A 531,080-nucleotide genomic window follows, 5' to 3' on the forward strand; every position below is an offset into this window, starting at 1 on the left:
GTAATGACAGGACGCCCCAGGTCCCAGGGCTGAGCCGGGGGACCCATCCCTGTGTCCCCCACATTCCAGTAAAAGTGCGCATCTAACCCCTTTGGAAAGAGCCTCCCCCAGGAGCTGCAGGGGACCCCGGCTCACTGTCTTCCTCTGCCAGACCCTGGCTGCTGCCCCATCCACGGTCCCCGCCTGCTGACCCAGCCCTGTTACCACACCCAGGAGTCCACGTCCTCAGCCACAGCCTTGCCTCCCCACCTCCGCTGGCTCACACACGCACACACACTCACTCACACACACTCACACATTTTCTCACACACAGTCACACACTCACACACATACGCTTTCTCACACACACGTACACACACACTCTCTCACACACACACACACTCTCACACTCACACACACGCATGCACACACACACACACACCCCTGAATGAGAGCATAACTCAGCAGGTTACCAGAGGCCGTTGGGTTCCTGCCTGCTTGGAGAGGTTTCCATGGAAGAGAAATCAGATCTCATTTGCTGATGACAGAGATTTTCAACAAGCTGGACTGCTGCCTTCAGAGACGGCATCCGTTGCCCAAAGTTCTAGGAATGGTCAGAAGCGGGTACCGGTGCCAGCTGGCCTGGCGGACCACTGGGCCCTGGGTCATCACATCGTTTACAGAGCACGGCCATGTCTACACTGGCCTTCCTCCCTGCAGGCACAGGCTCCACATCTCTCCCCTCAGAGCAGCTGGGTAAGCACTGATCTGCAAACCTCAGCCAAGTGAACCCCAGGACCAGACCCCGACAGAATACTAGCAGGAGACAAAACCCTTACACAGTCCTGATGCAGATCTCAGTAAACACAGATTTACCTCCTGCAGAGAGAGCCAATAACTTAGGGGAAACTCCTCTGGCCCCAAAGGAGCCAGGTGCCCCCCCACTGTCCCTCCAGCTCCGTGCGAGCTCCTACAGGCTGGAGCTGCGGAGCAGAGCTTGGGACGTTTTCCAGGAAGAGAAGCAAACTGATGGCTGTTCTCCACCGACATCTATGTGCCATCACACAGGTGATTTTATCTGAAACAGCCAGGACGACCCTTTCCACCTTACTGCCCAGCCTCGGCAGAGAGGGCCCTGTGACACAGGTGCAAGCTCCCACGTGAGCGGCCCTGATCTGTCCTCATTTACCCAGATGGTCACACGCAGGAGAGAAGTGGACACAGTGTCTGAGTTTCTGTTGGTGTCCAGGGAGGGACGTGGAGAGTCATCGTGGCCCCACATTAGAGAGGAGATGTGGAAGTCGTATGGAAAAATGGGGTCCAAGCCCAGACCTGGATTAGGGGGTGTCCACCAGGCCCACCCACTGGTCGTGCCCCAGGCCCCAGGCCCTAGTGAATGAAGGGGCTAACATACTTTAGCAGGTGCAATGGCCTCCTGGGGTCCTTGGTCCATGGGTAAGTGTGATCCTAATGAGGAAAGCCAAGTAGAAACCTCTGAAGTTTCCTCATCCCCTGGATAAGGCAGGACATTCAAATCCGGACCTTCTCATGGCAAACGGTTGGACATTATCATCACCCACAAGCATCTGAGGCATCACAGGGCTCGTCTGAGGAACGGACAGGGCACCAGTGTCAAGGGAGGGGGCGTCCTTGGAGGAGAGATGACAAGATGTGCAGGTGGGAGTTCCAGGGGGTCGGGGCGCCCTGGGCTCAGCACAGCCCCCAAACCACCGTCCAGTCAGAGAGGCCCTCTGGGAGTCTGGGGGCTCAGGGACCCTCCCCTCCTCTTTTCGTCTGCTGCTGCTGCTGCTAAGTCGCTTCAGTCGTGTCCGACTCTGTGCGACCCCATAGACGGCAGCCCACCAGGCTCCCCCATCCCTGGGATTCTCCAGGCCAGAACACTGGAGTGGGTTGCCATTTCCTTCTCCAGTGCCTGAAAGTGAAAAGTGAAAGTGAAGTCGCTCAGTCGTGTCCGACTCTTCGAGATGGACCCTTCTCCCACGGACTGCAGCCTACCAGGCTCCTCTGTCCATGGGATTTTCCAGGCAAGAGTACTGGAGTGGGTAGCCATTGCCTTCTTTTCGTCCGAGGGCCTGGCAACTTCCTTCTCTGGTAGTCTACAGACATCATTGTTGCAGCCACATATTCTATTATGAATATGGATTAAAAATAAAGATCAACACAGTTGCTTTTTTAAATGAGCTCATGTGTTTGAAGCGCGCTGTGCGCTCTGAGGGTTGTATGACGTTCACGTCTCCTCACCTCTACTGGTCTTTGGCTTTCTCATTGGAACGTCATTTGAAGGAAATAGCAGAGCGTTTTGATTTAAGACCGGCACTGAGATACCTGTAGACAGTTTCCCTAAACACCCCTAAGACCCCCTCAAGGGGGCTCCTAACAGGAACTTCTCTGAGTCGGGTGTTGCGGAAAAGTGGGTGCACGCACCACCACTGCGCCCCTGCGTCCCGTCACCTGCTCTGAGCACGCAGCGGCCGGGTCTCGGGCTCTCTGCGTCTCCGTCTCTCTCTACGTCTACGTCTCTACGTCACCGTCTCTCTACGTCACCGTCTGTCTCTGCGTCTCCGTCTCTCTATGTCTTTCTCTATATCTCCGTCTCTCTACGTCTCCGTCTCTCTGCGTCTCCGTCTCTCTATGTCTGTGTTTCTCTATATCTCCGTCTCTCTACGTCTCCGTCTCTCTACGTCACCGTCTGTCTCTACGTCTCCATCTCTCTACGTCACCGTCTCTCTCTGCGTCTCCGTCTCTCTATGTCTTTCTCTATATCTCCGTCTCTCTACGTCTCCGTCTCTCTACGTCTCCGTCTCTCTACGTCACCGTCTGTCTCTACGTCTCCATCTCTCTACGTCACCGTCTCTCTCTGCGTCTCCGTCTCTCTGCGTCTCCGTCTCTCTGCGTCTCCGTCTCTCTGCGTCTCCGTCTCTACGTCACCGTCTCTCTCTGCGTCTCCGTCTGTCTCTGTGTCTCTCTGTATCTCCGTCTCTCTATGTCGCTGTCAGTGTCTCTGTCTCTCTGTGTGTCTCTGTTGCTCAATGACTCTGTCTCTGTCCCCCTCCGCCTTTCTCTCCGACCCCATTATGTTTTTCCTAATAAGAACTTTGTGATTACATTGGACCATCCTGGATAATCCAGGATAATCTCCTTATAAATTGTTTCTTGGGCGGAGGGCGGAGAATCTGATGCTTTTATTGGGGTAATTATGTGACAATGTTTTCCTTTTTTTTTCCATGTTAATATAGACTGTCTACTTCTCAAGTCAGTGTCAGTAATTTTGATTTTGAAATTTGTCTATTTCCTTGGGAACTTTATATCTTTCAACACAACATTATGAGTAGTAGTTTTCAGCTTTATGAGGTATAGTTAACATGTGACACTGTGTAAGTGTAAGGTGTACAGCGTAATGGAGGTGTACGATGCAGGTTATGAAATGACTGGGCTTCCCCAGTGGCTCAGCGGTAAAGAATCCGCCTGCAATTCTGGAGACACAGGAGATGTGGGTCTCCTGTGGGTCCAGTCCCTGGGTCCAGAAGATGCCCTGGAGGAGGGCATGGGAACATACTCCAGTATTCTCACCTGGAGAGTCCCAGGGACAGAGGAGCCTGGTGGGCTACAGTCCATGGGTTCGCCCAGAGTCGGACACGCCTGAAAGTGACTTAGCACGCACACATGAAGTAATTACCACACTGAGGCCGGGAGACACACCCAGCACCCACCGTGATCACTCTGTGACAAGAAGGTTTAAGAATCTTTCTGTTACAGTCTTGCTGACTACAATTGCCGCACTGTCCGTTAGGTCCCCAGAACTTACTCCTCTCAGAGCTGGGACTTTGCACCCTTGGCCCCACTTCTGCACCGCTCTACAGCCCTGGCACCCACCACCCTACTCTCTGTCTCTACAAGTGTGACTTTCTAAGATTCCACACGTGCGAGATCTCACAGTGTTTGTCATTCTGTCTGACTGACTTCTCTCAGCATAACGACCTCAAGGCCCACTCATGTGAAACAAATGGCAGGGTTTTCTTCAGCTTCGTGACTGAGCAGCGTCTTCTGTCCTTCCCTTTCCCAGCTTCTAGAGTGCCTGGTCCCTCAGCGCCTGACCCTTCTCATCCCCAAGGCAGTGAGTCCTCACCCGCATCCCTGAGCTCTGCCTCCAACTCTGCCTCCCACTTGTAAGGGCCCTTGTCGCCACCCTGGGCACTGGGATGAGCCGAACCAGCGTCCCACCTGCTGGGCGTCCTCACTCCATTTGTTGTTCTTCAGTTGCTCAGTCATGTCTGACTCTTTGTGACCCCATGGACTGCAGCACGCCAGGCTTCACTGTTCTTCACTATCTCTCGGAGTTTACTCAGACTGATGTCCACTGAGTCAGTGATGCCATCCAACCATCTCATCCTCTGTCATCCCCTTCTCCTCCTGCCCTCACTCTTTCCCAACATCAGGGTCTTTTCCAGTCAGTCAGCTCTTCACAGAAGGTGGCCAAAGTACTTGGGCTTCAGCTTCAGCATCAGTCCTTCCAGTGACTATTCAGGGTTGATTTCCTCTAGGATTGACTGGTTGGATCTCCTAGCAGTCCAAGAGACTCTCAAGAGTCTTCTCCAGCACGACAGCTGGAAAGCATCAGCTCTTCAATCCATCTGTGTCTTCCGTTCCCCTCTGCTGCAAAACCTGACACATTCAGAGACTCCGGGACATGGACGTGTCATCTTCCTGCGACAACAAGCTCAGAGTTACTTCACATTGGAAGGATGTCAGAGAGGAGATGTGACCCTGCAGATCTCTGTGCTCGAGCTAGAGCTGGTGGTACTGCGAAGAAAACCACACCCAGAAGGGAGAAGCACCATCTTCCCGAGGACACGCTGGGCCGTCACCTCGCCACCTGTGTGCAGCATCGCATCATAAACCATGAGGAGGAGGAGGCAGCCGTGCGGCACCTGGACGGGGCTGGTGTCCACCGAGTGGCCCTCACATGCCCACTGCCGCCCCTGTAACTGGCCTGCCAGGTCCCGCCCCCAAGTGTGCCCCTAAAGATGCATAGTCTCCACACCGCCTCGCCCCCACCAGGGGCCCCCAGCATCTGCCCTCATCAGTAGGTGTTCTTAATTTTCCCACCATTGACTTTAATGAGTCTCCATGAATGTAGACACTCACAGCCTCTGATCTGAGATTTTCTCCTAATGAAATTGTCCTTGACCATGGGGTTAATGGGCTTCCCAGGTGCCATTAGTGGTAAAGAACCTGCCTGCCAACATAGAAGACATGAGTCGTGGGTGCGATCCTTGGGTCAGGAAGATTCCCTGGAGGAGAGCATGGCAACCCACTCCAGTATTCTTGCCAGGAGAATCCCATGGAGAGAGGAGCCTGGTGGACTGCAGTTCATAGGGGCACAAAGAGTCAGACACGACTGACCACGCACACAGGGTTGATGAGGACTTCACTCAGGAGATGGGCTTTCCCCACCTGAATGGGTCTGCATCTCCCCCTTTGCAGACAGTCTGTGTGATGAAGGGGCAGTCGCCACAGAGCAGAGGTCATTTCTTGTCCCCTGTCACACAAAATGGAAAAGTTGGAGAGCACCATGAGGAAGTTTCCAAGAGTTTTATGAATTATTTCCAGGAGGAGTCATAAGCATCTTTCACTGTTGTCATTTTGGGCTCGGTGGAGCGGTGAGCAGGCTGAGAGCTCCCTGGTTTTATGATTAAAGGGGCAGGTTCCGTGGCCCCAGCACACGGACTTGGGTGCAGAGCCAACCATGTCCTCGGGCCTAAATCAATCCAGTTAGGAAATAGGAGAGTGGAACACAAGGAGAACCAGGGGCCCGAGATGAATTGTCTCCAGAACTGAGGCTGGGGCAGAGCCGCCGCCCTCATGCGGCAGAGTAGGTGCGGCCCACACACCTGAGATGTGCTGTGCGTTCGAGCGGCCAGCCTCGGAGGCAGAACCGCCCCTGTCCTGTGTTCCCCTGGGCCTGGCTCATACAGGACTGCCCACCAGCCCTCCCCGGACCCGGGGAGCTCCATGAACCTGGGCACCCACCCTCCACCTGCAAAGCCATGTCCCACGGAACTCACCAGGGCCCGTCCTAACAGGAAATGGGTGGATATGAAGTGCTAGGGACACTCTGTCCCCACCTCCAGGGACCCCGAGGACAGTAAACGCCCATCCCTTCTCAGCAGTCGTTCCTGTGTCTATACTCTGTCACTCCTGCTCCAAGCAGGGGCAGGCACACCTGCTGAACGGGGGTGAGCTTGGCACCAGCAGACTGTCTCGCCGATTACAGCATGACCCCTGCACGGCTGGGCTCTGCATCACTCCAGCAGCCCCATGAACGCACGTGCAGCCCCTTCTCGTCTTCCTGCCATCACAGGTACCACCATGAGCAGAAGACCCTGCTCTCCATTCTTGGGGTGAATCCTGACCTAGGGGTCATGCACTCTGGACTGCAATCATCCCCCCAGGAGGGTCCCAGCACATGGAGTCCATATCCTCCTCAACCTCGGGCAGTGATGCCCACCTTCTCCCCGCCATCTGACTGTGAACGCTAACACACGGTCAGCCTGGTCCACAGGGACCCCTCAGGACTCTAACCTGTCTCCCTCTCTCCCTGAAGGAGCCTCCTTTCTCCCCTCCTTCCAAGATTCATCCCCTGCTCCTCTGGAAGCTGCCACCTCCCTAGAGGCGAAGGAGGGCAGGCCAGTGCCAAGGGCCACCCTCTCCCCCTCCTGCTGGCCATGGTGCCAGTGGGCAGCATCCATCACAGGGCATCTTCCATCCCCGACCTCCTACCAGTGTCCCCTCTTGAGTCTGGGCCAGCCTGGTGGTGTGTTTGACCAACAGAATGCTGGGGAAGCAGAGCTCGGGGACTTCTGTCCAGGGTAAGTTTCCAAGAGGCTCTGAGGCATCCACCCTCCCTCCTAGGACCACAGTTCCGGGGTGAAAGGACAGCACTAACTCCCAGAGGTGGGAGCAGGGCCTTCTGGGACCAGCTGGCTGCGGGGGCGCTGCTGGGTGATTACAGCTGCAAAGTGACCTCCAGCAAGATCAGCTGAAGAACTGTCCAGCTGAGCCCTGCCCCAGGCACTGGCCACGGAATTCCCAGAAAACAAAATGGCGTTTGTTTTACCTGTGAAATCCGTGTTGGGCTGACGAGTTACACAGGAGGTAGTGGGTACGGAGGACGACACACGCAGACAAGAACACGGGTATGAACTCGTGCAAGTCTGTGCGTGCACAAGAATGGACATGTATGGGCACAGACACGTACAGTGTGTACACTCACAGGTACGCACACACTGGGTATTCATGTACCTGCATGGACACGGACAAGTCTACACGTGGACAGGTATGTGCACGCCCAGGTGTAAAATGCACTTGTGCAAACACATCCAGGTCTGTATAGGAACAGGGATCAACATGATTCACTAAGAGGACCTCCGTGTCTCAGAAAGTGGCCTGTTTCTGTCCCCAGTTTCTAGGGAAACAATGGACTTGCGGGCGGTGGGACTTGAGGAAGGAAAACAACAAGCCACAGTGTGGACCCTCAGAAGGGGCGGGCACCCACTTGTTGCTCTGCCCAAGGCCCTGATGGGGCGGCCCCCTGCCCCGTGACCAGCTTGTGCCGTGGAATTCAAGCCTCTCCCACTGATGGCCCCGTCACCCCTCTGCTGTCCAGAAGAGAGTAGAGAAGCCCGAGGCCCAGAGGCCCCCTTGCCCGGACGTTTGGCAGGGAGGACTCCACGCACTGCAGGCTCCTGCGAGGCGCCCTTTGTGGCCAGTGGCTCTGGAACAAACTCTTGTGTTTGGCCTCAATGCCAGGACAAAGCCAGGAAGACCAGCAGACATGGGGCACCTCTGGGGTCAGCCAGACAGCTCACCTCCTTCCCCAGAGAAGGGGCAACGGCAGAGCCCAGGGGCAGCTGAACCTGAATGGGACTCAGGTCTACACGGGGATACAGCTGGTGAGGAGGTGGGACAGCCCCGGGCTTCTTCCCCAGAGGATTGGCTGAGGGGGTCACGGAGAGGGTGGGGGTCTGTGCACGGGACAGGCACAGGGTGGGGGCAGACAACACCTGGAGGTCTGGGGGTGCAGGGGAGCCAGCAGAAAGCCAGAGATGGAAGACCAGAGCTGGGGGCCTGCAAACCAGCCCTGGGCCCAAGGGGTCCCCCAGCTGTGGACCTGGAGCTCCGCTGGCAGCATCCCAGCCTCTGTCTGCTCTCTGGAGCCGTCTGTGCATCTCGGGCCTCCCAAGCAGGGAGGATGAGCGCGAGGGGCTGTATGTAGCTGTGGGCAAGCGGAACCAGGGCCTCCACATCACCGCCCGAAAAGCATGTGGATGAGAAAACAAAGGCATCTTCGTTTGGTTTCCACGGGCACCTGGCGGGCTCGTCATCCCGCACAGCTGCTCTGACATCAGGGCAGCCGGCGCCTCCTGGGGGCCACGGGGAAGCGTCTCAGAGTCGGGGCTGCCCCCCAACCTCCAAGCAGAGCGGCACGCGTGGCGGGCACCAGCCCTGTGACAAGCCCTGGATCAGAGCGTGACGCCTCCCATTAACACAGCAGTCTCCCTCCTGCAGTTGGACTGCTTTGGGGGCCGAACACCTGTGGGAACGAGGCCTGGACTCTAGAGACCACACATGTGCCCCGGAGACCGGCATCACTGCTCGCCGGGCCACTCACCGCCGAGGGGCGCAGGCACGCGACTGTCGGGCTGGAAACTGTTTCTGAAAAGGCACACCTGACGCAGTCCAAATGGGAACGCGTGCCCCACCCCCACAGTCTTGCCGCCCGCTCCAGAAACCGCATTTACGCTTCTCCCGGGCGCGGGGCTCCGGAAAGCTCCCTCAGGCCCAGGTCCGCCCCCGGGGGCCTGGGCTCCAGAGCCTCCTTCCCAGGCGGGTCAAGGCGCTGCGGGCTGCCCGCGCGGGACCTGAGCTCAGAGAGCCCACTCTGCTCAGGGCCTGCCTCGCCCTCCCGCAGGAATCCTCTCGCAGCCACACGCACCTCCACCCGGCTGACGGGTCCGTCCCACTCAAGGTACAGTCTGCAACGGAGCAGCCACCAGCTCAGAGTGCAGGAGTGTGCACACACTCCACACACACCCCACAGTACACACACACGGACCAGCCACAGACTCACACACACCCCACAGTACACACACACAGACAAGCCACAGACTCACACACACCCCACAGTACACACACACGGACCACGCACCGACCAGCCACAGACTCACACACACCCCACAGTACACACACACGGACCACACACAGACCAGCCACAGACTCACACACACCCCACAGTACACACACACAGACAAGCCACAGACTTACACACACCCCACAGTACACACACACGGACCACACACGGACCAGCCACAGACTCACACCCCCACGGCACACACACAGTGTTGCAGCCCACATATTTTCGTCTCTTCGCTTCTGCGTCTTGTTGGCAGCGTCCTCTAGAGTGCTCCCTTTGACCCAGGGAGCACTGGGAGGACCGTGTGCTCACTTCCTCACGTCCTGTCCTTTTTCTCTGACTGGCTCACAGTTCGGTGCTGTTACAGCCAGACGCCACGCCTGACCTCCTGGAAGAGACCCGGAGGGAGGGCCGGCTGCCCCAACACCCAGGCACCGGCCACAGCTCCAGGGAGGCCGTCGGGAGGCCAGACTCTGGCCCTGGGCTCCAGAGAGCAGGGTGGCCTGCCCCCAGCCCTGTGCCCGCTGACACCCTGGCCTCAGAGCACAGACTCAGGGACCAGGAGCCTGGTCTCCCGGCTGAGGCCAGGGCCTCTCCCCTTGCCCAGTGGCCTCTGCATGGGCCAAGGATCCCCAGTCCACTCTGAGTCCCACAAGCTCACGAAGGCCCTGCCGTGTGCAGGAAGACATGCCAGGTGGGGGCCAGCGGATGACAAGGATGACATGAATCACCGACCCTCCAGAGCCTGCCCCTCCGTGGAAAATGGGGCATTTGCACCTCGTGAGTCCCCACAAGGGGCCTGCGGGACAAACCCCCTAGAGACAGCGTTTCACCCCAGGGCTGCGGGCAGCCCCACGGGCTCAGTGCCTCCCCTCCCCTTGCCAGCCCCTCCAGTGCCCAGATCACGCCCAGCCCCCAGCTTGGCAGCATCCCAGGCCAGGCAGTGGGCACCATGGCCATGCTGACTCCCAGGAGAGAGAAGAGGGGGCTGTCCCGGGTCGCCAACACTGCCCCTCCGCAGTGAGACAGGGCGGAGCAGTTACCTCCACCCGGAGGGACCCAGGAAAGGGCTCTCTGCCCCCCTCCCTTGCCCTCCTGTCTCCTGCCTGTGCCCCCGGAACAGGCCCTGTGGAACCAGGGGGCCTGGGGCCCACAGTGGACCCCGGACAGGCAGGCAGGTGGGCCTGGGGTGGAGGAGACCCTGACCACACTCCCACTCTGGAACTCTCCACGGTCTCTGGAGCTCAGAAGTCTCTCTTCTGTCCCCAAGTAACATTTAATTAGCGACCGGCGGCCTGTAGCTTCACAGCCCCCCTGCTCAGTCACAGGACAGAGGCTGTGGAGGCACCATGGCTGCGTCTCACCCTAACTGGAGGCCCGGAGGCCGAGGGCAGGAGTGGGGGGTGCCCAGCTCTAAGCCACCAGGGTCTCCGAGGGCAGGAGTGGGGGCGCCCGGCTCTGAGCCGCCAGGGTCTCTGAGGTTTCTAGACAGGGGAGTGGGGCCCCGCACGGCATGTTCCTGCCCTCCTGGTGGGCCCCCGCTGGGAGTCACGGCTCTCCCAGCCACCCTGTCATTCTGCCGCTCTGGACAGCAGGCAGCCAGGCACCTGGGCACCCAGTTCCCCTTCCAGAGCCCCCAGCAACCGTCCTGGGATGGAGGACTCCAGCCGGTGAGAAAATCTACTCTACAGGGAACACTCCCACACATCAGGTGGGACACACAGAAGAGCACACAATGCCACACCCACACACTCATATACACACACACCACATGGACACACACTCACGTCTTCCTGCACATCACACACACAGGAGCACACAATGCCACACACCACACATTCACATACACACACCACACCACACACTCACATACACACACCACACCACACACTCACATACACACACCACACCACACACTCACATCTGGCTGCGCATCACACACACAGGAGCGCACAATGCCACACACCACACACTCACATACACACACACACCCCCCACATGGACACACCCCCACCACACTGATTCACATGGGCCTGCACATCTCTCACACACACACATGCACACACACGCACACATGTGCCTGAGCGCCCCAGGTGGACACTGCGTGACACCCACACCCTGAAAGTCTCTCGGTGACCCCGTCTTAGTCTCGCTGTCTGATCCTGCTCAGACAAGTGCAACGTGAAGTTGTATTTACATACAAAACACAAAAACAGAAGATGTGGGTGTTTCTGGCGTGTCCCAGGCCCGCAAAGTGCAGGGTCATTAGCGCACCGCCTCAATTACCGAGGCTGCACCGGTGGGTCTGACATGACAAATCGCGGTTATTACAGCCACTATGGATTGTCAGCGATTAGCAGAGAAACTGGTATATTACCCTAATTTAATTATCCCACCATCTGATGTTTATGATGATCACTAACAGTACTTATTTCTGAAATGCAATGTGCTGTTCTCTAATTGTTCACAGTTCGAAAGAAACAGCTAGAGAACACTTCCGACCATTAAGGAAATGATATTTTAAATGATGAACATACTGTATGTGTTTGTACTTTAAGAAATCAGACTCCAGTAATGTTTAGGGAAATCAGTGCGAATTTACTGATTCCCAGAAGAAAAATAGTTGTCTGGCGCTGCCAGGGTGAGCCCGCGGGACCCCCAGGGAGAGAGGGCTCGGCTCCGAGCAGCTCCGAACAGCCTGGGGTCACAGACCCGGCTGGACCCCTCCCCACCATCTGGGCACACCTTCTGTGCCCCGCTCCTCCCATTTTGCCAGCTTGGTCCTGAGCGTGGGTGTGGGACCAAGGGAAGCCTTGGGTGAGTTCATGGCGCAGGGCTGCCTCCCCACCAGAGGTGCCCACTCCCTGGTCAGCCCCCCAGCATGCACGTGGCTTGCCGGAGTCTTCAGGAGCCTGCTGGCCTCCAGAAAAGCAGGGGACCTCTGACCGGCCGAGAGCCAGGGCCTGCTGGCCAAGGACAGCGCAGAGCCCCAGGCCCGACCCTGCCTCTCGGGGCCGGGTAAGCACGCAGCCTCGGAGCTCGTGCCTTGGGGCCACTGGTGCACCTGACCAGGATGGAGGGAGCTGGACCCTGAGCATCTGGCACCAGCGTGGAGCCAGAGCCGGCGCCACTCAGGGGAAAGCCGGACCGGGAAGGCCCGAGAAGGCCCAGCAACCGGCCTGACCCCTCCCGGCGGCTCCGGACCCTACAGCACGGGAGAACTGGGGCCCAGAGGCTGCGGTCTCCCATCCCAGGTCAGTGGTTGTCCTGGACTAAGGACACAGACTTGAGGTGCTGGTCACAGGACCTCCAGGGGCCACGAGGGTGAGAGAGTGTCGAGCAGAGCCCGGAGGAGACTGGACCTCCTGGAGACAGGACGTCGCTGAGCTGTGGCTCCAGGAGCCACAGGTGGAGTGAGACAGCAGCACGGGCCTCGGTGGTCCCCCTGACGGAGGCATAGGCAGGAGACAGGGATGAAGCGTGACCCGGTGGTCCCCCAGCCCAGGCTGACAGCCCTGCTGTGTGGGCTCCCGTGATGCACCCCTCATCTGCCGTCTGACGCTGAAGCTAGGAGATGATTACAGATGGACCATGTGTGGCCAGGCTGGGCACTGGGGTCCGAGTCTCTCCTGAAAGACCGAGGGCAGAAGGGAGTGGGTCCCTGGCATCATGGACCCAGGATCGTCTTCTCTTCTGCCCCGCCGCCCCGGGAGCTCAACCCCACCACACTACCCACGGTCTCTGAGCCAGGGTCTCTAAACCACCTGTGATCTTCCCGGAGCTTCTAGCTGCCTCCCTGCCCCTCTGTCACCCCCGGCACCAGCTCTCCCCGCCTCCGCAGCTGCACCCCCACCTCCTCTGGGGCTGCTTGCTTGGACAGGGGGAGCTGGGGTTGGCGGACAGCCTGGCCGCTTCCAGGCCACAGCAGGCCACCCACCCTCCTGGCTCCTGGGGGGCTTGTCTCTCTCCCCGTCCCTTCCCTTCACCCTCTGGCTTCCTCCTCACCTGGAGAAAGTCCCTGACAACCTCAGGATGGAGGCACAGGGGAGGGGCATTTCTAGAGTCCTCTGTGTAACGGAAAACATCTTCGCTTTGGCAAGCGCTCCTGATGAAGCGATTGCATAATTTTGCTCAGACCTGGAAGGCACCTGTCTGGTTTTTAGCCCCAGGTAGAGGTCTGACGCCAGAGAAGGCAATGGCAGCCCACTCCAATACTCTTTCCTGGAAAATCCCAGGGACGGTGGAGTCTGGTGGGCTGCCATCTATGGGGTCACACAGAGTCAGACACGACTGAAGCGAGTTAGCAGCAGCAGCAGCAGTCTGTCGCAGCCTGACTCCAGTCCCTCTGAGGATAATCGGTCTCTCTCCCTGTCTCTCTCTGTGTCTCTCTCTCTCTGTGTCTCTCTCTGTCTCTGTCTCTCTCTATCTCTTTCTCTGTCTCTCTGTGTTTCTCTCTGTCTCTGTGTTTCTCTCTCTCTCTCTCTGTGTGTCTCTGTGTCTCTCCCTGTCTCTCTCTGTCTCTCTCTCTTTCTCTGTGTCTCTCTGTGTCTGTGTCTCTCCCTGTCTCTCTCTGTGTCTCTGTCTCTCTCTCTCTCTCTATCTCTGTCTGTCTCTCATACTCTATGGGTTCAGGGTCCGGCTGGGACCCCGCAGGGCTCCGTGAGCCTCCCTTCAGCTCCGACAACGATGCCCCCATTATTCCCATCCACTCTGCTCTTGTTTCCTTCTGTTCATCCATCCTCTGAAATCCCTGAAGGCTGTGTCTCTCTCTGTGTCGCAGGAGAGGCCTTCCTGGGCCTTGCAGTCCCCTCACTGAATGGTGAGCGCTCCTGATGACGTGCATGTGGCTGAGTCACCCTGGGCAAGAGCGGAGGGAAAGAGGCCCTTCCAGCGCCTGGGGAGGGGCTGGGGCTGCAGGAAGGCAGCCCTGCAAACAGAGGACGGCGAGCAGACCCGGGTATGTGTTGACAGAATCAACAGTGCTTGCAGGTGGATGATCTGGGAGGAGGGAAGAAGAAGGAAGAATCAAAAAATACTCCAAGCTCAATACTTGGCCATTCAATGAATAATTTGCTGTTCCCCAGCTGAGAAAGATTGGGGGGGGGGGATTAGGATTGGGGTGGGGGGCGGGGTGGGGAGGAACATCGAGACACCCTTCAGGGGCACATTATGTTTGAGATCCGGGTCTGCCTTCGAGGTGCAGGCTGGCCAGGCGGACAGAACTGGAAAGTGAGGGGAGGCCTGGGGCAGGACATGTGGGGGACAGCAGTTCAGAGAGTGGCTCAGGTCCAACCATGCCTGCCGCTCTGATGCCCAGGGGAGACCAGGAGGGCCCAGCCCCAAGTCCTGTCCCCACACACTTCTGGGAGCGAGCCCCCAAGCCCTCCTCACCCAGGGCAGCGCCAGGCGCCGGTTTATCCCCGAGCCGTGAGCTGCAGCCTCCTCTGGCCGGTAGGGCGGGCCATGCCCTCCTCCCACGGGGCAGGGGCCACCCGCCCTGGACACTGGAGGCCTCCGGCCGCCCCTCTGTCCCCAGTGCACGGCCCTCCCTGCAGAGACGCACCTGCATGGCCTCAGCGTCCGGGGCCCTGTGGGCAGTGTCCCCGGCGAGGTCCCGGGAGCAGAGGCCACGGGGGCCAGCTCCTCTGTCCCGGGCCGCCTCCCCCCGCTGCACCCCGAGCCTGCCCACCGGCCATCCGGGAGCCTCTCTGATCACACTGATGCCCACGACGTCTGTTTCCAGAAACACGTCTCTCCCCACAGCGGACGAGGGTCTTTCTGCTGGGGAGCCATCAGGTCTGTGTCCAGGGTGGATTGGCCGGCACCCAGGGAGGACGGGCCGGCATCCAGGGTGGACGGGCCGTCAGGTCTGTGTCCAGGGAAGACGGACCGGCACCCAGGGCGGGGAGGGCCAGGAGCCCCCGCCCCCGAGCCACAGCCGCCCCTCACGGGGCCCTGTCCCTGCCCCGCAACCCCGTGCTGTCTCCTCCGCTGCAGTTACCGCTGCCGTCTCTCGGGTTTACCGCGTCCACTCCAGTGCCCCCAAGGGCCTCAAGCTCCAAGCCTGCGTCCTGGGCCTTCCCGAGTGCCGGCGTGAGCGGCTGGGGGTCACTTGCCAGGTAGGCTCTCTGCTTTGTGTCGAGGTATGATGTAAATAGAAGCATCTCCTGGCCAAAGAAAAACGTGTTCATTTTCTCAAATACTTTTTGCTTCCTTGGGATGCGCCCTTTTTCTATGTAAGAAAAAAGCAAATAAATTATTTATCCTCATCCCCAGATGTCCTGACAATGTCTAATTAAACTGCCACTTACAGGAGAAAAAGCTTTGAACACTTTTCCTTGTGACTTAGGGAGTGGTCGACCATATAAATGAGTTAGGGAATACAGTGATGACTGTAATTTAAACAAGTCACGTGAGAGCAAAGCCAGCTTCTCGTCGTAGGAGCAGCGTGGTCCCAGGGGCAGATGGACAAAGGTGGGTCAAAGACGGGGTCTCGGGGAGAGTTACAGGTGGGGGTGCAGGCAGCCCCCTGAGCCAGTGCAGTCACTGTCTTCCAACAGCCAAGGGGTCCCCTCAGGAGGAACCAGAGCATTGCGGGGCCAATAGAGACCCCACCGCCCACGGCCCACCATCCCCTGATCCCAGTCAGAATCCAAGCTCAGGAAAGTCTCAGATCTTCTGGGTTTGAACTTCGTTGGTGGATTCTGCTGTCAGCAGCTTCAGAAAACCAGCTATTGAAGGTGGGTCCTTTTCCGAAGGACCAGACACAAGTATTTTCGGCTCAGCGGGCCCCAGCCTCTCATGAGCGTCCCAGTGAGACTAGTGAGAAGCAGGCAGCGGCCCCTGAGCTCAGCACACCAACCCCTCTCCTGGGACGGCGCTTCGAGACACAGACGAGGGAGGAGCTGGCAGAAGGCAAAAGACGCGGACGCTCCGTCCTCAGCATGACATCAGCGGTCTTCCTATGAAGCTACAATCCTGTCTTCATGCAGGCAGAGAGCCAGCAACACGACCTTGAAAACAAAGCACATTTATCAGTGAAACATACACCAGAGACAACGGTGACTCTGGTCAATTCAAATTAAAATTCAAATTAAAAACGTCATCGACTGGAGCAGACGAAGCTATTCTCCTGACATTTCACGGCCACGTGGGAACCCAGTTCCTCTGCTTCCTTCCTGCCACCCTTCTCCGTGCGGAGGCCTCAGCCCACACACGGTTTCCACTCAGCAAGCACGTCATGGGCACGTGGAGCCTGTGCGTGTTCCAGGCACACGGGCTCTCGGTCACGAGAGGAGAGCAGAGCTCAGGCACCTCGCCACCCTGGAGTAGATCGCAGCGGGTGTGCATGGGTGTTGTGTTTGTGTGTGTGTTTGCACGTGCAACGTATGCATGTTGTGGTGTGTGCATGTGTGTTGTACGTGTGAGCTGTGTGTGGTGCGTGCGTGTCTATCACGTGCATATTGTTTGTGTGTGTGTACACAGATATTTGCTGTGTATGTGTATGTTTGCATGTGAAGCACATGTATGTTGTGTGTGCATGCGTGCTGTGTGTGAATTGTGTGTGGTGCGTGCGTGTATATTGTGTTTTTGCGTGTGCACAGATATTTTCACCATCATCCACAGGAAAACAAACATGCTTCACTCTCCACAGAGAAGGGCGCCCCCTCTGACCGCAGTCCGGGCTGGTGTGGGGACTGCTGCAGAAAGTCACTCCTGGGGCCCGTCCTGGTCAGCCTGGCAACGCCTCCCTCGGATGTGGGCCTGGCAAGCTCATGGGGAGGGGACGTCTGGAAGGCCAGGGCGCGGGTGACAGTCAGGGCCCCGGTCGGGGTGACGGGCGCTGGCTGGAAGGACCTGCGTGGCCTCGGGGCCCGGACACAGCAGCGCCTCCTCCCGGGCGGGCGGACCCCCAGCGCCCTCCTCATTCATTTCTGCCTCAGCTCCCTTCCGCAGCTCTGGGGGCAAAGCCAGCTAAGACTCAAAAACCAGGACCTGGGACAGACCACGTGCAGAGCGAGACTGGCGGCCCTCCTCACTTCTGGGACCCCAGTTTCCCACTTCAGGGCCGTCAGCCCCCGAACTGGCGGCCGAGCTGGACAAGGGTGCCCCCTTCTCCCCGGGAGCCTGGCCCTGAGGTCACAGCCAGGCCACCAACCTTGCAGCTGCTCCCATGGCCTCGGGCCGACGTTATAACCCCTGCTTCTCTTCTTCAAAGTGGGGACGGCACCCAGGCGGGTCACCCCCCGCCCTGGGCCACCCTGTGCCCTGAGCGCCCCCACACGGGTGGTCAGCTCCAGGCTGGGCTGCGTGGGGCTGAGACGGGGTCTGAAGCTCTGCTGCCCCCCGACCCTCTCGGCTCCACAACTACGGGTCCCTAGAGCAAGGGACACTCCTGTCCCCTCCACTGAAACGCGCTCCCAGCAGCGCTCGGAACATATGGCGATGAAAGAGGGAAGGATTCCCCAAGAACCAGGATCTCCCGCATTGGCTCAAGAGGCACGCCTGTGCAGAGTGCCAGGCTGCACTCGGCCCACACACACGCCAGTCCAGCCAAGGGGGACGCTGGGTGGGATATCAGAGAGGGGAGCACAGGGCGGGAGCCCCGAGGTACAAGGGGCAGAGAAGAGTAGTGTCTGTGGACTGTGCAGCCCTTTGTTGCCGTGACGGGCACAGCCCCCTGCCCCTCCCCCTAGGCCCACCAGAGTGTCTGAGCTGCACTCGGGGCCACCCAGGGCACTGGCTGCTAGGACACCAGGGGCACCAGATCAGGCCCAGCAGCCGGACCTCCAGCAGAGGTGGTGCCCCTGGGAAGGAAGGGGCTGGGAGGGGGCTGTGGGCGGACTGGGCGGAGGAGGGCCCTCCGGCCGGATGGCCTCTCGGAGCAGCCTCCTCCCTGCCTCGGTCCCCTCTGCATCATGCCCAGCAGTAAGGGGAGAGGAGTCCTGGAACACAGGACAAAGGGCGGAAGGCTCAGTTCAGCATCCGAGCTCTGAAGGGGCTGCAGGGAGCAGCGGCTCACCCCGTGTGATGTCCCCAAGAAGGGAGTCCTCTCATAAATAAAAGAGCGGGCACCGTCTCCAGACGGCTTTTATTATTGGCTTAATTTGTCTTCCCTGACATTGATGTAAATATTTGATGCCCGTCGCCTGGAGACTCAGTTATGACCATCACCCCCGGCTCCGCTGGCTGCCGACAGAAGCACCTGGCAGGGGGCACTGCCCTCCCCTCCCCCTGGGCCGGGGGCCCCCCTGCAGGACAAGGGGCAGTCCCATCAAATGAGAGCTGAGAGACCACCGGGGAGCAGTTCGCCTGTTCCCGACCTCAGGGGACTCAGTCTCAGAGTTGGACTCCCTTGGGATGAGAATTGAGAGGGAGGCCGTCACGCAGACCTGGTCCTGACCCCCAACCCCCAGCTCGTTGCCCACTTAGGCATCATCCGAGGAGGTGACTCTTGCAAAGAAAGTTAAAATCGCAGCAGTTAAAACCCAAAAGCAAACTGCAGACGCCCCATCACCATTGTAGTAGAAGAGCCAGCGGGGCCGTAAAGTTTCCTAGATGTGGAGCCTCTGATTATTGCGGAGGAGGAGCTAAAGTTGTCATGATTTGTCGATGCAATGATGGTGTGCCAAGAAGAATCAAGAAAGTCAGAGGAAAACCTATGAAAGTTCATAAAAGAGTTCTATAAAGTTGTTGAAAACACGACCATTTAAATAAATCAATAGTTTTTCTATGTCATAGAAATAATCAGGCAGGAGGAAAAGATCCCAATACCTTCATTATAGTGGCAGAAAATAAGCATTTTTGATAGGGTTGTTTCTATAAAAACAACCTTATCTTTATTTGAGAGATTTGTTTGTCAGAAAATCATAGAAGCTTGCTGAGACATCTGAAAGAAAAATCATAGAGGCACGCCACGGGTGGTCGAATAATGCCCCCCAAATATGCACCCCTGATCCCCAGAACCTGAGAGTCCATGACCTTCGGTGACAAAGGGACTCGGCAAGTGTGATGAAGTGAAGGACCTGGAGATGGGAGGTTATCCTGGATCATCACAGGGTCACCTGGGTGGGCAGACGTCATCACAGGGTCACCTGGGTGGGCCCAGGTCATCACAGGGTCACCTGGGTGGGCCTAGGTCATCACAGTATTACCTGGGTGGGCAGAGGTCATCACAGGATCACGTGGGTGGGCAGAGGTCATCACAGGGTCACCTGGGTGGGCCGAGGTCATCACAGGGTCACCTGGGTGGGCCCAGGTCATTACAGGGTCACCTGGGTGGGCAGAGGTCATCACAGTGTTACCTGGGTGGGCAGAGGTCATCACAGGGTCACATGGGTGGGCCGAGGTCGTCACAGGGTCACCTGGGTGGGCAGAGGTCATCACAGGGTCACGTGGGTGGGCAGAGGTCATCACAGGGTCACCTGGGTGGGCAAAGGTCATCACAGTGTTACCTGGGTGGGCAGAGGTCATCACAGGGTCACCTGGGTGGGCCCAGGTCATCACAGGGTCACCTGGGTGGGCCCAGGTCATCACAGCGTCACCTGGGTGGGCCCAGGTCATCACAGAGTCCTCACAAGAGGGAGGCAGGAGGCTACAGTCATCAGAAGGAGCTGAGATGACAGAAGAGGGGTTGGAGGGACAGAGCACTCAGACAGTGTGGGCTCGGGGGCTTTGAAGTGGAAGGAGGGGCCACGGGCCAAGGGATGCAGGGTCTCCAGGTGCTGGAAACCAGAGGGATCCAATTCCTGCCAGAGCCTCCTGGAGGAGCCAGCCCTGCCCACCCTCTTCCTGAGCTGTGAAATAATAAACATGTGTTCTTTCAAGGCACCGAGTTTGTGGTAACATATTACAGTAGAAACAGGAAAAATGCACATCACTTTTAAGGAAAGGAAAGCCTGGCATGCTGCAGTCCACGGGGTCGCGAGGAATCGACACGACTTAAGTGACTGAACAACAGAAAGGAGAAAGAAAGGAAAGGAGAGGAAAGGAAAAAAGTACAAAACCGAATTCGTCCCAAAATTGTTTCCAGGTTTACTTTATTTGAATTAAAAGTCCAATCAAGTTATTGTTTAGTATGACGATTATAACATAATCTTGAATGAATAGGTAGACAGTTGAGAGGACTTTGAAGAGAGAAAAACCGATAGCAGGGCAGGACAGCAGGCAGAGGCTTGCAAAGCATCTTCGGAAACCGGGCGCTGGAAGTGGGGCTGCAAGGGGAGGCGGGGAAGAAGGGGCGCCCAGCGAGCCTCCGTCTGGGGGCTGCACAGCCAGAAGCAAGGGCACCTTTGTCAGCGTTCTCGAAACAAAATGCCATTTTTCCTGCCACATGTGGAAAAAGAGGGAAAGAACAAGTGTGGCTTTGCTGTTGTGAGCGGGTCCACCAGGAATCACGTGTCTGCGGTGCCTGGGGGGGCGGTGCGGGGGGAGCACAGATCCAGATGTGTCCAGGGAGCCCTCTGGCTGCTGAAGCAGACCCGGGAGAAAGACCCTGGGGGCGGGGCTGGGGTCACAGTGGTCTGGTGGTCTGGGCCTTCAGAACCCAGCTCAGGGTCTGCCAAGGCCTCAGAGGAGGGTGTGGTCACCCACGCGGAGATGTCCAGGGGGCAGTGCGCTCCACCAGAGGAGAGGCAGCGGGTGTAGGGGAGACACGTGGTCAGAGGGGACCAAGGCCTGACCTTCTACGGCGGGTGAGGACGCGGCTCGCAGCATCCAGGACGGGGAGTGGGCACCGCTGGCCCCCCAGAGGGAAGCCACTTCCCTCGGGGGCGTTTGGGGAGGAAGCGGGAACCTCTGCTCCTGCCACTCAGTCTTTAAGCAGAAATCAAAGAAGCTTAATTACCTTTTAAAAATTCAGTTGATCTTCTATATTTAAATGTTAACCAGGAAGGAAGCCAGATCATTGATATTAAAATGAGCTCTGTCCCCCAGGTAGGGAGAAGTCCAAGGTCACCGGGCCTGAAGGGCTCCGCATCATCAGGGCCCCGCCCCCTCCTCCCGGCTTCTGTCTCCACTGGGTTTCACGGTTTCAGGGCGACAGATCAAAACTGGAAAGACCCTCGGGGAACCCTGGAGTTCTGGGGTTTCGTTTCAGATCACAGGTCGGCTAAGGCTGAGGGGCGGCTGCAGTCCCCGAAAAGAGGGTGGGCCCCGCAGGGCCCCAGCGGCGAGGCCAGTGCAGAAGGCAGGGACACTCTCACGTGCGGAGGCCGCGCTGCAGGCCGGGCCCTGCGGTCAGGGCGGGACAGCGGCCCTCCGCCCTCCCGCATCTCCCGGAGGCAGGACAGGTGCGGTCCCAGCCCGAAGGGGCTTCTGCAGCCCCCGTGCAGGTGTGGACCCGGCAGGGCAACGCCGGGACCTCAGCCGCCGCCACTCCAGGTCTGAGAACCGTCGGGGCCTGCGTGCCCGCTGGACCAGTAGGTGCCCCTTCTCAGGCCTCAGGGGCACGAACACTGGGTGGGACCCGGGGTGGCCTGCGGAGCTGGGGGGTTTCCAGGCTCCTGTGTGAGGAGGAGGGCGCAGAGAAGCCTCTGCTTTGTGAAGGAGGAGAGGACTCCCAGGCAGCCCACGCTCAGGGACGCACCCGGCGGGCGTCAGGTCTCACCTGTCACGTGGGTGGGGGCGCCCGGGCAGAGGAGGGGGCAGGAGGCAGAGCCACCGGGGGATCGGGCCAGGTGACAGGTCACAGCCGGGTGAGATCACGGGAGTGCAGAGGGAACACGCCACGAACAAACAGAGCCAGTGAGTGTCATCTTGCTCCTCTGGTGCTGGGTGGGCTCCAACCAGAGTGCCGAGGGGCAGGGCCATCCCTGGACTTTGACGGCCTGGAACCCCCAGTCCAGGGCGGGCGGGAGCCTCTGAGGGGGCGGGGCTGCGACGGCAGCCCCGAGGGTGCAGGCCCGTGCGCATGCGTCCATCCCGGAGTTCGCTGCCCTCCTCCCACGGGCTGTGCACGCAGCCTTGACCAGGACACGGTCCCTCCCCGAGGAGCTAGCAGGTCAGGAGCCCTGACCTCAGCCTTCCCTTCCCCAGGGCACCAAGGAAGGCCTTTAGTCGCCCTAAGGAACCCGGGAAGACACCCCATAGGAGGCAACCTTGAGCAAAGCCTGTGTCATCGTTCCCTTGTGTCTGACTCTTTGCGACCCCATGGACTGTAGCCCGCCAGGCTCTTCTGTCCAAGGGATTTTCCAGGCAAGAATACTGGAGTGGGAGTGGATCCCTTTGCCAGGGGATCTTCCCAACCCAGGGATCGAACCCGAGTATCCCACATTGCAGGCAGATTCTTCTACTGTCTGAACCACCAGGGAAGCCAGGCTGAAGTAAAGTTTAAAGGGCCTCCTGCTTCCCATTCCCCGCCCCCTCCCCGTACAAGCACACTTCCCACCCCCCAGGCACACTTCTGGCCCAGACATGGGACTCCTGGGCGCTCCAGGGACCCTGCCCACTGCCTTCATGCGCTGTTTCCTCTGCCAGGAGAGGCCGCTTGCCCTCCAGTGCCCATCAGATGGGACAGGTCATGGGGCAACACTTATTTTTACTTCTTTTTAAGACTCATTTGGAATGTAATGTCTGTTTATCACAAGTGAGCAGCTCAATGAATTCTCACAAAGCAAAGACTCCCATGTAACAAGCACCCAGGTTAAGAGAAGGATGTACCACCACCCACACTTGTCTCCAAGCTTCTTCCAGCCACCATCCACCCCTCCAAGATAACCAGCATCCTCATATCTGACATCAGAGTTTGGCTTGTTTTGGTTTCTTTTGGGGTCACAAATTGTCAGACACAACTGAGCGACTGAACTGAACTGAAAACAACTTTATTGAGATAATTAACATACTATAAAATTCATTTTTAAGTGTACACAGGGGAGTTAAATATACTGACAGAGTTGTACATTAATCAAGACTATCTAATTTTACAACATTTTATCACCCAAAAAAGAAACCACACACTTATCAGTCACCCCCATTCCATTCTCACCAAGCTCCAGGCTCTGTGGATAATCCACTTTCCCTCTGCATTGGCCTGTTCAGGACATTCCCTGTAGAGAGCACCACTTTTCTCTTACTCCCGACTTTAAAGGTAAGTTACTGACTCTTTCACCATTAGGAATGATACATTAGCTCTAGGTTTTTCAAAAAGGTCCTTTATCAGTTGAAACCTTCTTTTCCACTTATAATTTGTTGACTACTTTCATTATTAAAGGGTATGGCATTTTGCCAAATGATTTTTCTGCCTTATTGAGATAATCATATGGTTTTTGCCCTTTCTTGTAAAACACCCTGTGTTACACTGACTGATTTTCAGATGTTAAGCAAGCCTTGCAATTCTGAGATAAATCTTACTTGGTCATGGAGTACAACACTTTTTATATGTTTCTGTATTCCACTTGCTACTGTTCTGTTGATGGGCTTGGTCTCTAAATTCATAAGGAATACAGGTCTTTAGTTTTCTCTTTATTTACTTTTCAGTTCCGTTCCGTCGCTCAGTCATGTCCGACTCTTTGCAACCCCATGGACCGCACCACAACAGGCTTCCCTGTCCATCACCAACTCGTGGAGCTTGCTCAAATTCCTGTCCATTGACTTGGTGATCCCATCCAAACATCTCATCCACTGTCGATCCCGTCTGCTCCCGCCTTCAATCTTTCCCAGCACCCGGGTCTTTTCAAATGAGTCGGTTCTTCACATCAGGTGGCCAAAGTACTGGAGTTTCAGCTTCAGCATCAGTCCTTCCAATGAATATTCAGGACTGATATCCTTTAGGGTGAACCAGTTTGACCTCCTTGCAGATCAAGGGACTCTCAAGAGTCTTCTCCAACACCACAGTTTAAAAGCATCAGTTCTTCAGCGCTCAGCTTTCTTTATAGCCCAACTCTCACATCCATACATGACTATTGGAAAAACCATAGCCTTGTTGGCAAAGTAATGTCTCTACTTTTTATTTACTTTTTACTTACATTTAGTTCTCTTTTACTGAAGTGTCCTTGTCTAGTTTCAGGGTCTTGGTAATACTAGCATCAGAATGAGCTGGGATGAGTTTCCTCTACTGTATTTTTGGAGGAGTTTGTAGAGAATTTATATTAATACCTCTTTAAATATTTTGTAGAATTTTTCAGTAAGTACAGCTTTTCATTTGGGGAAGTATTTTAACTACCCAGTCAATATCTTTACTTGTTCTATTAATAGATCTTTGTTATAAGTCTTTTTTTCATCTTCTATTTCTTCTTGAGTCAGTTTTGGTAATTTGTGTCTTTCCGGGAATTTGTCCGTTTCATCCATTTGTGTGATTAACTGGCACACAAGTGTTTGTAATATTCTCTTATAATTCTTTTTTTCCTGCAACACTAAGAGTAATGTCTTTCCTTCATCCCTGAGTTAGTACTTGGGGTCTTCTTTCTCTTTTTTCTTTGGTTAGTCTTACTAAAGGTTTGTTAACTTTGTTTATTTTTTCAAAGAACTGATCCTTGGTTTTGTCGACGTTCTCTGTTCTGCATTTTATTGTTTCCACTCTAACCATTAGTCTAACCACTCCTTTCTGCTGCCACCGGCTCGTTGGCTCCCCTGACTGCACCGTTCTTAAGGTGGAAGCTTAGGCTGTTTTTGAAATCTTTCTTTTTTTCTGATATATGTGTTTACAGCTATAAATTAACCTCTAAGACTGTTTTACCTGCATCCAATAAGTTTTTGTATGTTTTGTTTTCATTTTCATTCATCTCAAAGCATTTTCTAATTTTCCTCTGATCTCTTCTTTGACCCAGGGGTTACTTAAGAGTGTTTTGTTTAATTTGAATGTATTTGTGAATTTCCCAAATTTCCTTGTCTTACTGATTTCCAGTTTTATTCCATTATGATCAGAGACATTTTTTGTGTGATTTCAATCTTTCAAATGTTATTGAGGTTCTGTGGCCTAACATATGATCTATTCTGGAAAATATTCCATGTGCACTTGAAAAGATGTGTGTTCTACTGTTGCTGGTCGGGGCAGGAGGGAGTGTCCTGTAGACATCTATGAGAACTAGTTTATTTATAAAATTGCTTATATCTTCTATGCCCTTATTTATCTTCTGTCTGGTTTTGTATCCAGTATTGAAAGTGGGGTATTCAAGGCTCCAGTTGTTATTGTTGAATTGTCTATTTCTCCCTTCGATTATAAATCCAGGATGATCTTGTCTCAAAATCCTTGATTACATCTGCAAAGATCTGAAGAGGTCACATTCACAGTGCCAGGTGCTTCTGTGGGGGTCCACCGTTCTGCCCACCCCAGGAGGGCCCCGAGCTAACGCACAAACAAGAAGGATCCTGCCAGTCGCAGAGCCGTGAGAGGGCACGGCAGCCCCGCTCCTGGCCCTCGGTGCCTCTCTTGGCTCCACCCACCAGAGCCTTGGGAACGGGCGGCCCAGAGCCCTCTCTCCCACGTCCTGCATGTGGGCCCTGGCTCTCACCTGCAGAGAGGCGTGGCCTCAGGGTGGTCCCCTCAGTAGTCCCACCTGCGGAGCAGTGACCCCAGGTGAGGCCTGTGCCCCTCCACCTCCACCATCCCCTGTGGGTGGAGGCAGAGGCAGGGTCTCTATGTGGGGGGATACATCAGGCCTTGACAGATGCTTCTCTGAACACCTAAGGGTCAGTTCCGAGGGTAAAAGCCCACTTCTCTGAGCATCTAGGGATCAGCTCCGAGGGCACTTCAGGGTAAAAGCCTCTTAGAAAATGTTTCCTCCCCCTTCCTGGTCTCACTTTCCAAAGGCTTTAGCTATCATAACTCCAAGCAGAAGAGTCATCAAAGAGGGGGGGCTTGCTTTCCTCCCAGTATGATGGAAATCACATCTTCCCAGGAGCCCAGTCTGAAGGTGGGCCCCTCAGCTCCGGCAGGTGAGTTTGGGTCCCCCCCACTGCCCTGGGCCTTCCTGCCCACCCGCCTTTGCTCCCGGAGACAACCGTGGGAAACAGCCAAATTTGATTTCCTCTCCTACTGGCAGTTTTTATTCCAGTTTCCATGGAAACGGCTATTTCAATGTGAGCAAGGAAGGAGGAGCAAGATTCTTTAAAAAGATGATAGTTGAAAAACTTTCATGGGCCTGTGTTTCCTGCAATGGGGGTTTCCATGGAAACTCAAGCCAAAGACAGACTAAAATGAGAGGCGCTGGGTGTCCCCAACCGTGGTAACTGCTGCCGGGGGGCAGGCAGCCTCCACCACAGCCCCATGCCCAAAAGGGATGACCACCACTCCCTCACACAGGGGCAGGGGCATCCCCTCAGGTCACTGATGGGGCCACGTTCCCCCAAGGCTCACAGGGGATGGACGTGCTCCAAGGGAGGGAGGGAGGCAGGGCGGGACAGCTGCTGCCCGTGCTGAAAGGGCACCCAGGGCACCATGGCCGTCTGCCCAGGACCGCGGGGCCTGTGCCCACACTGCACGCAGCAGGGAGGGGAGGAGCTCTGTGGGATGGGAGCGCTCCCCCTGGTCTGCATCTCACACACGGACACACGAACGCCACATGCATGCACATGATCACACGCACCCCGGCTTCCACCTGCTTGCAGGCTGGCCCACTGAGGGGTCCACTTCACCTTCTCTGGCAGTCAGAGGTGCTCCTGGAGGGCTCTGGTCGAGGGACAGATAGAGCCAGGACATGCCCATGTCACAGTCTCACTTTAAGATGGATGCCTGCGGCCTGATGGCAGGGGTTCCCCGTGGAGAGCGGTCACTGCCGGGTGCCCCACGCCCTCTCAGCACCCTGCCACAGGATCCTGTGGAGTGAACGCAGCCTGGGCCCAACAGCCCTGCCTCGGCCTAAAAGCAAAACGTTCAAGCTTCCCCCTGTGATGCTTCTTGTCTCTGCTCCCATTAAACACAACACCCACGAGGTCTTTCTCCTTCTAACAGGCCCCCAGTCAGTAAAGCAGCTCCTTGACCTGAAAGCAGTTGAGTGAGTAGTTAGGCTCGTCTCCATCTCCCACCTTGACAGCCACATTTGGAGGCAGGAGGTTGCTGCAATCAGGAGCAGTGATTCCGGGGTCACTCACCGGGGCCCCTCTCAGACCCTCAGAATCCACAGGCCTCCTGCTGCATCCCCTCAGGACAGAGGAGGACACAGGGGTCTGCGCCTGTCCTGCCCACCATGGGGGAGCCACGCCACAGACCCCGTGCTTTGCAGCAGAGCCGCCGGACAGGCAGAGCACCAGCGCTTTTCCTACAGAAAACGTGCCCCGGACGTCCCCTCTTTCGTTAACATTTGAGGCAGACATCGTGCTTGCCTCATCAAGCATCATCTCAGAGGCTTCACCTTGAGAGTTCCAGGAACATGCATTTCCAGGGCCGCTGGGGGACGTCTGCTGCCCGTCACTGAGAATCTCGGGCTGGTGGCAGCTGTTTGACAAACACACTGAGGCCACTGCAGCTGAGCCTGAAGAGGGTCCCCACGTTCTGTGCGGAGACATCGCCCGGCTCCACTCAGCTCCTGAGAGGGGGAGACCACAGGCTTCCTCGTTCCCAGACATGAAGTGTTCATGGGAACCTGAAAAAACCTTCACAATTATCTTAAAGGGCAGACAAATGTCAACAAGCAGCAAAGTTTACGACTAACTGCAGCACAAAGAAGATGCTCAACCAGACGGCACGGAGGCGCTCCGCACCCACTCGTGTGCGCACGCCTGGCCCAGGTACTGGTGGCACAGGTGCTTCCTGAGGGTGAAGAGGCAGAAGGGGGAGGCCCCGTGCCCGCGGCCTGGACGGACGGGGGTGGGGGACGGGGAAGGGGAGGGGTGGGGACCTGGGGGAATGGGGAGGGAGGGGGAGGGACGGGCAGAACCGCTCAGATGGTCACTCTGCAGCGGGATGGTTGCCAAAGCCCAGGTCTGAAGAGGCCAAAGGGAAGGATGGGTAACTCAGACCAGAGGTCCGAGAAGAAACCCTGGAAGAGGGGCCAGCAAAGGTGAGGCTGAGCAACGGCGGGCTAAGCCCGTGAGAAGTGGTGGTGCTGCAGGCAGGCCAGTGTGGAGTGGGGCAGGGCCTGGACACAGCCTCACGGGACCACCGAGGGGTCCTCAAAAGGCCTCATGGTGCAGGGCGATCCTCTGGGTGAGGACACCCCTGGACCCTGCTCTGATGTCACTCCAGGTGCCGTCTGAAGGGTCCTGGAGGACAGGGAGCCATGCAGCTGGGCTTTGGGGGCCCCTGAACCCACACGGGGCTCCATATAGAGAACTTGGCTCCCCAACAAGAACCCCTCAGCCCTCCCTTCCCCCAGAGCAGCTGCAGGGCAGAGACCAGCAGACCAGCCAGTCCTGGACCCCCTGGGACAGTCCTGGAAAGTCCCTCATCCCGGGAACCCCTCACCTGGGGAGGGCAGTGGCTGAGCCGAGATGATGGAAGGCAAAGCCGTTCCCGTCTAAGGAGACCCTCAGGAGCCTGGCCCATGCAGAGTAACAAAGGATTCTGGCCACAAACAGCGAACACAGCAAATTGGGTGGAATCGATGGACGTGAGTCTGAGTGAACTCCGGGAGCTGGTGATGGACAGGGGGCCTGGCGTGCTGCGATTCATGGGGTCACAAGGAGTCGGACACGACTGAGCGACTGATCTGATCTGATCTGAAGGGACTGTGATGATTGGCCGCGTTCTCACTTATTCATAAACTTCCTCACTGCTCTCTGTCACTTGTGTGTTTGTCTGATTAATTCTCCTTAACCAAGTGTAGTAATGTGTTGGTTTCCTCACTGGTTAATTAGTTAAAAAAATATATTTTTACATGTGTTTTTTAAAAATATTTTTATGATAATAAAAAACTTACCTTTATAAAAATTTTATCTTCCAAAATATTTAAGTGAGAATGACGGCGTGTACATGTGTGATGTGTCACACTCCTGAAAGCACTGTTCACTTCTCCAACAGTCACCTGTCAGTGCGGCCGGTCCCGCCCTCTGCCCCACTTCCTCTGGACTCTCTCATCACCGTCGTTGTGACGGCCCATCACGTGTGTCAGTCTGCTGGGCTGCGCGTCCACAGCTGCTCGGGTATCACTGCTGGGTGTGTCTGCGCAGGTGTTTCCGGAAGCGGTGAACTTGTGACTCAGATGAAGAGCAGGTGGTCCTGCCCGTCGTAGGTGGGCGTCGGCAGCCCGCCGAGGCCCCCGTGGAGCAGGAAGGTGGGAGCTCACTGCGGTTTCCTGAGCTGGATCTTCTGCCCTCGGACACTGGAGCCCCTGGTCCTCAGGGTCTGGACTCAGACTGACTCACACCCCAGCTGTCCGGGCTGCCCGGCCAGCTGACGGCGGAGAACAGGACTCCCTGGCCTCCTCAACGGTGTGGACCGGTTCCCTCCACACATCTCCCCCTGCACGTGTCTCCGTGCGTCCTGCCGGTCTTTCCCCTGGGGAGCCTCGGCTTGCACAGACAGCCGTCTGCAGCATGTGATTCCTAAAGGATGGCGGCAAATAACACGAAAGACGGGAGAAAGAAGCGGAAGAGCCAAGCCCTCCTCCAGCTTCACTGCAGGAGTTTCGCTGGCGCCGCGGGGAGACAGGTGCCCCTGCTTCAGTATGACGCCTATTTCCTCCCTCCTCCCTCTCCGTGGTGCACTGGAAGGATGAGGTTGAATCATTCCTCGGTGTCTTGTCGGATCTCTGGGAGCAGGGCTGATGGTCCAGGGCTCTGGGCCTAGAAGCAGAGAGGGCAAGGCTGCTCCTGCTTCAACTGCCCCCAGGGAAAGCGGACAGAGCCCGGCGCTCGGCCTGGAGGGCCCCCGCCCTACTGGGGAGCCGGCTGCCTCCACATGGGGTTTCAGCATTGAGAAACCCACAGGCCAGGGTGGCCCAAAACACCATGACATCAGCACTGAGCCAGGACAGCTGCCGACCACGGCTTGTGGTGAGGATCTCAGGGCCACGGCGGCAACCGCACACCAGACAGAACAAAGAAAGCACCCCCCACCTCTGCAAACTCGCCCCCTGGACAATGAGCCTGTGAAAGTCAGATTCCTAATCAAAGGAAGAAATTCGATGTCAGGCAGCACAGAGCAGAAGAGTTCTGTTTCAGCAGATAAACTGGTGCTCCCACATGAGTGCTGGATAAAACAGCTGTCAGTTCAGTTCAGTTCAGTCGCTCAGTTGTGTCCAACTCTCTGCGACCCCATGAATCGCAGCACACCAGGCCTCCCTGTCCATCACCAACTCCCAGAGTTCACCCAAACTCATGTCCATCAAGTCGGTGATGCCATCCAGCCATCTCATCCTCTGTCGTCCCCTTCTCCTCCTGCCCCCAATCCCTCCCAGCATCAGAGTCTTTTCCAATGAGTCAACTCTTCGCATGAGGTGGCCAAAGTATTGGAGTTTCAGCTTTAGCATCAGTCCTTCCAAAGAACACCCAGGACTGATCTCTTTCAGAATGGACTGGTTGGATCTCCTTGTCTTCTCCAGCACCACAGTTCAAAAGCATCAATTCTTCGGTGCTCAGCTTTCTTTATAGTTCAACTCTCACATCCATACATGACTACTGGAAAAACCATAGCCTTGACTAGACAGACCTTTGTTGGCAAAGTAATGTCTCTGCTTTTGAATATGCTATCTAGATTAGTCATAACTTTTCTTCCAAGGAGTAAGCATCTTTTAATTTCATGGCTGCAGTCACCATCTGCAGTGATTTTGGAGCCCAAAAAAATAAAGTCTGACACTGTTTCCACTGTTTCCCCATCTATTTCCCATGAAGTGATGGGACCAGATGCCATGATCTTAGTTTTAGCCAACTTTTTCACTCTCCTCTTTCACTTTCATCAAGAGGATCTTTAGTTCCTCTTCACTTTCTGCCATAAGGGTGGTGTCATCTGCATATCTGAGGTGATTGATATTTCTCCTGGCAATCTTGACTTCAGCTTGTGCTTCTTCTAGCTGTAATCTCAGCTAAATGCTCGGCTGGTAAGGGGTCAAGATGGGACAGGGGCAGAAGAGGAAAGACAGGCCACCCTCAGAAGACCTGCGTGGCCACTGCCGCCTCCCAGCAGAGCTCCCCACATGCCCGGGGCCTCACCCTACCCACACCGAGGGGAGGATGCAGACTGATGGGCCATCCACAGGCCCTCACCAAGAGGGCCACGTGAGGATGCAGTCCAGCAGGAAGAGATGGCAGCCACGAGGAGAGCAGCTTACGTTCTTGGACTAAGAAGTAAAAGCAAAGCTCTCCTCTGAAGACAACCTAGAGAAGGAAACCGCAATCCACTCCAGGATTCTTGCCTGGGAAAGCCCATGGACAGAGGAGTCCATGGGGTCACAAAGAGTCAGACACGACTCAAAAACTAAACAAAGGCAACAATCAGACAGTGTGGGAGAGGGAGCATCTTTTTGTGGTCCGGGGTGTCAGCCCAGGGTAACCAGAGCCTCGTCAGGGTCATGTTCGTGGTCACTGGAGGAGCCCATTTTCCAGATCCACCTTCTCACGGGCCTTGGACAGCCCCCACCAGCCGAGGGCGGGCTTTACCCTCCCTGCTGGAGGAGGAGGGGCTGAGAGTCAAGTGGTAAAGCCTCAGTTAGGGATTCTCACCCATGCGTGCGCACATGCTAAGTCACTCAGTCGAGTCCAACTCTGTGGGACCCCATGGACTACAGTCCACCAGGCTCCTCTGTCCATGGGGTTCTCCAGGCAGGAATATTGGAGTGGGTTGCCATTCTCTTCTCCAGATCTTCCCAACCCAGGGATCAAACCTGCATCCCCTGAAGCTCCTGCACTGGCCGGCAGATTCTTTACCACTGAGCCACCTGGGCAGTCCCATCATCCATGATTCTAATCTAAATTAGATAATTATATATCTATATATTAGATAATTAGCTTATCTAAATTATGCGGTGACCATTGACACAATACTGTGGCTTTGTGCGTACCCTTCCAGTGGTAGCAGCAGGGGACACGCAGGGCCCTTGGCCGCCGCATGGGAGCCTGGTGTTGTGACAGAGACCTTGTTTCCTCCCCCAGCTCTGCCGCTCACTGACTGTGTGACCTTGGGCCAGTTACTTCCCCTGTCTGCACCTGCTTGTTAATCCAGCCACAATGGTCCACCGTCCGTGACCCACGGGCCGGTGGTGAGGCCAGGCTAAGTCATGGGGAGTCCCCATAAGGGGCCTGCAGCGCGCAGGAAGCGTGCGCCCTATTTACATCATCAGTACTGGTAACCGTGTGACCAGCAGTGTATCCTGAACAAGGTAGGGTTTCCCACGACTGGTAGAGCTAGAAATGGAGCTTCCACCCGCTCCCATCTAGACCTTTGTCCCCCTGGCCAGGCCCCAAACATGCTCTTGGCTGACAATTCTTGAAATCACAAGTGGGTAAAAGTAACTCAGACTGCCATCTCTCTGGCTTGCTTCTGCCGGTCAAATACGCGGTCCTCGCCCTCCGTTAGGGTGAGCGGGCCGTGGCCAGCCCTCCCACTGCTCTGGAACTCACCTCCCCACCTGCCTGCCCCAAATGCAGTGCTTTTGACACCAGAGCCGGATATCCACCCTGGGGCCACCCTACTGATCTTATCATCCCAAACTCTGCTTCCCTGTGTCAGGCCTATGCAACAATAATATATTGTCTTTAAGAGCTCAAACCCCCATGTCATGAAGTGGTCATCTGCAAACTGTAGTCACTTCATCGTCTGATTCCAGTCCCACGCAGGCCTCAGTCCCCGGGGCTTCAGTCCTCAGCCCCCGGGGCCAACACCAGCCCTCAGCACTCCATGTTGATGGAAATGAGATCACCCCAAGAACTGTGGGCCTTCCTCCACCAGCCTTGCCTCTTCTCTGCCCACGGCTTTCCTTCCAAAGAAACTACCAACTGCTTTGTGGGCAAAGAAAAGTAAAACAAATGCTCACACGTGCACTGGCCCTTTCACACGCCAAGTGTTAGATGACGATTGAGAGCCGCTCTGCCCTGGGGCCCAGGGTGGACATCTTCTCTCCAAGACGGTGAGGAGAACCTTCTCTCTCCCACCACCAGTCAGAGAGGGCACCCGAAATTGAGCTGGACTCTGTCCTAACCTCAGAGTGCTGCTTACTTTCAGGTAAACAAGAGACGTCCTAGGCCCAAGGCAGAGGACTTCAAAGACAACGCTCGATATTGAAACTACCCTTGTTTTTTTTTAACTGTATTTAGTTTTTTCCCCAGAAAAGCTTTGCAGTGGATCAACGCTGCACCCGGGCCAGTCAGTGCCCGCAGCGCCTCCCACCCACCTTCCATCGACCTGCCGACCACTTGTGGCGGGCACTGCCCCTGTGGAGGCCCAGGCCGAGGCTGGCTCTCCAGACCCCCCAGTGGCTGAGCGGGTCCCTTCCTGCTGAGTGGCAGTGGTTTCCAGCCCCTTGATCATCCTTGGAAACTCGTCCTAGTCCTGGGATGAGGCTTCCTTGGAGGTTACTCCATTTGACGTGCACTCATAGGTGACTCCTGTGTCTCCCCGACACGATCGCAGCGGGAAGGGCGAGGGGCAAGCAGGAGGCACATCGGGCCAGGGAGGCCCCCCAGGGTAATAATACTGAGGAGGTGAGCGTCTGCCAATGGCTACTTCCTGCTTAGTGACTGGCTACCCCCTGCCCCAGGGCCAAGCTTTGCATGGGACCTCTGCAAATGTCACAATCTGTGCGCATGTAGTGAGCCCATGCACGAGACGAGATGTGCATGCATAAACAGCTGTGTGTATATAATATGCGGCTGTGCATATGAGATAATGTCTGCACGTGCAATGAGCAGGCTGTCCATGTGATGAGGTCTGCATACATAGTGACCTGTGTGTGTGTAACAGGTGAGTTGGGTGCATGTGATGAGCTGTGCATTGGTAAACAGACTGCACAGCAGACAGGAATGAGCTCCCCCACCCGCACCCTGCACAGAGGCCGTCCTCAGGGCCTCAGTCCACAGTCTGTCTGTGGAAACTCATATTCTGGAGTTGGCCTCCACATTGTAAATGTGAAGACACTTAGAGGGTGTTTCATGGTGTTTACCACCTTCCACGCGGGGGTCTATCAGACGCGCTTCAGTTCTCTAACCTGAAAACAAATCAGCAGCTCTCTGGCTCTGGGAAAAGAGCAGGGAAGCCCGGCAAGCCAGCCGGGCCGCAGCTCTGCGCTGGTCTCCACAGGACATGCATCTTCCTGCAGGCCAGCCAGCGGCTGGAGGGGATGCTGGCCCAGAATCTCCGCACACTGGCTCATTTCCATGCTCAGAAAAGAGAGAGGAGAGGAGAGGTGCTATAAGATTGATGAAACTGCTGCTGTAAAATCAGCAGTTCAGTTTATTTGCTCGGTTGCATCCAACTCTTGCAACCCTATGCACTGCAGCACGCTGGGCTTCCCTGTCTGTCACCAACTCCCAGAGTTTACTCAAACTCATGTCCATTGAGTCAGTGATGCCATCCAACCATCTCATCCTCTGCCATCCCCTTCTCCTCCTGCCTTCAATCTTTCCCAGCATCAGGGAGTCAGTTCCATTGAGTCAGTTCTTCACATCAGGTGGTCAAAATATTGGAGCTTCAGCTTCAACATCAGTCCTCCCAATGAACACTCAGGACCGATCTCCTTTAGGATGGACTGATTCGATCTCCTTGCAGTCCAAGGGACTCTTAAGAGTCTTCTCCAACACCACAGTTCAAAAGCATCAATTCTTCAGTGCTCAGCTTTCTTTATAGTCCAACTCTCGCATCCATACATGACTACTGTAAAAACCATAGCTTTGACCAAATGGATCTTTGTTAGCCAAGTAATGTTTCTGCTTTTTAATATGTTGTCTAGGTTGGTCATAGCTTTTCTTCCAAGGAGCAAGTGTCTTTTAATTTCAAAGCTGCAATCACCATCTGCAGTGATTTTGGAGCCCCAAAAAACAAACTCTCTCACTGTTTCCACTGTTTCCCCATCTATTTGCCACAAAGATGGGACCAAATGCCATGATCTTAGTTTTATGAATGTTGAGCTTTAAGCCAACTTTTTCACTCTCCTCTTTTACTTTCACCAATAGGCTCTTTAGTTCCTCTTCACTTTCTGCCATAAGGGTGGTATCATCTGCATATCTGAGATTACTGATATTTCTCCTGGCAATCTTGATTCCAGCTTGTGCTTCATCCAGCCCAGCATTTCACATGATGTACTCTGTATATAAGTTAAATAAGTAGGGTGACAATATATAGCTTTGACATACTCCTTTCACAATTTGGAACCAGTCTGTTGTTCTATGTTCAATTCTAACTGTTACTTCTTGACCTGCATACAGATTTCTCAGGAGGCAAGTCAGGTGGTCTGGTATTCCCATCTCTTTCAGAATTTTCCACAGTTTGTTGCAATCCACACAGTCAAAGGCTTTGGCATAGTCAATAAAGCAGAAATAGATGTTTTTTTGGAAATCTCTTGCTTTTTTTGATGATCCATCAGACGTTGGCAATTTGATCTCTGGTTTCTCTGCCTTTTCTAAATCCAGTTTGAACATCTGGAAGTTCACGGTTCACTTATTGCTGAAGCCTGGCTTGGAGAATTTTGAGCATTACTTTACCAGTGTGTGAGATAAGTGCAATTGTGCAGTAGTTTGAGCATTCTTTGGCATTGCCTTCCTTCAGGATCAGAATGAAAACTGACCTTTTCCAGTCCTGTGGCCACTGCTGAGTTTTCCAGATTTGCTGGCATATTGAGAGCAGCACTTTCACAGCATCATCTTTTAGGATTTGAAATAGCTCAACTGGAATTCCATCACCTCCACTAGCTTTGTTCATAGTGATGCTTCCTAAGGCCCACTTGACTTCACATTCCAGGATGTCGGGCTCTAGGTGAGTGATCACACCATTGTGATTATCCGGGTCATGAAGATTTTTTTTGTATAGTTCTTCTGTGTATTCTTGCCACCTCTTCTTAATAGCTTCTGCTTCTGTTGCTGCTGCTGCTGCTAAGTCACTTCAGTTGTGTCCGACTCTGTGTGACCCCATAGACGGCAGCCCACCAGGCTCCCCCGTCCCTGGGATTCTCCAGGCAAGAACACTGGAGTGGGTTGCCATTTCCTTCTCCAATGCATGAAAGTCAAAAGTGAAAGTGAAGTCACTCAGTCGTGTCTGACTCTTAGCGACCCCATGGACTGCAGCGCAACAGGCTCCTCCGCCCATGGGATTTTCCAGGCAAGAGTACTGGAGTGGAGTGCCATTGCCTTCTCTGCTGCTTCTGTTAGGTCCATACTATTTCTGTCCTTTATCGAGCCCATCTTTGCATGAAATGTTCCCTTGGTATCTCTAATTTTCTTGAAGAGATCTCTAGTCTTTCCCATTCTGTTGTTTTCCTCTACTTCTTTGCACTGATCACTGAGGAAGGCTTTCTTATCTCTCCTTGCTATTCTTTGGAACTCTGCATTCAAATGGGTATATCTTTCCTTTTCTCCTATGCTTTTCCCTTCTCTTCTTTTCACAGCTATTTGTAAGGCCTCTTCAGACAGCCATTTTGCTTTTTTGCATTTCTTTTTCTTGGGGATGGTCTTGATCACTGCCTCCTGTACAATGTCATGAACCTCTGTCCATTCATCCATTCCTCCATGCCATTCTTCAGGCACTCTATCAGATCTAATCCCCTGAATCTATTTCTCACTTCCACTGTGTAATTGTAAGGGATTTGACTTAGGTCTACCTGAATGGTGCAGTGGTTTTCCCTACTTTCTTCAATATAAATCTGAATTTGGCAATAAGGAGTTCATGGTCTGAGCCACAGTCAGCTCCTGGTCTTCTTTTTGCTGACTGTGTAGAGCTTCTCCATCTTTGGCTGCAAAGAATATAATCAATCTGATTTTGGTGTTGACCATGTGGTGATGTCCATGTGTAGAGTCTTCTCTTGTGTTTTTGGAAGGGGGTGTTTGCTATGACCAGTGCATTCTCTTGGCAAAACTCTATTAGCTTTTTCCCTGCTTCATTTTGTATTCCAAGGCCAAATTTGCCTGTTACTTCAGGTAGCTCTTGATTTCCTACTTTTGCATTCCAGTCCCCTATAATGAAAAGGACATCTTTTTTGCGTGTTAGTTCTAGAAGGTCTTGTAGATCTTCATAGAACCGTTCAGGTTCAGTTTCTTCAGCATTACTGGTTGGGGCATAGACTTGGATTACTGTGATATTGAATGGTTTGCCTTGGAAACAGATAGAGAGATCATTCTGTCATTTTTGAGATTGCATCCAAGTACTGCATTTTGGACTCTTTTGTTGACCATGATGGCTACTCCATTTCTTCTGAGGGATTCTTGTCCACAGCAGTAGATATAATGGTCATCTGAGTTAAATTCACCCACTCCAGTCCATTTCAGTTCGCTGATTCCTAAAATGTCGACATTCACTGTTGCCATCTCCTGTTTGACCACTTCCAATTTGCCTTGATTCATGGACCTGACATTCCAGGCTCTTGTGCAATATTGCTCGTTACAGCATTAGACTTACTTCCATCACCCATCACAATCCCCAGCTGGGTGTTGGTTTTGCTTTGGCTCCATCCCTTCATTCTTTCTGGAGTTACTTCTCCACTGATCTCCAGTAGCATATTGGGCACCTACCGACCTGGGGAGTTCATCTTTCAGTGTCCTATCTTTTTGCCTTTTCATACTCTTCATGGGGTTCTCAAGGCGAGAATACTGAAGTGGTTTGGCATTCCCTTCTCCAGTGGACTGTGTTTTGTCAAAACTCTGTGCCAAGTCCTGTCCATCTTGGTGGCCCTACATGGCATGGCTCATAGCTTCATTGAGCTAGACAAGGCTCTGGTCTATGTGACTGCTAAGAGTGTCGTGATTAAACTCGACTTCGCTTAGGGCAGACTGAGAGCTGCTCTGGGTGTTGACCGAGGTGCTGCAGGCAAAGCCTCCTGCGGCCTCCTGTCCAGCACCGCGGGCTGGCCAGCACCCGGCCCCCACCTGCTCCCTGAACCGCCAGCCCGCACCTGTGTCCGGCTACCACCTGCTCCCTGAGTCGACCTGTCCGCACCTGTGGGCTGCAGCCTGCCTCTCCTCTGTGAACACATGCATTTGCTGAAATGAATGATTTCTGGCTCTAAAACTCAAATTACCATTTCACTCAAAGAAACTCAATTTTTGTCTCCCTGATCCAGTTAACATCATCCTCAGTAGCCCCTCGGGGGCCAAGCCTGCGGGGAGGCGGGGACAGCCTGTCTGCTGGCGGCCTGAGGTGGAAGCTCAGGACGCGCAGGAAGGAGGCTACAGGCTCAGCACAGGTGTCTGTGCTCCCCGAGGTGCCTGACTCACCCTCCTCTGCAGCGCTCTTGCTTGGTACCTCTTTGAAATGAACCATCCCTCCACACATGCTTGGGCTCTGCATTGCTTTGGGTCCTAATGTTGGAGATTGCTTTGTGCAAACACTTTGGCTCTTTCCTTTCTTTATATAGTTTGCACAGGACTGGCTGTGGTAGAGACTGGGCTGAGGAACTGGAGGCCCCGTCCCTGGCCCTGGAGCTTACTGAGGTGGGGGGAGTGAGCTCACCAAGACGGGGGGGTTGTTGGGGGACATGACCAGAGCCTGGAGGAGGCTCAATGTGCAGAGCTGGGGGAGCCCTAGAAGAGGCTGGGGAGCAGGAGATAAGGAGCTGGCTGGGCTGATGGACAAGGCACAGCAGGAGGAAAGCGAAGTTTTCCAGAAAGCAGGAAATACCCAAATACTCCATGAGGGGTGGGGGTGGAAGGGGGCAGGCAGGCAGCAGGGGAAAGTCTGGCTGGAAAGATGCTCAGGCCACTAGGGGCCCTGGGCCTGCACCCAATCCCTGCCCTGCAGAGGAGGGGAGCCACCAGGGCCCAGGGAGGGTGAGGTGCTGGTGGGCCATCGGGGCAGCATGCTGGCCAGGGCTGGATGGTGGATGTGCAGCTGAGACGGGGGCAGGGCCTCAGGACAGGTACCCTGGACACCCCGACCCCCACATGCAGAGTTGCCCGAGGCAGCGCCCAGAGTGGCCAGTGTGGGGCCATGGGAGGGCAGGAGGCTGGGCTGTGTCAGTTCCGAGACCACTGGCCATGCCTGAGGCCCGGCAGAAGGGCTGGAGGGCTGGGGGAGCCCTCACAGGTAGCAGAGTTAACCTCAGGCTGGGCAGGCAGCCCGGCGGCCCCCCAGAGCCTGTGTGGGGCTTTTGGAAGCTGCAATTCCCCTCCAGTTGCCCTGCAAACCAGGCGTTGTCTACAGGTAAGTATTGGGAGCCACCTCCACCACTTGCAGGAGTCAGGCAAAGCTCACCAGTCCTGGTGACCAGATCATGGAAATTCTACTGGAAGCAGCACAGGGAGCCAGGGAGCTAAGGGATGGAGAGCCCTGCTCTCCCCGCTCCTCCTCCTGGGCTGAGAACTGCCACCTCTTCCTTCTCTCTAGAGACACAACACACTTGCCTCACTGTTGAATGAAAAGTGTTTTGCTTAGCCCTGAAGCACGTCTTCTATCACACACACACTGGCACACTCGGACTTTAGTGTCAGTACAGACATCACTCACGCCCACATCCTAACCACCCGCCATGTTTTGTCCCTGAACCTGCCGGGCAGGAGGGTCCCTTCCCTGGGTTCACCACATCCATCCTCTGGGCTTCACCCGAGCAGCACTTCCTGGGAGGTGTCAGTTTCGTGTACAGCCTCCCCCAACCCAGGAGGAGTAGGGATCCCAATTGTTGCCTCTGAGACAGTATTTGAAAAGGATTCAGCCAGAAGGAAAGACAACCACCCAAGCTGCCTTGGGCTCCCATCGGGAAGCACCACCCTCCTGGACTCTGGGGAGTGAACACATGTGTGTGACCCAGACGCTCAACTCCATTTGTTCTCGGATTTAAAACTCAAAAATCCACTGGGACTTTGAGATCACTTCCAGAAGAGCATCCAAAACAAAGCAGCTTGTGCTCTGGAAGAGCAAAGTGATGGAGCAGGTACGGGACAGCATAATTGAATTAGCCCAGCTGCAGATGAAATGTCAATATTTTAATAACTTTCCTTGAGAAAACACTTCTGTCTTCCCTTTTGTTCACTGTCAGCCCTGGTTCTGTCCCTCTGGGCGGCTGGGCTTCAGCCCTGGTTCTGTCCCTCTGGACAGCTGGGCTGGAGGAGCTTGGTGGTAGCCATGGATTTCCCTCCCCCTCCCACCTCTCCCACCCCCGCCCACCCCTGGGTCAGATTGGATATAAGGTTAACTGGGGTCAGACATGAAGGTGCTTCAAAGGGCATTTGGAGCTCTGGGTTTATATTTTCATCTGAGTGACAAGACAATGAGACCACTTTTGCAGTTCGATTTGCTTCAAAATAGCTGTGCCAGCAAAAGCACTCTTTCCTCCCACAGGGGAACGGGCATAAGCACACACACACACATGCACACACATGTACGTGTGTGTACATGTACACGCGTGTGTGTAGACATGCACGTGTGCAGGTGCACATGTGTACAGGTGTATGTATGTACATGTACAGGTGCATACGTGTGTTTGTACACGTGTGCATGCAGATGCACACTCATATGCATGCACACACACACACACACACATATGCATCATCCAGCCCCACAGTGAACCTGCCTCCCCAAAGGGAAGCCATGACCACCACAGCCAGATGCTGCTGCAAGGCCAATGGCCTGGTCATCAGCTGCAGCTCAGACATGGAAGGGCTGATGGAGGAGCGGAGAGGGCCTGGTGGAGATGGGAAGCTTTCCTCCAGGAAGCGCAGACACAGGCACAGCCCACCTTCCCGGCCCCACTCCCTAAGGCAGGGGCTGTGGGAAGGTGGGGCCTGAGGGGACAGAAAGTGATTCTCAGGTGCTGCTTTTTGTACCCATGAGGGCCATACGTCTCCGTGCCAACACTGCCCAGGAGCAGAAGGGGCCAAGGGCTTTGGAAGCCAAGCTTCAGACATCAGAGGCAGCAGAGTGAACCCGGCAGGCACTCCCCAGCCGTCAGCGCTCACAGCCCAGAACCAGGCAGCATCTCCAGCGCCACCACAGCCCCTCCCAGGGCCACGCAGGGTGGGACACAGGCACAGAAAAGATGAGCTCGGCCACCAGAGGAGGGGAAGGGGTCACCCACTGCCCCCGACCCCAGGCCAGGAGCTCAGGGCCTCGGCAATGCTCACTCACGGGACGAACTCTGTGCTGTTCCACATCACCCCCAACTAGATGTTCCAGAAACCCCTGCCCCCCAGCCAACACACGTCATACTCTGGGGTCTGCCTGTGGGGGGCAAGTCTGTGATATCCCAGGACGGGCACCCGGCCAGAGAGAACTGACCACATCATCAGCAGCTTGAGGACAGTGCACCCGTGGTCTGGCTTCCGCCTCTGAGGTGCCTGACCTCAGCTCAGATTCCAAAAGCAAGATCCCTCAGAGCCCGGGTGAGCAGAGAGCGGCTAGCCATGCTTAGTCCCCAGAAAGACAAATACTGCGTGATGCCACTCACAGGATGGATTTTAAACTGCCACATTCGCAGAATCAAACACTGGAGTGGCGGCAGCTGGGGCCGGGGTGAGCGGCCAGGGAACAAAGTGTCAGTGGAGGAGATCTACTGCAGGACTCCGTGCTGGCACTCAGAGGCATCAGGGTAGATCTGCGTCTCAATGTAACAAAATGCTTTAAAAAAAAGAAAATCAAGGAATAGAAACAGTAAGACTCCTTCAAAATGGGTAAGAAAGAAGGAAAGGGCGTGTGCCACCTTCCGGATTACCTCGTGTGGGGCAGGACATCACCCACAGACAGGGGTGCAGGGCTGGACTGGCTCAGAAACAAACAGGATACCAGCCTCTGCCTGTAGTTCAGAGTTATGGTCAGGGAGTGAGCTCTCTGGTCCTGGGCATGGGGCCCAGGTAAGGGTGAGGGTTTGATAAAATGAGATGGGGGTGGCAGGCAGGTGGAGAGAGCACCCCCAGAGGGAGGCCGGTGGGCCACCCACAGTCCCCAGGCAGAATGAAGCCAGGACCCCAAGAGCAGAGGGGGGACCCTCCTCCAAGCACCCCCTTGCCCATCTTCTCACACACGGTCGGGTGGGCTCCTGGGGGACCTCTGGTGCCTGACTCGGGGGTCCCGGGCTGCCCCTCTGCTTCACAATTGAGGGGAGCCTCCACCGCAGCATCTCTTTAAGAATGACGCTCTAGAGGAGGCGTCCTCCACAGGAAGGCTTTATTGAGATTTCCGTTCTCTGATTTCCTTCAGGACCATCAGATCCAATATCTCAGAATTATCATTTTGGTTCCGTCATTCAGAGCCATTTGGATTTTTCCATAACAATAATGGCGGGGGGGGGGGGGGGGGGGAAGGAAATTCATAACAGGACGGGCCGGGGACTAAAAATAACTGGGAACATGCACCAACTCTGTCTGAGGCAGAGATAACAGCTCCGCTGATAATATTTCCCCCACATTTTGTGTATTGATTTGTCTCAAAAACGAAGTCATAAACATAGAGAATACCTGACATTATTCCCTCGGAGGGGGAAGTAGAATCACAGCCAGAACAAGGAGGTAATGATCGCAGACCCGCAGGTCTCTGTCCAGCTCCTGACGTCACACCTGCCCCGCGGGGCTGGGAGGGCGTGGGCCGGCCCCCTGGTTCTGGGGGCTCCCTTCCTGGAGCCGCCTCTCTGCTTCGGTGCGTATCAGCCCTGACACCCTGCAGGTCCCGGACAGCCGCTCAGCAACCAAACTCCGCGGACAAGACTCCTCGGGAGGGGCCTGGACACGCGGGGGAGGGGACCGCACAGGCCCTGGGGCTTTCGGCCTCCATAATGCGGGACCCATCCCTGCCGATAAACCCACACTGCCTGAAACAGACCCCAAGGAAGCGCTGGGCAGTCAAAGTCCTCGAGAAGCTGACGTCCACCCTCTGAGAACACCTCTGTCCCTCCTGTCAGGCTCCCGCCCACCCAGACCTTCCATGTCTGAGGGCCTTTCCTCTGATTTCAGGCTCGGGAGGAGGACAAGGAAACGACGTAGTGATGCTTGGAGGACGGGGGTTGGAGTTAAAGTTTTCCTCTAGGGTGGTCTCACATTGGGCGTGGCTTGGGTCTGGGCGTGGCCTTGCTTTGGGTCTGCCTTGGTCTGGGCGTGGCTTTGATCTGAGCGTGGAGAAGGCGATGGCACCCCACTGCAGTACTCTTGCCTGGAAAAATCCCATGGACGGAGGAACCTGGTAGGCTACAGTCCATGGGGTCGCAAAGAGTCGGACACGACTGAGTGAGTTCACTTTCACTTTCTTGGCCTGAGCATGGCTTTGGTCTGGGCGTGGCCTTGATCTGGGTGCGGCCCCTGCTCCTAAGGGCTGGACACTCGCCATCACTCCTGGCTCTCCGGTGGCCAGCACTCAGATACCTGGCCTGCTCCAGTTTGCTGGGTGAGATCTCCAGGCTGCCAGGCTCCACGTGGGCTCCACTTGATCCTTTGTTATATTCTTACAAAGTCTGGAGGATACACTCTCCATGTGAGTCCTAGAGTCCACATCACACGCGAGTTGCCTGAGCCTGGCCTGGTGCCTGCCAGCCCCTCCTCCTCCTCTGCTGGGACGTCCGCGCGGCTCTCCTGACTGCACTGTAGGTGCTGGGCTGAGCCAGCCTCTGGAAATGTCTCTCTGGCTGCTGCTTCAGTGGGACCTTTTGGCCCATTGAATTAAGCAGAAATCATGCCCAAGATTTTCAACAGAAAACTGATGTCATCAGCTTCTGTGAAAGTGAAAGTGTTAGTCACTTAGTCGTGTCCCACTCTTTGTGACCCCATGGACTATATAGCCCACCAGGCTCCTCTGTCCATAGGATTTCCCAGGCAGGCATACTGGAGTGGGTAGCCCTTCCTACTCTAGGGGATCTTCCCGACCCAGGGATCAAACCTGAGTCTCCTGCATTGCAGGCAGATTCTTTACCATCTAAGCCACCAAGGGGCTTCTATGGCTACTATTCAAAACAAACTAAACAACTCTACAACTTAATGTTCACTGATGACTTATCTTGTTTAATCCCCACAACAGCCCATGAGGCTGATACTGTTATTATACCCATGGAACAGATGAAAAAAGCAAGACATGGAAGTGACCTGCCTGAAGTTACCCCGCTAACCAGCGTCAGAACCTGCTCTCCACCCAGTGGGTGCACCTTCAGGGTACATTGTCCTAACTCCCAAAGGGCTGCCTGGCCATGTTAGTGAGTACAGGAGAAGTCGGGGAGCGTGTCAGTCCCTGTGTGAGCCACGGAGACAGAGGTGCTGTCTCTGCTCCGCACACCAGGCAGGACCCCAGCCACAGGGCACCTTCACCCACTACCTGTCACGTGCACAGCCCACGGCTCTGCCTTCACTTTTCCTGTTGAGTCCCCGCTTCCCAAAGCTCACTGCTAACCTCCTTCCCTTTCCCCTAAGGTCTCCTGTTTAAGGGTAAATTCTGGCCAGGAGGCACTTGTTAAGGAGGAATTGTGTGGGTCCAGGGTTCCAAACATCCTGACCTTAGCATCCAGCACGTGACGCAGCGGAAGCAGGCCCCGCCCCGCACCAGGCCCGCTCTGCCACCCGGAGGGCTTCTGTGCTTCTCTTGATAATTCACTCGCAAGTCTTTGTCAGGCTCTTTCTGCCACTTAGTCGCAGGTAGGAACGAATAAAGAACAAGTTTGTGTACTTGACAAGGAAACATACGTCTACAAGTGGCTGTAAAGGCCAGCGTTTCAATGCTTAAGAACAATATCAAGTGTGTTTTTCAAAAGAACATGATTTTTTTCCCAACAGAAAACATTCAGACTTGTGTAAGTCTGAATGTCTTAGATAACTATCACAAAGGAGCTGGCTCACTGTAAGGTGAGCTTATAGCCTGCTGTCAAAGAACCACAGACCTTGCTCTGTTCTGAGGGTCTTGGTGGCCCTGAGGTGAGCCCCCATCTGCAGAGAAGCTGGTCAGTTGGGAACAGCGGTGTGTCCCTGGCTGCCGGGGGATCAGAGCTTTAACTTGTCCTGGGTCTCGCGCAGCAGCTCTGACCAAGGCAGTGTGAAAGGAAACAGCCAGGCCCACAGCTGACAAGTGGCACCCATCACCGGCACTGTACCGCCCACAGTTCACAGACACCATTCTGTTCCCTCACATCTGTTCACTACTCAAAGACCAAAGTGAAAGTGAGCGTGTCAGTCGCTCAGACGTGTCTGACTCTGTGCAACCCCGTAGACTGTAGCCCACCAGGCTCCTCTGTCATGGAATTCTCCAGGCAAGAATACTGGAATGGGTAGCCATTCCCTTCTCCAGGGGATCTTCCTGACCCAGAGATTGAACCCGAGTCTCCTGCATTGCTGACAGATTCTTTGCCATCTGAGCCACCAAGGAAGATCAAAAGACCAAATTGGCCATTAAATGTTCTGCCACCAGCGGTCAAGCGTTCCAAAAATCAAGTTTGCACCATCGACCATTACTGGGAGAATCAGTGAACTCACTCTTCCCCTTTATTTGGAAAATAGCATTATAAAATGTATGACTTTATTCAGTGTTAGTTCTTTAGGGAATAAATATAATCTAATGGGTTATGGGTCATGGATACTTTGAAGAATTCAATAAAATTCAGGAGTTTCTCCCCAGGGAACTGTACACTCATGCACCTTCAAAAGTTTCTCATGAAGCTTCAAAGGAACAAGAAGCAGGATGAAAAATATTTGTTTTGATAAACATTCTAGAAACTGACCTTATCAGATGACTGCAAATTAAAAGGCCCTGATAACCATGAAAAAAGAACTAGTAGCCATGATCCCCTGAGTTTTCTAAGTCACACCAAATGCCTCTTTGTCCTAGTTTCTTCTTAATAGGTAAAAAAAAAAAAAATATATATATATATATATGTATATAGGATATAGAGAGAATAAACACATAAATATTTATGGTATGTGTATTTATCCATATGAAAACATATTTATGTAATTATTGAACACAAACTTAATTCCATGCAATAGTTACTGATCACATGGTGGGCCGGTCCCTGGGCCAGGTGTGGGCTGCTTGGAGAACTGAGCTCCAGTTTCTGTCCACAAGAGTCACACAGCCTGGCGAGGAAAATGTACTTAGAGGTACTGACTGTGATAGAGCTGTGGGAGCAGAGGGCACACCCAGAGGGCACACCCACTGTTTCAGTCTGGCTTGAGGAGGCAGGAATGAGGGGAAGGTAGAGAGGAGAGTCTCCGCCACAGCTGGGGGCAGAGCAGGCAGGGACGGCATCTGGGGTGAGAGGCCGCTGTTCTGGGCGGCGGGGCCGTGCCAGGGAAGCTCAGCGGCACTGTGCCCTGCTGCACAGACGGAACAGCGGCCCCTGGTGTGCACTGCGCGTGCTCTGAGCCACTTATCTAACCATCTATCACCATTAGACCCTTAGGATCATTCCACTTTTTTATTTTTCAAATGCTGTGATTGATACCACTTTTTAAAATTTTCCCGAAAAGTCTTTGTGAGGAGAGGATTTGCAAAGTAGAAGCATGAACATGCCTCGCCCTGAAACTATTCACCCAAGCACAGTTGCGATCATATTGCCCACAGAGCTGTTCGCAGACCAGAATTAAATCCTGTAAAATTACACTGGGCAGTTGTAGAAGAGGAAAAAACGCCCTGGAAATAGCTCAGAAGTATTCAGATTAGAATAATTTTCATAATTAAATAAAATTTAATTTTTCATTCCTATTATAAAAGATTATATCAGGTTTCTCATTTCTTGGAAAATCAGAGAGAACTTAATAACAAATACCATAATTATCTGCGAAGACTGAACCGTGATTAAATTATCAGGTGGCAGCTCCTCCTAAAACTACTTCTTCAATTAGCTAAAGCTGGCAGTATGTATGAATATTTCCAAAGATATTTGCATACACTCACAACAAGCTAACCAGATATTAGAAATATAATCTTTCTGTTATATTAGAAACACGTTTAAGATTAAGTTATATCATTATGTTTTTTCTATTATTAAAGTACACACTCTTAATGTATCACCATAAACTCTCTAATTTAGAAACTGTAAATGCTTCTCCTGGTCCTTGATGAGATTTTCCAACTCCATGTATAAACAGAGGGAGGTTCTTTTCTCCTGGCAGCCAAGATCTGCTTGGGAGAATATGATGCTGACCAAACCTCGGGCGGAGCTGCTCACAGCCCATCGGGGAGGAAAGTCCACACAGGTGTGCAGCCGGCCGACCGGTCTGGGCAGGAGCAGGAAGGGCACCCTGAGCATGCTGGGCCGGTGACACCAGGTTCCCGTCTGGGGGAGGGGCCCCGCCCACAAGAATGGAGCCACAGTTAACCCAAGCCCTCCCTCCCCGCCGGTGTGCAGCTGCCCAGAGCAGAGGGCACACACAGATTAGAACAACTCAGCCTTACAAGGCATCTTCACCAGGCCGGGGAGCCTCTCCCGCAAGCCACATGGGGCCCGGCACCACTGCCAGAGGGGGCCGCCGAGCACGGAGGCGGTCCTCGCCAGAGGGCCCGCGGGGGTCAGGATGGACCCTGCCCTCGCTGCCCTCCCCTCCCGCTTCCTGCCTGGGTCCCCCAGCCAGACCCGGTGGAAGCCAGAGGCCCGCAGGTGTGCCCCACACTGGCCCCCAAGGCCGGCATGCCAGCCTGAGAAGGGAGCGACCTGCGAGGCCCAGGGAGACGCTGGATGGGCAGGAACTGCATCACTGCATGGACTCGCTGCGTGGAGACGGGGGACTCCACGTGGGAGACCCCACAGCAGGGGCCTGAGGCCTGCGTGTCTCTGCAGAGGCACCTGCCGCCTGCACACAGCAGGACTTTCCTCTTTGGGCCGGGGGAGGCTGGGGGCGGTGACGGCAGGAAGACCTTGGTGGGGGTGGGGTTCCATGGAGCTGCCCCGACTCCCGGAGGCCGCTGCTCTGGCCCGTCCTTAGCTCCAGGCTCGCTCCAGCCAGACGCTGGGTCCGGTTCTGTTTCCCTGTTGGACTCCCAGGACCAAGCAGGGCGGTTAGAGGAAGGCGGGGATGAAGCGCGGCCCCTCACTCCGGGTCTTTACTGTAACCTCCTCGTCTGATGGCTGCCTTTATGGCCTTTGGATGACATCTGTGCGCCAGTGGCCCCTGACTCGGGCAGAAGTGGCTGCTGGGCGAGGGCCCCGCTCAGACCCTCACCGCAGAGCCCAGGAGAGGCCTGACCCTGGACGGAGGGTGGGACACAGCGTCCGGAGGTGTCCCCTGCCCTGGACAGTGACAAGGCTCAGTCTCCAAACCCGTCCTGTTCCCGTCTCCTCTTCCAGACAAACCAGATGGGAAAGGGTTGGCCTGTGATGCCTGTTGCAAAAAAACTATGTCTGTGACCCTTCTGAAAACATCACAGAGCGCCTGCAGATGCTCAACACCCTGTGGAGGCCCAAGCTTGAGGCCAGGACTGTGTCCAGCTCAGAGGCTGACCGTCCAGCGCATCCGTTTCCTGTGGGAGGACGAGGCTGAGCCCAGGGCCCAGCAGAGAGGAGGCCTGGCTGCCCTCAGGAGTAGGGGCCCCCAGCCACGCAGTCCTCTGTTGCCTCTTTGAGGCAGGCACGTCCACAGACAAAAGTCTCTCTGCTCAAAACAAAAATGTTATCCCTGAAAAGATGCTTTTCCCTTCCCAAAGACTGAAAAAGTATTTTAGGAATAAAATGCAGTAAATTCAAATTAAAGTCTATTCAAATCATGATACTAAAAAGGAAATGTAATATTCATACTCAACTTGACATCTTAATTAATTTGTCTGTATTATTCCAGGAGTCCTTAAAAAAAAAAAAAAAACACGGTTGTCATCAAGAGGAAACAGCAGTATAAATAAAGCCATTCAATTAATTCACTATCCATCTTAGCAGATTCATGGGAGGAAAACCTTTCCACGGAAAAGTGGGCTAGACAAAACACTCCCAGAAAAAAGATGTTTGAGAACAATTGCTTTAAAATGTGTGACTTTTTAAAGCTATATACAATATTATCCAATCTGAAATTTCAGCATGTTTTTTTCCCCTGGGATTTTTTTTAAATGCACTTTATTTTTTCAAGAGCAGTTTTCACAGCAAAATAGAGTGGAAGATTCCGAAATTTCCTATATAACCCCTACCCGTGCACACACTGAACACAAAAACAGCAATCAGGTGGCGTGCGGGTACCCGGGACCCACCTAAGAGCCCACTTAGGGCAGTGGAGATGCTCAGTGCTAATGTCTTGTCTGCCCTCTGCTCAGTCACTCAATCGTGTCCAACTCTCTGCTACCCCGTGGACTGTAGCCCACCAGGCTCCTCTGTCCATGGGATTCTCCAGGCAAGAATACTGGAACGGTTGCCATTCCTTCCTTCAGGGGATCTTCTGTCTCCTGCATCGGCAGGCGGGTTCTTTACCACTGGCACCACCTACGATTATCTTGAAAGTGAAAGGTGCTCAGTCGTGTCCGACTGTTTGTGATCCCATGGACTATACAGTCCATGGAATTCTCCAGGCCCAGAATACCAGAGTAGGTAGCCTTTCCCCTCTTCAGGGGATCTTTCCAACCCAGGGATTGAACCCAGGTCTCCCACATTGCAGGCGGATTCTTTACCAGCTGAGTCACAAGGGAAGCCCAAGAACACTGGAGTGGGGAGCCTATCCCTTCTCCAGCGGATCTTCCCAGCCCAGGAATCAAATTCAGGTCTCCTGCATTGCAGGCAGATTCTTTATCAACTGAGCTATCAGGGAAGCGTCTTGAGGGAAACACAAATTAAAACTACAATGAGATACTACTGCTCACCCACTAAAATTGTTCAGATTGAAAAGACTGACATTACCAAATGCTGATGAGAATGGGTAGCAACTACTGGTAAAAATGCAAAATGATACAGCCACTTTGAAAAATAATCTGCCAGTTATGATGTTAAATATGCACTCACCATGTAACAGGGCAATTCCATTCCTACTATGAACCTAAAAGAAATGAAAAGTATGCTCTCGTGAAAATGTGCTTGCCCATGTTCATAAAAGCTTTATTTGTAATAGCCCCAAACTGGAATCAACTCACATTCTCATCAATCGACGAATGGCTAAGTACATTGTGATGCAGTCACACAGTGGGACGATTCCCAGCAGCTAAACAGGAAAGACTCCTGAGAGGCAACAACACGGATTAATCTCAGAAACATTACACCAAGTGGAAGAAGCCAGACACAAAAAAAACACAGGCTGTGTGAGACTATTTATAAGAAAGTCTAGAAGAGGCAGAGATTCCTGGGCTGGCAGGGAGAGAAGCCACTGCCTGCAGAACACAGGATCTCTGTGGGGTGATGGAGCTGGTCCATGGCGTGATCGTGGTCGTGGCCACATGACTATAAACAGTCATTGGAACTCGCTGAACTGTACGCTTTAATTCTGTGAATTGTATTCATGTAAGTTTTACCGTAATGAGGCTGACTTAAGATACTTGTCCTAACCACTCCCGTCTGATAACCCCATATCAGTCCTCTGTTACCCACAACACAAAGTCGTATGACCTTGTTCCTGACTCTCCAGCCTCACCGCCAGCGGCCAGCTCCTCCCTCCTCCCCTCCCCTCTCCCACACCCTCCACTGGAGCTTCAACAAATACTTTCAGATCCTTGGATCAGTGCTGCTTCCCTCTGTGCCCTCCGTCTACCATTTCCTTTGCCTGGAACACCCATCTCTTCGCTCTTCTTTCATCTACTGCAAAGTATCCTGTTCTCGAAGACCCAGCCAGAAGCATTTTCAAAGACCACTAAGCAGGGTTTACCCAGGAAAGGAGACACAAATATCTGAGGGCCCCCCTGCCAGTCAGCATTGGACCAGAGTTCCTGCCACAGTGATATGTTCATCTTTTAAAACAACTCATACAGATTGTTTAAAAATAAGATAATTATTAGCAGATCTTTGTAACTGCTTACAAAAAAAAAAGATAAAAGAAAATTTACAATTAGGACTCATAAGAAAGTCCGGCAAGGCCACTGCTTCCAAGCTCAATACACAAAGATGAAAGCATTGTCACACATCAGCAATGACTAATTAGGAAATATGATTTACAAAAGACACCATTCACAATAGCAAAAAGAAAAGAAGAAAAAATAACTAAGCTCTCTAAAATTAAACCTAAAGATGGCCCAGATGTTTATGGAGAAAGTAATGATAAAACATCACTCAAGGACATTAAGAAAAATGAATAAGTAGAGAGACATCCAACGTTGATGAATGGGAAGACCCAATTTCCTAAAGATGTCAGTTCTCTTCAAATTAGTCTATAAACTCAAAGCAATTCCAGTCAAAATCCCAAAGCCTTTTTTTTTTTTTTTTTTTTTTGTGGAACTCATTAAATGTATTCTAAAATGTATATGAAAGCATAAAGATCCAAGAATAGTCAGGACGATTGTAGACAGAAGACGGTGGAGGAAGGACTTTCCTTAGGAGGCTGTTAAGGTTGATCATAAAGCTGCAGTAGTTGTGATGAGTGTTAGAAAGCCCAGGAGTGACCGCTCGGTCAACGGAGCAGAAGAGCCGGCTCGGGAATGAAGCGACAGACCCGCCCACCCACTCACGGAAGCGCTGCAAGTCAAAGGGAAGACGAGGACGGTTCAGTGTTCAACAAATAATTCCAGGATGCTTGCCTTTCCACGTTGGAAAAATCGCTGATCCCTACTTCTCAGCAAGGACAATTATGAATTCCAAATGTATCAAAGGCCTAATGGTAGGAGCCAGGAAAAAAGGAAACATTTTCCTAATCAGGAAAAAAGATACAAGATGATTCTAATGAATCACCAGGAAAGAAAGGAGAAGAACATCAATCATGAAGGGAAAGACTCATAAATACGAAAATGAAAAAGTTTAGTATAACAGAAGACACCCCAAACAAACCAAACAACCCAGGCACGGAATAGAAGGAAAGAAAAGGAGTGAAGTCGCTCAGTCGTGTCCACCTCTTTGCGACCCTGTGGACTGTAGCCCGCCAGGCTCCTCGTCCATGGGATTCTCCAGGTAAGAATACTGGAGTAGTTTGCCATTTCCTTCTCCAGGGGATCTTCCCAACCCAGGGATCCAACCCGGGTCTCCCGCACTGCCAGCGGACACTTTACTGCCTGAGCCACCAGGAAAGTATCTGTAGTTTATGCAATCTATAAATTCTGAGTATCTAGGAAGGGAGCAACAGTCAGAACTGGACATGGAACAACAGACTGGTTCCAAATAGGAAAAGGAGTACGTCAAGGCTGTATATTGTCACCCTGCTTATTTAACTTCTATGCAGAGTACATCATGGGAAACGCTGGGATGGAAGAAACACAACCTGGAGTCAAGATTGCCGGGAGAAATATCAATAACTTCAGATATGCAGATGACACCACCCTTATGGCAGAAAGTGAAGAGGAACTAAAAAGCCTCTTGATGAAAGTGAAAGAGGAGAGTGAAAAAGTTGGCTTAAAGCTCAACATTCAGAAAACGAAGATCATGGCATCCGGTCCCATCACTTTGTGGGAAATAGATGGGAAACAGTGGAAACACTGTTAGACTTTATTTTGGGGGGCTCCAAAATCACTGCAGATGGTGACTGCAGCCATGAAATTAAAAGACGCTTACTCCTTGGAAGGAAAGTTATGACCAACCTAGACAGCATATTCAAAAGCAGAGACATTACTTTGCCAACAAAGGTCCATCTAGTCAAGGCTATGGTTTTTCCTGTGGTCATGTATGGATGTGAGAGTTGGACTGTGAAGAAAGCTGAGCGCTGAAGAATTGATGCTTTTGAACTGTGGTGTTGGAGAAGACTCTTGAGAGTCCCTTGGACTGCAAGGAGATCCAACCAGTCCATTCTGAAGGAGATCAGCCCTGGGATTTCTTTGGAAGGAATGATGCTAAAGCTGAAACTCCAGTCCTTTGGCCACCTCATGCGCAGAGTTGACTCATTGGAAAAGACTGATGCTGGGAGGGATTGGGGGCAGGAGGAGAAGGGGACGACAGAGGAGGAGATGGCTGGATGGCATCACTTACTCAATGGACGTGAGTCTGAGTGAACTCCAGGAGTTGGTGATGGACAGGGAGGCCTGGCATGCTGCGATTCATGGGGTCGCAAAGAATTGGACACGACTGAGCGACTGATATGATATGATATGAGGAAGGTACTGACTTTCCTACAAATCAGCAAGCAGAAGAGCCCATTGGGCCAAACACACAAAGGCTCTGAAGACAAGGCCACCTGTGGGGAAGGGAGCTGACCATCATGAGGAAACGTCTACTGACACAGAGAGACACCCCTGCACAGCCTCCCACTGCAGAGACTACAGCAGGTGTCGGGTCCACAAAGTGAGGACAAGGGGGCCTGGTGGGGAGTGTAAGCGGAAGCCCACCCTGGGGGTTACATAATATAAATTCATTACTGTAAAGTATCTATTTACACTTGTATAATATTTTATACTTCAGCTGTGCTGCATGGCATGTGGGATTTTAATTCCCTGACCAGCGATTGAACCTGCACCCCTGCAGTGCAAACAGGAAATCCAAACCACTGGACCGCCAGGGAAGGCCAACATACACGTACATTTTAAGACACACAAGCTGCACTCTGTTATTTATCTGTGCAGAGCAAGGAGGCTCTGCTCATGGGCTGAAAGTGCGTCCCTCTCAGGGCTGGGGAACGCCCATGGGAGAGAAGGATGGGAGGGTCTCAGGCAGAGCTTCAGTATTATCTAAAACGCTCTATATCTAAGGAAAACATGGAGATCGGGAATAAATAGCGCAAAATGTCAACATGGGGAACAGTAGATACATTGCTATTTCCTAATTTTTCATCTGTAATTTTCCGTATGTTTTTTTAAAGTGCCCAAAATGATACTGAATTATCTACAAATGAAATGACATGATATCTCGAGTTTGGTTTAAAATACGGCAGGAAAAAAATGGAGTGGAACTAGCTGAAACGTCGTGGGCAGAATCTGAGTTCTCTATCTCGGCAGAACTACTTACCCCCAAGTTTAGTGGCTAAAAGCAGCAAGCATTTGTTACCTGGGTATTTCTGTGTGTCAGGAACGCAGGGGTAGCTTAGCTGGTGTCTCCGCTTGGGGTCTGCTGGCCGGGCAGCCTCCTCTGCAGGCTGGCGGCCTCAGCCCCTCACCGGGGGCCTCCACAGGGGCCTCCCACGGCCCTCAAGGTGTGGCAGCTGGTGCCCCCAGCCCCCAGGATCCAAGATGGAAGAAAAGAAGAGAGCCCCAGGGATTCCGCCCCCCAGCCCCAAAAGGGAGAAGACAGGAAGAGGCCCCACCTCCAGCCAGACTCCAGGGCCCCAGTCCAGAGGCTGAAAGCCCTCCTATGGAAAGCCAGCACTTGGCTTCCTAGGCCCTACATGAACCAAGCCCTGAACTCCGAGCCATCTCTTTATCCTGGGAGGACTTCATCGTTTATTTCAATCGGCTGGTTTGAGAGCAAAAAAAAGTCACATTGCAAAATAACTATTCTTGCAAAATGGGAGCTGATACAAGTTCTACAAAGTTGGAAATTAAATGACTGCTCTTTTTCTGAGACATATGTTAAGCTAGTAGCTCATTAATCTTCTTTCTGCTCTAAGCCTGTAACAACCTGGCTACTAAATCTTTAAGTCACTGAATCATTACTCTTTTATAATCCCCAGTGCGGGGCTCGGAGAGAAGTTCATCTTTCTTACAGCATTTCAACAGAAGCCGGCTCAGACGGAGCAGAGCAGGGTACCGCTGGATCAGGTGGTCCTGTCAGGGAAATGGGTACATCGCTGGGGCCAGAGTCGGACTGCTGACCAGCAGGAGTGCTGACCGGGTGAACAGAAACAGGGAAAGAGAAAAACACACAGGGGAGGGTTGCTGCAATATTTACACGTTCGTTCAGGGGCTACCAAAGCAGTAAAGGTTCATTGCAGGAGACCCCAAAGACTCGGAAGCGCCCAGAGAAGAAGGCAAGAGCCTGCCCCAGTCACAGCTTCTAGAGAGCGAGCTGGTTACTCCGTTCCGGGCGCTGACCTCTGGCCCTGGGGCCACAGCCGGGCCCACCTGTCTCCTTCTGCTTTTCCTGAAATATCCGAGTGCATTTTCGCGTCGGACACCCTGGCTCCCGCTCTCACTCACGGCCTCCTCTGACACGGTCCTCTGTCCCCTCGGCCCCTGGGGGTTCCCTTAGGGGCCTCCTGTGGTTGCTCTCCTCTCTCCACCCCCTACAGACGCCTTCTACGCGTCCCATCCCTACCCACCAGCCGCTGGATGCCACACACCTCGTCTCTGTGCCCAGTGGTCCTGCAGACGTCCCCACGTGCCTTTCCCACCTACATGGACAGTCAGCTGACCTATGGATCTGCCACAGTGCCGCTCGCCAGTTTCCTGGTATTGACCACTGACATGACTTCTAATCTTCCATTATTACAGCCTTTTAATTATTATCCTATGCAAAAATCACATCTAGTAATTTCTCCAGGACCAACCCCTGGATCGGAGCCTTCTGGATGGAGGGTTTGCCCTTTTTAAAGCTCTTACCGTCAACAGACAGCCCTCCGGGGGCTCGGGCCCCCCGCCAGCCTTCGCCTGCAGCCCACCCACCCTGGGCTGCATCTGCGGTTGTCGTCACGGTTACAGGTGAGACGTGGTGGCACTTCACTCTCATTTTGCTTGCTTGACCACTAACGAAGCCGCCGTTTCCTCAGGTATGTGGGATGGTTTCTTTGACTCGGACTGTCAGGAGCTGGGGAGATTTGACCATCCGTGGGCCGATTCTCGGTTTGTCTTCCTCTTACCTGCCCCACAGTCCTCCAGAACCTCACCTGCCCTCCGCGACAATCCGCACACAGCCGTCAGCAAGGTCGCGGTGTAGGGGACGCTCCCGCTCCATCCTCTGAGCCACAGGCGGGCGCCAGGGGCGAGGTGGGGACCCAGTCTCCAGGGCTGCTCCCCTTCACCCCACACAGCTTCGTTGGTGCTGTTACTGTTGTTAACAAGGGGCAACCTCCTGGAAAATTATGCTGGCCAACCTACCTAACATTTAGTGAGGTGAGAATACCAGGTACCTTGAGACGTAACTAGAATTCCCAGGGTATTCGTTCCTCCGGCAAAAAAACCGTTTTCCAACTTTGTCTCTACGACCCAGGACACAGAAAGCCAAGTGTGGAGGCTATTGATAGCAGCTTGAGTATCTCAGAGAGAAATGAAAGTTGATACAATTGCTGTGCAATCTTTATTTATATTCTTGGAACCAGCTTCAAATGGAAATACAGATAATGAGAAGACACTGATTAAATTGCCCATATGAATATTCATCAAATCACCTGGACTTTCCTGTTTCTGAATAACAACGCTTCCTACCTTCTCCAAGGAAAGGAGTTCAGCGCTGATTAGAAAACAAAGGGAAAACTGAGTTTGAATTTCTGGTAGAAAAACAGCAGAAGTCTTTAGTAAACAGTGTCATCTGTTTCAGGGTCGAATTCGATCTTTTAAGTTCCACCTTGAAAATCTAAGCTGATGTAGTTTCTTCACACAATAGATATGAGAAATAAGAACTACGGTCAGCCCTCCATACCCCCAGGTTCTGCATCCTCAGGATCACTTGTTAAGGATCAGAAATATTCAGAAAAACTACCAGAAAGTTCCAAAAAGCAAAACTTGAATTTGCCGCTGGAAGTCAACTCCTTTCATGACATTTCCATTGTATTTACAACTATTTACATGGATTTACATTGTGTGAGGTATTAATCTAGAGATGATTTAAAGTATAGAAAGGGTGTTGGAGGGGGTTATATGCACACACTTGGCCATTTTCTATAACAGATTTGAGCATCCTCAGATTTTTATATCCTTACGGGTCCTGGAACCAACTTCCCACAGACACGGAGGGATGACCGTATTTCATATGAATGGATGTATGTTTTGTGAGTGCTGTGAGAACACTGTATTTTAAAGGCTTGCCCTGTTCTGCTATAGCGCTGGAGTTTCCTTTGACAGATGTCAAACCAATGTCTCTGTCTGGCCAAACATCTAACAGGGAAAGAGTCCTGAAAAAATTTTAAGCTGAATATTTGAATACACCTGGATTTTGGTGGAATTTTCATGTACAAGCAAATACCCAATCTAATCCACACTTCTGCTTTGGGGGCGGTGGTTCTCATCTGTCGCTGACGAGGGGGGAGCAGTCACCAGGTACACTTTGAACTCTCATTCCCCCCGTGAACTTGTGTTCAAAACAGTCTCCAATCCCCGCCCCCAACTCTGTTCTCCAGACTCACCTGGGATTGGCCCTAGTTCACTCGTCCTGAATTGCGATTCCTCAGCTATTCCCCAATAAACTCGATTTTGCGGGCTGAATCGAGTACCTTTTTCTTTTAAAAGGCTGACGGGGGTAAAGAGGAGAAAAGTCCAGGTGAGACCAGCACATCACATCTGAGCCCCGGGGCGTGTCCACTGGGGTGTGCCGTCCAGGGGACACAGAACAACAGAGCCCATAGCGACGTCATCACGGGGCTGGTCAGGGGCTCCTGAGCCAGGGCCCCGGGGTCAGGAGGGGGCCGCCCAGCACACCGCTCTGCAGTCTGGTGGCCGAGGGCCCTGCAGGTGAGCAGCCCTGGATAAGATGCTCCTGACCAGGTCACCCCCCGGGGCGCCATTACACAGGCGTCCACATGGGTCTGCTTGGCTGGCTTCCTCCTTAACAGTCAGAGGCAGGACCGGTAGCAGGGGGCACTCGGATTGTCGGAAGGAGGCAGATGGGTCCAGAGGCCCTGCATCCAGTCACTGCCGTGGCCAGCGGCCAACCCAAGGGGCTCTCAGGAAAGTGCCAAATTCTGCCAGATGTCGCCTGGGAGGTGGCCAGCCCACCCTCTGGGCCTGTGGCCTCGAGAGCTCACACCCCTCCCTGCAGTGCTGTGTGCTCAGCCAACCCCAGGACGGAAGAGAAGCGAAGGTCTGGTCATCACAGGAAGTCCACATGGGAGTCAAACGCCACCACTCAGAGTGAGGCACAGCTGGTCCTGTGGACACGTAACCCGAGGTCACACCATGAGTGTCACACCGTCACACTTGCTTTTTATATCGGACTATTTGTTTTCTATTTCTATGTAGTGGTAATTATCAGTCTTCACTATGAGTAGTTGCTTCCAACTTGAGACCCATACAAAACAATAATTTATTAAAATTTTGGATGAAATTATTGCCTTGAGTTAAATTTCCAAACAGTTAGGAAAGGTGACCTCCTGTCTTGGAACCTGTGAGTCCCTGGGGCAGCCCTGTCTGCACCCCAGGCCACCCCAGGTCCAGCTGCCCCATGACTCCCTACTCTGCCCACAGAGAGTGTGTGCCAGGCAGCCAGTGCCCAAGCTGACACTGGAGCAGTCCTCAGCCAGTGATGACGCAGGGGTGAGGGTCCCCAGCCCATCACTCCCGGGGAGGAGCGGTCACTGAGGCGCAGGGTCCATGGTGACTCAGAATCCCCTCCCCCCGGGCCCAGGTGTCCACTCAGCCCCGCCCGGCCCTGGACCCTCGTCCAGGTTCCCCCCCAGCTCATGTCCCCACACCCGGCTCCGGCTTCCTGGCGTCCGCTCCCCCAGATGGACTCATGCCCCCACCCTTGAGGCAGATGCTGCTGCTATTTATTTCAATAAAGTGCAGCTGTGCCCTGCTGCGTCGGCCACTCAGCCTGCATTTGGAAGCAGACGAACCCGTCCGTGTAGCCGAGAGATGGTGACTTTTTTAAAGGTGACCTTGAAACAGAGAAGGATGAAGAAAGCACAAATGGCTCTCAATCCTTCCCGCTCCAGAGGATCCCCTGCACCCCACCAGGCGAGAGGGCAAGGCACGTGGGCCACCCCAGAGCCGTGGCAGGGACGATGGTCAGAACAGGGGCGGGGGTGGCTGGCGGTCCTGCTCTCCTGCTTCTGGGATCGGTTCACAGAGCGGGCCCGGGAGTCCTGATGGCAGACTGGCTGGGGCGGGTCAGCAGGGGTGTCCACTGAGGTCATGGCGTGGAGGGGCCCCAGGGGCGAGGGGCGAGGAGGGCAGCTGTGCCAGTCGGGGTGGACAGGGAATCCCTGGAATGCGGGAGATGTCGCTCACCAGTTCCTGAAAGCAGGGTCCTTGGAGTCAGGACCCTCTCTGCTCCCCCCACGGCCCATGCGCAGTGGTGCCAGCCCTGAACCCGTTTTTCATCAAAATACAGAACTGCAGCATTTCCCCAGGTTGGTGCCATTAATGGATTAAAGGGGACCCAGCACGGTGGCTGTAGAGTTGCCATCACAGCATGGGTCCCATCTGTGGTCAGCATCACCCCAGCAGGCTGAGATGGTGTCCCGAGGGCAGGGTGTCTGGGGAGCCCCCGGGAAGGGGGGAGGGACAGGGTTAGCAGAGGAGCTGGAGCTGAGACGCAGCACGCCCCCGTGAGCTCTGGAGTCACCTGGCCCTGAGAGTCATCCTGGGCAGGGTCCCCCTGCCAGGCCCCTCACCCACGTATACCTGGGAAGGATGTGATCTTGGAGATCCCTGCGGCCCTGCCCTCCCGGTTGGCCGCCTCCAGGCCCCCCACCCTGTTTGCGGGAAACCCCAGACTCCATGAAGCTTCGGGGATCAAGACACACATCTTAATAAACTCCCAGGCATCCTCTGGCCCTAATGACTGCAGAAAAGGTGGAGCACCTGGAAGCCCAGGGAGGGGCCCCCTGGAGTGAAATAAGCTTTTGTTGGATGAGAAGTGTCTGGAAACACAAAATGCAGCGAGAGAACGCACCAGAGGCATCACTCGGGGCCACAGCCTGGCAGAGACGGATGGGTGCGATCAGTAAGATGGATTGAAGGTGTGATTAGGAACAAAATGAGACAGGAGACAGACGCAGGCCTGGCACACCTGAGTCACAGCTGCAGCCACACCCTGCCCCCCCAACCCCCGGTGCCCGCTGGGCAACCGCAGGAGGCTCAGCTCCGACGCTCCAGAAACTGCAGCCCCTGTGGGTCCACACATGCGTGCCTGGTGGTGGCCAGGGGCTCTCCCTTGTTTTTCAGAAAGGCATCTTCAAAGAGCTCCTGAAGAACACAGCCAACGAGCCACACATCCACCATCTCGCCCAGGTGGGGTCTGATCTCTTCTCCTTCCACAAGAACCAGTCCTGGGTGTGCATGGGGCGGAGAGAGGGGGAGGGCTGCAGGCAGTCTGCTCAGAGGTGCGGGGGGTGGGCGGAGGTCCTCAGGGTGAGGCTGGTGGGCGGCAATAAGCTTGGATCCCCGAATCTCAGGGGCTCATTAAAAGGGAAGCAGAGAGAGTGCACATGAGTGTGTGTTTATGTGTGACCAAGGGGGTCAGCGGGGGCTGCAGGGGAGGCCCAGCTTGGGCAGAGGCAGATGCCCCCTCTCTTCTTCCCCTGGGCCTTTAGCGGGTTGCCCACACTGGACCACCTTCTCTGCTGGTCACTGGCCGAAAGCCAGTCACCCTCAGAAACACTGCAGAGGGGTTCCCTGGCGGCTCAGTGGTGAGGAATCCGCCCTCCAGTGCAGAGGACACAGGCTCTATCCCTGGTCTGGGAGGATCCCACGTGCCTCGGAGCAACTAAGCCCATGCACCCCAAGGACGGAGCCCACGCTCCAGAGCCCGGGAGCTGCATGTGCTGAAGCCCCCACACCCTGGAGCCCCTGCTCCCCAGCAAGAGAGGCCCACGCACCACCCTGGCAACTAGGGGAGAGCCCAAGCAGCAGCAAAGACCCAGCACAGCCAAAGTAAGCAAACACAATTATGTTAAATAAAAATAAAAGAAGCGCTGCACAGACCCACCCAGGGAAGGCTGACCAGCCACCCAGGCAGCCAGCGCCCGAGCAGGCTGACACACGAAATGAACCGTCACATGAACACCTGAAATGACGCGAGTGACGTCGGGATGAGGGTCCTCGCAGGAGGGGAGCTGTGGGGACAGAGCAGATGGAAATGACCTTGGAGTCGCCCAGCTGCTGGCTTGAAAGTAGAGGAAAAGCAGGAACAGGGGGGCCTCTGGACCGAAGGAGGCCGGGATCACACCCTCCCCAGGGAGCCCAGGAGCACCCGCCCTGCCCACACGGTAGCCGGAGCCCATGGACACACTTCAGGCCTCTGACCCCACTGCCAGAGGACGATCGATGCGTCTTGTTTTAAGCTACTGAGTTCCTAATACTTTGTTACCAAGTAAAAAGCACTGCACTGTCCCTACACCGCTATTTCAGAGACCCCTCTCTATTAGCCATCAGAGAGATGGGAATGATCAGAGGACATTTTGCTTGCAGTTCACCAGACTTTTTTTTTTTTTCTAACTAAAATTATGTCCTTGCTTCATCTGAAAGAATGTTCTCCCAGGCTGATCTAAATTCTAAGGAGGTGGATTAATCTTAGTAAACTTCACGGTAACAGGCAGGTCTCAGTGATGAAAGTCGTTTAAATTAAATTATTTATGCAGATTTATGAAACCAAATGGAATTCCATGACCACGATATTAGAAGCCAGAGATGTGGGCAGTGTGGGCCCTCGGACAGCAGGGGAGCTCAGCTGTCACCCGCTCCAGGGGACCCCAGGCTCCAGGTGGGGAGGGGACAGAGAGGGGGCGGAATTCAGCTTTCCTGACTCTACCAGAGCAGTGAGCCCTAATTTTACATGTCACCCCTCAGAGTCCCCCTCCCTCCTTCCCAAGACCATCTTCCCACAAACACCATGCGAAGACCCAAGTTCAACTTTTCTGTTCCTATTGCCAGTTGAGGAAACAGTCCGTTAGCTCTATTTGGCTACTTTAAAGCAAATCTTGGCTTCCCAGGTGGCACTAATGGTAAAGAATCCGCCTACCAACGCAACAGACCCAAGAGACACAGTTTTGCTCCCTGGGTAGGGAAGATCCCCTGGAGTAGGAAATGGCAACCCACTCCAGTACTCTTGCCTGGAGAATCCTGTGGACAGAGGAGCCTGGGGGCTACAGTCCACTGAGCTGCAAAGAGCTGGACAGGACTGAGCGACTGAGCACAGAGCACCTCTAACCCGTGGCTCTTCCTTGAGACGGTCAGCTTCGCACACCTTCTCAGAGGGTGAGGACGATGGAATAGTCACGACTACCAGAAATCAGAAGCAAGCACTGGATGTCTCTATGCTTCAAAGTCCAACTGTTTCTCAAATACTAGAAAGTACTTACTTCTTATCCTGTGCTCATCTAGCATCACAGGTCAGATTACTGCCATGCCCAGGCTCTGGGTAGCTTGCTTTCGTGCAAAGCTGCGACTGCCATGTTTGGGCAAACAAGCCCTTCTGGTCCAGTTACAGGACAGCCCCCAAGCATCCAGGGGGCCCTCAACCACATCACTGTGCCCCCCGGGGGTGACGAGGGGACGTATTCTCGCAACTCTGGAGGCGGAGACCCCTTGTCCCAGGACCTGGAGATAACTTTCCACAAATTCACTGGACCATGACTCTCTTGGGTTTTTTGATCATTTGAGGTTCACATCTTCTCAAATGTCTGAATGTGTAAATGTGTTTCCTGAAAGAAGAAGTCCTGCTCTCCAAATAATGGAGAATAATCACAAAAACCATGTGCAGTAAATAACTAAACGACGCATTCCACAACCAAGTCCTGGACTTCAGTGCTTTTCTGGTTCCACTTCAAAAGCAGGAAGGGTACTTTTCAAAAATCAGCAGAAACTCCTGAACTGCATGGCAGAGCCTGCTGGCTCTCTGGCCATCTCAGCTCAACATTTCAATCCTCTCCCTGGGTGACTGGCCCCTTAAATAAAAAAAACCCCAAAGCCATACCCACCACCTCCTCTGTGGGCACCGGCCCTCTGAGCTTCTCCCCAGTCAGAAGAGTCCCTCAGAGGGGGCCAGTAAGGCTCCCCGTGTCCCCACTGGGCAAGACAGGGCATCACCACTGAGGGCCAGCATCTCTGGGGGACCATGGAGGTGCCCCCAGGGACCAACCTGCCCCTGCCAGACACACTGCCCAGAATCTGAAGCCCCCTCAGCACCCCTCAACTCCCTCCCATGCCAGCACTTGGCCACAGCATCTCTCTGGAGGGGCAGAGGCCCCTGCTCAACCCCACTGACGGGCGGAGGCCTGAGGTCAGCGTTACAAATAGCACTGACCATGTGTTTACAGAGGTGGGGGTGTTTCTGCAGACACCACGCCTGTCAGAGAAGCTGCAGCCTCTGGAAATATTGGAATTGCTCTTGGAAACTGGAGTCATGTTCCTCCTGATGTTGCACTGTCAGAATCTGTGGTGGACAGTAGCCGCCGGGGACAAGCAGTGCGCTCCCCTCTGGACAAAACAGACCACTGCAGCACACGGGAGGAGGCACAGACCCGAGTGTGAGCCTCGGAACAGACACAGCAGGAGAGCAGGACGCGGAGGGACGAGTGTCCCGGACATCACTGTAGAGAAACCTCGGGAAAATCAGTCCATCAACACAGCCACATCGCTCATCAATACATACACACAGCTCAGCAATACATAAACACAGCTCATCAATACATCCACACCGCTCATCAGTACATCCACACAGCTCATCAATAAATAAACACAGCTCATCTATACATACACACCATTCATCAATACATACTCACCGCTCATCAATACATACACACAGCTCATCACTACATCCACACAGCTCATCAATACATACACAGCTCATCAATACATACACATAGCTCATAAATACATACAGAGTAATCATCAATACATACGCACAGCTCATCAATACATACACACAGCTCATCAATACATACACACAGCTCATCAATACATACACATCGCTCATCAATGCATACACACAGCTCATCAACACATACACACAGCTCATCAATACATACACACAGCTCATCAATACATACACATCGCTCATCAATACATACACACAGCTCATCAACACATACACACAGCTCATCAATACATACACACAGCTCATCAATACATACACATCGCTCATCAATACATACACACAGCTCATCAACACATACACACAGCTCATCAATACATACACAGCTCATCAATACATACACACCATTCATCAGTACATACGAACAGCTCATCAATACATACACACCATTCATCAATACATACACACAGCTCATCAATACATACACACAGCTCATCAATACATACGAACAGCTCATCAATACATACACATTGCTCATCAATACATACACACAGCTCATCAGTACATACGCACAGCTCATCAATACATACACACCATTCATCAGTACATACGAACAGCTCATCAATACATACACACCATTCATCAATACATACACACAGCTCATCAATACATACACACAGCTCAGCAATACATACACACAGCTCATCAGTACATACGCACAGCTCATCAATACATACACACCATTCATCAATACATACGAACAGCTCATCAATACATACACACAGCTCATCAATACATACACACAGCTCATCAGTACATACACACAGCTCATCAATACATACAAACAGCTCATCAATACATACACACCACTCATCAATACATACACACAGCTCATCACTACATCCACACAGCTCATCAATATATCCACACAGTTCATCAATACATACACACAGCTCATCAATACATTACACACTGTTCATCAATATATACACACAGCTCATCAACACATACACACCGCTTATCAATACGTAGACACTGTTCATCAATACATACACACCATTCATCAATACCTACACACCGCTCAATACATACACACTGGTCATCAATACATACACACAGCTCATCAATACGTACACACCGCTCGTCAATACGTGCACACCATTCATCAATACATACACACCGCTCATCAACACAAACACACCGCTCATCAATACATCCACACAGGCCATCAATACATACACAGTTTATCAATACAAATACACTGTATATCAATACATTCACACTGTTTATCAATATATATACACCATTAAAAGTATTTTGTAAGTGTTTATGAGAATAATAAACACCAAATTCAGAGCCTGGGTGCCCTCCGTGGGGTTGGGGGTGAGGTGTGGAAGGTCCCCAGGATGTGCTTGTCATGTTTTATTCTTTAAGCTGAGTTGTGGAGAGTGGCGTTGGTGTCTTATTCCCTATTTTTTATACACTTTAATATTTCATTAGTAAAAAAGCCAAGTACATTTTTACTTTTAGCCTTCCCTGGTGGCTCAGATGGTGAAGAATCTGCCTGCAAAGCTGACCCGGGTTCAGTCCCTGGAGGAGGAAATGGCAACCCACTCCAGTATTCTTGTCTGCAGAATCCCATGGAGAGGAGCCTGGTGAGCTGCAGCCTGTGGGGTCGCAGAGAGTCAGACACAACTGAGCAACTAAAAGTTTAAATATTTCATTAATGAAAAAGCAAAGTACAGAACAGATAACACACTGTCGTTTACCAACTTCACAAAGTGGATGTGGATTTGCAGGCGTCGTGCAGACAATTCCAGGGGGGCCATAAAGACAGGATGGGGAGGGGCGGGGCGGGGTCCGGGGCGGGGAGGGGGCGGGGAGGGGGCGGGGCGGGGCCGGGAGGACGGGGCAGGATGGGGCGGAGCCGGTGGGACGAGAGGCTAGTAAAGCTCACTCCTGCCTCCTGCTGCCGGGGTCTGTGTACGGCTGTTTTCAGGTGCACACGGTATATTTTCAACTTATAACAAAAGATTTAAGTGTTTAAAAGGAGCATTTTTAAGGGAACGAATGACCTCCCCCACGGCCCCACCTCCCCACCTCCTCTCCTCACTCCCATCTCAGCCCCCACCTGGGGGTCCAGACAGGTGTCTCCCTGAGAGCGTGGCTGAGGACCCCAGACCTGCCGACCCCACCCCCTGCCCCTGCAGCCACAAGCACCCCAAAGACAGCAGTCAAGCCGCTGCCCGCGCCGGCCCAGGCTGCCGACCCCCACCACCTGCACCCGGACCACGAACCCCGCAGATATTAACCAAGCAGAGCGGGCTACTCACTTCCATCCTGAAGATTGACGAGCTTACCTTCAGAAAGATTTGAATTATGTATGGTTTGGGAATGACCATATTTCTTACATAAAATATTGATTTGATTCTTTTAAAACAAATAAAATGTAGGCAAGTGATCCCCAGAAAGGTGAGCTGGGCTGCAGACAGAAGCTCCCAGGACCCTGGTGAGAAGGCCCTGCCATTAACAACCAGCGGCATGGACTTCATTTACCAGAAACCGTCTTTTCATTTACTTGCCTAAGCTTCACGTTCTCAAAGGTGGCAGAAGCCATTGCCTGAGATCTTCCTACAGAATACACAGGAGCCATCAGAGATGCCATCACGATGACTGGACATGGTCCCTCCACGGGAGCAGGGACTCAGACTCCAGCCCCAGTCTGCCCCGGAAGAAAGGATGCGGCCAGCGGCCCAGGTACAGCTCCCGTGTCCTGGTCGCCTGCAGCAGGCCGTCATGATGACCAGGAGATGGTCCCTGCACGGGAGCAGGGCCGCCTGTCATGCCGTCGTGCCCCCTGATACTGACCAGGGTCTTCAGCCTTCCCCACCAATAGAAAGTGACGGTCAAGAGGGAGGGGACATATGTACACCTGTGGCTGATTCATGCTGAGGTATGGCAGAGGCCAACACAATATTATAAAACAATTATCTTTCAATTAAAAATCAATAAATTAAAAGGAAAAATACTGATAGAAGCTGGACAAGGAATTTAGGCAAGGCTTTCTCAGGCCCCTGCTTCAGCACTGGGGAGGGAGAGAAACAACAGGTTCCCTTGCTCCTCACTCTCCCAGGGGCGGGGCTGGGTCCTTATACGGGGGGGGGATTGGGGCCTGAGGAGGGGCGGCTTAGGTGGGCTGTGCGCCCTCTGCTGTGTCGTGTGCAAGAGGCATGTGCACTGCCCTGCTTTTTTATTTTTGCATCTGCGTGCTCAGTCGTGACTGACTCTTTGCGACCCCATGGACTTGTAGCCCACCAGGCTCCTCTGTCTATGAGATTCTCCAGGCAAGAATACTGGAGTAGGTTGCCATTCCCTTCTCCAGGGGATCTTCCCAACCTGGGGATAGGACCCGCGTCTCCTGCATTGCAGGCAGATTCTTTACCATCTGAGCCACGGGGGAAGATCCTCTTTTGCATCTGGATATCCAGTTATTCAGCAAGATTTACGGACATACTCCTTTCTCTGTTTAGTAACTTCGCACTTACGCGGACTGTTAGGGTCCCATGACACAGTGTGTGGACATGTTTGGCGCGTGGGAAAACTTAAAGTGCTGAATCAACAGGAACTTAAAATCCCCACCTTCTCTGTGCCCAGAAGTTTTCATGACACATGGGGTACAGTGCATCTCAGAAGAGCTCCAGATGCATCCCATGCTCCATGGCGGCGGGGAGGGGGTGAGGACTCAGAGCTGTGAGGCTCAGTCCCTGGTGGGGCCTTGGGTGCAGATAGCAGTTCTGAAAGGCTTCCTGCCAGCTCACGAAGCAGAGGCAGGTACAGTGCCTAAGCCCCCGAATATTTATGTGATAGCAGTGCTTCCTGAGCCTGAGATCTCACTGTTAGTACCCGGACAGCCATATTTAGAGATGCTTTCCTTAGAAAGTATTTATTAATAATTGATTGGGCGATTACTTCTCACTTTGCCCACTGAGGACATTATTTGCTTTGTGTACAGCACAATTGATTTTGTAAACAGAGTGTATTTAAACATAACTTGACAACAGTGATGATTTATTTGATGTTATCCTTTGAAATTATATTTATAAAGCCATGTATCTTTGGCATTTCTAATAGCTTCAGCCGAACAAAATCACCAGGAGTCAGGCCAGCCTCCCAGCAGGCATTTAACTCAAAGGATCATACAAGAGAAGCACCACCTCCCCACAAGGTGGCCCCAGCTCTCGCCTGGGGTCGGGGGTCTTGTGCACCAATGTGCCCCGGACAGCGCGTCCACCCAGGTCACCCTCCCAGCACCCTAGGAGCAGGAGTTAAGACCCACGTTCCAGAGAAAACTGTGTCCCAGAGCTCAGCCTGCCCCTGAGGTCCGGGGGCAACCCCAAACCACTATCTGTTCCCCATCCTCCACAGCGGCTCCCTGGAAAGAGCCAGGCTCTGAGGACAGCGGCTCTCGGCCCAGCGTCACTCAGTGTCACCCCCAGGAGGAGGGGCCCGGTGCCGGGAGCCAGCGTGAGGAGCTCCACCCGTGGCAAAGGTCATGAGGAAGGAGGTTCGGCATACGCAAAGGCGGGATCGAGCCTCAGGCGTCCCCCTGGAAATTCTTGAGCATCTACCCCCAAAACCAGAGCCTGCCTACTTTCTGCTCTGCACTCTCACCTACACCTCTGACTTTACAGGGGGCTGTCCCCCACTACCTCTCTCTGAAAAAAGAGTTAACTTACAGCTCCAGTTAATAATTCCTGGGTGTGACAGTGTTTCAACCTACAAACTCCTTTGGAAGTCCTCTAGCCTGCCTGAATAGGTTCTTCCGGCCACATGTGATTGTTCAGAGCCTCCCAACTGTGAGAGGCATAAGATGTTCTAAACTGTCTAAACACAGATTCTTTTGAGTAGTTAAAAGATTGATTAGAAATTGTGTTGGAGAAGGGTTTTTCACTTTTTGGGCCAATGTTTGCTGCTAAGTCTCCATACCCCTTACCTACTGTGTCCCTGGCAGTGTATTGATTAATGTAATTGGCGTATAGGAATGTAAGTAGTAGCTTTAATGTTTGTAACCTTGGACCCTTGAGTTAATTCTTTTTCTTGTTATAGCCCACCACACCTTTGCCCTATAGGAATGCAACTTTATCTAATGCTTTTGGAGGGTGGCACCTGACTAATCACCTTTAGAGAAAAATAAGTTTTCTAAAGAAAGGGTCTTAAAATGTTAACAGGCCTCCGGGCCAGAAGATGATGCAAATCACCTAAACTTTTGCATATAATAAGTTTTCAGGAAGAAAGCCTGGCTTAGTGCATGACTCTACCCCTTCCCCCATTATCCTCTATGCATAACTTGAGGTATAAAAACTACTTTGGAAAATAAAGTGCAGGCCTTGTTCACCGAAACTTGGTCTCCCCATGTCGTTCTTTCTCTCACCTTCTGGCTGAATTATTCAGCCTCTTTTCTCCACTGAATTTCCTCACTGAGCTATCCTTATTTAACCACTCTATATCCTTAATTAATGTTTAATTAAGCAATTGTTTCCTGATCCTCGCTGACGCCATCCCTGCTTCGAATTCCCTGGATCCAGCCCGGGCCCCTGGTGCCCCTGAGCCAGGCCAGTGATGCCCTGCTGGCTGAGGGTCCCCCGCTCTCCAGGGGACGTTTCTGCCAGGTTTTCAGGGAAGGGCCTTCCTCAAACACACACCCAAGGAACCCCTTCTTCAGCAAACACACGCAAAGCCAGGCCAGGAGAGGAGTCTGTGCAGAAGCTGCGTCTCCCTGAGCACCTCTGTCCTGGGGAGTGTGAGCCCAGGGCTGCCTGCGCGTTCCCCCACCAACTGCCGTTTGTAACCCGTGGCAGCCCGGGGTCAGGTCCTCGGTCTTCCCAAATCACATGAAGGTGGGCACTCCCAGCCACCCAGGAGTCGCAGGGTCCCTGCTGTGTCTCCGGATTCCTGGTGGGGGTCCCCGTCCTCTCTTTCTGATGCCCCCTCGCTGGCTAAGCCCCAGCTCACTGCGCTCATCCGGGTGTGTTTGGCACTCGCCCAGCACCAGTGAGGGGTTCATCCTTTGTCCTGCACCCGAGCCTGTCTGTCTGGGGTTGGGAGGGACCCGCAGCAGGACTGGGGCCCAGTTCCTTGGCGTGTGGACTCTTTCGGTTATGAAATGCACCTTCATCTCTTAACAACTAGGAAGAAAACCAGAAAGTCATGCCAACAAGAACCGTAGCCCCGACAGCCCAAGACCCAGGGCTTCTGGGGGCAGGACTTGGTGCCACCACTAGGAATTTCCAGGACTAGTGGGGATGGCTGGGACCCCTCCTGCAGCCCTGCCTGAGGGCATTACACCGCCGGGGACAGGGACAGTACACCTAGGAACCTGCGGTGACCCCTACCCTGGCTTACACTGAATCATTTCCAAGGTCCCCTTCAGGCTGCCAGGGAGCAGGCTCGGGCGGACTAAGCCTGGCCCATCCTCACTCATACCTGGGACCCAGGCCCAGCTGTGGGGCCGTCACAAGCTTTGCCATGAGCTCAACCCAGGTCAGGCCACCCGGGTTCAGACACAGACTCTGTCACATGCTTCACAGTGACCTTTACCCCTTGGTGCCAGAGATGGGACACATTGCCCCAGGAGGGCTGGAGGATATTGGCGAGGTTGTGCAGGCCCGCTGTGCCATCAGCCACTGAGAGCAGAGCGGGTCATCATTGCTAACCTCCTGGAGGCCCAAGTCAACTTCATCGCTGTAGATTTAATAACCTACATGTTTGAGGACAATGATTTTGGAGGGGGGAGAGTCACACCTCATGGCTTGTGGGGCCTCAGTTCCCTGACCCGGGACTGCACCCCAGCCCCGACAGTGAAAGCACCCAGTCCTAATCACTGGACCACCAGCGAACTCCCGATAGTCTACATTTTTTGACAGAAACAGATTTCAAGCCAACAACTGTGATCACTCTAACCAAGTCTGTGAGGAAGCCAAGCTGGTTTAAAAAGAAGACAACCACAAGCATAGTATTATGACCCAAGCACGAGGGAAAACGAAGCACTTAGGCCACTTCAATCACCAGCATATTTCAATGATGGGACGATCCCAGAGCATGCGAGGACAAGGACATCCCCCGTCGTGAGGTGGGGTGAGCGGGAAGGCGGCCAGTGCTGGGACACAGACCGTGCCTGGGGAAGGTCAGGCAACAACTGGACAGAAGACACGCTGACTGCAAAGCCAGAGGGGCTGTTGGGGAGCACCACCACAACCGCTGGGAGCAAACCGAGGAGCTGAGAGCTTCCAGGGACCCCTCTGCCCTGGACACACACCCTCGTCTGTTCAAGCTCCTTCTCTCCTGCCCTGTGTCTGTCCTTGTTGTTGCTGTTCAGCTGCTCAGTCGTGTCCGACTCTTTCCAATTGCACAGACTGCAGCACGCCAGGCTCCCCTGGCCTTCACTATCTCCCACAGTTTGCTCAAACTCATGTCCATTGAGATGGTGATGCTATCTAATCATCTCATCCTCTGTTGTCCCCTTCTCCTCCCGCCTTCAGTCTTTCCCATATCTCTCACAGTTTGCTCAAACTCATGTCCATTGAGATGGTGATGCTATCTAATCATCGCATCCTCTGTCGTCACCTTCTCCTCTCACCTTCAGTCTTTCCCAGCATCAGGGTCTTTTCAAATGAGTCAGCTCTTCACATCATGTGGCCAAAGTATTGGAGTTTCAGCTTCAGCATCTGTCCTTCCAATGAGTATTCAGGACTGATTTCCTTTAGGATGGACTGGTTTGACCTCCTTGCAGTCCAAGGGACTCTCAAGAGTCTTCTCTAGCACCACAATTTGAAACCATCAACTCTTCAGCGCTCAACCTTCTTTATGGTCTGTCTACCGGACTCCTGTGCAACCCCCATGGCCCTCTCAGACCAGCCCCCTGGGTTGAGCTTCCTCATGAGATTTCCTTAGGAACCTACTGCCTTCTCATCATCTCAGCATCTCCCGAGCCCTTTGCTTTAAATATCCTGGGCTCTGCTCCCAACGTGAGCTTACACCACAGTGGCCTGTTCCCCTTCTGGAGGTCACGTCCCTCTCCTCCAGACTAAAAGTTCCTGACAGCAGGAGTTGTGTCTGAACAGTGTTTTCAACTCAGTAGATTATGTGGTACAAATAGACAGCATCGGTTGGCTGGGCACTACCAGGAAAAGCCCTTTAGGTACATCCCCTTCCATCCCCTTCAGCGTGAGGCTTGGCGCCCGCTCTCCCTGCAGAGCCGGGAGCTGGGCCCACAGCCCGGGATGCCTCACACACCATCTGGGCCTCCCAGGCCCTGGAGCCGGCTCTCCCATGCCGGAGCCCTGCCCTAGGGCCATCGCATGACACCGCCCCCCCCACACACACAAAACCCGAGCCTGCCCTTCAACAGTGCTGACCCAGCAGCCTGAATGAGGTCAGGAAGCTTGACCTCTGAAGTGGCTTCAACAGCAGCAGTACAATGAAAAGAAACATGCCTGCCCTTTGGGGCCAAGCGAAAATCGGGGCTCTGAGAGCCCCACCAGCCCCACGCCACCTCTTCAGCATGTCCATCCCGGGAGCCACACGGAGCCCACCTCTGCGAGCAGGCGCAGCTCCAGGGGCGGCTGGTGAACTGTATGCTATTGGATAGAGATTTTCCAACTGCAGACAGACCTCGGGGAGCTCCTTACACATGCCGTCAGACAAAGACTGAAGTGCCAAAGCTGGCCAGTGACTATTACGGGAAATCGATTCCAACATTAGCCAAAGAAATCCACCTAATAGTAGGTATTATGAAAAACTTATTATTAAGTGGGTTCAAGAAATAATGACTGCCCTCTGCTTTCAGAAGTACTAATCCATAGTGAGAAAATATAGACACACTGTATTTATTCTTCCTTCCAAGGTCTAGGTGTTAACCAGCCCTTCCTGGCTGACGTGGCCATCAGTCAAAACGTGGGCTTAACAGAAGCCACACACAGCAATTACTCCCTGAACATAAAACCCTGCGGCCCCATGTTGACAGACGGACAGACTGCAGCAGGGACAGTCATGGCCAAAGGTCAGGGGGTGGCCCCTGGGTGAGGGGACAGAGGGCTGTGGAACTGCCTGGAGATCGACCACCGACCCACACGGGGGCCCTTGCCCTGGGCCTGCACCCCCCCGTGGGGGCTAAATTTGCAGGCAATACCCAGGTGGCGCTAGTGGTAAAGAACCCGCCTGCCACTGCAGGAGACACAAGAGATGCGGGTTCAGTCCCAGGGTCGGGAAGATCCCCTGGAGCAGCACATGGCAACCCACTCCAGTATTCTCGCCTGGAGAATCCCATGGACAGAGGAGTCTATTGGGCTACACTCTGTAGGGTCCCAATGAGTCAGACACGACTGAAGTGACTTAGCACACACCCACACCCAGGGCGCAAGAGAGTGTGGGCCTCAGTTTACACACTCGCCTGTTTCCCCTCTAGAAAGGGTGGGGAGGGAGGCAGCGGAGAGGGGGGACAGTGGGGGAGGAGGACAGCGGGGGAGGGGGAGAGTTGGGGAGGGGGCAGTGGGGGAGGGGACAGCGGGGGAGGGGGCATTGGGGGAGGGGCAGTGGGGGAGGGGGAGGAGTGGGGGAGGGGTACAGTGAGAGAGGGGCAGTGGGGGAGGGGCAGCTCTCCCCACCCACCTGGGCTCTGGCCCCGTCCTGAGGGCCCTGAGTCCTCAAACCCAGACTCAGGCTCCCGGGAGAAGCCCAGGGCCGTGTGCAGGCACTGATGCCTGCCCCCACCACAGGCAGGTAGCCTCTTCCTGGGGATGGTGGCCAGGACCCTGTCCCTCTGGAATCGGCAGCTCCTAAGGGGGACTCTGGTCAGGCTGCCCAGGCCAACAGCTCAGCAGAGGGTCCGTCCTGTCCCCTTGCAGGCTCTGCCCAAGGCCCAGGCCTGAGAGCTTCCGGCACTCACACTTTAACACAGAAGCTGCAGAGGGCTGCCCCGACCTGCCTTTCAAGGGGTGCCTACCCCCAGCTGTGCCTGCACTGCAGGCCTCCCAGGGGTCCCCACAGGGCAGCTGCTCAGGACAGCCAGGGGTCTGTCCCCGAGTCAGGAAGCTGAACACCCAGGGGGCTTAGAGTGAGGGGTGAGGGTGGCCTTCTGCCTCAGAGACCACCTGGAGGGCTTGGGGTGCAGGGCGTGGAGTCGGGGAGGCCCCTGGCAAGATAATAGGGAGGGGGGCTGAGTGTGAGCCTGAGGGCCACCCCGGGGAGTGCACAGTATCTCCGGACGCTGAAAATGCCAGCCCTGTGGCCTCACATCCCCCTGCCTGTCTGGGGGGCGGGGGGCAGGGAGCAGGAACCCACATGCGCCACTCCCCACAGTGACGCTGGTTCTGACACAGTGAAGGGGGAAACAGAACAGGCTCCGTCTTGAAAGCAGGACTCCGTCCTGGGCTGGACTGTGGACTTGGAGCTCTGTGCCCAGTACCTATAGAGACGACAAACCAACTGGAAAACCAGACCCCGCCCAGCCCATGGAAGAGCCCCAGGGCTCATACCTAGACTCTCCGTTGCCTAAAAGAATACCCTAATTATCTGCGGAACCGAATAGAATCATACATTCTATTATGCTTATTGGGGTGTGACCACAGGCCTATTGATAATTGTCCAGCGTTAACTACCTAGGCTTAAGGCATATGATCACAGTTAACTTTGATTGTATCTTTCTTTTCCTTTGTTCAGACTAGTTTCAAGGAATTTGTGGAGGTGGATTTGGGCACGTATGCTTAGGGTATATAAGGTTTTCACAAAAACTGGTCGGGGTCCTTAGCTAAAAGGAGACTCTGCCCTGGGCCCGCTGGTGTCGTAAACTGCACTCCGCTATCTGCATCGTCCTTCTGCATGAGTTTGTTTCCCGGAACGCGTGGCTACAACAACAGCCAGACCATCTTCTCAGGCCCTAGATGGTGCTTCTGTCAGGAAGCACCGTAACAGAAGGGCAGCTTCGGGAGAAAGCCGGGTGCAGAGCCCATCGGCCACGAGCCGAGTGACGGCTGGCCGCTCCCAAGATCACCCAGGACACGCAGCTGCAGTAAGTGACCCAGAGTCACTTAAGGCTCCCTAACCCTCACAGCTGGCCTCAGGCCTGGTCCTGGGACTCTGAGGGAGGAGAGGAAAGGGGGCCAGCCAGCCTGGAGATGGACCCTCACGGCACGTCTGGCCTCACTGCCACTCGAGGCCCACCTTCCTGGCCCAAACCCTGGGTCCCACGCTGCATCGGCCAGTCCGTGGAGGAGTCCTCATCCCCAGCTCTGCCTGCAGGGCTCCCAGGCAGCTTGCCTGGGGACTCAGATCTCCCTAATGAGAGGATCGGCCTTTGCAGGCAGATGGCAGCTGAGAGAGAATTTACAATGACACTTGGTAATTGAACCCCCAGGGGTTGATTCCACTCCTGTTAGAAGCCCGGGGAGCCTCCTCTGTTGGTAACAAGGCCAGGCACCCATGTCTCTGGAGCTCATCCATCGTGCAGAAGAGGCTGTTAGCACGGCACTCTGAGCTGCTCAACAGTGTTAGAAAAAGGAAGCCAACAGGAACAGGGTCAGGGGGCCAGGCGTGCCAGAAACCATGATGACAGCAAGAAGTCAGGCCACAAACGTGTGCTGAGCCTCAAAGCCTGTCTCGGGCAACCATAGCATCCCCAGTGCAAAGGACAGCCTCGTCCAAGGCCCTCTGACCCCAAGTGGGGCTGGGTGAGGGTGCCCCAGGAAGGCACCCCTGCTTCTGACTGCTAGTTCAGGGAAAGCTGGAGGCAGGGGGGCCCAGGCGATGACATTGAGTAGAGATGCTCACACTTTTCCACAGTGTTTGGTCAAAAGCAATTTTTTTTTTAAAATTTGGTCAATGCATTTGAGTTAAAACAAAATCGGTAAATGAGGCAATTTTAAAAACTGATGAAAAATGAGAAGCTTCTAATTCTGGTTAAGATGAAGTTAACACACTACACCCATCTCGCCCCCTGACTACAAGTAAAAACACCCGGCAGAAAGCATAGGCAGCTGTCTGGGGACACTGAAAATCAAGAAACAGCGAAGACTGGAGCCAGAAATCGAAAGTCAAAGGGAAGTAACCCGCAGCCAACCTCCTGGCTTGTTTCTTCCTGTTCTGGGCTGGACTCCCCGCAGTTTGGATTCAGCAATCCCTTAAAAGAGTAACACGTCACAGTCAACCAGGGTTTGTTCTGAGAATGCAAGGTCGGTGCACTTTTGTGAGTTAGTCAATGGAATCCACCAGCTTAATAGACTGAGACAAAAAACACATGATCGTGCAGGCTGAAGCAAGAAAAACATTTAACAAAATTTGACAATCTTCTTTCTCAAGAGGGAGGGAAAAAAACCTTCTTATCCTGATAAAGAGCACTGACAAAAAACAAAAACAAAACTTTTTTCTAAAAGCATCACATTCAATATGAATAGCATCACACTTAATGGCCAAAGGCTGACTGCTTTTCTGATAATACTGGGGACAAGGCAAGAGCATCTTCCCTTTCTTTCACCATTCCTGTTCCACACCCTTCTGAGTCACAGTCGGTGCATTAAGAAAACAAAATGAAGTAAAAAGCCATAGAATACAAATGAAGAAAAACATTGTCCCTGTGCACAGATAACATTATCGTCTATGCAGAAAACCCCAAAGAATCTACAGAAGTTCTGGAATCAATACATGAGTTATGAAACACCTCACAGAATAAAGGTCAACATATAAAAATCAACTATTTTTCTATATACTAGTAATGAATATTTAGAAAAGAAAAAAAAATTTAATAATGTCATTTACTATAGCTTTGAACCATGAAACATGTAGGCGTAAGTGTAACAAAAGTGAAAGATATAAGAAGTCCTAAATAAATGGAAAGGCATACCACGTTCATGGATTGGAACACTCGACTTGGATAAGATGTTAATTCTCCCCCAAACTCATTTGTAAAGTTAACACAATCCCAAGCAAATTCACAGCAGGATTTTTTAAAATACACGCAGATGCTTTTTCTAAAGTTTATATGGAAAGGCAAAGGAAGCATAATAGACAAAGCATTTTTGAAGAAGAATAAAATTGGCAGACTCATACTGCTGGATTTTACTTACCCTAAACTGCAACGATTAAGAAAGTGTAATACTGGTGAGAGGTCACACACATAGCTCAACGGAACGAAAAGAGAGACCAGAAAAGACTCACAACAATATGACCAGCTGATCTTTGACAAAAGTGCAAAGACATCTCAATGGGGGAAAGATTATTGTTTCAAGAAATGTTTCTAAAACAAGGACATCTTAATGCAGGAAAAAAAAATGCTTACTCCTTGGAAGAAAAGCTATGACAAACCTAGACAGTGTATTAAAAAGCAGAGACATCACTTTGCTGACGAAAGTCCATATAGTCAAAGCTATGGTTTTCCCAGTAGGTCATGTATGGATGTGAGATTTGGACCATAAAGAAGGCTGAGGACAGAATTGATGCTTTTGAACTGTGGTGTTGGAGAAAACTCTTGAGAGTCCCTTGGACTGCAAGGAGATCCAACCAGTCCATCCCAAAGGAGATCAGTCCTGAATATTCATCGGAAGGACTGATGCTGAAGCTGAAGCTCCAATACTGTGGCCCCTGATGTGAAGAGCTGACTCATTGGGAAAGACTCTGATGTTGGGAAAGATTGAGGACAGGAGGAGAAGGGGATGACAGAGGATGAGATGGTTGGATGGCATCATCGTCTCAATGGACATGAGTTTGAGCAACTGCAGGAGATAGTGAAGGACAGGGGAGCCTAATGTGCTGCAGCCACAGGGTGGCAATGAGCCAGACACAACTGAGCGACTGAACACCAGCAACACAGAAAACAATGGACCTCGAGCTGTGCCTCACACACTACACAAAACTCAATTCAGAACAGTCCTTCAGCTTAAATGGAATGTGAAAAACTATAATACACTTAAACATATGGGGAAAAAGTCTAACTCTGGGTTAAGCAAAAAGTCCTTGAACGGGACACCTAAAGCTTGATGCCTAAGAAAAACTTGGTGAATTAAACTTCATCAAAATTAAGAATTTCTAGCCAGGTGGTTCAGTGGTAAAGAATCTACCTGCCAATGCAGGAGATGCAGGACGCCTGGGTTCAATCACTGGGTTGGGAAGATTCCCTGAAGGAGGAAATGGCAATCCACTCCAGCGCTCCTGCCTGGAAAACATCATGGACAGACGAGCCTGGTGGGCTACAGTCCATGAGGCTGTAAAGAGTCAGACATGACCAAGCGACTGAGCATCTCTGCAGGCACTCTTTGAAAGACATTGTTCAGGGAACAAAAGGACAAGTCACAGAGCAACAGGAAATATTTAAAACCATATATTTGACAAAGGACTTATATCCAGAATATAGAAATAATTGTCTAAATCATAAGAAACCTAACAACTCAGTTTTTTTTTTTAATGGAAAGATTTGAACATATACTTTGCTTAAAAAGCAATATGGATGGCAAATGAGCACGTGGAATGTGGTGGTTTTTCTTGCTCTTTTGCTGGAAACTGCTCTCCCAAGGCCCCAGTGCCTGTCCCAGGGCAGCCCCTGGTCCCCCGGGGCCGTCAAGCCCAGCCCTGCAGACTGGCGCACGCAGGAAGCCCCAGGCAGCAGTCGTTAAGAGGGAGATTTACAGCGAGTCAAGTGCATGGCACACGTGCAGACAGACAAATGACCGAGATGGCATTTTCCTCCTTGGCCTTTTCTCTGATGAGCAGGATTTACGAGCTTTGGTAATGGGCAGCAGCGAGAAGGCCAAGTTTGTAAAACACAGCTCCTTTGTCGAAGGACACCGGCTGTCCCAACTCCCAACTCCGCAGATGTCACACTCCTGCTCCCCGCCCCGGAGCAAGCTGCAGGGCTCACAGGCACCCTGGGCGACCGCTGATTAAGGCCTCCCTCTGTCCAGGTGCCCCTGCCGCCCCAGCGCAGGCCTCCACTTCCTGCCCACTGAGGGCACAGGACGGCCTACAGTGGCGTGCTGACCTAAATCACATGTGGCTTTGGCTCAAGCTCCTGGACCCCCATGAAGCCAGCAGGCAGCAGGACACCAGGTCCTGGCCAGCCTCTCCCACAACCCAGCCAGCAAGCTGCAGTTCTGCCCAGGCCACCAGGCATCAGCAAATGTTTTCAGCGCTCCTGGGGCTTGTGAACACACACGCACACAGAGTCTGGGTGCCCACAGGTGTGTGAGGCCATCCCTGGCAGGCAAAGGGGCTTGACCTTCTCAGAGGATCAGTCGGGTCTCCCTCAGGTGGTCAGCACAGAGTCCCTGCGCGGCACTCCTCAGCCTGGCCGACCCCGAGGCCAGTCCTCAAGGGCAGAACCATCCTTTGGTGCCAGGCCATACCTCCAGTCACAGTCCTGGCCCCCGCAAAGTGCTGATGGGCTGCCCAGGGGGCTGGGCGGGGGTGGCTGCGGGCAGGGAGGGCAGAGTCCTCACTTAGGCCAGCTCGAGCTTAGCCCCGCCACCCCCACCATGGCCTTCGTGAGCCCCACCTTCCTGGCTGTTGAGCTGACATCGAGCCAGGACACACTCCCCCTACGTTTGTTTGACAGCCCGGCAGCCCCTGCAGGGTCAGCGCCATCATGAGACTTGTCCTTAGCTCTGTCCACGTTTCCTCCAGTCACGCTCCAGACTGCACTCCCCCTCGTGAGCCTGGGTGGGAAGAGCCCCGCTTGTGATGGGGACCCAGTCTGCCCTGTTTCCTGTGTCCACTGAACACACCGTCCACGTGCTCATCCTCGCATGGAAGTCTCAGCCTGCGCACCCCGATTCCTGGCTTCTGACACTGGGGTCCACTTCTGTGAACCACCCGATGCTGCACTGCCCTTGTGAAGCGCCCCCAGGCTCAGAGGAGAAAACATTTAAGCCTCTCAAGCCTCGGGGACTTGAGACAGGCCCCCGGGGGTGGTAGCATCTACGGGCTGGCATTGCATGTACCAGGGCCCCTCCCTGGGTGCCCCCCGCTTGGGGTGGGCCACAGGCAAAGCACATGAGGTCACCAAAGGCAGAGGCTGGTCACAGGAGACACGGTCGCCTCTGCCAGCACTGTGCCCGTGCGTGACCCCAGGCTGTGAGGAGCCAGGCCACCCAGGCCACCCCACCTGCAGTCCCAGGCTTCCGGTCACCCAGACACGGGAGTGCCCAAGCCTCTGGATGATCCCAGAACCCAGCTGTGCCATCATCCCTGCCCTCCAGTCTTCCCAGCTGAGGTCCAGACACTGTGGGCCAGAGACGAGCCATCCCCCATTCCCTGGCCAGAGCCCCCACCTCTGAATCTGGAAGCCCAACGAAATGACTGCTAAGTCCTGGAGCAACTTGTCACACAGCAGGAGTGACCGAGACGCCATCTGTTTCAGCCACAGCTCGACTTGACATTTGTACCCAAGAGATGAAAAGCGTTGGGCAAGAGAGACTGTCCCAGGGACATGATCCCATGAAACACCTTCTGTTTTCTCATGCTAACAAGAAAGTACTGTGCTGGCCCGAGGCTCACCTCCACCCTGTTACAGGTGAGGCGTGTTGGCATCACTCACCAGGCTCAGGGGCTTGCCATCCTCTGCGCAGCCTGGCTGAGCCCGGCAGGTGGGTGGCCCTGGTTAGCCACCTCAGTTGATGCTGCTCTGGCCCCTGATTAATCACAGGCTGCTGGGTGACAGCAAAGCCTCTTCGTGGGTTTTCTCGGGTTCCTGAGCTGTTTCGCCCTCCTGACCTTCCGGTGCCTCAGGCAGCTCTGCGTGGACGAGCCCAGTCTGCCTCTGAACCTGACACCACATTCAGTGCAGGGAAGGAGGGAGTGTGCAGAGCGGAGCTGCAGCTGGTGTTCAATTTAGAGAATGTTCGTTGCAATAAACACACCCAGATACGATTCTTCCAGGGTGTTTGACAGACAATCTCTGGAGGCCAACTTCCCACATCATTTTTTCTAGCAAAAACACAGCCCTTACATCTTTATTCTGGAAGAAGGAGATTTACTTCCTTAATAATGGGAGTCCTGATATCACGGGTGTGTGGCGTGCTGGAGTTTGCAGTGCCATTCCGTCCTAAGAGCGGTTTAATTGACAACTTGAGATTTAACATAGTGAAGCTATGAAACATCTGGGGAACTCGAGGAACGCATGTTTTTATAGCCTGAAGGCTACCAGCAATTTGATAAACATAAGATGCGGATAACTTAAATGTTTAAGCATTTAATTACTAGTGAATGGGGACATTTTGTTTTATGTTGTGTAGCTTATTATTTCATAAGTTTTCATTTAAGCATCGGGAACAGGAGCCAACTATCTGTCTCCAAGAGTCTCTCTTCCTGGTTGTTCTTCTCCTGAAGGCAGCGCCCGGGGGAGCCCGCGTGGCTGCAGAGCAGACGCTGACTCTGCCACCAGCGCGTTGACGAGACTCGCACCTCTCCGGCAAGACCTATGTCCTCCTGCCCCCCACCCGCCGAGCATCCATGCCCACGTAGCCCAAGACCACGACCTGCCGGAGCTCCCTGGCTACTGCCAACAGCCCAGAGACGCCATGCTGAGACCCAGAAGAAGAGAAGGACCCGTCCCAACCCCCTTTGTCAATTCAGACAGAAAATCTGCCAGCAACGTGGGCTGTTAAACGTCTTTATACGGGTATCCACAGGTGTACACTTTAATAAAATTGCACGTGCATGCAGCATGGCGCCACACAAACTCAATTCTAAAGCCACTTTCCTCTGCTTTCACATGTGTCTCCCTCCCCACCTGCTGACCGCTCCTCCCCCGGAAACCAGGAGGAAAATATCACATGGGTGCGTCTGCACTCTGCTCTTCAGTCACACACACGTAAAGGTACCGCTATTCCGGCGAACACACATCCAGAGGGTTTGCCTTGTCCGCGCTCCACAAGTAAGAATGGGACACGCACGTTCTCCTGAGTCTAGCTCTTCTCCTGAGGAACTCCGGACACCCTGCTGAGCCCTGCTGCGCTCTCAGTCTTCCTTGCCTAGTCCTCGGTGTCCGCCCCCTCTGCCGGCTCTCGAGGGTTCCCAAGGCTTTGACTCCACGAGCCGATGTCAGACAGCGTCCTGCAATGGGAGACGTGCTGGGCTCACGCGTCTTCCTTGCAGGAGATGGACACTCAGTGTCATCCCTGGGTCACAGGACAAGGGGATGTTTGATGGTAACAGTTGATGCAGAATAAGCTGTCACGGGAGCACGTGTGGCCGCAGGGGCCCACGCGAAGACGCTGTGACCGTGGCGAGCGCAGAGCAGAGGGGTGGGAAGGGCCCCCAGCTCACCCCTTTGCAGCCCCCGCTCTCAATTCTCATTCACTGGCTGTGGACGCGACAGTCTCCAAGTGGGAAGGAGGGTGAGACATGAACGTTAGGGGCTATATCGCTGCTGTGATTCCAAAGTCTGAATGGACTTACAAGGCTCAGCCCAGCTGCCAGCCGATCACCGCCTCAGCACGCTGCACACGAGAACCCAGCCCCGGGGCCGCCCCCCAGCAGCAGAATCACCGTGCCAGCACCCAGGACCTCGGTCCCTGCTGGACAAGCCCCCTGGGCCACCGTGCACCTGTCCCTGCCCACAATGGCAGCCTGGTGTCTTCCAGGGCAGGGCCCAGAGCCAGCCACCGTCCCCCAGAGCAGGCCCCCCCACTGCACCCACCCCTGCTGGTTGGGTGATAGATACTCTGCAGCAGACGCTCAGCTGGGATGCGGGGAGAGGGGTCGTGTGAGAGGCCTGGGAAGGTGATGGAGGGGACCCACCCTTCACGGGGGGGGTGACAGAGGGACAGGGGACAGGCTGTGGCAGGCCTGCTGAGGCAGGGGAAGTGGGGGTAACAGACCACCTCGGCCAGCGCACGCTGCACCAGAAGCGGGGAGCCAGGGAGGAGGCTGGGCTTAGGGGGGCTGGGCTGTCCTGCAGGGCAGGGCCCCAGCGGACTGTGGGTATTCCATCAGGGTGGCAGGTTCCCCCAGGAACCCTGGACCTTGAGTGAGTGGAAAGGCCCGGCCTGGTCAGTTCCCCGCACCGGGGGAGTGGGGTGCCATCCCAGCATCATGCATCCTCCAAACCCACCCCAAGTCAGGCTGGACACGCACCGTCCCCGAGGTCACGCAACTTTTAAATCTGCTCACCTACACGAAATGACAGTCGACAAGGAGATGGCACAGGGGCCAAAAGCAGGTCAAGCGCCTTCTGGCTCTCGCCCCCGACTGTCTACATGTTCATATTGAAGAGCAGTTTCCGGTTATTGACAGCAACTCTTAATCCTCCACAATCCCCAGAGAAGCAGCTAAGAGCCAACGGCAGAGTCCACGTGTCACGACAGAGGCCTCTGGGCGGGGTTGGGGGCAGCTACTTGGTGCAGAACACTGGGGAGAAGCCAGCTCACAGCACTAATAACAGGGCTGGAAAAGAGGCTCATTAGGAGCCTGAATGGAAAATGGAAAGGCCCGCAGTTGCTGCTTAAATTCTTTTAAACTTGCACAATCCTGGGGGCATCTGAAGTGCAGAAGGGCCAGGCAAAAGTGCAGGGAGACGGATGCGCTGTGTCCGGCCTACACCTCCCAGCCTGGCCACGGCCCAGCCCCTCCCATGTCCATCCCAGGTAAATAAGCCAAGATGGCCAAGGCCTAGGGCCGCAGACGGGCTCCTCTGAGCCCCTGCACCGTCCCCTGACGGAGGAGGCTGCAGCAGACGCCTCCCTGCAGGGAGTCCGCACTCAGAGACCTTCCTAACGTGCAACAGGCACGCTCCCTCCTTCCCACACCCACCCCCAGGGGGCCCCACCACCCACCAGCCCCCTAAAACAAGTCGTTCTAATTCAGTCTCATTCTAAAATTAAGAAACATGCTGTCTGGTTCTCAAAGATTTGGCACTGCTACCTGATATGAAGAACTGACTCATTTGAAAAGGCCCTGACGCTGGGAAAGATTGAAGGCAGGAGGAGAAGGGGACGACAGAGGGTGAGATGGTTGGATGGCGTCACCGACTCAGTGGACATGAGTTTGAGCAAGCTCCAGGAGATAGTGGTGGACAGGGAAGACTAGCATGCTGCAGTCCATGGAGTCTCACAGTTGGACACGACTGACTGAACTGAACTGACTGATTGGTCACCTGATCCTCTTGGAGGACGTTGCGTTTTGTTCTGTGGGCATCACTTGATGCCCACACTTGATGCCAATTACACACAGAGCTGCTGTGAGCTCTGTAAATATTGGGTTCAGTTCAGTTCAGTTCAGTCACTCAGACGTGTCTGACTCTTTGCGACCCCATGAATCGCAGCACACTAGGCCTCCCTGTCCATCACCAACTCCCAGAGTTCACCCAAACTCATGTCCATCAAGTCGGTGATGCCATCCAGCCATCTCATCCTCTGTCATCCCCTTCTCCTCCTGCCCCCAATCCCTCCCAGCATCAGAGTCTTTTCCAATGAGTCACCTCTTCGCATAAGGTGGCCAAAGTACTGGAGTTTCAGCTTTAGCATCAGTCCTTCCAATGAACACCCAGGACCGACCTCCTTCAGAATGGACTGGTTGGATCTCCTTGCAGTCCAAGGGACTCTCAAGAGTCTTCTCCAATACTGCAGTTCAAAAGCATCAATTCTTTGGCGCTCAGCTTTCTTCACAGTCCAACTCTCACATCCATCATGACTACTGGAAAAACCATAGCCTTGACTAGACGTTCCTTTGTTGGCAAAGTAATGTCTCCGCTTTTGAATTATGCTGTCTAGGTTGGCCATAACTTCCTTCCAAGGAGTAAGGGTCTTTTAATTTCATGGCTGCAGTCACCATCTGCAGTGATTTTGGAGCCCCAAAACATAAAGTCTCACACTGTTTCCACTGTTTCCCCATCTATTTGCCATGAAGTGATGGGACCAGATGCCATGATCTTAGTTTTCTGAATGTAGTGTCCTGGAAACAGACTGATTCCAATATTTAATATGGCAACCCACGCAGTCCTATTGTATAGCACAGGGAAGTCTGCTCAGTGTCATGTGGCAGCCAGGACCAGAGGGGAGTGTCGGGGAGAATGGACACATGTACATATGTGGCTGAGTTCCCTCACCGTCCACCTGAAGCCATCACAGCACTGTTCATCAGCTGGACTACTCCGTCAAACAAAAAGTTCTAAAAAAAGGAGCAATTCCAGGGTCTTCCCAGGTCGTGCAGTGGATAGGAATCCGCCAGCCAGTGCAGGAGACACAGGCTCCACTCCCGGTCTGAGAAGATCCCCCAGTTGGAGCAACTAAGCCCATGCACCACATCCACTGAGCCTGCGCACTAGAGGCGGGACCCGCGGCCACTGAGCTTGCGCGCTGGAGCCGGGAGCCGCAGCCGCTGAGCCTGCGCACTAGAGGCAGGACCCGCAGCCACTGAGCCTGCGCGCTGCAGCCGGGAGCCGCAGCCGCTGAGCCTGCGCGCTGCAGCCGGGAGCCGCAGCCGCTGAGTCCACGTGCTTCGCCTCAACTAGAGAAAGCCCACGCACAGCATGAAGACCCAGAACAGCCATCAAGAAATAGTAATTTTTAAAAAAATAAAATTGATTCTTTTGTTTTTTAAAGGCAATTCCAGATTGAAAATAATGTGAAGGCAGGAGAATCTATGTGCCACATTTATTCCCTTCAGGACACAGGTTCCTGTAAAGCAGAAGAACACCAGAAGTGGTCTTTGGTTTGATTTTCAGATCATCAGAGTCAATAAATGGCTTTTCTGCACTTAATAGCTCACTTTATGCCCACTGTAACGAACGCTTTGTGAGGTGAAATGGGTGCCAGATAATAATGCCCACACTTGATGCCAAAGCTGCCCACGAAGGCGTCCCCTCTTTGGGTGCCAGAGGAGGACGTCAGCCCAGCTGTAACTCAGCAGCTGGAAGAAGCTTGGCCACAGGGCCGCCGGACACGTCCAAGCCCACCAGCCCACTGCAGCACTGACCACTCCCCGCGAGGCACACCTGCCCTCTGCGTGGAGACAGGGGACAGGAGGGGCTCCCCTTCCCCGCAACCTGCCAGACCACCGCAATTCCGTCAAGCACCCACAGACCCCACCCCTGGGGCGGGAAGGGAGCCCCCACACCTGCCCGCCTGCACCCGGCCCATCTCTCGCCCCTGAAACACCCGTAAAATCAGGGACTCAGCACTGACCCAGAGCCGCTCCACGCCTACCTGCCCCTTGAGACCTCAGAGGCCTGTGTCTCTCCCTCCCCGAGAACAAAAGGATGGAAGGCATTCGCTTCCAAAACGCATATTCTCCAAAGTCCCGTGGGGCAGCCGGTGGCTCTGGCGGCCCCTCGCCCTCTGTTAGGGGCGGGGTAGCTGATGTCCAGCATCAGAGCTGGTGCCGACCGTGCACACTGGGGCCGAGCAGGATGCGGGGGGCAGGGGCCTCCCCAGGAGCACGAGGACCCCGCTGACTCAGTGGCAGCCATGAGGCCCACTCGGTCAGCTCCTGCTGGGGAGGACCCTGGACTCAGGCCCTGAGCTGGTGGGTTGCAGACAGCAGGCCTGGGCCTCCCCTCCCCACACGTCCCCCGAGAGCCCCCAGCGGTCCTTCTGTCTCTGCTCCACCAGCTCAAGCCCTCGGTCTCGCTTCGACCCCCAGGGTCACTCTGAGTGACAAGTGCTTTCTGTCTCACTTAAACCAAGGCCATGAGATTAGACAATCTGAGCAGCTAGACTTCTACACTGAAGCCGAAGTCAGAGGTCACGGCCCCGCCTGGTGCCCTTGATGCCCATCACGGCCGCTATGCCCAGGAGAAGCTGCAGGAAGGGCGGCTTCCCCAGGAGTGAGAGCTCGGGCAACCCCACGCTGTAATACAGGGAAAAGGAGTGAAAAGCAATTGGGAGTCCTGCTCCCAAGTCTCAGTCTCATGGGACACTCGCTCTGCCTGGTGGAGCCTTGACCCCCACGTGCCACCCAGGGGTCACCCGTCCAGGGAGGCGAGCCTCCCTCTCCCCCTCTCTTGCTCGGGAGCCACCCCTGATGACCCCCGGGGTGGCCAGCCAGCGTCCCATGGCCCCACCACTGCCGCCAGTGCTCCGTGCCCCAGGGAGGGGGTCAGACCCTCTGAGCAGCTCGGAGCCGCTCCCGGTTAGTGACCTGAGAGCCCCGTGGGTCTGAGATGGTTCAGAGAGGCCAGACCACAGAGGAAAGCAAATGCCTGATGCTGCCGTGTGGTCTCTGTGAAGGGGCGGCTGCTTTCCTCGCGGGCATTAGCACCGTCTAACCCCATGGCACACAAGCAAACAGCCCTCGGGACAGGCGTCCCGCTGGCAGCGCCCTGCTCACGAGGCCTCTGCTGCAGGAGAAACCACTTCTTTCATCCCATGGAGATGCCTTGGCACGTGAAACCCCTGCCCCCGACACAGCGCTCCAGTGAGAGAGGGCTGACGTTTGCAGAACGTCCCTGGCCTGCAGGCCCGCGTGGCAGAGGCATGGTCCCAGGCCCGAGAGCCACTGGCTCTCGCCCGGCCCCACTCAGGAGGACCAGAGGCCCAGCTGCAACCTGGTCTGCTCAGGGCCGAGACCGCCTCCTAAGGGAGGTTCCCGTTCCCACCATCCCCGGGCAGAGGCCTGAAGGCTCACACACGCCCCCTGCCCCTCGAGCAGCACAGGCTCCGCCCTCCTCTCGGGGTCCCACCGGGAACCCCATGTGTCCTGCTGGGACCTTTCTGCCACAGATGCCATGACCGTACCTTGGCTGGAGTACACAGCCCGTCCCCGACCAGCTGCATAGAACAGGAAAGTGGAAGTGAAGCCAGTCAGTTGTGTCCGACACTTTGCCACCCCCTGGACTGTAGCCCGCCAGGCTCCTCCATCCATGGGATTTTCCAGGCAAGAATACTGGAGTGGGGACTTCCCCGGTGGTCCAGTGGTTAGGATTCCGAGCTCCCAATGGAGGGGACATGGGTTCGACCCCTGGTTGGGGAACTGAGATCCCACATGCTGCATGTTCAATAAAAATAAAATAAAAAAGAGTACTGGAGTGGGTTGCCATATTTCCTTCTCCAGGGGATCTTCCTGACCCAGGGATCAAACCCGGCTCTCTCCTGCATTGCAGGCGGATTCTTCACCATCTGAGCCACAAGGGAAGCTCCACACAGAATAGGACCCTCACCCGAAGCACACGGACCCGGAGGAGAACCGGGGCGGGGGGCAGGGGGGGTTGGCCAGGGGTGCTGCTGGGAAAACCTGGAAAACGTTCTTGCTTTTCACCAAAACAGCCCCACTTCTGAGATTTTATCTTGAATGCCTGAGGGGGTTTTTCTTCAGACAAAGGCGTCATGGCCACTCCGTCCAAGGAGCCCACCAAAAGGACAGAAGAAAGTTGTTGCAAACCCACAAGCACAGGAGTCACCCGAGAGAGAGAGGGCAGAGGAGTCGGGAGAGCGGCGGGCGGGTGGCCAGGCAGAGTAGGGGGCCAAGTGTGAGCTCACTCTCCGCTTGAGGCTGGGGGGCCGTCAAGGCCACCCTGAGCAGACCCACCGATGGAGGACCTGGAGCCCAGCCCCCCGGTGGCTCAGCTGGTAAAGACTCCGCCTGCAATGTGGGAGACCTGGGTTCAGTCCCTGGGTGGGGAAGGTCCCCTGGAGAAGGGAATGGCTACCATTATTCTAGCCTGGAGAATTCCATGGACTGTATAGTCCATGGGGTCACAGAGAGTCGGACACGACTGAGCGACTTTCACTTTCCCCTGAAAGTGAACCTTCTGTCCAGCCACAGACCCCCAACTGGCCCACACAGCAGAGGACGGGCTATCTTTCTGGAGTGCACAGGTCATGGACGGCCTGGCCTCCCCGAACATGGCTGGGGGCAAGTGATGGCCTGACCTGACATGAGGGGTTCAGCGAAGTTCTCATCGTGAACAGACACGGCTCCCAGAACACTGCCCAAGGCCGAGGAGACACACCAGACCACCCCCTTAGAAAGGGCCCCCGGTCCTGGTTTGCGGTGGAGGGTGGGGTCCTTCCATCAGGGACCAGCCCATCACCTCCTCCGTCCAGGGGGCCCACCCCTCAGCAGCCTCCTCAGGGACCCCTATCCTTTCACTTGCCTCACTCTTTGGCTGCCACAGGCTGGAAGATACATAAGGAAACACCTGTTAAGTTAGAAGAAGTATGGCGTGGGAACAGAGAGAATACAGGGTACTGAAGGGAACATTTTAAAACCATAATCACTCCTGATGTTGATAAGAAACGATATTGTGCCTGTGAAAAACCGGGAGGGTGCCCTCTGGGAGAAGCGGGAGGCAGGGATGGGGTGTCTGCTGGCCCGTGGAACCGCCACAATCAAAACCCGAGGCACTGCAGCTGGGTGTGGCCACGAACGTTACGGCCAGCGGGCTGCAAACAGAGTCGACGTGTGCAGCTTCCAGAGGGCCCCCAATTCTGCATCCTGCTTCGTGGACCGCGGACCAAGCAACGGGTCACCTGCAGGCCAAACGAAGGTCATTCACTGGAGGGAGGCAGAACGAGAGAGAAGGAACCTGTGTCCTTGGAGGGCCACATGGAGCAGAGACATCATCGTAGCCTGGGACCCCTTGTCTTTCGACTACAACATAAAAGAGATGGAGATTTTTGTGTCTGCCATGGTCACTAAGGTATCTCTGTTACATCCAGCCAAACCAACTTTCTCAATAATACTATATATGAAAGAATCGATGAGTGATATTAAAGACTTAGCCTGGAAAAAAATACGGGGCACTTTCATTGCCCTCAAATCCCCTTCTGCTGGCTGTTTAATCAACCCTCTCCCACCCTCAACCCCCCGAGGCCACTTCTCTGCTTTCCGCTCCTCTTGCATTACCTTCTGCTGAGTGTCATGCAGACGGAATCACTGCGTCTCCAGTCTGGCTTCTTTCGCATCACGTGGCCGCTCGGGGTCTGCCCATGGTGCTGTGTGGCTTTGCTCGGCCCCCCTTTTCCGCCGTGCGCCCTTCGCATTGACCGGTCACTCTCTGCTCATCCACTTGCCAGCTGAAGGGCATTTGGGTTGTTCCTCGTTTAGGGCAGTGAGGAATAAACCCACTCTAAATGCTCATGGACATTTAGGGAAGGACATTTAGGACATTTAGGGACCTTAAGGGAAGGTAGCTTTTTATTTCTGGTGGGCATTTCTCGAGGAGTTGAATGTCCATTATAAACCCGGATTAAGCATCCCGAAGGAGCCACCACACTGTCTTCCAAGGCGACTGTGCAGCTCTGACTCCCACCTGCAGTGAACCAGGACTCCTGTTTCTCCACGTCCTCACCAGCACTGGGTATTGGCAGTATTTTTCGCTTGTTTTGATTTTTAGCCTTTCCAGTCGTCTCCTATGGTTTTAATTGGCGTCTCCCTGATTCACTAGTGAAGTTGAGTGTCTTCATGTACTTACTTGTCATTCATGTATACTCTTTAGAGAAGCATTTATTCAAATCTTCTGCCCATTTTTAGATCCTTTCCCTACTTATTACTGAATTTTGAGATTTAGCTACATATTCTGAATGTGCGAGGCTTTTTCAGAATACGATTTGCAAAGATTTCCAGCTTGTGGCTTGCCTTTTCCTTTTCTTAACAGCATCTTTCCTACAGGAGTTTTTAATTTCAATGAAGTTCAGCTAAATGGGTGGTTTTTTCTTTTTTGGTCTGTGACTTTGATATCACACATAAGTGTTCACCAAATCCGAGGTCATAAAGACATACGCCTCTATGCTTTCACTTGGGAAGCTTTCTGTTATTCCTGTGTGTGTGCTCAGTCACTCAGTTGTATCTGACTCTGTGACCCCATGGACTACAGCCCACCAGACTCCTTTGTCCATGGAACTTTCCAGGCAAGAATTGCAGAGAAGGTTTGCCATTTCCTCCTCCAGGGGATCTTCCCAACCCAGGGATAAAAGCTGTGTCTTCTGCATTGCAGGCAGATTCTTTACCTGGTGAGCTATCTGGGAAGCCCTCTGTTATTCCTACAGGTATTTAAAGTTAATTTTAAGAGCTTGTTGAGACAAAGGAAGCAATGAAGGAAATAAAATGGGAGGGGGAACAAATGAGCCATTATCAAATAGAGAAGAATTGGAAAGCCACACAAATTTCCTGGATGGCTTAGCTTGTGGGAGTGCGAGCCGTAATGCTAGGAAGATGCAATTAAAGCCGAATTCATAAAATCGTTTCTATTGGGCAAACATAGTCAGAAAATCAGAAAGCAAATCAGTAAAATTATGAAATTTCTTTAAGCCACTGAAAACAAGGGGCAGATATGGGAATACATTGAAAAGCAGCCTTGTCTTGACGCCTACTGGTCACTCTATTGGTACCTTGTTGGTCTGGGTGCGTCACTGGCAGGGAAAGGTGTGATTAGACCCTTTACGGTACTTTCCACACAGATGCTTCCAGAGCAGAGATGGGAAACCTCCTTATTTCATCACAGGAAACTCTCTCTCGGGGAAAGCCAGCCATGATTGACGCGCACACATGCAGACAGTGACTTGGTGCTTTTTTAAAAAGTTCTGAGTTGGAGGCTGAAAAATAAGACACATAAATGCTTTTAAAGTTTAAACCACAAAAGTGGGGGGTGGGAATTTCATTTGCTTACCACTTCCTAGAGAAAAGAAACCTGTTCCATGGCGTAACAAAGGCAGAGATTGACAACGCGGGACAGAGGGAGGAGAGAGAGATGTGGGAGGAAAAGTCCAACACAAAGATGAGGGAAGAGGGCCGAGCAGGATTGGGAAGAGGGAGGGAAGGGGAAACCGAGCCCAGGGGAGGCAGGCGCAGGGACAGCGTTCACATCAGACCCGGGGACACGAGGCCCTCCCAGCGGCGCTTTTCTCGGCAGTTTGTTATGGATTATCCACCTGCAAGCCCCAGTGAAAGTGTTAGCTGCTCAGTCGTGTCTGACTCTGTGACCCCATGGACTGTAGCCTGCCAGGCTCCTCTGTCCAGGGGATTCTCCAGGCAGGAATACTGGAGTGGGTTGCCATTCCCTTCTCCAGGGCATCGTCCCAACCCAGAGATCGAACCCGAGTCTCCCGCGTGGCGGGCAATTTCTTTACTGCCTGAGCCACCAGGGAAGCCCATAAAGTACTTACTTTCTATAAATGCTAAGATTTGGGATGTGGATAAGGGGACGATTTAGTTCTAGAGATTTATTTTGCGAAGTGCACGTGTCATCCAGGCCTGGATCGATGTCCCTGGGTGATCGGCACTCACCCCACCGCATAATGTCTGCTTTCAGGGGTCCTCATAGCATCATCGACTCAACGGACATGAATGAGACGGTGGAGGACAGCGGAGCCTGGCGTGCTGCAGTCCACGTGGACGCCAAGAGTCAGAGACAACTTTAGCAACCAACGGAGAACATTCCAAAGGGACAGCTTCATTCCGTAAGGTCTGAAGGTGGGACTGGAGACCTACCCCCATGTCAGGTAGGAAACACTTTTTCCACTTCACATCAAGCTTTGGTTTCACTAAGGGGTGTTCAGGGAACAGCGCACGGAGAGCCCTGATCCTGCACAGCTAACAGCGAAGCCCCGCCTGGCAGCAGGAGCTCCCGCCGTTTGCGTCAGGACACTGCCCTCTGCTGCCCGCGGGGCGAATGGCAGGCCATCCCCACAGCCCAGGAAAGGCAGGACCCCTAGGGCCCCATGTCCACCGCCCAGGAGGCAGGTCCACCTTCCCAGCACACCAAACCCCCCAGAAGGGAGGGTGGACCCAGCTTCACACCACCTCCAGGCTGTTCCCCTGCAATGGCCTCCCCGAAGGCAGGAGCCAAAGATGTGTCCCTGTGAGGCGGCCGTGGGTGTAGAATGAATGAGTGGGTGAAGGAATGCATGAGCAAGTTAACACAAGGATGTGACGCAAAGCCCCTGGCGCCCCCTCCCCTGGTGGTGGTGGTTTAGTCGCTAAATGGTGTCCAGTTCCTTCAACCGTAGCCCTCCAGGCTCCTCCGTCCATGGATTCTCCAAGCAAGAATACTGCAGTGGGTTGCCATTTCCTCCTCCAGAGGATCTTCCCAACCCAGGAATCAAACCCTTGTCTCCTGCACTGCGGGCGGATTCTTTACCATTGAGCCTCTAGCAAAGCCCCGGCACTACAGGAGAGAGGAGTTTCCAATTCAACCAAGATTTAAAAACTGATAACAACATCCATTGACCTATCTCTTGCACTTCCGAGAATGAAATCTAAAGAACCAATACTAAATATCCACAAGATATTTGCATTAAAATATTCCTATACTGACAAGCAGGGGTCCAGGGAACACCAGGGGGCCCACTCAAGTGCCCTACCGTGGGGTGGGGGCAGAACAGTAGGCTGTTGTTAAACATGATGATCAAAAAGACTTTTAAAATATGGGGGAAGGCAGGATTCAAAGTTGTATCTATAATTTAATGAAAATATATTAAAATTACATGTGACAATTAGCTAAGCTGACTACTTAGGAGGGAGAAGAGAAACCGTACTCCTTTCCTCGGCCTCCCAGCTCCTGCAGTAACTCGTCTGTGTGGACGGGCAACTGGGGGACTAGTAAGTAAGTGTCTTTAAGACGCGTGGCCCCAGGAAGCTCACAGCCTGGACCAGGCCCTCGGCTACAAGGTCAGGGGAGCCCCATTCCAGGGGAGGAACGGGGCAGGGGGACAAGTTACGAGAGGCTGAGCGAGTCACTGAAGGAAGTTGTCGCTGTCACACGCACGCAGGACCCCTTGTGATCCTCGCGTCCAAGGGCCACGCCCCAGCTCTGTCCTGATGTGGGTCAGGAAGACACCACTGTTGGGTCTGTGCTGCTGGGAGGCCGCGGGGGGCGGCAGGGGCAGGGGGGGCTCGAAGCCCAGGGCCAGGCATCCCGCCAGCCACCAGAACCACCACCCCAGGGACTCACTTGCCAGGTTCGGGGGCCCACGGAGAGGGGCAGCGTCCCCAGCACAGAAGGAAGCCTGACTTCTACGGGGAGGGTGGCTCAAGTCTGGACACAGGTCGATAAGGGCAGAGAGCAGTCACTCTCTGAGCTGGCTTCTCTCCAAATCCATCAAAATGGGTTTCCATTCTTGCTCAAGAGTCACCAAAAGACCGCAATAAGGTTCAGTCGTTTCAAAAAAACCCTCCCCACCCAAAATAACCTCCCCAGCACCACTCCCCAGGTCCACGTACCAAGCACCCACCCCCAGATGGGAGGGTGGACCGAGCTTCACACCACCTCCAGGCTGTCCCCCTGCAATGGCCTCCCCGAAGGCAGGAGCCAAAGAGGTTCCCTGTGAGGCGGCCGTGGGTGTAGAATGAATGAGTGAATGAATGCATGAGCAAGTTAACACAGGATGTGACACAAAGCCCCTGGCGCCCCCTCCCCTGGTGGTGGTGGTTTAGTTGCTAAATAGTGTCCAGTTCTTGCGCCCCCTGGACTATTTCCTGACTGAAGCGGCTCTATGGGAGGTGTCTGTGAAGTCTGGGCCCCCATGATCCCCCATCGAGGGCCACGCCCAGCAGCCTGGCTGAACGGCCACTGCCTGACCAAGACCCTAAGCGGGGGCTCCCTGCTTCCTGCATCTTGGGGAAAAGGCTCATGGGAGGCATGGCGGGTGGAGGGTGGCTCCAGGCTGGGTCTCGTGTGGGTACTCAGTCGGGGGCCGCGCTGCGGCCACAGGGGAGGGGCGAGCCGGCCGGACCCAGGAGGGGGTCACATAAGGCCCCCTCAGCCACCTGACCAAAAGGAGGGCCGGGCTGCCTCTGCCTCCCTGCCACCTGAAAGGCCCTTCCCAGCCTCAGAGTCGCTGCAGAGCCAAGAGAGAGGGTCTCCCACAAGAAGCCCACCGACCAGCAGCACCTCCACATAGGAAGACCAGCGGAGGGCAGAAAGGGAAAGCAGGCTGGTGGAGGCCACAGGGACGCTCCAGGGCCCATCTGCCGAGCGAGGGTTCCTTCAGGGCGCCTGGGGGCAAGCCTCCCACACCCCAACATGCACGCAGCACCCCCAGGTTTACAAAGGTGGCTGTGAGGAGAAAGCAAAGGAATGGATCTGAAATGTCTGCAGACAGGGATCGCAGCCTGGGGGTGCAGATCCTACATCTTTCCCCCAGGGGAGAGCGAGGGAAGAACCAAGGTGAATAAGAAAGATACATATGGTGTTTGAAGTGATGATTAATCAGGAGAAAGGGACAGGGTGGGGGACGGAACAGGAGGCTGGTTGCAACTTTACCAAGGTGAACGGGACAGTGTCTCTGGGAAAATGAGATCTGGGCAAAACTAACGAAATGAGGGAGAGGTCACCCAGAAACCTGGAGAACGTTCCAGGCAGAGAGGAAAGCAGGTGCAAGGCCCTGGGGCTCCAGGAGCCGCTAGGGGGTCAGGAAGGTGAGGGAGAGGGTGGTCTGGAGGGTGAGGAGGGAGACGGGAGGGATGCAGGGAGAGGCAGGGGGCAAGGCCTGGTGGCCACGGGGGGCTCAGGTTTCAGGCCAAGTGTGAGATGGGGGCCTTGGGTGGGTTTTGAGCAGAAAAGTGGCCCAAGTGTGTTGAGACACGTAGGACTGGGGTGCGGGGAGGGCGTTGTATGTTGGCCAGCCACAGACCCCCCAAGTGCCCATCCCAGCCCAGGCTGAGAGCCAGAACAGGAAGGTGGTGGCCCCAGAAGAACCAGCTCCAAGCAGGGGAGGCCAGAGGTAAGGTTCAGTTCCCAGAGCAAAGCCGGTCGGGGCCGGGAGGACACCGAGCGGAGACGGTCGGGTCTGAGCGGAGACGGTCAGGGCCAGGCAGACGCTGAGCGGAGACGGTCGGGTCTGAGCGGAGACGGTCGGGGCCGGGAGGACACCGAGCGGAGACGGTCGGGTCTGAGCGGAGACGGTCGGGGCCAGGCAGACGCTGAGCGGAGACGGTCGGGTGGGAGGCACCAAAACAGAACTGGGTCAGAACCCGGGGACCGCAGAGCCCAGGGCAGGTCCAGCCAGAGGAGACGGGCTGTGAGCTCAGAATCAGGGCCTAGGGAACTGGGTCAGAACCCGGGGACCGCAGAGCCCAGGGCAGGTCCAGCCAGAGGAGACGGGCTGTGAGCTCAGAATCAGGGCCTAGGGAACTGGGTCAGAACCCAGGGACCGCAGAGCCCAGGGCAGGTCCAGCCAGAGGAGAGGGGCTGTGAGCTCAGAATCAGGGCCTAGGGAACTGGGTCAGAACCCAGGGACCGCAGAGCCCAGGGCAGGTCCAGCCAGAGGAGAGGGGCTGTGAGCTCAGAATCAGGGCCTAGGGAACTGGGTCAGAACCCAGGGACCGCAGAGCCCAGGGCAGGTCCAGCCAGAGGAGAGGGGCTGTGAGCTCAGAATCAGGGCCTAGGGGCCCGGAGGGACGGGCGGCTGGCCGGATGCTGGGGGAAAACTGGAAGACACCCCCAGCCCGACAGAAGGGAGACTGCCATTCTCTCTGGGGTCCTCGGGGCACAGGCAAGCCCCCGGGCTTGTCTGACGTGCCTGGGGAGCTGTAACGAATCAGCTCACACTCAGCAGCTCACAGCGGCACACACTTGTTATCTCAGATCTCTGGAGGCCAGAGTCCCACCTGGTCCATTTGAGCTGGAATCCAGGTCTCCACAGGCCTGGCCCCCCCCGGAGGCTCCAGAGAGAACCGGCTCCCTCCCCCTTCCAGCTTGAGAGGCACCCCCTCCCCTGGGTCATGCCCACCCCTCCATCCTCAAAGCCCACGATGCCCAGCCAGTCTTGGCTCTCAGGCTCTGCTGGCCCCCGGGATGAGGCTGCGCCCACCTGGATGGTCCAGGAAAGGCCAGCTGCTCATCAGCCTCTGTCCCCAACATACGCACGGGTTCAGCGGACCTGGGCGCAGAGGTCTCTGGGGCCTGCGCCCTGCCAGCCCTGCTGGGCTGCTCTCCAGGCGGGTCTGAGATGCGGAGAGAAAGAGACGAAGCCCACGGCAGGTGCATTTGCGGGCAGGGTGTGGCCCCAGCGCAGCTGGAAGCAGCCCCTCTAGCGGGGTGCGGCCAGGGGTGGGGGCACTAAGGAGGCAGCGGCAGGTCTGTCCTGGGAGCTGGTGCAGGCGGGTGAACCAGATGCCCGTCCGGGGTCGGTTGTGGAGAACCACTCGGAGCACACCTAGGAGGGAGGCAGCCAGGTGGGAACCCAGGGAGAGGACCCGCCCCGGCCCCGAGAAGGACACAGGGGGCTTGCGGGCAGCAGGCGGGGAGGGCTGTGGGTGCCATGGGCCCCTGGGGCACCCCGAGCACGGGCACCACAGTCCACCACCAGCGAGGAACGGGGGCCGCCCTGTCCGCCGCCTGCAAACAGGAACAAGGACCAGCGCACCCAGCTTCGGTCCACCCAGACAAAGGATGAGGTGTTTACAGAGATGGAGCAAGCAGAGGGCGGAGAGAGACACATCTGCTACGAAGCCCGTCTCTGTGTTCCGAGCCAGGTACACGGTCCGACTAGACGCTGAGCCCGGCCCTCTCCCACTCCCCCCAGGACTGAGCTGACCTCAGACAGCCAGAGGCATGGCTGCAGGGGGCGCGGGACACTCCACAGACAGAGGCTGTCATCGTGGCCATTCAAGTCCAAGAAATAATGACCAATAGCCACAGGGGGCAAATTTTTCAAAAACTGTTTCTTAAATGTGTCGACTTTGTGCAACGAACAGTGATCCCTGGAGGGGTGCAGACTCCAGAAACACAGGAACATCTCAGTGGGTTTGCAGGGCCCCACCCTGGGTGGCGGGGACAGAGCAGGGATGAGCGAGAAGTCCAGGCTGCGGCCCAAGGACCTGAGGGTGGGACTCTGGCCCTGTGAACGCTGAACCATCTGCAGCTTCCAGCTTTAGGACGGGGATCTGCCAGTCAGGATTCTCCAGAGAAGCAGAGCCAGCAGGACAAAGATGTGTGTACGTATGGAAAATCCCAGGGTCGGGGGAACCTGGTGGGCTGCCGTCTATGGGGTCGCACAGAGTCGGACACGATTGAAGCAACTTAGCAGCAGCAGAGATGGAAGACTGACAGATAAATAGACAAGCAGGCAGGTGGAAGGAGGGGGAGGGAGGGAGAAAAAAGGAGACACAGTTTAAGGGCTCAGCTCACACAATACGGGAGGCTGGCAGGTCCAGAATCTGCCGAGCAGACTGGCAGCCTGGCAGCCTGGAGCCCCCGCGGGAAGGCATCTGTGGGCAGGAGCTCCTCCCTCGGAGATGGGCCTCTCCTTAATGCCTTCATCTGATTGGGGGAGCAGGACCCCCGACACACACACACACACACACACACACAGAGCGTAATCTACCTACATCCACTGACACAGATCTTCCTCTCATCCAAGGCACACCTTCACGCAACACCTAGAGTAACATCCGCCCAAACGCCCGGGTACCGAGGCCCAGCCAGGCCGACTCATGACGGCACCGTCACAGGGCCCGTGGGCGACCGCACCCCTAACGGGAGGGCCCGGAGAGCCAGCATCTCTCTCCAAAGCCTGAGAGGGCATGTGGAGCTAGCGCAGCTCCCAGGAACGGGATGAGGCCGGCCGCAGGCGGTGCGTCCACGTGGAGGGCAGCGCCCGATGCGCAGATGAGTTCGTCTTGTTAAAAATCTTCCACACGAGTGGGTGAGTGCAATGCTGCTTGAGTCAGAATCCTAAAGTGATCTTGCCTCTTTTCTTTGCTTAAGGAAACAAAACAGTGTGTAAAATCACACGGAAGAAAGATGTCTGGAGATAGCTGAGAACGTTTTTTTTTTTTTAATCATGAGACGGGAATCGACCTTTCCAGCTATGAAAACTTCCAGCATCGCCAGGGAATCCCAACCACAGGCCTGAACCCAGGAACCCGCGGGAGGAGCAAGGGCCCAGAAGAGTGGCCGAGGCTGGTCCAGATCCCAACGGGAAGGAAGGCTGGGGCGGGAACAGCAGCTGGACGTGAGACGCCGGCATCACTGGAATGAAGGGAAGAAATGCAGACCCTGTGCCCACCAGGAGTAAAACCCACTCCACGTGGATGGAGACATGCGTGGACAGGCTGAGAATAGGAAGAGATGACTGAAGACAACATTTCATCCTTCAAAGAGGAGAGACCTTCCCCCGTAAGACAGCTAACCTGGAAACCGTAAAGGAAATTATGATGGTTTAACAAGTGCATAGCAGTTTTTCTTTTAAAGTATTTTTATATATCTTATCACATCATTATTTTCACCTTTTTTTCTTGTGCAATTTACATACAGATAAAATGCATACGTTTATATGTACAGTGTAATCGATAATTATAAAGAAAATTCATACACCGATCACCCAGATAAATAAACTACTCCTAAACAATAAAAGCAGATGCTAAAAACAAAAAAAATAATAACTGCCAGCTCAAAATAACAGTAGCAAGAGTGTGTGGGGTGATCACAGCGCGTGGAGAGGTGAAGACAGGCATGGTCAGCGGCTGGGAACAGGGAGCTGGGGACACCCTGCCAGGAGGCGCTGGACTACAGGTAAAGAGGTAAGGTGCTATTTGAAGGCAAACTCCGATCTGTTAAAAATGTATATTAAGAACCCTGGGGCAGCCACTAAGAAATTTCTTAAAAGAAGGAAGATTGATACCCTAAGAGAGGAGATAAAACAGAATCATACGAAATGCTCAGTGAAAAACAGAGCAGGCAGGAAAAGTGTGGAGTCGCTCAGTCGTGTCCGACTCTTCCCAACCTCATGGACTATAGCCCGCCAGGCTCCTCTGTCCATGGAATTTTCCAGGCAAGAATACTGGAGTGGGTTCCCATTTTCTTCTCCAGGGGATCTTCTTCCCAGGCCGGGGATCAAACCTAGGTCTTCCACACTGCAGGCAAACTCTTTACCATCTGAGCCAAGGGGGAGGAAAAAAAAAGAATAAAGGCAAGAAAAAGAAACAAGTTTAAAATGGTAGGTATTAGTATTAGTTCAATAATATCAAACCAATTTAAATGTGAATGGTCTAAACACATCAATGAAAAGCAGAGATGGTCAGAGTGACTTTTTGTAAGATGAGGCCTGAGTAGCTGTTGACCACAGTAAAGCCACTTTACATAGAAAGACAAGGACAGGTTAGAAGTGAAGAGGTGGAGAAAGATGTGCCACGGATCACTAGTCAGAAGAAAGCTGGATTGTCTCTATTTATTCAGATTTCATTCTCTGGTGGCTCAGATGATAAAGAATCTGCAGGCAATGCAGGAGAGCCAGGTTTGATCCCTGGGTCGGGAACGTCCCCTGGAGAAAGGCACGGCAACCCACTCCAATATTCCTGCCTGGAGGATCCCCTGAACAGAGGAGCCTGCTGGGCTACAGGCCACAGGGCCACACATTTCAGAACAGGGACAATGATCAGGGACAAGGAGAGGCGTCACATAATGACAAAGAGTCAGTTCTCCAGGACACACGACAAACCTAAGAATGAAGCATCAGAGCACGAGACCAGCTCCGGCAGAACGAGAAACGAGGGGCTCCAGTGCGATAGATGGAGACTTCATCACCACACCTCGTCCCTGACGGGCCCAGCAGGCTGGGCCCAGCCAGGCCGCAGCTGACCCCAACAGCACCTTCAGTCACCGGGAACAGCTGACCCCTGGGGGCTGTCTCACCCAACGGCGGCATCACGCACGCTTCTCACACCAACAGGATGACGAACGGCATTCTTTCCCTACCTACCAGCAATGCACAAATAGAAACTGAAATTTTAAAAACAGCTCCAAAAACCTGAAATACTTAGGTGCATATTTGAACAAGAAAGAACTACAGGATCTGTCTGCTGAAAACTGCAAACACTAATGAGAGAAATGAAAGATTTAAAGGAGCAGAGGGTTGTTTGTGCTCACAATCAGAAGACTCGGTAATATTTAAGGTGCCAAGTCTTCCCAACTTGATCAAGACCTTCAACGCGATTCCAAAGTCACTTGGTAGATATTGACAAACTGGTTATAAAGTTTTCATGGAGAGGCAAAAGACCCAAAATTGGCCACTCTTAAAAGGAGGACAAGTGTGAAAGTCTCACTCTACCCAATTTGAGGAACTACTGTAAAATTACAGTGATCAACACAGCATGCTTTTGGCAAAAGAAGAGACACATAGACCAATGGACTGAATAGCTGCTGCTGCTAAGTCGCTTCAGTCGTGTCCGACTCTGTGCGACCCCATAGACAGCAGCCCACCAGGCTCCCCCGTCCCGGGGATTCTCCAGGCAAGAACACTGGAGTGGGCTGCCATTTCCTTCTCCAATGCATGAAAGTGAAAAGTGAAAGTGAAGTTGCTCAGTCGTGTCCGACTCTTAGTGACCCCATGGACTGCAGCCTAACAGGCTCCTCTGTCCATGGGATTTTCCAGGCAAGAGTACTGGAGTGGGGTGCCATTGCCTTCTCCATGGACTGAATAGAGGCCCACATAAACATGGCTGGTTGATTTTTTAACAAAAGTGAAAAGGCAATTCAAAGGAGAAAATAGAGTCTTTTTAAGAATGGAATGATGGTGCCTACATGCAAAAAAAATAAAAAACTTACACACAGCCTGCCTTCTAACGGGAACTGGATTTCTCTCTGGCGTGGTGAGCCTTTTCTAGAAGTAGAGAGCTTTGGTTTCCTCATCTGTACAATACAGGATTTATCTCCTAGGAGAATGACAAGGATTAACAAGCACCCATGCTGAGCACTGAGCATATTCTCTTACACAGAACAGCTCAGGTCAGCCAATCAGCCATGTCCCGCTCCCTGCGACCCCGTGGCCTGCAGCACGCCAGCCCTTCCTGTCCATCACCCACTCCCGGAGTTCACTCAAACTCATGTACATTGAGTCAGTGATGCCATCCAGCCATCTCATCCTCTGTCGTCCCCTTCTCCTCCCGCCTTCAGTCTTTCGCAGCATCAGGGGCTTTTCCAGTGAGTCAGTTCTTCACTTCAGGTGACCAGAGTATTGGAGTTTCAGCTTCAGCATCAGTCCTTCCAGTGAATATTCAGGACTGATCTCCTTTAGGATGGACTGGTTGGATCTCCTTGCAATCCAAGGGACTCTCAAGAGTCTTCTCCAACGCCACAGTTCAAAAGCATCAATTCTTCGGTGCTTACACAGAACACCCCTCAGTAAATCAGCTGCCATCACGGTTACTGTCTCATCCTTCATATATGTCGGCAGAGAAGCCTCTTTTGAGGAGACAAGGGAAAACGTAATTGTCCTAACGGGATTTTTTAAATTATCTGTTGATAGACACAGTCTCCCTTATTGTGATACCCATGTATTTTCAGTGAAGAGCAAGGACCAGAAACTAGTCAACAAAGAAATGAAACAATCGCAGACACTTCATCCTACCTGGAAGTTAAGGCCCCGTCATGAAATGAAATGAGGAACAGAAGACGGGGCCACTTCGTGGCAAAGGCCTCCTCCAGATGCCAAATACCAGATACCCTGACCCCCGGGGGATTGCTCTAGGCCAGAAGCAGGCAGGACCTGGCAGAAGGCCCTAGGACGCGGGCAGCCAGAGCAAGGATGCTCTTCCAGGGTCACTGCCGCCTGCCTGAGCTTCCGGGCACCCACCGGCTGCTGCGGGACCTTCCAGGCTGGCCTCTGCCGGCAAACAGGGAGTGTGGGCCTTCTTTATGAGCAACCCCTGCTGGCCGACACTCGGGGCTGGGCCTGGGACGGAGTGGCGTCTGGTGCTCAGGATGGAGCACGAGGTCCACCTGCTGGCAGTTCCGCAGAGGCTGAGGGCTCTGCAGGAGAGCTGCCCCCCAACCTGAGGGGACTGAGCCTGCCATCGCCCCCGCCCGTCACCAGATTCTGCCATACCTGAAAGGGACACGGAGATGCTGCCGGCTGACCCACCGTCACCCACGGGTCCCCAGGGGGCACAGCACAGGGAGGCCCGAGAGGAGGCCGGGGCTGGGGCGCCCTGCAGCTAAATCACGTCTCCTCACCTGCCCGTCACACTGGGTCAGGGCAAGGCCCGCCGCTCTGGGGAGTGAGTGCTGAGAGGGGGTCGTGGCCCGACCCCCGGCCCATCCTGGGCAGACCCTACGGGGCCAGGCTGGCCACGACACCCATCCCTGGGGGTCAGAGAGCCCCACATGGGCTTTGTCAATCGCCAAGAGCTAAACGCACGTCAGGGCAGTTAGTATCCCTGCTCCTCATCAGACTAACCAGCCATACTCCATGTGAAGAGCAGGTCGGGACACGAGTGTTCATTAAGAATTCCAAGTGTCTTTACACGGTTCTGCTGACCTTTGCATGAATTCTTGCTTTTTCTCCCCTCATTAAATCCTATTCCTGGAGCCCTTATTAGCTCCCCAGGCTCTCCCCTGATTAAATAATGACCCAAGATCACTCAGGCCAGTGTTTCCCGTTCTCCTCACGCAGCAGCCCGCGGCACCCCCTCTTCAGACGCAGCCGGCTTTGCCGTGGGTGCTGGCCGGTTGGCAGGCTCCTCGCCATCACCCCGTTTGTGGGCACAGACCATGCCTCTCACACCAGTTATGAAAAGCTTGCAACTTTCAGGGGGAGAAATTCACTTTTACCAATAATTAGGTTAGGGTTTGATGTTCCCCGCAGGAAAAGAGCACTAATGACTCGCACTCCATCAGCCAAATTCTTACCCTGAAGCTTGGGACACCGCGGGGAGGTATTCTCTCTGACAGCACAGAGGAGGCCCTTCCAGTTTCTTCTTCTGAACTGAGCTGAGGCCACTCCACTAGGCTGCGGGTGAGCACCCACGCACACTGCGACAGAGTGTCTGTCCTCCAGCAGCTCCGGCCCTTTACATCGAGTGTTTATCAACTTAGATTAGAAATACTTCCCTGATTCCTTACTGGTGCAAGCACTACGGTGTAGGTTTCCAGTGGGTTTAAAGTTTAAGGTGGGTCAACAACAACAACAAAAAACCAAGAGAAGACGCTTGAGAGTCCCTTGGACAGCAAGGAGATCCAACCAGTCCATCGTAAAGGACATCAGCCCTGAACACTCATAGGGAGGACTGATGCTGAAGCTGAAGCTCAAGTACTTTGGCCACCTGATGCAAAGAACTGACTCATTGGAAAAGACCCTGATGCTGGGAAAGACTGAAAGCGGGAGGAGAAGGGAATGACACAGGATGAAATGGTTGGATGGCATCACCGACTCGATGGACATGAGTTTGAGCAAGCTCTGGGAGTTGGCCTGCTGCAGTCCATGGGGTCACAAAGAGTCAGACACGACTAAGCGACTGAACTGAACTGAACTGAACACAAACCAATTCAAAAGTATGCAAGAGTCTCAAATAGACATTTCTCAAAAAAAAAAAAAAGACCAATAGCAAATAAGTACATGAAAGGATGCCCAGCATTACTTATTATTCAGTTCAGTTCAGTTCAGTCGCTCAGTCGTGTCTGACTCTTTGCGACCCCATGAATCGCAGCACGCCAGGCCTCCCTGTCCATCACCAACTCCCGGAGTTCACTCAGACTCACATCCATCGAGTCAGTGATGCCATCCAGCCATCTCATACTCTGTCGTCCCCTTCTCCTCCTGCCCCCAGTCCCTCCCAGCATCAGAGTCTTTTCCAATGAGTCAACTCTGCGCATGAGGTGGCCAAAGGACTGGAGTTTCAGCTTTAGCATCATTCCTTCCAAAGAAATCCCAGGGCTGATCTCCTTCAGAATGGACTGGTTGGATCTCCTTGCAGTCCAAGGGACTCTCAAGAGTCTTCTCCAACACCACAGTTCAAAAGCATCAATTCTTTGGTGCTCAGTTTTCTTCACAATCCAACTCTCACATCCATACATGACCACTGGAAAAACCATAGCCTTGACTAGATGGACCTTTGTTGGCAAAGTAATGTCTCTGCTTTTGAATATGCTATCTAGGTTGGTCATAACTTTCCTTCCAAGCAGTAAGCGTCTTTTAATTTCATGGCTGCAGTCACCATGTGCAGTGATTTTGGAGCCCCCAAAAATAAAGTCTGACACTGTTTCCACTGTTTCCCCATCTATTTCCCATGAAGTGATGGGACCAGATGCCATGATCTTCGTTTTCTGAATGTTGAGCTTTAAGCCAACTTTTTCACTCTCCACTTTCACTTTCATCAAGAGGCTTTTCAGTTCCTCTTCACTTTCTGCCATAAGGGTGGTATCATCTGCATATCTGAGGTTATTGATATTTCTCCCGGCAATCTTGATTCCAGCTTGTGCTTCTTCCAGCCCAGCGTGTCTCATGATGTACTCTGCATATAAGTTAAATAAGCAGGGTGACAATATAGAGCCTTGACGTACTCCTTTTCCTATTTGGAACCAGTCTGTTGTTCCATGTCCAGTTCTAACTGTTGCTTCCTGACCTGCATGCAGATTTCTCAAGAGGCAGGTCAAAGTACAATGAGATACTCATTAGAATGGCTATCATGGGGGTGGGGGATGCAAAATAGAAAACAGCAAGTATAGGCAAGTGTGGTGAAACTGGAAACTTGGTGCATTATCAGCAAGAATGTAAAACAGTGCAGCCTCTGGAGAAAACAATAAGGCAATTATTCCAAAAAAATCAAAAACGGAATTACCACATCAACTAGCAACTCCACTTCTGAGTATAGCCCTAAAAGCATTGAAAGCAAGGACTCAAACAGGCATCTGTAGACGGGTTCACAGCAGCCTGATTCACACCCAGGGAGAGGCGGAAAGAATCCCAGCGCCCGTCAGGGGACGAGCGGTCCATCCACATCACAGGACGCCGTCCAGCCTCCGAGGGAAGGAGGTTCTGACACGAGCTGCGGCCCAGGTGAACCCTGAGGACCTCAGGCTACACGCACTCCGCCAGGGACCCTGTGTGATCCCACCTCACCAGGTGCGTGGACGAGCCTGACTCTAGAGACAGAGAGTAGAGTAGAAGCTACCAGCGCTGGGGAAAGGGAAGAAGGTGGCGCTTGATGAGGCAGAGTTTCTGTTTGGGACAATGAGACGCTTCCTGAGACGGAACTCGAGATGGTTGCACAACATTATGCATAGACTTTAATGCCACTGAACTGTACGCTCGAGATACGCTTTATATTACAGGTATTCACCATGCTTTTTAAAAAGGAAAAATAAAATACACTTTTTTTAAAGCTCAAGGCCCATCCCTTGACTACCCGTAGACCAGCCTGGGCAGACTAAGACAAGATGAGACCTGGGACCTTGAGCTGCAGTCCTTGTACCTGGACAAATGTCTCCTTGAACAACAAATATGAAGAAACTGTAGAGGGCAAAAAAATAACGTCTTGCATGAGCAGTTGGGACAAATTCTGGACAAAAAAAACCAAAGGACCAAAAAACTCAACCGCCGCTTCTGAAGAGCGTGGGAGCGAAAGGAGGGCTCAGCACGCCCCCCCGCTCACAACTCTACCGCCGCTTCTGAAGAGCGTGGGAGCGAAAGGAGGGGACTCAGCACGCCCCCTGCTCACAACTCTACTGAAGGGCAGGCAAGCCACCTGAGCCTGCACGACCCCTGGACACCCCTACCCCACCCCACAGACGGAACCCGCTCCCTGCCCCGGGGGAGTGAGGAGCAAGCGGACCTGCCGTTACCCCCACCCCCCGACGCTGCAGGGCCTCCAGTAAAGTGTTGCCTGAACCTCTGTCTGGCCTCTAGTCGATTTCTGTTGACTGGGAGACCAAGGAGCCTTTCCGTATCAGGACAACAGCCCAAGTAGTCTGACGAGACAAACAGTCCTGCCCAGAGGCTGTGAGCCACGCCGTCAGCCCTGGGAAGAGGGGAAGGCTGCAGGTGGGTCTGCACCATCTTCCCAGAGCCCCCAAGTCCTGAGAAGGCACCCTTCAAGCCAACCTCGGGAAAGAGGGAGCATCACTAATGTTCTAACAAGAATAAACTGAAAGTTTAACTCGATTCTGTTGAAACTGTCCCATATTTATAACCCACCACATGTTGAGATTGCGGCAAAACAGGCTCAGAGAGTTCCTGCTGTGACTTCTCAGATTCTGTCCTTTCAGCCCACAGAGCAGACTTGGAGACCCAAGGCTGCCCTTCACATGAGGGGACAGCAGGGTGCTCTGTGCTCTGGAAAAGCCTCTGTCTGAGATGTGGAAAAGGTTCTGTGCCCAGCCTGAAGACCTAAGCACGAGACTCATTTGGACCCTTTAAGGGTCTTTAACATAAGAAACATGAAAATAGATGCAGCAAAAAGCCTCCCAAGCAGGCCTTTGGCCCCTAAGGCCTGGCAGAGAGGTTCCTCCACACAGAGCAATGCTGCTGCTACCCTGGGGCTTCGGGAAGAAATGACTTGAGGTTTCTTGAGAAGCTGAGGACAAGTGGGAAATAAGTTACCAGTGGCTTCCTGATAAGAACCATTGTGAATTCTATGCTAAACCTACATTCATGAGTGTGAGAAGATTTACAAGAGGAGAAAGGAAAAAGGAGATAGGAGAAAGTCTGTCTTTCTCAGTAGGAGAAAGATGGACTTGCCGAGCGGAGGCAGCACTCATACGGTGCCCCCTCATCCTCAAAAGTCCTTCAAGATAGTCGGATTCTCCCAGCATGCACAGGGTGGCTAATACCCGCCCCCCAATCCTGGGATTCTCCCAGCATGCACACGGTGGCTAATACTTTCCTGATCCTGGGATTCTCCCAGCATGCACATGGTGGCTAATACTCTCCTGATCCTGGGATTCTCCCAGCATGCACAGCAGTGGCTGGACCGTCACTGGAGGTGGAAATGCAGACCAGCTGCCCCAAAGGCTCGTTTGTTGTTGTCGTTCAGCCGCTTAGTTGTGTTCAACTCTTTGTGACCCCGTGGACTGCAGCACGCCAGGCTCCCCTGTCCTTCACCATCTCCCGGAGTTTGCTCACATTCTGTCCACTGAGTCAGTGATGAAGACGGGGATGAGCTCTAGGCCTCCTACTAGAGTTTATCACCCAACATGGTAACCAGTAGTCACATAAGCTATTTCAGTTAAGTTTAAATGAATTAAGCTTAAATAAAACTTGACACTCAGCTCTCCAGCCACACTAGCTGTTCCCACAGCACCCTGTGGAACTCGTGCCACACTAGTGGCGACTGTCGTGCACTTGCCAGGTGGCTCAGTGGTAAAGAGCCCAGCAGGAGACCTGAGTTCCGTCCCTGGGTTGGGAAGATCCCCAGAGGAGGAAGTGGCAACCCACTCCAGTATTCTCGTCTGGGAAGTTCCATGGATGGCGGGGTCTGGTGGGCTATAGTCCATGGGGTCGCAAAGAGTCGGACACAACTGAGCAACTAAACAGGAGCAGCAGCAGCAGTAGGGCACAGTGCAGATCTAGAGCAGTCCACCTTGGCGTGAGGCGCTATTTGCTGAGCTCTCCTATGGGTGAAACTCTTATTCCCACCTCCTGGCCACATCCTCCCAGTCTGGGTATGGAGGTCACCTCAAGGCTCAATTACGCCACATCTCCTCAGCGGCCCCCAAGCACTGAGCAACTCCAGAAGCAAGAGGGGAAACTCCAGAGAGCTCCGCCTCCTGCCCACGTGCTCGGTGGCTGTTTCTGGAATATTCCCTGGTGTGTAAGCAATGGATGAGACCACAGCCATGTTGGTGTTCCAGGAAAACAGAGAGCAGCTTGAGAAGCCTGGTTCCAGAGAATGGCACTGCCACCCCTGCTGGGGCATCCTCTTGGGTGACAAAATTTCTTTTTTTGCATCCTACTGTAAATGTTAATAAGCTGTATTTAAGACCTCACCTTGCAATTATGTTGAGCAGACTAAATAAATCAACACTGGCTCTTCATCCATTTAAGGGAAAAACCTCAACTGCCGCTAATTTAATAAACATTTGAAAAGTCAGAGCTGCTGCTGCCAAGTCGCTTCAGTCGTGTCCAACTCCGAGCAACCCCATAGACAGCAGCCCACCAGGCTCCCCCATCCCTGGGATTCTCCAGGCAAGAACACTGGAGTGGGTTGCCATTTCCTTCTCCAATGCATGAAAGTGAAAAGTGAAAGTGAAGTCACTCAGTTGTGTCCCACCCCCCGCGACCCCATGGACTGCGGCCCACCAGGCTCCTCCATCCATGGGACTTTCCAGGCAAGAGTGCTGGAGTGGGGTGCCATTGAACCCTTTAATGCTGTCCAAAGCAAGGAGATTTGATCTATGGTGATAAACACGGGGGTGCATTACCTGCAGAGCCCTGTGTTGGGGGGCAGGGGAGGTGAGTGGATGGGCCTTGTTCTGGACCCCAGGTGGGAGAGAAAGACGGGGTCACAGGAAAGGAAAATGGAACGGGGTGCCCTTGGCAGGACCCAGCATTCGGGGTTCAGAGACTTGCGTGCCTGTGCATCTCCTTCCTGTTTATGAGCCCATGGGCTCGTCAGAGAGCAGGCTTTTTACAGAGCTGCCCTTCTGCCCTTGAATCAGCAGTGTCCCCGAGAGGTCTGTGCGGGGGGCCCTGAAGGGCCCTTGGGTCTCCAGGGTGCCACTTTCGGGGCACGTCCCACAGCTCTGATCATTCCCAGGAAGAAGGCTTCTGTCTCCCCTGGCTATGACAGTCTGAGTGCTGCCGTGGAGGAGGGCACGGCAACCCACTCCAGTGCTCTCGCCTGGAGAAGCCCTTCGACAGGGGATCCTGGCAGGCTACAGTCCGTGGGGCCGCAAAGGGTCGGCCACGACTGAGCGCGCACGCACGAGCACTGTTAAGCGGAAAAATAAGCCCGAAGACTGAAATCCAAATCAACTCCCACACAAAAGGTTTCAACACATTCAGACGGCCACGTGTCCAAATGCCACCACCAAAGGCCTGAGCCGCTGAACCCGGGGACTCCCTCCTGGCTGGTGGGCAGGAAGGAGAGGGGCTGGGGAGGCCTGCCAGGCACCAGGCCACATCCCCTCGCCTGCAGGAGGCGAGGCCATCAGACGCTGAACTGCTCCCCCAGCGTCATCCAGGGAGAAGCCACGGGGCCTGCCAACCATGCCAGGTGGGATGACACCTAACCCGAGGCTGCTTGAACTTTCTCCAAACTCAGAGGCAGGGAAGCTCACCACACCAGCAGTCTTGGGTGTGACCTGGGGCTGCCTGCCGTACGCAGAAAATATGCAAGTTTTATTCACTATTTTGCAATTCCAATATTTCACCCTATCTGGATACACTTTTGCAAAAGGCCAGCAAAAATTCAGGACCCTGAACAGAAGCGGAGGACTCCCCACCCTTTAAATGAGGTGCAAGGGCGCCCCCTGGTGGCGCTCCGCTCCCATCTGTGGGATTCGGTTCTCCAACCCAGGCTGAACCCAGGCCAGGCAGCGGGAAAGCCCCAGGGAATTCCCAGCATCTTCCTCCTAATTTTATTTGGGTGCCCGGGACGCCCTCACACCCCACCCAGCCTGCACATCCGGCCAGAAGTGTCCAGGGGAGTCAGGCGGTCAGCGGACACCCCCCAGCTGCTCCCTGCCTTCCTTCTGCCCAAGGAGCCCAGACCCTGCCCCCTACCCTGGCCGAGGGGGCATCCCCCCAGAGCGTGTCTCTGGCTGGCTCTCCCCATGGGGCCCGCCCAGAGCTCCCGCCACAGAGCCTGGAGGGTGGACTCGGAAGGGAGCTGTCAGGGAACTAAGCCCCCACAAGGCACAGTGCCTGCTGCCTGCTGAGTCCCTTCAGCCGTGTCCGACTCTGCAACCTCAGGCCCATCAGGCTCCTCTGTCCATGGAATTCTCCAGACAAGAATACTGGAGTGGGTTGCCAGTTCCTTCTCCAGGGGAGCTTCACAAACCACACAACACAGCCAAAGACAACAACAGCAAAAAGATAGAAAGAAAATATCTTCAGAAAGAACGTTAGACACACGTGGCCCCAGGCATTTGTATGAGTCTATGATGATCCAGACTGTGTTCCAGTTGGGTTTCTTATTGAATGTACGCTGACATCACACGGTCCCTCCGGATCACAGCAAGGCTAACTTCCATCACTTCTGTGGCTGACCTGTACATGTATCCTCCTCACTACACGAACTGACCGTCCTGCTTACCCTTGACCCAGGCCGGGGCAGGCCCCCCCAGGCCACTGAGCCGCCCTCACAGGCGCTGGCACGGGGCCCCATTTCCGCTGAGGAGGTCTGGCGGCTTCCTCCCGGCGGCCTGCCTTCCTGGACCGCCCTGGATTGGACCTGTAGGTCCACGCCCTGCGGGGCTAGGAGTGCCTTGAAGCGGGGACCCCTCCCCACCCGTGCTCTCCAGCTGTAGAGCCGGTCTCAGAGCAGAGCAGGGGCCGAGCTGATATGCGACAGTGGGACCCCAATCCTCGCATCTCTTGCTTTAGAAGGAGGTCCCAGAGGCAAGCCAGGAGGGACCAGCCCCTGCTGGGCCCCCTGGGCCCCTGGGACGGAGGAGGAGCCCAGCTCGGTAGGAGGGTGGGGCTGGCAGGCCCTACACGAGGGAGCGGAGAGAGGCCGCTGCACAGAGAGGAGGCCGAGTGGGGCGGAGGCCGGGACAGGATCTTGGCTCGGGGCCCTGCCGGCCTCTCGCTTTGGTCCCAGAGGTCCTGATTCTGGAGCTGGGCCTCCCGGGCTGCGAATGAACAAATTCCTCTTTTTCCAGCAGCAGGTCTGCGGCGCTTTGTCACACAGCCTCAGGGCACTCGCTCGCCCCCCTGTCCCATTTCTCTGGACTCCTTCGTACATTTTGGATACAAGTCCTTCATCAAATGTTTTTTTTGCAAATACATTCTCCCAGTCGGTGACATCTTTTTATTCTCTTAATAGCGGTTTTCACAGAGCAGAAGTCTTCTTTTATTCTAATGAAGTCTACTTTATCCATTTTTCTCCCATCTGCTCTGTAGATGCCCCTTCCATTCCCCCTCTGCTCCGGGACCCTTCCTCACCCCAATCAGACCCACCAGCTCCCGCCCATGAGTCCCCCGCCCCACCGCCCACCCCTGACCACTGGGCCATTGCTCTCAGCACCTCCTCCGTCTCTCCAGGGCCCTCGGCCACCTGAGTCTTTCCTTTAATCTGGAGAAGTTGCAGGCCACTGGAGAAGCACAGTGGATTTAATCAAATCACTCTTTTCTTTTTCTAAAGGAAACATTTCGTTTCTAAAGTAGACTTTAAAATTACACACTATATGCTGGGCACTGTAATACCTTCATAGGCTTGTGCATCTGTGGACACCTTCTAGGTACAACCAGGGGCCTGCATTTGGCCAGGACTCAGGACACCCTCGCCCAGAGCAAGCTCCTGGGGTCTCAGGAGGCAGTGGAAGGTGGGCCTGGATGGGTCCCCCAGGACACCCCCGCCCTAAATTCCCCCAGCCCGCCTCCCTCTGGGACTGACACCCTTGTGGGGGTGGCAGAGGCCCACAGGGAGATGGCAGGAGGCACTGGCCTCCACTGTTGGCAGGAGAGCCACCTCCCGGGGTCTCAGAGACCCTGATCTCCTTCTTCCTGGTCTCACGGGCTCCCCTTGTGCTTCCCCTGCCCCACATCCGGGGAGCAGAGCCCCCCTTAGCGGGAGCTGATGCTAGAGACCAAGAGCAGACACAGGGGGCTCCGGGCCATTTCTGTGGACGGCACCAGGAAGCGTCTGGGGTGTGTGTCTGTGTGTCTGTGTCTGTGTAGGGTGTGTGCATATGTGTGTGTGTGTGTGTGTGTCTGTGTCAAGACCACATTCATAGGGCTTCCCTGGTGGTCCAGTTGTTAAGAATCCACCTTGAAATGGAGACACTAGTTCAATCCCAGGTCCAGGAAGATCCCACATGCCACGGGGCACCTAAGCCTGTGCGTGCAGCAAGTACTGAATGCTCGCTCTGGGGCCTGGGAACCGCAGCTACTGAGCCCGGGCACCCTGGAGCCTGTCTGTGCTCCCCAGCAAGAGAGACCCCTGCAAAGAGAGTCCATGCCCTGCAACTGGAGAGCAGCCCCACTCTCCACAGCCAGAGAAAAGCCCGCACAGCAACGAAGACCCAGCACAGACAAAGATAAATATTTTTAAATTCTCCTTAGATGACCACATTCATAAAGACGCAACTTGACTCTCAGGTTTGCATTTAACGTCTTCAGTTAAAATTTGCATCTCACCTTGGCTCTTACCTGCACAGCCCAATGGCTCATCTGCTTCGTCCCACGAGGAGGGGCCGTGGTGACCGCTGGTGACAGCTCCGCTCCCCAGCGGGACAACTGGTGGGGGTGGGAGTGGCGTCCAGGAAGATGGGCAGCCAGCAACTGGTGGGGGTGGGAGTGGCGTCCAGGAAGATGGGCAGCCAGCACCCCCGCACCCCCCAGCCTGTGCGCTCCTGCTCCACCCCCTACCACCCCCATCACACTCCCCACCCCTCACCACCACCACCCCCGAGCCCTGCGGGCCTGGAACCCTCCCCATGAGCCTTGAGAAGACGATCCAGGCCGCGTTTGGCCGCAGCCCTGGGGCAGCGCAGGTAGCACAGAAAGGATGGGGGCTTGGCTCCGCTCAGCCCCTCTCAGCCTGAGCCCTGAGCCTCCTGCAGAGCAGGGCAACTCACACCTCCTCCTGGGGTGCGGACTTGATTTTTAAAATTTAAATAAAAGTAACTGAAAAGATGTGTTTCCTCCCAGGATGGCTCACATTCATCAAAACATCAGACTCACACTCTGCAAGACACTGGCCGTGGGGCAGCCTCAGCTGTCCAAGCAGAGGCTGTATTTCAACCGGTGATCGAAAGACCAGGGCGGCCTCCCACAGCCCCGAGCTCGGAGACCCCTGATGGGGGAGGGCTCTGCCTCTGCTTTGCTGGATACTTCGGCACCGGTCGGGTGAACCGTCCGCCCCAGGCAGGCCTGGTCCTCAGCACCGCTGGGCAAGGCCACCCTCAGCAGGCAGCCCGACGGCCTCTCCCTCCCTTGCGGACGCGGACACAGAGCTATCTGAACCCGCTGCTGCTCGATCACGGTGCTCACCAGCCCAGCAAGCCGAGCGCCCCGTGTGGGCCCCGCCCCTAGGGTCCCCGCCCCGCCCCCTCCACCGCCGCCGTTTCCAAGATGCTTCTGGGGCCACAGTGCCCAGCTGTTCCAAGAGCAGCCCTGGGCTTGCTCCCGCAGCGGCCTCGCGCTTCCCCGCGTGGCCAGCAGAGGGCAGCCCAGGAAAGGCCCGGGTCTATCCGGGACAGCCACCCGCGAGCGTCCAGGGACCCTCGCCGCACCCTCCAGCTGACCCCACCTTGCAGTAAGGGATCGGAGCGGGAACATGGTCACCAGCTCTCTAAAGCTCAGTAACAAAAACCACCCACAAGTAGACACAGCGACCGTTTCCAGAGCTTTCATCTGTCTTTCCTGTGACCTCCGTGGCCGCGTGGGGTGACTGCGCCTGTCTGCCAAGAGGCGGAGACAGACTCGGACTGGGGACCGAGCGCCTGCGGCCGGAGTTGCAGGGCAGGCTTTGGGAACTCGTGACGCAGAGTCCGAGTGCCTCGGCCCCGTGTCCCCGGGGAGGGACGGGTGAACACCAGCACCCACCCCGGGGCTGAGCACCCAGTCACCAGGCTCCCAATGCCGGGGCCGCCTGGGGCGCGCGTTCACACCAGCTGCGCGCACAGCGCTTTGGAGTCATTCCCGGAGTTGCTGTATATCGGGGGTCCATGCCCCAAGTTCCCCACCACATAGTGGGACTTGTTCTCAGAGCTCAGACTGGGTTCCAGGGAACGAGCACTGTCCAGGGCGGGTCCTGGGAGGGATGCCCTCGCACTGTGCATTTCCAGTTGGTGCTGGAACGCAGCCTGAACTCCTGGGCGTCAGGCTCAGCTGTGTGCCCGCGAGTGAACCCCTCCGTGTAATCGGTGGTCTGCACCCCGCACCCTGCGCGCCAGGCCAGCGTCTGAAGCTCACGTCGCCACAGCAGAAAGAAAGCGGCCAGGAAGAGGGGGTCCATCAGGAGGCAGATGGGAGCTGACCCAGGAGACAGAGGAAGAGGTGTGGGGTCTGGGCGTGGGGTCTGGGTGTGGGTCTGGATGTGGGTGTGGGGTCTGGGGTGTGGGGTCTGGGTGTGGGTCTGGGTGTGGGGTCTGGATGTGGGTGTGGGGTCTGGGGTATGGGGTCTGGGTGTGGGGTCTGGATGTGGGTGTGGGGTCTGGGGTGTGGGGTCTTGGGTGTGGGTGTAGGTGTGGGGTCTGGGTGTGGGGTCTGGGTGTGGGTCTGGGTGTGGGGTCTGGGCACGGGGTCTGGGTGTGGGTGTGGGGTGTGGGTGTGGGGTCTGGGTGTGGGCTCTGTGTGTGGGGTCTGGGCACGGGGTCTGGGTGTGGGGTCTGGGGTGTGGGGTCTGGGTGTGGGTCTGGGTGTGGGGTCTGGGTGTGGGTGTGGGGTGTGGGTGTGGGGTCTGGGTGTGGGCTCTGTGTGTGGGGTCTGGGCACGGGGTCTGGGTGTGGGGTCTGGGTGTGGGTGTGGGTGTGGGGTCTGGGGTGTGGGGTCTGGGTGTGGGTCTGGGTGTGGGGTCTGGGCGTGGGGTCTTGGTGTGGGTGTGGGGTCTGGGGTGTGGGGTCTGGGTGTGGGATTTGGGTGTGGGTCTGGGTGTGTGTGTGGGATCTGGGGTGCAGGGTCTGGGCGCAGGGTCTGGGGTGCGGGGTCTGGGCACTGGGTCTGGGGTGCGGGGTCTGGGCACGGGGTCTGGGTGCAGGGTCTGGTGTGCCAGGGGAGGCGACCCTCCTCTGGGGCCTCCTGCATGCTCCAGCCACCCCATCAATCAGGCAGACTGGCTCCCACAGGAGACCAGGAGACTCAGATTGTCAAGGAGCCTTTGAAGAACAAAGATCTTTCTCAATATACAGAATTCCTAAGTTACTGAGATAAATGGGGGGAGATTTGACATTTACTGCGCATAATTTAAAATTCAAAACGGCTCCCAGCAAAGGAAAATCACCAGATATCCTCAACTGCGTGCTTTGGAGTCTGATCTTTCTGCTGACAGGAGGGCTCCATGTTGCTTTAGATCTGCCTTAATTTTTATAATCTAGAGAACAAAAACCATGTTGCAGAATATCATGATGTTCATGTTTTTGTTTTGAAAGGAAGTTATCCCCATTGTGAATTATTTCTTTAAAAGAAAAAACATTTAAAATGAGCAAGTGTTTTCTCAATTTTAAAAATCTGATTCAGAGATAACACCACATGACTGACGGTGTTCCAGAACACCGAGAAACACACAGGTGCAGGTGGGTGTCTAATTTACAGAGAGATTTTTTTTTTTCCTCCAAGAAAACGTATAAAGTTTGTCCCAGACCCCGCTGCTCAGGGACACTCGGAGATAGAGGGTCCAATCACCTCACACCCATGACCTTGGTCTGTTGCTCCAAAACCACAAAGGGCAGAGAAGCCCCTATTTCTGGACAGGACCACAGTGGGAAATCCCCAGCCACCTCCAGGTCTGGGGGTCTGGCCATGCCGGGTCCCTCTGCGGAGGCGCCACTGGGCTCTGGCTTCTCCCTTGGCCTGAGCTCATCCCCTCAGGGGAACTCACAGGGCTGGGGGCTCCCAGGCAGGTTAAGCTACAAGCGAGTGTTTCCTCCTGTGAGCCTTTGTCATGGGCGTCCTGAAAAAGTTAAAGAACCAGAGGAAGAGAGCAATTGATTCCGGCTGTGAGCAGGATGCTGTGGGTTAGGCGGGGTGGGGGGGTGGGGGAGACGGATGTAAGCCCCTGGCCCAGAGGAAGGGCTTGGTGACCTCTGACCCGCCAGTGACATGCATGTCTCCCCAAATGTCACATTTTCTGTGACCTGCCTGCGGTGTTGCCGAGATGCTGTGACACTTGCCCTGTCTTATTGCTGCAGGAAGTAGCTGTGCTGACCCGGGACTCGCTCATGTTTGGGACACGTCTAAACTCCGCAGAGTCAGGATCAATTATGGCTCTGTCTCCCATCAGTCTGAACACGAAACACATCACCTGCTAAACACAAACACGTCCCTGAGGGCACTGCCGGGGAGGGCCGGGGAGGGCCGCCCGAGGAGGAGTCCAGCCCCAGACCCGGGAACTGCGAGTGTGACCTTGTTTGGGAAAAGGGTCTTTGCAGAAGGGATTACATCGCAGATCCAAGATGAGGTCATCCTGGCTTCCGAGTGGCCCTAAATCCAGTGACAAGAGTCCTTACCAAAGAGAGACAGAGGGACATCAGACAGAATGGTTGAGGGGAGGGGGGACGAGGCATGTGATGATGGGGCAGAGGCTGGGAGGATGCCCCACAACCCAGGGATGCCGAGGCCGCCAGAGCCAGGGAGGCAGGAAGGACCCTCCCCTGGAGCCTTTGCAGGCAACATGGCCCTGCTCACACCAACCTCAGGCCGTGAGCACAAGGATCAGTCGTGTGGACCCGTCGGGCTGTGGTCATTCCATACAGCCGCCAAGGAAGTCCTGCAGTTGCCTCCTCTGGGCTTCGTCCTCACAGAATCTTTCAGCCACATCCCAGATCTGCTCCTCCAGGTTCAGCCATTTAGCAACCTTCCCTCTATCTCCACTCTTCCTAAGTTAGGTGACAACGACCCTGCTTGCCTGGGGCTTTCCTGGTTCTAGCACTGAGTCCTGCCTCCCAGGAAAAGTAAGACAGCAGGTCACAGTATCGGTGAGGCTATCAGATAGCGAGGCTATCAGATGATAGATAGATAGATAAAGACAGACAGACAGATGAGAAGAAGACGCTTGAGAGTGCCTTGGACTGCAAGGAGATCCAACCAGTCCATCCTAAAGGAGATCAGTCCTGAGTGTTCATTGGAAGGACTGATGTTGAAGCTGAAACTCCAATACTTTGGCCACCTGATGCGAAGAGCTGACTCATCTGAAAAGACCCTGATGCTGGGAAAGATTGAAGGCGGGAGGAAAAGGGGACAACAGAGGATGAGATGGTTAGATAGCATCACTGACTCGATGGACGTGAGTTTGAGTAAACTCCAGGAGTTGGTGATAGACAGGGAGGCCTGGCGTGCTGCAGTCCATGGGGTCGCAAAGAGTCGGACATGACTGAGTGACTGAACTAAACTGAACTGAACCAGATAGATAGATGGCTGTGTGTGTGTTGCCTAGAGAATCCCTTGGACACAGGAGCCTGGTGGGCTGCTGTCCATGGGGTCACACAGAGTCGGACACGACCGAAGCGACTTAGCACGCATGCATAGCATGTATGTAAATATATACACACACACGGCTTCCCTTGTGGTTCAGCAGTCAAGAATCTGCCTGCAATTCAGGAGACTCAGGTTTGACCCCTGGGCTGGGGAGATCCCCTGGAAGAGGGCATGGCAACCCACTCCAGTATTCTTGCCAGGAAAATCCCATGGACAGAGGAGCTTGGCAGACTGAAGTCCATGAGGTCACAGAGTCAGCACAACTGAGGTGACTGAGCACACGCACGTGCACATGTATGTGCACACGCACAGAGACGTTATGGAGGGTTTCTGAATCAGGCTGCGCTCCTCCAGGAGAGTGTGTCTCTGGGCTGGTGACTGTGTCTCAACTGGAAAACAACCCTTGTTTAGCTTGTTAAATGACATTTAGTCCCTGAACTCTGAATAGCTCAAAAGAAATTGTTTTTAAAAAATATAAACACACAGGGAAGAACAGTTAACAGTGCATGTTTCTCCATGATTTCTTCCAAACTTGTAAGACATAAAGTCCTCTAGGCTTGGAGAAAATCAGACATACAGTTATCTATTTTATTGAGATATAACTCACATACAATAAAACGGGCCCACCTGCAGTGGGTGGTTCGGTGTTTGATGAGTTTCGATGGCTGTGTACACTTGTGTAATCTCTTCTCCAATAAGACCTGGAACATCTCCATGACCCTGGGAAGTTCTCTCTTGCTCTTTCCCAGTCAACCCCCTCCCTGCTCGGCAACTACCACCCCTATCACTAGAGGGTTGTTTAGCCTGTTTTATTTTTCAACGTTTTATTTTGTACTGGGGTATAGCCAATTAACTGGAGGAAGAAATGGCAACCCACTCCGGTACTCCTGCCTGGAAAACTCCATGGACAGAGGAGCCTGGTGGGCTACAGACCACGGGGTCACAAGAGTCGGACATGACCGAGCGACCGAACAACAACAACTGTAGCCAATTATCAAACAATGTCATGATGGGTTCAGGTGAACAGGGAAGGAACTCAGCCACACACATGCTCGTATCAGTTCTTTCCTGCTCCTATCCAGGCTGCCACACAACACTGAGCAGTGTTCCCTATAGGTTCAGCCTGTTTTAGAACTTCAGGGTTCTCCAGAGACACAGAACCAACTGGATATATGAGACACATTAAGAGACTTATCTTAAGGAAACAGCTCACTTGATCACAGGAGCTGGCACGTCTGAAATCTGTATTGCAGGCTGGAAACTCGCACAACAGGGGACTTTGCAGTCTTGAGGCAGAATTTCTTCCCTGAGAAACCTCAGTTCATAAAGTTTTCAACCGATGGGGTGAGGTCCATCACCAGGGGTCACCTTCTTCCCTTAAAGTCAGCTGATCCCAGGGGTTAACCACGCCTACGAGATACCTTCACTGCTACACCTAGATTCCGCTGTGACTTAATCCTGGTCCTAGGCCCTAGTGAGGCGGACACAGAAGACTCAAATCATCCCAAAATACCTTCACTGCTACACCTAGATTCCTCTGTGACTTAATCCTGGTCCTAGGCCCTAGTGAAGCGGATACAGAAGACTCAAATCATCCCGAAATACCTTCACTGCTACACCTAGATTCCGCTGTGACTTAATCCTGGTCCTAGGCCCTAGTGAAGCGGATACAGAAGACTCAAATCATCCCGCAGATGGAATCACAGCGTGTGCGCTTCTGGGTCTGGGTCCTTTCCTTCCGGGGCAAGTTTCTGACTCGTCCCTGCTGTTTGTCTGGGTAGTAGGTGCCCTATTATTGGTATTCTCTAGTATGAATACAGTAAATAGGTTCTAATACACAACAATTTAGCCCAGAGGTCTACAAATAATAAAACAAGAAAATTGCTTTGTGATGCCCAGGGACTTGTAAACACCAGTTAGAATCCACCAGAGTAACTCTGGATATTTAAAGTTCACTGGCATTATACAACAGAACGGTTTAAAATCTCTCAGAATCAGCTGAAGCACAATGGGGCGCAGAGGAGGCGGCGCACCCCTTTCAGGAAACGTTCATTTTGTGTTGTTTTGTTGTTTTAGGATTTTAACTTAGTGGCAACTAATTAACCAAAGAATACAGTCTAAACTAGAAGAAACCCTCTTGTGGTCACTTCAAAAGACTTCTCTTGGACACACACTAAAGCAATTGTATGCAGGAGAGTCTGAGAGCGAGCCTGGGTTTCCAACTGCTCAGGGAAAGACCAGCGAAATCTGTCGGTTCAAGAGGAGTTTGCCGCCCACTTCACTCCGCCTCATAAAGGGCTGCTGCTCCTCACGGCCTTCTCTCTTCTCTGACTTCCCTTCAGCCCTCTCATAGCAGGCCGCACCGGCCACCCTAGCGTGCCGGCTCTCAGGTCGCTGAGAGCTCTCAAACTGCCACAGCCACACGCCCCTTCCGCAGAGCTCCTCCCCAGGGGTTTGCGAGCAGACCCCTCCCGGCCCTGTCTGCGCTCCTGGTCCTCCCACAGGGCTCCTCCTCAGCCTCCTCCCGGGTTCTGACCCCAGGCCTCTCCTCCATCTGCCCTCCCTCCAAGGGTGAGGAGCTCACCTGGCTCTTCTGGCTTGAAATGTCTCTACCTGCCAGTGCCTCCGGAACCTACACCTCCAGGGCCTCCTTCCCCAAGGCTGCAGATCTGTATCTGCAACCTTTGTGACCACTCCGCAAGTTCACAACCAGTCTCTCCACCAGCCTGCGCCGGCCCAGCCACTGCCGGCCTGCGGGGCCAGGAAACTCCCTGGTTCCGGGCACTCAGACCAAGGAGTGCAGTGTCCCTGACTCCCTTTTCTCTCACACTGCACCTACTTCACCACAGCCCCAAGCGCTCCGCCTTCAAAATGCTGCGCTCTGACACCTGACCAGTTCTCAAGTCCTCTCCGTACAATCACCACATCCACGATGGCTCAACCCTCATTCCTCTGCCTGGACGACCTTGGCTCCCTACAGTGTATTCTCAGCAGAGCAGCCACGGTGGCTCTGTTAAATGCCAAGTCATCCATGACCCTTCTCTGCTCATGAATCCACAGCTTCCTGTCTTGCCTGGACTCCATCCCACTCCCTGCACACACTCCTCCCATGTCGGCGTGGCTTGCTCCCTCATCCTCCTGAGATCTTCTCCAGGCACCCTGTTTAAAACCGCCACCCTCCCAACAGGCACTCCCTCGTGCTCCTTCCCCCCTCCATTTTTCTGTCCAACTCCATCTGACCTACTACATGATTTGCTATATTCCTGTTATTCTCTGTATCCCTGAACCAAGATGCATCCGCCTGCAACGCAGGAGACCCCAGTTCAATTTCTGCATCAGAAAGATCTGCTGGAGAAGGGATAGGTACCCACTCCAGTATTCTTGGGCTTCCCTGATGGCTCAGCTGGTAGAGAATCTGCCCACAATGCGGGAGACCTGGGTTTGATCCCTGGGTTGGGAAGATCCCCTGGAGAAGGGAAAGGCTACCCACTCCAGTATTCTGGCCTGGAGAATTCCATGGACTGTATAGTCCATGGGGTCACAAAGAGTCGGACACGACTGAGGGACCTTCACTCACTCAAACCAAGACGTGCGCTCCCTGAGGGCAGGCATTTGCTCTGCTTACCCTCCGGCCTTCTGGGCCGTGAGCAGTGTGGCGCACAGCCTGAGCTAATCAAAAAGTACTATTTGTGGACAAATGTTCCTGATGTAGGAAGACCAGCTTCTGGTGGTGCCACACGGTCAACGCCAGCTTTACATCACTGAAAGTTACGACTTCGAACACAGAAACCCCACAAATGAATAATCTCTGCGCAGGCCACAGAAAACACGCCCACGAATGAAGGAAGGCTGGGCCACGCTGCACTGCAACACCACTTCCCCAAGATCGGACACTGACGGGGGCGCGGAGGCTGAAGGAACCCAGGCAGACCAGGCTGCCGTCAAAGGTGGACACCGACCCCCGGGCGCCGGAGCCGAGGGCGCGTGGAGTGACCCGCGGTAGGGCCAGAGTCAGCGGGCCGGCAAGATGCCCTCAGGTGAGGGATGCCCCAGGTGGGCCAGGCGGACCCGGGGCCGTCTCGCGGCCTCCAAAGCTGCCCAGAGGGGCGGGGGGCCAGCAGCAGCCCCGCGGCGGACCTTCCGGGCAGCGCCAGGCCTCGGGTCCCACGGCAGCACGCCCGCTCCAGCGCCCGCGCGGCTGCCCTGAGTCCTCCCCTCAGGGGGCGGGGCGCGGCGCGGAGCCCGCAGGCGCAGTCGGAGCGCCCGCGGCCCTGGCGGCGGTGAGCCCCGCCCCGCGCAGGCGAGCCTCCCGGCGGACCCGCCCCGCCCGGGGGCCTGAGGAGGCGGGGCAATGACGTCATCGCGCTGGGCGCCACTTTGGAAAGGGTTAGGGTTAGGGGCGGCGGGGCTGAGGTGCTGAGGCGGCGGCAGCGCGGCGGCCACGGTTGGGGGTCCCGCTGCGCGGGGACGGGAGCGCTTGAGAGCCGCGGGCGGGGACCGTGCGCTGACGCGCCCAGTGTTTCCGCGGGAGCCGGAGCCGGCGGTGGTGCCGTGGACAGGACGTGGCGGAAGGTGGGGGCGCGCACCTGGCGCCCCCTGCGCCCGGCGTGTGGCCCGCCGGGGGACGCGGCCCCGGGGTTACCTGAGGGCCCAAGGTCAGGTGGCTGCAGGGCTGCCGCCTGCGCTGGACCGCTCGCTCCGGGTTTCCTGGCCGTCCCTCCTCCTCCAGCGATGCGGTGTAAAGTTCCCACTGCAGGTGGCCCTGCTGGGCCTTATGGGATTACTTGAAGCCGGGTGGTCTTTCTTCCCTTAGTCCCGACGCAGGGCGCTTCCCACCGCCTTGTGTGTCGTCTCAGACTCTCCCCTGGTGCGCAGGGTGCGCGGTTTAACTGGAGTAGTGTCCTGACTGTGTTGTGTGCAATCACGCTACTCAACCTAGGGAACCTTCAGTTCAGTTCAGTCGGTCAGTCGTGTCCGACTCTTTGGGACCCCATGGGCCAGGCCTCCCCGTCCATCACCAACTCCTGCAGCTTGCTCAAACTCATGTCCATCCAGTCGGTGATGCCATCCAACCACCTCATCCTCTATCCTTCCCTTCTCCTCCCGCCTTCAATCTTTCCCAGGGTCTTTTCAGATGAATCATTTCTTCTCATCAGGTGGCCAAAGTATTGGAGCTTCAGCTTCAGCATCAATCCTTCCAACGAATATTCAGGACTGATATTCTTTAGGATGAACTGGTTGCGGTCCAAGGGAGTCTTCTCCGACACCACAGTTCAAAAGCATCAGTTCTTCAGCGCTCAGCTTTCTTTATAGTCCAGTCTTTAAGCTTCTCTTTAAAAAGTGTTTGTCTTTCCGTGAAGTATACCTTCTTTGTCCCCAAGGAACTAACAGCCTCTGTTCAGCTGTCGGGTCCCTTTCCTCCACCTCGCCCCCTCCCGTGACCTTTGGCTGCGTCCTTCTTCACTCTGCGCCTCTCCCTGGTAGAATGACTTCTGGACACCCTTGGCCTGGGAGCAAAACAGTGCCCAGATTACTAAGCAGGTAAAACCGTGCTTGGGACATTTGTGCAGATGTATATGATTTGAGATCGAATTGTTTCTTTGTATTCAGTTAACACATTTTTCATTTGCAGTCTCAAATGAGTAACTTCAGTTCAGTCGCTCAGTCGTGTCCGACTCTTTGCGACCCCCATGAATCGCAGCACGCCAGGCCTCCCTGTCCATCACCAACTCCCGGAATTCACCCAAACTCATGTCCATCAAATCAGTGATGCCATCCAGCCATCTCATCCTCTGTTGTCTCCTTCTCCTCCCGCCCCCAATCCCTCCCAGCATCAGAGTCTTTTCCAATGAGTCAACTCTTCGCATGAGGTGGCCAAAGTATTATAGTTTCATCTTTATCATCAGTCCTTCCAAAGAACACCCAGGACTGATTGCCTTTAGAATAGACTGGTTGGATCTCCTCTCAGTCCAAGGGACTCTCAAGAGTCTTCTCCAACACCACAGCTCAAAAGCATCAATTCTTCGGCACTCAGCTTTCTTCACAGTACAACTTTCATATCCATACATGACCACTGGAAAAACCATAGCCTTGACTAGACGAACCTTTGTTGGCAAAGTAATGTCTCTGCTTTTGAATATGCTATCTAGGTTGGTCATAACTTTTCTTCTAAGGAGTAAGCGTCTTTTAATTTCATGGCTGCAGTCACCATCTGCAGTGATTTTGAAGCCCAAAAAAATAAAGTCTGACACTGTTTCCACTGTTTCCCCATCTATTTCCCATGAAGTGATGGGACCAGATGCCATGATCTTCGTTTTCTGAATGTTGAGCTTTAAGCCAACTTTTTCATTCTCCACTTTCACTTTCATCAAGAGGCTTTTTAGTTCCTCTTCACTTTCTGCCACAAGGGTGGTGTCATCTGCATATCTGAGGTTATTGATTTTCTCCCAGAAGTCTTGATTCCAGCTTGTGCTTCTTCCAGCCCAGCATTTCTCATGATGTACTCTGCATATAAGTTAAATAAGCAGGGTGACAATATACAGCCTTGACGTACTCTTTTTCCTATTTGGATAACTTCAGCTTACTGAAAATTGCTTTTGGGAGTAAAGCAAAACCCGTTTATTTATGGCTAGAGAGGTGGGAAGGCTTACTGTCTGTCTTAACTTCTGGTTTCTTCCCTTTTTATAAGAAGGTTTAGTTGATAACCTGAGTGAATTAAAATTTAAGTCTAACTAAAACAGTCTATTTTAAATGTTGAAGTTATACTTTGAAAATGGTATTTTTACTTTTAAAAATCTTGACAAAAATATTTTGTTCTCTGAACTAAACTCAGACTTTTTTCCCTATTTTAAATCCCTACTTTAAAATTTTGAATATATCTAAAAGTGTGATGTTTTGAGTCATCTATTTTCTTAGATCACTTTGTGGTATTTTTTGGTTGTTGTATGTATTCAAAGCTTTCTGTTTTACTCCACATAATCCTTCGGTTTTAGTGATCCTTCAGGGTTAACATTGATAACATTCATCATTTTATCAAATAGGTGTGACACTGTTTAAATTGTATCATTATCTTGAAAGTCCATGAGAAAGGAAGAAAAAGTAACATGTAGTGATTGTTAAGCAACCAGAATTAAGAAGCCAAGTTGATCCTGAAGCTGGTTGTGCCCAGACTCAACCTTGGTGAAGAAATGTTGATTGTTGTTGTTCAGAGCATGCTCGGCTTCTCTGTCCCTCACCATCTCCCAGAGTCTGCCCAAGTTCATGTCCAGTGAATAGGTGATGCCATCCAACCATCTCATCCTCTATTGCCCTCTTCTCCTCTGCCTTCCGTCTTTCCCAGCATCAGGGTCTTTTCCAGTGAGTCAGCTGTTTGCATCAGGTGGCCAAAGTGTTGAAGCTTCTGCTTCAGCCCTTCCAAAGAGTTTTCGAGTTGATTTCCTTTAAGATTGACTGGTTTGATCTCCTTGCTGTCCAAGGGACTCTCAAGAGAGTTCTCCAGCACTAGAGTTCAAAAGCATCAATTCTTCGGTGCTTTGCCTTCTTATTGTCCAGCTGTCATATCCATACATGACTAATGGAAAGACCATAGCGTTGACTATACGGACCTTTGTTGGCAAAGTGGTAGCTTTGCTTTTTAACACACCGTCTAGATTTGTCATAGCTTTCCTGCCAAGAAGCAGTCATCTTCTGATTTTCATGGCTATAGTCACCATCTGCGGTGATTTTAGAGCCCAAGAGGAAAGCTGTCACTGCTTCCACCTTTTCCCCTTCTATTTGCCACGAAGTGATGGGACCAGATGCCATGATCTTTGTTTTTTTTAATATTGAGTTTTAAATTGGCTTTGTCACTGTCTTCCTTCACTCTCATCAAGAGGCTCTTTAGTTCCTCTTCGCTTTCTGCCATTAGAGTGGTATTGTCCAAATATCTGAGGTTGTTGATATTTGTCCTGGCAATCTTGATTCCAGCTTGTAACTCATCCAGTCTGGCATTTTGCGTGATGTGCTCTGTGTGTAAGTTGAACAGGGTGACAGTAAGCAGCCTTGTTTCTCCTTCCTCCGTCCTGAACCAGTCAGTTCTTCCAAATGGGGTTCGAACTGGCGTCTCGACCCTCATACAGGTTTCTCAGAAGACAGGTAAGATGGTCTGATATTCCCATCTCTTTAAGAGTTTTCCCACAGTTTGTTATGATCCACACAGTCAAAGGCTGTAGCGAGTCAATGAAGCAAGACTCAACCTTGGTGCAGAAATGTTGAGGAGAGATGATTAATGGCAGATTCGTAGTTTAAGGGAAGTTATTGTCCACTGATCCTTGGACTTCTGGACTAGAGGTGCAGTGAGTTCATTTGTTCAGATTTGTGGCTGGTGAGTGTTTTGTTCCTTGAGGTTTTGTTCTACTCCAAGCTCTACTTTGAAGAGTCCTCTGGTAGCCTTAGAGTCCGGAGGTCATTCTGCTCTGTGCTGCACTGGGGGTGAGAAGGGGAGGCTGAGGTGGACCGCTCCTGAGCTGAGCACGGACAGTGCTGAGTGAGCATGAAGGCGCGGGGTGGTGTGGGCGCCCCTGACATCTGAAGGCTGCAGGTTCAGGCACAGTGGAGAGAGGCTTTTGATTTCCTTTCTGTTTTTAAAACTGTTAATTTGGGGGGAGTCCTGAAGAAAGTATTATAGTGTGTAAGATTTGATGGTGGCTTTTTTTTTTTTTTTTTCAAATAACAGGGTATTGGTTTGTGGGTCAGGTCAGCCGTCGTGCTCCCCTCAGGCAGGGATAGAGGTGGACTCAAGAGGAGCTAGTCATCATCTGCTACTGGTGCCGGAATGCGTGAGTGACAGTCGCTGGAGGCCTGCCGTCTCCTTCCCCTACAGCAAGCTGGCCCTGGTGGTAGGCCAGCCTGAGGGTGGAGCAGCGGAGCAAGTGCACAGTAACAAAGCCGGGGAAGCTTCCAGAAGGAAGTGAGGAACGCTGTCAGCTCCTGCTCCGGGGCCCTAGACAGCGACTGCTCTCGGGAAGTTGTTTGGAACCGCAGCAGATTCTTCACAGGGTGTTTGCTCGCCCCTCCCGGCACCCTCCATTCCCTTGGGCCGCCCTCACCCATGCAAGTCTTCTGCAGGCGTCCCGTGTTCCAGTTCTTCGCTTGTCCGTCTCCAGTGGTGAGCACTCTACTTAAAGCTGGAGGACCAGGTGCCCCCTCCCCCACCCCACCACCTTATAGAGCCGAGTCCCCAAGCTTTTTTGGCAGCAAAGGCCGGTTTTGTGGAAAACAGTGTTTCTGCACACCAGGGGTGGGGGTGGGGTCAGGGTGATCCAAGCGTGTTACATATATTGTGCACTTCATTTCTAACCTGATGCCACCACTGGTCTGACAGGAGGTACCGGTCCACAACCCAGAGGGTGGGGACCCCTGTTGTAGAAGACTCAACCCGGAGGTAAAGATGGCTAACAGTTGTTGAGTCTCTTATGTTCCAGAGCTTGCTTCAAGTGCCTTGTGTCCGTTCATTCAGTCTTCACACAACCCTGGGGAGGAAGGGCTCTTGTTCTTCCCGGCTTTAGACACGGAAGCCAAGGCACAGGGGCAGGTCACTTGGTCGGCAGGGTGGCCAGGCCAGGGTTTACAGCTAGCTGGCTTGCTCCAGAGCCCATGCCTGCTGGCCTGAGTCAGCGGCCGTCTGTGGCCAGCACTGGTGAAGCCCCCACTGTGGGATGTGGCTGCCCAGCTTTGCGATCGCCCTGTCCTTCGAAAGCTCGGGAGAGATCTTCTCACCAAGAACTGCAGAAAGTGACCTCTGAAAGAAAATGAAAACGCGATTTTTTAAAGGAGGTGCCTATCAAAATGATGTGAGATGAGTGACAAGGCTTTCAGAGACGCCATTCTCAAAGTCCTGGAAGAGCACACAGACACGTCAGGCGACTGCCAAGACAGCCTCTCACAGGGCCACGGCTGCCCTCCTGCAGGGGCGCTCTGGGTCTGTACTTCTGTACGTTCACTGCTTTTCCTGATTTCCTGGAGGAAGAGTGGGAAAGAGTTAGAGGAGGGGCTTGTCATGAACTGGTTCAATTCAGTATAATTGCTCAGTCGTGTCCAACTCTTTGTGACCCCATGGACTGCAGCATGCCAGGCCTCCCTGTCCATCACCAGCTCCCGGCGTTCGCCCAAACCCATGTCCATTGAGTTGGTGATACTATCCAACCATCTCATCCTCTGTCATCCCCTTCTCCTCCCACCTTCAATCTTTGCCAGAATCAGGGTCTTTTCAAATGAGTCAGCTCTTCACACCAGGTGGCCAAAGTATTGGAGTTTCAGCTTCAGCATCAGTCCTTCCAATGAACACCCAGGACTGATCTCCTTTAGGATAGACTGATTGGATCTCCTTGCAGTCCAAGGGACTCTCAAGAGTCTTCTCCAACACCACAGTTCAAAAGCATCATTGCTTCGGCGCTCAGCTTTCTTCATCATCCAACTCTTACATCCATACATGACCACTGGAAAAACCATAGCCTTGACTAGATGGACCTTTGTTGGCAAAGTAATGTCTCTGCTTCTTAGTATGCTGTCTAGGTTGGTAATAGCTTTTCTTCCAAGGAGCAAGCGTCTTTTAATTGCATGGCTGCAATCACCATCTGCAGTGATTTTAGAGCCCCCAAAAATAAAGTCTGTCACTGTTTCCCCATCTATTTCCCATGAAGTGATGGGAAATCATGATCTTCGTTTTCTGAATGTTGAGCTTTAAGCCAACTTTTTCACTCTCCTCTTTCACTTTCATCAAGAGGCTTTTTAGTTCCTCTTCACTTTCTGCCATAAGGGTGGTGTCATCTGCACATCTGAGGTTATTGATATTTCTCCCAGCAATCTTGATTCCAGCTTGTGCTTCTTCCAGCCCAGCGTGTCTCATGATGTACTCTGCATAGAAGTTAAATAAGCAGGGTGACAATATAGAGCCTTGACGTACTCCTTTTCCTATTTGGAACCAGTCTGTTGTTCCATGTCCAGTTCTAACTGTTGCTTCCTGACCTGCATATAGGTTTCTCAAGAGGCAGGTCAGGTGGTCTGGTATTCCCATCTCTTTCAGAATTTTCCACAGTTTAGTGTGATCCACACAGTCAAAGGCTTTGGCATAGTCAATAAAGCAGAAATAGATGTTTTTTCTGGAACTCTCTTGCTTTTTCCATGATCCAGTGGATGTTGGCAATTTGATCTCTGGTTCCTCTGCCTTTCCTAAAACCAGCTTGAACATCTGGAAGTTAACAGTTCATGTATTGCTGAAGCCTGGCTTGGAGAATTTTGAACATTACTTTAATAGCATGTGAGATGAGTGCAATTGTGCCGTAGTTTGAGCATTCTTTGGCATTGCCTTTATTTGGGATTGGAATGAAAACTGACCTTTTCCAATCCTGTGGCCACTGCTGAGTTGTCCAAATGTGCTGGCATATTGAGTGCAACACTTTCACAGCATCATCTTTCAGGATTTGAAATAGCTCAACTGGAATTCCATCACCTCCACTAGCTTTGCTTGTAGTAATGCTTTCTAAGGCCCACTTGACTTCACATTCCAGGATGTCTGGCTCTAGGTGAGTGATCACACCATGGTGTGATAATCATATCTTGGTCGTGAAGATCTTTTTTGTACAGTTCTTCTGTGTATTCTTGCCACCTCTTCTTAATATCTTCTGCTTCTATTAGGTCCATACCATTTCTATCCTTTATTGAGCCCATCTTTGCATGAAATGTTCCCTTGGTATCTCTAATTTTCTTGAAAAGATCCATTCTGTTGTTTTCCTCTATTTCTTTGCATTGATCACTGAGGAAGACTTTCTTATCTCTCCTTGCTATTCTTTGGAACCTGCATTCAGATGCTTATGTCTTTCCTTTTCTCCTTTGCTTTTCACCTCTCTTCTTTTCACAGCTATTTGTAAGGCCTCCCCAGAGAGCCATTTTGCTTTTTTGCATTTCTTTTCCATGGGGATGGTCTTGATCCCTGTCTCCTGTACAATGTCACGAACCTCCGTCCATAGTTCATCAGGCACTCTATCTATGAACTGTTGCCCAAATTTAAATAGGTTTTTGTATAATCAATTTCTTAATCCATAATCTAATCTATTCCTTTTAATTAGGCATTAATCTTTTTCTAAGGAAATAGCGCTTAACAAAATTAAAGGTTCATCTGCTAAACTCAAGCTTGAGTCTAGGAAGTTGTATAAATCATATGGGGTGTCTGGGTAATCTGGGATGGCCAGCCTTCCTAAATGGGTTTGCATAGATATTATGAAAGAAAGAAACATTTAGATTGGGAAGGATAACAAAAATTAAGAGCACTGGGCATCAATAGCAGGAATGTTCAGTATGTTTCACTGACTGTTAGATACATGTGACTTCACAGTCGTTAAAATGAGAGGAGATGGGTGAAATACCATATTTGTGAATGCAGAAGTTTTCAGTCAAGGTCATTATTTCTGGAGTATTGAGTTGTTTCCTGTGAAAAGAAAACAGAGATGCAGTGTTTATCATTGATCTTTTTTTTTTTTTTAAGTCACAGTGGGACACCTTATCTGATTATTTGAATCATTTTCAGTCTGGTGTCTACCTTCCATTTTATAATTCCCATTTACTTAATATTTATACCTGCGTCACTAAGTCACTAAAAAGGGCCTTCAGGAAAGCATCTTGTGGGGAAGGCCATCAAACAAGAAAACAATCTGGTAACATTCTTGCAGTTTCATTTAGGAGATTCTGCCTTTAGGAAATCAGAGATAGACGGTTTCCTTAAGACTGATGCGTTCGCTGCGCCTGCTGAGCACAGCTCCGTTGTCTGTCTGCAGTCAGGCTGTGCGGTCAGGAAGCTGGACTGACCCTAGTTACATAATCAGGTGCGGGTTTCCAGGATTCGTGGTGGGGACAGATCATATCCCTTGACTTTTGAAATCTGTTGTTTTGATGGGAAGTTCTGGGTTCAGTTTGTGTCTGCTATTTATCAAGTTTGAAGGCCCTTTCTAAACCTCAGCTTGCCTATCTGGAAATCACATAATAAGGTTTTGTTGAGATAAAGCAGTGCAGTGCTTTTGAACCTGTGAGGTGCTGTTGGATGTTCGGTGCAGCTGCTCATTAATTCTCATGCACTTTAAGGTGTTTGGGTTTGCTTGTACGTATTTTTAAATGTGAAAGTAGCAGTTTCTTATTTTTTCCTGACCTCCCCTTCCACTCACCCAGGTCCCTTCCATGGGGCCTGACCTCTTGGTTTTTCTGTTATTATTTAATGATCTTTCCCATCCCTTGCTCTTGGCTCCCGTTTCTTTCCCAGGGTAGAATACCTGTTTCCCTTGCCATCCTATCTGAAAGAGCCTGTCTACAGAGCCCATCCTATCTGCAGAGCCTTCTGTAAGCTGAAGTGGTATGAAGGGAAGAGGCAGTTGCTTAAGACACATGTTGCTGGCGGAGGCACAGAGGAGCCGAGGTAGAGGCCAGACATCAGACACAGTCCAGAGCTCTGCTGGCCTGACGCTGAGGTGCTGGGTGTAGTTCCTGGAGACAGAGCATGCCGGGGCCCCCACTGCTCAGGGTGCACTGCAAAACAGTCGCTGAAGGCTTTTTTTTTTTTTTCCTAAAGTGAAAATCTTTGGATATCTTTCAGTTAGCTAGGACAGGTTATTGATGCAGGTCTTTTGTTAAAGTGAAATGACATACAGCAAGCTTTCAAAAAGTGGGGAATTTCTCGGGAATTCCCTGGTGGTCTAGTGATTGACATTCTAGACTTTCACTGCTGGGGGTCAGGTTCAATCCCTGGTCAGGGAACTAAGATCCTGCAAGCCAAGTGGGGTGGCCAAAAAAAAAAAAAAAATGGATTTCTGTACTGCTTTAGCTTCATGTCCTCCTTCCACACCTACTTATCCATCTAAATCCATGTCAGACTGGATCCATCTGATCTCAGTGAATCACTGCCCAGCCACTCTTCACACCCAGTATTCTGTCTCAGAGCCTGACCTTCCTGTCACTTAGCAGGTCATGGTGTTTAGCACTGGCTGCATCCTGCTTGTTCTCCAGTTTTATCTTACAGGTTAGGCTTGCTCTTCAACTTGGTGTTAATCGAGATACAGACTTTGGTACGAATCCCTTTCAACTTTCTGACTAGCTTTGTGCTACCCTGACAGGTAACTTGCCATCTGTTCCTCACATGTAACACGGGGTGCAGCTTCCTGTGACCCTTACAGGCTTGTTAGATTCCAGAGGATGCAGGGAAAGCTTCGGCAAACTGGCTCACAGGAACTGATAACTGTGAAGATGTTGGTGTCTTTAAAAACATTCTTTATACAATGTTTAAAGGCTACTTTCCATTTATAGTCATTGCAGAACGTTCTCTGCCTCCCCATGCTGTACAGTACCCCTTGAGGCTGTCTTATACCGAGTAGCTTGTGCCTCTCACTTCCCCCCAGATCCCCCCGTAACCTCTAGTTTGTTCTGTTAGTCTCCTTCATCTTGTTATATTTAGTTTGTTGTAGTTTTTCGATTCCACATATAAATGATAACGTTCAGTGACTGTCTGACTTACTTCACCAAGCACAGTCCCCTCCAAGGCCGTCTGTGTCACTGCAGATGGCAAACCTCATTCTTCGTGGCTAAGTCATCACCACTGTATGTATGCGCCACGACTCTGTCCGTGCATCTATGAACGGACGCTTAGGCTGATTCCATATCTTCCCTATTGTAGTGACGCTACCGTGAGTACTGGGGCGCATGTATCTTTCCACATTAATGTCTTTGTTCTTTGCAGGTATGTGCCCAGTGGCGGGACTGCTGGGCCATGTGGTGAGTCCACTTGTTTTCTGAGACTCCTCCATGCTGTTTTCCACAGTGGCTGCCCCAGTTTACATTCCTGCCCAACAGCGCGTGGGGGCTCCCTTTTCTCCACACCCTGGACACTTGTTGTGTTCTCTCTGATGACAGGAAAATGTTGGTTTTTCTTTTCTTTTTTTTTCTTTTTTTTTTTTTGAGACCCTCTTGCATAGAAGAATAACTTACTCTGGTGGTGATTTAGTCACTAAGTCGTGTCTGACTCTTAAACCCCATGGACTGTAGCCCGCCAGGCTCCTCTGTCCATGGGATTCTCCAGGCAAGAAAACTGGAGTGGGTGGCCATTTCCTTCTCCATAACTTACTCTGTTACTTAATAACTTACTTCAGGAAGCTGGCCTGGGAGAATGAAGGGTGTTATGGGGGCTGACTTCCAACTTGGTTCAGCTGCACAGCTCGCAGCGGAGTCCTGAAGGGCTGCTCGTGTTGGGATGGAGAGATCCGATGTCCACCTTGGGACCTCTGTTTAGACAGCGACTGGCCAGCAAATGGGCCCTTGCCCCACAGTGAGGGCAGGGTGTGCTGAGGGAAGGCGCCTGTGTGCCTGTACACAGACTTGGGTGGGGAGTGAAAGGGAGCCTGGGTGTCGGGAGAAGGAGAGCGTCCAGGGTGAGGACTTGGAGTGGAAATCGGAGAGGGTGAAGTGGGTGCATTCTGGGCAGCAGGACCTGGAGTGTTTGGCAGGAGGGGAGGGCCCGAGGCGGGAGGGGGCGCCTGGAGTTCCGTGCTGAGGCCTTCTCAGGTGCTGAGGAGAGGCTGATGGCGGGAGGGGGCGCCTGGAGCTCCGCGCTGAGGCCTTCTCAGGTGCTGAGGAGAGGCTGATGGCGGGAGGGGGCGCCTGGAGCTCCGCGCTGAGGCCTTCTCAGGTGCTGAGGAGACTAAGGAGAGGCGCAACATCAGCTTCTCGGAAGGTCACTCTGGCCTTTGGAGAATGGGTGGTGATGGGGTGAGGGTGGAGACCGAAAGGCTTAGGGCTGTGTTACTGCAGCAGCAAGGCTGGGAATGCGGGCTTACTCTAACTCAGAGGTTTCTAGTTCTTTTTAAAGTGCCCAAGAGTAAGTCTTCCAGACTTTGCAGGCCGGTCTACTTTGTCTCATCTGCTCAGTTCAGCTATGCCTCTAGCAGGAAAGCAGCCTCAGGCCCCAGGAGCATGAGGACCCTGGGCCGGGACCACTGCTTCCAGACCACAAGGGCGGGGCTGTGCGCCAGGACTGGTATCTACCGACCAGCAAGGGCCAGGTTTTGATTTCAGATGGTGGTTGCCTGCCCTATGCTAAGCCAGTGGTTCTCAAAGCCTTTTGGTTCCAAAACCTCTTGGTTTTATATTCTTAGTAATTTTTGAAGGCCATGAGGGTTATGTCTGTCAATATTTACTGTGCTGGAAATTAGGACAACTGAAAGGATTTACTATTTCATTGTAATAATCTATTACATCTTAACATATTTTAGTGAAAAACAGCTTTCTCAAAACAAAGATAGAGAACAGTGCTTTTGTGTTACATGATGCAAGCGTTTTAAATGTGGGGCTTAATAGGATGCAGCTAGATTTCCAGATCTGCTTCTGCATTCAGTTTGTTAACAGTTGTTTTATTGAAATACATGAAGATCTGGCCTCACACTTAAATGTCATTAGAAAAGGGAGGGATGGTTTAATGGCCTTTTCACGTGAGTATGGGTAATCCACTGTTTGTTTACTTGTTTTATATTTTGACCGTGCTTCTTACCATACGGGATCTTAGTTCCCCCACCAGGGATTGAACGTATGCCCCCTGCAACAGAAGTGGGGCGTCCTAACCGCCGTACCACCAAGGAAGTCCCTAATACTCCACCTTAGTGCCAGCACTACAGCAGAACTGGGCACGTGGTGGCTTCTGTAAGTTATACTCTGGATGTGTTGGTATTCATTCACATCTTCTAAATGTTGATATATTTCATTGTACAAGATCGAGAAAACGAATACTGATATCATCAGCAAAGTCTTAAAAGTGGGTATTTGTCAAAGTAGTAGTAGTCAAAACACATTTTCAAGAGTTCAGATGCTCTCGAAAGCTTGGATTTTATAATCGGCAGTGCACCCTGTCCAGTTTCTGTGTAGAGAGTAGCTCACTTTGTTCGTTTTTAAGAAAATTTGCTCCAGAGTCAAAGTGTGAATAAGTGCCGTTGGTCCGTTGCTGTCTCAGACGAGTGGCGCCCTGAACAGTGACTGCAGCACCGTGGCCGCGCCTGGACTCCCCCTCGGGCCCATCGCAGCACCCTGGACGCAGCAGACACGCCGTGCGCGTGTCGCACATTGAACCACAGAGACCCTGAAAAGCCCCACACTCAGGAACTGGGAAGGTAGGAACACGAAGACCCTGAAAAGCCTCACACTCAGGCACTGGGAAGGTAGGACCACAGAGACCCTGAAAAGCCCGACACTCAGGCACTGGGATGGTAGGACCACGGAGACCCTGAAAAGCCCCACACTCAGGCACTGGGATGGTAGGATCACGGAGACCCTGAAAAGCCCCACACTCAGGCACTGGGATGGTAGGAACACGAAGACCCTGAAAAGCCTCACACTCAGGAACTGGGATGGTAGGACCACAGAGACCCAGAAAAGCCAAACACTTAGACACTGAGATGGTAGGACTACAAGAACCTGAAAAGCCCCACATTCAGGCACTGGGATGGTAGGACCACAGAGACCCTGAAAAGCCCCACACTCAGGCACTGGGATGGTAGGAACACAAAGACCCTGAAAAGCCCCACACTCAGGCACTGGGAAGGTAGGAACACGAAGACCCTGAAAAGCCTCACACTCAGGAACTGGGAAGGTAGGAACACGAAGACCCTGAAAAGCCTCACACTTAGGAACTGGGATGGTAGGACCACAAAGACCCTGAAAAGCCCCACACTCAGGCACTGGGATGGTAGGACCACAGAGACCCTGAAAAGCCCCACACTCAGGCACTGGGATGGTAGGACCACAGAGACCCTGAAAAGCCCCACACTCAGGCACTGGGATGGTAGGACCACAGAGACCCTGAAAAGCCCCACACTCAGGCACTGGGATGGTAGGAACACAGAGACCCTGAAAAGCCCCACACTCAGGCACTGGGATGGTAGGACCACAGAGACCCTCAAAAGCCCCACACTCAGGCACTGGGATGGTAGGACCACAGAGACCCTCAAAAGCCTCACACTCAAGCACTGGCATGGTAGGACCACAGAAACCCTGAGAAAACCCACACTCAGGCACTGGGATTGTAGGACCACGAAGACCCTGAAAAGCCTCACACTCAAGCACTGGGATGGTAGGACCATGAAGACCTGAGAAGCTCACACTCAGGCACTGGGATTGAGAAAATCAACTCGTCTGCCTGGTCATCAAGGATGTTCCTGAGTAAAACTGGCTTTTCCTTCTCTCCCTGCCGTGGGCGAGGCGAGCAGCCGTGCTGCTGACGGTGCTGGACACCAGCTGCGGCCGCTGCTGCTTCTCGTCCTTCATGCGCTGACAACACAGTGACGATGGTAGATGCGGCGTTCACATTATTGTGAAAATCGTTTTGACCTCGTAGACCTCAGAGAGGTTCAAGGGTACCCCCAGGGGTCCACAGACCGCACTTTGAGAACGACTGCTTTACAGCTAGCCTCCAGCAATAGGAATAACAGAACAGGGCGGGTTTCAAGATTATCTGTTGCCTCTCATCTTTCCTGGAATTTATTGGTTTTGTCTCAGAATACGGAAGCAGAGCGTTCATCATTTACAGTAACTCAAATGATGCAGGCGTAAAAAAAGTGATACCAAGCGTCCCGGTCATCGCTGCCCAGAGGTGACCACCCTGAGCAGGGTGTGTGCATTTCTAGACCGTTTCCAGTTCGTGTACCTCTGTGCACTCTTGTTTCAGGGCCTGGTTTGTGTGTGAGCAGCAGTCTCCAAGCCCCTCGCACAGGCTGCGTCCTGCTCTCGGCGGTGTTTTGCTGCTGCCCGTCTGCGTCCCCAGTGTGTGATGTGAGACGTGCAGTGACCCAGACTTGCTTCTGAGCTCTGCGTGCCCTCTGCCCACTCGGCCCTGCACACGGCCCCTGGAGATGCGAGGGCTCCTGCTGCTGTGGGTACAGATGCCCACTGTGGATCTCAGAAGGTGTGGTCGCTGGCCCGGGGACACACAGCTGGTGGTGCCGAGGCCAGGGTTTCAGCCCAGCTGTTCTGGGACCAGAACCCAGCTGCTGCTGTTGTTGTTCAGCCACTCAGTCGTGTCCGACTCTTTGTGACCCCCCTGGACTGCAGCACACCAGGCTCCTCCATCCTTCACAGTCTCCCGGAGTTTGCTCAATCGTGTCCATTAATGCTATCCAGCCATCTCCTCCTCTGCCACCCTCTTCTCCTCCTGCCCTCAATCTTTCCCAGCATCCGGGTCCTTTCTGGTGAGTCAGCTCTTAGCATCAGGTGGCCAAAATATTGGAGCTTCAGCATCAGTCCTTCCAGTGAATATTCAGGACTGATTTCCTGTAGGATTGACTGGTTTGATCTTCTTGCTGTCCAAGGTCCTCTCAAGATTCTTCTCCAACACCACAGTTCAAAAGCATCAATTCTCCAGTGCTCAGCCTTCTTTATGGTACAACTCTCACATCTATACATGACTACTGGAAAAGCCATAGCTTTGACTATACAGATGTTTGTTGGCAAAGTGATGTCTCTGCTTTTTAATACACTGGCTAGGTTTGTCATAGCTTTCCTTCCAAGACGCAAGCATCTTCTAATTTCATGGATTTTTACGGTTAAAAATGGTTTAAAAAGCTGTGCCTTCTTGCATAACTCAATTGGACCCTTTCTGATGGTTGCACAGTATTCAGTTGGATGAATTACTGATTTATTTAACAAGCCCTCTATGAGTAGGTTCCAGATTTTGCTCTTACAGAAGATGCTGTATTAAAGAGACAGTCCCTCCATCTGCCCTGCAGGCATGTCTGTGGCTGAAGACTCCGGACACTCAGGCCTTGGGCGTCACCTCTCCAAGTGGCCCAGGTTGTCCTCCAGAGACGCTCTCATCTAAACCTTCACTGCGCATGCTGAGAACCTACGTCTTGTTCATTGTTGCCATTTTAATGTCAATTTTAATGCTGTAATTTGCATTTCCTTACAGTTACACAATTGAGATCTATTTCCATTTCTTCCATGAATTGTCAGATTGTATCTCTTGTCCATTTTTCTGCTGAATTTTTTAAAAATCATTTTAAACAGCTTTTTATGCATTATAAATATTAATCTCTGAATATTTTTATTTGATTTTTAATTTTTCAACTATATCTGCTGTATATAGGTCTCGTAAAAATGGATTTTTTTGTTGCTGCTGTTGGGAATTAAGAAAAAGCTGAGATGCTTGTTTGGGTCAGTTCATGGTACAGAAGAAGGACAATGTGTGGAACAAGAAGAGAGACTCACAGTAGCAGGAGGTCAGAGGCAACCGTGAAAACGGGAGAGCCTGGGATATTCAGAGAACTTGGTGAGGATGTTACTTAGGCAGGCTGGAAACAGACTTCAGCCCATTTTGTCTAGCTCTCCAGATGGAAAGCTACAACTGAGAGGCAGGAGTGTGAGTTCTGCATCTTGAGCTGCATGTAGTACAGTGCTGGCGCCTAGGAAGTGCTTTAATACGCTGCGGCTTCTCAGGGAGTCACGAGGATACCTGCCCCAGAGCTATTAAGTTCCCTGAGAATGGCGTGGAAAATTTAGGTGAAAAAAACAGATGATGAGTCCTCATTTTTAACTTTAAGCAAGGGTTGGGAGCATATGGCTCCGTTACAGGAATGTCAGCATTTCATGAAGACATACTTGGCGTTGTGCATTGCAGCAGTGTAATATCTGGAAGAGCTTACGTGTGCAAAAGTCGTGACATGATCAAACGCACTGTGTCACGCCCGTGCCGTGGGTTAAGGGGCCGTGCCCGTCAGAAAGCAGCTTGTGGAACGCTGGGTGAGTTGGGTGAGACGCAGTGCACAGGCCAGTGACCCCGTGCAAACTGAGGGGGTGCAAACGTCGGGAAGGCGCTGGATGGCTGGTGTCTGGGACCCTGGGGCGAGGGCTCCCGTTTGCAGCACAGAGGGACTTGGCTTTTATTCTACACTCCTTTGTGTTACGTAATGTTCCACACTGCGGAGACGTGCTGTGTGACGATGCAGGTACGTAACGTTCCACGCTGCGGAGACGTGCTGTGTGACGATGCAGATACGTAACGTTCCACGCTGCGGAGACGTGGTGTGTGACGATGCAGGTACGTAACGTTCCACGCTGCGGAGACGTGCTGTGTGACGATGCAGGTACGTAACGTTCCACGCTGCGGAGACGTGCTGTGTGACGATGCAGGTACGTAACGTTCCACGCTGCGGAGACGTGCTGTGTGACGATGCAGGTACGTAACGTTCCACGCTGCGGAGATGTGCTGTGTGACGATGCAGGTACGTAACGTTCCACGCTGCGGAGACGTGCTGTGTGACGATGCAGGTACGTAACGTTCCACGCTGCGGAGACGTGCTGTGTGACGGTGCAGGGGCCACTTAAGAAGGGGGAGACTAGGTCTACAACAGTGGAGAAGGGTCCTCTTCCTGCTGCCTGTGAACGTCTACTGTTGAGACTGCCACTTGTCACCCTAAACACTGTCAGGTTTTTGTTCTTGAGGGGTTTTTGGTTTTGTTTCTTGGAGTTTAGTTGATTTACAATACGGTGTTAGTTTCAGATGTACAGCAAAGTGATTCAGTTCTGTGCATTTTTTCCCAGATTATTTTCCGTTATAGGTTATTCTATAGACGCACGATACTGACTGTAGGCGTGCCATACAGTACATCCCGTTGCGTATCTGTTTTGTGTATAGTAGTTTGAATTCGTTAACCCTGTTTTTCCGAGTTTCGGTTCTGCCCCAGTTATCTATAACGACAAAATAGATGCGCATGAAAACATATCTATTGCTGAAGCTCTAGTGTTTGTAGCTAGGTGTAAAACAAGCAAAACGATAAGCCTGTTCACAGCGATTGTTGAAAGGAGGCCTTCGCAGCCTGTGTGCGTCAGTGTGTTTGTAAACGGACATGACTATTAACCGTGGGGGCTGTTTCTGGCTTTGTTGCGGCCATTTGCACTGACCTGTGAATCTGCACGTTTAAAGAAATGTCATAATTTCATTGTTTTTCTGATGCACCTTATATATAGGAGAAATATTTTAAATCTTGAGACCATCATCTGCCACCTCACATTTTAATAACTATAGTTTGCTTTTACCCGGCTTCTGTAATCAGATTAAATTCATATTGGAAATTTAAATTTTATTGGTTGTATTATTTTGTTAGTATTGAGTTTGTTTATTTTGATTTTAGAGCTCTCCTAAAAGCTACAGTGGGTATTTCTAATTTTAGACTCATACATATTTCCATAGCTTAATGAAAATAATTTTCCTCACTGCTGGCAGTCATGGAATTTCTCTTAAAAGATTCATGCCATTTTAATTAAGTGTGAGAATCACTGGCAGAGCCGATACCATTAATTATATAATATTGTGCACCCCCTGGGTATAAGTGACATAAGTTTTTTGTCCCTTTAGTCCAGTAAGACTATTTTGGTTTCATTTAAGCAAATTTGGTTATTTCACGTAATTTAATTTAAAAGGTGACACTTCTAACAAGAAGCTTTATTCTTTCCCAAGGCTTACTGAAGATTAAAAAAAAAAAAAAAAAAAAAGCCCAGCTGGCAGAATTCAGTGCATTCTTGTTGTTCTTCAGTGACTGAGTCATGTCTGATTCTTTGTGACCCCAGGAATTGCAGCACTCCAGGCTTCCCTGTCCCTCAGTATCTCCTCAAGTTTGCCCAGATTCACGTCTATTGAGTCAGTGATTCTATCCAACCATCTCATCTAAGTAAGAACTTATTTTTAGGAAGGATATCGTATATTAACAAATATATGTTTGTGCAGATCTTTAAGAGTTGGGCTTCACTTGTGGCTCAGCTAGTAAAGAATCTGCCTGCAATGCGGGAGACCTGGGTTGGGAAGATCCCCTGGAGAAGGGAAAGGCTACCCACTCCAGTATTCTGGCCTGGAGAAGTCCGTGGACTTCATAGTCCATGGGGTTGCAAAGAGTTGGACACGGCTGAGTGACTTTCACTTTCACTCAAGAATTACGATTTTGTGGCCCCTTTTCTGGGCCATTCTTCAAGTAGTTTCAACTTTGGGGTCTATTTTCCATTAGCAGGTCAGTTGTGTATCACAGCTGTTTACACTGTGTGTCTTTGAACGCTCCCTCCTCTGTAATGCGGAGGTAGGACACCCTCTTTGAGCCGGCCCCATCCGCAGGCGCGGGTCTCTTGTGCTCCGACCCTTCCATGGAGCAGCTAGAGAGGAGAGTCTCTGCAGCAGCTGACTAAGATGAAGAGTCTACTTGTGGTGAGAAAACATGCTCACACCAGCCCCTCAGGAGACCAGACCCAAGGCTTTGTCTGATCGATCGGTACTCAGCAAAGCTGAACCCCATAGAAAGTGGTTTCCCCTGAAGCCCAACCTGGGTGTCCTTCCCAATCAGAACTCTGTGTCGTAAACCCAGATCCACGTCCTCTGCCTGAAGCGCTTGCCTCTGAACACCCGAGGCCTTTCCAGCCTGGGCTTTGCTCTTTGTTCCTGTGGCTTTACCCTCCCGAGCGGATGTCCAGGTCTCTGTGCTGACCAAGTCAGAACCTCAGCGTCCCACTCGGTGACGATGTCATCCTGATCAATGGCAGGGACTCCCCAGACCTGGGACTTTCACTGGCACTCTCAGTGGTGTTGCTTGGTACAGAAGCTGACCAGTCTCCACATAGAGGAAAGCACGTCTGTTTCTGTCATGTAAGAACCAGGCTTGTTTTTAAAGGTGGTACCAGGCGTGGATTTTAAGTTGGGCAGCAGACTTCTAGAGCCAGTTCTTTCCTGTTTTTGTTTCTTCTCAAAATTAGTTTCCTAAATTTCTACTCTCTATCTTATATCAAGACAGCCCAGTTTAGAGAAACGCTGATGGGCCAGGGACCCATGAACCCGTTCGGACTCTGGGCTGCAGAGCCAGGAAGTGGCTGCTGGATAATTACAGGTTTCTCGTGAAATTTTTCTTTATCCAAGGAGAAAATTTCATACGTGCTCATCTTTTTTTGATCCCTTTTGATGATTTTTTTATACTTATCGTAGCCTGGTTGACTGCTTCTGTCTTTTGACAGCTGACATCATCTCAACTGTTGAGTTTAATTGCTCTGGAGACCTCTTGCTACAGGAGACAAGGGCGGCAGAGTTGTTATTTTCCAGCAGGAACAAGAGGTCAGTAGGTGCAGTCCACTGGCCAGGGAGGAGGCTCAGCCCTTCTCGTATCACTCATGAGGAAGGGAGCACGGTAGCTTCTCAGTGTCTGAGTTCACTCGGATTCGGTCTGTCAGCGTTCACCATGTAGGGTCTTCTGTCAGAAGTTGTCTCGGGGTTGACGAGGAGCCCCAGCCAGGCCCCAGGGTCCCCATCTGCAGGGTGGGAGGAGGGTCCTGGCCCCGCCCCAGGTGGTCTCGGGTGGTGGTGAGGTGCTGGGTCTGTTTGCTCGAATCCCATAGCAAAAGAAAGCCCTTCCCCAGCAGTGGAGGTGCTGCCCGCCAACCCGCGGCCCACCAGCTGGTGCCGGGTGCCCTGCGAGCCCCAAGCCTCGGAACACGTGCCTTGGAAGAGCCGTGATGAGTGTTGCTCATGGGCATGGCTGTTAGGCCCCTCCCTTCAGGGAGCAGAGCAGAAGCCCCTCTGTCTCACTACACAGAGGAGAGTGGGTGCTGCTGCCAGCCCCCCAGCCCTCTGGCCCCTGGGGAGTGGCCTTGGCGGTGCTCCTGAGGGAGGGGCCCCTCGGGGCGGCCAGGCCTGGGGCTCCCCAACCAGGGCCTTGCTGTCTGCTGTCCAGCAGGTCCGTGTGCGGTTCCCTTTTCATCTCCACATCTGGTCTCTGCGTCGTGGTGAAGCTCTGGTGTCGGGGCTGGTGGGCCCTCACTCCTTTCCTGCAGCAGGAAATGCGCCTCTGTGACCACAGAGGGGTGCACAGTGGCATCTGTCAGGGCAAGCCCTGGGCCCCCAGCAGCTCGTTATTAACATATGCCTGTTGCAGCCCTCAGTTTTATTATGTCTGTGTAAATTAAGAATTTTTAATTGTATTTTTTCTGAGTTGGAGTGGTAAGAATTATTTTGCGAATATTATATATATTATCTTTCATATTTCTGAATCTTCACAGACCATTTGATAAATTTATAATTTTGCATTCTTATTTTGGAGGTAGATTTTCACACAGCTACGTAAAAAGAACTATATATGAAAAGAACTTTCTTTTCAACAGAAGTAGAAAATGGGTGGTGGTATTTGAATATTACTTTTAGCAGAAGGATTATTCAACAGATTACTAAACCATAGCTATCTTAAATTTAGAAGTTCACTTTTAACTCCTTAAAGTTTGCCATTTTGATAATGTCCTTATAGAAAATGAAGTTTTTCTTGTTTTGGGGGGTCGTCTTTAAACCTAAGAATACACTAGCTTCAAATGTGGACTAGATTACAGGAAAAAGCATCTGGCTATAAACTGTGTAAGCAAGTACTGTAGTTTTGAGAAGCTGTCTCATTAAGAGTTCAGTGAAGAAGTATTAAGTCAAGGTTGAGACAGATTTGTACAGTAGTGGGTCCCTAAAGTTGTTTAAATTTGATAAGCCCAACCAACGGCACCTTCACAAATCCTGGGCAACTTTTTTCCCCATCTTTTCCCTCATATTTTGGTTAATATAAAAAGCTTTCCTATTCCACTTGCCTGTAGGATGTCTCAGTGGTGGCTGTATGTTAATCCCCGTTGTGGACTTGCGTGTTACCGGCGTGGGTGAGGGTGTGGACTGACTCTTCATCCATCACCTCAGAGGCTGATGGTACTGCTCCCATCACAGCACCACAGCTCTCGGTCAGAAGCCACAGAAAGCTTCCCAAGGGGTCAGAATATGCCGTTCAGATTCAGGGAAGTGTGGAGGTTCTGGAGGCTGGAGCAGCGCTCTGCTTGGTTGGGGGCAATGCAGGACGTTCAGTCAGCAGGGAGCCACCAAAACTAGTCAGCGGCGGTGTTCCAGTTCTCTCCCACGTCAGCGGCAGGTGTTCCAGCTCTCTTCCACGTCTTTGACGGGTGTTCCAGCTCTCTTCCACGTCAGCGACGGTGTTCCAGCTCTCTTCCACGTCACTGACGGGTGTTCCAGCTCTCTCCCACGTCAGCGGCGGTGTTCCAGCTCTCTTCCACGTCACTGACGGGTGTTCCAGCTCTCTTCCACGTCAGCGACGGTGTTCCAGCTCTCTTCCACATCAGCGACGGTGTTCCAGCTCTCTCCCACGTCAGCGGCGGTGTTCCACCTCTCTTCCACGTCAGCGGCAGGTGTTCCAGCTCTCTACCACGTCAGCGGCAGGTGTTCCAGCTCTCTTCCACGTCTTTGACAGGTGTTCCAGCTCTCTTCCACGTCAGCGGCGGGTGTTCCAGCTCTCTCCCACATCAGCGACAGTGTTCCAGCTCTCTTCCATGTCAGCGGCGGGTGTTCCAGCTCTCTTCCACGTCAGCGGCAGGTGTTCCAGCTCTCTTCCACGTCTTTGACGGGTGTTCCAGCTCTCTTCCACGTCAGCGACGGTGTTCCAGCTCTCTTCCACGTCACTGACGGGTGTTCCAGCTCTCTCCCACGTCAGCGGCGGTGTTCCAGCTCTCTTCCACGTCACTGACGGGTGTTCCAGCTCTCTTCCACGTCAGCGACGGTGTTCCAGCTCTCTTCCACATCAGCGACGGTGTTCCAGCTCTCTCCCACGTCAGCGGCGGTGTTCCACCTCTCTTCCACGTCAGCGGCAGGTGTTCCAGCTCTCTACCACGTCAGCAGCAGGTGTTCCAGCTCTCTTCCACGTCTTTGACGGGTGTTCCAGCTCTCTTCCACGTCAGCGGCGGGTGTTCCAGCTCTCTCCCACATCAGCGACAGTGTTCCAGCTCTCTTCCATGTCAGCGGCGGGTGTTCCAGCTCTCTTCCACGTCAGCGGCAGGTGTTCCAGCTCTCTTCCACGTCTTTGACGGGTGTTCCAGCTCTCTTCCACGTCAGCGACGGTGTTCCAGCTCTCTTCCACGTCACTGACGGGTGTTCCAGCTCTCTCCCACGTCAGCGGCGGTGTTCCAGCTCTCTTCCACGTCACTGACGGGTGTTCCAGCTCTCTTCCACGTCAGCGACGGTGTTCCAGCTCTCTTCCACATCAGCGACGGTGTTCCAGCTCTCTCCCACGTCAGCGGCGGTGTTCCACCTCTCTTCCACGTCAGCGGCAGGTGTTCCAGCTCTCTACCACGTCAGCGGCAGGTGTTCCAGCTCTCTTCCACGTCTTTGACGGGTGTTCCAGCTCTCTTCCACGTCACTGACGGGTGTTCCAGCTCTCTCCCACGTCAGCGACAGTGTTCCAGCTCTCTTCCATGTCAGCGGCGGGTGTTCCAGCTCTCTTCCACGTCAGCGGCAGGTGTTCCAGCTCTCTTCCACGTCACTGACGGGTGTTCCAGCTCTCTTCCACGTCAGCGACAGTGTTCCAGCTCTCTTCCATGTCAGCGGCGGGTGTTCCAGCTCTCTTCCACGTCAGCGGCAGAGCCCTCCGCCCAAGGGCCCCGCTGTGTGTCTGGCTGAGCAGTCTGTGGATGTGGCTCCCACCTCTGTGCAGAACGGGTTTTCTCTGCGGGGATTTTTCTGCGGGGTTTTCTCTGCGGGGGCCCTGGAGACATTGAAACTAACTGGGGACCAGCGTGCCCCAAAACAAAGTGGACGCCACCGTCCGCCTCCTCTCGTCTCGCATTCCCCACACCCTCTGCTGCTCAGAGTCCCTTCCATCCCCCGTCTGTTCCCACCCTCCCCGCTCCAGGGCCCTCAGACGCTGACATGAGGCCTCAGGGTAGAGGACAAGGGCCAAGGGTTCGCAGTGACCTCAGGTTCCAGGAATTGAGGGTGGCGGCCGGGGCGGCTGCTCCTGGAGAGAGTGACCCAGGAAGGTCGGGCAGCTCTGTGATGGGCACTTTTCTTCCTAGAGTCATGTCTGAGGCCCAGGACCCACCAATTCCACGGATTTTCCTTTCAAATATTTGTTCATTCGAGAGCTAGAAGTATCTCTTGGTGTATTTGGCTTTTTCATGAAGCAGGTGAGGGCCGTGAAGAGGGAGAGCAGTGTAAGTAGCATGAACCGCTGAGCCTGCGCCCGTGGAGACAGGCTGGGCATGCCAGCGTCCTGGTGAGGAGCGCGGGGTCACAGGGAATGTGGGTGGTACTGATGCAGAATCATAAGGAGGTGTCTGTCTAGACATAAAGGCTGCTTATTCCGTTTATTGGTCACACATACTGACATGTTAAGAAGCGTAAGATTTTAAATCCTGGTTACCGAGTAAGAATTAAAATGCTGGTCTGCTTGATTTTTAGTTATGAAATACTTACTATTACATGGAGCTTCACTCATAGCTCAGTTGGTAAAGAATCTACCTGCAATTCAGGAGACCTGGGTTTGATTCCTGGGTCAGGAAGATCCACTGGAGAAGGGATAGGCTCCCCACTCCAGTATTCTTGGGCTTCCCTTGTGACTCAGCTGGTGAAAAATCCCCCTGCAATGCAGGAGACCTGGGTTCGATCCCTGGGTTGGAAATGTCCCCTGGAGAAGGAAAGGCTGCCCACTCCAGTGTTCTGGCTGGAGAATCCCGTAGACTGTCTAGTCCACAGGGTCCCAATCGGACACGACTGAGTGACTTTCACGTCACTACTGTTTCGTAGAAAATGTCGTTTTGGACATGCAGACGATTTCAGAGATTAGTATAAATATACTTGTGAACCCAGCACCCAGGCTGGTGTTCCTCTATGAAAGAAAAGGAGACGTTGGGCCTGTGGATGACACACGTGTCTCACCCCCACCCACCCACCCCCATTTCATTTTGCCCTGTTACTCCCAAACCTTACCTTATTATCTCTGTGCCTCCCAGAGGTGGTCATTAGCTTGTGTTTCTGTTTTTACTGCAGTGTGTAGAATTGTTCTGTGTGTGTGAAAATTTTGCATAAGAGACATCTCACCGCGGGTTTGTTCACGCAGCTCACTTCTCCTAGACATGATGCGGGATGTGCCTGTGTTGGTTCCGTGACCATAACTGCTCATTCATGACTCTACCGGGTAGCACTCCCTTCCTTGGTGGCGCGGGCATGAGCTGGAGGCTGTCAAAGGTGACGGGGAGTGTGCCCTGTGGCTCACCCTGGAGGAGTGAGCTCAGGGCTCTCCGCAGGGCCAGGCTGCAGCCCTTCCCCCTCCCGGGCCCTCGGTGGTTCTCAGAGTGCTCCCCCTCCCCAGCAGCACAGAGGCGAGCCAGGCCATTGTGTGCACAGGGGTTAGCACCCCAGACCCTGCCCTGGGCCAGATGCCCGGAAGTGGAAAAGGAGGCTACGGAGATGGCCTCATCATTTGTCTCTTCTGAGTGAAGTTCATTCTGAGTGTCGCCTGTTTGACGTTTTTTTGACCCAGACTTTTTATTAACTTTTAAAAATGCGTGTGGTCATTTGATATTCAAATGGGCAGTACTGAATGTTTTGCTATGCTGTGCTCTTTTCATTAAAATGGCTTGACGTTTCCTTGCAGAATAAAAGCCACCCTCATTCCAGGGGGGAATATAACGTTTACAGTACCTTTCAAACTCACAAACAGGAGTTTGGCTGTTTGAAAAGTCTAGAAATGGAAGAAAAAATTAATAAAATTAGGTGGTTACCTAACAAACGCTGCTTATTTTCTGCTCTCTACAAATGGTGAGAGCTGTTTTTTTTCCTTAAGTGGCTGTTTGATTTAGGATTTTATTTTTAATTTTCTATGTGTAGATTCATTTTTATTTTAACCTTCTTTGAAAGTTATTTCTGCTTTAAACGTTGGGGGGAGGGTAAATTATTAGGTAGCAGGGACAGGCTGAAAACTCAAATATGCCAAAGCACACTCCCAGCGGTGCGTCTCTCAGCTCTGCGCATCTCTGTGTCTTTACTTATTGTCGGAAACGAGATGCTTGTGTGTAATTGGAAATACTGATGTTTAATACTCCTCCCAGCTTTCTGCCGTAATACTCAGCTAGCACTGGTGCATAACATACAGTTTTTCTTTTAATATAGATAATTAAAACTTTCTTTTCAGATAAAACTATCAACTTATGGAAAATAAGTGAAGGGGATAAAGGAGCAGAAGACTGTAACTTAAAAGACGAAGATGGACGACTGTGAGATCCATTTGGAATCAGGGTGCTGCGGGTGTGTGCTACAGTTTCTTTAAACTAGCCAGTACTTGTCATGAATTAATCAGTAGTAATGCTTAGGTCAGCTGTGGAGCGAATACTGCGAACTTTCCGGAAATACTGTGAGATCTGCCTTCTCCTTGAATGTTGTCACAGTCACCTTACGTGTGCTTGTTAAAGTGAGTCCTCTTATTCTCACAAAGACGAAAGTCACATAAAGCTACTGAAGAAAAGACGGACTCAATTCCACAACAGATCTTTCTGAGTGCATCTGCTGTCTTTCCCTGTGAAGTTCCATGTAGCTCGTTGGTGGAGCTGAGCGCAGTTCCCTGGGGGAGCTGACCTGCGGACAGGCAGGCGGGCCTCTGCCGGGCTTCCTCCGAGCCAGCTAGGGTGTAGGCTGACGTCCCAGAACTCTTTGCCCCTAATCCATCGGCATCATTGCTAATTCTTTTTTCTTAAAAACTCTTCAGTCCCTCTTTGGTGTACCTAGGGATAGTGAGAATGGCCGTATCCGTTCTAATATCTCAATTTTTTCATCACATTTTGACATCCATGAAATTGAGTAAAACTTAAAATCTGGTATCTTGCTGTCAGCCTAGTGAGGACCCCATGGATGGTGTCTGCAATAAAATGAAGTGTGTGAAGGAGGTTCCACAAGCTTGAGTCCTGCTCTAGTGAGACCCGGGGTGCTGCCTCGGGCCAGGCAGCCCACCCACCCCAAAGACCAGTACCGACACGGCCTGGCCTCCCCAAAGCGCCTGCCTGGGCCACCTGAGCACTGTGGGCCGCTTGGTCGGTTGGTCAGTTCACGCTTTGTTGGGAGTGACCTGCCTGGTGAAGGCCCGGTGCAGGAGCGCACTGTGGATTAGTGGCCGAGGAGCCAGAGGAGGGCGGGGTGTGGCAGACAGCCCCACGCCTGCAGCGGCCTGGCCCAGGGCCTGCTTCCCTCCCGCTCTGCCGGCCGTGTGTGCGTGCACTGCAGGGCGGCCGCACAGGGCAGAGGCGCAGCTCGCCATTAGGAGGATGGAGGCTCACGGGTAGGTGCTCCCGGGGAGCAGGGTGAAGGGGTACCTTGTCGGTCAGTGGCGTCACCCTGCTTCCGGGAGGTGAGGCAGAGAGGGCTATGCGGTTTGCTAAAATCTGAACCCTAATTTGAACCAGGATGTTTGGATCCAAGCAGTGTTTTTGCAGGCGTGTTCTTGCATGGCTCCGTCTCACCTTCATTCTACTGCTGTGTCTCGGAGGCTGTTCTGAATGTGGTTTGCTGCATAGAGACCCGCGGTGGGAGCTCACTGTGACTCCAGGGTTTGTCTCTAAAATAGGAGCTTCCCTCTACCTCGGGGAAGCTCGCTCCCTTGGTAGCGGGAATCACCTCAGCTCCTGCCTCCAGGGCTGACTCAGAGGAATCTTAAATAGTGTGCACATCAAAGGTAAATAACATTTCCCGTTCTTCTGTGTTTCTTCTTCCAAATTTGCTAATAGATGACAAGGACGGAAAATACTCGCTTTTGATTAGAATGACGTTTAATTACCCAATCCAGAAGTGACTTCTCATGTAAGAATGGCATTTTAGAAGACAAGTTGTTTACGGAATAGTCAAAAACTAGGTTATTGGTTTCTCTAGAAAGTGAGGGAGCCCTGTGATGCCCTGCGTTTTGGAGCGGCGCCTGCTTGGCCAGGCCGCGACTGCAGCACCTCGTGCGTCACGTCGGTCACTTCCGTCCTTCTGCTTGCTGTGGTTGGTTACGCGCTCTGTGAAGCAGCGCACGCAGCGCTGGCTTCTGTGTCCCACCGGCACCTGGACGCAGCGTCCCTGCGGCCAGGCGGGTTCCGAGGCCTGGGTTTGCTCAGTGACCTTGGTGTCAGTCAGTGGGTCTTTTCCAGCCTTTCTCTTCCTCTGTAAGTGGAGGCGCTGGCATGTGCCTCCTGGGGTGACGATGGAAAGTAAGAGAATGGCTGCTGGCTCCTAGCTCCGCGCCTGGTTCAGAGCAGCGAGCCCCGCACTCAGCCATGGTTTCTCCCACCCTCCCGACACCCTTCTGTGCCAGGAGTGTCCTTCGCAGCTGCGGGCTCCATGGTGCACGTGGCCTGGACGTCACGCCTGCTCCTGGAGCCACAGGTCACTTGCAATGACCCCTGTGGACACGCCTTCGTGTGCTTGGTCGGATTCGGTGCCCAGGCCTGGAACTGGACATGGGCTCTGCACCCCAACTCCCAGCAGGTGCTCCCCGCAGACGGTGAGTGTTTTCAGCAGAACATCAGAGCTCTTGAGAAAGTGACTTCTCAGTTCTGTGCAACCAGACTGGCCTTCGTTTCTTTGATTATTGGTGAGTGAGGATGTCGTCTGTTAATTGATGTCCATTTCTGTGACATGTTCAGTGTTCTTTATCACTTTCTCTCAGTAATCTGTGAGGACTGTCATTCATGAAGGGCCTGTTTATGGTGTCACATCTATCGTGGTTGTCGTGGAGATTCAGATGCCCGTCTTGTGGCCGAACTCATAAAGCCTGGGAACCGGCACATGCTTCCTGGGGTCTGTTGGTACTCTTGTGCCTTGAATCCACTCACTGAGTGAGCTGGTGCCCTGTGGCTCCTCGCCTCCCGCTTGACTTTCAGCCAGTGCCCAGCCATGCCCCTTGGCAAGCTCTCTCCTGAGCTGGGTACCATTCTCTCATTTGGGGGGTGGTTCCTCCCCCAGCCGGGAGGTGTCCTCGAAGGCCTGTGCTGACCAGTTCTCCGGAACCCGTTGGGCGCTCGGCGCCGTGTGCCCCATGCGCTTCCCTGACTCTGGGCTGGCCTGGCCCCCAGTCTTCTCGGCACCTGGCGACGCCCGTGGCCGAGTGCTGGGCAGCATCGAGCTCCATGCTTCGGGGCCCTGCGCGTGCTGACGGCTGCAGGCGCTGCTGCGGGGCCACCGGGTGTGTCAGCCTCCTCGTCGTCCGCTCCTGCTCGCCTTGCCGGGCCCACAGCCGGGTTCCAGTCCTCCCCGTGTTCTCAGTCAAGCAGTGTTTGTGTTCGGCAGCCTGCCATGTGACCTTGCTCTGATACCTTCAAACACACTCTTGACATCAGATACTTCGACCCTGTCGGGATCCTTTGGAGTCTGGCAATACTCCTGGGTCTGCGCCGTTTCGTGGCTGTTCACGTGGGACTCGAGTGCAGTGGGCACTTGCCTGCTTTTCTTCCTGATCTTTTAATGTGTGTTATGCTGCTTTGAAAGTCTTTCATAGGAGGCTGGCAGTCACAATGAGGTGAAGGCAGCCCCCTCTCCCCGGGCGTTGCTGGATCTGATTTGTACATTAACGTACATCTTCTTACCTAGCAGATTACACTGCCTGTAATCACCTTCTTCAAACACCTAAGCTCTTAAACCTGCCTGCGAGCCCTGCCTTAACCATGCACTTCCAGACATCGTGGACAGAAGCCAGCCAACAGGGAGGAGCTGACGGAGGTGGTCACAGTGGCAGAGCCCGACCCCTTCCAGTGCCGCAAGCCCATCTACAGCGGAGGCTGACCCCCTCCAGGGCAGTGTGCTCGTCCACAGTGGAGGCCGACCCTCTCCAGGGCCGCGTGCTTGTCCACAGTGGAGGCCGACCCCCTCCAGGGCCGCGTGCTCGTCCACAGTGGAGGCCGACCCCCTCCAGGGCAGTGTGCTCGTCCACAGCGGAGCCTGACCCCCGCCAGGGCCGCGTGCTCATCCACAGCGGACGCCGACCCCCTCCAGGGCCGCGTGCTCGTCCACAGTGGAGGCCGACCCCCTCCAGGGCCGCGTGCTCGTCCACAGTGGAGGCCGACCCCCTCCAGGGCCGCGTGCTCGTCCACAGTGGAGCCTGACCCCCGCCAGGGCCGCGTGCCTGTCTACAGCAGCAGCACAGGGCTGTCCGCCCCTGAGACACGCAGTCCTTCGCCCCGCGCTGCTGGCACACCAAGGGTTAGTGCTGGCGAGCTCAGGCACCTCCCGTCCAGAGTCCCCCTTGTCCAGGCGCTTACCACCTCCAGAGACCTCGTGGTGCCTCCTGTCGCCCGCGTGCCTGCCTGCGCAGAGGCCCTGCTTCCTGGGTGCCCACTGTGGGGCCTGCAGGTCACCCCGGCCAGCCCCTCTGTGCACAGGGACCTCTGCTGAGGCCGGAGGCCATCTTCCCACCCAGGATGGGGTCGGTCCCTGCAGAGCTTTGCTGGCCTGGAAGCCAGTTCCCCCAGGAAAGTCCAGGCTTTAGCCCACTGAGCCTTGAGGTCCTTGGGGAGGGGAGCTTTGGGTTTGTTATTTTTACTCATAAGGAACAGGCCCTACTTTGTAGAAAACCAAGAAGTCTGTGTGTCATGACAGTGTGTGCCCTGGGAACTCTGCCAGCATGCCCCTGGGCACTGAGTGCTGACGGCATCCTGGCCCAGCGTGCCCCTGGGCACGGAGCGCTGACGGCATCCCAGCCCAGTGTGCCGTGGATTGTCCTGTTCTGGACACTGTCCTGCAGTGAATCAGTGTATTGGTCAGTGTGTCCAGAGCATCTCCCACTGTAAAGTGGGGGAGCTCCGGCAGAGCCTGAACATTTGGCCTGTGTTTTCAAGACAACACTCTTGAGTAAACAGGCTTAGATTCCAAGAGTGGTTTTATCTGTCAGCCAGGTTACTTCTGTGAGTAAACGCTCAGTACTGCCGCCAGGCTGCTTAGGATCAACTTCAGATGCAGAGTCAATAAACATACAGGTTCTTTGTAATCCATGTACATTTTTTAAAAAGCAGCAGCTGAAAATGAAAGGAAGCACAGACCTCCTCACCCACAGGTCCCGGAGCCAGGATGGGCTCTGGGTCTGGTGCACGGGCGGGCGGCGGGTAAGACAGGCACTTGAGTTACTGCTGATAAAGCAGAAGTGCTGGGGAAGGAAAGGTCTGCCCAGGAAGTCTTCAGAGTCTTTCTGAAGACAGTAGGTGGGTTTTGCTGCAGTGAGTCTTGCCCATCGAATGCTGAAGGAAACCCCTCTCCTGACGGGCAGTGGCAGGTGGCACCGCTGTGGCTGCAGTCCAGCCGTCCTCAGCTGCAGGCTGGCCCTGCAGCACCCATGGCTTGGGGAGTCAGAGGGCCCTGGGCCCACATTAGCCTCTCGTGGTGCCCGGCGTGGTGTCTGCGTGGAGCCTGCTGGCCGGGGTGTACCAGGCCCCGGCCCCCGTGGAGCCACCGGCTGTGCAGAGCATCTGCAGGGTGCCCAGCGGCTCTCCAGGTTTCAGGCCAGGGCCCATTGAGCCTGGAGGCTTCGCTTGCACTGTAAAGTGGGCTGTTCTCCGGTTTTTAAACAGAAGTGGAAACACTGTGTTTTCCGGTTTTGGAAGAGCCCAGGAGTAGGTCCTCAGAAATCATCTCCTCCATGTCCAACATGAAATTCAGCCACAGCGGTCGGTACGGGATGAGCCAGGACCACCTGTCAGTGGGGGTGTGGGACCTTGACACAAAGCGCCGGCCCATTGAGACCCACAGGCGAGGCCTTGGGTGCCACCGCCCCGACCTTCCTGTGCTTCCATTAAAGTCCACGAGTACCTGGAAGCAAGCTGTGTCCGCTCTACGAGAATGACTGCGTCTTTGATGGCTCTGAGTGCTGCTGGAGTGGCTCCGACAGGCGAGGCCCGCTTGGGGACCCAGCCCTCCAGGGGCAGGGCTGCCCGACGTGGAGACGGGGTGTCTGGGCGCGTTTCTCACCTTGCTTGCAATTCTATCCATGTCTGAACAGCAAGCACAGAGCTAGATTCACAATGACTGTTTCTGAAATGCTTAGTGGGTGACAATTTCTTATTTTCTGTTATTTCCAAGAGGAGTGAAAGGAAGGAGGTGAGGACGTTCGTGTGGGTGGGTGGGTGGGATGGCCTTTGCTTTGGGAAGGAGTGGAGGCCAAGACCCCAGGATGCTGCTGTGCATGGACGACAGTGCGGGGCTGGCGGGACGCCCCGCTCTGTCAGGGCTATGGCCATTTCGATGCCTTTGGTCATCTGTGGGCACGTGCCTTAGAAGTGACAACACGCTGGTTCTGCCTAGAGGTCTGTGTTTAATAACGTTTGAAACCTCTCCTGTCGTGAGATGGGAGAAGATGCTGCTGTGGGCCTGTGATGGGGTGTGTGCCAGGTGGGGCTTGTGCGTGTGTCCCAGCCGAGGACCTCCCGGTGGTGGTGAGGGGCTGGCAGACATCCTGAGATGCCCTGTGGCACAGACCTGGGAACTGCTGGCCGTGACACCGCCATACTTTGAACATGAAGAGGGAGGGACAGTGAAAAGGGCACAGCACTGGCCTCGGGGCCTCAGCTGGACCCAGGAGCCGGGAGCCCTGGTAGGGGGAGCCCTGACTCTGGACCTGCAGAGGTTGGCTCTTGAGACGGAGACCCTCGGAGGCACCCATCTGGGTTAGACAGGCCCCAAGGGAGACATGTTTGTGAGAGACCTTGGGCTGGGGTGGATCACGCCCCCAGCGTTTGTGAGCCTGAGCACGGCTGTGTGTGTGTGTGTGTGTGGATGTGGGGAGCATGCCCCACAGGCCACTCCAGGCACATTGGGAGCGGACATGTCAGGTATGGGTGCCCGCTTTTCACAGGCTGACATGCCGCACGTGGTGTCAGTGGCAGGTGGAGGGTGTGGTGCCTGGGGCAGGGACAAGACTTCACCCGCAAGCCTCGGCACGGCCGCCTGGGCACCGTCAGAGCCCTGAGGGGGCCCTAGGCCAGGCGGGGCCGCCCTCATGGTGGGCTCAGTGTCCCCCCGGCTTCAGAAGGTGGAAAACAGCTGCGGCCTACGTCAGGCCCAGGTCCAGAGCCCTCACGAAATGCTTTCTCAGCAGACCCGCTGAGGGCATGCAGGGCCACAGAGGATTTGCCCTTCCCAGGGCGCCAGGGCCCAGGATTTCCCTGGGTTAAAAGCCCTGAAACCAGAGCTCACAGGCGCAGACAGGCAGGCACGCGTAGGAAGGGCAGTGTACACATGCCCCGGACACAGCAGAGCGTGGCGCCCCGAGAATCCCGCTTCCAGAGGCGCGGGCAGCAGCGTGTCTGCGTGCAGGAAGGGGCCGGCCCGCCCACGCACAGCACTCACGGGGCCCCTCACTGGGAGGGGACCCGGCCGCTGCTCCGGACGGGAGCTGTGTCCTGAAAACCCCCTGTGGATTCAGCATACCCTGTGCAGCTGAAGAGATCTTGAATTCACTGAAGATGGGAAACATTCTAAGGAGAAAGTCAAGGTTTTTACCTTTTTCAAAAACACATTAATATAATTAAAAGTGTAGATTCGTTACTTTCTCCTTTCTGATCCTGTTGTATTTGTGTTTACTGACACGACTGTGTATGAGGTTCAGTGAGACTGTCTCACCATGGTTCTCTCCTGGCCGTTACAGTCTTTCCTGTGTGATGTCTGAAGGTGGCCTGTGCAGAGCTGAGGTAGGTGGTGAACTGCTTCATCCGGGGCCGGCGGGGCAGGGTGAAGGGTTCCTCGTCACTTACATGTCATCTTCTTTCACGCAGCGCCATCCTGACGGGCCCTACAACAACTCCTTCTGGATGTTCGATAGGTCCACCCAGAGGATTGAGATGCTGGAGGCCTCCAGGGTGAACAGCAGGCCTCGGGCCAGCCTGCAGCCTCGCAGGGTGTGTGCGGGGGGTAGGCGGAAGGGTGAGGTGAGCGTAGGCAGCCTGGACCAGCAGGAAGACCCTGCGCACGCGGGCACCTGGCCAAGAGTGTCATTGCCGTGGCCGCCACCAGCCACCTGTACACCTTCCAGGATGAGGTCAGCTGCGGTGGCAGAAGGCCCTGTGTTTGTGCAGAATCACATCTGCTCACCATTGGAGCTCGGTGGCCGCCTCGCCTCTGAGAAGTAGGGGTGCCCTCCTTCCTCAGCACAGACTGCCTGGGGCTCTAAGCAGGGGCCCCGGCTTTTGCGCCGGGGAGGGGGGCCCTGGGTGTTGCTGCTCACTAAGAAGCCAGCTGGAAGCAGGCCTCAAGGCCGTGACTAACATAGACGTCTTTACTTAGGTCTGAGCCTGCCTTCCAGATTAGAGACCAGACATCCACACCCAAGAGAGGAGTCGTCAGGTGCAACCTCTCCTGCCAGCCCTCCTCATCCTCTGCCGTCACCCGGGCCTCCACCCACATGGCTGCATCTGCCACCTACCTGCCAGCCTTGGTGGCTCTGCGCTCGGCTTGGCCCCGGGCAGCTGCACTCCGCCACTCCTGTGTCCACCGTCACCCCTTCTGGGGCAGCTGCTTAATAAAAGCAACACACTGTGAAGAGGGTTTTTAAGTCCAAAATAAGCATCGTCTTTATTTGCTTTCATTGCACATAAAAAATTATGCAGAATTAAGACTTTAAAACTCTTTTATACTTCGTTGACAGAATGGTGGATCGTATGTACTGCTTGAGGCTCTGAGCGTATATATCCCCAAACTTCTACAACCTTTGTTTCTGTAGAACTGGTACCCCTAACCCACCAGGTAAGGACTGGACAAAGCCTTAACTGAGAGAGAAAATCATAGGAAGTAGTAACAGAACCGCTGCTGAGAAGCTAACACGGGGTTTAAAGCATGCCGCAGATGCACTGCCGTTGAAAACTTTCGTGCTTTTTCTAAACCTTTTTTAAAAGTACTAGGTGTGGAGTGGAGGGATAACATACTTTTTTAAAATGCTAAAATTACAGTATACTAACGCATATATATGGAATTTAGAAAGATGGTAACGATAACCCTGTATACGAGACAGCAAAAGAGACACTGATGTATAGAACAGGCTTGTGGACTCTGTGGGAGAGGGAGAGGGTGGGAAGATTTGGGAGAATGGCATAAAAAAATATATATATATGACTTCCCCTTGTGCCCACCCTAGGAACTTCTATTCAGCCTTCAAGTCCAGCCCAAATAGTCCACTTCTGGGAAGACATTTCTGCTCTCCAATGCAGACAAGGAAACCAAAGGGCTGAGAGGAGGCTGGGCAAACTGTCCAATCACAGCCAGTGTACCTGCTATGTGCCACCTTTAAGAATGACAGCAGAAAGAATGCTCACAGCCTCCCTACAAGCACCCCGTGGCCACTGTCAAGGGCAGAACTCTGTGGCTGAGATGGGGATGGCAAGTCGAAAGTTGCTTTGTGGATGAGGCCCCAAGCGGGCTGATCTAAACCAGGTTACCTTGTTCGGGCACCCTCTACCCAGTCTCTCAGTCTCCTTGAAGATCATAGTCTGCTCTCTTTCTTCAACACACATTCCGAGAACACACCTCTTTCACTCTCCTGTCCTCAAGGGGAATTTTTCCTTAAAAAAAAAAAAATAAATAAAATAAAATGCTAAAATTATACCCTGCATTTCACACTTAAAGGCAGCAAAAATTAAACCATTTTAATTTCTATTCCTTGATGGTTTAACAGTAGGATCTTTGGTATCAGAAATCAAGATTTCCCCTCCCCCCAAAAAAAATACAGAGGTAACAATAAGTCACTGGAGCTTGCTCTGTGGAATTCCACACTGGAGCCACGGCCCCAGTCCTCGGGGGGCGGGCGGCTGGGCCCACACGCTGCTTATGGACTCACTGTGGTGGCGGAGGCCCCACCAGCACACATTCCAGTTGCAAATTGAGAACCAAAACGTATTAGGTGGGTGCAAGCATAATTGTGGTTTTTGCATTGTTGAAACGGAGAAGGCAATGGCACCCCCCTCCAGTACTCTTGCCTGGAAAATCCCATGGACGGAGGAGCCTGGTGGGCTACAGTCCATGGGGTCGCTAAGAGTCAGACACAACTGAGCGACTTCACTTTCACTTTTCACTTTCATGCACTGGAGAAGGAAATGGCAACCCACTCCAGTGTTCTTGCCTAAAGAATCCCATGGACGGGGGGAGCCTGGTGGGCTGCCGTCTATGGGGTCGCACAGAGTCGGACACGACTGAAGCGACTTAGCAGCAGCAGCAGCAGCATTGTTGAAATTTGTTGTTCGATACTGGAATACATCCTTAATGTGGTTATGTTATATATCATTTCTGCTTTATGTTTTTTTGCTAATGAATGATCTGCAGTGTATTTTATATTTGAGACTAGGGAAATGATGTTAGAGAAAAAGCAAATTCAAGCAATTTTCTTATTCAGGTTCAAAATGGGTCAGAAAGCAGTGACGACAGCTCGCAACACCTACAGCGCATTTGGGCCAAGAACGGCTAATGAACATACAGTGCAGGGGGGTTCAAGTTTTGCAAAGGAGACGAGGGCCTTGAAGATGAGGAGTGTAGGGGCCAACCATCAGAGGTTGACCCTGAGCAATTGAGGGCCATCGTCCAAGCTGATCCGCTAACAACTACATGAGAATCTGCCACAGAACTCCAGTGTCAACTGTTCTACGGTCATTTGGGATCTGAAGCAAATTGAAAAGGTAGAAAAGCTGACTAAGTGGGTGCCTCGTGAGGTGACCAAAAAAAAATTTTTTAATGGTCGTTTTTAAGTGTTGTCTTTCTTCTCTTACTGTATGCAAAACCTATGAACCACTTCTCGGTTGGATTGTGACGTCCGATGAAAAGCAGATTTTATACAACTGGCAATGACCAGCTCAGTGGCTGGACTGAGAAAAAGCTCCAGAGCACTTTCCAGAGTCATACTTGCACCAAAACTAGGTCAGGTCACTGGTGGTCAGCTGCCCCTCTGAGCCACAACAGCTTTCAGAATCCCGGTGAAACCATTACATCTAAGAAGCAGGCTCAGCAGATCAAGGAAATACACCAAAACCTGCAACATAAGTGAGCACTGGCCAACAGAAAGGGCCCGGTTCTCCACAACACCCGGCCGCACGCGGCACAACCAACGCTTTAGAAGTTGAACAGATTGGGCTATGAAGTTTTGCCTCACTCACCACATTTACCTACCTCTCACCAGCAACCTCTTCAAGCAGCTCAACGACGTTTTGCAGAGAAAGCATTTCCACAACCGGCAGGAGGCAGAAGATATCTTCCAAGCGTCCGTCAAATCCCAAAACATGGGTTCTTATGCCACAGAAATTAATTATGACAATTTATTGCTCCTTGGAAGAAAAGCTATGACCAACCTAGACAGCATATTCAAAAGCAGAGACATTACTTTGCCAACAAAGGTCTGTCTAGTCAAGGCTATGGATTTTCCAGTAGTCGTGTATGGATGTGAGAGTTGGACCATAAAGAAGGCTGAGCACTGAAGAATTGATGCTTTTGAACTGTGCTGTTGGAGAAGACTCTTGAGAGTCCCTTGGACTGCAAGGAGATCTACCCAGTTCATCCTAAAGGAGATCAGTCCTGGGCGATCATTGGAAGGACTGATGCTGAAGCTGAAACTCCAATACTTTGGCCACCTGATGAGAAGAGCTGACTCTGAAAAGACCCTGATGCTGGGGAAGACTGAAGGTGGGAGGAGAAGGGGATGACAGAGGAGGAGATGGTTGGACGGCATCACTGACTCAATGGACATAAGTTTGAGTAAACTCTGGGAGTTGGTGATGGACAGGGAGGCCTGGCGTGCTGCAGTCCATGGGGTTGCAAAGAGTGACTGAAGTGACTGATTAACAATTTAAAATTCATGGTCTGAAATCAAGGGCTTCCCTGGTGGCTTAGAGGTTAAAGTGTCTGCCTGGAATGCAGGAGACCTGGGTTTGATCACTGGGTTGGGAAGATCCCCTGGAGAAGGAAATGGCAACCCACTCCAGTACTCTTGCCTGGAGAATCCCATGGAGGGATGTTGGAGATATGTCTCCAGGACTTGGAAACGGCGAACCTGAAAGAACAACACTTGGACAGTCTCTGCAAGGACTGACAAGTTTATTTCTGCAGTCAAGCCTTTTCATAGGAGCAAGGAACAAAGAGCTTAGAGCATACAGCCAGCAGAACACGTACAAGGCTAGGATATAATCAGTAAAAGATACTTGAAGGAACAGCGCATTCTTAACGACCCATGTATTTATCCATGACCCATTTTCTCAAGCAACGTCTTTAATGTTTAATTGTTAAATCTAGGCGCTGAGCATAGCCAAAGGCAGGAAATGTTCTTCAGCAATCAGTACACAATGCCTGGGTACTTCTGGCCCTTCACCATTTTCCCACGGACCTCCTCCTTCACGGCTATTTTGCACTGTGCCTCCCAACATATCCTCCTTTTGTTTTTAGTTTAAGCACGGCAGCTGTTAGTTGGACTCCATTGTAGGAGGCATGGAGTCTTGAGTAGAGACATCTGTATAGAATTGTGTAGTGCCATACCAGATAGGGTTCCTACTGTAACAATAGATATTAGACTAAGAATGCCAGCAATAATCCATCCTATTATGCGCCTTGATCCCCTTAAGCCATATTTGAGCAAAACTGAGAGAAATACAGAGTCGGTCCATGGTTCTGTTAGGTTAACAGGAAGCCACAAATCAGATCTTTACTTGACTATTGCAATGTTGACATAATGATATGAAATAGTATGGTTTGAACACATATACAAGGCACATGTGTACAGTTAACAATCTTAGCAGAAAGATCTATATCAAAGTTACCTACAATAAACATATACAGGAGGTGCTCACAAGATTGTATATAACCTGTACTGTCGTATAAAAAGGTATAGTTTTGAGGTTTTAAGGCTTTTGCAGTCCCATACACATTGGCAAAGTGCTCCAATGCAGCAGGAATCTTCCACACACGTCATTGCTCAGGTCCTACGGTAGGGGTTCAGACGTTAACGTTTTCTCTTCGGCTTCTTTATGGTCATTGACGAGACCCTTTGCGTCAGCTGTGTCACCTGTCGGGGGAGTCTGGTCTCGGGGTCCTTCTCGGTAACGGACATGGCGAAGTGGAACCCAGATTTCTTCTCCATCTGCAACAACAAGACTGTAACCTCTGCCTAGGAGTCGTAAGATTCCTGGCAACCATTGATTAAACTGTTTATACCATATTGGTGTGTTGTCTTCTAACGGTTTCTTACTGTTTTCCTCTGCAAAATGTCTGTCCGCACGAGTATCAGAACTATCTTTTAGTAAATTTAAAAAATTTAAGGAATAAAGAGTTAAAGATAATAACAATTGAGGGTTCATAGGATAAGAAGTGTATCTCCTCTTCCATATTCCCCCTTTCTGTTTTAACAAATGAATTTTAAGAATATGATGGGTTCTTTCGATAATTGCTTGACCCTGGGGATTGTAGGGTGTCCCTGTGATGTGTGTTACATTCCATTCCCTTAGAAATGAACGAAATGAGTGAGAGGTAAATGTAGGCCCATTATCTGTTTTTAAGACCGAAGGTATTCCTATAACAGGGAAGCTGAGTAAAAGCACGGAAATGGCGTGTTTGCTGGATTCTGAAGAGACAGGCATTGCCCATATAAAACCTGAAAATGTATCCATTGAAACAAAAAGCAAAGAAAACTTTCCCAAGGAACAATGAGTGAAGTCCGATTGCCAAAGGGAGTTAGGCTGTTGCCCACGAGGATTAACTCCTGAAACTGTGATACGTAATGTCTCGCTTCAGTGAGGGGAATATGGTATTTAGAGTGCAATCTTTTAGCATTGGTATGAAGATTAGCGTGTTCGTCCATAGCAGATGTAAAGATAGGAGCCATGAACTTATCAACAGCATCATTCCCTGCTGCCAGGGGGCCAGGTAACCTGAATGAGCATGCATATGTGCAATGAAGAAAGGTTCTGTACGTGATTGAATTAAGGCTTGAGTCTTAGAAAAGAGAACGTATAATTCTTCATCTAGGTTGTATAAAAAGGCAGTAACAAAATCAGGGAAAAGGGAAGCAAGGTATTTGGAATCAGTATAGACATTGAAGGATGATGGCTGAAGAGACAAAAGAGCATATAATGCATACAATTCAACCCTTTGTACTGAAGAATAGGCAGGGGGTTATTTCTCTTTGATATCAGGGCCGACAATCCCAGCTATGCCTTTCTGGTTGCCATCAATGAAATAGGTAGGTACATTTGAAATAGGCTGGGAGGCAATGATATTAGTTACTATAAATTTAGTAAATTGTAGGAAGTCCCATAATTTTCCTTTCGGCAAATGGAATGAGATAACATTCTGAAAGTCACTTAATGCTATTTGCATGGTCATGTTATACTGTAAGGCAATTTGTAATTCCTTTTTTGTCAAAGGGACATGTATTGCATATGGATCAAATCCAGTTAAGGTTTGTACACGGCTCCTTCCTGATACAACAGCTGTCCTATTTTCTCAATGTATGATACGATTTTCTTTGACAGCTTAGTATGTAGATATACCCATTCTATCGGGCTGTTTTGAGCTATGATTGCAGTAGGTGAATGTTTGGTGGGGAATATATATAAATAGACCGGTTGGGTATGGTTCAGCTGAGTTGAGAAAGATTGTTGAATGTGTTTTTCAACAAATTCTAATTCCTCTTTTGCTTCTTTTGTTAGCTGTCTAGGACTATTAGGGTCAGGAGGTCCCTTTAAATTTTTAAATAATTTTGTAATGCATAGGGGGGAATGCCAATAGATGACTGAAGCCAATTAATATCTCCTATGAATTTTTGAAAATCATTTAATGTGCATAGAGAATGCACAGAGATTTGAGTTTTTTGAGGTTTTATCTTAGACTCTTCCATAACATGTCCTAGGTAATTAAAGGGTGCTTTCAATTAAATTTTATCTGGCGCAACAAGTAGGCCCTGATTTTGAAGAGTGGTGGTGACTTCGTCATATAACTGTTGTAAACAAACTTCAGATTCCATGGAGAGGAGTATGTCATCCATATAATGAATTATGGAGGCAGTAGGATATTTATCACTACTGGGTTGTAATAAAACAGATATGAGATATTAGCAAATGGTAGGAGAGTTCATCATCCCCTGAGGTAAAACCTTCCATTGAAATCTTTTAATAAGAGCCATGTGATTTATAGAGGGAACTGAAAAAGCAAAACATTTTCTATCTTTAGGATGCAAAGGTATAGTAAAAAAGCAGTCTTGTAAATCAATAATAATTACAGGCCATCTTTTTGGCACCATGGAAGGAGAGGGCAATCCAGGTTGTAAGGGCCCCATAGGAATCATAGTATTATTAACATTTCTTAAATCTATCAGCATTCACCATTTTCCTGATTTCTTTTTTATTACAAAAATGGGAGAATTCCATGGGGAAAATGAAGGCTCTATATGATTTTTCTGTAATTGCTCATTTACTAATTGTGTGAGAGCTGCCAACTTTTCTTTAGTCAGGGGCCATTGAGGTGTCCATATTGGGGCATCAAATTCCCAATCGAGAGGCAGCGGTGTTAACTCAATGGCCCCCATCAAAAAGGCTCATTTAGAGAGATCGTGGCTTTCGTTTGTTCAAGAAAATCCCTTCCCCACAAATTAATAGGGATACTGGTAATATATGGTTTGATGTAAGCTACAATTTGATCGGGACCATAAGCTTGTAAATAGGATGCACTGACGAAAGTTCGTGTAGCATCAGCCTCTCCTACCCCTAACAGTCTGGAAGGAGCCACAGTCTTACCCCATTCAAGGGGCCATTCTTCATTTCTAATAATGGAAATGTTGGCTCCTGTGTCCAACACACCTGTGAAATTTTTTCCCCGTATCTTTAGAGTAAGCATAGGCTTTTGATGTTCCTTTAATAAGGTAGATAGTGCGGCGGTAAGATTGGTGCTATCAAAACCTCCTTGCCTAATTTTATCAGACGCCCTCATTGGTTTGACATATGGCAAAAGTAATAATTGTGTAAAGCGTTCCCCTTTTTGTAGATATACATTTCCTAATTTTACAACATCCACCATGACATGTATCTCTCCTTCATAATCTTTATCCATAACTCCAGCCAATACTACTAAACCTTTCATTGTACAGCTGCTACGTCCCAAAGTTAGTCCAACTGTTCGGACCATAATATCCAGTGGGGATTTTATGAGGATTGTATAATTCTATTAACTCCATGTCATAAGGACTGGGTATATCAACGCAAGCACTCTTAGATGTAGCTGCTTGCAGTGTCATGATGCTGGGTCCTCCTTTTGTAGTGGGGCTGAGGACAGTGTCATAGTGTCGGGTCCTCCTTTTGTCGTGGGCTGAGGACAGTGTCATAGTGCTGGGTCCTCCTTTTGTAGTGGGCTGAGGACAGTGTCGTAATGCTGGTCCTCCTTTCGTAGTGGGCTGAGGACAGTGTCATAGCGCTGGGTCCTCCTTTTGTAGTGGGGCTGAGGACAGTGTCGTAATGCTGGTCCTCCGTTTGTCGTGGGCTGAGGACAGTGTCATAGCGCTGGGTCCTCCTTTTGTCGTGGGCTGAGGACAGTGTCATAGTGCCGGGTCCTCCTTTTGTCGTGGGCTGAGGACAGGCCCCTTTATTAGTTTCCCTGTTTTCGTTGTGCCTCTGGTGTCAATGCATTTCCATCCTTATCGAATTTGGAATGACATTTATTCAACCAATGGAATCCCCTTTTACATTTTGGCAAACTTTTGGGGGTCTCTTTTTTTTTTTTTTTTTTAGAAGTATTATTATTTTTAGCTATTTGCACTGGCATGTGGCATTGTTTTTTCCTATGGCCGGCCTTCCCGCAGTTACAGCATTTAGCACTGGCAGCCTTTTGCACATTGAAAATTTCTAGTGCCGCTAATTTTGCTCTATGGGACATAGATCCGGTATCTCTACAAGCTTTCAAATATTCCATAAGAGAACCAGTTTCTCGAATTGGTCTAAGCATGGATTGACATTCCTCATTAGCATTTTCAAAGGCAAGTTGTTTTAAAATAATACTTTGTAAGGTTTAATCTCTGATAGATTTTGAGGGCATCCTTTAATTTTCCTATAAATTGGGCATATTCCTCCTCATGTCCCTGGGTAATCTTGACAAATGAACCATCAGAGTTAACATTATCAACCTTTGCCCATGCTTGGCAAGAAATTTCTCTAATGAAATGTAACATCTGAGGGGTAATAGTATCTAATTGCGCAGTCATGTCGGCCATGGCTCCCGTTCCAGTGAGTATATCATAGGCTAAATTGGCAGGGTTACCACGAGATTGCTGGTCAGTCGTCATTTGTTGGGCCTCATCATCAACCCACATTTGCCACTGAAGTAACTGTTGAGGATTTAGAACCATCTTTGCTACTTGAAAAAAATCACATGGCATCCAATGATCAGCCCATCCTCTGAGGAATTCTACACAGTAAGGAGAAGTAGGTCCATACAGAGTGCATGCTTTCTTAAAGCTGGACAACATACCAAAACCTAGACCAGCCCAAGCATTCTGGCCTTGGGCAGGCTGATCAAACTGTATTGGGAAAGCGAAAGCACAAGCAGGCATCTCCCGAGGAGGAGTGAAATGATTAGTACGAGCAAAGTTAGCAACTGCTGTTACAGACGAAGCAGAAGGAAAAACCTCAGGTTTGGGCTGTCCGTTGAATGAAATGACCTCCACTCCAAGTGGTTTCGGCTTCGACACATCCTGTATACATATGTCTCCAAGCTGTTTTTCCAGGGATTGTGTCTGATTGAGCATAACATTCTTATATTTCAAAGCACCTTGCATATCTTGTTCCTTAAGCTCATATTCATGTAAAGACCGAACAGTTTCTACTTCCAAATCAACATTATGCCCTTCAATTTGTTCTATGACAGCCCGTATGAGTGACCATGTAACCCACCATTGAGGGGGAATACGGACTCCTTGCCGATATGCTCGCAAAACATTATTCTTAATCCTTTTCCATATGTCTAGATCGAGCGTCCCCTCTTCTGGGAACCATGGATTATGTTCCAGTAAAATATGATAGCAGTCATTCAACTGATCTCTTGAAACATTGACACCATTTTGTTTCAGAAAGTGATGCATTATAGAAATGAAAGGAATCTTACTGTTATGTTGTCCCATCCTGCTTATCTCTTTCTGCAGCGCTCGCCGCTTTGTTCAGTCTTCCTTCAAGTCCCTGTTTGGGCGCCACTTGTTGGAGATATGTCTCCGGGACTTGGAAACGGCGAACCTGAAAGAACAACACTTGGACAGTCTCTGCAGGACTGACAAGTTTACTTCCGCAGTCAAGTCTTTTTATAGGAGCAAGGAACAAGAGCTTAGAGCATACAGCCAGCAGAACACGTACAAGGCTAGGATATAATCAGTAAGAGATACTTCAAGCAACAGCGCATTCTTAACGACCCATGTATTTATCCATGACCCATTTTCTCAAGCAACGTCTTTAATGTATAATTGTTAAATCTAGGCACCAAGCATAGCCAAAGGCAGGAAATGTTCTTCAGCAATCAGTACACAATGCCTGGGTACTTCTGGCCCTTCACCATTTTCTCACGGACCTCCTCCTTCACGGCTATTTTGCACTATGCCTCCCAACAAGGGAGGAGCCTGGTAGGCTACAGTCCACTGGGTCACAAAGAGTCGGACACGACTGGGCGACTTCACTTCAATACACTTAAAGGTAATTCTCTTACTCTGTTGGTTGTGATGCAGTTCACAAATCTGAGATATTGAACTGTTGTCTTAAGTATCAAGTCCTTAAGCATTTCTGGAAAGATGGGGTTGTATATATTTGTTTAGCTATTTTCACCAGAAGTTTAATGAATTTCAAATGTTTAGCTGGATTTGTCCTGTGTAATTGGACAGTTTTTTCCATATTTCCTTCAAGACATATTTCCCACTGAACAAGCAACCAGCCTTCTGCCTCTCAGAGGGCCCTGAGCTGGGGTGTGCATGGCCAGGAAGGGGTCCCTGTTTTGGGCTGACGGCCCTCAGAAGTGCTCTTGAGAAGTATGTGATCTAAGAGATGTCCAGCAATTTCTCCGGGGTTTTTTGCCAGCTGGCACTTTTGATTCCATATAAGCCTCTTCCCCTCCTAATGACATAAGAATCCCGTGGTTCGTCACACTTAGGTTCATGTGTTCATTTTGGCTGCACTATAAGAATCCCGTGGTTCGTCACACTTAGGTTCATGTGTTCATTGTGGCTGCACTGGGCGTTACTTGCCGTGCACAAACTTGTGGGAGTTGTGGCCCACAGGCTTAGTCGCTCCACAGCACGTGGGGTCTTCCCAGACCCGGGATGGAACCATGGCCCCTGCATTGGCAGGCAGATTCTTAACCACTGGACCAGTACGAAAGTCCCCATTTCAATAGTCGGCTTCCCTTGTTATCACCAACTTGAATTCATGACTTTGGCCCTAAGTGAAGCAGCACTGTGGGCCTGAGAGGAGGTTATTCAGAGGGTCCCACCCCGCCTCCCACGGTGCTCGCAGCCCCTCTCCCAGTTACACCCCACCCGTGGGGACAGCCAGGCTCATCCATTTCTGGAGGATTCATCCCAAGTTTTTGGCATAGATGAGCAGATGTGCATGCTCTGGCTCCTCTGCATGTTGTTCAGTCGCTCAGTCATGTCCGACTCTTTGCGGCCCCATGAAACTGCAGCAGGCCAGCCCCCACTGTCCTTAACTGTCTCCCAGAGTTTGTCCAGACTCATTTCTGTGGAATCAGTGATGCTATCTAACCATCTCATCCCCTGCCACCCTCTTCTTTTGCCTTCAGAATTTCCCAGCATCAGTATCTTCCAACTAGTCAACTCTTCCAATCAGGTGGCCAGAGTATTGGAGCTTCAGCATCAGTCCTTCCAGTGAATACTCAGGGTTGACTTCCTTTGGGACGGACTGGTTGCATCTCCTCACCATCCAGGGGGCTTTCATGAGTCTTCTCCAGCACAATCCAAACACGTCAGTTCTTCTGCATGAACAATACTAAACCGTTTGACTTGCACACACTTTGTTCTTCAGCCTGCAGTTAGGGCTCAGCAGACTCAGCCCTTCCCCTGGGGCAGCTCAGTGGGGTATGGACCAGCCCCGTGGCTGCCCGAGCTCTCCAGGTGGGCCTGCTCACCACCGGGGCAGTGGGGTTAAAGGCTGGGCATCAGAAAACCTGGCAGCTGCTATAAAACTGGGGGTGCTGGGATGCTTTCCCACCGTTTTTTTCATGCTGGCAGCCACACGGTTCCGGCTTGGGGACCCTGTCACGTTTCCCAAGTTGTCATCTTTGTGCACATGCGTTGTCAAGTGCTAAACCACAAGCAGCCCAGACACGTGTCGCTGAAGGTGTGGCCCACTTCCCGCCAGGGTGGGCCTGCCTGCCTCCACCCCCAGCGGGACCCCACAGTGCAGGCGCAGCAGGCAAGAGTCTGCTCAGGAAACAGCCGAGCACAGGCTTGAAAATCTTCTGGAGGACGTTAAGTACTTTGTGAACTTGCTATTCAGTCAGTTAAATGGACGGTGGTGTGATCTGCCTTAACAGGAGGGTGTTATGGAAGCTGTCACCGTGCCCAAAAAAGTGAAAACACTCACACACACACAGTCCCACACCTTAAACGATCAGACCTTCACTGGAACATCACAGTGATGGGAGAGAAGCCTCAAGGAACCTGGGGATCGTGTTTGGCAGCTCAGCTGTGCCCGCAACAGCATCAGTCAGTGGGCAGAGCTGGGAGAAAGGATATGCAACCTGGGAGGGTAGGAACAAAAATAATCCCGCCAGAAAACAAGAGAGAACCAAGGTTTTAAAAAATGAAACCAAAAGGAAAGTTAGTGGAATCAATCATGAATTAAAGCTGGTGTTCCAAAGAAAGGCAGGACACCCTCAAGGGCTTACAACTCCCCAGCCCGGGGCACCTCCTCGCAAACTTGCTGCACGAATCCGCCTCATTCTCGGTCATGGCCCAACTCACCCATGCTCTCCAAGATGCGCTGGCCCTGGGGACCCCTGGCCTCGCTGGAGGCCCTGAACGCAGCCTCAACCATGCCCATCGCAGTGAGACGTGCCCCTGCCAGGGCAGGTCAGCGGGAAGCAGCCTTCGCCTCTTCAGGACCAGGCATGTAATGAAGCTGACGCCTCGCCTCCATATGGAAGGCCTGCGGGCTACCTCCAAGGTCATTGTTTAAATATAAACCAAGTTTTTAAAAATTAGAATGTTACGTTTATTGAACACAACTGAAATTTAGTGTGGAAAAGTGAAGCAAATACAACAGCATTTATACAGTGTATGAAAGGGCATCTTTTAACCCCCAGGCAGTGGGGATACACCTGGCTTCACCAAAAAGCTTGTATGCCGTTTAGTTTTAAACCGTATGTTAATACCATAACCAAGGATTTGGCAAAGATTTATTTTTTTCCTATCTCCAGCCTTTTAAAGCAGACAGAATAGTTTAGAATGCAGCTGATACTAAGAGCACAAAAAACTGAACCAGACTAAATTCCGCAATCTGGAGACGGGAGGAGACAGTGGTTGTCCAGGGGCTGCTGTCCAGAGTGGCGCTGACAGTCCCAGGGGGTCCGTCTGGTGCTGCCCGACCGCCCGGGGTGGGGACCGCTTGGCGCCACCCGTGTCGCGGTGGATTCTACATGCCGCGTACCAAAGCCAGCAGACACTCAGTGCTGAGGGCTGTCTGCAGCAGACAGACGCGTCCACCAAAGCGTCTGCAGCAGGGAGTAAGGCCACGTGTTTATTCAGGTGAAGCCTCAGGCAGTCCTCCTAGTGTCGGCATTCCTTCCCTCAAATAGTGTTTAACGCTATCAGTAATTCATTAAAATGCTACATACAACATAACTAGGTATTTTAAAATTATTTATAGTTTGATATTTATAATATCTGAAGAAGGTTACTACCGAATTATTACAGTAGGTATTAATCAACGACATGCTCGTTGCTCGATCCCTAAGTGTGGCTGCGGGAGAGCGTGGTTTACTGTGTTTCACTGAGTTAGGAAGGCGGCGCTGCCAGAAGAAACGACTCGCAGGGCGGCCGCCCAGGACCGAGACAGCTGCTTCTGTGCGCTGTGCGGGGCATGGGCCCCCGCGGCGTGGGGACACCAGGCTAAAGCCTGCATCAGAACGTGCTGGTGGACGTTGTCAGGCGCCTTCCGATGTAGATCCTGACAGAGAAAGGAGGCGGTCGTTACAGGGCGGCATGTCTCCCGGGGGCGCGCACTGCCGAGACAGCAGCTGATCAGCCCAGAAGGGGCCTGGCTGCCAACACTCAGTGGACACATGGGTCTCACTCTGATCAGCACACCTTTCAGCATCCAATTTAGAAAAATCCAGCTGTGCTCTAACAGCTGTGCAACGCATACCCTTGGCACACACAAAGGACAGCCCCTCCTGAGCTGAGAGCTCCCTCCTCACTTTCTGACCTAATCAGTCACCCACGGGACAGCTGACAACCCCAGGTTTATCAGCACATCTCACAGAAACCACTGCTGCATGGGACGCCCCAGGGAGCCCAGAATGGAGGGGCGCGGGGGGGCTGTCCGGGAGGAGGGCGGGGGGAGGACATCAAGGGCCTGAAGGCCAGCGGGGAGTCTCTGCAGAGCAAGGGAACAGGAGAGCTTGATCCTGACCCCTGTGAAGTCTGGGAGGGCAGACACACCTGCAGAAATCCACCCGGAAGTGAAGGCTGAAGCCTAACCCCGCCAGGCCCCAGAGGACCCGAATGCTGGTTCTGGACAAAGCTCCCTGCAGAGAGGAGCTCCCCAGAGGGGAAGGCGGGGCAGAGCCCAGAGCAGGGGCAGGGCTGTGGGCCAGGGCTCAGGAGGGTGGGTGGGGGCCCTGCTCCTGCCTCCCCGAGCCAGCAAGCCGGGCGTCTCCTCTGCCCCGTTCTCAGAGCCCGGGGCTCCAGCCCACGTCAGAAGCCTGTCCTGACATCCAGTGGCCCAGTAGGCTGCCCAGGAGAAGCCCATCTGCCCGCATCAGGACCGGGGAGACCAGAGCCCTCCACGTGCGAGCCGCCTCGGGGGCTCCCCGCTCCCCAACCTGTGCCCAAGGCCAGCACCGGCCCCGTGCGGGCGGCACTCACCCCAGCCCGATGGCCAGCAGGTGGGACAGCAGCAGCGACGGCAGGAAGACCTTGAGGAACTCCGCAGAGAAGATGCCGCCCTTCTTCATGACGCTCGTGTTGCGCATGCTGAGCGTGGGCGTGCGCTTTGGGTGCTTGAAGAGCAGGAATTCCCTGAGGGGAGAGGGCGGTCAGCGGGCGCCGGCACCCGGCCCCTGAGGCCCCCGTGGACGCAGACTCACTTGGCCGGGGGGACGTTCTCTGGCCGACTGGACCAATCCCAAATCCAGTCTGAGTTTTTCTTCAGGATGCTTTCGACCTCTTTCCTCCTCTCCATGTAGTCTTCCTCGGACTGTGGGGAGACGAGGTCGGTGAACCCGCTGCCTGGCTCGCCGCCCACCCCACACCCCCGTGGAGGGCCCACCGGACTCCAGCGGCCCTGAGCTGCAGGCACTGCCTCAGGGAGGGCACCGGCCAGTGGGGACACATGTTCACAGAGACACCGGCTGTGGTTCTGGGGGTAAAAGGAAAAACAGAAACCCCCGAAAAGGCCCCCAACAGGGATGTGCCTGAGCTGACGGCACACAGCACGCAGAGCAGATGCGCGTCCGCGTCTGGCGGGAGAAGAGAAAACTAGAAACCCGCGTGCACCCCTGGTCTCAGTGGCCTTAAAAATACATGTTATTAATAATATGTTAATTGAAGAGCTTTAAAAAGGTGCATTGCTTAGAATTTTAAAAACTGTGTACCTGATCATAGAATTCCTCTTTAAATTCAGGGGGAGAAATTATGGAAATACTCTAGAACACGGTACCAAAATCAACCAAACACCTGGACACAACAAAGCTGGGCTGGACCCCGCACATCCGGGAGCAGGCAGGCAGCACCCTGGAGAAGCCTGAGCACAAGGACTGCTGAGCCCCCGGGGCGGGACAGCCTGAGGAGTGCCCGGCAGGCAGCAGGGGGACCCAGGGGCACTGATAGAAGCTCGGGCCCCACAGCTCTCACAGTGAGGAAGGGAGCAGGCAGCCTTTCCCTTCTCCAGGGGATCTTCCTGACTCAGGAGTGCAACCAGGGTCTCCTGCACTTTAGGCGGATTCTTTACCAGCTGAGGCCCCAGGAAAGCAGGGCCCCCCAGGTTCCTAGATCCCGACACCCCTGAGCATCACAAGAGGCAGCAGGCAGGAAGACGGCCTGGCGAGGCCGCACTGGCCACTGGCCCAACCCAGGTCTGCGGAAAGGCAGCTCAGGGCCACAGCCCACCCTGCTCTCATGGACTTCCCCCCAACAGGGGCTACGGCCCCACCAAACTCAGAGATTCTTAAAGGAAACTCAGAAAACTGAGCTCAGCCTCCACCAGCCTGGTCAGCTCCTAACCCAAACCACACAAGCGCCAGTCAGCGAAGCCCGAGGCACGGTTTCTGGAAGCAACTAGTGCCATCGAGGAAGGGACAGCAGCAGTGCCGTCCCAATGGGGAGGCCCCGGGCAGGCCTCCAGACCCCCACGGGCCCCCACGGCCCCCTGCCACTCCCGCCACTCTCCCCGCATCCCCCAGAAGGGCATGTGGGGCAGACGGGGCCCTGGGCAGGCCTCCAGACCCCCACGGGCCCCCACGGCTCCCCGCCACCCGCCTGCATCCCCTGGGAGGGCGTGTGGGGCAGACGGGGCCCTGGGCAGGCCTCCAGACCCCCACGGGCCCCCACGGCCCCCTGCCACTCCCGCCACTCTCCCCGCATCCCCCAGAAGGGCATGTGGGGCAGACGGGGCCCTGGGCAGGCCTCCAGACCCCCACGGGCCCCCACGGCTCCCCGCCACCGCCTGCATCCCCTGGGAGGGCGTGTGGGGCAGACGGGGCCCTGGGCAGGCCTCCAGACCCCCACAGGCCCCCACGGCTCCCCGCCACCTGCCCGTGTCCCCCGGGAGGGCATGTGGGGCAGACGGGGCCCCGGGCACACACCCTGAACCAAACGGCCCCACCGTCTCCGGTCCACTCTGTGAAGTGCTGGAGATGCCCCACCCCCCACAGCTGAGGGAAGGTCTGAGGAAGCACAAGTCGGCTTTCGGGCCGGGTCACCCAGTGCCCTGTACCGACAGATCACGAAGGCAGACCCTGTGCACCTTACCTGGGAGCTGTTCTTCTCTCCGAGGCTGTGCGTGTCTGTCTCAGAAGCTCTGTTAGTGTCCTGTGGGGTCTGTGAGCGGGGCGGGCTTGGGGGAAACAGCACACGTTCACCTTTCCATCAGGACACACAGACCCCCCCCACACACAGGGGACAGCGTCCCTGGAGAAGGAAGCGCTCCCGCCAACCCCAGCGGGGACCAGGGCCCAACAGTCACAGCAGCCCCCTGCCTTCTCAGCTGAACTTCTGCCCAGCAGGCAGCAGCCAGCCCCGGGGGGGGACCAGGGTCAAGGAGTCACAGTGGCCCCCTGCCTTCTCAGCTGAGCTCTGACGCCCAGCAGGCAGAAGCAGGGACAGGACCCCAGGGGCGGTGTCCCCCCACCCGAGGGCAAAGGGCCCGCCGTCTGGGCGCTGGCTGAGGCCAGGGAGGCCCGCGGAGCCATGCTGGGACACACACATTCGCCCACCTGTCGCAGTGGGAGCTCTTGGAGCTGCTCCGTCCGGATTCGTGCTGCGCGTCCAGCAGTATCTTTTCCATGTCGCCGTTATAAATAGAAACAGAGTCGGGAACACTGCTCCCATTTCCGTTACTGCCGAAGTGTAATTCTACCCAGGAGCCTGACGGGGACGAGAGAAGAACCGGGTTGCAATTTTCCGCCCATCTCGGAGTCTGGTGCTAAGATACCAAGCTCACCCCGTCTGTTTCAAGATGTGCCAGAGACTCCCACTGGCCCTCCGCCAGGAATCTGGCCGTAGCGCCCCCAGGCCCGGCTCAGGCCCTGTGCAGTTAGCCTCTGCAGGGACCCTCGGGAGCTGCACCCCAGACCATCTGCTCCGTCAGCAGAGGCCCTGTAGCCAGGACTCGCCCACACTCAGCTCTCAGAAGAAAAAGGCTCAACCAGTGCCTTGGGGACTTAGAAATTAAGGAAAGCTTTAAAATTTCCACATTCCAGCCTCACGTTCTGACCCTGAGGCCCCACAGATTGATGACCGATTACCAAGGCTTAGCACTTGATATATTCACCAGGGAAATGGCAGCTGAGCCGGGGGGCCCTCCGCTCACCGGGCCGAGCCCCTCCGGGCCCCGTGAGGGGAGGGGTCCCCAGTCCAGGCGGGGCCAGCATCCCGGCGGGGAGGCGGCGCTGCTGCTCCCGGCTGCGTGCTATGGGGGCTGACATGGGGATGAACTCAGGAGGAGGGCAGCATGGCAAGTGCACAGGAGGACGGGGTGGACACTAGAGAGCTCCTGAGGTAAGAAGGTCCGCCTGCGCTGCGGACCGGAGGCCCAGCCCGGTGGCCCCACAAGGCGCTGATGCCCGCTTCTCCGCGCTCAGCTGCCTGGCCAGCTGCCACAGGCTCTCACGTCTGAACCACGAGAGGCGCTGGGTGTGGGGTGGGGAGCCCTGCTGTGCATCCAGTGCGGGACCACCGCGGCCCCGAGCAGAGCAGACCTCCGCGCCTCTGCCTGGGGACCAGGCCTGAGACGCAACTACCGCAGGGGCACAGATCGTCACCGCGGGGGGCGGGTCGGGGGGCCGGGTTGGCCGGCTTATTCAGCGCTGCTGCCTTCTCACGGGTTGGGCATTTTCCCACAGGCTTCCTGGCTGAGGGGAGAGCCTCTTTTCCGCGTCAGCTGTTGAAACCCGCTCTTCTCTTCTGCTGAGCAGTCCCTCTTTCTCCATCGAGCTCAATATTTGAGACACACAGCTTTCCTTTCTTTGGCCACATGGGAAGGCCCGCAGCACTGAGTCCAGCCTGACCACTGGCCACCGGGGCCCGCCGGCACACGCCTTTCTCCACCCCGTGTGATGCTGGCAACTGGAGAGACTGCCCTTCTACTCAGGTCTTCAGGTGAGAAGACGAAAAGTTCTTCCTTTTAATTCCGTCAAACCTGAGGCCACAAACGTCCACTGCACCGCCTCGCTCCGGGGCCCCGCCCCGCTGCACGTGTGAGCTGACGCGGTCAGCTTATTCCAGGCGGCCCTCTGCTGCCCGGCTCACTGACTGCACTGCCACCCCGCCCCGGCCTCTCCCGCCCCGGTCGCTCGCACCGCTCTCTTCCCGGCCCAGCACCGTCCACTGCGGGTCACGGTCCAGCCTTCCCAGGTAGGGGGCTTTTATATCAATAACCAGTTTCCCGGCTCCAGCGCGCTCGGCCCAGCAGTTTGGTTTTGACACTACCTGTAATGGTCTTGGAGAAGGCAATGGCACCCCACTCCAGTACTCTTGCCTGGAGAATCCCAGGGACGGAGGAGTCTGGTGGGCTGCAGTCCATGGGGTCGCTAAGAGTCAGATATGACTGAGAGACTTCACTTTCACTTTTCACTTTCCTGCATTGGAGAAGGAAATGGCAACCCACTCCAGTGTTCTTGCCTGGAGAATCCCAGGGACGGGGGAGCCTGGTGGGCTGCCGTCTGTGGGGTCGCACAGAGTCGGACACGACTGAAGTGATTTAGTAGTAGTAGCAGTAGTGGTCTCAGTACCACAAGACTGTCCCTGCAGGGGACACCTCAAACGCCCGACAGACCAAGAATTCAGGGGTTCCCACAACCCTCCCTCGTCAGCAACTCCTTGGGACAAGTCACAGAAGTCAGGACCACACCGTGCTTGCACGAGTGCCTTCTCAGAGGGCAGGCATGCAGGCAGTGGTGGGAGACGGCAGTTCTACGCCCTTGCCCAGTACATCCTGTAACCCAGCCTCAGCGCCCCTCCCCAGGCAGGCTTGGGGAGGGCGAGTGCTGAGTTTCTGCCCATCCCCACCCCACCCTGAGGCTACCGAGGACCTCGGCAGTCACATCACTAGCACAGACTCAATTGTTTTCCAAAGATCTCAAGAAAGTCCAAGGGTTCTTAGAGCCGAGCTGTGGATCTGGGACCAGGGACAAAGATTAAATATATTTTTCAAATTAAAATATAATGGGCATACAGCACTGTAGTTTCAGGGCTTCCCTGGTGGTCCAGTCGTTAAGAAACCACTCTGCAATTCAAGGGACACAGGTTCCATCCCTGGTCCAGGAAGATCCCACATCCCCCAAAGCAACTAAGCCCACGGGCCTCAACTACCAAGCCCATGCGCCACAGCCCAGGAGCCACGGCTCCCAAAGCCCTGGAGGCCTGGGGTCCGCACTCCACAAGAGAAGACACCGCAGGAAGGAGTCCACCCACTGCAACGAAGAGGAGCCCTGCTCGCTGCAACTAGAGAAAACCCAAGTGCAGCAGCAAAGAACCAGCACAGCCACAAGACAGAGTGTTTTTTAGAAAAAACAACAACACGATGAGTTTCAGGCACAGGCTTAGATTCCACTCCAGACTCCATGGAGATTGGAACCATCTCACTGAAAGTGTTGGGCATCCTTTAGAAAGACTTCTACGCAGGCTGTCTACAGCGGAGCTCTGTCTACAGCACAGCTCAGAGGCTGTGATACACTAACGGACCAGAGTTTATGATTAACCTGCAGCAACTGCACAGGGGAGCAGCTCCCTGGAAAATGAAGACCAGGGGCCATTAATCTTCTTTCACCTGCAGTTAAGCTCACTCACCTTTCTAAGCAAGAAAGAGTGGTTTCAGGTTGCTTTGTTGTTATTTCGTCGCAAGGTCATGTTCCTCTCTCTGCGACCCCATGGACTATAGCCAGGCTCCTCTGTCCATGGGATTCTCCAGGTGAGAAGACTGGAGTGGAAGCCGTTTCCTTCTCCCAGGATCTTCCCAGCCCAGGGACCGAACCTGCCACGTCTCCTGCATTGCAGGCGGGTTCTCTACCGCCAAGCCACCAGGGAAGCCCTCAAGTTGCCTTACAACCTCAGATCACTTCCTCATAACCCCAAACAGCCTGTGAGGTAGTCAGGCCGCGGGAAAAGGGGCGGTGGTTGCTGACCCAGGCGAGTCTCGCCCTGACTCAGGCCACTGCCACACTGACCTGTAATTCACACTAACAAGACACAGGGCAGGTGGACTGGGCAAATGAGATGGGCGGAGAGCCTAGGCCAATGCCCCGTCACTGCAGAAGAGAATTACAAACCGACACGATATGCCATGTCTTCCTTTTGTTTAAAAAAACTTCCTGTGACCCCCAGGATACTTGATCCCAAAAGAAGGAAAGCCCACATCTTGAATGAGACGATTCGTGGGCCCCCAAAAGATCTGTAACCACAATGCTGTCCCGTCTTCCAGCTCTGGAGAGGCCACAGGAATGACCCAGACACAACCACTTACTGGCTGGGCCACAAATGCCATGAATTCAGCTGACCTCAACTGCTAGTAACTGGGCACAAGCTGTGATCACATGTAGAGTGTTAAAACAGTTCCCTGAGCCACTGCTCGGCAGGCTGGGTGGTTGACTAAGCTTTCAGTTTACCCCAGCCTGAAAACAGATAATGACAACTGTCTTTCTTTAACTTGTGGAGCCTGACCCTATCAACTAACCTCAACACAGCACCCATGCTTTATATCCTGAGTATTTCGCACAGTTTCTCACAGTCCCTGCCTGCACTGTGAGGCTCCCTGCTCCTGGCTCCAGGCCAACAGCCCTCTCCAGCACCCCTGGCAGAGCACCCCACAACCCAGTCTGGAGCAACATGTCACAACCCTGGCTCTGGAGGACCACCTCTTGTGCTTTCCCTGTTCTCCAGCAGTCTCACCCACCAGCCGGAAAATCCTGATTTGGAATGCTACAACAGAACCCTGGTACCCTTACTTTGAGAAAACCACAATGGTGACGGTGGGCAGCCAGGGTTGAAAACTACAGGGGCATGACCTACACGATGCTGGGGTCAATGTCCTGGGGTCTTTGGGACAGGTGGGACCCTGAGGACAGCCCTGGGGTGGCGCAGGGGCTACGCCTGGAGGCAAGGACCACCCTTGGGAAAGCTTCTTCCCTAGGAGAGGTGGGACTTAAGAAATCCCAGTTTTTAAGAGTTTCTTGAGTGAGGCGGTACAGGAACCAGAGGCTTGACGTCTGAACAGGACCCGGTGGACCCCCCTTCCTTCCCCCTCAGGCCCCTGCCTGAGGCCTCTGTCACCGAAGCCCGAGGAGCCTGGCACCCTAAGAGCGCAACTGCTGTCACCTGCCTGCCATGGGCTTCGCCTCACCTCTCGCCTCACTGTGGCCATCTGAAATGCACAGAGCGGGCCAGGGTCTCATTGCCGGAAACCCCTTCACTCTCAAAGTGCAGGACACAAGACGTGCACGTCCTGTGCCTATTCATGCACTGCACCTTCATCCACGGTGGGGGCCTGTGACAACACCACCCTCTGACTGGCTGCAGACAGACCAGCAGGTGAAGAAGTGGGGGCCATCTCGGGGTAAGCTGGTGCCACCTGATGGCACTGATCCCCACTCAGCACAGCACTGGGCGGGGGGAGTGGGGGGCGCGCCTCTGGGAAGTTAAGTCTCGCACCCCCTCGCATGATGCTGCAAGATAATATTACAAAACTCCACCTTCCCCCTGGTTGTTTATCTGAGACAGGAAAGGCATCTAGGACATCCTGCTGCTGGTCAACAGCTTTAACCAGAACGGACCAGGGAGCAGAGGCTGCTCGTCAACAGCTCTAACCAGAGCGGACCAGAGAGCAGAGGCTGCAGGACTCAGGGAAAGCATCTGGCCAGAGACAAGCAGAGGGGAGAGCATTGGCCTTTGTCTTGCCTCAGCGATCAACTGCTCCGAGTTCTTTCCGAGGTAAACAAGAGGTAATCAAATCAAAACTGAGCCCAGGGCAAGTGTCGGCCCAGCCACCAATCCCGGCCGGATTCGGTTTCCCAGGGCGGCGGGGCCCACGTGATCCTCCCACACTGGCCAGAGGCTGGAGTGCCCTGCTGCACGTACCCCTGACCGCGGCCCAAAGACTCCTCGACAGTTTCCACTCACCGTGTAACCGTCTTTTTATAGAATACACAAAACCGAGGAGCAAACCTTTTAACCCATGAGCTGGCACTCTGCGTTGCCAATGACTCAGCAGTTGGGTCTGCCAACCAAGGACTGGCGACGAAGCCGCTCTGGACACTGCGGACTCTTCGGACCAATGCAGCCAGTAAGGGAACACACCACGGTGGGAGCGGAGTAGTCTGCTAACAGGACTGACCTGAAGGCGGTTCATCAAACACTCTTTAGATCTTTTTTAAGGCAGATTCAGTCCCTTTATCTATCTCAAGGAAAATAGCCCATGTCGAAATTTAAGAAAAGATTATAGGATTTCTAGGCTGTGACTGCAGTTTCACAATATACGACGAATTTGGCCAAGTCTTGGCGAGTAAAATACTGTTTTAACGAATACAGAAAAGTAATGGCTCAAATTCAGGCAGTGTGATGATTTTTAAATCTTAATGAACCTTTAAAATTCTCTACGGGGTCCACGGTCCTCTCCGAACCTGATTTACGCACTCCCGCGTCCCACTTAACTCTTGCCTCAGGAAAATAAAGGTCGGCGCTCGGCCCCTCCTCCAGCCGCGGCCGGAGCGGGGGTCCAGGCCGCCCCCCGTCCGGTTCCGGGGGCGGGTGTCCGCTCCGGAGTCTGCAGCGCGGTCAGCTGCCCCGTGTCCCCCGGCAGGCCAGCCCGCGACCCCGGACGAGCGATCGTGAAGGACGGCGCGGCCGGCGCGACCCCCGCCGCTTCCCCTCAGGCCGCCCTGCCCCGAGTCCCAGAGCGCGTCCTCCCCAGTCTCCCCGGGCCGGTACCGGCACCGAAACCAGCACCGAGGTGCGCCTCAGAAGACCGGGCACCCGCGGGTCCGGCCGCCCCGACGCGGAGACCCGCGCCCGGGCGCCCGGGGGTCCTCTCCGCAGGCCGCCCCCTCGCCGCGGGCCCCTCGCCGCAGGCCCCCAGCCCGGGCCCGGCCCCCGCTCACCGTGCAGGCTCTCCTCCTGCAGCCCGGGGCTCTCGCTCTGCGACATGATGGCGGGGCTAGGGTGCCGCGGCCGGCGGGTCGGGGTCTGCGGGCGCGCCAAGGGAGCGCAGGGGCCGGAGCACCTTGGGCGGCGGACGAAACGTCGTCGGCCCGCTGCCCCGACTGACTGACGGCGGGGGCCGACGCAAAGCAAATAAGCGGCAGCACCGCCCATTAGCCGCGGGGCGGGGCCTGCGCGTGCGCGAGGCGCGGGGCGCGTGCGGCGCGTGCGACGCGTGCGCGAGGCGGGGGTGGGCCGGGGCGGGGACGCCTGAGGGGCGGACCGCGCGTGCGCGAGGCGGGGCAGGGCGGGGCGGGGGCGCCTGAGGAGTGCGCCGCGCGTGCGCAGCCGGAGCGCGGGGGGGAGGGGGGTCCGCGCGTGCGCAATCGGGGCGCGGCGCGGGAGTCCGGCAGGTACGCGCGGGACGTGCGGGAGCCGCCTAGAAACTGAGGCGGGCGGCGGACAGGGCCTGGCGGGGCGGCTTGGCCCGGCGATGCAGCCTGAGGCTTGGTTGCCGGGGAGGGGCCGGCAGGCTGACCGTAAAGCTGCCGGTAGAGCCGGGCCGGTGCCTGTGGCCCCTGCCCCTCAGACGCGACGCCGGGAGGGGCCGGCCCTCAGCGGCGGTGACCACCCGCCGTCCCGCAGGCCGGCTGCCAGTAGGACGGTGTCTGCGGCGGCCACCCTTCGGCCCCCGTGACGGGCGGCCCCCAGTCCCTGAGGACGAGCCCGAGGAAGCCAGACGTGACCAATCACAGCCCCCAGCCCCGCCTCCGAGGGCCCGCCCTGGGTCTGTGCAAACGTGGGGCCCCTGCTTTCCCTTGGGGGTCTCTTTTCTGGGTGAGGACGCTCCTAAGGGCCGTTGGTCTTCCCGGCTCTCTCTCCGGCTGGGGAAGCGCCGGCCTTCTTTCAGCTGGACCCTCAATCCTACCTGCTCACCGTGCATTCACCAAAGCGTGCCCCAGCGCTGCGCTATGCTAAAGGGGACGGCCTGGGTGGCAGCAAGCAGCACCCAGCAGAGAACAAATTAAAAAGCCCCGCGGACCTCCGGCTCGCCCCGCCTCCCCCGCAGCGCCCCTCCCCGCCTGGTCCTCTGCTCCAGGGAGGTGCCTGCCCTCGAACGCTGCCCATATGGAGCCTTTCAGTCCCTGAACACCTTCTATTTCCTGACTCAAGTCTTCTTCAGTTTACAGGGCTTGCTCATCTTTTTTTCAGATGTATCCCTATTCATATTTTTATAATGTTGTAATTACCGTTGTTGTATTTTGTTCGGTTGCTTACTGACGTGTGCTTAGTCCCGCAGTTGTGTCCGACTCTGTGACCCCATGGACTGTAGCCAGGCTCCTCTGTCCATGGGATTCTCCAGGTAAGAATACCGGAGTGGGTTGCCATTCCCTCCTCCAGGGGATCTTCCCCACCCAGGGATCCAACCCAGGTCTCCCGCACTGCAGGTCGATTTTTCACTGACTGAGCCGCCGGGAAGCCTCTGATATAAAAAATTTGTGTGTATTGTCGCAACCTGATAAGCTCACTGAAATCTACAGATTTTCTAAGTCCTCTGAAGTCTTTATAGGCAATTACCTGGAAGTACTCAAATGAAAATGTTTCTTATTGCACCTGGTTTTCCCTCCCAGTGTGGAGACTTCCACAACTCCCACCGAGTTCTATCACTGGGAGGCTGCCAGGAGAGGGAGAGAGGCCTGAGGCTTAGAGATTGAGATTGACAGCATCCCTGTAAAGTAACCTACCTTTGAGAGGGTTAGGGTTAGGGGTGGGATAGTTTCCCGGGTGGCAAAGAACTTGCCTGCCATTCCAGGCTTAAGAGACGTGGGTTCCATCCCTGGGTCGAGAAGAGCCCCTGGAGTAGGGCATGGCAACCCACTCCAGTATTCTTGCCTGGAGAAGCCCATGGACAGAGGAGCCTGGCGGGCTACAGTCCATGGGGTCGCATAGAGTTGGACATGACTTAGTGACTGAGCACAGTGCAGCACAGTCTACCCTGGGGAAGCCCAAGGAGCCCCAGGTCAGAGTTGGTGGTTCAAGAAAAACGGAAGTGGGGAGTGGAAAAGCAAACTCAGTGATTGAAGATGTTTCCCGGTCCTGCTCTCACTTCCCTGCCCTGAAAAAGCAGTCTGGCTTTTGAGGCAGTGCTCATCAAACTTTTTGCTCCTATAGTCCCTGAAAAACTTGGAAAAATTCTTCCTTTCATACTTCAAGTGGACATCTAAGTTTTGCATCATAAATGTAAATGCTTGTGAAGGATGTTATTTCTGACATACTGTATTTTTAATCAAACTTTTTATCAGTTCGGTTCAGTCGCTCAATTGTGTCCGACTCTTTGTGACCCCATGGACTGCAGCACACCAGGCCTCCCTGTCCATCACCAACTCCCAGAGCCTGCTCAAACTCATGTCCATCAAGTCAGTGATGCCATCCAACCAACCATCTCATCCTCTGTCAGCCCCTTCTCCTCCTGCCTTCAATCTTGCCCAGCATCAGGGTCTTTTCCAGTGAGTCAGTTCTTCACATCAGGTGGCCAAAGTATTGGAGTTTCAGCTTCAGCATCAGTCCTTCCAGTGAATATTCAGGACTGATTTTCTTTAGGATGGACTGGTTGGATCTCCTTGCTATTCAAGGGACTCTCAAGAGTCTTCTCCAACACCACAGTTCAAAAGCATCAGTTCTTCGGCGCTCAGCTTTCCTTATAGTCCAACTCTCACATCCATTGATACATGACTATGGAAAAACCATAGCTTTGACTAGATGGACCTTTGTTGGCAAAGTAATGTCTCTGCTTTTTAATATGCTGTCTAGGTTGGTCATAACTTTCCTTGCAAGGAAGAAGCATCTTTTAATTTCATGGCTGCAGTCACCATCTGCAGTGATTTTGGAGCCCCAAGAAATAAAGTCTGTCACTGTTTTTAATGTTTCCCCATCTATTTGCCATACAGTGATGGGACCAGATGCCATGATTTTAGTTTTCTGAGTATTGAGTTTTAAGCCAACTTATTCACTCTCCTCTTTCACCTTCATCAAGAGGCTCTTTAGTTCCTCTTCACTTTCTGCCATAAGGGTGGTGTCATCTGCATATCTGAGGTTATTGATATTTCTCCCGGCAATCTTGATTCCAGCTTGTGCTTCTTCCAGCCCAGCGTTTCTCATGATGTACTCTGTATATAAGGTAAATAAGCGGGGTGACAGTATACAGCCTTGACGTACTCCTTTCCCTATCTGGAACCAGTCTCTTGTTTCATGTCCAGTTCTAACTGTTGCTTCCTGACCTGCATACAGATTTCTCAAGAGGCAGGTCAAGTTATGACACTTTTTGAAAAATATTTATTTGGCTGCACTGGGTCTTAGTTGGAGCCTGAAAGAGCTTTATTTGCAGCATGTGAACTCTTAGTTATGGCACATGGAATCTAGTTCCCTCATCAGGGCTCAAACGAGGGCCCTCTGCATTGGGAGTGCAGAGTCTTAGCCACTGGACCTCTAGGGAAGTTACCCCTCACACTTTTAAAGGTATACGGTGGCTACTAACTACCAAAACAAGTTTATTTTCTCACGAGGCAATTTGAATATGCATTGGTAATTATCCTTTAACAAATTTTATATCTTTTATTTGTCTTCTTGTACTTGTATATCAGTTTCACTTTCTCCTTAAAAATTTATCATACTGTAATCTTTTCAGTGCTTCACTTGTGGCTCTGCGGTAAAGAACCCACCTGCCAATGCAGGAAATGTGGGTTCGATCCCTGGGTTAGGGAGATCCTTTGGAGAAGGAATGGCAACCCACTCCAGTATTCTTGCCTGGGAAATCTCATGAACAGAGGAGCCTGGCGGGCTACAGTCCATGGGGTCAAAAAGAGTTGGACACGGCTGAGCACACACAGACTACCTTTTTACTTTGGAAAGTCTTTCATTGATCACCCTATCATTTTTCTGTCAGATGACCATGGGTGTACATTTAAATGTAATAAAAGATATTTCTTAGGACCCTAAGGCTCTTTAAAAATTTCTTTTTGATAAGCTTGTCATTCTGATGGTCAGCATTTCACAGTTCAACATAATAACAAATTTCAAATCTTGGTAAAATGAGACAGGTTCAGCAGCATTCAATCCAGAGTATTCCTTTTTACAGCTGTAACTCCTGAGAAGCCTCGGTCACATAAACAAGTGAGAGCAGAAAGTACCGTGGGCTTGTGTGAGTGTTAACAGTCCTGACTCAGTTCTCAGAACCCCGTGAGTTATATACCAAAGGTCACATGTTGATCTTTCACCAAAAAATTATGCTAATTGAGCTCTCTTCAAGTCTGTTGAAACTTAAAGAATTAGAATTACTGACTTGCTGAAGGAGTCATCAGCTCCTACAAACATTCACATTGTCAGCAAAAAGGAACACATTTCAAATTGTCCCTCGGGAGCTCCTGAAAGTTTGCACAGCTCAGGGCAAAACCCCACAGCATCTAACGGATTGGAATGGGAACAGATGATGGTCGAAGAGGGTGGGCAGAAACTGTTCAAAGGCAGATCACTTTTTGGAAAGAAATTGATTTCCTTCAAACTATCTGCCTCTCCCTCCTTGATAAGTCTTTACACGTACCCAGCTGCACCCCAGCTTGAAAACACGGCTCAGGATGTTAACCAAAGCCCTTCTCAAGCTGGCCTCAGTGAAGGGGAGGGGAGGAAGTAGGCAGGGCAGGCCTCCCCAGTCAGGCACCCTGACAAGTGTGGCAGACTAGGGGGCTGGGAGAAGGGCAACAGGAAGTGCTGAGGCTGTTTTCCCTTCTAGGGTAGTGGACACCAGAAAGTGCTGTCGAAAGCTTATGGAATCAGAAATAGATACTTTATTATTTTTAGAAAACCTAAAGAGAAAACTTAAGTAAAAATCAACAACCTCAGATATGCAGATGACACCACCCTTATAGCAGAAAGTGAAGAGGAACTAGAGAGCCTCTTGATGAAAGTTAAAGAGGAGAGTGAAAAAGCTGGCTTAAAACTCAACATTCAAAAAACTAAGACAATGGCATCCAGTCTCATCACTTCATGGCAAATAGATGGGAAAACAGTGGAAACAGTGACAGACTTTCTTTTCTTGGGCTCCAAAATCAGTACAGATGGTGACTGCAGCCATGAAATTAAATGATGCTTGCTCCTTGGAAGAAAAGCTATAACCAACCTAGATAGCGTATTAAAAAGCAGAGATATTACTTTGCCGACAAAGGTCATCTACTCAAAGCTATGGTTTTTCCATAAGTCATGTGAGATGTGAGAGCTGGACTGTAAAGAAAACTGAGCTTGGAAGAGCTGATGCCTTTGAACTGTGGTGTTGGAGAAGACTCTTGAGAGTCCCTTGGACTGCAAGGTCAAACCAGTCAATCCTAAAGGAAATTAGTCCTGAATATTCATTGGAAGGACTGATGCTGAAGCTGAAACTCCAATACTTCGGCCACCTGATGGGAAGAACTGACTCATTGGAAAAGACCCTGATGCTGAGAAAGATTGAGGCAAGAGAAGGGGATGACAGAGGATGAGATGGGTGGATGGCATCACTGACTTGATGGACATGAGATTGAGCAAGCTCTAGGAGTTGGCAATGGACAGGGAGGCCTGACATGCTGCAGTCCATAGGGTCGCAAAGAATCAGACACGACTGAGTAAGTGAACTGAACTGGCCAAAGCCAGTGGAGGACATTCTATATAACCTGGAAATGATGAAAAAGCCTCAGGTGTGGCTTCACCAGGCCAGGGAGGAGCTGCCGCAGGGAAGGATATGCAAGTCACTGGTTCCCCTAGGGCCCTGGGTGCTGCCAGAGGGGAGGAGGCCAGATGGACGTTCTTGACCCTGACTGTGGGGGCCAGAACCTTTGGGGAGGGCTTATCCTTCGCCTTCTAGGATCCCTGCCAGGCGTCCTCAGGGAGATGCCGCCCGAGGCTCAGAGCTGGGCTCTGACTGGGCTGTTGTGCTTCCTGTCCTCTTCCAGGAAAGCCTGGGCTTTTCCACGAGGTCCCAGTGGTGTCCCCATGCCTTGCCAGACTGCTTTTAGGAACGGCCGGCATGATGACACGCTAGGAGCTGTAAACAGCATGCGCTCACGGGGTCCGGCATGTCCCAGCTCCCGTCCAGGCGGTTGAGGAATGGGATCCTTTCCAAGGAGGCTGCGCCTTGATTAGGAGCCCCGCCTGCCCTGGCGTGAAAGAGTCAAAACAGGAAAGGGCGCCTGGAGTGGAGCTGCATCCCTGCCAAGCCTGGACCGAGGTCCCGGGGGCTCGGCGGGGCTGTTTGTCTGCCTCTTTTCTGAAGCAACTGGCGCAGCTGCTCCTGAGCACGGGCGGGGCCACACACATGCACGCACACACGCACGCACACACACACACGCACACACACTCCCCGCCTGCAGGCCCAGCAGGTGGCCTCCAACAGGAGCTCAGCCCCCAAACCCTCCCACACCCACAGCATGCCAGGGGCCCTGGGGGAGAGGCTTTGGGTCGGGGGGACCTGTGAGGGGCTGGACTGATAGCTCTCAAATGCCCAAAAGGCTGGGCTGGGAGCAGCCCCAGGGTCAGGCTGTCGTGTGCATGAAAAATGCTTAGACTTCCCTTGAAGGCAGAGGTCTGAGGGGTAATGCTCCTCGCTGGCCGCTGCCCAAGGGGGGACACAGTGTTACAAGGAGACTGAGGCCCAGAGAGGCCTATGAATGAGCCAGAGTTTGAGAACAGGCCTTCCTGCTTCAAGGCCTGGTCTTACCACACTGTCATCCCTAAAAAGACAGGGCCTGTGTGGGCAGCGGTGCAGCCAAGGGGACCAGGGTGAAAGGCCTGGGGACCACAGCCTGGGGCAATGGAGCCGCATCAGTGAGACCAGGGGCCAGAGCTGGACGGTCCCGGAGCAGCAGGCAGGGCCCAGCCCCCACCGTGGGAGCCCCTGGGCGCACCAGCGGGGCAGAGCCTTCAGCCAGAGCTCAGAGCCACGGCCCTGGAGCCCTCCTTCTTAGCCCAGCCGACTCCCTGCACCCAGGGGAATGGGGAGGCCTGGGGCTGTCTCTGGGGCACCCCAAGGGGCCCGGTGGGGCTGCGGGGAAGGCCACGAGGTCCCCATTCCGCAGCGGACGTCGAGCCCGAGTCGCGGAGGACAGGGCTGACTCGGTGCCAGGTCGGCTGCTGCTACTGCCAGTGCTGTCGAGTCAAGTCCTGTCCAACTCTGTGTGACCCCATAGACGGCACCCAACAGGCTTCTCTGTCCCTGGGATTCTCCAGGCAAGAACATTGGAGTGGGTTGCCATTTCCTTGTCCAATGCATGAAAGCGAAAAGTGAAAGTGAAGTTGCTCAGTCGTGTCCGACTCTTAGCGACCCCATGGACTGCAGCCTACCAGGCTCCTCCATCCATGGGATTTTCCAGGCAAGAGTACTGGAGTGGGCTGCCATTGCCTTCTCCGGCCGGGTGGGCTGGGGGAATGCTATCTGCCAAGTCTGGAGCACGGCTCAGGAGCCCCCGAGCAGAAGGTGGGTGGGCAGAGGGCTGGTGCTGGAGGAGGCTCGGCACGCACTTGGGGACCGCCAGGAGGTGGCAGGAAGAAGAGGGCACAGCGTCTGGACACGGCTGGTCCCAGTGGCACATGCGCAGCAGCGGCCGTGCGGGCGAGAGGCCAGGACCTGGCAGAGAGTGAGAGGCCTGAGCCACAGCCAGGCACCTGTGGGAAGAGGAGGGCGGGCCCGGGGCCACAGCCGGCCCAGAGCTCCAGCAAGATTCACGTCCCTCAGCCCAAGGCCGGGAATGGAAGCCACCGATAAGCACTGGACTTGGACAACCAGCAGAATCACTCCAGCACCCCAACGGCCTGGAACTTTCCCATTTCACCCCAGATGTGCCATCTGCCCACAGGGATGGAGTGGACTCCCAGGCTGCCCCACCCAACTGCCTTTGGCCCTGGGGGGGGGGGGGCCCTCCCTGGTGGCCTCTGGGACAAGTTGCCAGGTTTGCCCCAAAGACAGTAGTTCAGTTCAGTTCAGTCACTTAGTCATGGCTGACTCTTTGCGACCACATGGACTGCAGCACACCAGGCTTACCTGTCCATTAGCAACTTCTGGAATTTACTCAAACTCAATGTCCATCGAGTCGGTAATGCCATCCAACCATCTCACCCTCTGTCGTCCCCTTCTCCTCCTGCGCTCAATTTTCCCAGCATCAGGGTCTTTTCCAATGAGTCAGCTCTTATCAGGTGGCCAAAGTATTGGAGTTTCAGCTTCAGCATCAGTCCTTCCAGTGAATATTCAGGACTGATCTCCTTTAGGATGGACTGGTTGGATCTCCTTGCAGTCCAAGGGACTCTCAAGAGTCTTCTCCAACACCACAGTTCAGAAGCATGCATTCTTGGGCACTCAGCCTTCCTTACGGTCCAGCTCTCACATCCAGACGTGACCACTGGGAAACCAGAGCCTTGACCAGACGGCATGTCAGTCACTCACTCATGCCCGACTCTGCCACCCCGTGGACAGTAGCCCACCAGGCTCCTCTGACCATGGGATTCTCCAGGCAAGGATACTGGAGTGGGTTGCTATTTCCTTTGTCAGGGGATCTTCCTGACCCAGAGATTGAACCAGGGTCTCCTGCACTCCAGGCAGTTTCTTTACCGACTAAGCTATGAGGGAAGCCCTGACTAGATGGACCTTTGTCAACAAAGTGACGTCTCTGGTTTGTCCCAGGCTGCAGTCAGTGTCTGCAGTGATTTTGGAGCCCAGAAAATAAAACCGGCCACCGCTTCCACTTTCTCACCATCTGTTTGCCAAAACTGGCACTTGCCAAGAGCATTGCCAGCGACGGAACAACAAGGGCATGTGCCATCTGCCTCTACAGAGACTGAGGCCTGTGCTGCTGCAGATACCAAACTCCAACCCCAACCCCTCCCCGAGGGAGTGCAAGGTGGAGGGAGGCACTCTGCTCCAGGGAATCTGGTGGAACAGGTCTTTAGAGAGCTAAATACTTTCAGGAACTAATTTCACGATCCCAGTCCTTTGTTAGCATCAAGGGACTCTCAAGAGTCTTCTCCAGCACCACAGTTCTAAAGCATCAATTCTTCACTGCTCAGCCTTCTTTATGTCCAACTCTTATATTCATACATGACCGCTGGAAAAACCACAGCTTTGATTAGACAGACCTTTGTCGGCAAAGTAATGTCTCTGCTTTTTAATATACTGTCTAGGTTGGTCATAGATTTTCTTCTAAGGAGTGAGCATCTTTTTATTTCATGCCTGCAGTCACCATCTGCAGTGATTTTGGAGCCCAGAAAAAATCAGCCACTGTTTCCCCATCTATTTGCCATGAGGTGATGGGACCAGATGCCATGATCTTCGTTTTCTGAATGTTGAGTTTTAAGCCAACTTTTTCACTCTTCTCTTACACTTCATGAAGAGGCTTTTTAGTACCTCTTCAGTTTCTGCCATAAGGGTGGTATCATCTGGATATCTGAAGTTATTGATATTTCTCCTGGCAATCTTGATTCCAGCTTGTGCTTCTTCCAGCCCAGCATTTCTCTTGACGTACTCTGCATATAAGTTAAATAAGCAGGGTGACAATATACAGCCTTGACGTATTCCTTTCCCAATTTGGAACCAGTCTGTTGTTCCATGTCCAGTTGCTTCTTGACCTGCATACAGATTTCTCAGGAGCCAGATAAGGTGGTCTGATATTCCCATCTCTTTCAGAATTTTCCACAGTTTGTTGTGATCCACACAGTCAAAGGTTTTCACATAGTCAATGAAGCAGAAGATATTTTTCTGGAATTTCCTTGCTTTTTGCTCTGATCCAATGGATGTTGGCAATTTGACCTCTGGTTCCTCCGCCTTTTCTAAATCCAGCTTGTCCACCTGGAGGTTCTTGGTTCACATACTGTTGAAGCTGGAGTGGCCCCTGCTTGCCACAGCTGCAGAAAAGCCGCATCCTGCTGTTGCTGGGAGAGAGACCCCGTCCAGGGCCTGAGAGTGGGCTCTTGTCTAACACTCAGAAATGAGTTGTCTGAGGAGACACACATGCTAACAAAGCAAGAGCCTTTACTGAGAAGGGTGCCAGGAGAGGGCAGCAGGGTGAGGGAGCCAGGGGCACTGCTGTGCCACGTGGCTCGAGTCTTGGGTTTGCAGCAATGGGATCAGTTTCTGGGTTGTCCTGGGCCAGTCATGCTGACTCAGAGTCCTTCCTGGTGGTGCATGCGTCTCTCAGCCAAGGTGGAGGCCGGTGAGGGGGGTTCAGGGAGGTGGTAGGACATGCAGCATCTCCTTTTGACCTTTCCTGAGCTCTTCCAGTTTTGGTGGCTTGTTAGTTCCGTGTTCCTTACCAGGACCTCCTGTCATAAAATCACTCATGCAAATAGTCACCGTGGTGCTTGTCCAGGGTGGGCGGTTTCAGTCAGCCATGAAGATCCCTGAACACAGCCATGAAGATCCAGGACAGCCAGAAATAAATAAATAGTTTTCATAAAACAGCCTTTCTGCGTCACACCCCTTCAAGCCTCACTTCTCTTGTCCAGATGGAGCTTCTCCAGGGCCTTCTAGCCCAGGACACGCCTCAGGAGAGACAGGCGCTCACCCAGAAATACAGAGATCAGGGCAGCACCAGCGGGAGCCCCGTGGGCACTCCCCGAGGACCCCCGCCGCAGAGCACGCGGGAGGATGCCGGTCCCCGGGCCTGGCGAGACGACGCCTGTGGCACATCCGCGCCAGGTCCTGGGGCGTGCCGCGAGGCCTCTTCCCTGGTCCCCTCCTCCCAGGCAGCCTCCCTCCCTGGACCGTGAGGACCCCTCCACGCGTGGGGCGCCCGTGACATCCGTTGGACAACTGGCTTCTGATGACTTCGATCTGACAAGTCTAGGGCTTGAGTTCCGCCTGCGATCCCCTTGGAGGGATGGTGGTACCAAGAGCGCGTCCTCTTGGGGAGAATCAGGTTTCCATCCACTGGCTCACGGACGCCCCCTGCTGTCCAAGACGCAGAATCCGGCAAGCGCTCGGACCGGGAGCTGTGCAAGGGTGTTGACAGCGGTTTATTCATAACAGACGCAAGGTGGGAGGAGCCCAGCTGACTCTGAACAGGAGAGGAGAAGCAAACCGTGGTGAATTCACACAAGCGTCCCATGCAGTGTTAGTGAGGAACAGACTGTTGATCCGTGCAGCCTTTTGGAAGCCTTACACGAAAGATCGTCTCTCTGACGCTCCAGGCTGAGCTAGTCTATGGTGAGCAGTGTCGGAGGACGCTGTCTCTGGGACGGGGCCCTGGAGCACTCTGGGGAGGCGATTCCAGACGGCGAGCGTGTGCAGGCTCACGGGCACTTCTTTCACTTTTCCTGTGTGTTTGGGAATTTTCATAATAAGATGTCCGGGAGATGCTTATAGTGCCTGCCCCAGGGCACGGGTGTGGTCAGATCTGCATTTCTAGAAGATGCACACAGAGCTAAAGGACCAGGACGGGCTGGAGAGGACGTGGGAAAGCGTGGCCACTGTTTGCACTGGTCTTCGCGCAGGTCTGTCCCGCTCCGTGGTGGGCACTGTCCTAGGTCTGGGGGCACAGCGTGAGCAGGACCAAGACAGCCTGTGCCTCATGGGGAGAGACACATGAAGACACCCACTTAAGTGAGCACAGCACGTCTCAGGGGCTGAACTGTGTAGTGGAGACGCACACAGCGCGGTAAGGACATGGCTGGGGGTTCATAGAGGTTTGAAGGAAGCAAGGGAGGGAGTCAGTCAGCCGCTGTCGGGGAAAGGGACAGCTGGTGCAGAGGCCCCGAGGGAGCCGCCTGGGCGCGCTGGGCAGAGGCAGGACCAAACGGGTGCGAGGGGGGCTTCGGAGGCCGGAGGGAGCCACTGGGCAGAGGCGTGGAGTGAACACACTTCAGGGACAAGGGTGGGAGCAGACCACTCCTCAGGGGCGGCAAGAGTCCAGGAGGGCGGCCTGGCCCTGGGCTGGGTGGAAGGGTAGAAACTGTCAGACCTGAGGCACAGTGGCTCTAAGACAGAGCCAACGGGGTTCCTTGACGGATTCGACGCAGGGACGAGAAAAGAAGGGAATTTCCCAGGGCACAAGCTTGCAGTCTGCACAGCAAGGGAAGTTTCCTGTCGCAGGAAAGACCATCAGAAGACGGGCTGGGAGGAGCTGGGAGAGGGCCTGGTCAAGTTTGAGTTCTGCACGGCTCAGCCCTGGGTGTCCAGGCTGGGATGGATGGACGGACTGTGCGGCGGGGGAAGGTCGCGGTGACAGACCGAGTGGGCTAAAGGCTGAGAGATGGGCCCGCAGGTGCGGGGTGGGGAGGGAAAGCGCCACTGCTGGTGGCCTGGGGCCCGCAGACGGCAGAGGGCAGGTGCAGGCAGCCCCCTGCAGCCGACGGGAGGAGCAAGCAGTAGGTCCATGTCCGGGTGAGGAAGCAGAAGCCCGGAGCGGCAGCTCTGCCCGGGGCTCACACCTGTGAGGCTGCTGCCCACCTGGTCCAGGCCCTGGCGGGCGTCCAGGGTGCCCTGGGGTGTCCAGTCTGAGCACGAGCTCTTGGCAGGCCCACGGCACCTCGGTGGTGCTCACACGGGTCGGCTCTGGTGACTGTAGCCGTCCCGGCGCACAGCAGCCACACTCAGGTCTCCGCACTGCCTGACGCTGTTGGGATGCTCTACCCCCAGAGCCCAGCCCTGCTCCCTCTTTCTTCCTGCTCACTCAGATGTGGCCTCGCCAGGCCAGCCAACCTCCTTAGTGAAACAGGAACACACACCAACCCCCCGCCCCCGCAACCATCGCTGGGTTTCCTCATCTGCTTTACCTGCGTGAACCTCTCTCCAAAGCCTTACCAGCTGATGACTTAACATCTTCCTGTTCCTCCCCCTGGAACATGAGTTCCCTGAGGACAGAGGCTGGAACGACGTCCGGTACCTTGCCCATCCTCCATGAGCACCTGCCCAACATCAGAACAACCAGACAGCCTGGTGTTTTTCACTCAGAAACAGGGTCTCGAATGTGTGACGCTGCGGTGGGGCCCCCAGGGCCCCCAAGGGGCTGACTCACTGAGTCTGAGTCAGCGTCAGTGAGTTATGCTGAAGAACAGATCGCCCAGAGCCGCCAAAATGTAGTGTTGGAGCAGACGGGGCTCCTTCCAAGTTGTCCCGGTGGACAGTCCCTGCTGTCCTTGCCCCTCCTGGGTTTCTTCTGGAAACGCTCTGCTGTCCGTCTGAGTGGCTCAGCTGAGCTCACAGGTGTTGCCCCAGCCCCCTGGGGAGCGGTCCCGGGGTGGCGGACATCCAGGGACTGCAGTGCCTGACCTCCTGCCACCTGGAAGAGCCACCACGTGGGCAGACACTGGACGGAGTGCAGAGGGATGGGCCGGACCGTGTCCTGGGTGCCTGAATTCAGCCACCATCCGTCTTGCTGGATGGCGCACGGTCAGCACGTTAGCTTTTCCATCGGAACACGCCTGAAAGCTTCCCACCCACCAGCAGCGGCCGCCCGGGCCAGCTGTTGAAGCCCAGGGCCCCAGCTGGGGCCCTGCGGGGTCGAAGCGCTCCAGCGGCCTTGGGCACAGAGCCCGCCTCCCACAGCCCCGCTGGGACCCCCAGGAGGCAGGCGGGGGGGATCTCTGCCCCCAGGTGCCGCTCCCATGGCGTGATCCTCCACCTAAAGATGCTGGCGTTTGAACTACTGGGCTCCAGCCAGTGAATTCTTCACAATAACACATCAGTACTTCCTGCGTTGAAAGGACTCTGGGCTGGGACTCAGGAAGGCACAGGGTGCAGCTGGAGGCAGGGTACCCCCTCTCTCTGGACTCAGTTCAGTGTCGGAAAAGTGAGGGAGAGGGGCGATTCGTGCGCTCCCTCCACTCCGGTGATTATTTGCTCGTGTGGGAGATCCCTGGTTTTCCACTGTCATTTTAAAAAACCAGGGTATTTCATTCAAAATGGGGAAATCTATAGGTCGTATGTGTGAGATGTAAAGCATAATTATAAAATAAACACTCATGAGATCACGACCCCAGTCCGGAAGGGAACACGCCTCCCCGCAAGCCCTCTGCAGGCCCCTCCCCAAAGGCAGCCACTGTCCTGATTCCGACAGCAAGCACCTCCTCACTTTCTTTGCACTTGCATCACCTTATACACCTAAGCAACGTTTGATTTGGCTTAGTTTTGAATTTTGTGTGATACACTGTAAAAGGTAAAGGATTTATATGATCTGAAGAGAAGCCAGAGTATACACAAGGTGTTGGAGAAAAGAAAGAGCCTTTCTTTCTTTTAAAATTCATGTACACTACTATTATTACCCAGGACTATGACATCTAGGGCCTGGACAGAATGTAGAATAGGATCTATGGCTGTGAGCATGCTTATTTCTCATCCATTATTTTATTGTGATGGTCACTCCACTATGATAGTCCTCAAGGTGGCTTTTGCTTTTCTTTTCTTTCTTCCTTTTTTTATATAATCCTCACCATCTTCAAAAATTCTTTTCAAATCCAAATTTGCTTAGATTTTTAAAATTATGAATCAACGTTGAATTTTATCCAGCTGCTTTTCCCGCATCCATTTCCCCGCTCACAGTCACTCAGTCACTAACGTAACACTGACTCGTGACTTCCCTTCCTCTCACTGCTGTTGTCTCTTTTGTTCTGATGAACATCTCAGCTTGTGGGGTCTTTGTTCCCGGCCGGGGACTGCACCCAGGCCTACGGCCGTGAAGGCGCCAAGTCCTAACCACTGGACCGTCAGGGAATCTCTCTCGCTGTTCTCATCAGGTTTTGCTACTCTCATGAAAAGAGTAGTGATTGTTAGCCTTTCCCCTATTATCTGAAAGAGCTCGTATAAGGTTTTATCTTTTGTTCCTTTCACATTAGGTGGAAATTGCCAGTGAAGCCATCTGTGCTCAGGGTTTTATTTGGGGGAAGACTTTTTTCATTCATGTTCTAAAAAATTCTTTTTTTCTGAGTCAGTTTTCTCACTGCAGTGAGAACACTACCCTCTGGGTGTGGCGAATGAATGAAAAGAGAGTAGCCCCCACTCACCACAACGAGAGAAAGCCCAATGCAGCCACAAAGTCACAGCACAGCCACAAATAAACAAACAGATACTGGGATTCAAACACGCGCACATCTGCACGCTCACAGCAGCGCTGGTCACAGTAGCCCAGACGCGGAGACAACCTGAGCGGCCATCAGCAGGTGAGTGGACGGAGACGTGTCACACACACAGTGGGACAGTGCGCGTGCGTGTGCGTGCCGAGTCCCGTCAGGCTCCTCTGTCCACGGGATTCTCCAGGCAAGAAGACTGCAGTGGGAGCCATGCCCTTCTCCAGGGCATCTTCCCAACCCAGGGATCAAACCCGCATCTCTTATGTCTCCTGTGCTGGCAGGTGGGTTCCTTACCACTAGCGCCCCCTGGGAAGGCCTCATGGACTGATACTCAGCCAGAAAATAATAATAATAATGAAATAGTGCCGTTTGCAACAGTGTGGATGAAACTAGAGATGATCATACTGAGTGAAGGAAGTCACAGGGGAAAACAAATATTATATGATGCCACTTATGTGTGGAATCTAAACAAATGACTTATGTACGAAATGGAAACAGACTCACAGAGAACTTGAGAACAGACTTGCGGTGGTCAGGAAGGGGGGCGTGGGGGAGAGACGGGTCGGGAGTCTGCGGTTAGCAGACTCAAACCAGTGTATGTGATGTGCATTACTCAATCACTTTGCTGTGCACCAGAAACTAACACAATACTGTAAATCAACTGCATTTCAAAAAAATAAATTGAAAAACAAAGTCAAACCTGAGAAGAGTTACATTTGCACATTAAAGAAGTTGTAGAATTTGCTAATATATTTTGACAAAATTGTGGGGACTGTGTGTGGAAATGTATCTAAGGGTGTTAGGTCATGGTGGGAGCAATATAACTTTTAAAAAAAACTTTCATTTATGCTATTTTTTAAAATTTATTGGAGTATAGTTGACTTACAAAGCTGTGTTAGTTCAGGTGTACAGAAAAGTGAACCAGTTTTCCATATGTATATAAATCTTTTAAATTTGACATAGTTTTAGACTTACTGAGAATTGCACTAATATTACAAAAAATTGCTGCATACTTAGATTCCCCAAATGTTACTATTTTACCACTTTGCTTCATCTCTTTATCCATGTGTGCACATGCATATGTGCATATATATATAAGTCATTTCTGAACCATTTGAGAGTAATTTGTAAGCATCAACCCTCCACCCCAAAACTTTAGTGTGTATTTCCTACAAACAAAGACCGGCTCTCACATAACTGCAGAGTAACTATCAAACTCAAGGGTGTCACGTGGAAATGTTGCTTGCTATTCCAATTCCTCACTCTCCTAAAAATGCTTTTCTGGGGGAAAAGGCCCGGACCCCGAGCGGCAGTTGTCACCCTCTAGTCTCCTTTGTTTGGCATAGTCCCCCGGCCTCTGGTTTTCATGACCTTGAGGCAGAGGCCAGCAGTTAGTTTGTGGAAACATCCCTCAGTTTGGGTTGGTCGGACGTTCGCTCACAGTTAGATTCAGGTGTGAATCTGGGTGAGCACACGGCAGAAATGAAACTGTGCTTTTCTCAGTCAGGTCTCCTCTTTCGAGGCCCTTGGTTTTGATGTGTCCCGCTGCAGATGTAACTTCCATTTTTGGGTTGATTTGGTGTCTGCCTAGCTTCTCTACTGTAGGCACACTCTTTCCCCTTTGTTATTACTAAGTATCCACAAGCAGATACGTTGAAACTATTTATCTACCCTACAACTGCTATTTTGCAGCAAACTTTCAGCTCCCAGCCCTTTTAAAAATAGGTTTGCTAAATTGGGCTTAATTTCTCAACGTGGATTTGCTTGCACATGAATAAGCAGAATTCCCTGGGCTAGCTGGAGCAATCTGAGTGGGACTCAGTGTCTGGTCCTTTGGTTTAAGCAAAATCCAAACTCAGTGTGGAATGAAGTTGAGATGAGAGCAATTCCTTTAGGAGCCAGGCGTGTTGGATGGACTTACCACGTGCAGACATTGGTGAGACAAGCGCCCGACTCGGGGAAGCGGGGCAGGTAGGGGCTGTTCTCTGCGGGTCAGCGAGGCAGGGGCTTCCTGACTCCAGGGGACAGTTTGGACCTTGCAGAGCAGAGGACCCCCGCCAGCTCTTCCCCACCGAGTGCAGAATGAGCTGCAGTTCCCTCCGCCGGCAGAAGAGCCAGGTGGTCGTTAGAGAGACGTGACCCACAGGAACCTCGGGCGGCAGTGAACGACACGTGGTCCCCAGGGCTGAAGTTGATGGGAAACCCACTGAGGGCCACCTCGATCCATTTAACTGAAGCAGCAAACTGGGTCCTTAGTGAGCACAGCCAGCCCTGAGTCACTGCGCAGAAGTTACGGCCCTCGCTCACTGGTCAGACCTGAATCAGCTCGCAGACCCAGAGTCCTAATTAAGGAAAAGTTGGGCATTCCCAGGGAAGGATCCTGTGCTAGCCCCAGGGTGTTAAAAGCACAGCAGCAACCTTCCTCTCAGCCTTTCTGGAAAGACCTGCAAGCACGTCCCCACACTGAGCCCCGGGGAGAGGAAGACAGTCAGACCTTCAGGGAATCACTGGACGCTGACCCTAGCCAACACTAACCCTCACCAGAGAGGCCCCGCAGGAAACCAACCCTGCAGGCATCTTGACCTTGGGCTTCCAGGCTCCAGCACTGTGAGAAAACACATTTCTGTTGTTTAAGACCCCGTCTGTGGGTGGTAGCCCCAGAAGACTAACCTGAGTTTGCCCTCAAGCTCACCTAACGCCCAGGTAAGCTGCAGGAGCGGGCGGCTTCCCCTGGAGGCGCCCTCTCCCCGCCCTCCACTTGCATCTCTGGTCTTATGGTGGTGGTGGTGGTTTAGTCGATAAATCGTGTCCGAGTCTGGGGACCCCATGGACTGTATCCCACCAGGCTCTTCTGTCCATGGGATTTTCCAGGCAAGAATACTGGAGTGGGTTGCCATTCCCTTCTCCAGGGGATAGTCCCCCCCCCAGGGATCGAACCCAGGTCTCCTGCATTGCAGACAGATTCTTTACCAACTGAGCTATGAGAGAAGCCCCTGGTTTTATGGGGAGTTCCCTAAAACAGTCTGCTGACCAATGAAAATAGAGTCTGCTGTAATCACGCTGAGCTGGCACCGGCCGGAAAAGGACTGATGGTGTCACAGCTGGGCTCGACTGGCCCCAGCGATGGCAGGGACGGGAGGTCTACCCAGTGGGCCACTTTAGAGCAGTAGATTTGGTTATGTCCCCTGCTTTTCCTTGGGGGCGGGGGAAGAGTTGACTGAGATATTTGTCTACACTGATGGACAGGGACTGAAGGAATGGGTTTGGGGGTTCAGAGTTAAGGAGGCCTGGGGAAGAAGTACGGGAACGGATGGACTTCAGGCTCCCACACGCATCTCACTGGATGTTCTGCTGTGCGGGACGTGCTGGACAGTCAGGTGGAGAAGATGGCCCTTTCTGCCCGTGTCGGTCAGCTGCCTTGTCCAGCCAGTCCACTCTTTGCACAAAAAGCCCATGAGAGACGTGCCAGTGGAGGCACAGATGCAGACGTCTGTGGGTGACCACCCTGGGCCTCTCCCCAAGGCCAGTCTGGCTACAGCTGCCACCCAGCGCACAGTCTATGGGCGGTGAGACCAACATGGAGTGGTGGGGGCTGTGGGGTCCCACGCTGGGGCTCCAGCCTGCTGCACCCCATGGGACCTCACTGCGTGTGTGTGTGTGTGAGTCACTCAGTCGTGTCCGACTCTCTGTGACCCCACAGACTGCAGCCCACCAGGCTCCTCTGTCCATGGGATTCTCCAGGAGAGAATACTGGAGTGGGCTGCCACTTCCTTCTCCAGGGACCTCCCCGAGGGGACGCTTATCCCGGCCTGGCTTTCCCTCCTGTCGGGAGCCTTCCTGAGTGCCCTCTTCAGTTCACACTAACCACCCCCTGACGATCGCCGCTCACCAAGGAACCAAGGGGCCCGACACCCATGCGGCCCCGGCCTCCCTGGTGTCTGTCATTCAGACGGGCGACCTGAGGGCCCAAGCTTCTGTCTCTCAGACGTGTTCTCAGCCGGCAGCCGATAAACCGCACAGGCGGTCCTGTGCCCAGAAAGCACGGCCAGGACACGGAGGGCCAGGCCCCGTCTCCGGCACACTTTAGAGCCCGCATTCGCCATCTGAGCTCAGGACGCTAGCATCGGCCAGTTGTATGTCCTGGCATCCGGGGAAGGAACGCGTCCCACCGGGGAGCTTTCCCCTGTACACAGGTTTCGGTAAACACGATTCACCCTTCCTGCCACGTTTGTTAACTGTGCTTTCTCCAGCAACTCCAAGAAGTGGGGGTGAGGCCGCTCCCCGCTCCGGGCCCCGGAGGATGGAGCGGCGGAGGGTCCTGGCGCCAGGGGGCCCCGGAGGCGCGACCTAACCACTGATTTGGGTATCCGAGCCCGGAGCCAGGGCTCATTTGCTCTCCACGAGGCTCCAAAAGCCACTTCTCCTTCCTCCGAGCAGGGACAGGCAGCATTTGGAGACGGGCTGCCGAGAATGAAGGTTAAACACACATGTGCGACCATCCCCTGAGGCTGCTCTCCGACTGAAGTGCGGGTGAGCGATCCCCGCCGACCGTCCCCAAGAACCCGCGCGCCCGGCTGCGGCATGCGGGCCGCACGGAGCCCTCCCCGCCGCAGCCGCGTTACTTTCGGCCACGAGGTCTCCCGATTTTAACAGATCGCAGACCTGCCCCTGAAAGGACTCGGAGGGGCAGAAAAGGAGGCGAGGAGGTGGGGCGGGGGTGTGGCGGGGCCGCGCGCCGGGGCGGGGAGGGCGGGGAGCGCCGGGGTTTGGGGCGCCCGCCCGCGGTGACGCGCGCCCCCCGCCCGCCGCAGCGCCACTGCAATGGCTGAGCCGGGCCGTCGGACGCCGCCGCCCGGAGCCCCGGAGCCGCCCGCCTGCGGGGAGCCTCGGTGAGCAGCCCCGGCCGCCCCCGGCCCCGCGCGCCGCCGCGACCCTGCCGGGCCTCCGCGCTGCGCCCGCGCCTGGCACCGTGAGTCCCCTGCGCCTTGCGCGGCAGGGTGGCTGCAGGGTGGCGGGCCGGCAGCGCACGCTCGTCCCCGCCCGCGGCCCGGAGGTGGACCAGGGCTGGGATGGGAGTGGTCTGCAGGTGGCCGTAAGGTGGCCCAGGGTTGGTTGGGGTGGCCTTGGGGTGATCCGGAGGGGCTCCGGGGGTGGCCCGAAGTTGGCAGGGTGGCGGGGTGACATCCCGCGGGCCGGGGTCCTGCGCCCCCGAGGCGCCCTCGCGGGGAGCAGGGGTCCCTTCTGCCTCTCCATGCGCCCCGCGGGCCCTCGGCCACCGCTCTGAGTCCTGCTTGTTTCCTGGGGCCCGGCGGGGCCCGGCGGCAGGTGCACAGGCCCCACTGCGCCGCGGCCTCTTGGGCCTGGGTGGGAGCGCAGGTGGTCCCTGGGGGCCTCGACTCCAGCGTTCATGCGTCGCCCACCTCGGGAAGGCGCGGCCCTGGCAAAAAAAAATTTTTTTTTTTTTTTCTGTCCAGTTGTTAACCTCTTGCGTTCCCGTTTCCGGGGGTGGCGACGCAGCTGTCGGATGCTCACAGAATCGGAAGCTGCGGAATGAAGGGTTTGATTGGTTGTCAGGAGCCAGAGAGGAGGCGCCGGCCTCCAGTTTTCCTAGAAAAACCTGCCCCTCCCTTTGACCTTGCGTCTTGGGGGAAGCGGATCCGCTTCTCAGCAGCTCCTTCCTGCTGCGCATCTTAGGTTCTGATTCATTTTCCTCTTCCTGCGCTGCCCGGGCGCGCGGGAGCCTCTACCGCTTGTTGTCTGCAGGTATCAGGGGCCTGGGTGACGCCGCAGGTCCTGGCTCTGAGGTGCAGGACAGCGGTAATGGGAAGTGCCCCTCGACCACCAGCTGTCAGGGGCTGGGAGGACCACCGCCCACCTGCTGGGGGGACCACCGCCCACCTGGGTGGAGGACCACTGCCCACCTGGGGAGGGGGAGGGAAAGGTGCCTGGCAGGGTGTCTGCTGGGCTCAGAGTGGAGTAAACACGGGGGTTGGGACCCTCCTAGCCCTTTGCGCATCTCTGAAAGCTGATTTGTGTCCCTGAATTAAGACTCGATTTGGCAACTATTAATACCTACAGTATTTCCCCCACAGTTATGGCAGATAGACCTTCTTGTATTAAGGAGCAACATTTCTCCTTTGTATTAACGAGTGTTTCCTGGGTAGCTCAAACGGTGGAGAATCTGCCTACAATGTGGGAGACCTGGATTCCATCTCTAGGAGGGGAAAGACCCCCTGGAGTAAGGGCATGGCAACCCACTCCAGTATTCTTGCCCGGAGAATCCCATGGACAGAGGAGCCTGGCGGGCTACATGGTCCATGGGGTCGCAAAGAGTCAGACACGACTGAGTGACTAACACTTTCACTTTCTCTGAGCGTTTCCAGAACACGTCACCAGAAGGTTGGTGCGCCTTCAGGAGGCAGCTGGTGGCATCACCATCAGCAAGCCTCCGGGTCCGGGATTTCAAAACCCTAAGTTTGCGTTCATGATACTTGCAGGGTCTGGGCAACTGTGCACGTGGCTCAACCGTAAAAACTGTCGCAAGAGAGAAAAAAGTGAGAAAGAGGGACATCGTGCTAAAGAGGCCACTCACTGCGTAGCCCTGCTGCGCGCTGGGCGCCGCCCCGGCTTCTCTTCCTGTGTTCAGGTGTCACCCTGAGAGGAGGGCACTGCAGGACTCAGGAGAGGCCCGAGGGTGGGGGTCCAGCCAGGGAGCCAGGCTCAGGGCACGTCCTCAGGAGCTGGAACGTGCAGAAGGACTGTCTCACAGTGAACCTTCCAGAAGTGAGGGGCCTGAGCCTGGGGCACAGGAGGCCCTTGTCCGAGTCACAGACGAGCAGCGTGCCTCGCGTCTCTCAGGCACAGTCCAGAGATGGGACCTCCGCCTGGGCCTCCACCCTCCCCCAGCCTGCGCCCTCCCCTCCGCGCTGCCAGGCGCAGGGCTCTGAAGACCGCCTCTCCCAGCAGAGCTGCCTGGCCTGCACGCTCCCCCTGCCCCCTGGCAGGGCCCTGGGCCTGGACCCTTCCTATCAGGGTTCGGTCGGCTGTGACCTGGACTTAGTGCCAGTACCATGCTGTGCCAGGCAGTCCAGGGCAAAGGTGTGAGGGCTTGTCCTTAAGGCCCAGCCAGCATTTCCTGTTGAGGGTGACCTGCCTGTGGCTGACCTCAGTGACGGGGTCAAGCCTCCCGGCCCACTGGCCCCTGGAATAGGCGTCTTCAGGCCGTCACACGGGTGTGCGTTGTGCAAGCTGACCTGGACCCCCGCTCCCTCCGTGGCGCTGGGCGGTCAGGCCGGCCAGGTCCCCTACAGCAGCATCCAGCAAAGACCCTGCAGGCCAGGGCCTCCCTTACTGGCCTCCTCCAGGACACAGATGAGCACTGGGTCCCCTCAGCTCCTGCAGGATCTTGGGGGCCCTCTGCAAGTCTCCCCATGTGTGATGGGCCACTCCCACGTCTTCACAGGTATACCAGGTGAGCGCTTGGACCCCCTTGGCTCCCCCACTCCCTGATTAGAAAGGAAATTCTGAAATCAGACATAAGGATGATGAAGATAATCAGTCCTGCTCCCGGCTGACACCTGCACAGGAGCTCCTGCGCGCTCACGGTCCTGCTTGAACTGAATTACGTCCCCCCAAGTTCATGTTTGAAGCCGTGCCCCCTAAGGCGATGGTCTGTGGGGATGGCGGTCTTTGGGGGTGATTAGGGGTGGGGGAGGTCGGGGAACTTTCTCCTGCCTCTGCCTCGCAGGGCTTCGGAGACGCAGCTGAGCGGAGTTCACCCTTTCTCTGAGGAGGCTCCCTTGGTGTACATGTTCCAGATATATTTTTTTGAAGCTTTACATGTAACTAATGTTGGACTTACGGAAAAGTGGCAAAAAAAGCAGCAAGTTCTTCAGGTTCCCTGACGCCAACATCTTCATGTAGTTCGTGCTCAGAACCGGGACAGCCACTGGCACTCCTGTGCGGTTCACCAGGAGACAGGCCTCCTCACGCGGCCCCAGCTCCCCACTGACCCCCCTTTTCTGTCCCGGGGTCTACACAGGACCCCCCCCAACCCCATTCTGTTGCCGGGGTCTCCTGCAGTCTGTGGCCCTCCGGAGCCTTGCCTTGTCTCTTATGAAGGTTGATGCTTCTATGAACTGTGTGCCGACTGGTTGTTTGTAAAGTGAAAGTGCCTCAGTCATCTCTGACTCTGTGACCTCATGGACTGCAGCCCGCCAGGCTCCTCTGTCCATGGGATTCTCCAGGCATGAGTACTGGAGTGGGTTGCCATTCACTTCTCCAGGGGATCTTTCCGACCCAGGGATCCAACTGGGTTCTCCTGCATGGTAGGCAGACTCTTCGCCGTCTGAGCCACCATGCTCCTTGATGTGAGTTTCCCTGCTCCTTCTTGGGATGGGAGTGTGATGTGCATTTCTAGCCAGACACCTCCCACCGCACCCCTGCCCCCCGCCCCCCGGTGCCCACGCGCCTGGCTTCACGAATGTGTCTGGAGGTCACCGTGTCCTCTCAGCTCGCTGACAGTGGTGTTGAGCTGCCCTGCCGGTTTCCTTTCTTGGTCGGTGCACACTTGGGGAGATGCTCTGAGATGCACAAACCCTGGTCCCTGGTCCCTGGGTCCTGACTCACCAGCGCAGCACCGCACATGCTGCATCTGAGCCACGGCCGCGCTCTTTGCTGCCGGGCCCCCGGCCCTGCTTCCCTTTCTCCTCGCCGGTGGGATTCTCCTCGGGGGAAGCCTTGTCCTCGCCGCGTCTGTTTCCCTGATTGTCTGTCCGCATCTGTGGGCACACAGAGACGGCTTTGCTCTGTGGGTTAGGATCCAGACGGTCCAGCCTCATGGGCAGCTTCAGGCTGCTGCTGGGCTCCCAACAGCCCCGTCTTTTTCTTTTTCCTTTTTTTAAAGTTACTTTTTTTTTCCCCTCTCATTTCTCTCTCGCTTCCTGGAACGACAAGATGTTCTCGGCTTGGCTAGTTCCAAAGTCCTTGGTTCATGGTTTCTTTCATTGAGGTCTTGTGTGGGGGGGGTTTTAACTTTTCAAAAAACGTTTTCCAATGTTTCTTTGTTTCTGTGTTGGTTTTACGTGACACTGGTCACATTCGACTCCGCCCTCTCTGCCTGGAGGCCCTGGGGATTTTACCTTTGGCTTTGAAGTCTAGCAGTTTTACTGGAAACGTTTCACAGCTGGCTGGTCCGGGTTTATCCTTCTAGGCACACACTACCGGCTTTGCGACGCGTAGGTTTCGGGTCTTTTTCTGCGCGTGGCAGGTTTCCCTGGATTTTAGCTCTCGGTATTAGCTCCGTGCCGTTGCTTTCCCCTCTTCTTTTTCCGTGTTTTGTTTTGTCTGTGCCACGCAGCTTGTGGGGTCTTGGTTCCCTGACCAGGGATTGAATCCGCGCGTCAGCAGTGAAAGCACAGAGTCCTAACCCCTGGACGCGCAGGAAATTCCCAGTTTTCTTAAGTGGACCTTCGATGAGCAGAAGTGTTACATTTGATAAAGTGTGACTGACCAGGTTTTGTGTGTGTGTATGTTGTTACCTGTGTGTGTGGTTATTTCTTTTTGTGTCTTTTCTGAGACTTGCCGGCCCCCGCGTCCACGCATCTTTTCCTGCGTGTTCTCCCTGCACCCTTCTGACCAGAGCCCTGTGGGCCTGCACCGCCTCCTCCAGCTCTGGTCTGCGGGGCTCCAGACCCCTGTGGTCCTGCACCGTCTCCTCCAGCTCTGGTCTGCAGGGCTCACCTGGCCCGAGTGCTGCAGAGGCTGGAATCACCACTCTCCCTGGGTGCGCCTGGTCTTTTCAGCGAAATGTCTAAAACCCCAGGCACTTGGGTGCAGGGGAGCTCGTGACTTCTGCATTGGTCTCGACTTCCCGGATTGCCAGAGGACAAGACCGGAAATGATTTTAACATAAAATATATCATGATTTTATACTGAAATTTTTAATTCAAATTTAAAACTGCAGATAATTATTTCTTTATTTTTCCATCTCCTTTCTCTTCGACTGAGATTCTTGGCTCCTAATGACTTGTGTAAGGTTACTTCTTCACTTTGTTCTACTTGTTTCAAAGTAATATCAATGTGTTAAAGCACTGTGGCTGGTTTAAAAAGGCTTGGTTTCTTTGCTTTTCTTTTTGTCTTTAATTCACCGAGTTCATCTGTTTCACTTTGCTTTCACTTTTTAGGACTGGCTTTGCTTTCCCTTCATGCTCATTTAGTTTTCTTTTAGTTGTGTGCTTTTTAACACACCTTTGCCTTTTTAACCACCTTCTCTCTCCTCTGCTGGTAATTTCTTTTTGGCTGCCCTGAGCGTTTGTCACCGCACGCAGGCTTTCTCTAGTTACGGCAGATGGGCTGTTCATTGCGGTCGCTTCTCTTGTGGAGCACAGGCTCTCGGGCTTCAGCTCACCGACTGAGATACGCAGGCTTAACTGACCCGGAGCACGTGGCATCCTCCCAGACCAGGGGCCAAACCCGTGCCCCCAACACTGGCAGGCCGATTCTCAACCACCAGACCACCGGGGGAGTCCTTTAGAGTCGTCTTCAGCTAATGTTTCCAGTCGGCCATCATACAGGCCGTGCGTGTGTATTTCTGCCTCCCCGTCCTGTTTCGGGGGAGAAGGGACCCACTGTGCCCGGCTGTGCTATCGCCGTGCCCAGTCTGTGCAGATCTCAGCTCACTGGGTGTGGGGGTTGCCTGATCCTGTTCTCCGCTGTGCAGCACTCCCCCAGGGGCTGGATCTTAGCCTCGACACTGAGCTCTCAGTCCCCGAACATCTGCGTGTTTCCCGTCTTTTGCTGCTAGAAACAGTTCTTCTGTGAATATGCCTGAGCGCACATGGCTTTCATACATTTTTGAGGATATCTTAACTAGATTCTTAGAAGTGGGATTTCTAGGCCAAAAGTAAAATGACTGTGTAAAATGACTTTTGCTACATGTTGCCAAAACCCCCTCCCCAGGAGTCCGCCTGTTGTGTGGCATTCTACCAGCCTGGTTCTCACAGCCTCAAAACAGACAGTGTTGTCAAACTTCTGGGGGCTTGCCAGGTAGGGGAGAAATGGTGATGTCAGTGTATTTTATTTGCATTTCTCTTACTGTGAGTGAAGTTGAGCATCTTTTCATGCATTTAAAGACTATTTGCATTTCATTTTATGTGAGCAGTTTATTCAAAGCTCTTGCCTATTTTTTCCTTTTTTTTCCTCTGGGCCTGTTTGGATTTTTCTTCTCAATTTTCTGAAGTTCCTTATATATTAGCTTTTGACCTATGATATAAGGTGCATGTACAGGCTTCCCAGCTGGCTCAGTGGTAAAAGAATCTGCCTGCCAATGCAGGGAATTCGGGAGATGCAGGTTCCATCCCTGGGTGGGAAGATCTCCTGGAGGATGACATGGCACCCCACTCCAGTGTTCTTGCCTGGAGAATCCCATGGACAGAGGAGCCTGGCGGGCTGCAGTCCACAGGGTCACAGAGAGTCGGACACGACTGGGCGACTGGGCACCCAGGTACGTGGATCTTCTCTATGCTGCCATTTATCACTGAGCTGTGCTTATGCCAGGGCTTTCCTTTGTTGTCATTGTTTTTCTCGTGTGAACTGCAAATGTGTTTATCCTCTGGTCCAGGCTGGCTGTCCCACCAAGCCTCCACCCTGGGGGGCCGCTCCGTCTCGAGGTTCACACTTGCGGGTGGTTTCCGAGTCCCCAGTCCTAAGTCTCTGTCCCACCCTCACTGGCTCCTGTGCTGTTTCTTAGCGGGGAGTGGTGGTGGTTTGGAGATAAGGGCAGCAGATTGAAGCTGCGTCTGGGCCCCTTATGGGGCCAGACTGTGATGCTGCGAGGCACTGGGCTAGGTGTTGGGGAGCCAGCAGCCTCTGCAGAGCTCTCTCAGCAGGCTCACTCTGGGGGTGCCCACCCTGAGGCATAGCCACCTCATGGGTAGCAGGTGAGGGAACCTGCACTCTCATCCCCTGCCCAAAGCAGACCCCTCACAACCTAGGCAGTGGGAGCAGGCGGCTAGTGGGGGTGCAGCCACTCCAGACACTGCCAGGGGCAGGAATGACCCCCATCCCCGCTCAGCTTTGTCCTCGTTCCTGACCACGTGGCCCCAGGGAGGTAAGAAGGCTGTCCTAAACCAGAACGTGTTCATGCACTTTGTTTGGGCAATGTGAAGAGAAGTTGCTGAGTCCTGTCCAACTCTTCGCGATCCTATGGACTATAGTCTACCAGGCTCCTCTGCCCATAGAATTTTCCAGACAAGAATACTGGAGTGGGTTGCCATTTCCTTCTCCAGGGGATTTTCTGAACCTGGGGATCAAACCCGGGTCTCCCGCACTGGGAGGCAGGTTCTTTACCGCTGAGCCACCAGGGAAGTCTGGCAGCAGCATTAACTTACCAAGGCTGCAGTGAGCCAGAGCCTCGTCCCAGGTCATACTAGGGCCCGGAATACTTACTTCGCCTCAGTTTCTCCCTCTGGCAGCTTTGATGTTTTGTTGTCTGGCATTTCGCTTTCATCTGTCTGCTTTGCAGCAGCCCTGGAGATCATTGTTAGCTTTACAGCTCCTCGGGCAGTCAGCACTTTGCTGCCTTTCTGTTCTCCTGGCCTCTGGAAGCTCCACTGGGACCAGACATCCTGAGGCTAATCCTTTCCTTTCCTTTCTTCAGTGTTGGCATCCACTCTCAATTTCTCTTTTTTTTTTTTTTTTTTTTTGGTCTGAACATTTTTTTCTTTCAAGAATGAGTGTGAAAGGGCTTCCCTGGCAGTCCAGTGTTTAAGACTGTGATTCCAATGCACGAGGCCCGGGCTTGGTCCCTGGTTGGGGAACTGACACCCACGTGCTGTGCAGCACAGCCAAAACAATTCCCCAAAAAAAAGGAAGAATGAGGATGAAGTATATTTTTACTGGGGATAGAATTCTGGTTTGGCAGGTTTTTTTTTTTTTTTTTTAAAGCACATTTACTCCTTTATTCCATTGTTTTATGGCTTCTGCTCTTCTGATGAGAAGTTGGTCAATTGTCTAACTATCCTTCCTTTGAACAGAAGCTTTTTTCCTCTGGCAGATTTTATTATTTTCTCTTTGCTTCTTTTTTCCTCAAGTTTCATCATGATGAGTCTAGATTTTGACATACATTGACTCTTTGGATTGTTGTCTTTCATCAATTTCAGAGACTTCCCAGTCACATCTGCACAGATCTTGCGTCTGAGATTTTCGCCTCCTTTTCCTCCTGAGACACCTTCTCCTCCTGTCTCTGCCCCTCTCGCCTCTCTTGCATCCTGCCTTCCCTGTGCTCATTTCCAGGTCATCTTCCATCACCCATTCACTCCTGTGCCATCAGGTGTTCGTTGGGCTTAAAGTCCAGCTTTATACTTGTTTATTGAGAGTGCTCTCTGTTTTATTCAGGTTTCGGACCTCATGCCTCATTGTTTTATACTCCATGCAGTTGTTTTCAAGGTTCTAACTTATTTCTTTAAAAAAAGCGAAAAATAGAACTGTGGACTTCCCTGACAGTCCAGTGGTTAGGACTCAGTGCTCTCACTGCCATGGGCTGAGTTCAGTCCCTGGTCAGGGAACCGAGATCCTGCATGATGGGGCCAAAAAAAAAAAAATAATAAGAACGAGACTTTAGTGGGGGGGCGGGGTGTCTGGGGACTCGGCTCTGCTCAGTTGTGCTGTGAACCCAAAGCTGCTCCAAAAATTGAAATCTGTTTAAAACACGGAAAAAGCCGGTACTCTGTAATCAGAATTGTTAATTCTGGGTCTGAAGGTGGTGCGGGTCTCTTGCTCACCTGCCCCTGGCTTCCCTGGTGTCGCAAGCTGCGCATTCGTCACTGTCCCTGAGGCCTCAGGCCAGCAAGCCCTTCTCAGAGGGACTGCTTGCCCACTTGGATGCCCTTGCCCGCTGGTCACACGTCGTGCAAGGCCTCTGCTGTCCAGGGCCCTCAGGGCTGGGCGTCCTGCTGCAGCTGCTGCTTTGTCCACGGCAGACCCTCTGAGCCCCGTGGTCTGGGGTGGGGGGCAATGGGGGTGAGCATGGTTCTCGAGTGGCCCCCCGATGGTTGCCCCCGATGGTTGCCCCCGACGGTTAGCCCTTTGGCCCTCTCTTAGCCCTGGGAAGGTATCCAGGGAGACCCCACCCCCCGGGCCTGGAGCAGGTCCATTCTCCTTCTCCTCCCAGAAGCTGTTGGCTGTAGGTGAAAGCTGCCTTAGTCTTTCCATAATGGGTTGTCTCTCTGTCCAGACGGGCCCTGGAATTTGGCCTCTCAGGATCTTTGTTGACTCTAGATGGGAAGTGAGTAAATTCTCACCTAACCAGCCCACCATTACCTGGAAAAGGTTCGGACACCGTATTTTGCCCCTGTGGAGTGTTGCAGAGTTTGGAGATGATGGTTTCTGTCCAGGCTGGAGCCATGAACAGAAAGCTGGCTGTGGAGTGGGGCTCAAGCTTGAGGTCACGTTGTCACGGCTTCAAGGCCACACTTGAAACGATGTTGGGTGGACCAGGAGCCCGCACCCTTGGAAGGGGGTGTGGTGTGTGCGCCCTGAAACAGCTGCTCACCCCAGCGCCAGTGCTGCGTCAGCCATGGCTTGGAGAAACCAGCAGGGCTTCTGGGGAGAGTCCAGCTAATGTGAGGAGCGTGCCCGGGAGGGGCTGTCCCCAAGAGCTTCAGAAAGGGGGGTGGCTGTGTGAGAGCCATCAGGGAGCTTTCCCACGTGGACAAGCTCAGCGAGCAGCTTCTGGGTTAATGTTCCTGTTGCCTCCCATCCCACAGGCGCAGACCAACCAGGAGGCCCGGCCAGAGCTTAGGGCACTGGCAGACACAGGGTGGGAGAGCAGTTGGGCTGACTGGGCGGGCAGGCGGGGTGTGGACGAGTCCAGACAAAGCCACTGCGGGGCCAACGTGCAAAGCCAGATGTGAGTCAGGGACCTGCAGCGCTGACTGCAGCATCTGCTTGGGTGGGGTCAGCTCGCCCCTGGGCGTGGTCGGGGAGTGAGGCTGGGAAGAGGTGGGAGAACTCAGCACCACGGACAGCACCCTCTCCCTGGCTCCAAACCAGGCCCTCCAGAGCCCTGCACCCCCACCTTCGCTGAGGACGCAGGCAAGCCCTCCGCCTGGGTTGCAGGGCGTCGGCTGCTTTGGGCCACCTTGAGGCAGACTCCTTGGGACTGCGGCCGTCTACTTTGCCTGTTCTTCCTCCTGGAGCCAGAGCGGCAGGTGGGAAGAGCAGACTCTTCCCTGGGAGGTAGCCGCACGTTCTTGCTCCACCGGGAGTGCTGTGCCAGTGAGCACGTCCCCAGGACGCTGTGGGGAGGAAACGGCCGCTCGCACGTGTGGGTGACTCGTCTTGAGAAGTGCTGCTTAGAGCAGTTGGCTTGAGAAATGGCTTGAATCAATTAAAATCCAACATCTTTTTTTTTTTTTCCTGGCAACATTTGGGAGGAGATTAAAGCAAAGCTTTGCCAAGAAGCCCGCAGGCCGAGATGAAGTCAGGTTTGGAAGGAGACGGAAGGACGTGCCGGCGCACCTGCTGCCAGCAAGCTGGCGCACCACTGGCGGGTCCCAGCCCTGCGAACCGGCCGCCTGAGTTTTAATTAATGCCTGCTCCGGCTTCACTGTCTCTCTCTCTTTTTTAAAAAAAATTCCATCTGCACTTGGGACCCTGGTCAGCAGGGGGAAACGAGCTGCTTCCTGGTTCTCTGCCCACCAGGTCTGCCCACACTCTCATTCCATGTAGTAAGGGAGAGGAGGGCCTTTTAAAAAAAACCTTGAAGGAACAGAGGGACTGTTTTCTAAAAGCAACAGATAAAGTCAGAAATTAAAGTCTGGGGCTCCCCAGAAGGCTGAGTGGTAAAGAATCTGCCTGCCTATGCAGGAGACACAGGTTCGATCTCTGGTCCGTGAAGATCCCACATGCCATGGGGCAGCTAAGCCCATGCGCCACGACTGTTGAGCTTTGGCTCTGAAGCCCAGGAACTGCGACTACTGAGCCCATGAGCTGAAGCCACTGAAGCCTGAGCTCCCGAGGCCCGTGCTCCACAAGAGCAGCCCGCGCACCCCGGCTGGAGGGAACCCCGCTCACCTCAGCTGGAGGGAAACCCGCTCACCCCGACTGGAGGGAACCCCGCTCACCCCAATTAGAGGGTAACCCCGCTCACCCCGACTGGAGGTAACCCCACTCACCCCGACTGGAGGGAACCCCGCTCACCCCAATTAGAGGGTAACCCCGCTCACCCCGACTGGAGGTAACCCCCAGTCACCCCAACTAGAGAAACACCTGCACAGCAAGGAAGACGCAGCATGGTCTAATTAAATAAATCAATACAATTCTATATATCTATTAAAACAAAAGAAATGAGAGTCTGCTGGTGGGTCTTCACCAGGAGCCACTCCTGACCTGCCCAATTCCTCTGCCACATGTCTCCCGGAGGACCGACCTCATGGCCGACACCCACGGCTGGACTAGAGCCCACTCTCGGATCCCCGGGCTGATCCCTGTTGCTCGCTGGCGCAAGAGCGGATGTTCCAGGTCGAAACCAGCTGACTCCAGGGGTTTTGCTGTGAGGCAGTTCCTGTAGGTGAAGACGCTCCGAATTGGGGGGAGTCCTTCCACACGGCGTGTGTCCCCCCTGGGCCTCGGCCCCTGAGCCGGGACCCCCAGACCGTGTGCAGCCAGGAGTTAGTGGGGGGCACCCAGGAGGGCACCACGGTTTCATGGAGCTTCCGCCCCAGAGGAGACACCGGTTGAACCTGGCAGGTGTGGGGGGGGCGCTGCTGGAGGGGCCACAGGCAGGAGCACCGCCCGGTGACCTGTTCCCACGCCTCCTTCGGGACACGACCGCCACTGGGCTTTGCACGAAACTGGATGCATCTGAACTGTGGTGTGGAGAAGACTTGAGAGTCCCTTGGACTGCAAGGAGATCCAACCAGTCCATTCTGAAGGAGATCAGTCCTGAGTGTTCATTGGAAGGACTGATGCTAAAGCTGAAACTCCAGTACTTTGGCCACCTCATGCAAAGAGTTGACTCATTGGAAAAGACTCTGATGCTGGGAGGGATTGGGGGCAGGAGGAGAAGGGGACGACAGAGGATGAGATGGCTGGATGGTATCACCGACTCGATGGACGTGAGTCTGAGTGAACTCCGGGAGTTGGTGATGGACAGGGAGGCCTGGCATGCTGCGATTCATGGGGTCACAAAGAGTTGGACACGACTGAGCAACTGAACTGAACTGTGGGTCTTCAGCAAAGCTGCCCACAGACGGAAGGTTTTTCCAGACTGAGGTGGGGGTGGGTGAGGAGACAGGTGATGGCAGGATGGACAGAGGCCCTTCCATGCCCAAGGACCTCTCCGCAGGTATGACCAGGTAGTTCAGTGGGATAAACGTGCATCTTAGCATTGAGACGGTTGGTACAGTTTTCTGCAGTGTTCTTTGGCATCTATGGAGAGGGAACAGCAAGGAGATCCAACCAGTCCATCCTAAAGGCAATCAGTCCTGACTATTCATTGGAAGGACTGATGCTGAAGCTGAGACTCCAATATTTTGGCCACCTGATGCAAAGAACGGACTCATTTGAAAAGACCCTGATGTTAGGAAAGATTGAAGGTAGGAGGAGAAGGGGACGACAGAGGATGAGATGGTTGGATGGCATCAGCAACTCAATGGACATGAGTTTGAGTAACTCCGGGAGTTGGTGATGGACAGGGAATCCTGGTGTGCTGCGGTTCATGGGGTCGTGAAGAGTCAGACACGACTGAGCGACTGAACTGCACTGAGGGGTGCCTCACGCGTCAGTCTGTCCTGTATTTTCTTGGCACTAGGTTTCGGTCTATGACCATCTTCTCAGGGTCTGGATGTGGGGTTCATGATTTGGGATGTAGTCTGTGGATCAGGAACCCCTTTCCTGCCAGCGGGGTTTGGGGGTGCCTGGGGAACAGCCGTCCTGAGGCACCCGCATGGCTGCGGGGGTCCCCCTCCCCTGCCCTGTGCGTGCGGAGTCCAGGGGACTTTGCAGCGTTTGCTGGGGTTGCTGTCCCCCCAGCGCTCGTGTGTCCTCCCTGCCCGCTTCCCCGTGTGGCTGGCTGTGGGCCCGGGGGCTGGGCACCCACGGCGGGAACAAGGGCAGCTGTGTCCTGTGTTTTTAACCCCATGACAGGGGCGTCTGTCCAGTCCCAGCCTGGGACAACGTCCACCTCACTGGCCCAGAGTGAATGCGCCTATTCTTCGCCGTGGCTTCAGATGAAATGAGCCAATTAGCGCTCAGCACAGTGGGCTGTGTCCTCGGCAGACAGGCGCAGGGAGGGGGCGCCAGGGACGCCCCAGCAGGAGGACCACGCTCCAGCCGCTCCCAGGCCAGGTAGGGGCTCGGCCAGCTATGTGCTAAACCCCTGCGTGTAAGCCGCACCCACCCTTCCCTGGGTAACTGACCACAGGGCCTCGGGGCTACCTGATGGGAAGTGTGGGCTTCGGACCCTCGTGAGAGCAGCAGGCAGGGGGCGTGGCCTGCCCAGCTGCAGACCAGGGGTGACTCCAGGTGCAGGGCAGCCCCCAGGTGAGGGATCTGCTCGGCAGCTGTGGGTGGAAACGGAAAAGGGGGGCCGAGGAATTAGCTTCTTTCTCTCTTTTTATTATTATTTTTACATATAACCGTGTTTTATTTCCAAATTATAAGATTACGAGAGCAAGTTGGTTTTGTTTTTAATTGGAGGGTAATTGCTTTATGATGTTGCGTTAGTTTCTGTAGAGAGGTCTGAGTCAGCTGCACGTGTACACATGTCTCCTCCCCGCTGAGCCTCCCTCCCTCCCGCCTGCTCCCTCTCTTTTTTTTAATTTGGCTGCGTGGCACGTGGGATCTTCGCTCCCCAACCAGGGATTGAACGTGCGGTCCCTGCATTGGGAGTGGGAGTCTGAACCACTGGACCCAAGGGGCTTGTTTCTGACGCTGTGGCTGACAGGGACTCTGGAACTAGTTGAGGTGCATGGCTGTGTTACCTGCACGGGGGCACAGGTGTGCCGGGGCCCCAGGTGTGTGGTGTGTGAGGCCTCAGGAGGGTGGAGGGCGCGAGGCTGATTCCCTCTGTTTCCCCGAGGGAGTGCCCCAAACACGCCCAGGAGATGAAGCTCGGAGACACGGGACCTACCAGGTGGAGCCATGGAGGTGCTTCCGAGACCCCGCGGCACGCAGTGGGCGCAGGCTGCCCTGTGGATGCGAGTATGGGAAGGGGAACAGGATCGCATGAGAAGCTGTGGGGCGGGATGCGGGCTGCTGGGAGGTCGCAGTTGGTCCTGACGGGAGGCCCACTCGGAAGCAGAGCTCTGGCCTGGATTCTGCCATGACCAGCTGCCCGGCCAGCTCGGGGGCCCCCTCTGTGGCTCTGTATTCACAGGCCGGTGTCCTCGGTCTCGGGGTGCTCTTCCCCCCTGGCTCTTGGGGTGGGAATGGCTCAGGTCCACACTCCTGAGTGACTGCTCTCTCCTGCCTGATCCTGAGGACTTGTTCAGCCGCCAATGAAAAGGCCTTGGCTTCTGTCTTGCACGGGATTCAGCAGCAGTGCCCTGGCTAGAACACAGAACACGCTTCAGTTTTGCTGACCCTCCCTGTGGGCGGGAGGAGAGCCCTTCCTCCCCAAGAGCTTTCTTCTGGAAGCATCTGGTGCCATCAGGCCCAGGGGACACAGAAATCAGTTTCCAGGAGCAGGCCGGGTGGTGACCTGGGTGACGCGTCCATGCGGGCTCACCATGGGCCCGCAGGAGGGGGTGTCCCATCTCCAGCCTGAGCTGAGACGACTGAGTCTCTCTGCTTCTAGGGAGGGAGGTTTACTGAGGATGAAAGTGTGAATGGTCCCTCGTGCTCACCAGGATGGACTCTGAAAACTCCAGCATTCACGTATTTCTAAATAAAGACGGCATTGTACGTGGCAACACGCGGACGATCGAGCCGTCCTGGGAAGGAGGGCCAGAGGCTCTGGCCTCTGTGTCTGTCCCTCCCCAGCCTGGAGGGCAGCCCTGCAGACCATCGGACCTCGGGGATGGCACTGGAGCTGTCAGGCTTCAGAGAGCTGCAAGAGCAGCCTCAGGATGTACGTGGTGGCCGCCAGCAGAGGCAGGTGGGCTCTTGGAGCTGCGGCTCAGAGCAGGGGGCCAGGCTAGGGCCCCCAGGCTCCACCCCTGCCCACCCACCCGCCCCTCCTGCCAGGCTCACCCACAGGGCTCAGCTCCCAGGAGAAATCTGAGCTCACCCCAGAGCCAGAGGGAAGCGGACATTTTCAAAGCTTTGTGTATTGGGGCAGGGCTGCTGCTTGAGATAAATGGAGCTGCTGGCAAGGCAGCCAGTGAGGGAGACTCTCCTTCTTCCACGCCCTTGAACGTGGGATGGAAGCAACTGGAATTCTCCCGGCTCATTTTACAGGGGAGGGTGAAGAGAAAGAAAGGGAAGGAGAGAGCAGTCAGTCTCAGTCGACCTGGGAGCCAGGAGAGGAAATTTCACTTGCCCCCTCTGCCCCTCCCCACACCCTGCTGGGAGCCCAGGACTGCAGCTGATGCTGGTGGGGAGAGGGGCTGCTTTCCCGGGGCAGGGAGCTGCATCTTCATGGGAAAGCAGAGAGCAGGCAAAATGTAGCTGGATGGACTGGGCCTCGCACAACACTCAGACCCTTCCTGAGCATGGACTGAAGGGCCCAGTGGCCCCGTGAGGTGACCCGGACCTTGCGAGTCTTCTCCCTCCTGTGGGGAAACATCTCAGGAGACCCTGAGGAGCCCAGTCCGTGCCTCGCCCTAGTTTGAGGCTTGGAATGATGTGACCCCAGCTCCCGGTCAGGAGGAATGGGAAGATGGGTTCCGGCAGGTGACCCTGAAGTGGGTGGGCAGAAGCGGACACAGGTGGGCTCTGGGAGATCAGGGAGAAAGCAGTGTGATTGTTCTGACAGACCCAGTAGAAGGGTTTGATAAAGGGCAGCACCCCGCTGCAAATTTAAAAACCCGTCCACTTAGCAAATTTTGGAGTACAGATGCCCTGTTTCACCTGATAAAGGGAACCTTCCAAAATCCTGCAGCGAATGTGGTTTGCGATGACAGACCAGGCATTGCTCCTCAAGAAAGAATGTGAGACAAAGATGCTAATGTCGTTACTTCTCCTCGACAGTGTGTGGCAGTTCCCCCCAGCACAAGAACACAGGAGAAGTCGCTTGAAAGTATGAAGATTAGAAAGGAAGAGACAGAACTGCCCTCCCGTGGAAACTAAAGGAATTTCAGTGAGTTGCTGGCACAAGGTGGATATAAAGAAATCCACAGTGTTCCTATCCACACCTCCTCACTGGTGATGCATTGCAGGGATGGTAACACACGCAAATGCCTCTCGTGAGGGCAGCAGACATTTCCAACGCTTGGCATGAAGAGTAAGTGTGTCAAAAGTTGTGCAAAACCTTTCAGAGAAAAGGACACCACAAAGACATTTTTAAAAGTTTTAAGTAAGTGGAGAACTGTACTATGTCCATGTAAAACAAGAGTCAGTGTCAAAGAGGTGTGAATTCTCTCTCGGTTAATCCATAAGTTCAATGTAATTTCAACCAAAGTCCAACCAGGTTTTCGTTGCTCTGGACAAATTAACAAAGAGAAATTAATGGCCAAGAGAGGCCAAATTTGAAGAACAACAAGGCAGCGGAGAAGGGCTTCAGGGCAGAGATTAACCAAGAGGTCAGCACAAGGGAACAGGCCGCCGAGAGTCTGCGGACACGAGAGGCCAGAGTGGACCAGGCTGACCCGTCAGAGCAGCAGTGGACGGCATGCCCAGTGGGCTTCCCCGTGAGAAGCAAGTTGGTGAGATGTTCAGAAGGAAGCCTGGGAGGACGTCTTCATGCATTAGGAAAGCATTTCTTCAGCAAGAAGCAAGAACATTGTGGGAAAAAAGAGATGCATTGGTTACATTGTGCCATCAACAAAGGATACTGACCAGAGTGTGTAATGGGCTCCCTCCAAGCAATGAAGGGTGACCGACGCGGGGGAGACAAAGCGTGGAAGAAGGGTCAGATGACCACGATGCACAGACCTGGCCCACGATCGGCTTGTCAAAGACAAGCTCGTGTGTGTATCGGGGAAACGCAAGGCAGGGCAATGGCAAGCTCTCCTGCCAGCCCCGCAGAGCAGCCGTCGGCTTGGTGAGGCCCCGGGGGATGGTCATCTTACGTGGTCTGGGTGCTGCTCCAAGAGCGGTTCACACCCTCTCAGCCGTGAGTCAGGGGGCCTCTGCTCCCCCGGTCACCCCCTCCCACCCCTGCTAGAAGACGTCTGAGCAGGTGGGCCTCAGACGTGCACGAGGGTGTCCACAAGTAGCACTTTCTGGAAGAACAGACTTTATTCTGCATTGAGGGGTGGGGTGGGGATGAGTATGTGATGTGCTTTATTCCTACATGGCAGGTTCAGTGAAAACAAATGAAGACCCACAAGCCCCAGTGTGTATAAGCCTGGAGGAAGTAACACTGATTGAAAGAAAGAAAATTGCAAAAGGATGCGAGCCATGTGATACCATTTCTGTTTTTCAAAACACGTGCCACAGTGATGGTGACGACGGATGCACACTCGTGTCGGGGGAGGGGGCGGGACCTCGGAGCAGGTGGCTGGGGGGGCAGCGCTGCAGCAGACAGAGTGGGCTCGGGGGGCGGGTCACTGGCAGACGAGCTGGCTCTGAACGTGCCGGGCAGTGGGACAGAGGTGCTGGCAGGAGCAGGGGCATCCGGAGCTCAGACGGGCACAGCAGGGCCCGGATTGGGAAGAATCTGAAGCAGCCCAGCGCTCCCGCGGAGCACTGGAAGCACGCGTATAGGTGTGTTTGAAAATGAAAGTCAATATTTTCTGAATCCAAAAATAAACGTATATTCACTGTTAAAAGTTACATACAATTCGGGAAGATGCAAGCCAAAAAGTGAGCTCCCCTGAGATCAGATCCCCTGAGATCCCACCCTAGAGAGACATTTCATGCTTTGGTGTGTGCACTTTCAGACTTTTTATTTTTCTGTGACTTCAACACACACAAATATATATATATATATATATATATGCACACATTTCCCCCATGTTTTTATTGTGTTAAAATGCATATAATATTAATTTTACCATCTTAACCACTTCATTTATTTTCTGGCCACACCACGTGGCTTGTAGGATCTTAGTTTCCAGACCAGGGATCAGGCCCCAGCAGTGAAAGCACCACGTCCTAACCGCTGGGCTGCCAGGGAAGTGCGCAGCTCAGTGGTGGTAAACACGCCCGTGTGGCTGTGCAAGTCACCACCCTACCTGCGTGACCCTTTGCATCTCTCAAAACGAAAGCCACTCCCGCTACACAGTGGCTCCTCCCCCGCCTCCTCCCAGCCCCTGGAGCCCCATGGACTTGCTCTCTGAGCCTGACTGCTTTTAGGGACCTCGTATGAGTGAGATTCTGCGATATGTCCTGTTGGGTTTGGACGGTCTCACTTAGCATCATGTGCTCGGTGTTCATCCAGCTGTGGCACACGGTGGAATAACATTCAGTTGTGTGTACACATCACCCTTTGCTAATGCATTCATCCGTCTGGGGGCATTTCCACCTTTTCGCTCTTGTGAATTTTGCTGCTCTGAACACAGAGACACAATATCTCAAGACCCCGCATTCAGTTCATTTGGGTGTATACCTAGAAGTGGAATTGCTGGATCACATGGTAATTCTATTTCTTTGAGGAACCATCATACTGTGTTCCGGCTGCTGAGTCGTTTTACATTTCTGCCATGAGTGCTCAGGGGTTCGTTTCCCCACATCCTTGCCAGCACTCGTTTATTGCTTTATTATTTTTTTTTTTTAGTACTATCCATCCTTATGGATGTGGGGTGATATCTTGGGTTTCGCTGATAGCTCAGTTGGTAAAGAATCTGCCTGCAAAGCAGGATAACCCAGTTCGACTCCTGGGTCAGGAAGATCCGCTGGAGAAAGGATAGGCTACCCACTCCAGTATTTTTGGCCTTCCCTTGTGCCTCAGCTGGTAAATAATCCACCTGCATCGGGAGACCGGGGTTCGATCCCTGGGTTGGGAAGATCCCCTGCAGAAATAAAGGCTACTCAGTCCAGTATTCTGACCTGGAGAATTCCCTGGACTGTGTTAGCCCAAGGGGTCACAAAGAGTCAGACACGACTGAGCGGCTTTCCCTTTCCCTGACAAGCAGTGACGCTGAGCATCCTTTCACAGGCTTATTGGCTGTCTGTCCACCTTTAGAGAAATGCAAGCCCTTTCCCATTCTTTCTTAATTTTTTTATTTTTAATTTTTTCATCTTTTAAATTATTAAAGTATAATAACACATTTACAGGAGACTTCAAAAATACAGAACAAAGTTACATATAGTTCTACTGTGTATTACAATTTTTTAAGTAGATAAACTATGATTTTCAGTCAGAGTTTCAATATCAAACTCTCAAAAATTAATAGAATAAATAGAAAAGTAGAGGGATATAATAGAGCTGACAAGCACTATGAACCAGTTCAACACAATTAAGACTTATACAATTTTCACACAACAGCAGGGTACAAATTCTATTCAAGTTCCCATAGACTATAAACCTTTGTCCATTTTTCAATCTGGCTATTTTTTTGTTGTTGAGTTTTAGGAGTTCTCTATGTAGTCTAGGTACTAATCTTTCATCAGATACATGAATTGCAAATATGTTCTTCCATTCTGGGGTTTCCTTTTTACTCTGTGGATAGTGTCATTTGATACACAAAATTCTAAAAAATGTTCACGAGGGTCCAATTTGTCTACTTTTCCTTCTGTTACCTGATAGCCGAGAAATCACTTTTAGGTCCAACGTTGTGAAGCTTTGTGTCCTGTATTTTCTTCTAAAGGTTGTATTGTTTCAGATCTTACGTTTAGGTCCTTCCTTCGTTTTGAGTTGATCTTTGCATATGGTGTGAGGTGAGGTCCAGCTTCATCCTCTCCCACGGATGCTTGGTTTTCCCGGCACCGCTCGTTGAAAAGCCTGTCCTCTCTCTCGTGGATGCTGCTGGCACCCTTGTCAAAAGTGGTTTGAACATGTGTGCGAGCTCTCTGTCCTGTTTCTGGGCTCTCTCTTCTATTCCATTGCTGTATGTGTCTCTCTTTAATGCACATGCTTATTTTTAAAAGTAGAAGCGTGATCATACTGTACACACTTTTCTCAGCCGGCTTTTAACACACTTAGCAGCGTGTTGTTTCAGTGCAGAGCCTCAGGCCGTGCTGCGTGGCGCCGCCGCATCGTGGCCCGTGTCCATCCGTGATTCATGTAAATCACCTGTCACTGGACTTTCAGGAAGATCCGCTGGAGAAGGAAATGGCACCCACTCCAGTATTCTTGCCTAGAGAATTCCATGGACAGAGGAGGCTGGCAGGCTACAGTCCACAGGGTCACAAAGAGTCAGATACAACTCAGCGACTGGGCACAGACGTTCAGGAGGCTTCCGTTGAGGAGGTTTCTCCAGTGTGTTATGGGCAACGTTGTCATAATCATCCCTAATTGGGTTCTATTTAAAGTGCCTGGCGCCGGCTAAGTGCTGTGAAAGTATTTGTTACATAAAATCTGTACAAGCACCATTATCATTTCCTCGGGATGCATTCTTCGAAGTCCCATTTCCCAGTTAAAGCACGTGTGGTCTGCCTCCCACCTGGATGGACGCCGCCCTGAGCTGGGCCTGAGCAGACCCCACAGAACGGGCGATCCTGTGTCCGGACCCCGTGTGCCCCTCAGCAGGGCGTGGGGTCTGCATCTTGGCCCCCAGGGCCGCCCTCCTCTCTCCACGCCCACCTTGGATCATGGCCCCAGCACTTGCCAGCGGGGTGACCTGGGCAAATCACCTGAGTTCTTGGTGCCTTGGTTTCCCACCTGGACTCCAGCGTGGCCGCAGTGTCTGTCCTGCAGGGCAGCATGTGAGGCCCCCGGCAGCCCAGTCCTGTCTCCTTGATCAGTCAGAGCAGCTGGACTCCGAGTGCCCTGAAGCTCGGACAGCCCTGAGGCCCTGCCTGTTCTAGAGCACCAGCTTGCTCCTGTTGGGTTCGTGACGGAAGGCGGCCAGGCTGAGAGAGGGCAAGCCCTCGCGCTCGTCCGTCGCACGGGTGGACCTGGCTGCATTGAACTCATCTGTGTTTTCATTTTTCAGAGCTTAACGGATCCTAATCCCTCCTATCACCTCACCATGAGCACCCTCAAGCTGGAAGTTCATTCATATAGTGTTGTTATTGTTTGGTTGCTAAGTTGTGTCCAACTCTCGTGACCCCACGGACTGTAGTCTTCCAGGCTCCTCTGTCTGGGATTTCCCCGGCAAGAATACTGGAGTGGGTGCCATTTCCTTCTCCATTCATATTACTGACCTTACAGCTGCATGGAATCTAGGGGGGTTCTCTAAAGGTAAGGGGGCGGGCGCTGTCCTGGAGCGCTGGGCGCGGAGGGGAGCGCTGGACGCGGAGGGGAGCGCTGGGCGCGGAGGGGAGCACTGTGGCAGGAGCACTCCAGTGTCACCGTCTGCTCCCGGGAGGATGTGGCCAGACCTGCCGAGTCTAGGGTTCCGGCTGCGTGAACACAGAGAAGCTGCCGGCCGGGCAGGCCAGGCAGCGCTTGCCCACCGCCTCCTCCCCGCGGCCTCTGAAGGGAGCGGCCGTTTGCCGGTAGCATCTCCGAGCTGCTCCGGAGAGCTCGCGATCCTGCTTGGAAACGATAGGAGCTGGTCCCTCCCCCTGGATGTAGTCAGCATGGTAAATTCCATCTGAAAAGAGGAGCCGCGCTTTGCTGAGTCACAGAACCCGGGGACCTGATTGCACAGGCGGCAGAGAGCGTCCCGGGGTCAGAGGAAGGCGGAGGAGAGGCCGCGGACCGGAGGGGCTCGGGTGTAAGTGCTTCGCTTTGAGCGCTGCGGGGGCTTTGCCGTGTTCAGGTGGGGCTGAGGGCTTTCTGCACGGGTTTCCCGTGTGAGCTGGCTCCTGTGTTCAGCGTGCACACGGATGTAGCTGGAAAGTTCAGGGGGGGCAGGGGCCAGATAGTCGTCTTACGTGTGCAAAGGGCATCACAGAGGACGAGGGCCCCACCCGCCCTCTGCTCCTGCGGCATCTGGGGGAGGGCTGGGCCTGGGGAGCCGGCTGGCGAATCCCTGCTGGGAGCCAGAGCCGTCTCTGGGCAGCCATGGGGGTGGGGGTGGGTGGGGGGCTGTGCGTCTCCGTGCTGGGTGTGGCGAGCACCCGGCTCCCTCCTCCTGGGGGTGGGGTGGTCTGAGGGGGGCTCCTGGGCCAGGTTTTTTTGTTTTTTTAATAACAGGCATGTTTATGGCTCCCTCCTTGCCATCTGTCTGCCCTGTGGAGGGATGGGGTCTTCTCTTTAAAACTTAATCAAGAACCACAGTCCATCCATCGACATCCTTTCTCCTGCAAGGGACTCCACGTGTTTGGGGGCGACAGCAGCTTATTGCCTGATTTCCAGCACTTTTCCTTGAAAGAAGCGGGTGTTGCTGAGCGTGCCTCGGTCTCCCCACGTCAGCAGTTGAGTGGAGCTGGTCGGGCTCAGTGGAAAGACCGTCACAGGCCAAACAGAAATGGTTCTGACACGTGTTGGATTGTGAGTGGGCTCGCTGGGAAGCTGTGTACGTGGACAGCAGCTGCAAACAGTGCTGCCTTTGACTCTGCCGTTGGTGCAAAGCCCAGGTCCCAGCTGCAGTTTTGAGGATGCTCACAGTGGCTCTGGGCCTTTGCCCGGCTATTCTCAGTGCTCCCCGAGTTCCAGCGGGGAGTAGCACAGCAGAGAGTAAAGCCGGCCACAGTGAGACTTCAGTTCATCTTGACGGCACCACTGACCCGGGGTCAGCCTCTGAGCTGCCCCGGGGTTTCAGAAAGTCGGTAACATCTGCCTGGTAGAGGTCAAGGGCCACGTGGGCCGGCGCAGGCGTGTCCGAGCCGTCCATCCCCGGCTCTGGGAGTACTTGAGGGCTCGCTTATGAAATCCAAATGCCGCACACATCAGACTGGGTCCTGTTCCCATGCAGACAGTGCTGGGCAGACCCCCCACCTGGAGACCTTGCCTGACAACGTGGGACCACCGGCCGTGGCCCTGTGGCCGGGGAGCTGGTTGGGAGCAGGAGGGAGGGGATAGCATGAGCTCTGCATCAGCCCCAGACCAGGGACCCGTGCCCTGAGACAAGCAGAGAGCCCACACGTGCCCTCGCCGCTGGTCGGGCTGTGGGCCTCCATCCGGGGCAGTCCCACCCCTTGTGGATCTTCACTGCTCTTTAGAGTTCCCAGGTGATGCCCGTGGTAAAGGAGCCGCCTGCCAATGCAGGAGACGTTAGAGACTCGGGTTCAGTTCCTGGGTCCGGAAGATCCCCTGGAGGAGGACATGGCAACCCGCTCCAGTATTCCTGCCTGGAGAATCCCATGGACAGAGGAGCCTGGTGGGCTACAGTCCCTGGGGTCTCGAGGAGTCAGACACAACTGAGTGACTGAGCACACAGCACTGTTCATTAGTTTCCAGACGATCAAGCCAGACATAGAGTAGGTGGCGGTGTTAATTCTCCACTCAGACCCTGAAGCGGCCCTCTCCAGTAAGGGACTGAAAAGCCCAGACTCAGGTCACAGCGACGGGATGCCGCTGTTTAGAGGACATCACCCTGTCTTCCTCCCTGAGCCTTGCGGGCGCGGTTCATGGCTCAGAGGCACTGGCTGCGGTCCCCAGCCCATGACGAGCTGTGCTCCAGAGCCGGGGCCCAGGGCTGCCCTGCACTGCCCTCCCAAGGCCTGGGGTGCTGGGCTGGCACTTGCTGTCCCTGTGACACCTCAGGAGGAGGCCACCTCTGGTGACACAGCTAACAGGTGGGGAGAGAGCCGTGGGGACCCCACCAGGGGCAGCGAGCAGGGGGTCGAGGACGGGGTCGAAGGCAGCCTGGCCTCAGAGTGGAGCCAGGCCCACGCCTGGGGAGGGAAGGCATTCCATGCTGGGGACTCTGTCCCAGGCGGCCTGGAGGCTGGGACTTGGCTGGAAGGTCCTGAAGGCTCGAGGCCAAGAGACCCTGTGGGTCCCGGGGACCCTGTGCTCCGCGGCTGACGGCTCTGACATTGGAGCTGCGCCCCTGCTCCCTACTGGGTGAATGTGGCCCCCAGGTCATGTGTCTCTGCCCTCTGCCAGGACTCTGCCGGCAGGTGCTGGGCTGGCCCAGTGTGGCTTTGGCTTCGAAGAGCTGCCTGGGTCTTCCTGTGTGTGGAGAGCTCTGTGAGAGCCCAGCGGTGGTGGGGCTGAGGGGATGTGGCCCGGGAGGAGTCTGGGCAGCGGCCCCAGAAGACTCTCCTGCAGTCGCCCCCACGGTCCACTGCTGGAGGTCGCCCGAGCTCCCACGCCCTCTTGGGTTACAGGGCGGCTGGGAACAGGAAGGACCTCAGAACCCATCGTGTCCACCCTGAGGTCCCCCAGACTGACCTTTCTGTGGCTCCTACGTCTTTTGGAGATGGACCGTGTGCAGGAAGGGTTGCGCTATTCCTAAAGCACCAGGGGGCGTTTGTCAGGGTCTCGCACGTTTAGCCTGAGGTTCGTCTGAGGGCAGGCCCAGCGTGGCAGCTGATACACGCATCTCAGAGTTTTATTAAATAGCAGCCTTGACTGTGTCCTTCTCTGGTCTCAGGGTGGGACAGAGGCAAAACCCAAGGCTGGAAGGACCTTCCGAGGCGTTTAGCAGATGTGGGGCTGGGGAGCGGGGGTGGAGTCTGGGGGCTCCGCCGAGCCTATTGCTGCCGCTTCTCCACACGGCAAGTGCTCCCTGAGACCCTCACGCGGGGCCCAGCGGGACTCAGGGTGGGGCGGTCCCCGCCCGTCTGACCCAGCTGCAGAGCCCAGAGCGGCTGAGCCCTTGTGCACGCCCGCCGGCACCTGCGGGAGGCCCCGGCTCCATCGCCCGCCGCTCCGGGGGGGTGGGCGTGCAGTGCTGGCCCTCACCTGCAAGCCCCTGAGGAGGGGAGGCCCACGTCTTCTCACGTACTTATTTGCCATCTGTTCACTCGCTTAGGTGAAAGTGAAAGTCCAGAAAGTGAAAGTGAAAGTTGCTCAGTTGTGTCTGACTCTTTGTGACCCCATGGACAATACAGTCCATGGAATTCTCCAGGCCAGAATACTGGAGTGGGTAGCCTTTCCCATCTCCAGGGGATCTTTCCAACCCAGGGATTGAACCGAGGTCTCCTACATTGTAGGCGGATTCTTTACCAGCTGAGCCACAAGGGAAGCCCAAGAATACTGGAGTGGGTAGCCTATCCCTTCTCCAGGGGATCTTCCCGACCCAGGAATCCAGCCTGGGTCTCCTGCATTGGAGGTGGATTCTTCACCAACGGAGCTATCAGGGAAGCACTTTGGTGACAGGTGTTTAAAATATTTTGCTAGTTTTTAAATTGGATTAGTTGTCTTCTTATTAATGAATTTTTAGACGTAAAAAAACATATATATTCTGGAAACAAGACCTTTATCAGATGTGTATTTTGTAAATATGTTCTTCCAGCCTTGGCTTGTCTTCATTTTCTTAACCGTACCTTTCAAAGACAAATTTTACATTTTTATGAAGTCTAATTTTTCAACATTTTCTTATATGATATTTGTGCTTTTTTTTTTGCTAAGAATGTTTTTTTCTAATCCAAGATCCTGGAAATTTTTATCTATTTTCATCTGGAAATTCTATAGTTTTAGTTTCACGTTAGTTCCATGATTTATTTCTACTAGATTTCCAAACATGAACTGAGCTGTGGGGTGGTTTTTCTTTTTTTCCTTTTCCTTTTTTGTTTGTTTTGGCGTGTAGATGCATAACTGTTACAACACCATTTGTTCAAAAGACTGTCTTTTCTCCACTGAATTTTCTTGTACCTTTTGTCAAACATTAATTGGCCAGATACTACATGGGGCTCTTTTTTGGTTCTGCTTCACTGATCCGTGCATCTGCATCATGCATTACTCATACATTACATCATTTCATATTATATGTGTACATATATATGTATATGGGGCCTCCCAGGCGGCTCTAGGGGTAAAGAACCTGCCTGCCAATGCAGCAGACACAGGAGACTCAGGTTCGATCCCTGGGTCAGGAAGGTCCCCTGGAGGAGGGCATGGCGACCCACTCCAGTGTTCTTGCCTGGAGAATCCCGTGGATAGAGGAGCCTTTCGGGCTACAGCACAAAAGGTTGCAAAGGACACAAACAGCACACAACATATCCACATATATGACATCATATATTATACACGTATCACACAACATAGCCACATATATGACATCATATATTATACACGTATCACACAACATATCCACATATATGACATCATATATTATACACGTATCACACAACATATCCACATATATGACATCATATATTATACACGTATCACACAACATATCCACATATATGACATCATATATTATACACGTATTACCGTAGCTTTATAGTAACCTAGAAGTCCCGGTGATAATTTCCAACTCCAAATTTGTTATTTTCCAAAATTACCTGTTAGATTTTCCCGAACTGCAAATGTAGATCGTTTGCTTTTTCCATATCTGTTTTAGAAACAGCGTTTCAGTGTTTACAAAACAAAGTCCATTGGAAGTTTGAGGTTGCGTTTGACGTCTATTTCAATTTGGGGGAAATTAACATCATAACAATATTAAGTTTTGTGATCCACAAACAGTGTAGCTCTCCATTTAGATCTTTAACTTTCTCTCATGAATGTCTTGGGGCTTTAAGTGTGCAAATATTGTAACTATTTCGTCTGATTCCTAAGTTTTCTGTCTGGTAGTTGCAACGTTGCCTTTTTCTGAGTCTCATAATTTCTTGTTGAACGTCAGGCGCTGTCTGTGCAAGAACAGTGGAGACTGAGGGAACGTATATGCCAAAAACGGGCACCTGTCTCCGTGGGTTAGCGCGTAGGTTTGAGGGACCCCGGCAGCAGGGAAGTGGGTCAGGGTGCGTCACCCCCAGCCATGCTGGCCTCGAGCTGCCGTGCAGCGTGGTGCCCGGGGCCAGGAGGGGTAGTTACTGTGTGCTCCTGCTCCGCCCTTGGTGTCTGGCGCTGTGCCTACTGGCATCTTGAAAGAGTCTCTCTCTGAAGCGGGGCTCCTTGCCCAGCCCTGGATCGCTGCTGCTTGTACCTGTGCAGGCTCATTTGGGGGAGGGGGTCTCATTCTTCTGGTCCAGGCTTAGGAGTTGAGGCCTGTGTGCCTGGAGGTTCTTCTCAGCCTTCCCGCCCTTTCCCCATCCCCCAGCTCTGCTTGCGTCCCTGCAGGATCCCTCCCCAGGGCCCTCCACTCCTACCCCAGGGCAGGAGGAAGCAGGGGTTTCCTCCCACCCTGTCCCTGCAACCGTGAGGACTAGAGGGCTTGCTGGTCTTCTCCCAGTGCCTGTGAGAAGGGGCTGGAGGTGGGCATCCGTCCTGCCCTCCACCTGCCTCGCATCTGGGTCCAGTGACTCCAGGCTGGTGTGCAGGCCCTGATCCAGCCCACAGAGACGAGCTGCAGTTGGAGCTGAGTTCTTCCCCTGAGCTCTGCCCACGGTGAGCCAGCTCAGGCCCCCCGGTCCCCTGGGACTGGCTTGTCACCCTTTGGTTCTCTCGGGACCCAACTATGCCTGGGCCCAGAGAAACATATGATTTGGCAGATTATGTGGCCCTTTGTCATTTTTCAAGACAGGAGGGACATTTTCTCATGACTTTCCACATCTTAAGCGGAGGCAATTTTCTCCTATGTTTTAAAAACCACTCTTCGTTCCTTTTTTGGCCAGTTATGTCTTTTGATAGTTACCTGTTTATCTTGTGAGATCTTAGTGTTACTGTTGAGTTTCACAATCTCCTAATATAGTAAAGACACTAGCTTTGTTGTTGAATTTATTGCAAATGATGTTTCCACTTGTTTTTAGCTTCTTAACTGCATCTCACTGGTGATAAAGGGAGGTGAGGATTTTGTGTGGTGGAATCTATTGATCTTGCCTCCTGTGGGTTCCTTTTATCTCCTTTAAGCCTAAAAAATCCTCTGTCTGGAGACTTCAGAAATGCTCCTTTCTGCATCTCCCCAATAGTTTTAGTGATTTGGGTTTTTGCCTTTAATTCTCTTAATCCATTTAGAATTCCATGTCAGAAAGGCAGTGTTCCGCAGGTTTATTTCTCCTTCACGACTGGCCAGTTAATCACCCCGGTGCTTGTGAGTGGTCCTCTCCCCTTGCCTGTGACTATGATGCTTTCTATCCTTAGATGTAACATGGGGCCTCTTTCTGAGCTGTGCGATGTTTTTCACCCGTCTGGCCATTCATGAGGCTGGGTGTTTCTTGCTTAGTAAAACTGTGTAATTTAGACTAAAGAGACTGTTTTCCCATTAGAGAAGCATTTGCCTCATCCCTCCCAGGCCCATTTCAAGCTGGTCCGGGGCAGATCAGTCAGAACCGTCAGCACGCGGTGGCGGGATCCGTCCCTCGCTCCGGGATCCGTGTGACCTCTGCGGGGCCTCGGTGGAGGCGGGCGCAGAACGTGGCCAGGCCTCTGCCCTGGGGCCTGAGCCAGGTGTCATCCGGCAGGTCCTCCCAGAACCTCTTCTTCCTTGCAGCCCCTGCTCCCCTCTAGGGCCCAGGCCCTCCCCTCCTGGGCAGCCTGTCCTGGGCTTTCGGAAACTCTGGGCGCCCTTCCTGGGACCGTCCAGGATCAGCACCCAGGGCAGGGTCAGGACAGGAGGCCCCCAGCAGGCCCGGGTGCCGTGATGCCCCCTGATGCCCACAGGCCCGCTGGTTTGGTTGTGCATCGGGGGGGACGGTGGTCTTCGAGCAGTGACCACTGCACCAACTGTGCACACTTAGAAGGCTTTCTGGGGTGGGGGGCTGCCCACAGCCCCCTCCTTACCTCCTGGCCCCCTGCAAAGCAAGGCAGGCCCCACCTTCCGCAAGTGGAGAGTTCTGGGGCACCAAACCCAGGGAGGAGAGGAAGTTTAACTAAAGCACTCAGATTGCCAGCCCCCTTCAGCTTATTCAGAGATGTATTTCTCATACAATTTTACTTCTTAATAATTTATCAGAGTTTGTAATATATTTGTACTATTTGAGCCAGTATAGAGCAATAATAATTGCAATGATAACTCAACCTGGAAGACATTTTTATAACCTCAGCGCTGAAGGTCACAGTAAAAACGGTAAATTTCCATTTATATGCATTTTCTTGTCCTGTAAAGATGTGATAGGGTGATCAGTGGAAGCCTTCAATCAAAAAAAAAGTATCCTAATGGGGGTGATATATAACCTTATTCTGTGTGGTTGGTAGAATTTCAAAGGGAAGAGGAATAATGTGAAGATTTTACTAAAGAAGAGGTTGTTGGCGTATTTTTGAAACAAATGGCAGTGGGTCTCCGATCACTGTTCTAGTTTAGACGACGTCTGGTGCTACGTTTAAAGTTTAGAACCTCTCGTTTGGGATGGACAATTCTGCTGTTAATACCACACACTGTATTTTTTTTGTCTCAGACATGGTATTTTAACCTCTATATTATTGATGTGGGTCTTTGGAATTTATTCTCTGTCTCTTCTTGACAGGCTGCTGTTTCCCCTGCGTTGTGGGAATTGTGGCTTTATGAGCTCTGGCTGTGCTGATATTCTGGTCTGCTAACCCCCACGTGTGCCTCGTGCCTGCATTTCTTTCTGCTGCTCGGTGTTCTTTTCCTCTCATTAGGGCGCCCATTTCCCTACTTCTTTGCAGGTCTGGAAACATTTGATTGAATGCCAGACATTGTGATTTTATATTGTTGGGCTGAATTCTTTGTATTCCTTTAAATGTATTTGAGCACCCTTCTGGGCACCGTTCAAGAACACCGTTCTTGAGCTTTTCCTTTGAGCTTCCCGAGTCAGAAACACGGAGTGACTTTCAGGCTCGGCCTGTTTGGCTCAGTCCAGAGGTCGCCCTCTGGGGTCTCTCCTGCTGCCTCCGATCACAAGTCCCCGAGGGGACCCCACCAGCCTACGTGGTGCCGCCTGCTGTGGGCGGGGGTAGGTCTGGAGCCGGCTTTCCTCGGGGGACACGCCCCCTCCAGACCCCGGTTTCCTCATCTGAACAACCAGGGCTTTGGCTGGTGATCCTGAGAGTCTCTCTTGGAAATCTGGTTGTTAGACGTCTCCATTTTTAAACGCTGACCGGCCAGGTGACAGGTTTGGCAGAAGCAAAGCTGTGCATAAACTCACTTCTGTTCTTTTCAAAACTCTGGTGCTGACACCTGAGGAGGCTCAGTGGTTCACTTTGCAAAGGCGTAGCTGCTGCAGCCCCTGTGTCTCAGGAGGGGCGTCCACCCAGGACTGAGTCAGAGAGGCTCACACAGCACGCGTCTCCCAGAGCCGCTCACTCGAGGGCAGTGCTGGGGACCCTTTGCTCAAACAGGTGGGTGGTGTCTGCCACCATTCATTTATTCATTTAAATTTGGCCACTCGGTACACGGTTTGCAGGATCTTAGTCCTCCAACCAGGGACCGAACCTGGGCCCTTAGCAGTGAAACCAGAGTCCCAGCCACTGGACCTGCAGGGAATTCCCTACAATCATTTAGTATAATGTCTGTCTTCGATCCTGAGACTTGAGCCAGCAAGTTTTAAATCACGCTTATGATTTAAATTCTAACTGAAATAGTAGTAAATACAAGTCTAAGATTTTTTTTTCTTTGATCATAAAGTTGTGGCCTTCTGCCTCCAGAAGACAGAGCAGACATACTTCTCCCTGTTCCTCCCGTTAGTACAATAAAATCTCTGGACACTGGTCTAAAACAAATATAAAGAAACTGAAAGGTGGAGTGAAGAAGGTAGGGCATCTACCGACCTCAAGACCCAGGAAGACACAGCGGTGAGCTCCCTGGGTTTTCTCCTGGGGTTGCAGTTGAAGAGGCCAGCGAGTCAGATGGATGGACGGGCACAGACAGAAGCGGCCCCAAGGAGAGCCGGCCCCCTCTGGCCGGAGGGTCAGCAGCAGACAGCTCGCTGGGGGCGCACAGATGGCAGACAAGCACAGGGCAGTGGCTGCCGGCGGTGGGGAGGGAAATGCAGATTAAAGCCACAGCGAGGCATAAATCGCACCAATGTTTCCCTAGGTCAGTCTCCCAAGGCAGTGGAAATAAAAACAAAAATAAACAAGTGGAAACTTAGCAAACTTACAAGCTTTTGCACTACAAACGAAACCATAAACAGAGGAAATATTGGCAAACAAGGCAGCCAACAAGAGCTTAATTTCCAAAATATCAAACAGCTCATAGAGCTCAACAAAACAGCAAAAAATAAGCAACCCAACCAAACTATGGGCAGAAGACTTAAATAGACATTTCTCCTAAGACATACAGATGGCCAATAGGCACATGAAAAGATGCTCAGTGTCACTAATTATTAGAGAAATGCAAGTCAAAACTACAATGAGGTATCACCTCACACTGATCAGAATGGCCATCATCAAAAAGTCTACAAACAGTAAATGCTAGAGGGTGTGGAGATAAGGCAGCCCTCCTACACTGTCGGGGGGATGTAAGTTAGTGCAGCCACAAAGGACAACGGTGTGGAGATTCATCAGAAAACTAAAAATAGAATTACCATATGATCCAACAATCCCACTCCTGGGCGTACATCTGGAGAAAACTATAATTCAAAGATACACGCACCCCAGTGTTCATAGCAGGACTATTCACAGTAGTCAAGACAGTGTGGACTCTGCCTAAGTGTCCATCAGCAGATGAATAGATAAAGAAGATGTGGTGCATATATACACTGGAACATTATTCAACCACAAAACAGCAGGAAATCATGCCATTTGCAGCCAACAGATGGGCTGAGAGATTATCATCGTAAATGAAGTAAGCTAGAAAACGACAAAAAGCAATGTGATATCTCTTATACGTGGAATATAGAATATGGCACGAACGAACGTATCTAAGGAACAGAAGCAGACTCATAAACAGAGAGAAAAGGAGAGGAGGGACGGACGGGGAGTTTGGGATTAGCAAACGCAAACTATTTCATGTAGAATCGATAATAACGAGGTCCTACCACAGAGCACAGGGAATTACACTCAATACCCTGTGATAAACCATGATGCGAAAGAATATGAAAAAGAAATCGTCTATGTATTTTAAAATATATATAAAAAACTGAGTCACTTTGCTTACAGCAGAAATTAACACAACATTGTAAATCGACTATACTTCAGTTTAAAAAGTAGGTTAGAAGGAATAAAACCACAACGAGATACCACTTATCAGAATGGCTAAAATAAACAAAAAGCAGCAACACCAAATGCTGTAAAGGATGCTGAGAAACGGGATCCCTCACACGCTGGGGCTGGGAGGGTCACGTGGTGCAGCCTCTCTGGAAAGCGGTTTGCCATTTCTTAAATAACTACACGTTCAACTGTGTCTGACCAGAAATTGCACTTCTAGGCATTTGTGTCAGAGAAATGAAGACCTGGGTTCACACAACAACCTGGACATGGACATTTACAGCAGCGTGACCTGCAATAACCACCAGTTGCCCCTCAGTGGGTGAGTGGATGACTTGGCTGTACTGTGAGCTCTACACCCACAGCAGTGAACACGAATGCCCGTGAACTCTGCACACACAACCTGGATGGATCTCCAGCACTGCACTGAGTGAGGAACACTGGCTCCAAAAGGTCCTGCTGTGCGACTTCATTTCTACAACATTCTTGAAATGACAAGGTTACAGAAATGGAGGGCAGATTTGTGGTTGCCAGGGGCTGAGGCAGGGATGAAGGTAGGGGCGGAGATGGAGACAAGACAGTCTCTTTGCTGACGTTCCAGAAGCCAGCGTCTTGATCATGATTCCTAGTGTCTCAAGATGCTTCTCCTGTGGGAACTGCATGGGGGTGCACCAGGATCTACCTATATCAGCTCACAAGGCTGCATCTGAATCGACACATGGATCTGCAGCCTACCAGGCTCCTCCGTCCATGGGAGTTTCCAGGCAAGAGTACTGGAGTAGGGTGCCATCGCCTTCTCCGATATTGAAGTTTATTTAAGAATAAATCACAGCACCTCTAGGAAACTTTAGCCTTTAACTCATTCACAGGTGAGTCAGAGCTGCAGCCTGAATCACACACGTCTCCTTTCAACACAGAGGGACTGTGGGGTGGATTCAGTTCTGTAGACTAGGAGTGAGGACTCACGGCCAACTTGATGGATCAAAATGTGGGAGTGTTGAAGTCACGGCAGAGGTCTTGTGGATGAGAACTGTGGGTGTAGTGAGAAGCACGGGCATCTTCTCCATCAGAGGACCTTCACTGTCTGGTGTGATGGTCACTGTGGGTGGACGTCCCATCCTGGAGAAGTCCCCACTCTCAGGCTCAGGTGAGCTGACTGACTCACTGGGCCTGTGGTCGCCCACCCAGAGCCCCCATCCGGCTCTTCCTCTCCCGTGACCTCCAACCCCACCTGGGACATTTGGGGTGAGGGGGGCTCCTTACCCAGAGCTCCTCCCCTGGAGCTGGATCCCCTCCCTGCTGATGACCAGGAGCAGGGTCTCGGCCCACCGGGTGAACCCCTGGGCCTTCTTCCTCCTGGAGAGCCTGGACCTGATTAATAGGCTTTCTTGGGTGAGGCTCATGCTTTGGGGGCTTGAGAACAACCTTCTAGAAACCTCTGGGAGGTCGTGTGCCTGGCAAGCGGACAGAGAAAAGGGACCACCCTCCTGCAGGCGGGCTGCACCCGGCTCCTCCTGCTCTCCACTGCCACTCTCGCCAGAACCTGGAGAGCGAACTGGAAAGTTCCCTTTCCTTCCCTTCCTGTCAAAGGCCGTCACCCCATTTTCTTCAAACTCTACTTCCAATCGGGGTGTGCACAAGATCAGCACACATGTGACTTCTTTGAGAACGCTGTGGTTAGAAATAGAGGTCACAGCCCAAACCCTCAAGAATTCTGATCTCTCTCCAGAGACTCATTAAAACACCACACGTGTTTCTAAGTGTCACGTCAGCCTAGCGCAGTCAAACGAGCCTGTTCCACACGTTTCATCGGATTTGCAGCGAGAGTCTTGCCGTTACCAGTGAGGGCCTCACCGCAGGAGTGCACCAGCCCTAATGGGCCGTGTCCAGTAGGACGTGTATTCCTCTGGGCAGATGCTCCGTGCTGTGAGTTTCCTGAAAGACCGTGCTCCGGAACTAGTGTGTCTGAAGTTGGGAGGAGGAGGTGCCTTGGAACCAACCCCACCCGGGTTTGAGCTCCCCACAGCCTACAGCCCACATGACTGCCCACTGCCGTCACGGCTGGACCTCCCCGCTCCTCCGAGCATTTGTCTGATGGCCTGTACTTAAGGGGTCCCTGTGGGATGTGACAGGGAGCGTCCCCCGCCAACCATGGCCTTGGGTTTGCACAGAAATGACCAGACCAGAAGCATCAAACGCATCCTTTGCTGGCTGTGGGTCAGCCTCTTAACCCAGAGAGCATCCGGGCAAAGATGACCGGCTCTGCAAGGTCGAAGCCCCTTCGTGACCCTGCTCACTCACCCCTTGCTGGGGCGTCACCCAGGTGATGCCTGCGTGTTGGCAGTTTCCTTCTACCTGCATGCTTGGGGCAGCACACCAGCCCGCGGGCTCCACGTGGAGAAAACTGGATGGAGGCCGGCAGGACCGAGGTGGGGCGAGGTGTCCAGACCAGCCTCCAAGGTGACCCAACCGTGGTGCCAACACGCCCTGGGCCGCAAGCTGTGTCTCACTCTAAACCCTCCGAGCACAAAACAACTCACTCAGAGACCCGAGGGGTGCTCTTCTGCTTGCGTTATTACCTCCTTGGAGACCCTGAGATGGGAGTGGGCGGACTGCACCATCGACCTGATCATTTAAGGACTTCCGACCAAAGCGGGGCACACACGGTTGGCTGGGGCCTCATGTGGGTGCCGGTCTGGCATGGGGAGAGTGAGAGGACCCGGAGAGATGCCCGCCCTCCTCCTGTCCCTGGGCTTCCTGCGGGGGCGCAGAGGTCACACCGGCTTCGGAGGGTCTGATTCAACCTCAGGACCAAGGTGCCGGCACCGCGAGGCAGGCTCTCACCACGAACCGCGTGCAGAGGTGCTCAGGTGCGTCCTCATCAGGGGGCTGCCTCCGGGTCGTGCCTTACAGCCCCTTCCCACCAGCACCTCAACCCCCAGCCTCGAGCCTCGTGAGCAGGCCGCCAGAGGCCTGACTTGAGTGTGTTCTGCATTGAGGTTCAGACGGCGTGGGCGGTGGCTCCAAGTGGAAGCTGGGCTCCGTCCACCTGGCACGGCCGATCTGACTCAGTCCTGCTCCCAGGGAACCGGGCCTTCCCTGGAGACCGAGAGCCTGCAGTGCGCTGGGCCCCTAGGTCACCAGGGCCTCATGGGAGTTAGTGAGGCCAGGCAGAGGGGGTCAAGCCAGGGAGGCGTGTGCAGGGCTGCACAGGAGAAGGGGTGGGTGCTGGGAGGGCCGTCCGAGCGCGGCCCCCGTGGTGGGGAGGTGGTGGAGGGGGGAGGCGGGGAACCCCTGCTGCTGCGCCCCCGCCCCTACCCTGACCACTCAGCCCTGGGGCTCTGTGCCCTGCCGTCCCCGCAGGATCCGTGAGGGGCCGTGCGGGGCCATCTGGGATGGGCGGCGTGGGCTTCAGAGGGGGCCCGGAGGGTCTCGGCCACAGGAGACCCTCGGGAGAGCGGAGGGGCCGACCCCGCTGGCTCCAGCCCCCGCGCTGACCCGGGCGACCCCGGGAGTGGTCCCGAGGGCTCTGTCCAGCAGAGCCCCACCCCCGCCCGGGGTCCTGCTCAGGCCTGAACCCCACTGGCCAAGCTTGGGGCTCTTCAGAGAGTGTGCCATAGCCCTGGGCACCATCCAGGTTGCCGCGTGGGAGCCAGAGCTCCTGGCATCCCCAAGGGGGAGGCTCCGCGGTGCCCGCTGGACCTCACGTTCCCAAGGCCTCTGTCTGCCCTCCGCCCACCCCGTCTGTGTCCCGGGTAACAGGAAGGACGTGGGAGCGTGACGGCATCCGGGAGACGAGGTGACCGTGGCAGCTGGCACTTCACTGGTGTGGGTGTGTGAGCACCAGGACGTGGGCCAGAGGCCCCGGAGCCCCCAGGCACACGCAGCCTCCGAGTCACTGGTGTGGGCGCTGTCCGCTCGGATGTGGGAGGAGCCGGGGCGGCGCTCCAGCCAAAGGCTCAGTGCGCATGCGCTCAGTGCAAGTAGGGTGTGGGGAGGGGCGACCCCCACACTGCTCACAGGCAATCATCCCATCAAGCGCCCCCGGGGGCACAGCCTCGGGGCGGGCGGGGCCCTGGAGTCCCTGCCCCGGCGTGGGCGTCTGGGACACCCCGCACGCTCCCAGCGGGCTCTGGGGAGAGTTCGTCTGTCCACACTCTTCCCATAAATAGCGACTTCAACACACTTGCTCTTTGTGCCCAAATGCGCTGGGAAAGGCAGGACCTCGCCTTTAGGGGGCTGCCGGGCAGGGGCTCGAGGCCTGTTATTTTATCGAACGAAAGCTATCGGTGCCGGGAGGCCAGGGCCTGGGCAGAGGCTGCTCAGTACCCCAGGGTCCAGGCGGCAGGCAGGGGTACCAAGCAGCCCGAGCCATGCTGTCCGTGTGAGCCTGTGGGAGGAAATGCTGGCGGACTGTGGACGAGCCAGCGGCTGGGTGGGCCGGGCTGGCTGGGGGGCGGGAGCGGGGAGCGCCCCTCTGCTGCCGGCCAGTGTGGGCACCGCCCCGAGCCCCTCGCTCATTTCACCCTGCCCTTCCTCTCCTCTCAGATGGCCGGTGAGGCTGCCTCTCTGTCCAGGAAAGGCCTGCGGAGTTTCATTTTAAAATAAGTAAAACATAACACGCCTGTTTTCAGAAAACATTGAGGAAATGCTAGCTGGGGTGGACGGCAGCCAGCCAGTTGCACAGGAGCTCGGAATTCCCTGTGATCTGAGGCGGACACAGGGCAGCGGGGGTTTCTGGGGCCGGGGAGGGGGTCTGGTCAATGTTGCTTAAAGGCAGCTGCAGAGAACAGACCAGAGATGGTCACAGGGGTCCTAGGGAGGGTGGCCAGGCGGCTGAGGACGCTGCACAGCAACTGTGGGGCCAGGCTCCTGCTCACAGAAGGCTGAGGGCTGGGGTCACCGAGCCCCCCACCTGGAGCTCCAGGAGGCCAGTAGGAACCCATGGTCCTGCAGGGCTCCCAGACCTGGCCTGGAAGAGCCTGAGCAGTGTACCGGGCAGGTGTCTAAGCACAGGATGGAGGCCTCGGGGACACCTTGGGACACTCTGTGTCTCTGTGCCGGTGAGGAGACAGGCAGGGGGAGGGGGCCAGGCAGCAGGGGAGCAGAACCCCGAACCCCTCTGCCTTTTAATCCAGGCAAAGCTAGTGGACTCTCCCAGTCTCACACTGGGTGCTGGGCACTGGGATACGGGAGGAGTGGGGGCTGCCCCGGGCCTGGGCCAGCAGACTCAGGCGTCCAGGTGGGGTGACAGGTGAACAAGCCAGGGTGGAGCCCGGAGCCCAGGTCGTCCAGGGTGTGCACACGCCCACCAAGACTTGGTCTCCTGGGCTGAGGGTGCGACCCCTTCCAAGCTGGTTCATGGGCCCCAGGGGTCCCAGACGCCCCTCCGTTCATGTCAGAGAAGCTCGTGTTTCACACCCGCTCCTGCCATCCATCTGCCACACATCCTGTGAGAAGTTGGGCCCTAACTTTGGTCCCCAGAGTCTTATTGCAAAGGGGCAAAGAATAAACATGTACTGAGGAAAGTAGGGAAAACCACTAGACCATTCAGGTATGACCTAAATCAAATCCCTTATGATTATACAGTGGAAGTGAGAAATAGATTTAAGGGCCTAGATCTGATAGATAGAGTGCCTGATGAACTATGGAATGAGGTTCGTGACATTGTACAGGAGACAGGGATCAAGACCATCCCCATGGAAAAGAAATGCAAAAAAGCAAAATGGCTGTCTTGGGAGGCCTTACAAATAGCTGTGAAGAGAAGAGAAGCGAAAAGCAAAGGAGAAAAGGAAAGATATAAACATCTGAATGCAGAGTTCCAAAGAATAGCAAGAAGAGATAAGAAAGCCTTCTTCAGCGATCAATGCAAAGAAATAGAGGAAAGCAACAGAATGGGAAAGACTAGGGATCTCTTCAAGAAAATTGGAGATACCAAAGGAACATTTCATGCAAAGATGGGCTCGATAAATGGTATGGACCTAACAGAAGCAGAAGATATTAAGAAGAGATGGCAAGAATACACAGAAGAACTGTACAAAAAAGATCTTCATGACCCAGATAATCATGATGATGTGATCACTGACCTAGAGCCAGACATCCTGGAATGTGAAGTCAAGTGGGCCTTAGAAAGCATCACTATGAACAAAGCTAGTGGAGGTGATGGAATTCCAGTTGAGCTCTTTCAAATCCTGAAAGATGATGCTGTGAAAGTGCTGCACTCAATATGCCAGCAAATTTGGAAAACTCAGCAGTGGCCACAGGACTGGAAAAGGTCAGTTTTCATTCCAATCCCCAAAAAAGGCAATGCCAAAGAATGCTCAAACTACGGCACAATTGCACTCATCTCACACGCTAGTAAAGTAATGCTCAAAATTCTCCAAGCCAGGCTTCAACAATAAGTGAACCGTGAACTTCCTGATGTTCAAGCTGATTTTAGAAAAGGCAGAGGAATCAGAGATCAAATTGCCAACATCTGCTGGATCATGGAAAAAGGAAGAGAATTCCAGAAAAACATCTATTTCTGCTTTATTGACTATGCCAAAGTCTTTGACTGTGTGGATCACAATAAACTGTGGAAAATTCTGAAAGAGATGGGAATACCAGAACACCTGATCTGTGCCGGAGCCAGCCGGCAAAGTCGATCAGGTCCCGAGAACGTGCACGGCGGGGCTAAGAAAGAAACTAAAGCAAGAGACTACAAAGATGGGGTCGAGAGGTTCAGACACGTCACCACGAAGGGACGCAGTCTGACACCAACTTTATTCAACATCTCATATTTATACAGAAAAGCGTGAGAAAGACGAAACAGTTGACATTTTTTCTTAGTTGGCCTATACATCTTACAAACAGTTACAAGAAATCTTGAGAGCATGGGAATGGCTCCCTGTTATTATTTCTTACACCAGATAACATTTCTCTGTGCATGAGAAGTTTGCACAGAATTCCAGGTGCCTGCAGTAAATAAGCGCCTAATCTCTGGGGTGGCAGGACAGAGAGCTATGTTTGCAAACAAACCCTCAAGGACTGAGGCAGCTCCCAGAGCTGTGTCCTTCAGACAAAGGACCCCGTTCTCACGGGCAGCTCCCCGCAGATCTGCCTCTTGAGAAATTTGTATGCAGGTCAGGAAGCAACAGTTAGAACTGGACATGGCACAACAGACTGGTTCCAAATAGGAAAAGGAGTTTGTCAAGGCTGTATATTGTCACCCTGTTTATTTAACTTATATGCAGAGTACATCATGAGAAACACTGGGCTGGATGAAGCACAAGCTGGAATCAAGATTGCCGGGAGAAATATCAATAACCTCAGATATGCAGATATTACCACCCTTATGGCAGAAAGTGAAGAGGAACTCAAAAGCCTCTTGATGAAAGTGAAAGAGGAGAGTGAAAAAGTTGGCTTAAAGCTCAACATTCAGAAAACGAAGATCATGGCATCCGGTGCCATCACTTCATGGGAAATAGATGGGGAAACAGTGGAAACAGTGTCAGACTTTATTTTTCTGGGCTCCAAAATCACTACAGATGGTGACTGCAGCCATGAAATTAAAAGACGCTTACTCCTTGGAAGGAAAGTTATGACCAACCTAGATAGCATATTCAAAAGCAGAGACATTACTTTGCCAACAAAAGTTCGTCTAGTCAAGGCTATGATTTTTCCTGTGGTCATGTATGGATGTGAGAGTTGGACTGTGAAGAAGGCTGAGCACCGAAGAATTGATGCTTTTGAACTATGGTGTTGGAGAAGACTCTTGAGAGTCCCTTGGACTGCAAGGAGATCCAACCAGTCCATTCTGAAGGAGATCAGCCCTGGGATTTCTTTGGAAGGAATGATGCTAAAGGTGAAACTCCAGTACTTTGGCCACCTCATGCGAAGTGTTGACTCATTGGAAAAGACTCTGATGCTGGGAGGGATTGGGGGCAGGAGGAGAAGGGGACGACAGAGGATGAGATGGCTGGATGGTATGACTGACTCGATGGACGTGAGTCTGAGTGAACTCCGGGAGTTGGTGATGGACAGGGAGGCCTGGCGTGCTGCGATTCATGGGGTTGCAAAGAGTCGGACACGACTGAGTGACTGATCTGATCTGATCTGATCTGATCGTCTGTTATCCCAGAGGCACGAGAAATGTGCTTCCATGGAGAGGGTTCCATCCGGGGTGTGGGTGGAGGGCAGGCGGCCCCTGCGGTCTGTGACACGGTGGGCAGTCCGGCCGAAGACTCAGGCCAGCAGATGTATCCCCTCGCACCCTGTTCGTGGGTCCCCCCAGGCTCCGTGCGGTCTGCTCACAGCGCGCTTTCCCTCAGGTGAGTGAGAAGATGTAGAGAAGCTACAGGCAGGCGATCGGCCCAGACGCGCGGCTGCCCCTCGGGCCACCCTCACCATGTCCAAGAAGGGCGCAGGCGGCCGGAGCAAGGGGGACAAGGCGGAGGTCCTCGCCGCCCTGCAGGCTGCCAACGAGGACCTGCGGGCCAAGCTCACTGAGATCCAGATCGAGCTGCAGCAGGAAAAGAGCAAGGTGGGCCCCCAACCCCGCCCCCACACACAGCCCCCGCCCCGACCCGCCCCCACCCCGCCTGCGTTGGTTTCTCCCTTTGCTGAGAGTGTCGTAGAAGGTAAGTGAGACATCCCTCGTTTGGGCTGAAGCCGTCCGGGGGGCAGGAGCCCCCACCCCCTGCCCCCTACGGCCTTGGCCCCTCCTTGGCGGATTCGTTTGAGAGGTGCTGGTTTCAGCCTCCTGAGCACGCAGGTTTCCGGACACCCGTGCGTCTGCCCTCTTGCTTCCAGGGTTGGCGCCTACTGGGTGCATAGTATCACGCTGCCCACCCTCGAGGCTTGACTGTTTTCAACCTGTGTTTTAACGAGACCTTCCCTAATAGACGGTAGCTCCCAACTCTGCAAGAACACACAGCCTTTCCGAACGCTGCGCTCGGGTGTCGCGGCAGTCTGGCTCCGGGCCGACCGTGTCTCGCTGTGCCGCAGGTCGGCCGGGTGGAGAGGGAGAAGAACCAGGAGCTCAGGCAGGCGCGGGAGCACGAACAGCACAAGAGCGCCGTTCTGCTCACCGAGCTCAGGACCAAGCTGCACGAGGAGAAGATGAAGGAGCTGCAGGCGCTGCGGGAGGCGCTACTGCGGCAGCACGAGGCCGAGCTGCTGCGCGTCATCAGGACCAAGGACAGCGAGAACCAGCGGCTGCAGGCGCTGCTGCACGCCGTGCGCGACGGCGGCCCGGACAGGGCGCGCACCGTGCTGCTGTCCGAGGCCAAGGAGGAGGCCAAGAAGGGCTTCGAGGTGGAGAAGGTGAAGATGCAGCAGGAGATCTCGGAGCTGAAGGGCGCCAAGAGGCAGGTGGAGGAGGCGCTGACCCTGGTCATCCGCGCCGACAAGATCAAGGCCGCGGAGATCAGGAGCGTGTACCACCTGCACCAGGAGGAGATCTCCCGCATCAAAAAGGAGTGCGAGCGCGAGATCCGCCGGCTGGTACGTGCGCGCGGCGGGGGCAGGGGCGCGCAGCGGGGCGGGGCTGGTAAGGGGGGCTCAGGGGGCGGGGCTCAGGGAGGGGCGGGGGCGGGGGCGGGGGCGGGGGCGGGACTGGGAAGGGGCGGGGCGGGGCAGGGCTCGGAGGGCAGGGGAGGGGAGGGTAAGGGGGGCTCAGGGGGCGGGGCTCAGAAGGGCGGGGGCTCGGGGGCGGGGCGGGGTGGGCGGGGGCTCGGGGGCGGGGACGGCGGGGAGGGCGGGGCTGGGGGAGGGCGGCTTGGCGCCGGACAGGCGGGGCAGCGCTTTGTCTTTGCTCTCAGGCGGTTCCGCCCGCACAGGGGCACAGGGCGCCTCGCACCTCTGCTCTTGGTTTGAGGACTCCAGAGAGGCCAGGCTGCTGAAAACAGCAGGATGCGGTTCAGAACTCACCAGTCAGTCAGTGGCCCAGGGCCCAGGAGGCCGCAGTCCTCCCCGCTCCACCCCACCCAGCTTTCCTTCCCATTTCCAGCTTGGTCAGAACCAGACGCCCACAAGGGGGCCTCCCCCGTCCCCCAAAAGTGGGTTTATGAAAGATCCCCCGTCTTGCAGCCCCATGTTAAGCTCAAGGCGTGCAGGGGCCAGTTGGATGACATAAGCTCCGGCTCCATAACCAGGAGGGTCTGCAGTTAGTGAGCTCGCTGGACCCAGAGAGGGGAGATCAGAGGCCTACAGGCAAGGGTCCCGCCCAGGGCCATCCCAGCGATCCCGAGCTGTGAAGTCTGGGAAGGAGTGGCTCTTCGCAGGTCAGGAACTCTGTGCATCCCCTGGCTCCCATGAGTAGCTGCCCGATGCTCCCGAGCCCCTGTGAGGAGAGGCTGTGAAGAACGCTCAAAGGTTGTGGGGGGTTCCACTCGATTCTCCTCATTCCTTGGAGCCTGGACCTCCTTGGCGACTGGGGGGAAATGAGCCTGTCAGTCCTGCCAGGCACTTCATCAGGGCACAGCTGGCTTTGCAGCTGGCTACCCTGGGGACCCCTTGGGGGTGCAGCCAGCTTTCCTCCAGCACAGCCGTGCACCTCTCCCAGCCTCCTGGGCTTCTGGGTTCCAAAGACCACCGTGTTGGTTTCCCAGAAGTGTTGCAGTCGCTCTGGACGCAGGGCACAGAACTTGGGGCTGTGAACAAGCACAGGTCTGTCACGCTGTGCGTGCGGGGCCCAGACACCCCTCCCCGGGTGGCCCCCTCCCCCTTTCCAGAATGTCCCTGTTCCACACTCTCCCTTTCAACTCTGCATTCATCTCTGGGCTGTGTGTTGGTACCGGGTCAGCACCCACTGCCCAAATCCACACTCTGTCCATCACCTCGATTGGCCTCGGTGTTCATCATGGAGGCTCGTGGCCCGATTTCCTTAAGCACAGGGTCATGACAGAACCGACCATAGTCCTCAACCTTGACCTGGGCTCCCCAGAGGGACCCACTTGCAGTTCTAGCTCATTCTTCCGAGTTTTATTCCAAACCCTCAGTATGTGCCTGCACCTCCCCTTCTTGATTCTCAGGTTTAGCTCTTCCTCTGTTTCCCGATTAGCCTCTCGCCCCCCGAGTCCCATTCTCAACAGGACACACAGCACACCATAGACAGGGAGGGCAGCTTTGCGGAGCCCCAGGGACCCCGGTGGGGCCTGGCTGTGGCTCCAGGGAAGGGGCCAGGGCAGGTGCTGCCCCTGTGGGCAAGGGCCTCGGACAAGAGGGTGGCTCTGGGGGCACTTGGCCCAGTCGAGGAGCCGAGGGAGCAGGTGCCCAGACGCCCATTCCCCGGGCCCTTCCTGCTCTGGTTCCTGTTTCCCGGGAGGTGGGGCGCGAGCCAGGGAGAAGGCTGTCGGGACAGGCTGGCTGCTCCGTCGGGGCTGAAATGAGTGTTTACTGTTCGTGTTACAGTTGCTCTGTGAACGTTCACCAAAGACCCACTGTGGCCCACAACCTCTCTTGTACACACTTTTATTTTCCACCAAATTAATTTTTTCCATTTGCTTAATTTTCAAGTGAACAGGTGTTAAGTTGCTTTAGTTGAGTCCAACTCTTTGCGACACCCCTGAATTTCTGGAGGAAGGAATCCCCGGTCAATACAGTAAAGCATTAGGAATCCTGCCCATGTCTGTGTTCCGAGACATCCTTCCTGGAGCGCTTGCTCTTCACATCTCCCCTGGACAGACCGGTTTCCTGAAGCAGCCCGAATCCTGAATTCTCTTTGTCACCAACCTGGGAAACCATCCCTCCCTCCTGTGTTAGACCCCTCCCTTACCTTCCTCTTTCTAGGATGAATGTTTCTCAACTGGGGGAAAGTACATTCTCTGATCGCTTTCTGGAGACAGAAGGAGGGAAATGTATTTTGTGAGACTTTGTGTGCGTGGAGTTTTTAGTCTAACCACACTCACAGTGGATGTTGTAACTCGATGTGGTATTAGAGGTTGGAAAACTTTTATTAGAATTTGAAGGGATTTCTGCGTTGTCTTCTGACTCTGAGTGTTGGTCTTAAGAAACTATACGGTATTCTGATTCCTGGTCCTTCCTCATCCTTCCCCAGAAGTTATGGAACACTGGCCCTGTGCCCGGAGCGTCACTGATTTGGGTTGATGTGCCTTTAGTGTAAGTATTGGTTCACCCAGCTTACCAGGCAGTCAGGAACACTTTCTAACTGGAAACTCATGTCTCTCGGCTCGGGAAAGCTTTGTTCTTCTGTCTGCTTCCTCGCCTTCTCCCTCTCTTCCTTCCAGAACCCGCATTAGCCAGACGCTGGGACTTGGACTTGATACGCTGATTCTCTTCTTTTTCTCTCCAGCCTTGGCTTTTGGTTCTACTTTCTAAGAAATGCCCTTGACTTTCTGATCTAACTTTTCTGCTTAGTATTTTTGTTTCTGCGTTCATAATTTAATCCTAATTTGTTCTCTGGAAGTTTGGTCATTCCCCTGTTACTCATAGATGTAACATCATCTTATTTCCCTGAGAGTAGTGTAATACTTACGTTTCTTATGTAAGAAATGCAGCACTTACATTTATCTTACAGCTTTGTCTCTGTCCCTTCATTGTCTGTCTACTTCAGAGCCTCTTTTGCCTCGTTTCATCCCAGCTGCTGTCTCTCATGTTGGGGGGTGTCCTCGAGTGACAAGGGCTTTACCTTAAGGTGAACTGGAAGAGATGCTGCCATTTTCTTGGGGACATTTTTCCTTTCATCTTTTTTTTTTTTCTTTTGCCTTTTTCCACTGAGGAATTCACGTCAGGGCACTAAGGCCAAAGAAATAAATTTAAAAACATGAGATTGGAAAGGAAGAAATAAAACTGTCTTCCGTGGGTGACATGACTTTGTAGGTAGAACACTCTGAGGAATTCCCCCAAATGAACTGTTGAATGAATTCAGCAAGGTTTCAAAATACAGAAACAATATGCAAAACTCAGGCGTATTTTATATGCAAGCAACAGTCCAAAATGAAACTTTTAAAAATTCCACTCATAATGGCGTAAAAAACACAATAAAAGATTTGGGAACAAGTTTAACAAAAGGCGTGCAAGGCTTGTACACTGAAAATACAGACACACAACATGGCTGAGAGGGACTGAGATGAGCCACGTGCAGAGGAGCTCCCTGGCCGTGGACGGGAGGACCAGGGTTGCTGCGGGGGCACTTCTCCCCAAATCAGCATGAAGAGTCACGCAGGGCCTGTGAGAGCCCCGGAAGGCTGCTCTGCAGGCAGGGACGAGCTGCCTCTAACGTTTACACTAAAATGCAGCCAAGTGTCTCCCCTCCTCCGCGGGCTTTCTGTGTCCTCAGCGATGGTGCCTTGTGAGCTGAAGGTTTAGATTCTAGAGCAGTCTGATTTATTAGGCTTTTCCTTTAGGGTTGGTGCTCATTGTGTCTTGTTTAAGAAATTCTTTTATTCTGAAGCATGAAGATTTATGTTTTTAAAAGTGTATAGTTTCATCTTCATGTACAAGTCAGCCCTGCTGCATCATGTGTGTGTGAGTCTGTGAGTGTGTGTGTATGAGTGTGTGTGTGTGAGATATGTAAGGCAGAGGCCCACTTATATTTTTTTCCATATGGACATACAGTTGTTCTAGCAACTTTTTTAAATTTTTTTGGCCATGGAGCATGGTGTGGAGAATCTTAGTTCCCACCCACTAACCCCCAACCTAGGACCAAACCCATGCCTCCTACAGTGGAAGCTGTAGTTTTAACCACTGGACAGCCAGGAATGTCACATAACAGCTCTTAAAAAGACAATTTGCCCCCCAGTCCTCTGCCATGCATTAACTATTCTTAAATGAGAGGGTGTTTTTTCATCATCTGTCCCATTTCAAGCCTATTTTATAGGAAACATTTCAATCTTATCATCAGCTGAATTTCTGAGTAGCAAGTCCTCCCACTGTGTTCTTCTTGAAGATTCAGTCCTTCAGGCTTCCATGGAAACCTCAGAATCATTTTTCCTAAAAAAACATTGAAATTTTTATTGGGATCATAGCTAACTGTTAGAGGACAAGTTGTAACAGAGGGTATAATCATGATGGTTGTAAAAATATGCACTGAATACATGTCAAAAATTTTATTTAAATCAGTGACTAAAGAGAAACAAGTAAATGCTACAACTAATTCGAACAAGGATTTGGTCTGAATTGGTTTCTGTTCCCTACCTGGCAAAGATCCTTTGCAAGGCCACAAACATCCCCTGGATCATGGAAAAAACAAGAGAGCTCCAGAAAAACATCTATTTCTGCTTTATTGACTATGCCAAAGCCTTTGACTGTGTGGATCACAATAAACTGTGGAAAATTCTTCAAGAGATGGGAATACCAGACCACCTGACCTGCCTCTTGAGAAATCTGTATGCAGGTCAGGAAGCAACGTTTAGAACTGGACATGGATCAACAGACTGGTTCCAAATAGGAAAAGGAGTACGTCAAGGCTGTATATTGTCACCTGCTTATTTAACTTATATGCAGAATACATCATGAGAAATGCTGGGCTGGAAGAAGCACAAGCTGGAATCAAGATTGCCGGGAGAAATATCAATAACCTCAGATATGCAGATGACACCACCCTTATGGCAGAAAGTGAAGAAGAACTAAAGAGCCTCTTGATGAAAGTGAAAGTGGAGAGTGAAAAAGTTGGCTAAAACTAAGATCATGGCATCCGGTCCCATCACTTCATGGGAAATAGATGGGCAAACAGTGGAAACAGTGTCAGACTTTATTTTTTGGGCTCCAAAATCACTGCAGATGGTAATTGCATCCATGAAATTAAAAGATGCTTACTCTTTGGAAGGAAAGTTATGACCAACTTAGCATATTCAAAAGCAGACACATTACTTTACCAACAAAGGTCCGTCTAGTCAAGGCTATGGTTTTTCCAGTGGTCATGTATGGATGTGAGAGTTGGACTATAAGGAAAGCTGAGCGTCGAAGAATTGATGCTTTTGAACTGTGGTGTTGGAGAAGACTGTTGAGAGTCCCTTGGACTGCAAGGAGATCCAACCAGTCCATCCTAAAGGAGATCAGTCCTGGGTGTTCATTGGAAGGACTGATGCTGAAGCTGAAACTCCAGCACTTTGGCCACCTGATGCGAAGAAGTGACTCATTGGAAAAGACCCTGATGCTGGGAAAGATTGAGGGCAGGAGGAGAAGGGGACGACAGAGGATGACATGGTTGGTTGGCATCACCGACTCAATGGACTTGAGTTTGAGTAAACTCCGTGAGTTGGAGATGGACAGGGAGGCCTGGCGTGCTGCAGTCCATGGGGTAACAAAGAGTTGGGCACGACTGAGTGACTGATCTGAACTGACCTGGAGGAAGTGTTTGCGTTGCTAACAGTTTTCTCCAGGTAAACACCTGTCTCCTCAGAGTCATAGGATGGCCTAATCACAGACGAAGGCAAGCACCTCTGTGGGATCAGACAGCTTTCCAAGGCTCCAGCGCTCCTAGAAAAGGAATTAATTTTGCGTTTTGCTGATTTTAGAGTCTTTTGCAGTTGTTCCCTTTAGGATCCATAATCCTTGTGGGGAATCTCCTTTAGTTTCATGTATATGCGTGTATACGTATATATGTATATATTTCACAGACACACACACACACACACACATATGAGCTTCCCTGGTGGCTCAGATGGTAAAGAATCCACATGCCAGTACAGGAGACCCAGGTTCAATCCCTGGGTCGGGAAGATCCCCTGGAGAAGGAAATGGCAAGCCACTCCAGTATTCCTGCCTGGAAAATCCCATGGACAGAGGAGCCTGGCAGGCGGCAGTCCATGGGGTCACAAAAGAATTGGATACAACTGAGTGACTAAGCGCGCACACACACACACACACTGTATGCGTATCACTGATGACATACATTCCTGACAGCAAGAAGACTAGCGCTTCTTTTCTGAGACGCCCACCCCTGCCCGAGGCCCACAGCTCCACTTCCCTCTTAGTCCAGTGGGCAGGGAACGGGGTGTAGCTCACATTCCACCCACTGCACTTCCCGCCCCTTCCACCAGGCGTCGCTGTTGGAGGCCGGTCCATGAGACGCTGCCCAGACGGGTATCAGGACCCAGCGCGTCCCCAGCCCCACCTCCGTCCACCTCAGCCACTGTTCCCAAAGCCCAGTCATGTCACAGAATACACGCGGTAATTTTTCCAGCTTTTCTGGGATACATCGCTGTATAGGTGTAAAGTGTACAGCATGTGGTCTGACTAACCCGTGCGAGAAGTGACCACCTCCGTGAGTTTAGTTAGTATCCAGCAGCTCACGTACAGGCAACAAGACGAAAAGCCAAAAGAAAATTAAAAAAATTTTTCCTTGTGATAAGAACTCTTAAGATCTACTCTGCTAACAGCTTTCATATATATCAATATAAATCAGTGCTGTGTTTTTGTGCAATGTCAGCAAATTTGGAAAATTCAGCTGTGTCCACAGGACTGGAAAAGGTCAATCTTTCCAATCTCAAAGGAGGGTGATGCCAAAGAACGTTCAAACTGCCGCACAGCTGTGCTCATTTCACATGCTAGTAAGGTTATGCTCAAAATCCTCCAAGCTAGGCTTCAGCAGTACGTGACCGAGAACTTCCAGATGGACCAGCTGGGTTTAAAAAAAGCAGAGGAAGCAGAGATCAAATTGCCAACCTTCAATGAATCAAAAAGAAAGCAAGGGGATTCCAGAAAAGCATCTGCTTCTGCTTCATTCACTATGCTAAAGCCTTTGACTGTGTGGATCACAAAGAACTGTGGAAAATTCTTCAAGAGATGGGAATACCAGACCACCTTACCTGCCTCCTAAGAAACCTGTATATGGGTCAAGAAGCAACAGTTAGAACCAGATAAGGAAAAACAGACTGGTTCAAAATTGGGAAAAGAATATGACAAAGCTATATATTGTTACCCTGTTTATTTAACTCACATGCAGAGTACATCATTCGAAATGCTGGGCTGGCTGAATCACAGCTGGAATCAAGATTGCCGGGAGAAACATCAACAACCTCAGATATGCAGACGACACCACCCTTATGGCAGAAAGTGAAGAAGAACTAAAGAGCCTCTTGATGAAAGTGAGAGAGGAGAGTGAAAAAGCTGGCTTAAAGCTCAACATTCAAAAAACTAAAATTATGTCCTCTGGTCCCATCACTTCATGATGAATAGATGGGGGAAAAGTGAAGTAACTGGTTTTATTTTCTTGGGCTCCAAAATCACTGTGGATGGTGACTGCAGCCATGAAGTTAAAAGGCGCTTGCTCTTTAGAAGAAGAGCTATGACCAACCTAGAAAGCATATTAAAAAGCAGAGACATCACTTTGCCAACAAAAAGTCTGTCTAGTCAAAGCTATGGTTTTTCCAGTAGTCATGTATGGATGTGAGAGTTGGACCATAAGGAAAGCTGAGTGCTGAATAACTGATGCTTTTGAACTGTGGTGTTGGAGAAGACTGTTGAGAGTCCCTTGGACTGCAAGGAGATCCAACCAGTCCATTCTAAAGGAGATCAATCCTGGGTGTTCATTGGAAGGACTGATGCTGAAGCTGAAGCTCCAGTACTTTGGCCACCTGGTGTGAAGAACTGACTCATTGGAAAAGATGCTGATGCTGGGAAAGATTGAAGGCAGGAGGAGAAGGGGACGACAGAGGATGAGATGGTTGGATGGCATCACCGACTCAGTGGACATGGGTTTGAGAAGCTCCGGGAGATGGTGGAGGACAGGGAGGCCTCGTGTGCTGCGGTTCACGGGGTCATGAAGAGTTGGAAGTGACAGCGACAGAAGAACAAGCAGTTTCATCCATCGGCCCGTGAAGAGACAACAAAAAGAGAAACAAACAAAATTTTACAAGAATTTTCCTTACGATGAGAACTCTTAGGGTCTACTCTGTTAACAGCTTCCTTATATATCAGTATAAATCAATGCTCTGTTTCTGTGCCATGTCAGCAAATAATGAAAAACACACGTGAAGTCTCAGCCGCAGGCCCAGCACACAGGAGGAGCTCGGAGAACAGGGGCCACAGCGAGCGCCAGTTCCCGCCTCCCGTGAGCCCCTCCTCTCAGCCGATGGAGACCCAGCACCTGCTCAGCCTTCGCGTTCAGGCTCCTGCTGGTGGGAGCGTCCTGGCCCTGGACCTGGCAGTGAATTCAGGTCGACACCCGGCCCCACCATGCGAACACATCTGGGGTGACTCTGGGGGGATGGGGCGGTCTCGGCTGGAGTGGGGGGGCTGGGGGGTTTTCAGAAGGGAGGTTGGAAAGGGGGGAGTGGGGGCAAAAGTGGCAGGTGGAGAACGTGGTCCAGAGGCCAGCCGGGGTCAGGCGTGGCCTGGAGGGGGAGCGGGCTGGGGGCTGTCCAGGGGCAGGGGCCAGTGGGGGTCAGGGGGCTTAGGGCCAGAGGAGGGGCGTGGGCCCAGAGCTGAGGACGATGGCCACACGGCGAGGTCCACTGACTCCTTGCTGGGGGTGACCGTGCTGACGGGGGTCTCAGGGCTCCCCCGTGGAGAGACCTGGCTGTGACCCACCTTGGACGATGTTTGATCATCACAGTTCCTTACAGCCATCAAGCCAAGCATTGTTTTTTCCCGGGCTATGGCACGGGCCCTCCCGGGGCCTGGGAGGAGGGTCTGTGGCTCTGGGAGGTCAGGGGTCAACTCGTGCTCCGTGGAGCAGTGGCCTGTGGGACACGCAGTGCCCTCCTCCCCGTCCCTGGCACAGCAACGCAGTGCCCTCCTCCCCGTCCCTGGCGCTGCCGAGTGCTGGACTCACAACCCGGCGTGCGAGGGCACTTGCAGCCAGGAGCAGCTGTGCAGCAGCCAGTGCGCACACAGGGCTGCAGCCGAGTAAGGGGGAGCCCAGGAGCCCTGCTGGGGCCCAGCCCAAGGACTGAGCATGGTGGCCGGGGGCCGCCTGAATGGGAAGCCGAGGAGCGTGAAGGGAGATCCGGGCCTCCGTGTCCACGTGCGGTCAGCACCCTGAGCACAGGGGCTCTGCCCAGCATGATGCTGGTGTGTTTGCGTTTGGCCAACCTGGGGCTGAATTCCTGCATGTGGGAGCAGGGAGCCCGCCTGGACAGCTGTGCAGGCAGCTGGCCCGGCAGGGAGGGGTCCAGAGAGAGTGGACCTCAACACACAGCAGCCACTTTGCAAAGAACGTGACAACCCCAAGTGGCCAAAAGCAAGAGGATCTCGGGCAGCAGCGTGTCCTCTGTGGCTGGCGTTTCGGGCTGGGTCCCACCTGCCCGTCCGAGCCGCTCTGGCCCTCACCCTGGGGCTCTGGCCTGTTTGGGGTCTTCCGAGGTGCAGCTCACAGGGTCCAAAGGGGAGGCTGTGGTCATCTGTGGCCACGTCACAGAGCCAGCAGACAGTGGGCTGGCCCTGGTGAGGTTGAGGCTGAGCCCCCGCAGGGCCAGGCGTGGGCAGGAGCAGGGTGATTGGGCGGAGCCAGGCCAGCTGTGGACAATTAGGTCCCTGTTTTGACCCCAGGACGCTGGGTGCTGGCCAGAGGTGAGGGCACAGAGGTCTCAGACAGAAGCTGAGTGGAGGGTGGGAACAGGAAGCCGGCCGGTACATCCAGACAGAAACCAGGAGGCCAGCTGGGCTGCAAGCTGGCCCCTCCTGAGGAAGGGACTCCCTGGGGCTTCTCCCTGAGGGCTCACATCAGAGCATCTGGGGGACCTTAGGAGGTGACACCCCAAGTGAGGCCACGTCTGCTGTTCTCGCGGCCCCATGGCTCTGCTACCCGGCTCCCTGGACTTTACAGAAGGGGGTCTGGACCCTCAGGCGGCCCTGGACAGCTGCATGGTGTCCCTGGAGAGCTCGGTCTGGGGTGGGGGGTGGCTCCTATCAGAGTGGAAGCCAAGCAGCCGTCCACTCTGACTTCCTCGCCGAGCTCAGGCATGTGCCCTGCGTCCTGCCCACACCGGGCTGCTGACCTGCTCTGAGGACTGGGCTGCCTGCTGCAGGTGGGGAGGGGATGGACTCTCAGCCCAGGAGCAGCTTTGGGCACCTTCGAGCTGTGCCATTCTGGAATCAGGAGGGATGTCTATCGGGCACTCACTAAATTACCAGCTCAGACGGCTACTAACAATCCTATAAACCCAAGAAGGACGGGCAAAACCAGGCGCTGCCTCACACTCCACTGTTTGTTCACTCTCTGGGGAGCGGGCCTCCCGGGGCAGGCGTGAGCTCACCTGTCCAGAGCGGGGAGGGAGGGTCCCCGGGGGCGGCTGCCGTGCTGGGCTTGATGGTGACCCCCGATGGGCGTCATGGGGCATAGGAGCTGGAGGGGGCCTCAGCTCGGGGGGCGGTGGTTAGACCATGTCAGTGCGCCTCGTGCCACCCGGTGCTGGTAAGTGTGGGTCCCAGGCTCCCCTGCGGCTCTGCTTCTGTGCACCCGCTCTGAGCCTGCTCCGTGCTGGGGGTGGGGTGATGGTCTGAGAAGGGCGCCCTCTCCCCCAGGCAGGAGCAGTGCTCCTGCCTCAGCGTCCTCCTGCACCCCTTCTCTCGGGACCCATTGTCCCAGGGACCCCCGGGTTTTCATACCCATGCAACAGGGAGTGGGGCTGGGGGAGGCGAGCAGCCCCTGTGGAAGCGCGTGGCCTCCAGCAAGGACTCTGAATCTCTTGGTACCCGGGGATGCATGGGAGTGGTGAGATCCGATTCCCTGGCTGTGTTGTGGGGCTGGGGGTGGGGGCACGAGTGGACACGGGAGGCCAACTGGAAGCCACTGCTGCGGCCCCGGTGAGGGCAGGTGGCTGGGGCCAACTGACTCATGCCGATAGACTCCATATCAGCTTTGAAAGCCCTCGTCCTGGGCTCCGGGGAGGGCGGGGTCCACTGGGTGTGGACGTGGGTGTGGCTGGCGACACAGGCAGGGATGGGGCGTGACCCCCGCTCTCTGCAGCCCGGCCCTCCAGGACCCCACGGCCCCAACTGGGTGCAGCAGGTAGACCTGCAGGAAGGGGGCCATGCATGCAGGGTTGCAGCCCTCAGAGGCGGGGCTGCCCACTGAGCCTTCCCTGGCTGTCCCGTTACCTGAGTTTGAATTTGCGCCCCAAGCTGGAAGCAGTCCCCAGAGTGAGGTGGGGGCCTCACGTGGCAAAGGGCGTCCCCCTCAGCTGGCCGACCCCACCATGCACCCACCCGCGCCTCCTCCACAGACAGTCCTCTGAGTCCAAACAGCAGGACCAGGAGATGCGGGAGCGTGCCCCAGGTTGAGACCCTCGGCATTCAGGCGCTAAGAGGTGCTGAGCACGAGGCCCCTGCGGACACTGATCTCAGAGGCGTTTTCATCCTCAGAGATCCAGCCCCGCCCTCGGGGGAAGCCGGCGCACATCCCACTGTGAGCGGATCACAGAGCTCCACGTCTGACTTGACCATGCTACGTGGCGCGTGTGATGACTTCTCCTGGAAGTCAGCTTTCCGGTCTAAACCGTCTGCTGAACTCACTGATTTGAGAGGGACTGTGTGTGGAGACCCTTGCTTTCATGCTTCCTGATGAAGGAACAGAGATGTTTCCAAGGTGTCTGTGCAAGGGGCTAAATGTGAGACCAGCCGCGTATTAACGGGGCTGTGTTTTCACCAGCCTGTTGGTTTCTGCTAACTGACCGGGCTTCCTCGCTCCACTTTGCCCTGTGCTCCGGGCAATGGGGTTTTAGCGGCTGAGGGCTGCTTCTCCTCTGCTCGGCGCATCGCTTGCCCGTGAATTCTGTGATCTGGGCTAATTAGATATGGCGACTCTTTGTTCCAAGCTGACTTCAGCAGATGGCTGATTTATTAACTTATTCAAACCCAGCACAGCAAGCAAAGTAGCAGTACAGCCTGCCCTGCTCTGCTGTGTGGAATGTGTCTTAAATCGAGTCCTCTTGTGAATCTGGTGCTGTTTGGACATCCCCAGCACCAGGGCCTGTTTCTCTGAAGAACAGGTGGCGTGGGGGCCGTTCTGCCTGCTCCTCCTCCAGGGTACCAGCCTGACCTTTGCTCAGGGACACCCCTGTGGCCTCTGGGAGGGGCCTGGAGGCAGCGGCAGCTGTGTCTGGAAGGGCCAGACACTGTCAGGAGCTTGAGCACGTTAGGGAGAGTGGACAGGGCTGTGCTGTCCCCCACTACCATTCCGGTCCCCTGCCAGTCTGGATCCTGCTGGTTCACGGACCACCCCCCAACCTGAGGCTTAGCTTAGAGGAAGCTGAATTTAAAATGTAGCTCTGCCTGCAGTCGGGCAGAACCCTGCCTTCCGTCCACACCTCGGAGCCAGGAGAGGCCAGTGCAGGAGGCCGTGTGTATTGGCCCCAGGCACCATCCAGCCTTCCCGGGCCGGATGTCTGCAGAGTGGAGAGGCAGAGGCCACGAGGGCTTTGGGGCTCACAGCTCCTTTTCCTCCACGTCCGCAGTTGCCTGTTTTAACACGAACTTCGCTCATCCTGTTGACGGGGTTTGGGGAACCCGAGGCGGCTCTGCTCTGCCCAACGCTCAGCAGAAGGCGGGAGGTAGAGGTAGCCCCTGTGGACCCCGCTGGCTGGTGAGCCCCTGCAGGCCAGCTGGGAGAGGGGAGTCCTGCCAAGAGCCCGGGAGACTGGGCAGGCTGTGCGGTGTCCGAGCAGGCGGCCTCAGCCGGCCCCGCCTGGTCAGAGCCGCGGAGTCGTGAGCGGCCTGGGCGGGGGCGTGCGGCTCTCAGTCCAGGCTTTGCTTCAGGTCTCAGAGCCCGAGAGGCTGGCAGGGCTGCTCAGCAGGGGTCCCTCCTGATGCTTGTGCTCAAGTCATTCTGCCTGTCTCTACAGTAACTGCATCTTACCTGCCTGCGTGTGTGATTGTGTTCTGTTCTCCTTGTAGATGGAGGAGATAAAATTTAAAGACAGAGCAGTCTTCGTGCTGGAGAGAGAGTTAGGGGTTCAAGCCGGGCATGCCCAGAGACTCCAGCTCCAAAAAGAGGCTCTAGACGAGCAGCTGTCCCAGGTCAAAGAGACCGACCGGCACCCGGGCAGCCCCAGGCGGGAGCTTCCTCACGCAAGCGGTGCAGGAGACGCCTCAGACCACTCGGGAAGCCCTGTAAGCACCTCCCACACTCGCCCGGCCGACCCAGAGCCCAGACTGCCCCGCACGCGGCTCGTGGTCCCGTGGGCAGCTCCCTGGGGAGTCCCGAGCCCAAGCCTTGGGGACTCTGCCCATGTCTGCAGCCCACAGGCCAGGGGGACCCTCGGCTTCTCCGAGGCTGAAAGGGCCCAGAGACTTCTCTCTCTTCCCTCCTTGCTGCTGCAGCGTAGCACTGGCCTTGCGCTCCCCTGGCCCCTCCCATGGGCCTCGAGCTTCAGGCTTCCAGCTGTGCCCGCCTCCACCACCAGCCCCAGGTTGCTAAGGGGCCCTCCTTTGCTGCTGGGGGAGGTGGCCTGGCAGCTCCATCACCGCATGCAGGCTCTGCCCTCCGCTGGCCCTGACCATCCTGCCGTGGTTTCTGTGCTCGTGACCAGCTGCCCGGCACCTGCCTTCCTTGTGACCACGCCACTGTCCGCGCCTCGGGCTGCGTGACCATGCGGGGCTGTGACCCCACCCATCTCCTCTCACCGCTCCTTATTCAGAGCCCTCTGCGGGGTCCCAGGAGTCTGGAAAGGGTCTACATTCCACGGACCCTCCACACAGTCCTTCCGGGTCGGCCCCCCGCCTCTCCTGCACCTGCTGAATGAGGGACTGTCCCCCGGTCCTTCCCGGACTCGCGTCTGTTTGCTTTGAGGACAGAGCTGCGTTTGAGCTGAGCCAGCCCTAGGGCAGTGATTGTTCAAGAATGGAGCATGACATTTTACAATCTCGTTATATAAATGGCTTAACTGGGTTAAAACCAGCTCTGGCACCCGACAGATCCCATTAACTCCAGAGATTCTGAAACCAGATCAAAATGTTTCATTGATTTTTTTTTAGTAAGTTCCAGTGGCTCCCGAAGTGATTTTTTAGAAACTCAATTTGAGGGACCACTCTTCCTGGGAATCCCACTTTCGAAAGTCTTAAGCTGAACATCATTTCCTGGGTTCACATTATAATTCAAGGAAAGTGAGGCCCCCGCTACAGTGCAGGGCAGCCCTCCCCGACCTTGAAAGCTGCAGCCGGCAGCGGCCTTGTGAAGCATGGTGCTGGCTTCTTGGGTTTTCTCAGCGTCTTGCCCACCGGCGGCACATGTGTCCGCACGCCCTCGCCCCGTCTGCACTCTGAACAGTTCTGCTCCTGCACTCTGTCCCCAGCGTGCAGCCCGCAGTGCCCCCAGCCATTAGAATCATGGGCCATCATGACACAGAAGTGCCTTGGTTTCCGTGGTGTGTTGGGACTTGCCATGGTTTTTGTGTCTGTGTCTACGAACAGTTATTTGCAGTTGATTTTTGTTTTAGGAACAGCAGTTGGATGAAAAGGATGCTCGGCGTTTCCAACTTAAGATTGCGGAGCTGAGCGCGATCATCCGGAAACTCGAGGACCGCAATGCCCTGCTGTCAGAGGAACGGAACGAGCTGGTGGGTGGCCTCGGGCCTCTAAATTCTGTGGCCTATGCCTACCGTGGAGGGGGAGCTGGGGCATCCACTTCCAAAGATTGCCATGAAAAAGAAGAGTGATGGTGACAGGGCATTTCCAATAAAACTTTATTAACAACATCAGGTAGGGGACCAGATACAGGCTGAGGTGCTGGTTGGCTGATTCCGGCCCTGGGTCACTGGGGCACGTGTCTCTGTTCTGGGTGTCGTCTGAGACGTGTGACGACCTCGCCTGCTAGTGGCGTCAGTCCTTATGGCCACAGAGGTTCGCCAGTGACCTGGCTGCTGGGACATGAGCTCTCCCAGGTGGCGGAAGGCTCACGGACTGGGCTGTTTCCCTGTAGCTCTTTCGAGCAGAACAGAGTGCAGTGCCAGACCACTGAGCTCCATGGAACACAAGGCTTGTTCTGCTTGCTTTAACACCTCTGTTTGGAGGCTGCTGGTTCTCTGTGATGCTTTTAAACATCGTAATATATAATTAATCTTGTCTTTCAGTTAAAGCGTGTAAGGGAAGCTGAAAGTCAGTACAAGCCATTGCTGGACAAAAACAAACGCCTTACTCGGAAGAACGAAGATCTGTCCCACAGTTTACGTCGGATGGAAAACAAGTTAAAATTTGTCACCCAGGAGAACATAGAGATGGTAAGGAGCCCACTTTTGTGTAACTAGCCTCTTCTACGCGAGGTCTGATAGCAAGATCAAGGCTTTGGTCTCACGGGCGTCTGTGGGGCTGGGAGCTCGCCGGCAGGGAGGCCCGTGACCAGTGGGGTGACCAGTGACAGGGCTTCTGAGGTACAGGCAGGCAGGGTGAGGAGACCCCAGCTGCCCTTCAGCGGTCGGGCACCTCACTCCACATGTTGTGTGGTCTGTCTGGTTTTCAGAGGCAGAGAGCAGGGATCATACGGAGACCCAGCTCCCTGAACGACCTGGATCAGAGTCAGGACGAGCGGGACGTGGACTTCCTGAAGTTGCAGATCGTCGAGCAGCAGCACCTCATAGACGAGCTCTCCAAGGTGACCGCTGGGCGCCACCCACCCGCTGGCCCCGCTCTCAGACCCACCCCTCTCTGATGCCCACAGTGCACCCGGCACCCACAACATGGGCCAAGTCTCTCCCCAGCGGTTGGCTCCTGCCCCTCCAAATCCCTCCCCTTCCTCACCTTCAGGATTGGGGCTCTCAGAGCAGCAACACTGCCTGTGTCCACCCCAGGCCTCTCACAGCGTTGGAGGCAGGATCCAGAGTCAGGGTGGGATAGGGCCGGGCTCCCGCCAGGGGTGCTGGGGAGGACAGGAAGCTTCCGATGGCCGCCAACCACGTTCCTTTGATCTCAGCCATCTTCCCAGCCCCCTCCCCTTCTCTGGGCACCGCCCATCCCCACCCAGGATGGTCTCCTCTCAAGATCCATAACCTAGCCAGATTGCACAGACCCCATTTCCAAAGGCCACAGCCCCAGGTCTGGCGATGGGGTGTGGGCATGTCTTTCTGGGGACCCAGCCTCCATCTACGTCCCCCTCTCCCTGCAACCCCCACCCCCAGCACAGCTTTTCCAATAGTCCTTCCTCAGACCCCCATCCAGTTACCCTCATTAGGGCACCTCCTAGTCTGTGGGACCCAGACGGACTCCAAGGTCAGATCAGGTCAGAACCAGCTGCTCGGGTCGTTCTGTGCCCTTGCTGGTGGCGGGGGTGGTGGGGTGGGGGCTGAAGAGAGGACAGCAGCGGAGCTCTCTGCCACTTCCCGCCCAGTGGTCAGGATGGGCTCTGGCCACCCAGCCTTCCGGCAGGGCCTGAGGTCAGTGCTCTCGTCCCTTCAGTGGCCAGTGACCGTCCATCCCCTCAATAATAGGAATACACGAGGGGAAGAGGAAAAGGAAAGCACCCTGGCTCCAAATGCACTCCCACCCCTGCCTCTGAAGGCTCTCCCCCTGCGGCGTCAGCCTAGGGAGGAAGGACCAAGCCCAGGGAAGCCCGCCCTCTCAGGGAAGGGTCTGAGGAGAGCCACGGGAATCTTCATAGGGAAGGGGAGAGACTGGGGGCCGGCGGGACCCTGGGGCTTGCGCGGGCAAGGTCTGTGACCCTAAGTCTCCAAGGTCCCTCCTGTCTTCCAGACCCTGGAGACCGCTGGCTACGTGAAGAGCGTGTTAGTAAGTGCCCTCAGCATCTCACCTACATCCCTCCCACTGCCCTCACCAGCCGCTCCTACAGCCCCTCAACTTCCCTCAGCGTCCCGGCCTACAGCCCCTCCCACTCCCCCACCGTCCCCTCCTGCGGCCCCTCCCACTCCCTCACAGTCCCCGCCCACAGCCCCTCCCACTCCCCCACCGTCCCCTTCTACGGCCCCTCACAGTCCCTCACAGTCCCCGCCCACAGCCCCTCCCACTCCCTCACAGTCCCCGCCCACAGCCCCTCCCACTCCCCCACCGTCCCCTCCTACAGTCCCTCACAGTCCCCGCCCACAGCCCCTCCCACTCCCCACCATCCCCACCTACAGCCCCTCCCACTCCCCAGCGTCCCCTCCTACAGCCCCTCCCACTCCCCACCATCCCCACCTACAGCCCCTCCCACTCCCCAGCGTCCCCTCATACAGCCCCTCCCACTCCCTCACCGGCCCCGCCTACAGCCCCTCCCACTCCCTCAGCGTCCCCGCCTATGGCCCCTCCCACTCCCCCACCATCCCCGCCCACGGCCCCTCCCACTCCCTCAGCGTCCCCTCCTACAGCCCTCGCACTCCTCCCACTATCCCCACCTACAGCTCCTCCCATCTCCTCAGCATCCCCTCCTACAGCCCCTCCCACTCCCTCAGTGTCCCCGCCTACAGCCCCTCCCACCCCCTCAGCGTCCCCTCTACAGCCCCTCCCACTACCCCAGCGTCCCCGCCTACAGCCCCTCCCACCCCCCAGCGTCCCCGCCTACAGCCCCTCCCATCCCCTCACCGTCCCCGCCTACAACTCTCCCACTTCCTGGGTCCCCTGTGCCTATGGTTTCTCCTGGTGCAGCTGGAAGCAGCCGCACACTCGGGCGGGGGTGGTTCCGTGGTCCCAGTGCTGCCTGCCCAGAAACTTCGCCGTGGTAACCGAGAGCCCACCCGTTAGGGTTGCACAGATGCCAGGGAAACGGGCAGTGTCCCAGGTGGTATTTATGGTTCAGAACTGGGTCCCCCTCCTACCCCAGGGCACTCAGCCCCCACGGCCTGGCTGGCTCCTACATGGTCCCACATACGCAGCCTAGCGCTCTGAAGAGAAAAGGCCTGGCTCCACCGTGTGGACGTCACCTCTGGGCGAGTGGAGAAGGCTGGGCCCTCCGTCCTTCTCAAATTTCCATTTCAGTGTGTGCCCCTCAACCCCCTGCCCCACAGGGTTCCTTCCACCCCAGATGGGGAGGAAGCCCCAGACAGTGAGCTCAGAGAGACCCAGGCCTCGGTTCCTGTTCCTGCCCAGGCTGGGAAGATGCACCATCCAAACTCTCAGAGCAAACTGCCCTGAACTGGTGAACACGGCGGACCACCGGCTGGTCCTGAGACCACCCTGTCTGCTCAGATGATGACCCGGAAATACTAACCTGTGCATTTAAACCTGGCAGAGCCCATCAACAACTCAAAAAATCTCAACTGGTTTTTGCAGGAACGTGATAAGCTTTTAAGATATCGGAAACAAAGAAAGAAAATGGCGAAACTCCCCAAGGTAAACGACTACATGAAATGTGTATTTTTAAAAAGTCGTTTAACAGGAAAGAACCTCTTCCTTCAGAGGTGAAGAGAAAATGGTTTCCTTACTTCTAAAAATTGTTATTATGAAGTAACCAAAACATGACCCAGAGCGAGTACTCTATACTTTAAATTAAAAAAACCCAACCTGGTTTCCTTTAAATTTCCAAGAGGAGACGTGGGTTCATGACAGTAATAACGAGTAGGAGGAATTAGCCAGGGGCCTGGCCCTCCCACCGCTGGCGCCTGCATCAGGATGCAGGCGGCCTCCCTGTGTCCTTTCCCTGCAGACCCGCACTCCTTGGGAACTTGATAGACCTGGGGTGTTTCTTTGAGGCACAGTCCTTTTTGGTAAACCTGTGATTTTTATTAAATGAGATTTGGGAACATTCCCAGAATATTCCCAAAGGATCTAACTTGCTTTTTACAAAATACGTTTTTTGGTTTGGTTTTGGAACAACCAACAGTGATCCTCATACAGGCCGGTAGATACTCCTAGGCACAAATACAGGTTTGTCTGGCCCCTAGAAAGGCCGTTAGGAGGACCGTGTCCCACTCTGCACTCTACCAGCCCAGGTAAGATAGTGGAGGCCTTGGTCGAGGTTGGTGGCCTGAGCAGCACCAGGGGACAGTCCAGGATAGACACCCGAGTGCTGGGCAGCAGAGGAGGCCCCTACAGAGCTGGCAGCTCGGCCAGCCAGTGGTCTGGGTTTGGATTAACATGGTCCCTTTTGCTCAGAAGCCGGTTGTCGTGGAGACCTTCTTTGGATATGATGAAGAGGCTTCTCTGGAGTCCGACGGTTCTTCCATCTCTTACCAAACAGACAGGACAGACCAGACCCCGTGCACCCCAGACGACGACCTGGAGGAGGTAACCTCACAGGGCTTCAGGACAGGCCCGCCTGGCTGCTCCTGTCCCACCTTCACACACACGCCCCTGTCTGCTTCACATCACTGTACTGGGTCCCCTCTGCAGAGTGGTACAGAGCGCTCCCACCCTCTCAAGGGGGCAGCCTGAACCACCCAGCAGCGGGTGGGCACCAGCACCCAGGGTGCAGGGTCAGGACCACGGCAGGTGGGCCCCAGCTGAGTCCCTGGCCCCAGCTGCTGGCCCAAGAGGCTTATCTGAGCAGCCAGCTCGGCCATTCACCCCAGGGGTCAGGGCCCGTCTCCCACGTGGTTCCCAGGCAGAGGCGTGGCTGACGTGGTGTCTCCGTGCGCCTCTCCAGGGCATGGCCAAGGAGGAGACAGAGCTGCGGTTCCGCCAGCTGACCATGGAGTACCAGGCCCTGCAGCGGGCCTACGCGTTGCTGCAGGAGCAGGTCGGAGGGACGCTGGACGCAGAGCGAGAAGTTAAGGTCTAACTGACTTCCACTCCACGACGTTCCGGCTTCTGCCGGGCTCCCCGCTTGCCCCCCGGCCTCGGCAGGGACACATGCGCCTTCCGGGCCGGGCCCTCCCCTCCTGCGATCACGGTCAGGCCCCAGGGATGCCGCTCTGGCCGTCACTTGGCAGCGGGTGGGCCCAGGCCAAGGCGGGCTGCCCTGCCCTCCCGAGTTGAGGCATCTCACCGCTCTCGTCCATTTGCCCTGAAAGCCATTCCCAGGGAGCCAGGGCACCCATCGAGATGAAGTGCCCTGCGGCCCGGCCCCTGTGACAGCAGGTGAACTCCAGGGAGGGCGAAGCCCGTAGAAGACGGGCTGGGCAGAAGACATTCATGCAACAGGGAGCCCAGGGCTTCTAAAGGAGGACGGGCTCTGGGGAAGAAAGGGAAAGCGAAGTCCGGAAAAGGAGGTGAACCCAGGGCGGCCAGAGGCTCCAGAAGGGAAGGAGGTGCCTGGGGGCTGTGCCGGGCAGGTCGCTCAGCCACCCGGCTGTATGTGTCCCGGTCTTTGTCGTCCCCGGGACTAAGCCAACCCCCTCCGGCCAGCACCCAGCTGCTCAAGCCTCCTCCATCATCCTGTAAGTGAGGATTTCCCCAAATAATCTCCCAAATGAACCCACAGATCATCCCCTATAATCTAAGCAAAGTCGCTAAGCCTCCAAGTTCTCCCTTTATTCCAGAGCACGCCTTGTTGGCAGGCAGTGTCCTGAAAGTCAGGTCTGAGGGGGCCGCCCAGCTCTTAGGGAAAGTTTGATGTATGTCTCCTCCCATCCTACAGACCCGTGAGCAGCTGCAGGCGGATGCACAGCGGGCGCAGGCGCGCATCGAGGACCTGCAGAAGGCCCTGGCCGAGCAGGGGCAGGTGAGCCCGCGGGCCTGGGCCCCGGGGCCCCCGGGCTGCCATGCTCCCGTGAGGGCGGTGGCCTTCGGGTGTGTACTTGGTGAGAATCTTCGTCTGCACGCTGAAGACGGGCTCCCCAGCTCCCTCTGCTGTGTTTATATCACACCTCAGTAAAAGACTTAAAAGCGGAAGCAACGTGTATTTGGAAGAATTCCACAGTAAGCCCAGGACGAGGCACGAATTCCCCTGACCAAGCCTCTCTGGGCTTGACCGGAGCTCCCATCCGCCTCCTCACTCAGGGCCGGGAGCCCAGGTCCCAGGGCTTTGTTACCACTCCCCTCAGTCCCTGGGACTGCCAGCACCTGTGGGCTCCTCAGATCCCAGGGAAGGGCCTCCGTCCATGTTCTCTGAGCAGCCCCCAGCCTGTGGATGGTCCAGACACAGGACGATGCCGGAGGATGTCTATGGGGGCTGGGAGGGTGCAGGTGAGAGATGGCCCGGCTCACAGCCAAGTGCAGTGCAGACCCACAGAGGCCCTGGGGTGTCGACTGCCCGGTGCATGGCTGGACGGACAGCCAGGGCAAGAACCTGAGTGACTGCCCCACCTCACTGCCACAGCCTCGCCGGAGTGCCCGAGGCCTCAAATCCAGTGCAGAGACCCCCGCGATCACCCAGGCACCACACCTGTTCTCTCCACACCAGCTCAACCCCCTGGCTCCCGCTGGCTACGTGTTTGGGTCCCCTGGACCTGTGACGTCCATGCGGGTGCCTGGCCTTGGCTCAGACAAACCTGGGTGCCGTCCACCTCTATCGGAGACCCTCCAAGAAAATGGGCGAACCTGGGTTTTCATCAGCCACTGGACAGGCGCTCCACTCTCAGTTACTTCGGAAGCTGGGTGTAGTCCTTTCGTCACAATCTCTGTCCTGCTGAACCGTGATGTAAATCAGAGCTGCATCCTTCAGTGCATTTATTTCTCGACTTCAATTTCCTTTTCAAGGATATGAAGTGGATTGAAGAGAAGCAAGCGCTGTTTCGGAGAAATCAGGAGCTTGTGGAAAAGGTACAGCCGCCCCACCCCGTCTGTTTGAGAGGCCCGCTGCTTTCCTGGAAAGACAGGAATCCCCACCTGCCCACCTGCCCACCTGCTGCCCAGGGCTGGGGACCCACCTGGGCAGCACCTCTGCCACAAGGCCCTGTGTGGACTCACCCTGGAGGGACGGCTCCGGACGGGGGGCCTGGGCCAGTCAGCTGTCCCTGCAATGCCAGCAGCTGTCAGGGGAGCCAGGGCTGGCCTCCGGTGGCCTCCAGGATGCCTCCTGTTTTTTGTTTTATAGATTAAACAAATGGAGACAGAAGAGGCTCGGTTAAAACATGAAGTCCAGGATGCGAAGGACCAAAACGAGCTGCTGGAGTTCCGGATCCTGGAGCTGGAGGTGTGGGGCTTTGGGGGGCAGCGGATGGGGTGGGGGACAGGGGTGGGGGGCAGGGGCAGGGGTGGGGGGCAGGGGATGGGGTGGGGGGCAGGGGTGAGGAGACAGGATGGGGTGTGGGGCAGGGGTGGGGGGCAGGGGTGAGGAGACGGGATGGGGTGTGGGGCAGGGGTGTGGGGCAGGGGATGGGGTGGGGGGCAGGGGCAGGGGTGGGGCAGGGGATGGAGTTGGAGGCAGGGGCAGGGGTGGGGGGGGGCAGGGGCAGGGGTGGGGAGGTGGGGGCAGAGCTGGGGGGCAGGGGTGGGGGGCAGGGGCAGCAGTGGTCGTGGCAGGGAGCTGTCCCGAGCCGGTGCCACCCAGGCTGTGAGTCCTGCCGTGTCACTTGGAGGAAAACAAAAAGCAGAGCAGGAGTGTCCACACACAGCTCCGGGCCCTCCCTTTGTCCCCGTCCCTCCGGGCATCAGATGACAGGGCTCCCAGGCGGGAGCCAGTCCCCAGGGGCCATCTGGGCTCGGAGGTCCCCACTTGCTCCCGTCAGCGTCCACTCAGGCTCCCCTGGGCAGGTCCGAAGGGGGTGACCACTGCTGCGGCAGCCAGGGTCTCATTTTCACAAAGACCACGTTAACTGTGTTCAGTGGACTTTATATTCTCACGGTGTCCCCGGGGCGGGGGGGGCCCGCACTGCCCTCCCAGGAGGGCGGGGACCCCCGTGTGCCCAGCCTTCTGCTGTCTGTCTTAGGAGAGGGAGAGGAAGTCACCCGCCATCACCTTCCACCACACGCCCTTCGTGGACGGGAAGAGCCCCCTGCAGGCGTACTGCGAGGCGGAAGGCGTGACGGTAACGCCCGGCCCCGCCCCCTGGCCCCGCCCCCCTCCCTGGCCCCGCCCTCCCGCCTGCCCCGCCCCGCCCCGCCCCGCCGCGGCGCCGGGCCCAGCACGGTTGTCTCTCTGCTTCTAGGACATCCTGGTCTCGGAGCTGATGAAGAAGCTGGACCTGCTGGGGGACAACGCCGTAAGTGTAGGTCGCTCTCCTGACTTGTGCATGCCTCCCCGTGCGCCGCCCTGCACGGCCCAGGGCCCCTGTGAGTCCCGCGGTGCCCGGCCCCTGCCCCGTGAGCTCCCGCCTCCAGAGCTGCTGACCAGCCCTCTGGCGTTTAGGAGAAACTCCGTTCTTTCTCACAGTGCGCCCGATTCCTCCAGCAGAGACGCTTCTGGCCCCGTGTTCTCAGTTTCTGAATCCCTCTCGGTCCTGAAGTTGTTCCACATCCTTGGTGGGGCTGGGGCCTGGGGGCCCTTAAGGTGCCTTCAGTTCAGTTTAGTCCGTCAGCGCTCAGTCGTGTCCGACTTAGACTGCTCCAACTCAGAGCTTCCCACCTAGTTTTGGCAGAGGGGCAGAGCCTATGAATACTCTCCGAATCTCACTTAGGGCAGAGTCCCAATCTCTACAGCAAGTTCCTCAAAAGAATGTGAATTGCTGAATGAGTGACTGCACCCCTCCATCCACCCTCCACCCATCGTCCCTGCATCCATGCTGGCCACCCTTCCATCTGTTCTCTGTTCACCCCCATGGCCCCTCCTGTACTTGTTAAGCCCCCGCCCGATGGTGAGGGGGGACCTTCTGTGCTGGCAGAGGCCCCAGTGCACACCCCAGAATGTCCCCTCACAAGGTCCCCTCACAAGTACACGGTCTCCTTGTGAAGCACCCTGGGCTCCACATCCTGCTCGCTGTGCTCAAGAGAGATCAAAGCACAGGACAGGTGCACCTCACGTGAGAGATGGAGGGAAAACGCGTGCAAGCACACACACACGCACAAACACTCACGCATGTGTACCAAAACCCAGGTGCTTGTGCACACCCTCAGGGCCAGTGCTCCCAGCAGCTCCGAGTGTTCAGGGCCCTGCTGATAGGGACCCCTCCTCCCTGCCCCCGCCCCGCCCTTTAGGTGGGAAGCGGGAAGGGGGAAGGGAGGGCTGGCTTCCACAGGGAGGCCCTCCTGGCCTACCTGCCGCGCCCCCGACCCTAGGTCGGAGCCCTCGCTCCACCTCGGCTGTGGGCAGCGGAGGCAGCGGGCCACAGTAGGATGGCCGTCCTCGCCGTGTGCTCCGGGCTCAGCCCGAGTACCAGCCCCGCCAAGGGCTCCGGGGAGCCTTTCAGTTCACAGCTGGAGAGACTGAGGCCCCAGAGGGCACCACCCAGGGGCACAGAGCTGCCGTGTTGGCCAGCGAGGACGAGCTCAGGCCTGCGCAGTCCCCCAGCCCTGCAGCTGCCCTCCCGGGAGCACCAAGGTTGCGTACCCTGGAGCCACCATGCGGCCTCAGAGACGGGGGCAGAGGACGCACTGCCAGTTTCATATGCCAGCGACCCTGGTGGCTCCTAAAGGAGCCAGGGATCACTCAACTCAGCGATCCTGGCAGGCTCCTCACCCCTTGTCTCTGCTCTCCGCGACCCCCCGGCGGCCCCCAGCTGGGCCCCGCAGTGGGGACAACCCGGCTCACCCCCTCCAGCCCCTGGTGCTCATGCAGGTGGGACCTCCTCTGAGGAGGCCCGCCAGCCCAAGGCCAGGGTCACCCTCCCAGAAGGACCACCCCGGTGGGCCCACTGGGGTGAGGCATGAATAAAACATGCAGGGAGAAGGCGAAGCAGCAGGGATGTTGATCTTTGCTTCACATTTGTAAGCGGTGCTTTAATAATTCAGGCCGCACGTGAGGAGAGCTGGCTTTGAGTAAGAATCCGGACAGAGTGCGGAAGCCTGGCTGCTCTTTCCGCCACCCACTGTCCCATCCTGCTCCCTGGCCACTTAGGCATGGTCGCCTGCAGTGAGAGGGCCAGAGGGGCAAGCCAGAGGCTAGGTGGGAGTCAGCAAGGCCGAGAGCGAAGGGGGTCCGAGCCTCCCGGAAGGGCCTGTGAGTGACAGTGACATTTAGCTGTGACCCCATCTTCCCCATGCCCACCGAACACTGGGTCACCCACCCCCACCCAGCGCCCGTCACCCACCCCACCACCCACCCAGCGCCGGTCACTCACCGCCCCCGCACTGAGCACCCAGCACCCACCCACCCGGCACCCATCACCCAGCCACCCAGCCACCCACCCAGCGCCCGTCACCCACCCCACCACCCACCAGCGCCGGTCACTCAGCCCCCCACTGAGCACCCAGCATCCACCCACCCAGCACCTATCACCCAGCCACCCAACCACCCACCCAGCGCCCGTCACCCACCCCACCACCCACCCAGCGCTGGTCACTCACCCCTGAACTGAGCACCCATCACCCACCCCACCCACCGCCCATCACCCACCCCCACCCAGCCCTGTCACCCACCCCACCCCAGAAGGCACTCCCCCTGACCATATGAGAATTCCGCTCTTGAATGCAGAATCTGACCAATGAGGAGCAAGTGGTCGTCATACAAGCCAGGACAGTCCTGACCTTGGCCGAGAAGGTAACAGCGGACGCGCTTGGGGGAGGGCTGGGTCCTTTCTGGCTCAGTTCAGAGGAGATGCTCTCCCTGGAAGGGGGGGGCCCCCAGGGGGTGGGATGGAAGCTGGCGGGGGGCAGGGTCCACTAAGCCTGGCTGCTCAGGAGGCCTGGCACACACATGGGTCAGACAGCACCCACCAGGCATGTCTCCCCAAGGCTAGCTCTGCCCCGATTTCCCCAGAGGCCAGAGTCAGGGTGGGTCTGTTAGAGAAATTCAGAGAGTGAGCCCACGCTGGTCACACTGGGCGCAGGCCCTTCCCAGGCAGGCCCGAGTCCACGTGGCCCCTGAGGCACCACGCAGGCCATGGAACACCTTCCCCGTTTCTGCCCAAACCCCGCACGGCCGGGCGTTCCAGTGGCCGCGCTGCTGTTGCCTGGTCTGCCTCTGTTTGCCCTGCTGGGACCCTCCTCTGGGGGCCGCCCACCCGGGCTCCCCACCCTCTGGCTTCCCTGCTCCCGGGACCACCCGCCTGCCCCTAGTCCCCCCTGCCCCGCCCCATGTGTGGCCAGAACCCACTGGTAGGCCTGCAGCGAGCACCCCTGTCCTACAGGCCTCCAGCAGGGCGTGGAGGGCTGTGCCCATAAGTAGGAGTTCAGAGGCCAGCTCCTGGGAGCACAGCCCTCCTGACACCGCTCCTCTCCCGGGGGGGTGTGAGGCAGGCTCCCTGGACGCCAGGCGGGGCTGAGAGGTGGGGCCCAGACCTGGCCTGCACGCTGGGCACACGGAGCCCACGACACCCGCCCAGCTCTGACTCCCGCAGGGGCTGAGCCCTCCCTCCCCAAGGAAGAGCGGGAAGGACGGGGCATGCCCCCAGGCCGTGTCCCCGGGGCTGGGGAGGTGGGCTCTGCTGACCGAATGGTGACCCGGGGGCTCACGGCTGTCGGGACCTTCTGTCTGTGCCCAGTGGCTCCAGCAGATCGAGGAGACGGAATCGGCCCTGCAGCGGAAGATGGTGGACCTAGAGAGCGAGAAGGTGAGTGCACACCCGGCCGGCAGCCCCGCGCCGCCACGCCCCCGACACGAGGCCCACACGCGGGTCCCCTTGTATTCCAGGAGCTGTTCAGTAAGCAGAAGGGCTACCTGGACGAGGAGCTCGACTACCGGAAGCAGTGCTTGGACCAGGCTCACAAGGTGAGAGCCGCCCGGCCGCGCGGGGTTTGGGCGGAAACGGGGAAGGTGTCCCATGGCCAGCATGCTTCTCAGGGGCCACGTGGACCCAGGCCTGCCTGGGTAGAGCCTGTGCCCCGTAGGACTGGCTCACTCTCTGACCCAGCGAGTTCCGAGGACGCCTTACTGCCCCTTTGGCCACCCTTGGCCCCAGGAGTGCAGGCAAATGAGCAGAGGTCAAGTGGGTATTTGAATTGAGCTGAGAAAATAGGATTTATTGAAACGATGCCTTTAGGAATGAAAGGAGCATAGCTGAGTGTCTGTCCATCATCTCTCCCTGTCCACCAGCATCACGAGCTGCTCACCCACCTGCTCTGCAGGAGACCTGTCCCAGACAGACCTGAAGGGAGGCCCTGTGTGGGGTCGACCCCGAGAGCCCACTTCTCTCCATTACTGTCAGTGAGCCCTCACTGAAGTGAGCTGGAGGACGTGGGAAGAAACTTCATTTGCACCTCAGGCAGCCTTTCTGTTTCAAGGTGGCCCCTGAATCAATGTCACACTTAGCTCCTCAGACTGGGCTCAGCAGAGGTGCTTCCTGCAGGAGCGGGGCCCACGCTTCCTCTGCAACAGTAAGCCACACCTGTAGGTCAGTGTCACAGGCAGGACGGTCCTTCCAGGTGGCGTGGGCCTCTGTCCCCTGCCTGTGGAGTATGCTGTGAGCAGGGTGCTGTCCCGTGGCCCTTGAAGGTGGCTGGAGGAGCAGAAAGTGTCACCCTGGGACGGCGGGTGGGGGCTCTGTCACACAGCCCCGGGGGATGCCGTGGGGCCGCGGAGACGCTGGGCACCCCTAGTGGGATGGCTGTCAGGGCTGCTCCCCGGGGGGCCGTCGTCTGGGGCCCCCTCTCTCCAGTGCTGGCAGGTAGGCTGCATGCTGTGCTGTCCACCCTGGTTTTCTCTTTCTTTTCTCTTGTGGCCCCACTGGGTCCTCCTGCGGCACACGGGCTCCCCATGCTGCTGCTGGAAGGCTTCTCTCGTCACCCCACAACATGTGGGATCTTAGTTCCCTGACCGGGGATTGAACCTGCATCCTCTGAATTGGAAGGCAGATGCTTAACCTCTGGGCCACCAAGGAAGTCCCCAACCCTGGTTCCCTTGATGCCGAGTTAAGCCTGCACTTCCTGCTGGACAATTAGCCATTTTATCTGCCACTCACAGAACCCCGTGCAGGAGGGGGCACCTAGTCACCTTGGGATGCCTTGGCAGGCGGGCCTTCCAGCTTTCACACCCTCCCTGCCATGAGCACTGGAGCCACACCTGGGATTTCAGGGGGAAGGGCGGGCCTCACCCTGGGGCAGCCCCTGGGCACAGAGCTAGCTTCTGGGCATCTGGGTGGCCGTGGCTCAAGCTGCTGCATTGAGTGAGCAGGGTCAGACCATCTCCGCCCACAGGCTTGGGATGAAGTCACTGTGATGTGCGTGTTAAGCCCCACACTCAGCTGCCTTTATCTGAAAGCCAGAGTTTATCTTAAATGCACTAAGCTCTTTTGCTCTAAGAAGTGGCAGCTGATGTGTGGTGTGAGCTGGCTGTGACAGCTGACTGGGGACAGTTGACTTTGCAGCTGTCAAGAACAATAACATGGACAAAGGGCTCTTTCCCCCCATTTCCTAAAATGTCTACTCAGCCAAAAGGACGTCCAGTAGTCACTTTGCCTGAAGAGGAAACATTCATTTGTGAGGAGCATCGACCTGAAAACCAGTCACAGCCTAAAAGTTAATAGTTATGTTTTATTCAGTGGAGATTTTTAGGACTTAAGCCCAGGAGGCAGCATCTCAAGTGACTCTTAGAGAACAGCTCAGAGGAGGCGAGTGAAAGTCACTCAGTAGTGTCCAACTCTTTGTGACCGCATGGACTGTACAGTCCATGGAATTCTTTAGGCCAAAATACTGGAGTGGGTAGCCTCTCCCTTCTCCAGGGGACCTTCCCAACCCGGGGATCAAACCCAGGTCTCCCACATGGCAGGCAGATTCAGTTTTGCAAGAAAGAGCAGGTAGTCTGAACATCAAAAGATTATTGTGCATTAAAGAAAACAAGATAACCTAAGTTAAGGAATTTAGTGCCTTTCTGTGTATGGGAAGATGCGAGAGTCTGGGCTCACTGCAACCGTTCCTTTCATACGCACCTCAGCCATCCCGGGCTGCTGTCCTGCGCTTTTCACTTCCTGAGCTTCCTTCGGGTTCACCGTGGGGAGTGGCTGCGGGCTGACGATTCTTTCCTCCCCGAGCTCCCTCGGGGCTCTCGGGCTCGCGCTGGAGGACTGCAGTCACTGATGACTGCGACATCCTTATCTACTGATACGATGGGAAATATTCTCTTTCTCGGGAGGGTAGATTTTTGATGGGAAGAATTTGGCTGTTTCAAGATTGTAGCTGTGAAACTTCCCGAGGAACAAGCTTTGAAAGTGCTCCAGATTGAACTGCTGAGTCCTCATCATTTGTAACGAGGTCTGTGTTTTGGCTCCTGGGGACAGCACGGGGGTGATACTGCAGGAGTTTGCACAAGCTCTGGGCGATGATGAAGGACAGGGACGCCTGGCATGCTGCAGTCCACGGAGTCGCAAAGAGGCGGACATGACCGAGTGACTGAACCGGGGACGGGCAGCATTTCAGGTTCTCTGTGAAGGAGCCCCGGTGGGTGCGAGGGCTGGGCTGGAATCCCCAGTGTCTCTCCCTCAGCAGGCTTTGTGCAGGTGGTCCGCCCAGGGGTCTCTGCAGCCCGCCTCAGCATCCTCACCATGAGCCAGGGCTGACGAGGGTGCCTGCTGCCTGGAAGTGGGGGTGGGAGGGCTTTGTGCAATGAAGCCTAGGCCAGTGCGGCACACCCAGGCACTGCGGGCAGGGTGTCGTGTACCATGGACAGAGGAGGAGAGGAAGCTGTGAGGTGGGCAGAGGCTGGGCACCTAGGGACTTGAAGTGAAGGTGAGGCCATGTGTGCAGGCAGCAGGGAGACAGACAGACAGACAGAAGGGAGGAGACGTGGGGCAGGTGTGTGCACCATAGTCTGAAGGCCCGAAGCCTGACCCCAAGGTGCTGGCCAGGCCACGCTCTGTCAGAGGACTCAGGGGAGGCCCGCCTGCCTGTTCCAGCTCCTGGGGCCTCAGGTGTTCTGGGCTCGTGGCTGCGCCACCTCTGCCTCTGTCGTCACTTGGCTTCCCCTCATCTTCCGTGACTGTCACCAGTCCCCTCTTATTCTAAGGTCACGAGTCAGTGGGTGGAGGCCCCTAACCCAGTCTGGCCTCAGGTGCGCTGGCTGACATCTGCTGAGACCCTGTTTCCAGATGACCCGTGTTCACAGATTCCAGGGGTTAGGACTTGACGCTGCTTTAGGGGCACGAGTCGCCCGCACAGGCGGCAGTGGGGCCACAGAGCCGACAGCCTGGCCCCTCTACGTTACTGCAGACAAACCCGTGGGGACCGTCCTTCCTCCTTTTTAGCGACTCAGAAGCCCAGGGTTTGGTGAAATTGTGAGCAAAGAAAGAAGCCTTTGTTGTCTTTCCTCAAGGGATGCCTGCCCAGACCACCGCCCGTTTGGCCAACCTCCTACTCCAGCTTTGAATTCTGCTGACCCCAACGTCCCTAATGTTTCATTGCACCTTAAACATCGCATGGAAGGGATGCTCTTGACATAAGTACTCCTGGACTGGCTCCACCCTCCAGAACATCATTTAACTGGTCCAGGAGGCAGCAGTCCCCTCTTTGGGCTGGTCCGGAGGTGTCCTGGCTCCCAGGCTGGGTGCCTCGGCCCCAGGCAGTCCCCGGGAAGAAGGCGAGGCCTGACTTGTCCCCTCCCGCCCCCAGCGCATCTTGGAGCTGGAAGCAATGCTGTACGATGCCCTGCAGCAGGAGGCCGGGGCCAAAGTGGCCGAGCTGCTATCGGAGGAGGAGCGCGAGAAGCTCGGGGTGGCGGTGGAGCAGTGGAAGCGCCAGGTCATGAGCGAGCTGCGCGAGCGGGACGCCCAGATCCTGCGGGAGCGCATGGAGCTTTTGCAACTGGCGCAGCAGGTGCGGGAGGGGCATGGTGCCGCGGGGGTGGGGCCTACGGGAGGGGCGGGGCACCGCGGGGCGGGGCCTACGGGAGGGGCGGGGCACCGCGGGGCGGGGCCTACGGGAGGGGCGGGGCACCGCGGGGTGGGGCCTACGGGAGGGGCGGGGCACCGCGGGGTGGGGCCTACGGGAGGGGCGGGGCATCGCAGGGCCCGGGGTGACCGGCTGGGGCAGTCCTTCTCGTGGCCTCGCCTTCTGGTGGCCATGCCTCCAAGGGCCATATCTTCCTGGCCAGGGCCTTCCACCGGCTGAGCCCTCCCAGGTGTCCTTGTAGTGGACACACACCCAGTGACCGTCCTCTCCAGTAGCCTTGCCCATGGGGGGTCCTCCCAGACTGCCTGTTCCAGACCAGCCTGTTGGGCTGTCCTGCCCAGGCCTCTGGGTGGTACATCCGCCTTCTGGGGCCCCTAATGCCAGTCTCTTCCCTGACTCCTCCCTCAGTGGTAAGATCTGGAGAAGGTGTTGTCTGGGGGACAGCGAGTAGTCCCTGGGCCTGGGACTTGGGGACGTTCTCCCGACCTTCAGGCACTTGGTCTTGGGCCAGTCTGGCCAGTCCATTTTTCTGGCCAGTTCATTTGTAAGGGGGGATGAGGGACCCTGGCAGACTAGCAGCCTTGGTGTGTGAGACCCGCCTCCAGTCCCCTGCGTGGGCAGCGTGGCCTGGAAAGAGCCTCGTGGCTGCGCTCTGTGTTCAGATAAACTGGTGAACCCAGGTGTCCTATGAGTGTCAGGGATGACGTCTCACCAGAGGACTGTTGGCTACCAGGACCCTCGCTGTCCGATCCGAGGTGGTCAGTGTGAGGACCCCTCACTCCCTTCAGATGGGCAGTGTCAGAGCCCAGGTTCATCCAGGGTCCAGGCCAGGCATCCAGGCCAGGCATGGATACACACGTCCATCTGACCGATTCTGCACCACAATGAAAACTAGGCTCTCCAACTGTGCGGTCACCCTTACCAGCAAAGTGCCCCCCGTGACTGGCTCCGCGACCCTTCAGGCTGCTCCTTGGGCTGCTGTAGCGATGTCTGGGAAGGACCATGAATCGGGCCCTTACCGTTTGCTTGGGCTCTAGCCTAGTGATTTGTGATCTGAAGGTGCAGGAGGTGGGAGTGTGGCCGGGGCTGGGGGGGCGGTGCCTGCTCTTCTGTTGGAGCAAAGAACAGACTCGCAGAGGCTGCGTCAGAGAAACTGAGGCAGGCGCGTGTCAGCCGAAGCCCCAGAAGTCGGTGGGGAGGGCAGCCCAAGGCCCCACCCTCTCCCCGCGGACGCTGTGACAGCTACTCTGTGGGATTTGCCCACCAGGTGCATGGGTGAAAACTCTGAAAGATCTTTCCCTACTTGGTTTCCCAAATACTCTGGTTATTAAGGATTTTCCTCCTTTGAACATTGCAGAGAATTAAAGAATTAGAAGAAAGAATAGAAGCCCAGAAGAGACAAATAAAGGAACTGGAGGAAAAGGTAAGTAAAGTCAGTGTGAACTTGGGGCTGACACATGGAGAAGGGCGGCAGCTCCCGGTGCCCCACGGCACTGGTCGGGGCAGAAAGAGGCTCCGAACCAGGGGCTGGAGCGCGGGGTCTGGGAACACCCTGGCCTCGCTGACCCAGCCACGCCACCCCCAGGACCGTGCCTCTCACAGCCTCAGTGTCCCAGCTTCGGGGGTAGTTCTGGGCCAGTGACCAGGGCCCTTTCATGAGAGCTCTGTACTGTGGCTCCTGAGTTGGGAAGCTCTGGGTGCTGGGGTACAGCTGGTTTGGGGCCATGCGACGGGGTCAGGGAGGCCCGTCCAGCTCTTCCCCCAACCCCTGGCTCTGTGAGTCCCAACAAGATGGATGGAGCGCCCGTGGGGACAATCCTGGCTCTTCCTGTGAGGTTCCCTGAGTTCTAGGACAGTTAGATGTTTTATTTTATTTTTAATTTAAATTTTGTTTTCTGTGATTTAGGATGTTTCAATGGCTTCTGGTGGGCTCTCCTGGTGGCTCAGCAGTAGAGAACCTGCCTGCAATGCAGGAGACGTGGGTTCAATCCCTAGGTTGGGGAGATCCCCTGGAGAAGGAAATGGTAACCCACTCCATATTCTGGCCTGGGAAACCCCGTGCACAGAGGAGCCTAGCGGGCTACAGTCCAGGGGGTCGCAGAGAGTCGGACGCGACTGAGCGACCAGCACGAGTACAGAAGGCCCCACCCCCACCCCCGCGCCCGGCAGCCCCTGGAGCTGGTCCCCCCATGCCCTGCCCACCCTCCTGTGGACAAAACCGGCCCCTTCCGCAGGCGCTGTACCGCCATCTGCCGAACAGTCTTGGTGGCAACTTGCAAATCCGGAGCCCGCGACAGGCCCCTGGAGCCCTAGGGGCGGGGCACGACTTGCCAGGCAGAGAGGAGCCTGGGAGCAAAGACGCACCTGCCCCCTGGGTGGGTGCAGACAGGCACCAGGCTCGCGGGGCGCTGGGGAGGAGAGGCGAGCACACAGCCTCGCGGTGGTGCCGTCCCTGCCTCCTTTTCCATCTTAAAGTGAGAGCATTTGTTTGCATTAAATGCTTGAATTTTTTAAATTGGGTGTTTACTCTTTTAATCTAGCTGAAGGGGCTCCGCTTTTCCAAGCAGCTGTACCACGGCCAGATTTTTCTCTTGTGTCTAAATTGGCTGGGCCCCTCCCCCAACCCCCGCAGCCAGATTTTCTCTTGTGTCTAAATTGGCCGGGCCCCTCCCCCAACCCAAAAGGAGGGTTTCTGAGTGTGAAATCTATTCAGCGTGTTGGCTGTGCTTTATCACTTATAATGGGACTGAGACCAAAATATTGTCCCGGAGTGCTGGTGTTTGCCTGGCACTTGGCACACCTTTCCATCCGTAAGACTTCCATCATTACAGCCAGTTAGCACCCTCAGCATCAGCCCGGCGACAGGTCCAGGTGGCCCGTCCCCACCCCCCCAGCCCAGAGGCAAGGTGACCAGCAGAGGCTCCCTCCTGACTGTCGCCTTCAGCACGTCCTCTGGACAGTGTGGGGCCCCAGAGCACAGTCCCCAGGGACAGGCAGCGTGGTCACTTCAGACGCAGGTGTCCCCACGGCCCCTCGCAGCTCAGCCCTTAACCCGCTGGACACAGCGCGCCGGGACCCACTCCTGACCCCCGGCCAGCTGCTCCGCGTTGCTCTGTCTGTGGTCACACGTTTGTTCTTGCCAGAAACTCTACAAACTCTCTTTTCTTTCTTTCCTTCCATGTCTCCGCCCTCCCCTTTCGTTTTCAGTTTCTATTTTTGTTCTTGTTTTTCTCCTTAGCTTTCATTCTGTGGTCATAGCTCGCCTGGGCACTCTGGTGTGGTGAGTATTTTTTGTCCACGTCCCGGGGACCAGCAGAGCCCCCACTTGCCGTAAGCAGGAGGGGCTTCCTGGAGGCAACACCCAGGGCCCGCACAGGTCCTAGAGGGGAGGGTCTGCCATCATCAGAGGGGAAGGGGTGCTCGCCTTCCTGGAGAAGGTCCCCGAGGGACTTCCCAGGGGAGAGATGTGTGCACACGCTCCCTGGTCTCTGCTCCAGGCAGCTCGGCAGGAGGCAGCGCTGGGGGGTTGGTGGCTTTTCTCCTTTGTGTATCAAGTTCGATCTGGGGTGACGCTGGGAGATTTGGCCAGGACCCCCACCTTCCCGACAAGCTGGGCTCACTCAGGACGTCACAGTCATCCTAGGCTGTGACATTGTCCCTGCGACTTTCAGCCCGAGGCGCACGTGAAAGCTTGGCCACTGCCTCCTTCCCAAACAAGACTCATCATCCGTCTCTGTCTGTGGGCGCCCCACCCGCCCCTGCCAGAGGGCCTTACTCTGCAGCAGAGCCATCCTTCCCAGCGCCCCTGTCCCTCCAGCCCCTTCCCTCTCGCCCTGCCACCTTCCTGACCTGTGTCCTGCGTCTCTTTCCCTCCAGCCCCCCTTTCCTCCAGCTTTACCGGAGAGCGGCGAGTGCCCGTCCCTGAAGACTCAGGGGGAGCCGGCCTCTGCAGACCCCCTGCCGTCGAGGAGGAGGGAGAGAGGGGGTCTCTGAGCACCTCCCAGGGGACTGTTCACTTTGATGAGCCGGAATTAGAACTCGTTCTCCGACCGGGCTTCTCTGAAGAGGCCTGGTCTTGGCTGCGGACCCCAGGTCCTTGCTTGGGACACAGCCCCCGGCCCCACTTATGGGGACACGCGGGGCCCCTGCTGGCGGGTGCCCAGGCCGCTTCGGTGCAGGAGCCCCGGCTCCTGCCTCCCCTGGTTCCCTCAGTGACCGCAATAGGAGTCAGAAGAGAGGGCGGACTCCCAGAAACAACGCAGGCGGCCCGCAGCACGCCGTGGTGGGGCTGCTGCCACGACGGGGACCTTCGTCCAGGGCACCCGGGCGGCTCATGGAGCATCTCCAGTGTGGTTCCCCGGGTCTCCCGGGCCAGCTGTGAAGACGCTGCAACTCGCTCGCCGGGGTCCTGGGCGCTTGCCGACCGACGCATGCGGCCACCCTGCTGTGTTGGACGCTGTCGCCAGTGGGAATAGAACCGTGAATGCCACGGTGCGGCTGGACCCCGCCCTGAGCTGCGCCGAGGGACTGGTCAGAGTGAGGACCGAGGAGCTGATGGAGGGAGCTGGGACGAGAAGGGCGGGGTGGCTGGACAGGGCAGGGCCTCACTGGAGACACAGGGGCCAGAGGCCGTCTCGGGCAGCGCAGACCCGGGCACCGCAGAGGCAGGCCCAGTGCGGCCGAAGCCGCCCGGTCCAGAGCTGCAGCCTTCGTGCTCCAGGGGCAGTGCCTGGCGAGGACCACAGTGCCCATAGGTCTGCGGTTGAGAAGGGGGCCCGACGCCCAGCTGGCAGCAGGTGAGGCTCAGCTGTCATCCCTGGGACATGACGCCTTCCCTCCTACCCTGCGGGGTGCCCACTCACCTTCGGGTCTGTGGGATCCCACCTCCTGGGGTGGGGGCGGTCGGCCCTCTCTGAGGTTCAGCTTGCTGGGACGCTGGCCCTGCAGTGGGAGCCCTGGTGTCTGTGCAGGCGGGTGAGGGCAAGGTGGGCTCGGGGTGGTCCCAGAGGTACTAAATGTATTGTGGGTGTCCTCTGCCCAGACCCAGGGCACCCCTCAACAAGGCCAGCCAAGAGGCCTGTGCGTGGTCACAGGGCATGTCCCTGAGCCACAGGGGCGGCCTCAGCTCAGCTCCCAGCAGAAGAGGGCCCCCGGCCCCTCCTGCCCACCCAGCCCCACCCCACACCCTAGGCCTTTCGACCTGCCCGCCCACCCCGTCTGGCTGGGCCCAGAAACTCCAAAACCTTTTCTTGTGGCACAGCCCCTCTCTCTGCCATGACTCCCAGCTCAGCAGGCCTCCCTGTGTCCCCAGGGCATCACCTCCTCCCACCCCAGGGCTTGAAGGTGCCCTGGGGCAGCCGGCAGGTCAACCCCATGGCGAGGTCAGGATCTGGATGGGCGGGCGCTCCTGGGGAGCTTTTCTGTCTACATGTTTCTGGGTGACGTGGGGCAGCTTGGGAGTGCAGTTCTGTTTTCTGGGTCTGTAGGAGAGATAAGGGGCCCCGTCTCCCCACCCCTTCCCATCACAGAGCCAGCTGAACCTCTGGCAGTGGGGCTGCAGGGCCCTCGAGACGCACCCCCATGTAGAGAAGGGAGTCAGGCAGAGCAGAGGCCAGAGTGAGACCACTGCCCTCTCCCTAGACGGGGCCTTAAGACACTCAGCTCTTTCACTCAGTTCCTCTAAGGAAGCCCCTCTCTCGAAGCCACGTGCAGTCAGCCTGGTGCGGGGCCTGGGCCCGGCTGGGAACGCACGAGCACAGCCTCTGGCTGGAAAAGGCCACTTGGGAGGCTGGTTCTGGAGTGGAGGCTGGTCCCCCATCTTTGTCCACACATGGGCCCTCCAACCTGAGCACCCCTTCAAGGCCCAGTCCCTGGAACTTGGGGTCCCTGGGGCTCGTAGTCCCTGGAGCTCATGGTCCCTGACCTTGGGGTCCCTGGAGCTCAGGATTCCTGGTTCTTGGGGTCCCTGGAGCTCAGGGTCCCTGGAGCTTGGGGTCCCTGGAGCTCAGGATTCCTGGATCTTGGGGTCCCTGGAGCTCAGGATTCCTGGTTCTTAGGGTCCCTGGAGCTCGGGGTCCCTGGATCTTGGGGTTCCTGGAACTCAGGGTCCCTGACCTTGGGGTCCCTGGAGCTCAGGGTCCCTGGATCTTGAGGTCCCTGGAGCTCAGGATTCCTGGATCTTGGGGTCCCTTGAGGTACGTGGGCTGCACCATGTTACGTGAAGGCAAGTGCTGGGCGAGGACAGCCCACTGTCACGTCCTGGCTTCAGAGGTCACCTGTAGCCAGTGAAGGACAATGAATACACAGCCACAGCAATGCTGTGTCAAAATGGATGGTGCAGAGTCCCTGGAAGGACCCCACGGGTGGCAGGGTCGCCTCTGCCCCTTCAGGATCTTCCCTGCAGCCTCCCCCTGGAAAGCCAGCCCAGCTCTGCAGTCTGTCTTGCTGTGTGCGTGGCACGCGGGACCTGCCAGGGCTTGGAAGGCCACTTGGTGCCCCAGAACCGTGAGCAGGTCTCACCTGTGGAGGAGGCTAGGGCCAGGTACAGATGACTGGGTGCCTGAGGTGAGGGTCGGACGTCGGGGCGCTGGGCAGGCACGGCCTCCCTGGGGCCCAGGCAGCCTCCAGGACCTGAGTGTTGATGGAGGCTCCCTTGGACGTCTGGAGAAAGACCCGGACGGGATTTGAACAACTCCTGCTCCCAGCATGCTCGTGTTGGGGTGGCCTTGGTGCGGGGCAGTGGGCATCACCATGCGGGGATGGAACTGGGCTGCACGTCTCACATGGGGCTGTGGGGTGGTGGCACGCAGTGGGGGCCAGGGTCTCACTCTCAAGGACCCATGAACAAGCACGTTTTCCCTCCACCAGCACCGCTGTCCAGAGACCGGGGGAGAGGTCTGGGTCGCCAAAGTAGGAGGATATTGTGTGAAGCAGTTGGCACCAAAGCGTCCTCACCCTGGGCAGAAGTAGCGGATGTTCAGTGAGAGGGGTCCCGCGGCCCACGCTCCCCTTCACGCGGGCAGTGGGGGCGGCCACACCACAACGATGCTGCTCTGCGTTTTCTCAGTCGAGGGGGAGGGGACCGCTTTGTGGGTGCAGAGCCGGTGGCTGCGGATCTGCAGCTACGGATGGCAGCTCGTGGGAAACGTCGACCCCCGCGGGGGTTCCCCCATCACCTTCTGGCTCACCAGTCTCCAGGGTGAGTCTGAGGCTGTCAGCAGAGTGCTGACATCTAAATCCAGGATGTTCTGTATCGTTATCGCCCTTCCCAGCCCCGACCACTGACATGCTCCCCCTAGTCAGCGAGGGCCCCTCTCAGCCGGGGAGCAGATGGGCCTGGGGCTTTCTGCACTGGAGACGTCGCTGGGAGGGGCTGGTTCCATGCACATTTGGTGCAGTATGTACATCACAAGTTACCAGATTCCTAAGCAAGTGTCCCCCTTCTCCCATCAGCTTTTTAAAAAATCTTCTATTTTAAAGTAGTTTCAGACTTAAAAGTTGCACAGATACTCTTCACCTAGCTTCCCCAGAGGTCCCCATTTCATGTCATCACAGTGCACTCTCCAAGCTCAGCTGGTCCACCCACTCTGTCCAGACAAGCGTTTTTTGCTTCAGGAGAAATAGGTTATGTGGTATTGGGCCTAAGAAAACCTTGCCAGATTCAAGGCCGCCAACATTTTCTCCAGTGTTTCCTCTGGAATCGCGTGGCTTTGTGTCTTACATTCATATTCATGATCCATTTTGAGTTTATGTTTGCATTTGCTGCATGGTTTTGGTCAAAGCACGTTTTTTGCAACTGGTTGTCCATCTCTTGTCTCCCCCCACCCCCACTGTAAGGAACTCTTCTGTCTTTGAGTAAAATGCCTTCTGCTTGGCTGGACCAAGCCTGCTCTGCGGTCAGCCTGGTCCTGGCTGGAGTGTCCTCCCCACCTCTGAGTCATCAAACTCGGGGAGGCAGGGGGTCAGAGCTGCTATCTGCCGGCGTCCTCCGCGCTGGCATGCCTGGTCCCCTCTGGGTCCTGGGGGTGCGGCTGGGGCTCCAGGCGCCTCGTCTGCCCAGCTCAGGGTCTGGAATCCCGAGATGTGAGACTCAACTGTCAGCAGGGCAGATTTACAGCTCTCCCGGAGCAGGCACTGCATACCGATGAGCCCCGCTCCTGTGAGCCTGCTCACGCTGCACTGAGACCCGGTGACCAGAAGTGATGGCTGTTGTCATTGCTGAAATTCAGGGAGAAGTCAGTCTTGCTCAGCAAACATCCACAGTTAACAGGCATTGTGGACACACGTTAGCGGAAGCCTTCATTCGAGCCATGTCTGTAATAGTCTCCATCATAACTGATGAAATTGTCTTTTAATTTCTGTATATTGTTTCGTATTTAAGGAAAGACGTACAAGCTGAGCCGTTTATGTGCCTCCCAGACTCACAGGCCTGCACACACACACGCACACACGCACACACACGCACACTGCAGCCCTTGTCATGGAGTTTTCTTCCTCTTTGCTGCACAGACTTCCATGTGTCCTGACACTGGCTTTCTCCTGCCACTGGTCTCGGAATGGCCCTGGTGGGTGTTTCTTGTAACCTCTCTGGCTTCACTGACGTCTAACCTCCGACCCCCTCCTGTACCTGCCTCTCTCCCTTCGGAGGTAACTGCCTTCTGACCCCTGGGCCGCGCCCTGGACAGAGCTTTGTGGCCGACACGTAGGTTTCTGAAAGGTGTAGCTGTTATTGCTTCTGAGGTCCTTGTAAGAGGCGTCATGCTTTTGGACACGCAGCGACTTCGTTTTGTGGTGCCTGGACTCGCCTGTCCGGTGACCGTGTGTCTTCGTGTCCCGCTCCGGGAGGCCCTTGTGGGCCCCCACCACCTTGGTGATGGGCATCTGGGTTTCGCCGCTGTGAGCATTCACGTGAAGTCTGTCGGTGTGCTGGTGCAGGAGTTTCTTTGGGTGTCCACCTGTGGTCATTAGGGGTCATCCAAAGTATATGGCCTTGACATTAGGGGATCCTGACAAACTCCTCCGGTTCCTGTTGGCTTTGGAGCTGCTTTTTCCTCCCTGTTTAGAATTTTGTGTTTACCTGACGGCAAAAGCCGTTCTCTCGTGCTGCTGGGACATCTGCACACGGTCTCAGGGAGAAGTGGGAGAGCTGACTGGAGGCCAATGCCCCGCCCCGTTCTGCGCCCTGCTGCCTGATCTGCGCTGTGCAGTGGCAGCGCTTGGCCCACGGCCAGCCGCCTGGCGCTTGTCATGTCGCCATCCCGGTTTAAGCAGCGTGGGCCCTCTCAGAGCGTGAGCACGAGGCCATTATTGAGAGAGGCCGCTGTTAGAGCAGGCAGCGCCAGGGGAGAGCTGGACGCCCCTTCTCCGACTGCGAGAGCAGCTCCTGGTCACCCAGACGAAAAACAAAACAGGAACCAAGGGTTGTGTGTGTGCGGGTCTGTGCGTGTGGTTGTGTGTGTGCAGGTCTGTGTGTGTGGTTGTGTGTGTAGGTCTGTGTGTGGTTGTGTATGTGCAGGTCTGTGCCTGTGGTTTTGTGTGTTCAAGTCTCTCTGTGGTTGTGTGTGCAGTTCTGTGTGTGGTTGTGTGTGCGGGTCTGTGTGTGGTTGTGTGTGCGGGTTTGTGTGTGCAGTCTGAGTGTGGTATGTGTGTGGGTCTGTGTGTGAGGTTGTGTGTGTATGGGTCTGTGTGTGGTTGTGTGTGTGCAGGTCTGTGAGTGTGGTTGTGTGTATGAGTCTGTGCATGTGGTTGCGTGTACAGGTCTGTGAGTGTGGTGTGTGTGGGGGTCTGTGTGTGGTTGTGTATGTGGGTCTCTGTGTGAGGTTATGTTTACAGGTCTGTGTGTGGTTGTGTATGTGGGTCTCTGTGTGAGGTTATGTTTACAGGTCTGTGAGTGTGGTTGTGTGTGTGGGTCTGTGTGTGAGGTTGTGTGTGTATGGGTCTGTGTGTGGTTGTGTGTGTGTGGGTCTGTGAGTGTGCTTGTGTGTGCGGGTCTGTGTATGGTGTGGGTCTCTGTGGTTGTGTGTGCAGTCTGTGTTTGTGTGTGCAGGTCTGTGTGTGGTTGTGTGTGCAGGCCTGTGTGTGTGGTTACGTGTGCAGGTCTGTTTGTGGTGGTGTGTGTGGGTCTCTGTGTGTGCCGGGCACGTGCATGGGGCAGCCGTGTGGGATCTGGACAGGCAGCCTGCCCAGTCAGAGCAAGTGGGGGTGGGAGTGGGGGTCAGGCCTGTTGCCGGGTCTTCTGCCCGTAGTCTGGGGGTTAGAGACGGGAGGCCTGTCCCAGTCGAGTTGATGAGCCAGGCGTGGTGTGAGCATGGACCGTCCCGGGCCGGAACGGATTGGCCCACCTGCAGCAGGCTCTTGCCCGTGGGGCGCGGGGAGAAGGGCCTGGTCGAAGGCCCGGGTGCGCTGACAGAAGCCCTGTCCCCCTCTGTGTGGTTGATGGAAAGGCCCTGCGGAGAGCTGACCGGGCGGCAGGGGGACGCTCAGCCGGGTCTGGGCGAGAGCATCTGTTTCTTCCTATTTCCCCCAAGTCGGAGCTTCGGGGAGGGAAGCCCTCAGCCCCAAACACGTGTTCTGTTGCTGCTGGTTTCTGTTGGAAATGCTAGGCTACGGTTTCCCAGAGTAGTAAGCGCTCATGCGGAGGGTTTCTGGCTTTAACCTGTCCTCTTCTGTCCCATAAGCTGATTGAACTTGTATTTGTGTGGCTTACTTCTGAGGGCCTGGGACTGTGAGTAGGGGTGATGTTTGGGGGCAGAGAGCAAAAATCTGGGCTGCAGGGCGTCGCCCCTGCCACGTGGGCTCTGGGCCTCTGCCTGGCCCACCCTGTGTTCGGACCCGGGTTCACGTGCCTCGCGCGTATTTCTGGGCAACATGAGGCCCCCCACCTGCAGTTGGTTCCAACCCCAGGAAGGTTGGTCGCCCTGCCAACAACTTCATGTTTCCCATCAGTTGAGGGGCCAGTGGCTCGGGCTGTATTTTGACATAAATCCGCGTGCTGTTTCCTAACCCGTGTGTATGAAGGCACTTGCGTGTGTTGCCCATGGGTGTTACTGATGAGAGTTCTGCTTGTGCAGCTTTGAGCAGGATTCTGACGTCTCTGTGCCCACTGGGCTGGGTGCCAACATAGAGACAGCGCTGCTGCCAGCTGGGTCGTGTCCAGCCCATGCCCTCCCGTCGCCTTGTCCCTCCTTCGTCCATCTTGGTGACTGTGACATAAACGCACTTAATGACGTTGGTTATCACTCTTCCTGAATGGTAACTCGAATGACCACTTGAATCCGTATCACCCGTCCTCCAGTGCAGCCCAGTAGAGAAGTTACATCGCAAGCCCTCCCTCCAGAAGGAAGGGTGCGGCTGCGGTTCTGGGTGCCCACCCTGATCGAGACATCACTGCCCCGCTGGGCTGGGAGCGATACATCCTGTGTCCCCGTTCCCCCACGACGTTCATTCTCGTCTGTGCCCACGCACTGCCCTGTCCCCTCTCTGTGAAGCGCTGCACATGGGGATTACCCGGCTCGCTCACGCTGTGGACAAACCTTTGGTGTGGACCTCAAGACACACTTAGACTGCCCTGGCCCCTAACACACAGTCAAATAAATGATGACCCAGCAAGTGGACAGGTGTGCTCACGGAGGCAAAGACCATGCCTCTCTGCTCTGCACCTCACAGCTTCTGGAAAAGCACCTCCAGGCTTCTGGAAAACAGTGGAAGGGAGGGCTCCTGGGTCCCCAAGAGCCCCCCTCAGGCCCAGGGACCCACCAGGAGTCTTAGGACGCAGCCCAGAGTGGAGCTCCAGCTCAGACCGTGCAGCGATGTCCTGCAGGGATGTGGCTGGCTCTGCAGGGCCAGGAGACCCAGGAGGAGGCTCCCTACACATTCTCTCTTCTGTGCAGGCCACGTGGAGTGTGCTCCCCTGGTCGTGGGAACTCGGCTGTGTGTGTGGTATCTCTGCTGGGGAGCTGGAGGGGGGTTCATCTAAGGCTCAGAGCTCAGAGCTTTTATTGGGGCTACTCAAGTGGGCACCCCCTGCCTGTAAAATGCTAGCCTCAGAAAGAAGCAGATGCTTGCCGCAAATCACACCATTTGTACAAACATTCTCAGCCACCCCACGAGCAGGACCTCTTCACTCCAGGAGAGTTTCAAAAGCTGGGTTCCCAGAGGCCAGTCCAGGGCGAACCTGGCGGGCAGCCCCTGTGCTGACAGTGGCTCAGTTCCTGCCCACACAGGTGCTCCTGACCGAGGAGGCCCCAGGTCAGTAGACCCAGGGCAGACCCCGGAGAGGACCCACACTCGCCTGTCCTGGGCCTGGCGCGGCTTCAGTGTTGGTGAGATCTTGGGCTGACAGGGACAGTCGGGAAGTTGGGCCAGTGGCTAGAGAAAGGAGGAGTGGAGGACACCATGTCCCCAAGAGGACATGGGACTGGGGGTCAGGAGAGAGTGGAGGTCCAGGAGCTTGGAAGCAAACCACGCCTCTGTGTGTGTGCACATGTGTGCGTGTGTGTGCGTCAGGAGGGAGGGGAGGTCTAGAAGCCTGGAAGCAAACCATGCCTCTCTGTGTGTGTGTGCATGTGTGTGTGTGCACATGTGTGCGTGTGTGCACATGTGTGCGTGTGTGTGCGTCAGGAGGGAGGGGAGGTCTAGAAGCCTGGAAGCAAACCATGCCTCTGTGTGTGTGTGTGTGCATGTGTGTGTGTGTGCACGTGCAGTGCCACAGTCCTGGGTGAGAGCAGAGGAATGCCCATCCTGGACGCAGTGCTGTGGATGTAAGGGCAGCAGGGCAGGCAGGCTCAGGAAAAGGGGCCCATGACCTGAGGGAACAGGATGCCGTCACCTTGTCCCTTCAAGCTGGAGGGTGACTTTATTTTCCACAAGATTGTTGTTCTGTATTTATTTGTGTGCAACTCACACCCCAGACAGTCATCATCCTAACTCAAGGGGGCAGTGACGTGGTGGAGGCCCGCGAGCAGGTGGCCAGGGCCCTGGCTCTGGTCAGCCCGGTGCAACCTCAGGAGATCCCTTGGTGTCTCGGGGCTTCGGTCTTTCCGTCTGCAAAATGAGAGGGTCCTTTCTAACAGCTCAAAGTGGATGGACTAATGGAACCTATTTAGGAATGGATCAGATGGAGGGCCTAAGAAGCAGTGTCACTTGAATGCAGCAGAGATGTCAATGGAGAGGTGTGACACTCAGTGAGATGAGCTCACTGCAATTCCACTGCGTTTGGTGGTCATTCTTCTTGGTGGAATATCCTCTTACTGAGAAGTTAAACAATTAAAAACCAAAAATACTCTGTGGAGTTTCTAATGTCTGTGACCCCAGGCTCCACCTCTGGATGCCCCACCCACCCCCGTCCCATCCCGTCCCCCTCCTCCTCCCATCCCCTCCCTCCTCCCTCCTTCCCCTCCCCCTCCTCCCTCCTTCCCCTCCCCCTCCTCCCTCCTTCCCCTCCTCGTCCTCCCTCCTCCCTCCCCTCTCCCTCCTCCCTCCCCTCTCCCTTTCCCTCCTCTCTCTCCTCCCCTCTCCCTCTCCCTCCTCCCTCCCTCCTCCCTCACCTCCTCCCTCACCTCTCCCCCCAACCAGTCTGCTGCTCCATGGCCCACCCTTCTTGTTAGATGCAGATCCTGGGAAGCACCTTCTTAACTTCTTCCAAATATTAAAGATGTAAAAGGTGAAAAGAAAGAACTGGCACATAACAGAGGCCCACTTCCTAAGTACTGAGAAAAAACAAACCTCGGCATAAGTGGCGTTCTCCCCCGTGTGGGAGGGAGCTCTGCGGCCACGTCTGCACGCAACCTCATGAGGCGCTTGACCTCTGGCCTCTCAGCTCCTGGGAAGAGCCCTCAGCATCTCCAGGCAGAGGCTCAGCATGGCACGGTGTTTGGGCCAGACTGTCCACCTGTGGAGCCAGCATCCATCATTTCTCCAGAGCTTTTCCCTGCCTGGAGTCCCCGCCAGTGGCTCAGATATCTCACACTAACAGAAAGCGTCTGTCTTCACTCTCTTTCAGAGGAGAAGCAGCACGTCAATGAAGCCAGTTTAAAGCGTGAGTTCCACTCCTTGTGAGCTTCGTGGTCCACAGACTGGGAGAGCCTTCCTGCACTTGGACACAGCCCGACTTGCGGCTTGGAGGTGGTCCTTCTATTGACCTCGCACCCTTGAGATCTAAGATTGTGCTGTCAGTAATGCAATGTGTGTGTGTGTGTGTGCATGAATCTATGTGCACACACACATGCTCTGTCAGAAGAGGACGCACAGGGTTGAGCTCTTTTGAGGCACTTGTAGATTGACGTACTGGGTAATGAGCCGGGCAGCCAGGTGAGACCTAAGACAACACTGTGTGAGAGAAACACAAGCCGCATTGCCCGGGAGCGGAGGGAGGTCCGCCTGTGTGTCTGCAAGGGTTAGGGTCACTTTATATTTGTGTTGGAGCAAACGTTCAACTCGGGTACGGACGACAGAGGCAGCCAGACCGGGCTTGATTTGCTAGGATGAATCAAGAGAAAGATGATAGGATCAGACAGACATGCTTTTCTCTGGCGGGTGCAGGTTTTCCGCTGGGCAATGCATGATCAATCAACGCTTGTCCGAGAAGGATGCATCCTTTCTGTTGTCATTAAAGCCGCAGTTACATGCTCACCTGGGCAAGAAGTGGGGCCAGTCCACTGCTTTCCCATCTGAGCTTGATGTCAGGCTTTGTGTCTCAAGTCCAAAGTCCGGTTTAGCCCTCCGTGCATTCTTCTGTCCTGTTCTGATGACTGCGTCGTCTTGGTGCATTTGTTGTAGTCAGAATCAAAAGGCAAACAGTAGACTTGCGTGAATAAAAGCCACTGTGGAGCTGTGGACGAACTCCCAGAGTGAAGTCTGGTGGAGTGTACGATGCAGGCATTGAGAAACGCTCCACAGTTCCTCTCCCTGAGGGCCTGCCCAGCCCCGCGTGTACCTGCCCAGGAACAGCAGTTATGCAGGCTGGCCGTTTGGGATCCCAAAGTGTGCATTTGAAACCCAAATTCACGCCCCTCGTGTTTATTTGGGTCATCATGATTTTCATGTGGTACATATGTCTGGAGCACTTCATATGCCCACACATCCCAGACTCTCAATCACAGCTCTGTAATTTTTAAAAGGAGGCAAACTCTACAGGAAAGAGAAGCATGTAAATATGTACCAATGCTTATGAAGTCATTATTATCTGTATGTAAAAAGGATGTGCATTGGAAAGGGAAAATGGCTCAATGAATGTTTTAAGTAATCCGTGTACCAAACTGCAATTTGAAACTGCATGTTCCCCAAAGCACACATTGAGTTGAAATGCCAAGTCTTCTCTTCAGATACCATTGTTTCTGTTCATGTATCATAGGCACCTTCTGTTCATCTGCCTACAAATTCCAGCATTTTAGGGTTGGGCTTTTGGAAAAAAAAAAAAGAAGAAAGAGACAAATATGCATATTTGTCACTATTTCCTGCCAATCCACTGAGCATCTGAAGAAGTCAAGTATTTTAAAATAATATGCATTCTCTAAATACTAGAATGTACCTTTTATTCAAAACCAGTGGACTGTATTGAATTGAATATTTGGGCTCACTATTTAGCTCTTCAAATAGAGGAAGTGTCACAAAGAGGTTGAAACACAGAAATGTTTACTGTGTAACTGAGAAGTGTGCAGCCTAACGGTTATCACCATGGCCATGTGCACAATATCCAGAAACACACACACGTGCTTTCGTTTGTGCAAACCAGAACTCACGTGCACCATGTCCAGAAGACGCATGTGCTTTCATTTGTGCAAACCAGAATCCATGTGAGCTGCAGCTTCCTTGTTGACACAGTGTGTGTACCTCGTTCCCGTGGTCTCAAGCTCCAGTTGCTGAAGGACTGTGGCTTTTCCCTAAAGTGCTCAGCCCTCGAGGAACCTGTAGCCTTCAGGACACCCTGAGTGCCTTACGCGGCTGTGAACACCAGTGCCGGCAGTCAGGAAGGAGGGCGTGCCGGGAGTGGGTTTGGAGGTGTTGGACATTAATCTACGCTGACCATCACTGCGTCATTGACCTTAAGATGGACTGTATGTTTTAACACAGTGATGGATTTACGTTTAGGCTCAGGAAAATCAAGCTGTACATATAGGTATCAAATCATATATTTGTTTACTGTGTATTTTTTAAAAGCTTTATTGTAAATTTATGCAAACACGAATGAGGACTTGTTTTCTCACGGCGATGTGCCAAGCAGTGTTTGTGTCCCTGAAGCAGTTCCTTAATAACCACACTCTAAACACGTGATACTCTGTTTAGTGCTAAACAGTATTCAGAGCCCTAAAATAGGTTTGTATGGTGATTAACTACAGAATTTTACACATATTTTTGTATTGTGATTCCTATGATATATACCAGAGAATTTTTACTCATTTGTAAATTATTGTACAGTTTTTAATAAAGATTGTTTTAAATCTTAGAATATCAAAGTTCTCCACCTCACAAAGTATTAAAGTCTGGACTTATCGGCTACAGTAGCCACTTCTGTGTTCTGTGTCCACTCTCTGAATGATAGTGTGTCTTCCCACACCAGAAAGGAGAGCTGGGCCTTCTGCACGTTGGGAAGGGGAACCCAGGCGTCTCACATACAGCCTCGTCCTAAGTTATGGGGGGGGCTCCTCTGGAGGACAGGCTCTGAGGTCACCTGGGGTCAGCCACGGGGAGGCCTGCTCCTGGGCTGTTTGTCAAATGAGAACCCAGGGAGAAGTCAAGTCCCTGAGAATGGTGAATTTCTGTGAATGAATAAGAACATGTTTCAGTGTCAGGGACCCCACAGAGGTGAGCACAGGCTGTTGGATCTCTTTGGGAAAGTGGGAACCTGAGGTGGGGCTAAGATGAGGGGCAGGAAGTGTTGATTGGGCTCTGCAGGGTTCTTATGCCTTCTGTTGTCCCAGCTTATGCTTTGAAATTCCAGCTGCGGCTGTTTTAACAGAAGCAAAGACTAGGATGTATTTTCCTTACAAACCAATCCCCGCGGGGCTTGACTTAGTGACAGCACTGTCCTGGGAGGCTGGGCGGGCTGGGAGTCCTCCTGCCATGTCCCACCCAAACTCGGAACTTGCTTTTTAAAAAATAAGTCTTTATCTATTTGGCTACGTTGTGTCTTAGTTGCGTCACAGGGGCCTGGTTGCTCTGCAGCACATGGGGTCTCAGTTTCCCTACCAGGGACGGAACTGTGTCCCCCGCCTTGCAAGGCAGATTCGCAACCACCGGAGCACCAGGGAAATACCCGAAGTCTGTTTTTCCAGGCAGTCAGGATCAGCTTCCGTGGTCGCATCATTCCCCCCCCCCCCCACCACCACCACCCCTGCTCTGTCCTTCCAACTTGCCAAACGTTTGAGTCAGAGCCTCCTTGCCTGACTTGGGATCGCCCACGGGGCCTGGAAATGTGGCTGAAGTTTCGAAAAACTGTTGTTGTGTTTTGTTTTTTTTTTTTCCGTGCCTCCTCTCCTCAGCTCCTTCTGCAGGTTGAAAGGGAGGTCAGAACCCCGTTGCGAAGCGGCTTTGCTTGGGCAGAAAGCGCGCCCTCAGCCCAGACCCGGAGCTTTCAGCACCCGCCACATCGACAGCGCCGGCTCCGCGCGGGCGCCCGGCAGGGCTTGAGGGTTGGGGGTGGGGGTTGGGGGTGGGGGTTGGGGGTGGAGGGCGGGCAGAGGGAAAGGGGCGGGGGGAGCGCCGGGCCCGGGTCCGCCCCGTCTACGCGCAGAGCTCAAACCCCGCCACTGGAGGCTCCGGGACCGGCCGCCCCTCGCCCGCTCCCTCAATGGCAGCGAGGCGGCCGCAGGAGCCCGCAGGGGCTCTGCCCGCCTGCCTGGGGGCGCGGGGCACGGGTAGCCCCCAGGCCCGCCCCAAGCTCGGCGGAGTCTTCCGCTGCGTGGAGGACGCCTTTGAGAACAAGACCCTGTCGCTGGACGCGCTGGGAGGCGGCCACCGGGATCCGAGAGGCGGAGGGCCCTACAGCGGGCCAAGCGGCTACCCGGGGAGTCCCAGCGAGCCAGGTGGAGACGGCCTGGGGGCCGCGGCGAGTCTCCCAGAGGGGCCCAGCGCGGCCCAGGCCCACGGCCCACAGCAGGCAGTGGCCGCGGTGCGGGGGCTGCGGGCGGCGGGGCTGGTGAACGCGGGACGCGGGCTCTGCCCCTGAGGCGCAGCGCATCCACCCCAGAGGCCGCCCCGGGAGCCATCCAGGGGCCCGTCCTCTTCGGAGAGCCTCCAACCCCTCCCCGGGGACGCGACCGCTGGCCGCAGGGCCTCTTCCCCACGACGGGCCAAGCCTAAGCCTGGACCTCCCCATCCTCCGCCCCCTCCCCAGCCCGCACCCCCCGAGGCCTGGGCTTTCCTGCTCTGTTTGTCCTGGGCTCGCACAGCTCTTTCTCTGTGTCTCCTGGTCTCTTTCTGTCCCCTCTGTGTCCCTGCAGCCCCTCTCCTGTCCTCAAGGCTTGCGGGGCTGGCCCTGGACAGTCTCACAGGGAGGTGTCTCCACTGTCCGGCCCCAGGGTCTGGCGCTCCCAGCCCTGCCCTGGCAAATCCTCGAAGGAGCCGACCTTTGGCCTGAAACATCTTTCAGGACGGAGTCCAGCTCCCTGAGATCCTCAGCCTGGACTTGAGACTAGACTCGGTCCCCGTGGCCTTGGGTGCCCTGGGTCATCAGGGAGCTGGTGGCGGGCCTCCGGCTGGCCAGGGTCGAAGCGGGGCCTGGCAGGTCATTACCGGACCCCTCTCCCTGTCCATCCTGGGCGGGGGGGTGGCGGGGAACTTTGCCCACACACTGGCCAGGACTAGTGGCAACCGTCTTTCCACCCCCACCCCCATCCCACTCCGCCTGCAAGAGTTCGCGTGCCGACTCCGCCGGGGCTGGTCAGCGGCCTCAGCGCGGGCCTAGCCGGAGTTGACGGCAGCCTCTAGGAGCCGGGCCGGGGCGGGGCTTGAGAACCCGGGAGCAGCTGCGGGCCGGGGGCGGGGCCGGGGGCGGGGCCGGCAACCGAGCTGAGCCGCCCGGCGCGCTCGCACTTGGACGCCCGCCGCCCACACGTACACACCCGGGCTCCGTGGGCTCCCCCGCGAGGCCTAGCTGCTGCATCCCCCGCCGGGGACCCCCAGGCCCGCCACGCCCCGCCCGAGCCAACCGAGACGTTGGCGCCGGCGGGAAGAGCAGAATGTCCTTCCAGGGCAAGAAAAGCATCCCCCGGATCACGGTGAGCCCCGCTGTCCGCTCCCCGCTCCCGCCAGCCCCGCGCCTGCCGCCCCTTGCGCCGGGCGGGGCCTGGCCTCTGGGCCCCCGGGAGGACCTTCCCGGCCGCGCGCCGGGTCCCCTTCCCTCGGCGTCCAGGCGCCCCCGCCCCCCACCTCACCTTGCGCCCTGTCCCGGCGCTGCCCCCTCCTGCCCAGCTCCTTCCCGCGCAGCCGGGGGGGTGGCCCGCGAGCGCCGCGCTGGACACCCTCAGGGAGCCGGCTGCCCTGAGACCCCCTCTGCGCCCGGGGAGGGCTCGAGCCTGGTGGTGGGTGGGGGCGGGGAGACCCGCTTCCTAAAGCGCAGATGCGCCTCCCCCCTACCCCGCGGGGCCTCTCTCTAAGCTCCGCTCGGAGTTGGCGGGCAGCGCGGCCCTTTGTTGACAAGGCTGGTCCAGCCGCCGGCCTCGGGTGCAGAGATGCCATTCCCGCGCAGCCCGCCCCTCGGCCGCCCCTGTGCCGCCCCCGCCGCACCGGGAGCTCTTTGTCCCAGACAAAGCATCTGAGGCCGGCGCTCAGCCCCAGCCCCGGGAGCCCCGGAGCCCCTGGCCGCCCGGAGCCCTCCTCGGAGCTGGAGTTTGGAGGCCCCCGCCCCGGGGGGTGGTGGGGAGAGTGCTCCCTCGTCACTGAGCGGGCACCCAGGCAGCTCGGCTCCCTGGAGAAGACCCTCTAACACCACACGCCCTAGGTGGGGGAAGTCCGACTGTCCACCCAGGGCTGCCAGGAAACAAAGCCGCCCCCTCCAGGCGGCGGGAGCCCAGCGTGGGTAGGGAGAGGGGGAGGGCGAGACGGAGGGAGGTGCCTGGAGGCCCGGGGGCGGCCTGCCCCTGGGAGCCCGCAGATTGAGCCCCAGCTCTGCTCTTGGCTTCAGGGGAGGGCCGTGGGGTTGCCAATTCACATCCTGAGACACTCAGGGAAGAAGGAGGGGGTCCTGCCTCAGGACTGGCCCAGATTCTGACCTGATGCAGGAAGCCCACCAGGGCCGGACAGGGTGGGGAGGGTGGCCCCACCTCTGGGTGGGTCAGAGGCCAGATGGCCAGGTCAGGAGACTGTCACCCCGGTCCTGAGGGCTGCTGCATTCCCCTCTTGGCTCCAAACCTGGGAAGGTGCCCAAGTCTGAAAACTGGGGGTTGAATGGGGACTCAGACCACCGTCTCCCTGCCCAAAGCCTTCCCCTTCCTCTTCTTGGGCGTGTTTGAGTGGAGTGGGGACCCTGCAGGAGGAGGCAGCCAGGCTCTGACACTGGCTCGGGAGCTGGGTGAGGTGAGTCCTTGTGATATGACCGGTTAGGGCCAGGCCTGGTCCTCAGGGGGCTGGGCAGTGAGTCCCTGAGGACCCAGCAAGGAGAGGCCCCGGCAGCTGGGGCCAGTCCATGGCGTAGACCGGAGCTGGCGGCAGGGCACCCAGTAGGTATTCTCAGCTTCGAGGCCCACACTGCCTCTGGCGTGGCCACCCAGCCCAGTAGGAGAGCCATCTAGGTGACTCGGGAACCAATGGGTGCAGCAGTTCCATTAAAGTTGAGCTGTGGGCGTTGAAATGTGAATTTCATATAATTTTATGAGTCTCAATATAGTCTTCTTATGTCTTTCAGCCAACGTGAGATGCACACCATCCTTGGTACAGGGCTGGGCAGATTGCACAAGCTGGGGGTCCCGTCTGGCCTGTGGCTCGTTAGCCACCCTTCTGTCGACTGTGGGGTGGAGGTTCTACTTTGAGTCAATAGAAATCTGAGAATCCATCCCAAACTGCTAGATGTTAATAAGAATAGAGTGATGTGCTCTGGCTCATAAGCCATGAATTATTTATCCCCTCAGCAGCCTCTGAGAGAGCTGCTAAGTGCCCTGCACACTTCCGTTCTGGCTTCAGGCTGACGCTGGGTTTAGAACCAGAGCTCCCAGCTGGAGTCCCAGCCCAGCCTCTGGGTGGGCACCCAGGAGCCCCAGGCCAGGGCCAGAGCCCCGTGAAAGAGCTGTGGTTCTGGCTATCTGAGCCCCGGGAAGTGTGAGGCTCAAGGCTGTGGGAGAACGTGCCACAGGGCTGGGTTCTCACCCGCCAACCTGCTCTCAGCCACCACCCTTTCTGTGTTTCTCGCCATTTTGCTCCACTGAGGCCCGGCCGTCACCCCACACCCTGCACAGCCTGTGACCGGCCCCCCATCTCCCCTCCATCCCAACCGTCAGAATGGACTGATCGCGGCCCAGCTCCGTGCCGCGGCGTGCCCCTAACAGCCACACTCCCTGACACTGTTCACCTCCTTGGGGCAACGTCCAGGCGGCACCAGAGCCACGAGCACCCCAGTGTCTTCCTGGCTTGCACCCCCATAGCCTCTCCGTCATCAGCTCCTGCCCCCCGACTCTCAGCCTCTCTGGAGTCCATCTCTCATCCACCCCATAATCCCAGCCAGGGGGCCCCCGCATCTCATCCAGACACACGGACACCACTGCAACCATGACCTGTGTCTGTCCTTGAACATGAGGGCCTCTTTCTACCCAGGCCACTGTGATCTCTCTGCAGGCACTTAGACACAGCTTGAGGGGCCATTGGTGGCCCAGTGACCCCCCAGGCCCAGCACGTCCCACCCCAGCCTGCCACCCCCTATCCTGTATCAGCCAGGCTCTTCTCTGCCCCGGGCCTTTGCTCGGGCTGCTCCCTGGCCTGGGCCTGAGTCACGGCCACGTCAGCTCCTCATAGAGGCCCTTCTTGGTCTCTGTGGCAGCCCCGAAACGTCCCTCTGTGCGCTTACGAGCGTCACCTCCTGTGACGGCTGCATGTGTGACATCTGTCTCCCCGCACTGGGATGCGGCCATCCCGCGGGAGGGCCCTGCCTGCCGGGGCCTGCTCTAACCCCCGCCTCCAGGCACCGTCACAGGCCACAGAGATTCTGGAAGGAGCTTGGCCTGGCTGTCAGCTGGAGCCGCCTCTGCAGGTGGGGCCTGCAGGGAGGGCCGGCCTTCCAGGCCCACAGGGCCAAGCGAGACGTGGCCCACCTCCCGCTCTGCATGGGCTTTAGAAATTTGGCAATGCACGTGACGGCGTGCCCGTGGTCAAACGCACGGCTACGCGCACTGACATGGCTTTGCCGTGGTGACGCGGGAAGCTGGCTGGCCGTTCGCCCCGTGTCTTCGGTGAGGCCAGACTGCCTGACTGTGGGTGTGGGTCACGTGCAGGGCCTGTGGGCAGCCGCCTCCAAGGGCCACCGCCGCGGGGTGGGGTGGCCAACCCTGCAGGCTCTGTGCTGGTCCCACACGCACAGACCGTGTCCAAAGGACACATACAGACGTGTGTTCCATCGTGACTTCAGAGGGAAGCTGGTGCTCAGTGTACCGATGGGTCACTCGGTTTGGAGCAAACGTGCCCCCGTTTATTTATTTGTTTCGGACAGAGTGACCGCCTCCTGATCAGAGGGGGGAAGATCGTGAATGATGACCAGTCCTTTCACGCTGACCTGTATGTGGAGGACGGCCTGATAAAGTGAGTTGCTGCCTCTTCGCGGTCACCCGTTGCCTGGAAGCTTGCTTCTGGGCGAGGTCCGCGTGAGGGTTTTTCCCACAATCTCGTTCCCTGGAAACAACTCCAGCCCCTCCCGCACCTTCAGCGAGCCCTTGGAAAGCAGGACGAGGCTTCCTACTTCTCTGTTATCACAGCTTCAGTACCTGTGGGCTCACAGTAGGTGCTTAAAAATGCTTATTGACCACACCTTTTCATTTCTCTGCTCGTGTCTGTCAGGCAGCTCCAACCTCTGGTCAGCAAGGCTGCGAGTGGACACCTCAGTGACCAGCTCAGGGTGGGATCCTCCATGCTGGCTGTCCTGAGCCCCTGGGGCTGGCTTGTCCCCCAGCAATGTCGGGGGCGGGTCCAGTTAGGCCTTGGCTGTATTGCCCTTCGCCTCCAGGACAGGAGCCCAAGGGCAGGCGTCCCAGCTCCGCAGCCTTGCCAAGGGCCCCATTCACATTCGCTCAGGGCTCTTCCTAACCAGTGGGGTCTCTGTTGCTTTCAGGCAAATTGGAGAAAACCTCATTGTCCCTGGGGGCATCAGAACCATCGATGCCCACGGCCTGCTGGTCCTGCCAGGCGGAGTCGACGTCCACACGCGGCTGCTGATGCCCGTCCTGGGCATGACCCCCGCCGATGACTTCTGCCAGGGGACCAAGGCCGCCCTGGCAGGGGGCACAACCATGATATGTGAGTGTCGTCCGTTGGGGCGGGGGGTCTGTCCTAACTCTGGGCCTCTGGCGGGCTTGCATATCGCAGCAAGCGCTTTCCCTGGTGGAGTTTTCTCGGGCTGTTTCTCTCTCTCTTTTTTTTTAATATAATTTTTTTTGAAGGATAATTGCTTTACAGAATTTGGCTGTTTTCTGTCTAACCTCAACATGAATCAGCCATGGTTCCTCTTTACTGCACTCACTCTGAGAAATGCTGAGTGGCTGAAGTGCTGAGTGGCCCAGCCCTGTTCCTCAGCCTGAGTGTGCTGCCTTGGCCAGCACTGGAGCGCTCCTGGGGTTTCCATGGAATGTGCCCATAGTTGATTATTTCCCGGGAAGCCAGCAGCTGGCCAAGGTCCTGGTTTGGAAAACTCGAGTGCCTTGGACAAGTTCAGGGGTTGCGTTGCCTGAAATGTCAGACACATTTGCTCCTGAGCCTCACCTCCTCTGAGGCTTGGCTTGCAGAAACTCATGTCCGGAAGAGCTAAAGACGGTGGAGGCAGTGTTTTAGAGAAAGGATGATAAAAATACTGTTATCCGATCAACAACCCCCAGAGTCCCCATACCAGGCACAAGCACTGTTCTGATGTGCCTGAGCGCCGTGCGTGGCAGAGAAGCCCAATTCACAGCTTGTGAAGGGTTCACTTCCCACCGTGAACTTGCCCGTGGTCAGCTCAGGAGCCCGGACAGGAAGCCAGCATTTAGCCTCTCTCCTTCCCTGAGACCCGTCAGCTCCACAGCGCCAAGGGCAGGCGCCTCCGCTCGGGCTGGACCTGGTCCAACCCTGGCTGCACCACGGCCTGGCGGTGACCTCAGGCAGCCCGTGGTTAAACATCATGATTCCCTGCACATTTGGGCAAGAGGCAGGGGGTGGGAGGGTGGAGTGAGAGGGGGCCCGTGGTTGCCAGGCACACATGGGCACGTGCTGGGCGCTGCCACTGCCTCCAGGAAGGGCTGCTCTGGGTGCTCGGACCGACTTCACAGGCCCCAGCCTGGTGTGGCTTACTGAGCTACGCAGTGGCCAAACCCAGCAGTGGTCTGCCCCCCGGTCTGATGAGGGAGCGCTCTTCTTTCAGGCCCTTGGTCCTGCTGGTCACGGGGGGCCCGGGCCGAGTGGGACGCCCTCCTGGCTGTGTCTCCCACTGGTGCTGAGGTGTCCAATGGGCTGTGAGGATGGAGGTGCTGCAGGCATGGGCTGGCCTCCGCGGGGCTGCAGGCATGGGCTGGCCTCCGCAGGACTGCAGCCATGAGCGCCCGCAGGACAGCGTCCTGGGTGTGCGACGGAGCCGTGGGAGGCGGAGGGGCCCACGTGAGTGGTGTGCGGGGAGGCACAACGTCTACCTGTAACCCCAGGTGGGAGTGCCTTCCCACCGGCCACCCCGCCCAGCTCTCTCCCTGCTCCTGGCAGAGGTTGTGAGTGGGGTGTGGGCCGTGGCCGCGGGGTTGCCAGCGGGGCCAGAGGGACGGTGCAGTGTCCATGTGCTCACCCTGGTTCTCCAGGGTGGGAGGGGACCCTCCATGGTGTGCGTGGTCGGGGAGGCACAAGGGAAGCCAGCCCGGCGTGCCGCTGTGGGCCGGCTCGCAGGTTCAGCACTGTGGACAGCACCCCACCCCACCCCCGCCTGCCAGGCGCACCTCATTCAGCCAGGCCCTTTAGGGTGAGTCCGCTGGGGAGCGAGGTCCTCCTCTCTGCTCAGGGAGAGGCTGGGGACAAGGGGCAGGATGGATGGACAGGTCCCAGCAGCCCCAGCCCCACATAAGGCTCGAAGTCTCTCCTCTGCTTTTCTCAAACGTGCCTCCTGGTCTCCTGGGAGCGTGAAGCCACTCTCCCTTGGAGACCCAGGCGGTTCTGGTGGCCAGAGTCGGGGACCTAGCTGAGCACGCTGTCTCCGCAGTGGACCACGTGTTCCCCGAGGCAGGGGTGAGCCTGCTGGCGGCCTACGAGCAGTGGCGGGAGCGAGCGGACGGCGGGGCCTGCTGTGACTACTCCCTGCACGTGGACATCCCCCGCTGGCACGAGAGCACCAGAGAGGAGCTGGAGGCCCTGGTCAGGGACAAAGGTGAGCAGCAGGCTAGCCAGGTGGAGGGGCGGCTGCGGGGCCTGCGCTTCTGGGGTCAGGTGGACGCTGCATCCATCCGACTCCAGGGCAGGCGGCTGGGTGTGGGGTAAGTTGGACAAGAGCCATTTGAAGGTCTGCTGGGCTGAGAGGTCAGCTGTGCCCGCACCTGGGAGTCACATCTCGGGGCTGTTCTCTTCACAAGAAGACAGAGTCACAGCTGTCACCACAGTCCCCTCGTGTCTTGGGCCTGGGGGAAGGAAAGCATGATAAGCCTTCTTAGCCCTGAAGATCCTCTAGAAGGAGATGCCTTAAAACCCACAGTCCTCTCCTGCTGCCTCAACAGAAACAGGGCAGTTTATAAACAGGCTTAAATATTTTTTTAAATCAAAAGTCCTGAAGCTAAAACCACATCAAAGTTTATAGTGGATTTGAAGGAAAGTCAGGTGGACGTTGTAACTGACCTCTGGTGATCAGCGTTGAGTGTGGTTTCAGCTCACAGCCAGGAGTGGAAGGGCAGGGTCAGAGGGGCCAGCAGGGGTGGGACCTGGGATGGTGGTGCTGGCATCGGAGTCTGGGCCAGGCCGGGAGGCTACTGGTCTCTCAGCCCAGGAAGCAGTGCGCCTGCTCCACCACACACCTGACGGAGGTAGGGAGGTTCCCTCCAGAGTGATGGACCTCAGGCCTGTGACCTTTGGCACTTAGGAGCCCTCACCCAGGGGCAGGCGGGGGCCTCAACCAGGCAGCAGCTCTGCCTCCTGGGTCCTTCCCTGCCTGGCCTGGGGGCCTGCAGCCTGGCGGCTCAAAGCAGAGGTGCAAACCCGGAACCTGCAGCCATCACCCACCCCCAAGCTGCTGGGGCAGGGGGCAGTGATGGGGGGCCGTTAGTGAGGGGGAGTGATGGGGCAGGGGGTTAGGGGCAGTGGAGGTTAGTGATGGGGTGGGGGGGTGTTAGAGGCAATGGGGGGTGAGTGATGGATAAGGGTGAGGTGTTAGGGGCAGTGGGGGTTAGTGATGGGGTGGAGGGGTGTTAGGGCCGGTGGGAGGTGAGTGATGGGGTGGGGTGGGATGTTAGGGGCCGTGGGGGTGAGTGATGGATGGGGCGGGGTGTTATGGGCAGTGGGGGTTAGTGATGGGGTGGCGGAGTGTTAGGGGCCGTGGGGGTGAGTGATGGGGTGCAGGTGGGGTGTTAGGGGCACTGGGGGGTTGGTGATGGCTGAGGGTGGGTGTGAGGGGACCGTGGGGGGGTAGTGATAGTGGGTGTGGGGTGCATTAGTGAAGGGTGTGTGGGTTCTCACCTGCTTTGTTGCTAGAGAACAGTTGGTTCCTCACCTCAGATTCGAGGAGCTGGATGGGCTTGGATGTCTCTGCCGCAGTCTGGGCTGGTCTGGAGTATGTGGGGCTGATGCCCAAGGTCCGCCAGGCCAGCTGGTGAGGCCCTTGGGAGAGGCTACCCTCACCTGGCACCTGACCTCTCCTGCTTCCCCCCAGGTGTGAACTCCTTCCTGGTCTTCATGGCGTACAAAGACAGACACCAGTGCACAGACGGCCAGGTAGGGGTCGGGGGGTGGGCAGGCAGGCTCCGTGGGCGCTGGGGGTCGGGGCCTCACCCCCACGTGGTCCTGAGGGGGTGGGGCGGGCTCTGCGGGTGCTGGGGGCGGGGCCTCGCTCCCACGCGGTCCGCCTGCGTCTCCCCAGATTTATGAGATCTTCAGTGTCATCCGGGACCTGGGGGCCGTGGCCCAAGTGCACGCGGAGAATGGGGACATCGTGGACGAGGTGGGGCTGGTGGGGTGACCCTGCCCTTGGCCGTGCGAGCGCAGAGCCACAAACCCGGGGGAGGGGACCTGGAACCTGGCCCGGGTGATAGCTAGCTCAGGGCGGAGGTCAGGCAGGGGGGTTGCTGGGAGCCTGCGGGCTCTTGGCCACAGCAGGTCTTCCTTCATCCTCACACGTCTGACCTTAAATTCTCCAAAACTGAGGTGTTGCTTCCTGGGGTGGGAGGGGACGCAGAGGCGGGTTCCCGTGCCCTCTGGCCCAGGACTGGGCCCTACAGAGCTGTTCCTTCTGCCCAAGGGCACACCTGTGGGGTTTGTGGCCCAGTCCTCCATCGAGGCTGCTGCCTGGGGAGGCCCTGGCCCTTCTGCCCATGCCCCACCTTCCCCGCAAGCCCAGGCCTCTGCCCCCACTGTTTGCCCACCAGCCTCAGTGCCCACAGGGTCCGGGCAGTGGAAGGGGGCACGGAGGAGCTTCCCAGCCGTCTGGGGGTCTGGGGGGTGTCACACACACAGCACTCCCCCACCCTGTGACGTTCCAGACCCGCAGAGAAGCTTTCTGGGACCCACTGGCCTCTCCGGTTCCCAAGCTCACCAGGAGCCGGGGACACTTGGGAGGGGCGTGTGGGGTTCCGGGCAGTGCCTGCTTCGTGTGTCTCCAGGGCGGGGTGGCTGGGCCGGGAGGAGGGTGGGAGGTGTGTGCTGGGGGAGGGGCTTGTTCTGGTTGGCTCCTCCCCGGTTCTCCACCCCGAGTTCGTCCACACCAGCAGGTGCTGTGCTCAGACCTTGGGGTGAACCAGCCTGAGACAGCCCCACTCCTGGCTGTGCAGAGCCCCCAACCCCGCCCCATGCATGCACACCCCGGCCGTGAACGCCCCCGTGCCTGCACACCCCGTGCACACACCTGCTGGGGAAGCAGCAGTAGGCGAGGCTGGGGGGCCTTGACCTTCTTTCTCACTGAGGAGGCCTGCGACCCCAGGCGCATCCGGGCTTCTGCAGCCCTGGGGCTCCCTCATCCGTGATTCGGGGAGCCAGAGTCACCCCTTCAGAGCGCGACCCCTCTACTCCCCCCAAGTTCTCGGGGTGGGTGATTGGGGGTCTCAGGGTCAGGCGTCCTGGGCTGTGGACCGCACCCTGCAAGGCCCTCCGGGGCCGCGCTACTTACTCCCAGGCTGAAATGAGGTGTGTGTTTAGGAGCAGAAGCGGCTGCTGGAACTCGGTGTTACCGGCCCCGAGGGCCACGTGCTCAGCCACCCCGAGGAGGTAGGTGTGAGCCTGTGGGGCACCCCAATGGGCCTTCATCGGAGACGGGCTGGGCCCCATTCGGGCGGGACTGTGACCCCACTGTCCTCGCCTGGGGGTGAGTCAGGGCTCCTGGCCCCCTGCCCGTGGGCTGCGCTGAGGCCTGCACGCAAGGCTCAGAGGGCGGGTGGTCTACTCTGGGGTGGTGCGGGCCAGCGCAGATTCTGGGCTGGAGCCCTAGGCTGGGGTCCTGGCCCCCGGGTGCCCCTCTGAGCCTAGCATCTATGGGTGGCCAGGGTATCGTGGGCTCACTGCAGTCAGGAGCCCCAGGCTGGGGTCTCGACCCCCAGGTGCCCCTCTGGGCCCAGCATCTGTGGGTGGCCGGGGCGTTGCGGGCTCACTGCGGTCAGGAGCCCCAGCTCTTGCGTGGCCTGAGCAGCCCGTCTGCAGGTGGAGGCCGAGGCCGTGTACCGCGCCATCACCATCGCCAGGCAGGCCAGCTGCCCCCTGTATGTCACCAAGGTCATGAGCAAGGCCGCGGCCGATGTGATCGCCCGGGCCAAGCGGCGAGGTGGGTGCTGGCTGGAGCAGGGAGGGGCTTGGGGGTCGCTCCCGTCCACAGCCACCCGGAGCAGCACAGGGCAGCCCCATGGAGACGCAGCGAGCCTGCCGGCCTCCTCAGGGGCGTCTCCTGTGAGGGTTGTGGGTGTAGCCTATGGGGGCGGCCTGAGACTCCCTTTTGTCCAGACAGCAGTGGGACCTGACAGGGGTCTTGAATCACACCTGGAGCTAAGGGCCCTGTGTGCATAGAAGTGCGTGTCAGAGCCATACTGTGTGTGTGGTGTGTGTGTGTGTGGTGTGTGTGTGTGGTGTGTGTGCTTACGTGATGTGTCTCTGTGTGTGTGTATGGTGTGTGTGTGTGTGCTTACGTGATATGTGTCTGTGTGTGTATGGTGTGTGTGTGTGTGTGGTGTGTGTGCTTACGTGATGTGTCTCTGTGTGTGTATAGTATGTGTGTTTACATGATATGTGTCTGTGTGTGGTGTGTGTGTGTGTGTGTGCTTACGTGATGTGTGTGTGTGTGTGTATGGTGTGTGTGTCTGTGTGTATGGTGTGTGTCTATGTGTATGGTGTGTGTCTGTATGTGTGTGCTTACGTGATGTGTCTGTGTGTGTGTATGGTGTGTGTCTGTGTGTATGGTGTGTGTCTATGTGTATGGTGTGTGTCTGTGTGTGTGTGCTTACGTGATGTGTGTGTGTGTGTATGGTGTGTGTGTGTGTGTTTACGTGATATGTGTCTGTGTGTGTGTATGGTGTGTGTCTGTGTGTATGGTGTGTGTCTATGTGTATGGTGTGTGTCTGTATGTGTGTGTGCTTACGTGATGTGTCTGTGTGTGTGTATGGTGTGTGTCTGTGTGTATGGTGTTTGTCTATGTGTATGGTGTGTGTGTGTGTGTGGTGCTGATATGATGTGTGTGTGTGTGTGTGTGTCTGTGTATATGGTGTGTGTGGTGTGGTGTGTTAAGCCTGCACCCTCAGGTTGTGTGAAGAGCCCCACCCAGCTGACCCCTGGGCCGAGCTGCTGCTCCCTGGACACCTCCCGGGTGGGGGCGGGCGTGGGTCTGGGGCCAGGTGCCGTCTGGCTGGACGCCGGGCCGTGGAGGAGGCAGGCCCGTGGCGGGCGGGGCAGCCAGTGTGTCTGTGCCCCGGCAGAGCGAGGCGGGGGCAGAGCGGCCCCTCAGGAGCCCCGGGCAGGCCAGGTGCCCCGGGTCAGGGAGCAGTCCTCGCAGTTGGGAAATTGAAGGGCAGCATGGTGGGAGGCCTGGCCCAGCCCGTGGCAGGGGTGGGGGGTGGTCCTGCGGCCGCGGTGCCGCTCACGCCTTGCCACAGGGGTGGTGGTGTTCGGGGAGCCCATCACCGCCGGCCTGGGCGCGGACGGCTCACACTACTGGAGCAAGAACTGGGCCAAGGCCGCCGCCTTCGTCACGTCACCCCCCATCAGCCCAGATCCCAGCACCGCGGACCACCTCACCGCCCTGCTGTCCAGGTAGGGAGCCCCTGGCCCTGCGCCCCCCAGCTGCGGGGCTCTCCCCCACCCTACTGTCCAGGCAGGAGTCCCTGGGCCCCCCGTCCAGGGAGCCTGCGCCCACCTCCTGGCCGCACCCTGCGGGCACAACTCCACCCCGTGGCCGGGCGTGGCGTGGGGGTGCTCGGGGAGGACGGGCCCCCTGGGCCCCTGTGACCCCGGCTCTCTGCAGCGGGGACCTCCAGGTGACTGGCAGCGCCCACTGCACCTTCACCACTGCCCAGAAGGCCGTCGGCAGGGACAACTTCACGCTCATCCCCGAGGGTACCAACGGCGTGGAGGAGCGCATGTCCGTGGTCTGGGAGAAGTGTGTGGTGGGTGAGATGAAGGGCCATGGGACCCCTCCCCGTGGAGGAGCTGGCGGAACCACAAAGGGACGCCCCTGGACGAGCAAAGTCTCCGCGTGGAGCGGAGCTCAGGGCGGGCGGGCTCCAGGCTGCCCCCCCAGCCCAGTCACCCTGGGGTCCCCAGACATTCTGCTCTAGTCCCCCAGAGGAGACTCCACGTAGCCAGGCCCCGCCCTGGTCCTGATACACCGGCCCTGAGCACAGGGGGTCCCTACACTCTGCAGCGTCTCCCCGGGAGGACCGAGGTTCCCCCAGATGTCTGTCTCACCTGGGGCCTCCACCCCCGCGCCCCCAGCCCTGGCCCTGAGCCCTCCCCCTGGCCGAGGCCCTGACTCCAGGCTCCTGGCCATCGCCGGGGGCCAGTCACATCCTCTGGGGACAGATGTCATTGTGGAAACATCAGCATTCACTTGCCCACAAAGTGAGCGTGGAGATGGGCTCAGTGCCCAGGGAGGACCAGACCTGCAGGCCTCACTGAGGCACACTGCCCTCAGCCTGGAGGGTGGCGCGTGCACACGGGAGCCCGGAGACCAGACCCTGCATGCTGCTGGGGAGGGGTGCCCCTGACCCCGCCTTCTGGCTTCTCAGGCCTCAGGGCAGATGGACGAGAATGAGTTTGTTGCCGTGACCAGTACGAACGCAGCCAAAATCTTCAACTTTTACCCAAGGAAGGGGCGGGTGGCCGTGGGCTCCGATGCCGACTTGGTCATATGGAATCCCCGGGCCACAAGAATCATCTCTGCCAAGAGCCACAGCCTGGTGAGAGAAGCCGGTCCCACATGGGGGCCAGCTTGGGGTCTGGGGGGTACCTGCAGCCATCCTGGACATCCTGGGATGGGCAGGGCCAGCGGGGGCGGGGGACCCTGTCTTGGGGGAGAGCTCACCCACTCTGTGTGCCCGGGAGACGTGTCCGAGGGGCCAGGGGTGCAGGCACAGCTGCCCCTCGAAAGCCCAACCCAGGCTGAGTGGACGCTTCCCACCGGGGCCCTGGCTCCAGACTCTGAGCAGTGCTAAGGCCTCCTGAGGGCTCAGAGGGCTGCTGTCCCCCCAGAACGTGGAGTACAACATCTTTGAGGGCTTGGAGTGCCGAGGAGCCCCCAGCGTGGTCATCAGTCAGGGCCGGGTTGTGCTGGAGGACGGGGCCCTGTGCGTCACCCCCGGGACCGGCCGCTTCATCCCACGCAAGACCTTCCCTGACTTCGTCTACAAGAGGATAAAGGCCCGAAACCGGGTGAGCCTGAGCCGGGCGGGTGGGCGGGCGGAGCCCTCAGGCCTGCTCATGGTCAGCCTGCCCCTGGCCGCCCTGCTGTCAGAAAGGCACAGCGGCCTCACCAGTCCAGGCGGTTCCTCGCCTGCGTTTGTGACCAGGCCGCCCACGTCACTGCAGAGACTGCAGGCGTGAGGCCAAGGAAACCCCGAGTGGCCGCTCCCGGGGACACAGCCACCAAGCCTAGCAGAGGTCACCCAGCATTTAGTGAATTCAGGAAGGAGAGCGGGATGCTCAAACAGTGTCCCTGAGCCCTCATTCGTCGCCGGGGCTTGGCCAGCGGCCTGCACACACTACAGGCGGTTCACGCGTGCACACGTGTGCTCACAGGCCCAGCTGCACACACACGCGTGGTCACTACACACGCAGGTTGGCTTTATCGCAGCCCCGTTCCCACTTGTCTAGGATGACATCGTCTGAACCTGTATTTGGAGGGACAGCCCCCGGGCAGGGCTGGGACCGGCACTGGCTCCTCCCCAGGGCAGGAGCGGAGCCACCCTGACCTGCCGGCGCTCCTGTCTCAAGCTGCCTGCACCCCCACTGCCCCAGACCTGCCCTGGGCATGCTGCCCGCCTCGGGGGAGGGGGGTGCGCGTCCACACGCACAGGTGGACACCCCTGGGGGTGGGGGCCCTGCCCTCGAGCTTGGGGCCGGCTCAGTGCCCCTCACACCCAGCCCTTCGGCCCCCAGCTGGCGGAGATCCATGGTGTGCCCCGAGGCCTCTACGATGGGCCGGTCCATGAGGTGATGGCACCCGCCAAGCCGGGGGCTGGGTCCCAGGCCCGTGCGTCCTGCCCCGGGAAGATCTCCGTGCCCCCCTTCCGCAACCTGCACCAGTCGGGGTTCAGCCTGTCCGGTGAGTGAAGCTTGGGGTGCTTGGTCTCGGTGCCTGGGCCCCGAGGACCGTGCCCAGCCCCCAGCCCTGGCATCTCACGGGAGGTGCACAAGGAAGGGGGCTGGGGGTCTCAGGGGTTCACCTGTAGCCGCCAGCTCGAGCCTCTGCTTCCAGGGTCTGGGCTGTGGGGTGTGGATTTGCAGGGAGGTGCTGAGCCAGGCTCTCCCTAGGGAGAAAGCCAGCCCTCCCTGCCCGACTGGGGGCCAACCCAGCCCCTGACGTCCAGTCCCTGCCCGCCTCTGGGATCCAGCCTCGTCCTGAAGGCTGGGGCCAGCCCTCTCTCATCCCGGGCCCGTGCATGGGGAGACCCGGAGGAGGGACGCTGGGGTTGGCCTGGCCGGAGGAGGGACGCCGGGGTTGGCCTGGCCTGTGCCCCTCCGCACAGGCTTCCCAGACAGCCGGCCTTGACCTGTGGGCTCTGGCCACCGGCACACCTGGCCTCACCAGCCTGCTCGTCTGAGGCCTCGGTGGGGGAGCACCTGCCCGGGGGAGGCGCCAGGCCGTCGGGGAGCGTAGGGTCTGCAGCCGTGGCCCCTGGGGTGTGGCGGGCGGGTCTGCCTGCCCCCCAGCGCGGCCTCCGCCCCGCCCTCCCGCAGGCTCGCAGGCCGACGACCACATCGCGCGGCGCACGGCCCAGAAGATCATGGCGCCCCCTGGCGGCCGTTCCCACATCACGTCGCTGTCCTAGGAGCTGCCGCGGGCGGCCGGCCCCCTCCTTGTTCCCTCCCGTCCTTGAGCCCACTCTGAAAGGTGCTTGGCCTTCCCTTCTCCTCCCCAGCACCTCTCCCCTTGGGGTCCCACAGCCCGTTACAGGGAGCCCCGCAGGAGAGGCTGAACGGGTGAGGTTTCACTGCCAGGGCAGGCAGAGGGGCTGGGCGTGGTGGTGGGGGCAGCTCAGGGGCCCCGAGCCTGGGGGCCTCGTAAGGCGACCTCTGGAGATGCCCAGGACGGAAGGCGGAGGGCATGGTGCCCTCGTCCCCGACTCCGCTGCCGTCCCGGCCCCACCCGAGCTGCTGTGACTTCAGGGGCCCACGGGGATGCCGTGCGGGCAGCTGCACTTCTCAGACTTCCCAGGGACCAGACCCCGACGCCGTCCATAGAGCCCTTCCTGCTCCAGGGGCCCCAGGGGCCCGGAGCTGAGTGCTTCCTTCTCCTACGACGTGTGTCCCCAGTAGTTGATTAGAGACGCCGTCCTGTGTGCCAAGGGCACTGTAGTCAGGAACCTGCATGCCACCCGCTGCCCAGCGGCCCCAATCCCATGGAACCAGGTTGATTAAAGGCATCTGGACTGGAAGCCACTGGCGTGTGGAGAGCCCTGACTTCTGTGCCCCTACACCATCCCCCAGGGGTTCGTGTGTGGCATCCTCGAGAACATCCTGCAGCACTCTGGTCCTGCCTCTAGACGGCTGGGAGGCCGGACCACCAGACAACTATAGGGCTGGCTGGGTCTGAGCTGTGGGCAGGGGCTCTGCCTCCCACAGGCCTGTAGGTCACAGAGAGCCAGACATCCAGAAGGAGAGGGGCGCTGGGAGGACCCCTACCCATGTTCTAGTTGGTGGGCTCAAGCTGCCCAGCAGGGCTTGGGGCAGTATGGCATGTGGGGAGCTTGTGCTGCCCACTTAAGGCAGAGCAGGCTGGGGTTCTGATCCAGACCCACGGATGGCGCTGCCCCCCCAGAACCTTCCAGAAGATGGAGCTGCTGGGCTGGCCTCCTGGCTTCAGCCTTGCTCATAAAAATCCTGCCAGGTCTGTCCCCCAGGTGTGGGACACTCTCCACCCTAAGAGCACCAGGAAGGGCAGGCTGCCCCCCCTCAAGCGGCCAGCCCCTCTGGGGTGCCCTGACCTCCATGCCCAGCCTCAGCCCCACTTTGAACCCGGGCCTCTCAGGCACCGTGCTAGACTGGGCAGCCCCGGGAAGGTCCGCCCAGTGGTCCCTCTGCTCAGGTTGGTCTGGTCACTGAGGCCTCAGCACTGGACTCCTTGGGCTGCACTGAGACCAGCGTTCACTGCACCAGCGTCCCCTTCCCCAAGGACAGACAAGGCAGTCAGGGGGCCAGGCCACACCCGCAGGCCGGCCACTGAGCAAACAGGCAAGCTGTCCCTTAGGGCCTCAAAATGCACCTGAGGTGTGCACAAACACACACACAGAATACGTCTTTCCACACAACCCCGGCCTCCCCGCCTGGTTCCTGCCTCCGACATCACCAGGTCTCCGCCCAGAGCCTCTGGGGGTTGGCACCACCACCTGGCGTCTTGCGGCGCTGCCTGCCTCCAGACCTGGGCTCCCCAGGGCCCCAGGGCCCCAGGTGGGCTCCCCACTCTGGGCAAGGGGGGCCCGTGAGCTGCTCCAACCTGGAGCGTTCTGGTCCCGGCTGTTTTCAAGGTGCTGCCCCTGCCCCCTCAGCAGGCCGCACCTCCACCCCAACCCGAGAGCTGCCTTGGGGTTTCTGGGGCAGGAGAAGGGCATCCTCCCCAGGCCGAGGACCAGAGTTCCAGGAGGCTCTGGCCCGGCAGGAGCGCCCTGGGCCACGGACGAGCGTTCTCTGCCCGCGGCGGGCACGGAACACGCAAACCAGCCGACACCAAGCGGTTCTCATGTTGTTTTTCTCAGAGGTGGAAACTGTACAGAAACACGGCAGAAACGACCAGAACGCGCGTCTATAAAACACTCTTCAGGCCCGTGCCCCTCCCCCATGATGGATAAGAACCGGGAGGACCCCGGGCACCAGTGGCGGGGTCAGCGGGGGCGGGCTATGTACAGCAGGCAGGGCAGGACCCCAGAGGCCCCCAGGAGAGCCTGGGCGGGGGCTGTGGCCCCCTCCACCGTCACACAGGGGGCACCCACCCTCTGTGCCCCCTGCTCTCAGCCACATTGGCAGCCTCTTGACACCACATGCCCCCGAGGGCTGGAGGGCAGACCCGGCAGTCAGACCATCCGGTGCCGTCCGGCTGGGTGCCTGGAGCTGCCGGCCTGGGCTGGGGCCTGGGCCTGGATGCGCTGCACAGCTCCCTGGGAAAGTTGACGCTGGGCCTCCGGCCGCCCTGGGGAGTGCCGGGTTTCCGGCGGGGCCTGAGCTGACTCCGCGGCCAGCGGGCAGGGGCGGCCTAGCTGCTCCCGGCCGAGGGGCAGATGGCGCCGCAGGCGGGCAGGGCTGGGCGCACGCCCTCGCTGTCCACCAAGGCCTCCGCTGCATCCCTGGGCTCGGGCGTGGGGTCCTGGCTCCGCTTCAGCCTGCGGAGACACGTGGGGGCTTTATGCAGCCTCGCCAGCAGCCCAGGACGTGGCTCACTGGCCCAGGGCCTGTCCAGGGACTCCCAGGGTGCACCCCCTCAGGAACGTGGCCTGGGGCTCCACACGGACCACTCCTGGGCATGTCCTCCTGGGCAGAAGCCCCTCTGGCCACACTGGCTCAGCGGGGCTTGCAGGCACATGGGGCATCCAACCGGCCCCTCTGCGGGCTCTTCATGGCCCTCAGGCTCGGGGCAGTAGGCTGGTGAGTCTCAGCTGGTTTCCAGCCAGAAGCTAAAAGGAGGCAGGTCAGGAATTCTGGAACAAAGTGCTTGGCCGAGTCCTGTTACCACCCAGGCCTTGACCTCCAGGGTGGTGGCCAGTGTCCTAAACCAGGGTCCATATGTCATCCTGGACCCTGAGGCAGGACAGAGCAGCAGTGAGCCCTGTTCAGCTTTTAGATCAAGGCCGCCTCCTCCAGGAAATCCTCTGCATCTCATCCGGCCCCTCCTCCCCTGGGTCCCACAGCACTGGGCCTCCCTGCTCCACCACAGCAGGTGGCTCAGCACTTTGAGACCTGCCGTATCTCCCTGCCCGCGAGCCCCGTCCCTCCTGCCTGGCCCCTGAGTGGCTGAGTGAGGGTTTCAGGTTGATGTAACAGCTGGGCCCCTCACCTGGGCGGTGTGCCCAGGGTCTGCCCCAGAGACTCTGCCTGTTGGTGGAAAATGCCCAAGCTTAGCCCTTAAAAGTGCCGAGGAGCCCCTCCCCCACAAGCCTGCACAGGGGCCTCCCCCCACCCACCCCCCAGGGCTGCTGCTTGGACTTCCTGAGGAGGGCGGGGGTCAGGCTTCCGAGTCCCACTGAGGCCATGTGCCCACTGCAGCCAGAAAGCCTTGGCTCCGCTCCCCAAACTCCTCTCTGCCCCCGTGACCGGCCCCCAACATGCACACTCACTTCTCTCTGTTAAAAATCACAAAGTCCTGCTGGATGGCATCGAGGCAGTCCTGAAGGTAGTCATTCTCCTGTTAGTCAGAAAGACACACGAGTGGGCGCCTGTCAGCATCCCTCGCGTCCCGCAGGGAGGTTCCTGGGCATCCCCGGTCTGCTCCTCCTGTGTGCCTGCCTTCTCCTGCCCTGGCTCTCTGAGGAGCCCACCCTGCCCCAGGCAACCAGAGCGCACAGGGGCTGGGGTCTCCCGGTGACCCCCATTTAGCCACTGACAGAGGGACGCCCGACCCCCGTCTCGGGGCAGCCGCAGGGTCTGCAGAGCCAGACTCGTCCAGGAGCCACGCTGGGCCACTCCTCCACACCCTCCCCACACACACTGGGTTCTCCTGGTCACTGGACCCTGGTCACAAACCCAGCTGAGGGTCTGCTTCCAGGACCTGCCTAAGAAGTTGGGCGGCAGGGGTAGTCTCAAGAAGCAGAGCCTCAGGCTGGGGACTGGAGTCAGTCCCACAATGGCCAGATCCAAGGCGTGTCATAGGTCCCTGGCATGCGAAACCCTGGTTACTGAGACCCTCGCCTCAGGAGTGTCGGGAGAGGGTGAGGGTGGTGGGTTTGCCCTGGGACCGTGGGTCTGGGTGGTTGAGGTTGGCCCCTGGGACTGTGGGTCAGGGGGGTCGAGGTTGGCCCCTGGGACTGTGGGTCTCGGGGGTCGAGGTTAGCCCCTGGGTGTCCAAGCCTCACTCAGGGCTGCCAGATGGTAGCCCAAGGCGCAGCATGGAGACGCCCTGCCGGGCGGCCCGGACAGCTCACGGGAGACCAGGCCGAGATGTCCAAGCCGCAGAACTTAAGAGGGCTGGACTCAGCCATGAGGTTTCCTGCATCCAACTGAGGCTCTGATAGGGGAGGGGTGGGCCTCGGACGTGGGAGGGGCCCGAGAGGATGCTAGTGGGCAGGTTAGCCTGATGCCCCACACTCCTGAGCCTGCGGGAGGGCCTCGCCTTGGCCACAGAAGAGGGACCCCTCCCACTCCTGCAGATGAAACAGCACTCGCCCCCACACTCTGCCCCACCGTCTCTGCAGCCACGTGTAGCCCCAGCAGGCAGGCACTGGACCTGCTGGGGAGGGAGGTACTGGTTGCCCAGAGGGCAGGACAGGCCTGGGAGGGGCTGGACAGGGGAAGTCTGCCCTGCACAACTTGGGGGTAACTCCCTGAAGGAGCCCTGGCATGAGTGCGTCCTAATACACTGCAATTTGGAAACCTGGAAGAAAAGGCAGCCCAAGTGAAGTGGTCAGAAGGTTTAGAATGGCCTTAGAAGAATGCTGGGATGGGATCAAAGGCTTAGATATGTCGGCAGCTGGAACAGCCAGCACACTCAAGAGTAAAGACCCATGGACCTCCCATTTGACCACATTCTTCTGGAGGGCCCGAGGGACGCGCCTTCCAGCCAGGAGACGAGCGAGCTGGTGGTGACACAGTGCCCTGGGGAAGCCCTGTGGTTCCCGTGTAGTTCAGGAGGATCTGCTCCAGGACGGAGTCCCCCAAAGGCCATGATGGGATCCTGGACAGCGGCAGCCTTGACCTCACCTAACTCAGCCACCCTTAAGGGGGTGTAACCATGGAAACAGGCCTCCAGGCTGGAGAGGCAAGCAGGCCACCCCGATCCCTGGGATGCTGAGGGTGTCCAACCGATCACGGTGCTTTCAGGGTCAGAGGTGGATGGCCAGTGCTCACACACGCGTGCCTGTGTGCACGCACACACTCAGATCACGCGTGTGTGAGCACCAGGCTGACGGCCACCTGGATGGAGAGTTGCAATTCTTTTCCTCATTTCCAGACCTCAGACCTGGACCTGTGGGCTAAGAAGGGGCAGGCTCTTGGTCAGGAAGGCCCGAGCAAGTGTACATGGCAACAACACTCCAGTCCTTCGCAAAGGCATCCGCAACCACTTCCCTGCACATCTGCACATGGGAGAGGGCAAACGCCCGGCTGTTTGGAGGGCTGCTGAACACAGGTGTGAGCTGATACTTGGCCCACGTCCGTCTTACAGTGGACTCCCTAAGGGGCCCACAGCCCGCCAGGGGCTGCTTCTCCCTCCGTTGGCTGTATGCATAACTAAGAAGGATGTATTAATATTTGGCATCTGGCTGAATTCTCTTAGTTCCTTGATCTGTGGAGTAGCAGCTAATAACATTATCATGGAAAAGCCCAGTGAAAGCTCCTGAAACTAGCGTCTCCCAAAACCAGCCTAGATAGGAAATAACAAACCAACCCACATCTAGAGTGCAATGGCAGTGCCAAGCGCCACCGTCAAGGACTTTGGAGTCTTTGTGTTTATCTGTGGGGATCTGGGGGCTTCAAGCAGTGTTAAAGAAGCTGCCTGCCAATGTAGGAGACACAAGAGATATGGGTTCGATCCCTGGGTCGGGAAGAGTCCCCAGAGGAGGCCATATCAACCCACGCCAGTCTTCTTCCCTCAGAATCCCATGGACAGAGGAACCTGGTGGGCTACATCCATGGGGTCGAAGAGTCGGACATGACTGAGTGACTAAGCACAGCACAACGCGGATCCGAGGATGATACTCCTGTTGTTTTCCCATTTAATTCATGAGCCTGGCCTGCGGAGATCAGCTGGCTTGTGGCAGGAGGGGGAGAAGGGACAGATCTTAACCCACTGGTGGGCCAGGTGCCGCCATGGAGCGTGATTCGGGCTCTCCCAGAGCTGATCGACAGGGCTGCCGGCTGCGGCATACAGCCCTGACCTCACAGGGCTTTCCTCCCGACGCCAGTTGCACAGAGGGCGGGCGCTATTCTGCACTCACCGAGGAGGACTGAGTATCGAGCCGGCCCCCAGCTACCACGGCTGGAGTCTCTTGACTTGAGAGGGGTGTGAAAGCGACAGACAGCAGAGACGGCATTTCCAATTTTGACCTGGACCTTTTCCGGGCTGACGACACAGGACTGATCCTTCGATGCGATGCTGGGTGGCAGCCACAGCTGCTGGTCAGCCCCGTGACCCCGAGGGTGAACAACTGAGGCACTGACACCCACCCTGGACCCAGATGCGCCCTTTTTCACTTTCAGTATTTGATAAGTCAACACTGAGTTATAAAAGAGGCTCTGTGTCCGACGACTGCCGACTGGGCACTGACCTGAGTGCTCCGAGCCCGCATACGGCAAGCCAGGCTGAGCGGTGATGTTTAGGAGGTGAGGGGTAGCAAACGCAAAGCGACTTGGGGCTTTTCAACTTGAACGGGGTCATCAACCCTGACAGAGCCCATGACGACTGGACAGGGGCACAGACTCCGGCCTGAGTCAGCGCTGGACTGAAGGCAAGGGCTACTCAGAGGCGGGGACGAGGTCAAGGCAGGAGGTGACCCCAGATGCCCGGAGACCAAGGGAGGCGCAGGATGCGGGTGCAGGGGAGCGAGGCTGGGGCCGGCGACGGGCGCAGAGGGACTGGCCGCCGTCCGGGGGTCGGCGGGCGGGGAGGAGCTGGCCGTCTCACACCCTCCCTCGCCCAGGCTCTCCCAGGACGAGAGGAGAATCGGCCCGAGGAGCCGCTCGGAGGGCGGAGCGGCATCAGAGGCGGACGGAGGGCGTGGGCAGCGACGCGCCCCAGGGCCCCGCCGGCCCGAGGTGCGTGCTGTGCGCATGCGCTGTCAGCCGGGGCTCTGGGGTGCGGCCCGTCCAGCTCTGGAGCCCCTCTCTTCCTAGCGGCATACGTGGGTGGTCCCATGGCCTGCTAGGGCGTTTGGAGCCTTTGCCATGCAGACTCAGGAGGCTACAGAAACGCATGACCCTCTGGGGCTCCTTGCTGATGACTGCCGGGCACAGGGCATAACCCACACTCAGGTCCCTGCAGGTCAGGCTGCTCTCCCTGGACTCCGTTGAAACCCAGCCTTGCTTCCCCCCCCATACCCCACCCCCTGACCACTGTGCCAGTGGTTGCTCCCTGCACACAGTCCTCGGGGCAGACACCCGCGGGCCCTACCAATGCCAGTGCCCACAGCACCTGACCCCAGATGTCACCCAAGGTGGGCAGAGACAGGGCCCGGGCATGCAGATCAGGTCCCAATCCTTAACTTTGTCACAAATGACCTGCTGAGCAACTCAGACAGAATTCTTAAGCCCTTCAGAATGCCCTGGGGATGCAAGGGACCCATAGGAGCTGAAATGTCTTGCAAAATTAGAACAGTCTGGAGGACCCACACTTGCTGACCCAAGACCTCACCAGAGCCCCAGTCGTCAAGGCAGGGGGGACCCGGCAGGTCAGACACACGGATACGTGGGCTAGACGTTCAAGTCCACAAACAGGCCCCTCCATTCATGATCAATTCATCTTTGAAAATGATGCCAAGCAATTCAGTGGGGGAAAGATGAGGCCAAACAGCACTTGGATGACGCGTGTCCACATGCAAAACAGTCAGGCTGGGCCCCACCTGACACTGTGCATCAAACTAACTGAAAACGGACCCGAGCCTCAAGCATAAGGGAGAAGACTACAGAACACTCAGAACAGAACACAAGGGGACATCTCTGAGCTCAGGTGGTGCAGTGGCGTCTTAGCAATGACACCAAAAGCACACAAGGAAAGAAAAAACAGGCGGGACTTGATCAGAACCGGAGACGCTGCTGCAGACGGTGCCGACCGGAAGGGAGAAAGCCCGCAGACCGGAAGAAGTTTGCAGATCATCTCCTAAGGCACTTGTGTGCAGAAATGTAAATAAATCACACTTATCAGTCAACAGTAAAAAGTGGAAAAAAGGAGTGTTGATTTCAACTCTTTCACATAAAGAACTCTAAGCCATCACTCCCAGTCTGACAGCAAGAAAAAAAGAAGAACCAGGACTTCTGTGATGGTCCAGTGGTTAAGAATCCACCTTCTGATGAGGGAAGGCAGGTCGAATCCTGGTCAGGAACTAAGATCCCACATGCCACATGCTGCAACAAATCATTGTTGTAGCTAAGACCCCACGGGGACAAAGTGTTAATCACGCAGCCGTGTCCAACTCTGCGCGGCCCCACAGACTAGCCCGCCAGGCTCCTCTGTCCATGGAATTCCCAGGTAAGAAGACCGGAGTGGGCTGCCATGCCTTCCTCCAGGGGATCTTCCCAACCCAGGCATCAAACCCTAGTATTCTGCATTGCAGGCAGATTCTGTACCATTGAGGCACCAGGTAAGTTTAAGACCCAATAGGAATTCCCTGGTGGCTCAGATGGTAGAGTCTGCCTACAGTGTGGGAGACCTGGGTTTGATCCCTGAGTCGGGAAGATCCCCTGGAGAAGGAAATGGCAGCCCACTCCAGTATTCTGACCTGGAGAATCCCATGAACAGAGGAGGCTGGCGGGCTACAGTCCATGGGGTTTCAAAGAGTTACAGGACTGAGCGACTTCAGGTCAATTCCTAGAGCCATAATAAATAAACAAAGCTGGACCAGCTTGCAGTGCCCCCGCGGGACACCAGGGGCCGCCGTCAGCAGCCCACGGAAGGGGGAGGGGATGGGAGCCCACCTACCTGTTCCCCGAGGAGCCAAGGCTTCCAGGGAGGGCCCCTGCACCGAGGAGGAGCTGGCACCCGTCTCTGCCCAGGACCCGGGCATGGGGCCGCACAGGGTCCCCCAGGCGTGAGAGCCGCTCCCCAGGGTGTCCTCATAGGCTCCGCTGGGCCCCCGGATAGGGGGATGGTGGCGGGCTTACAGTGTTGCTGCTGTGACCCGGCCATCCACTCCCGCAGCCCTAGTTGTCTTGTGAACACCAGCCGGATCCTGGGAACAGGCCCAAGCTGGATCCTCTGCTCCCGGGGGGAACCCCTACTTCCAAGGGCAGGACTGTGGGGGCTGCGGCACGTTACACCACGTCCCCAGGGTGGGGTCCTGACCCCATTCCTAGGAATGTAAAACGAAGTCTCCAGATGCCACCAATCAAGTGAATGGGGTGGTCACCCTGGACTCGGGGTCCCACCCAGTGTGAGCGATGTCCTCATGAGAAGAGGCAGACAAATGTACACGTGTGCACACACACACACACATGTGCACTCACATGCATGCAAGCACACACATGGACACGTGTGTGCACGCGTATGCACACACATACACATACAGAAGTGCACAGACATGCCCACACTGATGTACACACACACGTGCACAAACATGCACACGAGTGTACTCCCACACAAGCACATGCATTCACACACGAACACACACACGAGTACATTCACACATATGCACACGCATGTGCATACACACAAGTGCAGTCACACACAAACACATACACAGAAGTGCACAGACACATGGACACACACATGTGCATGGATGCATACAAACACATGAGTGTACTCACACGCAAACACACGCAGAGGTGCACTGGCATGCACACACCTGTGTGTGCACACATGCACACACACACACATGGGTGTGTACACATGCAAACACACAGGTACACTCAAACACATGCACACACGAGTGCGCACACACATGCACACACACAAGTGCACACACACGCAGGGAAATGACCCCGAGACCACGGAGGCAGAGCCTGGCCCCATGTGACCCTCCAGAGCTGGGCAGGCAGGAGGGCCTCTGTCCCCCACCACGGAGGAGGGGTTGAGGGGCCAGAGCAGAGGCGGCTGGGTGCCGGGCCGCGCTCACCGACGGGCAGCTGTCCCTGCTGCTGTCCCGGGACCTGCTCTTGGCCAGACGCTTCTTCTTCTTGTGCAGCGGCCGCGACTCCAGGATCATCTCCTCCAGCTCGAAGGTGGGGTCGCAGTGCAGGCGGCCTTTCTGTGGAAGATGGCACTGAGCTGGTGCCCAGCTGCCCTCGCCCGCCCTGACCACCCCAGGCCTGTGGGCTTACGTTGGGCACGAAGCCAGGCTCCACCTTCTTCTCGCTCAGCTCGGCCCACAGCACGCCGGCCAGAGCAGGGGCCGCCCGCATGTCCTGCAGGCTGGACACTCGGTGCTTGGGGTTCACGGTGAGCAGCTGGAACAAGGCCCTGGTCAGCGGCCCCGGCACAGGTCTCGTCTCCCTGGACCCACCAGCACGCGGCGGCTGCAGCCTGGCTCACTGCTCTCGGTAACCAGCTCAGCGTTGCAACAGGACAGGACTAACGCTCACGGGCCCAGGGCCGCCCTGCGGGACTGGCTACCATCACAGCCGCCCCTTCCAGGGGGAGTACCGGAGACCCTGGCCGAGGTTTCCCCAGCGAGGCGTGTGGATCCTCCCCACCCCCCACCTGGGCCTGTTGGGGCACAGTGCCCCTTGGAGCCACCTGGGCCGGTGTGGACACAGCGGCATGCGGTGAAGGCTGGTTAAGAGCCCCTCTCAGGGGCGGGAGGCCTCCAGGTGCTTGGCCACATTGCCAGGACCAGGGTCTCCGGGCACCGGCCAGGACCTGCCCCCTGGGCCACGCGTGTCCAGCACGCCCCTCCTCGCTTGTCCTGAGGCCTCTGGGCACAGTGTGTTGGAGGCACACCGCTCTGAGGAGGGAGCTGGCTGGCCAGCCGGGGGGCAACCCCGGCCCAGCCCTGGACCCCGGGAGCCGAACGCCAGCTGAAGGCCAGTGGCAGCAGCACCGCCCCAGGTCTCTACGGGCTGAGTCTCCGGGACTGCTGCAGACATGCTCGCAGCCTGGGACGGGCAGGGGGCCTGGGGTCTTCTCTGCTTGCTTCTGGTGAGGGGGCTGGCCAGGCCATTGGGAGTGGACAGTGGCTGCCTACCTCCAACAGGACGAGCCGGGCCTGAGCGGAACCAGGCCCTGGCCGCCTCCCTGACACACGCTGGGGTGACCTGCCCTGAGCTGGGGCGTCAGTGACGGAAGAAATGCGAGGCTTCGATTAGGTAATAAGGATTGACAGCCGCGCCAGCGCTCACACAGGCCGAGCTGCTACAAGATGAGGAGCCCGGGGCCAGGCCAGGTGGGGAGCCGGGGCAGAGATGGACACGCAGCCCAGGATGCAGGAAGCGGCCCCCCGTGTCCAGCCAGCCTCGCCAGGCTGCCCACCCACCCCCCGAGTCCGGCCCACTCACGCTCCAGGCTGCCTGCCCCAACCCCCGTGTCTGGCCGCCCCGCCCCCCATGTCCAGCCCACCCCCCAAGTCCAGCCGACCCGCCCAGCCCCCCGCGTCTGGCCCACTCACGCTCCGGGCTGCCCGCCCCCCCACACCGCCTCGTGTCCGGCCGGCCCGCACTCTGGGCAGGGCGGGCACTCACCTTGCGTAGCAGGGCCACCGTCTCCTTGGACCAGGCGGGCACGTACTGGACACTCACAGTGCTGAACAACTGCACCAGCGACTGCACGGCGCTGCTCGAGTGGATGTCGTAGGGCCTCTGGGCAGGGGAGGCGGGGCTGCAGCAGGCACCTCCCCCGTAACTCGAGGGCACCCCACCCCACCCCTAACCTCATCCCAGGGCGGCCCCAGGGAAGAGCCCGGGAAGCCTGCACCTCGGCCAGGGAAGCGACCAGAGAGGCTGCCCGCAGGCTGGGGGGAAGCACAGCGCCCCTGTACCTCCCCCTAACAGAGGACTTGGCCCCAGGGGACCAGCTGCAGCGGGCAGAGGGGGCGGCCGTCTGAGGGTGCTGTGCCTCGGGGGTCCCCACGAGGGAATGGGAAGGGCAGCTGGGGGCCTGACGAGGCTCTAGCCTCCTAGGCTCCAGGACTCGCTGAGATGTGGCCACTGCAGGGAGGGCAGGGGGACCCACCGCCTAGGAACCTCAAGGGAAGCTCGGGGGCGGGGTGCAGCCCTGCAGGACAGTCCTCTGCCCACCCAACCCCCTCCAGCATGCCGCCTTGCTAACGGGGAGAGTGGACATCCCTGAGCCCTGGGGATGGGGGCAGCCTCAGCTCTGGGCCACCCTAGGAAGTCTGGGGTCCTGGCCCTCGGGTCACAGGAGCTCCGTACCCATCCTCGCAGCAGCTCGTAGGCCATCACCCCCACCGACCACCAGTCCACCTCAAAGGAGTAGCCAGTCCCACCGTTGACGAAAGACTGGAAGATCTCCGGAGCTTTCCAGGAAGGCAAGAGCAGCTGAGCATCCCCAAACGGCAGTCCCCATGACCCCAACCCCCATGACCCCGACCCCCGTGACCCCAGCCCCCAAGGACCACAGGCCCAGTGACTGCAGGGCCTGTGACCACAGTCCCAGTGACCACAGGGCCCATGACCCCAGCCCCCGGTGACTGGAGGCCTTATGACCCCAGCCCCTGGCCCCCAGTGACTGGAGGCCTTATGACCCCAGCCCCTGGTGACCCAGCCCCCAAGGACCACAGTCCCAGTGACCGCAGGGCCCATGACCCCAGCCCCCGGCGACTGGAGGCCTTATGACCCCAGCCCCTGGTGACCCCAGCCCCCATGACCACAGGTCCAGGGCTGGAACCTTGGCCAGGACCAGAGACCAGGGTGTGGCCAGAGCTGGACTGAGAAGCAGCCCTCAGTGGTCAACCTGTCCTTTTCAACAGGCTGCTTGGTTCAATTCCAGGTCCGGAGCGTGACGAGGGAGGTAAGTGTGCGTGCTAAGTCACTTCAGTCGTGTCTGACTCTCCACGACCCCATGACTGCAGCCCGCCAGGCTCCTCTGTCCGTGGGATTCTCCAGGCAAGAATACTGGAGTGGGTTGCTGTACCCTCCCCCAGGGGATCTTCCTGACCCAGGGATCGAACCCGTGTCTCTTACGTCTCCTGCATCGGGAGGCAGGTTCTTTACCACCAGTGCCACCTGGGAGGCCCCTGTCAGAGCGCCCTCTCGTGGTCAGACCCACAGCGCGCGTCCGTCACTTAGAGCCCCTGCACAGGTCAAGCAGCCCGACCCGCCACCTGCTGCCGCAGCTTTAGGGAAGGGACCCGAGCCCCCCAGCCACAGGTCGGGGTGGGAGGCCAGCTGGCAGGCTGGCGGGGGTGTGCGGGCCGGGCGGGACAAGCTCACCCATGTACGGCTTGGTCCCGGCCAGTGCGGTCGCCCTCTCGCCGTCCTTTATGATGGTGGCGATGTTGAAGTCGGTCAGGTGCGCGTGCCCTGGGAGGAAAGAAGACAGCGTGAGTGTTAGAGGGGGACGTGTCCTGCAGGTGGGGCACCCCTCCTGAGGTTTTGGCTACTCACGGCCATGGCTCACCTCGCTCATCCAGGAGAATGTTGTCGGGCTTCACATCTCTGTGGAAGGAGCAGGGAGCGAGGAGGTGAGGCCAGAAATCCCGGCGGGGCAGGGGGTTCCCACGAGCGGGACCCCAGGAGCCCAGCCCCTCCTCTGCCGGGGCCACAGTGGGAGAGCACCCAGCACTGGTCGGGCAGGGTGCCGGAGCCCAGAGCACAGAAGCAGAGCCCGCTCGCCTGGACCCCTGGTGAGGGCCTCGCAGAGCCCCGGGTCTGCCCGAGGCCGAGCTTGGCCTCCCGACCTCCTGACACTCGGTCGGGAAGCGTTTGTGCCCGAACCACGACCAGATCAGCGTCCCCAGGATGAGCTGCAGAAATCACGTTTGCCGCACTTTATACCTCGTGGGATTTTGTGTTTTGTCCTGTGGACGCAGCTCTACCTTCCTCGTTTGTCAGCCTTCAGATGCTGAAACTAATTTGAATCTGCCAGGGACACGGCAGATGGGCACCAGGGCACCAGCGGGGCGAGGGCAGGAATCCTGCACTTATCAGAGCAGGTGAAGGCGGCCTCTCGCCAAGGAAGGCACCTGCGCCCCGTGCCCGGCCTCACCTGCTCAGACATGACCCGCCCCAGGGGGGCCTCACACGTGCAGCTGAGGGGCTGGCCGGGAGCCGGCGCTTGCGGGCCTGGGTCCCACACGTGGGGCAGGCGTGCGGCAAGGGCGGGGCAGAGCACGAGGCGCCCGGGGGTCCTGTGGGACGGCCGCCCCCGGCAGGCGTGCACACACCTGTGGATGATGTGCTGCCCGCGCAGGTAGTCGAGGGCCAGCGCCATCTCGCAGACGTACAGCCGCACCGTGTCCTCCGAGAACTGCACGTTCTGCTGCAGGTGGTAACGCAGGTCCCCCCCCAGCAGCAGGTCCACCACCATGAACATGTCCTCCTCGTCCTGGAACGAGTACCTGAGGGCGGGCGCCTGCGCTCGCTCGGCGGGACGGCCCGAGCCACGGCCCGCCACATCTGCCCAGCCCCCCGCGCGAGGGCCCGGGACCCAAGGCTGCGCCCACTGGACACTCCCAGTGACGAGAGCGACGGGGGTGGTGGTGGCGGTGTTGATGCTGCCGTTGATGGTGGTGGTTGTGGTGGTGGTGGTGAAGGTGATGATGGTGCTGGTGGTGGTCTGTGCGTGCGTGTGTGTGTGCATGGGGTCACCTACGCGGCTGCTGGCCCTGGGGGCGCTGTGAGGGGGCAGGGTGGGGGGCGGGCACCTGGGGCAGGAGAGGCCCCCCAGCCGCTCACCAGAGGTTCACCAGGAAGACGTGCTCTATCTCCTGCAGGATCTCCAGCTCCCGGAACACGTTGCGGACCTCGTCCCGCTCGATGCACTGCTGCTTGTTCATGTACTTCATGGCGTACATCTTCTCCGTGTCCCGCTTCTGCACGATGCACACCTGGGGGCAGAGGGCGCGTCACCCCGCCGCCGGCCCGGCAGCTCGGCAGGCGCGACGGAAACCGCCAGACTCTCTGCCTCTGGAGGGACTCGTCTCCTCAGACTGCAGCTGAGCACCCGGCCCGTCACAAAGCCCCTCACCCTGGGGGCCGGGCTGCAGCACGTGGATCTGGGGACACGGTCTGGTCAACGCAGAAGGGAACATGACGCCTGGAGGGGCTGCAGCTCAGGACGCACGGGCAGGTCGAGAGGAAGACTCGCCCCTTCAGTCTCCAAGGGAGCACAGCCCTGCAGGGCCCTTGATTTCAGCCCAGATAAACTGAGACCGGTGCTCCGGCCCTCAGCAACGCAAGAATAAACGTGTGCTGTCTCAAGCCACTCAGCGTGTGCTCACTTGTTACAGCAGCCGCTAGAAGTGAACGTGGCCACCCAGTGCTCCAGGTGCCCTGAGGGACCCAGACAGGGGCGGGTTACCAGACAGCGCCGTCCACTCTGCCACAAAACACTGCCTTCCAAGGGCCAGGGCCATGACGGACAGCCTGTCACCGAGCCTTCCGGGCCCTGCTGGAACCCAGGCCAGGAGAGAAGCCGGGGCAGGTGGCCACACCCCAAGGCTCTTAAAGGTCCTTCCTACCCAGGAGAACACCCATCTGAGGACAATGAGTCTTTCTGAATCTTTCCTCTCATTTCAGCAAAGTGGTCCCTTGGGAAGGCTGGGGCACACTCCCTGGTGGCTGCCCTGGCGTGGTGACACCCACCTGGATCTGCCTGGGGACAGCACGGGCCTAACTTCAAGTGCTTTCCTCTCCGGGTCTCTGTGTTCCCGGCCCGACCTGAGAACGTCACCCAGGAACACAGACTGACAGGCAGCAGGCAGGGGCCTGGCCCTGTGTGGTTCCATGACTGTGTTGGATAGAGTGCAGCCACGCCAACTGGAAGCCAGATCACCAGGTGGGCTGCTAACGGGGGCTCCTGGCCGAGGTCACGGGAGAGGGACCCCAGAGCTTCAGTGGACAAAGGCCCATTCCGTGACCGTCAGCCTGGCTGAGCCCCCGGGAGCTCTGAAGACCAGAGCCCCACCCCTGGGCCTGGTGTCCATGCTCCTGGGGATTCTCCCGGGCAGCCAAAAGAGCTGCCCCACCCCAGCTGCGGGGAAGGCCCCTGGGCCCTTTCAAGTGTGAAATACCAGCCCGTCCCACTCTCGGCCTGGAGCTGGGAGCCCTGGGGGACTGGCACTGCCTTCACAGGCCACCAACCAGGGCGCGAGTCTGGGCCTGCGGTGCAGACGTGAGCCAGAAACGCAAGTGAAACCCTGACACTGCTTAGAGGCCAGGCCCCGGCTCCTTGTCGGACGGAGGCAGAAACACCACATCCTAGAATAACATCAGACCCTGCTCTGGCCACCGGCCAGCTCCTGATCACACAGGCCAGCCACGCCATGCCACCACTCAGTGGACACCATGCCCGAGGGCTGCGGGTGCAGCCAGGCGGCACCTCCATCATCGAGCGGGGCTCACACCCCTGGACCCGCCGCTCAGCCTGATGGTTCGGGTGCAGTGAGATTCTGGAACCAGAGATCCCCCAGCTGCCCACTGGTGGCCTGGGGACTGAAGGGGGCCTCTGGGGACTGAGGTCTGTGGACCTCAGGGGGCCTCTGTGGACCCAGAGGGCGCTTCTGGGCTGCTCTTGGCCTCAGCATCTTGGGCCCTGCCTAGTGAGGGGCCCTGCGCCCCACGGGGCCAGAAGGGCCCGTGTGCTGAGTACCAGGCCTGCCCTAAGAGCAGGAGGCGGTGGAGGGGCGTGGGCTGCCACGTGGGAGGGGCAGGAGAAGCCCAGAAAGGGCACTGTCTCAGGATGGAGATTTTTCCCCCTTAACTTGCTGCATTTTCCAGATCGCTTTTAACACTGTTGCTTTGAAAGCCAGTTGGAATGTTTGAAATGAAAATAAGGGTAAACGGCGTGAGCAGCAGCTGACCCCCGCCCCAGTTCCAGCTCCGGAGCCCTTCTCAGGCTGAGGCTCCGTTCGGTTCAGGAAGACCTACTGTCCGTGGTCCCCGGGAGGTGCAGGCGGGAGTCCCCAGAGCAGCCCGTGCTCTCAGCGTGGGGAGGAGAAACCAGTGCCTGCGGAGGGGACCTCAGTGACCCCGTCAGTGCACAGAGTGCACCAAGGAGAGTCCAGCGCTCGGCCAGGAGTCCTCTCCTCCCACCTGGCAGCCCCGCGCACACCCGAGGCCGCCACGGCAGGGCCTGGACGCTCAGCTCTGGGGAGGTTCTTCTTGCCCGGGGCTGCGACACGCCGTCTTCTCCCCAGGAGGGATGCTGGGGCTGGGCTGAGCACCGTCCGCTCCAAGGGCCCCCGCACGGCAGCTCAGGGCTCCTCCGAGCCAGAGGGAGGCCGGGACGGATGGAGCGTGAGCGGGACCCAGGCCTCCTGAATCTTTGGGCTCTGTGTTCTGGAATGTTCTCAGCTCATCTTGAATTCTAGCCAAACCCCAAGAGTGCAGAGGTCAGACCTTGCCTCCCCGGGGGTTTCTGGAGCACACAGAAGGACCGTGACAGCAGAGAAGCCTGCAGAGGGGGTCCGGGAGCTGCTCGGAGCAGCATGGTCTCCATGGGGGGCCCTCGGGAGGGGAAGGCAGAGCTGTTCCCTGGCTCTTCCCATCCAGGCACAGCCTAGTGGGAGGAAGACACGAGTTAGAGCTGGTCTGTGAACGTGACTCTCCCTGGGGGTGGGTGTTGGAGCCCGCTGGCCATCCATTGACGCACACCAGCCCGGAACGCGCGTGTACCCCGTCTCTGTGTGCATTGACACACACCAGCCCGGAACGCGCGTGTACCCCGTCTCTGTGTGCATTGACGCACACCGGCCCGGAACGCGCGTGTACCCCGTCTCTGTGTGCATTGACGCACACCGGCCCGGAACGCGCGTGCTACCCCGTCTCTGTGTGCATTGACGCACACCAGCCCGGAACGCGCGTGCTACCCCGTCTCTGTGTGCATTGATGCACACCGGCCCGGAACGCACGTGTACCCCGTCTCTGTGCGACACGGGTCACCTGGAGCCACACGGCCTGTGACGGTGTCCCCCCACCCCCTTGCTTGAGCTGGGAAGCCTCCAGCGTGGCCCGTCCAGCAGCACAGATTCAGGACAGACTGGGTTGCATTTGCCTCTCTGTCACCCGGCGGTCGCTGCTCTCCTGGACTGACCCGGGAGAAGCCCTAGGTCTCGGGGAGGCCTGCAGCTCTCTGCTGTCTCTGGGGATGGCGAAGTCACACAAGGCTGGTGGGTGTTGAGCCCACTGGTTTAGAGCCACGGTAGAGGAGGCGTCCAGTTAAAGATGTCGCTTTCATTGGGCTTCCCTGGTTGAGCACCGAAGAACTGATGCTTCTGAACTGTGGTGTTGGAGAAGACCCTTGAGAGTCCCTTGGACCTCAAGGAAATCCAACCAGTCCATCCTAAAGGAAATCAGTCCTGAATACTCATTGGAAGGACTGATGTTGAAGCTGAAACTCCAATACTTTGGCCACCTGATGTGAAGAACTGACTCACTGGAAAAGACCCTGATGCTGGGAGGGATTGGGGGCAGGAGGAGAAGGGGACGACAGAGGATGAGGTGGCTGGATGGCATCACTGACTCGATGGACGTGAGTTTGAGTGAACTCTGGGAGTTGCTGATGGACAGGGAGGCCTGGTGTGCTGCAGTCCATGGGGTTGCAAAGAGTCGGACATGACTGAGTGACTGAACTGAACTGATATTACTTATATGTAAGCTTCCAAAGTTATATAAAATGCCTAGAAATTTTTCAATGTCCTCACAATGACTGTATGTCATAATTCCAATTATCATCTCAAATTGTTATACGCAACAGAAAAAAACAAATTTCCATACCGGCATAATTTCTACAATAAACTCATCAGATCTTTGACCACGGTTATTTTTCAGTCTTTAGCCATTTACAGATGGTTACTGTTTTACTGATCTTTCCTGAAAGCTTTTATAATCAACTGCAGACAAAAATCTTTCATTTTTAAAAAGTTCATGGAAAGGACTTTGATAAAGACCCTAGAATACAGGTATCTGGTAACTAAGACCACACCATTGAACTTGGTGAGCCTGTCTAAACTAGTGGGAAAACTGATGGGCCCTTTTTTATTTTTTAGATTTATTTTTGGCTGCGTCGGGTCTTCAGCTGCGCCCGGCGGGGTCTTCGCCGCAGCGTCCAGGCTTCCCGTCACAGGGGCCTCTCCTGCTGTGGACGCCGGGCTCCGGGCGAGCAGGCCTCAGCAGCTGCCGCGCGAGGCTCTCGAGCCACGGGGTGTGGGCTCAGCTGCCCGGCACCCTGTGGGGCCTCAGTCCCCGCCCAGGGAGGGAACCGGCGTCGCCGCACTGGAAGGTGGCCACCAGGGAAGTCCCCTGACGGGCTCTGAAAACTGCTGATCTGAGACTAAGGAAAGCGGGAATGAATTAGACGGGGCTACGCGAGCTCTGAGGATGATCACCGTCCTCATGGCTTTTTGTCTGAGGCACTGCTGATCCTTTCATTGCGCTTTCCAGGCTCATTATTTTTCTCTTTCTCTTAAGCTATTAGCTTTCAGCAATCTGGAAAATTACACCTTTGTAAACAGAACTGAGACATTTATCTTCTCTCCCAATCTGTTCCCTCTAAAATTGAGACTCTTATTAAATATCCTGTTTTCATGAAAATACAGTTATTTATATGAGGTCAGTAGAATATGTTCTCCTATTTAATTTAAAACATTGGTTATGTTACCAGACTTTGGCTGGAATGTCGTATTTTAAAATGATGTAGTGGTTCTCTGGGTTTTTTCACCATGAGAATTTTTGCTGCAAGCAGAGACAATTGGCCATAATATAATTTTTCCATACAAGATAAAATAATAACAAGAGGAACATTTAAAGGGACTTAATGAAACATGAAAATTAACAGCAAAAATTTTTAAGAATTTTAATGTGAAAATAAAAATACAAAAAAATAGGGACCTCCCTGGTGGTCCAGTGGTTGGGACTCCTTGCTTCCAGGGCAGGGCGAACAGGTTTGATCTAGTTGGGGAACTAAGATCCTATATGCCTGTGGCATGGCCAAAAAAAACTGAACTCATTTAACGTGTGTAGATTCGTGATTACAGTGTATTTGGGTGTCTTAGAATTCAAATGATCAGGCAAAGGACGCTGCTGTTTCTTATCAATATAAGGAGCGTGCATAACTGGTGGCACCCATCTGGGTTACGTGGAAATGATCCATCACAAGCTCAGCCCTCGTATGACTTGGCTGGAATCTGTGCCAAGTACCAAAATTCTGTCTATGTCACGTTCTCCACCATCGAACGGCAAAAGTGCTTCAAAAAATATATGCTCATCAAGAATCAGATAACCACTTCCTTGCGGGGACTAGGAGGAGCCTGTCTTATTTTTCTGCCAACTCTAGGATTGCACAATACGTTGAGGAAAGAGCGCATGAGACTGTATCAAGCCAGAGAGTCAGTCATCAGTGTCTCCAAGACTGTGCTGAACGACTCGCCACCTCTTTGATATTAGCCGCAGTTTGGAAACTTTGGGCTTTGATGGGTGGGAGGGATGGCTGTGCCCACAAAGGATTTGCTGACTGACATGTTATCATTTTCCAGTGTAGTTTGCAATCTGGCGTTTACGGCATCAAAACCCAACTGTCAAACCAAACCGTCAACCAATTATCTTATCTTTGACGGCCAAGTAGATGTGCAGGGAAACTGCTCAGGACAAAGATGTTAACAGCGACAATTCCAGATAATTCAAATCAGGCTTGACCAGAAACTAAGGCTGACCTTATGGAGCAATGCTTGTAAAACCCTGTGAAGTTCCAGCCTGGTGCCTGCCTTGCGGGCTGCAGCGTTACAGAGACTGCAGTCACTCCTTGGCAGGTCCCGGGAATCTCAGGATACCTTGGGGACACTGAGAAGCGAGGGACTCACCCAAGTGTGTGAGTATTAAAGGCACAGTCTGCTGATGAGATGCTCAGTTAGCTTCTAGCCTCAAGAGGCTGTGCAAAGTCTGATCAGGAATTCCTTACAGAAGTTCCAGCAGAGCAGGAACCTTAAAAGGACCTTAAAAGGACCTACGTGTTCAACCTGCTCTTGTACTGACCTCAATAATAGGTCATGTTTAATGAGACCAGACTGGTTTTGCAAACAAATTAATCTTTGATTATCTTCAATAAGAAAGGGCGTGTCTGCAGGGAGAGAACCACACACCTCATGGGGTGTCGAATGGGCACATCCCTGTCAGTAATTCACGTTTCCAGCTCGTCTCCCACCCTTCTGATGTGGGATCAGGAGAAGCGAAAACTTCCCCACTAGCTGAAGTGGAACAGCTCGATATGAACCTCAGAGAACCTTCTCAGGTCGTGTGTGGATATCTGTGCTGGTGTGGGGGCAGCGCCCTCAGAGCTCACCCGACGCCGTCACCAGAGACGTTCCAACCGCGGCCCAGAAAACGCACTGCACCCGCCGGGGCCTGCCCCCAGCCCCCCAGCCAGCGTGGCCCGGAGGGCTCCCTCCTGGACGCCGCCCCAGCCGCCGCCCTCTGGTCTGACCCGGTCGACTGAGGCTTACCCTGCAATCCTCACTCTTCACTGGTTTCCACTGGGGCCCAGCCTCCCAACACCGCCTCCTAAAATGAGATGCGACTGTTTACCCTGACCTACTCTCAGGACTGAGAAATCGGCTCGTGGAGATGGTTCACAGCGGCGACTCTTCCTGGGCGTGTGTGTGTGTGAACGGAGCTGGGATGCACCCTGAAATACGCTCTCTGGTCACGATCACCTCCAGCCAATCACGCTCACAGACAGCAGGGTCAGGAAGGCGCCTGCCCGCCCCTTTCTTCCTGAATCCGGGGAATCACCCCAGGCGGACAGGCTCATCCTCAGGCCGGGAAATCGAGGCCGGAGAACTCGGCGCGGTGGACCTTGTTAGAACATCTGTCCTCCCCTTCAGCCTCCCACGGACTCCAGCTACCTTAGCACGTGGCCACCTTGTCTAAGCCGGCACAAAACGTTCAGGTTTTGCTTGGTCTGTGGGTCCTCATTTCCTTACGAGGGCTCCCGTGTCCCCGAACTCACATTAAACAAACGTGTGCACGCCTCTGTTCCTTCGACTTCAGTTCAGTTGCTCAGTCGTGTCCGACTCTTTGCGACCCCATGGACTGCAGCACGTCAGGCCTCCCTGTCCATCACCAACTCTCGGAGCTTGCTCAAACTCAAGTCCATTGAGTCGGTGATGCCATCCAGCCATCTAATCTTCTGTCGTCCCCTTCTCCCGCCTTCAATCTTTCCCAGCATCAGGGTCTTTTCCAATGAGTCAGTTCTTCACATCAGGTGGCCAAAGTATTGGAGTTACAGCTTCAGCATCAGTCCTTCCAATGTATATTCAGGACTGATCTCCTTTAGGATGGACTGGTTTGACCTCCTTGCAGTCCAAGGGACTCTCAAGAGTCTTCTCCAACACCACAGTTCAAAAGCATCAGTTCTTCAGCACTCAGCTTTCTTTATAGTCCAACTCCCACATCCATACCTGACCACTGGAAGACCCACAGCTTTGACTGGACGGACCTTTGTTGGCAAAGTGATGTCCTTTGAATTGAGTCACTTTCATTCCCAGGTGCAGCTGAAAACCCCACAAGAGGAGGGTGAGAGCCTGCCCTGCTCCGGCCTCCAGCCCCGCGCCCCCTCCCCTGTGGACTCGGCCTCCAGACGGCGGGAGCAGGAGGGCACATCTCTGCTGTCCGAGGCCACCCAGGCATGTGCCTTGTCACAGCCACTGCAGGACACGTCTTCCAAGCTGGCCAGGCTGTGAGAGCACCCTGCTTCCTTCAGTGCTCCTGACCAGGCCTGCAGGCAAGGACAGTGCCCACCTCTCACTGCCCTCCCCCGGTCACTGCCCCCTCCCTTCTTCCAAGTGGGCAGAGTCCAGCCAGCACCCTGACCTCCTGCACACTGGCCAGCCCGGGTCAGGGGGCGGGCAGCACGGCCCCTGCCGGCCCAAGACTGGCCCTTGGAGGCCCGCAGCCATCGGGCACAGGTGTGGCTGTCTGAGCCCCATGCTGAGGGTTCCCTGCAGAGTCAGGCGCAGCCCAACACACTCCAGTGGGGTGGCTGACAAGGGCTTCAGGTGGGCGGCAACCCGGCCAGAAGAGGCTGAATGGGCCTGGCCCCTGTGGCTCCGAGGAGCCCCCGATGGGGGAGCGGCCCCAGTGGTGGCAGGTCAGAGCCTGGGGTCTGGTGCCTCCCTGAGCAAAGGCAGTCCAGCCCCTCATCACACGGAGCAGCACCGATGGAAGGGCCGGAAGCCTCTGCCTTCGTGAGCAGCCCCCAAGGCTGCGAGTGTGGGTCCTGTGAACCCACTTCCTCAGATGGGACTGTTCTCGCTTCTGAGCTTCTTCCTCCCATAATTGACTTAAGGCAGACAAAGAAGAAATGGAATTAGATCTAAGGTGTGAAAAGGAATAAAGTCTGGGGATCCTGGGGCCCCCGGGCAGCCCCGGGCTTTCCCTGCGAAACCCCAATGACTGATGACCCAGAAGAGTCGGTGACTGATGGCAGGGTCATTGCCATTTTAATTGAATGCTGTTCACGTTTTGCAGATTTTTTTTTTGTTCCTGGAGCTGACAAGTTGGTCACAGCATTCATAAGGAAAGACAGTCAAGCAAAAATAGCCAAGAAAAAAACTTTAAAAGCAGAAGGAGGCGGGGACGTGAGCCCTGTCAGGTATCAGCACGTTATATAAACCTTCTGTGATAACGTGTGGTCCGACCGTGGAACAGACGGGTGGGCCACGGGATGGAGTGCAAACCCAGAAAGAGACCCACCTGCGTAAGGACGTTCAGTGTGTGATACAGGCGGCCTCTCAAATTTATGGGGAGACTAGACTTTTGATTAAAATATGGTGCTGGAATAACAAGAGGTAAAATATGGCCCATTCACACTATAAGTCAGAATCAATTCCATGTATAACAGGCTTAACATGAATAAGGAAACAGACGTGACTGAGGAAAAAGCAAACGCTCAACCCGGCTTTTCATGAAGAAATGCAGCATAAAGCTCCGCGATGCTCCCTCCTCGCCTGTCGGGCTGGCAGAGGCCCAGCCTTGGCAGCCGCCCTGGGCGGAGCCCCGGGGAGCACGGGCCCCAGGGAGGGCTGGCGCGTCCGGCAGCATCACACGCGCATCCAGCCGCCACCCGCACCGCCTGCCTCTAGGAGCCCAGCTGAAGACAGGCCGGCTCCCCCGTGTGCGGCGCGGTACCCACGGCCCTGCCAGCGGCCTCAAAGCTGGGGTGCAGCCGAACGCTCACGGGGAACACGTGTGGCTGCAGGTCAATGGGCCCTGCATCCTGACGGGCCCTGCGAACGTGCCGCCCCACGTGGCAAAAGGCACCCTGCTGCTGGGGTGACGTGAAGGATGCTGAGAGCAGGGGTTGTCCTGGGTGATCCAGGGGGCCCCAGTGTCCTCATCGGGGAGCAGAAGCCTCTGGAAGCTGGAGGAGGCAGACGCAGGCTCTCCCTGGAGCTGCAGAAGGCCCAGCCCTGCCCCACGGCGACTGCAGCCCAGGGCCGACCCAGCTTGGACGTCCGGCACCGCGACTGCCGGGGTCGCGTTTGTGCCGCTGCAGCCTCGGAAGCTTGTCTGCTCGCCCGCCTCGGGGCCGGTTGTGCAGGGATGCGGGTGGTCTCGCGGATGAGCAGGACAGCCAGCAACACCGTCAAATCAAAAGCAGAGTGTGAAGAGAGTGTGAGCACCAGGCTGCCCGGCATCTAAGAAGCAGGTCCTGTGGACACGGGAGAGAGGAGCCAGTGGGGATACAAACCCAGCTTCCTCAGAGGAGGACTTGCGGGAGGAAGGCAGAAGCAGGACAGAAGGAGCAGGGGTGCGGCCAGACTTGCCTGAACAGACCTGAGCCTGGGCCACGCAGGCTCGCACAGAAGGCCGCGTGCGGCAGAGGAGGCTCTCTGAACACTGAGAACAAAGCAAGACGTAAAGGTGGCTGCACCCCAGGCCTCCAGCCCCCTGGGCCCAGGCGGGTCTTGGCCTCGGGTTCCTCGGGGACGCGCCGTCGGCTCAGCTCGGGAAACGCTCTCCAGACCCGGCGTCCGCATGCGAGCTCAGCGGTGAAGGGCCTGTTCCAACCCAGGCACCCTCGTCTCACAACCAACTCACACGACTGCACAAAAAGCGGAACAAAACGGAGCAGTGAGGAAAACAGTCCAAACTGAGCATGAAAGAGCCTGAAGTCCTGAGCAGGCCGATGTGGGAGCCACTCGGTCGCGTCCTACTCCTTGCGACCCCATGGGCTGTAGCCCACCAGGCCCCTCTGTCCATGGAATTTCCCAGGCAAGGTTGCCATTTCCTCCTCCAGGGGATCTTCCCGACCAGGGATTGAACCCAGGTCTCCCACATTGCAAGCAGATTGTTTACCACTGAGCCACCAATAAACGAGCCCTAGATAGAAATCAAAGCTCTACCATTAAAATATCACAGGGCACCGTGTGACCGAGCAATCCCATCACTGGGTGTGTGCCCAGGAGAACTGACAGCAGGGACCCAAACAGAGGTTCGCACTCCCGCATTCACAGAAGCCTGATTCACACCCAGGGAAAGGCGGAAAGAATCCCAGCGCCCGTCAGGGGACAAGCGGAGAAGGGAGTGTGGTCCATCCAGGGCCTGGACCATCGACGTCCTGGACAGGACACTGTTCAGCCTCCGAGGGAAGGAGGTTCTGACACGAGCTGCAGCCCGGGTGAACCCCGAGGACCTCAGGCTACACACACTCCACCGAGGACCCTCTGTGATCCCACCTCACAAGCTGCGTGGACGAGCCTGACTCTAGAGACAGAGAGTAGAGTAGGTGTTACCAGCACTGAGTCGCTCCCAAAGGAAATCAACCCTGAACGTTGACTGGAAGGACTGATGCTGAAGCTGAAGCTCCAGTACTCTGGCCCCTAATGTGAAGAGCTGACTCACTGGAAAAGACCCTGGTGCTGGGAAAGCCTGAGGCAAGAGAAGGGGACGACAGAGGATGAGATGGCTGGATGGCATCACCGACTCGATGGACATGAGTTTGGGTAGACTCCAGGAGATGGTGATGGACAGGGAAGCCTGGCGTGCTGCTTCCATGGGTTTGCAAAGAGTTGGACAGGACTGAGCGACTGGACAAGGGCTAGGGAAGGGTGCTGTGAGTCAGTGTTAATGGGGAGCAGAGTTTCAGTTTGGGAAAATGAGAAAGCTCTGGAGATGAAGCGGTGATGGCTGTACAACGATGTGTGTAGATCCAAAGCCACTGAACTGTATGCTTAAAAGTGATAAAGATGGCAAACCTTAGCTTATGTGCATTTTACTAATTTTTTTTTAAAGTTAATACCAAGCCAACTTATATCCCAACTAATCCAGTCAAGAACCTGCTCAAAGGCCAGGGGCACGGGTCTGTGACTATGGGGACAGCTCCATGACATCTCTTGGGCTGCAGCCATGGGTCAGCCCTGCCCTGTGTGGGCAGCGAGCTGGGGCGGGCAGAGCGGTGGGAGCAAGTGGCTGAGGAGCCAGGGCTGGGACCCATGAAGGCGGCCCTTGATGGGAAAACCAGGTCTGGGTGCATGCGGTGAGCACCCAGGCCCAGGATGGGGGCTGCAGGGCCCTGAGGATGCTGTTGACGCCCACCACTGCCTTTCCTTCAGAGATGCTGCCCACGGCTCCCGAGACCACCCGAGCGGCAGCAGTTGAGGTGTGGTGGGAAGGTGGAGCCTGGGCTGGAGGTCCGTGGCATGGCGCATAGGCACCGACTTCTAAGAGCCAGTGTCCAGATCTGCCACCGGACATCTCAGGAGAAGGAGTGAAGAGCCTGCTCAGGGGGCTGGAAGCTGACGGCAAGGGCCAGAGCCGAGCACGGGCTGAAGGCAAAGCTGTCTCCAGCAGCACCCCTGCCCTGGGCGGCTGCAGACGGCCAGGCTCGCATTCCATTCCAGAACCCGGCACGTCTGAGCCTCAGCCACAGCCGCCCTCTCCCCCAGAGCATCTCCGCCATGAGGGAGGCACTGAACCCAGAGGGGCTCCTGCTGTGCTAACTCAGCGAGACGTCAAAGCCGCGCTCCGGAGGGCTGAGCACTCACCATCCTCCCAGCCGTTGCCACAGCAACCGTGAGCACAGGCTTCTCACTCAGATGGCAGCAGAGGGGAGGTTGGGCGAGGTGGCCTCCCAGGGGGCCTTGAAAACAGGGAGAGAGGCATAGCCGGGAGGCTGCCCCACCTGCAACCCGTCGCCCGCCCCCCTGCCCGCACCTGCAGTGTCCGCCTGAGGATCGGGGTCAGGAGAGTCCTCAGGTGGCTGGGACCATCTCAGTCCTCTCCCCGTAAACTGGCATGGCCCGGGTGCTGGCCACTCTGTCCCCTGAGGCAGGCGCTTCCCTTTCAGCCCCAGATAATTTCCCATCAGCCCTGCAGGAGCGAGAAGGCAGGGCGCCCATCTCACACGGGCGGGGCCCAGGTGGCCAGAGAAGGGTCCCCAGGTCTCCCACCGGAGAAGTGCCCCCATCCCTGCCCTGTTTCACAGCGAGTGTCCTGCCTCGGACCCCACGGCCGCCCGATGGGCCCGGGCTGCAGGAGGGCAGAGGGTGGCTAGGCCCACCCACCCAAACACCGACGGTGCAGGCACCCCAGAGGCCCTGTGGCAGCCCAGCCCAGCCTTCATGCAAACGCAAAGGAAAAGGGTGCTGTGAGGTGCAGGGTACGCAGGGCAATGGGTAAGAGGAGGCCTGGGTAGTGGTGGCAGGAACCACCTACAGTCAGGACCAGGCCTGGGGGGCACAGGGGCCGGGGCGCAGGAGAGAGCTGGGGTGCCCCTGGTCAACGAGTACGTCCTGCCCACTGTGCGGAGCACTGTGTCCAGGGCCGGGCCCTCTGGGACTTGCAGAGGGACGCCCCAGCCCGGCCCCCAGGAGGTGGTCTCCTTCCACAGGGCTGTGCCTACCAGAAGCCTCGACATCCGCTTCCTGATACTGCCCGGCTGGCCGGCTGCCCACTGCTGGGGGCTCTGCAGACCCACCCCTGCCCCCTGGACGGCATCAGCAGGAAGATAACACTTCAGTGCAGAGAATATCTAGCCCCAAACGCCCCTGGCTAAGCCAGGATGGGGCCTTGCTGTTCCCAGGACGGGTCACCCACAGGTGGCAAAGCAAGGGCCCAGCTGCCCACCCACACCTGGGGAGGGTGCGGGAGCCACGACCGGGGCCACCCCGCCCCCCGCCCGGCACGCCCTGCCCTCAGCAGCTGCGGGGAGGCAGAGGGCAGCGGGGACAGAGGGCAGGACGGTGGGCGGGGACACAGAAGCCACCATCTCCAATAAACCGGAAGGAAGGCTGGAAAAGAGAACCATCCGCAGCGACAAAAAAGATGATACATAACAGCTTGACATGAAACAACCATGCGAGCAACATACAACAAACACGACAGAAGCGTGAGGGTCCCCAGCTGCGCACAACGCCAACTTTCCTCCCATTTAATCTTAAGGTGCAAGTCCTGCCCAAATTTCAGTGAGGTTATTTCTGAGCTTGACAAAACATATTTGAAAGTTCAACGAGAAATACGAGTACATGAGAGCAGCTGATGCCGTGCAGGGGCACGAGCCGGGCTGTAAACGCGCTGAAGGCCCCGGGTTAGAATAAACGGAGTCCCCGAGTCAGTGTGCAGCCCCGAGGACTCCGACGGACGGATGACAGAGCAGCAGAGTTGGCCGATTAAAAACGCTCCATTCCAGATGAAGTGCTTTTCCAAAACGGAATGCTTTCTTTGTTCTGAGTATCTCAGTAGTAACACTGGTTGTAAACAAAAGGCCAGAGTGAGGCACAGCCCCAGGCAGGCCCAGCGGAGAGGACGGCCTCCTGAGAACGCAGTGAGGGGGCCGGGCAGGCAGGAGAGGAAGGCCAGAGTGAGGCACAGCCCAGGTGAGGACAGGGACAGGCACAGCCTCTGAGGACAGGGAGGCTGCCTGGAGGCCCGAGGAGGAGGCCCGCGGGCAGGAGAGGAAGGCCAGAGTGAGGCACAGCCCCAGGTGGGCCCGGCGGAGAGGACGGCCTCCTGAGAACACAGGGAGGCTGCCTGGAGGCCCGAGGAGGGGGCCGGGTGGGCAGGAGAGGAAGGCGGGGCGAGGGGGAGGCAGTGATAGGAGCGGGGAGGCAGCGGCTCCTGGGCAGGTTGCATCTGGGAAGGCGGGCGGGTATTTGATTCTTGCCTCCACCGCCCACCACCCACCGCCAGGAAGAAGGTGGGGAAGCGACAGACGTTTGATCTAAAAGTAAACACACAGCTTCCGTGTCCTCAGGTAACCAGAGCCCCAGGAAGAGAGTCCAAGCTTTTGGGAGGAGCAGCAAAAAGGGCCAAGGACGCCCCCACCTGCACAGCAGCCCGTGCCCCAGCCTGAGGGTCAGCGTGGTCTTGGAAGGTGCTCGGGGGGTGCCCCTCAACCGAGCCTGCCCTGATCCACACGCTCAGGGGCTCCGAGCGCCCATCAGCAGGTCCTGCGGTAACCCTGCCAAGTGTGGCCTGGGGCTGGAGACCAGTTTCCTGGATGCAGAACAGACCTTGCCTACGGTGCTGGGGAGGCCCCGCTGCACAGACACAGACACACACACACACACAGACACACACGTACACACATGCAGGTACACACACACAGAGATACACAGACACACACGTGTACACATACACAGGTACACACACAGAGAGACACACAGACACACACACGTACACACAGCAGGTACACACAGAGACACACAGACACACACATGTACACACAGATGCACACATGTACACACACGCAGGCACACACAGACACACATGTACACACACACAGGTACACACACGTGTACACATACACAGGTACACACGCAGAGAGACACAAAGACACACACACGTACACACAGCAGGTACACACAGAGACACACAGACACACACATGTACACACACGCAGGCACACAGACACACAGACACGCAGGTACACACACGCAGGTACACACACACATAGATACACAGACACACACATGTACACATACACAGGTACACACACAGAGAGACACACAGACACACACACGTACACACAGCAGGTACACACAGAGACACACAGACACACATGTACACACAGATGCACACATGTACACACACGCAGGCACACACAGAGACACACAGACACACATGTACACACACGCAGGTACACACACACACACGTGTACACATACACAGGTACACACACACAGAGACACATAGACACACACACGTACACACAGCAGGTACACACAGAGACACACAGACACACACATATACACACAGATGCACACATGTACACACACGCAGGCACACACAGAGACACACAGACACACATGTACACACAGAGACACACACGTACACACAAGCAGGTACACACAGACACACACATGTACACACAGAGACACACATGTACACACGCAAGCACACACAGGTACAGACACACAGGTACACACATACATACATGTACACACAGCAACACACAGAGACACGTACACATGTACACACATGCGCACACAGGCACGCACGTACACACAGACACACATGTCACACACAGACACTCATAGAGATACACTCAGACACGTACACACATGTACACACAGGCACACACCCATACACACAGAGGCAGACACAGACACACACACACACAGACACACACAGGCACACACACAGACACATAGACACACAGACACACATAGAGACACACACAGACAGGTACACACATGTGCACAGGCACACACATGTACACACACAGGCACACACAGAGACACACACACACACAGACACACAACACGGGCAGAGACACATTTGAAGGCTGGGCCATCACCAACACCCACAGAAAAACAGATCGATTTTTTCCAAGTCTTAATTATTCCACCTTAAATGATCTGCCTTGGAGTAAACTGCAGCCAGGTCATTCAATTGGACAGAAGTGGGGAGGCCCAGGCTTATGGGGGTAGCTTACGCCTGTCACACTTGAAAAGAAGCCTACTTCCTGGCAGCCACTGAGTACGGGCTCTGCTCTGGGCAGCTGGAGCCTGGATGCAGCTTGAAGGCTGGACTGGGCCCTTCCAGGTTCCCCAACGGCCCCAGAAGGAGGCAGGGCCTGGCCTCGGGCAGGCAGACCCTTCCTCCCAGGCCCCTCCCCACGGGAGCCCCATAAGTCCTGGGTCAGGGGCCCACGGCCAATGTGTGGAAAACAGGGCAGCCAGGAACAGAGGGGCTTGGAGTCTGGCCACATGTCAGGCTCACCTGGGCCGAGATAGGGAGACAGGTGTCCAGGCGGGGGACACACAGACCCGCGGGGACTCCAGGGGACCAGAGCACGGCGGGGACTCCAGGGGACCAGAGCACAGAGGCCACAGCTCCTGAGTTGGGCCCCAGGGCAGCTGGAGGGGTCAAGGAGGGGAAGCGGTCCATCCTCCAGGGAAGCGGAGCTGCCATGAGGCCCCAGGGGTCAGCGGCCACCCTGGAAAGCCCAGGGCTCTCCTTCAGGCCCCACTGGGCACCGTCCACATGCTGAGGTGGGCAGGGCAGCGGAGCTTCCTGACAGCTGTGCCCACGCCAGTTTAGGGCCCCAGGGTGGGGCGGGGGGTTCTCGATCCAGTGACAGGTAGGGGCTGGGGGCTTCTCAGAGCCAAGGACTGAATCCCAGTGGGCCCCCAGCTGGAAGGGTGAGGAGGGGCATGTTTAGAAGAAAGAAATCTGAGGGTGGCCTTGCTTTAGCCTGAGGGTGGGGTCCTTACGAGGACGAATCCAGGGTACTGGGGAGAGCTCACCTTGGTGGGGGGCAGGGGGCTCCCCAGCAGAGGATGAGGGGCCCTTCCTCCATCACCCACAGGACTCCCCAGTCCTGAGGCTGGAGCTACCCTGGTGTTCGTGAGCTCAGCAGAGACGAAGCCACAGCCAATCCCACAGAAACAGGCCTCTGGGAGTTTGGTGTTTAATAAGCCAGACCCAGAAGCTGGGGCAGAGGTGGAGAAGACCCCACACGCCAGCCCCAGTGGGCGGGCGGGCAGAGGCGGCAGTCTGGTGTCTGCAGCCTGGTCCATGGGGCTGGTGTTCCCACCCCTGAGCCAGGGGTGGTCTGAGGTTCCCCAGGGCAGCCGCAGGCCAGGCCAGGCTGGGACGGGAGGAGGGGCGGGGAGCAGGAGGGGAGGTAGGGCTGGGGCATCCACACGCAGGCCAGCCCAATGGACATCTCTGCTTTTGGGGGGGACCAACCTTTGTAGACAAAAAAGTAATATGCTGATGGTTTACCATTCGTAACAACTACTTCTTTAACATGGTGGTTTCCCAAACACCTGCTCGAGGTGGCAGCTGGCTAAGCCCGGCCATGCTCGGACTCCCTGGGGCCCCCAGAGGCAGAGGTTTGACCCCCAGGGTCCCCCACAACTGCCTGGAGGTCACTTTGAGCCAAGCCAGGGAGAGCGGGCCCGGGAGGGCAGAGACCATGAGCGGGCCCAGCCTCCCGGGGGGCCCGCCAGCCCCACCCACCCGCACCGAGGACACTCACTCGTCTGCTCACCCCCTCTCAGCTCTCTGGACCGAGGTGTCCCTTGCAGTCTGAGATTTCATGTACAGACACCAAGGTGGCCCACGCAGGCCCACGGCCCAGCTGCACCGCGGTGCTCACCCGACCCCCCGAGGCCCACCGCTGGCACGGCCGGGGGAGCCCCCACACCCAGCGCCGCATGGGGGCCTGGAGCTGAACGCTCCCGCCCGGCCTCTCTGCTCTGAGGAAGGCCAGCTTCCTCGTGCAGCTGGGTGGCCAAGATGACCCGGAAGACCCAGCAACAGAGCCCTGTCCACCCCCATGCCAGCGCGGGCTGGGCTCTCACCACTCACGGCTTCCATTCTGCCTCGGAAAACAAGGCCCTCTATCCTGGGAGACGATTTCTCCGAGGACTTGGAGCTTGGGGGAGGACGGGGTTTGTTAACAGGGTGCGGAGGTTCAGTTGGACCGGATGCAGAGAGCCCAGGGGTGACGGGCTGACGGCCACAAGACAGAAGGGAGGCGCTTAATGCCACTGAGCTGGCACTTAAACACGGCTCGGCGGCACCTTTTATGTGACGGGTAACTTACTGTCGGAAAAGACTGGAAGCAAAACCAGACACGACGTCCAGTCTTGCCCTCAGGACTGGATACAGCGAGTTTGGATAATCCATCTCCAGGCACTCTCCCCTAAAGGTGGAGCCGCCATGAGGTGAACAGCCACCTCGCCGGGGACAGACAGGTCACACGACACGCCAGCCCCTGTGCCTGCATCCATCGGGGGTGTGGGGGTGCGTCGGGGCGGCTGCCCTTCACACCCGCTGGGTTGAAGGTGGCTCCCAGCAGTCTCTAAGGCCAGTCTTCACTGGGCGTCCGGGCACGCCTGAGCCCTCGCACACCCTCTGAAACAAGGCCACGCGCAGACAGCAGCACACGCGGCCCTGCCTGCACACGGAAGCAGACTCCAAGGCCTCACCCCCTCTGCTGGCGGGGACACCGCCCCAGCCACGGGAAGAAGCGGAGGGACCAGAGCCCACGTTCCACACACACCCTGGCACCTGGCCCCACGGCCCAGGGACCCCTGGAGGCCTGACTGGGGGCCCAATTAGGAAGCAGGAAGCTCCCCTAGAATTACACAGTGACTTGCATCTGAGATAAAAGCCTGGCAGAACCCCACGCTTCCTCTAGTTACCCCACGGCAGCCCCGTCTCTGAGCCCTCCTGTCACCCCATGCCAGCCCCGTCTCTGGACCCTCCTGTCTCTCCACTGCACACAGATCCATCTCTGGGACCCGGCTTTTCAAAGCCAAGACCTGGCTGGAGGAGCCAGAATCCTGGGGCCGGCGGAGACTGCGGGCAGAAGGGCAGCCCGCTGTGCTCGTGAGGCGGGAGGACCATCGCCGGGCAGGGGTGCAGAGGGCCCAGCCTGGGGGTGGGGGGTGAGGACGGCACAGCGCCAGGCCCACCAGCCTCACCAGCCTCACCTCCCCTGGCCAGTCTTTGCCCTGAGGGTCCCCAGTCTCCTTCCCAGGCCCGCTTTGGGAACACCTGGTTGATCCCGAAGCCATCCCTCCCAAACCTGGTCTTGGCTGACGTCTTACCTTCCCCCTAGTGGAGGAGGCAGCTTCCTCTAGGCTCCACCTCCCACACCCCCATTCTCCGTTGGGAGAGGCCAGGTGGCAGAGACTGTCCCAGGTGCCATCAAAGTCTGACACACTCACCAACCAAGAACCTCATCTTTTGGATCAACCATCTCTGCACAACCGACAGAAGGCCAGGGTCCACCAGTTGGGTCCTGGCCCCAGAGACAGTAGCAGTCCTCGCCTCGTAACGCACGGAGCACTCCAGGGCCTCTGTGCCGAGGGGCTCATTTCTCTGGCTTACGATCCCCCCAGCCCATAACCTGAGGCAGCACTGGGTGTGACGTGGGGCCGGGGGGTGGGCAAGGGCATCGCGGTGCCGGCACGAGCCTCCTGGGCTGAGACACGGAGCCTCAGCCTCGGAGCCGAAAAGCAACTGTCCTTTCAGAAGTGACTCATTTACAACAGGCCCGTCAGGCAGAGTCCCGAGAGCTAATTCTAACCTTTGCAGAGGCTTGTTCAGCCTCTTGGAGTTATAATTACCCCCGATCTCCGGGCAGGATAAGGCTGCAATCAGGAGCTTGGATCCGGCCACGAGAAAGTGGAGAACGGGCTCGAGCAGCCAGTGTGGGGCAGGGCTGCGTGGCCGCCACCTGGGTCCTGCCCCTGCCCGCCTGGAGGGATGGCCCAGCACAGGCCTGGCCTCTGGGCTCCAGACACAGGGGGCCGGCCCCCACGGAGCGGCTTCTCAAGCACGTCCCTCCTGGGCTCAAGCCGCTCTGCTGCTGCTGTAGAACGGGGCTCATGTGAAGGGCAAGTGGCCTCAGGATCTCAGCCCCAGAAGAGCCCAGGGATGTGCCATCTGCACCCCCAGCTCCCGGCCGAGCTACAGGAACCCAGAGACCTGGGCCAGGAGAGCCTAGCGGTGGCGGGCTCAGGGGCAGCCCACCCGAGGCCCCTAGCATCGCTGGCCTGCCCTGCGGGAAGCATACCCACACGCTCCACCAGACCCAGGCGGCTGGCCTCGCCCACACGCGTCCAGGCCAGCCCCGCCCTCAGCCTTACCTTGCCGAAGCTGCCCTTCCCGATGGCACGCAGGATCTGGAAGTGGTCCAGGTTCACTGCAGAGAGAGCAGAGGGGTGCCAGGTGAGGGGGCGGCAAGACCGGTGCCCACCAGGCCCCCACGCTGCAGGGAGCCCCCACACTGCAGGGAGCCCCCACACTGCAAGGAGACCCCCAACACTGCAGAGAGACCCCAACACTGCAGGGAGACCCCCAACACTGCAGGGAGCCCCTGACACTCTGGGGATTCCCCCACAATTCAGGGAGCCCCCCAACACTGCAAGGCGCCCCTGCAGGCACCCAGCAGTCCACCTCACCCTAAGAGGAGTCAGGTCAGCCATGGTGCTGCAGGGGGGGCCTGAGCCAAGGCAGAGAGGGGGCCCCGGGGCCAGGCAGCACCTGCTCCTGGGCGCACTGTAGGGGGAGGCCAGGCCACGCTGCCCACAGACGGGACATGATCAGAGCACACGGCATCCAGAGCAGCCCCCAGCAAGAGGCACCGCAAACTCCCAAAGACCCTCAGTCACCCCTCCCGCAGCCTCGGGGGCTGTGCCCCGCAGGTGTCTCCGGACCAGCTCGAGGAGAGCTTGTAAGGGCCCCGGGATGGTAACAGAGCTGCCCACTGTCTAAGAGAGACCCCTCAAGGCCTCACTTCCGTGGACTTTCTCCATGGAGTCTGACAGAGAGCCCCTAGCCCCAGGGAGAGTCCAGTGTTTATAACTGTCACGGCCTCCTGAGACACGCTCTCCTGTGCACAGGCCCGTCCACGAGAAGCCCTTCCAAGCCTGCAGGCCGGCACTGGCCAGACCCGGGAACACTGCACAGCTCTCACGCCCCGTGAGGCAGGCGCGGGAGACCTGGTCCTCACAGAGACAGTGTCCCTCAGCCATCTCGGGACTGCCCTCTGACCCGGGCACCCGCGGGACCTCGGGATCTAAGGAGGTCCCCGTGGGCAGCGGGGGAGAGGGTGGGGCGTCGGGGCACGGGGCGGGGCACCGAGCAGCTGGGGAATGGGTCTGCGGGGCTCAGGGCCCAGCCCCCCACCCGCCTGCCCAGTCCGCTCCTGGATCCGGCCAGTTGCCGCCTGAATACCCCCGGCTCCTTCCTCACTCGCCCGTGTGCCCGCGGTCAGCACAGCTTGGCTGCTTCTGCACAGAGCAGAGGACGGGGCCGTGTCCGTGTCCACTGCAGGAACCACCGCCGAGTCTATGGAGCACGTCCCCTGTGCACGGGCCAGGCCGCCCAGACAGGGGCCCGGGGCAGACAGTGGTGCCTCCCTCCCTGGGCGCTGCGTGCCCTGCTGCCCACGGCCCCAGCAGAGCCCCGAGCACGGGTGCCTCTGAGTCATGAGCTGGCAAGGTGCTCAGCAAACAAATCGTCGCTTTTAGAGAAAACCACGAATCCCAGACTTTCGTGTTTCCCGCAGAAGAAAATGGGAATGAAGCTGCATTAAGGAAGAAGCCAGAAGCACAGGGCAGCCCCGTGCCTGCCCGTAAGGGGGCTCCTCGCGGGGCTGAGTGGGTGGGTCGGCAGAGACGTCAGAGGCCCCGAGCACCGAGCCAGGCCGTGGGGCAGGCCGAGCGCTCCGGGAGCTGGCCTGGCCCCCCCGGCCTGTGGTCTGCACCGGGCAGTCAGTAGTGCCAGCCTGTGGTTTTGACACAGCTCTCCCTGCTTCCTGAGACACCAGCAGGATGGCTGCAGATCCCAGACCGCAGACCGCGTGGCGGACGATGAGGACAGCTGCCCATTAGAAGTGGGGGAAGGGAGCCTGGGTGTGGCTGCCAGGCGTCTCAGGAGCGCTGGGTCTGAGTTCCGGGGCAGGCCCAGTGCCTGGCAGGCGCACACGGCGTCAGACCAGAAGCCACGAGCAGGGATTGTCCCTGAAGGTGGTCCAAGGTGGGGCTGGCCTGGACCCCTCCAGGTGAGCCTCAAGCCCACCCACTGACCAGGGTCACTCTGAGCTCCAGTGACCGGGGCTCCGGGGACCCATGGACCACGGCTCCACCCTGACACCCATACCTGGTCTGCCCCTGCCCACCCACAGGGCCACCACACAGGAGGCTCCCACCCATCCCCAGACCCTGCCTCACAGCCCCCTGAGAACCTGAGACCCAGAGGCTGCTTTGGGCCCCTCCCGCACCCAGGCTGGCTTTGGCAACACAGCAGCCTCTGGACCCACTCTGGGCAGGACGGCACGCCCCGTGAGCCCCCCACCCCTGCCCGGTGCCAGGGTGAGGCTTTCAGCCCACCTCTGGCTCTCCTTCGGGCCTTCGATGACAGCGGAACTAAGGAGACCCCTGCCGGGGACCTGTCACAACAGAGGGGGTGGGTCTGCGACAGCGAGGCTGCAATCCGGAGGATGCAGTGAGAGCCGCATCGCTCACACCAGGTCACGGAGGGCACCCTGAAAACGCAGGTCAAGTCCCCCAGCGCTGAACCAACCAGAGGAGGGGGCTGGGGCTGCCGGACCCCCGAGGCCAACAGAGGAACGTGTATGTGCACAGAGGCGGGGGTCCCAGGGCAGAGAGGAGGTGGGGCACACCGTGTCCACTTTCCTCCCGACTTTCCGGCCACTGCTGGGCAGGGCCCTGCGGCCCAGGGAGGCGCTGGGGGCCCCGGTGCCAACGAGCAGAGGAACAAGGCTCCAGGGGGAGGGGCGTCGCCGGGACGCTCAGCACACTTGTCCCTGCGTCCGACACCTCCCGGCTCACAGCGCCCGTAAGAGGCCCCAGCAGTCCTGTCTGACCTTGACCCATCTCTGCCGGGAACCTGAGTCCTGCACGTGTCTGTTCGGGCCCGCAAGGACACCAGGGGGCCCCGCGGCCACACGGGCACAGACTCCTCTTGAGGTGGATAAATATTTTAAAACAAGGGTTTTGAGAACACTCATTCTTCAAGGAGGGCTTTCATGTGCTGAGCTGGCCATCGGAAGCACAGCGGTTGCTATGAAAATAGGCCATTTTGACCCAGCCAACTAAGCATGGGAGGAAGGAGGTTTTGATTCTGTTCCACAAGGGTCCTGGTGCCAACAGCTCCCAGCAGCACCCACGGCCTCGCAGGGACCCACAGCATCCTCTCTGCGGGCCCTGCTTGGGCCACCATCACCGCCTGAGCCCCGGGGTCATGGGCCACTTTCCTTATTACCGTCTCAGCACTAAAGCCCAGGGGCCCAGACAGAGCTCTGTTCCCCACGGGGTCCTCAGCCATGTTCCCAGATGGGGTGTTTCTCGTCTGAGGTCTTCCCCAGGAGACCACCATCCCCAGGAAAACGCAAGGAGCTCCTTTCTGGAAGCGGGGTCGACGCTCGGACAGCCCTGTGTCCAGGGAGACTTATTACTGTCCCTGTACCACCCGGACACAGGGGGCCTGGCCCTGTCGCCCTCAGCCTGCACCGTCGGTCCCGCTGGTGGCCAGGAGGGGAAGGCTTCGGGCAGACGAGGGTAGGGAGGAGAGGGGCAGCGGCCCCCCAAATACCCAGCGAAGCAGCAGAGAAAGTCAAAAGCTGCCTCTTGGGCAGGAACCACCAGACCCGAAGCAAGAAGGCCAGTAACGTCTGAACACTTTTTCCCCACGATAAAGCCATTAGCGCTTCGTGCATGCCTGGCCCAGCTTTCTTTTCCACACGAGAATGGGACGCCCTGGCACCGACCACTGTCAGTGTTCAGCACCCGGGTCAGCACCCACCCCCATGGGGCCGAGGCCCCCCCCCGACAAGCCATGGATGCAGCACGCAGGGTTCCCTCCGATTCCAGGTGCAGACCGCACTGCTCCCACAGGCTGGGGCTTTTCTTAAAACAGACAAAGCTGCCTCCAGTGAGGAAGGCAAGGCAGAGTAAAAATAGACGGCTGAGTCGTGAGTCACCACCGTGGCTACCAGCAAGAATGCGGGAGCCCGGGGGTGGACACTCCCCAAGGCCTGGGGGGCAGCCCGGCTCACGGCCCCTGCCCCCGCCTCCTGCCCCCCGTGGTCCAAGACAGCGTAGCAGCTGCGTCTGGGGGGCAGGCCCGGAATCCAGGCCAGCCCACCTCCCCTGGGCACCTAGGCCCTCAGAGCATTCTTGGCCTCGAGAGAACCCACCCCAAAGCGGGGATCACGTGGGAAGGGTGGTCACAAACCACATGTCACGTGTCGTGGACATTCATGCCCAAGGTGACTGAGCTGACCCAGAAAACCCGTCAGAGAAAATCACCCAACGCTTCCGAGGCCCGCAGACCTGTGTGGCCACAGAGTGGTTCCCGTCTGGCCACACACCCGGGCCCAGGCCTACCCCACCGCCTGGGGCGCCCACCTTGCCTCCTGGGGCGCCCGGCCAGCCTCCCGGGGCGCCCACCCTGCCTCCTGGGGCGCCCACCTTGCCTACCGAGGCGCCCACCCCGCCTCCCAGGGCACCCGGCCAGCCTCCCGGGTCACCCACCCCGCCTCCTGGGACGCCCGGCCAGCCTCCCAGGACACACACTCTGCCTCCCAGGGCGCCCACCTTGCCTACCGGGGCGCCCACCCTGCCTGCCGGGGTGCCCGGCCAGCCTCCCAGGGTGCCCACTCCACCTCCTGGGGTGCCCAGCCAGCCCTCCTGTGATGGACACAGGCACACGCAGGGGCCTGGTCAGCAGACTGGCGCCTCACAGACATGCCGAGGCCCTGACCTGCTCATCACCACTCGTCCACCCCGCTGAAGGTCTGCGGGAACCGAGACACAGGGGCCAGGAGCAGGCCGTCCTTGGGGCCCCACGGTCAACATCATGTTTACTTCTCAGAGCAACAGGGTGTGGGGCGGGCATTCCTGAGCATCTCTGAGGGACCCAGGACGAGAAGGATTCGGTTCTCCGCTGCCCGCCCCACTTAGCAGGAGGCCCTGTGACCAGGGGCTTCCTTGGGCCCTGAGGATGTTCGGAGACCCCTGGACGAGAAGGTGAAGGGCGAAGAACGGAATCGTGTGCGCTCTGGCCGGCACACCAGGTTCCCGAGAAGCGGGGAGGGCACCCTCAGGCCGCTCCTGGGCACCGGGCGACCGCCAAGCAGTGCATGCACCGCCCACCAGAGGGGGAGGACCCATCAGGCAGCCCCATCCCCTCCACTGTCCTGCCCCGGGAGGCACGGGCAGGCCCCTGGACGGGGGACAGGCCTCCTCTGAGCCCGAGCACCCCTCCCGCAGCCCCCGGGCCCTGGCTCTGCCCTTTGTCGGGGTGGGGGCCATCTTCCCGGCAACCCCCACACCAAGGCCAGCGCATCCGTCCATCTGAGACACTCCTGCACCCAAGGGGCCCGGCCCACCTGCACCCTCAGGCCCTTCTCCCGGAAGCCCCTGCAGGCCCCTCGGAGCACTCACTGCCCACTCTGGGCCTCAGTGTCCACCCATGGCCCCCAGCCCGTCTGGTGGGGGTGGGGCACCCAGAGCCCTGTGCCTTCCCCCACTGCGCCTCTCCCGCCAGCCTGGCGCCCCGCCGGAAGGCAGGGGCATGCCCTCACCCCGTCCCTCTGAGAGACAGACACGCCAGGATGTGGCAGCTGCCAGGAGGCAGAGTGCAGGCCTCTGGGGGCCCAGGTTCCGGAATAGTCTGCGCCTGGGGTCCGGGGGCGGGGGGCCGCATGGCTGGCTGGGGACCAGCAGGTGGCCGAGGCCACACTGCCCACCCAGGGCCTCGGGGACCCTTGCAGAGGCCCCCCTCTTTATCCTGGCTCCCATCCCATTCCAGAGTCTGAAGCGCGTTCCAGCGCCTGACAGCAGCGTCTCCAGAGCCCCGGAACTGTCATGAATTAGTGATTAAGCCGACAGTTGGATCGATACAGTGTCTCCACCGCTGGGCCCAGCTCCTCGGGGCCACAGGGAGGTCGCCTGGGGCGGACAGGCTCTCCACTTGTCGAGACTGGGCAGCGGTGCCACCCCCGGGCCACCCAGGGGGTCCTGCAGCCCAAGGCCCATCTCTGGCTGCCTCCATCAGCTGGGTTCACCCGGTGCCAGTAGGACAGGACTCCGGGCCCCCTCACCAGCCATGAAAGCTGCCCAGGGCCCGCAGACCAGACGTGCAGACAGACGGGAGAGCACCAAGGCCCCGGGTTCTGGGAGGGGCGCCCTGGCTTAGCTGGGGGTGGGGGCAGGGGAGGGGAGGAGGAGCCCAAACAGAACCCCGAGCCCCAAGGCAGGTCTGCCCAGCACAGAACTCCAACCCTGTCCTGACACGACCCCGCCCCGCCTTCTGGGCACCCCGCCCTCCTCAGCACGGTGGGAGACCCCAGCACACGTGAGTGGATTCTGGGGAGTGTGCCTCCTGCGTGCTGAGGGCCAATTCTGGCAGTACAGCACTGGGTCCTCTAGGAAGAGAATCTGGGCCAGGGCGCAGACCGCTGGGAGAGGGTCAGAGCCAGGCACCATGGGAACAGGCAGCCCCCCAGGCCTGCATCCGCACCAGCCCAGCCCCGACCCCTGAGAGCGGGCCTGGCGGGACATGTGATCAGAGCAGGACCTGCACCCCGGGCGGCACGGCAGGCCCTGGGCTGCGTGCAGGGAGTCGGCCCCTGGACGGAAAAGGAGACGGTCCTGACGGCTGGGGACACGGGAAGGGCCTGGCAAGAGATTGAGGCCCGCACGTGGCGAGATGCCGATCTCGGCTCAGGGGCTGGAAAACGCTCATCTGCCCACATCTTTCCATCTGCAGCCTCGGGCTCCCGGCCGAGGCCCTGCCGCCTTCCCCACGGAGGACAGGTGGACCGAGGGCTGGAACTGAAACGAGGGGCAGCGAGGCCCCAGGTGCCTCCGAGCAGCAGTGCCGGGAACACGGACACAGGCCTATGGCTCTGCCGCGGGGCTCACCGCCCAGCCTCTGTCTTCCAGGTCCACGTGCCAGAATGGGCTTCCTTCTTGGGGCCAAGGGATACTCCAGGGCATGGAGAGCCCACGGCCTATCTCTGCACCCGGGGGACACCAGGCTGCCTCCACGTCTCCTCGACGTGGACAAGGGCTGCAGGGTCCTCTCTGAGGCCTGCTCTCAGCCCTTTGGATGAACACTCGGAAGTGGAACTGCTGGATTGAACGGCGATTCAGTCTTTTTTAGGAACCGTTACACTGTCCCCCGGGCTTCCTGGGTGGCTCAGCGATGAAGAATCTGCCTGCGATGCAGAAGGCACAGAAGATGCCACGGGATTGATCCCTGGATCAGGAAGATCCCCTGGAGGAGGGCATGGCAACCCACTCCAGTGTTCTTGCCTGGAGAATGCCATGGACAGAGGAGCCTGATGGGCTACAATCCAAGGGGTCACAAAGAGACGGACACGACTTAGCGACTGAGTGCGCGCGTGCACACACACACACACACACACACACACACACACCGTCCCCCACACCCTCACCAGCACTTACTCTTTTCTGGATTTTCGGAGCCGGGGCGCTCCAGGGGATCCATGAGCAATCGAGTGCCCAGGGTGCCAGGGTGGGGGTGCCACAGGCTGCCTGCCCAGGAAGGTGTGTATGTGCACATGTGTGTGTCTGCATTGTGTTTGCATGCTTATACACACATGCGTGTGTGGTTGTGTGTGCAGAAACCCACCTGTGCCCTCAGCCACTCGAGCCCAGGTCCCCAAGGCCCCCATCCCAGGACCTCGGGCTGTGCCACTCATATAGCACTAAACTGCATCTCTGTGGGTGGGAGCCCAGCCTTACCCCACCTGGGTGCCTCCCCTGCAGCTCCCCAGATGCCCGGGCCAGCTGGTAGCACATGTGTTTCCCATCGGGGCTGGGATGTAACTGGCCTCCCGGGGGATGCACACAGGCCGCTCCTCAGTGTGGGGGGTCAGGCCAGCTGGGAGCGCAGTCCTGCACGTGCTCTCCGTCGGGGCAGGGATGTAACCGGCCTCCCGGAGGACACACATGGGCCGCCCCTCAGTGGGGGTGTCGGGCTCACACCTGCCTGACCAGATCCCTCAGCACCGGGCAGCCGGTTAACTGTCGTCCCCACCCCACAGAGGCCGCGGAAGTTGCCATGGTTCCGCTTCTGGACGAGGTCGGGGCGCACGGTCACAAGGCTCAGAGCCAGGCACATCACCACACTTTCGAGTCTGATTCAGGGAGGAAGTGTGGGCAGGCCCTGGTGCCAGGAGGAGAAGGTTGCAGGTCGTGGCGGGGGCCCCTGACGAAGAGGCCCCCCAGCCCACACACCAGCGGGCCCCCACGCGCTGAGCTGGAGACAGACACCCTGAAGGCCCACCTGAGAGGGAACGGCCAGCCGGGCTCAGGACAATGCAGGGGACAGGGCAGCTTCCGGGCGGGCAGAAACGCACCAAAAGCTGCAACTCATTCAGTTTAACACGGTAGAGTTTATGTGGAGTTCATCTCGGTTAACACATCGGTGTCATCGAACACGAGACTCGCGACGGCATAGGATCTGCGCAGGACAGGCCCGCGTTGCCTATTCAGGGCAATCGCCCTGGGGGGGTTGGGGCAGGACAGTCCTCAACCCCATTCTCTCTCGATGGAAGGATAAGTAAGTCACGTGTAGAGCTACAGCAGCTTGTCCTGACATTAGACGATACAAAATTCATAAAAACCCCAGCCTCATCCATCAAGTCTGCATTTTATTTATATCCAGCCTCGTTTCAGAAAAGGATTGGAGGCAGTGACCCATTTCCTTGGCCCAGCACTGCCGCCGGGCAGACACGGGAGCCGACCCTCCAGCAGCCCAGGCCGGCCCCTCCTCGGTCCAGCTGTCTGGGGACTCAGCTCCCATCACAGGTGCCGGGCCTGGCCCATTGGACAGAAGTGGGGCTTCTGGGCACAGAGCAGGGGTGGGACAGAAGGCTGGGGAGTGGACAGTCCCCACACACTGGAGCCCAAGGCTGCAGCCAGGACGTTGGAACCGAGATGGGGGACGAGCTGGTCAATGCAATGTGCCCCACGCCTGGCCTGCCCATCTCTCAGGCCATCTGCTCCTCACCGAAGGCCTTTGAGGTCAGAGCCCCCCGTCCAGCCTGCTGCCGACTGAGCCAGGGCCACGTGGGCCTGCGGTCCCGGCTGGCTCTGCGTCCTCCCCAGGCCTGCTGGCCGTCCCGCGCTGACAGCTCACACCCTCAGCGTCCACTCGGTGATGACCGCTAACGTCCACCTCGCTGAGGCCCCCTCTTCTCCAGGGCCATGCTCTTCCTCAAACATTTTCAATCAGTGTGTCGAGTTCTTTGGATTCGGTGAGTCTGATGTCAGTTTGGAGAAAGCTGGCATCCTTCCCATACTCATACCCTTCCCTTACTTAGGGCCACATTTCTCCACACAAACGCTGCACAGCTGTCGGACGACGTATTTACAAGCTTTTCTGAGGCATAACTTACACACAGCAAATGAAACCCTGAGATGCAAGACTGATCGGTGTGAACGCACATGTGCACACACCCGGGAACTGCACCACAGGCAGGAGCAGCTGGTCACAGGTCCCCGTCAGGGCAGCAAGGTCCACCTCCGAGGGGGAGTGTGCTTGCCATACATTTATCCCCAGCATTCAGAACATGTGAAGAGCTCCCACAGATCAACAAGAAAAAGATGACAACAACAGAAAACGCACGAAAGTCTTGAATAGGCACCTCATGAAAGAGGATGTCCTAACGCCCAGCCCAACCAACAGGAAACGGAGCTCCATGCTTCAGCCAGCAGGGATGCAGAAACAAACCGCGGTGGGGCTCCACCCACCCACCAGAGCCTGAAACTACAAGAGGCCGCCAAAACAGAGGCTAGTCAGGCTGTGCCCAGCACCGCTGGCGGCGCTGCGACTGCACGATACTCCAAAACCGTTGGTCAGTAGCTGGAAAAGTTGAGTGGATAAGATTCTACAGCCCCCAAACCAAAATCAATTGAGTTTTTTAAAAAAGAAACCAACACAACACTGTAAAGCAATTACCCTCCAATTAAAAATTTAAAAAATTAAATAAAAAGATCCTACGGCCCAGCCAATCGTCACCCAGAAACGCACACCTCTGTTCACCAATAGACATGCACAAGGAATCCAGAAGAGTCACAGACTGGACAGTACCCAGATGCCCAACATCAGCAGAAAGGATCAACGACGCTGATCTTTTCGCACAAAGAGTTCCAGACAGAAGGGAAAGAACGGACTGCGGCAGCAGCCAGCACCTCAGCCGGGTCTCACAGGGGCGCCTGCTGAGAGAAAGCAGCCAGACACGGGCGAGCACGAGCTTTACAGGAGCTTCTCGTTTGTCTTTTAATTTATCTATTTTTAGTCGTAGGATAATTGTTTTACAATATTGTGTTGGCTCCTGCCATACATAAGCGTGAATCAGCCATAGGTATACATATGTCCCCTCCCTCTTGAACCTCCCTCCCACCTTTTCTGTTTTAGAAAAATACGTATGTTCCAGTTACTAGATGCAGAATCTACAAATGTCTATTGTGTTCACCGTAATTGTGATCTTTGATTCCCTTGCCAACTTGTGTCTCCTTGACCTAAAAATGATAGAAATATCCTGAAATCTCCCACTGCAACGTTGGGCTTATTGATTCTTCTCAGCAGGTCCTTCATATATTTGGGGGCTACTTTGTCAAGGACACACAAGTTTAAAAGCAAAATACATCAGATGTTTAGGAGGCAGCTGATGGATGCAAGAGGGAAATTCATAGCTCTAAGTGCGTGTGTGGTAAGTCACTTAGTCGTGTCCAACTCTGCAATCCCATGGACGGCAGCCCACCAGGATCCTCGGTCCATGGGATTCTCCAGGCAAGAACACTGGAATGGGTTGCCATTTACTCCTCCAGGAGAAGCTCTAAGTTCTTAAATCAGAAAACAGGGCATCTGTGACTGATTCATGTTGATGTATGGCAGAAACCAATGCAATACTGAAAAGCAATTATCCTTCAATCAAAAATAAATAAATTTAAAACAAAACAAGAAGACAACAAAAGAAGAAGAAAGGATATAAAATAAAGGAAAAAACTAGTAAAGAATGGAGATGAGTTAAATAGAGACAAACAATTCAGGAACTGCAACAGAGCCAAGAGATGCTGGAGATGAGTTAAATGGAGACAAACAATTCAGGAACTGCAACAAAGCCAAGAGCTGCTTTTATAAGGTTCATAAACCCATGAAACCTCTGGAAGAGTAAATCTTTTAAAAAGAGAGAAAACACAAATATTAAAGATTTTAGAAAGAGGATGTCATTATAGATCCTACAGGCATTTAAAAGATAGTATACAAAGATCATGAACAACTTTATGTCATCAAGTTACACCATGTAGATGAAATGAGAAAATTTCTTGAAATACATAATTTACCAGACTAACACAAAAATAAATACAATCTGAACAGCCTTATATCTGTTTTTTAAAATAATACATTCACAGTTGAAAATTATCATATGAAAAGAAGAACTCCAGCCCAGTGACTTTAGCAGTGAAGTCCACCAAATTTTTAGGAAAGAAATAACATACCACAATCTTACACAACCTAATTCAGAAAACAGAGAAAATGAGCACTTCTTAACTCTTTCCATGAGACCAGTATTTTTCTGATATCAAAACCTGATAAAGACATTACAAGAAAAGAAAATTAAAGACCAATATTCTTCATGAGCATAGATATAAAATTCCTTAATAAAACAACAGCAAGTTAGCAGCAATATAGAAAAACAGAACCTATCACGACTGAGGTTTATGCCAGGAATGCAAGGTTGGTTTGACTTTGAAAATCCATTGCTTTGAGTCACACTGCACTAAGAGAATAGAGAAGGAAACATACGATCACCTCCACAGATGCAGAAAGTGCAGTTTCCTGTGAGTCAGTCATGGCTCAGTAAAGCTGTTAACATGCCTCATACAACAGCATTTGACACAGTCTACAGCCAGTCCTGATGAAGACACTCAGCAAGCTAGAACAGAGCAGAACTTCTCCACTGAGAGGACATCTGCAAAAGGTCAGCAGCTGAACTGCACAGAATGGCGACAAAGGGAACACCTTCCCCAGCTGGGGAGCAAGGCAAGGCTGGCCACTCCCCACTTCTCTCAACACGGCCCCGCCCCAGCCAGCAACATGAGGAGTTTAAGGGAAATTCGAAAGGAAGAAGTCAAGGTGTGTTGATTCACAGGTGACATAGCTGTCTACCGAACAAGTCTTAGGGAATCTACAAACCCCTTCTAGGGCTATAACAGTAAGTGAATTAAAAGAGGCCACAGGTGCAAGGTCTACAACAATGTATTAGATCCCTAACACATAGTAACGAACCACTGAGATCTTTTTAAATTGCACTAACAATAGCAGCAAAAGCATCAAATACACAGAAGTATATCTGAAGAAAAATGTGCAGCACTCACACATGCAACGCAATGAATCACTGTTGAGAGGAATTACAGGAGCTAAATCAGCGGACGGGGGCCCTTTGCCCCAGGGTGGGAGCGGTGAACAGTGTGACGGGATCCCTGCTCCCCAGGCTTACCCGTAGAATCAGTGCAATTTCAGTCCAAACCCTAGCAGGCTTTTAAAATAGAAACTAGTAGGCAAGTACTGAGATTTATCTGGAAATATAAATAATCTAGCAAAGCCAATATAGTTCGTTAAAAAAACAGCACGTTTAGAGGACTCACTGGATCTGGTTTGAAGACTGTGGAGCTCGTGTGAGGACAGACGGACAGGCTGCTCAGAAACAGCTGGCACCACCCGTGCCAACCGGCCTTCGACCAAAGCGCTAATGCAGGCCTAGGCGCAACATCTGCCTTTCAGCAAAGGGACCCAGAGCCGCCAAACCGCCATCAGGAAAAACACGGACTTTAATGTGCCTTGTGAAACGCCCCCAAATAATTCTAGATGGACTCCAGACGCAGATACAAACGTTCCGAGCACAAAACTTCTAGGAAAAAATATAGGGTAATATTTGTGCAACCTAAAGACAGGCAAAGATTTCTCAGAGGTAATGCCCAAAACACCAACCATGAAAGAAAAAAAATGGATAACTTTGGCTTCGTTGAGATTTAAAATGTGTGCTCTTTAAAAGTCACCACGAGGCAAATGAAAAGTCAAACCTAGGAGATGTATTTGCAACACATTTCCAGCCAAGGATGTGTAACCAGATTATATAAAGAACACTAGGAGACCACTAATAAAATGGCAAACACACAACTTAAAAGGAGGCGAAGACGTGGACAGATGTCCGCGTCCACGTCCTCCTCACAGAGGGGCGCGTACAAAAGTTCAACGAGCCAGGAAAGGACGCGCAACGTTGTTGGACACCAGGCGCCGTAAACTACCCCCAACAGGACAGCACCGCCTCCCACCGGGACAGCCAGTACGCACCGACATGGCAGGGGCCACCCGGACGTGGACAGCCAACCCCACACGCTCTGCTGGGAACGGAGCCCCGTGGGTCGTGTGGAAAACTCCCCACACGTCCTCACCAGGTAAAATGTGCGCTGGCTGAGCCACCACGCGATCCCGTTCCTCGATATCTGCCCAAAAGAAACCAAGCAGATGTCTGCACGGGGCCGCTCTCTGCAACCTCATTCCTAACAGCCGCATCCTGGAAACGATCCAAGAGCCCACGTGCAGAAGACTGGATAAAGAAATCGAGCTATATCCGTACAATATAGAACAGCACTCAGCAATTTTCTTTTAAAAAAAGAACAAACTACCCATACAGAACAAGATGGATGAGTCCCTCAAATCCCACACTGAATGGAAGGAGCCAGATTCAGAAGCGCACGTCGGGTATGACTCTGATTATGTAAGTTCAAGGGCAGGCAAAACGAATCTGTTGTGACAGAAAGAGCACCCGCGTGTGCCTCGGGGGTGGCGGGGGCCGCCTGGAGCAGAGCGGGGGTTGGGGGGAAAGGCCTCCGAACAGTGCAAAGGCTGAATCTGGACGGGGGGTGGTGGGTCTTGGTGACTCGGACACAAGGCTTGGACACACTTGTCAAAACCCATCGGCTGTGCCCTTCGGCTCTGCGCGTTTTCCTGTAATTAGAGCTCAGTGAAAACATACGAATACATATTATGAATATTTTGTAGAGGGGAGTTTTAGGTACCCAACCTACTATATTGTAGGAAAGAGTCCTTCACAGTCAGAGAACAGGAGACGGGATCAGAGAGGCTGAGTGGCTCGCCCACGGTCACAGGGCGCCAAGCAGGACAGGTCGGAGCCCAAGCCTCAGGACGAGGGGCTGGTCCACCGTGGGGCTGGGGGGTTGGCCCTGGGGGACAGGGGTACTGGGGGGAGCTCAGCCGGCAGGAAGGGGCTCCCAGAGCACAGACACCATGGGAGCATCACGTCACGTGAGCAGCCAGCCCGGGTCCCTGGGGGTGGGGAGGGGAGCCGGGGGCACAAGCCAAGAGCAGCTGCAGTTGCTATGTCTGCCACTCACCGATGCGCCCTGGCAGAGGGCAGCCAGGGCAGGGGCTGGCGAATGCCCCCCATGCCTACTGCCTTGGGATCATCTCAGCTGGACGTCTGGCCCATGTGGGGGTGGGTTCGTTCTGAGACCGTTCCGTCAAGGCGACCAGGGCGACCCCAAAGCGCAGCGCTCAGCCTCTGCACCTGCCCCACCCCCCAGGGCAGACCCTCCGCCCTCCCCACCCACGCCGTCCCGGAGCCTGTGCCCCAGAAGGTCACACAGTCGGGACCTTCCAGCCCAGCCCCAGGCTTCCTGACGCCCTTCCCCCACTGAGGCTTCTCTGGCTAGTGACACGCGTGTCTGGGCTCCGTTTGGACAGAGTGAGCCAGCTGGACCAGGGGCTCAACCCCCCTTTAGAAGCAGCGTGCTGGGGACAGGGACTGGTGTCCTTTTGGGGGTCCCTCGAAACCTGAACAAAATGGGAGAACTTGGCACACGCAGAACTCACTTTTATTCTGGAGCCCCGTGATGCACTCAGATCACACCTGTGTGTGCGTGCCCGTGGCTGCAGCTCCCCACATGTGTATCCCTGTGCGAAGACGTGCACTCAGGTGTGTGCCTGGTGTATGTGTCAGTGGGTGCATGAGCCCGAGTGTGTGTGGTGAGTGTGCACGAGTATGTGTGTGCCCGCGTGCCCGTGTGTAGTGAGTGTGCATGAGCACGTGTGCACCCGCGTGCCCGTGATGAATGTGAATGAGCATGTGTGTGCCTGTGTGTGTGTGGTGAGTGTGCATGAGCACACGCATGCATGTGTGCCCGTGTGTGTGCGTGAGCTCGTGTGCACCCGTGTGCCCATGTGTAGTGTGCATGAGCACATGTGCACCCGCATGCCTGTGTGTGGTGAGTATGCATGAGCACACGTGTGCATGTGTGCCCATGTGTGAGTGTGCACGAGCACGTGTGCACCCACGTGCCCGTGTGTGGTGAGTGTGCATGAGCACGTGTGTGCCCATGTGTGTGTGTGGTGTGCATGAGCACACGTGTGCGTGTGTGCCCATGTGTGTGTGTGCGTGAGCACGTGTGCACCTGTGTGCACATGTGTGCCCGCGTGTGTCTGGTGAGTGTACATGCACAGTGGCTGGATGGAGCGCCAGCCCCAGGGCTGACAGCCACATCCTGCCTGGAACTGCTTCACTGGGATCCCGCAGGGGCTGAGCTGTGGGAAGACCCCACTGAGCCCCGGGGCGGGAGTGTGGGGAGAAGCCTGTGGAGGTGAGCATGGGGCCTTGCAGCCGTTTATCACCGCCTGCCCTGCTGAGAGCCGCGCCCGCCCCCGCCTCCTGCCTGCCTACCCGGCCCCTGGCTGGCTGATGGACTGGCTCATCCCCAGAGGCTCAGAGGCCGCTCCTGGAGCTGACAGCCGTGCGTCTGGCTCTGGCTCCCGAGTGTCGGCTCACAGATCAGAGCTGCCAGCCTCGGGGCTGCCCATCCACCTGGGAGCACCTGGCCTCGCCAAACGGGGGGAGGGGCACTCACCATCAGTTAACAGTATCCCACGGGTCACCTGACCCTCACCGAGAATCAGTTCGAACAGCTCTCAAACACACTGGTGTGGTCTGGTGGTGCTTTTCTGGGTCCGATCCCTGGGTCGGGAAGATCCCCTGGAGAAGGGAATGGCTGCCCACTCCAGTATCCTGGCCTGGAGAATTCCAGGGACTGTACGGTCCATGGGGTCGCAAAGAGCTGGACACAACTGAGTGACTTCCACTTTCACTTTCTGTGTTCATTAAAGGGCCTCACCCAGAGGGCAGCCTCCCATCAGCAGAGGAAGCGGTTTGCCCCCGAGCTTCTGGTGGATCCAGGTTGGGGCGACAGTGGTACCCCTGACGGGACTCAGTGAGAAGCCTCCTCTGCAGCACCAGCCGGGCCCTCTGCCCCGAAGGGCGGCTTGTGAGTGAGCGAGCGAGTGTGCGAGAGAGTCAACGAGTGAGGCAGTGAGTGAGAGAGTGAGTGACAAGTGAGGGAGTGAAACACGAACCTCAAGCTGCCGCCCCCCCAACCCCGGCCAGCAAGGCTCTTCCCTCCCAGGTGGATTCCCTGACCAGCCACTGGGCTTCGGGGACTTATTTAAGATCTGTGGGATTCTGGGGCCACAAAGGGGATCCCACCGTTTGTAAGATGAAGCATTTAGGCTGGAGTCCAGGAGCAGGCTGCACGGGTCTGCAACCCCGAGGGGCCTTCGCATAGGATGGGGCAGGAGTGGTCAGGGCACTCGGGCAGAGCAGAGCAGAGCTCCCCAGGCCACCGGAGCAGGGCAGACGCAGGAGGCGGCTTCTGCCTGTGGGTTAAGACCCCACGGGCCCAGAGCTGGGTCCCCCAGGACAGTTGGTCCATGGCTGGGTGTGGTCACCTGGGGATGTGACGCTGACCAGGCTGGGACTCAATGGCAGGATGCCCCTAGGGGCAGGGGGCCTGGTGCGCCAGGCGGGGGCCCTGCATGCCTGGGGCCAGCTGATAGCCCAGGGCAGGCTCACCTCACCGGGCAGCTGGCGTCTCAGTCAAGCGCCGGTCCCATGCTGCGTTTGGATAAATAGAAGCCACGCAGCATTGTTCGGGAAAGTTGCTATTTTAAATTCCACCTCACAGTAAGTGCACGGTTTTATTTCAGTCCTTTTCTTAAAAAGAGATTTGCATACGCTCTGGATGGAAGCGGATATTTAAGATGAATAATCTGCACGGCTGCTTATTTTACAGACGAAAGGTGGCAAAGCATTTACCAGCCTGTGGGGCCACCCGAGGGACACTCACCCGAGGCAGGGGACCTTGTGGGGCCTGGCTATGAAGTGTCCCCTGCCCCTCGCCCAAATGAGCCCCCCCAGGCCTCGGGCCCCATCCCCGGCCTGCCAGCACGGGCCTGTCTGCAAAACAAACCTGGGCAAATGCAGCCCAAGTGCTGGGCCAGGCAGGAAGGCTGGCAGACACCCCGGGGCAGAGCCTGGTGGGCACACGGGTCCTCCAGCTCCAGGGCCACTGCTGGCCAGGCCCAGGGCTGAGTCTCCTGCCCTGCCCTCCTCCGAGGGCATCCCAGCTGAGGAGCGGCAGCTGCAGCGGGAGGAGGCAAACCAGAGGGGACCCTGGAGGTCAGTGAGTCCCGGGCCCAGCCCTGAGGACACACGCAGAGTCCTGACAGGGGGTCACGGCTCCTGGGGCCAAGGACGGCACGACCGTTCACACCTTGAAGCCTCCGGGGGCACCGAGGGGGCCCAGCCCAGTGGACGTTGTCCTGGGTGCGGCCCCATGCCTGCCCAGCAGCCTTCGAGGGGCAGGGAGGTCCAGGCCTGCATGCCCACCATGCAGGGCCAGCCCCCACGGAGCCCACGGGGAAGGGGGCGAGTGTTGGGCCATGAGCAGTCCACCCCCTGGGGCTGGTCACTGCCTGCCATGGTCTTGGAGCAGAGTCTAGACTGCGTGCCAGGAGAAAGCAATGCAAAGCAGCCGCTTGGTCGGGACCTGAGCACGGGGCCGCCGACGGCCTGGGCGCCCCCAGAAGCAGCCAAGTCTGGACTCCTTGCACTCCCGGCTCCTGGGCCCACGTCCCCAACAACGTTACGTCCTGGCCACTGCACACTCGGTGCCCACGTGGCCACACGTGCCTCACCACACCCAGGACTCTAGGTCAGATGGACCTCCTGTGCCTTCTCCGGGGTCAGAACACCCTCCGACCACCCCTCCCCGTACAGACAGGTCAGCCCCCAACCAGAATCTCCTGGGTCCTGTTTGGTCCCTGCCTTCCTGCCCCGCAGCTCTGCGAGAAGCAAAGATGCTCTAACTCTGGTGGGGAGAGGGGAGCCGACAGGGAACTCCAGGCCCTGGTCTCCCCGGGGCTGCGGGCTCTCTGCGGATGGGCGTCAGTGAAGACAGAGCCAAGGGCACAGCAGGGACTCATGAGGAGCCAACCGGAGCGGACATAGCAGCCCGCCCCAGGCCTCATCCCATCTCACCCAGACCTTCACCCCAGGTTCTGCAAACCAGGTTTTCGGTCACCAACTTCTCCAGCGCACAGAAAATTAGAAGGTGGATGTGCAATTAGAGAACAGCATAAATTCAGCAGCAAAATACGTTCAGGAAAGATGCAGGAAGGTGATTTTTATACAGTCACGAGACACCCGGAGCTGAGGGGGTTGGGATTGGCTTCGGTGCCCAGGGTCCTGCAGACGTGCGCCTCCCCCGCCTGCCCAACCCGGGGTGGGGTCAGCGCCCTCCCCTGAGCTGCTGCCCAGGAGTTGAAATGGGATCTGGTGCGCCGTCCAAGAATCACAGGAAGACACACGCCGCACATACAAGGACGCACAGGTCTGCTCTGGGGCTGGCTTCCCGGATGACCGGCGTGGTTCAGGAGCCCCCACGGCACAGAGCAGCTGCCCCCGGGTCCCGGGCCACAGCCACGCCGCGAACACCCACGCCGCCAGCCCCCTCCCACCTTCCCAGCTCAAGAGGCTGGATTATCATCCTGGAAAAGGGGTGGGTCTATTTTTGGCTAAACTGGATAGAATTAAGGAAAGATATTATTTTGAGATGGAACATGAGACTTCTGTTCTCTTTTATGCTCCAAAAATAAGAGTCAGAGAAGGGAGCTGAGCTGGGAGTCCACATCCTCGGGGGCGCTCAGGTCTGCGGTTTCCAGGACGAGAACCCACCTCGCTCCCAGAGGCAGGCACGGCGACCGCCACAGAGCTGGAGGCCAGCTCCACGCCATGCCCAGGCAGGGAGGCGGCAGGCTGGGGGTGCTGGGCAGCTCCCGGGCCTCTAACCTACAGGAAGGCGGGCAGCCTGCCTCTCCTGCGACCCTGCGGGTGTCATCGTGTGAGGAGACCGCGGGCCTGTAGAGTGGCCTCCGCTGGATGGAGGGCTGAGAGCCTGGGTTACCTGCTGGCCTGTGGCCCTCGGACTCTGACGCGTGCGCACACACACACACACACACAGTAAACCCATGGAAGGGTTCTAGGACAAAGTGGGTGAGTTTGTTCATAATTCTGGAGCAAGAGAGGTCTTTCCGAAAAGGAAGCAAACCCCAGAAGCCACAGAGCAAAGACTTGTCAGATGGACAAATTTAATCATAGAAATCAGGAAACTTGTGTATAGAGAAAAAACACAAATTTTTAAAAAATCAAAATACTACAAAATCAGGAAAGGTATTTGTGATCAATATGACCAAACCAGGATTAATTTCCTTAAACAAACTGGTGCAAATGATTGAGTCAACCAGAGAATGTAGAGGCCCCGATGGGAAGGCACCACCCGGACACACGGGACGCACCCCCAGTGCCCATCATCACAACGCCCCCCACGTTCCACGGAGACACGCTGGACCTGCACCCAAGGCTGGGACTGTGGGGAGGCTGGTTCACCCTGAGCCTTACGGGGGGCCCTGTGAGCACCCAGCCCTTCCAGGGTCAGGAGCACTCGCTGCTGCTGTGACGTCCACACAGACGAACTCGCGGAAATGCATCTCCACCTGCAAAACTGGGTCAACCCCAGACCACCCAGCTGTCCAGGAGGGGCGCTGGGGATACCCCTCGGACACCACGGGAAGGCAGGGTGTGGGGGAGACGGTAAAACCAGACAGACACCATCAAGCTTCAGGAGAAGCACGGAATGAGTGCCCTGCACGTGCTGATCGGTTCACGTGAACCAGAACCTCCACGCCGGCAGCCCACGCGTAGAGCCCCTCACGCAAGTCTGACGCAGGCCCTCACGCTCCACCTTCTGTCCTCGGGCAATTTTAACGTCTGACCCTCCCACATGAATTATTTTTTTATGTCAATCAATAAAAAAATGGACATGAAAGTCTGGGCTATTTTCTGCTTACGCTTCTCTGTTTATTTTTTAAGTGCCTTTTAAATGAGATATAAAAGTCGCCTCACTGTCCCTACTCATCTCACCAGACACCCTACCATCTGCCAGCTCACATCTTCAGGGGCCTGGACCCGTGATCTTGATGCTCAAGGTGAATGGCTTTTTTTTTTTTTTTTTAAGAATAAAATGGTCTCACACAGCCCAGGAATATGCTCCTGGGCACCGGTCTGGAAAGCACTGGAAACACCATCTTAGGAAATCAAAATCTTCCTCTGAGAAGATGACTCCCAGGACAGCATGACCTCTCCGAAGGGTTTGCCTCCACCCCACACCCGATCACACGGCTCCCACGGGCCACTGGCGAGGAAAGCAGTCCTCACAGGTGGGGGCCCTGCAGGCTGGGCTCGGGAGCCACGGGATCCCGGAGCGTCACCTGGGGCTCCCCTGCACGTGGCCATCCCGGCCCAGCCGAGGAGGGGGTGCGGGAAGGGAGGGCGCCCATCCCCCGAGCCGCGGAGGGGCCGTGCCCTGAGCCCATGCCGCCCGCCGGGCACACACGGCACCCTGCAACCCGGCCTCGGGGCGCCTGCAACTGCTGCACCGGGAGGGCTCCGCAGAACCACCCACCCCGCTGCCGAGAAAAGCGGACTCGTGCCACCCCCGTCCGGCCACGCGGCCCCCGCCCGGCGGAGCCCCGGCACCAGCTGGGACCGCAAAGGCCCCCGTGTTACCTTCTGCAGGCGTCAGGATACGCCGCCCCCAAGCAGAGTCCATGCCGTGTGAGCCAGCTCCGCGGCAAAGGCGCCTGAGAACCCGAGCTGCTTATTTAGCGGAGGGCCACGGGCTCGCGGTGGGGAGAACAGCTCCTGTCCTGGGGGCGCTCTGAAGCCCCCCCTCGAGAGAAACAAAGTCAGAGACTATCAGGCAGAAGCAGCCAAGGGTGCCGTGATCGCTAGCGACCTGTGATGAGACCAGGGGCCACCGGTGAGCTTTGACCACCGGCTGCCGGTCGGGATGGAGCTGAGCCGGCGGGAGGGGCATGGCTGCCCCTGCCTGTCCCCGGGGAAGGCGCAGTGTCCCTGTAGAGGGCAGGGGACCAGTAAGGGACCACGTGGCGGGTCCCCTTGCAGGCCCGGAGCTGCCTGCGAGGCTGAGGCTGAGGCGCTGGCCCTGCCCTGGGTCCTCCAGGTCCAGGTGCCCACGTCCTCTGCCCCCACCGGGGCCACTGCCCATGCGACACCTCGCCGAGCGGCAAACCGGGTGCTGGCGCCCAGGGGAAAGGAGGGTGAGCCACGCGGTGGGGGGGGCGGGCTGGGCCGGACCAGGAGCCCGTGGAGCCACCAGGCCTGGGGCCCAGGCCAGCACCCGCTGGGCTCAGCATCTGCTGGCCGCCCGCAGGGCCCACCCTTCTCCACTGACCGCGCAGCTCCAGGCCCCGGCAGCACAGGCCGTGGGTGACGAGGTCGCTGGAGCAGGACGTGTCACTGGTGCCCAGCTTCCGGGATCCTGGCAGGCCTTCCTGGCTGGTGACCCCGCAGCCCGGACACCCTTCCCCACGGCCTGAAATGGGCAGCAATGTCCACTGAAGGGCAGGGGGCCATCGCACAGGGGCAGGGGGGCGGGAGCGCCTGGCACGTGCTGGACAGGGTCCAGCTGCCAGAAGGAGCTGCCCATACCGCTCAGGTCCAGAGGGAGCAGCCTGCCACCTGGCCGGGGGCACAGCTCTACTCACCCAGCCAGAGAAGCCTGGACAGGGATTCTCCAGCAGGCCCCACCCCACCCCGCTCCCCACAGGAGCCGAGGGTGCAGGCCCCTCCCCACGCGGAGCCAGCGGCGACGACCAGAGGCCAGCAGGCTGCAGGCAGGCCCTTCCCTGTCTCAGATTCCCCAAATTCGGAGACATGCTGTTGAGGACTTTTGGGCACCTGCAGCCTCCAGCCCCCGCTGCCCATGGAGGGGAGGCACCTCACAAACCCAGCGATACAGTGTTGAAGAGGCGACCTGGACCAAACGAGGCCCAAGACCACTCAGCCCGGCCGCGGGGGCTCCCTCACTCGCTGCACCAGGAGGGGGACAGACGGACCAGGACGGGGGGCTGGCAGGGCAGGCGCTGGGCCCTGCCACCCGTGCAGACCCTGAGACCACCCAGGCCTCTCCCATCCAGGCCAACAGCCCAAGCAAGGGCTGCAGCCCTGAGCCGTCCCTCCCCAAGACCAGGGGAACGTTCTCAGGCAACAGTGCCCCTCCCCTCAAGCGGCTTCTGTTCTAACAGGAGATGGCGAGCTCTGCGAAGTCGCTCAGACGCGTCCAACTCTGTGCAACCCTATGGACTGGCTCCCGCCAGGCTCCTCTGTCCATGGGATTCTCCAGGCAAGAAGACTGGAGTGGGTTGTCATGCCCTCCTCCAGGGGATCTTTCTGACCCAGGCATCAAACCCACATCTCCTTCATCGGCAGGAGCACCACCAGAGAAGCCCATAACCCAGGAGATCGATGATAAACAATTAATTGATGGGGATAGCAAATAGAAAAGTAGTGAAATGGCAAGATTTTAGGCTTAAATATATCGACAATTACATTCAAGTAAATGGATGAACATTCCTTCTAAAAAGCAGGCATCTCCAGACTGGATTTAAAAAGCCAGAGTCAACCAAGTGCTATTTATAAAGAAACTGCTTCCTCCTTAAAGGTACAGAGGCAAGAGGTTAAGGGAGGAAACGGCTGCTCACAGACGAACCAATCAAAGAAACCAGGCGGCCACATTAGCATCAAGGTAGACTTGGAGCCAAGGAACATCATCAGACGTGTCATAGGATAAAGGTTCAAGTCATCCAAAGAGACACAGCAGCACCAAACGCGTACGCAGCCTAAGCCAGACACACACACGGAGCAAAACCAGCAGAAGGGACGGAAGACACAGACCAGCCACAGGACTGGAGGCTTCTCGTTCCTCGTGGCGACTGACAGACAGAAAGGGGGAGAAACCGTAAAACGCTGACGTGAGGTGTAAAGGAGAGGCATCACTACAGCCTCTGAAGGAAAACAAGTACTTTACGCAAGGGGCGATTTCCACCCCTTGAAAGCGAGCACGAGGAGGAGCGGGAAGTCTGAATACGCCCTAGCTATCAAAGAAATCGAATTTGTCCTTAAAGCTTCCCCACAAAGAAAGCTCCAGGCTCAGCGGCTTCGCCGGTGACCTTTAGCAAAGGTTTAACGGAGAAGTGACACCAAGGTCGCACAGACTTTACAGGAAACGGAGGAGGAGGGAATACCTCCAACCCACCTTATGAGGCTGGCGTGAACCTGCCAGAGACACCACAAGGAGGGAGACTCCCGGCCAATATTCCCCGTGAGTATAATGAAAATCATACGCCGCACGGGCGCTCGGTCCATCAGTCGTGGCCGACTCTCTGCGACCCCACGGACTGTAGCCCCCAGGCTCCTCTGTCCACAGGATTCTCCAGGCAAGAATACTGGAAGGGGTTGGCATTTCCAACTCCAGGGGATCTTCTCGACCCACGAATTGAACCTGAGTCTCCTGCAGCTCCTGCCCCCGCATTGGCAGGCGGATTTATTTTTTTACCACTGAGCCGCTCGGCTCGCCTCAAAATACCAGCAAATTGAATTCAGCAATATCTAAACACAAACCTAATAACGTGAGACTGATTCTTGTTCAAAAGTCACTCAGTGCAATTTACCTCGTTGGCAGAATAAAGGAGTTATCTCCACAGATACAAAAGGCATTTTGCAAAATCCAACAACCATTAATGACTTTAAAACAAAAACTCATCAGAGTACGAAGAGAGGGAAACTTCCTTGGTCTGATAAGCGGTCTTTGAAAAAGCTCAGCTGACATTGTACTTAACAGTGAAATAGTGGACGCTCTCCCTCTAAGATCACGAAAAAGACAAGGAAGCCAGCTCCCGGCTCCTCTAATCGACATTGTGCTAGATGTCTAGACAGTGTGAAAAGGCATAAAGTTGGTAAATCTGTCTTCGTTCACAAGCAACATAGAAAACCCTATGAAATCTACAGACAAGATATCAGAGTAGGTATCCTGCACAGGGCGATGGGATACAGTCAGGATGCAACAATTTATTTTTAGAAAACACAAAATATGCCTGCAACCCCTGCACAGTGAAAACTATGAAGCCATGCTGACAGAAATTAAAGACCAGAATAAATGCGTGAAGTGCCACGTTCCTGGACTGGAAAACGCTAAATGTTAAGAAGTCTGTCCTTTTTTAAGTGATCAAGTTTCATGGAATCCCAACCAAAATCTTAGCTTACTTTAGGAGCTGATAAACTGATTCTAAAATTTACAGAGGAAGGCAAAGAATCTAGCATAGTGAAAACAATCTGGAAAAAGAACAAAGTTGGAGAGCAAACACATCTGCTTTCAGTCACATTGTAAAGCTACAATAATCAGCACGCTGTGGCATCGGCGTAAAGACAGACAAAGAGATCAACGGAGCAGAACAGAGCCAGGAAGAGGCCCATGAGTTCAAGTTCCAGAAAGATGCCAGGGAACACTCCTGGGGAAAGGATGATCATCTCAGCAAGCGGTGCTGGATCACACAGACATCAGACCGCAGAGGAGGAGGAGGGGAGAGAAGGAAGGAGAGGACGGCGGAGGGAGGAAGGCAGGAGAAGGAGCAGAGAGGCCGAGCCCTGGCCCTGGCGTCTGAGCAACATAAACACCAACCTGAAGTGGAGCGTGAACAATGGAATCACTACAGCGGAGTAAAAGTATTTCCACGTCCATCCTGTAAATTTGAAAGTGATCACATTAAAGAACTGAGGTTACCAGAGACCACTGTATGAACTGGAACTCCGTTTCCCTTTTAAGACCTCAGTGGAAAAGGTGAGAATCTGGAATGAGTTTCCTTTGGGAAAGACTGGTGGGAAAATACGGAAAACCCTGGCCATTGTCGAAGAGCACTGGAGTCAAAAGCAATGGAATTAAGCTCTAGTAGAGACAAGCTCGTTTCCACTCCAAGAGTCTGGTAGGTTTCAGTATGAGTGGTGAGTTTCTCTTTTTGTGTCTTTGATCTGGTTTCGTTCCTGTAATTCAGCCACTCGATTTTGTGATGGGGGAATGATATGTGTTTTTTGTACAAAAGAAAAAAATAACAGTAAAACCATAAAAGCTCTAGAAGAAAGGAAAAACAGTCTTTATGACCACGAGTTAGGTAACTATGCTCTAGACAGGACACAGAGGGAACAAACCCTAAAGGGAGGAATGAGAGAGAAGCTGGACTCCCCCAGATTAAAAGCGTCTCCTTTCCCAGAATGACCACTGAGGACAGAAGGGAATGACCTGAAACGCAGACTGGCTCCCCCTCCCAGCACAGGACCAGACTGGCCGCCAAGGACGCGGGGAGACCGGGTGAGACGCATGCACCCCGCACCTGAGGCCCAGGGCAGAGGCGCCCCCCCACTCTGAGGTCGGTGCCCTGGGCAGGGGCACGTCGCTTGTGCACTGACAAGAAGAACGTGAGTGCCTTTGGGAGAGAAGATGCTGCTGATAAAAGAGTAATTAACAACCTCCTGAACCTTTCAATTAACAGGATCCGCACACGAGCGAACCTACGCTCTCCAGAGCATTGCTTCTTTTTTTTTTTTTAAATTAAAACTACTTAAGTTTGTTCTGTAAAGGTTTCTTGAGATTCCATTGGACACACCCGCATGAGTCCAAGGCCAGGCCCACCCCGGCCCCAGGTGACCACCGTCCCCTCACCGTCTCAGCCCATGATGCTCAGTCCAAGGCTGCACCCCCAGGGCCTGAAGACGAGGGTCAGCCCAGGGAGAGGGCAGGCAGGACACGCCCCTGCCCTGGGAAGTGATCGACCCCCAGGTAAGCTGTGCTGAGCAAACCCAGCCCCCCCAGCCTGCGGCACAGCGCCCCACGGCTCTGACCTCACCTGCCGCTCTGCATGGAGCCCCCAGCCTTGGAGCTGGCGGGCACGGCCCGAGTGGGCTCCAGGTCCACCTGTGTGCCCGAGATGGCCATTCCTCGGCTGCAGCCCCCGTGAGCCGGACGCCCGCAGTGGGGGGATCATGGGTCCCTGGCTCCTGCCGTCCCAGCAGAGAAGAGAGGCAGAGCCCGCACACGGATCAGGCATGGGCCTTGCCTCCCCCCTAAACCCCGGGCCTCGCTCAACAGCCCAGGCTCCCCTGCAGCCGACCACGGGGTCCTTCCGAGGGAGAACCTCATGGGCCGCAACCACGTCTCAGCATCTTCAACAAGCAGGGAGATAGCTGCCAGGAGAGCTGCCCACCCCAGGGAGCCAGCCCCGTGGCACCTGCACCTCCACAGGGACAGGGGTCCACAGGGGGGGCCTGGGTCCACAGGGGGGACAGGGGTCCACAGGGGGGCCTGGGTCCACAGGGGGGACACGGGTCCACAGGGGGGACAGGGGTCCACAGGGGGGACAGGGAGTCCACGGGGAGGCCAGGGAGTCCACATGGAGGACGGGGGTCCACAGGGGGGACAGCCAGGACAGTGCCTGTGAGCCCGGCTACAGCGTGCACACCCCAGGCGCACACATTCCCACACACGCTGATGCTCACATGCACACACAGGTTAACCCCAGAACCCCAGGCTGTGCCCGGGTACCCTGCAAGTTCTCAGCCCTGGGGCCCCAAAGCAGGTGCTGGTGTTGGTGAGCCTGGCTGCTACCTCGGGATGGAGGGCGGGGAGGGGAGCTCGGGGCACGTGGGGCAGCAGGGACACGGGCAGTCAGTCTCTGGAAGGCAGAACCAAGGTGCCACGTGAGGGCCAGGCTGGGAGGGGGCGTGTCCAGTGTGGAGGGGCCACAGGGCACTTGGAAGGATGAAGTCAGTGAGGAGGGAGACTGCAGGGGTGCGGTGTGCACGTGTTACAGGACACACGTGTGACACACGAGACGGAGCCTGGGCAGAGAAGCCTGGAGTGTGGGAGGCAAGGTCCTCGCTGGAGGGATACTTGGGAGGCATGGCATACGGATGGTATTTGAATCTGTGAGACCGTCTGCGTGAGCAAAGCAGGAAAGGAAAGGAGGGGGCAGGAGCCCAGCGCTCCGGAGTCACCAGGGCGGCAGGAGGCGAGGCCGAGGCGCGCAGGGGCGTCCTGGGAGAGAAGGAAGCTGGGGGGTCCAGATGGAGACACGAGAACTGGGCGTCAGCCCTGCCCCCGTGCAGGAGGGCTTCACGAGGGCTTGGAGGCCGAGGGACAAATCCTGGTCTACAGGTGAGGGGACAGGCGCCCACGCGGACCAGTGCCCTCAGGAGTTCTGCTGATAACGGGGAACAAACGAGCGGGGACAGGGCACCAAGGGAAGCTCTCCACACAGGAGCAGGAAGCAGGCTGTTTACTCTCCCCAAGATGCACAGAGGCTGTCTTCTGGATGCCTGGCATCAATCTCCACCCTGGGGACACAAAAACGCCTGGTTCATGCTCAGCCATCCCTGGGAGCCTGTGCCATCGCGTGCCAACAGTTATGAAACGTGAACGGGGCACAGGGCGCAGCTCAGGCACAGCTCTGGGCTCCCCAGAGCCAGACCTGCAGGTCACTGCCCCCACCCAGAGCTGGGACCATGGACAGGCCTGCCTGCAGGCCTGGAGACAGACAGGCATGCCCCAGTGCGGGTGGAGGGGCCCTGGGTTAGGAGGGGACAGGCAGGGACCTGCACTGGGCCTGTGCAGACTTCCTCAAGGTCAAGAGTCTGGGCCTGAGGCTGAGCGGTGCGCTGGGTACAGCTCTGTGCTTTAAAAGGTCATTATCTCCCAGGAAGGGTGAGCACCCCCAGCGCCCAGATCTTGGTTTCTGACACCCTACCCAGAAGAAGGACCTGGGCTCCTGGGAGAACTGGCTGATTCTAGGGTTGGGTTGGGGAATACACAATGAGTCTGGAGCATGTTCTAGTCACAAAAAGTAAGGAAGTGCTCAGAAAGAAGCAAAGACAGCAAACAGTGAAGGCAGCAGGCCCAAAGGGCCAGGAGCCAACTGGGAAGCTTCTGATGGCCGGAGCTGGCCAACCCGAGCAGAAAGTAAGTCAAACACGAGAGCTCGGATTGCAACGCAAAGCACAGAACAGAGATCCATGAGTCTGCAAGGGCTCAAGTGAATGACTGAACCACAAAGCAAGCGGAAGAACACACAAAGCTTCTGTGCCAAAGAATCCCAAGTGATTTCATGTAGATACCTGCCCCTAGAGGAGGCAGACCCCAGCCTCCTGCCCCATGGGGATGGCACAGTGTGGACGGGGGGCGGAGGCCCCGACGGTGAAGACGCCTGACAGACACGACCTCGGCCAGGCGGTCAAGGCCAACGTCAGCAGCAGTAAGCCCAGCTGAGCATCTGCACCCTCAACAGGACGTGACGAGAAGAGCGTTTTTCCCGTAGTCTTCCTCCCAAAGACCCAAAACTGTCAAGGTCATCAAAACAAGCGCAGTCTGAGAAACTGACTCAGCTCACAGGGGCCTAAAGACGGACAGGAAGATGTCATGTGGATCCTGGATGGGACCGCGGAACAGAAAAAGAATGTTCAGTAAAAAAAAACAGCAAATCTGAATAAACCATGACTTCAGTATTTCTCAGAGTTACGGTGGATCATCTCACGTGTCACGCTGACTGGCCCGGAGCACCCAGGTAACAGTTCTGCGCCTGTTCTGGAGGGAGCTTCTGGGCAAGACGAGCAGTTGAACCAAGGACTCAGCAGAGGAGGCGGCCCTCCCTGATGGGGGTGGGCACTTGAAGACGCTCTTTGGAAGAAGAGCTATGACAGACCTGGGAAGCCTATTTAAAAGTAGACACATCACTTTGCCAACAAAGGTCTGTATAATCAAAGCTATGGTTTTTCCAGTAGTCATGTACGGATGTGAGAATTGGACCATAAAGAAGCCTGAGCACCGAAGAATTGATGTTTTTGAAGTCTGGTGTTGGAGAAGACTCTTGAGAGTCCCTTGGACTGCAAGGAGATCCAACCAGTCCATTCTAAAGGAAATCAGTCCTGAATATTCATTGGAAGAATGGATGCTGAAGCTGGAGCTCTAATACTTTGGCCACCTGATGCGAAGAGCTGACTCACTGGAAAAGACCCTGATGCTGGGAAAGATTGAAGGCAGGAGGAAAAAGGGACGACAGAGGATGAGATGGTTGGATGGCATCACCGACTTGATGGACATGAATTTGAGCAAGTTCTGGGAGATAGTGAAGGACAGGGAAGCCTGGCGTGGTGCAGTCCACAGGGTCACAAAGAATCCGACACGACTAAGGGACAGAACAACAAAAATGTTCGTTTACACACACACACACACACGTTATTATTCTATTTGTCTGGTGTTTGTCTAGAGAGCCCTGACTAGTACAGTATCGTCTCCCCGCTGGCTCCCTGGTCGTGACAAATGTACTATGTTAACATTAACATCAGGGGAATGAGGTGCAGGATATGTAAGAACCCTCTGCGCCACCTTCATGACTTTTCTGTAAATTTTCTGTGAAGCTAAAAATGTCCTAAATAAAGTTTACTTTAAAAGTCACATATATTCCGTGAGTGTCCAAGTATGGACTGGAAGGGGGTGTGAGAAGGCACCAATGGTTGTCTTAGCGCTGAGATTACATAAGACACCGAATTTCTTAATACTTTTCTTGTCACCTTTCGTTATATAATAAAAAGCTAAAAGGAATAAAAGATCACCCAGCAGCAGCATCTGCGGCTGGACGGCCAGCTGCATCATCTATCACCCAAACTGGGGCGCGTCTCCGGGCTGGAGCGGGTCCGCGGCGCTCCGTGGCTGAGTAGATGTAGTGAGGTCGGTCATGCTTGACGGGGGACAGCAGGCGTTGGCCCCAAACTCTCACTCCCTTCCCCCTCGCCCCGCCCTCCCCCAGGGTCTGTACTAGGTCCAGCTTTGGGGCTCTGCGGGGACCAAGCCGCTTCCTGTCTGCAGCTCTGAGTGCTGCGGGCCCCACACGGCCCAGGACCCCCGTCCGACTCGAGTCCCACCAGAAAAAGCGCCCAGGCCCCCTGCTCAGCGTCCTGTCCCGGAGGGCGGCCACCACCCTCACAGCGGCCCACCTGCCCCTCCGGGCCAACGCCAGGCAGGGCCACGCCATGGGCACAAGCCGGGCACCGACATGGGCACTGGGTCCACCCTTCCTTCAGCTTGTGACTCTTCACCCCTCCCGTCTGCCTCCTCTGTGCCCCTCTCCCTCTGCCCTCCTCTCAGCCCTGTGCTGTCTGCCTAAGGAGCTAAAAGAGGACTTCACAGGCACAAGATGACCTTGACACAAAGAATAAAAAGGAAACAGTGGACTCGAGGACGATGCAAACGCGCGTGGCCCCCGCAGCCCAGCGCAGCCCCAATCCGGGCCACCCGAGCGGCCAGCTCCCAAAAAGACGCACTGATGTCGCTGCGTCCAGCCGCTCCGTTTCTGTCTGGGGGCAACGCGGTACGTGGTCACAGATAACTGACGGGGCAGCCGCCCCACAGGAGCTGAGACCCCAGGGGCCACCCCTCACCAGCGACACGACTCCCGCTGAGCCTGCCACCAGCCCCGGGTGACTGAGCTGCCCAGGGGGCCGTGATGGGGAGGCCAGCAGGTTTTCCCAGCTCCACGGATGTCACGTGGAGCAGGTGACCCGCCCAGATTCCCAGCCGCAGAATCAGGAAACACAGTATAAATATTGTTGCTAAGTCACTGAGTCTGGGGGTTGTTTACCACCAGACACAAAGAGCAAACAGGCTGCCCGGGGGCGCTCGTGGTAAAGAACCCTCCTGCCAGTGCAGGAGACATAAGAGAGGCGGGTTTGATCCCTCAGCTGGGAAGAGCCCCTGGAGGAGGGCGTGGCAACTCACTCCAGTATCCGTGCCTGGAGAATCCCATGGACGGAGGAGCCTGGTGGGCTACAGTGCGTGGGTCGCACGGAGTGGGACACGACTGAAAGCGACTGAGCACGCACACACGCGGATAACAGACCGTCCTGGGGTGCGCGGCCAGGGCCAAGATCCCGCTCCTGGCTCCCAGGGCCCGAGTCTGAGGCAGGAGGCTGGGAAGCAGCACCCAGCACCACGGACCCCACAGGGCGGGAGCAGGAAGTGGGGACTCGTGTCTGAGAAGCCCAGCAGACTCCAGACCCGAGCACACGGCACGGCACGCCCCGGGTGTCAGCGACAGGTCCCGCCTGGCGAGTGGAGACAGAGCGCGTCTACACCCCAGAAACAGGAAGTGCTTGGCTATTTTCAATAAATTGGGGGCGACACGGACGCCCACCCACACCATCTCCTTGGCTGCAGGATGTAAATAACAGCAAGCCGGGTTTGCACGGCATCGACTCTGCGGGGCCTGCGCCGGCCAAGTGCTGGAGGCCACCACACACTCAGTCACACCTGGGGGTGTGGAGGGCGGGCGGTGGGGGGAGTGACCTAGGGGCTGGGTGGGGCACGCTGATCTTGCCCAGCACCCTGGTTTCTAAATAAGAGATTTCAGGTCAATGAGAAAATAGCTTATGATGAAGCAGGCATCCTGGTTTTTAAAAATAACAATGATTTTATTAATTGTAGCTTCTCCCCAATTGTCTCAGATTCTGAGCATTAAAGTAATTCTGCATGCTGGCCACAGCCAGCGTTTAGGGAAGACAGAGGAGCCCACTGTGGCCTCCAGGGCGCCGGCCAGCGTGCGTCCACCCCCTGGGGCGGGACAGAGGTCTAGAGAGGGTGACGGGTGACCACCTCCCCCCGCCCCGGGGAAGCAGGGACAGGGCTAGAGGAAGCGTGCCAACAGCTGTCGGGAGCAGCAAGGTCCAGTGTCCACTGGACTCTTGCCACCTAGTAGAGATGCTGGTCACCAAAGTCTTCCCTCTCCATAGATTTATCCAGAGACGGCAGAGCAAGGCAGGGACTGAGAAGCACACAAGGAGGAAAACTCTGATTGGACAGGAAACATGACGTCAGAAGAACAAACGCCAAATCTGGTTCTGAGCACCCCACCCAAAGGGGAATCTGGCCCAAGGCCACGGGGCACAGACCCTGAGTGGGGAACCACTGGGCTGGGGGTGGCAGGCGGGCAGGGCTGGGCCGTCAGAGCAGCCAGGACGAGAGGACACAGTGGCCGGGGGTGGGCGCAGCCCTGAGCCACCCGCCTCTGGCAACACGCCTCCCCCAGGCTGGCTGGGAGTCGGCGGAGGCTGAGTGCTCATCAGGGAAGGAAGAAGTTCAGGCTGTGGCATCGGCTGCAAACGCAGGACCCAAAGCGCCACTGCTGTTCCAAGCGCGTGTGTCCACGTGGTCCGCAGAGAAAAAGAGCAACACAGAAAGAAGAGCAAAACTGAAGAGACCCCTCGGCAGGGAGAGCCGGCCTGCGTGCAGACGAGGGAGAGCCAGCCTGCGTGCAGACGAGGTGCCGCCCGTGGCCAACGGCATCGCCCCGCGGAGCGCCGGGCAGGCAGCACCCTGGTGCCCCTGTGCCTCGGGGCTGCTGCCCAGGGACCACGCCCCCGGGCCCCGCCCCCCACACTGTCCTTACCAAGCCCCCCATCCAGAGCGGGTCCCCTCTGCGCCTAGCGCTGCTGCCCTCCCCGGGGTGGGTGGGATGTTGGACGGAAATACAGAACCCGAGGCCTCACCCGAGGCCCGACAAACCAGCATCTGCACTTTCACAGGGTCCCAGGGACTGGGGGCCCTGGCAGTTTGGGAAGCTCCTCCGAGCCGCCCCGACCCTGCTCGGAATAAACGCCTTGCCTCCCTCCGACCGACCTGGGGCCTCGGGAGGGCTCATCCTCAGAGAGCAGCCCCAGACAAGGCTCACCTCCCGTGCATCCTTGCAGCCCGCCTCAACTGGAAAGACAGGTGGTTAAATGTTTAAAAGAAAATCAACTTATTTTTAGCATTTTAAAACACACAGCCAGATGGATAGACACTCAGAGCTGACATTTGTTACATAAAAGCACGACAGCGAGTCCCCGGTCCATCCCGGACCAGCCTCGTCAGCCTCGCAAACACGTCAAGCTCAGGGCTGCCCCACAGCCCCCGGGACACCCGGCCCTGCACCGGGGAGCCGGGGACCCCCGCTGGCTGGTAGAGGACCCCAGGCTCTGCAGCCACTGCATTTCTGCCACCAAGGCCCCGCGTTGTGGGGGAGGCGGTGAACCGCCATCAGCCTGGGCCTCACAGAGAGCTGCCCCCGCCCCGGCCAGCCCCGCTCCCCAGGGTCGGGAGGGAAGGGAGAGGCACCTATTGTAAGTCAGGTCCACGCGCCACTGGACGAGGACTCAGTGACAGGGCCGGACTGACGCTTCAGAACCACTGGGCCGGCCCCCGCGCTCAGCACTGTGCACTCCGCTGCCCCCAGCTCTGGGCACACAGCAAGGGAGGGTTGGCACACACACCTTCCAGTCACCGAGTCGTTCTTGGCAGGTGACTCGACCAACCAACCAAGAAGTCTGGGAAAATCAACTCAAGAGCCATGAGGAGCCTCCGCAGAAAACCACACTCAGGACAGACAATCTTTGAAAGTTAAGTTTTCCTTCATACCAGCACCAACCAGCGTGGAACGTGACGGGTGCAAAGATCTTGTTCACAATTCAACAAAAACAGGCAATGAATGTGCCCAGTCTAAGCACGTACAGGGCCCGCGGGAGGAAAAGCCCTTCTCACTGTGTCCAGTGTGAGTCCAAAATGACCAAAAGTCGCAACGAAAAAGTGCAACCACAGAAGCACTAGAAGAAACTGCAGGGTTTTGACTGAACGAGCGTCACGTACGGTGCGACCGGACACGGAGGCGGAAAGCCGCCAGGAAGGAGGGAGCATCACGTACGGCGTGACCGGACACGGAGGCGGAAAGCCACCAGGAAGGAGGGTCTTGATGAATCTGACCGCACAAAAATTAAGTGGATGCACGTGGGGGAAAAAAAAACTAGCAGCACAGAAAGATGAACGACCCCGCGGCCCTTCCATCCTGGGAACCGTGGGAAGCACAGGGCAGCCAACAGTCCAGCGGGAGGCCAGGTGCAGGGGTGCGTGCGGCGCGCAAAGTCGCTTCAGTCGTGCCCACGGAGACCCCATGGACTGCTGCCCGCTGCCTCTTCTGTGCATGGGATTCTCCAGGCAAGAACACTGGAGTGGGCTGCTTCCCGACCCAGGGATTGAACAAGCATCTCTCATCAGGGCAGGGCTAGGCGCTGGCGACTCAGGAAAGCAGAATGCAAACATGGACAGAAAAAGATGGCCGACCTTAGCAGGGAGCAAAGCAGTGATGCAGACTCTCAGGTGGTCAAACAGCAAGGCCGTCACCAGCACCCAGAGGCAGGGAGGGGAGACAGGAGGGCGTCCTCCTCCCCTCTCCTCCCTCCTCCCCTCTCCTCTCGCCCTCCGCGTTCACCACAGTCATGCTTCCTTGTCCAACACCAGACTCCCCACCTCCTCATTTCTCTGGGCACCCCGCACCTGCCGCAGCCACGCCCATTGGGTCACCACCGTGTAACAAGCATCCGGGACAGCGGCATGTCCCAGGACGGCTCGTCCCCAGGGAGCTGGCGGATGCAGCAAGCTGCCTTCCGTGTGCACTCCTGACTCAGCAATGTCATCCCCAGGAACGTGCCCTAAGGAAACAATGTCGAGTGTACCACGATGAACACACAAGAACACTCGCTGCTGAGTTGTTTACATATTGATCCCTGAGCTCCAGCATCCCCCAGCCCCACCCCCAACAAATCCAACCTGGATTTGGGGGCAGGGAGGCATCCACAGTTTTTAAGAGCATCCTTTGAGTCTAGTTCACAGGACTAAGAACAGCCCTTGGAAATTTAGCCAACAAGGGATCCTTTAGATCGACGAGATGTCACAACACCTCGCTAAGTAAAAACAGCAGGTTTAGACAAAACCATAAATGGAGCACGATCCCATTTCTGCACCGAAGCCATAAAGTGTGTCTCTACACGACCGACGTGTGAGTGCATTCTAGGGAGGGCTGGGGCAGGCGTAGCTCGGAGGCCTTTCTGGGCTAAAGTTACCAAAGCCTCGGTTTTCCTATTTAGGACAATTTTAGGGAAGTCTAAACTTTTCAGAAATTTGTACACTTTAATCCCTCTATAATTTAAGACAGGTTTTATAAGTTTCATAAAAGGTTACGAGACTCCGGGAGCCCCAAGCCCCACCCTACCGCCCACCCCACCCTGCACGCCGAGGACTGGCCCTCTGCCACCCCGCGGAGCTTCAGTTCCAGGTCTCCAGGTGAAGGCAAACCTCCCGGATGGCCGGTGGTTCCCCACTTGCAACCTAATTCCGTGTTAGGCTTTAGAAGAGCCAGACTGCCGAGAAGGGCAGGTGCCCCCCACCCCGGGTTACTTGTCACCCAGCTGCTTGGGGAAGGTGCTGGAAGACATCCAGACAAGAGGGATGAGGGCGTCTGACCAGCACACGGCAGGCTGGGCAGAGCAGCAGACTGCAGGCCCCGCAAGGTCCACCCCTGAATCAAGCGCTCCCGAAGCCACGAGGGTGGGACAAGCGGAGGCGCGGGGCTGCAGGCAGAGGGAAAGGGCCCAGTGCAAGGAGGAGGCCCAGAGGACTCTGAACACGGCCCAGCACAGGCTGATCACAGGCTCAGACACCTTGGGGACACGGGACCTTCAAGGCCCGACGAGTCACAATTCTGCTTTTCAGTTGGCATCTACCTGGCACACCGTTAAACTGCACTCTTATTTTCTTTTTTCTTTTTCTCTGCATACCAAATTTGATACACTAATTGGGTGTTTAATCTAAAAAATTCATCAGAAGGTCTCATATCACCATGGCAACCGGGCAGTCCCAGTAAACGCAAGCCCTCAGCACAGCCCTGTTACCTCTTTTGGCTCACCCGCCACGGGGCCGAGAAGTGTGGGACCTTGTCCGGGGAGGACAGCTGCCCGCCCTCAGAGAAAGGTGGGGTGCAGCCTTGCCCTCCTGGAAGACCGGCCCTCCTCCTTTCCAAAGCCTGCTCTTTCCATGTAAACAAACCCACAGCCTTCAGGCCAAGAGCTGCACACATTTTCTTTGCAAACACGTACTGTGATCCCCGAGCCGTGTGCACCCTGACGATGGCACAAAGACAGAATCAAACTGGAATAAAGTGGCCGCCCCCAGGATCGCATCCACGGCGACCAGACCCAGGGTCAGTCCTGGCCCTCTAATCTCACCAAAGCCCAGCTAGGTCTCATCCTGAGGTGTTCAGTTTGGAGACCTGGCCACCGAGCCCAGGGGTGGGCGAGTGACTGACAGGCACGTGTGCTGAAGAGCGTGCACCTGTTGCCGAAGCCAGCTCCCACCTGCACAAGCCCGGAATAGCCGGCACCTCTGCTGTCCTGCTTCAGGCGAATGGGGACAGCGGAGGGGGGAGAAGGTGTGAAATAATTCCCAAATCAGATTCAAGAACCACAGATGCATTCTGTGCTCTTTTTGCCTCTAATGTTCCTTGGATTCTGAAACCTAACCCTCTGAACAGGTAGTAAAATTCTACTGTTCGAAGCTGAAGGCAGCCACTGGGCTACATCAATGCCTCTCTGCCTGCATTTTCTGCCTTGGACAGCAAAATGCAAAGACATGAGAGAGGGCCGGCTCTGGGCCGACACCCGCGGGTCCTGAAATCAGATGTATTTCTCAGGCGTCTTCTGATCCTGCCCCTACAGCCAGAGCTGGATGCAGTCGCTTCCTGATTCCTTCCTAATTCACCCTGGGCTTTCTACACTTAGAATATTTACACTCAAAGACATGCAACATATGAAACATCCCCAGCGGTAAGTTGTGCCCTAAAGTTCAGAACACAAAGACAGGTCTCCCCAGAATACACTGTGCGGGCGTGATCGGTCCTGAAGGCCTCGCCCCTTGATCATGTCCAGACACCCAGGCCCCCTCTCCGCTGACCATGACCCGGCTCATTGGAACCCAGCTTCCTCCAGACCTCCCCCACCCTGCCAGGCAGCACGCTCCCCTTCCCTCTGTGAGGACTGCCGCCAGGCTGCACATTCTCCAACACTGGCCTTAGGTCATAGTATTGTAATTTCCTATAATGCTTAAATTATTTATCAGAAATAAATAGCTTGGGCTCCTTGGCTAAGCTGTGCTCTAAAATTATAAAAGATCCATCCTACCCGCTGCAGGCTGCCTACAAATGAAAAATGCATATTTTACTATTTTAAGAAAATGTCAAAAAAAATCAAATGTGTCATCTTATAGCATTGAACTTATCTGCATGACATCTGAGAGAAGAGCTGCATGCTTGCCTGTGGAAGTGTCACAGTGCTCAGGGGCGGGCACTGCCACCTCCCCCGGGGGTGCTAAGGGAAAAGCCCTGTGCCCAGCAGGGCTCAGGGAGGCGTGCCCACAGGCCTGCCTCGGTCTCCTGCTTCCCACTGGCGCCCACCTCCAGGTCACCAGCCTTACCTGCAGGGGGAACTCAGGGCAAACTAGTTCCCAGAAGGGAAGCTTTTCGCACAGAGGCAAGCCTCCACCACACATCTGAGTGCAAAGGTGGGCACGCCCGGAGCCACGCTGCGCGGTCGCCGGCTCTGAGAACTCCGAGGGCCGGGCCCCCGCGCCACCTGTGGTCGGGTGTCTCCCTTGGCGAACTGGGCACCCCTCAGGTGCAGAGGGGCAACCGAGCGCGCGCACCGCACAGTAAAGGAAAACGCAGACACAGCGCCCTGGCTGCAGTGGGGTCCACCGATCCTCACTCCCCGCGGCTGGAGGGCCTGCTCCGCCCGCCGCGCCGCTGCCGGACACGGGGGACGCGCGTGGGCACCGCAGGCACCGTCCGCGAGTTTCCTCGGAAACCGAGACGCCCCGGAACGTCTTCCCGCCCCGGGAACCTTGGTGCCCCGAGGCACGGAAACCCTCCCGCAGCAGCCCCCCTGCGAGAGCGCGCGGGCTCCCCGGCGGCGCGGGCCCCAGTGCGCTCCCCAGGTCCCAGCCGCGCGGCCCTTCTCACCGTCCTCCTTGTCGTCAAACACCGGCCTCCGCGCTGCGGCCGCCGACATGGAGGACCCCATCCTCTTCTTCCACTTGCTCCACTGAAACAGGGGGCGCGGCTGCGCGCGGGCATCGCTGGAGTCCCGGGCTCGGGGCTGGCCGGAGGTGGGCGGCGGCGGGGCCGGGGGCGCGTCGGGGCCGGCGAGGCGCCCGCGGCCGAGGGGCGGCGAGACGGGGGGCGCCGCGGCGCTGCTGCCCCTGCGCTCGGCGCCGCTCCTCATGGCCGGACCGGAGTGCGCACCGCGGCCGGAGTCCGGGGCATGGCCCGCCCGGCGGGCGGGGAGCGGGAGCGGGAAAGACAGGCAGCGCCCGCCTTGCGCCCCGAGCTCGGCGCTCCCGGGTCCCGGCAGCCCGGTCAGCTCAGCCGACTGCGAGGGCCGGGGGCGGGGCCGGGGCGGGGCCGGCAGACAGGAGCCGGGGCGGAGCTAGCGCGGGGCGGAGCTAGCGCGGGGGCGGAGCCGGGAGGCAGGGGCCGGGGCGGGGCGAGGGCCAGGGGCGGGGCCGTCAGGCAGGAGCCGGGGCGGAGCTAGTGCGGGGTTGGGGGGGGCTGGGCGGGGCCGGAAGGCGGAGCCGGAGGCGGAGCTAGTGAGGGGACGGGGCCGACAGGCAGGATCCGAGGCGGAGCGAGGGCCGGGGGCGGGGCCGGCAGGCAGGAGCCGGGGGCGGTGCCAGTTAGGGGCGGAGCTAGAGCGGGGCGGGGGCGGGGCGGGGCGGGGGCGGGGCGGGGGCGGGGCGGGGCAGGGCCTGAGCGAGAGCCCTCCAGCTGCCCTGGGTACCCGCCGCCCACCACGCAGGGGCGGGTGCCGCGCATAGCGCCGCGGCGGCACAGACAGGAGACAAGAAAGGGGTCCCTCTGGCCTTGGTGGATAAAGGCGGCCCGCGAGCTGCTGCCGCCCGACCCGGGGCACCTTAAACCTCATCCTGAGGTTCTGAGTTTGGCGAGGCCGCGCGCGGGACCCGCGAAGGGGCAGCGGGAAACGGCTGTGCGGAGGCCAAGGCCAGATCACCGCCTTGCGGCCCCACGTCCGGGGCCGATTCAACGCTGCGGCTGCACCAGGGCCGCAGGGAAAGAGGGGCGCGGCGGGAGCAGGCCCGGGGAGGGAGCCCCTCCCCGCGCGGCCGGCCCAGACCCCGCGGCGAGCTCGCGCGCACACGCACGCACGGGCGCGCTCGGGGTCGAGGCGACGCTGAGCACCTGCGCCCGCGCCCTCGGATCCCCTGGTTGGGTCGCTGTGGTTGGGTCTCCCTCCGGTCGGGCTCTCAGTGCGGCCGGCCGGGCACGGGTCGGGACGAGAAGCTCCCGGAGCATATCTGCGCCTCGGGCCGGCCCGGGAGCCGTGTGCGGCATATTGCGCGAGGAGTGGGGCTGTCGAGGCTCGGTTTGATCTCCCCGCACCCCCATCGCAGGGCCAGGAGAGACCTCGCCGGTAAAGCACAGCAGATGGCCTACGGAGATGGCTCCCGGTACCACCCAGCCCTGCGTGCTTGACACTTGGTCACTGAGGGCTTGCTTTTGTTGAGTTCTCTGACTTTGACTTTTGGAAGCCTTCGCCTCCTTAGGTTCCTTCCCCAGGAAGTCCCGAAAGGGCCTCTGCTGCCCCTGGATGAGGGCAGACCACCCACCCGACCTGCAAGCCAGGACGCGAGGACCTGCGAATCTCTGCCCCCGCCCCCTGCCCAGGGCCCCCCGTTCCTCCGTGGACACCCTTCAGCCACACTGGCCCTGGAGCCGCCCCGCGCCTCACCCCTACCCCCTCAGGTTGTGTCTCTCAGTCTTGGCTGTTCCTCCCTCCGCGGTAGGACTAGGCCTGTCCCCGACTCCACCTTTGAAATTCCGTGGAGCCCCTTGACCAGTGTGGGCTGATTGACCAACAATGCAAGGTGAGCAGAGGTGATCTGGGTCACTTCTGAGCCACACTTTAGGGCCAGTGTCCAGACTGGCCGCACACGCCCCTTGGCTCAGAAGGAGTCCGGATCACTGGGGGACCACCTTCCAACCAGCAGTGGATGAGCAGAACAAGGGAGAACTTGGCCCCTGTGGGAAGTCACTGAGGTTTGGGGGTGCACTTGCCACAGCATAAGGTGGCGGTGCATCCTACCTTGAGTTCAACCCCAGGGAGGCGAGTTCCCCACGCTGAACAGGAAGGTGGGCAGGGTGAGGACAGGGTCCTCTCCGCGCTATGCCAGTGACAGGAGATTATGGGTGGCGCAGTCACCAGAGAAACGTGTCCCCGTCAGCCCGCCCGTGGAGCACCCGCACCGGATCCTGGGCAGCGCGTGGTCACGGGACCACCGCAGCTGGGATGGCCCGCAGGGGTCCCAGCTGGTGACCTGGTGAAGGCCTGGGGCCCAGGAGCTGTGAGGACACTGCCCCTGAGATTGAAATGAGTTAGTGTGCAAGGACAGAAAGTGGCCAGTGCCTCTGGGGGACGGCTGGGGCCCGCTTAGACAGGGCCTGTGCAGAGCAGCAGGAGTCTGATTTATACTCACGGCTCAGGTCCTGAAACCCTAGCATAAATGTGCATCAGCCTATAATTCATCCAGAAAGCTGTGCTTCCTGAGAGGATGTGGTTGTTAGCAGTCTCCCATTCTCATGTGTACCTTGTTTTACAGCCTCATTCTGAAATTAACACGCTGCCTGCAGCTTTGTAAATAGTCCCTGTTATTAAGCTCCCCTCAGATGGCTCAGTTTGAATGCACGGCTTCCTGCTGGGGACATACCAGAACGGACCCCAGGAAACAGGAAGCAAGCCCAAAAAGGGTTCCAGTCGGAGTTGCTCACACATGTGGGGAATCCATGAGTCCCCTTCGCAGCAGGAAGTAGAAAACCAGGTCATCCCTGACCACAGGGACATCAGACTGAGCCCTGGTGGGACGCGGGACAAAGGCCATGTGGAAGCAAGGATGTGGGGACCGAGTGCTGGGTGACTGGGTTGCCTGGTGACTGTACTGACTCTCGAGGTCATAGGGCTGCCCGGCTTCTGTGACTCCAGAGAGCAAGAACCAGGAGAGGAAAATGCACCGAGGAGAACAGGCCCCACAGCCTCTGGGAGGAATCCTTCCCCGCTGTTGTCATGGTACCAGGCATCAGCACAGTCAGCGCTTAACCTCGTCAGACACCCAGTGTACCAGCTGCTGGAACAAAGGACTACAGACTCGTGGGCGCAAACAGTGCAAAGGTGTTTTCTCTGGTTCTGGAGCCCAGAAGCCAGAAATCAAGGTGTCAGCAGGGCGGTCCCCTCTGGAGGCCCTGAGACGACTCTTCTAGCTCCTGGCGGCTGCTGGCATCTCACGATCCGCAGAGGCGTCATTCCAAGCTCTACCTCCATCGTCACGTCACCTTTTCACCTGTGTCTTCTCCCCTTTTCTTCCCTTACAAGGACATTTGTGGGACTTCCCTGGCGGTCCAGTGGCTAAGTCTCTGCAATCTCAATGCAGAGGGCCCAGGTTCGATCCCTGGCCAGGAAACTAGATCCCACATGCAGCAGCCAAGAGACCCAGCTGCTGCTGCTGCTGCTGCTGCTAAGTCGCTTCAGTCGTGTCCAACTCTTTGCGACCCCATAGATGGCAGCCCACCAGGCTCCCCTGTCCCTGGGATTCAGGCAAGAACACTGGAGTGGGTTGCCATTTCCTTCTCCAATGCATGAAAGTAAAAAGTGAAAGTGAAGTCGCTCAGTCGTATCCAACTCTTAGCGACTCCATGGACCGCAGCCTACCAGGCTCCTCTGTCCATGGGATTTTCCAGGCAAGAGTACTGGAGTAGGGTGCCATTGCCTTCTCCGAAGAGACCCAGCACAGCCAAATAAATAAATTTTTTTTGTTAAAAAAAAAAAGGACATTTGTTATAGGACTTAGGACTCACCTTAATGTAGGATAATTGTGTGGTATTAGTGGTAAAAAATCCACCCGCCAACGCAAGAGACACTGATATGATCCCTGGGTTGGAAAGATCCGCTGGAGAAGGAAATGGCAACCCACTCCAGTATTCTTGCCTGGGAAACCCCATGGACAGAGGAGCCTGGCAGGCCACAGTCCATGGGGTCGCAAAGTCAGACACAACTGAGCATATGAACACATTAATGCAGGATCTTTAACTTAATTACCCTCTTTCCAAATAAGGTCATACAGGTCACTGCCTGGTCCCCAAATCTAAGCCCAGCCCACGTGCAGAATACATTCACTACATCCCAGCATCCACGAAGTCTCACCATTAGAGCTTCAACTCTGAGTCCAAAAATCTCGTCTAAATGTCATCCGCTCAGAAGTGCAAGACCCATCGTGTGCTCGGGTCTGGGTGAGACTCAAGGCTTGGCCCATCGAGTGCTCGGGTCTGGGTGAGACTCAAGGCTTGGCCCATCGTGTGCTCGGGTCTGGGTGAGACTCAAGGCTTGGCCCAGCCTGACGCAAAGTTCTCCGTTGGTGGGCCTGTGACTCTAGAAGCAAGTCATCTGCTTCCAAAATGCAGTGGTGGGACAAGCATAGCACAGACGTTTCCATTCCTAAAGGGAGACACTGGAAGAAATCAAGAGCTCTCTGTTCCAAGGAAGTCCAGAGTTCAGCAGGGAAGAGTCCACCCAGTGTCAGGGCCTGAGTGGGTCTCCGCCGCCTGATGCTCTGCCCTCAGCACCCCCTTCACGGCCACACTTCCCTCCCCTTGAACAGGAATGTGTACTCGCAGCTGGCTTGTCAAGGGTGAGGACCACGTCGGGAGGAAGGATTCTTGGGGGAAACCCTCGCTTCTGAGGTGGTTCTATACAATTTCTCCTGAAATCTTTAAAATGGCCAAGCCAATTTTCTGCACCATCTAGGTTTCTGTACTTGTCCCCCATCCTCTCTTCAAAATGAATCTTCCCATCTCTGTCTCCTTTTGGAGCTCTGATGCTAAGGCAAGCCTTGCAGCCCAAGCCTGGCCCTTTTCAGGCCCCTGGAAAGTATTGTCTGTAGTGGGGGAGGCCACCTGCCCTGGACAGGGAGCACCTGCAGGCGCACACACGAGAGGTTTATCTCCACTGGGCAGCTGGGTGTTTGCCTTCCAAGTTCCGGGCTAGGGTAGGTCTCTGCAGGCACCAGTCAGCATGTGCTTCGGAGGGCCTTGGCCACCCCTCAGCTGGGTGCCCAGCACTGGGGGGAGGGCTGGGGCCAGGAGCGGAGAGTGGCTCACTGCAGGTGCTGGGCAGGTCCCGCCCAGGACAGAGGCGCCTGCCAGGCATGGAGATGAGACCTCAGTGACAGTAGGGGTCTGCAATGGCACCCCACTCCAGTACTCTTGCTTGGAAAATCCCATGGACGGAGGAGCCTGGTAGGCTGCAGTCCATGGGGTCGCTAAGAGTCGGACATGACTGAAGCAACTTAGCAGCAGCAGCAGCAGCAGGCCAGCACAGAGCACTCAGGGGTGTCAGAAACAGAGTGGGGACCAGGGGGTGTCATGGTCATGGCCGAGTTCTGATCAGATTGTGAGCCTGCTGGGTCCGTGGCCCTGGAAAGGCCCCCGGGGAGAAATCACCTGTATTTTCATGTCTCGTTGTGGGGGATCCCCACCTTCTTGTGTCCCCTTAGACCCGCCTGGAGGAGGCAGGCAGCCAGAGGGCAGGGGACACAGTTGGCATGAGTCCAGGCCCTCCACCCGCCCGTGCCCAGCCCGCCATGGCCTCCCTACTCTTGACACTGGGGTGACGACCCCACCTCCTCACAGCACCAGACGCACCCTTGCCCATTTCTGGCCCCTCGGGCAGCACCCTTGCCTCTCACCGTGATCTGGACTCACAGCTGCCCTCCAAAGCCCCTTATGGCCACCCTGCTCCACAGGTGAAGGAGAGAGGGCCTGGGAGGCAGGTAACTGCCCGAGGTTCAGCCAGAGTGTGGGAAAGACCCTGCCGACCTCCAAGAACGACCCCCAGGCCCAGGCGATGGCAAGAAGGGGTGTCAGGACAGCCCCCCTTACAAGTAGACAGGCTGCAGACGCTCGGCCCTGCCCCCACCCCTTCTCTCCTGGAACAGAATGCAGACAGAGTGGCACCCACAACACGAGCAACAGCAAAACAGCAGCCGGGGGCCACCCGCTCCACCAGCACCCCCCCCCGGATGGAGGGACCCCCCCACCGCCCTCTGACTGCATTCGTTCCTGGGGCCATGGTAACGAAGACTGCAGAGCAGGCACTTAAATGACAGGGATTTTTCTTCTCACAGTCTGAGGCTGGAAGTCCAACATAAAGGAGTGAGCAGAGCTGGCTCCTCCCTGGCTTGCAGACTTCTTCCCGCGTCCTCACGGGTCGTCCCTCTGCGTGACTGTGTCCTGATCTCCTCTTCCTGTAAGGACACAGTAACACTGGAGAAGGGCCGTTCCATGACCATGTTTAACACCCATCTCCTCTTTAAACACCCTGTCTCCATGTAAGTCACGTCTGAGGTCCTGGGGTCAGGGCTCCAATCGGGGGACACAGCCCAACCCTCAACACCAGCCACGTGCCCCGTCTCCTGTTCCCCCAGCTCAGATCATGGGCCAACCTGACTCTTGGTTTTTGTCGTTTTAGAATCCAACTATTCACATTTACAACTTATTTAGTTTTCCTTGTATAAAAAAAGTTTCATACTCTATGGTCTCCTGGAATTTGCTTTTTTTTCCACCAAAAGCTGTTTCTAAGACCTATTCTCATTGTGTGCAGCCAGTGCTGGCTCATTTCATGACTTTCTCCTGTCTTGGCCTTTGGGGTCCTTTCCAGGTTTTGCTAAAGTGGGGGAGGCTGCTATGAATATCTCCACCCACCTGTCCTGACGCATCTCTGTGAGATTCCAGAGGGGAATGTGGGGTGACTGTACGTGGGAGTCCAGCCAACACAGGAGAGCCGGTGCCTTCCCACACGCCCCAAGGGCTGACAGGCACCCTGACGGCAGAATGAGCCCCAGGCACGAACACGGGGGTTTCCTGACCTCTTCATTTTTGCCAACTGAGTGAGGGTGAAGTGGTGTCTCATTTGGATAAAACTGTGTTTCCCCACTCGCTGGTGAACTGGAGCATCTTTGTATAACCTAAAAAATAAATTATTTGACAAGTACACACGGCTGTATTCGCTTGTTTGTTTCATGTAGTGTTGGCTGCTCTGGGTCTTTGCTGATGCACAAGGGCCTCCTCTAGCGCAGAGTGGGGGCTCCTCTCTAGTTGCAAGGCTGAGCTTCTTATTGCAGTGGCTCCTTATGTCGCAGAGTACAGGCTCTGGGTGCATGGCTCAGTGGTTGGGGCACACAAGCTCACTGCTTGCAGCTTGCTGGCTCTAGGGCTCAGGAGTTGCAGTGAATGGGCTCAGCTGCTCCGAGGCATGTGGAATCATCCCCCATCAGAGACAGAACCTGTGCCCCCCGCATTGGCAGGTGGATTATCCACAAGGGCTTCCCTTGTGGATCAGCTGGTAAAGAATCCGCCTGCAATGTGGGAGACCTGGTTCGATCCTTGAGTTGGGAAGATCCTCTGGAGAAGGGAAAGGCTACCCACTCCAGCATTCTGGCCTGGAGAATGCCATGGACTGTATAGTCCATGGGGTCCCAAAGAGTCAGACACGACTGAGCGACTTGCAGTTTGTGCACTTATCCACCGTGCCATCAAGTCCTCTTTTTATGTCTTTATTGGCCGTTTTTCCCTCTACTGGGAGTTGTTGGTTCATATATTTTGCCTGTTAATCTAAATGTAAGTATCTTAATCTTTTAAAAATTTCATTATAATTCTTTATGTATTCTGCATATATATTAGATTATATATTGTGGAACTAATTTTTATTTGATATAAGAATTGGTAATATCTTCTCCTGTTTGAAGCTCAATTTTGAATTTTCCTCACGGTGTCTTTTAGACAAACAAGAGTACTTTTAATGTAGTGAATTTATCAACATTTTTTTTAATGGTTACTGCTTTTATATACTGTTTCAGAAATCCTTTCTGAGCCTAAGAACAAAATTCACCCATATTTTCTTTTAAGAATATACAGAATAAACTCTAGTATTGACATACAGCATGCACGTGGAAATTTTCCCTCACTCCGGTGTTCGTGGAAGGGTTGGTCTGAATGACCTCGCCTGCTATGACCACAGCAGAAACCCAAAGCCATCTTTTGTTAAAACCCATGTGAAACTCTTCACAGCTCTAGTACTGATGCTTTCGGTCGCCTGCTCAGCGTCCAGTCAGCCCTTTCCTCGCGTCTGACGGGTGCTGAGCTAGCTCTGTGATGGGTCAGCAGGCCGGGCTGAACTACTCCAGAATTCCTTTTCCAGCAGGTTTCCTAACTTGGCTCTTGGCATGCGATTCGGGAGGTAGTACGGGGGCATGAGTCGGACATGACTCAATGACTGAACAGCAGCAACCAGGAGCACGAGGCAGCAGCTGGCCCGTTCTGACACTTGGAGCGTCAGGGCAGGGGCCCAGGTGCGGCTGCGGCCGCACACTATGCCCTTCCTCCGCCGGCTCACCTCCCTGGCGGGAGGCCGGTGCGCGGCTGATTCGCCTCTCCAGTCATCCTTTTGCTTCTCCAGCTCCTGGGCCAGAAGTGTGTGCAGTTTCCTGACATGGGTGCCAACTTCTGCAGGACACCCAGGCTTCGCGTCCCTCCTCGTGAGTTCCAGCTTGGGCTCGCTGGTCCCCGCTCCGGCTCCACCTTCCCTTCCTAACTACCTGCTCCGCACACTTGAGGCTGCAGCGTCAGGCAGAGGGGCGGCAGCTTCTAGAGACCCACCGAGCAGCCCCGCGACTGCAGAGGTTAGCTCCCTTAATGACGTCACCCCCGGTGGCCCTGCGCCGGGCGGACACAGGTACCAGGCGCGCAGACCTCAGGGGCGGAGGCCCAGCCCCGAGACAAACCCTCATGGGCTTCATTTCCCTCCTGGTGACGGGTCTAGGTGTCCGAAGCCATTCCAGGCGGATCTTAGGGACCGTTCCTGAGGAGGGGGAGGGAGGGCGCGGGGGGGGGGGGGGGGGGGCTCCCTTGTCCCCCTGGGAGCTGAGAGTCGGGCTGATGTCTGCGGTCGGGGCCGCCATCCTGTGACCCCAGGAAGAAGGACGTCTGCCTGCTGCAGGCGGGGAGGTAAAGAGCAGGGAGGGCGTCCACGCTCTGGACGCCGGGGGCTACACCTGGAAAGCGAGCCTTTTCGTGCGTGCGATCAGCGGCTCGCCGCGGCCCCTTCCCTCCCTCAGCAGGACGCTCTGGGCCTCGGCGCCCTTGTCCCCATTGTCGGGAACACTCCACCTCCGTGCGTGTCACCGACCGCCCAGCAGAGAAGGGCGCAGGCGGCTGGAGCGGCAGAATCCTTCCGCCCAGACCCGCGCCCGCGCGCAGGCGCAGCACCGACCCCAAGCGCCCTCCGCGCGGTTTGGAGCCCGCGGGCCGCCGTACATCCGGACGTCTCCTTGGAGACCGCGTGACCCCCTCCGCCTCCGTACCGTACCGCCGCGTCTCCATGGCGACCGCGTGCGCCCGCCGCCTCCATTGTTCCTCTGGGCCCTCCGCGCCCCCGGCGGGCGGGTGACCACGGGCTGTGGGCCGGCACGGGGACCCATCGGGAGAGGCTGGGGGCCCCGGGTGATGGGTGGTGGGGCGCACTGGAGACTCTGGGGCACCGCGCGCTTGCGGGGCCCGGAGCGCCGCCTCCGTGCCTCCGCGCGGCCCGCCCTGCCCGGGCAGGGACCCATCGGGAGAGGCTGGGGGCGCCGGGTGATGAGAAGTGGGGTCCAGAGCGCGGCCCGCGCTGTGGGGACGCGGCCTCCCAGCCCCTGCGCGGCCCGCCCCGCCCGCTCGAGGTCCTGAGACTTTCTCCTGGTTCAGAGGTTTCCGGAGGTTGCAGCTTGCGCTCCCCCGAGTCACAGAAAAGGGCCCAGGGGGCGGGGGCCTCGCACTCCCCGCCCCTGAAATGGAGGGACAGACACACAGCAGACCCGTGAGCTGGCAACACCCCCGCTGAGCGAAACGCTGATGGGAAGGACCCAGACCTGCAAATAAGAAAGGGCGAGCTCAGGGCCCCCTCCGCACTCAGGGGAGGGAGATGCCCGCTTGTGGATTTAGAACCGTTCTGATTCGGTTTCATCCCTCGAGAAGCCATTCCTCCTCTGCATTTTCCAGGTGTTAAAAGTTAAGTCTGGAACTCCGCGGTGCAGAGGGAGGAGCGGAGCAGTTTAATCTGAACCTTCTTGCAGCCCAGTTTGTTTTATCAAAGTCCGTTTTATGATGCTGTTTATTAGACGCGCAGGTTTTTGTAAGCTAGCGCAGTCATTGCAGGCCTGCCAAGCCGCCGGAAGGTGTGATTGTGCCGTGTACCCATTGTTGATGTGTCTCCCCTCCCCGCCCCCTGTCTGCAGGTGACTCCACACCCAGGAGGATGCGCGGTGGTCCCCAGAGGAGTGCTTCCTCCCGGCGGACTGATGGAGGGGAGCGGTTCCCTCTCGGTTCCCTGCGGGGCTGGTGACCGGGAGAGCCAGGCTGGGAGCAAGCCTGCCTCCGCCTCCAGAGACGTTCACCAGGGGGTCATCTTCTCCTCCTCAGCGATTTTAGACTTGAGTCAAAGTGGTCTTCACCATTTTGGGGAGATCTTTAAAGTCCCCAACCTCAAAGTAAGTGGGTCAGCCTCCGGGCTTCTTACACTCATGCCATGTAGATGTAAATGAAGACTTTGCTCACTTGTAGATTTCTTTTTAGAAATTATAGAATGAGGTGGATTGGAAGAGGGTTAGCTTGGGGTTTCATGTGCTGCTCACTGCAAAATGAGAAATTCCAGCAGGGGACCAGCCAGACGCTAATGTCCTCTCCTCGGAAACATCTTAAGTGAAAAGCCCATGGTGGGTGGAAAATGTTGCTGAAAACACGCTTGGTCTCTTAATCAAAACTCATCACCCCTGAGAGACTTCCCTGTGGTCCAGTGCTTAAGCCTTTGCCTTCCAGTGCAGGGGGTGTGGGTATGATCCCCGGTCTGAAGCTAAGATTCCACATGTCTCTCAGACAAAAAACCAAAACAAAAAACAGAAGCAGTGTTGTAACAAAAACAATAAAGAGTTAAAAAATGGTCATATAAAAACAAATCTAAAAAAACAAAAACCACAATTCCCCTTAAAAACTTCAGTAAAACTTTCTCACCCCACAGCCCTGCCCAGGTCGAGTGCTTGACTCTGTCGTGGGTCCGGTGCCTTCATGGGATCGGGCCCTCGCCTACTTGAGATCCAGCAGGGCTGTCTCCTCCAGCGAGTTCTACAACAGAGTTCCCTCTGCCCAGCTTGACGGAGACTGTCCAGGGTCAGCAGTTCTCTCACTGCCCAGTAGTCAGGGAGCTTCCTTGAACCTCACCTTGTCTTCATAGTTTTTCAGGAGGATTAAATGATCAGCATATAAAGTGATGTCCACACAGGACACACATCCACTTGTTGCACTGTTAGCCTGCTGACTGACAGTTTTCAGTGCTTTTATTAGGTTGGCTGAAAAGCTTCTTCGATGTTTAAGTAAAAGTAAAAGACAGTTTTCATTTTCACCAACAACTTTATTGAACTGTGTATTCGTTATTTTGTTCCATTACCTTCTGCCATTTCCCAGGCAACTTCATAATTCCATCTTCCCAAAGCTTGTTAGCTTTTTGAGCAAAGAACTGTTCCGAGTGCCTTTTACAGTCTTCCAGGGAATTGAAATTTTTCCATTAAGAGAATTTTGTAAAGACTGAAACGAGTGAACATCCGGAAGTGCAGCGTCTGCTGGATCCGGAGGATGAATCAGAACTTCCCTGCCAAGCTGTAACAGTGTCTGCCTGGTCACCAAAGAAACATTCAGTCTTGCATTATCCTGATGGGAGGTTTTTTTCTCTGTTGACTAATTCCAGACATTTTTCGTGGCGTGCTGCCCTCAGTTGGTCTCACTGGGAGCAGTACTTGTTGGACCTAATCGTGTGGTTTTCCAGAAGGAGCTCAGAGGAGCTCAGAGGACCTGCCAACCCCACCCCATACATCACCTCACCTTTGCTTGAAGACCAGCCTTTGGTGTGGTTGGTGGTGGTTCATTTCACTTGCCTTATGATCTCTTCTGTTCCACACTTTTGTACAGTATCCATTTTTCCTTGCCTGGTGTTTTAAAAATGGAACATTTTTGTTATGTTTAGAGAATCACATGTGGAAATAAGGTACAGAAGGTTTTTTTCACTAAACTTAAGTGGAACCCAAATATCACAGCTGGTGCAAATGATTTTCAATGCTTGCTTGGAACATTTTGAGTATGTCCACTATCCCCCGTGTGGTGTAAGCTTGATTGTTCTCAATGTCTCAATTTGATGGCTTTCAACTTCAAGTAGTCTACTACGAGGAGCCCAACAGTGTAGAAACTCATGGTGCCTTCACACGTAAAAGAAGGAGGAAGCCTTCTTTAGTCAGAATGAAGGGACTTTATTTGTGCCCCTCAGAATACAGAGGTGTCAACCTTATCACCGTGGCAACAAGTCCCCAGGTGAGGTGACCACTCCGAGCTGTGGCCCGTCGGTGGTCACGGGTGCATTTTGCAGCCACAGCAACACCCTCCAGAGCCTCCAGTCAGGGGACACAAACCCCTCCCCAGCCTCCCCGTCCTCATGAGGCCTCATGGAACCTGCAGACAGGATGGGCTCATGTGATGCACTCAGCCCGGCCCCAGGGGCCGAGGCGGGGGCCGGTGTGGCGTGTCTCTGCCGTCTCCTCTTCTGGTGTTGACAAGGACCCACAGCTTCAGTGCTGAGCCTGGGAGACAGAGTGCCTAAAGCTGCCCCGGGGGTGGGCCGGGAGGGGCCCGGAGCAACGGCGTCCACAACCGGAGTCCGGTCACCACTCGATCCCCTGGCCGAGGGGAGTGATGCAGCCACGTCTGAGCTGACTCGGGATTGTGTTTTCAGCATGTCTGTGGTTTCTCGCCAGTGTGTCTCAAGCATCCGCCGTGCGCTTGACAGACTTGGAAGGGGGTTGGTGGCAGAGCTGGGAGCCGAGACCTTGGTGGTGGAGGAGCGCCTGCCATGTGCCCTGGGCTGTAACGGCGCCGCAGCGCTACCCCAACCCCGTTCCCCATGGGCGTGCGCCCCGTCACAGGCCAGGCCCGGAGCACAGGGGGGCTCAGGAACCTGCTCCAAGGCACACAGCTCACGGGTTTTTCGAAATTGAGATTTGAACCCAGGGAGCCAGTTTCCCGGGTTTCCCGGGAAAGTGTCCTTAAGTTCTCCACTCCGCTGCCCTGGTAAATAGAAATGTATAGATGCATATATGTGTGGCTCAGGAAGATCCCCTGGAGACGGGAATGACAGCCCACTCCAGTATCCTTGCCTGGAGAATCCCGTGGACAGAGGAGCCTGGTGGGCTGCAGTCCATGGGGTCGCAGAGTCGGACACGACTGAGCGACAGAGACCTTCACGCGTGAGAGGGCGAGCAGCAGCATCGGGAGAGGGTGTTTCTGGGTTGCCCTCAACCCGGGGGCCCTGACGGCAGCATCTCACTGGCACGCGGCGCACGCCGGTCAGCATGCGCGTGTCTCCTCCTCCCCTGCTGTGCTGCCCTGCCTGGCTTACAGTGGTGGCCTAAGGGTCCACTGGGCGGAGGTCAGACTTCCTGACGTGACCGTTACCGGCTCACTGTGTGTGGCCGGGTTCACCACCAGGGCCTGAGCCTGCGTGCCCTGCGTTCAGAGCGGATGCCTAACCGCCGGACCACCAGGGAAGCCCCCAGGCCGCGACTCTCTGCTGCGGGTGTTTCGAGTTTCAACGATTTCAGGGGAAACATTCGGGTTTTCTTTTAACTCGCCGTGTGTGATTGCTATCACCAGTGGAAATGTTTCGAGGATATGTCACGTTTTAGAATTTAGTCGGCTGACAAAACATTCTTCTTTCCCCCGCGGAAGCAATTGCACCTTCAGCGAAATGCCCTGTGCACGATTCCTAAAGACTTCTTCCAGCTGCTGCCCAATCTTTCATGGCTGGACCTGCGATTCAACAGGATTACCGCGCTGCCCTCTGGGATTGGCTGTCACAAGTGAGTAGCGTGTTTGTCTGGCCAGGTGAGGAGGTCGTCGTCTCTTAAAAGTGCCTGTCTTTGGCTGCCTCGCTCTCCCCCACTCCTCCCGTGAATTTCAACTTTAGAACAGAAGCGTGTAGTGGGGTCTTCAAGGCCATTGAGAGGTGTGGCGGCTACAGGTACCAAAGCACATGTGGCATGGTTGGTTTAGTCACTGAGCTGTGCCCAACTCTGCGATCCTATGGACCATAGCCCGCCAGGCTCCTCTGTCCATGGGAGTCTCCAGGCAAGAATGCTGGAGTGGGTGGCTGTTCCCTTCTCCAGGGGCTCTTCCTGACCCAGGGATTGAACCCAGGTCTCCTGCATTGCAGGCAGATTCTCTACCGACTGAGCTAAGCGAGGGAAGCCCCAAAGCACGTACATGATTATCACTTAGGACACTTAGTGCCTCGGAACACGCCGGCGCCACAGTGCCTCTGCCGGATGGTGCACGCAGCTTTCCCCACAAGCAGGTTCCATCTCTGCCTCCCGTCAGAAATACTAATACTTCTGATGCATGCAGACCAGCGGCTTCGCTCTCGAGGGCCCGTGTGTGACTGCACTGGCTCCCGGTAGACAACGAGACTCTCTTCCCACCTGGGGAAAACCGGAAGCCCTGGAGCATGCTCTGCACTGTCCTGCTGAGTGCCTGCTACCAAGATGCCAGGCGTCCCCCTTCTAGAACCAAGGCCAGACTGCCTGCCCCCCTGAGCCCCCTAGAGACACATGCTTCTCTCAGGCGCCTTGGCCCCAGGCCCAGTGCTTCTGTGCCGGCTCTCGACCTTTAGGAAACCTCATGATGTGAACTTCAGAAGTGTGTCCGTGGCAGAGGGGACGCCAGCTGCAAGGGCGCTGAGGTGGGCCTGTCCCTGGGGACAGAGCAGAGGAGGGGAGGCGGCAGGCGGTGCCCGGAAAGGGAGTCGCTGAGCTTGTAGGACAATTGCTAGTTTGAATTTCATCACGGAAGAGACAGAAGTCACAGAGGTTTGCAGGGAGCGGCAGTCCGGAGGCCCTGCAGCTGTCCACGCGGGACAGCCAATGGCATTCAGGTCGGATGGAGGGTGTGGGAGGGAGAGGGGGGTCCGAGGGTGACCTCCTTCCTATAGGAGTCATCGCAGCCCCCATGAAACGCAGAGCAGGGGCTGCAGAAGGCCCTTCAGTCGCCTGGACAGTTGCAAACTGGTTTTAAAAGTATTTCACAGAAGTGAGTGTTGCGTTGCGTGTAACAGGAGAGAAAGGCCTCCACGAGTCGCCCGGGCCTGCTGCAGCTGCACAGGAAGCAGGTCCCTGCTGTTGGCAGCGGGCATCTTGGGCACCTAGGGTGGGCACCCAGGGCGGGGCACCCAGGCCATCTCCCCGAGCTCCTGGGTCTGCCAGGGGTCGTGCCCCTGGGCCTGGAGCAGTGTGACAAGCAACTCTGCCCACTGCACTTTCTCTCGGTCCCCCGCCAGCGTGGCCGGTGGCCTCAGCGTCCCCGAGCATCTGTCGGGGTGGTTTTCGGAAGCTCCGCTCATCACAGGCCCCTTGGCCTGTTGAGACCAGTTTCATGCTCTTGGCCCACCGCTGACTTAGCAGTGGCACTCGGCGCTCCTCAGAGAGTAAAAATAAACCAGCACTGCTTCTTGTAAGCCCTGCTCTTCCTTCTGAAACAAATACACGGCCTCAAACTCGAGAATTCTTTGATTTTGCCACTGAAAGCCAGCTGCTGAATGTTGTCTAAGATATAATTTTGCCTGTGGTTTATAACCCGTTATGTCATTAAAATTAGATCAGCATGCTGAATGAAGAGCCCAAAACATGTTCATTAGAAATTTTAAGTAATTATGGGCTTATTAAAAGCCTTAAACTTTCCAAAAAGCCTAATCAAAACAACACCAGTGTTAACGTTCTCCCTGTCTGTGTCGTGGCTGTGTGAGCCGCTAGCAGGGAGAGATTTAAAGTGTCCAGCAGTGTATGTGATGGGGTGAGCAGGTGTTTGGCAGCGTCTGGAGATCCTGAGGTTGTCACGCTTGGGGAGGGGTGGGGTGAGACCGGGATGCCCCTACCCTCTGAGCAGGGGATGGGCCTCACAAAGAGCTGCCTGGTCCCAGCGGCCGCAGCGCTGAGGCTGAGCCCGACCAGCTGCCAGGCGGCAAGGCTGCTGGCTGTCGGAGAAGAGCGTGGGGGGAACGTGTGCACATGTGCGTGGATGCCACCCCGCAGAGACAAGACAGGTGAAGAAATGTGATGCTCATTCGACTTCCTGCTTGCTAAATTATATATTTTTTGTCTTGTTTTGAAGGCATTTGAAAACTTTGCTTTTAGAAAGAAATCCCATTAGAATGTTACCTGTGGAGCTGGGTAAGTGTTAACAAACAATGAAATGAAAGATGGGTTAAAGTGCAGCCTTCTGCAGCCACCAGAATGCGCAGTGGACACACAGGCCTGCCCCCGCCTGGGGGACGCAGCCGACGCCCTCTGCTCTATCCCTCTGGGCGCCGAGACGACGGGGCTCACAGGGCTGCCACTGCCACGCTGACGTCCTGCCTGTGCACACATGTGTGAGCACTGGGGACGAAGGGCCCTGCGGTGCTCAGGGAGGGCGGCACCGGGGCTCTGTGGGCCTAGGCACCCTCCCGGTCCAGCTGCCCCTCCCCTCGGCCAGCAGGGTCTCTGTTCACTGTCTTTGCTTGCCTTGAGATCTTTCCCACTCACCACCCCTGCCCAGTACATGTTTAAAGGGCCTTCCTTTCAGACTCCTGCTAAGCTTCTGCGTTTGTCTCGTCCCGTGTGTATGCTTGGTGACCTGGCATCTGGGGCTCAGCACGGCGTCCTGGAGGTTTATCCATGTGGGCGTGGATGCCTGGAGTGTGTTCATCTCTGTTCACTTTCCATGTGAAGGGTTCTTCCACCTGCCTGGGGTCCCGGGTGTCTCCTGGTACGCCCTCCTGCCGGGCACCTCCTGCCTGGGCCCCGTGCCTCCTGCCCGGGCTTCCGGGCGCCTCCTGCCCGGGCTCCACACCTCCTGCCCGGGCTCCCGGGCCCCGGGCGCCTCCTGCCTGGGCTCCGCACCTCCTGCCTGGGCTCTGTGCCTCCTGCCTGGGCTCCCAGGCGCCTCCTGCCTGGGCTCCGCGCCCCTCCTGCCTGGGCTCCTGGGCGCCTCCTGCCTGGGCTCCGTGCCTCCTGCCTGGGCTCCTGGGTGCCTGCTGCCTGGGCTCCTGGGCCCCTCCTGCCTGGGCTCCATGCCCCTCCTGCCTGGGCTCCTGGGCACCTCCTGCCTGGGCTCCGTGCCTCCTGCCTGGGCTCCTGGGTGCCTCCTGCCTGGGCTCCTGGGCGCCTCCTGCCTGGGCTCCACGCCCCTCCTTCCTGGGCTGCGTGCCTCCTGCCTGGGCTCCTGGGCACCTCCTGCCTGGGCTCCGTGCCTCCTGCCTGGGCTCCTGGGTCCCTCCTGCCTGGGCTCTGTGCCTCCTGCCCGGGCTCCCGGGCCCTGGGAGCCTCCTGCCTGGGCTCCGCGCCTCCTGCCTGGGCTCCTGGGTCCCTCCTGCCTGGGCTCTGTGCCTCCTGCCCGGGCTCCCGGGCCCTGGGAGCCTCCTGCCTGGGCTCCGCGCCTCCTGCCCGGGCTCCTGGGCGCCTCCTGCCCGGGCTCCGTGCCTCCTGCCCGGGCTCCCGGGCCCCGGGCGCCTCCTGCCTGGGCTCCGCGCCTCCTGCCTGGGCTCCTGGGCACCTCCTGCCTGGGCTCCCGGGCTCCTCCTGCCTGGGCTCCACGCCTCCTGCCAGCCTCGTGTGCTGTGCCTTCGTGCGTTTTGCCCCCAGGTGTGGGCTGCACCCAGTGGGCACTCTGTCTTATTTACGTTCCTCACATGGTCACCCTCTGCTGCTCTTCACTTCTTCTTGAAGTTTCGTCTTCCAAATGGGGCAACTTTGTTGGCGGGAAGATCTTCTTTTGTGTTACACTGAGTCTTATGGCAAAGGATTATTGTTACTGTTCGGTCACTACATCGTGTCCGGCTCTTCGTGACCCCGTGGGCTGCAGCACACCAGGCTCCTCTGTCCTCCACTATCTCCTGGAGTTTGCTCAGATTCGTGTCCTTTGAGTCAGTGATGCCGTCCAACCACCTCATCCTCTGCCACCCCAGGTTTTCTAAAAGGTCGTCTTTATTTTGCCTTCGTTGTTGAAGGATGTTTTAGCTGAGCGTGTGGGAAGCCAGACTGTGGGGACTGAGTACTTCGGAGACATCTGTGTTGTTGTGTGGATTCCATCACCTGTTCAGAAGTCAAGCGTTTTGATAATTGAGGTCACATTTTTTTTCCTCTGGCTGCTCTAGGATTTTTCTTTTTTCATTTGACTTTCGGCAGTTTGTCTGTGGTGTGTCTGGGTGTGGTTTTCTTTGTATTCACGTTGCTCGGGGCTCACTGCGCTGCTTGGCTCTGCTTGTCGATGCCTCTCGTCAGATTTGGGGGGTTCTGGGGCCGCCGTTGTTTCTCTGGGCGTCGTGTCCCCCGCATGCCTTTCCCTCGCATCCGGCTCCTGACGGTTACGTGTGCTTCTGTCTCAGACGCCTTGAGCGCCCCTCTCCCAGCTCCTGTCTCCCGCTCTGTGCTCCACCGTGATGGACTCCCTGTCTCCCGCTCTGTGCGCCACCGTGATGGACTCCCTGTCTCCCGCTCTGTGCGCCACCGTGATGGACTCCCTGTCTCCCGCTCTGTGCGCCACCGTGATGGACTCTCTGTTGGCCCACCTTTGTGTCCACCGGTCCTGTCTTCTGCTGTGTTCAGCTGACTGTTAAGCTCATCCGTTCTGCTCAGTGGTTCTCACCTGCACTTGAGGTTGTGGGTGGGGTGGGGCTGGGAGGGGCAGATAATGACCAATTCAGGTTTTAAATTGTTGCAGGCCAGTTGACGGTCTCTGTTTCTATGTGAGTCCATTCCGGAAGGCCTTCCTTTCATCTGGGGTCTTGAAGGACAGTTGGATGGACTCAGATGCTTGATCAGCAGGTTTTCTCCAGCACCTGGAGCCTGATGCTCAGTGTCTTCTGCCACCATTGCTCTTGGCAAGAACTCAGCCAGCGACCTTGTGTTGTTCAGTCGGTCAGTCATGTCCGACTCTTTGCAACCCCATGGACTGCAGCATGCCAGGCTTCCCTGTCCTTCACTATCTCCCGGAGCTTGCTCAAACTCAAGTCCATTGAGTTGGTGATGCCATCCAACCATTTCATCCTCTGTCACCCTCTTCTCCTCCTTCCCTCAATCGTTCTCAGCATCAGTCTTTTCCAATGAGTCAGTTCTTTGCATCCAGTGGCCAAAGTATTGGTGCCTCAGCTTCAGCATCAGTCCTTCCAATGAACACCCAGGACTGATCTCCTTTAGGATGGACTGGTTGGATCTCCTTGCAGTCCAAGGGACTCTCAGGAGTCTTCTTCAGCACCACAGTTTGACAGCATCAGTTCTTTGGTTCTGAGCCTTCTTTATGGTCCAGTTCTCACATGCAGACATGACTACTGGAAAAACCAGACCTTGTGGCTGGTTCCTTTACATAATGACTTGTTTCCAAGGTTATTTTCTTGGTCTTCCAGAAATTGCACCGAGATGTCCTCAGTGTGAATCCCTTTGAGCATCTTGGGAGTGTAGATTAATGTCTGTCGTCGCCTCCGGGGGCTTTTCGGCCGCGGTCTCCTTGGGTCACTCTTCTGCTCCTTTCTGTGTCTTTGCTCTCCTTACACACGTTTGCACACCTGCCGCTGTTCCACAGGCTCTGGAGGTTCCGCTCTGGTTTTAACCCTTTCCCCGTCTGTGATCTTCGGATGGAGACTTTCTGCTCCTCCATCTTCAAGTTCGCTTACTGTTTCTGCTCCATCTCGTGCCTGCTGCTGAGTCCCTCCCATAGATTTTCATCTCAGTCTTCGTGATTCTCAGCTCCAGAGCTTCCACTTGCTTCTCTTGTGTAGTTTGTACTTTGTGTTGACATTTGCTGAGTCATTTCACTACGTTTTCCGTTAATCATTTAAACACGGGTGGTTGTTTTTGTTGTTTCATTCATTTGAACACATGTAAAATGACTGTTTTGAAGTTTCTGTGTGCTAAATCCGGCACCTGGACCAACTGGAAGACAGCCTCTGCTGACTGTGTGTTTCCTGAGTGTACGGCCCGTGCTCCTCCTGCTCCTCCTTTTCTGAATGACCCGAGTTTTTGTTGTTGTTGTTGAAAATAGGTCTTTGAGATAGCACGTGACAGATCTTTGTATTTTGGTTTTCACCAGAGCGCTGCGGTTGCCGTTTCCATTTCCATATTTAATTTTATCACCACCATGGTCTTCATCCGCAGAACCCCTCTCCTCTGCAGAGATTTTTTTTTTTTTGGAAGCAGATCTCAGACATCTGTCATGACCTTTCGCCCCAGATCCTGGGGCATGTTGGGGGCCGGGCTGCCCGACGGGCCGGTTCCGCTGGCTGGCGGTGCTGACGGCTCTGCTCTCCCGCAGGGAGCGTGACCACCCTGAAGGCCCTGAGTCTGCGGCACTGCCCCCTGGAGTTCCCGCCGCCCCTTGTGGTGCAGAGGGGGCTGGTGGCCATCCTGACCTTCCTGCAGATCTGCGCGGCCGACCACGAGGCCCCCCACGATGGCTCCCCTCAAGGTGGGTGGCGCGACTGTTAGGACACGCTGGTGCCAGTGCTCTGTGACACCGGGGCCCCAGGGAGTCACACGGGGTGAAGGCGCCTGGCACATCCCCTGCCAGACTCGCACAGACCTCCGTGCTCTCTCAGAGCCGCGTGTCTTCCTGGTTCCGAGTGCATGGGTTTGCACCCTCGGTGCCTGTCACTGAGCTTGTTGAGGGTGGGTTTGGGTAAAAGCCCACTGGGGTGGTTCAAACAAAGCTGTCCTCACCTGCAAGCCCCCACGAGGTGACCACCCCAGGAGTCACTTAAAAACACACCAAACGACCAGGCGGAACAGTGGTCTGCGTTGTCCCGAGTTAGTTGCTTTCCCGCCACGTGGGGTGACAGTCAGCATCCGTCTGCGGCGTTGCCATTGGCCCTCCTGCTTGACTCGAAGGACCGCCTCTGCCGGGACCTCTCCTCCTCTGTTTGGTGTTGGGCCGGCTCCAGTTTGTGTCCGATGCTGAGTCAATTGTCCACAAGCAAATTGGACACATAGGCTCATTTCTCGTCACTTCTTAATACTTTTTAAAGCATGTCTTTGCCCATTTTGAAAACTGTTTTTCTTTAAAAAGAAACGCAGCAACCCCCAGCATGTAGTGGTCGGGACCAGGCCGTCCCGGGCTCACACGAGCCGCACCTGCTGTGGCCACAGTGCGCCCCTCGTGCACCCTTGGGTTCCCGGGGAGGAGCCCTGGCCCGGTTCCGAAGGGCAGGTGCCGCCATGCTGACCTGTGAGTCCAGGTGCCCACCCGCCCACATTCCAGTCTCCCCCGAACACGGAGAGCGGCCTCCGCTTCAAGAAACAAAGTTGTGACCACTGACGCTGAACGTATTGTTCAGAATTTAACATTTTATTGTATAGTTAAAACTCATTATCTTTCGGTCCCATTGTATTTTTTATTTGTATTTTTACAAAGAGGGCTGTGTGGGTTCTAACATAATAGATACATGATCGACTGGGGAAAAGGGTAGAAAATGGTAAATCAATTAGGCCGAAAAGCTGAAGATGAATTCGCCTTGTACCAGAAGGTAACTTGGATGGACTAAGCTGTCTCAATGTGTTGAAGAACGCCAGGGGCCACTGGGTCTGGGGCGTGTGCTGCAGGCTGAGACTGGGCTTGGTGGGTGAGCCTGGGGCAGGCCTGGGCCTCCTGTCTGTCTGTCAGTCAGCACATCGGGTCCTGCCCCGCCAGAGGCCATGTGAGGCCAGATGACCCCCGTCTGCAGGGTGCTGTGGCCCTAACACCCGATGAGGGCTGTGGTGCACCTCAGGATGAATATGTTTGGGGCCAGTTTTCTCACTTGAGTTTCCTAGAGATCAAAGTGTCTAAAGTCAGCAAAAGTGTTGCAATAAAAAATGACAGGTGTGTGGGCTGAGCATCAATTAGAAGCAGATACTAGAAGGTCTAGATGGGGAAGATGTCTTCATTTATATGGACTTATGTGCAGTCTGAGGGCCTGGGGCACAGGGACCGCCCCAGCCCACTCTACACAGGGAGCCCCCCAGCCCTCTCTGTGCAGGGAGAGGGCTCCAGGCTGTGTCTCGGGCGTGGAAGTGCAACCTACTAAAATGGCCTTTTGTTCGCTGTCCGTTTCCCCAGTTAAAAAGATGACCGTAAGGGATCTGCCACAGCCCCTGTTGGAGTTATCCGAAGAGCACGTGCCTAACAAAGAAACCATTCGTTCTCAGGAGCCAAAGGGAAGCATGGTAACAGAAAAGGCAGACTTTTTCCCACCTGTTGAAACACTAGACCCGCACGAGCCCAGGAGATCCACCGAGCCCCCGGAGGACTGGCCGAGCGAGGAGGAGATCCGGCGGTTCTGGAAGCTGCGGCAGGAGATCGTGGAGAACGAGCAGGCAGGGGCGCTGGGGAACCAGCTGCTGCCAGCGGAGCTGCCCCCCAGCCTCAGGGCCGCGCTGAGCTCCAGAGGGAAGCCGCTCCCCCGCCCGAGGCCCCTCTGCAGGTGAAGGCGGGAGGCGAGGCTGGACGCAGTCCCCGCAGGTCGTCACGGTATCCTGTGAGGCCCTGTTACGATGTCAGGGGGACATGTGTCCACGTCGCCCTCCTGAGACATGGCAGGTGCCAGCCCCAGTTTAGTGTTCAAGTTACCCAGACGGGGGCAGCGAGGGAAACAGGCTCAGAGCAAGAGGTCACAGGAGAGAAAAACTTACGCCATGTGCGTGTGCATGGTGTGTGTGTGCGCGTGGTGTGTGTGTGTGCGCATGGTGTGTACGTGTGCATGTGTGTGCACGTGTGGTGTGAGTGTGCATGGGTGTGTGTGTGCACATGGTGTGAGTGTGCATGGTGTGTGTGTGTGTGCATGGTGTGTGTGTGCACGTGTGGTGTGTGTGTTCATGGTGTGCACATGTGTGTGGATGTGTGTGTGTACAGAGAGAATGTCACCCAGTAACATTGGCAAACACAGCTCATACGTGGGCACAGGCGGGTGACGTCACATCCAGGACACAGGACGCGGTCCGCGGTCACTCGCCTGCGGCCCCGTGGACTGTGTGGACGAGTCTGTGGTGAAAGTCTGTGGCGAGGTGTGAGACGGGCCCATCTGAGACGACAAGGCTGGTCACTGGAAAACAGAAGAGCTTAGATCCACGAGAAAAGGGGGCACGTGCTCACTGCACTGTCGCTTCAGCCGTTGTATAGGTTTGAGACTTTCTCAAAGGAAAGCATCGTTGGAGGGTCATCGCCGTGGGGAGGGTCACTGCCTGGCCGTGGCCCTGGGCTCACAGCACAGGGCTCCCCAGCAGAGGCCCCGATGACCCAGTTCATCTAGGTCCATGCCCACCTTTTGCCGCAGCAGCACAGTCTCACCTGGTCCCAGGTGTCGTCCAGTCGTGACCTGGCCTGGGGAGGGGGTGGAGGCCCTGCCCACCAACCGTGACCGTTGGGACTTCCACAGGCAGCTGCCCGTGGCTCCTCGCTCGTGCCCAGGGGCCGACTCGGGCTGCATGACGCGCTCGGCTAACGACCTCGTGTCATCATAGGATGAAGATACCCTCTTTCCAGGGCGTGCTGCCCGAGCTGGACTCCACCCGGCAGGCCCTGGTCCGCACCAGCCAGCTAGGGAAGAGCAGGGGCCTGGCCCTCCAGGAACTGCGGGAGAGGCAGGCTCAGGAGCAGAGCAAGAGGTGAGGTTGTGGAGGAGTGTGCCCGGGTCGAGGTGAAGTGGGGGGGGACGCCAGGGTCAAGGGGGTGCCTGGGGTGAGGGAGCCCCCTGGGGTCGCGTGGGGCGTCCGGGGTCGGGGTCGGGGGTGTCCGGGGTCTTGGCTTTGCTGGAAGCCTCCGTGCTGTGCCCCATGGCTGGGCGCAGCCCCGCGTTCACCCCCGGCCTGTGTCCCCCTCTGCTTCCTTATCCTCCCCCTGCTCCTCCCCGAGTCTGTCTCCTATCTGTCACCGGCTCTAAGGAAAGCTGCTTAGAGCAGCGTGCTGTCCGTGGGCTCATCCTGCCCCTACCCGGGGGTCCGGGCTGACTCAGTCGGCCTCGTGTGGGGTCACCTTGGTCCCGTCCTCACTGTCCACCCTCTGCCCTCCAGCCCCGCCGACTGCCCGTCTCCCCTGCACCCTGGGCGCCCAGAGACCGCCTAGCACAGACAGACTGCCTCCAGCATGCCCGGGTGCCCACCTCTGGTTGGATTTGGCTGGCAGCATGCCCGGGTGCCCACCTCTGGTTGGGTTTGGCTGGCAGCATGCCCGGGTGCCCACCGCTGGTTGGGTTTGGCTGGCAGCATGCCCGGGTGCCCACCTCTGGTTGGGTTTGGCTGGCAGCATGCCCGGGTGCCCACCTCTGGTTGGGTTTGGCTGGCAGCATGCCCGGGTGCCCACCTCTGGTTGGGTTTGGCTGGCAGCATGCCCGGGCGCCCACCTCTGGTTGGGTTTGGCTGGCAGCATGCCCGGGCGCCCACCTCTGGTTGGGTTTGGCTGTTAGCATGCCCGGGTGCCCACCCTCTGGTTGGGTTTGGCTGGCAGCATGCCCGGGTGCCCACCTCTGGTTGGGTTTGGCTGGCAGCATGCCCGGGTGCCCACCCTCTGGTTGGGTTTGGCTGGCAGCATGCCCGGGTGCCCACCCTCTGGTTGGGTTTGGCTGGCAGCATGCCCGGGTGCGCCCACCCTCTGGTTGGGTTTGGCTGGTGGGGGGTCTGGTAGGAGGTCAGCGGGGCGAGGGAGAGAGAGGGCAGGGTCTGTCCGCTCCCCCTCCCCAAGGCTGCAGTGGGCACAGCCTCACCTCCTAGCAGGGCCTGCTCTGCCCCCGCGGTCCCTCCCCTGCCTTGTAAATTGTCTGAATAAACCTTCTGGAATCAGCCCACCTGAGTGTCTTCTCTCAGGACCCTCAGAGCAAATGTTCAGATGGGCCCGCATGCTGGTCCCGTCCCACATGTGCTTTTCTAGTGGGGTTCCATCGCCTTCAGGGAAAGGCCGGTGCTGCCAGGCACTCAGACCCAGGCAGGGAACACGGCGTGCCCGCCCTGGGGCCCCGCACTCGTGACTGATGGTGCGGCTGAGCGAGGCGGTGTGGCCTGGGCTCCCCCGGGTGTCTGTCCACCTGCGTGCCTCGTGGAACTTGCCGCACCCCCACTGTGCCCCTCCAGGTGTCCCCCGCCCCCTCCCCATCCAGGCAGGTCTGCAGGGGCGGCTGCCCACCGCCCCTCCCGAGCACCTTTGCCTCCTCCGGCTCAGCTGGGCGCCCGGCCTGGGGCCCAGAGGCAGGGCAGACGAAGGTTGGGCTCCGCGGGGCCCAGGGCGCCACCCGCCCTCTCCAAGCAGCTCTGGAGTCAGAGGGCAGGTGGCAGCTCCCTCCTGGTTCTCTGCCGTGGGCCTGAGACCAGTCAGTGCCTCCAGGCCCAGCGTGGGGCCTCTCCAGTGGCCCAGCCTCCGCATGGCCCCCGCCTATCTGTGCTCCTGCGGTTCCCCAGAACCTCGGTCTGTGCCTCTGAAGGAGTAGGTCCCTTGCAGCCCATTTCCTGAGAGGCGACAGAGACCCCTGAGAGGTGTCACAGAGAGGTGACAGAGGCGCCTGCAGTTGCAGAGTCACAGCTTCCTGTGGGCAGCGGCTTGGGGCCTGGGGTGGGCAGCCCCACAGGTGAGGAGGGCTCTGTGCAGGTGCAAAGAGGGCACCTGGCCCTCCCAGGAGGCATGGGAGGCGGTGCGAGGATAGCCAGCCTCGCACTGGGCCTAGGAATGAGCAGGCCGGTGCCTGCAGAAGAGGGTGTGGGGCAGTGACACCCGCTCGGAGGACCCAGGCCTGAGCTGCAGGAGGAGTGAGGGGTGACTGAGCTGCAGGAAAGGGGTCTGAGCACCCATAGGGAGCTCCTGGGAGGCGGGGCAGGGAGGTGGGGGGAGCTGCAGGGGGCGAAGTGCTCTGTTTGGAGCACCAGAGCCGGTGCCTCCCTCAGGCTGGAGCCCAAGACAGAGGCCTTGAGGGGCGGAGGCCAGGAGCCCAGAAGGGCCAGCACCGTGACCCTGAGGACGGAGGGGATCTAGCACCTCCCAGCAGGGGCCCGGACCACGGGAAAGATCTGGGGAGTCTGGGAGGGCAGCAGCTTCTGGGCCCACAGCGGAGGGCTCTGCCCGGAGAGGAGACGGAGAGCCAGGTCTGGGGGCCAGAAGGGTTCGCCAGAAGAGTCAGGACTTGGTTCAAACAGGCGAGTGGCTGCCTGGGCTTGAGAGCCGGTGCCCAGAGCCGGAGCCCGGCGTGTGAAGCCCCCGGCCCAGCCATCTCAGTGCCACGGCTGCAGCCCGGGTGGAGCTGGGCTAGCTGGGGACCTCCTGGGCGCAGTGCCTGGCACCGCAGAGGCAGCAAGCCCTGGGCATCGTCTGGGGTTTGTGGTGCAGCAGGTTATGCGCTGCCAACAGCCTAGCCGCGGGCACCGGGCGGCAGAGACGGGGCTCAGGCTCCTGGTGAGACTCAGGCGTCCCCCCTCCGCCGCGTGCAGACCCGTAAATGCCTGAGGCCTTGGCTTTGGAGCTGGCGGCCCCAGCTGGGCCCTCCTGGAAAGGGCTCTGGTGCCTCAGCGGGCAGGGGCTGGCCAGGGTCGGGCTGGTCCCCACCAGGAGGTCCAGACAGACTCAGAGGCGCCAAGCGCTGCCCAGGAGGCCTGGGTGTCCGGCCGGCATCTGCCCTCTGAGGGGGGCCCCGGAGTGAGGGGCTTTTGTGTGAAGCTCTAGAAGTGACCGTAGAAACGCTTCTGTGTGAAGCTCTAGAAGTGACCGTAGAAACGCTGGTGAGTTGAGGGCCGCTTTACCCACAGCGCTCACGTTCTGCTGCCCGCCCCCCGGCACCCCCCCAGAGACAAGCGATTGCTGCAAGAGTGGAGGGAGAGCACCCAGGTGATGAGGAGAAGGCAGGAGGAGCCCGGGAGCCTGCCAGCCCCGCCCCCGCGGAGGAACCCGGTACGTGGGGGGCAGGGAGGGGGCGCCCGCGTAGGGGAGGGGGCGCCCGCAGAGGTACGTGGTGGGTGGGGAAGGGGACGACCCCTCGGAGGAACCCGGTATTTGGGGGGGAAGGGGTGCCCCCGCAGAGGGGAGGGAAGCGGTGGGGAGGGGGCGTCCGCGGAGGAGCCCCGGAGCCGGGTAGGCGGTGGGGAGGGGGCCGGGCCGCGTCCAGGAACCCGCGTGAAGGCGGCCTGCCTTGCAAAGCCCGTCAGCTGGCGGTCCTGTCCCTCTGCCAGCGGTGACCTCACGCAGAAAACAGAGACCACCAGCTCGTCCACCCTGTCCCGGGCTCCGCCGGCAGCACCCCTGCAGCCCCGCTGCCCGGCTTCCCAGGAGCTCCCTGTGGGCGCTCAGACCACTTCCCCGAAGCTCATCCCTCACCTGCCTGCAGCTCAGGCCTGGGTCCTCCCAGAGGGGGAGTCACTCCTCTGCAGCGTCCTCTGGGGGGCTGTGCCGTCCTGGGAACCCCCCACCGGCCTCCTCATTCCCAGGCCCAGTGAGGGCTGTCCTCGCCCCCCACCCCACCCGGTCCCTCCCACGGGCCATCCCGAGGCCTGGCCGGTCCTCTGTTGTGCTCCCCAAGCAGCTCTGTCCTGGCGTCCAGGCCTCATCACCGGCTCTGCTCAGGGCAGCCTTGTGTCTGCAGCTCCGCACCCCTGCATGTGAGACCCCAGTAATGAAGTCACTCTGCCCCTGCCCAGGGCCCCAGGGCCCCCCTACAGCCCATGCGCTCTGCCCAGGGCCCAGCCCCCCAGGTGTGTCTTCAGAGCGGGGGTGGGGTTGGTCACCATACCCCTCGACCTGCACAGGCTCCCGGCTCCAGGCAGCTGCTGGCCAAACTGTGCGGGCACCCTGCCCCAGCAGACCGCCTGGGCCAGCCATGCGGGACGCGCTGGCCTGTTGTCCCTCTGGAGTCCCTTGGCTTCCCCTGCTCCCTTCTGCAGGCAGTAGGCCCGCCTGGGTGCTGATCTGGCAGCGGAAGGGCCCGAGATCCTGGGCTCAGGGCCCCCAGGCTGGACTCCGGTCTGCAGTCCAGGCCACGGGCCACGAGACGGGCAGCAGACCTCCTCCCCTCCCCCAGGGCCCAGGAGGCCCATTTCCCTCCACCTGCACCCCCTGCCCCCTGGCCCCCCGCAGCCTCTTCATGGTGATGAGGGCTCCTCCTCCTACCCAGAGCACAGAGGGGATCGTCAAGGTGACCCCTAGAGACCAGGACCCCCCTTGGGCCTGGGTTTAAGCGTCGTCGTGGCCTTGGTGGCCATCGGATGGGGAGTTGCCACGAGTCACTTGTGCCTGAGTGCCCGTAACAGACCATGTGCCGTCTGGACTGTGTGGTTAAGCGCGCAGTTCAGGGGCACTTAGCGCAGTCCCGGTGCTCTACAGGCGCCACCTCGTCCATCTGCAGGGCCTTCCCGTCTTCCCAGACTGCAGCTCTGTCCCCGTGCAGCACTGGCTCCCCAGTCCCTGCCCCTCCCCACTCTCTGTCTGTGTCTGACTCCTGGGACCCCCGTGAGTGAGGGCACCCTGCGTGTGCGCCATGACGGTCATTTCACTGAGCATCGCGTCCTCAAGGCTTGTGGGCATCGTGGCCTGTGTTGAAATCCCTTCCTCTTTGGGGCTGAGTGATGTTCCGTGTGTGTGGATGGGCATCTGCTTCTCTGTCCATCCAACCACGGCCACTGAGTCGCTGCCGCCACGGGGCAGCCATGACCCAGGGCATGGTATTTGCGCACTCCTGGCATGTGTTGCAGTGCTCGCTGCCTTTTTGCATGCTTCCCTCCAGCTGGAAATGACTTCCATGATGCTGTGCAAGAAGAAGCTTGTCCCATTCTGTATATTTTGTATTTTACGGAGAAATACAGCTTCTCGTCACTCCGTTACTAGGGTTCATAGCATAGGAACTGAAGAGTGTCTATAAATCTGGAGTAGCACTTTGCCTCCTGAGTTAAATGTAACAACACTGAAACTAAAACTAGGAAAGTACAAGCAGCAGTGTTTTTCATGGTCTAAAATAAAGTCAAAGGACGGGGAGATTGTGACATGTGTTTGTAACGAAAGGTTAATATCTAATATATAAAGAGAAACCACAAATAGATTTTTTAAAGAGTGCAGTAGACAGATAGGCAGAGGGCAGGACAGGCAGGTCGCAGGCAACGCCCGGGTGGCAGAAAACCCAAAGGAGACGCCCGCGTCTCAGTGCTCCAGCTGTGAACAGCGGCCGGCACGCTCAGCGGGCAGCCTAGAGAGACCGGGCCGCGGAGGGCCGGCTGCAGGCCGTCCGCTTCCAGGAGCACGTCTGGGAGAGTTAAAGACACTAAATTCTTGGGAGCCTTCCGGGGGCCTGTCTCAGAGAAGTAAAAGCAGTCGTGTGGCGGGCCTGTAGGTGGGGAGCGCATTAGTGGCCCTCAGAGTCATCTGCAGGGGCGAACGTAGGCAGAGCTGGGGCTCCGTCCACCGCATCCCCCATCCCTGTGAGCTTGGCGGAGGGGCCGGGCTGGACTGGCCCACAGGGACACGGGGGCGCCTGGCCTCCCACAGCCTGCCTGTGGGCTCTGCAGGGGTCGCCGACGTCCTGTCCACCCCCTGCACCGGTCAGGAAGCTTCCTCTGGTCCAGGCAGGGGCCCGAGCCTCGTGACTCACCACCCACTTTTTCGAAAGTTGTGGTATCCTCGTTTTTCATGATGCTCTGAATCCAGCGGCTTTGTCAGTGACCTTAGAGTCCACGCACTGTGCTCTGGTAACAGCAACACAGGGCTAGGGGTGCAGCCGGAATCACACCCTTCACGTCTTAAAGGTAAAAGCAGGTGTCTGTGTGTAAGAAATGCCCATTGGACCTGGCGCTTGCTTGGGAGCCACAGCAGGAGGGCCTGACACATGGCGCTGTGTGTGCAGCACCCCACCCCCCAGGCAGGAGGTTCCAATTCCGATTCTGCTGCGTCTGTGGCAGCTGTCCCAGTGAGGGTAGGGGGATGGGGGGATGGGGAGTGGAGGGGAGAGGAGAAGCTTGCGGGCTCCTGCTCCCCCCACTCCCCAGCCTCTCCCAGCCTTAGGCTCCTTCTGAGGTCAAGCAGGTGCTGCTGGGCTGGAGATGGTGACGCAGGCGGCCGGCCTGGTGACCCACTTAGAGGTGACCTGGCAGATTAGCCCTGCATGACCCCCCCCGCCGCCCCGGCACCCCACCCAGCCTTCTCCCATCTGAGACTCACCCAGTCCCTGCAGCAGCCATGTGCCCCTACACATATGCGGACACACTCGCACACTTCGCACACAGACACATTTGCACACTTTACACAGACACACTCACACAGTCCCTGCAGCAGCTGTACACCCTGACGCACACAGACACACTTGCACACTTTACACACACAGATGCACTCGCACACGTCATGCACACACTTCATGCACACACAAACCACACACACAGACACACACAGTCTCTGCAGCAGCTGTGCACCCTGACTCACACACATGCACTCATACACTTCACACATAGACACACTTGCACATTTCACACACACACACAATCTCTGCAGCAGCTGTGCCCCCCAACACACACACACACACTCGCACACTTCACACACACACATAATCTCTGCAGCAGCTGTGCCCCCCAACACACACACACACTCGCACACTTCACACACACAGACGCACTCGCACACTTCAGATGCACAAGTCTAAGCTCCCTGGGCTGGGGCTCCAGTGGGGGGCGAGGCAGCTGCAGGCAGCGCCGGGCGACGGCTCTGCCGTGTTGCCACTCGCGTCCCGGTTACAGGGCTGCAGAGCCCCCAGCTTGTAGCCCTGACGGCAGAAATCTTCCAGGTCCCGCCAGGAGGATAACTGCTGCAGGATGGCTGGAGTGGGGGCACGGGTCACCCCAGCAGAGCAGCAAGAACACACCCCAACAGCAGGGGGCTGGGCACCTCCAGGAGCACAGGGTCTGCACAGAGCCCAGAGCACTGGGCGTCCACGTGGGAGCCAAGGAGGTCAGGGCACACACAGGAGAGTTCCACCCAGGCATCCAGGTGTGGCCAGCATGAGGAGGAGAGAAAAGAAAGTTCCGGAACAGAAAACCCAGTAGACAGGGAACAGGAATCAGGCAGGACAGAGGATGGCCACTGTGGGGAGGCGGACGAGCAAACTCAGATGAAACACACCAGGCCCCAGTAGTCAGAAATCCAGGGCAGATGTCCCCAGGCCCCAGAGCTGATTCTCTAGCATTCAGAGTGCTGTTCACACACACTTTGGGTAATGCCCTAACCTAGACGTTTGAAGGAATTTGTTGTTTTCGAGATAAACGTCAGTGGTCTGTGAATTCTTTTCTTGTTTTATTTAATTTTTGGCCGCACTGGGTCTCGGTTGCTGGGTGCAGGCTTCCTCTAGTTGCCGTGAGCTGGAGCCACTCTCCACTGGCGTCCGAGCTTCTCGCTGCGGCGGTTTCTCTTGTTGCAGAGCTTGGGCTCTGGGTGTCAGGCTTCAGGAGCGGTGGCTCTCTGGCCTTTCAGCACGTGTGGCACACGGGCTCAGTTGCCCTGTGGCATGTGGACTCCCCCTGGACCAGGGATCAAACCCGTGTCCCCTGCACTGGCTGGTGGACGCCTATCTGCTGTCCCACCAGGGAAGGCCTAAGCAGTCCGTGAATCCTTAGAGAACCACGCAGCCTTTATCCTGCCCTCCTTGGCCCGTGCACAGGGCCCCTCCGCCCAGAAGAACCTGTCGTGCCTGCTTCCGGGGAGGGCGGAGAAGATGTCCTGCTGGAGATGCCGGACGATCACCGTCTGGAGCTTGTGGGGTCCCGGAGAGCAGTCGGGGCTCACCGGCCTTGGATCGGGTGGCAGGAGGCTAGTCAGGGGACACCCCTAAGCCCCAGCTGTACCTGCACACGTGTGGGGGGCCGTGAGCTCACGTGGAGCCACAGGGGTCCGTCTCTGTCAGAAGAGCTGGCTCTGCTGCTTCTGGCGTATTTTCAAAGTCTGTCTGCCGGTTTGTCCTGTCCTTGATCCAAGCCGATGAGTCTGTAATTCAGGTTTTCTGACTGCAGGCCGCCTTCGGCTTTCCCCACACTGAGTCAGGCGTGAGCCCGCACGTTAGCTTGACTTAGTGATGGAACACGGTCAGGTGTGTGGTGCCCACGCCCGGGCCAGGCCCACGTCCTGCGCTGTAGCCTCGCCCCCCCACACCCCGCGCCGGCCGAGGGTTGGGACCCCAGCGTGAGGGGCGCGAGCGTGCTGTGCCTGGCAGCTGACTTGGCATCAGCGGCTGTTTTCCAGAAAGGCTCTTGCTGCGTCTTCCAGGGGGCAGCAAAGATTGCCTTTGCCACGGACCCGAGAGAGAACAAGAAGACACCGAAGAATTCGCCTGGAAAAGCGACACAAAGCAAAGAGAAGCCGCTGTAAGCACGTCAGGAGACGAGGTCGGCAGCCTCCGCGGCAACCGGCGCGAGTCCATCCTCCTAGACACGCCCCTTCCGCCCGCCCCGACCCCGGCGGCCCCGGCCCCCTCGACGGGCAGCAGCTCTGGTCCGAGGGCCCTGGAGGAAGGTGGTTGTGCTGTGACCTGTGGATGGCAGAGGGCTCGTTCCTCCATCATCCTGGAAATTGGGAAAGCGTCACGGGTCCATCAGTGGGTTAAGGCAGCCATATGGGGGGGTCTGACCTGCAGCTGAGGAGTTGGTGGGGGGTGCTTGCAAATCTGGGATCCCACGTCGCCCCCGTGGCCCCTTAGCAAGCCCAGCCGGCCATATCTGTGCACAGACACCCCGCCCCGTGGGCAGGACTTCCCAGGAGCTGGGGTGTGAGATGAGGGCAGTCAGGCCCCTCGCCATGGGGTCTGTCCTGAGGACTCAGGCAGCCACTGTGCTAGGGGGGTTCTCAGGGCCCCGGCAGGGGTGTGCCCCAGGGTCTACCACCCTCCCCATCTCACTCCCGACGTCCTGTGGGGGACGCGGCCCCGGGCCTCGCTGAGCAGACCCGTCCAGCGTCACCCCTGAGGCCGCGCTCTGTTCCTCTCTGAGGGATTATTAAAACCGCGCGTTCCCACCGGAAACAGACACCCCCTGCTTCACCAGGCGCTGATGCAGTGTCCTCGGTGTGTAACGTCTCCCACGAACCTGAGGCTTTAAAGCAGAGCAGGTCCAGCAGGAGGGGGCGCGGGAGGCGGCCTGTCCCCTGTGGGTGGGCGCCCGAGGCAGGGGGAGCGGCCCCTCCCGGCCAGGGGGACAGAAGTTGCTCCAGGGTGGGCGAGCGAACAGCTTCGTCTCGCCGCACCCTGTCCCCGCAGTGGTCTCCGAGGGCAGATTCTGGAGGAGACGCTGAAGCCACAGACCCAGCAGCTGCACGCGCGGAGGAGCAGGTTCAGGGGGCTGGCACCCCTCGAGGACGTCGGGAAGGCCGCCCGGGACGCGGAGATGGTGACTGTCCATTGAAACCTGGAGGGAGCCACACACACAGGCTCTGACCCTGGGATTTGGGAGGGCAGGAAGGAAGCGGAAGCAGCGGGTCCTGAATGGAGGAGCCCAGGGATCTCCCTGAGCCTGAAAACACAGGCCCCGGGGGCAGATGTAACCCGTGTCCTGGGAGAGGGGTCTGGGGGAGGTAAGGGAGTGTGGGAGGTGGGACAGAAGGGAGACCCCTGCACGATCCACGCCGGCCCTCTGACAGGAGGGGGCTGCTCTGACGCTGACCCCCTGGCTACCTCATTCTCCATCTCACCATTTCCTGGTCCAGCCTATGCGGGGCAGGGGGCGGGGGGAAGGGAGACCCCCAGCACAGGGGGCTGAGGCACGCGGGGTGGGGGGGTGAGGGGAGACCCCCAGCAGAGGGGGCAGGCTTGTGGAGTGGAGGCGGGGGAGTGGAACGGAGACCCCCAGCAGAGGGGCAGGCTTGTGGGGTGGGGGCAGGGGAGTGGAAGGGAGACCCCCAGCAGAGGGGGCAGGCTTGCGGGGTGGGGGGCGGGGGGGCGGGGGAGGGAAGGGAGACTCCCAGCAGAGGGGGCAGGCTTGCGGGGTGGGGGTGGGGGAGTGGAAGGGAGACCCCCAGCAGAGGGGCAGGCTTGTGGGGTGGGGGCAGGGGAGTGGAACGGAGACCCCCAGCAGAGGGGCAGGCTTGTGGGGTGGGGGCAGGGGAGTGGAAGGGAGACCCCCAGCAGAGGGGGCAGGCTTGTGGGGTGGGGGTGGGGGAGTAGAACGGAGACCCCCAGCAGAGGGGGCAGGCTTGCGGGGTGGGGGCGGAGGGAAAGGGAGACCCCCAGCACAGGGGGCTGAGGCTTGCAGGGAGTGGGGCCCTCCCCTTGGGGGGCAGGAGCGGCTCCAGGCCCAGGGCACGGGCTCCGCCCCCACCGTGCCTCTGCGTCCAGGCTGACCTGAGTACCTCTCTGTCCTGAGGCCCGGAGGCTGCACGATGAAGTACTGAAGCTGAGACTGAGGTCGGCCTTGAACAGAAACCACCAGTGTGCTGCCCTGCCCAGGAGCCTGTCGCTCAGGCCGGCTGTGTCCCGGCCTCAGAATATATTTTTTAACCCAAAGTATTAAGAATTTGAACACCTTTACAGACACTACTGGCGGCGTCTTCTCACCTGGAAGACGTGGCTCGCGCCCTCCCAGGGAGCCCCCTGGCGCAGAGCCTGAGGGCCTGTGTCTCCATCCTTCCATCCACACGCTCTTGAGCCCGAGGGGGTCCGAGCTGCATTAAAGGAGAAGGTGGTGCTAGGCACGCGGCTCCGTGTCCATCGGTCGATCGTGGGCAGAGCACGGTGTAGGCACCTGCACCTGCCCTCAGGCAGCCTCCCTCCCCTCGGGGTCCCCCACACCTGCCCTCAGGTCCCCCCACCCCCTAGGGTCCCCCACTCCACGGAGGCCCCCCCACCCTGCTCACAGCAGGCCTGGAGAGCCCATGACTGCCTGCCTGCAGTGGGGTCAGGGGTCCCGTGAGCGGTGCCCTCCTCCTGCCTGGCTGTGTTGCCCCTCTCCCCAGGGTCTGCCCCCTGCCCCGCCCCAGACCTGTCCCAGACCCCCGGGGGGCCATCACTCAGTCACTCGACTTAACCTCTTTTGCTGGCTGAACATGTGATGACGTGAGGTGAAGGCTTGATCTAGAAAACACCTTTGATTCTAACTGACAGATACAGGATGACTCAGAGTCTCGATTTCTTCTTGTGTCAATTTTGATAGATATGTTTCTCAGTGACTTTTTTCATTGCATCCAAGTTGTCTGGTTTATCAGCATAAAATCCTTGGTAATCTTCTCATTCAGCGTTGTCTTGGTCGCTGAGGACCTGTAGCGTTTCCCCTCTCGTTCTTGATGTGATGCCGTCCTCCTTAATCTTCCTAGGGATTCATCACTCCTGTTAGTCCTTTTGAACAATCACCATTGGCTTTGTCGAGGTGCTATTGCATTTTCTGTATCCCTGGTTTCTGTGCTCCTTTCCTCTGCTTTTTGGGTTTGGTTAGTGCTTGGAGGGAACTTTCCCATTTCATTGCATGTGTCAGAAAGGAAGAAACATGGAAAATCCGTACCTGGGCTCCCAGCTCAACAAGCTAGATGCGTCAGTTACTTGCTGCTACGTAACAAGTTACTGCAAAACAAAGCAGTTGGGGAAGGAGGTAAATAATAAATAATTGTAGTGTGTGTTATTATATAGTATGTAAGCGAAAAGCAAAGGAGAAAAGGAAAGATATAAGCATCTGAATGCAGAGTTCCAAAGAATAGCAAGAAGAGATAAGAAAGCCTTCCTTAGCGATCAATGCAAAGAAATAGAGGAAAACAACAGAATGGGAAAGACTAGAGATCTCTTCAAGAAAATTAGAGATACCAAGGGAATATTTCATGTAAAGATGGGCTCGATAAAGGACAGAAATGGTATGGACCTAACAGAAGCTGAAGATATCAAGAAGAGGTGGCAAGAATACACAGAAGAACTGTACAAAAAAGATCTTCACGACCCAGGTAATCACGATGGTGTGATCACTGACCTAGAGCCAGACATCCTGGAATGTGAAGTCAAGTGGCCCTTAGAAAGCATCACTGCGAACAAAGCTAGTGGAGGTGATGGAATTCCAGTGCAGCTCTTTCAAATCCTGAAAGATGATGCTGTGAAAGTGCTGCACTCAATATGCCAGCAAATTTGGAAAACTCAGCAGTGGCCACAGGACTGGAAAAGGTCAGTTTTCATTCCAATCCCAAAGAAAGGCAATGCCAAAGAATGCTCAAACTACTGCACAATTGCACTCATCTCACATGCTAGTAAAGTAATGCTCAAAATTCTCCAAGCCAGGCTTCAGCAATATGTGAACTGTGAACTTCCAGATGTTCAAGCTGATTTTAGAAAAGGCAGAGGAACCAGAGATCAAATTGCCAACATCCGCTGGATCATGGAAAAAGCAAGAGAGTTCCAGAAAAACATCTATTTCTGCTTTATTGACTATACCAAAGCCTTTGACTGTGTGGATCACAATAAACTGTGGAAAATTCTGAAAGAGATGGGAATACCAGACTACCTGACCTGCCTCTTGAGAAATCTGTATGCAGGTCAGGAAGCAACAGTTAGAACTGGACATGAAACAACAGACTGGTTCCAAATAGGAAAAGGAGTACGTCAAGGCTGTATATTGTCACCCTGCTTATTTAGCTTCTATGCAGGGTACATCATATAAGCTGGACTGGAAGAAGCACAAGCTGGAATCAAGATTTCAGGGAGAAATGTCAATAACCTCAGATATGCAGATGACACCACCCTTATGGCAGAAAGTGAAGAGGAACTAAAAAGCCTCTTCATGAAAGGGAAAGTGGAGAGTGAAAAAGTGGGCTTAAAGCTCAACATTCAGAAAACTAAGATCATGGCATCCAGTCCCATCACTTCATAGGAAATAGATGGGGAAACAGTGGAGACAGTGTCAGACTTTATTTTGGGGGGCTCCAAAATCACTGCAGATGGTGACTGCAGCCACGAAATTAAAAGACGCTTACTCCTTGGAAGCAAAGTTATGTCCAACCTAGATAGCATATTCAAAAGCAGAGACATTACTTTGCCAACAAAAGTCCGTCTAGTCAAGGCTATGGTTTTTCCTGTGGTCATGTATGGATGTGAGAGGTGGACTGTGAAGAAGGCTGAGCGCTGAAGAATTGATGCTTTTGAACTGTGGTGTTGGAGAAGACTCTTGAGAGTCCCTTGGACTGCAAGGAGATCCAACCAGTCCATTCTGAAGGAGATCAGCCCTGGGATTTCTTTGGCAGGAATGATGCTAAAGTTGAAACTCCAGTACTTTAGCCACCTCATGCGAAGAGTTTACTCATTGGAAAAGACTCTGATGCTGGGAGGGATTGGGGGCAGGAGGAGAAGGGGACGACAGAGGATGAGATGGTTGGATGGCATCACTGACTCGATGGACGTGAGTCTGAGTGAACTCTGGGAGTTGGTCACGGACAGGGAAACCTGGCGTGCTGCGATTCATGGGGTCACAGAGTCGGACACGACTGAGCGACTGAACTGAACTGAACGTCTGAGAAGACTCTTGAGGTTCCTTGGACTGCAAGAAGATCAAACCAGTCAATCCTAAAGAAAATCAACCCTGAATGAAATTCACTGGAAGGACTGATGCTGAAGCTCCAATACTTTGGTCACCTGATGTAAAGAGCCAACTCATTGGAAAAGACCCTGATGCTGGGAAAGACTGAAGGCGGGAGGAGAAGGGGACGACAGCGGATGAGATGGTTGGATGGCATCACCGACTCAATGGACGTGAGTTTGAGTAAACTCAGGGAGTTGGTGATGGATGGGGAGGCCTGGCGTGCTGCAGTCCATGGGGTCGCAAAGAGTCAGACACGACTGACGACTGAACAGCAACATGTTCCTGTTTTATGAGTCTCGTGTTTTTGTTCCTGTATTCTTCCCTTGCTGTTCTCTGATGTTAAATTTTTTTAATTTAAAATTATTTGGGGCTCCCCTGGTAAAGAATCTGCCTGCCAGGGCAGGAGACACGGGTGCAGTCCCTGGCCTGGGAAGAGTCTGTCCGCATCGGAACAACTAAGCCCATGAGCCGCAAGCGTGGAGCCTGAGCTCTCGAGCCCAGGAGCCCAGGCTGCTGAGCCCGTGTGCCCCAGAGCTGAGCTCCGTGGCGAGAAGCCACGGCAACGCGAAGCCCCGGTTCACCACAGCCAGAAAACACATACGCAGCAACGAAAACCCAGAACAGCCAAATAACCGAGTAAGTAAATAAAAATTATAAAACGTGCAGGTCATAAAAAAAAAGAACGCAAAACTTCATGGACTAGAAAAAAGAGCATCAATAAAACAAGTTTTCAAAACAATTTTTAAACGTTTTTTGATGTGGGCCATGTTTTTACTCTTTATTGAATGTTTGTTACAATGTTGCTTCTGATTTATGTTTTGATTTTTTTTTTGGCCCCAGAAGCATGTGAGATCCTAGCTCCCTGACCAGGGATCCAAACCACAGTCCTTCCATTGCAAGGCGGATTCTCAACCACCTCACTAACCAGGGAGGTCCCTAAAACCATTTTTTTTTAGAAAATTATTTTAAAATTTTTATCTGGGGAAGCAGAGAGGGAAGAGAAGGGAAGCTGTGGGGTCAGAGGACACAGGGAAGAAAACACACGTCTAATTTTCCAAAATGAAGAGAGAAGGTAAAGGATCGTTAACTCTTAACGGGATGCAGGGCACGGGGAACTTGAGATGAGCAGCGAGGAGAGTGGAGGGAATCTCAGACCAGCAGAACAGACAGACGAAAAGATGGAAGGGGATCAGCATCACACTGAGCTTTTTTGGGGGTGTCGGTATCACCGTTTATCTTTTAGATTAATTTTATTGGAGCACAGTTGTTTACAGTGTGTTAATTTCTCGTGTGCAGAAAGTGGATCAGCAACATGTGCACGTGAATCCTCTCTGTTTTGGACTTCCTTCCCATGGAGGTCCTTCTCACCACAGGACACCGGCAGGGCTCCCTCTCGTTGTTGCTGTTCAGGTTCCAAGTTGTGTTCAACTCTTTGCAACCCTATGGACTTCCACACGCCAGGCTTCCCTGTCCTTCACCATCTCCCGGAGCTTGCTCAAACTCACGTGCACTGAGTCAGTGATGCCATCCAACCATCTCATCCTCTGTCGTCCCCTTCTCCTCCCACCTTCAATCTTCCCCAGCATCAGGGTCTTTTCAAATGAGTCAGTTCTTCACATCAGGTGGCCAAAGTATTGGAGTTGCAGCTTCAGCATCAGTCCTCCCAATGAATATTCAGGGCTGATCTCCTTCAGAATGGACTGGTTGGATCTCCTTGCTGCCCAAGGGACTCTCAAGAGTCTTCTCCAACACCACAGTTCAAAAGCACCAATTCTTCAGTGCTCAGCTTTCTTTATAGTCCAACTCTCCCAACCATACATGACCACTGGAAAAACCATAGCTTTGACTAGATGGACCTTTGTCAGCAAAGTAATGTCTCCTTTTTAATATGCTGTCTAGGTTGGTCATAGCTTTTCTTCCAAGGAGCATCTTTTAATTTCATGGCTACAGTCACCATCTGCAGTGATTCTGGAGCCCAGAAAAATAGTCTCTCACTGTTTCCATTGTTTCCCCATCTGTTTGCCGTGAAGTAATGGGATCAGATGCCATGATGTTAATTTTTTGAAGGTTGAGTTTTAAGCCAGCTTTTTCACTCTCCTCTTTCACTTTCATTAAGAGGCTCTTTAGTTCCTCTTCGCTTTCTACCTTAAGGGTGGTGTCATCTGCATATCTGAGGTTATTGATATTTCTCCTGGCAATCTTGATTCCAGGTTGTGCTTCATCCAGCTCAGAATTTCACATGATGTATTCTGCATCGAAGTTAAATAAGCAGGGTGACAATATACAGCCTTGATGTGCTCGTTTCCCGATTTGGAGTCAGTCTTGATCCATGTCCAGTTCTAACCAAAGTTCTAGAGCTTCAGCATCAGATGTATTTTATACTGAGTAGCGTCTGTATCGGAGAAGGTGATGGCAGCCCACTCCAGTACTTTGCCTAGAAAATCCCATGGATGGAGGAGCCTGGTAGGCTGCAGGCCATGGGGTGGCTAAGAGTTGGACACAACTGAGCAACTTCACTTTCACTTTTCACTTTCATCCATTGGAGAAGAGAATGGCAACCCACTCCAGTGTTCTTGCCTGGAGAATCCCAGGGATGGGGGAGCCTGGTGGGCTGCCATCTATGGGGTTGCACAGAGTCAGACACGACTGAAGCGACTTAGCAGCAGCAGCAGCAGTGTGTGTATGTCAATCCCAACTTCCCAGTTCATCCTGCCACTGCCCACCCTTCTCCCTTGGTATCCACATATTTGTTCTCTATATCTGTGTCCATTTCTGCTTTGCAAATAAGTTCATCTGTATCACTTTTCTATTCCACAGTTAAACAATACTATATGATTATACTGAACTTGCTAATGCTGAGTTGTTCTATTATTTAAAAAAACAACCCACCATCTGACAGTCTTTGACTTTTATGCTGTGTCTAAGTCATTCTTACAGCAGAGTGATTTTTTTACGAAGGTTGAGACGTGTGGAGTTTGACTTCCAGGTGGCATTAGGATCTGGTCCTGCCGCGGCCGGGAGACCCCATGCAGCCTACAGAGGCCACGGATGGTGGCGGGGGCGGGCAGCTGTATGTTGAAGAGCAAGTGTGTGTGGCCGCTCCTGGGTCACCGGGCCTCCTCAGGCCAGTTCTCTCGTCACTACCCATCTCCCCAGTGCGCTCCGCGGTTCGTGGTACCCTCATGTGGCCTCTGTGGCGGGTGCCTGGCCCTTTTAAGGTTTCTTGGGGCTCGCAGAGGCCCCCAGGCCTCCCCGAGGCTCAGGCCGCGAACCAGCACAGCACGCGTCCCCGTGTGCCCTGCATGGACTCCAGCACAGGCTGCCCAGCCCTCTGCTGTGCGGGGCCCTGTGCTCCCCTTCTGCACGCCTCTGGGCACCGCCCAGGAGAGGCCAGTGCAGGAGGGCTTCTGGCATGTCAGGGCCACGGCCCAGCTGGCAGACATCTGCGTGGACACACAGAGTTCAGATGGGCCCGCGGCTCCCCGCCTTGTCTGCCTCACCTCCAGGTCTCGGTTCCAGCCCCTCCCGCACCTGTTGGTGGCCTTCTTCCCACCTCTGCTCTTGTGGGGGTGGTGGGCACGTCCCCACCGAGCCCGCCCTCCGCCCCGGGCAGGCAATGGCCGCCCGTGGGGGCTGCCCCCGGACTGGAGGTTGATGCACTGAGCTGACCTCCGGCCCCCAGTCTGCAGAGGCAGAGCCTGTGTCCCCGGGTCCTACATGGGGCTGTCTTCTCCGGGGGCTACATCACCAGCTCTGTCTGGAGCCAGGGGGTCCCCGGCCACGGGTGCCAGTCTCCCCAGATCAGTACTGGCATTTGCCCTCCTGGCCCTTCTGTGCCCAAGCCCTTTCTGCCCGTGGATTCTGCCCCCAGCTGTGGTCTCTTCTTTCCCGACTCTGTGCTCACTGCCGGGAGACGTTTGTCATTTGCATCTCAGCACAGTGTCCTCCTCACTGGTCACTGATGGAAATTTCCCCGGGGGGGTCGGGGTGGGGGGGTCCTTCACTGTCGAGCCCTGGAGGTTTGACGTGGGCGCTGTGCTGGGCCCCCTCCTCCTCCGCCGGCCTTGCTGGCACGGGCTCCTGCGTCAGCTCCTGCGTCAGCTGGCCAGAAGCTGGCTCCCCGAGGTAGGGCAGGCTGGCCCCCCCTGACCTTTGGGGCGGCGCTGTGGACCCAGGCGCGCCCCTCCCCTCCTGCGGCCCCGCCCCCTCCCCTCCTGGGGCCCCGCCCCATTTCCTGGCACTTCCGTGGCCTCAGTTCCTTCTAGGCCTCGCGGAGGGAGGGGGGCAGGGTTAGACCAGGCCCACCCCCGAGACATGAGCAGCGGCTCCCAGACTCTGGCCCGCTGTCCTCACCGCTGCCCTCAAGGCGCGCTGGGGGCGGCAGGGGGAGTTCGGGGGGCGGTCTGCATCTGACTCAGGGAGGCAGGCCGGCAGGCTGGCCTGGGCTGAGGCTGGGAGCCAGGGGGAGGCCCCTACCCAGGCGCCTCATGGCCGTCATGTGTTCATTCTGCCTCTACCAGAGCACGCCTGGCTCCCCAAGACCCGCCTGGGACAGCAGCTCTCACTGCCCAGAAGGGGCCGGGCTGCTGGGGGCGGCCTGCTCCTGGGATTCGGAGCGTGTGCGGGCGGGGCGCCACCCGCCGTGTCATCGGTGTGTCCAGGTGGGGGACGCCCTCCGTCCCTCTTTCGCTTGGCCCGCCCGCCCCGGGCTGGTGTCCGCTCATTCCTCACCCGCAGTGCACCCCCGGCAGGCCTGACCACCCGTGTCTCGAGCTGGCCGGCCGGCCCCGGGCAGGTAGGGGGAGGAGCATCCCGCGGAGAAGGCGGAACCCGGGCGCAGGGGGCGGGGCGGGGCTGGCCGGGTGTGTCCGTCTGGGCGATCCGGGCCGCGGCGGCCTGGCCAGGCGGGGCGATCGGGACCGCTCGGAGGCCTGGCCCGGGCCTGCTGCGAGGTCCCCTGCAGGTGGCGCCGCGGGTCGGACGCGGACCGGGCCCCAGGGCCGCAGGCCAGCCGGGTCCTGCCTCGCCCGGAGCGCAGCCGCTGGCTGGGGGCGGGGCCACAAGAGCAGCGCGCCTCCCACTGCAACGAGACCCCCGCATCCCAGCTGGTACACAGTCCACGAGCTGCGACCCCCGAGTGGAGGGCCCGAAAGGAGTACCGAAAGGGGCGGGTCCGGCCCCTTCCTCTCCCCAGGAGCCTGGTCAAGCCCGCGGACACGCCCTTCTTTCGCCTTGGGCTGTCCACCGGCCGGCCCAGGGGCGTCATCCCGCGGCCCGGCTCCGAAGGCCGTGGTGTGCGGGTGTGGCCAGAACCTGCGCTCCGGGCCCTGTGGGCGCAAGTGAAGTCCCGGGTGCTCACTGGCATCTCGAGGTGGAGTGCGGACCCAAAGTGGACACACATCCTAGCTCGGGGAAGCCGTGCCTGTTGGGGGCCCTCCTCTGGCCTAAGGGCAGAGGTGGAGTGTCCTCAGGCCCAAGTTGTGCAGCCCGATCCCCCAGAGCAGGGAGCCCGCTGCTCTGGAGAGATGAGCAGTCCTGGGCTTGGGGCTTCCTGTTGCTGTTTCCTGCCTGCATATCCCAGGGGAGTGTTCCCTCCAGCTAGGAATGGCTGGTGATGGTCTCCAGGCAGCCTGAGGCCCGCGCAGAGCAGGGCTCAGGGAAGAACTGCCCACCCCACCTTGCACAAAACCATCAGCCTCCATTCCTTCTCTGAGAGGGCTGAGCACCCAGCAGTAGGAAGCAACTGGGCCTTTCCAAACTCTGCCCCACCCCCGCCCTGGGCCCCATGTCCTGTGCCCTCTCCCCTGCCCCCCTAGCCCTGTGCTGGGTTGGGGTCAGGGGGCTGGGGGCCCTGGGTTCTCAGGCCTCTGCAGGCACTTAGGCCCGGGTGCAGACGGGCCAGGTCACAGGGCAGGTGGGTTACAGGAAAGGCCTCTAAGTGGGACCAGACCCCCCTGCCAGGGCCCTTCAGCATCTCCACCGGACCAGGCTCAGTACCAGTGGTGGGGTCGGATGATGCACAGGAGCTGACTCAGCTACAGGATGTACTGCTGGTGTTGGTGATGGTGGAGATGGTGGTGATGGTGGTGGTGGTGACGGTGGTTAACAACAGTGGTGATGAAGAGGATGATAAGCAGATAACTCTTATAGACTCATTACTAGGGGCTGGTGCTGTGCTAAGTACATCATGTATAATAAATAACTCATTTAATCTCTACAGCAAGCCCATCTTGTAGGGCTCCCACATTCCAAATGAAGACACCGAGGCACAGGGGTTTAGGCAGACTCACCAAGGTTGCACAGCAGGACCCCAGCCCTCGGGCCCGAGTTCATGCTCCTAACCAACTCTGTGGTGGACCCTCCAACGGAGTCTGGGCAGGTTTGTTTGCAGCCAGGCCTGTGAGACGATGATCACCGTCATCGCCCACAGAGTGGGCTTGGAGGCTCTAGACCCGACCCTCCAGGCTGGTCAGATGGAAAGAAATCAGTCTTACAGACTCAGGGCTTCCAGGTTGGAACGGAACATGATAACTTTCCAATGGGCTTTGCGGCCTACAGGGGAGATGATGACAGCCACGAGGCTGTGCTCCGGCCCTGGGCCTAGGCAGGTGGTGGTCAGCGGGTGCTCGGTGAAGTCCGAGTGCGTCCTCACTCAGGCCCTAGTCTCCTCCTCCCAGCCACTAACTGCCAGGACTGAGTCGCACCAGGAGTGTCCGGGCCCCTCCCGGCTCTCACACCCTGGCGCTCCGGGCACTGGCTCTGGGGACCCATGGCTCTGGCCTGAGGTCCTTCTGTGACCAGCCACCTTGGCTCCACCTCAGAAGCACTTGGCTTTGGGGCTGGGCTGCAGGAGGCTCGCCTGCCAGGCTGCCCAGGGGAGCTTCAGTAAGGAAGTGGGAGGAGGCCCGGGCTTGAGGTGGGGTTGCGGGGGCAGGGCGGGGCACCAGCCCGGCAAACCCACAACAGGCCATTCCTTCCGGGCACAGGGAGGCCTTGGGGAATCTCCCACCTCATAGGAGATAGAGGATGACAAAGGCGCAATTATGTTCCACGGCAGACAGGGGCTCTCCTGTGGGTGAAGGCTGGAGGGTCACCCTGAGAGATGGGGGCACTGGTAGGTGGTCAGGGAGTGAGGGGTCAGGCTGACACTTGGTGGGTCCTAGGCTCGTCCAAGGACCAGCACAGGACCTCGGGTGAGGCCGACACTGAGGCAGCCACTGCCTGGAGCGCCTCTGTGGCCCTCCTCCCGCCAGCCTGCGGTCACCCGACTCCACCCTAGTCTCCTGCCCGCCTGCAGGCCACCTCCCTGCCCATCGGGCCAGGCCTGCCAGCCTGGGTCTTTCTCCTGGCACCCTGGGCAGACCAGGCCAGGGGCCGGGTGCCGGGCAGGCCTGGCAGTGGCTGTATGCCCACAACCAAGGAGTGACAGCTTTAGGGCAAAGTCCAGAGACCTGGGGAGAGGCTCCTGGCCCAGCTCCCCTGGGTCAGAGCCACTCGGAAGCTCCTCCCAGCCCCAAGGGGCCTTCAGCACCAGGCAGTCCGGGAGGGGGCCTGGAGGATGGGGCGCGGGTGAAGACGAGGTGGTGGCCTGGAGACCCCGGGGTTGATCAGCCGCTCTGACGGACTCTGCATTTCAGCCAGGGTGTTGGGAAATTCCACAGGCCTCCCAGAGACCAGGAAGCAGCAGGGGAGCCCGCAGGGAGCTGGCGGGCGGGGCAGGTCTGCCCAGTGAGGTCCTGAACAGCGACCCTTTAAAATGCAAATCGATTTGCCAGTCAGCTGACTCTCCTTTCTCTATCCTACCTTGTGGAGACAGGGTTTTTAAAAATGGCTTCCACGCTCACTTAAAAATACCTGACACGCGGACAGGCTGGGTCCCAGGCCGAGAGGAGGTGGGGCGGGCCACCCTTCTCTCAAGTCCTGTCCCCTCTCAGCTCCACGACACTGCCCCCTCGAAATTGGGAGCTCCAGCGTGGTCCTTGGCCCCCCCACTCCAGTGCCCCCCAACACACACCACTGCCCCATCGCTGCCCCCAAAGCCCAGCGCATCCTCGGGTGTATCTGCCTCTCCACCCCAAACAGCTGCTCCTGCTGACACCTGGGAGTTACCCCAGAAGCCCCCTTCCTCACCCCAACCCCAGGCCCCTTTCAGAGGCTCCCCTCCTGTGCACCCGCACACCCAGCGCTCTAGCCCTGCAACAGACTCTAGGGCCCCTTCTCCATCAAGGGGAGGCCTGCTGGCGTCTCTATCTCTGCACACCTCCATCTGCACACACTCCCCCGTGCACACACTGGCACGCTCCCATCGGGGGTGCCCCGCCAGCTTGGAGCTGACTCACACCAGCACTGCCCAGTTCCTGGTGCTGTGTCCCTGGTGCCCGGGAAGGGCCACGCCCAGCAGGCGTCTCCAGCACTCTGGCGCCTATGCCGAGCCAGCGGGCAGCCTCCGGTCAGGCCCCCTCCCGGGGCCAGCAGGGGTCCCTGTTGCCTGGCCTTTCTTCTCCAAAGCAACCATGCCCAGCTCCGGAGACAGCAGGCTCCAGAAGCCGGGGGTGCGGAGAGCAGTCACGAGGAGGGGGCCGCGGCGGGCACTGCCCGACCCGAGGACTCCTGGGCGAGGAAGGGGCAGGCAGGCGCCTCCGGGAACCCAAGCCTCAGACCACCCCGAGGGTGCCTGGGGCCGGACTCTAGCTCCCGGGCCTCTATCCCCAGCCCGTACAACGCAGGGCGGTGTGGCGCTGCGAGGTCGAACTCCTCCCAGCCGGCTCCCCGCGCAGCGATGCCGCCCGAGGGCGAAGCCGAGCGGCGCCGCGGCGGCCCCACTGTCCGCGGCGGCGCCGGGGGTGGCGGCCCCGGCGCAGGTCCGAGCCTGGCGGGCCTTGGCCGCCTCGGAGGGGCGGGGCCGGCCAGAGGCGGCGTCCGGGTCGTCACGACAACCGGCCGCCCGCCGGTTGCGGGTGCCCAGTCGAGCGCCGCGATCCCGGCTTAGGGGACCGGGCCGGGCCGCGCGGCGCTCGGGGCAAGGTCACTTGCAAGAGACCGGGTCCTGGGGGCGGCCCGGGGGCCCGAGCCGCGTGCGGGACGCTCAAGTGCTCCGCAAAGTCGAGAACGGGCACCAGGCTGAAGGCTCGCCGGAGCGGGGCCCGGGCGGGGGTCCCGCGTCCGCTCCGCGCCGCACCCCCAATCCCCCAACCCGCGGCGGGGCTGGCACGCCGGCGAGCCCCGCTCTCGCTCGGGAAGGCTGTCCTTCCCATTATGACCAGGCCGCGTGGCGCCCTGACCGCACCGGGGGTCGCACAGAACCCGCTCCCCGCGGCCATGCGACTTAGACTTGAAGGCAGATCACTCTCCCTCAGCCCGCGGAAGGCAACCTGGGGCCGAGCGCGCGTCCTCCCGTCACCAGGGGAGGCGCCGAGCACACGGGGGTCGTCAAGTGACCCCCTGGCGGCTGCGGTGGCCGCCGTGTCCCCTTGGTGCCCCGCGCCTCCTCGCGCCGGCCCGCCGGGCTTCCTGCTCGCGCCGCCGAGACTTCCTCCCCGCGGTGCCCGGGTGGCTACCCGAGCGCCAGACCCGAAGGCGGGGAACCCGGGGACTCGAGAAGGGAGGGCCGGGGCGAGGAGAGGGGGCGACACCGTGGGGCCGAGAGGGGCAGGCGCCCCTGGTCGATCCCGGCCGCCGAGGAGAGGTCCCTGGGGCCGGGGCCCGGGCGTTCTCCCGGCGCCGGCTCTCAGGTCCTCTCGGCTGGCGCTCGCGGCCGGCGTCGCCGGGGGTGGAGCGCGGCCCTGCCCCATCCCGGCCCATCCTGCCCCCTCGGTGGGGCTCCGCAGTGCGTCTCCGCGCCGGGTGTGGAGGCCGCACGGCCAGGCGCGCGTCCAAGGGCGCCGGTGCCCCGCGCGCCCCTCCCCGCGCCCCCGGCCCGCTCGCGGAGGCCGCCCCGAGCGGAGCTTTGTGACGTCAGGCGGCCGGCGGGCGGCGTCACGCGCGGGGCTGACCCGGCGCGGGGCGGGGGCCGGGCCGGGACGCGGAGCATGGAGCCGCGGGCCGGCTGCCGGCTGCCCGTGCGGGTGGAGCAGGTCGTCAACGGCGCGCTGCTGGTCACCGCGAGCTGCGGCGAGCGCAGCTTCGCCGGGATCTTGCTGGACTGCACAAAAAAGTGAGCGGGGGCGGGGGCGCGAGCCCGGGACGCCCCCGGATTCCCCTCGGGACACCTCCCCCCTCCCCCTGCGCTGGCCCAAGGCCGGGGCCCGCTCCGGGGCGGGGCGGCGTTGCGCCCGCGCGCTTTCGGTTTCCCCAGCCCCAGTTTCGGGGTGCGCGAGCGCGGCCGCCTCTCGGGGGGCAAAAGTGGTTCTCAAAGTCGTCGCGAGTTTTCGGGCGGGGGATCGCGCGGCCGGGCGGGGGACAGCGGGGGACGCCGGGCTGGAGCCCGGGCGCGGCGCGTGGATCCCGAGCCCCCGCGCCAGCCGCCGCGATGCCGGGCTCCTAACTCCGCACGTCTGCCATAATTAACGCACTTTTCTTTGTTCAGACGCACTGTTGAATTCGGCTCTGTTCAGAATTGTCATCCGTTGGGGGGTGCGGGGGGGGCTCCCGTGCGCTGCCGCACTTGCCTGGGGGTTACTCACAAGAGGGGGTTCCGCGGGCCCTGAAAAGCCCTCTTCCGGCTCCCGGGCGCAGTCGGGGCTGAGGTGAGGACAGAGGGCAAGCAGTTGTGTCCGGCGGCAGGATTTGAGAACACTGTTTGGGGTTGAGGAGCCCCCAGGCGGAGCAGGGATGAAAAGAGACAAGTTGCAGAGCTGCGAGGGGGTGCCCCGCGGGATCCGGGCGTCACTGATGGAGGGGGTCCCCAGGCAGGCCTGGGGCGAGTCCACGCGCCGACAGGCACCTGTGCACCGGCGGCAGGGAGCTCTGCAGCGGGAAAGAGTCTCCTGGATACAGTGTCACATGGTAGCTTGCTGTCGCGCAGATAAATGATTAGGCATTAATCAGGCGCTAATGTCTCGAGGCTCGGGCTGGGCCTTATCCTAAACCACCTCCCCTCTGCAGAGGCCCAGCTTCGCCCCTCGGTGCAGGCCGGGTTTGTGCCCGCGGCATGGATGTGGCGGGAGGACTGTCACCTTTCAACAGTCACCCTGCTGGCGTTATCTCCTCATTAGATGTGCCAGAGCCATTTATGTACAAGTCATGTGACTTAACATATGGCCTCCCAGGTGACTTGTCACCCTGCTCGGAGCCAGCTACTGCAGGGAGCGCTTGGTGGGACCCGGTGACCCCCACAGGCTGCAGGCACAGCCCCTCAGGAGGGCCAAGCCTGCGCCCTGGGGTGGCCAAGGTCCCCTGCCGCCGGTGGCCGGCACTTCCCCGTCAGGCAGGCCGCACTCCAGCCTTCCTGCACAGCCCTGCCTGGCCTTTCCTCTCTGCAGCGGACACTTGCAGGAGCGGCCCCCCCACCCCCATTTTCTGGGCTCCCTGACTCAGGACAAAGGAGGCTGCAGGGTAGACTCGTAGCTGGGGGTGTCTGCGGAGGCTGCAGGCTCGCTGCCCTTGCTCTCTGCCTCCAGCCAGGGCTCCCGGCCCTGTGGCCTGTGGGTGCCCTGGTTCAGAGATCTGCACAGCTCCCCACCCGCTCCCCACCCGCTCGTGGAGGAAGCAGGCTCTGCTGGGATCCCAGCATGGGAACTGGCAGCTGTAGGGCGTGTGGGCGTCCGCCCTGCCACGGCCACATGAGGCTGTAACCGGAGCCGCCCACGGAGCCAGGGGCCGGGCCTCGATGGGCACAGCTCAGCTGGGCAGTGCCCCTTTCTGGCTTGAGTGGGCCCCCCAGTCCCCACAGAGAGTCTAAGGCTTAACCTGGCCTCTCCCAGCCCCCCAGTTGTCTGAAGCCTGGCCCCAAAGCTGTCCCTGCCCCTGCCTACCCCGCTCTCCTCTGCAGTCACCTTCAGTTTCATCCTGATCCCACTTTTCTCCCATAATATTATGAGTGCTCAAGTTCACAGCCAGCATGTCAGGCAGGGTCCAGAGGCCTGGGCTGGGTGTCCCAGGCAGAGGGGGCCTGGCCTCAGGCCTCAGGGTCCTCAGCACCCACCTGCCTTCCCTGGAGCACTCCCCACTCCATGCCACAGGGACAGGGCCAACCGGCCGGGCCCCTTCCCGGGTGTGGGCACTGACAGGCAGAGAGAGCAGCTGGGGGCTTGGATTGCAGGCACCACCCCCCTCCCGGGGCCTGCGGTCCCCGAGCAGCGGGCTAGTGTGGGGTCAGGCCAGGGCAGCAGGCCAGTGCGCCGCGGTGCCCCCGTGGGGCGCGGGCCGCGGGCTAGTGTGGGGTCAGGCCAGGGCAGCAGGCCACTGTGCCCGCGGTGCCCCCGTGGGGCGCGGGCCGCTCACCACTGTGTTAGCCTTGCTGGAGCACACAGGCAGAGCGGGGGACATCCTCCGGGACGGGCAGTTCTCACAGGGGGCCCAGCTACCAGTGTTAATTTGAGGGCACTCAGGAGGCGGTGCCCCTCACTGCAGGCCCTGAGCCGAACACGCGTGTGTCCTCAGAGGCCAGGCCAAGTTCCCAGCAGGTGGGAGGCACTCGGTGCCCAGTGCCCCCCATCCAGCCTTGAACCTACTGCCCGGCTGCCGTGTGGGCTGAAGCCAGGTTTTCGGGGACTCTTGAGTCCACACCCAGTCAGTGCGCAAGGAGACGGCCTGAGCCTCGGGCCCAGCCCCTGCGTCTCCTGCTGCGCCGCCGTGGCTCCTGTGTCCAGGCCAGGGCCCAAGCAGATGTGGGCGTTGTTTCACAGGCGACTTTAGGGTGTGCCTCTGCTCAGGGACCTCAGAGGGGGCAGCCCAGAGACGGCGAAGGCTCCGAGAGGGGGTCCCCAGGCAGGGCGTGAGGGCCAGCTGCCTGTCAGGCCTGGCCTTGACCTCTGAGCCGGGCTTTCTTAAACTTCCCAGTGTGAATCCCCCGGGCCATCACCGCGCAGGCTCCTGGACCCCTCTGCTGGAAAGATTGGGTGTGAGCCTTTGTGACCCGCCCAGGGGGTGGGGTGGAGAAGGAAATGGCACCCACTCCAGTACTCTTGCCTGGAGAATTCCATGGACAGAGGAGCCTGGTGGGCTTCAGTCCACGGGGTCGCAAAGAGCCAGACACAACTGAATGACTGTCACTGACTCAGTCACTCAGCGGGGTGGCGACTGAGGCTTCTGGAGACTCAGTCTCTGGAGACCAGCCAAGAATCCCCGCCCTGGCTGGTCCCTGGGCAGGGGGGGCCCCTGCTCCATCTAGGCACACACGCCCAGGCCCCACTGGCTCTTCCCCTGCCCTTGGGGAGCTGAGTGTGGGGGTGCCCAGTGCACCACAGGCCGGCAGGACCTGCAGCCAGCGGGCAGATGCCTCACCAGGGGACCAGGCCGGCATGGCTGATCTCTGGAGCCACTCCAAGGCGGGTGGTGGAGAGGAGGGGTGGTGAGGGGCCTGGCCTTGGGCTTCTGTAGGCACCCTCAGAGAGGTGAGAGGGACACAGTCAGCTGAGTCGCAGTGGGATGATGCTGATGGTTCTAAAACCCTGGATGCAAGACCCTGGGAGCAGCTGGGGCAAAGATCCTATGTTGCTGTCCTCAGAGAGAGACAGGGTCCCCTGTGTGTCCACAGGGGAGGGGGGCAGGGTCCCCTGTGTGTCCCTGGGGGAGGGGGGCAGGATCTCCTGTGTGTCCACAGGGGAAGGGCAGGGCCCCCTGTGTGTCCCTGGGGGAGGGGGGCAGGGCCCCCTGTGTGTCCACTGGGGAGGGGGCAGGGTCCCCTGTGTGTCCCTGGGAGAGGGGGGCAGGGCCCCTCTGGGTGGCCCTGGGAGAGGGGGGCAGGGTCCCCTGGGTGGCCCTGGGGGGTGCCTCTGGAGTCCAGGCCACATTTCCTGTCTCTCTACTCCCTGAGCAGAGGTGGACCTCAGGGCAGCCTGGCGCCGCCTGCCTGCCTCTCCCACAGCGCCCGCCCCTCCCCTGCCCCAGCTCCGGCCCTGCGGCCGGCCGTCTGTCTGGCAGGCCGTCTGTCTGGCCGGCCGTCTGTCTGGCCGGCCGTCTGTTTGGCAGGTCTGTGGGAGAAAGAAGCTGCTGTGTGTGTTCTGAACCAGCGCTGGGGCACTCAGCCGGCCGCAGGGTGGGCCTCGCCTGGGGGCGCGGGGCTGTGGGCTCTGCCCACGTGGGCGTCCACTGCAGCGTGTCCGCTGCAGGAGGCTTCCCTGGACCCTGGCCCGGGGTGGGCCCCCAGGGCGCTTCTGTTCCAGGAGCCAGGTCTTCCCATCTCTTCACAGGACGCCAGGGTGGCCTTTCCCCGTGGGAGGATGAGGCAGGAAGGTCCGGGGAACCCGGCTGGGCCCAGAGGCTGCTGCTGGGCGCCAGGCCTGCGGAGGGGAGGCCGCGGTGGGTGTGTGGGGTGTCTCGCGCTCCAGCAGGCTGCCTGGCTGGCTCCTCCTGGCTGTGGGCCCACCAGGGCGGCCCTGGCGGGGTTGCTCAGCTGGAGACATACATGAAGCCCAGGACAAGGGTGAGCGGAGGCCTGGCCACTGCTGTGGCGCCGAGGATGACCGGCCAGGCCCCGTGCCCCTGTGGGCGGCCGTGCTCTCCCCTGGACAGAGCATTGGGGGACCCTGGGCACTCTGTCTCCTGTGCCCTTGGGGGCAGAACTATCCTGCTTTGGGATCTGACCCCCGATAAGCCTCATGGCCAAAGCCGCCCTTGCAAACTTCCCACTTTCTCACTCTGGCTCTGTCTCCCCCGTCCCTCCTCGGGGCTGCGGTTTGCTCCAGGCCCCCTCAGGCTTCCTGCTCTGAGTGGATGTGGGGGGTCTGCTCTGCCCGTGGGTCTCCCCAGCCCCCAGGCTCCCCTCCCAGCTCCTTCTCCCGAACTTGGGGGTGGCTGCCTGGAGGGCCCAGTAGGCTCTGACCCTCAGCACAGCAGAGGGTGGACAGTGGGGCCCAGGTCATTCCCTGGGGCCTGGCAGACCGTGTCTCTGGCCCCAGGCCCCCCACCTCCTGCCAGGCCCTGCACTGTCGCTGCGGGGCTCTGCCAGGCCAGCCACACCTCCGTCCCTGAGTGCAGGCCCACAAGGGCGTAGCCCGGCCTTGCCAGGGGCCCAGCCCCACGGTCACGCACAAACCTCAGTGGTGCCACACCTTGTGCTGGGGGTCCAGGAGGTGCCCCGTGGGGGCAAGCTGCTGAGGTCCTTCCCTGAGAGAGGGGCCTGAGCTGGAGCCGTCTCTGTGCCCCGGGGCACCCAAGCTGGGGGGCAAGCTCAGACCCTGCCCGCCCCCTGTCCTGTCCCAGCCTCCCTGTCCCAGCCGAGAGCTGGGATGGTGACCTGTGTGCCTCACGGGGCTGTAGACGGGGCTCTGCCCACGGCCCCCAGCAGGGCAGCCAGGGTCCTGCTGGCCCTGTTTACCCACCGGCAGGCGTGGGTGTGGCCAGGGCCAGGGCCGGGCGGCCGCTCCGGGAAGGAAGTGCCCCAGTCACGGGGCCTGCCGTGCCGGCCACGGCCGCGGTCCCCGGCCACCCACTGTCTGGAGGGAAGCACCGCCTTCGGGCCGCAGCCCAGTGCTCAGGGGGGCCTGCACCCCAGAGCGGGGCTCACAGCCTCCGCGGCCTCCTGGTTTGATCTGCTGGGGCTGGGGGGCCAGGGGGGCAGGATCAACTGCCAAATTGCCATGGCTGCCCACCACCCCAAGCAGAATCCACCCCAGAGGGGCCAGGTCCCCACTGCTGGCCCCTGGCTGGACGCTGCCCCCGCCACCCCACCTTTCTCTCTCTGCAGCCCTCACCCCCTCCTCCTTCAATCACACTCACAGGTCACAGGCCAGCGGTGAGCCAGCTGAATGAGCTGCATCCTCGTGGCCAAGCAGAGGACAGGAGGCCAGGGCCCTGGTTCGCTGGACCCTCTGGGCATTGAAGTGTGAACCTTCCACCCCCTCCAGCAGCTCTCCCATGAAGACTAGATTCAGGGGAGATGGGCTTTGATACATTTCCCTTAATGGCTCTAAACTGGGACTCCCTGGTGGTTCAGACAGTAAAGAGTCTGTCTGCACTGCAGGAGACCCGAGTTCAATCCCCGGGTCAGGAAGATCCCCTGGAGAAGGAAATGGCAACCCACTCCAGTATTCTTGCCTGGAAAATCCCATGGACTGAAAAGCCTGGCAGGCTACAGTCCATGGGGTCACAAAGAGTCAGACACAACTGAGCAACCTCACTTTCACATTTGATAAAGTTTGATGTGACTCCTGGGTGGTGCTAGCAGTAAAGAACCCACCTGCCAATGCAGGAGATGTAAGAGACTCAGGTTCGGTCCCTGAGTGGGGAAGATCCCCTGGCGTTGGGAATGGCAACCCACTCCAGTAATCTAGCCTGGAGAATCCCGTGGACAGAGGAGCCTGGTGGGTTACAGTTCACAGGGTTGCAAAGAGCTGAACGTGACTGGAGCAGCTTAGCACAGCACACAGCACTGGGCATTCACTGGTGATCTTGAATTCAATAGAACTTGGACAGCGTTCCCATGGCGGACGTGCCCTCCCGTGACGGACCGTCAGGGAGGCCGTGGGCCTTTGGCCGCTGCCTTCAGCCCTCTCGCCTGCTTCTGCGGTCCCTGCTTCTCAAGTGGCCTGCACCCGGCTTCCAGCCTCCTTGTGTCCCTGGGCACCCATCCCCTGGTGGGGGCGGGGAGGAGCCTTCCGGCCACAGGTGCCCGCAGCCACCTGGCTGCAGATGGAGCTGCCATGGTCAGTCGGTCGGTCTTAGCAGCCTTGGTTCTTCTGGGGAACAGTAGAAGCAGAAGTCACTTGGAAACTTCGAAACAGCAAAGCTCACTTATCTTTTCTGCTGTGATTGAATTACACAAGGAGGGAGAGATGGAGGTGCAGTATTCTAAACTCTTGTCTGAAAGTCTGTTCTGTGCTGGAAAATGAAAACTAACAGCTTTTAGCTTAAGCAGTCTTACAGATGGAACCGCGGTGTTTGCAGTGGTGTGTCGCTGCCGGGGGACGTGCAGCCTGTTTGGGCTTGGCTGTCGTTGTTTGGAGCAGTGTTCTGCTGCTTCAGGAGTGGCTCCCTCATGACATGTGACTTCAGACGCCCCCAGCACGCAAGGCCGGCTGGCCAGCGCTCTGGAAGGGTACTGCCCTGAAGCCGTTCGAAGCAAGCGCGGGCCATTCTGGGGAGCCCTGGGGTGCTGGCCACGTACTTGGCCTCAGCTGTGGGTCCCTGTGGGAGGGCAGCCTCCTGCCTTCTCTGGGCCTGCAGGACGGAGGGGAGGGGCCAGGGTACCAGGCAGGAGGGGTGGTCCTTCCAGGTCATAGTGGGCACGGGCCACCTGTGGGGGATGCCCTCACCTGAAAGCAGCATTCAGGGGGGAGCAGGCTGACTCTCAGGCCTGGGGCTTGCTGGGCCTGGCTGTGAGTGGCCCCCGCCCCCAAACACACTGCACCAGGGACCCCGGTCCCGTGGGCTCTCCTGGGCCTGACGGTCCCCCTGGGGACGCAGGCGGGATCTTCCTTCTGGGAGTGTTGCCCTCAGGGAGCAGGGGGTGAGCGGATGAGGCCTGTGGGCAGGGGCCACTGACCACACAGCAGCTGGGTCCCCACAGGCTGGGCCAGGCCTGTCCAGGAACGGAGGCCCCGGTTGCCGGCTTCCTGGGCCTCCGGGTCTGCAGCTGTGAGTTCTCCTCGTTCCAGGAACAGAGGCCTGGATGCTCAGTGCCTGTCAGCCCGTGGGCTTGATGCTGAGCGCCTGATTTCAGAGCACGCAGCCCGCACCTGGGCTGCCCGGGCGGGTGCTGGGGGGCGTGCCTCTGTTAAAGCCGGGAGATCCTGCTGGGCCCCCGCCCCCCGCGCGGGGGCTGGGCGCGGGGGTCCTCCCTGTGCTGACCGCCCCTTTCTGTCTCCCCACGACCAGGTCTGGCCTCTTCGGCCTGCCCCCGTTGGCTCCGCTGACCCAGGCCCAGGACGCCCCTGTCAACGGCTGCCACGGCCCGTCCCCCGCGGAGGGAGACGCGGAGGCCATGCCCCTGGGGACGGGCCCCCCGGCGCCTGAAGGCGGGGACGGAGCCCCCGAGCCGCCCCTGCCGCCGGTCCCGCCGCTGCCGGCCGGAAGCCTGCCCCCGTTCCCGCCCTACTTCGAAGGCGCCCCCTTCCCGCCCCCGCTCTGGCTGAGGAACACCTACCGGCAGTGGGTGCCGCAGCCGCCGCCCCGGGGCGTCAAGAGGACCCGCAGGCGCCTGTCCCGCAACCGCGACCCCGGCCGCCTGGCCCTGAGCCCCATCCGCCTGCGGCCGCGCCAAGTGCTGTGTGAGAAGTGCAAGAGCACCCAGAGCCCCCCGGAGGCCAGCCCCGGGCCCCCTGCCGCCCCCCGGCCACGCAGGGAGCCCCGCAAGCCCGAGGACCCCGACGGAGGAGGCGACGCGGCCGCCGCCAAGAAGAGCAGGCGCGAGCGGCGGGAGGAGGCGCGGCCGGGGGTGCCGCGGAGCCCGGCCATCAAGATCTCCTACAGCACGCCCCAGGGCACCGGGGAGGTGGTGGAGATCCCCCCTCGCGTGCACGGCTCCCTGGAGCCCTTCTGTCCACCCCCGGCCTCGCCCGGAGGCCTGGACCCGGAGCCTCCCAGGGACCGGCCTGCGGCAGGCGCCCCCGCCTCCATTCCCAAGCTGAAGCTGACGCGGCCCCTGCCCCCCGGGGCCACCCCGCCGCCCCCCAAGATCCGCCTGAAGCCTCGCCGCCTGGGGGCTGGCGAGCAGGAGCCCGTCTACAGGGCCGAGCTGGTGCAGGAACTCAAGGGCCGAGGGCTCCCGGCCGAAGGCGCCACCCACCGAGGCGGGCTGGCGGACTCGTCCTCCGCGAGCTCTGGCGAGGATGATGACTGCAAGGGGTGTCCCCGGGGCGCCCACGGGCCCGACAACGCTGGGCTGGCTTTCCTCGCCACCTGCCCCGGGAGAAGCGGCTGTACCAGCGAGCTGGCATGGAGCAGCGACAGCCTGGACGAGTCCAAGTCGTCCGGCTCGGATGGGACGTTGCCGGACACCTGCGACCTCTCGCCTGGCGATGGCGTGCCCTCTTCATCCAAGGGCACGAAGCCCACAGTCCCGCCCCTGACGGTCAGGCTGCACACGCAGAGCGTCTCCAAGTGCGTTACCGAGGACGGGAGGACCGTGGCTGTAGGGGACATTGTGTGGGGTAAGGTTCACGGCTTCCCTTGGTGGCCGGCACGTGTTCTGGACATTAGTCTTAGCCAGAAAGAGGACGGGGAGCCCTCCTGGCAAGAAGCGAAAGTCTCGTGGTTTGGTTCTCCAACTACATCATTTTTGTCAACCTCAAAACTGTCCCCTTTCTCTGAATTTTTCAAACTGAGATTTAACCGTAAGAAGAAGGGGATGTATCGGAAAGCTATCACAGAGGCCGCCAATGCCGCCCAGCACGTGGCCCCAGAAATAAGGGAGCTCTTAACCCAGTTCGAAACGTAACCGGGTTCCCAGCCAGGTGAGTGTGTGCATGGAGGGCTGCCTCTCTCCAGCCGCCCTGAGCCTGCGTCTGTGGCTGGGCTGTGCCTCCAGCCTGGGCCTCGGTGAGCCAGGGGGTGAGGGATGCCCTTGGCAAGGCTGGCTCGCCACTCCAAAACGGGTGGTCTGGAAGATCGTCCTGCTCGCTGGCAACGTCCCCTCAACGTTTCGGATCACTGAAGAGATGCTTTAAGAGCGGGCGAGTCGTCAACCACCTGGGCAGAGAACAGAGCTAGTTTGTGTTTTGTGGCCATTTTTCAAAGGCCATGAAAGATCTGCTTGCTCTTCCATTCGCCTTTTGGAGAAAAGGGAGAGCCGGTGGCTGGGGTGGGCGGAGGAGGGGCTTGCTCTGATTCTCTTCCCTCCCAGACGGACGGGGCTGTCTCCCTCCTGCCCTTCCCCTACTGCAGGCTGGCAGGTGTGTCCAAGGGTCCGACTTCGCAGAAAGGAGGAAGGTCGCTCAGCTGCCTTCCCCCAGAGGTGGTGCCTGTGGCCCAGTGCCCCTCTCCTGGTGCCAGGGGGACTCCTCTTCATCAGCCGCGGCGTGGTGCCTGGGGCTTGCGGCTCCAGGCTCCTGGAGGGCATCCAGGATCTGCCTCGTCCAGTACCATGGCCTCTGTCTCCAACCCCGGGGGCACTCTGTGGGACCCCCGGCCGTGGCCCCACCTGGAGCCTCTGTGGGGCCGGGTGTCCCCAGGTGGGGTGGGTCACTGTGTGACCTGTCTGGTCGCCTTGCGGGCTGTCGGGACATAGCGAGGGGCCGAGCTGTGTGCTGTGAGCGCTCCCGGGGCCTGAGACGCAAGGAGGTGGGGTTGGTAGTGTCTGATGCCAAGCCCTGGCCCTGGGCAGCAGCAGGTCCGAGGGCCGGCCCCTTCCTCTGCTGGCTCGAGGCAGGCTGTGGCCGCTCGAGGCTCCAGGCTGCCTCGGGGGACCACAGTGGGCGTGTCGGGGTCCCTAGTGCGGGGCAGCCCGTGGCCCCTTCCTGGCCCTGTGGCCTCGGGCCGGCGCCCCGACTCAGCTGGGGTTTGTCTTTCGTCTGGGCCTCTGCCCTCCTCTCTGGACCTTCGGGTGACCTTGTCTGGCCTGGCTCTCCAGCTCATCCACCTGTCTGTGCTGACTTCCCGGGCAACGCCAGATTCAGGGCTGGGTGGCTCAGCTGGCCGGTGGTTGGGGAGGGGGGTTCAAGGAGTGCTTGCTGCCACCTCACTGCTGGGCCGGCTGCAGTGGGTCCTGGGACTGAAGAAGCAGGGACGAGGGGCACATCTGGGCTGGGGTCCCTGCTGGGATTCTTGAGGCCTCGTTCCCCTCCCCCCTTCCCTGTGCCTCCTGAGTGCTCCCAGAACTCTGGGCACAAACTCCTCCCAGGAACCCAGCACTCCCCCATCAGTTCTGGCCTTTGTGTGGGGTGTGGGCGTGGCACCGCCCTGGGGTAGGGGGCGTCAAGCCAGCGAGGGTGTCGAGTCAGGGCACCCCATTGGGAGGGGCCCAGAGACGGCCCCGATACCTGGCCTCCCGTTTCCCCTGCATCTCTCTGTTGCGGCCTCGTCCCACTGGCCTTGGGACCACTCGGGCCCTGTCTCTCTCCGTGCCCTTCCGCTCCCAGCCCGGCCCACCCTGTCTCTGGCCTGGGGCGGTGGGCGGCTTGCCCACACACCCTGTGAGAGAGAAGGCAGCCCCTTAGGTTCAGGGCTCGCTGTGTTTATCTGGAGGCAGAGGAGGAATCTCACCAGACAAGTTTGCCTGCTGCGGGGGCCTGGCTCCTGGGGCTCTGGGAGCCTGGGTTGGGGGGGCTGTGGGGGGTTGCTGAATCCTTTCGGCGCCAAAGCAAAGTGGTTTTGCTTGATGGGCTTTTGGGTTTTGTTTCTTGAGGATTAAAGACTGCTGAGGTTTGTGCCAGCCAGGTGGTTGGTCTGCGGGCGTCAGCCAGCCGGGGTCTCGCGCTCGGGTGGGGTCGGTGGTCTTCCGGTGGGCACACTTGCTTTCAAGTGTCAAGTGTCTGGCGGGCAGCCTGTCCGGCCTGCTTTCTGAAGGGGAAATGGAGCTGCCTTCGCTGGGGAAGGTGGGTTCCCTGGTGGGCTCCCCGGGCAAGCTGAGGGCGCTGGGGCTGGCCCAGGGGGTCCCCGCAGAACCTGTGTGAGATGCAGGTGGGGTGTCCTGTGGGGTGCTGAGGGCAGGGCCGGGGTGTCCAGGAGCCGGGTACCAGAGGGTGGTCCCAGGGCTGGGAGCTCGGCGGGAGGCCTGCTGGGAAAGGCAGTTCTGCAGCCCCACGTGGCTGCCCAGCCCGGCACAGGGCCCTGCCATCCCCAGGAGCTGATGGAGGCCGTGTGGGGAACGTGGGGTTTGGACTCCAGAGAGCCCAGACCTCGACCCTGAGACGCCCCGCCCCCTCGCAGGGCTGCTGGAGGCTCCGCCGGGAGGTGGGTGCCCACGTGAGCATCCTGAGAGCTGCCCACAGGCCGGCTGCCAGGGCACTGGGGAGGCCGGCAGGTCCTGCCCCCAGCCCTTTGTGCCACGGCGGGGAACAGGCACCCAGCAGGCGCAGCCCCGGCCCCGTCTGAGCCCCAGCTCCCCGTCTGTCTTGGGGTGACCGGCACGTGCCCCCAGGTGCAGGGTGAGTGAGCGGCCTGTCTGGCTGTGTACTCTGGGCTCCTCCGCATCCCCCCGTGGGGCAGGGTTGTGCTCCTGACCGGATGGGCCGGGCAGCTCCTAGTGCCCACTGATCAGGGGCGAGGGCCCCGCAGGTGTGATTGATGGGGGTGCCCCCAGGGCAGGGCGGGTCAGGCCCCCCACCTGCCAGGCGTGGCGCGAGCCCCCCAGGCCTCTTCCCCTCAGACCCTGTGGTCACCACTTCCTCCCTACTCGCACACCCCCCGACCCAGCCAGGACCAGATGCTCTGCTGGATGCGGACGGAAGTGTGCAGTCACCGTGGCCCTCGCCTGGCGGGCGGGGGGAGGGCTGTGACTCACCTCTCCGGATTCATGTGTGATCATGCACAGGAATGTGCCGAGAAGGGGACAAGGGCCTCTGGGCAGAGTGTCTGGTGAGGAAGCTGATTGGGACTGGGGCTCTGGGAAGGCTTCCTGGAGGAGGTGACGTACAGCCGAGATTAGAACAGGAAGCTAATAGGGTGAGGATGGGCATCGGAGGCAGGAGGGAGCCGGGCCTCTCCCTGGGGGCAGGGAGAGACCACCAGCTGTGGCCTTGCCCTCAGAGAAGGAGCGCCACGGTGGGACATTAAGCCGGGGGTGACTGTCCTGTGTTGGAAAGATGCCCCGGCTGTGGGCAGCGGTGTGATGGGGGAGGCTGTGCCCCAGAACAGCAGCTGAGACCAGGACGGGGAGTCGGGGCAGAGGCCCCGGGGGTGGGCTGGGGCTGCTGGGCACGCCTAGAGCTCCGGGACCCCTGCGCCCTCACCAGCCTCAGCACCTCGTCAGCGTCCCCGTGCCTGGGTCTGAGCGCAGAGGCGGCTCAGGGTCTAGCCTCAGAGGAGAGTTGGGGCCAAGTGGTGGGTCAGGACTGGCAGGCGCAGGGAGTGTGGGGAGGGGGCCCCGTGGAGTGGGGGGAGCTCAGAGTGGTGGAGAGGCAGACAGCGGTGACCAGAGGTGTGAGGCCCCTGGGAGCCCAGGAAGGAGGCCAGTGGAGAGGCGGGTGGACCCAGGGCCCCTGGGGAGGTGGCAGGCGAGCCTGGATGGGGTGGGGGCCACACCTGGCCCACAGGCCCCACCCAGGGCAAGCGGTGATGGAGCCTCTACTGAACGTGGGGTCCCTGGGAGCGCACCCTGGGCCCCAGGCAGTCAGGGGTATGGGAGCAGCGCCCAGGTGTCCCGAGGCCCCACAGAGCCGTGTGCCTCCCTGGGGTGAGTGCCCCACCTCTCAGCCCAGTGGGAAATTCTCAGGCTCCCCGTGAGCCGGGCAGGCCCGAGGCAGCTACTTCCTGCAGGCCAGAGCTTTCGGGGTCTCTCAGCTGTGCCTCCCTGGGGAGCTCCTGGTTTTACTGAGCAGAGAGCACCCTGGGGTGAGCCTCGGCTCTGTGGCTTCCCGAGGCTGCTGTCCCAGATGACCTGTCTCAGGTCAGCAGGAAACGCAGGAACCTCTGGAGGCCAAATGCAAAACCCAGGTTCTCTTCCTGGGGTTCCGGGGAGGGTCCTCTAGCCTCTCACAGCTGCTGGGGGCTCGGGCGCCCCGGGCCTGTGGCCGTACCAGCAGCCTCATCATCAGGGGCCCCCGCTGTGTGGAAGCCGCGTCTGCCTCTCCCCACGAGGCCCTGGGAGGCCCCCTCCAGCCTCATCCGCTCTCTCAGAGCTCTCCTCTCGTCACACCTGTCATGCCTTCCCCACGGCTCCGGGGGGGGACCCTGGTCGCCCACCGCATCCTCTGTCCACTCAGCAGCCCCCATGGGTGCAGGCACAGCTTGCATCCCCGTCCAGCTGGGCTGGGGGTCCAGGGCGAGGGAGGTGCCCTGCCCCGCAGGAGGCTGTGCACACGGCTGGGCCCCAGCAGCACTTTCAGCCTCACGAGGTGACTCTCCCGGGAACTGAAGACAGCGGCCGGGAAGCCAGCCCGGAAACCCTGCAGCCTGGCTCCTGGCGGCCACCCCGCCTCACCCTGCCGGAGCCGTGGTCACGCGGGCAGAGGCGGCCAGATCCTGTCCCCAGGCTCCGGCTTCCTCCTGGGCTTCTCCCTTCCAGAGCTGTATCTACGGGCCCGGCGACCCAGACAGGCTTTCAGTTCAGCTCAGTCCAGTTGCTCAGTTGTGTCCGACCCTCTGCGACCCTGTGGACTGCAGCACACCAGGCCTCGGTGTCCATCACCAACTCCCGGAGAGGCGTTGCTTTCTTCCGACTCTGAATAAAAACGTGCCTCCGCTTCTCAGCTGACTTCCGCCTTGCTTTCAGCGAGCTCAGGTTGTCTGCGAAGGTGGTAATTATTTTGTTCCAGAGGAAACTCAGGCCTGTGATTCGAGGCCTGGGCCCTGCCCCTCTGCATGGTCTCCCAGGTGGGTGCCGGGCGACACAGGACACGGGCCTGGGTGTGGAGGCGCTCCTCTGGGGCCCTGGGGTCCCTGCGGGCCGAGGGAGGGCCTCTGGGCCTGGGGGAGGGGCCGAGGGAGGGCCTCCGGGCCTGTGCCTTCAGGGACAGCAGTGCCCCTCCTGCAGGCGCCGTAGCCTCAGCTGGCCACAGACAGCTCCAAGTGCCCGTCCCTCTTTCCCCCAGGGTCCGAGGCCCCTGGGTGCGCAGGCAGGGGCTGACCCAGGCCCTGAGCTCTGCACCGCTGTGCCCCGGGACTCGGGTGGGACCCTCCACGGGTGGCGGGGTTTCAGCTGCCTGCCGGGAGGCCCTTCTGTCCAGTGACCCGATCTGCTCCTTAGCCACATGCAGCGACAGTGGTCACATGCAGATGTGGTCTTCAGACAAGGGCCCAGGCCTTCCAGCTGACCAGGTGCCCATGGTAAACAGGGCTGACCGCTTTCATCCAGGCCGATGACTCTTGATGCATCGCTGTCTGAGGGCTCCTCAGCCCCAGAGTCCACCTGAGGAGCACAGCCGTCCCTGGCTGCGGGCCTGGCTCTCCGCCAGGACACGGGATTATGTCTGCGTGGCGTTTCCAGCCTAGGCCCAGGGTCCCCCATTTCCCAAGGGGCTCTGGGTCCTCTCCAGGGCGTGGCGTCCAGCCGTCCTGCCTGGGTGAGGACTACTGGCCGTGGGTCATGTTGTTCCCAGGTGGTTAATTGCCCTTCGCAGTTCAGAGACCTGGAGCTACTTTCTTTCAGGAGAAAAGAGATATGATTCCACATGGACTCTTCTAATTCAGATTTTTTTTACTCGTTTACCACTTTATTTGCATCTCTGCCCCCTTGTACTGAAATTCTTGGTTCTTAGTAGCACGGCAGTCATCTTACATGTAAAAGTTGACACCTGTCAAATGTTAACGTGCAGACTACATCATATATGGAGTCATTTGGCACAGGGAGGCCACCAGCTCAGCCGTGGTGATCTGGGGGAACCCCAGGCCTTTTGTGCCTGGGATCTGCCCTTCAGGGGACACGTTAGAGTCCTGTTTCCAAGTCATGGGGACAGGGCCCCCTCCGGGGTTGTCATGACCTCAGGCACCATTAGTCACTGATTCCATCTTTCTTTTCACCTCTGGAGACTCCTGTACATTCTGGTTGGTGTCTGTCATTCGGTGCGTGTTACGAGGGTCCCCGGTCCGTCTGAGCGTCATCCGGGCTCCTCCGGGCCAACCCTGTCCTGCAGACCGCCTTCCCGCCGTGCTTGCCTGTCCCCCTGTGTTCATGACGGAAGCGGACACACAGGGGTGCCGCCCACTGTCTCTTGGCTCTGAGTGGTAAGGCAGCTGTGCCCAGCCTTTCCTGTGCCCGCTGGCCACCACTGCCTCGTCGAGGAGGGAATCCTGAGCGCTCTAGGCATGGCCGTGACCCCGACGGGCCCCACACCTCGGGGTTCCCCGTCCCGGCATTCTTGTGTGTCAGGGCTTCTTCACATCCCGGTCCTGTTCTTTGCGGTCCTGTTGGGGTCTCCCCTTCGAGGAAATCAGCTCCTGCACACTCAGACCCACACGCTGCCCGGCACGCAGGAACACCCATGGAGGCCTGGGCACTCTGCACGACCCGCCCCTGCCCAGCCGGGTTCCTGGCGCCCTGCACGCTGGGCTGCGGCACCCTGTCCTGCAAGTGGGGAGACAGGTCTCCAGGGAGGCTCTTCCCTGTGCAGCAGGCAGCCCTGGCCTTCAGGAGGCAGAGCCGTGCCCGGGCGTATCCGCCCACTCAGCACCCTGGGCGATGGGAGGTGCTTCCCGTGGGGAGGGCGGGGCCTGGAGACAGGCTCTGGGCCCGTTGACTTCAAGCCCACTGTGTCTCTGGGTTGAGAACCCTGAGCTGGAGGCACCCACACCTCGTCCCCATGGCAGATCTGGACAGGCAGGGGAGCACTGGCTGGAGGAAGGGGCTGCCTGGGTCTCTGGATGAGGAAGTGGGCCACGTGTCAACTCTCCGCGTGTCCCCACAGGGAAACAAACACAGCCGTGCAGGCTGCGCCCCGGGGAGCCAGCGTCCTGGGACCCGCCCCTTCCCCAGTTACCTGGCCAGGGTCTCACCAGACCTGGTGCAGCCTGCATGTGGCTGAAGGGACCACGGGACCAAGCGGGGGTCTGGCCAGGCAGGTGCTCAGGGTCCACAAGGCCGTGCTGGTCTCTGCAGGGTAGGGGCAGTGGCTGGGCCTTAGGCCTTCCTGGGCCACGTGGACGGGCGGAGCTGTGGCAGAGGCCCTGTGCGTGGACGTGGAAGGCTGTGCGCCCGCCGAGCTGCCCTGGGCCACCCTCCTAGGCGTCATCTGTGAGTCAGGCCACAGTCACCCCCCGGGGGCTTCCTCCTGGGGAACCAGGAAGGTGAGCTTTTCCCGGGATGCCTGCCGCGAACCTGTGGCCCTCCTGCAGTGTCGAGGTGGGGTGCGGGGCAGCGGGGCTGGGGGCTCTGGGGGCTGCCCGGGTTGTCGTGGTGGAGGGATAGGGACCACTCTGCCCAGAGGGAACACCCCATTATTGAAGAGGGGTGGTGTCGGCCGGCGGGGGTGCGGGGGTGAGAGAAGCGACCCGCGGCCTTCCGAGAGCCACCGGCTGGCCGCCCCAGGCAAGGAGTGTCAGACTGGGAGGCGGGACCCGAACCCCGGGGGCCTCCGCATCCGTGTTCCTCCTGCTGGGAGAGGCCTCTGGTCGCAGAGGGTGCAGGCTTGTTGGGGCATCTCCCTAACGAGGGCCATGGCTTCAAAGGGGGTTGTGGCCACTCAAATCACCCCCAGGTCCAGTGTCTCTGCAGCGATGTGGGGTTGCCTTTGATTTGAGCCCCTTTAAATGCTGAAATGTTGCGTTAATGGGGCACTTGGAGTTTCCGAGTGTGGCTATTCCCGTGGATGCTGTGACCGAGCTCTGAGGTGGTGGGGAGGCACGGGGGTGGGGCAGAGAGGGGTTCCTCCTGAAGACCCCAAGTGGGGCTGCCGCTCGAGGCCAGGAGCTTCCCTGGAGCCTTGGGGGGAGGAGAGAAGTCAGCCTGATGACCAGCTGTGGGCGGGCGAACGTCCGTGCATCTTGCTGCAGTGCGGCCAGTGGGGTCACTGCTCGCAGGCTGCACTGAGAGCAGCGACGGCAGCAGGAGGCCTCCCGAGTCGTCCCTGCCCGTCGAGGACGCGGGCCGCCGCGGGATCATTTGCATTGCTCTGTGCACATCCATCTCTGGGGTTTTACATTTTAAACAAATGAAGGAAGGCTTTGGTTCCTTGTCCACAGTCGAGTGAGATGTTCCTGAGCACATCTCTTTTTGCTTAATTTTTTTTTTTAATTTGTGCGTTCATTGTTGGCTGTGTTGGGTCTCTGTTGCTGCACAGGCGTTTCTCCGGTTGTGCTGGGCGAGCCGCTCATTGCTGGGGCCTCTCTTGTTGCGGAGCACAGGGTCTTGGGCACGAGGGCTCGGTGGCTGCAGCCCCCGGCTCCAGAGCACAGGCATAGGACTTGGCTGCTCTACAGCCTCTGGGATCTTCCTGGACTCGGGTTCAAACTCATGTCTCCTGCGTTGGTGGGCAGATTCTTTACCCCCGAGCCACAAGGGAAGCCTTACTGAATTTTCATCCAAAGCAATGCTACATGGGCTTCCCTGGTAGCTCAGTCGGTAAAGAATCTGCCTGCAATGCAGGAGACCCAGGTTTGATCCCTGGATCGGGAAGGTCCACTGGAGAAGGGAATGGCAAACCCACTCCAGTATTCTTGCCTGGAAAATCCTATGGACAGAGGAGCCTGGCAGGCTATTATAGTCCATGGGATCGTGAGAGTCGGACACGACTTAAGAGACTAAACCACCAACCGAAGTTACCTACACTCACGGTTTGAAAACCCACTAGTGACATGAAGTGTATAATGCAAGGATTTCTCTCCACGTTTCTACACTCATTCTGCTTCTTGTCTCATGATTTCCCAACTTAAGCGTTCTTTATGGACAGTTTTCCTGTGGAAAAGGAAGATTTTGCAAACTTATAACCCTTGTTCCCCTGCCACACATACACATAAGCATAGTTTCTGGCTAAATCAAGATTCGGTGCTGATATTAAAAATTGCAGCTTATCCACACAGGTAATTATGGCACATTTAGCCTCTCTTCAGCTCCACTCTCTGCAGTCGCATGTCCCTCACTGTGGGCCGTTTCTGTCATCACTGGGCCCCAGCGCTCTGAGAGAAGTGGAGACCTCAGCGCCCCAGAGACGCCGAGCGTTTGTTTCCATTTACGACCACTCTGTGAACAACCTCTCCGAAACGTGGTGGCGTCAGACACCTCTGCCCGCTCACCTCTCGTGATTCTGCGCGCCCCGGGGCAGGCGTGTCAGCTGCGCGGGCATGTCCGAGAGGCTCCTCGCCCTGAGGCCTGGGCTGGGGTGGCTGGCCCCCAGGCCCCCCACACACACCCCGGGGCAGGCTGGGCTTTCCTGCGGCCGAGCAGTCTCAGGGCTCTCGGGGTCTGCGCCCAGCCCCAGCCCAGCCTGCCTGTCGTCCCCGTGCAGGAACAAGACGTGGGCGGGAAGCTGCAGGGTGCGTGGCCCTCCTGTTCCTGTTGGACACTGGGCCTCGCCCTCCTCCTCCTCCCAGGCTGCACCCCATCCCGGAGCCTCCCGGGAGGCCTGGAGGGCTGGAGGGTGGGGGCGCTGGTGGACACTCTCCCCCATCTGCTGCACTCAGGGAGGCCTCTTCTCTGCAAGCCCCCTGCTTTCCTTGGCGGGGGGGTTGACCCTGAGATGCTGGGCCGAGGTGTCCGCTGCCCCTGTGGCCAGGTTCACCTGCTGGACAACCCCTGGTTGTCAGATGGGAGGCGGGGGCGCATCAGGAGGCAGGGTGGAAGCCTGGGCTCCCCACCCGCTTGAGAAAGGATTTCCCTGTCCAAGGTCTGTCCCCGCCCCCCCGGGAGGTCTCCTGAGCCAGGAGGGCACCTCTCGTGGGTGGGGCTCCCAGCGAGGGGGCGTGTGTCTCCAGGGGCGCCCGTCACACCCACACTGGGGCCTTCTGGGCCGTGCGCCCAGCCATCAGCTCCCCGAAAGCCCCAGCCCCGAGTGGCTGGAACGTTCCAGAGTGGCCGGCCTCACTTCAGCCTCCGTGAGCCTGGCCCAGGGCCGGGGCTGCCAGACCAGCCTGTGGTCTGCGTCCCTGAGCCACAGAGGATCCCAGCCCTTCCCCGGGCAGGCAGGGTGGGCCTGGGGGGTGCAGGGGTGGGGGACCCTGCCCCAGGAGAGGGAGCGGGGCACCATGGGAGGCAGGACCCCTGGGCTGGTGGGAGCTGGGGGTGGGGTCCCTGAGGCCCACGGAGGCTGAGGGTCAGGCCGAGGAGCGCTCGGGGAGGGCACTCTGGCCTGGCGCTGGCCTGCCCCTTGCCCTGGATGCTGACGTGAGTTACTCTGTCCCTCTCTGCTTTCCCCCAGGTCACCAACGCTGAGGGAAGGGCTGTCCTCCCGCAGCTCCCAACGTCGCAGGCGTCCTTCACACCCCCGCCCCACCCGAGGACGCTGCGAGCCTTCTGGTTGGCTGTATGCGGAGACCCCGCCGTCGGGGTCAGCCAGGTTCCGGACCTCTTCAGGGAGCCGGCGGGTCTGCCCGTGAGGACTGCCCCGCCCGGCGCACAGCGGCTCCTCTCGGCCAAATGTATTTATTCCCACCACACAGTCTCGAGCTTTTCTGGTTCCTCAGAGGCCGGAGTCCAGCAGGGAGGGCAGCCCCCCGAGGACAGAGTGCCCGGCACCTCCCTGCCGGCCTGGGCACGAGCAGCTGCGCGTGGCGGGCTGCCGCCGCCCCCCTCCCCATGCCCCGCGAACCCTGACCTGCCCAGGGCTCCCATCCCGCCGGGCACGCGGTCTCCGCCCATCCCAGGCTGCCGCTCTGCAGTCAAACTGCAACATGAAAAGAATAAACACCTCACCTGTCGTTTGTAAGAGTCCATTCCATACCCCGTTTTGTCACTTTAAAGACCGAAAAGAAGAAAGATAAAGTCAGCTCTGCTCTTGGTTTAAATGCAGGAGAATAGAGAGATGTGAGCAGAAGTGCCCTGGCTCTGGCAGGCCCGAGCTGTGTGCCCCTCCAGAGGGTACTGACCCCTCGGGTGCTGGAGGCTCTGAGGTTGCGTCCCTTCTTCCCTGGGGGCCGGGCCCCTGCTCTGGGGAGAGCACCTCTCCTCCCCAGCGGGGGCTCGGCTCAGCCTCTCCTGGCCTGCCCAGGGCTTTCTGACTGCACGACGTTTTGGAGGGGAAGCAACAACTCAGGAGGTAGAGGACTTTGCTCTGGTTTTCCCCTGTGAAAGCTCTCCCCCTGGTTTCCTGGTTTGCTCCTGCGGAGCTGAGGGACATCCCAGAGTGGAGGGTGGGCCTCTGTCTGCTCCTGGCTTTACTAGAAGGTTTGCGGAATGACCCCCGCCCCCCCACACACAGCAGGACTACTCCGGGCCAGGCTGGAGGGGGCCTCTCCAGGACAGACCCTTCCCGTGGAACAGCAGAGCCCTTCTCTCAAAGTCTCACCAGTCAACGCCCCAGGGGAAGCTGTTCCAGTCAAGGCCTTTCTACCCTGAGAGCCTGCCCCCCAGGGTCCATGGTGGGAGGGGAGCCTTGCATGGATCCTGGGAGGCAGAAAGGCTGCTTTGGAGGAAGGGGAGTGGTCCTCTCCTTGCCTGCCCCCACCTCCCCGGGGAGCCCCCTTCCGGCCCCTGCCCTGGGCCTCCAGCGGAACCCAGGCCATGACTCGGGGCAGGGCCGCTGGAGGGCCGCCCAGACCCTCTGCAGCCATGGCTACCCAGAGCAGTCGCCCACTTCAAGCCCAGCTCGGAGGCCTCAGTCCTGGAGGGCCCCCTTGGGTGCCCAATTCGGGGGAGGGACCTGAACTGGAGGAAGAAGTGCCGACCGACGCAGAGACAGAACCAGAGTGCTCTTCGTAAGTCAGGCTCCTTGGACAGACACACGTCTCAAACCAGAGTGCCTGGGACCCTGGTCCCCGAGATGGACAGCCATGTGCAGCCTGGCCTGGGCACTCCTGACCACCGAGCTGGGTCTCCCGCTGCATCCCTGCAGGCCAGAGCAGCCGCACCCAAGGTCAAGAGTGGGAATGGCCGCCAGCACCGGGGGTCTGGAGCCCCTTGGTCAGGGAAGAGGACACAGGCAGCCCCCGGTCCTGGACTCATCCCTGGACGGGCCCAGGCAGCGCCCTCTAGAGTCCACCTGGGCTCTGGCGGACTGAAGCCCGGCCCTGAGATGACCCTCAGGCCGGCGGGCTCCCAGTCCCTCGGCCATTCTGCTCCTGATGACCTGATGTCCCTGGTCGTGCTCAGGGCTTTCCTGCCCTAGGCTGGGGTCTCTCCATGCCCGTGGCTGCGAGGGCCCCCTCCCGCCACCCCCTGCCCAGAAGCCCAGGGCACCCAGGACAGGGCCGCTACCCTGACGCCCCAGGAGGGCCTCTGGGCTCGGGGGCTGAAGGGGAATTGGTCCTGGCTGTTCCTGCCCATGCCCTCATCCCTCGACCGCCGCCGGGGCACACCGTCCCTGGGCATGCAGGGACCGACTGCAGTTCTAAATCGAAAGGGAAGGCAGCTTGTTTTTTTTTTTTAAAAAAAAAAAAACCTTTGCAACTGTTTCTTTAAGCAGCAAATTAATCCTGTTTTCTCATGGGTTTGATTTCATGGCACCCCACCACGTCCGCCCGTCCCATGCCACCACGCCCACCCCTCTGCGTGCCAGCCCTTCCAGGAGCCAAGAGTCAGGACCCACACCAAGAGTCACCCTGCACAGTATCTGGGGTGCCCCCCATGATGTCGGACCCTCAGCTCCGTCCCTCACCAGCCACACCCCCGGAAGGCTGGGCACAGTGGCTGCAGGAAGTGAGTGGGCGTCCCGGGGGAGGGCTCCCTCGCTGGGGTGGGTGAGAAAGGCTTCCTGGGGCAGAAAAGGCTGGGCAGGGGCCCGAGGGAGCCCCCGGGGGCCCCTCTGGCTCCAGGTCCAGCTTCCCACAGACCCCTTGCAGGAGCTGGTTTGCTCTGAGGACCAACTGGCCGGGCCTCCCCTGTGGATAGGGCTCTGACGTCTGGCCTTCAAGGGAACTGGGGGGTGGTGAGTGTGGCCCCAGGAGCCAGCCAGGCCCGGTATGTGACTTCCTGGGGCTGGGCCACCCCCCGAGGGAGGGAGCCCCCAGCCCTTTCGGCCTCCAGCCCCACAGTCCCTCAGGGCCCCCAGCAGCCAGCTCACCCTCCAGTCACGGCCACAGCCACCCTGCTCCCCTAGGAGGAAGGTGCAGGTCAGCACTTAGCTGTGGGGCCGGTGGCCGGGGAGGACGGGAGGGGGAGAGGGGACAAGTGTGCGGGGCTCAGCTCAGTCACCCCTCCCCGCCCGGCCCCGTTCCTCCAAAGGGTGGGGCTCACACCCCCTCTAAGCTGTGCCCGGGGGTGCGGGCGTCTGCCTCCTCCTCACTGCCTGCTTGAGGTCTTCCGGCCAGATGGCCCATCTTGGCCCAGCCCCTCCATCCCAGAACCCTGAGTCCCCAGCTCCCAACCCACGGCCTTCAGAAGCCAGAGCAGCTAAAGAGCCCACACTGGGGCCCTAACACCAGGGGCGGGGCCCGCGGGGGCTCCTGAGCCTGGGGTCTAGGGTCTCCTGAGCCTGGGGTCTGGGGGCTCCCTAAGTCTGGGCATTTCTGGGCTGGACCCACCTCAAGGAGAAGAAAAGTAGAGAGACAGGACCTGGCCCGTGGTGGCCTGGCCCCCAACACCCTGGCCTGATGGTGTAGTTCTGCACTCAGTGTCCTAGAAGGAGGGGATGGGGTGGAGCCAGTGGAGGTGGGTCTGGGGGCTGGGGTGGGCTTCCCTGGGATAGAAAGGAGCCCTCAGATGGAGAAGTTGCTGAGCGGACCTCCACGGGCCCCTGCTCAGGCTGGCCAGAGGTCGTGAAGCTGGGCAGATTCCCCTGGTCCCCCCATCATGGTGCCACGCTCCGTTTCCATGGCAACCTGGGGGTGGGAGGACCATGGCTATCCCAGCCTTCATGTGGGGACACTGAGGCCCCAAGGCTGCGTTGCTAGGCCAGGGGGATGCTGAAGACGCCTGGGGAGCCTTCAGGTCCTTGAAGGTCCTCTAGGGGAGCAGCCTCCCCTCGCCCTGCCGCCCACCAGGGAGGTCGATGTCTTCTCCAGCCCTTGGAGCCCCACGGGGTCTGTGACCTGGCCGCGCAGGGCAGTGTGATTCTGGACACCGGCGCAGACCCTAAGCAGGCCTGGGCTTCCCGGTGGGGGCCTGCCTGGGCATCTGGGGTGGTGGGGTCCCTGGGATGACCAACGTCTGTGCCCCCTCAGTCCCTGCGCCCCCTCCCCATGGGCCTCCGGACTCCACTGCCCATAAAGCACACCACACAGGCCCCCCTCATGCCACCTGCCAGGCTGTCGTTGGGCTTGGGGGGCGGTGTGAGGGGCAGAGCAAACCCTTCTGGAGTCCTCACTGTGGCCCTGCAAGTCACCACAAGTGGCCACATCTCACAGCTGGGGCGGCAGGGGCTGGGGCATCCCAGGGGGTCCCCGAGCCCTGTCAGCGGGGTTAAAGGCCCTTCCACTGTGGTGTGGTCCCCTGCCGTATCAGGAGCCCTTCCTTTTCTGCAAGGCTTTTCTTCTTCTGATTACAAAATAGCCTCTGTGGTAGCGGAGAGTTAGTGAAATAAAGAAAAGCAGAGAAGAAAATAATCTCCTGCAGCCTCCCACCCCTGCTGTGTGTGTCTCCCTGTGTGGCTCTCCTGGGCATTAGCAGATGCTGGCCCTGCCTTCCTGGCCTCCTGCCACCTAGGAGGCTCTGCCCAACCCTCCTTCCACCCTCCCCCTCCCCGGGCCGCCCCCCCCCGCCCCACCTGCTTCCTGCTTTGGGCCTGGGGTGTGTCCAGCAGGCATCTCCATGCTCCAAGATGCTGTGCAGGAGGTCAGTGGTCTCTGACGGGGACTAAAGGCAGCCTCCGCTGGACTCTGTCCCCCAGGATCCCCCAGCACCCGTGCCCTCCTGTAGGGAAGGGAGCTGGGTTCTGCCCTGGCCATCACCAGGCTGAGATGAGGAGTGAAGGTGGAGGACATTAGAGGGAGGCGGAAACCAGGGGGCACGGCCGCCCTGCTGGCCAGTGGGGCCCCTTCCCTGGCCTGAGTGACCGTTGTCTGCTGGGGGCTTGTTCGTTCCTATGCAGCACCCCCAGAACCCGAGGACGCTCCCAGGCTGGAGCCCCTCAGTCCCCAGGGGAAGGCAGGGGCTGGGCTGGGGTGGCTGCAGCAGCCCATCCTCACCCAGCCTCGGGCTGGAGGCGCTGCAGCGGACCCTTCGCTGTGGTCCGGCCAGCCCCGCATCCAGCCAGCCGCATGATCCCCAGGGCCTCGCTTCCTGCCCCGCCCCCTGGAGGCGTCCTGCAGGCTGGTGTATTTTTAGCTCAGCCTGATGCCAGGACTGCCTTTCACCTCGGACATCAGAGGCCTTGGGCAGTGGCCAGTGCCCTTGACCCCGTGCTTTTACGACTGGCCAGGCACTGGGAGGCAGAGACCAGAGGCTCCTTCCTTCCTGATGCAGCTGAGGGCGGGGGCCCAGGGCCCGGGAGCCCCAAGAGGCGTGGGGCTCAGGCTTCACTGTTCAGACGCATTCTTCAGTAAAGCGAGGCTGAGGCCTGAGCAAGTGGACCAGCCCCTCCGCCTCCCGGGGGTGCAGGTGGCGTGGGGTGGGGATGGGGAGCCCGGTCTGCTCAGGCTGCCTTACAGAGTCCTGGGGACGCTTACTAATACTCCTGACAGTGTGGAGGCCAGCAGCCCAAGGTCAGGGCGCCGGCTGATCCAGCATTTTCGGTGGGTAGACACTGGCTCTTAGCCGCGTTCTCTGTGGCTGAGAGCCTGGTCTCACCCTCATGAGCCTCTGAAGTGGGTCATCCCTAAGGCTCATCTCCAACATGGGCAAGATGGGATTACACTTCACCACGTGGATTTGGGGGTCAGGACACGGGGAAGTGGGTGGGGTGGATGTCAGCTGGGCCTCCGGGAACAGCTAGGAAGGGGTCAGGAGGAAAGGTGGGTGCCAGGGGTCTTGAGGGACAGGGAGGACTGTGATCAGTCCTGGACCTGACCTGCCAAGCACTGGCAAGGGGCAGGTGGGGTCGGGAGGGGCAGTGGGGGGAGGGGTAGTGTTAGGGGAGGGGTGGGGGAGGGGCAGTGTGGGGGAGGGGCAGTGTTAGGTAGGGCGGGGGAGGGTAAGTGTTGGGGGAAGGGTGGGGAGGGCTGTGGGGGGAGGGGCAGGTGGGGGAGGGAAGTGTTGGGGGAGGGGCAGAAAAAGTGGGGAGGGGGTGGGGAAGGCTGTGTGGGTGAGGGCGGGGAGGGGCAGTGTGGGGGAGGGCAGAACCCAGGAGGGTTGGGGGCAGGAAGACCTCTGGAGGGAAGGGTGGGGTCTCAGATGAGAGTGGTGACCCGGGGTGGGGCTGTGGGCTGGGATCAGGGAGAGCCTGCCCCTGGTGGGCAGCAGGGCGGCTGGCCTGCCTGGGAAGGGGCTGGCACTCCCCTGGGCCTGGGCTGGTGGAGCGCCGTGTAGCCCACAAGGGAAGGGCTGTGGGGCTGCCTGCCTTGGGGAGAAAGGCTTGCGAGTCTCCACTGACTCTGTTGGCCTCCTCCCCTTGCTGCCCCCATGGGGTTCTGGTGGGAGCAGGAGGGGACAGGGCCCTGCACAGGCGCCTCGGGGCCAGATGGAGTCCCCGTGTGGGCAGAATGGCTGTGTTGGGGCCCCTGCAGTGACAGTCACCCCGCCCCGGGCCCCTGGTCTGGGTGCGGCTTTAAGCACGGAGCTCCTCGTGGGTGTCAGCAATGAAGAGAATGGAGGAGCTGTCTGGGGGGGTCCCCTCGTGTTTTTAGGGTGAGGATTCATGGCAGCGCTGGGCAGGGGTCAGGAAGCCCTCTGGTCCATCTCAACCCCCAGGGAGGGGCATCTCCAGAAACCAGATTTGTGGACACAGCTCTCGTCCCATCAGCGCTCCCATCACAGAGTGAGTTCAGTGGTTGTAGAACCTTCACAGTTCTGCCAATAGTCAGTTCTAGAGCCTTCCGTCACCCTGCCTCAGCCGTCACCCCAACCGCAGCCCAGAACTGTAATCCAAGCGCCGTCTGCGGGGAGTCTTCTGACATGGAGGCTCACACGGGCGGGTCGCACCCTGTGGACCTGGCTCTCGGCTCCCCCCACGGAGGGCAGAGCTTCCGCCCCACGTGTCACCTGCCCCGGGGCTCCGCTATCTCCCACGGCCTGCTCCACGCTGGGACTTGTCGCTGCTGTGGAATACTCCATGCAGTCTCAGGACAGCGTGTGTTTCCGTCTCTCCTGAGCTCGTGGCGTCCCTTCATTCTGGGATTCTCAGGCTCAGGTGACTTGCTGGGACCCTGCTCCCAGCTCTACTGTGAGACCCGGGGCTCTGGCCTGTGCTCCAGTGGTGGCCCGCCTGCCCTGCCCCCAGGGGTCTGTGCCCTGCCCACACCGCGTGGCTGCAGAGAGGGTGGTTGGCAGGGGTTCCAGGAGGGAGGCTCATCGCCCTGAATGGTCACCTGACTGAGGGCACGCTGCTCAGACACGCCCTCCCTGTCGTCTGTACCGGGTGGATGCGCCAGCCCTCAGGAAGGTTCAGCCAGAGGGTGGGGCCTTCTGGCCATCACGGATCATCCCACGGATGCCCGGGAGGACAGAGGCCAGGCAGTGAAGTCCCCTCCACAGCCAGCCCCATCCCTCTGACCTGGTGCTGAGGGGCTTGCCCCAGTAGGGATGACCCTGCAGGTGTGAGAGGGGTCCACCCCTCTGACCGGGTTTTCATTGCACCTGCCTTCCTGGTGAGCCCCCTGCCTGGATGGCCCGTCCACGCCTCATGGGCACCTCGAGGGGTTGCATAAAATTCTCAGGGGCCTGGCATGTGTGTTTGCCGGGACGCGGGTGCAGCCCTGGCCCGGGGTCTCCTATGGCGGCTTAGTTTCTGTGTAGGAACGCTTCCTCGCAGTAGAAAAGGGTTGTGAATGCGCCTTGCGGTCATTCCACACAGCGATGCTCCGCTCACTGGAGACCTTTCCTGCAAATAGCCATCATTCTGCGCTCAGCCCTGGAGGAACCCTTGCTTTCTGGGTCGCATACTGTGCATTTTCCCCTGAGGCATTTTGTGTGTTAAGTTTCAGGTTCAAACACATTAGCTCTCGAGCAGACTAAGTCGTTTAGCTCCAGTTTAACAATAACTAAATTTGGCTCTGAAATTTTAAAACGGAAAAAATTCCTGCCGGAACTCCGCATCTAAAGAGGCGACGTGGACGATCTTTCACAAGGAGGTGTCTCTTCCTCCAGGTGTCGTGGTTGGGTTAGTATTTCCTGGGGGTGGACGCTGTTCCACCCGCCAGAGAAGCTTCTAGAACATCAGGCAGACATGGTACACTGATGCAGACATTCAAATACTCTATCTCTCTTCAGACATGAGCTTTTTGGTTTAATTCCTTTGAAAGTGCTGGCTGAGATTAAGCCACAAGTGCCTTCAGAACAGAAAGCGCTGCAGAAGAATTCAGATCTGTCTGCAAAGCTGGGAACAGAAGCGCTGGGCGGGCCGTGAACGCAGGCGTGTGTGCACGTGCGCCAGCCATGTCAGCACAGAGTCACACTTTCAATGTGATCATTCTTCCTTGCAGGCCACCGCCAAGGTGCCCGCTGTCTGAGGCTGTCCCTGACCACGAGGCTCAGGTTGGCCAGCTGGGAGGGGAGGCCTGAGCCGGGAACGCTTTCCCCAGGTTCTGAGGCTCTAAGGGGTCCCCTGTGTAACCTGGCGATAATTTTTAATATTTAATAAACTTTTAAAAATTGATAGTCTTTAGGGAATTCCCTGGAGGTCTAGTGGTTAGGATTGGAGGCTTTCAGTGCTGAGGGTGAGGGTTCGATCCCCGATTGGGCAATTAAGACTCCACAAGCCACACAGTGCAGTCAAAAAATATATATATATACTTTATGTTTCAGAGCAGTTTTAAGCTTCTAGAAAAATTGGGCAGATGGTAGGAGCAGTCCCATCCCCTCACTGTGCACCACCTGTTGCTCATAGCCGGCTGGAGTGGGGCACGTTTGTTAGAACTGACGAGCCAACTTGGATCCATTATTATTAATCAACTCCATAATTCAGGAGAAGGCTCGATCTTTGAGTCCACAGGTTCTGACAAACACAGGCGATGTGCTCACATTACACACAGAATCATTCATTCCACCGCCTTAAAAATCCCGTGTGCTCCACTGTTCACTAATGTTGTCAGTGAGTAAAGACAGATGCTGTCTAGGTTGGTCATAGCTTTTCTTTCAAGGAGCAAGTGTCTTTTAATTTCACGGCTGCAGTCACCATCTCCAGTGACTTTGGAGCCCAAGAAAATAAAGTCTCTCACTGTTTCCATTGTTTCCCCATCTATTTGCCATGAAGTGATGGGACCGGACGCCATGACCAACCTAGACAGCGTATTAAAAAGCAGAGACACTACTTTGCCAACAAAGGTCGGTCTAGTCAAGGCTATGGTTTTTCTAGTAGTCATGTATGGATGTGAGAGTTGGACTATAAAGAAAGCTGAGTCTCGAAGAATTGATGCTTCTGAACTGTGGTGTTGGAGAAGACTCTTGAGAGTCCCTTGGACTGCAAGGAGACCCAACCAGTCTATCCTAAAGGAAATCAGTCCTGAATGTTCATTGGAAGGACTGATGTTGAATTTGAAACTCCAATACTTTGGCCACCTCAAGTGAAGAACTGACTCATTGGAAAAGACCTTGATGGTGGGAAAGATTGAAGGTGGGAGGAGAAGGGGACGACAGAGGATCAGATGGTTGGATGGCATCACTGACTTGATGGACATGAGTTTAAGCAAGCTCCAGGAGATGGTGATGGACAGGGAAGCATGCAGTCCACCGGGTCGAAAAGAGTCGGACACGACTGAGTGAACTGAACTGACCTGCAAGACACATAGGATTACAAAGGAAACCAGTTATTTTGAAATAATTATCAAAATATTAAAGTGATGCCTGGGCCCCTTGCTGACCTGGGTGAGGAAGCGGGAGCCAATGGTGCACAGGTTTGGGAGGGGGTAGGGGTGGAGCCTTGGTTTCCCGGTGGAGACAGAGCCCCGGGCACCGAGGACAGCCGCTCTTGGAGAAGGGCGCTAGCTCCGGTCAGAGTCAGCGAGACCAAAGATGCCGTTTGCTCCCGTCCAAGTTCACAGGCCCCTGAACTGAGGATCCCTGTCCCTGGACAAACACCAGAAGCTGGTGAGCCCAGAGAACATGGGCCAGTGGGAAGAGAAACGTGCTTTCAAAACCAAATCTATGTTGCTTTTGGAATCACCATCTCGACAAGTAGCCAAGTGGGTCTCGTGTTTCTCTGTTTGCATAGCCGGCTCCCGGCAAATTCAATTATCTCGCGTTGACAGAAAATGGGTTAATTAGGAGCAGTCGATCAGGCTTGGCGGGAGAGAGCATGATTAGCGCCCGGCCACACCTCAGGCACACGGCCGTGGGACCAGAGTGCTGCTGCTGGAGCCGGGGGGACCGCAGGGCGACCCCCGAGCCGCCCCCAGGGGCCCTGCCCATCAGAGGCTGCAGGGCCCTGCCCCCCAGTGCCCTGTCACCGCGACTTCCGGAGTGCGGGGCACGCGGATAAACAGGGCCGTGACAGCTCAGGGCAGATGCGGCTGGGCCTGGGCACGCGGGCTGCGGGGATGGACGTGTGGGTGTTGGGGTCAGACGGCGGCACCTTCAGGGCTCCTGGGAGGAACCCACCAGGCTGGACAGACGAGCCTCCAGACGGCAGCCTTTCGAGCACAGTGGCCCTGTGGGCAGCATCCGCGGGTGCTCAGGGCCTCTGCCTGCTGCTCCAGGACTGGCTGGGGCCAAGGCGGGGGCTCCCCAAGTCTCTCCACTGCTGTGGGAGTGGGTGGCTGGGCCAGCCTGCCCAGGCCCCAGCAGTCAGGCTGCCACGTGTGTGGTAGGTGACCTGTGCCCCGGGGGCCGGCCACCCAGCATCTCACCCTCCCTTCTGGGTGGCGGCCACTACCTCCATGAGGCATCTGGCTCTGGGCTGGTGGGCAGGCTGTGATGGAGGTGCCCCCGGGGCAGGCAGGGGTCCACCAGCTTTCCTTGGGGGGCCCTTCTGAGCACCCACCTGCCCCCACTCCCGCCCTCAAAGCAGGCCTGGCGTACGTGGTCCCACTTGCCCCTCGACAGGCGTCACAGCCAGCCAGGCCCCCAGGGGATGTGTCGTCTGAGTGAGGGGTCCTTTCCGGGGTCAGAGTGGGTCTCACAGGGCCTCTGCGTGTCTGTCCAACGGCACAGGGTGGCCTCAGCCGCACTGGGCGCCGTCCTCCTGGAGGGTGGGCTCCAGGGTGGTGTGTTCTGGGCTCCACACTCAGCGTCTTCACCCGCAGCTTGGTGTCCTCAGAGACGTGTGGCCGGTGCCGTCTGCACATTGGGGCCTGGCTGGGGCCTCTCCTGCCCCCTGGCCCTGCCCGGCCTCTGTCAGCATGTGGACCCCAGGGTGCACGGGGGGCCAAGGCAGGCCGGCTGCCAACACGGGGTCTTGGAGGTGGTCCCTCATCAGGCCCCAACCCTGCCCAGGAAACCGGCTCCAGTCCCCACCCTCCTTGCCTAGAGGGGGCCCTGCTCATGGAAGTCAGACCCGCGACGAGCCGCGCCTCCCCGGCTACGGGGTCCCCGTCGCAGCCCTTCAGCTGGGCCACAGGACTACCAGCCGCTTGCTCCTAGCAGTGCTGTGTCTCCAGGAGAGCAGGCTCCTCTGGAAGGCCTTCTGCTGTGGGGACGGCGTGGGCCGCGCTGCCTGGGTGGGGCGGGGGGCGCGGGGAGTGGGCCTCTGGCGGGCTGGGCTGGCTTCCCCACACGATCTCAGGGCCTGCCCTGGCCCGCCAGGCTCCTTCTGCCCATGGGCTTCTCCTCTGCCTGCAGCCTGTGCCCGCCTGCAGCCCGAGTTCCAGGCAGGCTCCGGGGGCTTGTCTGGCACACGCTGGAGGCCCTGGAGACCACGCACACAGCGACAGGGACAGCGTTTCCTAGGAAACCGCAGCCAGCCAGCTGCGGGCGCTGGCCTGTGGGGCGGGGGGCCCAGGCTGCAGGGGGCGTGGGCTCCCGGGCCTCTGGTGGGCTGGGCCGGGCCTCCCCGCAGCGACCCAGGGCCTGCCCTGAGACCCTCCTCAGGGCAGGTGTGTCCCTGTGCGTGTGTGAGCTCGGGCGTTGTGTCCTGTGTGTGTGTGTGTGCAGGTCTGTGTAGGGGTGTCTGTGCGAGCCTGTGTGATGGTGGGTTCCCGTGGGACATCCAGGCGTCCTGGCTCTGTGGGGTATCTCGGGGGTGTCTGTGTGAGCCTGGACGTTGTGTGTGTGTGTGTGTGTGTGTGTGCGGGTCTATGTGGGGGTGTCTGTGTGAGCCTGGGAGTTGTGTTGTGTGTGTGTGTGCGCAGGTCTATGTGGGGGTGTCTGTGCGAGCCTGTGTGATGGTGGGTTCCCGTGGGACGTCCGGGCATCCTGACTCTGTGGGGGTGTCTCAGGGGAGTCTGAGTGGGTGTGGGTCCTGGCTGCGTCTCTTCAGGCCTGGGGTTCAGGCAGCAGCCTCAGGCACCAGAACCAGGCCCAGCACCCTCCTCACCCTCCCAGCCTCGCCCACTGGTAACAGCAGCAGGGCCATCCCGCCTGTCCCAAGAGAGTGGCCCTCCTCGGTGGGGCGGCTGGCGGGAGAGAAGCTCGGGGGACGGGTGAGGCCCAGGCCGCTCGTCAGAAGGAGGTGAATGGTGCCTGCGGACCCGGGTTGTCCTGGAAGCCCCCTGCCTGTGGCTTCCCACCGGACCCGCCCCGCCCCGTCCCTGCCCAGCCTCCCCTGGCCCCTGTGGCTGGTGAGGCCGCACGCTCAGAGTCTGGGGGGCCCAGCTCCTGAGGGGCACCATGGACAGAGCTGGGCCCAGGGACCTGAGACTGTGCACAGAGGTCAGTGACTCCCAGTCTGCCCACTGTCTCCCCACGGGGAACCCACCACCCTTCCCTGGGGCTCCAGGCAGGGCACAGTGAACATCGCCAGGAAACCCAGAGGCCCCAAGGCCTCAGAGCCTGCACCTCATTCATCCGTTCATTCGTTTGTCCGATCACCCCTCAGCCCCTGGGGGACCCAGGCCCCAGGAGAGCACGGGGCACCTGGAGGTGTCACTTGCCCCTTGGCTGTCAGCCCCAGGTATGCTTCTTGGAGGGTGTGACAGCGGAGGGGAAGCGCCTTGGGATGCAGGAACCAGCCCTCGTGGAAATCGTGGGAATCGCAGGGACTTCCTGGAGGAGGCAGGCTTCAGGCTGCGGCTGAAGCAGCGGTGGGAGGGAGCTCAGTGGCGCTGGCTCTGAGGGGCAGATTGGCTCAGCCGGAGTGTGGGGGGACAGGGGGGGTCCTCTCAATCCTGAAGGAGGATGTGTGTGTGGAGGGTGTTGGGGGGGGTGAGTCAGGCTGAGGCGCTGGAGGAGCGTGGCCTGGGCCTGGGGGCGGGGGCGGGGGGTCTGGAGGGCCAGGTCTGCCCCAGCAGCTGTGAGTGTAGGCCAGGGCAGAACTGAGGGCCTTCCTGGGGGTGAACAGTGTGGGGGCGCTGACAGGCTCACCCAGCCCAGGAGTGAACGCGGGCGGCCCTAGGCGCCCGTCACTCCACCCTGAGATCTGCCCCAGTGGGCGATGGTGAGGGGGGCTGAGCAGGGAGGCCCTGCCAGGCCCAGCCCCAGCCGGCAAAGACTCCCAGAGGACCTTGACCCCCAAAGACAGGCAGCGGCCCCGAGCCCAGGGCTGGGGTGTTCTGAGGGGTCCCTTGTGCTGGGTGCACAGAGACGGTGGCCCCAGGGAGCCCCTTCGGACAGCAGAGGTGTGGCCATGGCCCTGAGTCCACTCCCAGAGAGAAGGGCTGTGGGGTGGAGAGGGCCGACCAGGGCACAGGGGTCCCGACCGGTGCGGGGGCAGGCAGCCTGTCTCCCCCAGGCCCCTGCCTCTATCCAGCGGGCTCCCCCACCCCCACCCCTCCCACACTGCTCGGCTCTCACAGCAAGGCCCAGTCCCCGAGGGACCCGATATATGGATTTTCCTCTTTGCTAATTGGAATCTGTCTGCCTGCAAGAATTAAACACGCCGGCTTTTCAGTCGGCGTTTTAAACCAGCACGTTTCCCCCTCTGAGCCGGGATTGGGCGAGGACAAACAGGAAGCAGACAGAGTGGGGTCCCCTGCGGCCGCCGGCTCTCTGCAGCCCCTCGCCCCTGCCCTGGGCCCCAGGCGGGGTGGCCCCTCCGTCCTGGCCTCACGGGGAACTCTGGGCCCCAGAGGCGACGGCAGGCTTGCCTCCTGCTCACCGCCTGCTCCGTCTGGGGGAGAGGGCGGTGCAGCTCCTTACGTAATTGTTCTCGAGTCTAATTTAGCACGAGTCCTCTTGGGCTCCAGAAGCCACAGCACAACCAGTTCTTTGCCAGCGTGGGGGTGCGGGGGGTAGGAACAGCGCCTGGCCTGTGTTCAAGTTACTTTAGCCACCTGGGACACAGCAGAGCCACAAAGCCAGGTGGCGGCGGGCCTGCAGAACTCGGGCCCCTGAGGCTGGGAGAGGGCACGGGGGTGGGGCCCAGCTGTGGGTGCTGTGAGCAAGCTGGGAGGGGGCCCTGGTCCATCCCAGCTCAAGTGCAGGCCCCCAGCGGCCAGCCAGGGCCAGTCAGGGCTGGTCAGGGCCGGTCAGGGCTCAGCGCATGGCCTCGCTGTGGCCCTGGCGGTCAAATGCCACTGAAGATGTGGCTGTCAGGAGCCCCTTGGACGAGGTCTGCTGTCTGGAGACCCAGGGAAGAGACTGGCCTCCACCGAAACCACAGCCCCTGTGTCTCCTCTCTCTCACACAGAACACGTCTGGCATCAGACGCCCGCTGGGCGTCCTGCAGTTCAATTGGATTCTGACACCAGCTGGTTTGTGCAGAGGGAGAAGGGGATGACAGAGGATGAGATGGCTGGATGGCATCACCGACTCAGTGGACATGAGTTTGAGCAAACTTCGGGAGTGGATGATGGACAAGGAGGCCTGGCGTGCTGCAGTCCATGGGGTCGCCAAGAGTCGGACACGACTGACACTGACCTGTGACCAGCTGGCAGAACCCCGGGAAGTGCTTACTTCGGTCCAGGAGTTTATCACGGCATAAAGGGCATGGATGGACAGCCAGAGGCAGTGGTGTTTCGGGGGAGGTCTGGGGGAGTCCCACACGCAGGAGCTTCTGTCCCCGTGGAGTGGGGTGTGTCCCCTCTCGGTACATGGATGTGTCCACCCACCTGGACTCTGAAGCCCATGCTTTAGAGATTTCTGCTGAGGCTTCATCAGATCGGAGTAGTTGAGCATTATCAGTCCCCAGCCCCTCCCGACTTCCTGGAGGGTGGGCGTGGGGTGTAGAGGAAAGGTCTAGCTCCTAACCACGGCTTGGTGTTTCTGGTGCCCAGCTCCTACCTGGGAGCCCACCCAGACTCACCTCATTAGGACAAATGACAGTCTTGTCACCCAGGAAATTACAAGGGATTAAGTAGGTCAGCGGTGGGAACTGGGGGAAGAAGCCAGCACTTGCCACTTCTGTTATTTTGCACCCTCCAACCTGCGGTGGGCCCCATCCAGCCCGCTGCAGGACGCAGGAGGAAAAGGCTGCCCTTCCCCTTGGGAAGACGGAGCCCTTCCCGGGTCTGCCTGCTGCCAGCCATCCCTGCAGACTCTAGCCCCGTGGGCCTCGCAGTGTGCGCGGCTCCTTAAAACAGAGCTCTCCTCCACGCACCCCACCCTGCCCCCACGCACCTCCCACCCCGCCCCCATGCACCCCGCTGGTTCTGTGCCCTGGGGAATCCTGGCCAGCACCGAGCCCATGACGCTGGGGCAGGGCCTTCCCGGCAGAGCCCACAGACAGACACCCCGCCATCTCCCTGGGTCCCGTCCCTCTCCACCCTGGGTCTGGTTCATTGGGGCTGCAGCTCAGGGTCAAGAGACTGTAAGGCCCAGTGTTGGGCGGGGCCCGAGGGCAGGGAGGGGCTGTGGGAGAGGAATGCCAGATGAAATACAGATGCTTGGTTCACTTTCAAGTTCAGATAAAGGAGACGGGTTTATACTAGAATGATGTATCGTTAATCAGGAATTCAAATGTCACTTTCTTGAACTTTGCTACCCGAGGTGGGAGCCTCCGGCCAGGTGGTCAAAGGGGCGCCCTGTGTGCCTTGTGAGGGTCCAGCCTGGCCTTGTCCACCCTGCCCTCCCCCAGGCTTGCCTGCCCTGGCCCCGTCTCCCAGAACAGGGCTCCCGGCAGTCTGGAGAGGGGCTGGACCCAGTCCCCACTGAGGGTCTTCTCAGCAAGAGGGGCTGTGCTGCAGGCAGAGGCTGGACCTTTTGAAGCCACTGTCTCGGCCACAAACCCAGGGACCACCAAGTGTCAGCCTAAGGACAGGTGAAGGGAGACCCCTGCTCCCAGCGGCCTGGACGTAGCCGTCTGCTCTGTCCTGCCTGGGAGTCCAGCTGCCAGGACCTTTGTTTCCACGGGTCTCTGGGTGACCAGCTCAGTTCTGCCTTTACGCTGATCCCCAGGGGGTTCCTAGTGGTCTCCAGGCCACCTGGCATTCACTGGAGGCTCAGCCCCAGCCAAGAGGCTCCTGGCGCTTGCTCACAGGGCAGTGGAGATGGGGCCCCCAGCCCCCAGAGCCCCAAGTTTAGCTGGATCATTGGGAACCGGGTGGGGGAGGGTGTGAGGGTGGGGGTGGGGAGGGGTTTGCTGGTTGGGGTGGCCGTGAGGTGGAAGTGGGGGACGGGGTAGGTGTGTGTGAGGGTGGGGGTGTACGTGAAGGGGGTGGGAGGTGGGGAGGGGGGAGGGGGTTTGTGGGTGGGGGAGGGGTTGTGTGTATGGGTGTGTGTGAGGGTGGGCGTGGGGGTGGGGTGGAGGTTATGGGGTGGGGGGTGGGGGTGGGGTGAGGTTGTGGGGTGGGGGAGGGGGGTTGGGGTGGGGTGGAGGAGGGGTTTGCTGGTTGGGATGGGGGAGGCGGAGGGGGTTTGGGGTAGGGGAGGGGTTGTGTGTGTGGGTGTGTATGAGGGTGGGGGTGGGGGGTGGAGGTTATGGAGGTGGGCAGTGGTTTGCTGGTTGGGGCGGGGGAGGGGGTTAGGGAGTGGGGTGGGGGAGGGATTTGCTGGTTGGGGTGGGGGACCGGGGAGGGGGAGGGTACCCTTCGGCAGCCTTCTCCCTGAAGCCACACCTGCAGGCTAGAAGCAGCCTCTGTCCCCCTTCCAGCACAGACCTGCCCTACTGGCCTGACTTTTGTGTTTCTAGCTCTGTTCAGTTCAGATTATAAAAATTATGGCTGCTCATTATATGTTATTAAGAAAATGTGAAAAGACTTAAAGAACAAAATTGAAGTTACCCATCATCACACCCCAAAGAGATAATCATAGTTGTGTCTTGGGTACATTGCTTTTGGAGGGACACGCACGCACACACACATGTAGATATGCACAAGTGCACACACACACACATGCACACTCATACACGCACATGCAGAGAAACATATGCGCACACAGATACATGCATAAACGCATCTATATAAACACACGTAGATACATACACAGAGAGACATATACACATAGGTATGCACACAAACACACACAGAGATACATACATAAACACAGAGATATATATACACACATGTACGCACACAATACTCAGATACATACATGCACACAGACGCATGTGCATGCAGATACATACATGCACGGATAAATGCATCAAAACATACACAGTAAATCTATACACACAGAGATACATGCGTACACACAGGTATGCACATAATACACATACAAATATATATACACACATGCACACACAGAGAAATACATGCGTACACACAGGTATGCACACACATACACAGACGCAAACACACAGATACACACGCACACAAAGCAGATGAACTGATTTTGCACACATCGTTTCATGCACGTTTCTCATGCATCAATGTGTGGGACGTATGTAATACATTCCTGTGCCTGACTTCCGGACACACCACAGATGCTGGGATCTAGTGTTTACAAACCACCTTGATGCACAGGTCTGTCCTCGTCCGGAGCGGCCTCCAGCCTCCCCACGGCAGATTCCACAGCCGGGGCGGGGGGAGGTGCAGGCTGTGGGCCTGCCCAACTGTCCTCTTCGTGAAATGGTTTGTAGCTTTACCCCTGACACTGCCATTTCCTGTGTCAGGCAGAGCACGCACACTCATGTGAGGTGCGTGCCCTCGTGAGGTGTGTGTGCACTCGTGCGAGATGCGTGCACTCGTGTGAGGCGCGTGCACTCGGGTGAGGCGCGTGCACTCGGGTGAGACGTGCACTCGTGTGAGGCGCGTGCACTCATGTGAGGTGTGTGTGCATGACCATGTGCCTCCTGGGGAGCAGACGCTGACAGGATGGGGGTGCGTCTCCTGGGGAGACGTGAGGCCACAGGGACTCTCAGACTGCACAGTTGCAGCCAGACCAGCCTGGCAACGGTCCCCAGGCCAGTGGGGCAGTGCCCACCCCGGGGCGCCTTCTCTGAGGCCGACGGCTTCCTCGCCGATCCCCTCGTTGTCAGGACACTGCTGCCTGAGGTGGCACCATTAGCCCGCTCAGCTTCTCTGAAAGGTCAGCAGGGGGACAGGGCAGCAACGCAGGGTGCGGGCTGCGTGGGCAGCCTCTGAGTGGGCTGGGGGCCGGGCAGCCAGGGCACCTGACCATTTTGGATGCCCAGACCAAGACTCAGCTTTTCTAAATGCTGCCAGTCAGACCCTCTGCACCAAGCCCCGAGACCGTCTGGCAGTGAGACCGTGGGGAACAGACAGAGTTGTTCTGGCAGGTTGAGGACCCCTGTGGGCACAAGCCGGGCACACTGGGGGCCCCCGTCAGGAGCAGAAACCCATCTGCGGCCGGTTGCTCTGGAGCACAGCAAGGCGGACTTTATGAACCTTCAAGTCCCGTGGTTCTGTTTGCAGAAATTTGCAATTTGCTATTTTTATTCTCTTTAAAAATAGCTTTATTGAGATATAACTCACACGCCATACAGTTCGCCCATTTGAAAGACATAGTCGATGGTTCTAGTGTGCCCTAAAACGGACTTCCCCGGTGGTTCAGACGGTAAAGCGTCTGCCTGCAATGCGGGAGGCCCGGGTTCAGTCCCTGGGTTGCGAAGATCCCGTAGAGAAGGAGATGGCACCCCACTCCAGTGTTCTCGCCTGGAGAATCCCATGGATGGAGGAGCCTGGCGGGCTGCAGTCCACGGGGTCGCGAAGAGTCAGACACGACTGAGCGCCTTCACTTCCATGTCACTGTGCCACAGACGGCACGCTCTGCAGCCTCACCGTCCTACGGGTCCATTCTAAGCGAGTTTTGTCACATCGGAGAGAAGCCCCGCATTCTGCAGCTACCCACTGATGGACATGCAGCTTCTTTTCAGCTTTTGGCTCCTGTGACCAACACAGCCTTAACATTTGGGTGCAAGTTTCGGTGCAGACATAGGTTTTCCCCTCTCTTGGGCATAATGAATTCTAGGAAGTGGGAAGTGGTGATTGAAAACACGCATATGAGCAGTTAAGATCTTGAAACTATTGCAAAACCTGGAGGCAGAAACGAGTTCAAAATGAAACTGGAAAAAACCTCTAGTTCTCCTGATCCCGTATTTTTTAAGCTTATTTAAAATTTTTGTTTTCTTTTTTTTACAATATTTAATTTTTAGAGTAAAATGAAGGAATGTATGGGCAGAGCTTAGAACAGCTTCTCTGTGTTGTTATTGGTGCTGCTTTTGTTATTATAATTTTTTTTAAGTGTTACAATTTTCTCTTTGAGGAAAGGAAGTTTGTCTCCATCAATTATAAATGTTCCCAGACATATGGTGGTATTTAGTTGCTAAGTCAAGTCCAGCTCTTTGCGACCCCATGGACTGCAGCACGCCAGGCTTCCCTGTCCTTCACCATCTCCTGGAATTTACTCACATTCACGTGTATCGAGTCAGTGATGCCACCCCACCATCTCATCCTCTGTCATCCCCTTCTCCTCCTGCCTTCAATCTTTCCCAGCATCACGGTCTTTTCCAATGAGTCGGATTTTTGCATCAAGTGGCCAAAGTATTGGAGCTTCAGTTTCAGCATCAGTCCTTCCAGTGAATATTCAGGGTTGACTTCCTTCAGGATGGACTGGTTTGGCCTCCTTGCTGTCCAAGGGACTCTCAAGAGTCTTCTTCAGCACCACAATTTGGAAGCATCAATTCTTCACTGTTCAGCCATCTTTATGGTTCAACTCTCACACCCATGCACGACCACTGGGAACCGTGGCTTTGACTCACACGCCTTTGTCAGCGGCGTGGCGTCTCTGCTTTTTCACATGCTGTCCAGGTTTGTCGTCTCTTTTCTTCCAAGGAGCAAGCGTCTTTTCATTTCATGGCTGCCGTCACCGTGTGCAGTATTTCAGAGTCCAGGAAAAGAAAATCTGGAAATACTGTTTCCATTTTTCATCCTTCTATTTACCATGAAGTGGTGGGACTGGATCTTTGTGTTTTGAATGTTGAGTTTTAAGCCAACTGTTCACTCTCCTCTTTTACCCTCATCCAGAGGCTCTTTAGTTCCTCCTCACTTTCTGCCATTACAGTGGTATCATCTCCATATCTGAGGTTGTTGATATTTTTCCTGACAATCTGGATCCAGTTTGTAATTCAACCAGCCCAGCATTGTGCGTGATGTGCTCTGCATACAAGTCAAATAAGCAGGGTGACAGCCTTGACGTGCTCCTTTCGGAACCAGTCCATTGCTCTGTGCTCAACTCTGTTGCTTCTCGAACTGCATACAGGTTTCTCAGGAGACAGGTCAGGTGGCCTGGTATTCCCATCTCTTGAATTTTCCACACAGTCTATGTGATCCACACAGTCACAGGCTTTAGGATCATCAGTGAAGCAGAAGTAGATGGTTTTCTGGGATGCCCTTGCTTTCTCTATGATCCAACGGATGTTGGCAATTTGATCTCTGGTTCCTCTGCCTTTTCTAAATCCAGCTTTTACGTCTGGAGGTTCTCAGTTCATGTACTGCTGAAGCCTAGCTTGAAGGATTTTGAGCAATCCTAAGCGTACATCATAGTATACCTATCAAACATACATCGTAGCATGTCTCTGTATAAGAATATGATTGAATACATATGAGTGGTATGTGCAAATATGAGTTTACACTGAAGATACATGTGAGTACATGAATACATAAGTTGACTTTAGGTCACTGGCTAGCTTTCTCAAGCCTTGTGTAGTATTTTCAATTCTGGTAGAAACTGCCATCTCTGTTCTGTACACTGCAAATCTATACACTCGGGTGCCACTGACCTATAAGTACTGTCTTCAGCAACAGTTGCTCCTGTGAAAGGATCTGGAAGCCTCTGTGGAGAGGCTGAGCGACTTCATCAAACAGAAAGCTGCTTTTTGCCAGTGGCCTTCAGCCTGTCTTTTATTTTCAGTTGAAATACTGTCCCTCTCTTTTGCCCGTGCCCCCTGGCTCGTCTCTCCCGTGCCCCCTGGCTCGTCTCTCCCGTGCCCCCTGGCTCGTCTCTCCCAGGCCTCCCCCCGCCTGTCTCCGGCCGCCTTCAGTCTCTTTTCTGTGTCTACGAGCTTCTTCCTTGCTTCTGTTTTTAATTCCTCATAGAAGCGAAATCATATAGTATTTGTCTTTTTCTAACTTATTTCACTTCCAACTTTTTTTCCCCTTAGGATCACCTCAGCTATTCGGGGTATTTTGAGGGGCTCCATATACATTCTAGGACTATTGTCCTATTTCTTTGAAAAATGCCTTTAGGATTTTGATAGGGAATGACATCGAATCTGTACCTTGCTTTGGGTAGTATGGACACTTTAACAATATTAATTATTCTAATCCATGAGCATAGAATATCTTTTCACTTATTTAATGTCTTGTAGCTTTCTATATAAATGTCTCTCACCTCTGGCTACATTTACTCTTTCTGATGCAACTGTAAACAAGATTGCTTTCTTCATTTCTCTTTCTGATATTTATTAGTTATAGAAATGCAGCAGATTTTTTTGTATTGACTTTGTATCCTGTAACTTTTCTGAATCCATTCATTAGTTCAAAGAGTTATTTGATGGAGTTTTTGGGTTTCTGATACATCATATAATGTCATCCGCAAACGGTGACAGTTTTACTTCTTCCTTTCTAGTTTATTTCTTTTTCTTGTCTAATTTCTCTAGCTAGGTCTTCCAATACTATATTGAATAAAAGTGGTGTGTGTGGGCATCCTTGTCTTGTTCCATATTTTTTAAACTTATTTTCTTATTGCAAAAACAATCCATACTTCTCAAAGATCACTCACAAAATATTGACCATCAAAAATTATGTTCTAAACCAAGATTTCCAGGAGAAATATCAATAACTTCAGATATGCAGATGACACCACCTTTATGGCAGAAAGCGAAGAGGAACTAAAGAGCCTCTTGATGAAGGTGAAAGAAGAGAGTGAAAAAGCTGGCTTAAAACTCAACATTCAAAAAACTAAGATCATGGCATCTGATCCCATCACTTCACAGCAAATTCATGGGGAAACAATGGAAACAGTGAAAGACTTTATTTCTTGGGCTCCGAAATCACTGCAAATGTTGACTGCAGCCATGAAATTAAAAGATACTTGCTCCTTGGATGAAAAGCTATGACAAATGTAGACAGTTTATCAAAAAGCAGAGACATTAATTTACCGACAAATTTTCGTATAATCAAAGCTTTGATTTTTCTATTAGTCATGTATGGATGTGAGAGTTGGACCATAAAGAAGGCTGAGCACTGAAGAATTGATGCTTTTGGGCTGTGGTGTTGGAGAAGACTCTTGAGTGTCCCTTGGACTGCAAGGACATCCAACCAGTCCATTCTAAAGGAGATCAACCCTGAATATTCACTGGAAGGACTGATGCTGTAGCTGAAGCTCCAAGACTTTGGCCACTTGATGTGAAGAACTGACTCACTGGAAAAGACCCTGATGCTGGAAAGATTGAAGGCAGGAGGAGAAGGGGATGACAGAGGGTGAGATGGTTGGATGGCATCACCGACTCAGTGGAAAAGAGTTTGAGCAAGCTCCGGGAGTTGGTGATGGACAGGGAGGCCTGGTGCGCTGCAGTCCTTGGGGTCGCAAAGAGTCAGACAGGAATGAGTGACTGAACAACAGTTGCTCACACACCTCGAGACAGTCCCTGTTAACCCTGGTCTTGTCTTCTGGGGATGTTGGAAGTGCAGGCACGGCCCATGCGTGTAGGCACGTGTGCGTTTCTATCCTAAGTGAGTTCATGGGCCACCGCTGGATTATAGCCAGATGTTTAACCAGCCCCCAAAGGTTGAACATTTAGGTTCTGTAGAAATGTTCCCCTTCCCAACAACGTCAAGCAGGAGGAGCTCGTGGAAAAGGAGAGGGAAGGAGAGTAAGAAGAAAGAACTCAGGACCCTTTCAAGCGACTGGAGGGTGCGACCTGATGCCAAGAACATGGCAGTGGGGCTTGGACCTAAAGGCCTCCCTCTAGAGTTTGTGTGTGGTTGGACACATCCACAATAAAACATTTTAAAAGTACAGAAGGGGACCTGAAAAATCTGAAAAAATGGGATAAAATGCCTGTGGTTCTTACAGGGTTGCTCTAGAAGATCCCTTTGGCTCTTTTTCACCTCATTCACCCAGGCCGATTGTTCTGACCCTGCTCCTCCCTGAGGTCCGCTTGCTGACCTGGGTCCACAGGGACAGGCAGGAGAGGGGACCCCAGTGCTCAGACCAGGAGCAGGGATGGCACTGTAGTTTTGCGTGAATACAAAAATGATTTGCAAATATCAGCAGTGAGTTAGTTCTTTAATCGACTTTAATTTTCAAATGAATATTTATGAGCTGCTGCCAGAGCTTGGTCAGGGAGTTCCCGAGGCAGAGCTGCGGGGTAGGGGCCTGGCTATGCCCCCAGGGCCTCCAGGCGGGGCTGGCGCCTCCAGAAGGCTGTCCGAGGTGCCTCGTTCCTGGCGCCCCCGCCCCCGACCTGACCCTCTGCTCCTCGTCTCAGCCCGCAGTCACCCCCTACCCCCGGGCCGTCTGAGCGCTCACCCTTCCTCACCCATCAACAGAAGCAAGGCTGGGGCCCAGGGGGTCCGCTCGCAGGATGCCAGGCCCCCTTCTAGGGGCGCCTATGACGTCACAGCCTCTGCCTAGAGTTGCAGGAGGCCTGGCCGGCGGGAAGGAAGCTTTGGCTTGAAAAGGAAGCCTTGTGACCTGTCGTAGGGAGAGCTCTCTGAGTGACCGAGAAGGTGAGACTTGAGGTCTGTTCCCACAGCGTTGTGCCCAAGGCCCCCAGAGTCCTCGGAAACAGGGGGATGGGCTAGGGGGTGGGGGTGGGTGTCTAAGGGGGTGGCCAGGTGCCCAGCAGTGGGGGTGTCATGTTACCCTCTGTGTCGGGGTTTCCCCACTGCGCACCCCCTGCTGAAAGGCTGGCCGTGTCTTCATGTCTGCGATTGGGGCTTCAGTCTGCAGGCAGGGATGTGTCAGCCGTGAGGGCCCCTGGGGAGAGGCCCCAGAAGCTGCCCTGGGGAGGCCCAAGGGAGAGCGCGAGCTGTGAGCTGTTGTGATGGGTGGTCCTCAAGGGGACAAACAGCCAAGGCCCCCAAACAGACAGGGACTCGGGCCCCTTCTACCTCTGTTCCCTTCCCTCCTCCCGCCTCCGCCCCCAGCTGAGGGGCTCAAGGGGAGGGGAGCCCAGGAAGGCCTTTCCCAGGGGGTGGGGGTGGGCGCGGGCCGGGGCCCTGGTCAGCTGGAGTCTGGAGCAGAGTGCGGGTGGGTGGGGGGCTGGCCCCGAGGTCAGCTCTCTGCTACTCCAGCCTGCCCATCCACACACCAGGGAGAAGCCGGGCTGAGTCGGATGGGGTGGGGCCAGTGGCCCCCCTCAGTCAGCTGCTAAGGAAGCCTCAGGTGCAGAGCGTTCTGGAAGCAAAGAGGCCTTGAGAGGGGGTGCTGCTAGACTGACCACCGAGAAACTCTCAGCTCCCTGCTGACTCACAGGGAGAGAGCAGCAGAGGAAGTGCAGCGGGAGGAGCTGGAGAGGGGAGAGGGAGGAGGGGGAGGGAGGGGAGAGGGGGAGGGAGGGAGGGGAGAGGGAGTGAGGGGGGAGGAGAGAAAATGAGGGGCAAAGGGAGAGGGGGGAGGAGGGGGAGAGGGAGGGGCTGGAGAGTGGAGAAGGAGGGGTGAGGGAGGGGGAGGAGGGGGAGGGAAAATGAGGGGGGAGGGGATTGGGGAGAGGGAGGGGGAGGAGAGGGAGGGGGAGGAGAAGGAGGGGGAGGAGAGGGAGGGGGAGGAGGGGGAGGGGGAGGAGGGGGAGGGAAAATGAAGGGGGGAGGGGATGGGGAGAGGGAGGGGGGAGGAGAGGGAGGGGGAGGAGAGGGAGGGGTGAAGAAGGAGGGGAAGGAGGGGGAGGAGTGGAGGGGAGAATGATAGGGGATGGGAGGAGGGGGAGGGGTGGACAGGGAGCAGGAGGAGGGAGGTAAGAGAGGGAGGAGGGGGAGGAGGGGAGAGTTGGGGAAGGGGGAGAGGAGGAAGCAGGGGGAGGAAGAGGAGGAGAGGAAGCGGAAGCGGGAAACGGAGGCCAGAAGGGGGTTGGGCAAAGCTCCAGCCCAGGGCCTCGTGAGCAGGCCCTCCGTGGTGGGGGGACCTGGGTGCTGAAGGTCACACTAGGGGGCAGGGGGCAGCGTCCCCAGGGTCTGCAGCTCGGCCTGGGCCTGAGGACCCGAGGCAGGCGCTCCGTCTGCAGGCCCGGGGGGCCGGAGGGGCCACGTGTGGGGCGGGGGCCCCTCAACCCCGGGCGAAGGCTTGAGTCAGGGAGGCAGCTCCGGATGGGAGCCGCATGTGAGCCACAGCCCAGGGCTCAGCCCGCACCTCCGTCCCAGCGGCCTGTGACCTCACACAGGCCTCAGACGCCATCCTGACCGGAGAACCGCCTCCTCCTCCCTGCAGCTTACAGCTCCAGCACCCCAGGGCCTGGGCGAGGCCAGCCAAGCGGGGCGGCTAGAAGAGCCGGTTCTGTGGGGCCGCCTGACCCTAGAGGCCTGTGCAGACAGGTGGATGGGGGGCCAGGAATGTGGAGAGGGAAGGCCAGGCTGGAGCTAGGAGGCTGGGCTGGGCGGGGCCCCCAGGCAGAGGCGGCCTCCCCGCCCTGGGACCCTGCTCCTCACCAAGGGTGATGATGTCTCTGGGGCCACAAGCCCCTCACAGGATGGGCTCTGAGAGGTCCTGGGCCCTGGAGGGAGCGGGTGCAGGTGTGGGGGAGCCCGGGACCCCAGGAGCCGCCCCCACCCCCGATCTCAGGAGAAGGCAAGCAGCCGCTCCAGCAGAGGCAGGAGACAAATGGCCTGTTAACTTCCTGATTTCAGCACAAGCCACGGGTCCATGCCAGGAGCCGGGAGCCCCAACACAGAGCACCCAGCACCGAGTCCGGGGTCCTGGGAAGGACCTGCTTCCCCCATGGGAAGCAGAAGGAGGCTCTGGCTCCCCCACCACGCTGCTCTGGGGTGTTCCTCCCCTCCAAGGCCTCCCAGGCCCTACCCCAGCTGGGAGGGCCCCTAAGCCACAGGAGCTCAAAGCTCCCGGGAACTTAGGGCTTTGTCCTAGGCGGTCTGTTATTCAAATAAATTATAACGTTTAATGATGTGAAGTATTGTAAAAGTTGCTTGTTACAGAAAGAGTGAGAACACAAGAAAATGTCTGTATCTGGGGTGAGACGGAAAGAGGAGCCCGGGGACGCAGGGAGGGCAGAAGGCGCTGGGCGGCTGTTTGTCCTACAGGAGCCCCGCCTTCCGGGAGGGACCCTCCTGGCTCTGAGCTGGGTGCCACCGCGTGGCTGGGAAGCCCTGTCTCCACGCGGGCAGGGGCAGCTGCTGAGAGGCCCAGTCCTGGGACCTGCAGCCACTGCCAGGAAACCACGAGCCCCCGTGGGGGCCACCGGGAGGAGGCCTGAGGGACCCCGGACCCTCCTGGCTCTGCCGGCAAGCGGCCGCCCGGTCCCCGAACGTGGGAGGAAGCAGTCATCAGAGCCCAGTCAAGTGCCAGCTGGCTCCCGTCCGGAGGAGGTAGCCAGGGTGGGCCTGCGGCCCCCTGCTGCCCGCTGGGCACCCAGCACCCGGTCCTGCACCCGCGGCGGCGCGCAGGCGCCCTCTGCTGGCCAAGCTGCAGAAGGCGCGGCCCTGCCAGCACCCTCACCGCTCCCGTCCAGCCCAGCTCCCTCGCCTCCCCTGCGGACGCGGACCCAGCTCCCGCCCCTCAAGCCTGGCCACTGGGGTGAGGGGCCGGATCTCCCACCCCCTCCTCGTGGGGCCCCAGCGTTTCCAGAACCCCTGGAACGGCCCCCCAAGGCACAGCAGCCCAGAGTTCAGTCCATGTGGGGCTCAGGAGCCAGAGGGGCCCAGGGGAAGGAGGAGAAGGAAGGGGGGCTCTGCTTGGCCTGAGAGGACCAACAGCCTCCTGCCTCGGTTTCCCCTTCGGAGCCCCCGGTGTGCAGAAGACTCTGGAAGCAGGCAGTGCCCACGGGCAGCAGGGCCCTGACCGAGCCCTAGAGCCTGTGAGCCCTGCTCCTTCCCGGGGCCCCTTGGGGGACAGGTCAAGCCGGACAGAGCCTCCAGCCCGCAGGGGGCTCCAGGGAGGAGCCTCAGGCTGGGCACGGGGGACCGGCACCCTCAAGCGTCGCCAGGGGCGGGGCCCCACCACTGAGGCTCCCCAGCATGGGGGCGGGAGGGGCTGGGCCCGGAAGGGCTTACAAACTGAGTAGCCTTCACTTACCAGCACACATTTGCTGAACCCAGATCAGGGAGGAGGCACCCTGGGCTGACTGCAAGGGAAAGGGGTTCCGAGAGTCCAGAGCTGCCTTGGAGGCCCAGCAGGGAGGAGGCCCAGGCAAGGACCACGAGCTGGGGGGACCACGGGCTGGAGGGACCATGGGCTGGGGGGACGATGGGCTGGGGGAAACCACGCGCTGCGGGGACGATGGGCTGGGGGAACCATGTGCTAGGGGGATGATGGGCTGGGGGGACCACGGGCTGGGGGGACCATGGGCTGGGGGGCCGATGGGCTGGGGGAACCACGTGCTAGGGGGACGATGGGCTGGGGGAACCATGGGCTGGGGGACCACGGGCTGGAGGGACGACGGGATGGAGGGACGATGGGCTGGGGGGACCACGGGCTGGGGGGACCACGTGTTGGGGGGACCACGTGCTGGGGGGGCGATGAGCTGGGGGGACCACTGGCTTGGGGTCCAGGACAGCAGGGCTGGGCTGAGCTCTACTGCTCTTCACACCAAGACTCGCCACTCTTGTGACGTCCATACTCTATATCTATTTCTGAGTTTCTAAAAACTCACAATTATTCCAAACGTCCTTGCTTACAAACTTCCAGCGTTTTTACTGCATTTGTTGTTGTTCAGGCGCTCAGTCATGTCTGACTCTTTGTGACCCCATGAACACACAGCATGCCAGGCCTCACTGTCCATCACCAACTCCTGGAGTTTACTCAAACTCACGTTCATTGGGAGAAGGCAATGGTACCCCACTCCAGTACTCTTGCCTGGAAAATCCCATGGACAGAGGAGCCTGGTAGGCTGCAGTCCGTGGGGTCTCGAAGAGTCGGACATGACTAAGCGATTTCACTTTCACGTTTCACTTTCACGCATTGGAGAAGGAAATGGCAACCCACTCCATTGTTTTTGCCTGGAGAATCCCACGGACGGGGAAGCCTGGTGAGCTGCCGTCTATGGGGTCACACAGAGTTGGACACGACTGCAGTGACTTAGCAGCAGCAGCAGCAGCATGTCCATTGAGTCGGTGATGCCATCCAACCGTCTCATCTTCTGTCATCCTGTTTCCTCCTGTCCTCAGTCTTTCCCAGCTTCAAGGTCTTTTCTAATGAGTCGGCTGTTTCTATCAGGTGGCGAAAGTGTTGGAGCTTCAGTTTCAGTCCTTCCAATGAATACTTAGGGTTGATTTCCGTTAGGATAGACTGGTTGATCTCCTTGTAGTCCAAGGGACTCTCAAGGGTCTTCTCCAGCCCCACAGCTTGAAAGCACCAGTTCTTCGGCGCTCAACCTTCCCTGGTTCCTTAACTATCTGTGTGTGAATCAACAGACACACCTTTGGAAAGTGATATACAACGTCTAGAAACCTAACACTTGTTCAGTTGCTAAGTCGTGTCCAACTCTTTGCGACCCGATGGACTGTAACTGCCAGGCTCCTCTGTCGTGGGATTTCCCAGGCAAGAATACTGGAGTGGGTTGCCACGCCCTCCTCCAGGGAATCTTCCCGACCCAGGGATCGAACTCACGTCTCGTGCACTGGCAGGTGGATTCTCTGCTGCTGAGCCACCTGAGAAGTCCAGTAATCTAATACGTTTGTTGAAAGATAATTTTCAGTGAAAGATAAAATCCTGACTCACAGATATAAAAATTAGCTCATGTTAAAGGTGCTATTTACTCATTAATAAAAGGGGAACCCGGCCGATGGTCTAAGAAACTCTGGGCAGACACATGGAAAGGTCACTGAGACTGAGGCCAAAGTGGGAAAGCCTGGTTTCCCCGGGGGTGGGAGAGGGGAGACAGGTTTTCCCCATCTACCTGCTTGGTGGAGCCCAGCTGACGGTGACAGTCAGATAGGGTGCCCTCTACACAACGCAGTTTTCCACTGAAACATGTTTCTAGTCTAAATCACAAGCTGGAACCCTGACCTTGAAACTCACTTAGCATTCTCGCGGCCTGGTCAGTGTCTTCCTGGAAGGGTGAGACTGTCACACAGTTTCAGACGTGAGGAAGCTGGTGCTCCGGTCACATCCTCTGACGCGTCACAGAAAGGACCGCTTGTGCACAGACGTATCGCAGTGGCCGCCGGCGCCCGAGACGGCCTGGCTTCCTGCCCGTCTCCCCACTAATTCCGGGGAACCTGGGCAGGACGGGCGCCTCCCGCTGGGGCGTCCTTGGGACACGGTGGCCACGACCTTGGCTGCACAAACCTGCCTCTCCCCTCAGGCAGCGGTGGGGAGCCCTGCACCCGCCCTGGCTGCTCCACGGGCCGGACGCACCTCCCGGCCGCTGGACTCTGGGCCGCAGCGCAGGGGACACCCCGGCCACGTCTGGCTGTGGGTCGTGGGCGGTGTGGCTTTAACGGAGGGCGGGAGTTCAGGATTTACCCAGGGACCCGCAGCCCAGACGTGACCGATTGGGCTCTCAGGGGTGCTCCGAAGCCCTGCACGCACGCCGCCCAGCCACACACACGTGCCCCGGCCAGTGAGTACAGCCTCTGTTAGAGGACTTAGAAGGTCATCTTGGAGGCGCCCAGCCCCGTGCAGCCGGGCTGACCCGGGCCCCTCACCTGCCTCCCCTGACCAAGGCCCAGCCCTGCCTTCCGCACAGACGGCCTCGAGTGGGCGAGAGAGGCAAGGGCGGGCACCCAGGACACATCCCCGGGTGTGTCTGAGGTTCTCCAGGACACAGGGCTCAGCTCAGGGGACCCAGCGATGCAGGGCAGGAACGCGCGGACAGGGAGGACCAGAGCCCCCTTCCCAGCCCTACACCCCTTACCCAGAGCAGCCCTGCTCTGCGGCCTTATGCCTCGGGATCTCCAAGGTTCTGCTCGAGAGTTTCCACTGCCAAGAAGTTCCACACAGCTGTCTTTGAAACCTGAGGGCCGCGTTTCTATAACCAAGAATTGCAAGAGGGATGGCAAAGCCGGATGCCCCTGGGCCCTAGGCTCCCAGGGTCTTGGGTTTCCTCGAAGCTCCAGGTCTTCACGCGTGACACGAGTCCTACGGCTGCGAAGGTCGGAGGGGAGGCCTCCTCTCCTGGAACGATGCTGCTCCCACGGGGGACCAGAGCGGGCTCCGCACTGACCCGAGCTGGCTGGCCACAGCGGCCACCGCAGAAGCACCTTAATGCTGAAACCCAGCAGAGGAGCGGCAGGCGACCCTGTGCCAGCAGGAGCGTGTTCGAGGACAGGGTCTTGGCTGCCACGCAGAGGCCACCAGGGAGCAGGCGGCCAGCACTCAGCCTCCCAGGTGGCTGCGCCATCGAGGAGCCTCCATTGAGGAGGGTGGGCTCGGGGTGTTCCCTGCCCTACAGGCCCACACCTCTGACTCACTGGGCGTCCACAGCTGGCCTCCAGAGCCAGGGAGGGAGCCTGACCTAGGGAGCCCCCAGGGCCAAGTGCTTGCTTCCCGGACATCCTGACCACACGTCGGGGGGGATGTCGAGGGCCTGACAGGGAGCAGCGGGGCCCTTGGGGCAGAGGGGCGCGAGGCAGACCTGACAGAGGTCTGGAAGCCTGGGGAAGGGGGTCTTCGTGCAGGGGGCGGTGCATGAATGGGACTGGGGAGGATCTGCCGCCAGTGGGACAAGGAGACTTGCACTGGGAGACTCAGAGACTGAGGCGCCACGCCGATGCTTCCCGCAGCGGTGCCCAGGTTTTGGGAGCCCCTGGCTGGGCAGAGGCCCCATGCAACGGAGTCCTGCTAATGAAGACAGCGGCCCCCCCAGGAGTATCTGGAGTGGGGAGGGCTCCAGGGTGCCCTGGGCTCCAGCTGCACCTCCCGGAGTCTGGGGCACACCCTGCAGGTCCCTCCCGGGCCCTAACCCTCCTTCCGCTTGGAGAGCTTCCTCCCCGGGGAAGGGTGTCCAGGCCCCCGGGTGTGGACAAGGAGACCGTGGCACTGGACGAGCCCCGCCCCCGAGGACCAGCTTAGGAGGAGAGAGCTCCCATCCCTGCCTCCCTCCTCCTCCACGGGGTCCAACCGGAGGCCTAGATGTGGACACAAATGGCCAACGGGCTGACGGTGGTCATTTTCAACCCTGGCCTGGAGCCCGGTGAGCCGCTGATGACAGGGTCCTCGGAGTGAGTCATACTCAGACGTCAAGCGTGAACCAAAAATACTCGGCCTGCAATTAGGGCTCCCAGCTCGGGGAGAGAGGCCCTCCAGCCCCAGGCGGGCCCCCGGTGCCCTGTCTGTTATTAGTAAAGCTAAAACCTCCTCCTCCCACACAGCACAGAGACTGGCTCTGGCCGCCTTGACCTCAGCCCGGGCCGCCCACTGCCCACTGCACAGAGCTGGCATGGCAGGTCCAATCCTGCCCGTTTCCTGGGAACGGCCGATGTGGGCTGGGGTGCGGCTGGGGAAGAAGGAGCCGCCCAAGCGTGTTCCCAGGAGAGCGGATGCAGGTGACCCTGTCAGAGACGCCCTGGAGGGGAAGGCCCAGGTGGCCCCACCCTCCCGTGACTCGAGAGCAAGTTCCCCCGGGGCTGGGAGCACTCTGATGGCCGGAGAAGGAGCCGAGGAGGGGCAGCGAGATCCTGCCCACAGACTTCTGCGGTGGGTCAGAGGGTCAGCCCACCAGGAGCGGGATCGGGCCGGAAACCCATCACCACCAGCAGAGGGCGCCAAACACTGCGCCCGGAGCCCTGCTGTGCCCCGCCCCGAACCCCATCATGACCCTGGAACCCTGTCATGACCCCCGAACCCACCATGACCTGGAACCCTATCATGACCCCCAAACCCCGTCATGACCCCCGAACCCCATCATGACCCCTGAAACCCCATCATGACCCCCGAAGCCCATTAGGACCCTGGAACCCCGTCATGACCCTCCAACCCCATCATGACCTCTGAGCTCCATCATGACCCCCCAACCACATCATGATCCCCAACCCCATCATGATCTCCGAACCCCATCATCACCCCTGGGCTCCATCATGACCCCCGAACCCCATCATGACTCCCAGACCCCATCATGACCCCCAAGCTCCATCATGACACCCCAACCCCATCATGACCCTGAACCCAAACTCCATCATGACCTCAAACCCCATCATGACCCCAGAACCCATCATGACCCCTGGACGCCATCATGACCCTAAACTCCATCATGACCCTGAACTCCATCATGACCCCCAAACCCCATCTGCTGCTGGTGCTGCTGCTAAGTCACTTCAGTCGTGTCCGACTCTGTGCGACCCCATAGACGGCAGCCCACCAGGCTCTGCCATCCCTGGGATTCTCCAGGCAAGAACACTCAGTGGGTTGCCATTGCCTTCTCCATTGTATGAAAGTGAAAAGTGAAAGTGAAGTCGCTCAGTCGCGACCGACTTGTAGCGACCCCATGGACTGCAGCCTACCAGGCTTCTCCATCCATGGGATTTTCTAGGCAAGAGTACTGGAGTGGCTTGCCATTGCCTTCTCTGCAAACCCCATCATGAACCCCCAAACCCCATCATGACCCCCAACCCCATCATGACCTCCGAGCTCCATCATGACCCTCCAACCCCATCATGACCTCCGAGCTCCATCATGACCCCCCAACCCCATCATGATCCCCAACCCCATCATGAGCTCTGAACCCCATCATGACCCCTGAGCTCCATCATGACCCCCCAACCCCATCATGACTCCCAGACCCCATCATGACCCCTGAACTTCATCATGAACCACAAACCCCATCATGACCCCCAAACCCCATCATGACCCCCAAAACTCCATCATGACCCCCCCAACCCCATCATGACTCTAAACCCCATCATGACCCTGAACCCGAACTCCATCATGACCCCCGAACCCCATCATAAACCCCGAGCCGCATCATGACCTCCTGAACCCCATCAAGACCCCCCAACCCCATCATGACCCTGAACCACATCTTGACACCAAACCCCATCATGACCCCTGAACACCATCATGACCTCGAACCCCATCATGATCCCAGAACCCATCATGACCCCTGGACCCCATCATGACCCTGAACTCCATCATGACCCCTGAGCCCCATCATGACCCCCAAACCCCATCATGAACCCCCGAACCCCATCATGACCCCCACACCCCATCATGACCCCTAAGCCCCACTGACCCTTTTGTGATCCCGCCGTCCTCTCGAGGTGATGCTCACAGCTCTCTCCAAAGACCCTCCGGCTACAGTTCCGTGCGGGCTGTTGTGGGGGACCCGGCAGCTTGGAGCAGAAAGGGGGTCTGCTGCCCTCGGGGTGCGCTCCTCGGAGGCCGTTCTCCTTCCTGTTTCGCTCGCCCCGCCAGCCCTCTCCATCACGACAAGGATGCTCCTGCAACCACATCTCCACCTCTGCAAGCTGTCCCCTCCGCCATTGCCATGCCCCCAGCGCTCCCCCCAGCGCCATCCCCCACGTGGAGGCTGCGCCCTCGGCTGTGGTCTGAGAGCTGCAGTTGGAGTCAGTGCAAGGACCGGTTCTCTCTGACTTCAGGTGACTGGATTCCCAGCTCTGACCCCCAGGGGTTCGACATCAGGGCGGGCGGCACAAGAGGGGCTGTGGAGATGGTCACTCGGCTTCTCTGTCCCCAGCAGGGTCCCCACGCCTCTGTGACCCCAGACGGGCCCCTCCTGTGAGGCCACATGGTCTCTGAGGGTCTCCCAGGCTGACCATCTGCTGTTCATGACCAGCATGAAGGCCAGGGAAGCAGGGAGCAGGGGCCAGAACCCCAGGGGCAGCGAGGGCGGTTAGCTGCATCTGTGGGCTGGACATCCCAGACCTTGGTCCTCGCTCGGTGGAGCTGGAACCACAACCGGAGGCTGACCAGAGGCCTGTGGTGACCGTGGGCAGTGTCGGGACTGGTGTGTACGTGTGCGTCTGTCTGTCCGTCTGTCTGTCCGTCTGTCTGCGTCTGTCCGTCTGTGTCTCCGTGTGTGTGTGTGCGCGTACAAGCCGCACTCTGTTCTTGGTCAGGTCTCTCAGCTCCAGGAGGGTGTGTGACTTCCGGTGGCCGCTGTAACAAATGACCACAGCTGAGTGGCTTACAAATTGCAGACTCACTGTCCGAGGGTCTTGGAGGCAGAGCCTGAAGTGAGGCTCCCTGAGCTCCATGCAGAGGCTCCGGGGAGAATCGTTTCCCCCTCTTCCAGCTTCTAGAGGTGCCCGCACCCCGGCCCGCGGCCCTTTCTCCTTCTTCAGGCGGCAGGGCCGACAGCCGCCTCTCTGACCCCCCTGCGTCCCCGCCGTGAGGCCCCTTGAGGCTGTGCTGGGCCCACCTGGCGGCGCAGGACGGTCTCCCCGCCCCAGACCGGCAGCCTTCCTTCCACCCCACTTCTGCCAGGTGGCGACACCGGCCCCGGCTCCAGGCCCCTCGTTTTCTCACCATGCGGGGTCTTCTCAGGGTGCCAGGCCCTGGGCCTGGAGTCGCGGCTTGGAGTGGACACTTGTGTGGCACTCAGGCCGTCACTGGGGTGATCAGCACCCCAGGGAAGCCGGCTGGGGGGGCAGGACCTGGAGCACAGCTGCTGGTGCTGTTCATTTGCTCAGTCGTGTCCGACTCTTTGTGACGCCACGGTCTGCAGCACACCAGGCTTCCTTGCCCACACCATCTCCCAGAGTTCACTCAGACTCACGTCCATCGCATCGGTGACGCCATCCAGCCATCTCATCCTCTGTCGTCCCCTTCTCCTCCTGCCCTCAATCTTGCCTAGCATCAGGGTCTTTTCCAATGAGTCAGTTCTTCGCATCAGGTGGCCAAAGTATTGGAGCTTCAGCTTCAGCATCAGTTCTTCCAAAGAACACCCAGGGCTGATCGCCTTTAGGATGGACTGGTTGGATCTCCTTGCAGTCCAAGGGACTCTCAAGAGTCTTCTCCAACACGACAGTTTGAAAGCATCAATTCTTTGGCGCTCAGCCTTCTTTATAGTCCAACTCTCACATCCACACTTGACCACTGGGAAAACGATAGCTTTGACTGGACGGGCCTTTGGGAGCAACGTGCTGTCTCTTTTTAAGCCTGGGTGCACAGGCTTTGGGCAAACTCTGCTTGTCTTCCCCGGGGCTGCCTCACTGGGACCCACTCAGCTGCCTCTGTGGCTTCTCCCTCCCACAGGGTGAGTATGGGGGGCTGCCGGCCTGGGGGTTCAGGCATCCCTGGGCCTCCCTCCTCCCAGGGGCCCGGACCCTCCCCACACAAGGCAGGCCCTCTCTGGGGAGGGAGGGCTGCCCAGGACAGAGGGGCACGGTGCCTAGTCTCAGAGGTTGGCCCCAGGGTGGGTTTGGCACCTGGGTACAGGCATCGGCAGATGCCTCTTGAAGGACAGGGAGGGACTCCTGTCTGCTCTGTGATCCAAAAGCCATCACCTTTCAGGTTTGCCCAAGCGTGGGGCTGCTCCAGGAAGCTGCCCACAGCTACTCCAGGCCCTCAGAGGTGGCTGGGGTTGGGGGCGGAGTGACGGCGGGCCGGGGAGGCCTACAGCCCGACCCAGACACACCAGTGGGTGAGCGTGAACAGAGTGAGCACAGAGGTGCCCGGGGTGCCCTGAGCCCCCAGACCCGGGGGCAGCTATGGGCCGGGTGACGACTGTACCTGGGTACTGTCTGGGCAGGCTCTTCCCCCAGCCCGGTGAGGACCCTCCTGCCCCCTCTGCAGCCAGCATGCAGGTCGGATTGCTCCTGGAGAGCTGGGCCGCTCCATCTCCTTGGAAGCTCGGGGTCCCCAGGACTGGACTCTGGGCCTGAGTCGCCAGCACCAAGTCCTGCCCCTTCTTCTCCTGCTCAGAGACCCCGTGTCTCCTTGCAGCCCCTTCCCACCCACAGTGCACCCAGCTCAGGCCTCAACTCCTCGATGGAGTCCTCCCTTCCATCGGGGGCCGCACTCGAGAGCCCCTCTCCTCCTGAGGCTCCAGGCCCCCAGCACTACCCTGGATTCTGAGGAGGTCGGGCAGGTGGTGCTGGAGACACTAGACAGATGAACGCGGGCCTGGGCACTGCCCGCCTGGGGAGGGTCTGCAGCCCAGGGAGGGTGTCGCTCTGGGGGGCTGGGTCAGGAGCGGGGCTGCGGCTGCTAGATCTCCAGGCAGGGGTGGCTCTTTCAGCTCAGACCGCAGGCTCACTGTCTCCTGTGGTGGAAGGCAGCCTGTGGGGGCCCTGGGAGCAGAGCTTCAGGGTCCACCCAGGAGCGGCTGCCTTCATGACGTGAGTCTGCACCTTTCAGACCTGGGGTGTAAGCTCATGCCGTCCCTGCGTTCCCCGGGGTCAGGGTCTGCCGCGGGGGCCTCGGCGGGCACCCTGGAGCTCCCTGCCCGGCTTCTGCGGGCTCCACAAGCTCCAGGCCCCACCGAAGCCTCCTCCTCCTTCCAGGCTAAATCAGATTGCTGCAGCTTTTCCTTGGGGGATGAAGAGGCAGCCTCTGAAACCAGGACACACAGCAGCCGGTCTCCATGGGGAACTGGCTCATTAATTGCTCCTAAATTGGACAGAAGGGTGGTGGGACTTCAGGGGAGCCCCTTCTGAGAACCGAGGCCTCGCATTGCAGCCCTAGATGGCCGGCCACCTGGCCTCGGCTTCCACCCACCCCCACTGCCTGCTCCCCACAGACCTGGCTGCTTCCAAAAAAGTCTGGGGGAGAAGAGCGCGCTGCAGGGGGTTCTGTGAAAGGCGGGGGCAGGGGCATCAGGCTGGCCCAGGGCTGGCCCGGTGGGAATAGCGAAGCGTCCTCTCTGAGGGCGGGGTGGGTGGGCAGGCACCGCTGCAGGGCACAAGCCAGGCAGGGGGCCAGCTGGGACCAGGGCAGGGCTGGCAGGCAGGTGGGCTTGTGGCCAGGGCTGGCCGGGCGCCCCAGAGCTGACTGAGGTGCTCAGAGCCCAGCTCAGCTGGGGGCTCCGGAGTCTGGGGCGGGGGCGGGGGCGAAGGCGGGGCTGGGGGTGGGCCGTCTGACCCCTCTAGTGAGGGCTGGCGCTGATGGTGGCCACTCCCTCCACTCCCGGCCTAGCCAGCGTCCGGGAACCTCCGAAGGCCTGCTGGAGACGGAGCCGGGACCCCTGCCAGCTGGGCTCCAGGCCTGGGTAGAACCGGCCCTGCTGGCCTCTGTCCCCTCGTCAGCCTGAGCTTGCCGGGGTCTGCAAGAGCAGCTCACGAGCTGACTTGTGCTCAGGGACCCCAATCCCTGAGCCTGCCTCCCCCGCCCATCTCCCCGTCCCCAGCAGGGCCAGGACCGGAAGTGGTGCCTCTCCCCGCCTGGAGACACCTGATCAGGAGGAGGGGACGCTGTCCCAATGGAGGACCACAGCCCGGCCGGCCCCGGCGAGGGGCAGGATCCCCTCTGCCGAGCTTCCGGCCAGCTCACCCTCCTTGCGCGTCTGCGCCCAGATCACCGCCAGCCCGTGGGGCGGAGGGCGGGCTCTCCCTCCCAGGCCCCCCAGCCCCAGCCAGCAGCTCTGGATTCAAACTGAGCTTGCCTGAATGCCGCCCCCACCCCCGCCCGAGGCCCGGAGCCGGAGCCCCCCAACACCCCCCCCAACACCCACCCCCGCCTTTCCCCCATCGCAGGCCCCACAAGCTGGTGGTGGAGGTCAGGCCAGCGGACACCCTAGCTGAGCGCCCACATGGCCCCCCAGGCCAGCACCCAGACTGGACAGGCCTGGCCGCCCCAGCAATGGAGGCCGCCCTGCCCCGCCCACAGGCCCTGGACGAACTGCCAGCACGCTGGGCCAGCGCCTCATGTTTTCTGGCCTCGATGAAAACCAGCTTGTTCTGTCCAAGCCTGGACCCGGCCCCGGCTTCCGGAAAGCTCGAGCCAGCCAGAGTCTCAAGCTTGGCTCTGGGACGGCCTGACCGCTCCAGCATTCCAGAGTCTCTGTGCTGCCCGCCTGCCTGGCCTGCAGGGTGGGGTGGGGCACCTCTGAGTGCCAGCTGACCCCCAGGCTGCTGTGGGTCTGGGCTGGGTGAAGGGAAATTGAAGCCCTGGGGTCGTCACTTCCCCTGGCAGTCAGGCCGGCCCCGAGCCATCGGGTCTGTGGGCTCACGGCTTCAGACAGGCCCACGGGGTGTCCAGAGTCCTGGGTTTCCTGGGGCCACTTCCCCCGGATGGCAGGAGGACTGGGATGGGACAGGGCTGGGGGTGGCTCGGGTGGGGAGGAGCCCTCCCCGCAGGGCGCCAGACCTCCCGGGGCAGCTGGCTCTTCTCTGGGAGCGGCACTCACTGCTGGCCCCGGGCTGGGGAGGGCAGGGCCAGGCCTGGCTCCCAGCATGCCAGCTGGTTTTCTTCTCTGGCTGGAGTCCACGGAGGGCCTGTGCCCGCCACGACCTGGAGGGAAGCCTCCAGATCGCCCTGCAGGCCGAGCCACCCGCCCACGGCCAGGCGGGAGGAGGGAGCTGAGACCCATGCAGGGACCCAGCGGCTTGCTGCGGGGCGCGGGCTCCATGCTGACCTCGCAGAGCCCCCGTCCTTCCGCTGTGAGACGGAGACCACAGCCAGGCACCTCCGGAGTAGTCACAAGGCTGGGGGCGCTGGCAGTGGCCTGAGGACCACGCGGCCAGGGCCGAGCTGGGCCCCCCTCCCGGCCCAGAGTGGCCACACTCTTTGCTCCTGAGCCGGACTGGATCCCGGGCTGGCCCCGCTGGGGCCTCCTCTCCAAGCCCCTCCTGGTGTCGCACAGGATCCAGCCAAGATCTTCAGGACACAGCTCTCCAGGGCCAGGGGGCCCCACTGGAGCCCCACGTGGAAGTGGCACTGAGGCACGGGCCACGCGGAAAGCCCTGCTCACCCACAGGCTGAGTGGGCGCCTCCTGGAAAGAAACCCCGAGTGCTTCCAGAAATGGCCACTCACGGCCTGCCGCGTGGGTGACCGAGGCTGTCTGTCTCCTGCCTTGGAGACAACCCCTAGTGGCCACCTTAGCTGGGGGTGAAGGCTGGGGTGGGGGCCTGGGGGTGAAGGCTGGGGCGGGGACCCGGGGGTGAGGCCAGGACGGGGACCCGGAGGTGAAGGCGGGGGCGGGGACCCAGGGGAGAGGCCAGGACGCGGACCTGGGCTACAGAGACTCCACTTCCAGAAGCCACTCCTGTTCCAGGCCCCCGGGCTTCCCTGGACTCAGCCCCGCTCCAGAGCAGGGTGTGCCCCCGGCTGTCTCATTTCCCAGAAGGACACAGCTGTCCAAGCTCCCCCCGCCCCAAGCCAGGCCTGGCCACTCCATTACGGAGGAAGCTGAGGGGGTCACGGCTTCGTGGAGTGGTCCCCCGAGGAGAGAGGGAGAGGGCCACTCTGGCCATGCTGAGGGAAGCACCCCGGCACGCAGGCGCGACACTCGATCCCCAGTTGAGAGGTCACTTTGGGGTCAAGGCCCCGTGTCCCCCATGCCACGGGGTCCTGCAGACGGAATGCAGGCTATGCCACGGGCCCAGGTGGCTGGCCAGCCCCCCATCCTCTGAGCACCGGACAGGCGGGGGCACAGCCCTGGGCAGCCTCTGGTCTTGTCTGATCAGACCCTTCAGGGGCATTCACGCTAGGCCAGGAGGGTCCGCCTGGCCTGGGGTCACAGGGCTGCTGTGATGGCCGGGGTGTGGGTGGAAAGAAAGACCCTCCCCATCCAGCCACTGTTGGCTGAGGTGACGTGGCGTCAATCGCCCAGCTGGAGGCTTGCTGAGGCCAGGACAAGGCCGTGCCCAGGGCGAGGCCGTGCCCAGGGCAGGGGACACGCGGGGGACACTCGGGACAACTCGGTGGGGATGCCTGGAGAGACATTCACTTGGTGACGGAATGGTCTGGAAGGGGGGTCTGTGGCTCAGACCTCCTGGGTTTGGGCTCAGGGAATGCTCTGGGGGGAGGGGGTTGATGACGGGGGTGTCACCTGTCAGGCCGCATACCCATGCCATCATCCAGCCCCACGAGTGCCCGGCCCGGGCTGGCCTCTGCTTCGGTGGCTCTTGCCCGCCTGCAGAGCCTGCAGATCCGGGGCCCGAGAAGCCTGTTGCCTCAGCCCCTCCCCGCAGCCCAGCGCCCTCCCCCAGGACCCTCCATCCCAGTGCCCCAGATTCTGCTGCTGGAAATACATTCAATTAAATTTGAAGGCCTGAGAGCCACCTGGAGAGCCAAGCCGGTTACACAACCTCATCCCCACGGCTGGCAAGACACACGTGCCGCCTTCATGGAACATCCTCCTGGGGGGGACGAGGAGGGGCTCCCGGATGTGGGGGTCCGTCCCAGGCCCCCTCCCGGCTGGAAGGCCGGTGGCGTGGCTTTGATGGGAAGCTCGGCTTTCTGCAGGGACACAGCCCCCTACCCCGGCCATGCTCGGCACAAGGTGACCTGACAGGCAGGCGCAGTTTCCAGGCTGAGCCCCGAGGGAGCCGTGGTGCTGAGCAGAGGGGTGCTGACTGTGGGGGGAGGGGGCTCCTGGAGCCCCAGGATCAGGGAGAGGGGTCACAGCCCCCTGTGAAGCTCCCCAGGAGGGGAGCCCTGGAGGCTGGCGGAGGCACAGAGGGGGGCCAGTGGGGCAGCCCCAGGCATCCGAGCCCCCTCCCGAGGAGGCCACAAGCTGGTCAGCCTGCAGGGCGCTCGGAACCGCACTCTGCCCCACGCAGACAAGCGGAGGCTCTAAGACTCTCTGTGGTCAGCAGTGAAGCAATCCGCACCTCACAGGGCCCGCATGAGAGTGGGGGAACGCGGGCAGGGGCGCGGGGGCCGGGAGGGCTGCCCGGGGACGGGGCCACAGCAGCAGCTCTGATCTGTCCGGGGCGGGCTCTCTGGGCCGGCGCCCCTCCACCACTGCAGCCCAGGCCTCCTCCCCTCCCCTGGCAGCGGCTGGGAGTAGCCAGGGCAGAGGGAGGCTCCCAGGCCCCGTCACAGCCAGGAGGCCCAGGCTGAGCAGGTACCCACCGCAGGCACCTGGATGCTTCTGAGCGGGCCGCAGTCCAGGGGAGCCCAGCCGGACCCTGCCCCGTGGCCCTGCCTGCCCCTTCCAGCCCTTCTGGGGCAGTATGCACTCAAGGGGAGCCCCACCGGACCCTGCTCCGTGGCCCGGCCTACCCCCTCCAGCCCTTCCTTTGCTGAGGAGCCACAAGATGAGAAGTCAGTGGTTCTGGCATCTGCTCTCCGGCAAAACCACCTGGGCGACCTCTTCCAGGGGTGGAGCTGATTCATCTACCATGAAAGGCAGGTGGATGGCCTGTGGCGACCGTGTGAGCTGCGCCCTCCAAGCCTGTCCCCAGGACTCCTCCCTGCCAGGTCGGGGCCTGCCCGAGCGGTGGGCAGGGTCCCTGTCGCCACCCAGCACTTGCCCTGCCAGGGACACTGATGTGTGAAACAGGCATGGTCAGGCCCAGCAGGGGTGTGAGCGGTGTGGCCAGGCGTGCAGGGGCCACGGTGCAGCAGGGCTGGCTGCAGGTGGGGCCCAGCTGAGGGGGAGACATGCAAAAGAAGACCAAGACCCGACACAGGACAGGCAGCGGGGCCGTCAGGGGAGAGGACAGGGCAGAGCACAGGCCTGGGGCAGGCTCGTGACGGAGCGGACAGGGCCCGTGAGTCAGGCCGCTGGAGGGGGCGAGCCTGGGGAGGCAGGGGCCCCTGCAGGTGCCCCCTCGAAGGCCCAGCTGGGCAAGGGCTTGGTGCAGGCAGGTTGGGGAGGTGGGGGTCCCTGCAGGCACCCCCCCACCAATGCAGGCCCAGCTGGGCAGGTGTTTGGTGCAGGGAAGTGGGGGAGGTAGGGGTCCCTGCAGGCACCACCCGCCACAGGCCCAGCTGGGCAGGTGTTTGGTGCAGGGAGGTGGAGGGCAGGAGGCAAACCTGGCTTCTGGGAGTTGACTTTCAGCGCCCTTCCTGCGCTGGTGGGATTGCCAAGGTTGTCTCCAGGGGAAACTGCTTATTTGTTTAGGAAAATATGTTAATGGACCTTTCATTTCTGAAAGGAAAATTCCAGGGCTCAGTCTGGACCCAGAATCAAAACAGAGTCAAAGTGCCCCCCCAAGAAGGAGGGAGGTGCTCTGGAGTGAAGCTGTTGGGTGACCTCCCCGCCTGTGGAGGGGGGAGGGGGGAGGGGGCAGGGAGGGGCGGGGAGAGGCAACAGCCGAGGTAAGGACGGAAGGACGAGTTTCCATTGAATTTCTCCGATGGCCCAGGAGCTTAAGAACTTTCACTTCAGACACTTGAATTATTTTATGTAAATTGTTTTATCCTAGTCTTTCCCCATTTTCCATCGGGATATTTGTCTTTTTTATTACTTTTGGCATTCGTCTGTTACAAATATTTTTTTATTTGTCACTCGATTTTTAGTTTATTAAAGATATGTGTACATAGAAAAATGTTAAAATTCTCTGCAATCAAATTTATCTGTATTTTCCTTTCATGATTCTTCTTTGGGTTAATACTTGGAAAGTTCTTATAAAATTTAAAATTAGTGCAACACCTCCACATGCTTTTTAAATTTATAGCATGATTTTTTTAATTGCTTCTGTAATCCTTCTGGAATTTAATTTACGTGGGTACTTGGTTAGAGATACAACCTGACTTTTATCTCTGGAGACTTAACCAATTATCCTGACAAGGTTTGTTGAACATTCACTGTGTAACAGTCAGAGCTTTTGTGGTTGGTCTGGTACTTTGACTAAGGCTTAATCAAGATGGCCACTCAGAGGCGCGGGAGGGTTTAAGGAAACAAAGAGGACTGAGGCCTGTCCAGGAGCCTGTAGCCCGGCATCCTAGGCCCAAAGCTGCATGGAGGGGGGCCCCCCACCGGTCAGGGAGAGACACAGCTTCCTGAGCAAGCTGGCCCAGCTGGTCCGGAAAGAATGTCCTGGCCTCCCTGCCCTCTCCCACTCCCCCAAAGCTGGGTAGTGAAGTTCTCCAAGGAGGAGGGAAATTCTTGCAGTCCCAACGCTGGGTGAGGGCTGGGGGTGCAGAAAGGGAAGCCCCTCAGCTCCTCCCCGAGGCAGTCTCCAGAGCCCACCTCTCCTCTTGCAGCCCTAGGGGCAGACCTAGGGCAGGCAGGCAGGGAGCAGCCCTGGTCTAACTCCAGCCGCTGTCAGCCTCGCCCAGCTCAGTCTCCACTGGGCACACCAGTCCAGCCCTGGCTCCTGTCTAGCAGGCTTCTCTGGTGCTCAGAGGGTAGAGAATCCGCCTGCAATGCTGGAGACCTGGGTTCGATCTCTGGGTGGGAAAGGTGCCCTGGGGGAGGGCGTGACAACCCACTCCCATGCCCTGAGAATCCCATGGACTGAGGAACCTGGGGGGCTAGACTCTCAGAGTCACAGTCAGACAGGACGGACCTGACTGAGCACACGTGCAACGGGAGGAGAGTGGCTGGGGCGGAAGCGAAATGCAAACAGATGAAGACCTAGAACTTTCAGAACTCCTGAAGCACATCAGCCCATGAACGTAAGAGGCTCTGCAAACCTCCAGCAGAGAAATCAAAGTAATGAAAAACAAGGGAATTATCAACTCCGGGAAAATAAAAAGTTGTATAACAAAGGGAACACAATCAAATCACATTTCCAGCTTGAGTCTAAATGCCATTGACCTAATCTAATAACATAGCCGTCAGTTTTAATTTAATAAAAAATTATGATATATCCCATAAAAATAGGGGAAGAGAAAGAAATTGATGGGTCTGTGTAGTGGGGTGGAGAAGGCAATGGCACCCCACTCCAGTACTCTTGCCTGGAAAATCCCATGGGCTGAGGAGCCTGGTAGGCTGCAGTCCATGGGGTCGCTAAGAGTTGGACACAACTGAGCGACTTCACTTTCACTTTTCACCTTCATGCATTGGAGAAGGAAATGGCAACCCACTCCAGTGTTCTTGCCTGGAGAATCCAGGGACGGGGGAGCCTGGTTGGCTGCCGTCTATGGGGTCGCACAGAGTCAGACACGACTGAAGCGACTTAGCAGCAGCAGCAGTGGGGTGGAGGCAATGGAAGAGAGTCTACCTTCATCGTCCAAACCAGGAAGATGGTGTGTGTGTGTGTGTGTGTGTGTGTGTGTGAGTCGCTCAGTCATGTCTGACTATTTGTGACCCCATGAACCATAGCCCGCCAGGTTCTTCTGTCCATGGAATTCTCCAGGCAAGAATACTGGAGTGGGTTGCCATGCCCTTCTCCAGGGGATCTTCCCGACCGGACCCCATGGATCAATCCCAGGTCTCCCGCACTGCAGGCAGATTCTTTACCACCTGAGCCACTGGGGAAGCTTAAAACACCTAAAACTGAGACATCAAGCCATGGTGGGATAAGTGTGCTGTTTAGAAATGGATTGGTTAAGTACCAGGAGGAATTTCTAAAGAAAGCTGAAAGTGGTGACCTCACAAGAGCAGGAAGAGAAGTAAGAGCAGTTGGCATTATGCTGTAACGCCCAGGCAGCTGTGAGTCTTAAAGTCAAAATGTATATTACTTTGATTAAAATTAAGGTTAATGATGAATGTTCCTTGACAGATCAGTGGATAAAGATGTGGTACATATACACAATGGAATACTACTCAGCCATAGAAAGAATGAAATAGGGCCATCTGTAGCAGCAGGGATTGACCTAGAGATTGTCATACGGAATGAAGTCAGCCAGAGAAAGGCAAATGCCACCTGACCTCACTTACGTGTGGAATCTAAACTAGGACACAAATGAAATTATCTGTGAAAGAGAAAAGGACTCACAGACACAGGGGTCAGACTTGGGGTTACCGAGGGGGAGGGGCTTGGGGGAGGGAAGGGTTGGGGCTTTAGGATGAGGAGATGCAGACTGTTTTACAGAGAATGGGTAGACAGCAAGATCCTACTGCATAACACAGGGACCTATATTCAGTGTTCTTTGATAAACCATAATGGAAAAGAATGCATAAATATGTAAGCAAAAATCAACACATCATAACTCAATTATACTTCAATAAAATAAATTTTAAAAATTTAACTTAATGAATATTAAGTATTATCAATGTCTTTTGTAGTGTCTATTGATAATCAAATTATCATGTTTCTAATGATTGAATTATCGATACAATTTAGATTGTATAATTTTAACTCATTCTTGCCTAAAAGGATAAAATTAATGCACTCAATGTGTGGTTGATTTAAGATGGTGACAACTTAATTTGCTAAGAATTTATTTGGAACTCTTATATTTGCATTCATAATTGAGATTGTATCAAAAGGGTTTTCTTATAATGCTAGCTATGCTAAGTTAACATTTAAGGTTGGATCATTGCTGTTGTTCAGTTGCCAGGTCATGTCCAGCTCTTCGAGACTCCATGGGCTGCAGCATGCCAGGCTTCCCTGTCCCTCACCATCTCCTGGAGCTTGCCCAAGTTCACGTCCACTGAATTGGTGATGCCATCCGACCATCTCATCCTCTGTCGTCCCCTTCTCCTCTTGCCCTCAATCTTTCCCAGCATCAGGGTCTTTTCAAATGAGTCAGTTCTTTGCATCAGGTGGCCAAAGTATTGGAGCTTCAGCTCCAGCATCAGTCCTTCCAATGAGTATTCAGGGTTGATTTCCTTTAAGATTGACTCTTTTGATCTAGTGGGATAAAATTAATTGGGAAGTTTTCTAGGTTTTTCATTAATCAGTTGACATATATAGATATATAATATATATATATGTATACACATACACACACACACACACACACACACACACACACATGGCCCTGGAGAAGGAAATGGCAACCCACTTCAGTATTCTTACCTGGGAAATCTCATGGACAGAGGGGCCTGGTGGGCTACAATCCATGGTGTCGCATGAGTCAGACACGACTGAGCAACTAAACCACCATATGGCATTGAAAATATCTGCTGCTTAAAATTTTGAAAGGTTGTTGTTCAGTCACTCAGTCATGTCTAACTCTTTGCGACCCCGTGGACTGCAGCATCCCATCTTCCCTGTCCTTCACTATCCCCTGGAGTTTGCTCACACTCATGTCCATCGAGTTGGTGATGCCATCCAGTCATCTCATCCTGTCGTCCCCTTCTCCTCTTGTCCTCAGTCTTTCCCAGCAGCAGGGTCTTTTCCAATGAGTCAGCTCTTCGCATCTGGTGAACAAAGTATTAGAGCTTCAGCTTCAGCATCAGTCCTTCCTATGAATATTCAGGGTTGATTTCCTTTAGGATGGACTGGCCTGACCTCCTTGCTATTCAAGGGACTCTCGAGAGTCTTCTCCAACACCACAGTTCTAAGGCACCAGTTCTTCAGTGCTCAGTCTTTTTTATTGCCTAGGTCTCACATCTGTACATGACTTCTGGAAAAACCAGAGCTTTGACTAGATGGACCTTTGTCAGCAAAATAACGTCTCTGGTTTTTAAAACACTGTCTAGGTTTGTCACTGCTTTCTTCCAAGGAGCAGCATCTTTTAAGTTCATGGTTTTGGTCACTGTCCACAGTCACTTTGGAGCCCAAGAAAATAAAGTCTGCCACTGTCTCCATTGTTCCCACCTATGTGCCCTGAAGTGGTGGGACCAGATGATTCACCCATAAAATTGTACTGGTCTGGCACCTCTGTGAGTAATCCTTTGGCAGTCCTTTCAGTTTGGCCCATGGCTACTTACTCATTTATTACAGTGTTCAAGTTTCCTCATGAGACAATTCTGGAAAAGCACATTTTCCTAGAAAATCAGCCCCTTCTTTGAGATGTGCTAACACTGTAATAGTGTTATGCGTGACTTCACTTATTATTTGTATGCTGCTGTGTTATTTTTTAAGAATTGTTTTTGACATTTAATTTTGCTTTGTAACCAAACACAAATACTTAGACTAATTCCATGTGTAATTGATTTAAAAGCTCACTACAAATTTTCGCAATTTCAGGACTCCTCTTCTCTGTACCCTTGGTCCAGGGTCCCGTCTTGGGGCAGGAAGGGGGCGCCGCCGTCTGTCTGATTCCCTCCCCTCCCGGTGGCTCTCAGGCCTCTGCTCACGTGCTGGCCGGCGACCCTGTCGTTCTCCCTGAACTTAGGGCAGCTGCTCTCCTTTTAAATCACACCTGGTTTGTCTCTGGTGCCCTCAGCATGTTTATTCTTGATCTTTAATGAAAGCACAAAGCACACAGGCAGATACATACTCTACTGGAAAATATTTTGCAACCTGCATTTTCCACTTTCACCTTGGTTGCAACGTTCTCCATCTCTCAGGATGGAGGACTTTTTTACAGGCCCAAGTGGGTTTTTTGGGTGTGGGCACATGGGTGCATGTGGATACATATGTGCACACGCGTGTGGGCCGTACCTATGTGTGCATGTGTGCACAAGTGTGAACCCACGTGTGTGTGTGTAGATGTGAAGGCACTTGTGCGGTGTGTACATGTGCATGATCGTGTGTCCACGTGTTTGGTGTGTTTGTGTATCCTTGCATATGTGAGTGTGTATGCGTGTGTGGGTGTGTATGTTCGTGTGCCAGTGTGTTTATATTTGTGTGTGTGTGTGTGCGTGCGTGTGTACTACACGAGCGTGCTTCATGTTTGTCACGCTGGAGTGGCTAGAGGCACCTGATGAGGGTAGACGCCGGTGGGCGGAAGCTGCGGTGCGTGGTGCCCCTGGCCACCTGCCACCTGCCGACCCTACACCTCACGTGGAGGTTGCTGGCCGTCGTCCCCCTTGAGAACTGGATCCTGAGGGCCCCTGCAGCCAGGGCTTGAGCACCGTGGCCCCGGGATTAGCCGCGTCCGTCACAGACCGCAGATCCAAGGCGAAGCAGCCGGGGCCTGCCTCCAGCAGGGCCGCGTCTGGGACGCCCCAGGCCCAGAAAGGACGTGGGCAGGAGGCCCAGGACCCCAGCTGCTGCCCGCCATCCAGAGGGAGCACGCGTCCAGCGGCCCCCCGTGGTCTCCAGGGTGTGTGAGTCCGCCGCTCCTCCCTGCGGCATTTCCGCAGAGCAACATCCGTCAGCGTGGCCCTTTGCTTCTGTCGGCCACCCGCCCGCCGCCCACGTGTTCCCAGGCCCTGTGGCCACGCAGGGTGGCTGCCCCCACAGCGAGCTGTGGAGACGGCTCTCCTTCCCCAGGGCCCTGGGGACAGGCGGGCCTCCTGGACGCCCACCCTTACGCTGGTGGCCGACCTCCGTCCCCTCTGCCCCTGGGCGGGCCCCACCCCTTTCTCCAATAGGCACCCTACCCGTCCTCACCCCTGACCTCCCTCCTGACGACACCAGGCTCCCCGCAACCTTAGGGAAAACCAGGTCACTCGGATCCCCTGGCCCTGGGCCTCCAGTTCCTGCCCCCGCCCCACCCCCACCTAGAGACCCCTCCTCTTGGCCCCGGGGTCTCTGGCCTCCTCTCCTCAGCCTGACACACAGCAGGGCCTGTCCATGGCGCTGCGGTAGCCAGACCGCCGCCCGCCTGGCTCCTGTGTCCCTCACCGTCCTGCATGTGGGGTGACCTGCTCCCCCAGAGATGACCTGGGAGACCCCGGCCCCATCCAGAGCCCAAGGCCTCTGAGGAGTCAAGAGAAGCCCGTGGGATCCGAAAAGAGTAAAGACCACATGTTTCCTGGAAGACTTCCGGGGGAGCCCCCTCAGTGGGCACCAAGGATGCTGGGGAGCCGTGTGGCAGGGCCACGTCCAAGACGTCTGCTTCACTAACGAGCGGGCCGGTGGCCCTAATCCACCAGCCTCTTGCTCAGAGGCGGCCTGGGGCCGAGGGTCCTGATGGCCAGCCTGGTAATTCCCGCAAAGCCACCAGCGGCCCCCTCCCCGGCCACCACACGCTGTCCAGATGGACAGGTCTATTTTTAGGCCTGGAGCGCGTGCCAGGGCGGGAAGATGCCTCCCGCTGGAGCGGGCGCCAGGGCCTGGGGCTGTCCCTGCTTCCGCAGCAGGTGGAGACGCACCTGTCGGGCTTCCCGCGGCCTCCGCGGTCTGGAGAGTGGGTCTCAGGACCGCAGCCGCAGAGCTGGGGACCAGCTGTGGCCAGACGGGGAGGGGCCCAGCCAGGGAGTCTGCACAGAAAGCAGGGCCCCCCATCATGTGCCCACGTCCCCATGTCCCCAAGGCCAGCAGAAGAGGCTCCTGGGAGCCTCTGCCAGGCTGGCTCAGGGTGCAGATGGACAGGGGTAGTGGGGGCCTGGGCTTCTGCCCGCAGGGAGGACCAGGGAAGCTGAGCCCTGTAACCTGCCTCTGTGTGGAGAGGCCTCCCGGTCCACGGTGCCTGTCCAGCCCTGGGCAGGGGGGCTAAGGAAGGAGGGGACAGGTCAGCTCCGGGCCTCCTCCTGCCGAGCAAGGCCACTGCGTGGCTCTGAGCCTGGTGAGGCCTCCTGGTCCCGGGTCACTGGGCGATTTCTCAGTCCTCTGCATCTCTTCAGCGGCGAGGAGGCAGGGCGTGCCCGGTGGTGGCAGGAGTCTGGAGGCCAGCAGCAAGCTCAGAGGCTCTGGAAACCCACCCTCCAGATGCGGGGTCTCCTCGCAGGTCAGGGCCAGAGGCTGGCTGGCCTGGGGCCTTAGGGGCACCGGACAGGGCTGCAGACCACCTGACCCCCGACTGTAGGAGACACAGGAGGCTCCCACCCACCCGACTCCACCGGCCCACGGGGGCCTCCAGGCGCCCCACCCCAGGGCCCCAGACCCCATTTGTTGGCTGTGGTCTCCTCCTACCCACCCTCAACCCGCCCAAGTCCGGGCTGGGTCCCCGCCCTAGATCAGCCAAGACGGAGCACAGCGCCCGCCCCCCAGGGACCAGGCGGAGCGAAGCAGCGTCACAAAGCAGAGCGGCCTGGAGCCCCGAGCTCACCCTCACTCCGGAACACAGGGTGTGGGGGGCCCCCCCGCCCTGCAGCCCCGGGAGGGGCGCGAGGGGCGGAGCAGGAGGAACACCGGGGCGGGGGCGGGGGCGGGGCAGGAGGCCCCTCGGCACAAACCAGCAGTGACTCCTCCAACTGGAAGCCGAGCACCCGCTGACGGTGCCGGCGGGAAAGACTCGGACCCGCCCGGGCATCCCTGCCTCGCCCCCGGGCGAGCCGGGCCGGGCCGGGGGGTTGGGGCCTCCCGGGCTGAGGACGGGGTTGCAGAGCCCGGGGGTGAGGGTGGGGCTCGAGTCTCGGGCAATCGCCACCCCCTCCCCACCCCCCGGGAGGAAGAGGCCCCGCCCCTGAGCAGGTGGGGGCGGGGGCGGAGAACAGGAGACCTTCGCCTCGGAGACGCCCGCCCTGGGGTCGTACGGGGGTCTAGAGCCGGGCAGGGCTGGGAGGGGCTGGGCCCGGCCCCAGCGGCGGTGGGGAGGCGGGGTCCGTCCCGGCCCCGCCCGCAGGCTTCGCTGCGCAGTGAGAGTGGACACCCCTCCCACCCCCGCCGTCGGGCACCCGGACCCCAGAGCGACCCTCCCGGTCCCAGTGCACACGGAACGGGCAGAAAGGAACTGCTCATCACGACACGGAGCGCTCCGATTTCCATGAAATGATGCTTTACGAACCACGTTTTCGGATCATAACACAATTAACCAGAAGTGAAAACAATATTTATTTAGAAGGTACTCTTAATGATTTCAAATTATAAAAATAATCTTTTAGAATCTCCGTTCATTTGAAAAATAAAACACTTCCGAACGATGCCTGAGTCAAAGTCCGGAAACTGGAACCAGAACTGGACTGTGATGGAGATCCTCCGTGTGACGCTTTTGTGTGAGACACACGTGTGTGTGACACACGCGTATGGGACAGTGCCGAGTGGGGTTCAGGGGAAGCTGTGTCGCCTTAGAAGAAGAAAAAAGAAAATAAGCAAGTGTCCAAGTTAAATCAGAAAAACAATAAGGGCTAAATTAATAAAAGGAGGAGGAAAAGGCAGAAATTAATACAACCAAATGATAGGCGCAGAAATTTTTGCCATAGGAAATGAGAGCAGGAGAATCGAAGACAAAAGCTGGTTGGTGACCAGGAAGAGGAAAGTGGGGGTTGGAGGGGGTGGAGGGGTGCGGAATGAGCCATAAGGACAAATTAACATTAGGAATGTAAAGGGGAAACCCTCTCACACAGAGGCTTTAAAAGATAAAAATATCATGAACCACTCAATTTGAAATCTTATTCCAATTGAACAAATTCCCAGGAAATTACGACTTAAAAAAATTGATTCAAGAAGAAAGAGAAGACCAAAAGTTTCTATGACATTTAAGGACATTTGACCATTAGCTGAAAATTGTCCTGCAAGACAACTCATTTCTGGGATTATTCAGACATATTCTACCAAATTTCCAAGGAATGAATTTTTCAGTCTTATACAAAGCAGGAAACCTCCCCAAATTATTCTGGATCCAGCACAACTTTTAAAAACAAAGCCAGACAAGACTAGTACAAGAAGCGCATTTTAGTCCAGTCTCTTAAGAAAGGACATAAAAGTCCTAAACAAATTATTAGCAAATTTCATCCTGTAAACCGTATATTTTTAAAAAGGGGTGACACTCATGAAGTTAGGTTCATCCCAGGAATGTGAGGGTGTGAAATAATACGAAATGTTATCTTAGATGAAAATACCTGATAATTTTTCTGACCTTGTCATAATGAAGAAGGAATTCATAGGGCCTGGACTCCATCGTAGGCCTGTTCATGCTGACCATGCTCAGCCACCTTTCCAAGGGACTCTGAACTCTGTGTTTAGTGCCTTTGAAAACAACAACAGAAGGATAAGACCCCCTCCAGACAGGGGAGCCTTGAAGATCCTATCTAGGTTACTCATCGCCTAAGAGAAAACATACACTATCACCCCTTCCTCCAGACAGGCCATAATTTTTCGGTATCAATCGGAGTGTAACCTCGGGCTTATTGATTATTGGCTGATTGTTTGACTGTTTGAGCACGTGAGCACATAGCACGTGAATGAGGGGGTCATTGGGATCGTATTTTCCTTGGTTTATGTAAGTCTAAAGGAGTTTGGAGTGGTGGGTTCAGACACGTACACACGGGGTATAAAAGGTTTTCACAAATGCTGGTCGGGGTCCTTGGCTAAGAGGAGACTCTGCCCTGAGCCCGCCGGTGTAATAAACTGCACTCCACTATCTGCATTGTCTTTCTGAGTGAGTTTGTTTCCCGGAACGCGTGGCTACAACAATAAGGCAGACATAAAAAGGCCAGATTTAGGCCAGACATAAAAAGATTAACCATAGTAGAAAATATTTCATAAAGTGATTGTATCAGAATTCAAAACTTCCATTCATTAGAAAGCACCATGTGGAAATGCAAGCCAGTCACCAGAGGCAGATGTTTGCTGTTTCCAGTTTTATTGAAATATAATTGATATATGACATTGTTCAAACCTAAGATATATAACAGTGATTTAATATATGGACATATTGTGAAATCATGGCCACAAGTTTAATTCCATCACCTCACATGTGTGTGTTAGTCGCTCAGTCATGTCTGACTCTTTGCGACCCCGTGGACTGCAGCCTGCCAGGCTCCTCTGTCCATGGGATTCTCCAGGCAAGAATACTGGAGTGGGTTGCCCTTTCCTCCTCCAGGAGATCTTCCCGACCCAGAGATCCAATCTGTATCTCCTGTCTCCTGCACTGCAGGTGGATGCTTTACCTGCTGAGCCACTGGGGAAGCCTCAAGAAGACGCTTGCGGCGTGCAAGTGTTCATTGCAAATGGTGATTACGCGGCACTTTCAAGGTCACACTGTATGTGTATACACTTACGTATCAATGTGTCAGGAGAAGCAAATGCCCCAATATAAAAATGGGCAAAAGGCCTGAGTAGCTAAGAAGGAGCAGAGAGGGAAACAGTGACCCCAGACCACGAGGAGGAAGGGGCTTTATCGCCGTCCTGCGGGAAATGCAAACTAGCAAAAATTGGGAGGTCTGACCAGATGGAGTTGAAAGGCCCTGTTCCAAAAAGAGCTCCCCCAGAGCAGGGCTGGGTGTGCGTGCAGGCCTTGTCTGCTCAGGATGCATGTCAGTCTTCTCTTGTCCGGTTGAATATTCACGCAGCTTTGACTCTGCAAATGGACTCCTGGACAGACAGCTTCTCGGGCGCCAGGGCCGCCTGCCTCAGGCCTTTCTCTGCCAGGCTCCTTCTCAGCAGGGCTCCCTGGCACCTCCTGTGCCAGCCGTCTTCATGCTTTCACCAGCCAGCACTCCTGGGCCTCCTGTGTTTCCTCTGTCTGCCGCCTCCTCCAGGATGGCGGCTCTGTGGGGCTGAGTGTTCTGCCATGCTCTGCAGTGCTCTGAGCCCAGGGCAGTGCCCAGCACGTTCTAGACACCGGTACGTATCAGGAGAATAAAGGAATGAAGGTGTGCCTAGAGGGATGAACCGCCTGTGGCAGGCACGCCCGCAGTATTTCAGGGCCTGGTGCTGTGTGTGCTAAGTCACCTCGATCATGTCCGACTCTGTGCCCCATGGACTGAGCCCACCAGGCTCCTCTGTCCATGGGATTTCCCAGGCAAGGGTGCTGGAGTGGGTTGCCGTGCCCTCCTCCAGGGGATCTCCCCCATGCAGGGATCGAACCTGTGCCTCTTACGTCTCCTGCCTTGGCAGGTGGGTTCTTTACCCTTAGTGCCACCTGGGAAGCCCTTCAGGGCCTGGGCAAAGGGGTGACTGAGGCCCCCCTCACACACGTGTTGAAGCCTTCGGCACTGTGCCTCATCCTCGGTGAGGAGGCTTCCACGTCTCCTGCAGGCAGCAGCGCACCCCTGCAAACAGCCCTGGGGCAGGGGTTCCCACAGGCCCTGGGGGTGGGCTCAGGCTGTGGGGTGGGCATTTGGGGTCCTGGGCTCCCTGCATGTGTTCCAGAGGAGGGCCGTGGCTGTGCGTGGATGACTCCTCCGCGGGCTGGGGCAAAGTCTGAGGAGGGCAGAGTGGTCCTTCTAAAAGGGTGCCTTGGGCCTGCGAGGGACACTGGGTCCTGTGGGCTCTTGTTGGCAGGCGAGGCTTACGTGGAGCCCTGAGGGCCTGAGGCTCTGCATTCTAACAGGCTCCCAGGTGACGCTGGCCCTCCTTGGAGGTCAGAGACCGCGGGCGCAGGGCTGGGGGCAGGTGGGGTGGGGGAGCGTGCGTGAGGGGGCTCGTGTTCTCTCTCTAAGGAGAAGTGACAGCCCCTGGAGACAGAGCTGCCAGCCTCCGAAAAGCTGCAGTTGGTCAACAAATGGCTAAACACGTTAGTGGGGCCTGGGAGGGGCCCCGGGGCCTGGACAGGCCAGCAGAGGATCCAGAATCAAATTAAGGAGCCCATTTAGTGTGGCAGGGCCAGTTTTGCCGCAGAGAGAATTGCATCAGAGGCCTGGGGCCTGAGCCAACGAGATTACCGCTCAGAGTAGGCTAGTGGGGGCACCTGGGCACCCCAGCTCATCCAGAGGGCACGAGCTCCTGCTGGTGAGAACATGCTGCTTCCTAAATGGGAGACACTGAGCCTGGTCCCGTGATGCCCAGTCTTCCTCACACTGTCCTCCCCAGGCTCCTCGGGCACCCCTGGCTGCCAGCCTGGAGGAGGGAGCACAGCCCGCCTGGAGGAGGGAGCACAGCCCGCCTGGAGGAGGGAGCACAGCCCAGATAGTCTCCTCATGTTTTGAAGTGAGGGTCACCCCGTGGGCCTTCTGGAGGGGGGCTGGACAGCTGAGGGCAGCAGGAGCCCAGGCCCACGTGGCCTCGTCACCTACACGTTTACACGTTGGCGCTTGCGGTCCACCTCTACACGGATTAAACCGTGAGCCACTGTGGCCTCTGACTTTCAACAGTGCCCAAAGGAGCCCAGGCGGTGAGCAGGATTGAGGGCCTGGGCGCGGGCGGAGGCAGTGGGGAACCGGCAGAACAGGCCTTCGGATGGTGAGGTTATGTTCAGGAGCCAACTTTATGAGCCCGATTCTTCTATCTCCTCAGATCTGGAAAAGCACTAAAATCCTTCACGGTGACGACTGCTCCTCGTGACTCACAGAAGCATCACAAGACCGGCTGAAACCTGCAAAAATGTGAGCTTGGTTGCACGCACCCCCTTCAAGGGAGTCGCGTTTGCACCGACCTTTCCCCGCCTCTCTGCTGCGGGCTCTCAGTCTGAGGCGCTGTCTCTGGACTGCAGTCTTCATTTTGCCCCAGATAAAGCGTGAGTCCCAGCTCTCACATTGGGCGTTGTTTTTCAGTCAGGAGCCTCCGCCCCCTCAGTGGGGAGCAGACCCTTCTCTGCCCCCTCGCCACACCCGTGCTGGCTCTGGGGGCAGCAGGGGCCGGGGGAGCTGGGCTGGGGTCCCTCCACCCCCAGGGCGCCCGGGGTGGGCAGAAGCCACAGTCCTGGGTTCGCCCCAGGACCCAGGCCTTGCGTTGCGTGTGTCCCTGGCCATGTGTCTGTTCCCGCCCCAGCTCAGTGCCCCCCACCTCCAGTGGGGGTCCCCCGCCGCTTCATGACGGCAACAGCGGCTGCTGGTCCGTCTTGTCCCTTCCGTGGGTCCCTGCACAGGGCCCAGCAGAGGTGGGCACAGTGGGAGCAGGACAGCGGCTCCCTGAGGGTCCCTGGGCTCCGTGGTCAGCTCCTTTTGATCCCCAGGGCCTGCTGCAGTTTCTCGAGCCCACCCAGTAATGCCAACCCCTAACTAAGCAGGATACCCCCACCTCCACCCCAGGGCTGGGTCTTGGTGGTGTTAAGCCCATGGGGCATCCCCAGGTTCCAACATGTGACCCAGCAGGTCCCACTGGACGAGTCTCACTGGGAACAGAGGCAGAAGCCGGCTCTCCTGTCCTGTTAGATCCTGGTGGCTTGTGGCCTCCAGGCCCCCAGCCTCCCCTGGAGCCAGAGGCGGGGCTGGGGGGCTGGGGCCTGCTGCTCGGGAAGCAGCTCCAGCAGCTCACGGCCCTCCCACCCTCTGCTGCAGAAGGCCCTCCTCTGGCCAACGGCCGTGTTTTCATGCCCACCTCAGGGCTGGACTGTGTCCTGTCTATGAACGACTGAAACCCCTTCCCCTGCTGGTCATCAGGCCACTGCTTCCTTAAACGGGGTCATCTCTCACTTGCCTTTATCTGTTTTTAGTTTTTTAATTGAAATGACTGGCTTTCAAAGAAATACCACTTTATGATAAAAATCTGGTCAGTATGTTGTAGCCACACGTTCCGGGAAACAAACTCACTCAGCAGGACAATGCAGGTAGTGGAGTGCAGTTTATTACACCGGCGGGCCCAAGGCAGTCTCCTCTTAGCCAAGGGCCCGACCAGCATTTGTGAAAATCTTTAATACCCCATGCATCCGTGTCCAAACCCACCACCCCAAATTCCTTGGGACTTACATAAACCAAGGAAAATACAATCCCAATAACCCCCTCATTCACGTGCTCGTGCTCACGTGCTCAGTCAAACAATCAGCCAGTAATCAATCAGCCCGAGGTTGCACTCCGATAGATACAGGAAAGTGTATGGTGTGTCTGGAGGAAGGGGTGATTAGTGTATGCTTTCTTGTAGGCGATGAGTAGCCTGGATACGATTTTCAAGGCTCCCCTGTCTGGAGGGGGTCTGAGCCTCCTGTTGTAGTTTTCGCAGAGTTCAGAGTCCATTGGAAAGGTGGCTGAGCATGGTCAGCATGAACAGGCCTAAGATGGAGTCCAGGCCCTATGAATTCCTTCTTCAAATACATAAACCAGAAGGAAGAAAACACGCGCCCACGGCCCGTGACAAACACGTGTTGTTACCTGAGGGGACAGAGTGCGCAGACGGCGCTGAACACACCGCCTGACAGCATCTCTGGTCACGAAGGGGACACACGCACGTTCCAGAAGGCGGGATGCCGCAGGAACGAGCCAAGCGGGAACCCGGCTGCCCTGGAGCGCCGGCTCAGCCCTGCGTCCAGACGCGCTTCTCTGGGGTCGTCTCGGGGGCTCTGCTCCAGGTCAGCCCCTCGGCCAGATGAGCGTGAACGTATCCACCATCCAGGAGGGGGAAAACGAGGAGGAGCTGGGAGTCAGGAGCCCCCGGTCATGGCCTTCCATTCTCTGTGAGTGGAAATAAACGCACGCTTCAGCGAGAGGATTCATGGGGCAGGGCTGGTCCTTCCCAGCTCACAGCCTTTGCAGGAGGTGGGCCCTGGGCACAGCCCTGCCTTGGAGGGGGCTGTGGGCTTGTGCGGTGCTTCTGCCGCCAGGGTCTCAACCACAGGAGAGGTCCTGCCGGAGCTGGGACAGACAAAGGCTGGCCCTGAGCCCTGGGTCCAAAGGCAGAGGGTGGGGGTGAGGTTCAGAAACGCACCCACAGAACCGGGCCAGGCCAGGGGCGGGAGAGGGCGCTGAGCAGCCTGGCTCCGGCTGCAGTCTAGGGGCGTGGGGAACATGCTGTTTCATTTCTCATTTGGCTAAAGCCTGTCTTCAGGGCTGCTTGGACGGCGTTATGAACGTTATCACAATCCTTATCACTGTCCTTCCTATACCGATAAGTAAAATACATGTGGTTTTATCAATAATAAAAGCTATCATTGTTTTCTGCCTTAGTGATAGTGTAATAGCTATGTTTGCATATTGATGGGTGTGCTTGCATGCGTGCTCACTTCGGTCATGTGTGAGTCTCTGCGAGCCCATAGGCTGCAGCCCGCCAGGCTCCTCTGTCCATGGGATTGTCCAGACAAGAACACTGGAGTGGGGTGCCATGTCCTCCTCCAGGGCATCTTCCTGACCCGGGGATCAAACTATATCTCCTATGCCTCCTGCACTGGCCTGCGGGCTCTCTACCACTAGCACCCCCTGTTGGATGGGCAGCGGCTTGGTATTTGCAGCAAGTTGAGGCAAACTGGATTGGGAGTTGTGTTACCGCTGCGCTGCACAGCGTCCTCTCCAGGGGACGTGGCAGATGTCCTCCACCAGCAGAGTGCCTGGACACCGCCTCCCGCTTTGCTGCGGACAGTGGGTTTGGCGCCTCAGATGCCGGGCGCTTGGTCCCAGTCCTGCCCCTGGACTGACCGCCAGGCCTGGAAGGGTCCCTGGGTCTGTTCTTCACACGCAGGCTCGTCCTGGCCGAGCGTGCATGTCCCCCGCCCCGCTGGCCCGCCCTCCGCACTGAGGCTTTCCGCTGACGCCTCCTGACTGGCTTCAGCTGCCTGCCTTTGAGCACGGCTGTCTGGAAGGCGTCTCCCACCCTGGGCGGGGTTGGGCCTCCCACATCTGCTGTGAATGTCAGCTTTCTTCTTGTCTTCTCATCTTCAGAATGACGCTCCATCTCCTTTTTACACTCTTCCCCTAAGACCCTCACTCTGCTAGGGGCTGGCCAGACTGCCGATGGCCCACCCCGAGGTGAGGGGACCACAGAGCCTCCTCCTCCTTGGTATGGGCCCCCCGCCACGCCTCCTTCCCGCCGCATGGCGCTGGGCTGTGACCGTCGCTTCCCCCGTCACCTGCACCCCTGGTCCCCAGCTCCTGCCCAGCCTGTGGCTCCATCAGATCCAGGCCCATCAGCTGACCCTTCCCTGGGGCCCAGGCGTGCTTGGCACTGCCTCTGCAGGGTGCCCTGAAGCTCTTGACTGTACTGAGCCCTGATCTCTTCCTGGCAGCCGTCAAGAGCCTCCCACATGAGCGTGTCAGTCTCAGAGCAGGCGGGTGCTGGGCACCTCTGCAGAGACCGAGGCTCACCCACCTCAGGATCCTGCCTTGGTCAGGGGGCCGGGCCAGCACCAGAAGAAGGCTGGGCACAGAGCGGGGATGCCCACTGCTCGACATCTACTCTGCCCACCTCTTTATGTTAAAATAAAACTCAGATACAGAAAACCACACCAGGAAGACACGCAGCTGAGTGAGCGTCAGCTGGGCATTCTTAGAACAATCACCCCAGTCAAAGTAGGACTCAGCCAGCCACCCCCCAGGCCCAAGAAATGCCCTGCACCTCCAGGACCCCCGCCCCCCAGGACACACAGAGGGAAGCATTCCAAGCACCGACCCTGGAACCTCGTGACGGGCTTGTGGTGTTTCCAGGACTTTGGGAATAGGGTGGTGGTTGGATTCAAGGGAGGTGCTAAGGAAACCCACTCCTGAGGATTCGTGGACCTGGAGACCCAGGGATGGGACACTTTTTGGGTCACCCCTCAATTGCTGCTTCTTCAGAAAGGCCATGCAGACCCCTAGCCAGGTCACATCCCCCTGCCCCTTGGAGAGTCCCCTGCAGTGGGATACGCCCTGCAGTGGGACACGCCCTGCGGTGGGACACGCCCTGCCACGTGGGGACAGGTCTAGAGATGGTCCCATCTGGCTGGTCTGGTTTCTTAGGGTCTCTGGGAACACCTTCGCCCAGAGAAGCTGAGAGGGTCAGGCTGGGAGGAAGGTGCTGGGTCCTCCTACCCTCCGCAAGGCCACTCGCCATCTGGGGCCCATTTCCTCCAGGACAGACACCCGGGCTGGAGCAGGCACCCTCGGAGTGAGCCCTGTGGTGGGTTCAGGCCCTGGGTCAGCCCTGCTTCCCCACAGTCGCCCTTAGGAGCCAGGCAGGCCTGGTGAGCAGGTGGCTGCAGGGAGCCTTGGTCCCTCCGTGTGGGTGGGGAACCTGCCTGGATGCCCCCAGCAGGCCTGGCTGCCGCCTCCCAGCCCAGTGCCCCCTTGGGAACATGGGCTCCACCCTGGCCACGTCTGGCCCCACACACACCAGGGCCAGAGGGGGACCGCCGCTGGAACCCGGGAGCTCCTGGAGCTTGAGTTCTTGGAACTCAAACAAGGATGTACCGAGTGCACACATGTCCCGGGTGCAGGGTTGGGGGCCTGTTCAGAGGTGAAGTCAGAGGAAGTCTGCCATCCTAGCAACGTGCGGAGCCAGGGCTGCAGAGACAGTCGGTCAGGGGCTGTTTAGGGCAGCTGGTCCCCAGAGGGTAGGCGTTCCTTTTCTGGGTAACGAAATGTTCTGAAAAGGACCGTGGTGATGGTTCTACACACCTGTGAACACAGCGAAAGCATCGGACTGTAGGCTTCAGATAGGTGAAGTGTGTGCGCTGTGGGTTACAGCCCAGCAAGGCTGTTTTATTCATTTCTTTATTTTGAAGACAGCGTTCCAACAGAATTTTCTCAGCAGATGTTTCTAAGGGCTGGCAGTGTGAGGACAGGATCCCAGGCCAAGACCCAGCCTTGGCGCCCAGGTGCGGGGTGGCTGGCCTGCCCCCCGGGGCCTCACGGGCCTGGCCTTCCACTGAGGAGCCCACCGCGGACTGGTGGCCGCAGGGCGCCGGGGCCGCCCGGAGCAGGCAAGCCCCTGCTCCGCGCGTGCGGGAGTCTGTGGACTCCGGGTGTGGACGACACGAGCGGTCATGGAAATTTCCCACGATATGTAGGCCAAGATGACTCAAAGGCAAAGGAAACCTTTTTTAGCCTCATCCCTCCTAAGGATGACTTGAAAGGGCCATGGTTAAGGACACGTGCAGATAAGGTTTTATGGCTCTCTCACTCAGAGCGAGCTTGCTCTCAGCCTCCACGTGAGGACTGAGGGGGAGTGTGTGTGTGCTGGGGGTGGCGCTTATCTTTCATTGTTACAAAGAGTCTTCAGTAATAATTCTGAGGCTTTTGATTTTCCTGCCAGGAAGGCCTGGCAGGTTCCAGAAAGCAGCCTCTCCCACAGCAGCACTTTGGATACAGAGGGTGGGGGCTCTCTGTCTGTGTGCACTTCCACGGGAGGGGGTAGCTCCTGGCTGGACCTCCGGTGACGGGGGCTCCACGACCTCGGGCCCTCCAAGTGGCTCCAGCGGGAGCCTGCCAGCACCCCCTGGGGGGTCCTCTTTGTGACCTTGGAGACCAGCCCTTCATTTCTCGCCTCCCTTTCCGGGGACACCCCATGGTCTGGGGGGCTTGGCTGGCCCTGTGCACACTCCCGCTGGGAAGGGCCCAGCCCAGCTCAGGTCTGCGGACAGAGGGTACATCCCATGTGCTGGCCAAACCAGCTCCGGGAACTGCTCAGGTCAAAGGGTGCTACTGACCTGGGTTCGGAAGACACAGCAGCTGACCTCCCCCTCCCCCCAGACCCCCATCCCCCGGTTCTGATTGCAGCCCCGGACTGAGAACAGCCACCGCCAAGTGGACATTTCCGGGGAAGCGTGCCACCCACGTCCAGGGCCCCGTCAGTGCAGGCTCAGAGGCTCGGGCCTGCCCGAGACGTGGCGACACCCACAGGCCCTGGTGGCCCCGGGCTTCCCCAGAGCTGGCCAAGCCTGGTCGCCCACGGAATCCTCTGCCCAGGCCGCCCGTCTCTCAGAGCGGGGGTCCCGGGAGCCGCCCTGTGGGCTGGAAGCGAGCTGCACGGCTCACGGTGGGTGGGGCCCTTTTTACTAAGGACGGTGAGTGGGTTCAGGGGCTGTGCCCGCCCTGGGAGTAATGTCTGCTTTTGGAGACAGTGGGAGCTTGTTCTCGGTGGACATTCTCTGAATCACCAAACTCAAGGTGAGCCGTTGCGTTCGGGCTGGTGAGCGTGGCAGGCGGAGCCGGGGGCCTAGAGGGCGTCCCAGGCTCACGGCAGCCCATCCCCAGCAGCCCTGCTGTCTCCTTCCAAACCGGGCTGGGCCCGTGCAGCCGTGCAGTGAGAGCTCTGGAAAGGGCCACCTCTTTGCCCAGGTGAGCCTGGCCCCTGTGCTGGGCATCCCTGAGCCGGAGGGGCCGTCCTCACCTGTGAGCTCACACACACACCCGACCCCGGAGGGGCTTGTGTCCGTGAGGGGGGGCCGGGGCTGTGAGGGCTCAGGCCGGGACAGGGCCCTTGCATTGAGCTGAGCCCCGGGGTGTCTTGCTGAAGCCCCTGGCCCTTGGCTCTCCCATGCCCTCCAGGCCCAGTCTCCCCGCATGCCAGGCCAGGCCAGGCCAGGACCGGACCCCTGCCCCCGCCCCCACGATAACCTGGGGCTTGGTGCCCTGGGTCCCTGTGGGTCACACCCAGAGTGGACCAGTCACAGCAGAGAGTTGGCCTGGCCCCAGCATGAACTGCTGCCCAAGGCCAGCACCCCTGGCATGACCACCAAGCCCCTCCTGATGTGGAGGCGGCTGTGCTGTCCGGGGAGCAGTCCTTCCACCGAGCAGGTGGTGTGTCCTGGGCAAGACTGTCCTGATTGTAAGTAGGTGGCTCACATTTCAATTTGGCAAAAATATTGCAAGACATCCCAGAGGAGGCCGCCGGAGGCTGCGCAGGGGAGCTGAGGCTCCAAGGAAACCCCGAGAAAGGGGGCTGTGGGGTCTCCTCTGGTCGGGCAGGAGGCTCTGGGGGTGCAGGGCCATGCTCTGCACACCCAGGAAGGCCGTTCAGGGCCCTCACAGGCTGCAGCAAGGCAGCAAGAGGGGCATGAAGCCTGCAGCCCTGCTGGGATCTCCCCCGCCGAGAATAGGTGTGAGAGCGGCCTCTCCACGCCCCTCCTCAGAGCGGCCTGGGGCCCTCGCCTCCCGGACGGTGCAGCCCCATGTCCCTGGAGACCCACCTGGACCTCGACCTTCCAGCCGGCGCCTTGCGCCAGGCCGCCCGGCACCTCAAAATGGAGGTGCTGGGGTGCCCTGGGGAGCAGCCAGCGGACCTCCTGTCCTCTCCTGACGACCCTGCGCCATCTGAGTTGACTGAACTGGGGTGTGAAGTGACTCCAGGAAGGTTAGGGGGACGCAAGGGGCCGCAGCGAGGGGGCAGTGGTAGGGGGGGCCCTGACGTCAGCCAGGGGCTGGGCTCCTGGGGCCCCGCGTCTGGGGCTGGACGAGAAGGTGTGCGGGCCCACCGTGGGCGTGTGTGAACCTCCTCTCAGCCGTCATCACGGGTCCCGGGCTTTGTCGGAGACGGGGGCTCTCCCAGGAGATTGAGAAGTCCCAAGTCTAGGCCTTGCCGCTCCGGGGGGACCCTGGCATTAGCACCTCTATGAAGCGGCCCTCGTCCTTGAGAAGCCGGACACCTCGCAAACCGACACAGGTGCCCACGCCCCGACCACGCCAGAGCTCCGGGCCCTGTGAGCTGCCAGCAGCCTCTCGGGTGCCCAGGCCGAGTCCAGCAGGGCTGACGTGAGCTCGAGGCTCCAGGCGTCATGCAGGCTGTCTGGCAGGGCCCCACGGCTCAGGCCTCGTCAGCCACTGGATTCTCAGTGGCCAGTTCTAGGCCCAGCGCCCCGAGAACCCATCTCATGTACCCGCCTGGAGCCGACACTGCAGAGCCCAGTCCACCTCCATCCAGCAGCCCCAGGCGGTCCTGGGGAGGCCTGCCCCAGGCCCAGAGGTCACAGCGAGCTGGCCCAGCTCGCCGCCTGCCAGTCCCGGCCGACGTGAGTTTATAGCTTACTGTGCAAACCAGGAAGAAACCCTCGGAAGCGCTCAGAACACTCAGCAGCGTCCCGAGTCGGCATGCGAGGGGACCGTGGCCACCTGGACAGACGGACCTCCTGGTGGACTGGAAGAGGTCAAGCTCTAGACAGTGACCGACCACACCCAGGTCAGCAGGGGGCAGAAACCAAAGCGCTTTCCACGTTCACTTCCTCAAGCCTAAGGGCTGAGATGGGGCATGCCCTTGGAGTGTCCTTGGGGATGTGAGGGGACAGCCCAGCCCTCTCCACAGGAAGTGAGCTAAGTCCCTGGCAAGACCCTCACAGGGCCCAGCAGAGCCTGGACCTGCTGCCCTGGCTGTGGAGGCTTGTGGGTCAAACGGGGAAGGGGCATTCCCCACCCGACAACCAGGGTCTGGGGGCACACCCTTCCCCTGAGCCACGTCTGCAGTCCCGCCTGACCCTGAAGGTGGTCAGCCTGCACACCCCTGGGCCCTTCGGGGCTCCAGACTCTTGTCAGCAAACAGGGACCCAGTCGACAGCTTTCCTCCACGTGGAACTGACCTCCCTTCTGGAGCCTCTGGGACAGTCCTGGGCCCCGCGCTTCACCGCGGGGGCAGGACGCCGGGGTCGCACATGGGGCAGACCCAGTCCTGCTGGGACCGGCCGCTCCCAGACACGGGGTCCTTGCCCTGCTCTCGGGGCCCCAGGGAGCCGGGAGGACTATGGTTGATTTTTTTTCTAATTTCACAGTCTTTTCTTCTGGAGTGATCTGTTCTCCCCCAAGTTTATTTTTAAGTTTATTTCACTGATTCCAGATCTTCAGTCTTACTCAGAACGGCAACATTTAGGTCCATCAGTTTATGCCTGCGGATGGCTGTTGGCGCCTCCCAGAACTGTGGCAAGCAGTGCTTCCCACCTCACTGTGCTTTACACACCCTGGGCTTGTGGTTTTGCTGGTCTCTGACCCAAGAGCTATCGTAGAGGATTTTCTTTAATTTTTAGCTGCTGGGGGTCTCCATGTAAGCTGTCAGGGTGGCCCAGTCCAACAGGGAGGAGGGCTCCAAGCCCAGCTCCCCCTTATCCTTGGGTGGCTCTGGTCTGGAGCCAGGCCCCTCTGTCCCTTCTCCTGGGGGTAGGGGGCACCGGGGATCCCTTCTCAGAAGTGACGGGTCAACATACCTGCAGCCTGGCCCCAGTGCATAAGCTTAAACTACTTCACGGCTGTAATCAAGTTGTCATCCACGTCTAGTTCATTTCATTGCAGTGAAAATACATGATCTCTGTAAAAAAATTATTTTTGGAATTACTGAGGTCTAGCAGGTGGCACCAGTGGTAAAGAACCCACTTGCCAATGCAGGAGACACGAGATGCGGGTTCGATCTCTAGGTCGAAAAGATGCCCCGGAGGAGGGCATGGCAGCCCACTCCGGTATTCCTGCCTGAAGAAGCCCATGGCCCGAGGAGCCCGATGGGCTACTGTCTGTAGTGGTCACACAGAGTCGGACATGACTGAGCGACTGAGCACACACACACAGTATACAAACGCAGTTTAGAAAGCTCTAAGTATGCTTGCAAACAAATCCGTTCTTTATATGACACATGGCATTTGGTGGGACAAGTAGTTCTACTTTGTTATTTAAATCTTAATCTCCCTCAGTGTCATTATCTCCCAGAACGAATGGACCCTGTAAGTGGACCTCGGCATCCCGAGTGTCTGCTGTCTTACTTGATATGCTGTTCAAACCCAAAGCTCCGTGCCTTCATGCTCCACCACGTTCTGTTACATCCTGTCTCCTCTCACCTTGCCGGCTCCTCCTCCTTCATGGAAACCAGGGCCCCCCCTAGAGCTTACGGCCTCCCCGACTACCTGCAAGTCTTTTGACTCCAGAGATTTGTTCTTCTGAGTCATGAGAATGATGGCGTTGTGTCTCCTTACACAGGGCTGTGATGTGAGCTCCATGACCTGTGTCTGTGTGTCGTCAGTGGTGTGTGATGGTGTGTGTGTGTGTTGTGTTGTGGGGGGGATCCACCAGGTGCCGTGCGGTTTTGTGTTCCTCCCTGTCTTTGGGGGGTCTCTTACTGGGAAGTTTAAGAGGACACCTGGCGTAGCAAGTGGCAGCCACATATTTTTAATGGGAGACTTTTTTCCAAGTGATTTTGAAGTTAATGAAAAACAACACAATGTTTTTATTCCAGAAAATGGCTTTCATAAATCTTTTTATTTTCCGTTGCTTCATGAAAGACACACTTAGGAATAAAAAAAAAAGATGCAGAATCAACAAGGTATAATTTCCTGTCATTATCCATCTTTAGGAAGCAATTTCCTCCCTAAATATAACAGCATCCTAACACTTGAAGCAGAGAAAAGAACCCACAGACAAGGCGAGGGCTGTGAGTCCAAGGTCGGAAACAGCAGGACCGTCTCTTGCTGACCTCATTCTGGGAAACACAGGACCGCGCGCCTGCAGCTGGACAGCCCTGGGTGGGGGAGACCAGCAGGCCGACCAGGAGGGGGCAGGGCCTCCGCCTCCTGGCGTCTGCTGCTCGTGTTTGCTGAGGCAAAGGCAGCCAAAACCACAAGGAACTGCTGGGAAGTTTCAGAGTCAGGGCTTGTGAGAACTGCCCTTTCCGGCCAGAGGGCTCTGGGGTCTTGGTCCGGCTCTCCACGTCCACTCTCACTCACCCCCAGCTCCAAGCGGCCGGCGGTTCAGGCCCCACCCACCACAGAGTCGCCTCGCACCCCGCCCCCCCAACCCTGTGCTCCCACAGAACTGCTGTTCCCACCCCACACAGGCCCTGCCTTCAAGTGGTCCTCCTCCTCCCCTCTCAGCCCAGGGGCGCTGGGAGGCCTGGCCGCCAGAGTACTGGCTGTGCAAACCTGCTGTGCGGAAAGCGCCAGTGAGGCGATGTCCCTCAGGCTCTTTCCCCTGGACCAGAAGATGCTGAAGAAACGGCAGTTCACTCCAAAGGACCAAGGCACCCACACACACGAGTGAGCACGTACACATGTGCACAGGAGCACATACACGTGTGCACAGGGCACATACACACGAGTGGGCATGTACACGTGTACACAGTGTGTACACGTGTACACAGTGTGTACACACACGAGTGAGCACATACACGTGCACACAGTGCACATACACACAAGTGAGCATGTACACGTGTGCACAGCGCACATACACACGAGTGGGCATGTACACGTGTACACAGTGTGTACACACACGAGTGAGCACATACACGTGCACAGGAGCACATACACGTGTGCACAGTGCACATACACACGAGTGAGAATGTACACATGTGCACAGTGTGTGCACACACGAGTGAGCACATACACGTGTGCACAGTGCATATACACACAAGTGAGCTCATGTGTACACAGTGTATATACACACGATTGGGCATGTACACGTGTGTGCACAGTGTATACCCATACGAGTGAGCATGTACACACATGCACAGTGTGTACACATATGAGTGAGCACATACACATGCACAGGAGCACATACACATGCGCACAGTGCACATACACATGAGTGAGCTCACGTGTACACAATGTATATACACATAAGTGAGCATGTACACACGTGCACAGTGTGTACACACACAAGTGAGCACATACACGTGCACAGGAGCACATACACGTGTACACAGTACACATACACACGAGTGAGCATGTACACGTGTGCACAGTGCACATACACATGAGTGAGCTCATGTGTACACAATGTATATACACATGAGTGAGCATGTACACATGTGCACAGTGTGTGCACACATGAGTGAGCACATACACGTGCACAGGAGCACATACACGTGTGCACAGTGCACATACACACGAGTGAGCATGTACACGTGTGCACAGTGTGTGCACACACGAGTGAGCACATACACGTGCACAGGAGCACATACACATGTGCACAGTGCACATACACACAAGTGAGCTCATGTGTGCACAGTGTATATACACACGAGTGAGCATGTACACGTGTGCACAGCATATACACATGGGTGAGCTCACAGTGTATACACACATGACTGAGCATGTACACATGAGCACATGAGCACACACATGTGTGCATAGGAGCACATGTGCCTACACACATGTACGCACCCAGCACCCTCCCCCCATTCCACACATGCATCCCCCAGGAGGGGAGGGGGAGGCGCTTCCACACCAGCCAGGCGGTCCAGTGACACAGGGCGGGGACAGGTAGGCGGCTTCCCCGCTCCCCTCTGGCGAGGTGACCTGCTCTAGAAACCCTTCCAGTAACAAACCGCCCGGCCTGCCAGTTGCACACAGGAACTGGGCTGCTGGGGGCAGGACCAGCCTGGGACATTCGGGAGGCACCTCGGGTGCTCGGTGCCAGGGAGAGATTACCAGAGGCCGTGGGGCCAGGGCTGCCCTGGGGGCCGGGGAGGGGGAGGGGTGGGTGGCCCCCAGGCCTGCAGGGAGCGGGGACTCAGGCCTGGCCCCCGTGGGGCTCCACGCAGCTCCGCAGGAGGTGAAGGTCAGGTCATGTTCTTTGCTGAGGCTGGAATTCTGACATCAGATTTTCCATGCTCTGCTTGGAGGAGGAGCTGGCAGTGCAGGGCGGGAATAGCGGGCGGGGCGGGGCGGGCAGGGGCCTGGAGGCTGCCAGGCACCCACAGCTCAAGGCCCGAGGGCTCCACTGGCCCTGGCCTGACTGTGCCCAGGTCTGGGCTGCCCACGCTCAGCTGCCTGGCGCATCCCGGCCATCGGCCAGCGTGCGACTTTCTCATCCCAGCAGGGGCCTTGCTGAGTCACACGGGGCTGCGTTAGGGACTCTAAAAATAGCCTGATGGCCGGGCCAGTGCAGGAGTTATTAATAGGCTGGGACAGAGCCCCTCCCCACAGGGGGCCTCCCTTCTAAGGGCTGGAAGAGCTTCGGCCTTGGCCAGGGAGGCCGAGCTGCTGGCCATCCCACCCTGCACGCTCTGGCCCGTCCACCCTTCAGGGCCAGGGCTTGCTGCTCCTTCATCTGAACCCCCCCGACACCCTCTTCTGCCCCTAACCCCACAGTGTGCCCTGAGGGTGCTCTCCAAGCTCAGAGTGCCCCCAAGAGCCTGCAGACGGGGGAGCCCCTCGTCCAGATGATCGGGGATCTCGAAGAGAGCCCAGAGCCGAGGAACTGCCCCAGCCGCGGCCACTCTGGGACGGGAGGGGTCTGGAAGCCCCAGGCCCCAGCCCATTACCACACTGGGGGTGCGGGGGGGTGTCCCTAACGGCCAGGCTGTGTTTGTTTCCACAGGAAAACCAGCTGCCAGGCAGCACCTCTTGGGCCCCCCTGTTCCTGTGAGCCCTTGGACCTCGGAGTGGCTGTGTCCTCCAGTGCAGGAGCAGGGACCCCTGACACGGTCTGCGGGTGGACCCCAGAGTAGAAGGCTGTGCTCCAGGCCCCCCCCTGAAGCTCGTGGATGAGCCTCCAGACAGGGGGCTGACCCGAGGGCAGGCACTGCTGGGCCAGAGGACCCCCCGCCAGGCTCCGGCCACTTCTCCCTCTCCCTGTCACCCACCATCTGACCTGGCACTTTTGTAACCGGAGGCTTTGCGACTGAGAAAACCCCAGTGCACACTCAGCCACTGCACCACCGACCCTGGGACCCCTGGAGGGGCGCCCGCCCCAGGGCTGGACTCTGGGGCCCCAGGAGGGGCGCCTACACCAGGGCTGGACTCTGGGACCCCGGGAGGGGCGCCCACCCCCAGGGCTGGACTCTGGGGCCCCAGGAGGGGCGCCTACCCCAGGGCTGGACTCTGGGGCCCCAGGAGGGGCGCCTACCCCAGGGCTGGACTCTGGGACCCCGGGAGGGGCGCCCACCCTCAGGGCTGGATTCTAGGGCCCCGGGAGGGGCGCTCACCCCCAGGGCTGGATTCTAGGGCCCCGGGAGGGGCGCTCACCCCCAGGGCTGGATTCTAGGGCCCCGGGAGGGGCGCTCACCCCCAGGGCTGGACTCTGGGACCCTGGGAGGGGTGCCCACCCCCAGGGCTGGACTCTGGGGCCCCAGAAGGGACGCCCACCCCCAGGGCTGGACTCTGGGACCCCGGGAGGGGCGCCCGCCCCCAGGGCTGGATTCTAGGGCCCCGGGAGGGGTGCTCACCCCCAGGGCTGGACTCTGGGACCCCGGGAGGGGCGCCCGCCCCCAGGGCTGGATTCTAGGGCCCCGGGAGGGGCGCCCTCCCCCAGGGCTGGACCCTGGCCTGGCCCCCAGCGGGCCTGCCCTGTCCCGCCTACACGGTCATCATGGGGCTCATGCTGCCTCCAGGCAGTGGTGCAGAAAAGCACTCGTATGCACAGCGGACCCCTGGACGCGGCAGGGCAGAGCCGACAGCCGGGGGCACAGCCCCTTGCTCCGTTTCCAGAGAGAAAAGGAATGAGGTCTATGGGGCTGGTGGGTGACCCAGGAATCTTGGGGCTGGGTGGGGCCTGCTGTGACTTACAGACGCTGACAAGGGGAGCCCCTCAGTCAGGCTGCTGGAGAGGGGCTCAGCCACCCTCAGGGAGGCAGCCTCCAGGGAGCCTGGGACAGCACCTGTCACGCCTGCAGAGTCATCCCCAAGTGCCCACGGCCACCCCAGGGTGAGACACGGGAGGCTAAGGGCGAGGCGGGCCCCCGTGCCAGGACTGTCCTCTCCCCATTCCCATGCTCACCCCTGACCCACAGCGGGGCCTCCCATCGAGCCTGTGGGTCATTCGACCTTTTAGAAGAAGTGAGCGTTTCCACGCTTGCCTCCCAGACCTTCTGGCAAACGCGAGGCTTTTCCTCCTGAAAAAGTAATTTATGGCCTGAAAGTGGGTGTGAGCCGCCCCTGCCAACCAATCACCGGGCCGTGAGCAGTGCACATGCGGGGTGGCTGTCCAGCCCCCACCTCAGCTAGCCCCCCGTCCTTGGCCGCTGCTCTGCCGACAAAGGTCACTGTTCTCCCGCCCGGGCTGTGAGGTGGCAGATCAGAGAGGCTGGGACAAGAACAGGTCCGTCCAGGAGCCCAGGGCCGCCCAGGGCGTGGGGCACCCACCTGCGAACGGCTGATGTCAGCGCCCCACCCCCAGCATCTCAGTGTATCACCAATCACAGCGCATCTTCCCAGAGGCGGAGGGGACACGGGGGCCCTGCCCTTGGCTTCCAGCCAGTGCCCACACGGGGCCCCCTTCCCTAGCGTCCGACTCCACCAGCCCCCGGTGTCCCCCCGGCTCTCAGCCTGGGCGGAGACCTGCAGCAACAGAGACCCGCAGCAACAGAGACCCTACAGGAGGGGGACCCTGCCACAGACACCGCCCTGCGTGAGCGGTGCAGCGTCAGGACCCGCAAAGCCAGCACCCCAGGCTGCAGTGCCTGCGGTGCAGGAGCTGGTATCAGGATGTGGACCTGCCCACACCCACCCTTCCGGGATCGTGGGCGGCTCCCCAGTAGGAGCCGGGTAGGTTCTGAGCCCAGGGTGGAGGAGGGGTGGGTGGCCGGGTAAGTGGGAGTCTTGCCCACCTGCCTACAAGCCTTGACGAAAGATTGAACATCCACATCCACCTTTTTGCTCAGAGTGAGCGCTGCCCTTGGACGGGAGACTTCAGGGGAAGAGAGGCCTGATAAGGGGGCAGGTGGGACACTCCCCGCCAAGGTCAAGGTCTTGGCCCGGCAAAGGGAGGCCACAGAGAGGAAAGAGAACAGGGCAGGGACGGGGCCATCTGCCCGTGGGAGCTGGGAGCCCCGGGGGGCTGAGGGCCTCCCCGGCGGCCCTGACACCCACCGCAGGGCAGCGGCAGCATCGTCCATGCACGCGCCCTGCTGCTCGGCCACCACCTGCTGCCACACGTCCAGCCCTGGGGTCCACCGGCCCTGCCTCGCCGGCCAGCCGTGGAGAGAGGAGAGCGGAGCGTAAGGGCTGGGCCTCCCCCCAGAGGACGCGGAGGGCAGGTTGGGGGTGGGGGTGGGCTTCTCCTCAAGCTGCGGGGGTCTTCATCCCGCTGATCTGGAGAGCAGGGGCCGCATGAGCCCGGGCGTTACCCCTCCAGCGCTGGATTCTGTTTTAGAAATCCTGCTTGCAGCCGGACTCCGGGAGGGCCGCTTGCTCTCTGCTTCCATCCGGGCCCTCCTCCTCCTCCTCCTGCCTCTCACCACCTCCCTCGTCTCTCCTCCCCCTTCCAGAGTGTGGGAACTCCCCCCACTCTAGGCCTCGAGGAGGCCAGACAGAGCCCAGAGGCCTTGGGGGTGGGGGGTGGGCATGAGAGGCTGAGACCCGGGAGACCCTGGGGCCATGGGGGGGCTTGGGAAAGCCTGGGAGGACACGGAGCAGGACAGGAGGCTGTCCACTGAGCGGTGCGCCCTGCGTCCCCCCCAGGAGGGGGCCTGGTCCTCGGAGCAGGGGGTGGCGGGGCCCTGGGGCTCGAGCTGGGTGGGGCGGGGGGCCACTCAGCAAAGAGCTGCTGCCCCTGGGGAGGTGAGAGGCCGGCAGTCAGGCCCCATGGGGGTGGGGGTGGGGGAATCCAGTGCCTGGGGCTGGAAACCCCTGGCCCTGGAGAGAGTGACCACCTGGGGTGGGGGTCCCACCAGCCCTGAGCCCCTCGGTGAGCACAGCTGAGTAGGACCCAGAGATGGGACCCTAGGCACCAACCTAGCCCTGGACGCGGGAGAAGGGTGGTCTTGGGACCTGCAGGCCCCACGGTCTGCAGCGAGGTGTCCAGCCCCAAACACGCTGGACGAGACGTGGCCAGTGGGGACCCTGAAGGGTGGGGGGACACACAGAGGGAGCAGGCGGCCGAGGATGCAGGCACCTGGCGGGGGAAGAAGGCAGAAAGGGTTCACAGACCCCGCTGGGGAGCGCGGCTGCAGCCTGAGGCATGATCCAGGGGACGATGGAGCCACAGGGGCCCAGCCAGGCCGGCCCCCAGAGGGTCGGGGCAGGGCTGTGCTCTCTTTCCTGAGTCCCGGGAGGTGGGGGGCCCGTTGGCCATGCCCGGCCTGGCCTCTGTCCAGCGCCCACGCCGATGAGCTGCTGCCCTTCGGCGCTGACCGGACTGCCAAGCCGGGCTGCCTGCCGGCGTCGGGCTGTGCCACACACGGAGCGGGGCTGTCGCAGAGCCTGGACGCCGGGCCGCTCGGCCGCTGGACGGCCCTCGGCTCCGCCGCCCCAGGACATGGACGAGTTCCTAAAACCGCTCACACTGCAGCTGCCTTTACTTCTAGGCCTGTGCTTAAAATAGCCTGGATCGGGCCCCTCTTTGCTGTGAGAAGCCGTCCGCTGTGCAGGCAGAGGGCAGCCCGCGGGGAGGCCTTCTCCTCCTGTGGCTCGCAGCCATAACGCTTCCGAAAGTGGGTCTGGTTGGTGGGTTGCTTTCTCTGACATGGACAGAGGGCTGCGCAGGGCCGGGCGGGGGCGGAGGCTGCTCCTCCCACACACTCTTCCAGCTCAGACCGGGGATGGACCCACACTTGGCCTGGCGCCCATGCCAGGGCCTGGCTGGGCCCTCACCTGCCATCGCGTCCTTGCGGTGGTTGGGGCTTCTCTGCTCTTTGCCAAGGTCCCTCGGGGGCTGAGGAAGACACCGCGAGGCCCGTACCTCCTGGCCCGACCAGGACCATGTCTCTGTGGGGATGTCCCAGGGGGCCACCAAGCTACGCCTCCTCTTTCGGGGAGGGCGTGGGTCTTCCCATCGACCCTGGAGAAGCAGGCTGCCCACAGGGCACCCACAGGGCGCCCCCGGGCTCCCCCCATCCCGGGGCTCACCTTCCTGCACCCTGGTGCCCCTCAGGCTACACCCAACCTGCCATCCCAGAAGGCTCTGCAGGGGCAGTGGCCGGTGAGCTGGCCCCCTTGGGACAATGTGATACCAGCTCCAGCTCTGCTGGGTGCCGAGGAGACTCCCCAGGCCTGGAGCTGAGGGGCACCTGAAGCCCAGTTTAAATTAAGCAAGTGGGCCCCCCTGCAGGGCGCCGCGAGGCTCCTGTGAGGGTGGATCAGGCCCAGCCAGCGGCTCTGTGCCACCAACCACACAGGCTGAGAATCCCCGCAGGGTGCCTGGGTGTCCACACAGGGCCCCCCGCAACCCCGGCTGGAGGCAGGCTGCTCTGCGGCCCCTCCCCACCCATCCACTTCCCTTTCCTTCCTGCCCTCCCCGTGGCCCTGGGCTGACCGCACCCAGGTCTTTCCAGGCCAACTCTGGGCCTCACCCCCCGATCCCCGCGGCTCAGCTGGTAGTGCTGGCAGCTCAGACCCCCCAGGACCCGCCCACTGTCTCCCCTCCCTCTGCCCTCCGGGCCAGCCCCCTGCCCTGGCTAACCCTGCTGCCTAGGGCCCCCTCTGGCGGGCAGAGAGCCCGGTGTGGCGGGAAAGAGGAGACGTGGTGTAGATGCCGTGTGGACTGGGGCCCGGAGGGTCCTTCCTGCCTGTCTTGAGGGGCCAGGCGCCACTGAGCAGAACCCCAAGAGCCGTGATGTCAGAGGATCGCTGGGAGCCCACGGAGAGGGCGGCATCCCCAGAACCTGGGTCACAGTGACGGAGGACCTCGAGAGTCCCTGTGGAAGGGGCCTGGCCTCAGACACACTGCTGCCGGGTGAGCGGGGACCTTGAGGGCAGGTCCCAGGGTCCGGGCCTGGGCGCGCCCCATGGCAGCTGCGGCTGGCCTCCTGGTCGAGGGGTCTGTCGGGAAGTGAAGCGTGGAAAGTGGTTCTGGGATCTTGACCTGTTGTCACAGGCAAGGGAACGTGAGCTGCCCCAGGGAGGAAGCCAGCCCAGTGGGAGAGCCTGTCCCCCAGAGCCGTTCAGCGGGGGCCCCTGGGGACTGGAGGGCCCCCGGGAGTGAGGCCTGGCTGCTGAGCCGGAGGATGCAGGTGCAAACCTGGGCTGTGGGCGTCCCCCCTGCTCAAACTTGGGGGCTAGAAACCTTATGAACGGCCTTGGGGCTGGAGGGGACGCTCAGTCCCCATCTTCCCTCTCTGCTGCGGCTCAGAGGCTGAGAGGCTGAACTGAGGCCTGCCTGCAGACCTCTGCCTGGGCCCAGCCTGCGGGCTGCCCTGGAAGACGACAACAGGGCCCTTCTCTCTGCCCACCCTTCTTGACCCGGGCTGCGGGGCCGCCCCCTCCTCTCTCCCTGCAGGACCGGTCACCTTCTGTGCCCAGGCCTGAGGACTTCCTGGGGGACCTGAGCTGAGACCCCAGCTACACGTCCTGTGCATTGGCACAAACGTGGCTCATCCTGTGAGCAGGTCTCCTTCATGACTCCGATTCCATTCTCATGAAGGTTTCATCTCTGCTCGCATGAATTTTTCATTCCGAGCTCAGTTAACATTGCCCTTTGTCTCCGGACAGAATGGATCGAGGGGCTCCTTGATGGGCACCACTGTCCAGCCCTTCTGCCCCTGCTTTTGGTCACCAGGAGGAGCCTCACAGTCACACTGTCACTCAGGCCAGCAGTTGCGGGCCTCGTCCCTGCTCCCCGGACGTGCATGAAGGGCCCCGATGTGTTGAGGGTCACCCCTGAGACACTGCCCGGGGTGGGGTCCTCCGAGGGGGTTGGAACGAGGCTGACCATGGCCGGCACCTCGCTGGACGGTGCCTTCTGGTTTGGCTGCTGACGTCCGGAGCTGCTGGTGGGTGGCCAGGGCTCCAGCCCACCCGGTGACGTCTGTCTCTGCATCTGAGGCTGTCGGCCTGTCTGTTTGTGGGCTCCTGCCTTCCTCCCTGCCACAGGGAAGTTTGCAGAAGCGGCTCCGGTCCCTCTCATCCTCCCATCTGGGGACGTGGAGCCCCTGGACCCTGCACCCCCATGAGAAGACAAGCCCAGTGGTTGGCACCAGCAGAACAGGAGAGGGGTCCCCCAGGGGAGGGAGCCGGCAGAGCCTGCATCCTGCTCACCTCGAGGGGATGCGTGAAGGGAGCGGGACTCTGTCCTGCAGACCAAGAGCAGGCTGGGCACCCGGGAGACCGTGGAGGGGGTCCCGCCCCAACTCGTGCCCCTTGGAAGCCAGGCTGTTCAGAAATCAGCCAGGAAGGGTAGGGGGGCTTTCCAGGCCCGCTGGGAGGAGCTGGGAGGAGCCAGTGGACTCTGAAGGATGACAGACAGAGGGGTCCAGAGGCTGTTTCCCTGTCCCTCCCTCCCGAGGCCGGGCCCGGTGGGTGCCCACGAGGCCAGGGTGACCTGTCTCTCAGCGCCCTCAGAGGCTGGGAATGGGCTGCGCTCTGAGCCTTAAAGGAGGAACCAGGTCTGAAAGTCCTGCCAGAGGCACACGGTGGTGCCCGGTACCAGGACTGGGTTCTCTAAACCGTGTGCATGTTAGCAGAGCGGGCCTCACTCTCCGCAGGCTCAGACTCAGCCCTGGGAAGACCCCCTGCCACCCCCACGAAGCAGCCCGAATGATCAGAAGCCCGCCTCCCCGCGGTCTGGGTCCTCTGGGGCAGCCCGCCGTCCCACCAGCCCTGGGTGTGACCCGCTCCCCTAGGCCTCCCGGCAGCACCCCTGGCCCCAGTGCCCAGAGGCGGGGGGGAGCAGGGGCTGCTGGGCCTCCCTCCGCACAGGGTGGGGGACCGCTGCCCCAGAGCCACAAGGGGTCAGGGTGGGCGTCCTCTGTTTCCCCAGAGTCTCAGGGGCGCCTGCGTTTCCTGGACCTTGGTTGGAAAAGGCGGAGTAAGCCGCATTTAAGTAGGCTTTCAGTTTTGAATGAATCTTGTAACTAGCGTGACTGCTCCCCGAGCTGGCCCTGGACTCACTGTCAAGGCTGGAGGGTGAGGGTGCCTGGATAATCATACCCTCTGCACTCGGCCAGGTTTGGGGCAGTTTCCCCTGCCGGCTCAGAGGTCACCCCTGGAAGGTGGCTACTGAGCTGAGCACAGGCGAGCCAGGCCTCAGGCCAGACCCCGCCCCACCCCGCGCCCCCTCCCCTCCAGCCTTGCTGGGCCAGCAGGACGCACCAGCAAGGTCTTTCTTCTCAAAGACTTGCTCGGAATGGTTTATTACTCAAGGAAGGACATTTAACACGTTATGGTAGGACACGTCGTAAAGTAAATATTTCACTGGGCTCATTTCAAAAAATAAACAGTTTAATTGAATCTATTTATGGTTTGAAAAGCTATCTGTCACGTCTTTTCCATCCTTGGGGGATATCGTAATTTAGCTTTAAATAGCATTAACGCCAAATCTGTCCATGTGACTGCCTGCCTGAAAAATCCAAGAGAATGGCTAATAAATAACTAAAGAGAGAAAAACAGAAGCAATACTTTCAAAATTTTAGTATATATTTAGACTAGTTAACGTTTCTGTTCAGAAACCACACCAGTCTGACTATGTGATTGAGGCTGTCACATTGCTAATGACAATGCAGAAGATTAAAATGCCCAGGAATAAATTTAAGAAGTATGCATGACATGAAAATTTATAAAAGGAAGTTATACAAAGGATATATACGAATCCTTGAATTAATAGAAAAGCTTGTTTTTTATATTGACATATTTTAACTTTATAATTAAGACGATAATAAAAATGTCTTACCAAATAAAGCAATACATTGTATAATATCAGAATACTCTTAATATTACTAATGATATATTTGTTTAATAGAGGAACCAAGAAAACATAAATACATATAACAGGAAAATGAAATATTTGATCTTTACTAATTTTTTTCTTAGACTTGAGTTTCCCTAAGATATGAACAAATGGTCATGCAATGATCTAGGAGGTGTGCCTGCCTTAATTATATTAATATCCAGAAAACCCTGTTATTAGGCATGAAGCTGTTTCAATATTACCAGCTATAAATAAGTAAATACTTTAAATGAAAGAAGACTTGAAGACACACGGCCTTTGTAACAGAGGTGAGGCCCGTGGCTGGGGTCGCCCTAGAAGGACCTCTTGTCCTGGGAGGGCAGTGGAGTGACCTCCAGCCTTGAGGAGGCAGAGTCTGAGGTGGCCGGACTGTCCTGAGCTGGTGGGAAACTCTTTCAGGGGTCGTGGTGACCAAATCTTTTTCATTTTCTTCCTTCTTTCCTCCCTTCCTTTTTTTAACTCAGAAAAACTAGCTGTAGCGTGCAGCCCCGTGACGCTGGCCTGCGTAGGAGAACTCTCTCCCCTGACCGGAGCGCTGGTGGAGGGGCTGCCCTGCGCTTCCCACCATTTTCCTTAAAAACACAGGAAATAGCACAGGAAGTGATTAAGGAGGATCCGCCAAGAAGGATGTAGTGGGTTGGCAAAAACAAATCACGGAGAAGCTCATTTTAATAGGAACATGTGACCTACGTAAGTAGTGAGGTTTGACGATGACCAGGCCGCTACTCAAAATGATGGCAACATTTAATAGGATGGTACCTTCTCACCAACCCATCCCACCTAGTGGGGCCTTTATTCCCACGTTTGCCTGCTTATTCACCATCTGTTCACTTCCACGGGCTTCCCTGGTGGTTCAGCTGGTAGAGAACCCACCTGCCAATGCAGGAGACGTGAATTCAGTCCCTTGGTTGGGAAGATGTCCTGGAGGAGGAAACGGCCCCCAACTCCAGTATTCCTGCCGGGGAGAGTCCACAGACAGGGCGCCTGGCGGGGTGTGGGCTATGAGCTTGCACAGAGCCAGACACGGCTGAGCGACTAAGGGCAGCTTTCACTTCCACACAGGGCCCCGTTTCCACGTTGACAAATAAAACCAACAGGACCCTCTTTATACAAAGCTCAGAAAAAAAGGGAGAAGAAAAAAAAGAAAAGAAGAGGTGTTTTAAACAACAGACTGCTGTTGATTAAGGGCTTAGCTACTTGTGGAGGATTTTTTTCTTATGAAATAAAGTTAGGGTATTTTTGAAGGGAAAATGGAGATGAGTCTTCATAAAGCTGATTTCGTAAATACAAAGTTGCAAAACAGAAATTACAGTTGGGCTGAGAATCCTTAAAAAGCCGCGGCTGTGAATGGCCCTTTTGAGCAGTGCTGATTATCAGAGGAGGAGTCTGCGAGTCTTCAATGCCTGGTCAGCGGGAGAAAGAACAGCCTCTCTCTTTACCCTCAAAAGGAGCCGATGCGCAGGGAGCTCTGACAACTTTAAAAGAGCGTTGCCCACGCTGACACAGATTTTCCTCGTACAATGCTCTGCACTTTGTCTCAGTTATCATTCAGGATTCAGCGATTCTGGAACCTACTTGTCCTTTGACTACAGAGGGTTAATTAACCCTGGCTGGCGGTCCCTTGGCCTGGGCAGCCATACCTGGGGAGCCCACCTGATGGATGTGTGAGCACTTGCCTGCCAGAATCACAGAGAGGCCAGCATTTCTGTCTACATAATTTTATGTAAATAACTTGGCCCTGTCAGCGATATGTTTATGCCAAGGGGGCGGGGTTTAGGCACCCTCCCCAGACAGCAGGGCTCGCTGAGACTCTGCCCCGAGGAACCGCAGTTCACTCTATTCCCCCTAAAGTCAAGCGCCAGGCTCACCCCTAGGCCAGGCTGCGAGGGGAAGGTCAGGATGGTCAGCGTTTGGGGGTGAGTGGCCAAAGGGTCCAGACTGCGAGGCCCAGGCCGGCAGGTTGCCCCAAACCTTAGAAGTTTGGGAACAGTGATGACGCTCTTAATTTTACGGAGCAGCGAGCACAGACCTAGAGGAGGAGCTGTGAAGGGCCCCTGAAGTCAGGACAGGCGTCCGGAGCCTCCTCCCAGCCCTGCAGGGGACCTAGAGGAGGAGCTGTGAAGGGCCTCTGAAGTCAGGACAGGCGTCCCGAGCCTCCTCCCAGCCCTGCAGAGCTGCGTAAGGTGCTGCTGGAGCTCGGGATAGTGAGCCCCTCGCTTGGAGGCTCCGTTTCTTCAGCGGAGCTGTGTTGTTGACACCGCTCTGGGCCCCAGGCCAGTCTCACAGCCAGGCGCCCCTCCGCCCCCACCCCCCACCAGGTGCCTGCAGCTCCTTGGGCTCTGGTCTGATCAGACCCCCGGGAGGCTGGGGGGATGGGGTGGGTGATGGAGAACAGCCCCTTGCTGTCCCTTTTCCAGAGGCTGGAGGGCATTTTCTCAGAATGAAAGTGCAGGTCTGAACCGGTCTGTCTTCTCAGGCGCTGTCACAATTCAAGCTCCATATCTCTCACCCGAAACCCTTGGGACCAGATGGAATTTAGGTGCAGATTTTAGAAAGATTTAGATTTCTGCATACCGCACATACCGCGCAACCCGAAGAGCAGGGGTCGGGGAACCACGTCTGCACGGGAGACACACAGGGATTCTCGGGCTGGGAAGACTCCAGCTTGCCGTACTTTCCAGGTTATGCCAATAAACAAACTAAAGAAGAACGTCCCAGTTTTAGAGGATTTGAGTTTATGTTATCATGTGTAAGAAATTGCAGATGGGACTTGCCTAGAGGTAAGGAATCTGCCTGCTGATGCAGGGGAAAGGGTTTGACCCCTGCCTGGTTTGGGAAGATCCCACGTGCGGAGGGGCAACTGAGCCTGTTTGCCCTAGAGCCCACGCTCTGCGGTAAGACAAGCCCCTGCTCGCCACAGCTAGAGGAAGCCTGCCTGCGGCAGCGAAGACTCAGAGAAGCCAAAAATCAGTAAATTAATAAAATAAAAAATAAAGTAGTGAAAATCTTTAAAAAAGAAATTGTAGATGTGCACAATCATAATGGTTAGTCTATTTTCCTTTCCAAATGGTTCAGATCCACCTTCTTGAGGTTTTCTTACAGTGAAATGCACGCGTGCTCAGTGGACAGTTCTGCGAGTTTCAACAAACGTATACAGCGCCGATCGCCACCACTGCAACCAACATCACGGATGTTTCCTTCTCCCAACAAGCTCCCTCATCTGCCCCTGGCATGCAACCCTCTCCCACCCTGGGACCCGCAGCCACGGGGGACAGAGGTGCCCTCTTCAGAAGTCACAGAAAGAGTGATGTGTTTGTGTCTGGAGCACCCGAGCCTGGCCTGTGTCGTTTCTGTCACTGAGCATTATTCCGTTGTGTGTGGGCTCCAGGATTCTCACTCCGCCCATTCTCCTGATGGACGCGGGAGCATTAAAAGGGTGCCTCTTTCTATTTTATTAACATTGTTTCTCAAAGAACACAGTTTTAAAATTTCAATAAAATGCATTTTTTTCTTTTTCTCTTTCGTTTATAAGCAGCGAGTTTGGTGTCCTCGCTAAGAAAGCCTGCGCAGCCCCAAGTCCCAGAAATACCCTCAAGTGTCCCTAGAAGCTTGAGCTGCTGTGCTGGGTCTATGATCCGTTTCTAGGTCCCTTTGATATCATGTGCATCAAGCTTTACTTGGCTTCACATGGATGTCCAGTGGATCCCAGAACCGTCAGTGGAAAAGACAAGCCTTTCCCCATAGATTTGGCTCCTTTGTCTAAACTGATGACCACACAGACACAGGTTCCCTGTTCTGCCCTCGGATCCACGTGTCTGCCCTGCCGACGGAACCGTCCTTGTTTCTGTAGCTTCATGGTCAGGCTCCATCCAGGCAATGTGAGGACACTAGCTTTGCTCTTTTCACAACTCTCTTATCTCGTCTACGTATTTTACCTCTCCATATATCTTTTAGAATCGACCTGTTAATTTCTGAAGAAAATCAAACAAAACAAGCTTTCTGAGGTTAGAGTGGGATTGCATGAAATCTGGGCATCAGTTGAAGAAAACTGACATTTTCACATCTCAGAATTTTTCAACCCACAAATACGTTGTATCTCCCCATTTACTTAGATGTTCTTTAAATTTTTTTGATGTGGATCATTTTTAGAGCCTTTGTTGAATTTATTACAGTGTTGCTTCTGTTTCATGTTTTGATGTTTTGGTTGTGAGGTGTGTGGAATCTTAACTCCGCAACTAGGGATTGACGCTCACCCCCTGCGTTTATTGGAAAGCAGAGTTTTAACCACTGGACCTCCAGGGCAGTCCTCAGATCTTCTTTACCTTTAATTCTCCATGTTTTGCAGGTTTCTTGTATACCTTTTGTTACATTTATTCCTACACATTTTCACTTTCTCACGATTATAAATGGAAATGATTTAAAATTTTATTCTTCCAATGTTCATTCTGATATATAGCTGTACAACTGATTTCTGAATACTGACTTGAATTCCATGAACTTGTTAAATTCACTTTTTCAGTGGCATGTTTTGTAGATTGTTGAGGATTTTCTATGTAGATGATCAAAGGCAGAAAGCCAAGGCAGGCGGGCCAGTTCTCTCCTGAAACTTTGCAGAACTTCTTTCTCCTCCTCCTTTTCCTTACTATTATTGCAAAGGTAACAAACACAGAACAATGTTCAAAAGGCAAAGAAGGGCATCGAGCAAAAACGATTTCGTGAACGTGGCTTCTAACACAGGTGGTCAACATTCAGTTTCACTCTGAAGGTTGGGCAGCCCTGGCCCTGGGCATGGAGATGACTCCTGCATGTCATCGATTCACGCAATACATGTTTCTGGATGTTTCTCTGTGACAGGCTGTGCCACGTGGTGCGGGACGGGAGGCAGTTGACAGGCCGAGGGGACCGGAGAGTCTGGTTTCCATGGTGAGGTGAGTGATGTGACATGGATGTGTGGGGTGAGGTGGCAGGGGTCAGTGGGGTGCGGCGGCAGGGGTCAGAGGGGTCTGATGCAACCAGGGACACTGAGAAGCCTGACAAGCCGGAAGAAGCTGGTTGAGTCACCCCCAGGGCATGTGGCCTGGACCCTGCCATGGTCGCGGGTCCGAGACAGCAGCAATCAGGAATCTGTGGCCATGAGCTGGGTCTGAGATGGCCCTGTCCAGGGAGGCACCCGGGCGCACGGCTGAATTAGGAGACCGTGATCACAGTGAGGGTCCCCATTGTGCTCTGAGGGCCTGGGAGGGAGCAGCCCACTGGCCCTGGGGAGAGACGGCCCGACTCTAAGGACCAGGTCTGCAGCAAAGGGAGCGGACAGAGGGAAGGAAACGGTGCCTGCAGAGCAGCTGGAGCCACACGGACGGGGTGGCCAGAGGGAGGAGGAATAGGTGTGGAGGCCTGCCGACCCAGCGGGAACACCTCTGACTACAAATCCTCCCCTGCTGAGGGGTCAGGGCATCCCTGGGTGGGAGGACCTGTTGACGACTTGGAGCGGGAGAGGAAGGGGTGCCATCTTGGAGTGATGGAGGCTTGAGCGGCCAGAAGGCCTGGTATTCAGCGTGGACATCCCTGAGGTCGGCGCGATGTTGGCTGGGGGCAAGGGGTTAGAGTCTCTCTAGTTTCCCCTAACCTAGGCACAGTCTCAGAGTGAATGTGTGTGTGGGTGTGCACGTGTGCAGTGGGGTTTGCTCCTGACCGCAGTGAACTGGGGCAGGAGGGAGAAAACAGCCGAGGTAGGGGGCGATGCCACTGCCCAGGACAGGCTCTGGGCGGCAGCGAGGGCTCCGGACCAGCTTCTGTGAGGGTGCCCTCGGCCCGGGCTGCTCCTGTCAAAAAGCAAGAGAGACGCGGTGTCAGTCAGCTCACACTGCCGAGCCCGAACACCACAGCCTGCACCTAAGCGACAGTGATTTTTTTCTTCCAGTTCTGTTTCTGGTTTGTGGACGGCCACCGGCAGACTGTGTTCCCATGACCTCTTCTTGTTTTCTGTCCAAACTGGGAGCTGGTGGGGGGAAGCGAGTGCCCTGGGTCTTTTCTTATAGAAGCAAGGCTGTTGAGAAACAGTCCCACCCTCATCACCGCCTGTAACCTTAATTAACCTCCAGAGGCAGGTCACACAGGCGGCCACACTGGGAGTGGGCCTCATCTGGGGACTCTGGGGACACGTTTGGTCCACAGCCAGCCGCCGCGGGGACCGGACAGGCTTTATGCGGGCAGGAGGGGACGGCTTCCCCGCAGGGCTATGCCCTGCCCTGTGTCCCCTGGACACTGTCCCCCCTGAACACTCCCCCTGGACACTGTCCCCCCTGGACACTGTTCCCCCTGAACACTCCCCCTGGACACGCCCCCTGGACACTGTCCCCCTGGATACTCCCCCTGGACACTGTCCCCCTGGACACGCCCCCTGGACCCTGTCCCCTTGGACATGCCCTCTGGACACTGTCCCCCCTGGACATTGTCTCCCTGGACACGCCCCCTGGACACTGTCCCCCCGGACACTCTCCCCCCTCCCCGACACTGTCCCCCCGGACACTCTCCCCCCGCCACCCCGACACTGTCCCCCTGGACACGCCCTCTGGACACGCCCCCGGAGCCCAGCGCCGCTGGGAGGAGGCCGTCGGCCAGGCGCCTTCAGAGCCCCCGGAACCACGCGCGACCCGCATCGGCCGCGCGGACGGCGCCCATCGCCAGCTTCAGCGCGGCTCCCTGTCGCCTATTCCCGCGTCCAGTCTCCTCCGCGGACCGCCGGGCGCGCGGCGTGCGCTGGGTGACACCACCGGCCCGGCACGCCGGCGGCCCTCAGCCCGCGGCCCGGTGGCCTGGCCTCGCCGCCCTCCTCTGTGCG

The 531,080-nt window shown here is 57.1% G+C and overlaps 6 protein-coding genes and 4 long non-coding RNA genes across 42 annotated transcripts; 5 read left to right on the forward strand and 5 right to left on the reverse strand.

Annotated features, from left to right (window-relative positions):
• Positions 1-168,662: 168,662 nt before the first annotated feature.
• Positions 168,663-179,680, reverse strand: BNIP3 (BCL2 interacting protein 3). 2 transcript variants are annotated; one of them, XM_070781115.1, is made up of 6 exons: positions 179,503-179,680; positions 173,128-173,278; positions 172,664-172,748; positions 170,782-170,891; positions 170,561-170,713; positions 168,663-169,640 (listed from the first exon to the last, which is right to left on the reverse strand). In XM_070781115.1, the coding sequence occupies exons 1-6, from the start codon at positions 179,546-179,548 to the stop codon at positions 169,595-169,597; spliced, it is 591 nt and encodes a 196-aa protein (XP_070637216.1). In that variant the 5' UTR covers positions 179,549-179,680; the 3' UTR covers positions 168,663-169,594. The 2 variants fall into 2 exon arrangements, with proteins under 2 accessions (XP_070637216.1, XP_070637217.1); XM_070781116.1 differs by lacking the exon at positions 179,503-179,680 and adding an exon at positions 174,842-174,950.
• A 19,697-nt stretch (positions 179,681-199,377) lies between these two features.
• JAKMIP3 (Janus kinase and microtubule interacting protein 3) lies at positions 199,378-288,805 on the forward strand. Of its 18 annotated transcripts, none has more exons than XM_070781123.1 (24): positions 199,378-199,506; positions 240,122-240,333; positions 240,798-241,295; positions 254,592-254,807; positions 256,133-256,252; positions 256,766-256,912; positions 257,152-257,283; positions 258,378-258,413; positions 259,890-259,949; positions 260,712-260,843; positions 261,202-261,330; positions 262,135-262,218; positions 263,196-263,258; positions 263,533-263,631; positions 264,368-264,466; positions 264,587-264,646; positions 267,007-267,072; positions 268,016-268,084; positions 268,165-268,242; positions 272,073-272,276; positions 273,709-273,774; positions 275,559-275,631; positions 276,228-277,147; positions 286,351-288,805. In XM_070781123.1, the coding sequence occupies exons 2-22, from the start codon at positions 240,199-240,201 to the stop codon at positions 275,607-275,609; spliced, it is 2,544 nt and encodes an 847-aa protein (XP_070637224.1). In that variant the 5' UTR covers positions 199,378-199,506; positions 240,122-240,198; the 3' UTR covers positions 275,610-275,631; positions 276,228-277,147; positions 286,351-288,805. The 18 variants fall into 18 exon arrangements, with proteins under 18 accessions (XP_070637224.1, XP_070637222.1, XP_070637226.1 ...); XM_070781121.1 differs by having other exon boundaries at positions 275,590-275,631; XM_070781125.1 differs by having other exon boundaries at positions 264,587-264,640.
• Positions 288,806-291,355: 2,550 nt separating this feature from the next.
• DPYSL4 (dihydropyrimidinase like 4) lies at positions 291,356-306,763 on the forward strand. Its single transcript, XM_019953219.2, has 14 exons — positions 291,356-291,565; positions 294,982-295,070; positions 295,597-295,781; positions 297,697-297,861; positions 299,350-299,411; positions 299,557-299,637; positions 300,828-300,896; positions 301,326-301,446; positions 302,765-302,921; positions 303,133-303,274; positions 303,896-304,066; positions 304,359-304,538; positions 305,265-305,430; positions 306,066-306,763. The coding sequence occupies exons 1-14, from the start codon at positions 291,527-291,529 to the stop codon at positions 306,155-306,157; spliced, it is 1,719 nt and encodes a 572-aa protein (XP_019808778.2). The 5' UTR covers positions 291,356-291,526; the 3' UTR covers positions 306,158-306,763.
• A 1,291-nt stretch (positions 306,764-308,054) lies between these two features.
• On the reverse strand, positions 308,055-379,922 carry STK32C (serine/threonine kinase 32C). Of its 4 annotated transcripts, none has more exons than XM_070781135.1 (12): positions 379,503-379,922; positions 341,399-341,454; positions 321,030-321,181; positions 320,519-320,692; positions 319,753-319,790; positions 319,566-319,655; positions 318,546-318,649; positions 317,856-317,972; positions 316,500-316,671; positions 316,295-316,422; positions 309,653-309,720; positions 308,055-308,701 (listed from the first exon to the last, which is right to left on the reverse strand). In XM_070781135.1, exons 1-12 carry the CDS (start codon positions 379,762-379,764, stop codon positions 308,575-308,577), a joined length of 1,488 nt encoding a protein of 495 aa, XP_070637236.1. In that variant the 5' UTR covers positions 379,765-379,922; the 3' UTR covers positions 308,055-308,574. The 4 variants fall into 4 exon arrangements, 2 of the variants coding, with proteins under 2 accessions (XP_070637236.1, XP_070637237.1); XM_070781136.1 differs by having other exon boundaries at positions 316,295-316,426; positions 316,500-316,625; positions 379,503-379,919; XR_011564350.1 differs by having other exon boundaries at positions 308,581-308,701; positions 316,295-316,426; positions 379,503-379,921.
• Positions 379,923-383,613: 3,691 nt separating this feature from the next.
• LOC139180019 (uncharacterized) lies at positions 383,614-388,083 on the reverse strand. The gene is made up of 2 exons (XR_011564355.1): positions 387,997-388,083; positions 383,614-386,569 (listed from the first exon to the last, which is right to left on the reverse strand). It is a non-coding gene; the product is annotated as an uncharacterized lncRNA (long non-coding RNA).
• LRRC27 (leucine rich repeat containing 27) lies at positions 387,794-417,941 on the forward strand. 10 transcript variants are annotated; one of them, XM_070781137.1, is made up of 11 exons: positions 387,794-388,282; positions 389,876-390,127; positions 393,405-393,535; positions 395,838-395,896; positions 400,014-400,166; positions 401,793-402,156; positions 403,193-403,336; positions 406,454-406,595; positions 411,933-412,030; positions 412,918-413,047; positions 414,020-417,941. In XM_070781137.1, exons 1-11 carry the CDS (start codon positions 387,974-387,976, stop codon positions 414,164-414,166), a joined length of 1,929 nt encoding a protein of 642 aa, XP_070637238.1. In that variant the 5' UTR covers positions 387,794-387,973; the 3' UTR covers positions 414,167-417,941. The 10 variants fall into 10 exon arrangements, with proteins under 10 accessions (XP_070637238.1, XP_070637242.1, XP_070637239.1 ...); XM_070781138.1 differs by having other exon boundaries at positions 387,797-388,282; positions 406,493-406,595; XM_070781143.1 differs by lacking the exon at positions 387,794-388,282 and adding an exon at positions 388,508-389,045.
• On the reverse strand, positions 410,950-428,428 carry LOC109553173 (uncharacterized). Its single transcript, XR_011564354.1, has 4 exons — positions 427,825-428,428; positions 414,211-414,317; positions 412,748-413,065; positions 410,950-411,996 (listed from the first exon to the last, which is right to left on the reverse strand). It is a non-coding gene; the product is annotated as an uncharacterized lncRNA (long non-coding RNA).
• PWWP2B (PWWP domain containing 2B) lies at positions 427,091-447,693 on the forward strand. Of its 3 annotated transcripts, XR_011564353.1 has the most exons (4): positions 427,091-427,355; positions 435,119-436,695; positions 441,405-441,712; positions 447,187-447,693. XR_011564353.1 is itself a non-coding variant. In XM_070781147.1 (3 exons), the coding sequence occupies exons 1-2, from the start codon at positions 427,231-427,233 to the stop codon at positions 436,677-436,679; spliced, it is 1,686 nt and encodes a 561-aa protein (XP_070637248.1). In that variant the 5' UTR covers positions 427,098-427,230; the 3' UTR covers positions 436,680-436,695; positions 447,187-447,693. The 3 variants fall into 3 exon arrangements, 1 of the variants encoding a protein (XP_070637248.1); XR_011564352.1 differs by having other exon boundaries at positions 427,093-427,355; positions 435,119-441,712; XM_070781147.1 differs by lacking the exon at positions 441,405-441,712 and having other exon boundaries at positions 427,098-427,355.
• Positions 447,694-492,610: 44,917 nt separating this feature from the next.
• Positions 492,611-497,737, reverse strand: LOC139180020 (uncharacterized). The gene is made up of 3 exons (XR_011564356.1): positions 497,284-497,737; positions 493,483-493,600; positions 492,611-493,088 (listed from the first exon to the last, which is right to left on the reverse strand). It is a non-coding gene; the product is annotated as an uncharacterized lncRNA (long non-coding RNA).
• Positions 497,738-501,810: 4,073 nt separating this feature from the next.
• Positions 501,811-504,933, forward strand: LOC139179924 (uncharacterized). Its single transcript, XR_011564222.1, has 2 exons — positions 501,811-502,230; positions 502,353-504,933. It is a non-coding gene; the product is annotated as an uncharacterized lncRNA (long non-coding RNA).
• The last annotated feature ends 26,147 nt before the right edge of the window (positions 504,934-531,080 follow it).

Source organism: Bos indicus, chromosome 26 (assembly GCF_029378745.1).
Source record: "Bos indicus isolate NIAB-ARS_2022 breed Sahiwal x Tharparkar chromosome 26, NIAB-ARS_B.indTharparkar_mat_pri_1.0, whole genome shotgun sequence".
Taxonomy (NCBI): domain Eukaryota; kingdom Metazoa; phylum Chordata; class Mammalia; order Artiodactyla; family Bovidae; genus Bos; species Bos indicus.

Bases quoted from the DNA above. Each gene is read 5' to 3' on its own strand.
- BNIP3 (XM_070781116.1), bottom strand. From the start codon at position 174,935: ATGGACTGCAGCCCACCAGACTCCTCCGTCCCTGGGATTCTCCAGGCA. The intron at 173,279-174,841 runs GTAGTGTCAAAA...CGTCCCCGTCAG, and splicing joins CTTCTCCAAGACCATTACAG to GCTCCTGGGTAGAATTACAC. The intron at 170,892-172,663 runs GTAAGGTGCACA...GTCTCCCCACAG, and splicing joins GAGAGAAGAACAGCTCCCAG to TCCGAGGAAGACTACATGGA.
- PWWP2B (XM_070781147.1), top strand. From the start codon at position 427,231: ATGGAGCCGCGGGCCGGCTGCCGGCTGCCCGTGCGGGTGGAGCAGGTC. The intron at 427,356-435,118 runs GTGAGCGGGGGC...CCCCACGACCAG, and splicing joins TTGCTGGACTGCACAAAAAA to GTCTGGCCTCTTCGGCCTGC.
- JAKMIP3 (XM_070781117.1), top strand. From the start codon at position 240,199: ATGTCCAAGAAGGGCGCAGGCGGCCGGAGCAAGGGGGACAAGGCGGAG. The intron at 241,296-254,591 runs GTACGTGCGCGC...TTCTCCTTGTAG, and splicing joins AGCGCGAGATCCGCCGGCTG to ATGGAGGAGATAAAATTTAA. The intron at 264,467-264,586 runs GTAACGCCCGGC...CTCTGCTTCTAG, and splicing joins GCGAGGCGGAAGGCGTGACG to GACATCCTGGTCTCGGAGCT.
- STK32C (XM_070781135.1), bottom strand. From the start codon at position 379,764: ATGAGGAGCGGCGCCGAGCGCAGGGGCAGCAGCGCCGCGGCGCCCCCC. The intron at 341,455-379,502 runs GTGAGAAGGGCC...CTCTCTCTGCAG, and splicing joins GTTTGACGACAAGGAGGACG to TGAACCTGGACCACTTCCAG. The intron at 316,672-317,855 runs GTGAGTGCCCGC...TGGTGGGTCCAG, and splicing joins CGGTGGCCCTGCTACGCAAG to GGAGACGAGACCTGTGCCGG.
- DPYSL4 (XM_019953219.2), top strand. From the start codon at position 291,527: ATGTCCTTCCAGGGCAAGAAAAGCATCCCCCGGATCACG. The intron at 291,566-294,981 runs GTGAGCCCCGCT...TGTTTCGGACAG, and splicing joins AAAGCATCCCCCGGATCACG to AGTGACCGCCTCCTGATCAG. The intron at 303,275-303,895 runs GTGGGTGAGATG...CTGGCTTCTCAG, and splicing joins TGGTCTGGGAGAAGTGTGTG to GCCTCAGGGCAGATGGACGA.
- LRRC27 (XM_070781137.1), top strand. From the start codon at position 387,974: ATGCCCTTCCTCCGCCGGCTCACCTCCCTGGCGGGAGGCCGGTGCGCG. The intron at 400,167-401,792 runs GTGGGTGGCGCG...CCGTTTCCCCAG, and splicing joins CCACGATGGCTCCCCTCAAG to TTAAAAAGATGACCGTAAGG. The intron at 412,031-412,917 runs GTAAGCACGTCA...CTGTCCCCGCAG, and splicing joins CAAAGCAAAGAGAAGCCGCT to TGGTCTCCGAGGGCAGATTC.